The sequence below is a fragment of the Lissotriton vulgaris genome, chromosome 6, assembly GCF_964263255.1.
Source record: "Lissotriton vulgaris chromosome 6, aLisVul1.2, whole genome shotgun sequence".
Taxonomy (NCBI): Eukaryota; Metazoa; Chordata; class Amphibia; order Caudata; family Salamandridae; genus Lissotriton; species Lissotriton vulgaris.
The window spans coordinates 1,148,719,857-1,149,296,572 of NC_141694.1; the positions used below are offsets into that span (position 1 = coordinate 1,148,719,857).

At 43.9% G+C, this 576,716-nt stretch overlaps 1 pseudogene; it reads left to right on the forward strand.

Moving 5' to 3' along the window:
* Positions 1 to 11,802: 11,802 nt before the first annotated feature.
* LOC147708553 (uncharacterized) lies at positions 11,803 to 13,438 on the forward strand (annotated as a pseudogene).
* Positions 13,439 to 576,716: the final 563,278 nt, after the last annotated feature.

Here is a 576,716-nt window from a genome sequence, read left to right on the forward strand (position 1 = left end):
TCAGATGTCAGAACAGCAGGACGCAGTTGCACGAGTTGCAGAGTTGTCTGTAGCCAGTGGCCACAGGTGACGTCATGTGACATTGTGCAAACACAGCAGCAGGACTTCTTCCTGGCACTACACCCAGTGATGATGATGAGGTTGATTCCTGGTTCTCAGTCTTTGTGCACCTAAAAGCAAAGAAGCCAGAGGAACATCAGTTAAAATGTTGCATATGTAGTGCTTCAATTAATACTATTGCAACTAGGCATTTTTATTATTATTAAGTTAACACAACACACCCAAAAACGGAAAGACACAAAATAAAAATTGCAATTCTAATCAAAAATGGATGTTTAAATTAATAGAAGAGAGACCACACAGAGAGAGTTGTTTCATGCAGCCATTCATAACCCTAGGCCTACTGGCCCGCAAGCTTGCCGGCCAATGGCAAAAACTGCCTGGTCTCAATGTGCCCCCCACCCACATGGCCAGGCCCTGGACCAAGCCGCAACAACACCCAAAAAATCGAAATACACACAAATATCACCCCAATCCAACGCCATCCATGCCCTAAATTATGTTTAAATTCAAGAGACCCCACAGAAAGACTTTGTCCATGCACCACTGAGTACCCCTGGGCATAATGGATGAAAGAAAGACAGAATGGGTACAGGCCTAAGGGCACAAAGCACACCGCCTAGCTTCAAAATGGCCCCTAGACCCCCACCCACATGGCCAGGCCCTGGTCCAGGCCTCAAAATGGCCCCCACCCACATGGCCAGGCCCTGGACCAGGCCCCAACAACACCCCAAAAATTGAAATACACACCAAAATCACCCCAATCCTTTGCCATCCATGCCCTAAATTATGTTTAAATTCAAGAGACCCCACATAAAGACTTTGTCCATGCGCCACTGAAGTACCCCTGGGCAAATTGGATCAAAGCAAGACAGACTGGGTGCAGGCCTATGGCACAAAGCACACTGCCTGGCTTCAAAATGGCCCCTAGACCCCCACCCACATGGCCAGGCCCTGGACCAGGCATCAAAAAGGCCCCCAGCCACATGGCCAGGCCCTGACCAGGCCCCAGCAACACCCAAAAAATCGAAATACACACCAAAATCACCCCAATCCAATGCCATCCATGCCCTAAATGATGTTTAAATTCAAGAGACCCCACAGAAACACTTTGTCCATGCACCACTGAGTACCCCTGGGCATAATGGATGAAAGCAAGACAGAATGGGTGCAGGCCTATGGTAAAAAGCACACAACCTGGCTTTCAAAATGGGCCCTAGACCCCTACCCACATGGCCAGGCCCTGGACCAGGCATCACAATGACCCCCACCCACATGGCCAGGCCCTGGACCAGGCCCCAACAACACCCAAAAAATCTATATATACACATAAATCACCTCAATCTAATGCCATCCATGCCCTAAATGATGTTTAAATTCAAGAGACCCCAGAGAAAGACTTGGTCCATGCACCACTGACTACCTATGGGCCTACTGGCTAGTGTGGCTTTAACACACACCCCACAATTTAAAAAAACTTTCACATATAACAGTGAGCTATTCAATTCCATGCCATCCATGCCGTAAATGATATTTAACTTCAACAAAACTGACAGAAACAGTTGTATCATGCACCCATGACTAACCCTGGGCCTACTGGATACTGTGGCTACCCACAATATATTTTTTTTAAAGTTGTGAAAAAGTTTATAAATTGTAGTTGCAGCAACTGCAACGCCCCACACAAACAACACCAACTTACTTGTAAAATCTCAAATCCAAAAGTAATCCAAAAAAAGTCCTCAAATACAAATATCCAGCAGCAGCCACAAAGAGTAATCCTTCCTGCTCCAGATCCAAATGATCTGGACAAGGACAAAGCAATGGGAGGAGCCTGCTGGACTGGGACAGAAAGTTGGAGACTCTGGGGCACTTCCTTCATCCCACCCCCCAAAAATAAGCTCTTTGCACAAAAAAAGTGCAGCCAAGTGTCAATCTGAGGAGTTATTCTGATCCAAATCATCATTTTCAAAAGGGTTATGCTGCCAGCGATAGATTTCTTGTGCAGAATTGAATTTATTGCAATTTCGGGAAAGCGAGCTGTTCAAATCTCCCGCCGGATGTCAGCTGCGCGTCGCATCTACGTATTCGCTATGGTTTACTCTCGCAATGCGTGATCGCGGACCCTTATGACGTATTTGCATTAAGCATGAGCGAATTTTGCGGATCTCGCGTTCGCGAATTTTGCGGATTTGCGGATTCGCAATCCGCAAAATCCGCGGATTCCCGCGAATTTGCGGATTTTTTTTTTTTGTGTTCGCCCGTGTTTCTGCCAGTTCGCGAGGGTTTTTACAATTTCGCAATTTGCGAACTTACCTGTCGGGTCGCAAGTTTTGCGAACTTGTTGTTTCTACGTGTCCAGCCTGTTTGGGACACTCTTCTTCATCACTGCCACTCTCTGTCACCACTGCCACTCTCTGACTACTCATGCCACCCTCTGGCCCACCCATGCCACCCTCTGTTTCATCACCACACCCTCTGGTTGTCCAGTGTACATTATTTTCGGCAAAGCAAAGCACACCTTCCCTGCCTCAAGTGACCTGAATTAATTGGGGGCTGATTAATGTGTCACAGAATATTTTTTTAGCTGGCACCTGCTTCCTTAGTGCGCCCTGATTAGTGATCTTTTGCACTTGCTAAGTGCTTTCATTGTTGCAAAATTAGTTACAACACCTGCCCTGCCCCAACTGACAATAATGAATTAGGGGCTGATTAATGGATTTTAACTTCCAGCCTGGCTCCTGCTTGTCTCCCTTAGCTGTAATTCAGGACCTTTGTGGCATATGTGTAACTATTCTGAGGTTCAGAGCAGGGTCACATAATAGTTTCAACTGGCAACTGAACTCTGGAGGGGCCCCTCAGGAAGCACTACAGGAAATGGCTACTAATGATGAGCCTGAACTTTTGAACCTGGTAAGTAGTTACTTTCAGTTTTGCTAAGATCGTATTTCTGCAATTTTGCACTTATTCGCGGGGCGCTAACTCACGCGAACAGTGCGAGCAGTGCGAGCAAAATCCGCTGCTCGCGGATTTGCGGATTTTGCGGGAGATCCGCGAATCTCGCGGATTGCGGATTTCCCGAAAATCCGCAAAATCCGCGAGCGGAACGGATTTTCCGCCCATGCCTAATTTGCATTCTCAAAGTCTCGCAGTGCAAGATGGCGGGACTCGATGACATACTCGCGGTTGAAAAGTTTCGCGCGATCACGCAACCAGATCCAAAATGGCGCAGCGCACGCAAACCGGGAGGAAAATAACTCGGCGAACTCAGAATCACGGTAAGTCAACGCCGCGCACATGATATTGTATTTTTGAAGCGCGACCAAGCAAAAAAAATTCACCAACTCGCGAGTTGAGGATTTGTGGGCAATTTCGCGCGATTCGCGGATTGCGAAATTGCCAAAAATCTGCAAATACCACCAGCGGAACTAATTTTCAGCCCATGCTTAAAAATAGACAATGTAGCCCTGCACTAAATCCTTCAGGAATTGAGGTCTTGTATGTTTGAGACCTTAAGTCTGATCATGTCCTCTAAAAGGTCACTCCATGATGAGGACGAAATCTCAGAAATTCCAAACCTATACTCTGACAAGATCACTGAATTAGGGATAAAAGACTTATGAAAAGTAAAAACATTGATAAGAGCAATATAGGAGGTCCAAGCACCTTATCAATTCAGGGAGGTCTTAGCACCTCAAGCGGCAGAACTTATCTGGGTTTCCCTAGCGGCACAACTTATCTGGGTGTCCTTAGCGGCACAACTTATCTGGGTGTCCTTAGCGACATAACTTATCTGGGTATCCTTAGCGGCACAACTTATCTGGGTGTCCTTAGTGGCACAACTTATCTGGGTGTCCTTAGTGGCACAACACCTCTGGGTGTCTGTAGCGGCACAAAGCATCTGGGTGTTGAGGAACTAGAATTCGATTTAGGTCTAGTAAAACATATAGTCACTATTAGTAATTAGCGTGATGCACCTATTAGGCCAATATAGGGATTCAAACACTAATAAGCACGTATAGTAATAATTTAGGGATTAGTATACGCCATATTACACGTTTTTCGCATCTAATCATAAACAATACAGCTTGACCCGACCGGCGCCATTTTGTGGCCTAGTCTGCTTACAGCATTAGTGAAAACCTACCATTACACTTAGCTCAAGCCGTTCTCCTGAGAAATAGTACAACTGTAGCAAACTGCTGATTCTGCACGTTAGGCCTGTCAAGGTTGTAGGTGGGGGTAGGCTGGATAGACGTATTCCAGGAGGCGCTGTGGGGACTCTCTCAGAGCTTGCAGAAGGGAGTCACCCTCTCGACCTTGCTATAATGAGCTGAGCTAAACTATGGAAGCTTTGTGTTCCATATATGGTCTTTTCCCTGCACCAACCTGTACCAACTTGTATTTTTCCTTTCTAGGTAATGGTTTCGAAATGTAACAGTATATATGTGATCTGTTGATAATGTGCCAGCAGTCTTCTCGGCGGACCTCGTGGGGTTAGGTCGCGAGAAGCTCCTCTGGCAGAGTTTGTTTGTATTAATAAATGATTGGACCTTCTACACTGCCAACTGACTGATTCTTGGTAATTGGTATTAGGGCTATTTGTATGGATAGCTCTATTTGGGTTTAATGTATTTTTCGGTACTTCAGTTGGCGACTCGGCCGGGACTCCGCGTTGGGGTCGGCCCTCTGTAATCAGAAAGGAACGGGACATTGGGAAGGGTGATCGGGGGGATCGACCAAAGAATTTGGGGGTTGCTCAGCTCTCCCAATCGAGAGAGCCCCAGTTGCTAGTGACCCCACGCCGGAGTCCTACGGGTGTAACCCGAGAACGGACCACCCTGGTCTACAGGAGTTGGCAGTGGAGAACGCACAATCGAACCTGAGTGCACCAGGTGAGTGATTTGTCTTGTTTTGTGTTGCATATCCTTTGGATTTGAATTTGGAATTTGGTGGCTTCAGGCCATGGAGAACTCAAAAGGGGGTCTGACGGGGCAGTATTGAGACTGCACGGGCGGATGCCCCTGTTGTGAATTTTGGAGAAAACTAGAGATTAAAACCAAACTCCTTGGTGTAACTTATGGTAAAAGTTCACACCCGGCCGGACTGCTCTCGGAAATGCTAGTAGCTGAGATTGGGTAGCACTCGACAAATCTGGAGCGGTGCTTGAAAGAGCGGGCTTAGCCAGAATAGTCCGGGAGGTGAACCATGAATGTTGCCAGATGGTCCGTAGGTCGGTCTGTGGTTTAAAGAAACCTGTGTGGCTATCTCTAGGCAGTCTAAGGACAAGACTGTTTGATTTTGTTTCTTGGGTCCTCCTATTTTCGGAGGTTTTGGATAAGAGTTCTCCATAGGTGGGAGTCGACGGGCTCCACCTTTTGCTTGGAAAAAGTTTGTTTGTCTTTTATGTCAATCTAAAATTGTGGTTGATTTGTTTGTGCGAAATTTAATATGATGGTAAACATGGCCATGTGTATGAGAGTGTTGTAAATAACCCTTTTCTTTTCAGCCAGAAGTAGTTAGATTCTAGAAAAGGGGCAATGCCGTGTCTTAGTAAGGTATGCTTCGGCTGTATTGGCCAGGGAGGTACAAGACTGGACGAAAGCCAACCAGCCCCTCCGTAGAGAACCCCCAGCCATGATATATATTGTAAACATGGTATTGGCCCACTCCTTTTTAATACCTTATGGAATAAGTACAGCAAATATAATGTAGAACTACAATGGGCGAAGACCGGATCTTTCGACGAGAAAACAAGATTGTCTGTTCGCTAAACGCAGCAGACAAGCACTGTCTGATACTCTTAATAAGTGGTAGAAAGAGGCAAAGCGGAGATATACACGGGCAGAGAAAATAATAAAGATACAGCAAGGGCAGACCGTAAGTCAGAAAGCCATTGCTCATGATAAAAATCAGACAGAGCAAAATATTGAGTGTTTAGATAGACAGTTTAGGTTACAGGTAGACAAAAGGTATGTGACTCTAAATGAAGCGGAAGATGAGATAGAAGATTTATTGAATGTGCGGCCTCCCCCACCGTATGCGCCTCAACTCATATATCCCGCTGTGCCTCTCTAACCAGTTACTGCTTCCCAAGCCTCCGTCCCGGAGGCAGACGTGTCTCTCATTCCCCTAGGTACTACTACTTATACCACCAAACTGAAATATTTGACACTTACTTTGCCACCTGACAAACAGTTTTATTTGCCAATATTTTAAAAAGTGTTTTATGTCCTATGATGATCTAGATGCATTTTGTAATGATTTTTAATAATTTTATACAATAAAATTGACTTGACTTGACATTCCCCTAGGTACTACTCGTGCCACTCCTACCTCATCGAGAGACACGGCTACCCTTATCCCTGACACACAGCAACCCCCGGGAACTTCCTGTATAGTTTTGGCAGCCCCAAGTCCTATATGGATGTCTCAATCAGCTAGTGCATCCCCCAAGGACGGAGAGCGTAATCCATTAGGGGATCCTGGAGGACTAAATGCTAGACGATTATTTACAAGAGCCTCTTTGGGCTATAGTGAGAAAGAAGCTATAGCGGATCAGGCAGTTAAATGGATGCGGAAAGATGTATATACAATAACTGACTTGTGGAGTACCATGAGGGATCTCAAACCGATTATGCAGCAACATGCTTTGCATCAAATGTCCCGCTTTCTTATTGATGAATGGGAACAATGCTTTCAGGATGGAGCCGCACCTCAAATATTGTACGACATCTTGGACCGAGCTCACAAGTTCGATCTCAGTCCGGTGGAAGTTGGTTACATGCACACACTGATTCCCCCCGTAAAGTCGATTGGGATAAATTGACAGCTTGTAGACAGAAGAAAGATGAAAGTGTTTCTGATTTTTTCACACGGTTTGAAGGAACTTTCATTGATTTTAGCGGACAGGACCTAGCCACAGAAGGCGGGGTCTGGTATTTTGTAAATCGGCTTGCGACCAATTTGATACCTGAAATTTCTGCTCGGTTACAAGCTGCTGAGAGTACCTGGACTACCTCTACTCTTCCGTGATATTAAGCATGGCCCAATATTATGATCACAGGGAAAATTAGAGCAAGGATAAGGTGGAGAAAAAGGCCAAGGATCTTAAAACCAGAGTATTGTTACAGCAAGTCGTTCGAGGACAAGGAGGAGGGAGAGGAGTCTGAGGGCCCGTATCTAGAGGGGTGGGGACAGGCAGAGGCGCAGGCGCAGTCCAGCCGTTAGGGTTAAATCAGTGTGCTTATTGTAAACAGGAAGGACATTTGAAAGCTCAGTGTCCGTTACTGCTTGCCCAGAACGGAGCGGTTCAGGGACGAGGACGTGGGCGAGGTGTCCCAGACCGGAGTGATATGTATAGGGAAGAGGCGGCTCAAGGCAAGTCTGAACTGAACTATTTTGATAACCCCCAAGGTAGGCAATACTATAATGAGGATTACGCATTTGGAGATCAGGATGGGTATGTTCACCCATAGGACAGCCAGGGACAGAGTAGGGGCCAGGTGTCGATCCCAGTCAATCAACAAGGACCCTATGTGAGAGGGGAACGGATTGGGACTTCTGAGAATTTTCTAATTGACACTGGAGCAATGAATAGTTCTGTTGCTTGATCATTGGTTCCAGGGGCTGCTCTGTCCGGCCAAAATAATGTATCTGTGGGATTTTCAGGAGTTCCGGTGGTAAGCCCCATCTCTAAACCCCTCCCTTTCACTATTGGTCCTTCTACTATTGATTCGCCTTTTCTATTGACTTCATATTGTGGTGAGAATTTATTGGGTCTGGATATGTTGAAAAAGCTGAATGCAAAAATATATTGCTCCCCAGACGGTGTTTATTTAACAATACAACCCCACACTGACAGTATGAAACAATGTTTTGCTAAAAATGAACCCCTTCCACCTGAGTTTGATACCATCCCTACCACAATATGGGCAACAGGGGATGCGGATGTTGGTAAATTAGATATCCCGCACGTCCATATTACGCTGAAAACTGGTGTGAAATTACCCTGTATACCTCAGTACAAAATTTCGCCGGCTGGCGATGAGCCTTGATCTCAATCATTCAGGACTTAATTGATAAAGGGGTGGTTGAGGAGACAGCTGCCAATATGTGTAACAGTCCGATTCTCCCGATTTCGAAGAAATCGCGTGATTCTGGATCCCAGGGGAATATTGATGCATATCGTTTTGCAATAGACCTGCGGGAGATTAATAAGATTGTAGTACCACAGTACCCCGTAGTGACTGATATCACTACTATACTTACGATGATCCCACCTACTGCCCAATATTTTTCGGTCATTGATCTGAAGAACGCATTCTTCAGTATCCATATCCCTCCTGATAGCAGGCAGATCTTCAGCTTCTCGTTATCTGGCCGAAGCTTCAGATTCTGTCAAGCACCTCAAGGCTATACTGAAAGTCTGAGCATCTATACTCAGGCCCTTAAGGCCCTGTTAGACGATTTAGTCTTGCCCGCAGGCAACGTGCTCTTGCAATATGTGGACGACTTGTTGATAGCGTCCGACACTAAGGAAGGCTGTAAGGATGCCACTGTTAAATTACTGCACCATCTGGCGGCGAAGGGTAATAAGGTGTCCCTGTCTAATTTCCAATACTGTTGACAGGAGGTGACCTACTTAGGTCACCTACTGTCGAAGGAGGGTAGGTGTTTGACTCCTGAGCGTATTACTACCATCTCTAACATGTCTGTCGCTTGTACCCAACGTGAAGTTCGTGCTTTTCTTGGCATCACATCTTACTGTCGCCAATGGATATCTAATTTTTCTCTTCTTGCTAAACCTTTGTTGCATTTAACCACTAAAGATGTGCATGAACCCCTCCCTTGGACAGATGAATGTCTGCATTCTTTTGACTCTTTGAAATCTACTCTTTGTTCTGCACCAGTCTTGGGTACTCCTGATTACCGTAAACCCTTTGTACTATACGTGCATGAGGTCGACGGTTGCTCGCTTTCAGTGTTAACGCAAGGATTTGGTGGTAAGCAAAGACCTTGCGCTTATTTTTCGGCCACATTGGATAATGTTGCCAGAGCACTCCCTAGCTGTCTAAGGGCCACTGCGGCTGTTGCGGTGTCCATCCGGCAGTCGGAGGGGCTCGTCCTAAATTCCAACCTAACAGTGATGGTGCCACATGCGGTGGATGCTTTGTTAAATAAAACTAAGACACAGCATCTTACGAGTGCACGCCTCACTGGTTATGAATTAACACTATTTGCTCCACATATCACGATTAGGCGATGTGCCATGTTAAACCCTGCCACATTGCTACCACTCCCTTCGAGTGAAATTGCAAATGATGTACATGATTGCATATTCCGAACTGAAGAAGAAACGAAGGGTAGGATTGACCTCACTGACATTCCTCTATCTGACCCTCAAGGGGAGTTATATGTGGATGGGTCTTGCTTCAAGTTAGCAAATGGCACAACAACAGCTGCATATGCAATCACCACACTAAAAACGGTAGTTAAAACATCTCGAGTTCCCCATCGATCAGCCCAGGCTGCTGAACTGGTGGCATTATTACGAGCCTGTGAATTAAGCAAAGGACTCAAGGTTAACATCTACACAGACAGCCAATACGCCTTTGGCGTAGCCCATAGCTTTGGGCGGCTGTGGAGTGAGCGGGGTTTCCTCACCTCTCATGGCCAGAAAATACAGAATGGTCCCTTGGTGTTACGATTACTTGATGCCCTAACCTTGCCCAAAAAGCATAATAAAATTCAGCGCCCATAAGACAGTAGTGGACGAAGTGTGCGAGGGGAATGATTTTGCTGATCAGGTCGCTAAGCAAACGGCTCAGTCCACAATATCGACTATGTTTGTAACGTCTTCTGCAAGATGGATGGAGGAATCTGATTTGTTTGATAATACCATAGAGAGCGTGAAAGAACTAAAGAAAGAAGCCACTCCAGTCGAATTGGAGCGATGGGAGCAGGAAGTGGGGAGATTAATATGAAAATAACTGTTGGGTTGATTTGACAGAAAAGCAAAGATGGCTGTTACCCAATGCTTTGGTACAAGCTATTGTAGCTATAGCCCATGGTCCAGCCCATGTTGGAGCTAAAGGAATTTGTGCTTTGTTAGACCCAGTATGAAAATAACTGTTGGATTGATTTGACAGAAAATCAAAGATGGCTGTTACCCAATGCTTTGGTACAAGCTGTTGTAACTATGGCTCACGGTCCAGCCCATGTTGGAGCTAAAGGAATTTGTGCTTTGTTATACCCAGTATGGAATAACCCTAACATACAAAGGACGGCTGTCCGTTTGGTTCAATATTGTATGGTCTGTTAGCAACACAATCCGGGGAAGGCAGAAAGTTTTGCACCCCCAAGTTTACAGTTTGAAGTACTCCAGATGGATTATATCCACATGGAGCGCGTCAACAACTTAAAGTATGTTTTGGTAGTGGTTTGTTCCTTTAGTAAATCGGTTGAGGCTTACCCAACTAAGAAGAACACTGCCTTGGCTACAGCAAAGGCTCTTATCAAGGAATTTATCCCTAGATATGGATTGCCTCGTTTGATTTGGTCAGATAACAGTGGGCACTTTCATGGGGCCCTTGTTAGACATATCTGTGATGGATTCCAAATAAGACAAAAATTCCATGCCGCCCGGCACCCCCAGTCAGCAGGATTAGTGGAGAAGTATAACGGAATATTGAAGCTCAAAATGGCTAAAATTCAAGAGAGTACTGGTTTAAAGTAGCCTGACACACTACCCTTGGCCCTCATGTCATTACGAGTTACCCCTCATTCACGATCTGGTCTCTCCCCCTATGAGGTCATCTTGGGGGGATACCTAGACCACGGTCTTTCACTGATGTTGAATATCCTATGTTGATCGATTACCTGTATACCTTGACTAAAGACCTCTGTTCTATTCATCAGCAGGTAGCATCTGTACTGCAGCCTCCGCCAGAGGACCCTGGACATCGATTGGAACCTGGCCAGTGGGTGCTGGTCAAGAAGTACGAGCGGGACACCAGCCTGGCCCCGAGGTGGTCTAAACCTCACCAAGTCCTGCTTGGTACGCGGACGGCTGTAAAGGTGGATGGGAAGAAACACTGGATCCATGTGTCCCATCTTAAACGACTGCCACTCCCGCTTCCTTATGATCAGCAGCACTCTGGTGGAATTTTGACCCAGGAAACTGAGAGAGCCACTGCATTTGTCCCTTTTTCCGACGCCTGCCAAACAGAGAAAAGGCAAGAAGAAGGAGTGACGGGATCGGGCGAACCGGTCTCAGTTGAATCCGCAATTACCCTAAATCCTGTCATTGATATTCCGGTAAGCAGCAGCCCCGATGAAGGAGAAGTACCTTCTTTGCTATTTTCTGATCAGGAAGTTCCGGGTCATGTGCGATACAACCTAGGGCCAAGAAAACATCACAGTGCCTCAGACGCCACGGCTAGGAGATAAGGAAAGACTTGAATAGAAGGGGTTTGCTAGATTCTGGTTCTGAGGTACTGAGCGAGACACTAGACTGAACCCGTTGAGAGCTGGAACTTTGTTGTTGTGCTCTGTTCAGAAAGAAAGACTGACACAGTTAAACGGCCAGGTTGTACATCGGATTCCCTTGATAACAGCGTTTTGTTTTCTTGAGATGAACAATAGGAGTCTGCCTGTAAGACTCTGACGGACACAGGGAGAAGAACCCTCTGGCAGGACGGACTGCTGTGCCCGAGTTTAGTTTTGGACTTTTAGTTAGGAATGTACCCTTTTGGTCGTATTGTACCTGAAGAAGAGCGTCCTATTGCACCACGATATTTGCCATTTTATGAGCCAATGTTTTCTGCTTGTACCATGCGTGTAAAAGTAGCCTTTGTGTTAGTGATAACAGTTATATTAGCCATCTTTATGGGTATATTCATATATTTAGAGTATAAGTATCCTATGCAAGCTATGATGCCCTCTACCATTGCCCCGCCTGAGCACTTGATGTTAACCTTAGCACCAAATAAAGGAAGACACCGCCAGACTTATGCAAAGAATGTATTTGTAGAAATGCTCCACCAAACCCATAGTACCACTAATATGACCGATTGTTGGGTTTTGGGCTTTTGCCATCAGTTATGCATAAACACGACTTATTTCTCTCTCTGCCCTTATCCTACTTAGGTAGCTGTGAAGCATGGTTTCAAATGTTCTCTGCTATGTATAACCATTATGTGGAAAACCCCAAACAGTATTCAGAAAAAGACTATAATATAATTCTAGCTTACATTGAAACACACCAGGGATTCGATCCAGCAGGAAATGGGGTGAGGGATCATTGGACCCAGATGCTTGTATGAATTTGTATACTGTTAATGAAAACAGTACTTGGTTGAAAGATGAACTTTATGATTTTGCCAGTTTTAATCATTCTCAGTATTTTCAGCAGTTTGTCACCAGGAATGTCACTAGTGAGCGCATTATGCCCGTCCCTATTTTGAATACCTCCTCCGATTTTTGTGTGCAGGGAATTGGACACATTCAAGTTGGAAATAGTTTTTGCAATTATACTTATAGAATGAAAATCTTCAGCAGCCCTCCACTGTTGACACCACCAAATTTATACTTTGTTTGTGGGGAAAATGCTTATGCTTGGTTACCGCGGGGATGGGCGGGGCAGTGCTACCTGTCTTTCTTGTACCCCCCTGTATACATAGCACCAACAGACTATCATAAAACCCACCGACTTCATAGCTCAAAAGTGGTTTCCACTAGACAGCGAAGACAGCTCGGAATGACTGAGGTTGACCAAACTGACACCTCCTTGCAACAGTTTATAGATTTTAGTAAAGGATTGGTCACTTTCTGGGGGCCAATATTCAATAGCAGAGAAATAAGACGATTGTCCAGAATAGTAGAGAATGTCATTAATATCACCACCGAGATTATGACCAATATCACTGTAGAGCTTCAGGATACAAGTCTTGTTTCACTGCAGAACCGGATGGTTCTTGACGTTATCCTGGCTGATCGAGGAGGAGCATGCGGAGTGATCGGCAGCTCCTGCTGTGTGTATATTCCAGACTCCGCCCCCACGGTTCATTTAGCTATTCAGAAATTGCACCGCATCGTGGCAGAAATGCACATTGAGAATGGGTCCTGGTCACTCTCTAACTGGTTCTGGGGGCTTCTATCGACTTGGGGTTGGAAACTATTGATGATAGTAGCTGGAGCAGCCGGTATCCTCTTTACCTGCTGCCTTTGTATGCAATGTGGTCCGGCTTGTTGCTCCTACTGTGCTACCAAAGTGACAGCCATGTTCGCCCCTTCTCCTGTTCCTTCTAAAACTCAGATGCTCCAACAGGAGATTTCTGAGTTAATGGTCATTGATGAGGAAGTTTTTCAGGATTAGTACTTCCTTTAGTTAGCTACATCACGCTAAAAGGAGGGTTTGAGGAACCAGAATTCGATTTAGGCCTAGCAAAACATGTAGTCACTATTAGTAACTAGTGTGATGCACCTATTAGGCCAATATAGGGATTCACACACTAATAAGCACGTATAGTAATAACTTAGCGATTAGTATACGTCATATTACACATTTTTTGCATCTAATCATAGGCAATACAGCTTGACCCGACCGGTGCCATTTTGTGGCCTAGTCTGCTTACAGCATTAGTGAAAACCTACCATTACACTTAGCTAAAGACGTTCTCCTGAGAAATAGTACAACTGTAGCAAACTGCTGCTTCTGCACGTTAGGCCTGTCAAGGTTGTAGGTGGGGGTAGGCTGGATAAGCGCATTTCAGGAGGCGCTGTGCGGACTCTCTCGGAGCTAGCAGAAGGGAGTCACCCTCTCGACCTTGCTATAACGAGCTGAGCTAAACTAAGGAAGCTTTGTGTTCCATATATGGTCTTTTCCCTGCACCAACCTGTACCAACTTATATTTTTCCTTCTTAGGTAACGGTTTCGAAATGTAACAGTATATATGTGATCTGTTGATAATGTGCCAGCAGTCTTCTCGGCGGACCTCGTGGGGTTAGGTCACGAGAAGCTCCTCTGGCAGAGTTTGTTTGCATTAATAAACTATTGGACCTTCTACACTGCCAACTGACTGATTATTGGTAATTGGTATTAGGGTTATTTTTAAGCATAGCTCTATTTGGGTGTAATTTATTTTTCGGTACTTCAGTGTCCCTAGTGGCGCAACACATCTGGGTGTCCCTAGCGGCACAAAACATCTGGATGTCCCTAGCGGCACAAAATATAATGCTCTTTACAATATGGGAGATAAAGAATTTAATGATATAGAATCCTCAGACACACCTGATGAGTATGTCCTTGATCTTAATGAAGATGATCAAGAATTTTACAATCCATAAGAAGAACTCCCATCATCCTCTAAGGACATTATCCTTGACCCGTTAGGGAAAGAAATGTTTCCCCATTAAATCTGAAACACCCGAGAAGTCTCAAAATGAATTAGAAATTGGATAAGAAACCTCTTAGAAAGGGACACTTGTAACATCCTTAGAGCTGAATGCTCTAGACCTTCTGCTGAGGATAACAATTGGTATACCTCCAATTTGGACCCTGAACTCATTAAAATCCTATTCAAACTTGGACGTGATCCAAGAAAAGAGATGGAAAAATCCCCAAAAGGGTGCCAAGGCCGTCTTCTCGATGTACTTGGACCTTTGGCCAGAATCCTAGATTCCGCAGAAGATAGCCACATCAATGGCACCCCTCTCAACACCAATCTCATCATGGGATGGAGCCAGAGAACATTAATTCTACTGGGTAATGCCAGCGCTAGCATTAATGTAGAAAGACAAAGTCGCTTTGACTAAAATAAATCCCAAACTAACTGACATAGCAGATAAAGAACTCTTGCAAAACCCAAAAGGCCTCATTAAACCCTTGGGGAAATACGTCTCCACTTTCACCGCCCTGGACCAGGCACAGCAAAATATGCGCAGAGTTTTCAATCCTAACATTTTATGGCGGGCCAGAAGGCGGGTCCACTCTTTCGGCCGCTTCACTCAAAGGCCATTTCCAAGATCCTCTGGTTTCGGAAGAGGCCAACGCATCAGAGGATTTAGATCCTGTGGAACCTTCATCTCAAACAACCCTGCAAGTGAGAACTCTCTCCCCTCTCCCTTCTCCTTCTTCCCCCCCAAAAGTGGGTGGCAGACTTAAATACTTCCTTCACAATTAGAGATTGATCACTCAAGATCCTTGGTTCTTAAACACTGTCAATGAGTTTATGATAGATTTTACTCACCTACCTTTACAAAATGATTTCCCAAGAGACATGCATCTCTCTCCACAGCAACAACAAAAAATAGAGGAGTAGATCTCCTCTATGCTTCAGAAAGGAGACATAATAGAGGTCCCATTAGAAACTTTAAGATTTATAAGCACACTCTTTCTTGTAAAAAAGAAAGACAAAGGTTGGAGACCTGTCATAAACTTAAGAGAACTAAACAAATATTTGGTGTATAGATACTTCAAGAAGGAGGGCATCCATCTCTTTAGGGATTTTTCTCTAGAGGAAGACTGGCTAGTCAAACTAAACCTAAAGGATGCTTAATTCACCATTCCTATGGCCGAATCCCACCAACCCTTTCTTCAATTTGTCTGGAAAAATCACCTTTACCAATTTCAAGCACTCCCCTTCGGACTCTCCTCTGCCCCTTGGCTGGTACGGAGATCAAATCTGTCTGGATGAAGAAGCCAAATCGTAACTAGCCTGGTGGCTCAAGAACCTAGACTCTTGGAACGGAAAGCAATCTTCGGTTCAAAACCAGAGTTTGTTTTAGAATCAGATGCAAGCCCTCAGGGCTAGGGAGCTTGCCTTCTCAATCAGAACACTGGTGAAATTTGGTCACAAGAGTAATCATCTCACCACATAAATTATTTAGGACTAACAGCTGGTCTTTACGCCCTCATGAGCGCACCAAATCTGTGGACCTCTCAAATCTAGCAAAGAAACTTTGTATGTTCTGTCTGGAACATAAGATCGCTCTCAAAGTGGAAAACCTTCCGGGGAAATCGAACATCTCTGCAGACTGGAACTAAAGATTCCTGTTAGATCAGCAATTGGAAACTGAATGTGTCTGTGTTCAGTACACTAAACAAGATCTGGGGCCCTCTAGAGATAGACTTATTTGCGAGCAGACTAACCTTTCAACTGGGGAACAACTTCAGCTGGATGCACGACCCGGGTGCTCTAGCAATCAACGCCTTACTACAATCTTGGAAAGGAGCCAAGGTGTACGCATTCCCTCCCTTTGCCATGAGTCAGAGAGTTCTTCAGATAGTGAGACAGGATCAGTGCTTCCTTGTCCTAAAAACTTCCTTTTGGCCATCCCAAGCATGGTTCCCCACCACTCTAGAACTAGCTGCAAACCCTCCCTTCTTTATTCCCACCCTAGAGAACCTTCTTGCAGACGTAGACGGAGGAGTTCACCCCCTAATTCAGAACAGGAGTCTAACCCTTCTTGCCTGGAGAGTGTCAGGAGATCCAATGGAATCTCAGGACATCCGGTGACGGCTGCAACTCTCCTCGGAGAGTCATGGGCCCAAGGCACTCACTACAGATATAACAAAATATGGAGAATCTGGGTACATTGGTGCCTGGAAAGTAACCTGGTTTCCTTGGAAGCACCTATTGTTGACATAGTTAACTTCATTGTTAAACAATTTGATAAAGGCCTCAGCTATAGAACTATCAACTGCTATAGATAGGCTATTTCTGCTCGTCATGTCCTTGTCTATGGTAAAACGGTAGGTAAAAATGTCATTGTTTTTAGAGTGATGAAAAACATTTGCTTAAGAAGACCTCCTAAACCTAAATATGAGAGTCTTTGGGATGTCAAACTAATCCTTGATCTTTTCAATAACTGGCCTGTTAATACTCTCCTCAATAAAAAAAAAATTAAAAAACCTTTCTATTAAGCTGGCTACTCTACAATGCCTAATCTCAAGCAGAAGGGTCTCTGATGTCAAAGCCCTGCAGATTACGAATAGATCTTTTGACATGTTCGGAATAAAATTTGAGATTTATAGACGATCAAAGACAATGTCTGATTCAATCTCTTACCCACGTTTTGATTTATGTCTAAAACTTTGCGTTGTGGAGTGCATGAGAGAGTATGATCGCATAATGTTTTCTCTTTGCCCTCAGGATGTTAACCAATTACTTATATCCTTTGTTAAACCCCACAAAGGCATAACTTCAACCTCTATTGCTAGATGGGGTAAGACTGTTATGAGTTTAGCAGGTATTGACTAAGCGAAATTTCAAGCTCACTCCCTTAGAGGGGTACTATGGCCAGTAAATCTTTCTGGTCTGGAGGTAAGTTGGATGACTTTCTCAAAGCTGCTTACTGGTCAAATGAAAGCACCTTTGCATGTCAATATTTCAAGACTATCGAACATATGTCTGATGTTGTTTTTCAAAGCTCCCAACATGCATAATGTAGCCTCCGTTCTTGTAATGAATTTGCAATTCTCATATTAACATGACTAGAGAATCTGGATTTCATTAAAGACACGGAGGCTGACATTATCCCTCCCATCTCACCATTGGTGATCTTACAATGATTTAATGCTGTTTTTGTTACAGTTTTTGTTACAGTTTATCACTGTACTTTTTATTAACAGTACTTGTTTCATCTCTCGTCCTTTTAGCTTGATAAACTTGACACTATTTTTTACATTCAAGAGATATTTACTTCTTTCTCTTTTCAGGTAATGCTCCTTAACTGTGTGTCGTCTGGCCTTTGGTTTTACCTTCGTTCTTCCTTCTCCTTCATCCTGCTCATCAGAAGATCGTTTTGATGTTTCAAGTTTCATTAACTTATTTTCCTCCACATTTAAAAGAGGCATATTGTTGATGGCTCATGCCTTTCATGTGTTGCTAATGTTCTATTCTGGAACCTTTTAATATTGTGATGTAAGCGGCTGCTTGGACTGCATTAAAGGAATAATGCATAATGTCAGCCTCCGTGTCTTTAATGAAATCCAGATTCTCTAGTCATGTTAATATGAGAATCGCAATTTCCCTCTGCAAATAAGCAAACAAAATGTGAGTGCCTGGCCAGTAAAAATGTAGCAGGGGGGCGCACTGCCTGAGTGTGTGCTGCTATCTTCCATTACACTTAAGATGGGCTCTCAAGATCCCATGGATTGAGAAACAGTCCCATAAAGTGTAAACTGCACAATATACACTTCCTGTTAGGGTAGGACGTGTGAATGTGCACCTGCAGTGTTGTATGAAATCCTATTGGCAGAAACGGCACAAACAATTGGCATCGAGACTTTAAAGAGGCAAATTAAACATTCCCTAAATGTATACTTGTGTCACACTTACGGAGCTATGTCTAAGTTTCATACTTATCTCAAACGTCTGCGGGACGGGCCAATCCAGGAGAATAATGAGGGAAAATAGACCAGGATGTTTGTGAACCTTTTCCATTGCTCAATAGACCAAGATTGGTTGCCTAAAAATTGAATACAGTATTTTATTTGTCATGTAGGTTTGTTCATATGAGCAAAGCTACTATAGCCCTTAGGGCTTGATTTAAAGTTTGGTGTGCCCATTACTCCGTCACAAATGTGACATATATACCGTCCACTGTATTTTAAGTGCCAATGGATATGTTGCACTAGTAATAGGGCGTATAGGATACCCGTCCTTTTTGTGATGGAGTAACCTGTCCATAGAACTCTAAATAAGGTCTTAACTGTTTTTACCAGTGGAATCAAACACAAGACTTCACCAACAAGTACTTCACAAGTTCGAATACTCTGGTCGGGAACTATCAGTAAAGAAAAATCAATGTTCTGTGCTTGAGGCAATGCCATCTGATGTTCTAGGTGACTTCTCAGTTGATTTGTCAGTGAGTGGGTGCCAGACAGTTAGGCAGATGCAGTGCTTTATTTGTAAAATAATAGGTGCCAGTGCTCAAAGCACTGCTCAGATGAGGCTGGCGCTATGAAATGTCAGTGCACGAACAGCAAGGTTGCACAGTCCCGAATCCACCTCAGACCTCTTTATTCCACTGCCAGTCATTCCCTGCCACTTTATCTCACTCTTAAAAGTTTCTGCTGTTTCCTATGGATTTTCTGTATTTTTTTTTCTCCATCTTTTCGTTTACTTTGTTTTCCCCTCTGTTGGCCCTCAGAAAATGTCTAATGGAAAAATAGGTACAGGTCCTCAAAAGTAAGTGCCAGTGACCACCCTGGCAACCACCAACTCAAAATAGACACTAGGAGATTCAAAATCCTCATCCTAGGGCAAGGTGCTGGTGGAAACACATTTTTAAAAAATAGATCTTATAAATGTTCTTCACTTTTCCGCAGAAATTAAGTTTTAGCCTGGAAATCTGATAGGTAACTTTCCAGAATTTGATTCCATTAAACCAGATAGGAAGGATCTGGACCAGCCCCTCACTCATTCTGTATACAACTAAGACTGGGGGAGAAGACAAAACAGACATTTAGCTTCAAAGGTGTGGATGACAAATATTTGAGTGATCGATTTTACACAGGTGACTGGCCAATAGTGCTCTCACAAATTCTTTGGCAGATTGGTGCATAACTTTCAGTTACTGTAAGTTCAGTTTTTACATTAATCAGCCAGTATAAAAGTAACATTACACTAATTGATCATTGCAAAGGCTCCTTCAAATATTCCTGGCTAGCAGTGCAGAATTGTCAAGTTGCAAGGGCAATGCTTGTGATCTCCACTCAATATCCATTTAATTGATATATTATCTGTCTTTCCTGGACTCTCTGCTGAGCTGACCAACATTAGCTGGAGGACAGCGAGCTCAACACCCCTTCCATTGCCAGCAGCAAAAAACCATGACAGAACACTGTCATTGGAAAACGTGGAAAATCTAACAATATGCCACGCTACCCCCTCAAACAAAGCACCATAAAGGAAAAACGAACGTCCTACAAACCACTTTACCTACCCTTGCAGAGAAAGGCAAAGCCCTTTGACCTGCACACACTCAATTAATCCTCTCCAGCGTGTAAATCCAAGATTAAAGACAGAAGCCTGTTTGAGAACCTGGAGTGGCCTCGTAATATATTAACACTGCACTGCATAATATATGAACATGCCATTACATGTAGGTTATCTTGCTCTTTGTTCTTGATAGGCTGGCATAGCACCAATAGTGCAAACACAAGATGATGGACAGAGTGCTGAAACTTTTCAACCAATCACCCCCAGTAACAGATCTGGTTTTAATCCATTGTTCTTTTGCTCACTATGTCCCCCCAGTTTGGATCCAGCCATATGCAAATAAGTCTTGACCCTGTGCCTCATGAGAACAGTCCAGCCCCAAATGCCAGACCAGGTCCTCCCTGGACCAGAAACAAGCATCCTGGGACCAGTTTCAGGGTTTCACCCCTCATCAGCCAGCTAGCTTGAATCCAGTGGCGCAGCAAGCAAGGGACCCACGTCTGGGTATTCATTTGGCCACTTAGGGTGCATTTAGCAAACACAGCAAAATGATGGACGGAGTGCTGAAAGTTTTCAACCACTCACCCGCAGTCACAGATCTGAGTTTAATTCATTGTTCTTTTGCTCACTATGCCACCCCAGTTTGGTCCCAGTTGATGAGGCGTGACACTCCAAAACCGGTCCTAGGCTACTTGTTTCTGGTCCAGGGAGGACCTGGCTTGGCAGTTCGAGCTGGACTGTTCCGTTGGGAAGAAGGGTCAAGACTGATTTGCATATGGCTGGGTCCAAACTGGGGTGGCATGGTGAGTAAAAGAATAATGGATTAAACCTAGATCTGTGACTAGGGATGAGTGTTTTAAAAGTTCCAGCACTCCGTTTATGAGCTTGTTGTGTTGCAATGTTTGCCCTAAGTGGCCAGGGTATGCTCAGATATGGGCCCCTTGCTCATTGTGCCACTGAATTAAAGCTAGCCTGCCTGATGAGGGGTAATACCTCGATGCCAGTCCTGGGATGCTTGTGTCCATTCCAGGGCCTACCTGGCTTGGCAGTCGACCTAGACTGTTTGAATGGGAGCAGGGTAATGAATTATTTGCATATGGCTGGGTCCAAGTTGGGGTGGCATGATGAGCAAAAGAATGATGGATTAAACCCAGATCTGTGACTGGGGTGAGTGTTTGAAAGTTTCATCACTCCATCCATCATCTTGTGTCGCTATGTTTGCCCTAAGTGGCCATGGTATGCTCAGATATGGGTCCCTTGCTCATTGTGCCACTGGATTCAAGCTGGCCTGCCTGATGACGGGTAATACCTCGATACCAGTCCTGGGATGCTTGTGTCCAGTCCAGGGCCTACCTGGCTTGGCAGTCGGTTTGGACTGTTTGAATGGGGAGCAGGGTCATGAATTATTTGCATATGGCTGGGTCGAAGTTGGGGTGGCGTGATGAGCAAAAGAATGATGGATTAAACCCAGATCTGTGACTGGGGTGAGTGTTTGAAAGTTTCAGCACTCCATTCATCATCTTGTGTCGCTATGTTTGCCGTAAGTGGCCATGGTATGCCCAGAAATTGGTCCCTTGCTCACTGTGCCACTGGATTCAAGCTAGCCTGGCTGATGAGGGGTGACACCTCGAAACCAGTCCTAGAATGATTATTTCCCCACCTGGGAATACCTGACTTGGCTGTTTGGGCTGGACTATTCCCATGTGGAACAGGGTCAAAATTGATTTGGATATGCCTGGGTCCAAACGGGGGTAGCATGGTGAGCAAAAACACGATGGATTAAACCCATATCTGTGTCTGGGGGTGAGTGTTTGCAAAGATTCAGCATTCCATTCATCTTCTTGCTGTGTTGCTATGGTCACCCTAAGTGGCCAGGGTATGCCCAGATAAGGGTCCCTTGCTCACTGTGCCACTAGATGCAAGCTAGTGTGGCTGATGAGGGGTGATATCCCGAAACCAGTCCTAGGAGGCTTGTTTCCAGTACAGGAAGGACCAGGATTGGCAGTTCGGGCAGGACTGTTCCCATAGGAAGCAGGGTCAAGACTGATTTGCATATGGCTGTGTCCAAACTGGGGTGGCATGGTGAGCAAAGGAATGATGAATTAAACCAAGATCTGTGACTCTGATTTAATTTCTGAAAAGTTCCGGCACTCCATCCATCATCTTGTTGTGTTGCTATATGGCATCAATAGTGACCTGGGTATACCTAGAACGTGTTGAGACTGTGACCTCTTCCATCCTCCTGGGAAATTCATTCAAACAGGGACTCTGGGGCCAATTTTGAAAGTACTTTTATTCTTTAGGGTTTCTTAATCCACAACTGCTACAAAAATAGCAGTTCAGAAATGTGCCATATAAAATAGGTGCAGGAGTAACTCACGCAGTTTCCATGTTGTGTAATCACACATATTTACCTAAAAATTTCAAAAGATTACACAGAATTATTTGAGGAGAGCAATTTTGCATTTATCGCTATTCTCTTAACACAAATATGCCCCCTTGTGTCCAAAATGGACTAGACAATGAATTTTGCAGTAAGAAATAGAGATAAATGCAACAGAACGAGTGGCAGTGTGAGCAGCCACACACATATGACATATGATGTTGGTCGGAGGCTTTTCAGCCGACAACGTTGGTTTCAATTCCGACTGGCTGATTGCAATACAGCTGGTCAGAATTGAAACCGAACAGTCATTCTGGCTGGATTTTGATGGGCTCAGTCGGAACCGGTGCATAATCCATAAGGATGGCATTTTACGCCATCTGCATTACAATGCACGGTTTCCAGAAGGCTTTTTATTGAAAAGTGAGACTGGGGGGCCCTAGCAGGGCCCCCTTATGTTTTTGGACTCCATATGAGGGCCGATCCTGCATCCTGTGGCAGCCTGAGGTGTCTGCCACATGGTGCAGGGATTAACATAATCTCCCATTTCTCCATGGGAGTTTGTATTACGGCTGGTTTATGGCCATAACACAAGCTTTCGTAGAGAAATGTGGAAATGCGACCACACCATGTGTATTCGCATCATAATTAGGTGGTTGAGACCGCCGGACGGAGGTTGGTTGGTCCCATTTCTGCTATGGAGTCGGTCAGAGGAAACTCCAACTGACATTGTAATAAGCCCCTAAATGTGCACTTGGGGTAGGATTTTACCCCAGCTAGCTCACAACATTCAGTGCTAGTAATATACACCAGATTGCATTTTGTACTAAGAACACAGGGGCCGATTTACAGAACTAATCTGAGATAAATCCTAAACGTGCTACTTTTGGTGTTCACAGAAGACATTTAGTAGTAGTAAAGTTAAGACTCCTAACTTTACTACTATTAACGTTACTACAACTTAATGCCTTCAGTGAATCCCAAAAGTAGTAAGTTTAGGATTTGATCTCAGTTTAGTAGTAGTAAAGTTAGGAGTACTAACTTTACTACTACTAAATGCTTTCTGTGACTACCAAAATTAGTACGTTTAGGGTTTATCTCAGATTAGTTCTCTGAATCGGCCTCATAGTGCTAAATGCAAGAGAATATAAACAACAGTGAAAGCGGCTGCTTGCGCGGACTAAATGTGCTCTTGCAATAGACTTTTTTCCTCCAAATTACTCGTAACTATTCAAGCAGGCATAATCACATTGTTACCGGAAATTCCGTGTCAAAGAGTAACACAAAATTACTGGAATTACTCCAGCGCAACTAAAGGTACTCCCATACCATAAAACAAACTCCTCATGTTGGCACACTCTTCAAGCTTAAAATCCTTGAGCCTATCTTTCCTTTAGGAAACCAACCAGTTTTAAGATAGCACAGTCTCGCCAAATTCCAACAAAGTTGGTTATGAGGAATTCACTCTACGGGGCGTATTTACAAGGGGATTGCCCCACTGGAACATCACTTTTTATGACGTTCCGGTAGTGCAATGCCCTGCACGATATTTACAAATTGCCATTAAGCCACTTTGCATGGCTTAGCGCGGATTTTGTAAATATGGTACCCTTTCATGCATTTTTCTGCGTGAAAGGGGAGTGCAATGGGTGTTTTTGTGGGCATTCCACCTCAACACCCATTGCTTTTTGATGCTGCCCCAGATATACACGTATCTATAAATCTGAGCTACAAAAATGAACAACAAGCAAAAGATTTTAAAATGACAAAGCGTGGTGCTGCAAAATTTGCTGCAACGCCGCGGCATTTCCTTGAAGATAGGACCCAAAATTTTACATCACATTCCTTTGAATTTGAAGATGGGATAGGAGTCTGTAGCTAGCAAGACCTCTGTGTACCTTTGCCTCGTCTACTTGGATTGTAAACAGGGATCCAGTAATTGAGGCAGATTTGAAAGAGGCTTCTATTTGCTAGTCCTGGGTACAGCAGCGTTTCTTTCCCAGGTTAATGACTACAGTGCTCGTCCTTGAAGGAGTTGTGGTATGACATTTTAGTCAGACCTTTCCCCAAAGGTTAATGAACTGTCTCTCAAATCTAACACGTAGTTATTACACATTTTTCCGCCAGATGAGTGTAATTATACGTTTGCTTCTGTGATAAAAATGGGATTTAGAAGCAGGAGGTGTCCAGACAGATTTCGAAGTAGACGTTTCATCAAAATTTTATAAAAACCTGAACATTTTCATATTATCTGATTTAGATTTTTTGAAGATAGAATACGCTGAGGATATCTTGTGTGCATCTCTGCGAGCACATTCTGCATAGCGCACCGGTAGACAAAGCACATGAGGATAAAAACACATTTTATTCCTGTGTGCTTTTAAAAGAGGCACTATACCGGCAGAGGATTATTGAGCCTGTGTGCAGAAAACACATTTAAAGATGCAGTCTATGCCAAAAGGGGAGCTTTTCTTACATGCAGTTGCCTCCACTAGTGTGGCCTCACTCTACAGATGATTGATTGGTCCATTTAAAAGAAGCACATGAGGCAGGAGGAAGGTATCAGCAGGGGCGGCTCCTCAACTAGGGCTGGGGAGCGTCGCCCCACTGCTTTTTCGCCTTGCGAGAAATCCAATATATAAAATTGTAATACATTTTGGCTATTACCATTTTATGTTTCTTTCCGCATTGTGGGCTGGTGGGAGGGTGGAGCTGTCCCGGTAGGGCAGGAGTGGTTTGCGAACTCCTGAGTACGCATGACTGGTTTGGTCGGCCTTCTAGGGCAGCTCAATCCAGTTATGCATACTCTGCACTTCTCCATGCAGGCTGCATTGCAGCCTACATGGAGAACATGCACCCCCCTACAGCCCCTGGCTGGGCGGCATCCTGACCAATCACAATGCTCCACTGGAGTGTTGTGATTGGCTTAGGAGAGGGGAGAGAGGCTGCCTCCTTCCGGTTCTGGAAGGCAGGAGCAGACCAAGCAGCGAAGACGTGGGACCCAGGAAAAGTAAGTTTGAATTTTTTTTAAATATGTGAACTCTACCCTCCCCACGTAACCCCCTTCCCTTGCACCCCCTGACCCGTCCCACCCACCCCACGCGATCCCTCTCCATCCCCCTGACCAAGCGCGACCCTGCCCCCCCCCCCACGTGTGCGCCATGCCAGCCGCGACTGGGTACCAGCACACGAAGAGGTCTGTCATGATTCAGGCGTATCCAAATTAACACATGCTTTTGATCCATCTTGGTACAAGTTGCTAGGTTTGTTAGGTCTAAAATAAACTGAGTTGTCTTCGTTCAGCTGGCATAATGGGCATTCATTTGATAGTACAGAAGTGTCATTCTGCAATAACAATACGAACATGGTATGGACAAATTTGCCAGAGGGCTGCTGATTACAGGGTTCCGTAAGGGTTGTTGCATAGGCTATGCTTGCAACAAGAAGGAAGCTACACCCTTGTATTCTGAAACAATATTATAAGGCATACAATACCCTGTATTCACAGCATAACATAGTATAACATAAAATAACGTAATTTAAGGCATGGTTCTCTTAGGTCATTCTCTTCTCTGTGCCACTTCAGGCCGGTAGCCAGGAGTATATTTTTAGGCGGACATGGCCCTCAGCTATGAACAAATAAGCTCTAGAGGTACATTCTTTACTGAATACTCGTAGGGACAAAGGTACAGTTTGCAAGGTTTTAAATTACACAATGACCTTTGGTGTTATTTATTTTATCACTGGTTTGATCGGTTCTACCACTAAATATCAACACATACAATATCGTGCTATAAGAGTTTAACTATTCTGAACACCAATTTTATGTTCCTTGTAGATGTATATATCGGGTTGGTACATATTAGTGTAGTAATTTATAGAGAAAATTGTACCTATTTCATGTTGGTATTTTGGAATTGGTAATATTCTGTGCCATTGAAATTCTGGATTCCAGTTTCTAGTTTAAATACTTTATTTCGGTCATAGACCATTAAAGTCAAGAAACAAAAAAATGCAATACATAGACCCAACTATTTGGACAGTTATAAAAAAAGTTTGTAATTAAAATGTAATTTGAGAATACAAATGGAAAACAATATTACAAATATCACAGTAATCATTAAAACCATGTGATAACATTTTGATTAAAATTATTTTGTATAGGATAAAAAGCATTTGCAACTTCAAAATGACAAAAAAGATTTACACAAATCTAAATGGCTCATGCTTCTGGAACAGAGAATATTGAATGCCCCGATCCAATACAGGGAAAACTACAAGAGCATATAACTGAAATGCCTCAATCAGAACTTATAATTTCCATAGGCTTAACCTTGGATTAGGCGTAACTAGTGTCTAACAGGCCCAGGTCTTGGAGCATCAGTGAGTTAGCAATGACCTTATTCTGGTTTCAATATTCACGGTGTATACACTATGGGCCCAACTCACAAGGGCAATCTGAGATCCCCACCCAAACTGATTTTCATGACCTCCTCTACCATTTATCACAAGTTCCTAATGTTCTTTTTTGTAAAAATTGCATTCTGGTCAATTGACTACACTTCATGCAACCCGAGCCAAAGAGCACGATCCGAGCCGGAGAATACGGCCCAAGTCAGAGATTTCGCCCCGACTGTGGATGTAAAGATACGACTCATAAATAACATCTGTGAATACCAAAAGTCGTAAAGTTCGTTTTTAGTCTCGGATTGCCTTTGTGAATCGAGCCACATGTGATTATACATGAAAGAATACATGGATCTTTCAAGGTACATACAATAGCACACTTAATCAATGCTTGACAACTTTCCACAATCCAACTTTAAATTCTATCAATTAGAAAGGATTAAAATTAAAGGGGGTCTGCCTGGGGATCCTTTATTGATTTTCCTACTAGCTGGCTCTTTTTGGTTAGAGCCATATTCCATGCATTTGTTTGAAGCATTGCGATAGTATTTGATTTTGAATCTAAGCTAGGGTATAAATGTGTACCTGCAATGCTAAAAATGTATCAAGTTAAGTGATTAGCTGTTGCATCCTACAAAGCTGAGATTTGGGGGTGTTCGAATTTGTTGCATTTACAATCTGTTGGGAACAGGTTCCTTAAACTTAATTGCAGCATGTCCATATTCAACATTCATGAAGAACTAGATTTTATCTATGCTTCCGATTCAATCCAACTTCGTCCTCTCATCTTGTGGTTTGCTGTTGGCTCAAGAAGGAATTTGAGCTTAACAGAATAATCATTAAAGATTGCTTAAGCCTTGACTATGCCAACAGAATCTTATTGCTTAATTATGGTAAGAGATTGTTTATTTTAAACTAGGCCATCTGATCTGTTCCTCCGTTCAGAAATCATAGTCAAGAGTGACACGGCCTGGGTCAGGATGCATTCATGTCATCTAGGTCTGAGGAAAGGGAATCTAGAGTTCTGTCCTTGACCTCTGTGAGATCTTATGTTTTGGTTCAAACTACCCTTTAGCTGAAATCTTATTTAAATGGCGAGTTGAGAAACACTCATTTTTTTTGTTAACCCTTTTCTGGTTTAATTTAATACATCATTTGTTGCATGTATCAAAGCTCTGGATGACAGAGGAAGTTAATATTCCCTGTCAATGTGACAACTGTTTAGTTCAAGAAACCATGGACTTTGTTTTTGTATGTTCTTTTTATTCTCACATGCAAAGAACATTTTAAAACCACTTTTCGATAGGCAGAATTTTAGGCAAGCTGGGCCTGCTGGTATTTTTGCTGGCTTTGACTCCCATTTAAATGTGGTTTTATGGTGCCTGTTTTGAAATAGTGCTGATGAAATGAGGAGCTCAATGGTCTTAGACTGGTGCAATGCTTTAAGTCCTTTTATAGTACTTTGAGTGTTCTTAATTGTAGCTTGGATTGACCATTACAGTGGTCTAAGGTTCACTTGGATTTTTGCTTCATGTTTCTGGATTTTATTGTACTGCATTGCTTTGCTTTTCTGATTTACTTGTATTAACCTGAATAAAGAATTATTTATTGATTGATTGAAGTAGAGGGGTGTAAAGTTGTAAAGATATCTGACTCCTGACTTTGTGTATTTTATAAACTGTTCAATCTTTGTGAAATGCAAAGCTTATAAAGTTCATATAAAAAAGAAATATACCTGGCCTCAGCTCAGTGGTCTCTCTCCCACACATCTTACCAGAGGCGGCAGATGTCCATCATCCACCCTAAACATATTTTTCTGGAAGTCCTCCTACCTGGGGTATTCTGCATCATGAAATAATCACACCTAGATAACCGAAAGGGATAAACCTTACTTCAAGTTTAGGAAACCTAATTTATTTCATAAAATGTGGAGTTGCCTAGTTCTGCCCTTACTTCATCTATAAAGGTTTCATTTAACTTACCACACATTAAAAATAACTTTACAGAGAGCTGTGAGTATATCCATCAATGATGGGTGACACAATAGAGTCCTGGTGCTCACTGAAAAGTCACACAAAAGCTAATCTAATGTGGTCTCTCACTTGCAGTAATCTTGAGGGGGAAAGATCCCTCCAACTCCCCCAAACTAATTCATAGGATTAAAAGACACATCATAATGCCATGAGCACAAGGCAACAATTTAAATGATAGTCCATTATTTATTTTCAAAGTTCTTTGTACAAATGTGTAAACAGCCAACCTTTTTTCACCCTTCAAAAGGGCTTCTTCAGGGCTGTAATGTCATATAACATGAAACATATTTAGAAACTACGATTTTTTTTACAGAGTTTTATATAGAGCAAACTTGACCCAAATCGACATCAGAGTGCTTTACATAGCACCAGTTTTGTTACATGAGGACACATTCATTTTTGTTAGGCACAGGGAGATTAAGTGATTTGCCCAGAATCACAGGATGTTCAGCTCCATTGCCGAGACTGGAACCTGGTTCCCCAGATTCCACGTTGACCCCCCTAGCCATTAGGCCAACTCCTCTCCTCTAATTAAAGAAATGTTATTTTACAGGGGTGAGAGAAGAACATTTGAAAGAAAGATGAAGTGAACTTGGACTACCAGAGTCCAACATGAAGAAAAGCACGGAGTAGAAACCTCTTCAGAGTAGTAATCTATACTAAGTGTGACCTTAAGGAAGTCAGACAGTTGTGATGTGAAAAATGTTCAGCTTAAAATGTTTGTGACCATGGGGTCTTTGTTAAAAAAGCAAAGAAGATCTAAGAAATACTGATAAGTCGTATCCCCAAATGAAAGTAAACACCCTAAGTGCAACTCAGTGTTAAAAACAAGAATCGCTCAAAACCAGCTGCTTACCAAGGATAGAGTACCAAAAATGCAGATATCAGTGTAACAAATCCAGCGGCAAACGTAATTATGAGGAGTCTCTATTGATGGACAATGTTTCCAGTGTTCAAAGGCCTAGATAGAAATAAAGAGGGTTTGGGCTTTGCAAGGTACTCACTACCACATACAATGTGCCCTATTAAAAAGGACACAAGTATTAAACCAGGTGGATCAGAAAACAGATAAGTTCCAGGAGCTAAGCTCTCAGTGGTTTGTTCAATTGTAATGTGATAAAGGCTGAAAAACGTGCTCTGCCATCAACCCTGTCATCCATAATGTGGGTGGTACGAACCAAGGAAGGCGTACCTTATGCCGGTAGGTAGTCCCCTTAAATCCTGGTCCAAATTCAAGTTTTCTTGCCTCCAAATGATAGAAAAGTAAATCAAATAGAACTATAAGGCCTCCTGTGTAGTCAGTAAGTGTACCTATGGGTGAAGTAAAGGGAAACAGTTGAAATGGAGCTATTATCAAGCTGGCAACATTGCTTGGGCGCAATGGTGTGGTCCAATCCAGGCCACAAGCTTCGATAATATTAAAGAATCTCTCAGAGAACATTAAACTACCATTAGTGTTTTAAACTGGATGTTTCGGAATAGCTGCTAAAGAGCATTCATAGTAGATCAATGCTTAAGCTAAGTCTTAAAGGAAATGGGATGTTAATAAGCTGATCTGCTAACCAGGTTTAAAAGATCAAAAACTAATAAAAGGCCCATCAGGCATTCATGTGTCATTGTGGAGTATTAGATATGTTAGGTGTACCCAGTCTGGCACTGTGGCTGGCAAACCGCGATAGAAAGACACCCAACCATCCGGTAAGGGATCAAGGATAGTTTCATTTAGTCCCTGACACGTGTAAGCGTCGCCCATTCACACATGGTGTGCCTCAAAGAACACACAGGCCCCTTGCACAGTGTAAGCATAACCCAGTCTTGGATAATATGCTACAAAGACAAAAGGCGTCAAATACATGCGTATGCCCCCAGCGACCCACAATCAAGATCAATGTTCAGCTCGTCACTTACTCCGAGTGTCCATGAGTCAAAGCCTCCTGGCGAGCCCACGACCCCAGTAACTATCACGGAAGCGTTCGAGGCAAAGCTCCTAAATACCAGCTGGCGTTCACACAGTAACCAACGTCCACACTAGAGTGCACACCACATCCGGTTGTCAATAGACCGCTCGCTCCTAGTTAAACAGTCCAGCATGTGCAACACTTCCGGTGTCTTAAAAACTATGCCATGAAATTCCAATAAAAGGTCCTTAGGCAACCTACACATGAACATAAAAGCCGTGAGAAGTGAAACAGATAAAAACTCTTTTTATTTTTGACCTGTTAGACCCTTTTCTTGCCTTCCTTTTAGACAACACGTGTTTCGTCATCTTGGGGTGTAACCCTATAACATTATCAGGGCTGTCCAGCTATATGTGTATGTCATAGGCTTCTCCTTGACTCCTGTTACCAAATCAGACCCAGAGTAATTTGTATCACTATCCACTTTGCCAATCGATCCCACATATGGTTTTAACTAAAGAGGTTTACTTTTACGGTCATGGTTCAGTCACAGTCCACAGCCTCTCTGACCTTTTTCCATAAAACCGTTTGGTGCTGCATGTGTCTATCTTCCCTTTCCCTGTGGTTTCTCTCTTGCTTTTCCTATTTACTCTCTTTTCTCTTTCTCCTTCGACTCTATTTCTTAAACCACCTCCCTCCATCTTGTCTGCACTTCTCAGTATTTGTTAGCTCTCTTCTTTATAGACCATGCATAACAAGTGAAACTTTTTCTTGGCTGTGCATGGCCATAAGCAGGAACTGCCACTTTTCCATGGTCACTGTACTTTTTGTTGTTCCTCAGTCTCAGAAGCCTACCTTCCTGGGGGCCCTCTGGAAATAGAGAAGTCCTATAGGGCCATGGAATGAAGAAGTTAGCTCAATGTGGGCATCATATTACAGCGGAATTTTGTCTGTTCTCGTTGAAAATGCATCAGGCTGCATAGATGTATTGGGTTTTAACTGCTTTAGGGCAGAGGATAACACATTGGCATCCACTGCATTACCTTCAATGTGTGGTGTAAATAAATGGGTCATCCACAGTACAAAAGAGAAAATGTATCTGGTAAAAACATCAGCAACATTTTCTTTTCAAATAGTCAAAATTGGAACATGAAGGAAATGCTTCCCTTGAGTCCAGAGTTGGATTTTATTTTTGTTTTCCCATATAATATAGTGCTCGTTGCATGATAATGTCACAGCAAAACTAATGTGAAAACAAACCATACCAATGGAATCTGTGTGGATCCACAAATGTCCTACCATACAACGTTTCTACTCTGCCCCAAATAACAATAGTACATCACTTGTTCGGCTGGGCTATCACCTGTGAGAGAAAAGAGCTCAAACGCAGCAAGCAAACATCAAAGTTTTACCTTGGAGTTGATGCATTCTGGCTATACGGGTTGCTGTGATATTTACTCCAGGGCTCGGTAGGCACCCAGGAAAACATGGCAGGCCCAGATATTTCGGAAAACAAAGCACCTAGGTTGTCTGGGGTGTTGTGGCTTGCATTGATTCAAATACCTATTCCTACCTAGAATGCCATTGAAGCCCCACACTTTGGCTAAATCACAGATTTTCCTTTTATACCTGTGTGAAAAATTCTGGAATCTGTGACGATCCGTAAAATTCCTAGCCCCTCCCTCATTTCCACAGTTTTCTCAATAAAAACGGTACCTCAAATATTCACCAAACATTATGCATTTAGTACATTTAAATACATAGGACCTCACAATAGCAATTTATCTGCTATGACCATCAATAAAATAAAGATAAAACATAATTTCAAAGGACTCAATACGGTTAAAAAAAATCTTACAACACAGATCTAAGATTACAATACATAAAACTCAGGAAATGTTTGTCAATGTTGTGCGGAGCTATTTAGTGAGCTCAATTATAACACAAATGCTTTCAGACTCAGATACCCTGATTATAGTTTATGTAAAATTTGATTAAAGGAGATGAATCATCAGCGTGTTGGCCCTTGCAAGGTTATCTGGGTGTTGACAGCCCTGGGTGTAACTTGGGGAGTTTCACTCTGTGGAATTCCCTGAAGTGCAGATATAGGCCCGTTGTGCTGCTCTCGCTGTGATTTAGCTGCAGGAGCTTGCTCCACGCTGACAAATCAGTGCAAATGACTCAACGTAGATCTCAAGTTGATATTGCGTCGACTACCAGTGCTGGAAAAATTGTTCCGGGCGCTCTCCAAGCAACCTAAAATCGCATTATGGGACACCAAATCTCCCTCGCCAACTTACCGCTTTCAAGTTGCACGTGAGAAAAAACTCTACCACTTGGTGGTTTGAGGAATTTGTCTGGAAGCAGTGGCTGAAATTTCACCAATTCTGCCAGCGGAGCAGAGCATATCACCCACCCTTATATAATAAATGATTTTTGAAAGATAGATAGTCCATTAAAGCACATACTTGTGACATGGCAGGCTATATTGGGTCATTTCAGAATTGCAATACTGATAGCTAGAATATTTACAATTGTCTGCAGCAGGCACATTAGCCTAACATTTTATCTGTATACTTCCTCATTTTATATTGCTTCAGAAAGGCTGGTAGGTTTAGGCAGTGAAAACCATTTATGTATCAGAAATTAGAAAGGTCATAAAAATTGCTAGCTAAAGAACAGCCTGAATCAATGTTATGCACAGTTGTGCAATCTTTTCATGCAGCAAATTCGTATTTGACATACCATAAGTGAATGGTGAGAAGGGAGTTCAACTAATGCCTGTTGAATTCTTGAGCCTCTCAGCTTTGACTCAAACTAGTGGTGTGCCACCTTTCACATCAGCTCCTTGCATACAACACAGTGACATCCCTCAATGGTCTGTCATATCTTATATATTATTCAACATCTACCTAAACTCCTTACCAAATTGGACTAAATCATTCAACCTTACCTGTTACAGCAATGCAGATGCCCCCCCCCCCCAATAATTTATTTAATGGATTGTCTGGTAGAACTTTACTATTTTAAACTTGAGGCACATGGATCCTGAATAATGATCTAAAACTGAATACAGCATATACATATATTATTGTCTGCAAAAAATAGCAAAAATACCAGCCTACAGCCATATGGTCTACAAAAAATGAGTCCCATCCAACATTATGAGAAGTCAGAAACCTACACAATGCAACACTGTCACATCTTTCCATACTTTGTGTACTATCAGAAACGGTAAGCCATTTTCACACTCAAAATCCCCCAGCTTGACTATGTAAACAACTTATGTCTTGATACACCAGCATTCATGAAGCGCAAAATACAACTCGCCGAAAATGCTTCAGCAAGACTTCATCCCCACATGACTCCAGTCTTGCAATCACTACTCTGGCTACCTATAGCTAGAAGAACAGTGCTCAAGGCAATTTTCATTGTCTACAGAGCCTCTCAAGGAAAAGAAGCACTATACCTTCAAGCTAATTCAAGGAACGCAAACATAACAGGTCACTGTGCATTGTGCTCTAGGCTTGTACCACTTGTAGTCATACCATCTTACCATGAGAAATCTGTAGGAGGCACTGCTTACTCTGTACAAGCTGCCTAGCTCTGTAACCCACTACCAGCCTGTATTAAAAACTACAGGAACATAAACACCTCAGAAGACAATTGAAAACATGGCTATTTCTAAGATGGCTACACCACTCCAAATCCCAACAACAGAACCCGGAACAAAAGACGGACCCTAAAGCTCAATCTTCAGCTTATTATTCACAGAATGGAAACAACCCAACCAGCAAACTACTTTCAATAGGCAGTAAGTTAAGGAGGGCTGATCTATGGTTCTTCAGGCTATTATACAGTTATGTAATTTCCGATATAGCATTTCTGGCCCACATTAATACTAACACCATAATGCTCAGTGGTTGGTAGTCAACTTTAGTTTTCTTGCTCTATTATCTCCGCAGCCACAGTTTCTGGCTGCGGAGATAATAGAGCAAGAAAGCTCTGGCCTTTGTGATGGAACTTATCATGGCTCCAGCGAAACATTAAAGGAAGCCAACCGTTACTCGGGTTTAGCTATGGATAGATAGAATTATACGTTGGGTGCGTTACAGTTCAAGGGTTATTGAACTTTGCGAGGTTTGATAGACACAGTGCTTATCATATTGGAATTCTGCCTTGAGGAAGCCCGCAGAGTGAGAAACACGCATCGGCTGTGAAGCACTTTAATTTTTAAAAAAAGAAATAACATCTTAAATTTGTCTACACCACAAGACTCAATTGGACTGAAAAGGAGTGTCTGTGCAAAAACTGACATTGAAGAAGAGTGGGAAATGCACAGGGATTACAGTGACTAGATGTGATGTGCCCTGGTGTTTTTGTTTTTCAACAAAATGTGCTTTGTTTGTGCTTTCATAGCTGCTGATATATGTTGAAATATGTGTACACGTTATTTAAAGGTATTTAAAATATCATGTGTGTTTGAAGAAAATTGATATCCTATAGTCTTTCTTTTCGCACTCCCTGTACAGTCAAAGGAATGTCAAGTAGTTCACTTTGCAAATTTCACTTACTTTGTAGTCAGAGGAAGAAAAGTAAACAACATCATCATGAAAGAATAAGCAGCAAAAGGGCAGAAGACATAGTCTGGCATTTGATATCTGTCTTTGAACACACAACAGATGTGACAAGATTTAAAAAAAAATGAAAGGCATTTTTATTGCTCAGTCAACTTCTGAAATTCTGTATGGTTTTTTCTGGGGTGCTGCAGCACCCATCCCCGTATTTTAATTAGATTGTATCAATTCTGATGTGAATGTAATTTGTTTATCTAGTTTTCAGTAAATGCTACTCCGGCTGCCTGGATCTTTTTGGGAGGGGGCAAAGTCTAATATGGGATGGCCTGCCCTTCAAATGCCACCCGTGGCTATGGCCCTGTGCCCCTTTCCAGCCACGCGGAAAAAAATATTAAATACAATGAATATTTATATGTATGTGCTGCAGGCCTCCCACAGGCAAAGAGCAAAATGAGATAACAGTGGCAGAGTGGAAATAGTCACCTCAGGGAAATGGTGGAGTAGATGTGAAATGGGTAAACAAGGTCCCATGGAATATTTATTCAAAGGGCTGATGGAACATGTATAATACACTGGAGCCTGTATAAAATCCTGTCTCTGATTTTATTATTACAAGTGACTTGTGATGAACCTAGTTGCCATAATAAAGAAATGATGTAGGTGCTCAAGTGTAATAACACCCAGTAAGATAACGTAAAGTAAAAAGCATACTGTAGGTGTGTTTAAAAACTGTAAGTAACATAATGCAGGCCGAACATGAGTAAAATTCAATGGTTTTAAAAGTGGCTGTAAAATCTTGTGTCATAAATTATTATGTTTCGCACAGGTCATGACAATATGTAATGTATCATTATTGAGACATTGTCACAATCACATAGGGGCATTTTCGAGTCCTTAAAGCAACCATGTTTAAAAGAAACTGATTGAGTGAATACGCTTCACCTAAAATATATCAATCAAAGTAGCTGTTGGTGGGACAGGTTAAAGTCAAGTAGGGCTCCAGATCGCTCACAGTTTTTACTAATATCACTTGATGCACCATGAGTTTCAATAATACAGTGTACTCGCGATCTGCTGCCATCTTGTCCCTGAACACTTCTACAACCCATCTGTGATCAGATCTATCTATGTATCTAGGATTGGAAAATGAGTCGGGCCTCCCTAAAGATATCATATTATGGGAAATGTAAGCCAACCGCGGAATCAGAGAAGGCTTATCTATTTCAGACAGTCTTGTGAGATTAATCTATTGAGATCAAGTTCCTCCTGTGTCCAGATTGAAAGCCAGAGTTTTAAAGGACAGAGTCGAAGCTTGTCAATGATACAGCCTAAGCCCAACTCTTCATAAACAATTTCATAGGGTACACTCTGTGGTACTCTCAGAAGGCCAATTACAAATTTATTTTCTGCTTTTTGAATAGAGGCGTACGGGCCATAGCCCCATATTCCAATGCCATAACTGGCTATTAGGACGCACTTAGCCTTGAAAGTTTCCAGGACAGATTTTATGTGGGTGCGCTCAAGCCGGCATGAGAAGACCCCTATGCTGAACATATTAAAAGACATCACATTCTTAGTTGTAAGTGGATGCCAGTTAAGGCCAGAATCCTGCTGGACTCCTAAATATCTAAACTCATCTATGTTGCTGAGTTGGTGTCCGTCTATTGTACATTTCATAGTTTTCGTTCTGTGCAGGCGAAACTTCATTACATGTAATTCCATAATGTTGGTGGAGAAGTCAAGGCTGCCAATAACATTAATAAAAAGGATAGGAAGTTTTTGTAATACCTTGGCCGTCCCGGCAATTAAAACATTACAACTGTGTCATCTATATTGAGCAGGGTTGCATTGAACAGCCTCCAGCTTTGGGAACATCCACACATGAGTCTGCCAGAGTTTGATTTAACTGATTAATATAAAAAATAAATAGAAAAGGTGCTAAAATATGACCCTGACAAACCCTACGCTTCAATTTTACGTGTTCTGTCCTTTTCTCTTTGGGCCCATATCTTATATTAGCTGAGAGGTCTTTGTGTAGATCATACAGAAAGATAATTAATGCAGATTCTACTCCCATCTGAGCCATCAAAGCCCACAGTTTAGAACGATTAACTCTGTCGAAGGCGGAGCTAAGGTCCATGAAGGCCAAATGAATTGCCCCCTTCTTGACCTTCGTATACTTGCAAATCAGTAGGTAGAGGATCAGATTTTGCTGGCCTGAACCCGTACTGAAGATTAGATAAAATACCTTTCTCCTTCGCCCAGGATGAGAGACGATCTAACAGAACCTGACCAATAGTTTTCACCTCTGAATCAATCAGAGATATGGGCCTGAAACAGGCAGGGTCTGACCTGTTGCCCTTTTTAAAAACAGGAACTATTATTGATTGGCACCAGGTTAATGGGAGGGGGCTATTGGCTGCTAAGTTTAAATACAACGTTCATAAGGGGGCCCTCTGGTCTATAAGGTATTTTAAAAGGTCCCCTGGTACCCCATCAGGCCCAGGGGCTTTGTTTGGTGGGAGGTGAGCAATAGCTGCATTGGCCTCAGGCAACTGAAAAACGATTGAGGGATCATTCCTCATATCCTTTAATTCACTATCTCTTCCTCCTGACTTTAGATGGCCTTAGAGTTACCAACCCAAGCTTGAGGTGTAATAGTACATGCTTGATTCTAAAGGTGGTCATTGCCAAAATGGAGACAATTTACCACTCTTCAGAAAGCAGGACTGTCACGCTGCTGACTAGCGATCCATAAATTATCCCTGGAATCAACTTCAAGCTTGGCCTTACGATCCTTACAGGCCAATCTATAGGCAACCCTACCTACTTTAACCTTCTGGCACCGAGGAGTATCATGCAGGAGGTTCCATAGATCATTATGAGCTTTGGTGCATCTTTTATCAAACCATCTTTCTCTTTAGGTCACAGAGGGTATCCCTACTTTAAAGAGCAGTGTTTTAATACACCTACAGATGTTTAGGAAAGACTTCATGATACCCGGACTGACTTTGAAAGACAGGAATGAAAACCACCTTGGCACGTGTAAACAAAGTTATCAACAAAAGCTAAGGGGAAAGTAGAGGCCCACCACATCCTTCGTCCCTGATCAGTCAGCGAAGTTTATCCTTATATAAAGATACTATGCCACTGGGGTTTTTGTCTCATTGGAAAACAGTCATCAGGGGACTATAATAGCTTAAATCGTGCCTTAATACTCGAAATTCTAAAAAAACTGAGCATAAGCAACAAGAAAAAATATAATCAATTATAGAACTGTGCCCCCCTTGAACGTAGGTATTCTCTCAACTGAGTTCGCCTAATTAGGGTCCATTAAATTAATTAGGTTGAGGTCAGAAATTAAACTGTTAACAAAATCACTGTGGGTGTGTTATCAAAATGCACCTGGTCAATAATTAAGTGCTCAAAGTCTGAGTCATTATTTTTGGGAAATGAATAGCAAGGATGTAAAATAAAATCCCTGGCTAACAGGATCACAGTAAATGGAGGTTCTGACTGATTAGTGTCTTCTATAAATGCTTTAAGACTATTAACAGCTCATTCAGCTTATTCCGTTCCTTCTTAGATATGACTGCATTATAAAAGTTATTAAGAAGCAATCTACACTGGTTAGTAAAAGATGAAAGGGCACCTGATACAGTCTTCAAATTAGACTTCGAAACAATTACTTTACAACTGAGATGCACGTTTACTAAGGTTGTAAGGCCACCACTAGCACGTCCGCTGGATGAACGGGGTGCTGGAAATATGTGTGAAGTAAAACCATCCAAATGTAAACAACCCTTTACATCCCATGTTTCCTGCAAGCAGGTAATGTCAAAGTGTGCGATAATGCTCAGCCATTCAGCATCTGTTAGTTTGTTCTGAGTCCCAGCTGTATTCCAACTGAGAACTCTAAGAGTTCTAAGTCTAAAGACCTCCAACCCTCTATCTAGGTCCACTCTCTCCCCGCAGCCCCACTGTGCCGTCTCTTGCCTCCAGACCCTGACCTTCTCCTTGGGAGGTTCGAGGCTGCTGCCCGCTCCTGCGCCTGCTGTCCACTCCAACTGGGACCAGACTGCCTGCAACCATGTAACCTTTCTCAGACATGTTTTCCCTGTTGTGCCACTGTTATTGTGTCCATCTGTATCTTGCTCTAATTCCACCATTGTTTTTGTTTTCTCGTGCCTGCCTGTTCCTTTCCCTACTGCTGCCCTTGTGGCCCCTCCCTGTGGAATTCCCCCCCGAAATTCCCCCTCCCCCATCTCCCAACCTCTCCTCCTTCCCACCTCTTCTACTTAATGGCAGCCGCTGCTCGGTTGCACCGCCAGTGTGCCGATGGCGTGCCAAAGGCAAGCCCGTCTGCGACCTGACCATGACCAGCACCAGGAACCGTGTACCTCCCACTACCTATCGCTACGACACCACCACCCTCCCCCTACTCAACCCTGGAAGACTTAGAGAATGCCAACAGGCCTCGCCGAACTTGACCCACTGCCAGTTCTCCTGCCTCCACTGCCACCAGACCCTCACCGCCAACCCGGCCTCCGACACCACCGATGCCAGCACTGGCGACACCCTAAAATGCATCCTCCTCATGTACGCTCCGTACACAAACACGCCATGGGAATCTGGAACCTACTCGACTCACTCCCCACATCGCCTTCTTCACAGAGACCTGGAGCAAGGATTCCTCCTCCATGACATCAGCACGCCATCCCAGACAGATAAAAGTTCCAGAGGAAAGACCGACCCAACCACCCAGGAGGGGGCCTCGCTATCACCCATAAGAGCACCCTCCTCCTTACCACCTCCAGCGAGACCTTCCCCTCCACCAAACACCTGCACTTCCAAATCCAGACCACCCCAAAAGCCACACTCTGAGAAACCTTCGTCTAAAGACCCCCGGCACCCGAACACCCTTCGACTTCATTGCACCCCACGCCATTGCCTCAAAAAACAACATATTCATTGCAGACCTGACCGTCCACCTTGACGACCCCAGCGATCCCAACTCCAGTATCCCTCGTGACAACCTTGCCAGCATCAGACTTAAACAACAACCCCATCTTCGCAGCAGGAAACAGCATCCAATTCAGCCACCTAACGCAGCCGCCATGGACGGACCACCACTGCGTACACTTCTCTATCAACAAACCCAAGGCACATAAAGCAGCCCCACGCCCATCATGAAGGAACTGGAGCAAGGTTACAAACAAGCAACTTAACTCCACCCTCACCTGAGACAACCACACCTGGGCACCCAACGCAAACGACGCAGCCAGAGAACTCCAAACCTGGATCTCCAACTGCACAGACAAGCTCACCCTGATACACAACCCCGATAGACAACGCCCCAGGAAAGCCGCCTGGTTCACCACTGCTCTCCAAAAAGCCCCCGGAAGCCCACCTACCCCCTCAGACCACACCAAGAACCACTGCATCGTACTCAACTCATCACTCACCTAGAAACGACAGGTCAACGCCATCACCTCCAGCTGCTTCAACACTCTCGGCATCCTTCACAAAACCTTCAATTGGATCCCCTGAGTCAAGGAAGACAGTCACCCATGCACTCATCTCCAGCAGTCTGGACAATGGAAACGCACTCTACGCCGGCATTAACATGTCCCTACTACGCAAACTCCAGACAATACAGAACACCGCTACCAGACTCGTCCTCGGCATCTCCCAACACAAACACATCAGCCAACACATACGAAGTCTCTACTGGCTCCCGAAGGAGAAAAGAGCAAAAATCCTTATTCACGCATACAAATGCCTACACAACAATGGACCCAAATGCTTCAAAGGCAGAATCAACTTCCACATACCCAAAAGAAACCTCCGATCTTCCAACCTTACATGTATCCACAGAGCCAGAGCAAGCGGAAGAAATTCTCTCACATTGCAGCCAAGACCTGGAGCAAGCTACCAGTTGACATCAGATGCGCCCCCTCCCTGAACACCTTTAGGAAGACCCTCAAGACCTGGCTCTTCAGCTAAACAGAGTTGCGGACACCGCCCCCCCCCCCTCATCGCCTTGAGTCCCTCATGGGTGAGTAGCGAGCTTACAATTCCCTGATTGATTGATTGATTGAAAGCTCTCAGGTGCCATACTTGGTTCCTCAACATTACGGGCTGGGTTAAATCAATCAGGATCTTCTAGCTCGCTCAAAAGTGAAAAAACTTACTAAGTTGGATAGGTGCAAAGCTATTGTGGCATCGGGTATTGGTCAATTCATCATGTGGATTATTCTGATATGAGCTCAGGCCTCTCCTATCAAATACCCCAGGGTTATGGGGTGGATAGAAAAAAACCCAGAGGGAGTACAGATATGCGGTCCGTTAAAGCATCTATTCCCCCATGTGCTTAAAATAGTTGTAAAATAGAGCTAGCTCATGTGGCATTATTAAAATGGACTGTTATACAGTCATCCAAAAACATCCTCTGAGACGGCCAAATTCAGCACACCCTACGAACCATTGTATTCTTCCCTGCCAGGGTCTGAAATAGAGGCTGGTATGCGTTCACCATAGTCGCCAGCTAATGGACTACTTTGTTCTTGACTTGTTCGTAGTTTTCCTGCACATTCTTCCTTAAAAGAGGCCCATCTGCCATTTTAAGGATGCAAGGGATGACTGCAGGAGGCAACTGAATAGTGAAATTACATGGGTGATCTTCCGAGGAAACCTTTGGAGTTGTGTGGGGAGCTGCCTTTGTAGGGTTAAAATGGTTATTCAGACAAGACGGCCAAGCAGAAGCAAAGGCTGAGCGATGTGTAACATCGCTGTTTTTGGGGGATGAATTAGCTGTTTGGTAGAGGCAGGCATCAGAATGTAGAGCTAATGGGGCCTTACATGTTTCCTTCGACAGAGAGTGTACACTGCGATCTAAGGGGCCCCTACGATCACTTGTAGAGATGTCACCTCCTACTGTAGACGTAGTACACGAGAATAGTTTACTGGGCCGGTTTTTTATGTATATTTGGATGTTATCGGCAGACCCTGTGAGAGATCCCACAATCTGCTCCAGTGCAGAAATACAGGTTCTGAAAGCATTTAAGGCTGAAATAATCTTGTGTGACAGATTACCAAAAAGTTCAGCAAGGTGGTTGTCAGTTTTATCCTGCCCTCAGACTGCATTTATTTTGTGTGTGGATTTTACTGGGGCCTTCCTAGAACCAATTGTCGACTTCCTGGTTGAATTATTGAAATGTAACTATCCTGAGTTTGTCATTTTGCGTCTCGCTCCGATTTTTTGGATGCCTTCAGAACACTTGTTGGCAGTATCATTATCATAAGTGGGGTTTGCCATAGTGTTTGGAAAATGAGAGGTTAGGGCTTGACAGGAAGATGAAGGCATAGGGGGAGGTCAGTAGAGATAGTGTTAGGATCAACCGCCCCCTCACTTTCTATGTCTCGAATTAAATCAGTAGCTTGATAATTAACTGGAAGCTCTATCTCGGCACAAGAAATCTAATCTGATAATACCCCTACTTCTGATTTAAAAAGGACAGTATGGTCTTTCTAGCTCTTGGTCTTTTCTAAGTCCCATTGGAGGTTTCTGCTTTTCTTATCACCATTCTGATAAAATTAGATTTCACAAAAATACTGGCCATGCTTAAAAGATCAGTTGAATATTGATAAGAGTAGGGAACTTTCAATGGAGACCACTTCAAAAGGCCAAATAGTTAAATTAAAAAGGCCCACTCACCACCTCCATGACGAAACTATAGTAGCGATGTAAAGGGGGGGGGGCTGGAGTCCAGTCTCCTCTGGGCGCTGAAGGTGCAGGACGGGCCCACCCGCATCGTGGGACCCGCAACTATAATTTAAGCACCCCCGGCCATGGCTATGAGTCAGGCACAGGACCGGGGAGTCTGAGTATTAGAGTCCTCTCCCCAGCATGGTCCACTGCAGGATTCCAATAGTCATCACTGTCAGGGCAAGATCTCCGGGACATGCTGTCACAGTGGCCACAGTGCACTCTTATAGTGACATAGTTTAAATGCTAAATTTGAGCGCCAAAAATTACAATTTTGCAACAGAAATGGACATCACCAAACATTTCAAGTCTCTCAACGTATATATGAGCGGACAGCATATGCTTAAATTAAAGGAGGTGCGTTGATTGAGTCTAGGCACAGTACTACATCATTGTCACAGATGCAATATATCAGGGGTGTGAAAGTTATAAAGCATCAATTGTCCAAGTAATGGGATGCTTCTGACATGTACTTGTCTTGCGAAAATATCCATTCATCCCTTTTCGTGCCGGGCAGTCAGTGGGCACATTCTGGAAGCATTAGTAATATAGCAGACCTCTGATAATAATCTCCCTGATTACCGTATGGCTCCTATTACTCAAGAGTTCAGATTCTGGAAAGGACTTGATTTTGCCACCTTTAGGTAAATCTCCATGCAGTGGCCAGAAGAAGGTTGGAAGGGGTAATTCCAGGGTTGGGATGCCCCCCCCCCGAGTCTATCAACACCCACAACCTAACATGTTTAAGGGTGTTTACCAATTTGTCTTCTATCTCTTCCTACTTTGGAAAAAGATTGAAAATTTACTCCTGACAAGGGGAGGAGAATTTTTTGGTTTCATGGGTGGGAAAAATGGGCTGTAGGGAAAGTGAATTTAGCTCAGAGAATATTCTAATGCACTATAATATATACATGTATATTTGCTCATGCAAAAGTGTAATGTAATGTAATCGTGATATTTATTGATTGATTAATTTAAATCTTTACAAAAACACAAATTCTCCATTAAATACATCCGAATTATAATACATCATAAAAATTGCAATTTAAATAACAGTACAACTTTAAACTTAGATACATTCGTTATTAAAACTGCTTCTAAAAAAATACAAATTCATATGTTAAGAGTTAATTCCAACGTCGTGCTGTTCTAATTTTTTCCATACTATTGTTCAAAATGTTGGCAAAGCAGAGTTAATGGGTACATCATCTGAACAAAGACATTGAATCAATGCTTGTCTGCATGTCCTTATCCCTCTTTCATTAAATAGCCTTTTTAGTAGAGACACAAGAGATGTATAATATTTTCCTCCCCAATTTTGCACAGCCTACACAATATGTTATTTTCAAGTTTTTTCCATGGTAGTGCATGGGATTCTCCCGGCCATATACCAAATCGTGCGTGCTTTGATGAAGATCTGTTTGCTTCTCAATGACCATGCCGTGTCCAAATTTTGCTGAGGCCTCTTTTTTGTGTAACCATTTATTATGGACCATGCATGTTTCCTTTTAACAAGGGTAGCTTTATCACTTATCAATGATAGGTCATCTATTGTTTCATTCACAACTTTTTAAAATAATTCCTGGGTTATGGTAGAGGTCCAGATCCCCCTAACCTCAAATTCATCCAGAGCCTTGTCCAGGTATTTCCAGGCAGATGATTTGTTATTTCCTTTGATTTCTTTCCACAAAAGCTGCGAGATTAAGTTCTTCTTATCATTTTTCACTCTGTTCCATACTTCGATTATATGACCCTTTCGCGCGAACAGCTGTTTATTCAAGCCGAATTCCAGCCTGACTTGGGCTTGTGATGCATTTTTTGGAAGGAGGAACAGAGATCTAAAAGTTTTTGAAATAACCTTATTAATAATCATTGTATCCTTTCCGTTTAGGGCCTCACTGCCATACATTATTGTTAGTAATAATTTATCCGATATCGCCTTAAGAAGTGGTTGATAGGATAGGTTACTCATTTACTTTTTGATGATCCAAAATGCAGCTGTTAGAGCATTTGCTTTCCTAGCGATATCCAGTTTCTGGGGAATAAAGTTGCCATTGTCGTTAAATTTAACTCCCAGTTTCAACTTCTTCCAGGTTCTCCTTTCCCAGAAACCATTTGAAATTATACTTCCTTTTGAGGTTTTTGGCGACAATCATAACTTTAGATTTAGTTTCATTTATTACCATATTGTTGTCTGTGGCGTATTCAAATGTGTGTGTTATTAAGCGTTGTAAGCCCACCTTTGTGTTGCTTAGAAGGATGACATCATCTGCATAGAGTAGATTTGATATATGTGTATCGGCGAGCTTAGGCGGGTGAGCATTTATGTCATTCAAGGCCTCTGTCAAATCGTCTAAAAACAGATTAAATAATAAAGGAGCCAATACACACCCTTGCTTTAGTCCACATAGCGTTGGTATTTCCTTGGTTAGTGACTGACCATTACCAAAACGTACTCTGGCCCAAGTATGTGTATGTAGAAGACGGATCAGGTTTAGCAACAAAGGAACTTCGGATGGATCCCTTGTATACGTAATTTTTCCCATAAACGTTTTCTATCCACACAATCAAATGCTGATTTATAAACGACAAAGCATAAATATAAAGGTTGTCTTTTTGTAATTGCTTTGTCGATTAAAACAGATAGAGCTAATATATTAGTAGATGTTCCTAGGCCTTTAATGAAACCGGTTTGGTTAGGCGGGAGAAGGCAGTTGTCCTTTGCCAAGTCAGTTAGAATTGTTAGTAGGATCCCTGCAAACAATTTTGCATCGGTGTCCTGTAGGGTTTTTAATCAATAGATTCTAGGCAATGCCCAATCTCCTTTAGTATAAATGGGAGCTATTAAAAAACCTCTCCAGGTTTCAGGTATCACCCCTTTCCGGACTACTTCTTCAAAAACCCTGGCAAGGTGTTCTGCCCATGTGTCAGGATCCTCCTTTTATAGGGCAAAGGGAATACCATTTGGCCCCGGTGCTCAAGCTTTCTGTTTTTTATTAGCTTGGCAACTTGAACATGAGTAATTTCAAAATCACTTTCTTGCTTCAGATTCGAAGTTACCTTCCAACTGCTGTGCGTTTCGATTCCAGTTTTTGTAGTATCTGGGTTTAAATGGTGCCCCAGAAATTTCACCCATTCCGTTTCTGCTAGCACTGATGAAACTACAGCTTTATCTGGTCTAATTAAGCTGTTTATTATTTTCCAAAACTCCCATGAGGGTCCTAGATTGCTGGTATAAAAGATTTGAGTCCAACGGTCCTTGTTAGCTGCAGTTTTTTCATCCCAGATCGATTTCCATAGGTTTTGATTTAACTCCTTTAAAACAGCTTTCGTTACTTCTTTATTGAGGAACTTTGTAAGCTCTTTCGTCAGTCTATTTTGAGTCAGTTTCATTTTCTGTACGGCATAAGGAAGGTTAATATGGGTTTCCTTTTTTTCTTTCCAAGTTACAAATCTCTCTTTAGGGTCACTCTGATTGCGATTATGATCAGGTAATTTGGATATAAAACTTGCCCATTGATCAATTATTGATGTAGCTGGTTTTTCTAGGATGCATTCAGTAGCCAGATTTAAGGCTATTTCACTGTTTGATCGTTTATTGTTCGAATTCCAGTTTAGTTTCCGGTAATTGGTGGTTCCAATTTGACCTTGTGTTGTTAAATAAATTTGATGTTTTATATTTTTAACCCCTTCCGTGCTGATGATGAGCCTAGGCTCGTCATGCAGCACGGTGCTCGTGTGCTGGTGACGAGCCTAGGCTCGTCATGAGCCGTGGAACGCTCACACGCGGGGCTAATTTCCCCGCTGTGCTGAGCTTTCCATTGCGCGGGCGTGGTCATGACGAGCCCAGGCTCGTCACCAGCACACGAGTACCGTGCTGCATGACGAGCCTGGGCTCGTCATGAGCACAGCGGCGCCGCGCGCGGCCCCCCTCCCCCCGCGCTGTGGGGAAATTAGCCCCGCAGCGAAGGGGTTAAATGAAGTGGTGATTACTTGCTGGCTATGATCACTCTCTAGGACCTTCTTTAAGTAATACTCGGTACAGTTGTTAAAAATATTTAGCAATACCATAGTATAGTCAATTCGAGATTTTGCATTATCGGTATAGCAGGACCATGCCGGAGGCAAATCAGTTGGAAATCTACCATTGAGTATTCGTAACCCCAAAGCTTACATATCCTTCACTAAGTTTAGGCCTATTTGGTTTTGTCTAGGTTTAGATGAAGTCTCTATTGCTTGTGCTGGAATTAGCCATTGGTGATCTTGTGAGTTTGTCACATCACCTCTTGTGAAAGAAATTAGTAGATTTAAGTTAAAGTCTCCTGTAATAATGAAATCCATGAGGGGGTCCTCTATCCTTTGCTCTACCAAATAGGTGTAGAGAGCATAACACATGGTCTTCCTAGAGGTAGATGTTGGCGAAATGTATGTTAACCTGCTTTAGTGATTTTTCTTGTTCATAAATCTTATATTTTATCTGTACTGACTGAATATTGCTGTTGTTTGTAACCAATTGCCTATGTTCTGTGTTTAGATCAATTGGAATTAATATAGCCAGACCGCCGGAAGGGCGACCATAGTTGCTTTGCTTAATAGCAGGTTCACAATATCCTTTATAACCATGAATAATAAACAGAGCTGTTGCCCAGGTCTCATGTAATAAGAATATCTGATAATTCTTAAGCAATTGAGTTATATTGTCCAGATTTTTGCCTATACCATTTATATTCCATGAGAAAATTGTTATAATATCATTTCCTTCTTTTGGGTTTTCAAATATTATATTCTGGTTTTCTTGTCATTGTTTGTCATTTCCATGTAGGGCTATTTTAATCCATGACTCATTTAGCCCATTTTCCTTCTCTATCTTTTTGTCGCCTGGTGGATTTTCGACTACTCTATCTATTTGTTGTATTGGATTTTTAGTACAGAGAAGGTTGCTGGCCCCTTTTTTTCTTTTTCAATACTTAGCATATTTTCTGCTTTTATGAACGGTGTGGGATATTCCTTTGGCACAACTTTGCTGATCATTATTCCCCAACTACGAAAAATATCTTCTTCCTTCATAATTTGTTCCACTACAGAAAGGGATATTAATGTTATTACTGTAAGTGGCAATAAACCTTCTGGGTTTTGTAAGAAGCCAACACATTCAATTGCTTTCGTTGTCAGATTTTCAAATGAAGGAACCGATTTAAAAAGGCGCAAAAGATTGACTCTATTTAACGTACCTTGTTGCCCTCTGGATTCATATACTGGTTTAAAAATTAGTTGTTCCGTCCTTTGATTTACCTGGTCCCTTTCATTTCCCTTGTTTAATTCTAGTTTTACTATATTTATACATTGTTTGTTGTTACCACTTCTGACTATTACTAGGTGATCTCCTTTTATTGAATGGGTTGTATCCTCTATTAACTCATCTGGGTCGAATGGTTTCGCCTGCTCATTAATTGGATGTTGCAAGGCATTTATTTCTTCATTAAGATTCCAAGATGATATTTGTTGCTCCATAGTCCCAGCATTCAATAGGCCTGGATTCTTTTTTTCTACCACAATCTTATCTATTTCTGGTTTTACTGAACTAATTGTATGGTCACTTTTCGATTGTATTCCACTGAGCGTATCCTTTTTGGGCATTTTTTCCACAGGGTTAGTTCTGGATTTGTACTCCAGAGGCTCCTTTAGTATGACGTTTTTCCAGGCTTTGGAAGATTTATCAGGTGAAATATTGACAGTGGCACTTTCAGATTTTTTATCTATTGCAGTCTTCTTTTTTGCGTGTTCCTATGATTTCCATGTTGTACAAAAATATCAAAATACTTAGTTTTAGTTGTGATGAGTTTTGATGGCTGGTCACTACCTATATACCTTTGTTTTCCCGTTGATTCCATCGAAGGTAGTTTCCCCTTATTAATTTTATTTTTGGTTGATCCCTCATATGAGTCTGGGTCTATTTGATCCTGCACCTTTGCTTTGTTTCGTGCTTTGCGTAGTTTTTTCCTATGCCTTTTTGTCATTATAGAGGGATTCGGGACCAGATCTATTTCATCCTCCTCAACATTATCGTCAATTTTCCTTTCCATCACTTGATTACTTGATTTCTCATTTTTGTTTTTTTTATATCCTGTTGAATATTTAGGAATATAGGAGCGATATCTAACTCACTTTTATATTGTAAGTAATCCTTTTTAGTATGCTTGGTTTCCGTTGTACAACATACACCTTCTTTATGAGCTTTTTTCCTGCTTCTGTCCCATAGGAGACTTGCCTTAACATCCTCCAATATAGTACCAATAACTTCCGGTATTGATATTAGTTTGTCAATTATTGGTGCACAGGAGCATTCTATATGAGAGGTTGATGGATACGCTAGGGCTCTAGTTATTAAGCAATTAAGGTCATCTAGTTTAATATCTATTCCTTTGGCCATTGTTCCCAATATTTCAATTTGTACATCCATTTTGTTCGACTGAAGTGTCAATGCTTCAAGAGTAAGTGATGATGTTTGATACAAAATATCCCAAATGGAACCCAAATCTTGATTATCAATGGATTTGATGCTTTTATTCAACAGTGGTTCCTGTTTGGTACTAGGGGACTTTTTTAAGTGGCTCCTATTATAGCCATCAGGTTGTACTAATTGTACTGGTTCAGAATTCCGTCTTATTTTTATTCCTACAGATTGTGTTATTTCCGTGCCCATACTTGATTTATCAGGTTGTTTGACTAAGTCAGTTGGCAACAGTTTTAATGGTTCATTTTCCAGAATGCTCTTATCATTTCGTAGTGTTTGCAGGCCTCTAGCTTCCTCATTGTCTGAAAGCATGGCTGTCTCACTTTATATAATCAAATGTATTTTCCCTAAATTGAGTTTCCTGCAAAAAATCATCCGATATATTATGATTATCAGTTGTCGGGACCAAACCTTGAGTAGTATTTTTCCTTATTTCAACATTAACCTCTATAGGCATCCTAGATGACATGGTTACTATACCAGATTTCATGGACTGTTCAACATGTGAGGTATGAAGGATGAACGGCTGACGTGGACCCACCCACGCCGCCTCTGTGCTTCCTGTTTCCTCGTCCCGCGTAGCCACGCCCAAGCAAGCAGCAACGCCGATCCCTCGCTAGATGCCGGAGCCAAGCACTGGGGCTTCGGAGCTTCGTGCTGAATGTTAAAACAAGTGAGCGAGTTTAGCAGGATCTAACGGGGTCTCTCGGAGTGTTTCTGCCGTCTTTGGAGGTTACCGCTAAGGCTGGGAGCCTGTGTTTCTGCTCGGCGCCCTGCCCCGTCCTGCTGACATACGGAGTGACTGAAGTGCCTGCAACGCTGCAACGCTGACCCCAGCACTTTCGACTTTCGACGGCGAATTACTGGGAAAACCGGGGGCACTGGACGTTGGGCGCTGGTCTGCTTTGCAAGGTAAGGCCCGCTGGGCAGGGTTCTACCCAGTTCACGCTCGCTTTGCTTGCACCGCGCCCTCCTCTACGCCTCCTCACTTACCGGTGCGCTGACTGTGAAGCTGATTGTGAAGCTCTGGAAACTGTGAAGGGGTAAAGCTGACTTTTACTCATTCCCCATGAACCTTGCTTGAACCGAGCCCTCCTCTATGCCTCCTCACTTATTGGCGTGGTGATTGTGAAGCTGATTGTGAAGCTCTGAAAACTGTGAAGGGGTAAAGCGGACTTTTATTCATACCCCAAGAACCTTGTTATCCCGTACTGCCCTTGCATTGCATTGGGGAAAGCTGGACGTTAGCAGGCACAGTCTGGTGAGAGAAAAGTCCTCTTGTACAATTACGGGGGGAGGAAAAAATTTCAGAGCATAGTCTCGTGTGCCTTATAAGTCCACGTTTGTAATTTTCGAATTTTCAGATGGTGGCAAGAGCGAGGGGCAAACAGTCTAAGCCAGAGCTGGGAAAGGAGATAACACTCCCAATTCCGATCAGATCTCCATCCACCACAAAAGGAGGGAGAAAAAACTGAAAGAAAAATCAACAAAAGGAAGCCCTAAAACAGAAGGCAATGGAATCTACTGATTCATATAGAAAAAATAAGTATAATGTATTAAGGAAACAGGTCGAGGAAGACAATGACGACAACAAGGAAAATGATCAAGAGGAGGGCGAAGAAGATGAAGAAGTGGAGAGCCTGACCTTGTTTTGAACTATCAGCAGAATTGAGCTTACTTGCTGTTGACGACAAAGGAGAGGAAGGTGGGAAAGATAAGGGAACAAGAACGGACCAGGGGGGGTAAAAATATGGATAAAACGGACAAAACGGTCAAGGCTGCTAACATGTCCCCTACTATTTGCCCTGAGAGTCGATCTACCCCCAAACAATACCCTCTCTTTTCAAAACCCGTTCTACAGCAGGGACAATTTTCGAGCACTCCTACACGGGGGGAGTTAAAGCAGGGGAGCACAAGTGTCGCTTTAGAACATGATGTCTCCAACACTGGAGGGAAAGCAAGTAGCCCTACAACGCAAAAGACGCCGACGCCAAGTCCCACAGGGACAACAAGGCTAGAAGACGTAGCACTACACACACCAACGATTTTAACTACGATCTCTCCCAATACTGCCCTTCCCTCCCACCCTCTGCTGCCACTGGCTATAAGCCCAAGCTCAAGCCCAGGCCAGAGCAACAAGCAAACCACAACAGTTCCAAGTCAAGCCCTAAGTCTAGAAGCCTCCCTGATCTCCCAGGAGGATGGTTTGCTCGCTCTTCCGAGCGCTACAAAAGCAAATACGATGGAAGATATCCTAGTTACTATACTCCAGGAACTAAGAGACTTTAAATTCTCTCAGGCGCAGGAAATTTCACTCTTGCACAGCAGGCTCATGAAGATGGAGGAGTGCCTTGGCAATATTCCCCTGAGGGTCTCTGAGGCCGAAGTCCGGATATCATCTCTAGAGGACTCTTTGACTGCAATTCAGAAAAATCTCGTGGAGGCTAATAGAGAGAAATCCCACTTAAAGGAAAAGCTGCAGGACCTTGAGAATTATAATAGGAGATCTAATCTACGACTAGTAGGCATACCAGAGGGCCTTGAGGATAAGGATGTAGTCAGGTGGTCAGATTCTCTATTACAAAAAGCTATCCCTGAGCTCCAAGGTGACCTGACTATTACAAGGGCGCACAGAGTCCCTGCACATAAACCTAATAATTTGAAATACCCCGTACTATCCTGCTCAATTTTTCAGACTTTAGGGTAAAAGAAAACATTTTAAATACCGCATTTTCTAAAAGAACTTTCAACGTGGAGGGGTGAATAATTTTCGGATCTTTGGTGATATGTCGGTAGTATCTGCTCACAGATGCAGGGACTTTGTGAAGCTCATCGACTCCTTTAAGAGCAAGGGAGCCCAAGCCATGATACTGCAGCAATCGAAACTCAAAGTCTTGGCTAAAGGAACATTTTTTATATTCTCAGTCCTACACGAAGCCCAGACATTCCTCGACGGCCTCGGGGCGTAATAATTAAGCTGCTGAATTTACTATTACTTCACGGCGGACACTTGATGGAAACAGGAAGCACATAAGGATGCAATGAGATGGCATCCAAAAAGAAGATACACCAGAGAAGGACGGAAGTGGGACACTGGGGTCTCCGTCCACTCAAGTGGGGAGGGAAGGGGGGGTGAAGGGGGGTGTTGCAATGGGGGGGGGGAAGAGAGTTCAAATGCAAAAAGGGGAGAAAAAATATGTTTTTTCACACTTTCATGATTACGGTACGAGCAATGTTATTCTTCTATTTTCTTTTTTCTTTTTCTCTTTATCTTGCACAAATAATATCTTGCACTCGTCACTTTAGCTCACATGGATCATGATAAGATGACAAGATTCTATAAGTATACTTGTGTATTTCGCACTAGGGGGGACTTAATCCTTCAAGTTTTTGCTACTATTTGTACAATCTTGCTGCTTACTTGCATATTTGCACAGAGAACGGCAGTCTCTTTATCTGCTGATATTATATATTATATATTTATGCTCTCTATTTCTATTCTTTTTTATAAGATAAAATTTTACAATGCGTTGACTATCTGCATGTTTTGCATAATGAATGGTATGACTCTTCAAATAACGCCACTTTTCACTCTTGCAGCTCGCTTGCATATTTGCACATTGAAATGTAGCCTCTCTATGAATATCTCTATGAATATCCGCTGTTATTTTACTATATTATTATATATATATATATATATTATTTATCATTTATATGTGCTGCTGCCGATTGTACAATTGCACATTTGCACACTTGCACATTTGCACAAGTTGAGGGTTGCGCCCAATGTCTTGAACATCAAATAATATGGTGACGTTTATCTCTTTAAACGTAAATGGCCTGAATAACGTTCGCAAAAGGAACGCTATTGAGTGCTGGTTGAAAAACCTTATACCAGACGTCATCTATTTGCAAAAAAGCCATCACAAAGATCAGGCAGAGTCAGCTAAACTCTTCAAAAGCTGGGCAGGCTATAATATATCTGCTCCTGCCGGGACGGTTCAGAGAGGAGTTTCCATATTAATAGGGAGACATGTAGGTTTTTACCTTGAAGGGACGTTCATAGACCCCAGAGGTAGATGGGCAGTTGTACATGGTAAATTAAATAACGTTAATGTTATCCTTGCCACAATCTATGCACCAATTTTGGACGACCCTCAACCTATCCTACAGGTAAAGCAGGCATTAACTGGTCTCTCTGGGCCAATATTCTGGGGGGGAGATTTTAATCTATTACAAAACCCTCGATTGAACTCCTCCAAGAAAGACCGCCGACAGAACAAACCCCAAGTTGCTTTAGCTGTCCAAAGTTGTAAATTAGACCTTGATGTTATTGACCATTGGCGAATTTTAAATCCTATTAAGCGCGATTATACTTACCACTCGGCAAAATATAATTATGCATCAAGGCTAGATTTTTTTTTATCATCCCATGATCTAGAACCTTACAACTACGCCCATCACCTAACGCTTTTTCAGATCACACAGCTCTTTGCATGGAGGTACACTTGGAGCATTATGAAGCAAGACCTTCAAGAAGATGTTTTTTTAATAAACTTAACGTCCTCGACCAACAATGGTGTACAGATATTGATGAAAAGATAGAGCAATTTTTTACACAGAATAGAGGTACAGCCCCATTAAATATAATCTGGGATGCATTTAAAGCCACTCTGCGTGGAATAATTACATCTAAAGAAATCCCCAAGCAGAAGGCAAGAAGGGAGGAGAAAACCAAACTCCAAACTGAACTCTCTCAGGCAACCCAAGAACATTATAGGGTCAGATCTACGATCTCTGGGCATAAACTCTCCGAGGCGAAGTGCAAGATGAAGGATTTTTATTATGATTTAGGTGAGATAAATAGTAACCTTTATGCACAAAAGATACATGAGAAAATTGAGTATACAGGAAAGCTCCTGGCCTGGCAATCTAAACAAAAGCAGGTCCGCAATAGAATAGATCAGTTAACAGACCCCATCACTAAAATACAATCTAAGACCACCACTTCCATCGGTGAGCTGTTCCTTAAACACTATGAGGGGATATATCAAGCGACTGAGGGGACTACACCTGACTATCATGGAATTCCTACAGCCACCTGAAATACCTAAAATAGATGCAGAGGGTAAGAATTATCTTATACTGGATTTCAAACTACTAGAATTAGATGAGGTGATAGAGTCCTTCCCCAATGGCAAGGCCAATGGTAAGGATGGCCTTCCTATTGAATTTTTTAAAAAATGTGGGGGAACTCTACGTAAAGAACTTTTGATATTAGTTTATTACTTACTCCAAGGAAGTCCCCCACCGGATTCCTTTCATACAGCGGTGGTGGTTAGTATTTTAAAAAAAGGAAAGGACAAGGAAAATATAAATTCATACCGACCGATTAGCCTCCTGAATACAGATTATACAATTTTTACAAAACTTTTAGCAAACTGATTAAATAAAATAGTAGGATTAATGGTAGCCCACGATCAGTGTGGTTTTATTGCAGGCAGGCATCTCCATTCCAACACTACATTTTTATTGGAGGCACAAGATTATTTTAAAACTAATAAGGTGAAGGCTCAAATTTGTTTTTTAGATGCTGAGAAAGCCTTCGATCTAGTGTCTTGGGACTGCCTGTTTGCAATTCTACGTAGTTTTAATTTCCCGAATGTTTTTATTTCTCTTTTACGACAATTGTATATGAATTCTAGGGCACAAATTATCATCAATAATACTAATATTCGGTCTTGTCAGGTCACTAGAGGCACGCAACAAGGATGCCCTTTGTCGCCAATTTTATTCGCACTATTTATCAAACCTCTGGCAATCGCCATCAGGAATATCAAGACTGACACTGCCCGAGTATTAGGAATGACAAATATAAAATTATATGCGGATGATATCGCCCTTTTCATAGACTCCAAACCCTCAAGTCAACTGAAGATTTTAAAAATCTTCTCTGACTTTCAAAAGCTAGGGGGTTATAAAATTAATGTAAACAAAACGGAAATTATTCTAGCTAACTGCACTATAGACACTTTAGCTCCAGAATTCAGGCGGACATACAATACGAATCCAAAGAGATATCTTGGAATATTTATATCGGATAGTCTGGATGACCTTTTTTCACTTAATTTTTTACCTCTATTAAAAAAGGTGGGCTCACTTTTAGATCGCTGGAATTTACTACCCCTGTCTCTTATGGGACGGGCATCGCTAATTCGAATGTCGGTGTTACCCCTTTTTAATTTCCTTTTTAGTGCAATTCCCTGCGCAATCCAGGCCTCTTATTTTAAAAAAGTAGAAGCTTTGATCTCATCTTTATTATGGGCAAAAAAATCCCCCAGACTTGCACTGAGCACTTTATATTTATCATCCACACAAGGAGGGTTGTCCCTTCCAAATATCAGAGAATATTATTTTGCGTCTTTTGCACACTATAGTTACAGATTTTTTTTCTTAGATTCTCACGAGGCAGATAATTTTTTATGAAAAGGATGTTGTTGGAATTAAAAATCTTTGATCCGGTCAGAATCAGGAAAGATCCCAAAAAAGTACGATATAAATCCCTACAGTGGATTTTTAAGTTGAAAACTCAGTTTTTTAAATTCTATGACTTACCCAATTTAAGTAATAAGACAAATTTAATAAATTTTAGCTTGGGAGATGTCGGTTGTAAGGACAAAAATACATTAACTGTTTGGAAGAAGAATGGCTTTGAGAAAATTGAATACTTCCTGCTGGGAAATAGGTGGAAATCTTGGGATGAAATTTATAGCCAGTTAATCCACTCGCACTTAATTCTGAACTGGTCCTTCATCATGATAAATAAAAAACTTAGAGAACTCAATAAAGGAAATTTATTTAATAAAGAAAATATTTCCACTACCCTTAATAACAAAATACAAAAGAAAATGAGTATCTGGATTAAAATATTAAAAGAAAGTAAAGACCAGGACTTTTCCAGCAAGATTATTGAGAGATGGAAAAAGAGGCAAGATATTACAATTAATCAACAGGTATGGGATAAAATAAATAAATTCAGCAAAACCATTTTTCGAGGAGAAAATTTTAAACGTATGCAATTTTATAATAAATGGTTAATATATAGAACCCCGTCCTTTTTAAATAATATTTTCCCCCAAGTAGCCGACAAATGCTTCCGGTGCGAAGAAAAAGGCACTTGGAAACACATTGTCAGGGAGTGTTCGAAAATCCAGGTATTTTGGAAGGAAATATAAAAATATCTCTCAATCGTGCTTAAAACTTATATTGTATTCGATGACCTAATTCCCATCTTAGGCTGCTCTCCCAGCCACACCCAACATGATGAGTCCCTTTTCATAGCTTCTTTAATAGCTAAATCCCTTATACTACAGTCCTGGAAAACATACCTTGTACCATCCTTTCAGGCATGGAAGGCAAAATTACTCCGAATCCAGGGTAGGGAAAAAAAATATGCTTTAAGATCTGGGGCTCTCAAAAAATATGATAAATATTGGAGTGTGTTTGATTCTTAATTTCCCTGTTATCTCTCAACTCGACCCATACAACCCTGAAAATATTTATTAGTCTATTAGGACTGTCTCGACTCCGCACGTTGCACTTTACAACTTAGCTATGAAATATTAACTGAGAAGACGCCTATTGTATTTGAATGGTACGTACTGTTTTAATTCTAACAAAATCTTTTGAGTATCACTGTTAGCCTGATTGATTTATTGCTCTCTCACAAACTCTGCACTTTATAATTTAAATGTTAAAATGATAAATTGTGCAGATGCTTTTAATATTCTTTTGTCTCGTACTGTATTAATTGGATTTCAATTGTGTCCTGTTCCCTATATTGTTTTATTTGAACTCTCAATAAAAAAAATTAAAAAATGTAAGATCTCAGTTTTTTTTCCTCTATAATAATCCCCTCATGTAGATTCCTTGTGCACATTACATCCTGGTTAATAACTTTCGTAGGTGATACATTTATTGATTTAGCCAATTTATTGGGCTCGATGTCTCCATTAGCTATTTTCTCCTCAGAGTCTCGACTTAGACCAAATTGTTGAATCATAACTTTCTGATTACTAATGGGCATGATTGGTGTCTGTAAATGTCCTATTTCTGAGTCACTTTGTATAGACATCAAAGCCCCCTTTGGATCTTTTAGAAAATCAAATTTGTGAGGAATTTTTATACTTTTTTCAAACATCCTTGCAATTGGCGATATAAGCGTCTGGTTCAACTCCTTAGGTTGTGCCTTAGCTTTTTTTAATATGTTTGGTACTTTAGATTTACGTGATCTTCGTACTTTTGGACCAATTGTCCTTTCCTTTCCTGAACGCATTATTTTACTTTTTGAGGGTGTTTACAGGTTCAAATTAAGTAACAATCAACCCCCCGCGAGAGACCAACCAATATCACCTTATATGACCATGCACAGCCGCATGAGCAAATATTTATCCTAAGCAAAGTGTACCGCTCTCACCAGCAAGTATTTAATTTACACAAAGAGTGATTATACTACAGACTGGTAGCTAGTTTGGTAAGAAAAGTACAATATACCTGCGGTTTAATAGCTTTCCCAGGTTATCCCAATTTGATCATATATTCCATATATTTCATATGTTCCATGTAATCTTGTGTTCTATGTTCTATGATATTGAAAGGCCCCCCTTTTCATTCCAATAGTTAACAAGGGACTGCAACTGTGCCCCCTCTCCCTTTTCCTTCCACCCCGGTACCACTCACTCAGCTCTTCGCTCTTCGCTGCGGCCAGTAAAGTATTGTAACCAATTTTGGTGCAGATGTCCCCTTTCCCAGCTTCACAAAGTACTAGTACTGACACTAACACTGACAAGTCGCTTTCGAAATTGCCCGCAGCTTGTGCTCGTACTATATTTGTACTATATTTGTACTCGATAAAATTTGATTTAATTCCAGGCTCCAGGGCGCATTTTGTCAAAAAAACAAAAGCAAAAAAAAAATAATAATAATAATCTATAGGCTGTAGGCTCCTCACCACGTCCTCACCATGTTCTCACATCCTCACCACATCAGAGAAACACTGTGATTCCTTTTTTCCTTGTTTTCAGTTTCTTCAGGGGAATGCTCTTCGCCCACCCTCGCCTCGCATTAGCTGCAACCAGAGGAGAAAATCTGCAAGCCCTCACGCTTTAATGCGATTTGAATTGCCATATGTCTATATGCCCCTCTTGTGGTTTTGTCCCCCAACCCTCCCCCCCCCAAGTTTAGACATTAACGCTCCTACCACGAATATTCGGGCGGGACTGATTAATGCCAGATCTGCAGTTAGGCATGCTGCCGAGATCTTCGATCTTTAGGTGGATGACCAACTGGAGGTGCTGTTCCTTACGGAGACATGGCTGACCAGCACCTCCGCACCTAGCGTAGAACTCGCGGTCCCTAGGGGGTTTAAGATCGCCAGAGTGGACCGACCCCTGGGCAGAGGGGGCGGACTAGCGGTTGTGTTTAAGGAAGAGTGGTGCTTCGCTTCTGAGCCGCCGGCCGCGGATATAGGGGGTGAGGTTCTCCACTTTTCCATCACAACTTCTCCCCACTTTACTTTAGGAGGCTCTCTCATATACAGACCTCCGGGTCTGGCTACTCGTTTTTTGGACGCCTTCGAAGAATATCTGGTCCCACGGGCCCTAGGTTTTCCTAGGTTCCTACTGGTTGGGGACCTGAATATTCATATGGATGTCCCTGATCTGTCCGATGCCCACAGGCTTGGTGAAATTCTGGAGCTTGCTCAACTCAAGCAATGGGTGACAGCCCCGACGCATATGGGGGGCCACCTGCTTGACCTGGTATGTTCTAACTTCCCTATTCAGTCTGTGGCTGTTGAAAAAACGACCTGGTCTGACCATGACCTGGTCAGATTTAATTGGGAGATTGTGGAGCCTTGTTCCCCACCTTCTATCTCTCACTCCCAAAAGATCAACCTACCTGCATTCAGACAGGCTCTGAGTAATACTCGCCCTAATTTGAATTTGCCCCTGGGCGATGCGGTCTGTGAATTTAACGAGTGGCTACAGCAGGCGGCAACCGCCTCTATTAGGCAGACCACGCTTACCAGATCTAGACGTACCCCCTCCCAACCTTGGTTTTCCCCAGAATTGAGGGAATTAAAACTGGGATGTAAAAAGCTTGAACGAGCGTGGAGACGTGATTATAGCCCTGAGGCTAAATCCACTCTACGGCTGGCGCAAAAAGAATACCACACAGCCATCAAGGGTGCGAAGGGGAAATATTATGCTGGGCGTATCGCCAAGGCAGACAACAGTAGCAAAGAGATCTTTGCCATTGTGAAAAGCTTCGTGGCACCCGTCGCTGAGGCCGTTTCTCATCCATCCTCGATGCAATGGTGCGAGGAACTGTCCTCCTTTTTTATTAAGAAAATAAAGAGGATTCAGCAAGACCTTGCAGCAGCCCTCCCCACCGACTACGCAATAGAGGGCCCATGCCCTTCCCTTTGCCCTAGTTCGGAACAGCAGTTCACGATCTTCGAGCAGATTGTGGAGGACACTACTCTCCCTTTAATTCAGTCCCTGAAATCTGGCTCACCCGCCGACCCGTGTCCTGCCCGGGTGCTCTCGGAGGTGGCGGAATTAGTCTGTACTGAGATCACGCAGATTGTGAACCTCTCCCTGAGGACGGGTGTGGTTCCTACTGCTTGGAAACAGGCTAAGCTTCTGCCTCTCCTAAAGAAACCAGGTCTAGACTGGACGGCCCCCGGGAATTATCGACCAATTTCCCTTTTACCGGCACTCACAAAGATCTGTGAGAAGGTGGCATTTCGACAACTAGAGAGATTTGTTGAAACTTCCAATGCCCTCCACCCGGCCCAATCGGGCTTCAGGGCTGCTTACAGCACCGAGACAGCCCTCTTGGAGATGAGCGAGGCCATCCGGGACTGTTTAGACGGTGGCGGCAGAGCGGTCCTAATTCTTTTGGACCTCTCTGCCGCGTTCGATACCGTCCCCCATGAGCTTCTTCTTGGCCGGCTGGCGGATATAGGTATTGGAGGGGTTGTGTTAGACTGGCTGTCCTCCTTCTTGTCTGACAGGACCCAGCAGGTCTGGCTGCCTCCCTATGCCTCCGAGCCTGAACCTCTGCTTACAGGTGTCCCGCAAGGTTCCACCCTCAGCCCCTTACTGTTCAATGCCTACATTACACCTTTGGTTTATCTAGCTGAACAGTTCGGGGCTAAGATTATAGGGTACGCAGACGATACCCAATTGCTGTTTACCTGGCCTGATGATAACCTTGATACCTCTATAGTTCATCTATGTTTGTCCTCTGTATTTCGCTGGTTGACGAAGGCCCAGTTGAAGTGCAACGAGGACAAATCTGAGGTTCTTTTTTATGGCTCCTTTCCCCCCTCGTTCATGAGCACCCTATGGCCTTCTGACATCCCAGGCCCGAAAGAGATGGGGAGACCTGCCAAAAATCTGGGCATCTGGTTCGATGAGGACTTACGATTCGAACATCATATTAAAAAACTTACTGGCACCTGTTTTGCGACCTTAAAAATGCTTCGCAAATTCTTTCCCTTGCTTCCTAGAGAGGCAAAGGAGTCTGTTGCGCGAGCGCTTATACTGTCCAGGTTGGACTATGCCAATGCATTGTTCAGTGGAATCCCCTCTTACCTGGTAAAACGCCTGCAAATCATCCAGAACGCGACAGTCCGTCTTTTATTTAACATTCCTAGATGGAAGAGCGTTCGCGCGGAGATGCGCACACTCCACTGGCTCCCGGTTGCACAGCGCATCCGGTTTAAGTCATTGGTTTTGGCGTTTCGTGCTATTCATGATCAAGGCCCCCAGTACTTGAGAAAAAGATTCATTAGTTACGTTCCCACACGTACTCTGAGATCCTCCACTCTGTTTCAACTATCCCTCCCCCGTTTCAAACGTGCCAGACTTGGTGGTCAGTCGATTGCGGTGGTCGTGGCTCGCGCCTGGAATGCTCTTCCTTTTCACCTGCGCTCCACACCCACTGTAGCCGCATTCAAAAAACATCTGAAGACGTATCTGTTTAACAGCGCTATTTAAGAGTCCTTTTTTTGTGAGGGTCTGCTTTCTGCTTTTCTTTCTCTCGCGCCAGGCTACTCCTCAGTAGCAGAGCGCGCTATAAAATGGTTTATAATAATAATAATAATATAATAATGCGGTGGCCCGCAGCAAGCTGTCTCCTCTTCCCAGCCTGTCTGCTCCCAAACCTTGCTCAATGGCCGCCAAACTCAAACTCCGACCACCGCCGGCCGCCAAAACAACGACACAGCGTGGTGCGGCAGAAATACGGTGGCAACCCAGGCAGCCGGCAAGCACCGAGAAACAGCAGCCGTCGGGAAATAGCAGCGGCGGCAAAGTGATGGGGGTTACTCAGCAAATCCGACAAATCTGGCACGGCAACAACACGGTAGCACAGCAACAACAAGCATGGCTAAGGTACGTGGCTAAGGTACGTGGCTCCTCCTCATGCAAAAGTGCAATTCAGAAACAGTTGCTAGATGTACAGTCTCTATGCCTACTTCCGTTAAATCTTGTGCAGTTCTAAAACTCCTAAATTGGCACCAATACAAGGACATTTGACAGAGGGTGCACTTTCAGAACTTTCTTCAAGAACCAGATGATAGGTGGAGTGGTGTGGCTCACTGGTTAGAGGCGGCAGACCCGGAAGCAGAGAACGGCCCAGGACCCGGAAGCAGAGAACGGCCCGGGACCAGGGTTCAATTCCCGATGCGGCAGAGTCGTGGACCAGGGTCATCAGACTCGATAATTCTCGCCTCGGTGCCTACTCTAACCAGGGATAACACTCGGCAGCTCTCGGCATTAGCTTGCCTCATCTCTACAACGGTCCCCCACATTCGCCGGGGATGCCTGGTTTCACCTTGGAGATACCCATTAGGGACCATCTCACAGGGATAGCCAGGACGGGTTCCCCAGCGGTCTACAGCGCCACGATGCCTCAGGGCAGCAGTGCGCTTTACAAGACACATACATGTACATTAATTTACTTTCATTTTCTCATAATATCACCCAGTGGTATTAAACATATTCTCCATTACTGATTTTTCCAAAAATATAAGTTGCATTTTTTTGTGTGCATTTTATTTGGTAAGCAAACAATTTCGAAACTTGCTTTCTTACATATATATGTAACTGCATATAAACAGGCAGAATACTTGAAGCATTATAAATAGACTCATCTGGTTTTATTTTTGTAAACATGTGCAGACATTTTCATTCTTACAGGGAGCTCACAGCTCACTGCCTTTCCTTAAAATGCTCATTATATTTGAAGTTAATTTGATTCCAGAGAGCTATACTGTGATACTGTAAACAAGTAGCCAAATGGTTTTTGCTGCAAGTGGTTGGGCCTACTTACCCAGTAGACAATATTCAAATGAGAACCTGTTGTTTTTAACCAAAAGCAATATGTTTTTGACATCTGGTAATATGAATTCCACTTCCCTGATATAGTCATTTAATAGTACACAGCACTTTTAATAACATCTCATAGAAATTAACAGTTTGAAAAGTGTGAGAAAATAGTCTATTAGTTTGGGTGGATGGTAGTCCACCACATGTAATAATGTCCCTATCCCTGTTAGGTCCTGTAAAGGTTTCAGAAATGTAAACATGGCACAGAGCAGACGCAAAGCGCCGAACACTAGCAACTTGATAAACTAGTCTTGGTCAAGGGTAATGTTTTTTTTTAACATCTGTTTATTGAGTTATACATGTTTAGTACATTTTAGAGCCATGCATTCATCTGTCAAAGTCGTAAGTATTTCCAAATACTACGTTCGTACCTGTGAAAGTCAGGAAACGAGAGAAGAAATAAGAAAAAGGCGTCTTCTATTTACAACAGCATATCTGATAAAGATAGAGGTTAGGTCGGATTGGCTTTGTCGATGTGATATTCTCTAATAGCTTAATCGTGCATATAAAATAGTTATCTATGAAACTTTTCAAAGAACACGCGCATCTATAGGTAAGAGACAGGCTATGTGTACAGTAGGCAGGTCAGTCTGTTGGTAGGCAGGCAATATGTTCAGGCTATATTTATCGGTGCTATAGTAAAGGCCCTCTAGAGGTCGCCTTGGTGAGTTGGTGGTTTCGCTTTCTGGGCGGAGCTAGGCATTGAATCGGTGTCATTTATTGCTAAGATGGGGTTCGGGACGCCCTAGGGGAGTCAATGCCTTCTGCTGTGTCCTTAACTTGCCATTCCCGTACTACTTCAGACCACAAGTCCGCTATAGGGCGGCATCTTATTCCTCTACTCTCCTCCTCTATTAATGTTCTATCTTTGGACCAGACCCAAGCGGTAACATATATTTCCCATTGCAGTATGGCAGGGGCTTTCCATTGAGACCTATTCTCCTTCTAGTCAGCACCAGGGCTAAATCTATGAATCGGTTTCCTATTTTTGGGGCGTTTAGGCCTATGAAATACGCCCAGGACACATGCCTCCATCGTGCAGGGGATGGTACGTTTTAGGACTGTATGCAGTGATCAAAGGACATGATGCCAATACGTGGCTAGTGATGGGCGACTCCAGACCATGTGTTTGAAGTCGGCGTCTTGCTGTGCACAGAGTGGGCATTGTTTGACAGTACTGCCCCATATTATATTAAGTCTGTGCGGAGTGAGGTAAGTCATGTGAGGAGCATTGAATTGGAAATATTCAAAGATAGCATTTCTAGAGATAGTCTTGGGTGATCTCAGCACTCGTTTCCACTCTGCACCGGTAATAGTATGTTCTATGATGAGTTACCATTCTTGTCGCAATAGGGGTAGTTAATTCTCAACCATTCCTCTTAGGGCCCGGTAAAGCCATTTAATGAGGTGTCTTGCCGTCCCCAATGTGATCATGGCATGTAGTAACCCATGTGTTTTTGGTTCATCTGTTTCCCGCTCCCCACAGAGATTGGAACGTTTTCCACAGCCCATGATATGTCAAGAACTGCCCGCTTGGAAGATCAGACTCGGGAAGCAAGTACTCCAATGGGATCAGTGCTCCATCCAGATAAAGGTCCCTCACCCTTGTTATTCCCATGCTCTCCCATTCCATTAGTTGACTCACAGAAAAAAATGCGGTGTTGGCATCTCCTCTTGGCAGTCCAACCAATGAAAAGTCTGGTGAGTACAGTGTGACTCCTGGCACTCAAGCAAGGCCTCTTCATCAGCAGTGTAAGGCCACCGGGACCAGGGCACTCCTGTGTTGATCTCACTTCCTAGGGGGTATTAACTCGGTCAGTAGCTAATCTTTCAGTTCCGTGCCTGGCAAGTAGTCTAGTTTCCCCAGCCCAATCCCCTCGAACCATTGAGCCAGCCTTTGCAGCTGGGGAAGCAAAAAGTAAGCCTCAAAATCCGGAGCTCGCAAACCTCCATTTTCTGGAGATTTCTGGGCAATAGCCAGGGATACTCTGTTACGGTCCCATCCCAGATCAAATCTCTGACTAACATGTCTAATTCTGTAAACCAAGTCTTTGGGATGACCATCTGTAAATTTACAAAAAAATAAAGGAGACATGGTTGCATGACAATTTCAGAGAGCACTATTCTCGAGATGATGGGAAGCTTAAGGGAGTGCCAGAATGCCACTGCTGATTTAAGAGAGCGAAGTGCTGGGTTCAGGTTACCCTCCAAGAGGTTGTGCTGATTATGGAATATTTAGATACCTAAATATCTAAAAAACCGACAAGAGCACCTGGTGTCAGCCAGTAGCGTCAGTGGACAGGGGGTTGCAGGGTCCAGAGGGAAGACATGTGACTTATGTTGGTTCACTTTCAAACTGGTCAAAGTGGTGTAGTCATTTAAAATCTCTATTGCATCCATTATCCCCCCTCACCATTCCTTAGATACAAAAGAATGTCATCAGCGTAGAGGGATATTATATATTCCCTTCCATCGAGTGACATGCCAATATGACCACTCTCTGCCCTGAAGTGCACTGCCAATGGCTCCCTAGCCAGCATGAATAAGAGGGGCAACAGCGGACATGGTTCCTCTATGAATTTCATAGGAGGTTGAAATTATGTCACCCATCCTAACCCTAGCTGTTGGGAGAGTGTAGAGGAGCTCAACCCACCTGATCCACCCTTCACCCAACCCCATAGCATGCATTACTTTCAGCAGGAAGTCCCAGCGCAGGAAATCGAAAGCTTTTTCAAGGTCCACTGCCATTGCCACTGCATTCTGGTAACTTGAGGTGCCGCGGTGGAACAGTGCATAGTACAACCATCTGAGGCTGCCCTATGTGGATCTGGTAGGAATAAATACGTTCTGGTCAGTGTGGACCAGAGAACGCATGTGTGGGAGTAGCCTACTGGCCAATATTTTACATAGTTTTGTAAAGTCCAGGTTCAGCATGGACAGAGGCCTGAATTCTGTAACCTTAGGAGTGTCTATTTAAGTCTTAGGGATGGGCACTACCAAGACTTCCATGGTTGATGTAGGCAAACGTGGTCTAGCGAGTCAGAATAGAGCTTCGCGAGGTGGTCAAGTAAAATTAACACGGTGTCTCGCCTTTTGTCAATTCCTTAATTGTTGCTCTGATTTCATGTAGGTTTGTGGCGCTCCCTAGGACCTCCGGTCCTCAATATCAATGTTCTGAAAAGGAGTTCCCTCTAGGTAATCCTAAATCAGATTTTCCGGTAGAGCCAATGGGCTCTCATACAGGGACACATAGTAGTGTAGGGAGCTTGTATTTATAATTTTAAGGGAGTAAGTTGTGGTGCCATCACTAGCCTGCAATCTGGTTATCGGGAACCACCTAGTCCCCAGTTGGATAAGCTGGTCCAACAATCTGTCCGATTTCCTACCCTCAGTGTGTTTTTTCTTCTGGTATACCTTACCACCCAGAAGTCACAGTCTATCTAGTGTCTTGTTGTAGGCTCTCTTAACCTGGGATAATGGTATGTGGGTGTCGGCCAAAGGCCCCAACCCGCGCTCAAGCTCGTGCAGCTCCGGATCCAAAAGTCGTAGTTCACTCACAATCTCCCGCCTAGCCCCTACTGTCACCCGCTAGTAAGTGTCCTCTAATACCCACCTTAAAAGAATACTATTCCATCAGCGATGAGCTGGCTGTTCCCTGATTTTTGAAGAGATAGTCAGGTATAGAAGTTTGCAGCAATTGCCTAAAACATGCGTCTTCCAGCATAGTGATGTCCAGGTGCCAAGTCCGAATAGCTGGCATATCGGGTGCTAGGGAGAGCACAGGAGCAAGGGACAATGGTCCGACAACATGCATCCAGGATATTCTGAGTGAGTCATTTGCGTGCTAATATGGGATGAGCAGAGGAATATATCCAGCCTAGTGTGCAAATGATACAGAGGGGAGTAAAATTAGTAATCCCATACCTGGTCATGGTGTAGTCTCCATATATCATCTAAATCCCAGTGTTTTATCCATGTTCTGAGGGCTTTCGCATTGGAGTTAACTAGTGCAGCATGTAGTGGTGGTGTGGATCTGTCCATGGTGGTGTCCACTAAGCAATTATAGTCCCCACCCAACACAAAATCTTGTCTGGCCATCTCTGCAAGTGGGCTAATATATATAAGTATTTTGTGGTGTTTTGTTGGTGATCCCATGCCCCTAACGTTCCAGGTTTAGGAACTTTATCCCACTAGGGCCTACTCTTATATCTGCCATGAAAGCCTAAACTCATGTACAGTTTACCGTAGACTATCTCGGTTATGTCTTGTTACCTGAGTGTTCATACAAATTTGAAAACACCCAACACCCCAACCTGAGGGCAGCAGCACAAGTGCTAACCATCCAAAGTTAGGAACCAAACATTACATTCAGTCAGAACGCCGCCTCCGAACCACTAGGTGAAGCCTTCTGATGAGTACAGGGTTTGAGGGAGGCAGTGGAGCCTTGTCTCAGCTCCATCAGGTGCTGGTGCTCTCAGGCGGCAATGTTTAATCTCTTTTTCACACCAGTAGCTTGCGGCGCCCCCATTACTTCCGCCATGCGTCTCTCTTTGGAATGTTGCATATAAAAGCCACCTTGAAGACTGCCCTTAAAGTCCACCTCTGCTAGGCAATATCTGCAGATCATGGAGTGAGCATCAGCAGGGGAGGGTCAGTATCCATGAGTCCTCAGAATCATCGGACGCATCAGCAGAAAGAGAAGAAGTCCCCGGTGTCTTACTTCATTGCAAGGGCGAAATTATTTGTTCCACTGCTTGCAGCGCCGCCTGCCTGTCACGGTAAGTCTGCAAAGCTGTAGGCATGTGTGTTTGCATTACTTTATGGCTGAGTTTTTCTACGTGGCAGAAGAAATTGTTTCTGTGCTTATATGCCGTTTAGGTAGGGCTACATCTTTCTTGTAGGCCTCCATCCAAGCCCAGACTTCCCCTGGTGAGTCAAAAATGTGACATACCATACAGCATGATTTTGAGCTTGGCTGGGAATATTAAAGAGTATTGTACTCCTTCTTACCTAAGGTTTTTTTTGGCTGTGATGAAAAAAGCCCGCTGTGCCTGCACTTTAGCCGTAAAGTCCGGGAATATGGATACCTTACTGTTTTGGATAACATACGGGCCAAGAGTGCATTAGTGTCAGAGGAGCGTGTCTCGATCTCTGAAATGGAGGAGCCTGGCAATTACCGGTCTGGGGGAGCTCCCCGGAGCAGGAGGGTGCCGGCATACTATGTGCTCTGTCCAGAGCAAAGAACTGGGACAGAAGCTCCGAGGCCACCGCTGAGTACAACCATTTTTCCAGAAAGTCCACAATATTGGGTCCTTTCGCAAGTTCCAACCCCTATGAGCCTGACGTTGTTCCTGCAGTTGCAGCCTTCTGGGTCCTTCGCCTGCTATTCAAGGATTGCCACTCTGGTGGAGAGATCCTCCAGTTCTCCGGCTTGCGCTCTTTGTTTCGGTTGGACCTCAGCTAAGGCGGTTTCAGTTTCCTGGACCCTATCAGCCAACTTTTGGTGTTCTGCTTGTAAAAGCCCTAGGCCCACAGAGACCACCTCATTGTCTTGTTGGAGTGTGTTCTTGGTATCGATGATAGCCGCCAGAACCCTATCCGGGTGTGAGTATTGGAAATCATCCTTGCCAGCAGTTTCATTATCACCTCTCTCCTGCACCACTGGAGAGGGCTCCCTGGTGGGAGACTGTGCCCCCCCAACTTCTACTTTGGATTATGCATCCCATCCTCTGGTAGGTTACTCTGCAGCACCACTCACACCTGATAAGCAGCAAAAGACCCCAGTGAGGTTCAAGTGTCTCTGAGCTCCGCAGCTGGGCAACCCCTCAGCAGGCTTGTCTCTCCCTTTCCTCCGGCTATGTACTCTGGTGCACAATCCTCAACGTCTACTCCGGCCCGAATGGGTGCAAGGGGAGGGCGCTGCCGCCCCACATTTTGAGGTCACCCGTGGGTTCAGGCAAGCGCTATTATATCACCCTGATAAGCTCTCCAAGCTTCTGACAGCTATCAGGGTCAGCATGCAGCAGGCGCGGCTGCCAAAGCCAGGGGCTAATCCCTCTCCACTACAAGGACCCAGGCGCTCCTAAGAACCAGATGCACTCCTGGTTCCTTGCACGAAGGTGTGCCTCTGCTGCTGCCTCCAGGCAAGTCAAGGACATAGGCACGGTGCGCCGAGCCACAGCACTAGGTACGCTTATTTCACCACCAATGTCAACTCTCTTCAGCTGTGGCCCACCCTGACTGGGCCCTTAACTCTACACCCCTGACCCACGGCCGCCACCCAGCTGCCTCCTGTCTCTCACGCTGATCTGCCGCCACTTCACAGGGTCTCATAGCCCACACTGCAGCGCTCTTGTAGGGTACCTCTTGCTGCCCCAAGCACTGTCTCACTGCTTGTTTGGGGCTTGTTGCGAGCTGCAAGGCACCTCAGCTCTCCGCGAGCCCCTGTGCTTCTCTGTCGCAGCTGCTGGCAGGGATCGGCACCCTGCGGCTGGCAGTGCTCCGCCCCTTGATCCTCAGTTCCCACTTTAATACCCATAAGGTTAGTACACCAGCCCAGCTCCAAGTGGGGGTCAGAAACAATCACACAGCGTAGGCGGTGACGTACTGTCTCCAAGCCTCACCAGCTGCGGTCTCCAATTCTCCCGCAGGATTCCTTCTTAGGCGGGTGCCACGCCTATGCATCCAGCCCCGCACAGTGTCTCTGTGCTCCCGGCACCTCAGTCACAGTGCCGCGCCGCCATCACCTCCTCCTCCGTTTCAGAGCAGCTCCACTCAGTATAGCCCACTCTGGGAGGTCACGAAGGTCGCCACACAGGCAGGAGACCCCAAAGCCACCGCAGGCTGAATCAGCGATCCCCGTCCATGTACCGAGCATGTTCACAGGCTCGGCCTTGCCAGCGACGGCTCGTGGAGGGAGTTCGGTGGGGCAGGAGGGCGGGGAGGGGGAGGGGCAGGGCGGAGGTTGCTAAAAACCGGCATATGGATAATTGCAGGTAAGTAAACAATTTAATTAATAAAACGAATTTCGTAGTGCGCCTTGCATCGCAGAATGCAATGCAGTGCGAGCTACGAAATTCGTTTTATTAATTAAATTGTTTACTTACCTGCAATTATCCATATGCCGGTTTTTAGCAACCTCCGCCCTGCCCCTCCCCCTCCCCGCCCTCCTGCCCCACCGTAACTCCCTCCACGAGCCGTCGCTGGGCCTTGCCTTCTGTGCATCACGCTGCGGAGCCGCTCCGAGGCAGTCGTAAACTGCTCCACAGCCCCCACGGTATTGCATGGCTAGGGGGGCCTCTACAGCGCCTCTGTGTGTCTGGGTGCTGTGGTAGTATCAGGATGCTGTATGGGCCGGAACGGAGCTCTGGGCTCACACGTCCGCCATGCTGTGTATCTTGGCCACGCCCCCCTGGTCAAGGGTAATGTTTAATGCTGACTGTAATGTGGGTCTGATACAAAAACTAGGTTAGTCCCTCTCAGGCGTTTTACCTTCTGGCTTAGTTCCTGGAATTGAAGTAAAAAATCCTCAGCGGGCAATGCAGCAGGCTATAACTGAGATGGGTTTCACAAGGCCAGATAGCTGTTGGACGAGGTACCAGCAAAACCGCTTACTTTTCAAGAGAATGCTCTGACTAGGAGAAATTCCAAATGTGCACCCTAGGAGGGTCCTATGCAGGTCATAAACATTTGGCACCTTAACCTGCAATGATTTCTACCTTTGAATGTAGGCACTTGTTTGGAGCTTGGATTCCTCCAGTTGGGCAAGGTTGCAAGCTGTAGCTGAACAGTTCTCTGCGATGTCCTGCTGACTGAAACAGATTTGCTGCTGTAGAAAAGCTCAGAGTGGGAAAAACCTGAATCTTGGTCCCCCAGCAAAGCATCTTCACAGATTGTCTTGGCAGGTTTGTCCCTGTCTTCTGTCTGTTCTACCTACGAAACGTTTTGAAAAGATTCAAAGTCAGTGTATCCAATTTCAAAGGTCAGAGCATATCCACTGAGTAATACAGAGCACTATAAGTGCAGAGTTCAAAAACTAGGAATCACCTTCAGCAAAAAAAATGCGGATGATCACATAAAAGGGGCATTTTCCTAGAAAAAGTAACCTGAAAATAGAAAGCACACAAAATACTGTACGCAGACCCAACACACTAGGGATACATTGACCTAGTAAACTCAGTGAGAACATTAAGCACCTTTAGGAAGAAGCAACTAGTTAAAGTAGATGGTAATCCAATATGGAGGTATAAGAAAGGACGCATGGATAGAAATTCTAGTCATGTTTGCAAAGCTCCATTGTACTCAAACCTCAAATGATTGAGAGTCTCATGTGTTCATGAAACTTGTCACACTCTTTTATTAGAGAAACACAGACGAATCTCCATACAGTAATGCACTGGTTGCATGTTAACACAATGGGCCCTATTCACAAAGTCCATTTTGTAGTACCTTTAGCGGTATTATAAGAGTACTACTAAAGTAAAGCTCATCTTTCCTTTAAACACCGAGGACTCAGTGGTAGTGTTTCAAAACACCATGTCTCACATCCTGAGCTGGATGAGCTGCAGTCACCTGAAGCTCAACCCAGGCAAGACTGAGCAGAGTGTACTCAGCTGGAACCCTGGCTTTTGGCCAGCCAGCATGGGAGCCCCACCATCTAAATCGCTCTCAGTTAAGAGCCTTGGAATTTTTCTTAGCGAAGATCTTTCTCTGAAAAGGCAGGTCAGCGCAGTGGTGTCCTCCAGTTTATTTCAGCTGAAGAAAATTAAGAAAATCGCTCGTTTCTTCTCTCTGGAGGCGCTCACACAGATTGTCATCTCCCTGGTCCTGTCTAGACTGGATTTTTCCAATAGTCTTTACCTTGGGCTCCAGGCCGGCGAGTTAAAACACCTCCAGTTGATTCAGAATCAGGCAGCCAGACTTATTCTTAATCTACCTAAGAGGCAGTCTGTTAGAGCGGGCCTAAAACACCTACACTGGTTGCCTGTTGAGCAACGGGTGGCTTTTAAGACCGGATGTATTTTATTTAAGTCCTTACACCAATCTGGTCCCCTATTCATCAGAGACTTGTTCAAAAAATATGACCCTTTCAGGAATCTTCGCTCTATGCATAAACATCTTCTGACTGTCCCTACTTACAAAAGGAAGCGTCTTGGAGGTTGCTGCTTTGACCATCTTGCGGCCGCCTTCTGGAACTCCCTTCCTCTTCACCTTAAAACGTGTGGAAACATTCTCAGCTTCAGACACTCCCTCAAAACATGGCTCTTTTCCCAAGCGTTCTGTTGAGCTCCTCTATGCTTCCTCTGTTTGATGCGTTGTGTCCCTGTCTATAGCGCCATGAAGCCTCCGGGCGAACGAGCGCTCTACAAATACATTTCAATATCAATATCAATATCAATAAATCAAAATGCTATTCACAAATCTACAAAGTGTAAATCGCTACTTCCATCTCTTTTATGATTTCTAATGAGAGATCCTCTCACAAATATTGTACTACTTAGGTCCTCACTACAAGTTTTGTCGGAATAGGGTAAGGTATTTACCATGTATGGTAAATACCGCAATTTCCAATTTTTTAACAGGAAACCGAGACATAATATGTGAAATGGGCTTTTAACACACCAAATTCCATATTTTGCCTTTTTTAGGCTTTTTTCCCTAATAAATGTAGTAAAGTTTGACCTGTTGGAATTTATCAGGAGAAAACTGTGAGGGTATGATAATTATCCCACAACTTCTAATTCTGATTAACCCTGGGCAAAGCACTATGCTACGCTCGCGTAGTTTGTGAAGTTTGCGCAACTTTGAACTACGCCAACTGCACGTAGCACGGTGCAAACATGCGTAGCGTAGCGTAGTGCAGCAGTCACTTTTTGCTTGCTCGTGGTCCTCAACGTCAAGTTGCCGACCGCAAGCAAGCAAAATGACATCCTCGCAACACTTTTTACTTGCTCCCGATCAGCAACATCAAGTTGCCAATCGGGAGCATGAAAAATAAACCTCCCGGCAAGATTCTCAACGCGGGGAGGTCAGGTTTCTCATTGCGAGTGGCCGCGCATGCTTGTGACCGCTCGCAATGAGAAACTACCAGTGCGCATTGAGAAAGCTGCAGCTCGAGTAAAAATCTACTCGAGCGGCAGAAAAGAACAGCTCGCACTGTGCAAGATGCTGTTTTCAATGATTGCACAGTGCCGGATGCTTGTGCGCACTGTGCAATCATTGAAAACGACATCTTTCACAGTGCGAACATGCTACTACGCAGTTCGCGTAGTGCTACGCATAGCTCGCGTAGTGCAAAGTGCACTTCGCGTAGCTATGCATAGCGCTACTTCGCGAACTATGCCCACCCCTAATTCTGATACCTGCATAAACACGTTTGAACAGGGATTGGAATCTACCCTTAAACCAGTTATTAGAGCTTCAACAATAAATGTGGGAGGGACTGGTTGAACAATGGAGAGAACATACTACAACGCAGGTGGGGTTTAGAGAGGATTAGGGGGTTAATGAAAGGCTAGGGAGGTTTTTAGAAACTGGCATGCACCCATTCACAAAAGAGCAAGCCCATTGTTATTCACAGGCTGCACTTCTAACTCTACTATACCAAAAAATTCCTAAAACAGTAGCAAGTGGGATCCAGCTCAAATCTCCAAGAAGTTCATCACCACTAATTGCCAACCACCTATAAATTTCACTGACAAAATATCGACCCCCAAAAAAACCCATGCCAAAATATTGATGGAAAAAATATCATCTTTGTATACTTATAATGGTAAGTGCAAACATATTGAAAATAAATATCGATGTCATTAATATAGTTGTATGCAATATTGTTTTTGCAAAAATATATATATATAAAAGAAAAGAATGCATAATAAATATATTATATTGTAACATTATTTAAAGAAATAAAACATGTGATATATATCTTAACAAATATAACAAGCACACTTAATTTAAAAAGGTGAAACACACATATATAATACTTAATATATATATATTTACATATATCTACTTAAAACAGTTATCAAAAAATTCAAATTTATATTATAATTTAAAAATAATATTAAAATATAACGAAGAAATATTTAACATAATGTATTTTTTAATTAAGCCACATTTATTTTTAAATTAAAAAGCTCATTGAACTATTTTATCATTAAATAATATTAATTTTTAAAGTATATACATTTTTTCAAATATTCAATTTAATGTATATATATATATATATATATATATATATATATATATATATATTCTAGATTATTTTAATGTAACATTATGACCTATAGGGTTCTATTTTGTCTCTTACCCTGTTTTTCCATCAAAGGGTGTTGCTCGGTCAGTAGTCAGCCATGAGTTGTGATGGACCTACTATAGCTTCTTTGTGACTGTAGTAAATACACTTCTACATTTAACTCCACCTACTGTTTCAGGGGGTGGAGACAAGTAAGTCTACACTTTAAAGTAATTTGACAGGCGTAAATGGTGAATAAACATAAGTAGTACAGTTAGTCAAAAGTGTAAGTGTAAACTTGCATGTGTAACTTACTGTCATCCATGTTACCTCTGTGACTATTCATTACTGCGTGCAAATGGCTAATGTTTGTGAAGCTCTTAAAGGGCATTGTATATCAAGGAATGATTGAAATAATTCTGCCAAAGTTTGTATACCTTAATTAGTGATAACATTGCAGCCCTAAAGGATTACAAAAAAAATCTAAGCAGCATGGATTACTCAATGGCAACTACCGTACTGATGGTAATATCCAAGAAAGGGGGTAGCTTTTATGTCAGGGGCCAGAGTTAATGTCCATAGTTTAAAGACAGCTCGTGGTGTTGAGGTGCATACAAAAGTATAAACACAAAATTGCAAGCCCAAGAGCACACATGGGTCATGGCACCACTAAGATCTCCTTGTCTAAATTTAATCACATTCTAATTTATTTTTTATATTTTTTTATTGAGCAGGATATAGAAACAATTTTTAAACATATATACCAATTATTAACAGTTGTTACATTGCAGGAGACACATATATGATATACAATGATGGATATCAAAAGGCAATAAAGTGCGCTTGTGCATTAAATATACAAATATTGCTTCTATTAGTAGCATTGCTTTCTCAGAATTCACAGATTACATCTGGAACCTAAAGTCCTTCAATGCTAAAAATGCAATTAACCCACTCATCCTAAAAATAAACAACCATACAATAGACAATGATAACAAGGCTAATCAATTAAATTCAGCTGGTTTTACATTCAGAAATGTGCCTAAAACATAAAGTGCATCAGAGCTATTAGTCCAAAATCATGAAAGAGCTCCAAGAGCTTTGAATGCAACATGAATTAAATCAATACAATTATTCTATAAACTCAATATGTCAATAAACTCAAATCGGTTCAGTTCATGATGCTCCATTTTCTATTTCTCATTACCCCTAGACACGAATATTGAGAGGAGCTTCTCAAACTTATAAAAAAAACTTACTGATTCAACCATAAATGAATCAATTAGAAACTACCTATGTTTGCTAATGGTTGAATGGCTATGATGCCTCTATACTAAAATCCAATGAAAACTGTATCCTCAAGGGAAAAATTCAGAATCCCTCCAAGCTCTCCAAATTACTAAAAACCTCAGGAGGGCCTCTACTCACCTTGCATATGCCTCTTCAAAGATTTTGGACTTGCTCATTTTCTCAGTCCATAATTTAAAAGCAGGAACATTGGTTGTTTTCCAAACATTGCTAGATAAACAAGCGTTCCACATCTATTGCGACAAAATATTGGGAATACTTAATAATTCTACTACCCAAATGCAAAGAGACAAATAAAACCAGTGTAGGCTCTGGTAGTAATATTACCTGCACACCTCCGCTAAACTCAATCCAAAGCTTTAGCCTAGGTCATGCAAAACACATTCGTACCCAATCTCCTATGTCACTTGCTTTACATTGGAAACATTGCTTAGGTTGAGATTGAAACATCCTCTGCAACCTATGAGGTGTGTAATACTCTAGCCAACTTGATAGGAAAGCCATTCTTTTACAATTAGCTGCTCTAAGTGATTCATACCTGAACTCGCAAAGATACTGCCACTTACCAGTAGTTATCTTACAAACGGTTCCTCGAGCAACCTTCTCCAAAAATTACGAAATTACTGGTTGATTGGAGTATTTTAGGAGAAAACAATATCAATTTCCTATTTCAGAGTGTAAAAAGATGAATTAGTAAATGGGTGTCTTCCTTCATTACTTGATAATTTGCTTTTACAAAACTCACTTTTTTCCTAAAACTAAGCTGCAGGTGAAATTATTATTGCCAAATCATTGGGTTATTTGGTCCCATGAAATTAAATTCAAGTCATTGTGAAAATCATCTAATTTATTGATCCGCTTAGCTTCCCATTGTTGTAGCATTGGCTTTTTTATAATCAGTACCCAATTTTCACCATCCTACACTCGGGTGAAAGCATGACATACTGGAACATCCCAGAATCTAATCTGAATGATGCCTTCATATTAGTTCTAGCACCATTGTGTAGGGATAGTACGTTTTAGGACTGTATTCAGTGACCAAAGGACATAATACCAATACGTGGCTAGTGATGGGCGACTCCAGACCATGTGTTTAAGGTCGGCGTCTAGCTGTGCACAGAGTGGGCATTGTTTGTCAGTACTGCCCCATATTATATTAAGTCTGTGCGGAGTGAGGTAAGTCATGTTAGTGGCATTGAAATGGATATATTCAAAGATAGCGTTTCTGGAGATAGTCTTTGGCCACTCTGCACCAGTAATAGTGTGTTCTATGATGAGTTACCATTCTTGTCGCAATAGGGGTAGTTAATTCTCAACCACTCTTGTGTCTTGCAGTCCCAAATGTGATCATGGCATGTAGTAACTCATGCGTTTTTGGTTCATGTGTTCCCGCTCCCCACAGAGATTGGAAAGTTTTCCACAGCCCATGATATGCCAAGAATTGCCCGCTTGGAAGATCAGACTGGGGAATCAAGAACTCCAATGGTCCCAGTGCTCCATCCAGATAAAGGTCCCTCACCCTTGATATTCCCACACTCTCCCATTCCATTAGTTGACTCACAGTAAAAAATACAGTTTTGGCATCTCCTCTTGGTAGTCTCACCAATGAAAGGTCTGGTACAGTGTGACTCCTGGCAATCAATCAAGGAATCTTCGCCAGCATTGTAGGGCCACCGTGACCAGGGCATCCCTGTGTTGATCTCACTTCCTAGGGGTATTAACTGGGTCAGTAACTCCTCTTTCAGTTCAGTGCCTGACAAGTAGTCTAGTGCCCCAACCCAATTCCCTCAAACCGTTGAGCCAGCCTTTCTAGCTGGGCAATAAAACAGTAAGCCTCGAAATCCGGGGCTCCCAAACCTCTATTTTCTGGAGATTTCTGGGCAATAGCTAGGGATACTCTGTTACGGGCCCAACCAGATTAAATCTCTGACTAACATGTCTAATTCTGTAATCCAGGTCTTTGGGAGGACCATCGGTAAATTTACAAAAAAATAAAGGAGACATGGTAGCATGACCATTTTAGAGAGCACTATTCTCAACATGATGGGAAGCTTGAGAGAGTGCCAGAATGCCCTTGCTCATTTAAGTGAGCAAAGTGCTGGGTTCAGGTTACCCTCCAAGAGGTTGTGCTGATTATGGAATACTTAGATACCTAAATATCTGAAAAACCAACAAGACCACCTGGTGTCAGCCGGTAGCGTCAGTGGGCAGGGGGTTGCAGGGTCCAGAGGGAAGACATGTGTCTTATGTTGGTTCACTTTAAAACCGGTCAAAGTGGTGTAGACATTTAAAATCTCTATTGCATCCATTATCCCCCTCACTATTCCTTAGATGCAAAAGAATGTCATCAGTGTAGAGGGATATTAAATATTCCCTTCTATCGAGTGACATGTCAATATGACCACTCTCTGCCCTGAACTGCACCGCCAATGGCTCCATAGACAGCATGAATAAGAGGGGCAATAGCGGACATACCTGTCTGGTTCCTCTATGAATTTCATAGGAGGTTGAAATTATGTCTGTCACAACCGTATGCTCCTCAGGATCAGGATGATGCTCTAGTGGGTCCACCTCCGAATATCTTCACACTCTGACCTTGTAAGACACAGAGTACAAAGGAGATCAAGCTAGGGGAAAAAAGGGATAGGGTAGGTGCTGCAGTGGGAAGGTGACAACCTGTAACAAAAAATACATAAGATCAATACAGTTCATATACTCTGACTACTCTCATTATCTCTCACTAGGTTAGAGCAATACCTTCTAGGTTCTTCCCTGAGGCGTCTTCCTGCTCTATCAGTAAGATACTTCTCTTACGGTGAGGGATAACTCTATCCACCTAAAAACACAAAGACCGACTGTAAAGAACCACCTATCTCCACATAGCAATGCCCACATCAGCATTCATACCCACACTCATACTCACTTTGAATCACCCTTGTATCCCACAAACAATATGAATGTAAAAAGGGGAATCATCATAATCCAAAGCAAAAGAGAGCAGAGCTAAAAAATGATAAGGACTCCCAGCCTGGAGGGAAACACAGTCTTGGAATCCAGAGACAAAAAACAAAGGAAAGCAAAATCCTATTGTCTTGATCCGGGAACTAAAAGCAAAGGTATAACATCCAAGGATCCCTAACAGTCTCAAAGTACAATCAAAAATCAAATGAAGGTAAGAACTCCTACCCGGACGGGTATCGATGATCCTTGGCTCTCACCCTGCCGGGCGCCTCCCTGCTGCTCAGCCGAGCGAAGCCGAAGAGGGAAGATCCTCCCAGTCGCAGCTGCGAACAGGAGGATGGGAAGCACCAAGAGCCCAGATGAGGCCCCGCCGCAGCAGCGAGCGGGGAAGGCACCTGAAACCCCGCCGCAGCCGCACACGGGGGACTGTAGCAACACCTACTTGACTATCTCGGGCTTTTGACCCCGGTGCACACCTTAGCTGCCCCTGATATTTCCCACCATAGGAGGATATCTCCGGCCCTCACTGCCCAGACTTGTGAGATCGCCCCAGACCCGACCTGCACTACCCCCAACAATAAAAGTGATGCACTAACAATATATTATCTCAATACCCGTTCCCTCGCCAAGCACCAGCTTGAGATACTCTCCCTGATAGAGCTGACTGAGCCGGACATTTTATTCCTGTCCGAAACCTGGCTGCATGATGCCTCTTCTCCAGACATTCTAGCAGCCATTCCCGCCCCCTACTACATCCTCCATGCAGATAGACACTCAGACAAAAAGGGTGGCGGCGTGGCAGCAATCATCCACAAAAAACTCCAGTTCACAGCACTCTCAACCATTCAAATTACCCAGACGGAAACTCTTATCATCAAAATGGAAACTCACCTCTCCTCGCTGGCATGCGTTGTTGCATATCGTCCCCCACTGCATATGCCATCTTATCCATTGGAGTTTGCCGACTTAATTGGCCACCTGGTCATCAATCACACCAGAGTGCTGATCGTGGGTGATTTCAACTACTGGCCAGGCGACACAAATGAAACCCCCCTCTCCCGAGACTTTACGGACCTTTTGACTAATCTTAATTGCACTCAGCATATTCACACCCCCACGCATGACAAGGGTCACATCCTAAACCAAGTCTGGTCTTTTAATCTAGACATCACCCAACTTGATGTCCTCCCCTGCACCTGGTCAGACCACTGTCTAATCAGATGCACACTTGCTGGCTTGGTTGTACCCCCCACGACTAGACCAAGCAGCATGAAGGCGAGGAATTGGGGCCAAGCCAGCATCGAGTCCTTCAAAACTATCCTCATCACCACTGCCCCGCCAATCCAAGACACCTCTCTCACTACTCAGACGGAAAACCTAGCCACCTGGCTTGAACAAGCTAGTAACAAGGTTGCCCCTCAAAAACACATAAAAGCACGCAGGCCTCATGATGCTCAAAAATGGTTCTCCCCCGCCCTGAAGCTCCAAAAACTTAACCTCAGACAGGCTGAACGAAAGTGGCGCAGGAAATACGACCCTGAACTAAAAACCAGTTATCTGTCTCTCTTCAAAGATTATAAAGCCGCTGTATTAAAATGTAAAACCGAGTTCATCACTAGTAAAATCTTAAACTCTGCGAACAAAACTAGAGAGCTCTTTTTGATAGTCGACGAACTGACAGGGATGGAGAGAGTGTCAGCACAACCTGTGCACTCCCAAGATCTATGTGACAGGCTAAATAAGTATTTCTTCGAAAAAATTGATACTATAAAATCTAGTATCCCCTTGTCCAGCACACCCAATCCTGCTGCCTCTCCCGGCGTATTTCATCCCCTTTTACTGGATCACTTCCCCTCTATAAATTCAGACTCATTCTCCAAACTAATGAATAAGGTCAAATCTGGCTCCCCTCTCGACAGTGGTCCCCCCTACATACTTCGCGAAGCCTTCAGCGCGTGCCCTGATCCCCCCATATCCCTGCTCAACACCTCCCTTGGCAGCGGAACAGTCCCTGACTCGTTTAAAAGTGCTGAGATCCTCCCCATCCTCAAGAAACCTGGGGCGGACCCTCAAGTGCTTAGTAACTATCGTCCTATATCCCTCCTACCCTATCTCAGTAAAGTACTGGAAACCCATGTGACGGAATGTCTGAGTTCCTTCATCGAGGAGTCTCACTATCTCGACCCTCACCAAGCAGGCTTTAGGCCTGCCCACTCGACTGAGGCAGTCCTTGTAACGGTCATGGATGAGCTACGCAAGGGGGCGGACCTTAACTCCCCCCAGGCCCTGATCCTCCTTGATCTTTCGGCTGCGTTTGACACGGTCGATCATAACATCCTGATCGACCGTGTCCACAGTGCCGGGGTCGGAGGACAGGCCCTGAGGTGGATACAATCCTTCTTGACAAACAGATTCCAATCTGTCAGACTGGGCAATTTCTGCTCAAAAAAAGGGCGGCTCTCCTGCGGAGTCCCACAGGGCTCCTCTTTATCCCCCCTTTTATTCAATCTATACATGCAACCGCTAATATCATCCTTGAGGGAAATGGGAGTCCAGGTCTATAATTACGCAGATGACCTGCAACTCTTATTTAACATCCAACCCACAAGACTCTCTGAAATCAATCTGCAGTCGACTATGACTTACATCAGCTCTTGGATGAACACCAACCAATTGAAGCTTAACCCTGACAAGACAGAGTTGGTCTTGACACTTACGCCCTCTAACCCCTGGAATTCCAGCTTCTGGCCTTCAGCCCTGGGCCCCCCGCCCACCCCAGCTCCCTCCGCAAAAAGCCTAGGCGTAAAAATCAGCAGCGATCTCTCAATGACTCCACAGATTAGTTCTGTGGTATCAGCTTGCTTTCTTATGCTACGTAAAATAAAAAAAATAAAAAGATTCTTGTCCACTGAAGCCCTCACTCTGGTCGTTCTTGCACTCATTGTCTCTCGTCTGGATTATGCCAACGCACTGTATGCTGGCATTCCAGCCTACCAGACACATAGACTGCAATTGATACAGAATCAGGCGGCCAGACTGATCTTCCATCTCCCAGCCCGCCACCATACTAAGCCGTTGTTGAAAAAACTGCATTGGCTCCCCGTGGAACAGCGTAGCATTTTTAAGATCTGCTGTATTACTCACAGAGCCCTCTCTGACACAGGCCCTAGGTTCCTCTCAAATCGGATCAAAAAATACACCCCCTCTCGTACCCTTCGCTCCGCTGGACAACATCTACTTATCACCCCCAGATTTAAGCGCCTAAAACATGGCGGCACTCGCTTCTCTACGCTTTCCCCTCAAATATGGAATTCCCTCCCTCTTCCTATCCGTTCTACTGCCTCGCATCTCCATTTCAGAAAGTTGCTTAAAACGTGGCTATTCCAGCAAGCCTACTCCTCCTCCTGAGCCTCCACTCCACAGAGCCCTGTCCCAGAAGCGCCAAGAAACCAACCCGGTGTACGTTGCGCTATACAAATTTTTTAACATTAACATTAACATTAACGAGAGTGTGCGCGTCCTTACTCGCCGAGTGAGACGCGGGGAAATACAAGAACTCCAGGGAAAAACCGGAGCAGGGGCCAAGTAATCCCCGGTACAGCGATGGTTAGAGCAGCTGTTCTAACACTGGAAACAACTTCAGAATCAGGTACCTTGCTCCGATGCGCTGTGCGTGAATTTAAGCGATGACATCACTTCCCAGAAGACCTTCTGGGTATTGTAGTTTTCCTGGAATTAATGTAAACGCGATACCCGATGCATAAGGCAGGCGCCCAGGTATCAAACCCTGATAATGTCATACATCCTAACCCTAACTGTTGGGAGAGTGTAGAGAAGCTCAACCCACCTGATCCACCCTTCACCTAACCCCATAGCATACATTACTTTCAGCAGGAAGTTCCAGCGCAGGAAATCAAAAGCTTTTTCAAGGTCCACTGCCATGACCCCTGCATTCTGGTAACTGGAGGTGTCACAGTGGAACAGTGCGTAGTACAATCATCTGAGGCTGCCCTATGTGGATCTGGAAGGAATAAATAGGTTCTGGTCAGTTTAGACCAGAGCAGGCATGTGTGGGAGTAGCCAACCGGTCAATATTTTACGTAGTACTTTAAATTAAAGGTTCAGCATGGACAGAGGCCTGAATTCTGTAACCTTAGGAGTGTTTATTTTAGCCTTAGGGATGGGCACTATCAAGACTTCCCTGGTTGATGTAGGCAGACGTAGTATAGCGAGTCAGAATAGAGCTTCGTGAGGTGAGGCGCAATAGGTTAAGTAAAATTTGCCCGGTGTCTCACCTTTTGCCAATTCCTTAATTGCTGCTCTGAATTCATGTAAGTTTATTGCGCTCCCCAGGACCTTCCGGTCTTCAATATCAATGATCTGTAAAGGAATTCCCTCTAGGTAATCCTAAATCAGATTTTCCAGTAGAGACAGTGGGCTCTCATACAGGGACTCATAGTAGTGGAGGGAGCATGTATTTATAATTTTAGGGGAGTAAGTTGTGGTGCCGTCACTAGCCTGCAATCTGATTATCAGGGACCACCTAGTCTCCGGTTGGATAAGCCAGACCAACAATCTGCCCGATTTCCTTCCCCCAGTGTGTTGTTTCTTCCGGTATACCTTACCACCCAGAAGTCACAGTCTATCTAGTGTCTTGTTGTAGGCTTTCTTAACCTGGGATAATTGTATGTGGGTTTCTGTGAGAGCTCAAGCTCATGCAGCTCTGATTCCAATTGTCGTAGTTCATTCACAATTTCAGGCCTAGCCCCTACTGTCGCTCGCTAGTAAGTGTCCTCTAATACCCACCTTAAAAGAATACCATTCCACCAGCGATGAGCTGGCTGTTCCCTGATTTTTGGGGAGATAGTCAGGTATAGAAGTTTGTAGCACTTGCCTGAAACATGCATCTTCCAGCATAGTGACATCCAGGTGCCAAGTCGGAATAGCTGGCATATCGGGTGCTAGGGAGAGTGTCAGGAGCAAGGGGCTATGGTCCGACAGCATGCATCAAAGATATTCTGAGTGACACATTTGCGTGCTAATATGGGATGAGCAGAGGAACATATCCAGCCTAGTGTGCAAATGATACAGAGGGGAGTGAAACGAGTAATCCCATACATGGTCATGATGTAGTCTCCATATATCATCCAAATCCCAGTGTTTTATCCATGTTCTGAGGGCTTTCGCATTGGAGTTAGCTAGTGCACCATACAGTGGTGGTGTGGATCTGTCCATGGCGGTGTCCACTATGCAATTATAGTCCCCATCCAACACAAAATCTTGTCTGGCCATCTCTGCAAGTGGGCTAGAGAGTGTACTAAAAACTGTTGGTGCTCTTGATTAGGGGCGTAAATACTGCCCACCACTATCTCCTTACCAAACAACCTCCTCTTGATCAACACATATCTGCCTTTGTAGTCAATTATTGTTTGACCACCTCAAGGGGGATTCTGGGATGCACCCACACCAGGACCCCTCTAGAAAAGGCAGAATAAGATGTGGCGTATATTCGGCCCATCCATCTATGCCCGAGTTGCTGCCCTTCTTCTTGCCTCAGGTGGGTCTCCTGTAACATGACCACTTGTGCCCCTTTACGCCTAATATAACTAAGTATTTTGTGGTGTTTTGTTGGTGACCCCATGCCCCTAAATTTTCAGGTTAGGAACTTTATCCCTCTAGGGCCTAGTCTTATGTCTGCAATGAAAGCCTAGATTCATGTACAGTTTACTGTAGACTATCTTGGTTATGTCTTGTTACCTGAGTGCTCATACTAACTTGAAAACACCCAACACCCAAACCTGAGGGCAGCAGCACAACTGCTAACCAACTGCTAAGTTAGGAACCAAACAGTACATTCAGTCAGAACGCCGCCTCCGAACCACTAGGTGAAGCTTTCTGGTGGGAGTGAGTACAGGATTTGAGTGAGGCAGTGGAGACTTGTCTCAGCTCCATCAGGTGCTGGTGCCCTCAGACGGCAATATTTATTCTCTAGTTCACATCCGTAGCTTGCGGCGCCCACATTACTGCGTCTGGTGGTGGTTCAGCTTCCGCCATGCGTCTCTCCGGGGAATGTTACATATAAAATTCACCTTGAAGACTGCCCATAAAGTCCACCTCTGCTAGGCAATATCTGCCGATCATGGAGTGAGCTTCAGTAGGGGAGGGTCAGTATCCAGGAGTCACCAGAATCGGCTGGCGCATCAGCAGAAACAGAAGAAGTCCCCGGCGTCTTACTTCATTGCAAGGGCGAAATTATTTGTTGCACTGCTTGCTGCGTGGCCTGCCTGTCACGGTAAGTCTGCAAAGCTTTAGGCCTGTTTGAATTACTTTAAGGCTGCGTTTTTCTACGTGGCAGAATAAATTGTTTCTGTGCTTATATGCCATTTAGGTAGGGCTACATCTTTCTTGTAGGCCTCCATCCAAGTCCAGACTTCCTCTGGTGAGTCACAGAAATGCGACGTACCATCCAGCATGATCTTGAGCTTGGCCGGGAATATTAAAAAGAGTATTGCATTCCTTTTTCACTAAGAGCTTTTTTGGCTGTGATGAAAGAAGCCTGCTGTGCCTGCACTTAGCCATAAAGTCCGGGAATATGGATACCCTAATGTTTTTGATGACATACAGGCCATGAGTACATGAGTGTCAGAGGAGCATGTCTCGTCTCTGAAATGGAGGAGCCTGGCAATTACTGGTCTGGGGGAGCTCCCCAGAGCAGGAGAGTGACGGCACACCATGCACTCTTTCCAGAGCAAAAAACTGGGACAGGAGCTCCGAGGCCACCATTGAGCGCAACCATTTTTCCAGAAACTCCACCATATTCGGTCCTTTCGCAGGTTCCAAGCCCTTTGAGCCTGACATTGTGCCTGCAGTTGCAGCCTTCTGGATCCTCCACCTGACGTTCAAAGATTGCCATTCTGGTAGAGAGATCCTCCAGTTTTCCAGCTTGTGCTCTTTTTTACGGTTGGACCTCAGCTAAGGCGGTTTCAGTTTCCTGAACCCTATCCGCCAACTTTTGGTGTTCTGCATGAAAAAGCCCTAGGCCCACCGAGACCACCTCATTGTCTTGTTGGATTGTGTTCTTCGTATCGGTGATAGCCGCCAGAACCCTATCCAGGTTTGAGTGGTGGGAATCATCCTTGCTGGCAATTTCATTATCACCTCTCTCCTGCGCCACTGGGGAGGGCTCCTGGGTGGGAGGCTGTGCCCCCCAACTTCTACTTTGGATTATGCATCCCTTCATCTGGTAGGTCTCTCCGCAGCACCACTCACACCTGGTAAGCAGTAAAAGATCCCAGCAAGGTTCAAGGGTCTCTCAGCTCCGCAGCTGGGCAACCCCTCAGCAGGCTTGTCTCTCCCTTTCCTCCAGCTATGTACTCTGGCACGCAATCCTCAAAGTCTACTCCGGCCTGATTGGGTGTAAGGGGAGGGAGCTGCAGCCCCACGTTTTCAGATCACCTCGTGGTTTCATTCAAGCGCTATTATATCGCCAGCTATCAGGGTCTGCATGCAGCAAGCCCTGCTGTCATAGCCAGGGGCTAATCCCTCTCCACTACCAGGTCCCAGGCCCGGGCGCTCCTACGCACCAGATGCACTCCTGGCTCCTTGTACCAAGGTGTGCCTCTGCTGCTGCCTCCAGGCAGGTCAGGGACATAGGCACCGTGCTCCAAGCCACAGCATTAGGCACTCTTATTTCACCACCAATGTCAACTCTCTTTCAGCTGTGGCCCACCCTGACTGGGCCCTTTCCTCTGCCCCCCCAAGGCCCCCACCCAGCTGACCCCTGTCTCTTGCGCTGATCTGCCACCACTTCACAGGGTCTCGTAGCCCACTCTGCAGTGCTCTTGTAGGGTACCTCTTGCTGCCCAAGCACTGTCTCACTGCTTGTTGGAGGCTTGTTGGGGGCTTCAAGGCATCTCAGTTCTCTGTGAGCCCGTGCTTCTCTGTCGCACCTGCTGTCAGGGATCGTCACCCTGCGGCCGGCAGTGCTCCGCCCCTTGATCCAAAGTTCACACTTTAATAACCATTAGGTTAGTACACTAGCCCAGCTCCAGGTGGGGGCCAAAAACAACCGCACATCTCAGGCGGTGAGGCACTGTCTCCAAGTCTGACCAGCCGCGGCAATGCCCCCGCAGGCTTCCTGCTTAGACAGGTGCCCGCCTATACGTCCAGCCCTGCACAGTGTCTCTGTCCTCCCGGCACCTCATTCACAATGTTGCGCCGCCATCACCTCCTCCTCCGTTCTGGAGCCGCTCCACTCAGTGTTAGCCCACTCTGGGAGGTCACAGAGGTCGCCGCACAAGCAGGAGACCACAAAGACGCCACAGGCGGGATCAGCGATCCCCGTCCACGTACCAAGCATGTTCACGGACTGTGCATCACGCTGTGGAGCCTCTCCGAGGCAGTCATGAACTGCCCCCACAGCCGCCACAGTATTACATGGCTGGGGGGTCCTCTACAGCACTTTTGTGTCTGGGTTCTGCGATATATCAGTATGCTGTATGGGCTGGGAAGGAGCTCTGAGCTCACACGTCCACTATGCTGTGTATCTTGGCCACGCCACCCTGGTCAAGGGTAATGTTTAATGCTGACTGTAATGTGGGTCTGATACAAAAACCAGGTTAGTCCCTCCCAGGCATTTTACCTTCTGGCTTAGTTTCTGGAATTGAAGTAAAAAATCCTCAGCGGGCAATGCAGCAGGCTATAACTGAGATGGGTTCCACAAGGCCAGAGAGAAATCTCTGACTAGGAGAAAATTCCAAATGTGCACCCTAGGAGGGTCCTAAGCAGGTCATATACACTTGGCACCTTAACCTGCAATGATTTCAACCTTTGAACGTAGTCACTTTTTTGGAGCTTGGAATCCTCCAGTGGAGCAAGGCTGCAATCTGTAGCTGAACAGTTCTCTGCGATGTCCTGCTGACTGAAAGAGATTTGCTGCTGTAGAAAAGCTCAGAGTGGGAGAAACCTGAATCTTGGTCCCCCAGCAAAGCATCCACACAGATTGACATTGGCAGGTTTGTCCCTGTTGGTTCTACCTACGAAAAGTTCTTAAAAAGATTCAAAGTCAGTGTATCCAATTTCAAGGGTCAGAGCATATCCACTGAGTAAGACAGAGCAGTATAAGTGCAGAGTTCAAAAACTAGGAATCACCTTCAGCAAAAAAATGCGGATGATCACATAAAAGGGGCAGCTTCCTGGAAATCGTAACCTGAATAATAGAAGGCACACAAAATACTGTACGCAGACCCAACACACTAGGAATACATTGACCTAGTAACCTCAGTGAGAACATTCAGCACCTTTAGAAAGAAGCAACTAGTTAAAGTAGATGGTAATCCAATATGGAGGTATAAGAAAGGACTCATGAATAGAAATTCTAGTCATGATTGCAAAGCTCCATTGTACTCAGACCTCAAATTATTGAGAGTCTCAAGTGTTCATGAAACTTGTCACACTCTTTTATTAGAGAAACACAGAAGAAACACAATACAGTAATCCACTGGTTGCATGTTAACAAAATGGGCCCTATTCACAAATTCCATTTTGTAGTACCTTTAGCAGTATTATAAGAGTACTACTATAGTAATAGTAATACAAAATGCTATTCACAAATCTACAAAGTGTAAATCTCTATTTCCATCTCTTTTATGATTTCTAATGGGAGATGCTCTCACACGTATGTGTACTACTTAGGTCCTCACTACAAGTTTTGTCCGAATAGGGTAAGGTATTTACCATGTTTGGTAAAAACCGCAAATTCCATTTTTTTAACAGGAAACCGAGACATAATATGTGAAATGAGCTTTTAACACACAAAATTCCATATTTTGCCTTTTTTAGGCTATTTCCCTAATACATGTAGTAAAGTTTGACCTCTTGGAATTTATCAGGAGAAAACTGTGAGGATATGATAATTATCACACAAATTCTAATTCTGATACCTGTGTAAACACATGTTTGCACAGGGATTGGAATCTACCCTTGAACTAGTAATGAGAGCTTCAACAATAAATGTGGGAGGGACTGGTTGAACAATGGAGAGAACATACTACAATGTAGGTGGGGTTTAGGGAGGATTAGGGGGTATATGAAAGGCTAGGGAGGGATTTAGAAACTGGCATGCACCCATTCACAAAAGAGAAAGCACATTCTCATTCACAGGCTGCACTTCCAACTCTACTATACCCAAAAGTTCCTAAAACAGTAGCAAGTGGGCTCCAGCTCAAATCTCCAAGAAGTTTATCACCACAAATTGCCAACCACCTATACAGTTCACTGACAAAATATCGACCCCCAAAAAAACCCATGCCAAAATATTGATCGAAAAAATATCATCTTTGTATACTTATAACGGTAAGTGCAAACGTATTGAAAATAAATATCAATGTCATTAATATAGTTGTATTCAATATAGTTTTTTTAAATATATATAAAAAAGAAAGGAATACATAATAAATATATTATATTGGAACATTATTTAAAGAAATAAAACATTTAATATATATCTTAACAAATATAACAAGCAAACTTAATTAAAAACAATTTTTTTTCCATTTTTTAAGTTCTTTTATTTTTTCTTAACATGCACATTGTATTACACGTCATACTTTTATACATTTTGCAAATTACATCCAATATTTTTGCATGTCTCTGGTTTGAAGTTTTCAAAACAATATAAACAATATAAAGGTATCATAAAGCACAATTTAAGATTCACTATTCTTTTACATTATCTTATAATGCCATCCTTTCTTTCCATTTGATTATTGGTTCCCAAATTTTCAACCCAAGTCTCCTTCCCTTTTTCCCCTTCCGTGCATATATAGCTTTCTCAAGGTTGTAGCTGGCTAGTAGGTTTGCCAACCAGACTTGCATTCCAGGGGGTATCTTGTCTAACCATACTCTTGCTATTGTCAATCTCAGAACTGCAGTAGCTATAAACATAAATTCTTTCTGGTCAAATCCATCTTGATTGTCTATCCCAAACAATATCATCCGAGGTGTCAGTTTAATTCCTATATCAAGAGTATTACTAAGAAAATCTTCAATGCTTTTAATCAAGGTGTAAAGCTGAGGGCAGGTAGCAAACATATGAATAGTATCTGCATCTCCTGCATTACAGCGTGGGCAGGTAGTACCAGTGGTGCCTCCTCATTTAGCTATTCTGGCGGGGGTATGATACAGCGAAAATAACGTCTTGTAATGCTGCGATTGCAGGGGACCCGAACACAAAATATTACATCCCAGATCCAAGGATTCATGAAGGCTTCTGGGCTCCCCACCCAATTTTCCAGCCCATTTTTTACTAACTTTCTCCAAGTCATCCATCTTCCCTTTTGCTAGACTTGCATAAAAAGATCTAATTGTACAGTCCCCTCCTAATTTTATTTTTTCCAATACTTCATTACTATTAAACCCCACACTACCACCTTGCTTATGACAAAGGAAGCTCCTTACCTATAGGTATTTAAAGAAGTCCTTCCTCTCAATCCCATATTTAACAGTAAGGTCTGCAAACTGGACTATCCCGTCCCCATCCATTAAATCCCCAATCTGTTCTATCCCTTTCTGTGTCCAACTCAGCATTGTTGAATCTGCAAATACTTCTGCCGGGAAAGATTTGTTCTTGTAAAGCCTAACGTACCTATTATATCTTCCCAGCCCCATTTTTTTAAGGAATGCATTCCATATCCTACATGCTGCCACTACAGTCTTGAATCTAGTCCTTTTATGGTATCCAAACTCAACCCTATTTAAAAAATTATTTTCTGCCTCTGCCCCCAATATGATAGCATAGACTTCTGTGGACATAGTTGTAACCCCTATATCGCTTCCTCCACCCCCGATTAAACCCTGCATATACTGCAATGCTGTGGCCATCTGATACAACCTAAAGTCGGGGGCCCCCCACCCCCCTCTCTCTCTTGGTAGGGTCATGTATCTGTAAGCTCTTCTGGTTTTTCCATGTGCCCAGATGAATCTATTGAGCACCCTTTCTAACAAATTAAACCATCTAACCTCAAAATCTAAAGGGATAGTGCGAAAAAAATACAAAAATAACATTTGTGCATCCCATGAGAGAGAGGTGCAAGTTGTTCATCCTCTCTAGGTCTTTTTTGACTTTATCTATTAGAGGGGCCAGATTCATCTCTACTATCCTATCCAGGCTCGCCGTTAACAACACTCCTAGATATACTGCTGAATTAACCATCCTGTCATCAGCACATGCAGTATATCTATTCTTAATAATCTGAGTTTTTGGTCTATTTAAACTATACCCTGATATCTTTCCAAACCTCTGAGCCTCTATCTCCACCTCTTTTGTAGCTGAAGTAGGGTTAGGAGTTAAAATTGCTACATCATCTGCGTAGGCTAAGGACTTCACCGTGCAGCCATTTATCCTCATTGGTGGTATCTCTTCATTAACTTCCAGCCTTCGCAGTAATGGTTCCAAATATAGCGCAAACAGCAGGGGAGAGGAGGGACATCCCTGTCTAGTCCCCCTAGCTATTTTTACTTTGTCAGAGAGCCCCCCGTTCACTCTTATTCTTGCAGTTGGGTTGTTGTAGAGTACCCGTATAGCTTTTATGAAAGGTTCTCCCATCCCGCAACACCTCATAACATGCCAAAGATACTCCCAGGCGACCCTGTCGAATGCCTTCTCGGCATCAAGGAAGAGTGCTACCACAGGGTCCCCTAAGATATCTGCAGAATCAAGCATCGTAATCACAGTCCTTACATGTTACGTAGTCCCTTTTCCAGGAATGAATCCATGTTGGATAGGGGTTACTAACTGCTCGATAATCCCAGCCAGTCTTTTTGCTAAAATTTTGGAATATATTTTGATATCCGAGTTCATTAATGTAATTGGTCTATACGACCCCGGTATTTCTGGTGGCTTTCCTTTTTTCAAAATAACTATTATATCAGCCCCTCCCCATGAGTCCGGACTGGGTTCCCCTATCTGTGCTTGTTGCATTATTAGAAACATATCTGCCAGGAGCACATTTTTAAATATTTGATAAAATTCGAGCGGAATTTGGTCTGGCCCTGCCGCTTTACCTATTGGCAAGCTACCAAGAGCTTCCTCCAGTTCTTCTAGCTGTATCGGTCCATCTAATATTTCCCTATCCTCTTCAGATAACATCGGTGGGGATATATCACTCAAATATTTGTCAATCTCCACTAGGTTCGGTGGATCTTCTGGAGTATATAAGTCTGCATAGAATTTCCTAAAGGCATCTCTTATTAAGTTAGTCTCCATGACCAAATTTCCCTGTGCATCCCGTATTTCTTTTACCCCCGCTTCAGCTGCTCTCTGCCTAGTTCTAATTGCCAACACACGCCCCACCTTCTCACTAAGCTTGTATGTTTTTTCCTTTTTGGTCAAAAAGTTGTCTGCCGCCTGCCTAGCCAGTCCTTCCACTGCTTCAGCTTTTAGAGCTATAATTATAAGCAGACAATCCTCTAGAGGTAGATTGTGTCTTATAGCCCTACTTAGGTTTCCTTCCTCTCTTAATAGTCTATGTTCTACCACCTCTCTCCTTTCCTTTTCTCTTTTTTGTCTTCCCAGGACGAAACTAATTGTTTCTCCCCTTATTCCCGCCTTGAATGTGTCCCAGACTATTCCTGAGGCTGCTGTCCCCCTATTAATATCCCAAAACCATTTGATCCACTCCGTCATGTGCTCCCTATATATAGGATCCTTTAAGAGGCCTCTCTCAAAAGTCCACTGTGTGGGTGTTCTTGGTGTTTGATTACTTTTAATGGTAAGAATCACTGGACTGTGATCTGAAATCACCCTGGGAAGCTTCTCCACTTGTGTCTCAGATAATAAGCAGCTAGTTATCAGAAAGTAGTCAAGCCTAACCAATACTTTATGTGGGGCAGAGAAGAAGGTGCTTCCATCAAGGTGAGAATGTAGTTTTACCCAAGGGTCAATCAGGGCATTATGCAAGACCATATCTGCCAGAGCCCTAAACACTTTCCTTTTCCTCCCTCTATAGGCTGCATCTGTTCGTGTGAATGAGCTCTCTAGGTCGTGAATATTAAAATCTCTACAGCAAACTATGGGTTCAGACCACTGGGCTAACTCCGCATCGAGAAACTGGAATACCTCTGGGTCATCTTCGGTAGATCCATAGATTGTAACTAGTGTTAATTTCTGACCCCTAAAGCATACTTCTGCGATGGCCCATCTTCCCCATTTATCTTCCTTCTTCTTCCCTACTACCACATCCCTTGGTCTACCCAGAATTGCTACGCCTCTGGTCCTAGTTTCTTGTTTGGAGCTAGCCAGTAGCCTGAACCCCAGTTGCTCCAAAAGATTTATCCTACTTAGCTCTATATGGGTTTCTTGCAAACATATCAAGTCCAATCGCAAAGTTTTTAAGTACGCAGCCACTCTCATCCTCTTATTTGGGTCATTTAAACCGCATACATTAATTGATGCTATCCTACATGCCATTGTATTAACATTGGTAGATACCACACATGATGAGCATTATTTATCATCAACAAACCAGCCTGTATACTTTCAATGACTCTCAAAAACATAACAATGTGCAAAATCATAAAGAAACTGTTGCCATTCCACCCCCCCCCCACATTCCCCCCCTCCCTCCCTTTCCACCCCTGCTCTGCCCTCCCCTCCCCTTTACAGGCAAATAGGTCAACTGACCTATGTGTGGCCGCCTTATGTTGTGCAAGTCGCTTCCCTCCCCCAATCAGTTACCTTGACGTGCCACCCGTAAATCCCACTATCTCCTATCCGGATTCATTGTGAGTGTCTGTACCTCTTACCCCCCTTTCTGCTTCCTCATCTCTTCTAAAAAGAGCTCCGCTTTGATCTCAGAGGTAAACATCCAGGTTTTCCCTCTCACAATTACTTTAAGTCTGGCAGGATAGAGTAGATATGCCTCCATACCAAGAGTCTGAAAGGGTGCAATCATCTGCCTTAACTTCCACCTCCTCTCTACAGTGAAGTGACAGAAGTCAGGCCTGGCAAAAAAGGTGTTGTCCTCAAAGGTCCTCCTATTCTCTGGCCTTGCTTTACTCAAAATCTCCTCTCTGAGCAAGAAGTTTCCAATATACACTAGTATTGCCCTCGGGTGTTTTTTCTGCCCGTCTCTCCCTGCTCCTCCTGTACCCCCCGTTTTCCTTACTGTGAATGGGAACCTATGCGCCCTCTGTATTTCTGTTTCCCACTGCTACTGGGATTCTGGAAATGCGCCCCTCAAGAGATTTATCACGAACTGCCTGACATCCTGCCCTTCTGACCCTTCCGCCACACCCAGCAGACGGACATTATCCCTCCTCTGTCTATTTTCAAAGTCCTCCATCTTCCAACGCATGTCCTCTGCCATTTTCTCCTGCTCTGACTTAAATGACTGCCATCTCCCAACATCATCTTCCAGCTTGCCTGTGCGCTCCTCAACCTCTGTTACCCGGTCCACCAGTTCATCGTATCATTTATTGACCTTCCTTAGACTGTTCTGAATTTTCTTTGACGCCTGCCTCGCTCTGCGACTCTCTGCTTTTGCTTCACTTTGCATCTGTTTAAGAGTCACAAATAGAGTATGAAAAGGGTCACGTTGGGAGGGGGTATTACCAGCCGTTGCTCCCTCCACCATGCTTGCGTGTGCGTCCTCCTCCTGGTATACTTGTGAGGTCGCTGAGTAGTCCCATAGGAGTCGTTTCTCTACTTTGGCATGCTTCTTCCTCATTGTAGACTCTTTGCCAGACATACTTATACCTGGTTCGGTGCCCTCATCCTCCTCTGTGTTAGATTCTGACAATGATATTGACTCTGAATCTTCATTTACTGAATAAAACTCGCCTTCCCCCTCTAGGGAAGTGCAATCTCCCCCCCCCCTGGTGATGTTTGGTGTTATTTAGTTCTCCTAGAAGGTTTTGTCTCACTAAGCTTTCTCGGCTGCCCCATGAGCCAGTCTATTTTTTTAAATCATTTATCTCCTTTTCTACCTGCATTAGGGCTCCGAGCATATCCGCTGTAGTGCCTCCAATTGTGCCTGTGTTCCCCTCTCCAATGCCTCCAGTGTCGAGCTCCCCATCGCTCTCCCCTTTACCTTCATCTCTAGCCAGCTGCTCTGCTCCAGCATGTGCTCCGTCAGCCTGCGATGCTGCAATACTCTGACTTGCTCTCCGCGCCGGCTCAGCCCGTTGCCTGGCAACCGCCCTCACAGCGTCTTCTCCGTCAGCTACGTCCTTGAGGACGTTTCCAGGAACCAGAGTGACAGCGTCTGTTTCGCGGAGGGAATCTGGCATCTCTGTTATTCCTGCTTTGGGGAGTTTTACTGACAGGATCTCCGTCATGGTAGGTTGGCGCATTCCCATTTCACGAGACCTTTGCTCGTCTCCTTTCGATGAGTTGCTTTTGCTCGCATATCGGCTTTCGCCTGTATTGCTTGGTTTGGGATTCGCGCTCTGTTTCCGCAATTCTCCCTTCTTTGCTTTCTCCGCCGGGGGGGGATTATCTTTCTGATCGCGCCGGTATTCTTTCCTGCTAAGGTGTCCGCCTTTGAGCTACCAGCCGCTCCTATCTTCATTGTCGCAGGGGTGTCAGATAGTTTCTTACCCCTCTCGCTTCCCTTCTCCTGATTAACCACGCGAGTGGGTGGTTTAGGAGCCATATGGTGATGCTTGGTTAAGAATTTCAATACTGCTTCCCTTATACGGACCCAAGCCTGTCCAATCCGCAATGCCTGCTTCTTAGGGGATACTCTTTTAATCCAACTGAGTCCGGTCTCCATTAAAAAATCTTCTTCATGGGTAGCACGGCGTTTCTCTCAATATGTCAGTTCATTGTGGGAGAGAGGAAAAGTGCGACCTCTCAGCACAACGGTGCAGCGGCCATCTTGCCCCCGCAGCCAAGCAAACTTAATTTAAAAAGGTGAAACACACATATATAATAATTAATATATATATATATATATATATATATATATATATATATATAAACATATATACATATATATATATACATATATCTACTTAAAACAGTTATCAAAAAATTCAAATTCATATTATAATTTAAAAATAATAATAAAAAATAACAAAGAAATATATCTCAACATAATGTATTTTTAATTAAAGCCACATTTATTTTTAAATTAAAAATCTCATTGAGTTATTTTATCATAAAATAATATTTATTTTTAAAGTATATACATTTGTTCTAATACTCAATCTAATGTGTATATATATGTTATAGATTATTTTAATGTAACATTATGACCTATAGGGTTTTATTTTGTCTCTTACCCTATTTTTCCATCAAAGGGTGTTGCTCGGTCAGTAGTCAGCCATGTGTTGTGATGGACCTACTATAGCTTCTTTGTGACTGTAGTAAGTACACTTGTACATTTAACTCCACCTACTGTTTCAGGGGGTGGAGACAAGTAAGTCTACACTGGGGAGTAATTTAACAGGTGTAAATGGTGAATAAACTTAAGTAGTAAAGTTAGTCAAAAGTGTAAGTGTAAACTTGCATGTGTAACTTACTATCATCCATTTTACCTCTGTGACTATTCTAACTGTGTGCGAATGGCTAATATTTTTGAAGCTCCTAAAGGGCTAATTTAACCGTGGTTTGTATACCTTAAATAGTGATAACATTGCAGCCCTAAAGATTAAAAAAAAACTCTAAGCAGCATGGATTACTCAATGGCAACTACAGTACTGATGGTAATATCCAAGAAAGGGGGCAGCTTTTATGTCAGGGGCCAGAGTTCATGTCCATAGGTTAAAGACTGTTTGTGGTGCTGAGGTGCATACAAATGTATAAACACAAAATTGCATGGCCAAGAGCACACCACTAAGATCTCCTTGTCTAAACTTCATCACATTCTAATTTATTTTTAATATTTGTTATTTATCAGGATATAGAAACAATTTTTAATTATAAATACCAATTATTACCAGTTGTTACATTGCAGGAGACATCTACATGATAAACAATGATGGACATCCAAAGGTAATAACGTGCTCTTGTGCATTAAATATACAAATATTTCTTCTATTAGTAGCATTGCTTTATCAGAATTCACAGATTGCATCTGGAACCTAAAGTGCTTCAATGATAAAAATGCAATTAACCCACTCATCCTAAAAATAAGCAACCATACAATAGACAATGATACAAGGCTAATCAATTCTATTCAGCTGATTTTACATTCAGAAATGTGCCAAAAACCTAAAGTGCATCAGAGCTATTAGTCCAAAATCCTGAACGTGCTCCAAGAGTTGTGAATGCAACATTAAATAAATCAAATCAATTAATTTATTCTATAATTTCAATATGTCAACAAACTCAAATCGATTCAGTTCATGATGCTACATTCTCTATTTCTCATTACCCCTAGACACGAATAATAAGAGCAGCTTCTTAAACTTATAAAAAAAACTTACTAATTCAACCATAAATTAATTAGAAACCACCTATGTTTGCTAATGGTCGAATGGCTATGATGCCTCTACACTAAACCCCAATGAAAACTGTATCCTCCAGGGGAACATTCAGAATCCCTCCAAGCTCTCCAAATTACTAAAAATCTCAGGAGGGCCTCTACTCACCTTGCATATGCCTCACCTTGCATATGCCTCTTTACAAAGATGTTGGTCCTGCTCATTTTCTAAGTCCATAATTTGCAAGCAGGAACATTGGTTGTTTTCTAAACATTGCAAGATAAACGAGCGTGCCATCGCTATTGTGATAAAATATTGGGAATACTTAATAATTCTACTACCCAAATGCAATGAGACAAATAAAACCAGTGTAGGCTCTGGTAGTAATATTACCTGCACACCTCCGCTAAACCCAATTCAAAGCTTTAGCCTAGGTCATGCAAAACACATTTGAACCCAATCTCCTCTGTCACTTGCTTTACATTGGAAACATTGCTTAGGTTGAGATTGAAAAATCCTCTGCAACTTATGAGGTGTGTAATACTCTAGCCAACTTGATAGGAAAGCCATTCTGAACTCGCAAAGATACTGCCACTTACCAGTAGTTATCTTACAAACGGTTCCTCGAGCGACCTTCTCCAAACATTACGAAATTACTGGTTGATTGGAGTATTTTAGGAGAAAACAATACCAATTTCCTATTTCAGAGTGTAAAAAGATGAATTAGTAAATGGGTGTCTTCCTTCATTACTTGATAATTTGCTTTTACAAAACTCACTTTTTTCCTAAAACTAAGCTGCAGGATGAAATTATTATTGCCAAATCATTGGGTTATTTGGTCCATTGAAATTAAATTCAAGTCATTGTGAAAATCATCTAATTTATTGATCCGCTTAGCTTCCCATTGTTGTAGCATTGGCTTTTTTATAATCAGTACCCAATTTTTAACATCCTACACTCGGGTGAAAGCATGACATACTGGAACATCCCAGAATCTAATCTGAATGATGCCTTCATATTAGTTCTAGCACCATCAACATTTATATCTCATCTTTTTAGGTAGTTTTGCTGTCTTCAAGAACACTTATTTGTGTTTTCCTTAGTCATAAGATTTAATGAAAAGCTCGTTAGTTGAGAGGCAGGATGGCTGCCTTGGCGTGGGCTGTGTGAGCAGCTCAGCTCCCTGCTCCGAGTGCCTGGGTGGGAGAACGCTTTGTATTTAGCTGAATTAACTTGGCTTTTTGTGAACTATTCACGCGCTCAATATATGGCTCTTACAATGTTTTAAACAAGTCGCAAGTAGCAAGCAGAAAAGCAGTGAACAGTAAGAATCGGCGTGTAATTGACATTGAGGGTTCCACCCTCCATTTGACCCAGCTGGAGGCTCGCAACCTGATTCTTCGGTCCGCGGATGCTAGCTGGTCTGCTCCTTTCTCTGCGGTGTGCTCCGCTGTGGCGTTTTCCCATTTTTACATTTCGATTCTGAAGTTTCATAGTCCGTGGCCGTGGAGGGATCCGTAAGAAGAAAATGCCGCCTAATGAGCCTAAAGAGCCCAATGAGCAAACTAAAGCTGTTACCCGGAACACCGCGACGAAAGCTACCGTGGGAGAAAACAATGCAGGTACAGCGTCGGCGGGAGGTAAGAAAATGCCGGCAAGTATCGAAGCGGACATGGGTGTGTCTACCTCGGGGAAAGGAAGGGCTCTAACTCTGCCGGCACTGTTCGAGAAGCAGGCAGCTAGAAACCGTAATGTGAATGATATCGACGAGACCGTCCAGAATTATGACGAGGTGAAACAAATCATTAGCGCAAATACAACAGACGGTGGATCAATAGACATAGGTTTAAGGGACTTGGCCTCAGGGAACAGCTGCATTATGGGAGATGGAGTCCTCACAGAACCCCGTGATACAATGTCGGATTCTAACTCTGATGCGACGCTACAAAACACAAGAGTTCCTGGGCTCACCAACACATCACCGGCACCAGAGGTATTGGAGGTGCCTGCATCGCAAGAAGCGGTAGAGAACTTTTTTTCATTATCTGACCCCTCCTCAGACGAGACTATGAATCTTAGTAAAGATTGGGCAGATTACAGTGAAAATAGTAGTTCGGTCAAAGTGGGATTGGAGGAGTCAAGACATAATGCAATGTCTCCACAATCGAATGAATCCACTGTCAGAAGGGGAAAGAAAAGAGGCTCGCAACCCACGACCAGTATGGTCAATGAGGTGCGTGCTGAAACACTCGCAGGGCTTGAAACAGCCATTGTGGATTCAGTGGAAGAAACGGGATTAAAAACTGGATCCAAAACTGGAGAAGAATCTGGGAAGGAGGATGCTCCAATGAATCCTAAAGAAATAACCCTAACTACTATCTATAACACTATGATGAATCATCATGCCGGAAGTAAGTCAGAAAATCTGCGCACTCAGGCAACTTGCTCAAAAGTCAAAAACGCTGTGCGACGAGCCATTACACTTTGTACTGAAACGACTAGCAGAGTGTCAAAGGCTGCGGCAAGAATTTTGGCACTGGAGGAAGAAGCTATGTCACAAAAACGTGACCTTGAGAATGTTAAAGTGCACAAAGACAATATTACATACAAATTGTCTGGGCTGGAGAATCAGGCGCGCCGGAACAATTTACGCTTTCTCAGAATACCTGAGAAAAAGGAAGGGGTCCCCATAAGAAGATTTATCCTCGAACTCTTGACCGAAGCATTTCCCGACCTTTGATCATGGGACTGGTCAAAAGAAGTGCAAAGAGCGCATAGATTGCCATTTAATACCAGAATGCCCAGGCCGGGCGAGGAGGAATATCCTAGGGCTATACTAGTTTGTTTCAATAACTTTCTCGCCAGGGAATAAATCTATAGTTTAGCCCGTCCCGATAAAAAAGCTGTGGCTAAGAATTGTTCATTTTTCGTACGACCTGAATTCTGCCAGGCCACAGTCTCCCAGCGCTGGCATTTAAGGCAGTTAATACCAGAATAAAAAAAAAGGGGGCTACTGTATTCTTGCAGAATCCAGCTAAATAAAAAATTGTGGTTAAAGGGCAGACAAAAATTTTTCTTTCAGATATTAAAGCAAAGGAGTATTTAGATTCTTTATGAGGTCTAAAAACAAGGGTTTGATTAAGTAAGAAGTTCATTTACTAAAAACATTGATCTGTTACTGTTACTGTTATTGTTACAAACCAGATGAACAGTGGTAGAGTTGATATATGATATTTATATCTTTTATGCTGCTATTATCAGTTATCTATTATGCTGCTCTTTGACTATTATATGGTTTTTCCTCTTTTTTCCTTTTCTCTTCTTCCTGGGGTTCTCGGGTGGGGGGACACGGCAATCCATACTTTACAGAAACTGATGGTTCCTGAGCCTCATATGTTGGGGAGGTGGGAGGGGTGGGGGTTCTTTGGGTGGGGGTGTGCTGGGAAGGGGGTTGGTGGTGGGGGTGTAAGGCAGTGGTAGATTTTGTGGTGTATACAGTTAGACAGATTAATATAGTATGCATTTTTGGTTCGAGTGTTCGTCGAGAAGGATTAATGATGTCAGGCGTGGTGCTAACTCTATGTCATCATGAATAAAAAAAAAGATTTATTTATTTATTTATTATTGCTATTTAATAAGCGTGAACGAATATCCGTAGGCGTCTCGGCGCTAGTGACTGATTACGGAGTCTCAGGATGGTAACGCTGAGGAGTTATTGGTTGAAGAGCCATGTTTTTTAACTGTTTTCGGAAAAGCTTGAGTGTGGGACTTGTCCTGATTGATTGTGGTAGTGTGTTCCATAACTTAGGGTCCGACACCAAGAAGCGTCGATCGCCACAGGAGACTGTTTTTATGTGGGGGACCACTAATTGATTCAAGGTGGTGGAACGGAGTTGTCTGGAAGGGATATAGGGAATCAGTTGGTTCTTCAAAAACTGCGGTCCTTCATTGTGGAGGGCCTTGTAGACTATACATAGGGTCTTGAACTTAATCCGATTACGGACCGTCAGCCAGTGGTAGTTCCTTATTATGTCTGAAATGGGTTGAAATTTAGGAGTTCTGGAAAGGATTCTGGCAGCCGCATTTTGTATAGTTTGCAGTTTATTGGTCACATGGATCTGAGCATTTACAAAAAGACCATTACATTAATCCAAGGAAGAAAGGAGCTTACTAGAGTTTTTCCCGCTGAGTCAGGTAGAAAAGGAAGAACTTTTCTTACTAGTTTTAATTTGTGACAGGCTGTGGCTGCCGTTTTATTTGCATGGGCCATAAAATTAAGGCCTGCATCAAAGACCACTCCCAAGTTTCTTACTCTGGGAACCAGTTTAGGAGGAGCACCAAAGGCTGAGGGCCACCAGACTGATGACCAGACTGGTGAGAGTGGCCCAAAAATGACCACCTCCGTTTTGTCGGAGTTGAGCTTTAGACAATTAGAAGCCATCCACTCTACAATTGCTAGCATACCTCCCTGAAAACGTTCTGCCACCCTGTCTCCGTCACTGTTTATGGCTAGAACCAGCTGCGTATCATCTGCGTAGGAGGTTAGGCTCATCCCATGGGTCAAGATGACTTTAGCCAGGTCCGACACATAGATATTAAACAGTGTCGGACTTAGGGATGAGCCTTGAGGAACCCCACATGGCAAAGACAGCTGAGGTGATTGAAAAGACCCCAGGGTGACAGCCTGAGTTCGCCCCGCCAAAAATGAGGCCAACAGACCTTTTGCAAGTTGTTGGATATCCTTTTTTCCGACACGGTCGACCAAGATCTTATGATCGACCGTGTCGAAGGCAGCGGATAGGTCGAGCATCACCAGGACAGCTGTACCTCCTTGGTCCCGGATAACTCTGATGTCATCGACTGCTTTTATTAGTGCTGTTTCCGTACCATGGAATCTACGGAAACCAAATTGGTTACTATCCAGCTGATGGTGTTTCTCGATGAAATCAGAGAGCTGTTGGTTCATGGCTTTTTCCGCTACTTTTGCTAAGAATGGGAGGCTCGCTATGGGTCGATAGTTTTTTAATTCGTCCTTATCCAAAAGTGGTTTTTTTAAAAGTGGTTTTAAGAGGATCTTTTTCAGTATGTCAGGGTAAATCCCCAATCTAAACATAGAGTTACAGATTTGTGTAATAACCGTGTGTTAGAACCGGCTGTCTCTAGTTGGCAGAGGTATACACTTCTGACAAATAGGAACACACCTTTTCTAGTCAGGGCAAGGGGATCACACCCTTCGATAACCCCTGCTCACCCCCTTGCTAGCTTGGCAGAACAGAATAGGCTTATCTCAGAGGCTGTGTGTTAAGCATTTATGACCACATACAGTAATAAAGTGAATACACTACAAATGGACACGACACAGTAGTATTATAAAAATAAGTATTTTTATATAAGGCTTAGCACAAGACCAAATAACGACAAAAATGTACACAATCTTAATCAATACTCGGGGAAGGGAAATAGGATAGTTCAAAGGTAGATTCTTCTTTAGCACAAAAGTCTTTAGTATCAAGCAAATCTTCTTCTTGGCTAGACAGTTCTTAGCAACTGGGTAACCCACACGGGGGCTACACGACGTCGAGGCAAAGTTAATCCAAAGGTTCGGCGTCGACTGCGAGGAGCGCTACGTCGAGCCCGGAGTCACACGGACCCCCAACAACACAGTACCTTCGGAAAATGAAGCACACGATGATCAGCGGCGTCGAGCAATCCGGCGTCGCGTCTTCGGTGTCGATCAGGCCTCAGCAGGCGTCGTCGATGATGCGGTTGCACAGATTGAGCAGCGCTCACGGCGTCGAGAGGGCACACAGTTGATGTGATCAGCAGCGGTGCAGACACGAGGTCCTCTGGAGCTAGAGCTGTACTCCCACTCACTGGCGTTGCTGCTGGCGTCGGTCGGGCCCGGCGGCCAGTCGTCGAGGAAGCGGGACACTGGGGCCGTTACCCACTGCGTCGGGCTGGATTCGGCGACGTCCGTCGGCGTCGAGATTGCTGGTCCTTTCAGAGGTGCTGGATTCACAGTTCCAGCAAATAGCACTTTAAGCAGATGAAGTCCTTTAGCCCTGTGACTTGAGCAGGAGACTGGCACTCTTCCAGTCCTTGGAGATTTTCTTAGCAAGCGTGAGAGTACACACAAAGTTCCTCTCTCCTGGTTCCTTGGCAAAAATAAAGAAGCACTGCAGGATTCCCCCCAGCAAACAGCACACTGGCAGAAGGGGTAGGCAAGTCCTCAGATCAGCAGGCCTCTTGTCCTTGGTTACAGGGTTCCTTGTCAGAAGTGATCTGATTTCTTAGTTCAGGGGTCCTTCTCTTATACCCCTTTTCGGCTTTGATCCCTTTGTCCATGAAGGGGACTTTCCCAACATCCTGGGTCTGTTGTGGGTGGAGCCGGGCAGAAGCACCTGGCCTATTCACTGAGCAGGGCTGGGTCCTCAGATGCCCAGCAGGAGGTGGAGCCAGCATTGACACTGGCAGGAGCAGAGCTATCAGCCTCCTGGCAGGAGGTGGGGCTAGGATCGTCCATGGCAGGCACAGGGCCATCAGCCGCTTGGCAGGAAGTGGAGCCAGCATTGTATCAGGCAGGGCAGGCTATCAACAACTACTCTTCCCCCTACTCTTAACGCAAATGTCCCACTCATCCCACACTGACTCATCCAGACCTGTGGAGCCACCCAGCTCCTGTCACACAGACGCAAGACCAGCAGAAACCAGAAATGGTTAGACAAGAAAATAGACACTTTCTAAAAGTGCTATTTTCAAACCCAGAGTCCAAAAACCATCCACACCAATGGATGCGTTATTAAACCCCGAGTTCAGGGATACCAAACTTGACATTGCACCATGCTCCCCGAGCCAGCTAGGATCATAGCGTTAATAATCCCGGCGGCCCATTCTACCCAACGGAGAGCAGGCTACCTCGCAATAGTGAAGAACGAAGATGGCGGTAATTCACTATTAGGACATGCCAACTTGGTCAGGCGTGTCCTACCTTACACTTGCAACGCACCCTGCCCGCGGGCCTACCATAGGGGTGACTAACATGAAGTCAAGGGAAGGTTCAAGGGGCTGGCAGGTAGGTATACCTGCGCAGCCTGCGTGACTGCACGTGGGTCTCGCAATGACCGACCCGTAGACATTCTTTTACGAGGCCGCTCCTGTGGGTGGCACAACACGTGCTGCAAGCCCACGAGCGGCATTTGTATTTACAAGCCCCGGCACTCCTGGTGCACTAGACTAGGGACTGACAGTAAACCAAATAAGCCAAACATGGATACATTAGATACAACAATTTAACATAGGGAGCACTTGCGCTGTGGCACTGATCAGCAGTGGCACAGCGCCCAAAGCATATACCAGCAAAACATCGTAAAACAGTGGAGGCAAACAGAAAAAATGGAGGAGAGACTCAAGCCAATGATGCCAGGTCTAACACCGTGACAAGAGAATCCATCACTGGGGGCAATACTTTAAAAGGACAAGGGTCCAGGGCTGATCCGGATTTCATGGATGTAGTAATATTCAAGGTTTGATCCTCTGTGAGATCCGTGAATTGAGTCAATAACGATTGAGGGGGAGACTTACAGATGGCATTTGAGTTGACATTAGTTCCGGAGGAAAAAGCTTGGTATATTTCATTTACTTTCGTAAAAAAGAAATTTGCAAGCGCATCACAAAGTAATTGGGACGGAGGTGGTACTAAATCTGGAACATTTCCAGCCAGCTGATTGGTGATCTCGTAAAGTTGCTTACTGGAGTTTTTCGCCTTCTCCATTTGTTCAGTAAAGAATTTCTTCTCTGCCTCTGCAATCATTGTTTTGTAGATTGCAAGTATTTCCCTATAACTAGCTTTACTCTCTGAGCTGTAGGACTTCCGCCAATGCCTTTCCTTATTCCTACAGAGTTGTTTCTGTTTCCTTAAGTTATGGGGCCGAAGGAGTGGCTCTATTTCTTGATAATGTTTTTGAGGGTAAAAGTGAGTGAGTGGCATGCCCTAGCCAGTCCTGGAATTGAAGAGTGGCCATATTTGGATCGGTAGATAATATAGGGCGAGTATTGTCCAGTAGCTCTATTAAGTCTGTATTATTTATATCTGTCCGGACCTTGAAAGACTCTGGTCTGGAATTGGTTGCCCTTTGAGTGGGGCTCTCGGTAATAGTGATTCTACATATAATAGCATAATGGTCGGACCATGGCATAGGAAGGATGTCTATTATGCGCAGTCCCTCCAGGTTGGAAAAGATGCCGTCCAAAATATGGCCAGCCTCATGAGTAGAGGATGTAACCAATTGGTGGAGGCCTAACATTTCCATGTCCGTAAGTAAAGAGAGAGTGTCTTTATCGTCAAGTTGCTCTAGATGGAAGTTCCAGTCGCCCATAACTGTGTAAGAATCTTCGGTCACCAATGACTCCAGTATGGAACCTAGATTAGAGAGGAAGCCTGTACGTGGTCCTTAGGGTCGATATAATAACGCTCCTTTAAAATTATTAGACGCAGTTAAATTGATGACAAAATGTAGGGCCTCGCAACAATGGGACGGGATAGACGAAGTCCTCACTGAGTAAATGTCCCTGACAATTATGGCCAGCCCGCCCCCTCTTTTACCCTTTCTATCTTGACGGTATACCTTATACCCTGACGGAACCGCAATCACAAGGTACGGATTGGACGCATCGTCCATCCAGCTTTCCATAATTAAAAGGATGTCTAATTGCCTGTCTGTGATTAGGTCCGCTATTTCATGTCTCTGCTTACCCAGAAACCGAGCATTGATGAGTGCTATACAAATATTAACCGATTTTAAATTGGTCTTCGAGTTAGGGTTAGCCTTTCTATTGTTAATTGGGATCAAGGTATTACAATGAGGGCAACTTAATGAGGTTGAGTTTATGGCAAATTCCAAGTTATGCCTTATGCAATAAGGTGAAGTGGGTGAGCGTAACTCTGTCAAATATGATCCAGAGTAAGTTAGCCATTCGTCCAAGGCCATCGGACCAGGGGTGGAGGCCCTTGGCCCGGTCCCGGCGCGGACGGGCGCAGACGGGTTTGCTTTTGGCGCGCCTTAGGCGCGCACTCTGCGCCCGCTCGCTAAGCGGACGGGATGACGTTCCCTTTTTGTCCAGTGTTGAGGAGGGTGGGAGGCGGCCAGCTACTGGAGCGGCACCCTTTCCTTCCCCCAATGTGGCGGCTGCTCACCCTCTATTCCCGGCGTCAGCACGTAGTCTGCTGCACTGGGAAGAGCGTGAGTGTGGGCGGTTTTCTGCAGTAAGGCTCTCAGTTAAAATTTGGCAAAGATGGAAATCAATGATGCAAAGTAAATAAAATGTACACTTTTAAAATATCGAGCTAGCCCCCGGCTTCCGCCTCAGGGGTGAGACCGTGTAAATATGTACACTTAATATTAATGACCTTAATGACCCAAAGAAGATAGGGATTTTTTTGCGTTAATTAATTAAACTTTCACGGATTGACATTTTGTGTTTACAAGAGACCCATATTTCTTGGGGTAAACGGAATATATTGCATAGCCTGGGGCTTGATCTTTTAGTTTGTTCAAAGCCGACAGGGGTAAAAAGAGGTATTGCGATACTTATGAGACAAGGGGTTGGAAAATGTGTTAGAACTTCAGCTGTCAAATGGGGACGGTGGAGACTAGTGGATTTGATTATAGCGGGTAACAAATTCTCATTATGTTGTTTATATGGTCCAAATCTGGATGATAATGAGCTATTTGACACAGTTAATTTAGAACTTGCCTCCTGGCCCCAACCACTTATTCTCTGCGGAGATTTAAATATTCATGTGGAATCTGACTGTAATATCAGGTCACTAGGGAGATATAAAGGTCGGAAAGTCAGAACGTATAGAGCTCTGCGAGCTTTAGTATTAGGCAATGGGTTATTTGATGCTTGGCATAGATGCTAACCTACTGACCCAGGTTATAATACTTTTTTCTCATCACCACATCGGAAATTTGTCTGATTCAATTATTTTTTTATTTCTTTCTTTTTTTGGAGAAGTTTAATATTGATATTATGCCCCAAGTAGTTGCAGATCATAATCCCATTATATTAGAAGTATCGTTGCCCTCTCAGAGTTTTAACTCAAATTGTCGATGGTCGTTTCAAAGGAGTCTGCTATTAGATGCAAACTATTTGTCACACATGTCTAAAATTATCCAGTAATTCTTTTCACGTAACAATGGTACAGCCTCAATTCAAACCGTTTGGGATAATTTTAAATCAGTCATAAGGGGGGAAACCATTAGCTATTCTAATTTCGGTGTAGGAAAACCAAGGAGGAATTTACTCACAAATCCGATAAAGTCAAGCAGGCCGAATTGAACTTAGCTACTAATATTAGATGTGGTCAGGGAATTGAGGAAGCTCAACGTCTCTTAACCATGGAACGGGCTGTCTTATATGCCTACTTAGCTGATCAGGTTGCTATTAAATATAAACAACAAAAGGCAGAATGTTATGAATTTAATGAGCAGACTGGTAAAATTTTAGCTCAAAGGCTAGGACAAAAAGCTGTTATAAACGATATAACAAAAATTGTTGACTTAGAAGGCGTAGTCCAAGAAACCCAAGCCGGGATATTAAAAGCATTCAGTGGCTTCTATAAATTATTATATAATAAATCGGATAATGTCAGTACCGTAAACAGGGATCCATTGGACTATTTGACGAACATTGATAATTCCCCAATTGCTGATGCAGATAAAATACTCCTGGTTGCCCCAATCACTTGGGATGAAATTGAAGCTGCTATTTTGGGGTTAGCTTCAGGCAAAGCGATGGGGCCAGATTAGGCATGGGCGGAAAATCCGTTCCGCTCGCGGATTTTGCGGATTTTCGGGAAATCCGCAATCCGCGAGATTTGCGAATTTCCTGAAAAATCCGCAAATCCGCGAGCAGCGGATTTTGCTCGCACTGCTCGCACTGTTCGCGTGAGTTCGCGCCCCGCGAATAAGTGCGAAATTGCAGAAATACGATTTTAGCAAAACTGAAAGTAACTACTTACCAGGTTCAAAAGTTCAGGCTCATCATTAGTAGCCATTTCCTGTAGTGCTTCCTGAGGGGCCCCTCCAGAGTTCAGTTGCCAGTTGCAACTATTATGTGACCCTGCTCTGAACCTCAGAATAGTTACACATATGCCACAAAGGTCCTGAATTACAGCTAAGGGAGACAAGCAGGAGCCAGGCTGGAAGTTAAAATCCATTAATCAGCCCCTAATTCATTATTGTCAGTTGGGGCAGGGCAGGTGTTGTAACTAATTTTGCAACAATGAAAGCACTTAGCAAGTGCAAAAGATCACTAATCAGGGCGCACTAAGGAAGCAGGTGCCAGCTAAAAAAATATTCTGTGACACATTAATCAGCCCCAAATTAATTCAGGTCACTTGAGGCAGGGAAGGTGTGCTTTGCTTTGCCAAAAATAATGTACACTGGACAACCAGAGGGTGTGGTGATGAAACAGAGGGTGGCATGGGTGGGCCAGAGGGTGGCATGAGTAGTCAGAGAGTGGCAGTGGTGACAGAGAGTGGCAGTGATGAAGAAGAGTGTCCCAAACAGGTTGGACACGTAGAAACAACAAGTTCGCAAAACTTGCGACCCGACAGGTAAGTTCGCAAATTGCGAAATTGTAAAAACCCTCGCGAACTGGCAGAAACACGGGCGAACACAAAAAAAAAAAAAAATCCGCAAATTCGCGGGAATTCGCGGATTTTGCGGATTGCGAGTTTGCAAATCCGCAAATTCGCGGATTGCCAATCCGCAAAATCCGCTCATGCTTAGGCCAGATATGGTCCCCCTGGAATGTTACTGTGTCTTTCGAAATACACTTAAACCTGAGTTACTTAAGATCGTTCAACAAGCTTTTCAGAGATATTTACCAATATCCTGGTCTCTGGCTACCATAGTGATCTTTAAAAAGAAAGGGAAAAATGGAGAGGAGCTAGGATCTTATAGGCCGATATCCCTCATAACATCAGACCGCAAAATCTTCTCCAAAATACTAGCTTATAGATTGGAAGATATAATGGCAACGGTGGTTTCCAGGATCCAGCACAGCTTCATAAAAAAAAGGGACACTACTGATCACGTTAAGCGGATTATTACTCTTTTAGATTGGGCACAGGCCATGGGATCACCAGTCGGCGTAGTTTTGCTCGATGCTGAAAAAGCTTTGATCGGGTTGACTGGGGGTTCCTGTGGTCTGTTCTGGCTTGGAAAGGGCTCCCAAGGGAATTTATCTGTGCTGTGCAGGCATTGTACACTAATCCTCAAGCAGTAATCCGGATAGCCACTGACACGTCCGACCCTTTTCCGATCACAAGGGGCACAAGGCAAGGGTGTCCTTTTTCCCCCTTGCTGTTCGCGTTTTATATTGAACCTTATCTATATAGATTAACAAAAGAAAATGGGATCCCCCCGGTTGTATTACATCAAATTGATCATAAGGTCTTCGCTTACGCGGACGACGTTGCGATTATTACGACAGATGTTGCATCTGCCCTACCTAAAATTAGAGAACTTTCTCAAGAATTCGGTGAACTATCTGGATATAAATTAAACATCACGAAAGCCCAGGTAAAACACTCGGATGTAGGCAGACCGGATGGTATAGTATTCACTCCCACAGCCTCTTACCCTGGCGTGACAATTTCAGCTAAAGTGGAAGACATTGTTAGGGTTAATACAGATCCATTACTGCTTTCTGTTAGTCGAACTTTTGAGAGGCTGAATAATTTACATTTATGTCTATATGGTAGTACAAATGCTCTTAAAATGATTATATTTCCTAATTTTTTTATTTATTTCGCACAATACCACTTTTGTTCCCCTCTGCTTTTTTTAATAAGTTAGATAGAACTGTCTCCAGGTTCTCATGGGGCTTCCGGAGACCCAGAAGATCTCTTAGATGGTGTGTAATGCCCAAAGCAAGAGGAGGGCTAGGGTTTCCGAATTTTCGCTTATACAATTTGGCAATAACCCTAAAAACTATGGGTATCTTAATTTTTCCGGATTTTAAGCTGGATGAAGCGATGGCACCCTCAATTTGCGAAATGCTACTTGGAGCTGAAGCTCGACTATGTTTGCTCAGGTTTATAGAACCGAGCTACTATAAAAAAACGTAGTTTAAAGTTTTGATCTCAGCGTGGGAAATTTGGAAACAATTTAATAAAAGATTTTGTTTTTGTATAAAATGGAATTATTATACGCCTTTCCTGGGGAACCCTCGACTTCCTGAAATCTTTAGGGATTCTGTTATGCAGAGGTGGTACGATCTCAAAATCTGCTCATTCAGTGATCTACATCAGAACGGGCAATTGGTATCATACTCTTACTTACAAGAAAGACATAGTCTTACAAGAGGGGATTTCTTTAAATATCTTCAAATCCGCAGCTTTTTAGAGTAAAAAAATTAGCAAAATGCAGGTTCTATGAGTAAAATGGTGGTGCTGGAAAGCTGCAGGAGAAAAGGTAGAATTGGCACGATATATGAACTGATGCTTAATAGAATCAAAGATGATTTAGAGGTCTATACCGATAAATGGCGTAGATATCTTGGAATAGAGCAAGTGGACATACCTAGATCTTCTAAAAATGGCTAGTACTGTTTTGTTTAATGGGTCATTTATAAGCCAGCACTTTATGTCTGTTTTTGATTTGTATTACACACCATCTAAACTGGCGAAATGGCAAGCATCAAAAGGTACTAATTGTAGCCGCTGTGGATACAAGGCTGCCGATTTAGCCCACATGCTTTTTCAGTGCCCGAAATTAGCTCAGTTTATATCAGAAGTGCAAGGCTTTTTAAACAACATAATGGAGTTATCACCAATACTATTGTCAGAATTAGTGATATCAGGAGTTCAAGCTGAGCAAACGGGTCTCATAACGATGGAAGAGGAAGGCTTTATATTTATAGCTATGTCTGTTTATAGGTATTGCATAACATCCCGATGGTTAGAAGCTGATCCTCCAACATTCTCTCACTGGCAGTCTAAATTATTAAATATTTACCAGCTTGAAACCGCGGTGTATAGACTTAAGGGCCAGAAAAAGACGATGTTTGGACAAAAATTATGGGCACCTATTAGTAACTGGATATAATTCCTCAGTCTGGATTCAAATGTTATTCTAAAATATTGTATACCTGTTTTTTTATCTTTTTTTTTTCTTCTTTTTGTTGTACTACTTCGCGTATATTCCTACTGTGATAATGCTGATTATGTTCTTCTCGGTGATGAATTAATCAATAGTGATATAACAGTGATGCTTTTTTCTTTTTTTTTCTCTGTGTATCCAATAATCATCCACTGCCATAAAAATTAAATAAAAAATATTTAAAAAAAAAAGGATTTAATGAAAATCTATCGAAAGTGGTAGACTCTATTGAGAGCTGAATCATGTTGTCCAAAAGAACAACCATATAATAGGTCAAAAGATGAGGGCGTGCCAGCACACCCTGAGCTTTATCCAGCTGCAAAATTGTCATCTTCACCATGGGGCTGTTTTTTTTTGCCATATACAGATTTGAAAAATAATATCAAGTTCCGTAAAGTATGAACTAGGAACTCTAGAAGGGAGAATTGTAAAAATAAATAAAAGTAGTAGGATAATAGACATTTTAATTAATGCAACTCTTCCAATCAGTGGCAGTGACAAAGAAGTCCACCTCTCAAGTAATGCTTTAATCTAAAGTTATTTTTTCGCTTGGTTTGTCATATAGCCCCCTATGCCTGTAAAGCCTGCAATTTCATTTGGCACTCACTGTATATTCACACTACCAGCTCCTGAATATATAATGATGTCATCAGCAAATAACTTAATTTTGGACGTTACTTCTATGGGTGGCAAAATGGGCTTGTTATTCAAAATCCTAATTGTTAGAGGTTCAATAAAAAACATTTAAATAATTGGGAACAAAGGACACCCCTGACAGGTGCCTCGAATAATCTGCACTATCCCTGATTCCTTGGACTTTACAAAAATACTTGCCTCTGTCCCATCATAAAGGTTCTTAACCATATAAAAATACTGTGCCAAAAATAAACAAATGATGCTTGCCAATTCACTAAGTCAAATGCCGCGGTCGGAAGGCGACCGCGGCGGACAGAAAAAAGATCCCCAGCCATCCTAATCTGGCGGGGGTTCTTTTTTCAGTCTGCAGCGGTTAATCCGCATCCTCCGGGCCGGCGGTGGCTTCCGCTGGCCCGGAAGATGCGGATTATCCGCAATCTTAATGAGCCCCTTAGTCAGTCTTTGATGTAGCACTTCATTCACCTGGATCTGTTGTTGCTTTAGCTCACGGATTTCTGCAAGTATTGTCTCAAACAGCAATTTTAATGATGCAGACTGAAATGCAGAGATCCTTTCATTATGTTCTTTACGATAATCGCCAGGCACACCCAGGGATCTTGAGCTTCCTTGGCCCTCAAAGGCTAAAGATTCTCCTCCCAGATATACACTATAAGGCTGAATCACTCCCTGGGACTGTATCCTGTCTCTCGGGTGCACATATATTTGTCTGCCAGTGGCTCTCTCTTGGGAGTCTTCCTCTGTTGTCTCGCTCATGTCTTTCTGACCAGCATTCAATTTATTCATTTGTTCCCATTTTCCTATATTGCTGTTTAAGGTACTTCTCTCTTCTAAGCTGACTGGATACTGGCTTCTGGAACAAAGATAATCATTGACCTACTCTGGCAAGCTTAAACTGGGGACAGAGGTGGAGTCCTAACCCTCATCTTCACATTATTCTCATACTCCTGAGGAAATTTCTCAATATGGCCTTCCATCTGCTCTTTAATTAGCTGAGTTACTGTCAATTGGCTAGCAGAGGAAGTTAAAGTCACATTTCCCTCTCACTGGTCAACCTCACAATTGTGGAGTGAGCACTTCTCCAGCATTTCAGTACAGTCATTCAGCCCCATATTTTTTGTAGTCATTGCGGCCAAGCAACCTTGAATCACTTGTCACTTAGATTTCTTGGTTGGCAGTGTGCTTGAGCCTGCTGCTGGGAATTCTGATGCTTTCTCATGTTAGAGGCTGCTCCAATACAGACTCAAGCCCTTCTGGAACCCATGGACGGAACCCTCTGCCACGACTCCTCATGCCTGGCATTCACTAACTCAGGATACTGGGGTGTTGCCAGCCACTTACAGCACCTTGCAGCTATCACTGGCCACCTATCTGTTTTCCAAATGGTGTTTTATTTCCCCCCAGTCGATTGGTCCGAGTTACCTTCGTCCTTTGCCTTCTGTTCCGCCTCTGACTTGCAGCGGAGTTCAATAAAGCTTAAATCCAATTATCCTTACAATTTCGAATATATTTTTTACAGACAATTTGCCATCAACCGTGTGTAAGGAACATTACTGCGTCCTCCACCACAATTTAAAACATAATTTGCAAGAAAAACATATTTCACAAAAGTCTATATGGTGTTGGGAATAGGGAGAAGGACGTGTCTTTCACTAAAAACATTTTACAATGAACACATAAAAAAGCCAAAAACAAAGGACACACTCTTTATTGGAGAGCTGCTTTCTATGTTCTGAATACTTGTGCAATCAATAGTCAGCAAATTAGTTGATGTATCTAATTTTTCGAAATTAATTGTTCATCAGTAGCAGTAAGAACATCTGTTACCTCACTCTTGCATGCAGCCCGTGCCAAGATTTAATAGCTGTAAACCACTTTAGTAAGTACTGCATGTTCATGCATGCTATATATGATTAGGAAATGCAGCTGAACTGGGTGCAGGCCACTACATTACATTGCACACAGGGTTGAACTGGCGCAAAACCCAGGCCCGGGCACCAAAATTAGTGGCTCCCATTTGTGCAACAGATAGCTACATAAGTGGCCCACATTTGCAAATCGGGCCATTTGCTGGCTTTCATTGCCAGCAAACAAGGAGAAGAGAAAAATGACATTTGTTGTAACATGTTTTCTCTTATTTATTCAGGGCATTACCCCTTTGTCGTATGTTCTCTGACCGGTCCTGTGACCTACTTCCTGGAATCAGCCAACACTTGCTAGGTACGTCCTTTGGATGAGGACCGTGTGTACTGGCCACAGGGTATGGCTCTGGCCCGGGGGGCACTCGGTGCAACAATGTTTGTTGGTACCCCTCCTTCTGTGGTGGAGGTGGTGACCACCTTCACCATGGATTCCCTCGCCACCACCTTTTAACAGTGTCTCTCAAGTCTCCGGAACCACTCTTTTTCAGATGTATTTAATTTATTTTTATAGTGCCACTCATCACAGTGTAGGGTGTCAGAGCACATTGCATTACACACACATCACACAGAGACAATCAATCATGTGTTTAGATCAGTGTATAGGAAATGTTACATAAGCCGGAGGACTACAAGGTGGTGGAGTGGTATGTCATCCATACTGGTAGGCCGTATAGTTTAAGAGTGTTTGGGCTAAAGAAGCACAAACTCAGAATTGAAAAAGGAAAACCATAGTTGGGTGTTGTCTTTAATAATAAGAATCAATTTATATCCAAATTAACCCTTTTTGCAACATGAATCTATGCTTTAATCTATATTTTGCAGTGTGCATGCAGTGCTTTGATGACAGTTAATCATTTTAAATTATTAACTGCAAGTTACAAAAGGACGTTTCTTAGAAAAGCAGTAACCCATTGACCTATTTACATTATAAGCACTTTGTGATCTGTGTGGTATATGTTCTTTAAATAAAACATATTAACGCTCTGTGCTACCTTGCCATACGTCAAAACTTTCACTATATACAATTCCATCTCTTTCTCCAGAAAGAAAATATTTACCAACGTTATCGTGACATTTTTATTGTTGTCTGGAAATTGCTTGACGCAAAGAATGCAGCAGCAGGTGCTTTGAAAAACAAAATAATCCTGCAAACTCAGTGCCCACTGAATTCAGCACCCAGTGCGGTGGCACTGGTGGCACCTCCTTAGCGCCGGTCCTGCCTGCAGCCAAGTGCAATGTCCAACCCCCTCTACAATTCATTATTGTATCTACCTTTGCTTGTGTTTTTATGTAGATTGTCTGATACTCAAGAGCGAATTGAAGGTCAACCACAAAATGGGGACAATTACCGCATCTGAAATGCGTTTTCCATTGCGCACAACTCTTGAGTCACAACCAACAGATGGTCTAAAAGGTTTCAGAGCTTCTTTCTGTCAATCACATTTCTTGTACTTTTTTTAAATGTGATTGACAGAAATTGCAAATCATGATTCTCAAGCAAAAGCATCAGAAATGTAAAAAAATACTTAGCCTTTTAAAGTCTGCTTGTCAACCTTTTTAAACACTAATATCTCAGAAATACTGAAGAAATGTTCACAACAAAAACACACTTTCTGAGTTCAATTTTACTTTTGTATGTATATGATGTGGTATGCATTCCAGTTGCCAACACGCAATTTCTTTATGTTCACTGATTCCAAATAATGATTTTCTTTTGTGACTCTTGTTAATCACACATAATAAATCAATGTTTGCAATTTACGAACATATCAATATCTGCGAATCATGACATCACAAATTCAGGAAATGTGTCTCAGTCATTCTAAGCCTGCGAGAAGAGCAGATCTCTACAGCGGTTTCAAAACACATTGGACCTGATTGCGAATTTAGGTGTTATTTATTTCACTTGATAAATAATGATACCACGGGCTATGTTATTTATTGTGAGCGATAAATAACACCTAGCTCATGTTTGTGGGGAATAACGTGGATTTTGTTGTTTAACAGACCAACATTCACATGGTATGGTAACTACCATACAATTTAACAACTGTTGAGGTATTTAACACATCCGAAATTGTTGAATGGGTTTATACATCCAACCGCGTAATTCTGGCCCATGGGTAAACAGGGGTTTACGCACTGGTCAGAATTTACCGGCCCACTCGTTTTCAGGGCCATTAAAGGACATAAAATATGCTCACAGGAAGCTCAGAGGGCGTCATCAGGAAGAGGTAGAGAAAATGTCATGACAGGGAGTTCAAAATGCTTATTGACAAGTATGTTGGGGGAATGAAAGGTTGTTTGAGAATGTACAAAAAAACGATCTGGAGAACAATCCAAAACAGGATTGATGCTTGGGGTGACAAATAGATGTGTGGAAGATATTCAAAAAAGGTGGCATGCACTTAGGTCAAGAGAAAAAAGAAAAACTATCTTCTAGGAGACAAAAGACCTACGCAACAGCTGGAGGCACAGCTCAGACGAAACCCCATCACCTTTGGAGCAATTAATCAAAACTTCCCAGCCTTAAGTAGTACAAGGAGTTTCTAATATTTTCTCTCTGCACCAAGAAAGTAAACTCAGAGGGATTACCATTTCAAATGCTTTATTATTCATTAACATTTTATGTTCAAATAAAGAAATGACATAACATTTTTTTTTACAAAAATCCAAACAAAATAACATATCAGATTTTACAAAAGCCTTTAGCACAGAATTACGGGTAATGTATCCATAATGTTCCTGTAGATTACTATCAAACTAAAAAAAGATAAGGATACCTAAAATAACGAATAAGATATATGAGTATTTTCCTTAAAATGCAGCTTGATAATGATAATGCAATTCTAGATTATATAGATAGATAGATAGATAGATAGATAGATAGATAGATAGATAGATAGATAGATAGATAGATAGATAGATAGATAGATAGATAGATAGATAGATAGATAGATAGATAGATAGATAGATAGATAGATAGATAGATAGATAGATAGGTAGATAGATAGAGCGAGCGCGCAGGCGGACGGATAGATAGATGGCTAGATAGAGACAGAAACAGTAGAATAAATGCCTCACATAGAAGATCTGGATGTTACTGAATATGTGAATGTAGAAACTTCACCCACTACCAGATGATGCACAAGTGGAGGAAATGGACAAATGTTGCCATGTTGCCTCAAGGTGCCTGCCACAAGGTGCAGGGATCAACAGAGGCTATGGTGCCCCTCCAAGCACCAATGCTCCATGCACCAAAGGGGCCTTGCTGGGGGCCCCATAACACGCATTCCAAAATGGTTTTCATGTCGTACAGACAGGCATGGAAACCATGACGGAAAGTGTGCATCGTAATCTCAAGGGCAGAAAGAGCTGTCCTTGAGATTACAGGCCTCATTCCTTCTGGCGGACGGTTTCCTTTCTGACTGCCATGAAGAAAATCGATCAGCCCATTACAATGCAGCTGTAAAGGCTCCTATGGTATGTCAGAGCCTTTAAGCGCTGCCTCTTAACTGGCTCTTTAATGTTGAAACCCCCAAACCGGTCCTAGGATGCTTGTTTCAAGTCCAGAGAAAACCTGGTCAGGCAGTTCAGGCTGGACTGTTCCCATTGGGTGCAGGGTCAATGCTGATTTGCATATGGCTGGATTCAAACTGGAAGGGCATAGGGAGCAACAAATAGATTGATTTAGGCCCAAATTTCTGTACTGGGTTGACTGTATGTCATTGTTCTGTATTCTGTCCATCTATTCTTCTTTTTGCATCAACAGAGGGGCAAAAACCCCACAGCTCCAATTGGGCAATAAATCATCAATGAAGACTTTCAGTTATAATAATAACAGTGTGAACCCAGCAACAATTTAAATGCAAACTACTTTTGGACTTCAAAGAGCATGATGCCTGTGAACAACATAAGGTAATCAAACAAGAGTGCCTCTCACTATTCAATCACAGCCAAAAATCAAGGCAGGTTGAAGACGCTATTTGTCGTTTTCAACACGGTACTTTTATTTATACCAGTTACTTTTTTAGTTTATAGAATGTTTGTCGTACACAACATATGATAAGCAGAAAAGACCTGTACGAAACATCAATTTTAAACAAAGTTTAAATTATTCAATGCAACATATTGTCAAAATTAAACGTAGACCTGAATGTGGTCAACAGATAGAAACATTAAACATATGTGACAAAGTACATAGTGCAACACATTTTTACATCAGTGCAAGATTTGATTAAAGCAAAAAACTAGCAAAGAAAGGAAAGATTAGAAAAAAGGAGCGCGAAAGTGAATTCGAGACTCTATTTTATCGTCAGCAATAGCTTGAGTATGAATTGTCCTTTTCTAATTCGCCGACGCGTTTCGAATCCAGAGATTAACTGTCAGGATTCTCATCAGGGCATAGTTAATCTATCTGTAAATTTAAACAAAGGAGGGGGAAAGGTTTCAGTGTCATGATTTAATGTAGAGGCAACACTCCTTATATTGCGACAATCAGCTGTAACCTACCGCTTTCGAAAGAAGCTGATTTCAGCAAGAGAATAAAAGTGCAGACTTGAAAGTGGGTCCAGGAATGGAACGCCTACAATTAAAATGGACGGACATTTTAGCACAAATTGGACATTTAAATGCTAACACTTAGAAAACAAATCACCACTAAGCGTACCGTCATTGGTTTCAAAGTCGATCAAAACGGCTGCTTATTGCGGGATGAGGGCTCCGCAGCGTGCTCTCAGTTGAAGAGGGGGCAGTGGCGCTGTGTGCAAAAAAGTGAATGTATATCGGTACTTGTGAACTGAAGTCTGGGTCTTAAAACAGTTATCTTCCGACATGTGGAAATAGTACCTTTAGCGTTTATCACTGCATTGGTCCAAAGGGATCCTGTTGCCTGAAAGGACGTCTTGGCAAAGCCGACGTGTTAAAGTTTAGTGGACGGGCTCCATCTCCGCTAAGGAAAAACGGAGTTGTTATTAGTCTACAGCTTGCCTCAGTCCTTAGGAGCGCGCTGGGTCGCGGCGCTTTGCCGCAGGAGCATTGCTTACCTCGGTGTGATTCAGTTGACGGCTCACAGAGTTCTGTCTGGTTTCCCAAGATGGGTGCTGCTATGGTTACTATGGCAATGAGTCATTGAGGTGTTGCTTTGCATTATGGGATTTGTAGTTTGTGCAAATGTCATGTATTTAATGGGAAAAAAGCCCATGTTACATTTAAAACATACTGAGACGCGACCGAGTCGGTCGTCAGGATAACAAGACACCATTGGATCAGAGTCTGGCGACTTCAGATAAAGTATTGAGGCCCCTCTGCACACTGTTAAATTTCAATATTAAGTAAGCTTCTGTTTTCAAAAGCATCCTGTCTACATCCACATTGCTTTGTGACGGGCGTAATGTGTACAACACCGTCCATTTGAGATGATTAGCGTCATGGCTGGCGTTTATGAAGTGTTCCACCATGGGGGCAGTCATGATTTTATTCTTGATCCTGGATCGATGTTGGCAAATACGTGTGTTCACTTGTTGTGTAGTTTTGCCAATATAAATTAGATCGCAGGGGCACTGGACCAGATAAACGACATTCTTGGTCTTACAATTTGAAAAGTCTGAATGCTTCCATCTGGTAGTTCCATGTTGGAACTCGTCACCCTCGATAGTGTTTGGGCATACAACACAGGTGCCGCACTTGTGATGCCCTGTGATTGGTTTAAGGTTCCATTGGCTCAGAAGGTCACTTTTCTTTTTTGGTAAAGTGACGTCCGCCCTCATGATATGTTGGCCTACATTTTGATTCCTCTTGTAGGCAAACAGAGGATTAGATAGTGGGCAGTCTAAATTCGCCAATAAGTGCCAATTGCTCAGCACTGTTTTTCTCAATTTGTGGGTGTCTGGTCCAAAGGTGGTGACACAGACCAGCCTTTCAAGTGTGGGTTTGGGCCGTACTTGCAGTAGAGTTTCACGGGGGGTGAAGCGTGCTCTTGTTAGGGAGTGCTTAAGTAATTTTTTAGGGTACCCCCTCTCCTGCATTTCTTGGCAAAACGTCTCAGCATGAGACGTGAAGTCTCTCAGGTTCGAACAGTTCCTCCTAATGCGCAACAATTGCCCATATGGAAGGTTGGATTTCAAGTTCCTGGGATGGGCACTCTTATGGTGCAAAATAGTATTTCTATCTGTATCCTTTTTATGGAGAGAAGATTTCAATACTCCATTGATGTTGATGATTTCAACGTCAAGGAAAGTCATCCTTTCGTTGCTTTGTGCCATCGAGAATTTGATGTCAACATGCCGGTTGTTAAGCCAGTCATGGAAAGCTACAAGGTCTGTCTGGCTCCCCTGCCACAGGAGCCAGACGTCATCTATGCAGCGGAGCCATTGTAAGATGTGCTGTTTAAAGGGATTATTGCTGTCAATGAACATCTGTTCGTACTGCGCCATGTACAGCACGGCCATTTCTGGGGCATAAGGGCACCCCATCGCGGTGCCCTTGACCTGCATGAAGAACTCCCCATTAAATGAAAAGTAGTTCTTTTTTAATGAAATCTCGGCCAGTCTTAAAATGAACGCTGTGGGTACTTGGAGGGGCCTCTCTCTCTGGTTCAGGTAAATTTCCATCACCTCTAGTGCTTCTTCTTGCGGGATCTGTGTATACAGGGAGGTGACGTCCATTGTGACTAGCAGTTGGGTCTCAGAGTTGAACGCTGTGTCTTCAGCCTTGAGGAGAAAGTCAGCCGTGTCGCGTAAATACGATTTGACCGTCTTTAAGAAAGGTTTCAAGAAGAAATCCACGTACTGAGATAAGGGCTCAAGACACGAGTCACACCCGGACACGATTGGGCGTCCTGGGGGATCTTGGAGGCTCTTGTGGATTTTTGGCAGGAGATAAAGCACCGGAGTTCTCGGGTGTTTCCTTAGTAAATAGTCGTGCTCTTTTTTGCCCAGAAACCCACCGTCTAAGCCATTCTGTAATGTGTCTGCAATCAGTCTTTGAATGTCTTTGATCAGATCTTCTTGGAGGCGTCTGTACCAGGTTGCATTGTTCACCTGTTTGTTGCCTTCTGCTAGATATTTTTCACTGGCCCACACCACCACAGCCCCGCCTTTGTCGGCCTGTTTTATGATGATGGAATTGTCTTCTTTTAAGGTTTTGATTGCTGCGCGCTGTTTATGGCCTATGTTTTGTTGTACAAAATGTCTGCCTTTTTCCATTTTCTCTATCGATGACAGGAGGACTTGTTCAAATGCGAGAACCTCCTTGGGGATATTTTGGTAAGGGACAAATGTGGACTTATTACGTAGTCCAGTGACCTCTGTAGTGGGTGAGGAAGGGTGATTCCAAAAGAAGACCCTGAGACGAATTTTACGACAGAACTCAATGGCGACTTGTATGAGCGGTTCCTGGTGGGAGATGCGAACCAGGAACCGCTCATACAAGTCGTAGAGGGTTCCAATGCTGTGGTCAATTTATCCAACAGACCGTTAACACCAGACGAACACTCAGTCTTAGCGTTGGGCCTCAAATTTGTGCCTGGCAGGAAAACTGATTACACAAGACTCAAGCTGGAAGCCATTGAGTTCTGTCGTAAAATTCGTCTCAGGGTCTTCTTTTGGAATCACCCTTCCTCACCCACTACAGAGGTCACTGGACTACGTAATAAGTCCACATTTGTCCCTTACCAAAATATCCCCAAGGAGGTTCTCGCATTTGAACAAGTCCTCCTGTCATCGATAGAGAAAATGGAAAAAGGCAGACATTTTGTACAACAAAACATAGGCCATAAACAGCGCGCAGCAATCAAAACCTTAAAAGAAGACAATTCCATCATCATAAAACAGGCCGACAAAGGGGGGGCTGTGGTGGTGTGGGCCCGTGAAAAATATCTAGCAGAAGGCAACAAACAGGTGAACAATGCAACCTGGTACAGACGCCTCCAAGAAGATCCGATCAAAGACATTCAAAGACTGATTGCAGACACATTACAGAATGGCTTAGACGGTGGGTTTCTGGGCAAAAAAGAGCACGACTATTTACTAAGGAAACACCCGAGAACTCCGGTGCTTTATCTCCTGCCAAAAATCAACAAGAGCCTCCAAGATCCCTCAGGACGCCCAATCGTGTCCGGGTGTGAGTCGTGTCTTGAGCCCTTATCTCAGTACGTGGATTTCTTCTTGATTGAAAAGGACATTGGGGGCTTTACATCACTGGCAACAAAAAACGGACCCTATTGAAAGGCAGAAATTGAGGACTACAAGAGCCAACATCCCACAGACTGAAAGGTGGAGATTACAATTATGAACACGTGATCTTGCCAGTCCCCGCCCTATGATTAAGATGCATGTTTGCATTTAAACGCGTTAGGGGCTTCGTTATAAATTGGAGGGTGAGCCGGTTCTGAAAATAAAAGGTTGTTACCATCCTGCTGTGGAGCCGCGTCTTTGAGCTCTGGGGCAACTTGGAATAATATATACATATATATATATATATATATATATATATATATATATATATATATATATATATATATATATATATATATATATATATATATATATATTCACTGAAAAAACCATAGGTTTCACACCAGTTACAATTAGCTGGAAATTTTACTGACATAAAACCAATGTCATGAATGATGTATTATGTGATGTCATCAGCAGTGCATTACACGCGCAAGTTATAGTGAGTCCAACTAACTATAACGTGGAATTTCATTGGTTTTATGTCAGTAAAATTTCCAGCTAACTATAACTGGTGTGAAACCTATGTTTTTTTCTGTGAATTTCTTAGGTTTTTCAAATGCTAATTCCTAACTATAACTGGTGTGAAACCTCTGGTTTTTTCAGTGAATTTCAAAGGTTTTTTTCATGCTAATTTCTAACTATAACTGGTGTGAAACCTTTGGTTTTTTTCTGTGAATTTCATAGGTTTTTTAACTGCTAATTTTTAACTTTTTATAGGGCTTCATACCTATGTACTTTTTAGTGAATTTCTAAGCTTATTTTTTCACAAATGTCTATAGCTGAGAAAGGTATGTTTTTTTATAAATGAACCCTATATTGTATATTAAGATAATTTTTTTGTTTTAAAATAGTATTTTACTTTTTTTTTATATTTGACTCTGGAGCGCTCCCGGTGCGCGTACCAGTGAACGCCCAGGTGCGCGTACCGTCAGCGCACCAACAAAAAAAAGAAAAAAAAAATAATGAAGGAGTGACCATGAGGAATGGGGACAGAGAGAGTGGTGTAAAGAGAAAGAGAGCTAGAGGGAGAAACACAGAGGGACTGTGTAATAGATAGTAAAACAGAGAAAAGGTATAAGTGATGCACCGGCTGCACAAGGCAATCATAAATAAGGGCCAAATGAAAATACCAATGAATTTATTTATTTATGAAGGCCTTGCGCCACAAGAGCGTCATTTATTTCCCATGTATAAAGTGATGCACCGGTTGCACAAGGTAATCATAAATTAGATCCAAATATAAATACCATTCATTTGCACCCAAAATCATTTTTTGAATAACATTTAAGAAACACTGCGCAGAGCCTATGTACAACCACTCAATATCAGCTTTGAAACATCACTGTGTCCCAAAATACAAATCCACTATCTTGCATATGTTCATAAAAAATATTATCAAAAAGCAAATAACAAATCAACAGCCAACAAACTCAGGGCCTTATTTATAAAGACCTTGCGCCACAAGAGCGTCACTTATTTCCCATGTATAAAGTGATGCACCGGCTGCACAAGGCAATCATAAATAAGGGCCAAATGAAAATACCATTCATTTGCCCAAAAATCGTTTTTTGAATAACATTTTAGAAACACTGCTCAGAACCAAAGTACAAGCACAGAATTTCACATTTGAAACATCACTGTTTCCCAAAATACAAATCCTCTATCTTGCAAATGTTGATATCAAGCATTATCAAAAAGCCAAAAACAAACCAAAAGCAAATAAACTCAGGGCCTTATTTATGAAGGCCTTGTGCCACCAGTGCGTCACTTATTACCCATGTTTATAGTGATGCATCAGCTGCACAAGGCAATCATAAAAAAGGGCCAAATGAAAATACCAATGAATTGCACCCAAAATCGTTTTTTGAATAACATTTAAGAAACATTGCGCAGAACCTATGTACAACCACTCAATATCAGCTTTGAAACATCACTGTGTCCCAAAATACAAATCCACTATCTTGCAAATGTTCATAATAAATATTATCAAAAAGCAAATAACAAATCAACAGCCAACAAACTCTGGGCCTTATTTATGAAGGCCTTGCGCCACAAGAGCGTCACTTATTTCCCATGTATAAAGTGATGCACCGGTTGCATAAGGCAATCATAAATAAGAGCCAAATGAAAATACCATTCATTTGCACCCAAAATCGTTTTTTGAATAACATTTAAAAAACACTGCCCAGAACCTATGTATAAGCACTCAATATCACTTTTGAAACATCACTGTTTCCCAAAATACAAATCCTCTACCTTGCAAATGTTGACATCAAGCATTATCAAAAAGCTGAACACAAACCAAAATCAAAGAAATTCAAGGCCTTATTTATGAAGACCTTGCGCCACAAGAGCGTCATTTATTTCCCATGTTTAAAGTGATGCACCGGCTGCACAAGGCAATCATAAATAAGGGCCAAATGAAAATACCATTAATTTGCACCCAAAATAATTTTTTGAATAACATTTATGAAACACTGCACAGAACCTATGTACAGCCATTCAATTTCACTACTGAAACTTAACTATCTGCTTCCAAATATTCTACATAGAGCAAACAAGTCTCTATCTTAATTAAATAAATCATTTCTTACCTTTACAAATGCTTTGGAAGATTGAAAACAGTGTCAGACACACACACCAATTTTTCTTTAGCAGAGCAAAAGGTGTGCACTCAATACACTGAAACCAAGACTGGCATAGAAAATCTCTAACTTTGCACACATATGCCTTAATTCAACCAATCAAAAGTCTTCCCTCACTATTTTCAAACCAACACCCTTCCCCCTCTCAGATCTTTCTATCTGTTACCATAGCAACACCCTCCTAACTGAACTCTCAGGTTCAAAAGTTTATTGTACGATGTTGCAAATTAACTCAGCAAGGATGTTTGACCTCTCAATACACCAGCTTATCCAGGGCATTATTGCTTTTAGTGACATTTTCTTAACCATTCAAATTGTTTCTTTTACACAACACAACCATGCACCCTAACTTTCAGTTTTCAACTCTCTGAATCCACTAATCATTGCTTGTGATTCAAGAGCAGGGAAACTCCACAATTGTTTTGTAAACTCCTACAGTTCCAACTGTCATTTCATTCCCACGCTTCATCTGACTGGCCAGAGAGGATTGAGATACCATCAATTGATACCATTGGTGAAAACCTTTTTGCATCTGCCAAGCCCTAACCTCTTAATAGTGCACTGTGGTGGAAATGATTTGGGCACTATGACTGGGGTTGGTCTGGAAATGCTCTTAAAGGACACCTTTAATCAATTGATGACACTTTTTCCACAAATTGCCTTGGTATATTCAAATATATGTCAAAGACAGAAATGGAACTGGTCCAACCAATTGTGTCCACAATTTGAGAAAGCACGGAAACATGTGAATAAATCTGTTTCTGCTTACATGAGAGACCGTGGAATGGGTTCAATATACAATAACAACTTGCGTTACAACATGCAAGACATCTACAGAGGAGATGGTGTGCACTTCTCAGATGAGGGGAAATAGAATATTCCTCCTGAATTTAAGACTGTGCATTGGAACCTACTTGTAGGTACCTAACTCAACCACAGAACCCAAAAGCTCTTTTCAGAGCTACCCTACCTCTGATCATTCAAAACGTTTATGTTTTGCTAACTTTTTTCACCATTTTTCACCAAAGTACGCTTCCCGGTACGCTTACCGGTGCGCGTACCGGGCGCATCCCCGCGGAAAATTAAGGATTTTTTTTTTTACCTTTATGAGCCTCCTAAGCCCCCCTCAGAAAACCTAGAGGGTCAAGAAGTCTCTACCATGCCCCCTTCTAGCCATACCGAACATTGTTTGCCCTCCATCTTGTGTCTCGATTGTACCGAAACACAAAATGGAGGACTCCCGTAACACTGCCGGTGCGCGTATCGGAGCGCGCACCGGTAAGCGCTCCATAAAAAAAGGTGGGAAAGTAATTTTCAGAAAAACCACTGGAGACACTTTGGTGGGTGTGGGTGTGATTAAAACTAGTGGGTGTGTAGTGTGGACTATGTGTCTACACGCCCTAAAGTGTATCTAACTGTGAGAGGGGGAATCAAACCCACACCCATTTTAACTGTCCCGAAGAAAGCCAGCATATCAATAAGGCACTGGCTGAAACATGTTGACACTCTAAAGGACGTGAGAGGTCGTAACTCGCCTCTTACGTCCCACAGCCTTATTTTTAACCGCTGACGGAGGCCCTATTAATAAAGTCTTTTACCCTATGGGTATAGGGACCCCCGCCAAGCCGTTTTAAACTCACTTTCTTAACATCCCTCACCGCACACACAGTGACATACCTGCTCCACTGTATTCAGGCGTCGTAGCACACCCGGGACACGCTAGGTGTCACTGGGTGGGCCCGATGATGAAGCATGCCACCAACTAGGTTGGTGGGTGAGGGCTTTCTAAAGACACCCAACGGGTGCCACCCCTGACCAACAAAACTTACCTGAGTCACATAGTAAGTTTATTCATAGTTACTACCTTTCTCCCACTATATTATCTCCTATGTGTATTTTACACCTCTTTTTCATCATAAGGGATCAGGATAGACTACCCATGATCCCCTAGGACTTCTCAGGGAGTGCTTAAAAGATCTGTTTCTGCTTTCCTGACAGACTATGTTATGGATTCCATATACCACAATAACTTCGATAACAACATGCAAGATATCTACAGAGGAGGTGGTGTACATTACATTTAAGTCTCTGCATTGGTACCTACATGTAGGTACTTAAATAAAATAAAAAAACAATAAAAAAAACAAATAATAAACATACAATTTTTTAAAGTGATTTTTTTCCCATAGTACGCTCCCCGGTGCGCTCCCCGGTGCGTGTACCGGGCGCTTCCCCCGCGAAAATCGAAAAAAAAAATTGGAGACCCCGCAGGGCCCTTTAATGGCCCCCACATCAAACCTAGGGGGACAGGGGATGTCTACTCTGCCCCCTTATGGTCATTTGCCCCTTTGTTTTGGCCACCTCTCATGTCTCGATCCTACCGAGACACAAGATGGCGGCCGCTTCAAACTGTTTAGAATGTTTACAGACACCCGAGAGCCAATCAGCTTTCCGTGCGCAAGTCGCGTGGTGCGCCCGGTGCGCTCCCCGGTGCGCGCACCGGAGCGCGCCTATAGATATATATATTTTTTGGAACCTAAATTATTCAAAATCCACTGGAGCATATATCTTGAGACATAGCAAAGGTACGTCGGGCTACCAGTCCCTACAATTTCACCAAGTTTGGTGTAAATTAATTCAGCCGTTCGGGCTAATGTGAAATCGACCGCCCTATGGAAATTAACATGGGGAAAACGCGTTTTGGGACCCCCCTTTTATCTCGGCCCCCGCTTGACGAATCCCCCCCAAACTTTCAGGGAAGGACCGGGGCGCCACGAGGCCATTTTGAGGAAATTTTCAGGCAGATTCGTCAACCGGCGCAAAAGTTATTCCAAATAGAATTTTGAGATTTAACGTTGAAAAAAATCCTAACTATAACTACCGACTGGCGACCGCCAGTAGGTAATATATATAAATATATATATATATATATATATATATATATATATATATATATATATCCAAACGGGTCCTCGACAAGGCACTCGGAGCAACATACAGCCACGCTACCTTAAGAAAACAGCAGGACCAGGTATTCCGTGAGTTGTTGTTATTTATTCAGCAACAAACGACAGCATAACGTTTCGGCCTCTCACAGGCCTTGATCACATGGTGTTACACATTCGAATGGCAGAATTTAAAGTGCAAGTGCAGAAAGGCGGTAACCAACCAGAATGGCGTAAAGTGCATAGTGCAATAAACATAGTAAAAATACTACGTAAATACATTGTTGACATAAATCACGCACTCAACAATTTTACAAATGATGAAAGTTCGCCAGTATTGGGATAAATCCCCAAACAGATCACACTGTAAGTGTATGTATGTACCCAATAAAATATATATGTATATATCTCATTTACACAATGACCGGATAAATCCGTTAGCACGATCAAGCTCACCCAGGTAAGATCAAGCAAACTGATAGTGTGTATGACTATTCTCAAATGCAGCCAGATGGTGTAAATATCTGAGCTGCTGTCTATGTATGGATAAATCCATATACCATCTTTTTAGGACATTGTCACTAAATAAATACTCATATCGGTCTGAGCCAATAATGAAGTTAATACACTATTAAACCAAGGAACTTAATCATGCAATACATTTAGATCTGATTGAAAAACGGCGAACTGAAAAAACACAATGGTTGGATTACCTAAAGTGTGGACATAAAGTGCAAGTGAATATGATTAAAACATTCAGACAGACCTAAAATTGATTATAAGCATGATCATGATGTTAAATTAATTATAATCAAGTCTGCCGAACAGAGCATTAGGATCACTGGGTATACTATCATGACATATGGGCAAACCAAAACAGTAGACAAACCACTGGCCGAGCTGGAAATACATAACATAACCATGTTGTGGAATCTCTAAAGAAAGACATAATATGGTGCCCTGAGGAACAAACCATGGAGATATACTGTTCAGAAAATAAATCTACAGACAGGTATAGAAATCTTCCGATGCATTCAACCCGTTAGGGGATTTGGGGCCCGATGTAGGTGGCCTTTACCGGTCGGTAACGGCCGATTTCGGCCGTTACCGACCGGTAAATGGGTCAATGAGATGTAGGGGGACCTTGTTTATCGATTCGGTATATTTACCGAATCGGTAAAGTTACCGAATCTGTAAAATACCGAATCGGTATTCATACCGATTCGGTATTTTACATATGTAGGTGGGACTCTTCTGAGTCCCAGAGGCCTTACAGAATCGGTATTTTACCATGAAATAAAACCTCATGGTAAAATACCGATTCCGGTGTGCATGCACATGTGTGCATGCACACCTATGCCATGTGACAGGCAGACCTGCCCTTAGGGCATGTATGCCTGCCACATGGCACCCACGCCTGTTTAGGGGGTGCCAGGGGGTGTCAAAGTGACACCCCCTGCACCCTTGTGAAATTCGGTATTTACCGATTCGGTAAATACCGAATCGGTAAAGCCTATTGATTCCTATGGGCCATAGGAATCAATAGGCTTTACCGATTCGGTATTTACCGAATCGGTAAATACCGAATTTTACCGATTCGGTAAAAGGGAACATCTGGATTCCCTACATACCAACCCCTCACATTTACCGAATCTTAATTACCGAATCGGTAAAATTCGGTAATTTTCGGTAATTAAGATTCGGTAAATGTTACTTACCTACATCTGGCCCCTGCTGTCTAGCATGAGAATGTAGCGTGTTTCTAATTTTCTCAGTGCAGCTTCTCTATTTCCACCCCTTCTCATCGGTGCAATAGTGTCTATGGCATAGTACTTCAGGAGCGCGCTGTTGCTGTTATGCTTCTCCCTGAAGTGTCTAGCGACCGGGTATGCTGGGTCATTGGACTTTATGGCCCGTAGATGCTGAAGGACCCTTTTATGCACCTGTAATTTGGAACTGCCCACGTAGCGAAGGCCACATGGGCATTCCAAAACATAAACAGAGAATTCACTTTTGCACGTGATTTTTTTCTTGATTTTACATGGGGTATCTGAGAAAGGAATGCAATACTCTGTCTTATTGACCCCCTGAATGCATGTCTTGCACGAAGCACATTTCCTGAAGCCTCTACTCCCCGCCAGCCAATCTTGTTTGCTTGGCAACTCAGGGCTTGATTTAACTAATGCGTCCTGTAAGGAAAAGGCTCTTCTATATGTGATTGCCGGTTTGGTGGGCATATCATTGCCTATAATGGGATCGCATTTGACCAGGCCCCAATGCTTATTTACAATTTTGCGTAAAGCACCATGCTGGTTGTTAAAGGCCCACATGAGTCTAACTGGTTGTTGTGTTGGGGTTATGGTGGAACTGCGTGTCCCCCTGTGTGCCAGAGCTTCAGAACGGGGTATGGCGTTGGCTTTCCTGATAGCTGCCAGGATCACCTTTTCATCATAACCCCGAGCCAGGAATCGCTGTTTGCAATCTTCCTGTGCTTTTTGGTTTTGTGCCTCTGTACTGCATGCTCTTCTGATCCGCAGCATTTCCCCATAGGGGATGCTGCGGATCAGATGGGGGGGTGATGGCTCTGGGCATGCAGCACAGTGTTGCCGGCCGTGGGTTTTCTGAACAGAGACGTTTGAACTTCTCCATTGATGATGTCTATGGCAACATCCAAAAAGGTTGCATGTGTGTTACTGATATCGGAGGTGAATGACAAGTTGTAATTGTTCACATTTAACCTGGCGATAAAGTCTGTAGCCTGTTCGGTGGTTCCCTTCCAGATCATACACACATCATCGATGTATCTGAACCACCGAACAATATGATTCCTACAGATATCAGAGTATTCGCCACTGAGGACCTGTCTCTCCCAGTACCCCATGTGAAGGCAGGCGTAACTGGGAGAAAAACAGGCCCCCATGGCTACCCCTCTGATCTGCTGGAAATACTGTTTATTAAACATAAAATAATTGTTATTTAAACAGAACTTTATCATCAATAACAGCATTTTGTTGTGTTCTGCCAGAGCAATCGGACGGAACCCCAAGTAATGAGCCACTGCCCTGAGACCATCCGCATGGATGATGCTGGTATATAGGGCAGAAACATCAAGTGTGACAAGCAGGTATGATGGATCCCAATCAACAGTGCTTAGCTTTCTTAAAAAGTCACTAGAGTCTTGGACATATGAGGGTAATCCCACCACGTATTCCTGCAAGTACGAATCCACGTAGATCGTAGTTTTCTCTAACAAACCCCCACATGCAGAGATAATAGGTCTCCCGGGGGGTTTCTGTGAGTTCTTGTGGATCTTGGGGATCAGATAGAGGACCGGCATTATGGGAAAATCGTTCTTTAGATATTTGAGTTCATCCATGCTTATGAGACCTGATGACCTCCAACCCATAAGCATTGAATAGAATGTACTTTGGGCTTTCTTAATGACCGCCAGATCGCAGTGTCTGTAGCAGGTGATGTCATTCAGCTGGGCAGTCGCCTCTTCTAAGTACAAATCTTTTGCCCATAAAACAATGTTGCCCCCCTTGTCCGATTGACGAACAATCACATTGCCAGCCTTTTGGATCTTAGCCACTAAGTCAGTATATTTTTTGTTGCAATTGTTTCTGTATTTGTTGTTCCTCAATGTCTGTGAGTAAAGTGCCTTGATATCTTTTACTATGGCCTCCTGGAAGATATCTAAATTGTCATGCAGCATCTGGGGAGTATATGTAGATCTCGGTTTGAATTTGGTGAGGTTGGCCATTGCGCTGCCAGATTGGGAAGCAATATCTGCATCAGTTTGTTGTGTCAAAAACTGTTCATGTCTCAAGCTCTCCAAGTCTTGAACTAGTGGCAAGTCATGAACAGTTAGTGTTGGACTATTCGGAATGTTGGTTTCCGTTCTAACTTCCTGATTCCGGGACTTATTGTTCGCAAAGTGTTTTCTCAATTTCAATTTCCTTGTGAATTTGAACAAATTAATTCGAGTGTCCGCATAGTTTAGATTGCGAGGCGGACAAAAGGATAAGCCCATGGATAATGTTTTCAATTCGGAATCTGAGAGTTGCATGGAAGTTAGATTAATAATAGAAAAATTAGACACACCTGTTTGTTCTATGGTTGCTTCTTCTTTTTGCTCCACTACTTCTTGTAAGGTTTGCGTTTTGGAGCATCGTCCTGCTCTGGCTTTTCGTCGCTGTCTTCGTTTGGTGCTGGGATTTTTGAAGCCTTTTAGCGGTCGACTTTGGGGCGCGGTATATCCCTGTTGTCTTGGTTCACTAATTCCATCTCCTGCGCCATTGTGAACCGGGTAAACCCCAAACCCGAACGGGTTCTACCTCCTTCATATTCAGAACCGCTGTCTATATTGGAGCTCAGATCTGCGTTTGATGAGCTGGCCGGTGATGTTGCCCGTTGGGCTCCTCGTTCTTTAGGGGCCGCTGTATTTTTGGGTGGTTGGGACAATTTCCTGGCATCATATTTACGCGCAAACGTAAATATGCGCCCTTCTAGATAGTCTGTTTTGTCCCGCTGAAACTTGTATTGCTTTCTTTTTATAATGATATCCTCTTCCTTCTGGACACGGACCATCATTTCCTCTCGAAGTTTAGTACTTTCTGCCACTCTGTCGGTACTCAGCTCCTCTATCTCGAGGTTCAATGCATCAATTTGGCTTTGAATTTTCATGCGGTCCGACTCTGCATATCGTACTAGTATTTGGACTAGTCTCCTCGAGGACTCCAAGTTGCATTCTGCCCACTCTCTGAGCATCTCCGGGTCTGGCTGGTCGTAGCTTGGAGCCAACAGTACTCGTAGCCCCCTCAGTATTCGATTAACCTCCAGATATCTGCTCAAAGAGCGGTGCTCCCACCACTTGGCCTGCTCACGTTTAATTAATTTCTCCAGTTTCTTGTATAGACCACGTAAGTTTAAGGCACTGTCGTTGGTTTCCACAGTGGGACCTGCCGCAGCTGACCCCCCGGCCTGGGAGTCGTCAAACACATCGAGGGCCGCCACCTCCCTCCCTCGTCTAACACCAGCTGCCATGTTGCAAATGGTAAAAATATTAAATACGCGTTGTCCTGCGTCACTCACTGGTTTTGTCGGTCTCGAGACAAATGCAGCTGTCCGACAATCCTGGAAAAACTCCTTCACGGAAAGTATCCAATCGACGCCAGCGTCCTCAAAAGAGCTCAACAACCCAGGCGTGCGACCGCCGTCGACACGCCGAGTCGGAACCCACTTCTCGGATCAGCGCCGCTTGCTGGGTATTCCGGGGCAAGGCAGTCACTCTCCAACGAGATATATATATATATTCCCACGTTATAGTTAGTTGGACTCACTATAACTTGCGCGTGTAATGCACTGCTGATGACATCACATATTACATCACTCATGACATGGTCAGTGACATCACTCATGACATCACTGATGACACCATCCAGTGAATGTGTGTCTTTCTGAAAAATAAATATGTTTTATATATGTATATGTAAAGGTCGATGGAGGAATAAATGGTTAAATAAGTGTTTTAATGGATATTTTTATTTTTTAAATGATTGGTTAACTAGCTTATTAAGTGTATCATAGTGAATACATATATTAGCGAGTATTGTTTCAATATTTAAATGTTTGTATCAGTGTTTCACTTTGTATATAAGTGGGTGCATGGGTTGGTGAGTAGCTACATGTGTGTTTCTATGGCTTATTAGATGTTTTTTTTAGTATCAGTATAAATGTCTGTATGATTTGGTGGGGGTTTTACTTAGCACACTGATGCATCAATGACTGACTCACTGTTTATATGTGTTTTGAAGACAGCATATGTGCCAGACTGTATGGGTGAGTGATTGTGTATATGTATGTGTTAGTAAGTGAATGACTGTCTCACTAGTGTCTTTATCAGTAACTACATATGTTTTAATCTAGTATATGTGAGTATTGGTGTATATAAGTGAGTATATGTGAGAGTGAGAGATTGAAAGAGTTCTTGTTTTAATGAGTATGTGTTTCTATAAGTGATTGTTTAAGAGAGTAAGTATGTGTAAGTTTCTTTAAAAGTAAGGTGGTAGTGTATGCATAGCTGTATATGCAAATAAATGGATGTTCAATAGTTTATTTGCATGTGTGAGTATGTGTGTGAGCAACTTTTGGAAGATTGTCGGTGTGTTAACGGATGTATAGGTGTCTCACTACATATGATGAGAGAGTATATGAATGAGTGACTATATAGAAGTGTTGGTGAGTGAGTGGATGGGTATATAAATGGTGGAATTACTGAATTGGTTGTTGTAACTGGTATAGGTATGTCCACTTTTTTTTAAATGTTAGGTTTTTTTTTCAAAATGTGTTTCAAGGGTTACTTTACAGTGAAAGTAGGTCAGTCTCTCTGTCACAAGGATGGTGTCATCAGTGATGTCATGAGTGATGTCACTGACCATGTCATGAGTGATGTAATATGTGATGTCATCAGCAGTGCATTACACGCGCAAGTTATAGTGAGTCCAACTAACTATAACATGGGAATTTCAATGGTTTTATGTCAGTAAAGTTTCCAGGTAACTATAACTGTGTGAAACCTATGGTTTTTTTAGTGAATTTGATAGGTTTTTTAAATGCTAATTCCTAACTATAACTGGTGTGAAACCTATGTTTTTTTCAGTGAATTTCAAAGGTTTTTTAACTGCTAATTCCTAACTATAACTGGTGTGATACCTTTGTTTTTTTCTGTGAATTTCATAGGTTTTTTAACTGCTAATTCTTAACATTTTATAGGGCTTCATACCTATGTACTTTTTAGTGAATTTCTAAGGTATTTTTTTGGAAATGTCTATAGCTGAGAAAGGTATGTTTTTCTAAAAATGAACCCTATATTGTATATTAATATAATATATTTTTTTTAAAGTATATTCATTTTTAAAAAAAATTTCACTTTGGTGCGCTTCCGGTGCGCGTACCGGTGAGCGCCCTGGTGCGCGTACCGGGGCGCGTTCCGTCAGCGCACTTTTTTAAAAAAAAGAAAAAAAATAATGAGAAAAGGAAAATGAATAAGGGAGCAAAAGAAGAGAAGAAAAAGGAAGAAAACTAAAGCAGAGGTTCTGGGAGAATGTGAATGGGTGATGAAAGTAAAAGGAAGGAGAGTTAAGTATGGGGAATGACAGGTAGTGACGGAACCAGAGAAAAGAAACAGTAGTGACAGAGGGAAAGAAAATAGCAGTGAGTGTAAGTAAAGAGGAGTGAAAGAGGGTGGATATAAGTGAATAAGGGTAAGACATGGGGAGTGACAGAGAGAAAAAAGAGAGAGAGTAATGGAAGGAGTGTCAGAAAGGGACTAAGTGAACCAGTAAAAAAGGTAAGTGAAGGTGTGTGGATGAGCAGGGGCACTGAAAGAAGTTGAATGTGGTAGGAAAGTAAGGAAAAGAGAAGTAAACATGGAGGATAAGAATAAGTGAGGGAAGCAGAGTAAGGAAACAGGGGTGAGGTAGGGTGAGAGAAAAGTAGTGAGGTTAAAGCAAAGGGTGATGACAAACTACATTTTGTAGACACACTTACCATAAAATTAATGAAAACTTACTTGTATCTGTGAAAGACAAAAGAAAAAACAAGTTATAATTAGTAAAATATATATTTAAAAATAGAAGAAACAGTTCAAGAGGTAAAAAAATCTAAAAAGGTTTACTAAGAAATAAAGCAATAGTGAAGGATACAAAAACAGAAATAAAGTAATGTAGAAAGAGAAAAAAGAGGGAAAAAGAAATAGAAAGAGAACAAATTTCTGAAGGTAAGTAAGATACTAAAAGAATGTGAGATGCCAAAACGAAATCAGGAAAGATAAGAAAGTAAAAGGAAAATGAATGAAAAGGAGAGGAGTCTAAATGAGGAACTATTAATAAGAAAGAGGAATAGAAGATGACTGAGAGAGAGTGAAGGGGAGTCACAGAGTGAAGGGATGAAGGGAATGAGGTTAATATAGAATGATGGATGAAAAAGGAGTGAGAGAGTAAGTAGACAGAAAAACAAAGGGAAGGACTGAGTGAACTGCAGTACAATGAGTGCGAAAGGAAAAAAAGTAAATGAGAAAAAGAAAGAATGAGAGGGGAAGAAAACTAAAGCAGTGGTTCTGAGAGAATGTGAGAAAGATAAAAAGTGGTGAAAGGGAGAGAGGAAATGCAGACAGTTCAAATTGGATTGAGGAGTTGTGAATGAAGTTGAGTAAAGGAACAGCGATGAAACAAAGTTAAAAAAAGGCAGTGTAAATGAGTAAAGAGAGCTAAATAAGGGTGAAAAAGGAAAATGAGTGTGAGACAATGTGAATACAATATAAATTACATAATGCAAACTATAGAATAACTTCTACAATATGTTACATTGTTTATTTTTGCTGTTCTCAGAATATATTGAATTTCACTTAAATTAGTGAGTTCAAACTCTTCATCATATAACAGCGGGAAAAAAAACACAATCTAAAAGATTGTGTTTAAAAAACAACATACAAACTTAAAACTCATATATGTACACTAATCTTTGATTCACTTACTTTTCCGTGAGGCCAAATAGAAGATAGTGTAGGTCCTTTTGGTGGAAAAAAAGTCTGCTGCGCTCTATAACTTCCATTTCATCGACTTCCTATGAAAAAAGATCTAAGAACATCATACCTTACACTTTCCTTACGGCCAAATTGTGTCAGATATATGAGTATTTTTTACTATGAGATCCACTCGCAGTACCTATATGAGATAAACAATTTTAAACATTAGATTAACTAACTAACTAACTTGTATTAACTATTCCCATCTTCAAAGGCCAGTTCCCTTTACTAAAACTTTGGTTTTAAGAACACTAGGTAAGAATTTATAAAGTCATAAGGCAAACGTTGTTTATAAGTCAAATGAGAATCATTGCAGTAAGTCCAACCTCAACCTTTTTTACATTTTAAGTAGCATGTATAATGTCCTGATGTTGTCAAAGGACCATCATGATAAATAATAGCTTCAGTTGTAAAGGTTCTTCCTGAAATTGATAACTGAGAAGCCACAAAATTTTTGATACAAGTTGTCAATTTAGTTCCATCAGGTCTACATCGTTGGAAAACTAAAATGATATACTGACCATAACTTTGTATAAATAATGTGGATAGCATTGGACATTTACATTGAGTACACACCATATTACTCGAAAGTTTTGACTATAAAGGCTTTGGCGTCCTGCCCTTCGATTCCTTCTGGGATCCCAAGGACCCTGAGATTATTCCTTCTTTGCCTATTTTCTAGGTCCTCCAGCTTCCACTGGACATCTATTGCTTGTGCGCCAAGGGATTCCATTCTGCTCGTGGCTGTCGCCGCCTCTGTTTCAGTGGCGACTATCCTTTCCTCCAAATTTGAGACCCTGTCACCTACATTTGCGCAGGCTTTTGAAATTTTCCTGACCACTCCTTTCATCTTACGCATTGCTGCTTGGGCCTTACGGCTGTCTGATCGGGTCTCTTCTCTATGTGCAGTTATTCCTTGATGGATTGACTCCATCATTGCCATAAGTGACGTCTTTGAACATGGCGTAGTCTCCTGATGCTGTCCCTGTACCTGACTAGAGTTTCCTTGGAGGGATGTTGTGGGAGAGTGATCCCATGTCAATTCAGGGTGAACCCTTTGATAAGGCATATTTTTTATAGTAGTTGATGGCATCCCTCCCTCGTTGTCACTCTCCGTTTCTGGGTTGCTGCAATCGATATCAGAGCTGTGGAGCTCCTCATCCTCTGACCAGTCGGCCTCCTCTGTCACGGAGAAGAAACATTCACTGGGAGTCTTCTCCTTCTCCTTTTCACCCTGTACTAATCCGGAATTAATAACATTTACCACGAGTTGACCAGGCTCGTCTAAGACCCTGGTGATCGTGGTAGAAATGACAGCCTTTTTCAGTGCTTCACCTGTTGTTGAGCCTGTTGTTAAGCCGCCTTGGTTTACTCCACTGTTAGTTGACGGAGGTACCACAATATACTCCGCCATGCTGTCTGGTAATGGGTTTAACATAGCCTTAGCTGTTATAGGGGATGGGAGCTCGCTGGCCTCATTACCAACCCCCTCGTCCTCCTCCATAACCACACCAGCTAGATGCACCGGTTGTGACTTCGATACCTGAGAGCCACTCAAGACGTTATCCACGGTTCCAACCTCCTGACCTGGCTGATACGACTGCAACTGCATTTGAGATTGAGATTGAGGCAAAGGCAGTTGTAACTGAGAGGCTGCAAGTGATGTAATCAGGACATCTGCAGCAGGATCAAGCTCTACGTCTTCTTGTGTAACCGGTAATGTCGGCAAGGCTGCCCCTGGGACAAGTGCCGTAGCTGATTCTATCTCTTTCAGCTTTTTTTTCCTCTCATTCCGATTCATCATGTCTACCACGCTTATGGTGGTGGTGGCTGTGGCTTGTCTAGTTCTAACAGAGGGGAGCCGCATCTCTTTGGGGGTGCCTAAACCTGAAGAAGGTTGTTGCTGCTTTGCCCGACCCCCTGGTCCCTCTTCTGGTGTTGCCTCCTCAACCCCGGTGCTATTTACAATCATAGCGCTCAAAGAAATGTCTGTAATATTGCCTGTTATACCAGCATTGTCAGTTGCATTTGCATTTGCATTTTTATTTTTTGATATCGGCTTACCTCCGGTATTTTGTTTGGGGGCCATCATTATAGCAAATACCGAGAGTAGAGAGAGCAGCTGCTTTGCTCTGATCAGCCCTCTGTGCTCGAGAACCTTGCAGCCTCTCGATTCTACTCTGCCTCTGCCTGAGCCACAGCCACTGCAGCTGCTGTAGCCTCTGCCTCCACCTCCGCGTCCACTCTGCTCTCCAGAGCCTGACCCAACGGAGCTCCCCTCCTGACTCCGTGAACTCCGCCGGGACTCCAGGCCAAGCCAAGCCTCAAGAAAAGCGAAACAAAAAGCCTCCGTAACAAAGGGGAAAACATGGCGGCCGGCTAGGTAGCGGGTCGCGGATGTCCGGAGCAGTAGTGATGTTGGCGTAAGGTTGCAGTCAGTTTTAACAGTTCCAGACGGGGTGCACTTACTTTGGAGTACGTGAGGATTGTTCCGATTCCAAAACGAGTTACCGGGTGATCTTGGAGGCCGTTTGTCGGCCGGTTGCTGGAAGCCCGCGGCGGATGGCGGAGACCTCGGCTGTGCAGGCTGCCGAGAGTGAGGGGGCGGAGTTGCGTCAATCTCCGGCCGGGAGCTGGGAGAGAGCGGCTCAAGGAGTCAGTAGAGGACGCCGAGTACTGGCGAAAATTGGAACGCCAACGAGTGGAGGTAGAGGTCGAGGAGTGGAAGATTTAACTACCACCCCCCCCGCTCCCTTGCTGGGGGGAAAAGTTGGCGAGAAAGCTGATGAACAAGACAAGGTGGCTGATTTTGAAAATGAAACCGAACAAGCAAGCAAAGGGCTGGAAGTAAAGGGTAAGACAAGATATCAACTAAGGAGCAATAGACAGGAGGAATTAAGTAAAGTAGATAAAACTGAAGGTGCTTTGGGGAATTCTAACCCGTTACAGTTGCAAAGAGGCACTAAAAAGGGTGCGGGAAGCAGAAGAGGTTACCTCTAAGTTTGCTTCTAATAAAGCTAAGGATTCCCCATCGAGAAAAGAAAGAAAAAAGAGACAAAAAGGGCTGGTCTTAAGCCCCCAATAACCCCTTCGCTTAACTTATATTTTAAGCCGGTTCCAAAAGTCTTGGTTTTGAAGCCAGATTCTACTTCTCAAGCTCAATCTATAGTTGGTGAGTTGGCTGACCGCTCACTGAGCTCCATAGAAGAGGAACAGGACTGGTCTACTCTCTCGACACCGAACCCCTTCCAGGTACTTGCAGCAGAGATGGAGTTAGATAAAGGGGAAATTATTAGTTTGGATACGGAGGCACCTATTGAGCAGGGGCTTCAATCCCCTTTACCAGATACACTAGGTGAAAGTTTATCCGTTGTCTCAGATGAATTGGAAAATGATGTGAGAGATGCAAGAGAGGATATATCCGCACGGCAAGATGATACAATGATTAGTGGAAAAATGTTGATTTCCTCAGAAGAATCTGGAATAGGACAGCAAGATAGTTCAGTAACGATAGACTTGTCTGTTATGGCATTACTAAGGAAACTGGAACAGGATATTCATCTAGGATTCGAAGCCTCCAAAAGAAATCTTTATCCAAATAAAGTAGATATTGAAAGCTGGCTAACCTTAGTGAAACCACTTTCAGTGGATGATATGCAGAAGTTAAATAAGGAAATCACTCAAGAATAGGTGAGGAAAGTGATTAAGGAGAGTAAAAGAGGGAACGCCCCTGGGCCAGATGGCCTCCCAGGAGAAGTATACAAAGTCTTAGGAGACACAATTGCTCCCACATTATGTCATTTGTATAATAAAATTTTTAGAGGGGAGGTAACAATACCGAGCTCATGGAATGAGGCAACTATTATTTTAATACTTAAACCAGGGTAATCACCGAAGAGTTTGGATGCTTAAAAACCTATCTCACTTTTAAATTGTGATTACAAATTCTTCTCAAAAATCTTAGCGGACAGACTCGGTAAAATTATTCATAAATTGATCCATGAAGACCAAAGGGGTTTTATCAAGATGAGATACCTAAAAGAACTTACATACTCATTGATAGGAATGATAGATATAGCTTCCAATTATGAATACCCCTTGGCAGTGTCGTAATTTGACGATGGCCGGGTTAGCGCTTAGCTTTGCTACACGTTATTTCCCTTAACTTGGCCATATTTGAAAACGCCATTTTGTATGTTACGGCGGCCATTTTAGAGAATGAGCGACCTCGTGGTCAGCACGCCCTTTAGTCCTTTGTCCGTGCTGCTGACCACTCGGGTTTGCCCAGCAACAGGCTATTTTTAGTAACGGTCAAGCCTGTACATGCGCAGTCCCAACTGACCAGTCACCCCTCAGGAATGTTCCGCCAAACTGACCAGTGGAGTTGTAACCCCTCCCATGAGTTGGCTGTGCTCCAAAAATGACCATATATGTACATAAAGCTCTGTAACCTTGTACCGCCTATCTTTTATTACCTGTAAAAATGTATAAAAGAAGGATTTGCACCAACGTTCGGGGTGATACTTCTTGCATTACCGAAGGGTGCTGTAGGAATGTACCACCACCCCATGGGGTCTTAATAAACTTGTCTTTTGTACTTTTCAGTTTCCGTGCCAACAGTTCTTTGGTGTAAGTGGGTATTTCTGTGGAACATGTAGGCCATGGGAACCCAATACCACAAATTGGCGATCACGAAGGGACTCATCGGTGATTCGGATGCCCGAAGGAGAGGTTGTGACGAAGGATTGGAAACTCGCCATGGACGCGTACGCTGCCACCGAGTGACCCGAGTCTTGGCACCCACGGTGTTTTCTTCCTTTCCTTCTGATCTGACCTTCCAGGTGGCGCCGGTCTCCGACTGAGATCTTGATCGTCTGCGTTGCTGGATAGTGCCGTTTGGCTGATTCGATTAAAGACCTTGGCAGTTGGAATCTGGACTTTTGAGTTTTGGGTAAGATTTGTGATCGGTAAGGTAGTCTACGGACGCTTACTGAAGTTCTATGACTGTGACTATGATTTGAGTTAGCTAACATTTTGACTTTGTGAACTTTGAACCTATATGTGTAGTGCACTTCACATAGGCAGGCATGCAGAGATGTTTCTCTAATTTTGTTTGTATTCTGAGCGGCACATTTGTGTGAAGTACTGTAAGTGCCATTTTTATGGTATCACGCTTTTGTGGTACTTTTTGAAACATGCCTGTTTTAAGCACGCTCCGAGGGATGTGCTGTTTTGGAAATGGTACCACAATTAGGTTAGCGGAATCACAGCCGGCTCCCCCAGAAGGAACTCCAAACCGTGAGATGTATGTCAAATTCGGCCTACCCCCTATACTCTACAGTAAATTATGGCATAAATACACTAGAACTGATCCCGAGTTGCAATGGCCACTACATGGGTCGTTTGATTTACGAAAGGTTCAGTTTGTGGAGTAATTTTTGTTTCAGCGTAGGTCTAGACAGAATATGTTTGACTGTGTGCGAATGTGGGAGAAAGCGGTGCGTGAACGTATGAAGCGTGAAGTTGCCTTTGCGGACAAAGAACAGCGCAAGGCTGCTCGAGATAAAGCTTTACAGCTTGAGGAAAAGGAGGCACAGGAAAAGAAAGAGAGGGAGGAACGGGAACGTAATTTGCAAACGACCGGTCAATTTCCTATTCGACGACCACTTTATCCTGTCCTTAATAATGAAATTGATGATTTTTCGTTATTAGATCGATCGCCGCCTCCGTACGTTCCTCCTTCGGCTCCGACTGAAGATTCTGGCGATGAAGACCAAGATAAAACGGATAAGTCGAGTGTCAGGTTATCTGCTCAGAGAGGAGCGGAGTTGCGTAGTTTTGCTAGGAAGTTAAATTTGAATCAAGTAACTGTGGCAGAAGTTGTAACTGAAAGGGGTAAATGGACAGACCGAGAATTGTTGTGTTTTTTTAATACTTTTGCAACTGAAGTTGTTACTCGATTTCGTAAATATTCAGACACCTTAGAGCCTAAAGCTGTGTCGGTCTATTGTGAGAATTTGGATACAGGTTTATTTGTCGTTTCAGATGTTGATGATCTTTTCAAACAACTGCTCCAGCTACGGGATGAGGCGTCCAGATTGCGGGAAGAAGGGAAAAAGGCTATGGAGTCGGTGCCGGGGTCGACAGAGCAGTCCAAACAGTGTTCTATCCTGGGTTCAGATAAGAATTCTAAAGTGCATGTTATGCCTATGCGTGAAGCTGCACCTTTGTATGTTCCCCCTAAGGGAGATGGTACAGATGAAGATAAAACATCGAAGGATGCTAAGGGGTACTTTATATATAATTGGGTGTATACGCCCTGGAATAGGGCAGATGTTATGGCGTTAAAGAATTCTTTACCCGATCTTCGTAAAAATCCAGGCGCATTCTATGAAGGGGTGGAGGGGGCCATTTCCTCCTGTGTTATGACTCTTGTTGATATAGATCTCTTTTTCGGGTTAATTCTTCCGCCTGATATGTGGAGGTCGATTCGTAAAACTAATGAAGAAACAATGCTTGGGGGAATTTGGAAAGAAATAAACAAGGCTGACTTAGACAGGGAACCTGCATGTAAACTATGTGATTTGATTTTAGACCTCCCAGCGGCTATCTTAACTAAACTAAAAACGCTTGTTCCTTCCAAAAAGATCGATTGGACTATGCTAGCTTCGTGCAAACAAAAGCTAGATGAATCGGTATCAGATTTCTTTACACGTTTCGAAGAGGCGTTTCACGATTACAGTGGTCAATCGTTAACAGATGATACGGGTAGGCATCTGTTTGTAGATACGTATGTGGTTAATCTCCAACCGGAGATTGCAAAACGATTAAAGACGAGTGAAAGTTCCTGGGCCACGGCGACCCCTGCGTCTTTGTTAACTATGACTCAGTATTATGAGCGGCAGGAATTAGAGGCTAAAGAAAGTGTTGATAAGAAAACGAATGAATTGAAAACGAAGGTTATGTTGGCACAGGTTCGTGGAACGCAATCTAGAGGGAATGATAGAGGTAGGCGAGGAGGGAGTAAAGCGTCGTATGGTCGAACGGATATAGCGGAGGACCAATGTGCCTATTGTAAGGAGTTTGGGCATTGGGCTGAAGATTGTCCGGTACTTCGTGAGCAACGTAGTCAGCGTGGTCGAGGAGGTGGAAGGTCGAGGAATAGTTATGCGGGGGCGAGAGGTGGCGGAAGTGATCGTGGTAGGTTTGAAGAGAGGGGCCGTGGCCAGGATGAACATAATACCTTTGATAAACAAAATCAATATCAGATATCGGAGGGTGAGAATGTGGAGCATCAGGATTATGTGCATGCATAGTACTGCGTAGGATGGGGTACGGAATCAGTTGAAGTGCCAGTAGATCAAAGAGGTCCATATGTATCAGCGGGCATTTTGGGTTCTACTGATCAGTTTTTAGTTGACACAGGAGCTACTCGTAGCGCTTTGTCCAAAAACTTGGTTCCAAGGGCTCCCCTGTCTGGCGAAACGATAACATGTATAGGGTTTGATGGCACACCCTCTCCTAGCCCATTATCACAACCTCTTGCACTTTGTATTGACAAATTTTTCAGTTTTGGTCCATTTTTGTTGTCACCTCACACCCCAGATAACATTCTGGGCATTGATTTGCTCAAATACTTTCGAGCAACGATACGCTGCGCTCCCGAGGGAGTGCGGGTCATTTTGAACGACAACTACCCGGATTCAGACAGATTTTGTACTATACAGGAAATTGAAGCATTGGCCTCTCTCCCGCACACGTTATGGGCGACCTCAGACACGGATGTGGGACAGATGCTCATTCCACCTATTCGAATTACTGTAAAGGAGGGAGTACTTTTGCCACGTGTACCACAATATAAGATTTCCAGGGAAGGTGAAATTGCCCTGACGCACATTGTTCAGGATTTGATCATTGCAGGAGTGGTGGAGGAGGTTCCTTACAATGTTTGTAACAGCCCTATTCTTTCGATTCTTAAGAAAGACACTGACAACAAGGTCTATCGATTTATTATTGATTTGAGAGAAATTAACAAAATTGTCATTCCCCAATACCCGGTGGTGTCTGACATCACGACATTGCTTACATTGGTCCCCCCAACAGCGACGACCTTCACTGTAATTGATTTAAAAAATGCATTCTTTTCCATCCCCATCCACCCCGATAGCAGATATTTATTTGGCTTTACGTTAAATAATAAATCGTATAGATTTTGTCGTGTTCCTCAAGGTTACACTGAGAGTCCTAGCATCTACAGCCAGGCTTTAAAAAGACAGCTTGATTCTTTTGAATTACAATCTGGAGTAGCCCTTATACAGTATGTTGATGACCTCCTGTTGGCTGCAGACACTTATACACAATGTGAGGAGAGTACGTTTGCCTTGCTTTCCTTTTTGGCTCAGAACAATCATAAAGTTTCTAAGAAAAAGCTTCAATACTGTAGACCCAAGGTGACCTACCTCGGTCATCTTTTGTCTAAGGAGGGGCGTGCATTAACATCAGATCGAATTCAGGCGATTTTAGACACACCAGTCCCCCGCACTCAGAGAGATGTACGCGCCTTCATAGGACTAACGTCCTTTTGTAGACAGTGGATAATGGGGTTTTCGCACATTATAAAACCTTTGTTAGCGTTACTGTCCAAAACTACACCAATGCCCCTTGAATGGACAGATGAATGTCAGAATGCTTTTGAACAATTGAGACAGGCCCTTTGTTCTGCTCCCGTGTTAGGTACACCAGATTACACGAAGATTTTCACATTGTACGTACACGAGAAAGATGGGTGCGCGTTATCAGTGTTAGTGCAAGCACACGGGGACAAACAGAGGCCATGCGCGTATTTCTCAGCCATCCTTGATCCTGTAGCACGAGGGTTACCTGGGTGTTTTCGAGCAGTTGCAGCGACAGCAGTAGCTATACGGCAGAGTGAGGGAATAGTGTTATCGCACAAATTGTTGGTGCTAGTCCCCCATGCAGTAGATGCCCTGTTAAATCAAACAAAGACCCAATATCTCTCAGCGACTCCCCACGGGGCCAGCGCTGGCAGGAAAACGCCGATAGAACAAGGAGACCAAGCGCGGAGCATAAACCCCTTCAGCCGGTTCCCATGATTGCTCCTCCGGGCCATAGCCTTTCCACGCAACCAGGTACCACAGCTTCCCCCTGCTCCATTTGGACGCCCGTATGCCCGACACTTCATACTCCACCTCCGACTCCACGCATACCGGCCTAGGTGTCCCAGACGGCTTGGAGGGTGCTGGTTTGAGCAATGATACATGAAAGACAGGGTGTATCCACAATGACTGGGGCAAGCACACCTTCACGTTCACGGGACCCATACACTTGGTAATTCGATAGGGGCCCATGTACTTGGGATGGAACACACTGTTCTTTCGAAACCTCATGTTTCTTGTGGATATCAAGACGTAGTCTCCAGTGCGGTACAGTGGCCCGGGCCTTCTCTTCCTGTCTGCCGCAGCCTTGTATCTTCTCTTGGCCTCTATTAGGACAGCCCTTGAGCGCATCAACGTGTCTTTTATGTGTGCCACCCTGTCCGCTGTGGCGGGAATCCTGTCCTCTCTGAATGGATGTAGAAATGGCAAGAACCTGGGATGTTGGCCATAGTTGCTATAGAACGGAGATGACTGTGTGGAGCTGTGAGTGGCGTTGTTGTAGGCTATCTCTGCAACCCATAGCAAGTCGACCCATTCTTCCCTGCCCTGGTCCACAAAACATCGCAGATACTGTTTGAGCGTTTGGTTCAGGCGCTCGGTTTGGCCGTCCGTTTGAGGGTGGTAGCTGGTGGACAGGGCGGTCTTAACATGCAGCACAGTGCACCAAGTCTTCCAGAATTGCGCAGTAAACTGCGACCCCCGGTCCGACAGGATCACCCCAGGTAATCCATGCAGTCGTACCACATTCTTTAGGAGTAGTGACGCCTATTCCCCGGCCGTAGGGACTCTCTTGCAGGGGATGAAGTGCCCCATTTTCGTCAAGTAATCCACCACCACCAGTATTGCCGTCATCCCCTGGTCTACCGGTAGGCCCACCACGAAGTCCAGTGATATGCTATCCCATGGTCTATCCGGGGTTGGAAGTGGATGTAAGAGCCCTTGGGTTCGGCCATGGTAGGCCTTCATGGTAGCACACGTAGGACACTCCTGTCCCCACCTTCTGACATCCACTCTCATGTTTGGCCACCAGAAATGCCGTCCCATGCTAGCCACCGTTTTTTCAAAGCCCAAATGACCTGCGCATGGAGAGTCATGGCACCAGATGAATGCTTGTTTCCTTAGCCTAGGCGTGGGTATCAATAGGCACCTGCCCTTCAGGGGTATCCCGTCCTTCAGCTGCCATTCTCTGTGACTGAGGAGCCACCTCCGCCATGCGAATGACCTGATCCCTCTCTTTATTCCCCTCAGGAAAGTATCCGGTTGGATAACCCCCAATACCATCCTCGGGGAAATGATGGAATGCTCAGTCGCAGGCAATGGTTCCTTAACTGCAGATTGACGGGACAGGGCGTCCGCCTTCCGGTTTTCCGTCCCCGGCCGAGATGTGATGCGGAAGTTGAACCCCGCAAAGAAGATCATCCACCGCAGCTGCCTGGGAGAAAGGTGTCTTGTGGCCGTCATGAACTGTAGGTTCCGATGGTCCGTGTACACCAATACCACATGTCTTGCCCCCATCAACCAATGCCTCCATTCGGTGAAGGCGTCCTTGATTGCGAGAAGCTCCTTCTCCGCAATATGGTAGTTGCGTTCGGCGTCGTTGAGTTTGCGGGACATGTACGCAACGGGATGAAGCACCCCTGTGTCGTGGTTGCGTTGGGACAAGACAGCCCCCAGCGCCACATCCGATGCGTCCGCTTCCACCACGTAGGGGAGATCCGGATCGGGGTGAGCCAACACCGGTGCCTTACCAAAGGCGCTTTTCAGGGTCTCAAAGGCTGTGTTCGCTTCAGGGGACCAGACAAACTCCTTGGACTTCCTCAGTAGCTGTGTGATTGGGGCCACCAATCCTGAAAATCCATCTATAAACCGCCTGTAAAAGTTGGCGAAGCCAATGAAACTTTGGACGTCCTTCACGCTTTGGGGCACCGGCCATTCTTTCACCGCCTTGATCTTTCGTTCTGCCATCTCCTGTCCCTCTGGACTCAGCATCACTCCGAGGAATTCCACGGATGTGACGTGGAAGTCACACTTGCTGAGTTTACAAAACAGCATGTTTTCCCTCAGCTTTTGGAGCACAGCTTTGACGTAGTGTACGTGCTCCTCCACACTGGACGAATAGATGAGGATGTCGTCGATATATACGACCACGTAGATATCCAACTCCTCTCTGAATACCTCATTCAGAAAGTACTGAAAGGCTGCCGGGGCGTTGCACAGACCGAACGACATGACGAGGTACTCAAAAAGGCCGAACCTGGTCTTAAAGGCGGTCTTCCACTCGTCTCCGTCCCTCATGCGTACCAGATGGTATGCCCCTTTCAAATCCAACTTGGTGTAGATACGAGCTTTCTTGACCTGTTCCAGAAGTACACTGATGAGAGGCAAGGGGTACCGATTTTTTATGGTTATCGCATTCAATGCCCTAAAGTCCACACAGGCTCTCAGCTCCCCATTAGCCTTCGGGATGAAGAAGAGTGGCGAGGCGGCCGGAGACTTGGACGGGCGGATGAATCCTAGCTTGAGGAGTTTATCCAGGTAACCCCGGAGATGCACGTTTTCAGGCTCCGTCAGAGCATACAGCCTGCCGCTGGGAACGCTGGCCCCTGGCACCAGGTCGATCTGGCAGTCAAACTGTCTATGTGGTGGTAGCACTTCCGCCTTCACCTCATCAAATACATCCTCAAAACTGTGATAAGCCTGGAGGAGAGCCACATCTTTTTCTGCCGCTGTAGCCACCGTCTGACTCCCGCTCTCATCTGCGTTAAGGGATTCCGTTCGTATTCCACAATGCAGGGTGCAATACGGTGACGTCATTTCGATGCAATGTGTTGGCCAATCCACAGAGGGGTTGTGATTCTGTAGCCACGGCAATCCCAATATGACGCCATATTGGGCCGCTCGGATGATGTTAAAATCGATTTGTTCCAAATGGTTCCTCCCAAATCTCATCGGAAGGACCCCCGTGTGCTGCCCGATGGGCCCCGTCACCAATCGCCTTCCGTCTACAGCATAGACATCTTCGGGTACAGCTTTGGGAAGAAGCACTAGCCCTAGCCTGCATGCCTCGTTGTGGTCCATAAACATGCCAGTGGCCCCTGAATCCACCATGGCCACAACGGGTATCCACTGGTCATGCACTCCCACGTGCACCGTGAGAAACAGGTGTCGTTGTCCCTTAGTGACCGAGTTGGAAAGTGAAGGGATGGATGAGTGACTCCGAGATGCCCCTTCTTTGGTCTGGGAGTCCTCTAGTTTTCCGCCGGTATGTCCACCACGGCTGTTACCGACCGGTTGGCCCGATAACGTGACATCTTCGGTTTGGCAGGGCATTCACGTACGTAGTGGCCTTTTTTGCCACAATATAGGCACAATCCTTGTTTACGGCGTGACTCTTTCTCCGTGGCTGTGAGGCTCGCTCGTATTGCGCCAATGCCCATGGGTTCTCCCTTGGATGCGGTGGAAGTTTCAGGACTTCCCACCGTCACATAGGATGGAAGGGATTTTCCTTTTCTCCCATGATCCCCCTTTCTTTCACTTAGCCTATGTTCCAGCCGTAATACCAGGTTGATAAGGCCCTCACATGTCGTGGGTTGAGGGTCAATATGAGCCACGGCGTCCTTGAGCTCATCGCACAGCCCTTGATGGAAGAGCGCCTTCTGTTTAGCAACAGGCCACTTGGTTTCCGCAACCAGCCTTCGGAACGCGTTGAGATACTGCACCAGGTCGTTGGATCCCTGTCTCAACTCAAGCATTTCACGGTCCGCCGTGTACGAGTCAGCCCTTCTGTTGAATACCTTCAGGAATTCCTCGCGAAAAGCACCCCAATCACATAAGATGGGGTCGTCCCTGCTCACCAGAGGTACGGCCCATTGTGCCGCGTTTCCAGCCAAATAGGACATAAGGAAAGCCACACGAGCCTGACTCGTGGGGAACGCCTTTGGTTTGCACGATAAATGTAGCGCCACTTGTGTGAGGAATACCTGCACTGTGTTAGAATCCCCACTGTACCCCACGGCCCCTCGCGGTGGGATGCCTGGCTTTCACCTTGTGGATACCCTGCCAGTGGTATCTCACAGGGGAATACCAGGACGGGTTCCCTAAGCAAGCGCTGAGATGCCCCAGGGTAAGTCGTGCGCTATATAAGTTTCATTCATTTCATTTCATTTCCTTTCTCTGGTGTTGCCAAGGGGATGGCTATCGGCATTTCCACTACTAGTTCGTGAGGGAGGTGCTGGGCGTGAGCGGATCCAATTGGATAGCATCCAGTCTGGCTTTTACATCGGCTGTTTCTTGCCTAGAGGCAGCCAATTCAACTTGCACGGTCGCTAAAGCAGCCAGCACATCATCAAGTGTTGCCATGTCTGTTATCGACCGGGAGACAGTTAGTGTTATTAAGGTCGGATATTTTGTAATGCCCTGAACGTCTCAGGATCGTTTAACAAACACGATAATGAGGTCGCAACCACTTGTCAAGGGTTAGTTATTTTAATGAAGGCAAAAATAATACAAAGAGTAAACAAAAGTTATAGTCACTGGAATCCTCCAGGCTAAGTACGTTACCAGCCCACAGCACGGATGGTCCTAACCGTCCTCTGCATATACGCCGATCCCGGCGTATGCCAACAGAGGGCAGAAATGAAATGGCCGACAATGCCAATCGGTAGGCTGTCAGGGGCACGAAGAGTGTTGGGGAGAATCGAGGAGTCAGGGAAACACCCAGCCGGGGTCTCTACCTGAAGGGAGCAGCCGCTCAACCTCTTCCTCAGACTGCACCGGGACGCGGAGTCACCTCCTGGTGATGCGTCACCGATACCCCAATCAAAAGCAAGAAGACTGAACCGAGAGCAGCCGCTCGATCGATCCTGTGGACTTCCAAGTCTGTAACTCGGCAAACACCTCCTGGTGTGCGTTACAGCTGGCAGTCCCTGTATTTCTGGTCGGGCTGGGAGTTACGACTCCAACCAGCAAAAGTGCCACTGCGCATTGACTCAGCCGAGTCAAAAAGCGAAGCTCAATGGTTGACCGGTAGAGCTTCCGGGTCCTTCACAGGTGACGATGGGGCAAGACACGGCCCAGGGAGTAACGACTCGACCGACCTCCGTTCTTGCCTTACTGGAGAACCACTCCGGAACACTGCTCTTCACGAAGCAGGTACGTCGGTGTAAACACAATATCCGACAGCGTTGTACCTCCCGGTTCCTCCCTTTATAGGGCGTGTTTTCCTTGAGTTATGTAACAGCTCTCCTGTTTACATAAGGGCGTGTTTTCCTTGAGTTATGTAACAGCTCTCCTGTTTACATAAAGGCGGGTTTTCCTTGAGTTATGTAACAGCTCTCCTGTTTACATAAGGGCGTGTTTTCCTTGAGTTATGTAACAGCTCTCCTGTTTACATAACCTCTCAACCGCTAAGCATCCTGGGAGATGTAGTCCATTTTCACTGGTTACCGTTTTCCTCCCCTCGCATGACAGGAATTCTTGACTATATCTCACGAGTGCACGGTTAACAGGATATGAGCTTACACTTTTGGCGCCACATATCACACTGAAAAGATGCGCTACCCTGAACCCTGCCACTTTATTGCCTTATCCGGTTGAGGAAGGTCAGGAAGAAAAACACCATGATTGCGTTTTCCTGACCGAGGAACAAACAAAGGGTCGTGTCGACTTACAGGATATGCCACTTCCAGATGTGGACGGGGAACTGTGGGTTGATGGATCGTGTTTGAGGCTGCCAGATGGCACGACTTCTGCAGCATATGCGATCACGACACTTAAGACAGTGGTAGAAACAGCACGAATACCACAGAAATCGGCTCAAGCAGCAGATCTGATAGCCTTAACAAGAGCCTGCGAGTTGAGTGCTGGCCTATGTGTGAACATCTACACAGACAGCCGGTACGCTTTCGGAGTAGCGCATGACTTCGGCTTACTCTGGAAAGAGCGTGGGTTTTTGACCTCTCATGGAGTACACATTATGCACGGAGAACTAGTACGTGATCTCCTAAACGCATTGCTTTGTCCAAAGAAAGTAGCGATAATTAAATGCAGTGCACATAAAAAGATCACTGATAAAGTGGGACAAGGCAATGCCTTTGCAGACAGCATAGCAAGACAAACAGCTATGTCTCGAAATGACTCCCCCATGTATGTAGCAAAGTCACAGGCCGAGCGATGGCATGATGCTAGAGCTGAGATACTAGACATCCAAAAATCAGCAACTGAAGCAGAACTTGCAGCATGGTCAGCAGAAGGGGTACTGGATGACGAGGGTTGTTGGAGGAGCAAGGACATGGAGAGATGGAAATTGCCTGCAGCTTACTTGCAGGCGATGGTCCAGATGACACACGGATTAGCGCATGTGGGAGCTCTTGCAATTACTCGATTGTTAACGCGAGTTTGGGAGCATCCCGAGATTGCCAATACTGCTAAGAGAGTAGTGCAGACCTGCTTGATATGTTTGCAGCACAATCCTGCAAAAGGGACTCATACTCCGAAAGGAGGGTTCGTTCCACCCTCTGCACCATTCAAGGTACTTCAAATGGATTACATCCAGCTTGAGCGCTGCAATAACCTTAAGTATGTCTTAGTGGTGGTGTGCGCTTTTAGCAAATGGGTTGAGGCCTTCCCCACGAAAGATAATACAGCTTTGACAACAGCTAAGGTTTTGCTCAAGGAGTACTTCCCTCGATTTGGAGTTTGCAAATTTTTGTGGAGCAATATTGGTCCTCATTTTGTTGGGAAAATTGTGGAATATGTGCTAAAGGGATTGGGGATCCAGCAGAAGTTCCATGCTGTGTTCCACCCTCAGTCAGCAGGTCTTGTTGAGCGGTACAATGCCACGTTGAAACTGAAACTGGCTAAGATTGTGGCGTCCACGTCATTGAAGTGGCCGGATGCCTTACAGCTAGCATTGCTCTCTCTTAGATCAGTGCCCCACTCTCGAACTGGCCTCACACCGTATGAAGTGGTGTTTGGAAGGCCTATGAATATATGGAGAGTTCCTAAGCCGCGATTGTTACATGATGTGCCTTGTATAATGATGAACGATTATTTGGCACGATTAACAAGTGATTTGCTTTCTATTCATCAACAGGTTCGAGAAGCGCTCCCTGACAACTCCATTGGAGAGGCCTATAGTCTCCGTCCTGGAGACTACGTGATGGTGAAGTCGTTCGAGAGGGCGAATAGCTTGGAACCGAGGTGGCGTGGCCCCGAGCAAGTCCTCCTGGCAACTCGAACGGCTGTACGAGTGACCAACAGAAAGCGGTGGGTGCATTCAATTCACTGCCGCCGCGTCTCTCCGGACCTGGTGAATCCTACTGTGCTGTCCGACTACAAAGAGATCTTGGATAACGAAAAGAGCCCAGCTGTGACGTCGGCTGAATCTGAGGGAGCCTTCCCGGACCACACTGTTTCTGGACGACAGCGCTACGATTTGCGGCCAAGATAGGAAGAAGATTTTCTTTTGTGCGAGACTGGTTGGTTACCGCTCTGGGGTTTGTGAAACGGAAGCCGGGAATCTCAAGGGGGCGGGATCAGTTCTGCCAAGAGTAGCGACACCCGTCTTGACCCCGGAGAAGAAAACAACAGCTACCTCGGAGCTCAGCACCATTGTTTTTTTTTATTTTTTTGTAGTTGTACATTTGAGACATTGAGAACTTTTGAACTATGGCATCTTCTGCATCACGAGACAAGAGAATACTTGGTGCCATTTTGTTTGTGTTGACGATCGTGGTGATAGCAGTAATAGCCTGGGTAGTAGAACTTGTAGTGCCTGTACGAGAAGATTTGCTACCGACTACCCCGGCTCCATCTGAACATTTTCACTTCACCTTACCCTACCATGAAGAACGGCACCGACAGACTTACTTGAACAATAGCTTCATTCAGATCCTGCATCATACTCATAATATGACGAACACTTCCAATTGCTGGGTGTGTGGGATGTTGCCTGGGCATCAGAAGAAAGGGGGCACCCCGCTCATCCCACTCCCGTTTTCCCATAATGGATCCTGTAACGCCTGGTATACTCTCCTATTCACCTTGCGATGGCCAACAAAAGGGGGGGTGCTTTTCCGTTTGAATAAAATATGTTATAATGACCGGGATGGTTATCCGCAAGCTGAGGGTACTCGATTTGAATGGGAAGAATACCGGCCCGACAATATGTCTGCACCCCGAATTTACAGCAATCAAAGGAACATTAATATGTCTAGTTCACATGTTATAAATGTTATAAATACCAAGGCTGATCTCTGCATACGTAATAAAGGTACAATCCCGGTTGGAAAAAGTGAATGTAACACCACACTTACATTTGACAGTCCGAATGGCATATCATTTGTGGCGTCCCGAAATACATACTTTATTTGCGGTACCAAAGGTTATCATCAGCTCCCTCTAGGATGGTTAGGTACATGTTATGTATCGTTTGTATTGCCCCCTGTATTCATTGCCCCACCAATGTATCACAATGATTATATACTTTACCATGATTTTGTGTTAAATAGAGTTAAACGAACTGTGGTCTTGGATGACATTGACCAGACCGATACTGCTTTACAGCAATATGTAGACTTTAATTTGGGATTGTTTTCCTTTGTGGGGGCTGCCTTGAACAGTCGGAAAATACGACGACTGACTCGTGTTGTCGAGGCCGTAGCCAATGACACTGCTATTGCATTGGGGAACATAATGGAAGAACTCCAAATTTCTAGAATTTGCATGTTACGGCAGCCATTTTAGAGCATGAGCGGCCTCGTGGTCAGCACGCCCTTTAGTTCTTTGTCTGTGCTGCTGACCAATCGAGTTTGCCCAGCAACAGGCTATTTTTAGTAACGGTCAAGCCTGTACATGCGCAGTCCCAACTGACCAGTCACCCCTCAGGAATGTTCCGCCAAACTGACCAGTGGAGTTGTAACCCCTCCCATGAGTTGGCTGTGCTCCAAAAATGACCATATATGTACATAAAGCTCTGTAACCTTGTACCGCCTATCTTTTATTACCTGTAAAAATGTATAAAAGAAGGATTCGCACCAACGTTCGGGGTGATACTTCTTGCATTACCGAAGGGTGCTGTAGGAATGTACCACCACCCCATGGGGTCTTAATAAACTTGTCTTTTGTACTTTTCAGTCTCCGTGCCAACAGTTCTTTGGTGTAAGTGGGTATTTCTGTGGAGCATGTAGGCCTTGGGAACCCAATACCACAGCAGTGATCGCGTTAGACGCTGCCAAGGCTTTTGATCGAGTTAACTTTACATACTTAAAAACGCTCCTGCATTATCTTAACCTAGGAGATAAATTCACGCAATCTATTTTTGCCTTGTATTGCACACCAACATCGCGTGTATTGGTTAATGGGACTCTCACACACCCTATTAAAGTAATGCGGGGCACCCGACAAGGATGCCCTTTATCACCCTTGCTTTTTAATTTATATATAGAGCCTCTTGCCTGTAAAATTAGAGCTTCAGAAGAGATACCCCCTTTTGTGGTGATGGACTGGTCAAAGAAACTTGGATTATATGCAGATGATATTATTGTCTATTCTTCAAATCTGGTTGGTTCTTTGGAAAATCTAGTGAAAATAACAAAGGATTTTGGAAAGATCTCTGGTTATCAGTTAAATCAACACAAGAGTGAAATAATGACCTGGAATCTTAACACAGGAGGGGTAAAAACTACAGCAGAAATGAGATACCTTGGGGTTAGGATTACACAAAAAATCGAAGATTTGGCAAAAACTAATTTTGATAGGGTCAAAAAAGAAGTTGTTGATACCCTAAAAGGATGGATGAATCTACCTCTTTCAATATATGGACGATCTAATCTTGTAAAAATGGTGATTGTACCAAAAATTACTTTTTTGTTTGAGACTATCCCGTTGGGTTTTAAAAAGGAATGGCTGGTTAAGTTACAGAGCACGATAATATCCTTTATTTGGGCGTCAAAGGCCTCTCGGATTTCATGGAAGAAAATAAGGAGGAAAATCAATAAAGGAGGGTTGGCGGCCCCAGATATACAAATTTATGCATGGGCTTTTTGCTTAAAAAATTGCAGGATGTTGTTGGGTACCCTACCTAGTTCTCCGATTGGCAAAATGTTTGGAATATTGTTGAAAAGGTCTGGATATCATGATTTTAGTTTTCTATATAAGTTTGCAGACCCTACATTTTTTTTAAAAGTGAGACTTAAAATTTTGAGAGATTTGGCTGAGATATGGCATAAAATTAGAAAAATATAAAAATTGCCCTACTTTAGCTACATGGCTCCAATATGGGAGTCTCCTGGTGCTCCATCTTGGACAAAAGACGCGCTAGCACTACATCTGAAAAAGGAACCTGCTTTGCAAAGGTGGAAAGATTTGTTTCAAGACGGCAAACTTATAACATGGGGTTTTTGCCAGCAAATGTGGGGGCCGGTTTTTTCAAAATATAAATATCTACAGATCCAAAGCTGGGCAAATGACTTGGAAACAGAGATTGGAATTGAAAATGAGTTTGAGTTAAAGTTGGAGACAGGGATCTTTAAGAAGGAAGTGGCCTTTTGGTACTGGCAAATACTAGAAATGGAAGATGGACCATTCGTTTTGCCAGAGACCCTGTGGATGGATAGCTTGCCAAGGATCGCGTCAGAAAACCAATAGCAAGTAACTATGTTCATGCTTTATAGTATTGTTAGATCTGCAAACCTAAGGCGAAACCTTTTATTTACCATTCACAGGGCATATTGGTCTCCGTATAGACTTTCTAAATTTAAAGTTGGAGGAATTGTTGGATGTCCAAAGTGTAAAGTTCCAAATGTGGATGATTTGCATATGTTTGTGTCCTGTCCAAAAATCAAGCAATTCTGGATAGATGTAAGTAACTCTCTCTCCAAATCTCTGAACCAACGCATTGAGGTAAGCCCTGCATTAATTATTACCGGGAGATATGATTTAGAAAACAGATTTTTTAATAACAATGTTAGGCTTATTTTTTATGCTATGTTGCTAGCACGTCGAGGGATTGTAAACTATGGGTCTCACCACTTAGTCCTAGTTTAATGGATTGGATTTTAGCTATGAGATATATGGCTAAGCTTGATACTTTAGACCGTTCTAAGAGAAATAGAGGATTTTGGATACCCTTCTTGTTATGTTTTAGTTGAATTATTTATATGTTGAAGTCCGAAGATTAAGCCCGTGCCTGTCTCGCTGGTATATGGTTTTTGTTCAGGACGATAAATAGAGATGGAGGAGGACACACATGTTGAGTCAGGTGGCCAAGAGGGATAGTTCAGAGGAAGGCCAGACTCAAGAATATGTGATGTTTATGCCCCACTACTCTAAACCAGCCTATGAGATATAAAAGCCCAGTGGTGGACTAAGATAGAAGTTTTGGGTGGCGAGGTGGCAAATGAGGATATTCTTATTTAAAAAAAAAAAATACAAAAAAAAAAAAAACAAGCCTCCGTAACCCAGGGGGAAGCGCCCTGTAGCGACGATCGGCGCAGAGCATCCAGGCAGCCGAGATGCTAAGCAGGGGGTCTAATAACAAAAACGCCGTGATACATTGTATCTCCACGTCTCCTCCGTGCAGTTGCTCCGCTCCGCAAAGCCTCCGCAAAACCTCTTGACTCGGCACCTTCACTGCCTCTTCACTGTCTGCCCGGAAAGCTCAAGCGCATAGCATGTTCGAATCAATCAATCAATCAAAGGCATTTATAGAGCGCACTACCTACCCGTAGGGTCTCAAGGCGCTAATGGGGGGGGGGGGTGCCGTTACTGCTCGAACAGCCAGGTCTTGAGCTTCTTCCTGAAGGCGAGGTGGTCTTGGGTCAGGCGCAGGTCAGCCGGGAGGGAGTTCCAGGTCTTGGCGGCCAGGTAGGAGAAGGACCTTCCTCCTGTTGTCGCTCTACGGATGCGTGGGACGGCGGCGAGGGCGTGGCTGGCTGATCGGAGGTGGCGTTTGGGAGCGTAAAAGTTGATTCGGTTGTTGAGGTAGCTCGGGCCTTGATCGTGTAGGGCTTTGTGTGCGTGGGTGAGGAGCCGGAAGGTGATTCTTTTGTTGACGGGGAGCCAGTGCAGGTCTCTCAGGTGTCCGGAGATGTGGCTGTTTCGTGGGATCTCGAGGATGAGTCTGGCTGAGGCGTTCTGGATCCGCTGGAGTCTCTTCTGGAGCTTGGCGGTGGTTCCGGCGTAGAGGGCGTTGCCGTAGTCCAGTCGGCTGGTGACGAGGGCCTGGGTGACGGTCTTCCTGGTCTCCGTGGGGATCCACCAGAAGATCTTCCGAAGCATTCGCAGGATGTTGAAGCACGACGAGGAGACAGTATTGACTTGCCTGGTCATGGAGAGGGAGGAGTCCAGGATGAAGCCCAGGTTGCGTGCGTGGTTCATCGGTTTGGGTGCGGTGCCCAGAGCGGGGGGCCACCAGGAGTCGTCCCAGGTGGAGGGAGAGGAGCCCAGGATGAGGACCTCCGTCTTGTCTGAGTTCAGTTTCAGGCGGCTGGTCGTCATCCACTCGGCTACCTCTTTCATCCCTTCGAGCAGGTTGGCTCTGGCGGCGGCGGGGTCGTTGGTCAGGGAGAGGATCAGCTGGGTGTTGTCGGCGTAGGAGATTATGTTGAGGTTGTGTTGGCGTGCGATGGCCGCGAGGGGGCTCATGTAGACGTTGAAGAGGGTAGGGCTCAGCGAGGATCCTTGAGGGACGCCGCAGATGACTTCGGTGGCCTCTGACTTGTAAGGTGGTAGGCGGACTCTCTGCGTTCTTCCGCCGAGGAAGGAGACAATCCATTCCAGTGCCTTCTCCTGGATTCCGACGTTGCTGAGGCGCTGCACTAGGGTGTGGTGGCAGACCGTGTCGAAAGCTGCGGAGAGGTCTAGGAAGATGAGGGCCTCTGTTTCTCCGTTGTCCATCAGGGCTCGGATGTCGTTGGTGGCGGCGATGAGGGCGGTCTCGGTGCTGTGGTTGGCTCGGAAGCCGGACTGTGAGGGGTCGAGGGATCCGTTCGTCTCGAGGAAGGCGGCCAGCTGTTTGTTGACAGACTTCTCGATGACTTTGGCTGGAAACGGGAGTAGCGAGATGGGGCGGTAATTCTTGAGTTCGGTGGGGTCTGCTGTGGGCTTCTTGAGTAGAGCGCTGAGTTCGGCGTGCTTCCAGCTCTCGGGGAAGGTGGCGGTGTCGAAGGAGGTGTTGATAATGTCCCGCAGGTGGGGTGCGATGATAGCGTCGGCTTTGTTGAAGACGTGGTGAGGGCAGGGGTTGGTCGGAGATCCGGAGTGGACGGAGTTCATCATGCGGACGGTGTCTTCTGTGCTGATCCGAGTCCAGGCTCGGAGGGTGATGGTGGGCGGCGTTGCTGTGGTCGTGGCGTGGGTCGGTTGAGTGCTGAAGCTGTTGTGTATGTCCGCGATCTTGTTGTGGAAGTAGGAGGCGAGGGAGTTGCAGAGGTCTTGCGATGGGCTGATGTCGTTGTTTCCGGCGTTGGGGTTGGAGTGCTCTTTCACGATGTTGAAGAGTTCCTTGCAGTTGTGTGCGTTGTTGTCCAGTCGGTTCTTGAAAGCCGTTTTCTTGGTGGCGCGGATCAGTTGATGGTGCTTCCGGGTGGCGAGCTTGAGGGTGGTCCTGTTGTCCGGTGTGGGCTCCTTTCTCCAGACTTTCTCGAGGGCTCTGCAGTTCTTCTTGGAGCTCTTGAGTTCGTCGGTGAACCATGGGGCCTTCTTGCTGCCGGGTCTGCTGGGCGGGGTCCTCAGTGGGGCGAGTTCGTCTGCGCAGTTGCTGATCCACTTCGCGAGGTTGTCGGCAGCCTGGCTGGGGTTCGCTGAGCTGGCCGGAGGGTGCTGGCTAAGGGAGGCGGCGAGCCGGTCGGCGGTGATCTTGTTCCAGCTTCTGCGGGCAACCTGTTGCTGGCCGTGGTGGGTCGTCGTTCTTTTGAAGGTGAAGTGGACACAGCTGTGGTCCGTCCAGTGGAGTTCTGTGGCGTGGCTGAAGGCGATGTCTTTGCTGGATGAGAAGACGGCGTTGAGTGTGTGTCCGGCGAGGTGGGTGGGGGTGCTCACCAGTTGCTTGAGTCCAAGGTTGGCGAGGTTGTCGAGCAGGGTGCTGGTGTTGCGGTCATTGTTGTTCTCCAGGTGGAAGTTGAGGTCCCCCAGGAGGATGTAGTCAGCGGAGGGGAGGGCGTGCGGGCTGATGAATTTGGCGATGTCCTCGCTGAATTGAGTGCGTGGCCCCGGGGGTCGGTAGATCAGGGTGCCTCTGAGGGTGGTCTTCGGGTCGGTGTGGATCTGGAAATGCAGGTGTTCGGCGGTGGTTAGGGTGTTGTCGGTGCTGGTCGTGATACGGATGGTGTTCCTGTGGATGATGGCGATGCCTCCTCCCACCTGGTTGGCGGTGCGGTCCCTCCGGGTGATCTTGTAGCCCTCTGGGATGGCGATGGCGATGTCGGGTGCTGAAGAGGCGTTCATCCAGGTCTCCGTGAGGAAGGCGACGTCAGGGGCTGTGGTGTCGAGGAGGTTCCAGAGTTCGATGGCGTGTCTGTGGACGGAGCGGGTGTTGAGCAGGATGCACTTGAGGTGGTTGCTGCTGGTGTTCGGCTTGGCGGGTGCTGGTGCAGGGCAGGTCCGGATGCAGGTGAACTTGCAGGCGTGACAGCTGAAGGGTCCGTGGGAGCGACGTGGGGTGGCTCAGTAGCATCCTGGGGTTCGGCCGGTGTTGAGAGCGATGAGGGTGGCAGCGGTGTACGTCAGGCGGGTCGGTCGGGGTCCTCGTGGGCCAGGGGTCCTGGCACTGGGCGCGGTCCAGGCGCGGACGGGCGTAGACGGGCTTACCTTTGGTTCGCCTTCGCCGCACAATCGGAGCGCCCGCTGCGCGTGACCACTGCACGTTCGCACGGTCGCCATATATGGCCAAGTGTGCGGGTGGGCAGAGCAGCTGGGAGGCGGGAGCGGGGAGGGTACAGAAAGAAAAGGGGCGGGGTTAGCGGTGATGGCGGGAAGCGGGGAGCGGGGAGGGATGCGACGGGGGCGGCACAAGGAAGGCAAAAAACGGCGCAAATGGGGCAAAAATACAATACAACTGAAAAAACTTACAAAGCAAATTGACAAAAACAGAGACAGGGACACAGGGCAGGAAGCTTGCACAGACCACGCCGCTCGATGGCAGGGGGTGTGGTCACGTGGCGGAGCCGGGGCAGCGAGGCACAAGGAGAGGGGGCACACGCAGCAGCTGGTGGCCGTGCGGCGCGGGGGTGTCCTAGAACTAGGTCACACTCACCTGCGTCGCATGGTCGCCATATATGGCCAAGTGCGCGGGTGGGTGGAGCAGCTGGGAGGCGGGAGCGGGGAGGGTACAGAAAGAAAAGGGGCGGGGTTAGCGGTGATGGCGGGAAGCGGGAAGCGGGGAGCGGGGAGGGATGCGACAGGGGCGGCACAAGGAAGGCAAAAAACGGCACAAATGGGGCGAAAATACAATACAACTGAAAAAACTTACAAAGCAAATTGACAAAAACAGAGACAGGGACACAGGGCAGGAAGCTTGCACAGACCACGCCGCTCGATGGCAGGGGGCGTGGTCACGCGGCGGAGCCAGGGCAGCGAGGCACAAGGAGAGGGGGCACACGCAGCAGCTGGTGGCCGTGCGGCGCGGGGGTGTCCTAGAACTAGGTCACACTCACCTGCGTCGCACGGTCGCCATATATGGCCAAGTGCGCGGGTGGGCGGAGTAGCTGGGAGGCGGGAGCGGGAAGGGTACAGAAAGAAAAGGGGCGGGGTTAGCGGTGATGGCGGGAAGCGGGGAGCGGGAAGAGATGCGATGGGGGCGGCACAAGGAAGGCAAAAAACAGCACAAATGGGGCGACAATACAATACAACTGAAAAAACTTACAAAGCAAATTGACAAAAACAGAGACAGGGACACAGGGCAGGAAGCTTGCACAGACCACGCCGCTCGATGGCAGGGGGCGTAGTCACGCGGCGGAGCCGGGGCAGCGAGGCACAAGGAGAGGGGGCACACGCAGCAGCTGATGGCCGTGCGGCGCGGGGGTGTCCTAGAAGGCACAAAAATGTATAGATTCGTTGAGGTTACATTAGAACTGAGTCCGCGCTGCTGCTGAGGTTGCTGCTCAGCCGCTCCTCACGGCCACCATCTTGCTTCCAGTACGAGAACGCCTTTCCAGATATTGCTGGATGGAATTGGACCACGGAAATCCAGAGGGCGCACAGGACTCCGTTTAAACTGAGACAAAATGCCAGAGAAGGTGGAAAGCCCAGAGCTATTCTAATCTGCATAGGCAACTTTCTTCTGCGTCAGTCCATCTCGGAGAAGGCGAGGCCAGACGCCAAAAGAACCTTTGAGGGAGGTTCTTTCTTTGTAAGGCCTGATTTTTGTCACGCCACCGTGGAACGGCGTTGGAGACTGAGACAATTAATCAAGCATTTCCAGGACAAAAGAGTACAGGTTTACCTTACTAATCCTGCCCAGTTAAAAATAATTCATTCAGGCAAAACTATGTATTTCTCTTCTGAAATCAAAGCTAGGGAGTATCTGGATTCAATATAGTATGGCACATGACTAACATTGCTGGGTGTAGCATAGGGAATACCTATATACATCCTGTATATAATATAGGTATAGCTAGAGTATAGCTATTAGTTGAGTGTGTCTTACCTCTAGTCTTTAAATGATTTATATAAAAGAAGGATGCAGCCAGAGGGACGAGTATAATGTTGTATTTAGATGCATAGTCTATGGTGGGCAGGATATGATGTTTGAGTTTAAGTCCAAGCTATAGTTTAAGGTTAAGTTTAAGATTTATAGAGCTAAAGGTGTCACAATAAGGTGGTTCATGGATCATTTATTAGGTTGAGGACGTGTTTGAATAAGTAGTTCATAAGTGTCCCCTGCTGGGTTGCACCCATCACATGCACAGACTCAGTCTGTGCGCTTCACTGGGGAGCGGGTTGGGGTCAGGGGGGTTAGGGGGGACAAGGTTTGTAGTGGGGTGGGGGGTTGGGGGAAGCAAAAAACAAAAAGGAAAAAGAAGTTCATGCAATAAATGTGTTTCTTAATATAAAGGGGATGTCTAGAGTGGATACGCACAGTTATGGAAAGCTCAGGAGGAAACGTAACTGGCTAGAATGCTGGCTTTGCTCCCTACCTGGATATGTCAACGATTAGGGTAGTTAGCCTTAATATAGGCGGACTGAATAACTGGAAAAAGAGGGGTAGGTTTTAGGAGTATATAAAATTAATAAGGGCTGATATCATTTGTTTACAAGAGACCCATCTACCATGGAAAAAGAAACACTGGCTATCTCAGGGGGTATGAAATGCTGTCCTGTTCCTCACAGACATCAACGGTAAAGGGGGTAGCTATCATGGGCCGGGTAGGCCTGGGAGGAGCAAAAAAAGCAAAGGCTGACGCGCTGGGAAGATGGGCAATATGCGAATTGAAAATAGGCATAACTCTATGTTCAGTTTACGGCTCCAACCTGGATGACCCAGGGGTGATGGATCATATAGAAAGAGAACTTACCAAATGGTCTTCACCTATAGTAATGTGCGGCGATTTCAACATTTCAGCGGATTTTATAGGTGACACCCCATATATTGGTCGTAAGCCCCGGGTTTTCAGGGCTGTATCTTCCATAATTAAATCTCATGGGCTGAGGGATGTGTGGGGCAGCCTAAAGAAAGATGAACCCGGGTTCACATACTTCTCACATCCATTTAATAAACACACAAATCTGGATTATTTTTTAATATCAGCAACCAGCCTCCCTAATGTAGAAATTGAATTACTTCCTAGGCTTATATCGGATCACAACCCCCTTATTCTTACCATGACCATGAATATACAAAGGGAGAAGAGCAGACCCTGGACTTTTGATAGGAAGCTTTTAGCGGATAGCAATTATCTACCACATATCAAGAACTGGTCCCAATCCTTCTTTGATGCAAACAGATATAGTGCATCCCGTGTCATGGTCTGGGATAGTTTCAAAGCTGGCTTGAGGGGATAGATAATCAGCTTTTCGGGTAGGTTGTGGAAAAAAGCTAACGAAGACAGAGAACGCCTTTTGGTTAGATTGGTAGAGGCAGAGGAGCAACACAGGAAAGACGTTTGCCAGGGGATACAGGGTAATCAGAGTTTAGAAAGGTTGAACAGTTTGAAGGCAGACATACAACGGCAATTGGCTAAAAAAGCCGCAGCAGACTATCAGACCCGCAGAGCCAGTATGTATGAAACAGGGGAGAACGCAGGTAGGGCTCTAGCATTAAGGATAAGACAGGCTACATAAAAAAATACTATCACCGAAATTAAAGAAGGCGATCAGATCTACAATATACCAACTGAAATCCTCGAAGTATTTAGGAGGTTTTATCAGGATCTTTATAAGGAAGAAACGGATATAGATGATCCGGGTATAAACCGGACGGATACAGGTACTGAACTCAAATCTAGCGAGATAAAATTCCTGGAGCAAAATATTACCGCGGATGAGCTCTCTCCGGCACTAAAAGATCTATCAGCAGGCAAGGCAGCAGGGCCTGATGCTATACCCCTGGAGGTCTATAAACACCTAAAGGAAGAAACGGCACCTCTTCTGTTAGATTTATTTAATGGAGTTATAAATACTGGGGTTATACCAGAATCTTGGACCAAAACCAATATAGTGGTATAATAATAATAATAATACAGAAACTTGTTGAGCGCGAACAGCTACCTCTGGGGAGGTGTCCCGGCGCTAGCGAGTCCCACAGTAAGAGTGAGTAGTCAGGAGTAGTCAGTAGTCTTATTCCACAAGAAAGGGAAGCCCAAGGAAAATCCTGGCTCTTACAGACCCATATCGTTAATAAATAGTGATAACAAACTCTACGCAAAGATAATGGCTACACGGTTGGGGGGGATGATCGCGACCCTCGTCTCGCCTTGGCAGCATGGATTTGTCCCCGGTAGAGATACTACCGACCATATCAGAAGGGCAATAACCCTGTTCGATATCCATGCTGCTGGTGGGGGGGGGTCGCGATGATCCTCCTCGACGCAGAAAAAGCATTCGACCGTGTTAGGTGGAGCTTTCTGTGGAAAGTGATGGCAGATAGAGGTTTTGGGCCCAGATTCTTGCAGGCAATCAAGGCTATGTATTTTAATCCAATAGCTAGTATCCAGCTTATGGGTGAAAGTTCGAGTCAGATTCATATTACGAGAGGCACGAGACAAGGGTGTCCGTGTTCACCCATCCTTTTTGCATTATACATAGACCCCCTAATCACACTCATAAAGAATAACATTAATATAAAGCCAGTTGTTACTAATGGATTTCACACCAAAATCCTTGCATATGCAGATGAGTTAGCCATAACTACCACTGATCCAGACAGTGCAATGAAGGGAATAATCAGTATTACATCTGACTTTGGGAAGTTATCCGGATACCGACTCAACGTGGCAAAAACACAGGTACTTTGTTCAAGAAACATAGTCAAACTTGATGATAGATATCTAGATAGATGATAGATATCTAGATTCAGTAGTTTATCTAGGAATAACAATCAACGCACAGCCAAGGAAAATCATCAAAGATAATTTTTCGCCATTACTTGAAAAAATGAAACAAGATCTTTAAAGAATTGATACCCTCCATTTATCAATCATAGGTAGGGTCAATGTCATTAAAATGACAATGTTCCCGAAGATCCTGTATAAATTTAGGTCTATCCCCTTTAAAGTAGATGACATATTGATTAAAGAAATGGAGGCAATCTTCATGAATTTTGTCTGGCAATATGGCAAGGTGAGGAGATCAATCAAATTCTTGTCTCTTCCCCAAGAAAAGGGTGGGTTAGATATTCCTAATCTCATGTTTTATAACTGGTCTTGCCTACTTACAGAAATGGCTGTACTCTTCCTTCCAAACAATAGGCCACACCGTCAGGGAGATATTCCATCCATCTATCAACTGGCTCTAGTAAGTGGAGCACATGGGGTATTGCTAAGGAAATACGATAAACGCTTTTATAAGGCTACAGGTTATAAAATACTGGAAGATATCTGGAGGCTATGGTCCTCGGTACAGAAGAATCAGAGCATCCCAAAGTTTAACAAACATACTATACTCTGGGAATCAGGACTACTTCCACACCTAAGTAGAGATGGCCGATGGAGACACTGGGAAAGACAGGGAATCACTACATTGGGTCAAGTGATGACAAAGGATGCTTTGAAGCCCCTTGAACTTCTGAAGTCATGGTTCTCACTTCAAGGATGCCAAGAGTTTAAATATATGCAGTTGGCTAACACAATAAAATCTAAAAGACCGAGTATAGACGTATCTAAAGATTGTACAATACTGGACTATATGAAGGGAGGTGGCCGCAGAATCAGATCATTCTATGGGCTGTTCTTGGAAACACTTCCCGATGACATCCCCAAAACAGATGCCGCTTGGGTTATTAAACTGAGAGATCCAGATATCAACTTGGATAGAGCTATCCTAATGGATAAAAGGTTTTTACGCTCCTCGAATTTAAGAGCACAGCACTTTAGGACTCTATTTAACCTATATTACACTCCGGCTAAATTGTATGAATGGGGAAAAAGGGAGGATAGTAACTGCCCTAGATGTGGAGAGGGGCCTGCCGATGCTCTTCACATGTTTTGTAAGTGTTGTAAACTAGGAACTATTAAAAATGAAATCGAAAAGTTTCTAGAGGGGCTGCTAGCTGTCAAAATAGACCTATCCCCTACACTCTTAATAATTGGGTGTGACGCTAAATTGGGCTTAAGTACAGAATCTGAGGCACTTGTTTTTATAGCGACAGCTGTTCTCAGAATATTAATTGCTGCTGCATGGAAGGATATTGAGGCCCCAACCTTCCAAATGTGGATGTGCAGGATGCTTGGGATCCATAACATCGAGTCAGAGCTGTACGCCCTAAAGGGAGTGAAATCTAGGGAAATGGGATTAAGGATTTGGGCGCCCGTGGCATCATGGAGGCAGCTAAAAAGCAGGGGTCCATAGCTCCTCAAAAATCTAATGTAGCCACTACTTTAGTATTTATTGTATTTATTATCCCCTTTTTATCAGCGGAGCTTTTTTAACTCTTAAGAATGCGTATTTATCTTCATTCATGTATGTATATTTATATTCCTGTATTAATATCTACTGTTTGTATAGAGTACACTATATTGTCATGAACTTTCAATAAAAAAAAAAATTTAAAAAATGAAGGTGGCTATGTATTCTCCAGCTTCCAATGGCCTGGTGGAACGGGGCAATAAAGTCCTTAAAGAAGGTATTCAAACGTCACTGGCTGCAGGTCATGATGTAAGAAAGTATTTGGTCGAAAAGTGTGGAACTACAATACTTCGCCACACTGTATCACCGGAGTCACTCCTTTTGAGTTAATAAGCAGTAGAAAAGCAAATTCTATTTTATTACCATCATGGCTTGGTAGCAAGTTATCTATTGGTGATGGCTCTGACCTTAGAGGTGTGGCTAAAGTTGTCAAGGAAAAACAGTTGGACATAAAGAAAAGGTTCAACAGGAGAGGTTTTCTTGGTGATTTGGAGATCTCTGTGGGTGGCTGGGTTTTGTTTAAAAAACCATTCAAGGTTAAAAAAAGGTGAATCTGTGTTTTTGGATCCTGTTCTGGTGTGTAAGGTTAGTAAAGGGGCGGCCTTTTTGGTAGGCAAGGGTTGGTGGAACAAGAGGCAGTTAGTAAAGTTGAAAAAGGATCAAGCAGAATTATTTAGAGGCAGGAAGATTCCTTTGATGGAATATGGTCTGGAGTGGACACATTGGTTGCATGATCAGGAGCAGACTGGATGCTGAGTGAGAATGTGAGTTCATCAGTCAGTGAACCGGATGTTGGTTTGGATAATCTTGTACATGGGTGTCATGTTAGAAAGCCTCCTTCCAAATTCAAGAATTTTGTTACATACTAATTGATAATTCTTGTTTTTTCTCTTTTGTTAAGGGGGAAGGTGATGTAGTTGGTTGGTATTTGGAATGTCATTTGTTATGTGTTCTGTTGGTCCCTCACTTGGAGTGTGCATCCTCTGGAGTTCGATCAACTGTTGAGAGTTTCGATTGAGATCCGGAGAGTGCACTGCTCCTTGCCGTGGCTGATGCTGTATAACAATAAAAATTATGTTCTTTCTCTAAAAAAAAAAAAGAGTACACACCATATTATGATCTGCTGCTTTAACTAGATTTTTAAATGACACTGATTTACAGTCTGCTAAAGTCAAATATATAAATCTTTCAGCGTCTATTCTAGTATTACTTGATGAACTACAATTGTGGCAGTCATGCTGCCATTGATAAGAAAGACTGAAAAGAGTATCTACATCTACACCAAGCGCGGAGCATGAACCCCTTCAGCCGGTTCCCATGATTGCTCCTCCGGGCCATAGCCTTTCCACGCAACCAGGTACCACAGCTTCCCCCTGCTCCATTTGGACGCCCGTATGCCCGACACTTCATACTCCACCTCCGACTCCACGCATACCGGCCTAGGTGTCCCAGACGGCTTGGAGGGTGCTGGTTTGAGCAATGATACATGAAAGACAGGGTGTATCCGCAATGACTGGGGCAAGCACACCTTCACGTTCACGGGACCCATACACTTGGTAATTCGATAGGGGCCCATGTACTTGGGATGGAACACACTGTTCTTTTGAAACCTCATGTTTCTTGTGGATATCAAGACGTAGTCTCCAGTGCGGTACAGTGGCCCGGGCCTTCTCTTCCTGTCTGCCGCAGCCTTGTATCTTCTCTTGGCCTCTATTAGGACAGCCCTTGAGCGCATCAACGTGTCTTTTATGTGTGCCACCCTGTCCGCTGTGGCGGGAATCCTGTCCTCTCTGAACGGATGTAGAAATGGCAAGAACCTGGGATGTTGGCCATAGTTGCTATAGAACGGAGATGACTGTGTGGAGCTGTGAGTGGCGTTGTTGTAGGCTATCTCTGCAACCCATAGCAAGTCGACCCATTCTTCCCTGCCCTGGTCCACAAAACATCGCAGATACTGTTTGAGCGTTTGGTTCAGGCGCTCGGTTTGGCCGTCCGTTTGAGGGTGGTAGCTGGTGGACAGGGCGGTCTTAACATGCAGCGCAGTGCACCAAGTCTTCCAGAATTGCGCAGTAAACTGCGACCCCCGGTCGGACACGATCACCCCAGGTAATCCATGCAGTCGTACCACATTCTTTAGGAGTAGTGACGCCAATTCCCCGGCCGTAGGGACTCTCTTGCAGGGGATGAAGTGCCCCATTTTCGTCAAGTAATCCACCACCACCAGTATTGCCGTCATCCCCTGGTCTACCGGTAGGCCCACCACGAAGTCCAGTGATATGCTATCCCATGGTCTATCCGGGGTTGGAAGTGGATGTAAGAGCCCTTGGGTTCGGCTTTCAGGGTAGCACACGTAGGACACTCCTGTCCCCACCTTCTGACATCCACTCTCATGGTTGGCCACCAGAAATGCCGTCCCATGCTAGCCACCATTTTTTCAAAGCCCAAATGACCTGCGCATGGAGAGTCATGGCACCAGATGAATGCTTGTTTCCTTAGCCTAGGCGTGGGTATCAATAGGCACCTGCCCTTCAGGGGTATCCCGTCCTTCAGCTGCCATTCTCTGTGACTGAGGAGCCACCTCCGCCATGCGAATGACCTGATCCCTCTCTTTATTCCCCTCAGGAAAGTATCCAGATGGATAACCCCCAATACCATCCTCAGGGAAATGATGGAATGCTCAGTCGCAGGAAATGGTTCCTTAACTGCAGATTGACGGGACAGGGCGTCCGCCTTCCGGTTTTCCGTCCCCGACCGAGATGTGATGCGGAAGTTGAACCCCGCAAAGAAGATCATCCACCGCAGCTGCCTGGGAGAAAGGTGTCTTGTGGCCGTCATGAACTGTAGGTTCCGATGGTCCGTGTACACCAATACCACATGTCTTGCCCCCATCAACCAATGCCTCCATTCGGTGAAGGCGTCCTTGATTGCGAGAAGCTCCTTCTCCGCAATATGGTAGTTGCGTTCGGCGTCGTTGAGTTTGCGGGACATGTACGCAACGGGATGAAGCACCCCTGTGTCGTGGTTGCGTTGGGACAAGACAGCCCCCAGCGCCACATCCGATGCGTCCGCTTCCACCACGTAGGGGAGATCCGGATCGGGGTGAGCCAACACCGGTGCCTTACCAAAGGCGCTTTTCAGGGTCTCAAAGGCTGTGTTCGCTTCAGGGGACCAGACAAACTCCTTGGACTTCCTCAGTAGCTGTGTGATTGGGGCCACCAATCCTGAAAATCCATCTATAAACCGCCTGTAAAAGTTGGCGAAGCCAATGAAACTTTGGACGTCCTTCACGCTTTGGGGCACCGGCCATTCTTTCACCGCCTTGATCTTTCGTTCTGCCATCTCCTGTCCCTCTGGACTCAGCATCACTCCGAGGAATTCCACGGATGTGACGTGGAAGTCACACTTGCTGAGTTTACAAAACAGCATGTTTTCCCTCAGCTTTTGGAGCACAGCTTTGACGTGGTGTACGTGCTCCTCCACACTGGACGAATAGATGAGGATGTCGTCGATATATACGACCACGTAGATATCCAACTCCTCTCTGAATACCTCATTCAGAAAGTACTGAAAGGCTGCCGGGGCGTTGCACAGACCGAACGACATGACGAGGTACTCAAAAAGGCCGAACCTGGTCTTAAAGGCGGTCTTCCACTCGTCTCCGTCCCTCATGCGTACCAGATGGTATGCCCCTTTCAAATCCAACTTGGTGTAGATACGAGCTTTCTTGACCTGTTCCAGAAGTACACTGATGAGAGGCAAGGGGTACCGATTTTTTATGGTTATCGCATTCAATGCCCTAAAGTCCACACAGGCTCTCAGCTCCCCATTAGCCTTCGGGATGAAGAAGAGTGGCGAGGTGGCCGGAGACTTGGACGGGCGGATGAATCCTAGCTTGAGGAGTTTATCCAGGTAACCCCGGAGATGCACGTTTTCAGGCTCCGTCAGAGCATACAGCCTGACGCTGGGAACGCTGGCCCCTGGCACCAGGTCGATCTGGCAGTCAAACTGTCTATTTGGTGGTAGCACTTCCGCCTTCACCTCATCAAATACATCCTCAAAACTGTGATAAGCCTGGGGGAGAGCCACATCTTTTTCTGCCGCTGTAGCCACCGTCTGACTCCCGCTCTCATCTGCGTTAAGGGATTCCGTTCGTATTCCACAATGCAGGGTGCAATACGGTGACGTCATTTCGATGCGATGTGTTGGCCAATCCACAGAGGGGTTGTGATTCTGTAGCCACGGCAATCCCAATATGACGCCATATTGGGGCGCTCGGATGATGTTAAAATCGATTTGTTCCAAATGGTTCCTCCCAAATCTCATCGGAAGGACCCCGGTGTGCTGCCCGATGGGCCCCGTCACCAATCGCCTTCCGTCTACAGCATAGACATCTTCGGGTACAGCTTTGGGAAGAAGCACTAGCCCTAGCCTGCATGCCTCGTTGTGGTCCATAAACATGCCAGTGGCCCCTGAATCCACCATGGCCACAACGGGTATCCACTGGTCATGCACTCCCACGTGCACCGTGAGAAACAGGTGTCGTTGTCCCTTAGTGACCGAGTTGGAAAGTGAAGGGATGGATGAGTGACTCCGAGATGCCCCTTCTTTGGTCTGGGAGTCCTCTAGTTTTCCGCCGGTATGTCCACCACGGCTGTTACCGACCGGTTGGCCCGATAACGTGACATCTTCGGTTTGGCAGGGCATTCACGTACGTAGTGGCCTTTTTTGCCACAATATAGGCACAATCCTTGTTTACGGCGTGACTCTTTCTCCGTGGCTGTGAGGCTCGCTCGTATTGCGCCAATGCCCATGGGTTCTCCCTTGGATGCGGTGGAAGTTTCAGGACTTCCCACCGTCACATAGGATGGAAGGGATTTTCCTTTTCTCCCATGATCCCCCTTTCTTTCACTTAGCCTATGTTCCAGCCGTAATACCAGGTTGATAAGGCCCTCACATGTCTTGGGTTGAGGGTCAATATGAGCCACGGCGTCCTTGAGCTCATCGCACAGCCCTTGATGGAAGAGCGCCTTCTGTTTAGCAACAGGCCACTTGGTTTCCGCAACCAGCCTTCGGAACGCGTTGAGATACTGCACCAGGTCGTTGGATCCCTGTCTCAACTCAAGCATTTCACGGTCCGCCGTGTACGAGTCAGCCCTTCTGTTGAATACCTTCAGGAATTCCTCGCGAAAAGCACCCCAATCACATAAGATGGGGTCGTCCCTGCTCACCAGAGGTACGGCCCATTGTGCCGCGTTTCCAGCCAAATAGGACATAAGGAAAGCCACACGAGCCTGACTCGTGGGGAACGCCTTTGGTTTGCACGATAAATGTAGCGCCACTTGTGTGAGGAATACCTGCACTGTGTTAGGATTCCCACTGTACCCCACGGCCCCTCGCGGTGGGATGCCTGGCTTTCACCTTGTGGATACCCTGCCAGTGGTATCTCACAGGGGAATACCAGGACGGGTTCCCTAAGCAAGCGCTGAGATGCCCCAGGGTAAGTCGTGCGCTATATAAGTTTCATTCATTTCATTTCATTTCATTTCTCTGGTGTTGCCAAGGGGATGGCTACCGGCATTTCCACTACTAGTTCGTGAGGGAGGTGCTGGGGGTGAGCGGATCCAATTGGATAGCATCCAGTCTGGCTTTTACATCGGCTGTTTCTTGCCTAGAGGCAGCCAATTCAACTTGCACGGTCGCTAAAGCAGCCAGCACATCATCAAGTGTTGCCATGTCTGTTATCGACCGGGAGACAGTTAGTGTTATTAAGGTCGGATATTTTGTAACGCCCTGAACGTCTCAGGATCGTTTAACAGACACGATAATGAGGTCGCAACCACTTGTCAAGGGTTAGTTATTTTAATGAAGGCAAAAATAATACAAAGAGTAAACAAAAGTTATAGTCACTGGAATCCTCCAGGCTAAGTACGTTACCAGCCCACAGCACTGATGGTCCTAACCGTCCTCTGCATATACGCCGATCCCGGCGTATGCCAACAGAGGGCAGAAATGAAATGGCCGACAATGCCAATCGGTAGGCTGTGAGGGGCACGAAGAGTGTTGGGGAGAATCGAGGAGTCAGGGAAACACCCAGCCGGGGTCTCTACCTGAAGGGAGCAGCCGCTCAACCTCTTCCTCAGACTGCACCGGGACGCGGAGTCACCTCCTGGTGATGCGTCACCGATACCCCAATCAAAAGCAAGAAGACTGAACCGAGAGCAGCCGCTCGATCGATCCTGTGGACTTCCAAGTCTGTAACGCGGCAAACACTTCCTGGTGTGCGTTACAGCTGGCAGTCCCTGTATTTCTGGTCGGGCTGGGAGTTACGACTCCAACCAGCAAAAGCGCCACTGCGCTTTGACTCAGCCGAGTCAAAAAGCGAAGCTCAATGGTTGACCGGTAGAGCTTCCGGGTCCTTCACAGGTGACGATGGGGCAAGACACGGCCCAGGGAGTAACGACTCGACCTACCTCCGTTCTTGCCTTACTGGAGAACCACTCCGGAACACTGCTCTTCACGAAGCAGGTACGTCGGTGTAAACACAATATCCGACAGCGTTGTACCTCCCGGTTCCTCCCTTTATAGGGCGTGTTTTCCTTGAGTTATGTAACAGCTCTCCTGTTTACATAAGGGCGTGTTTTCCTTGAGTTATGTAACAGCTCTCCTGTTTACATAAAGGCGTGTTTTCCTTGAGTTATGTAACAGCTCTCCTGTTTACATAAGGGCGTGTTTTCCTTGAGTTATGTAACAGCTCTCCTGTTTACATAACCTCTCAACCGCTAAGCATCCTGGGAGATGTAGTCCATTTTCGCTGGTTACCGTTTTCCTCCCCTCGCATGACAGGAATTCTTGACAATATCTCACGAGTGCACGGTTAACAGGATATGAGCTTACACTTTTGGCGCCACATATCACACTGAAAAGATGCGCTACCCTGAACCCTGCCACTTTATTGCCTTATCCGGTTGAGGAAGGTCAGGAAGAAAAACACCATGATTGCGTTTTCCTGACCGAGGAACAAACAAAGGGTCGTGTCGACTTACAGGATATGCCACTTCCAGATGTGGACGGGGAACTGTGGGTTGATGGATCGTGTTTGAGGCTTCCAGATGGCACGACTTCTGCAGCATATGCGATCACGACACTTAAGACAGTGGTAGAAACAGCACGAATACCACAGAAATCGGCTCAAGCAGCAGATCTGATAGCCTTAACAAGAGCCTGCGAGTTGAGTGCTGGCCTATGTGTGAACATCTACACAGACAGTCGGTGCGCTTTCGGAGTAGCGCATGACTTCGGCTTACTCTGGAAAGAGCGTGGGTTTTTGACCTCTCATGGAGTACACATTATGCACGGAGAACTAGTACGTGATCTCCTAAACGCGTTGCTTTGTCCAAAGAAAGTAGCGATAATTAAATGCAGTGCACATAAAAAGATCACTGATGAAGTGGGACAAGGCAATGCCTTTGCAGACAGCATAGCAAGACAAACAGCTATGTCTCGAAATGACTCCTCCATGTATGTAGCAAAGTCACAGGCCGAGCGATGGCATGATGCTAGAGCTGAGATACTAGACATCCAAAAATCAGCGACTGAAGCAGAACTTGCAGCATGGTCAGCAGAAGGGGTACTGGATGACGAGGGTTGTTGGAGGAGCAAGGACATGGAGAGATGGAAATTGCCTGCAGCTTACTTGCAGGTGATGGTCCAGATGACACACGGATTAGCGCATGTGGGAGCTCTTGCAATTACTCGATTGTTAACGCGAGTTTGGGAGCATCCCGAGATTGCCAATACTGCTAAGAGAGTAGTGCAGACCTGCTTGATATGTTTGCAGCACAATCCTGCAAAAGGGACTCATACTCCGAAAGGAGGGTTCGTTCCACCCTCTGCACCATTCAAGGTACTTCAAATGGATTACATCCAGCTTGAGCGCTGCAATAACCTTAAGTATGTCTTAGTGGTGGTGTGCGCTTTTAGCAAATGGGTTGAGGCCTTCCCCGCGAAAGATAATACAGCTTTGACAACAGCTAAGGTTTTGCTCAAGGAGTACTTCCCTCGATTTGGAGTTTGCAAATTTTTGTGGAGCGATAATGGTCCTCATTTTGTTGGGAAAATTGTGGAATATGTGCTAAAGGGATTGGGGATCCAGCAGAAGTTCCATGCTGTGTTCCACCCTCAGTCAGCAGGTCTTGTTGAGCGGTACAATGCCACGTTGAAACTGAAACTGGCTAAGATTGTGGCGTCCACGTCATTGAAGTGGCCGGATGCCTTACAGCTAGCATTGCTCTCTCTTAGATCAGTGCCCTACTCTCGAACTGGCCTCACACCGTATGAAGTGGTGTTTGGAAGGCCTATGAATATATTGGGAGTTCCTAAGCCGCGATTGTTACATGATGTGCCTTGTATAATGATGAACGATTATTTGGCACAATTAACAAATGATTTGCTTTCTATTCATCAACAGGTTCGGGAAGCGCTCCCTGACAACTCCATTGGAGAGGCCCATAGTCTCCGTCCTGGAGACTACGTGATGGTGAAGTCGTTCGAGAGGGCGAATAGCTTGGAACCGAGGTGGCGTGGCCCCGAGCAAGTCCTCCTGGCAACTCGAACGGCTGTACGAGTGACCAACAGAAAGCGGTAGGTGCATTCAATTCACTGCCGCCGCGTCTCTCCGGACCCGGTGAATCCTACTGTGCTGTCCGACTACAAAGAGATCTTGGATAACGAAAAGAGCCCAGCTGTGACGTCGGCTGAATCTGAGGGAGCCTTCCCGGACCACACTGTTTCTGGACGACAGCGCTACGATTTGCGGCCAAGATAGGAAGAAGATTTTCTTTTGTGCGAGACTGGTTGGTTACCGCTCTGGGGTTTGTGAAACGGAAGCCGGGAATCTCAAGGGGGCGGGATCAGTTCTGCCAAGAGTAGCGACACCCGTCTTGACCCCGGAGAAGAAAACAACGGCTACCTCGGAGCTCAGCACCATTGTTTTTTTTTATTTTTTTGTAGTTGTACATTTGAGACATTGAGAACTTTTGAACTATGGCATCTTCAGCATCACGAGACAAGAGAATACTTGGTGCCATTTTGTTTGTGTTGACAATCGTGGTGATAGCAGTAATAGCCTGGGTAGTAGAACTTGTAGTGCCTGTACGAGAAGATTTGCTACCGACTACCCCGGCTCCATCTGAACATTTTCACTTCACCTTACCCTACCATGAAGAACGGCACCGACAGACTTACTTGAACAATAGCTTCATTCAGATCCTGCATCATACTCATAATATGACGAACACTTCCAATTGCTGGGTGTGTGGGATGTTGCCTGGGCATCAGAAGAAAGGGGGCACCCCGCTCATCCCACTCCCGTTTTCCCATAATGGATCCTGTAACGCCTGGTATACTCTCCTATTCACCTTGCGATGGCCAACAAAAGGGGGGGTGCTTTTCCGTTTGAATAAAATATGTTATAATGACCGGGATGGTTATCCGCAAGCTGAGGGTACTCGATTTGAATGGGAAGAATACCGGCCCGACAATATGTCTGCACCCCGAATTTACAGCAATCAAAGGAACATTAATATGTCTAGTTCACATGTTATAAATGTTATAAATACCAAGGCTGATCTCTGCATACGTAATAAAGGTACAATCCCGGTTGGAAAAAGTGAATGTAACACCACACTTACATTTGACAGTCCGAATGGCATATCATTTGTGGCGTCCCGAAATACATACTTTATTTGCGGTACCAAAGGTTATCATCAGCTCCCTCTAGGATGGTTAGGTACATGTTATGTATCGTTTGTATTGCCCCCTGTATTCATTGCCCCACCAATGTATCACAATGATTATATACTTTACCATGATTTTGTGTTAAATAGAGTTAAACGAACTGTGGTCTTGGATGACATTGACCAGACCGATACTGCTTTACAGCAATATGTAGACTTTAATTTGGGATTGTTTTCCTTTGTGGGGGCTGCCTTGAACAGTCGGAAAATACGACGACTGACTCGTGTTGTCGAGGCCGTAGCCAATGACACTGCTATTGCATTGGGGAACATAATGGAAGAACTCCAAATTTCTAGAATTGTTATGCTCCAGAATCGCATGGTTCTAGATGTGGTTCTAGCTGACCGAGGGGGGCATGTAGAATCATCGGAAATAGCTGCTGTGTGTACGTGCCAGATAATTCACCATCTGTTTATGATGCGATTTCTAAGCTGCACAAAATCGCTGCTGAGATACACCCGGACAATGGCACGTGGACTCTTTCGGGGTGGTTCTGGTCAATGCTTAGTACTTGGGGCTGGAAACTATTGACGATTTTATGTATCATGGTTGGGATACTATTCTTTGTATGTTTATGTATACAATGTGGCCCTACCTTATGTTCTATGTGTTTTTCAGCTTGTATTCCATCCATACGAGCTCTTGCCCATAAGGAAGTTGCACAAATAATGTTAATTGATATCGAAGATGAGTATCCTGACTATGTCCACTATGAGGTAGCTTCAGCTAAACGCTAAAAGGGTCGTCTGTCGTAATTTGACGATGGCCGGGTTAGCGCTTAGCTTTGCTACACGTTATTTCCCTTAACTTGGCCATATTTGAAAAACGCCATTTTGTATGTTACGGCAGCCATTTTAGAGCATGAGCGGCCTCGTGGTCAGCACGCCCTTTAGTCCTTTGTCTGTGCTGCTGACCAATCGAGTTTGCCCAGCAACAGGCTATTTTTAGTAACGGTCAAGCCTGTACATGCGCAGTCCCAACTGACCAGTCACCCCTCAGGAATGTTCCGCCAAACTGACCAGTGGAGTTGTAACCCCTTCCATGAGTTGGCTGTGCTCCAAAAATGACCATATATGTACATAAAGCTCTGTAACCTTGTACCGCCTATCTTTTATTACCTGTAAAAATGTATAAAAGAAGGATTCGCACCAACGTTCGGGGTGATACTTCTTGCATTACCGAAGGGTGCTGTAGGAATGTACCACCACCCCATGGGGTCTTAATAAACTTGTCTTTTGTACTTTTCAGTCTCCGTGCCAACAGTTCTTTGGTGTAAGTGGGTATTTCTGTGGAGCATGTAGGCCTTGGGAACCCAATACCACAGCAGTGATCGCGTTAGACGCTGCCAAGGCTTTTGATCGAGTTAACTTTACATACTTAAAAACGCTCCTGCATTATCTTAACCTAGGAGATAAATTCACGCAATCTATTTTTGCCTTGTATTGCACACCAACATCGTGTGTATTGGTTAATGGGACTCTCACACACCCTATTAAAGTAATGCGGGGCACCCGACAAGGATGCCCTTTATCACCCTTGCTTTTTAATTTATATATAGAGCCTCTTGCCTGTAAAATTAGAGCTTCAGAAGAGATACCCCCTTTTGTGGTGATGGACTGGTCAAAGAAACTTGGATTATATGCAGATGATATTATTGTCTATTCTTCAAATCTGGTTGGTTCTTTGGAAAATCTAGTGAAAATAACAAAGGATTTTGGAAAGATCTCTGGTTATCAGTTAAATCAACACAAGAGTGAAATAATGACCTGGAATCTTAACACAGGAGGGGTAAAAACTACAGCAGAAATGAGATACCTTGGGGTTAGGATTACACAAAAAATCGAAGATTTGGCAAAAACTAATTTTGATAGGGTCAAAAAAGAAGTTGTTGATACCCTAAAAGGATGGATGAATCTACCTCTTTCAATATATGGACGATCTAATCTTGTAAAAATGGTGATTGTACCAAAAATTACTTTTTTGTTTGAGACTATCCCGTTGGGTTTTAAAAAGGAATGGCTGGTTAAGTTACAGAGCACGATAATATCCTTTATTTGGGCGTCAAAGGCCTCTCGGATTTCATGGAAGAAAATAAGGAGGAAAATCAATAAAGGAGGGTTGGCGGCCCCAGATATACAAATTTATGCATGGGCTTTTTGCTTAAAAAATTGCAGGATGTTGTTGGGTACCCTACCTAGTTCTCCGATTGGCGAAATGTTTGGAATATTGTTGAAAAGGTCTGGATATCATGATTTTGGTTTTCTATATAAGTTTGCAGACCCTACATTTTTTTAAAAAGTGAGACTTAAAATTTTGAGAGATTTGGCTGAGATATGGCATAAAATTAGAAAAATATAAAAATTGCCCTACTTTAGCTACATGGCTCCAATATGGGAGTCTCCTGGTGCTCCATCTTGGACAAAAGACGCGCTAGCACTACATCTGAAAAAGGAACCTGCTTTGCAAAGGTGGAAAGATTTGTTTCAAGACGGCAAACTTATAACATGGGGTTTTTGCCAGCAAATGTGGGGGCCGGTTTTTTCAAAATATAAATATCTACAGATCCAAAGCTGGGCAAATGACTTGGAAACAGAGATTGGAATTGAAAATGAGTTTGAGTTAAAGTTGGAGACAGGGATCTTTAAGAAGGAAGTGGCCTTTTGGTACTGGCAAATACTAGAAATGGAAGATGGACCATTCGTTTTGCCAGAGACCCTGTGGATGGATAGCTTGCCAAGGATCGCGTCAGAAAACCAATAGCAAGTAACTATGTTCATGCTTTATAGTATTGTTAGATCTGCAAACCTAAGGCGAAACCTTTTATTTACCATTCACAGGGCATATTGGTCTCCGTATAGACTTTCTAAATTTAAAGTTGGAGGAATTGTTGGATGTCCAAAGTGTAAAGTTCCAAATGTGGATGATTTGCATATGTTTGTGTCCTGTCCAAAAATCAAGCAATTCTGGATAGATGTAAGTAACTCTCTCTCCAAATCTCTGAACCAACGCATTGAGGTAAGCCCTGCATTAATTATTACCGGGAGATATGATTTAGAAAACAGATTTTTTAATAACAATGTTAGGCTTATTTTTTATGCTATGTTGCTAGCACGTCGAGGGATTGTAAACTATGGGTCTCACCACTTAGTCCTAGTTTAATGGATTGGATTTTAGCTATGAGATATATGGCTAAGCTTGATACTTTAGACCGTTCTAAGAGAAATAGAGGATTTTGGATACCCTTCTTGTTATGTTTTAGTTGAATTATTTATATGTTGAAGTCCGAAGATTAAGCCCGTGCCTGTCTCGCTGGTATATGGTTTTTGTTCAGGACGATAAATAGAGATGGAGGAGGACACACATGTTGAGTCAGGTGGCCAAGAGGGATAGTTCAGAGGAAGGCCAGACTCAAGAATATGTGATGTTTATGCCCCACTACTCTAAACCAGCCTATGAGATATAAAAGCCCAGTGGTGGACTAAGATAGAAGTTTTGGGTGGCGAGGTGGCAAATGAGGATATTCTTATTTAAAAAAAAAAAATACAAAAAAAAAAAAAACAAGCCTCCGTAACCCAGGGGGAAGCGCCCTGTAGCGACGATCGGCGCAGAGCATCCAGGCAGCCGAGATGCTAAGCAGGGGGTCTAATAACAAAAACGCCGTGATACATTGTATCTCCACGTCTCCTCCGTGCAGTTGCTCCGCTCCGCAAAGCCTCCGCAAAACCTCTTGACTCGGCACCTTCACTGCCTCTTCACTGTCTGCCCGGAAAGCTCAAGCGCATAGCATGTTCGAATCAATCAATCAATCAAAGGCATTTATAGAGCGCACTACCTACCCGTAGGGTCTCAAGGCGCTAATGGGGGGGGGGGGTGCCGTTACTGCTCGAACAGCCAGGTCTTGAGCTTCTTCCTGAAGGCGAGGTGGTCTTGGGTCAGGCGCAGGTCAGCCGGGAGGGAGTTCCAGGTCTTGGCGGCCAGGTAGGAGAAGGACCTTCCTCCTGTTGTCGCTCTACGGATGCGTGGGACGGCGGCGAGGGCGTGGCTGGCTGATCGGAGGTGGCGTTTGGGAGCGTAAAAGTTGATTCGGTTGTTGAGGTAGCTCGGGCCTTGATCGTGTAGGGCTTTGTGTGCGTGGGTGAGGAGCCGGAAGGTGATTCTTTTGTTGACGGGGAGCCAGTGCAGGTCTCTCAGGTGTCCGGAGATGTGGCTGTTTCGTGGGATCTCGAGGATGAGTCTGGCTGAGGCGTTCTGGATCCGCTGGAGTCTCTTCTGGAGCTTGGCGGTGGTTCCGGCGTAGAGGGCGTTGCCGTAGTCCAGTCGGCTGGTGACGAGGGCCTGGGTGACGGTCTTCCTGGTCTCCGTGGGGATCCACCAGAAGATCTTCTGAAGCATTCGCAGGATGTTGAAGCACGACGAGGAGACAGTATTGACTTGCCTGGTCATGGAGAGGGAGGAGTCCAGGATGAAGCCCAGGTTGCGTGCGTGGTTCATCGGTTTGGGTGCGGTGCCCAGAGCGGGGGCCACCAGGAGTCGTCCCAGGTGGAGGGAGAGGAGCCCAGGATGAGGACCTCCGTCTTGTCTGAGTTCAGTTTCAGGCGGCTGGTCGTCATCCACTCGGCTACCTCTTTCATCCCTTCGAGCAGGTTGGCTCTGGCGGCGGCGGGGTCGTTGGTCAGGGAGAGGATCAGCTGGGTGTTGTCGGCGTAGGAGATTATGTTGAGGTTGTGTTGGCGTGCGATGGCCGCGAGGGGGCTCATGTAGACGTTGAAGAGGGTAGGGCTCAGCGAGGATCCTTGAGGGACGCCGCAGATGACTTCGGTGGCCTCTGACTTGTAAGGTGGTAGGCGGACTCTCTGCGTTCTTCCGCCGAGGAAGGAGACAATCCATTCCAGTGCCTTCTCCTGGATTCCGACGTTGCTGAGGCGCTGCACTAGGGTGTGGTGGCAGACCGTGTCGAAAGCTGCGGAGAGGTCTAGGAGGATGAGGGCCTCTGTTTCTCCGTTGTCCATCAGGGCTCGGATGTCGTCGGTGGCGGCGATGAGGGCGGTCTCGGTGCTGTGGTTGGCTCGGAAGCCGGACTGTGAGGGGTCGAGGGATCCGTTCGTCTCGAGGAAGGCGGCCAGCTGTTTGTTGACAGACTTCTCGATGACTTTGGCTGGAAACGGGAGTAGCGAGATGGGGCGGTAATTCTTGAGTTTGGTGGGGTCTGCTGTGGGTTTCTTGAGTAGAGCGCTGAGTTCGGCGTGCTTCCAGCTCTCGGGGAAGGTGGCGGTGTCAAAGGAGGTGTTGATAATGTCCCGCAGGTGGGGTGCGATGATAGCGTCGGCTTTGTTGAAGACGTGGTGAGGGCAGGGGTTGGTCGGAGATCCGGAGTGGACGGAGTTCATCATGCGGACGGTGTCTTCTGTGCTGATCGGAGTCCAGGCTCGGAGGGTGGTGGTGGGCGGCGTTGCTGTGGTCGTGGCGTGGGTCGGTTGAGTGCTGAAGCTGTTGTGTATGTTCGCGATCTTGTTGTGGAAGTAGGAGGCGAGGGAGTTGCAGAGGTCTTGCGATGGGCTGATGTCGTTGTTTCCGGCGTTGGGGTTGGAGAGCTCTTTCACGATGTTGAAGAGTTCCTTGCAGTTGTGTGCGTTGTTGTCCAGTCGGTTCTTGAAAGCCGTTTTCTTGGCGGCGCGGATCAGTTGGTGGTGCTTCCGGGTGGCGAGCTTGAGGGTGGTCCTGTTGTCCGGTGTGGGCTCCTTTCTCCAGACTTTCTTGAGGGCTCTGCAGTTCTTCTTGGAGCTCTTGAGTTCGTCGGTGAACCATGGGGCCTTCTTGCTGCCGGGTCTGCTGGGCGGGGTCCTCAGTGGGGCGAGTTCGTCCGCGCAGTTGCTGATCCACTTCGTGAGGTTGTCGGCGGCCTGGCTGGGGTTCGCTGAGCTGGCCGGAGGGTGCTGGCTCAGGGAGGCAGCGAGCCGGTCGGCGGTGATCTTGTTCCAGCTTCTGCGGGCAACCTGTTGCTGGCGGTGGTGGGTCGTCGTTCTTTTGAAGGTGAAGTGGACACAGCTGTGGTCAGTCCAGTGGAGTTCTGTGGCGTGGCTGAAGGCGATGTCTTTGCTGGATGTGAAGACGGCGTTGAGTGTGTGTCCGGCGAGGTGGGTGGGGGTGCTCACCAGTTGCTTGAGTCCAAGGTTGGCGAGGTTGTCGAGCAGGGTGCTGGTGTTGCGGTCATTGTTGTTCTCCAGGTGGAAGTTGAGGTCCCCCAGGAGGATGTAGTCAGCGGAGGGGAGGGCGTGCGGGCTGATGAATTCGGCGATGTCCTCGCTGAATTGAGTGCGTGGCCCCGGGGGTCGGTAGATCAGGGTGCCTCTGAGGGTGGTCTTCGGGTCGGTGTGGATCTGGAAATGCAGGTGTTTGGCGGTGGTTAGGGTGTTGTCGGTGCTGGTCGTGATACGGATGGTGTTCCTGTGGATGATGGCGATGCCTCCTCCCACCTGGTTGGCGGTGCGGTCCCTCCGGGTGATCTTGTAGCCCTCTGGGATGGCGATGGCGATGTCGGGTGCTGAAGAGGCGTTCATCCAGGTCTCCGTGAGGAAGGCGACTTTAGGGGCTGTGGTGTCGAGGAGGTTCCAGAGTTCGATGGCGTGTCTGTGGACGGAGCGGGTGTTGAGCAGGATGCACTTGAGGTGGTTGCTGCTGGTGTTCGGCTTGGCGGGTGCTGGTGCAGGGCAGGTCCGGATGCAGGTGAACTTGCAGGCATGACAGCTGAAGGGTCCGTGGTAGCGACGTGGGGTGGCTCAGTAGCATCCTGGGGTTCGGCCGGCGTTGAGAGCGATGAGGGTGGCAGCGGTGTACGTCAGGCGGGTCGGTCGGGGTCCTCGCGGACGGGCGTAGACGGGCTTACCTTTGGTGCGCCTTCGCCGCACAATCGGCGCGCCCGCTGCGCGTGACCGCTGCACGTTCGCACGGTCGCCATATATGGCCAAGTGCGCGGGTGGGCGGAGCAGCTGGGAGGCGGGAGCAGGGAGGGTACAGAAAGAAAAGGGGCGGGGTTAGCGGTGATGGCGGGAAGCGGGGAGCGGGGAGGGATGCGACGGGGGCGGCACAAGGAAGGCAAAAAACGGCGCAAATGGGGCGAAAATACAATACAACTGAAAAAACTTACAAAGCAAATTGACAAAAACAGAGACAGGGACACAGGGCAGGAAGCTTGCACAGACCACGCCGCTCGATGGCAGGGGGCGTAGTCACGCGGCGGAGCCGGGGCAGCGAGGCACAAGGAGAGGGGGCACACGCAGCAGCTGGTGGCCGTGCGGCGCGGGGGTGTCCTAGAAGGCACAAAAATGTATAGATTCGTTGAGGTTACATTAGAACTGAGTCCGCGCTGCTGCTGAGGTTGCTGCTCAGCCGCTCCTCACGGCCACCATCTTGCTTCCAGTACGAGAACGCCTTTCTAGATATTGCTGGACCACGGAAATCCAGAGGGCGCACAGGACTCCGTTTAAACTGAGACAAAATGCCAGAGAAGGTGGAAAGCCCAGAGCTATTCTAATCTGCATAGGCAACTTTCTTCTGCGTCAGTCCATCTCGGAGAAGGCGAGGCCAGACGCCAAAAGAACCTTTGAGGGAGGTTCTTTCTTTGTAAGGCCTGATTTTTGTCACGCCACCGTGGAACGGCGTTGGAGACTGAGACAATTAATCAAGCCTTTCCAGGACAAAAGAGTACAGGTTTACCTTACTAATCCTGCCCAGTTATAAATAATTCATTAAGGCAAAACTATGTATTTCTCTTCTGAAATCAAAGCTAGGGAGTATCTGGATTCAATATAGTATGGCACATGACTAACATTGCTGGGTGTAGCATAGGGAATACCCATATACATCCTGTATATAATATAGGTATAGCTAGAGTATAGCTATTAGTTGAGTGTGTCTTACCTCTAGTCTTTAAATGATTTATATAAAAGAAGGATGCAGCCAGAGGGACGAGTATAATGTTGTATTTAGATGCATAGTCTATGGTGGGCAGGATATGATGTTTGAGTTTAAGTCCAAGCTATAGTTTAAGGTTAAGTTTAAGATTTATAGAGCTAAAGGTGTCACAATAAGGTGGTTCATGGATCATTTATTAGGTTGAGGACGTGTTTGAATAAGTAGTTCATAAGTGTCCCCTGCTGGGTTGCACCCATCACATGCACAGACTCAGTCTGTGCGCTTCACTGGGGAGCGGGTTGGGGTCAGGGGGGTTAGGGGGGACAAGGTTTGTAGTGGGGTGGGGGGTTGGGGGAATCAAAAAACAAAAAGGAAAAAGAAGTTCATGCAATAAATGTGTTTCTTAATATAAAGGGGATGTCTAGAGTGGATACGCACAGTTATGGAAAGCTCAGGAGGAAACGTAACTGGCTAGAATGCTGGCTTTGCTCCCTACCGGGATATGTCAACGATTAGGGTAGTTAGCCTTAATATAGGCGGACTGAATAACTGGAAAAAGAGGGGTAGGTTTGAGGAGTATATAAAATTAATAAGGGCTGATATCATTTGTTTACAAGAGACCAATCTACCATGGAAAAAGAAACACTGGCTATCTCAGGGGGTATGAAATGCTGTCCTGTTCCTCACAGACATCAACGGTAAAGGGGGTAGCTATCATGGGCCGGGTAGGCCTGGGAGGAGCAAAAAAAGCAAAGGCTGACGCGCTGGGAAGATGGGCAATATGCGAATTGAAAATAGGCATAACTCTATGTTCAGTTTACGGCTCCAACCTGGATGACCCAGGGGTGATGGATCATATAGAAAGAGAACTTACCAAATGGTCTTCACCTATAGTAATGTGCGGCGATTTCAACATTTCAGCGGATTTTATAGGTGACACCCCATATATTGGTCGTAAGCCCCGGGTTTTCAGGGCTGTATCTTCCATAATTAAATCTCATGGGCTGAGGGATGTGTGGGGCAGCCTAAAGAAAGATGAACCCGGGTTCACATACTTCTCACATCCATTTAATAAACACACAAATCTGGATTATTTTTTAATATCAGCAACCAGCCTCCCTAATGTAGAAATTGAATTACTTCCTAGGCTTATATCAGATCACAACCCCCTTATTCTTACCATGACCATGAATATACAAAGGGAGAAGAGCAGACCCTGGACTTTTGATAGGAAGCTTTTAGCGGATAGCAATTATCTACCACATATCAAGAACTGGTCCCAATCCTTCTTTGATGCAAACAGATATAGTGCATCCCGTGTCATGGTCTGGGATAGTTTCATAGCTGGCTTGAGGGGATAGACAATCAGCTTTTCGGGTAGGTTGTGGAAAAAAGCTAAGGAAGACAGAGAACGCCTTTTGGTTAGATTGGGAGAGGCAGAGGAGCAACACAGGAAAGACGTTTGCCAGGGGATACAGGGTAATCAGAGTTTAGAAAGGTTGAACAGTTTGAAGGCAGACATACAACGGCAATTGGCTAAAAAAGCCGCAGCAGACTATCCGACCCGCAGAGCCAGTATGTATGAAACAGGGGAGAACGCAGGTAGGGCTCTAGCATTAAGGATAAGACAGGCTACATAAAAAAATACTATCACCGAAATTAAAGAAGGCGATCAGATCTACAATATACCAACTGAAATCCTCGAAGTATTTAGGAGGTTTTATCAGGATCTTTATAAGGAAGAAACGGATATAGATGATCCGGGTATAAACCGGACGGATACAGGTACTAAACTCAAATCTAGCGAGATAGAATTCCTGGAGCAAAATATTACCACGGATGAGCTCTCTCAGGCACTAAAAGATCTATCAGCAGGCAAGGCAGCAGGGCCTGATGCTATACCCCTGGAGGTCTATAAACACCTAAAGGAAGAAACAGCACCTCTTCTGTTAGATTTATTTAATGGAGTTATAAATACTGGGGTTATACCAGAATCTTGGACCAAAACCAATATAGTGGTATAATAATAATAATAATACAGAAACTTGTTGAGCGCGAACAGCTACCTCTGGGGAGGTGTCCCGGCGCTAGCGAGTCCCACAGTAAGAGTGAGTAGTCAGGAGTAGTCAGTAGTCTTATTCCACAAGAAAGGGAAGCCCAAGGAAAATCCTGGCTCTTACAGACCCATATCGTTAATAAATAGTGATAACAAACTCTACGCAAAGATAATGGCTACACGGTTGGGGGGGATGATCGCGACCCTCGTCTCGCCTTGGCAGCATGGATTTGTCCCCGGTAGAGATACTACCGACCATATCAGAAGGGCAATAACCCTGTTCGATATCCATGCTGCTGGTGGGGGGGGGGTCGCGATGATCCTCCTCGACGCAGAAAAAGCATTCGACCGTGTTAGGTGGAGCTTTCTGTGGAAAGTGATGGCAGATAGAGGTTTTGGGCCCAGATTCTTGCAGGCAATCAAGGCTATGTATTTTAATCCAATAGCTAGTATCCAGCTTATGGGTGAAAGTTCGAGTCAGATTCATATTACGAGAGGCACGAGACAAGGGTGTCCGTGTTCACCCATCCTTTTTGCATTATACATAGACCCCCTAATCACACTCATAAAGAATAACATTAATATAAAGCCAGTTGTTACTAATGGATTTCACACCAAAATCCTTGCATATGCAGATGATTTAGCCATAACTACCACTGATCCAGACAGTGCAATGAAGGGAATAATCAGAATTACATCTGACTTTGGGAAGTTATCCGGATACCGACTCAACGTGGCAAAAACACAGGTACTTTGTTCAAGAAACATAGTCAAACTTGATGATAGATATCTAGATAGATGATAGATATCTAGATTCAGTAGTTTATCTAGGAATAACAATCAACGCACAGCCAAGGAAAATCATCAAAGATAATTTTTCGCCATTACTTGAAAAAATGAAACAAGATCTTTAAAGAATTGATACCCTCCATTTATCAATCATAGGTAGGGTCAATGTCATTAAAATGAAAATGTTCCCGAAGATCCTGTATAAATTTAGGTCTATCCCCTTTAAAGTAGATGACATATTGATTAAAGAAATGGAGGCAATCTTCATGAATTTTGTCTGGCAATATGGCAAGGTGAGGAGATCAATCAAATTCTTGTCTCTTCCCCAAGAAAAGGGTGGGTTAGGTATTCCTAATCTCATGTTTTATAACTGGTCTTGCCTATTTACAGAAATGGCTGTACTCTTCCTTCCAAACAATAGGCCACACCGTCAGGGAGATATTCCATCCATCTATCAACTGGCTCTAGGAAGTGAAGCACATGGGGTATTGCTAAGGAAATACGATAAACGCTTTTATAAGGCTACAGGTTATAAAATACTGGAAGATATCTGGAGGCTATGGTCCTCGGTACAGAAGAATCAGAGCATCCCAAAGTTTAACAAACATACTATACTCTGGGAATCAGGACTACTTCCACACCTAAGTAGAGATGGCCGATGGAGACACTGGGAAAGACAGGGAATCACTACATTGGGTCAAGTGATGACAAAGGATGCTTTGAAGCCCCTTGAACTTCTGAAGTCATGGTTCTCACTTCAAGGATGCCAAGAGTTTAAATATATGCAGTTGGCTAACACAATAAAATCTAAAAGACCGAGTATAGACGTATCTAAAGATTGTACAATACTGGACTATATGAAGGGAGGTGGCCGCAGAATCAGATCATTCTATGGGCTGTTCTTGGAAACACTTCCCGATGACATCCCCAAAACAGAGGCCGCTTGGGTTATTAAACTGAGAGATCCAGATATCAACTTGGATAGAGCTATCCTAATGGATAAAAGGTTTTTACGCTCCTCGAATTTAAGAGCACAGCACTTTAGGACTCTATTTAACCTATATTACACTCCGGCTAAATTGTATGAATGGGGAAAAAGGGAGGATAGTAACTGCCCTAGATGTGGAGAGGGGCCTGCCGATGCTCTTCACATGTTTTGTAAGTGTTGTAAACTAGGAACTATTAAAAATGAAATCGAAAAGTTTCTAGAGGGGCTGCTAGCTGTCAAAATAGACCTATCCCCTACACTCTTAATAATTGGGTGTGACGCTAAATTGGGCTTAAGTACAGAATTTGAGGCACTTGTTTTTATAGCGACAGCTGTTCTCAGAATATTAATTGCTGCTGCATGGAAGGATATTGAGGCCCCAACCTTCCAAATGTGGATGTGCAGGATGCTCGGGATCCATAACATCGAGTCAGAGCTGTACGCCCTAAAGGGAGTGAAATCTAGGGAAATGGGATTAAGGATTTGGGCGCCCGTGGCATCATGGAGGCAGCTAAAAAGCAGGGGTCCATAGCTCCTCAAAAATCTAATGTAGCCACTACTTTAGTATTTATTGTATTTATTATCCCCTTTTTATCAGCTGAGCTTTTTTAACTCTTAAGAATGCGTATTTATCTTCATTCATGTATGTATATTTATATTCCTGTATTAATATCTACTGTTTGTATAGAGTACGCTATATTGTCATGAACTTTCAATAAAAAAAAAAAAAAAAAAAATGAAGGTGGCTATGTATTCTCCAGCTTCCAATGGCCTGGTGGAACGGGGCAATAAAGTCCTTAAAGAAGGTATTCAAACGTCACTGGCTGCAGGTCATGATGTAGGAAAGTATTTGGTCGAAAAGTGTGGAACTACAATACTTCGCCACACTGTATCACCGGAGTCACTCCTTTTGAGTTAATAAGCAGTAGAAAAGCAAATTCTATTTTATTACCATCATGGCTTGGTAGCAAGTTATCTATTGGTGATGGCTCTGACCTTAGAGGTGTGGCTAAAGTTGTCAAGGAAAAACAGTTGGACATAAAGAAAAGGTTCAACAGGAGAGGTTTTCTTGGTGATTTGGAGATCTCTGTGGGTGGCTGGGTTTTGTTTAAAAAACCATTCAAGGTTAAAAAAAGGTGAATCTGTGTTTTCGGATCCTGTTCTGGTGTGTAAGGTTAGTAAAGGGGCGGCCTTTTTGGTAGGCAAGGGTTGGTGGAACAAGAGGCAGTTAGTAAAGTTGAAAAAGGATCAAGCAGAATTATTTAGAGGCAGGAAGATTCCTCTGATGGAATATGGTCTGGAGTGGACACATTGGTTGCATGATCGGGAGCAGACTGGATGCTGAGTGAGAATGTGAGTTCATCAGTCAGTGAACCGGATGTTGGTTTGGATAATCTTGTACATGGGTGTCATGTTAGAAAGCCTCCTTCCAAATTCAAGAATTTTGTTACATACTAATTGATAATTCTTGTTTTTTCTCTTTTGTTAAGGGGGAAGGTGATGTAGTTGGTTGGTATTTGAAATGTCATTTGTTATGTGTTCTGTTGGTCCCTCACTTGGAGTGTGCATCCTCTGGAGTTCGATCAACTGTTGAGAGTTTCGATTGAGATCCGGAGAGTGCACTGCTCCTTGCCGTGGCTGATGCTGTATAACAATAAAAATTATGTTCTTTCTCTAAAAAAAAAAAAGAGTACACACCATATTATGATCTGCTGCTTTAACTAGAATTTTAAATGACACTGATTTACAGTCTGCCAAAGTCAAATATATAAATCTTTCAGCGTCTATTCTAGTATTACTTGATGAACTACAATTGTGGCAGTCATGCTGCCATTGATAAGAAAGACTGAAAAGAGTATCTACATCTACACCTTCATCTTCCAAAACACCAAACATATACATTAAAAATTCCTGACAATCCTGCTGAATGTTCTGTGGAAATGTATCTTGACCAGAACACATATCTAAAATATTTCGAATTTCTGTTACACTTTCTATTTTTGCTCTATCACTGCTACATTTCTCAAACACAGAATTCAATAAACCACACAATCTTTGATCCCGATTTTCAGCGATCTGTTCTTGTAAAGTTTTAAGAAAAAAAACAACATTAACCACTACATTAGCATAGCAGTTGACACCAGAACTATTTTCAAACTGAAATCCAACAACATTTTCATCACAATCCTTTTTCTTTCTGTTTTGAATTACAGTTTCATCTACTTTTTGTCTTTTTGCTACTACCTCACTGCAATTACCCTCATTTCTTGTTTTTCGGCCTACCACACGTTTTTCAAACAGAGGATATTGTGGCAAATGTGGAGCATACACTCTTCTTAACCTATTGTATTCTTTAACACAATCTAGATCTGCACAAATCTTTGTCTCATCACACTCAATCAAGTACAATCCTGATAAAGTTCTGACTCGGGATAATACCACATATGCCATACCCTCTTTAAACACAGATCTTCCAATGTTCACCAAAGCACTATCTACACTTAAACCTTGAGATTTATGAATTGTTACTGCATATGCCAAACAAACAGGAAACTGTTTTCGCGAACATATAAGTCTTTTACAAGTAAAAATCTAGCAGAACAACGACTGATTTGTTGTACTTGCTCAATACCATCAAATTTTATTTTTTAAAATTCAATTCCATCTCTATTTCTATAATTCACAAAATCAACAACATAACCCATTGCTCCATTTACCAGACCTCTTTCAACATTTAAATTCCTTCTTAAAATGATACGACAATTTAAACACACATTCAGAGTCTTTTCAAAACCAGCTGTTTTAGAAATACTTTTCTCTAATGAATCCAATTTTGTTTTCAAATTTTCTGACAAAACAATTGTTGCACCCATATGCTCTATTTTATCTATTGTTTCCAGTTTCACAATCTCTTCATTTTCTAACTTTAACATTTTGTTGTTGAAGATGGAACATTCTTGCAGAGTTGGCATCAAACATATCCGAGATTTCTTCTCAGTCATTTTTTTAAAAATATTCTCTGTCAGAATGTTTTCATTTGGATACAAATTTGAAATTAATCGAGCATGTAAAGCTTCTTTCCCAAGCTCACTTACTTTTCCAATTCTTACATCTTATTGAATATTTTTATAATCTTCATCCTTTGCCTATCGCATATTTTGAAGCAGTTCAGCCTATTTAAAATGTAACCATATATTAACGTTTCCAATGCTTCCAAGGGACTTCCTGGTATCTTCATGCGTGAGCATTTTAAACACTGGTTGTCCTTTTACTGGAGTCAACTGCAATAGATCTCCAAAAACAATAATGTGTTTTCCTCCAAATAACACATCATACTCTGTTCTAAGAATTTCTTGCATTCTCAAATGCACAAAAGCAAGCATTAAATTTGAGACCATGCTTACTTCATCAATGATAAGAAGTTTCATTTTTTTCAAGACTCTTGAAACTTCAGAACACGCATCTCCAGATAACTTGTTGTAATGCAATTTATTATCATCCTAGTGGATCCTGGCTCAATGAAGTAGAACTCTGACTATCTTGAGAACTGTCTCTAGCAATCTCTTCAGCAATTGTGGTTTCTTGCTCTATTTCTTTGTTCAACATTTGCAGATAATTTGGAAAAACAGGACATTCTATGGTATCCTTAGTTGCATTAAAAGAGTCTTCATAACACAAAAAATCTCCAAGTAGTTCCTCTTCTGTACGCCATGGCTTAAAGAGTTGCAAAAGAGCTAAATAGTAAAATTCTCTTTTGTCTGGAGCTTCGCAACTCAATTTTCGATGATTAATCAAATGGCCTTTTCTCTGCTTCACTAGACATCCTTCATACCCAATGACAGCACATTTTCCATTATTGATATCTTCTGTGATGTTCCTCTTATAACTGTAGTTTTGCAGAACTTCATATAAACAAGTGTTCTCAAGGTGAGTACTTCTATTTGGATAGTATGTATCCAACATATTTGTCTTCAAAATATCTGTACTGTTTGGTTCTTTCTCCGTCAAATATTCAATTTCTTGTACAGATTTCAAAACTCGGTTTCGTGTTGCAGCAAGACCTAGACTCACCCAAATGATTCTTTTTGATTTGGCATAGAGACTTGCTGATGATAACCGATCAGAACATTCATATGCTCCAATTTCTCGATGCAACAACATCTTCAGACTGAAACTGTATAATTTCTTGCTTAGACTCTTTTCATGTGAAATGTCCTCCCACATTTCCTTCAGTTCTGTCTTTTCTTTTTTTGTGATGTAAGATGTCACATATTGAGCCACAGCAATAGAATTGTCAGTAACGAACTGAATATCCATGTTAGCATTCCACATGGACAAAATCACTGGGTTGTAGTCGTTGATGTACTTGGACTCTTCGTTTCTTTTTAAATTATATGTATTTTTGGGAGATTTCCTCGTCACAGTATGTTGTAGAGCTGACATCAAAATATTTACTCTTCCCTTAAAAATCACTGGTCGTGGAAACGCAAAATGACATTTCGTGTAGTACTTTTCCTTGTTTCTAAATTTTCGACGACAGTACTTTCCACAACGATGAGATTGAAAACGTAAAACTTGTTGCCCTAAACTGTTTTCTTCAGTAGTTTTTGGAATAGCACATGTTGAATACTGTTCAATGAAACTCATCACTGTTTCGTCCGAATCGAATCCAAATTTGGGTGCATCTTTAATCCATAACAGCATATGTATATGAGGAGCACCTCTCGCTTGATATTCCTTCCTCCAAAAGAAATCCAAAACCTCTCCAAGGGGAGGATTTTTTTGTTGGTAATAAAAGACATCATAGCTTCAAATCTATGATTAAAATATCTGCAAACATTCACTGGATCCAAAGAACACAGTTCTCCAGGTGTTTTCAATTCTATGTTTTGTATGTTTCCATTTGCCTTTCGTAGAAATTGAAGTAAGTCGTCCCATGCATACTCAGCACAGCTAAGAGTGAGGAACCATGTAGGAGTTCCTAAGTTTCTTAGCATACATTTCAATTCCCCATGACGATGGAACCAATACTCATTTGTTCCACGCTGACATGCCATGAGATTGATTAGCTGAGATTCCAAAATACTGTCTTGCAGATTGAGTTTCTCCATAAAGTCCCTTGCTGAAACATTTTGCAGATGAGCTCCACTTTTCAATATATGATTAACTGCATAAGAAAGCCCAGACAAATCACTTTCATACAGTAGATGAAACAAATACGGAATGCATTGCCGAAACCTTGGATCTTCATCATATAATCTTAACGTCCGGTATTCAGCTGCAGGAATTTGAACTGGTCAATCGTCATATCGTCCACCACAACCTGTTGGAAATAACTGAAGATAACAACGAGCTTCCAAACTTTCTTCCCATACACTAATGGGACTTCCTTTTGCTGCTTTCATTTGAAACAAGTCAATTGCATTCCCCAATACTTCTTTGGAATGCAAAGGATGAACAGTATAATGTTCATATATTTCTTCACTTCTAGACACATCAACTTTTTCAATTTGGCCAACTGAACAATCACTGTCTTCTTCTGTAGCTGTTTCCTCTGCTCCAACACTTACATCTTTATAGTACTCATTGTTTTTGATCAAATACAACGTTGCCTTTTTGACTTTCTTAACATACACTAAATCTTGCCAGATTTTCTTACTCTTTGTCGGAACCCCATTAACTAGAATAACAAGAGGATCCTCTTCTACTCTTTCTACACCAATTGTATCAATATTTTTCTTGATATCTAGAGGCAAATAAACAGCTCTTCCCTTTAATCCTCTTTGTAAATCTGTAGGAGGTAATTTCCCTATCTTAGGCTCCATGCGAACAATAGCTTGACAAGGATGGACACATTGAATCAAAATTGATTCATAAGTATTTAAATCCATCAATTCAGAAGGACTATCTATCAACTGAAGATTATTATCAGCAGCTCTAGCAGGCATTCTATTTTCATTTAATTTTTTCAAACAATAATTACAAATACACTGATCAAAACTCAAATCAAAATAATTCTCCACCAACAAATAACTTACAAAATCCTGCCATTCACTATTATTTTCCAATTCACATTTTGCATATAAATTAACTAACCTAGTCTGAATTTTATAATGAGTCCGTCGACAACACACACAAGTTAAATTAGGCCTTTCACTTGATTTCACCTTAAACTTGGTAATTTCCTCGTCAAACTTTTCTGTACTTGAAATCTGTACATTGTCTTCCACATTACCATCCAATACTATATCCATTTCTACACTGTCCTCTTTGTTCCCAAAATAACAAAACTCAATTTCTTCACAAATAGTCTTCACATCCACTTCAGATCCATGCAAAAGAGCACTGTTTAACTGTTTAACCTTAAGTGCTGGACTTTTTGCATAATACAACCTTCTCACTAATTTGCTCACCTTATTATGATGCACTGCTAACATCCTAAAATAATGAAAAACACTCTGACATACTTTTCTAGAAAGACAAGCCAGTGAATGCCCATGCAAACCTGTGCTTTCTCTCACTCTGCAAGGATCTAACTCTTGCAAGATCTTCATTTTTTGTTTTAGACTTTTCTTAATATATGTACGTAAGAAATTTCGAAGCAAATCGATTGAATCCTGTCGCACACTATAAATACTACTGCACTTCCATGTGTCCCACAGGGGTCTATTCTTAGCCCCCTGCTTTTTAACATCTTTATGGCCCCACTTGCAGAGGTTGCGGAGTCGTTTGGCGCTCAGATCATGTCTTACGCTGACGACACCCAGCTCTTGTTTACTTATAACAAGAACGAGGTGTTTGATGGGATCCGTATCAGAGGCTGCTTAGAGGCAGTCTTTGATTGGTTCAAAAGACACGGTTTGAAATGCAACTCCGATAAATCGGAGCTGCTGTTCTTCGGATGTGTCTCTGAACCAAACTGGAAAAGTTGGTGGCCACAAGATCTGTTTCCTCCTGCCAATGCTAGTACCAAGGCTAAAAACCTGGTTATCATTGTTGACAATGAGTTAACCTTTGGGCCTCAAATTGCGTGTCTTTCGGGGAAATGCTTTGGAATCCTGCGGATGCTCAGGAAATTTCTCCCCTTGATTTCGGTGAACCATCGAAGGGTCATAGTCCAAGCACTTGTCGGGTCGCGTTTGGACTATGCAAATGCCCTCTATCTGGGACTCCCAAAAATTTGATAAGGAGACTGCAGGTAGTCCAAAATTCAGCCGCTAGGGCCATTTATGGACTCCCCAGACAAACTAGTGCCTCTAACTTGTTGAAGGAACTGCACTGGCTCCCTATAGCCAAGAGGGTTCTCTTCAAAAGCCTGACGTTAACCTATAAGGCTCTTCATGACTCAGGCCCTAGGTATATTAGAAAGCGCCTTGCTTTTTACAAGCCGAGCAGAGCTCTGCGATCTGCCTCCTTGTCTAAAATGGTCGTTCCATCCATCAAGCGAACCAGACAAGGAGGGCGTTCCTTCCACTACCTGGCTCCGCGCGCTTGGAATGAACTTCCTATTGTTCTTAGACAGGCCCCCAGTCTGTTGTCTTTTAGAAAGGCATTAAAAACCTGGCTTTTTACTAGTTAATTTTGCTGTTCCTTTTTTGCAGTCATGTTCCTTTCCATTAAAGAACTTCTTCGCCAAAGCGCCGGGACACTCCGACTGGAGTAGCCGTTGCGCTATAGAAGAGCCCAATTAACATAACATAACATAACATAACACTGGACCCTTAGTACATCTCCCTAAAACTTCATCACTTAACACCTCTTCTGCACCTCTAGACACAAGTTTCTCTTTTTCCATCACACAACCATCTTTCACCTCATATGCTCGACCACTGGTGTCAACTGCATGCACCAAATCATTTTCCTGAAAATAACTCTCCTCATTAAAAAATGGCTCAGAACTTGAACTATGCATCCAATCTCCAGAAAATACTTTACAAAAATGAGTCTGATTAATAATTCTTTTCCATCTACTGTTCGATTTGAAAACATCAATTGCCTTATTAAGTATTCTAATTCTATTGATTACTAAAATAAATAATTTTTTCTTAACTTCAAAAGCCTGATCAACAATCTTCTCTACACTTTTCTTTTTCTTGTAAAAAGCAGCTCTCTGTTTACCTTTCTTTTCATTTTTTAGCACATTTAAAACTACCCTATTGTGAAACATTCGTCTACGAATGTCCCTAAATTGATTTAACCTTTTATTGCTATCCATAGTCTTATCTCCTGCTCCAATAGAGACATTTTTTGAGGGCCTCTCCTTCCTTTTTAAATTTGTTCTCTGCTTCTGGATCTTCTTATGACCATTAACATTACTTTTTGATCTACATAAATTGTGAAGAAAAGACTTAATTGTCTTACCAGGAGCTTTTCTGTATTTCCTTTGATGATTTTGATTTTTTAAGTATGGTATTTTTTCTATTCCTTTGCTTTGATGGCATTTTTGCTTGCTTTTAAAATGTTGATTTCAATCTGTGGTTCTGAAAAAAATAACACATTAAAGACCACTATTAGCAAACAACAAAGTAATCACAAAAAGAAAACAATATAAGCACTAATTTGCAAAATATTAAAGTTTATACCACAGCAACTCAGGGCCTTATTTATGAAGGCCTTGCGCCACCAGTGCATCCCATGTTAAAAGAGACGCACCGGTGCCACAAGGCAGTCATAAATAAGGACCAAATGTAAATACCATTGATTTTCCCCAAAAATCGTTTTTTGAATAACATTTAAGAAACACTGCGCAGAACCTATGTACAACCACTCAATATCCCTTTTGGAACCTCACTGTTTCCCAAAATACAAATCCACTTTCTTGCAAATGTTCATAATAAGTATTATCAAAAAGCAAAAAACAAATCAACAGCCAACAAACTCAGGGCCTTATTTATGAAGGCCTTGCGCCACAAGAGCGTCACTTATTTCCCATGTTTAAAGTGATGCACTGGCTGCACAAGGCAATCATAAATAAGGGCCAAATGAAAATACCATTGATTTGCACCCAAAATCGTTTTTTGAATAACATTTTAGAAACACTGCGCAGAACCTATGTACAACCACTCAATATCACTTTTGAAACCTCACTGTTTCCCAAAATACAAATCCACTATCTTGCAAATGTTCATAATAAGTATTATCAAAAAGCAAAAAACAAATCAACAGCCAATAAACTCAGGGCCTTATTTATGAAGGCCTTGCGCCACAAGAGCGTCACTTATTTCCCATTTTAAAGTGATGCACCGGCTGCACAAGGCAATCATAAATAAGGGCCAAATGAAAATACCATTCATTTACACCCAAAATCGTTTTTTGAATAACATTTTAGAAACACAACACAGGACCTATGTACAAGTATTCACTTACACTACTGAAACTTAACTATCTGCTTCAAAATATTCTCCATAGAGCAAACAAGTCTCTATCTAAATTAAATAAATCATTACTTACCTTTACAAATGCTTTGGGAGATTGAAAACAGTGTCAGACACACACACCAATTTTTCTTTAGCAGAGCAAAAAGTGTGCACTCAATACACTGAAACCAAGACTGGCATTGAAAATCTCTAACTTTACACACATATGCCTTATTTCAACCAATCAAAAGTCTTCCCTCACTATTTTCAAACCAACACCCTTCCCCCTCTCAGACCTTTCTATCTGTTACCATACCAACTCAATCCTAACTGAACTCTCAGGTTCAAAAGTTTATTCTACAATGTTGCAAATTAAGTCAGCAAGGATGTTTGACCTCTCAATACACCAGCTTATACAGGGCATTATTGCTTTTAGTGACTTTTTCTTAACCATTCAAATTGCTTCTTACACACAACACAACCATGCACCCTAACTTTCTGTTTTCAACTAACTGAATCCACCAATCATTGCTTGTGATTCAACAGCAGGGAAACTCCACAATTATTTTTTTGTAAACTCCTACTGCTCCAACTGCCATTTCATTTCCACACTTCATCTGACTGCACCAGAACCTTCTCACATCATGTATTCTGTATGGATTATTGGACATAGCTACATCCACTGGGCTCAAAGGTATGCAGCAAGCAGAAATTATCCCAACCTTGATTTATCAAATGTGGAAATCAAGTGGATTGGCCAGAGAGGATTGAGATGTCATCAATTGATACCATTGCTGAAAACCTTTTTGCATCTGCCAAACCCTGACCTCTTAATAGTGCACTGTGGTGGAAATGATTTCGGCACTATGACTGGGGTTGGTCTGGAAATGCTTTTAAAGGACACCTTTGATCAATTGATGACACTTTTCCACAAACTGCCTTGGTATATTCCAATGTATGCCAAAGACAGAAATGGAACTGGTCCAACCAATTTTGTCCACAATTTGAGAAAGCACGGAAACATGTGAATAAATCTGTTTCTGCTTACATGAGAGACTGTGGAATGGGTTCAATATACAATAATAACTTGCGTTACAACAAGCAAGACATCTACAGAGAAGATGGTGTGCACTTCTCAGATGAGGGGAATAGAATATTCCTCCTGAATTTAAGACTGTGCATTGGAACCTACTTGTAGGTACCTAAATCAGCCACAGAACCCAAAAGCTCTTTTCAGAGCTACCCTACCTCTGATCATTCAAAACGTTTATCTTTTTCTAACTTTTTTCACTATTTTTCACCAAAGTACGCTCCCCGGTACGCTTACCGTTGCGCGTACCGAGCGCTCCCCCAGCGAAATTTTTCATTTTTTTCAATTTTTTTGCCTATATGAGCGTCCTAAGCCCCCCTCAGAAAACCTAGAGGGTCAGGAAGTGACTACAGTGCCCCCTTTTACCCATTCCCAACGTTGTTTGTCCTCGATTGTACTGAAACACAAAATGGAGGACTCCCGTAACGCTGCCGGTGCGCGTACCGGGGCGCGCCCCGGTAAGTGCTCCCTAAAAAAAGGTGGGAAAGTAATTTACAGAAAAACCACTGGAGACACTTTCATCAAATAAAGAATAGGCCCTACTACATAGCAGTCCCTACCATTTGCCCAAATTTGGTGGAATTCCATTGAGACATTTAGGCTGCAGGCCTGTCTAAATATCCTGAGGGAAATTACATGACCAAAACACATATGAAGTATTAGAATTTACAACCAATTAAAAAGTTACTTTCATTTTCTACGATTATTTCCTGACATTTGATTGGTTATGTACATGAATATATATAAAAAAAAGAGAGGGAAACACAGCCATTTTGACTACTACTTCCTGAAGTACATTTGAAAAGAAATTACACTGACAACTTCAACTGCTTTCCCAAAGGTAAGTTGTTATTTTGGAAAGTGAAGTATGTTGTGCACTTTAAGTTAATTTGAGAAAAAATATTCTGTTAGTTATATACTATCCCACTGTAATAGAAATAGATTGAGATAGGCTTCTCTGTTATAGTTATAGATTGAGTTAGGCTTCCCTTGTGTTATTATACATTTACTTAGGCTTTATCACATACACTTTTTTATATTTCAAATTCTAGCCTAATACCATACACTACCCAAAGATAGCTTCACTGTTAAAAAATCCAAACTGCCTGTCTGAACTCAAACACAACAGTGCCCTATCTATACTGATATATTTATTTTGTATTCAATTTATAGCAACAAAATGTAAGGAGAACAGGATATTTCTTTTGAAATTGTTTTGGACAACAACACAGAAGAAAGAATTACTGAGAATGATGACTTTGATTTTATGTATGAGTCTCTTGACCATGAATAAGTTCAGTCTGTGGAATCAATGGAATCACAGAATGAAAATGAGGACATTCCAAACAATATATTATTAGAAGTTTTATTAAATTATGAAAAAGAATCAGAAGAATAAATTTATATTTAATAATCAAAAATTGTTCGAGCCATTATTCATTTTTATATGTAATTCATCAAGTAGTTCCAAAATGTTTAAAATATAAAGTGAGACTTATAGTATACTGTGCAACTTTTTTGTGTTACATAGTAAGTTTGCTCATAGTTACTTCCTTTCTCCCACTATATTATCTCCAATGTGGATTTAACATCTCTTTATCATCTCCTGCCTCCATCTTGTTTCTGCTTTCCTGACAGACTACGCTATGAATTCCATATACCACAATAACTTCTGTAACAACATGCAAGATATCTACAAAGGAGACGGTGTATTTTAAATTATAGACTCTGCATTGGTACCTACATGTTGGTACTTAAATAAATAAATAAAAAACAACAAAAAGAACAAATAATAAACATACAATTTTTAAAAGTCTGTCATTCTTTTTTCCCCATAGTACGCTTCCCGGTCCGCTCCCCGGTGCTCGTACCGGGCGCTTCCCCCCAAAAAATCGAAAAAAAAAGTATTTTTTTTTGGCCCTGCGGGGCCCTTTTAAAGCCCCCACATCAAACCTAGGGGGTCAGGGAGGGTCTACTCTGCCCCCTTATGATAATTTCCCCCTTTGTTTTGGCCACCTCTCATGTCTCGATCCTACCGAGACACAAGATGGCGGCCGCTCCAGACTGTTTAGAATGTTTACAGACACCCGAGAGCCAATCAGCTTTCCGTGCGTAAGTCGTGTGCCGCGCCCGGTGCACTCCCCGGTGCACGTACTGGGGCGCGCCTATAGATATATATATTTTTTTGAACCTAAATTACTCAAAATCCACTGGAGCACATATCTTGAGACATAGCAAAGGCACATCGGGCAACCAGTCCCTACAATTTTGCCAAGTTTGGTGTAAATCCATTCAGCCGTTCGGGCTAAAAGTGAGGTCGACCGCCCTATGGAAATTAACATGGGAAAACGTGTTTTGGAACCCCCTTTTATCTCGGCCCCCGCTTGACGAATCCCCCCCAAACTTTCAGGGCAGGACCGGAGCTCGAAGAGGCCATTTTGAGGAACTTTTCAGGCAGATTCGTCAACCGTCGCCAAAGTTATTCCAAATAGAATTTTGAGATTTAACATTGAAAAAAATCCTAACTATAACTACCTACTGGCGACCGCCAGTAGGTAATATATATATATATATATATATATATATATATATATATATATATATTCTAAAGGATACTTGCAACGTGAATACGAAAAGCCAGCCTCTCGGGTGGGGGCTTTCAAGCAGACGTCACCACCCCTTATTGCTATTGTATAATTCTCCCAACTCAGCAGACTAACAAGTCCACCAAATGGAGTGTAATCCACCATTCTTTATCAAAGAGAGTTCCCCATGATGTGTTTTGACCCCCATGGGTCTTAATAATATGGATATGAGAGTTGGCGGTTGCTCAAATTTTAAACTCCAAGGTATGAACATAAACAGACGACTTCAAATGAGGTCAGTCATATTTCTTGATGGTAAATTCAGTAACATGACATGTTCACTATACCTTACACTAATTCAAGTCTTCAGTGCATACTGATTTTATTAGGGGACTCTGTAATGAGTTTCTTATTGTTTATAGCACTAGAACAGGGTATAGGGTGGGACACTTAACTGCACTCAGTCTAATGAGTCTTGGTCACGTTATAACTAGGGGTGCCAAGAACCTGAGGCCATATACCCCTAGGCCTCCAAAATTAGTGCCAAGGCACTATATACAATTCACAGAGATAGTTCGGCACACCACAGAATATTCAATGAACAGTATCAGAGAAGTCAAAAAATATCAATAAGCCATTATGTGTTCTTTTCTTTCTTTATTTTCAGTCTTCATAAAGTAGCCAAAGTAGCCAACGCGTTTCATCCAGAGGACTTCTTCAGGGCTACAAACAACAAATATACAAAAAGATATATACATATTTAGAAAGTGCTATATACAAATAAAAAGTTGGCTTTATTTCTACAACCTTTAAAAAAATTCAAGTCTGAAAGTACACTTTCATGCAGATGGCTTACTGACCAGAATTATTTACATACAACATGAACTATTTACAACACTGCAAAAGCAAGGTCTAAATGTGTATTGTTATGGACATTTCGTTAGGAAAACAAACCATGGTACAGGACAAGAGTTTCAATATATGTTCTATGTCAAAGCATATATATTGAGAATCTGAACAGGAATGTCTCAAGAGGGTAAATCTGGCATTCTGAATAATTAGAGCTGGTATATGGCTAATGTGTTTAGGGCCCTTGCTGCATCATGTTACACACTGGTATTACACCCGAGTACAGATTCAAATGGCATTTGTTATGCTGAGGACAACTGAAGATTCTTATGACGTGGCTGAAGGAGAATAGGGTTAAAACATAGAAAGGATGACTCTTACCGAATTAATGGGATGTGGTACGGTGTACAGGATTTTGTCAATTGGAACAGTTTTCTCCAGCAATAAAAATTAGACCTGTCTCCAGATGCTGTGTTGGCAGCTATCCTATTAGTGGGCAAGGAAGTGGTGTAAAAATCCCCTGCTTAATGTTTAAAATAGGTATATAATCACAATTCTACAGGCGGGCATAAGACATACCTTTTGTTTTTGTGGTTGTAGGTTTTAGAGAGAAGAATATGTTCCAGCGCAGAGGAATATCAAATGCGCATACGTACTGGTGATGAAAGTGTTCACCCTGGTGGGAATAATTGGCAGTGATGAGAAAACCCACCAAGGAAATATCATCGAGTCTCATGTGAGCAAATGATGGAAGAACCATCAATATGCTAAAAAACATGTGCATCATTAACTAAGAATGTGCGCACGCAAGGTAAAAGATGTTATAGATATATGACAATGCCGCAAGGGAAAGAATAACCTAGTGTATCACCACAGAGTAATCGTAATATCTGTTACCCAGCTTCTACGTTGGAGGCAGATAATTCTATGATTTGTTAAAAAGCTGTCTACAGTTTCTTAGACAAAGGAAATCAATAATATATGACTGTGCCATAGGGGAGAGAACAACCTAGTGTGTCTCCACAGAGTAGTCATAATGTATCTTACCAAGCTTGTATGTGGGAGGCTGATAGTTCTATGATTGGCTAAAATTATCTATGGCTTGTTAAACAAAGAAAATCCCTTTTACTGGGCATGTGCATATATCATGTTAACTGGTCTCTAAAGATATATCTAGGCCATAGGTAATGGTTAACATAAGAATAAAAGATAAATATAAATATATATATAAATATACATATGAATATAAGTATAAAAAATGCCTGATGTGGTCTGGCAGAAATATATATGGGAACTCCTGGCATCTAATGGAGTGTAAAGTAACCAAAACGAAAGAGCCCCACATTGACAGCTCCAAAATAAACGGTTAGAGTGCAAGTGCCCTCCCCAGAATACACTTACTTCGCCAGGTTGGTCTTGCGTGTTGTCTCCTCGGTGTCGTCTCGTAAAGTGGTTCGAGATAGACACCGTGGTATACCGGTTTAAATAACCCGCTGGATTAGTATCACCTGATGTTAATTGACAACCACGTCGCGTTTTACCCGAAAGTACGCGCCCGCCATATTAGAATGTGCAAACAGTAATGCACCAGTATAGTGAAAAGGGCGAAATAACCCCGATAACGCTTCAGTAAAATATTTATTTATTAATTTTGTTACATAAAAACGTGTTTATACATGATCAGTTGTATTTACACGCGATGTTTTAAGAAATGTATAATCGTTAAACCGAATAAATGCGGAAGCGACACCCGTGTTCTGAAAAACCGGATGAAACAAAAGATATGCGCTAGATCGGTTATTGTCCGTCTAGTGCGTAGAGCTAAGTGGCGTGCAGTTTATGTACAACATTAGCATGAAATCGAAAACGGGGAAGCAAGGTGGATGTTTGATGTGTGTGTGGGCGCCATTTTGGATCGCGACGTGGTTGTCAATTAACATCAGGTGATACTAATCCAGCGGGTTATTTAAACCGGTATACCACGGTGTCTATCTCGAACCACTTTACGAGACGACACCGAGGAGACAACACGCAAGACCAACCTGGCGAAGTAAGTGTATTCTGGGGAGGGCACTTGCACTCTAACCGTTTATTTTGGAGCTGTCAATGTGGGGCTCTTTCGTTTTGGTTACTTTACACTCCATTAGATGCCAGGAGTTCCCATATATATTTCTGCCAGACCACATCAGGCATTTTTTATACTTATATTCATATGTATATTTATATATATATTTATATTTATCTTTTATTCTTATGTTAACCATTACCTATGGCCTAGATATATCTTTAGAGACCAGTTAACATGATATATGCACATGCCCAGTACAAGGGATTTTCTTTGTTTAACAAGCCATAGATAATTTTAGCCAATCATAGAACTATCAGCCTCCCACATACAAGCTTGGTAAGATACATTATGACTACTCTGTGGAGACACACTAGGTTGTTCTCTCCCCTATGGCACAGTCATATATTATTGATTTCCTTTGTCTAAGAAACTGTAGACAGCTTTTTAACAAATCATAGAATTATCTGCCTCCAACGTAGAAGCTGGGTAACAGATATTACGATTACTCTGTGGTGATACACTAGGTTATTCTTTCCCTTGCGGCATTGTCATATATCTATAACATCTTTTACCTTGCGTGCGCACATTCTTAGTTAATGATGCACATGTTTTTTAGCATATTGATGGTTCTTCCATCATTTGCTCACATGAGACTCGATGATATTTCCTTGGTGGGTTTTCTCATCACTGCCAATTATTCCCACCAGGGTGAACACTTTCATCACCAGTACGTATGCGCATTTGATATTCCTCTGCGCTGGAACATATTCTTCTCTCTAAAACCTACAACCACAAAAACAAAAGGTATGTCTTATGCCCGCCTGTAGAATTGTGATTATATACCTATTTTAAACATTAAGCAGGGGATTTTTACACCACTTCCTTGCCCACTAATAGGATAGCTGCCAACACAGCATCTGGAGACAGGTCTAATTTTTATTGCTGGAGAAAACTGTTCCAATTGACAAAATCCTGTACACCGTACCACATCCCATTAATTCGGTAAGAGTCATCCTTTCTATGTTTTAACCCTATTCTCCTTCAGCCACGTCATAAGAATCTTCAGTTGTCCTCAGCATAACAAATGCCATTTGAATCTGTACTCGGGTGTAATACCAGTGTGTAACATGATGCAGCAAGGGCCCTAAACACATTAGCCATATACCAGCTCTAATTATTCAGAATGCCAGATTTACCCTCTTGAGACATTCCTGTTCAGATTCTCAATATATATGCTTTGACATAGAACATATATTGAAACTCTTGTCCTGTACCATGGTTTGTTTTCCTAACGAAATGTCCATAACAATACACATTTAGACCTTGCTTTTGCAGTGTTGTAAATAGTTCATGTTGTATGTAAATAATTCTGGTCAGTAAGCCATCTGCATGAAAGTGTACTTTCAGACTTGAATTTTTTTAAAGGTTGTAGAAATAAAGCCAACTTTTTATTTGTATATAGCACTTTCTAAATATGTATATATCTTTTTGTATATTTGTTGTTTGTAGCCCTGAAGAAGTCCTCTGGACGAAACGCGTTGGCTACTTTGGCTACTTTATGAAGACTGAAAATAAAGAAAGAAAAGAACACATAATGGCTTATTGATATTTTTTGACTTCTCTGATACTGTTCATTGAATATTCTGTGGTGTGCCGAACTATCTCTGTGAGTTTCTTATTGTTTTAATGTCCATAATACATTGCAATTGCACTGAAGGTTGCAGCCATTAGATTCTTATTTATACAGACCATCTGCAAAAATCACTACTTTTGTTTCCATGCTGTAAGTACTTATCCTCATTGTTGCTCTTAGAGAAATCAATTCCATATGTGGCAGAGTAGCATAAAATGCTGTACAAAAATAAAAGGCCACAACTCTACTTTGTACAATGATTAACATCCAATTTTCGTATCGCACTCCGTACTTAAATATTAGTGTCACTCCAGACAGCGCCAGGGGGAATCCCCTTCAAACCCTGGCTGTTGCAAAACCACTTCAGAGTCAATTCAAATGGGCAGGCCTTTCATTAACACACAGTGGTCTCACCTCATACATTTACAACCACTCCGGCTTGCTGAGAGTTATGTTTTTGGCTATTTTCCTGCCCGCTGTCAAGTGGGCAGGGAAACAGACTAAAGGATTGCTCTGACAGACAGGAAGCTGCATGTTTAGTAGCTCGCTGTCTGTGAGAACAATACCAGCTCTCACAGATGGTGGGGTGCCAGCTGTCCCCGAGGAAAAAGATAAGAAATTGGCAAAATAAAGGTCAGAAACTAGCAGAAAGAGGCAGAATAAAGGTCAGAAATGAGCAGAAAGAGGCAGAAAAAAGGTCAGAAACAAGCAGAAAGAAACAGAATAAAGGTCAGCAAAGAGCAGAAAAGGGCAAAATAATGTTAAGAAAAGAGAAGAAAGAGACAGAATAAAAGGTCAGAAATGAGGAGAAAGAGGCAGAATAAAGATCAGCAGTGAGCACAAAGACGAAAAGTAACGATGAGAAATTAGCAGAAATTGGCAAAAAAAGGTCAGAAATGAGCTGAAAGAGGCAAATTAAAGGTCAGCGACAAGCAGAAAGAGGCAAAATTAAAGTAAGAAATTAGCAGAAAGAATCTAAATAAAGGTGAGAAACAAGCAAAAAGAGAGGGAATAAAGATCAGCAATGGGCAGAAAGGTAAAAAACGAGCAGAGTTTGCAGAGTTTTGCCACTCAGCATGGAACGTGAGGTTCAGCAAAAAACTCTGCCACCCGCCGACACAGCAGAGTTTAATGGCATGCTCACCCCCAGACTTCGTATCCCAGCAAGTAGTGCACCATGAGGCACACTTGCACAGTGGTTGAGAAAGGAGGCAGGGCCTCCAATAAGGTCTCAGAAGTCCCATTGATGAGGACTTACTTGTTTAAACAATTGTAGTTGTTGGCCCTTAGTGACTTTAAACAGCCAAGAGTACTTCATCCCCAACCAGTAGTGCACCAGGAGGCACGTTTGTAGTGTGCTTGAGAAAGGTAATGGGCCCTCCAACAAGGTCTCAGCAATCCTACTGCAGGAGACTTACTTGTGGCACTAATAGGGGTTCTTGGCCCCCAATAACCCTTAGCAACCAAGGGGACTTTATCCCCCAACCAGAAGTGCATCCGGAGACCCTTTGCAGAGTATTTGAGAAAGGGGCTGGGTCTAAGGTGAGGTCTCAGCAATCCTGCTGTGGAGGATTTACTTGTGGCAGCAATAGAGTTCTTGGCACCAACAATCCTCAGCAGCGAAGGGGAGTTCATCCTCCACCCAGTACAGCGCCAGGAGGCGCATTTTAAGAGTGGGTGAGAAAGTGAATGGGGACGCTTACGAAAACTTAGTAATCATGCTGTGGGGAACTCACCTGTGGCAACAATTGTGTTCTTGGCCCCCAACGACCCTCAGCAGCCAAGGGGCATTCATCCCTCAACGAGTAGTGTGTCATGAGGTGCATTTACAGAATGATTCAGAAAGGGTTTGGAGCCTACAGCGAAGTCTCAGCAATCCAACTGTGCAGGGCTTACTTGTGGCAACAATAGGGTTTCTTGACCCACAACAAATCTCAGAAGCAAAGATGATTTGATCCCCCAACCAGTAGTGTGCCAGGAGGCACAATTGCAGAGTGGTTGAGAAAGGGGGTAGACCCTCCAATGAGGTCTCAGCAATCCCATTGTGGGGGAGTTACTTGTGGAAACAAAGGGAGTTCTTGGCGCCCAATGACCCTCAACAGCTAAAGAGAGTTATTCCTTCAACCAGCAGTGCACCAGGAGGCCTCTTGGCATAATGGTTGAGAAAGGGGCAACAATAGGGTTTCCTGGCCTCCAATTACCCTCACCAGTCATTATGAGGTCATACCTTAATCAGTAGTGCAGCAGGAGACCTCTTCAAAGGGGTTAAAGGGGGGGGGACTCTCAAAGAGGTCTCAGCAATACTGCTGTGGAGGATTTACTTTTGGAAACAATAGGGTTTCTTGCCCCCCACGACCCTCAGCAGCCAAGGGGACTTCATATCCCAACTAGTAGTGCGCCAGTGTTGTGTAGTTCCAACTAATCTGTAGCATCTGTGCATTTTTTGGACAACATACACTTTGGGTGAGGGGCCTAGACTAATTCCATGCATCCACGCAGGATTGGTTGGCCTACAGACCTGCTAGTTTACAGTGCCACCTTATGTCCCTGTAACCTTACCAGGGAGTGAATTGTTTCTGGAAACAATGGAAACTGTCAACCCTGACCCCTCAGGGATCATGGTAACAGATCAGAACCTCCTGCTCTTTCACTTGTGCTCTTTTGTACTCACATAAATATACAGAGAATACACAGTGGGACATTTTCAATATATTTATTGAACCAACGTCATTCTTGCATCAAAATATACATGCTGCGATATTCAGTGGACAGAAACAGATGAAAGTGATTACAAGCTCCAAAAGAGTAAATTGTAAATATAGTTCTACCATTGTGCTAATACAGTGTATGTAAGCAGGCATAGAAACAAGGCAGTAATCAGGTGTACTCCTACCATGCAAACCCTACTTTGAGTGTGTGTGTAGGTGTGTAGCTGAATATCCCCCCAGGGACAATCTAACCCCATTACCTGGTGGTAGAGAAGGTAGGAGCCCATTTTGGTCAAAACTGGACACCCCTTCATGAAGATGTCAGACCTCTGCGTGGTGAACTCTCAGCATGCAGGGATCTTCGGTGTCAGCTAAAGTGCTTCCTCTGCTAATCTTTTGGGATGCACATTATAAATTATAATCAAATTATTTATAATAGAAAGCATCCTTGTGATGTACGTATAGATTAGCAATGTTATGTATATGTAAATAGTCCTGTCGCCCAGTGGATGAAGATAGAACAACATTTGCACATTGTGCGTAAAAATGCCTTGTACATGATGTTCGAGCATCAGGATAATGTTTCGCGAAGCTAGGTGTGTAAACAGACAAAGTTTCGGAGAAACTAATTCAACATTGTCACACAAACTAATATGTGCAAAAGGTCACAGCAGAAATGTTATTGTTCATAATTATGACAAAGTAAGAAAATGTGCAGCTTCGTTAATTGGGCCTAAGCTGGGCTTATAACACCAGGAGGCATGTTTTGCTGAGTTGTTGAGAAAAGGGTTCGAGCCTCAGACGAGGTCTCAGCAATCCTGCTGTGAGGGACTAAGTAGAGGCAACAATAGGGGTTCTTCACCTCCAATGACCCTCAGCAGCCAAGAGGACTTCATTAGGGGTGTCTGAGCAACTGTCAGCTCGCTCACAGGACTCAGCAGAATTTAGCTGAGTTTTTCTGTAACTCAGCACAATTCCGCAGGGTGAAACTGTGAGAGCTCCTCCCAGGCCTATAAAAAGTTAGCTTAAAATGAGCAGAACCCATTCAGGTACTCATGCACCTACTTACAAAATAACTCAGACACTCTCACAGCCACTCACAGACCCATTTACTCATGCACCAACTCACAGACAAACCCAGACATGTATACCCACTCACAGACACCATCAGACGTTCATGCACCCACTGACAGAATTACTCATACTCTCTCACATTCACAGATATACTCAGAGACTCATGCACCGACTCACAGACCTTCTCAGAGACTCTCACACCCACTCACAGACAGACTCAAAAACTCATATACCCACTTACAGCCCTACTCATAGTCTCTCACACCCACTTACAAACCTTCTCAAACACTCATACACCTTCTAGGACACTCATGTACTCACTCACACACTCAATGTCAAGGTCACAACTAGGAAATAAAATATAAAAAAACTTACAAAGCCACTTAAAAACAAAGGTTATAGGGATGTTATAGTTATGAATTGGAATTTCAAAAACCATAGATAAAAACAAAGGTTCCAGGGACATTATAGTTAGGAAACAGAATAGAAAAAGCCTTAGAAATTCACAGAAAAAACTAAAGGTTACATGAGTGTTATAGTTAGGCTCAGATTTCACTCATAAAAAACAGTGGAATTCAGGAGTTATAGTTACCTGAGCTAACTATACTTATGCCACAGCAATGCACTTCTTATGACCTCACATATTACATCACTCATGACATGGTCAGTGACATCACTCATGACATCACTCATACATCTCAAATGATATCACTGATTACATCATCCAGGGATTGTGAGTGTCTTTGTGTATTAAATGTATATACCACGGTACAACACAAGTTAAATTAGTATACTGTTTAAAGGTACATTATTTGTTTCAATATATTTTTAATTTTCACGATGAAATCGCGATTTCCGAGGATGCACCACGAATACGATGTGTTTTTTACAAAGTGTAAAACACATACATAGACATATTTTCCATAAAGTTTCAGCCTAGATTTTTAGTAATATACTAACTTAACTTTTGACTTTGTATTCATTTGTCGAGAAAACAACATAAAAAATGCATTTTCCTTCCTCACATCAACACCAGGGGTTACGATGATGTCAGTGGTCACAAATACACATCTCGAAGTGTAAAACAGATATAAAGAGAAATTTTATACAAGAATTGAGTCTAGCTGTTTAGTAACATATTGGTTTAACTTTATTTTGACAACCATTTGTCAAAAACAAGTTTGAAAAAATAACTTTCAACATCGGTACTCACGAAAAGAGCATAACAAACAAACAAAAAAGGTCATTGGTTTACACAGTTTTACAGCTAAATTGGTGAAGTATAGCATATGTGAGAAGACATGATCTCGGGCACAGCAAAAATATATTCATGTGGTAAGCAAGTATGTTGTACCACTTGAAAACGTACCACAAGAAGCAACTTAAAATTGCAGAGAGAGAGAGGGAGAGAGAAAGAGAGGGCTCATCAGCCTCTAGACCTACAGCCTATGCTCCTGATGGCAAACGTCCAGCTGAACTGGAGAGATGATGCAGTGCAATGTCAACAGAACTAAAACATGTTGCTACCTTCTGCATGGAATGTAACACCATTGGAGCAATTTGTGGATGTCATTTTGCATAATTGAAAAACCATACTTTTTAATTATTTTTCATTTTTTTCATGCAGCAGTTCAACCACTGAAAAAATATAAACAAAGAAAAATGTATTAGGATTTTATTTTGAACAATAGCCAACCAAAACAAGATACAATGGTGAAGTAGTAAAGAGACTTCTTAGATGCAACTTAAGCCTGCTGGTATTTTAGTACTTCCATTTAGCTTGAATCTATAGTAGGAGACTGCAGTTCTGTAATTTTTAATAAATTCCTTGCTTTCAATAAAAAAGAGTCTTCTGTTTCTAAAAGCTGGCTGAACACAGTACCCCTAATAGACCAAATAATGTCTCAGACACACATCATTCACATACATGTTGACACAATATCACATTCTGTTGACTTAAATTGTCTTTAGAACTTTGGTTCTCCAAATAGCAGGTATGAGGGTGGGTAACTTTTTAGGTACTCGTGATTTGAATGTTTTTCTATGTCATTGCACTTTGCTTATCCTCTTTTACATACATCTTAAATATAGTGTATACTGTGTAGAGGTTATAATAACTCCTTCATGAATTATGATTGCTATAGTTGTGAAAGTTCTTTTTGAAATGAAAAATTTCCAGCTACAAAGTTTGTAATTGCAGTTTCCAATTTAGTACCATCCTCTCTACATCGTTACAGCATGACTGTGACATTTTTTTAATAACTTTGTAATAACAATATAGAGCTAAGTTCTGAACTGCAATTTAGAAAGGTCATATCTTGAGGGGCGTTATTGCTTACATTCTTAAAGGCTACAGCTTTACAATTGGGTAACATCAAGTAGAGAAATCGTTCCAAATGTATTTCAGTCCTAGAGGTGAATTCACAATCTTCACAGTCATAGTTCCATTTATACGTTAAACCAAATAATTCATTGATATTCACATCCTCTTCCTCTAATAGTCCTAGCTTATCATAAAAAAATTATTGAGCATCCCACTGAACATTTTGAGAAAACACTACTAATCCAATACAGTACTCCACCCTTTAGACCTTTCTGCTTCTCTGTTGGTGGTAACTTGCTTGTCTTTGGCTCTTTACGGACTATAGCCTGAAATTAATATATATTTTGGATAGGAATTGACTCATAAACATTTAAATCCTTGAAGTGCTTCCGAAATGGGAACTAGTACTAACTTGTTATGTACAGCTCTAGCTGGCATTTTATTTGCTCTAGTTTATTGTAACATTGCAGAGTCCTGCTCTGGACAAAAGAAACACAACTGCACATCATCACAAACCTTTTCTACCTCTGCGACAGTACTATGCAGAAGTGCTCTATTCAATTATTCTTAACATAAAGCAGGAGTTTTGATATAGTACAGCCTCCTAACTAAAGTTCACATTGTTGAGTGGTGTACAGCTAACATCCTGAAATGATGAAAGGTGCTTTGGCACACTTTCTTTGATATTCAAGCTAGTGACTGTCCCTTAAAACGTGTATGCTTTCTAACCTGGCAAATGTCCAATCCTTGTAATGTACAATTTGTAGACTCTTATTCTTTCTGATTGTTTGCTTTCTATTTTCATTATTTTGTAATTTTTGCAGGTGTCTTCAAGTAAAAAGAGGGTCCCTGAGTAGCTAAATATATTTGGAGAAGAATCAAGGGAAGGATACAAGTAGCAAAATTACATAAAGACTTCTACAAAACCTGCATATGAAAACAATGTGTTTCTGATATGAAGATACCATACCTCAGACCAGTCAGATTTTTCTTTGCAAGTGTGTACATCAATGTTTAAGAAATTACATTGTTCTCTTACCAGTAGCTCTTTTTCTTTCACCACTTTTTCTGATTTTGCTCCTTTTGTGTCTCAGTTAGGCATAGATATTGTAGTTGCTTCTATTGCTTTTTCATCCAAACTTTTGTAGGCATTCGGACTGTCAGTATTTATGCAAATATTGTTCTATAAATAAAAATAGGTATATTTTAATTTTTACTACAGCCAATGTACAGCGCTATGAGACCTAAGGGTGACCTACGCGCTATACAAATTAAAATACATAACATAACCTAACAATGTACAAACTAATTTACTACTGACTTACATATGACACAAAAACTCTTTTTATGCTATGTTGCAATTTCAAATCTACAGTTTAACATAGCTTTAAACTACATGTAATTACTTCAATATAACAAACCACATGCTTTCCCATAGGGAGACATTGTTTACATTGAATGCCCTACAATGCATTCCATTACAACGCAGTTGTTACAACAAACAAGTTACAACTCAAGCCATTACATCGCAAGTCATATCAACGACTTGCCATAGGGGGCACGCTGGTGTTGGATTTACAATCCAACACCTTCCCTGTTGTTGTACAAACTGGAGTAGGAATAGTAATTTATACTATTCCTAAGTCCAGCGCGCCCCCTACAGCAAGTTGTTGAAATGACTTGCGATGTAATGGTAGGCATTGTAACAATGTGGTCATTGTAACGACCAGGTTGTACTGGAACTTGTTGTAGTGCATTCAATGTAAAGGGATATATTACTTCCGATACAACCTCACTCACACTCACATTACAAATGCACCATTATTTTGACCTCACATATTACATCACTCATGACATGGTCAGTCACATCACTGATGACATCTCTCATGGCATCTGAAATGACATCACTGATGATATCATCCAGACAGAGACACACCCACTTACACCCCTATAAAATATGTCATATACCCACTCCCACACAATCACTAACAAACTAATTCACAGAACCCATACAGACACACACACATCTCATCACTCATCCATACAGCCAGTAACACATCAACTCATCCATAGAGACACTAACGGAACCCTTAATTCACATATACAGCCAATTATGCAACTATTCACTTACCAATACAACCAGTCACTGATTTAATTATAGAGACATAGACACATTTCAACACTAACTCATACACCTATACAGCTACTGACACAGTATCAATCGATCATTCAATCCATCATATCATTTGTAAAGCGCACTACTCACCCATGAGTGTCTCAAGGCACTGGGTGGGGAATGCTACTACTGCTTGAAAATACAGGACTTGAGGAGTTTTCTGAAGGTCAGCAGGTCTTGGGTCTGCCGTAGGTGGATGGGGAGGGTGTTCCAGTTCTTGGCGGCGAGGTGGAAGAACAATCTGCCACCAGAGGTCGCTCTTCAGAAGTGCGTGACTGTGGCGAGGGTGAGGTCGGCGAAGCGGAGCTGGCGGGTGGGGGTGTATAAGTTGAGTCATCTGTTGAGGTACATTGGTCCGGTGTTGTGGAGTGCCTTGTGTGCGAGGGTGAGGAGCTTGAAGGTTATCCTCTTGTTGACCAGGAGCCAGTGCAGGTCTCTCATATGGGGTGTGATGTGGCTGTAGTGAGGGATGTTGAGGATCAGGAATGCAGAAGTGTTCTAGATGCGTTGGAGCGGTCTAAGGAGTTTGGCCGAGGCTCCTGCATAGAGGGCGTTTCTGTAGTCCAACCTGCTGCTGACGAGGGCCTGGGTGACCGTTCTTCGTAGTGTGTGGTAGCAGAGCGTGTTGAAGCGGCTGACAGGTCCAGGAGGATGAGGACCGCTGTTTCTCCATTGTCCAGCAGGGACTTGATGTCATCGGTTGCGCGATGGTGGTCATGGGGGTGGAGGTCTCAGTAGTTATTGGGGCGGTCCTAGCATTGAAGCTGTCATGAACGTCTGCGATCTTGCGGTGGAAGAAGATGGCCAGCGAGTCGCACAGATCTTGCGAGTGTCGGATGTCGTTGGTGTTGAAGCTGGGGTTGGAGAGTTCCTTCACGATGTTGAATAGCTCTTTGCTGTTATGCTCATTGTTGTATGGCGGTCTTTGAAGGAGGCCCTTTTGGCGGATCCGATGAGGTGATGGTGTCATGCTGGTGGCGTTCTTGTGGGTTGCGTGGCTGTCCGGTGTTCGTTCACGGAGCCAGATCTTCTCCAGCTTTCGGCAGGTTTGCTTGGAGGCCTGGAGGTCTTCAATGAACCAGCTGGCTTTCTTGTTGGTGTGACTGTTGAAGGGTTTCTTGATTGGGGTAATGGTGTTGGCGCAGTCATTGATCCACTGTCTGAGGTTGCGGGCAGTGGTGTCAGGGTTGGTGGGGTCGGCGGGTGGGCTGGTAGCTGGTCTACGGTGACTTTGCTCTAGCAGCGGCGAGGCATCTGTTAGGTACAGTGGTGCATGGTGGGTTTCTTGAATGTGAAGTGGATGCAGCGATGGTCGGTCCAGTGGAGCTCGGTGGTGTGGTTGATGTGGGGGCTTGCGGAGAATATGGGGTTGAGTGCGTGACCGGCGGAGTGGGTGGGTGTTGTGACGAGTTGTCTGAGTCCACGGTTGGCTAGGTTGTCGATCAGGGTGGTGGAGTTGGTGTCGCTGTTGTTCTCAAGGTGGAAGCACAGGTGACTGAGGAGGATGTAGTCCATGGAGGCAGGGGGCGGGTGTGCTGACGAAGTTGGCAATGGAGTCGCTGAACTGTGGACGGGGTCCGGGGGTGTGTAGAGGAGGGTTCCTCTGAGGGTGGTGTTGGGGTCAGTGTGGATCTGGAAGTGCAGGTGTTCAGCGGTGCCTAGGGTGTCGGCGGTGTTGATCGACACTCTGAAAGTGTTCCTGTGGACAATGGCGATTCCTCCTCCTGCTCAGTTGGTGTGGTCCCTGCGGGTGATCTTGTAGCCTTGCGTGACGGCTATGGCTATGTCGGGTGCCAATGCAGGGTTCAGCCAGGTCTCCGCCAGAAAGGCGACGTATGGGGAGGTTGAGTCGAGTCGGGCACCGGAGTTCAACGGCGTGTTTGCGGGCAGAGCAGGTGTTGAGAAGGATGCATATGAGGTGTTTGGGTTCTTTCCTGGTCGGCAGCATGGTGGGGTGGATGCTTGTGAAGGAGGTGAAAGCTGCGTGGGTGTGCTTTGGGGCGGCCAGGAAGCAGGTGTGTTATCGTCCGCTGTTGAGTGCGTGTAGCATTCTGCCATCGTAGCGATGTTGGGCATCGTGGCGTTCATGGGGTCCAGGGATCCGGGCGCTGGGTGCGGTCCAGGAGCGGACAGGCACAGGCGGGCTTGCCTTAGGTGCTGCACCCACTGTGCACGCTACTGAGACCTCCATATGAGGGGATGTGGGAGGGAGGAGCAGCTGGGAGGTGGGAGCGGGCGGCGAATGGGATTGCAAGGGGGCAGGGCCGCAGGGAAGCAGTGGCAGGAAAAACGGCCGGGGGTCGGAGGAGAACAGGCGCAGAGGAATAAAAACAAGTCTGGGCAAGAAAGCAAGTACAGGCACAGAGGAATGAAAACAAGTCTGGGCAAGAAAGCAAGTACAGGCACAGAGGAATAAAAACAAATCTGGGAAAGAAAGCAAGTACAGGCACAGAGGAATAAAAACAAGTCTAGGCAAGAAAGCAATTACAGGCTCAGAGGAATAAAAACAAGTCTGGGCAAGAAAGCAAGTACAGGCAGAGAGGAAAAAAACAAGATTAGGCAAAAACAATGCAGGCAGAGCTGTGCAGCAGCGTGGGGATCGACATGCCTGCGAGCAGGGTCAGAGGTAAGTGGTCGCTCCATGAGTTAGCCATACACCTGCTTACACACCTACTCACTCACCCATACAAAGGCCAATTTATCCCTAATGTAGTACATTTCTAAATGAACATCAACCAAAGTGTAGAAGTACATACAGTGTCTCAATTATGTAAAATGAAAAACCAAACATAAGAGAGAGCTATTTGTGGGCATGTCTACTGCTGTGTCAGTGGCAGATGTAGTATCTTCATACTTTTGTACTTAGATGCATCATCTTTTAAATTTTGGGAAATGGTGCATATAAAAATCTGCATATTAATCTCTTTCAGACCATATAGCTCACTAATTCTGCCAAGTACATGCAGAGAGTGTGTGACAGGTTGCATATATAATTCACCAGATGGTTCTAAAAGACTACATATTCCTCACTAAAACTTGTAGATACATGGGCTTGTGGTTGAGTACATCAGTACTCCCTTGTTTATTGAATGAGTGTATAGGTAGTGCCTTGGTGATTCCTTAAGGATACAGTTCCTGTCTCAATGATTCCCTGAGTATGTGGGAACTTTGTGGGTCATTACATATCTGCATAGTAATTTCCTGAGTGTTTCCATGAGTATATCACTAATATCTGGGTGTTTGAATGAGTGCATGAGCAGTGCCTGAATAATTAGATAAGTGCATGACAAATGTCTCAATAATTCAATACATGCATAGATAGAGGTTTGATGCTTAAATGAGTGCAAATCTAGTGCCTGGATGATTACAGGAGTGTATGCATAGTATATAGGCGATTTATAGAGTGCATGGATAGTGTGTCTGTGATTGTTTAAGTGTATGCTTAACACCTGACAGATTGGATGAGTGAATGAGTAATGTTTCAGTGATTGATTGAGTACATGGGTGCTGCCCATCTGTTTTTGGTTGAGTGAGCAGGTAGTGCCTGGGTGATTAGATAAATAGATAGGCAGTGCCTGGATAATTGAATTAGTACAACAGGAGTGCCTGGCTGATTAGATGAGTGCATGAGCATGACTAGTGTCTGAGTGATTGCATGAGTCCATTGTTAAAGCTTAAGTGCTTGGATGAAAGCAAGTGTACTACTGGGATAATGGTATTAATGCAACAGTATTGCAGCATGAATTAAATAGGTGCATCGGTGCTGGCTGGGTGATAGGTTGACTGCAATAGTACTGCCTGCGTAACTGGATGACTGCATGGGTTGTGCCTCATCATTTGGATGAATGCATTGGTTGCAGGTGGGTGTTTAGACTAGTGCATGGTTGTGTCTAAGTGTTTGAATGACTCCATAGATACAGTTTTGGTGATTGTATAAGTGAATAGTTAGTGCCAGGGTGATTAGATGAATGCATGGGTAGTGCCTCCATAGTTCAATGACTACATAATTACTGCCTGTGTCATTGGAAGAGTGCATGTGTAGTGGCTGGGTGTTTGAATGAGTATGTGGATAGTGCATGAGTGATTCCATGACTGCCTGAGTTGTGGCTGGGTGATTTAATAAGAGACTGCGTAGTACCTGGCTAACTGTGAAAGTACCTCCATTGCTGTTAGATACATAACAGTTGTGATTATGTATGTGACTCATTGTTTAAGCCATTCTGTCAGTATCGAACTATCTATTTTAGTGTATCTATTCTTTGCTAATTAACTCTGTGTGAGTGAAGTCTGCATTTCACACTTGATATATAATTGGATACAAGTCTGTTAAAGAGCACACATTGTTCAGTTGCTTTGCATGCACATGCATCAGTAACTTTCTAAAAAGGAAAACAACAATGCTCACTTTTTTGAAAAGCACAAAACCTTTTCTTATAGGTATACCACATCATTTTTTTAAATATTTCTTGTGCCTTTAGAACATATATTCAGCATTTCTCAAAGCAAAGTTACACAGCAAGTGAAGCTAGCACAAGAACTATCAACAGACATTCTGCAATTTTAACTCTTCCCAAATGTAAACACTGCCTGTTTGAAGAAATACACCACCTTCAGCATATACATGAAACATTCAAAAGCCTTAAAGAACATAGGTCACCATGTAACTATATCTGTGATTTCATAATAGATGTACATCTTCATGCCATCTTTCCAAAAAGATATAGTTCTCTACATCTTTGAGTAAACTCAATAGTCTCATTGTTACATGCATAAACCATAGCTCACCATATAAACATATGCAAACCAGTCATATAATTTACCACATTGACAAATACTTTCTAAACCATGATGTGTATTACTACTTTATATTTCATATACAGGTGCATTTTAAAGGCATTTCCAATTTAAACTTTCAACAGTACTATCATCTTAAATAAATACCTTCTGCCAGATACAGTTCATCTAATATATTTTTTTATATTACTGTGATACTCTTTTTTTTATCTAACTCCCATATCCATCTTCATTTCTAATGGAAATGTATTTAAATAATTAAAAAGTTATGTACATACCAGTGAATTGAATTTGTAGATTATATTGTTGTTTTGGTTTTTTCTGGATAGTTTTAACACAGTTAGGATTTGTAAAAACTGAGCACTAGAATGGTACACTACTCTCGTTCAAAGCAACTATAAAATGGCAACCTCTTCAACTTTCCACTGTATGATCATGATAAAGGAAGCAAATGTAATCATGTCTTTCATTTTAGACTACTCTATCTCCAATTGTGAATGGTTATCATCTATCAACCCTTTCCCTCTCTTCCAGAAAGAGATTTCTATCTATGCTAATTCATGATGTTCTTTCGATGATCACGGAATAAAAAAACTAGAGTCCAAACCTATATTTATCTTCTGTTTTTACAAATTTAACTACTGACGAAAAGTTTATTACATGGTCCTGAATTGTAAATTACAGTTTATCATTACTTAAACGGTATCATAACTCCCCAACTTTAAAAAAAAGAATTTCTGTCTTTTTAACACCCTTCACCCACAAAACACTCTTAGTTCAGTGTATCTCGCAACCTAGTGGAACCAGTGGGTCAAACGTTCACTTCACATTTTAGAAGGAACATGTTGCTTCAATAATGAGATACAGCAGGTGTGGTTTACTCCACTGATTTAAAAGCATATCCATGAAACAACAGCCAATAATAGGACTTCTTGTTAATGCATCAAACACATTACCTAATTTTATTCACTTACATGTTGACAGCATCCAATGACATTTTTTTAATTAAAAGAAAACGCCTCCATTTTAACTGCTTTTCATTTGATAAACTACGTCATTCAGCTCCAGCCTTCTCCAGACTGCTATTGCTACTTCACTTGAAAATGCTTAGAGTGTGAATTGTTGGCCACAACTATGTCTATTGGGCTAAAGAGGCTGCAGAAAATAGAGTTATTGGCAGACACTTGGGTTCGCCAAATGTGGGGATTGCTTAGTTTGGCCAGATAGGGTTAAGGTTTCATCAGTTGCTGGCTTTGGTTAAAATCATTGTGGACTACCGAGCTCCTTACCTCATGATTGTGCACTGTGGTGGCAATGACCTAGGCATAGTTGACTGGGGTAGGGCGGGAAATCCTAATAAAAGATACCTTTGCAGAACTGATGTCACTTTTCCCTCACACGCTCTTGGTGCACTTTAATATTTGCCAAAGACCGAAATGAAAGTGGTCAAATCATTTCTGTCCACATATTGACAAAGCTAGAAAATATGTTAATAAAACTGCTCCTGCATTCCTTAGAGAACATAACAAGGGGTCTGCATAATCTGCATTTTGACATGCATGGAATTTATAGAAATGATGGAGTGCACTTTACAGATGAAGACAATAGGTTGTTCCTAAGTAACCTGAAACTCTGCATCCAGTCTTATGTGTAGCTGCTATACACATAATCAACACTAAGGCTTTTGTCAGTGCCACCCTAGTATCCGAAATATTGATAATTTTTTATTAAAGATCCTTTTTAGGGGGGGATCTTCACAATGATGTTGTGATGGTCGCAAATAAGTTAACGGCCACCAGCACATGCAGAAATAATAATTTTACAAAATCCATTCTAAACATTGCATTGCACATATTACTATATACATGGTTCTTAAAAAACATATTTAAACTCATGTTTTTGTACTAAAACCTATTTTCTGTGTTTGTGACTATTCAGGTTATCGCAATGATGTAATTTACAACGACACTCGCACCTCTTTCCTAGAGTGTAAAACCCATATGTGTGCACATATTATAGTATTTTTGGCACTAGGGGTTTATTACTGTACAGTCCAAACTCATGTTTTTCTAGTGAGTTTCTAAAAAAAAACATCTCTAAAAACTATTTTCGTTTTTTTGCAGTGACGCCGGGAGTCGCGATGACGTCAGTAACCACAATCACACTGGATATGTTGTCAAAACACAAAGCAAGAGCAGAAATTCAATAGACACCACCACATTAAAAAATGACAACTATATAATTCATTCTAACCATCACACTAAATCAATCTCTATCTAAATACCTCTATAAAAACATTTATTAGTCTCTCAATATATCTATAACATTGTGTATTAATGATTCACTGAGTTATGTGAGTGAGCAAATAAGTCCCCTAGTGGTTCTGTGACTGGTTGCATGAGCCCTTCACTAGGTCTATAAGTGGATGCATACCTCTCTAAGTGGGTATATGAATCAGTGCATGAGTAATTCAGTGAGTTTGTGTGTGTCTAAGTCTCTGCCTGGGTATACAACTGGGTGTGTGAGTATCTGAGTGAGTATGTGAATGGGTACATGAGTCTATGAGTGAGTGCATAAATGCCTGAGTGGGTCTGTCAATCAGTGGGTGTGTGAGTGGAAACATAAGTATCTCAGTGCAACTGTGAGTTGGCGTGTGAGTGTCTGAGTGGGTCCACGGGTGCATGAGTTTCTGAGTGGGTCTGGAAGTGGGTATATAAGTCTTTTTACTCTGTATGTGAATATGCGCATGAGTCTCTATGTGTACCTGTAAGTGGGTGCATGAGCCTCTAAATGCTTATCTCAGTGCACACATAGATCTCTGAGTGAGTCTGTTAGTGGGTGCATTAGTGTCTGAGTGGACATGTTAGTAGGTGTATGAGTGGATATGTGAGTAAGTACATAAGTCTGTGATTGTGACCTGTGAGGGTGTGTACATAAACATAGATACTTTTGTTTTATGTTTCCACAAATATTCGCTGTGAAATTGCAATAGTCATGATGTCTCTGTGACACAAGAGGGTCAAGCTTGCAGTCGTGGGCGTATATCGTGGTGATTAAAAATGCTCCATTTTGCACACATAACTTGTGTCACTAACACCCCCATTCCTCAAACATGGGGTCAGAGTATCTCTACCCTGACCCCTTATGTTAGCTTTGACACCAATTTTCAGCCCTTGGAACCGTTTGCGATCAATAAAATGGCAGCCGCAACTTTCTGTTCAGATTGAGCCCAGCCAATCACAGCATTCCCGCTGGTGCATGCTTTCATGATTCACCACCAAATCATTGTGAAATATCCGCCAAGATCACAAAATTGCCACAAAATGTCTGCTGCCAGAGAACATACTGCGGGAGAGGAGAGAAGTTGAAAAAGCAGTATGGTAGGCTTACATTTTACTAAACCAGTCATCCTCAAACCTGGAATTAAAAACCTTTTAGTATATACCCAATTTTTCTTAACCCCAAAGCAAATTCCCACCAGCCTTTCCATGGCGGCATCACCACCAAGGAAAGGCCCTGAAATCTCAACATCCTAATATGGTTGGAGGTGCCTGCTAGACCCCACCACCATATTTGAGCCCCAGCTCCACCCGGCAGGCAATCGAAACTATTGCCAACCGGTGGAAAAGAGGTGGATGGACTTCCCATTCACCACAATACCCACCACCATCGTAATATGGCAGTGTGTAATTCACGTTACAATGGTGTGACAGTCGCCACCGCCAGCACGGCAGTGGCGATAGTTAGGCCATCATAATCAGCCAGCCCCTAAGACTTCTTAGGTGAAAAATTTTACTATAAACATCAAATTGTACCTACAACATGGTACAATGTTCAGTAAGGTTATGAATTTAGAGCTGCCATTCATTTACTTTTGTAACTAAGGCTAGTTTTTGTAGCAAACTACAAGAGCCCAGGTGGTTGTTAAGTTAGTCACCTTTATCTTTTCTTGTGTTTTTTCTTTATGCTGGTCTCATATTTGTTGTAAGGCATCTTTTTCACAACCCAAATTGTAAACTTCAATGCCTCAAGTGCCTTTGTAATCATGAACATCATTGAGGGGTCACCAGTGTTCGTAGCTGTGACTCCAAGCTTGCCCCTTGCTGCCCCTGGCACTGACTTTGCAATCCCTGGTCTCCTCCATCTTAATGGCAGTGCCAGGGACGGATGCAACATATGGCTCTGATGAGCTTTGTTTACTTTCTGTTGATATGCAATTGCTCTAGGAAATTTCAATTCATTACAATGCGTATCACACTTCCAAATGCATCTATTTCAGGAAACAAAAATGTGCAGACTTAATGAATTCAAATGTTATCCTACTGGCTGCATAATAAACACCCTAATTTCAGAGATCTACCTGCTTTCAATTTTGCACACACCCCAAGACCTCATATAATGCGGTTAGACACCCTAACTGATCTGTTTCCAAAGGCCGCATGGCTTTTGATAAATGTAATTATTTCATTTACATATCCTTGCAGGAACAATATTCCTTCTTTGAAGCCCGAGCTCCTTCTGATGTCCATTGCAAAACAAAACACGTATTGATAAGTTCAATAGGTCTAGCTTTAACTGCTGATGTTTTGCCTTTCCATTGCTTGAGTTCATCAGAATAGTTTTTTGTAAATATTTTCCTCAAAAACAATTAAATAAAGGCTAATTAAACATGCTCAAACATGCATGGGAACATTTTCAATTAAAAAAACATTGAAATGGCCACTTATCTTTGCACAGTTCAGGTGCACAGGTGGCTAATCTAGACTAGCTTTTATGATCCCATTTTACAGACACAAATTTGAAAGAGCGGAAAAGGAAAAATTGTACTTAGCTGAAAGCATCGTGTTTAAGAGAATGAGATCATTCACTGGGCCACACAGTATCACAAACCGCTGAAACATTGTAGTAGGACCTAGTATTAATATTATTTCATGCCATCCCCCGGTGTTCTTGGAATGCCCTGGGGTCCTATGATGTCACTTAGTGTGATGTCAATCTAGTCAAAGGGTGTGATGCCACTTCCACTAACACTGGCTTCTTGGTGGTTTGATGTCCTAGTTTATATTATTATTATGAATATATGTTACTGATCATGTATTATGACTAGGAGTGGGCAAACTCCTCCATGCGGCGGAATCTGATTTTTTTTTTGCCAAACTCCACACTCCCAACAGATTGCGAATTTGGTAAACTCGACCAAGTCCGCTGGCTGAGCGGAGTTTACGACCCACCCCTATCTATTACAAGCCCTCCTAGTTTAGCTACCACCATACTTTTTTAATGAATGTGATGCTTCTACCTCCCCTCATATTGGGACATAGAAGACCTAGACGTGCTCTCTGGTTCTTCCAACTCCCACTGGAAAGAGGAGTAAGAGCTTTCCCTAACTTTCAGTTTCCTTTTTATTACTGTGAAGGACTGGACATGCAATAAACAAAACCTGTACTATATGTGCCCACTAGTCCCCTAATGACTGAGAATTATTTTGAGGTGCCTCCCTCACTAGGCCTATTTTGCATTTTTAATCTCAAGCAATACCTGAGGAATATAAATGTATGGTTATTACAGCTTCATGAAAAGAATGGCAGGATATCTTCATACATCTTAAGGTTAAAAAATTCCATAAAATCAATACACAGTTGCAGAGAGTTTTTTTTAGAAGGATTCTTTCTCCATTGGCTAACTAAATATTTTCATCAAATCAAAATAGAGAGAGAGGACTAGATAAGCTAGTCCAGATCCCCTAGGTTATATGTAGATTATCAAGAAGGACTAGCTATGTTGTGTAAAGAGACTCAATGGGTACGTATGTTGGCAAACCATTTGGTTTGGTCATGAAGCCCTCACCCACCAACCTAGTTGGTGGCATGCTTTATCATCGGGCCCACCACAGTGACATCGAATGTGTCCCGGGTTTGCTTCGACTCCAGATTACTGAGGAGCTGGTATACTTGCTGAGTGTGCAGTGTTGGTGAATGTGAAAGTGAAGTATTAAAAGCTATACAGTGGGTCCCAGTACCTGAGGGTGTATGGATAAACTTTAATTACTGGGCCCCTGTTAGCAACTAAAAAGGCAAACGGACGCGTTGGAGTGAATTAGGACCTCCTTCGTCCTGTGCGGTCTACATGTTTCAGCCAGGCCTTTTATTTACAATTGGCTTTCCTCAGGACCAATGAGTATGTGAAGGTATCCCTGCCTAATCATAAAAAACTCATTTTTTCCTCTTGTAAAACCCAACATCCCAGTCTGAATTTCACGCTTAAACATTGCCACTTGAATGGACCACACCTTGCGGGTCCCCCTCCCTACCCCCAATCCCCAGAGAGGCATACGGACTCCCACTCCAATACAAGTTTTACTCATAAACTGCAATGCATTATTGGGAGATGTAGTCAGAAGTAAAACATGTCAGAACAGTCAGTCCATCAATCCCAAAGGCATGTGACACCAATTAGCAATTAGCAAGCAGAGGACAGTCAGTGTGATTGGCAGGCATTACATTTATTATTATGCAAATGCTGTCAGATAAGTAAGTATATGTATATTCTGTCTTCACAGGTGAGCCATCTTGCAGGGCAGCAGAGGAAAGCCACCCAGGACAGAGAAGAGACAAGAGGAGGAGGTCCAGTCACCTGCAAGGCATACCACCCCACCACCACCATCGCCACCATCATCACCACCACCACCACCACCACCATCACCACCACCATCACCACTGCCACCATCAATGCCACCACACCGACAGGCAGGAGGCATGCTGTGGCCACCCTCCAGCAGATGGAGGTGTCTGAGGAGGACAGCACAGGAGAACAACAGTCCACAGTGGCTGAGGATGCCAGCAGGGCACGATCACAGTCCCCCATAGAGAACGCCCATGCAAGTTTCAGATACCGCAGGGCAAGGGCAGCCAGTCCTTACTTCCAGGGCAAAGATGACAGTGCGTTTGCTGGCCTTGAAGGTAAAATGCTGAAGGTCCAGCACCTGCAAGGAAGAGCAATCAGGTCAGTGTATGGGGAGATGGCACATATGAATTCCCACATGCACCGCATAGAGAAGGCCATCAGTGCCATGAACTCCACCATGGCTGAGGGCATGAGTGACGTGGCTGAGGCTGTGAGGCTGCTTTGCAGCAAGTTAGATAAACTTGATATTTACACCAAAGCAGTGAACCACCTCTCCACTGCAACCTCTCTCATGTGCAGACTCTTAGTGGCCATGCAGGAGGAGATGGCACACTGCAGTCGTGATGTGGCTACGGGGCTAGTCACAGTGACCACTGCACTTGAAGTGCTCCAAATAGACAAGGTGGCCACTGCAGGTGATAGGGGTGAAAGTGAAGAAGCTACTAGTCGTAGTAGTATCACTCCCCTTCCCACAGAGTCCAGGATGCACAGTGAACAGCACAGCGCTGGCTCTGGACAGACTGGCAGTGTGGTCAGTGGGGCAAAGGAACGTGGCAGTGCAGCGTGTGGGCGCAAGAAGTAGAGTCAGCCATGATATGGTTGTACTCAAATGGGTGATGTAACCCATGTTTGTATGGACACTGCTCTTGATCTTAGTATTGTGCTATGATCATTAAACACCATCACTCACATGCAGTAACTGGCTATGTCTCCTTACTTACTCAGAAATAGTTGCCTGTTTGTGTCTCCGATCTGGTGCTGCTGCCACACCTGCTGCACTGTGCTCTGGCTGTGGACAGTCCTCACCCTCATCCTCAGAGTAAGTTAGTTCCACTGCTGTTCCTTTCTTTGTGGCAAGGTTATGCAGCATTGTACATGTTGCTATTATTTTGTAGCCGATGATGGGGCGGTACTGACGTGCACCTCCACTTTTGTGGAGGCAACAGAACCTGCTTTTTAGTAGTCCAAAGGTGCGCTCCACAATGTTGCACGTGCTTTTATGTGCCACATTGTATCTCCCCTCACTTCGGGTGGATGGGTTGAGGTATGTAGTTAGGATAGACAACTGCAGGGCATGTGCACGGTCAGCTAAATGGGAACATGCCATTAATTTGTGTCACCAATACATTCATCCAAGGTATATATCAGGGTGTGTCACATTGATTTACCTAGCAGGTATCCTTCTCCGAATTCACCTGCAGCCAGACGTGTGTAGATCCAACTGTTCCTGAACATGTAGGAGTCATGAGTACTCCCTGGAAATTTGGCTTACAATGTCAGTGATGATGTAGTCTGCATCACATATCACCTGCACGTTGATGGAATGCGTGGATTTGCGGTTGCGGTATATGTATTCTGTAGCAAAAGTTGAGCAGATTGGTATGTGTGTCTCATCAATGCACCCTATTACATTTGGGAACTGTGCCTTTTGGTAGAAATCCAGCTTTGTCTTCTGCAGTTCCACCTGTGTGTTGGGGAAGTGCATGTAGTGATGCATTCTCTGCATCATGGCATCCTAAAAGGAGTTGAAGAAACGGGACAAGCAACTCTGTGACACACCACTTGCCATAGCTATCATACCCTGGTAACTTCCTGATGCGAGTAGGTGCAGGCTACAGAGCACCTGCACATGTGTTGGTATGGCGTGTGCCCTTGATGTCTGATGCTCCAGGTATGGGTGCAAGTCCTGTATCAGGTCTAGGATGGTTTGTGGGTGTAGCCTGTACCTCTCATGAATATCTGCCTCAGTCATTTGGAACCGTGTGACACGCAGTGCGTACACACGCTCTTCCCCTCTCTAGACCCTCGGTCCTGCTACCCGCAAACGTAGTCGCCTTGCTATTACGTAGAGGGCCGCCAATGTGTTCACACTGTTGCATTTTGGGGCTGTTTTTATACAGTGCACTTGATTACCACCTGCTCTGGGTCAGAGGTAATTACCGATTCTTAAATACCAATTTATAACAAATTCAGTATTACCAATTTTATGTACATCGCATTAGCGATTTGTTACCGATTTCTTATTTACCGATTCGGTGTTTTGGTGTATGCTGATCAGTAAATAAGGAATTGATGGCATTCGGTAATACCTATATCGCACATGGCAAGATACCGGTCTGTAACGCTGACATTTACCATTTTTCAGCGTTACTGACCGGTAGTTAGCCACCTACATCTGGCCCTATGTTATTAATATCGATTTTTATATTATTGTAATGTATTTTATTATGTTTTTAATGTGTTTATGTTATATGTGTTTTGTTAAGTGTTCTACTTGTTTTCAAATATATGTATACAATTTTTATATGTTAATAATGTTTTTTAGTTATTTTTGTTTTTTAGTACCGTAGCGAGTTGTCGGTTTATATGGGAATAGGGTGGGAAGTAATTTAATTCTACTAAATTAATTATTATTTTTTGGGAATTATAAATTAATTTTAAATATTTTTTACGTTTAAGTTCTGAAGCAGGTTGTGGGTATCTAGGGGAATGGGGTGGTAAATAATTTAACTGTATTTAAGTAATAATTCATTTTTAATAATTGGTATTGATAAATATATCATTGTTAATTAATTAATAATTCCTCATGAATTTTCATCAATTGGTAATGAATTTTGATTAATTGATAATTATGTCAAGTGTATTATTTTATTATTGGAGGGTGTTGTGCGTTTATAGGAGAATAGCGTTGAAATCTAATTAAGTAATTTTAAACCCTGGGCGTAGTATGCGTAGTGGGGCTACGCGAAGCTACGCAAAGCGGGCATGAAACTACGCCCACCTACGCACCTCGCTTAGCCCCACTACGCGCCGCCTGCCCTCCTCCCCTCCATACCTAATTTTTGAAAATATTGAAAGAAAAGTAAATAAAAAGTCCCTTACCTTGTGCGCTGTGTCCCGGGGCTCCCTTTGCCTCGTTCCCGCCGCTGTCGCCGCCATCTTGAATGCCAATGTGCATGCGCGGCCGCCCGCGCATGTGCATTTCTCACGAGAAATGCGCATGAGAGGGCTGCCGCGCATGTGCATTGGTATCGGAGACGGCAGCACGAACGAGCAGAGAGAGCCCCGGGACGCAGCGCACAAGGTAAGTGCCTTTTTATTTACTTTCCTTTCAATATTTTCAAAAATTAGGTATGGAGGGGAGGGCGGGAGGGATGGGGGTGGCAGGCAACTTCATTACGCCCACGGGGTGGGCGTAGTGTTGCCTGCTACGCCTACTTTGCAAAGGGCGAAGTAGGCAACACTACGCCCATGGAGCGAAATTCCTTCACCCAGGGTTAGTAATTATCAAATTTACTGTTGGGTATTGATAATTAATTTATTGGACATTAATTATTAATTGGTAAATATTTTAAATCATAACTTTTTTTATATGGAAATTAATGTATTGTTGTTTTATCATTAATTGGTAATTACATAATATTGAATATTATGTATTAATACATGTAAATAATATATGAATAAGTATTTATTACTTGGTAATTAATGTTTAATAATTATTATTTCTGGTACACATTTTTTTAATTGTTCAATATTTGTTAATTGGCAATTAATATTTATTAATTATTATGTATTGGTATTTATTATTAATTTACTGATAATTAATTAATCATTGGTAATTATGTTTTCAATAATTATTTATTGGTATTTGTAAATAGTTTAAAGTTATTTAATAATTAATTCATTGATTTTTAAAGAAATTAATTTTATTTATGAATGGTATTTAGCGCAATCCAGCACTTTCCCTACTGTTGCACTCTCTGGCGTTGGAATAGTAATTGTTACCCCTATGCTATCCAACACTTTCCCTAATGTTGCACTCACTGGAGTGGGATTAGTAATTTTTACCCCTACGCTATCTAACACTTTCCCTACTCCTGCACTCACTGGGGTGGGAATAGTAATTTTTATCTTCCCGCTATCCAACGCTTTCCCTACTGTTGCACTCTCTGGAGTGGGAATAGTAATTTTTACTCCTACGCTATCCAACACTTTCTCTACTGATCCTCTCTCTGGAGTGGGAATAGTAATTTGTATCCCCTACACTATCCAACGCTTCCCCTAATGTTGCACTCTCTGGAGTTGGAATAGTAATTTTTACCCCTATGCTATCCAACACTTTCCCTACTGTTGCACTCACTGGAGTGGGAATAGTAATTGTTACCCTCCCCCTAGCCAACGCTTTTCCTACTGTTGCACTCTCTGGAGTTGGAGTAATTTTTACGCCTAAGCTATCTAACTCTTTCCCTACTGGTGCACTCACTGGAGTTGGAATAGTAATTTTTATCCCTACGTTATCCAACACTTTCCCTACTGATGCACTCTCTGGTGGAAGAATAGTATTTTTTACCCCCGCACTATCTAACACTTTCCCTACTGTTCCACTATCTGGAGTGTGAATAGTAATTTTTACCCCTACGCTATCCAACACTTTCCCTAGTGTTGCACTCTCTGGAGTGAGAATAGTAATGTTTCCCCCTGCGCTACCCAATGCATTCCCTACTGTTGCACTCTCTGGAGTGGAAATAGTAATTTATACCCCTACGCTATCCAAAGCTTTCCCTACTGTTGCACTCTCTGGAGTGAAAATAGTAATTTTAAGCCCTAATGCTATCCATCATTTTCCTTAATGTTGTTTTTTTGTATTCGAAACATCAGTTTTATTCCCACTGCTATTTAATATTTTTTGTATTATTTTAGTTAATGTAGTATATAATTAATTTTAAAAATATTAAAAGTATTTTTTTTTAATTTGTTATACATCATTTTTTAATTTTTATTTATGTTATTGTTTTATGTGTATAGATTTGTGTTTGTATTTGTATTTGGATTTATAGAACGCCTTATCACCCAGGGATCTCTAAGCGCTTGTCAGAGGGTGCACACAGTCCCAGTTGGAGGGCCAGTTAGGCATTGCCCCATGCCTCCTGAAACAGCACAGTTTTCAGCTTTTTCCTAAAGGGTAGTAGACTCGTTTCTTTACGCAAGCTCTCTGGAAGATTATTCCATGCAATGGGGATGGTGTAGGAGAATGTGCGGCCTCCTAGAGAGGATAGTTTGAACCGAGGGAAGACCAGCAGTGTGGCATCTGCCGAACGTAAATTCCTGCTGGGAACCTACGGAACTAGATGTTCTCTGATGTATTTAGGGGCTTGCCCGTACAAGGCTTTATGCGTGATGCACAGGCCCTTGAACTTAGCCCGCTGTCTTACCGGCAGCCAATGGAGCTTGTGAAGGAGAGGAGTAGATGTATATGTATTTTATAATATTTCTAAATAATTTATAAGTATTTAAAATATGTATTAAATTTGATTAAGTATATGTATTATATGTATTTTTAATTAATGTTTTATTAAATTATATATATTAGTTATTAATTTTAAGCATTATAAAAAATTAACTATGTTTCTTTTCTTTTATTTATAAGTATTATTTAGTTTATTTGACATTTTTTTAACAAAAAATGCAATATTTTTAAAAATAATATTTTTGACATCGATATTTTTTCTCGATATTTTTGTCCTTACCATGTTGTAGATAGAATATCGATATTCTTGATATTGATATTCTTGCTCCGATATTTCTGTAGGTCGAATTTTTGACCTTCGATATTTTGTCAGTGATCTGTTTTTGTGTTGCAGAAAGCAGCCCACTTGGGAAGAGCAAACATGAGGAGGTAGGCCCACAAATTTGGCACTTCCCCAAGTTTACTTCACTTTATAAATCTGGGGCATCATCAAATTCCATGGGTATTGCATGCAAAAGCCCACTGCAGTTCCCATGGAAAACCTCCTTGGTGAAGCGTAAGGCAACACAGCGATTTGCTCTGCACCACCTTATTCATTATTTATGAGGCCACTCATAGCCATGCAGGGTAGCTTTGTGTGGCTTCATAAATATTTATGAGAGCCCTCATATACCTCTCATAAATAAGCCCCCTAGTTTGTAGTCAGATCATTGTGGCAAATGATCTTCCTATGAGATGTTATGTTACTCTGTTTTTTTGTTCTCAGATCATTGTGGCAGATGATCTTCCTATGAGATGTATGTTACTCTGTTTATAATAAGAATAACTTTTTAACTCAATGTACACTTTGGGGCTTAATTACAAGGCCCTTACGCCGTGGGTGCGTCCCTTTTTATGACACTCCAGTGGTGCAAAGTGCAGACCCATATCTAAGGGGCCATGCAAAGCCACTTTGCGTGGCTTATCATGACCTCGTAAATATGGTGTGAGGCAACGCAGTGCAAGTCCCTGCGTTGCCTTACAGTGCATCAAGGAGATTTTCCATGGGCATTGCGGTGGGTTTTCCCATACAACACCCATACATTTTGATGCTGCCTCAGATTTACTTAATCAATAAGCCTGGGGCAGAGGCAAAACCTTTGGCCACCCCAGACCAGGCACAACGAGGAGAAATGTTTGTATTTCTCCTTGTTTGTTCCTCTTGCCATGTGTGCTGGAGGACACATAGAAACAAGAAAACTCCTCTCAGGATTGTTTTTGTGCAGGAAGTTGCCCCTTGTTGCCCAAAAAACAATCCTGACTGCAACAGAGGCCATGGTGCAAGGGTGCCTACATTGGCGCTAAGTAGGAAATTGCATGGCAGTGCAGGGAGAAAGGCCAAGAATGCACTGTATTTCATAAATACAGTGCATTCCTGCCATTCACATTGGTGTATGAAAGTACCGCAAGAAGACTTATGACACTGCCCTACTCCAATTCCTCATGAATGAGGCCCTTAAACTTGAACAGCCATCAGCACACAATAGGTGATCAGGGCCGCACTGGCCGTAGCGGGCACCGGGCATTTCCCCGGTGGGCTACCAAGGTTGGGGCCAGTTTTGGGCCCCGGGCGGACGATTTTATTACAGGACTGTTTTTGCAGCATAGCTGCAATATCGGCCGCTGTAACAAAATCAGCCGAAACCGGCCGTGGCAAACAGCTCGGCCGCACACCCAACCTCCCGGAGAGCCGGTCGAGTACTTTGCCAGGGCCAGTTTTGGTTCCCAGTCTGGCCCTTCAGGTGATCCAACCACCCTGCTGTGTTTATCTTCTTCTATGAGGAGACATTTTGGGGCCAATCGAGAGTTTGCTGGTAATTGAGAATCCATTGATATGTGGTTGAAATGGCAGGTTATCTGTTCTGTGGGTATACTTCACTTGATGTGCCTGTGGAATTGTCTGGTCCACAGAAAATATGTTGTGTCGCGGTACTTCCACCGGCAGAAGCGAATTCCTCCGATGGATTCATCTCAGGCAGAGAATCCTCAAACAGAGGGTTTCTGCCTCTCTACAAATTAGTAGATTTACAATTGCCACTTAAGTTAACTCCCAATCATCCTTTTCATATTTAAAAAATGTGCCCCAGCCCCGCCACTTTTTAGGAATGCACTTACATTCCTCAGCTCTTCCCCATTGCAAAAATGCGCTTACATACCGAAGCCCCTTCACATTTTACGAATGCACTTACGTGTTTTCCGTGTGTAATGCAATTCCGTATCGTCTTCGGAACCAACTGCTTGTTTTTTGAAGGCCGTACAAGCTTTCTTTCCCAGGGGCTAACAACACATTTCCATTTTGTAATTAAGGGCTCTCGCGGAAACACTGACTGCACAACCACCCCATTGATAGCCTTCAGCAGTGATTTACGATCTCCATAATTTCCAAAGAGCAGAGGTGGAGAGGAGGTTAAAAGAGGCGCGAAATTTCTAGTAAAGGAGCGATGATATATGGCAAATGTAAAATGACTTACTCCAGCACTTGCAGCCAGTGTTTCCTCTGGAAAGTCTCCGTAAATTATTCAGTAATTCAATGTACAGCATTCGGTGCTAGTATCAATGAGAAACAACCGTTCATGCGGAATCCCCTGCAGCATGTTCAAGGTTATAAGCACATCCTTAAACCAACTCATCAGACAGATGGCAGCTTCGTGTGCAGAGAAAGGAAAACACTGACTCAGCATGGAAGGGCGCAGGCAATGTTTCCTCTGAGTGTGCCCCGAGCAGCATATGTAACCCGACGCATCCAGGCTAGTTAAGGTCGGCGGGAACATGAAACTATGCAAATAAACTGATACATGTCAAGTCTACTCGCTTTAAGTTTTAACACATTTGATTTTGTCCTGCACATACTTAAAATGGAACTTTACGGTAGCCTGAATAAAATAATATATTGCATCCCGTTATACATGTACCTCGGTTTTGCAGAACAGGCCTGCGCCTTTTCATGTTCTAATAACATTATTTTGGACCGATTTGAGGATATAAGGGCTCGAGTTTCTTTCATTGTGCAATTTTGTATTGGAATTTTAACAAGAATGTTGCATGTTACACAGATGGCAATGGTACAAGACAAAAGAAAAGTGTATTTCTGTGTATTTTTGTAGCAAAACAACATATCTGGTTATATTTCTTTACTAAATTGGACATCGTTTCTTGATGGTTAGTATTCTCATGATTTATCATATTCATATTCTGAGACCTCCTTCTCTCCATTTTTAAACCTATATTTGATATTTTACTGATAATATCGTTCAGATCGCACATAGGTGTCCCCATTCCTTTTTTCTTAACATTTGACAATTTGTTTGACGGTGTCAGGTTAAGGAATGTAATTGGAAAGATGGCATTTAATTGTGTCGTTCTCGACAATTTCTTAGCTTGTTTGTCGAGACACAGACAATAACTAAATCACTTTCCGCCCGATTCATCAAACAAAATTGCGCTCGCAAAGGGCCAGATTCTGAGAATCTGGCCCTTTGCGAGTGCGATTTTTGCATTTGGGATTCAGCATCCCAAATGTAAAAATCGCTAATTGCGATCTCGCAATTTTGTGAGGAATTACATTTAAGGAATCTCTATTTTAGATTCCTTAAATGCAATTCATCATCCAATTTTATTTTGCGAATTCGCAATTTCTGGCCGCAATTTACCACGAGGTCAGACCAAGAGAAGATCTATTGACTAAAAAAGATAAAAAACCACCAGAACAATTGGTTTGTGTTACCACATATGGTCCACTCACTAATCGCTTTAAGTCAATAATCCTCAAAAACTGGCACTTGTTGTCAAACCTTGAAATCCCTTTTGCAAAACCACTGTTTGCCCTTAAAAAGAATAAAAGCCTTGGCCAACAACTGATAAGAGCAGACATAGGCTCAACAAAAGCAAAAAATGACTTACGAACTGTTTGGAATCTTGATCCAGTACAGGGACACCACAAATGTGGTACTTGCATAGCATGTGCAAGTACCATAGAAGGAACCACTTTTGAACACAACAACACAAAGTGGAATCATACAGAATTCACAAATTGTAAAAGTAAAAATGTGGTATACGTAATAATTTGTCCTTGTGACAAAATTTATATAGATAAAACCAATCAACAAGTTTCCCAAAGACTGGCACAACATCACTCCAGAATAAAACAAAAGGTAGTCAATGCACCAATGGTCCAACATTTTCTTGACTTCAATCACTCCGAAAAAGATTTAAAGTGGTCGGTTCTTTCAGCAATAAAACCACCATTAAGGGGAGGCAATGTGGAAACTCTTCTTCTCCGAAGAGAATCCTACCTAATCATGAAATTTGACTGCGTGACCTTTGGACTTAATGAACAAACAGAAATCTAATAGCATGCACTGTCTGCTGTACAATTGTTAAGCTTCCGACATCTATTAGGGCTACATATCCCATAACTCCCAAATCACATGACATGAGTTAAAGGAAGGCAGCCACGTGATCGGTTTTAGCTAGTAAATCGTTGACCACGGAGCAAGGCAGCGACTCAGGGAACCCACATCCTTTTCCAAAGGTAAGAGACCAGCCATAAGGAATATAGAATCACTCCCGGTAAAACATTCCCCTAACAGTTAACATTTCGCCCTTACAGCAAAACGCCACTATTAAATAGCCGCATCAACAAAAGACGCCGCCACATCTGAGAAAGCAGCGGCGAGGCTGTGAGCAGAAACTCCATGTAAGTTAAATTAATGGGAACATGTGAGTGCGCTTTCACAAAAAACCTCCCGATCGAGAATATGTTTAAATACACCCCTTTTCCCACACAGACCCTGCCGCTGCCATCCGTAACACGCCAGAATCAAGCAAGTAAGGACAAGATTCACGGCCATTACGTTCAGGACAATAGGTAATTGCAAGTCTTTATTCAGACCAAAACGCTGTTGAAAGAAAACGCAAATGCTGTACACTACCGAACATTAGTTAAGAAGGTTGCCCTTTACCTCTGCAGAACGAATTGCCAGCAAGAAGCCAAAAAGCAGACAGAACTGGAATTTGTTCGCCGCAAAGGTAATAATGAACTAAATAGACTATAAGCTTTGTTTTAACAAGAGATAAGTCCCCAGTCTCAAACATTTTTCACATTGTCTTTCACATAGGTACCCACTAGCAAAAGCCCTGAAGAAAAGCCTGATGAGCAACACACAGGCTTGGAAACGCGTCGGCTCACCTTTGGCACTCCCTTGTCCAATTTAGTTGACGAATCAGTTTTATCGCAAAGGGTAGAAAATAAGAAGAGATACTTTTGTTTTGTAAATGACTGGGTAAAATACAAACCCCCTTTTTTTCCCTTGCGATAGCAGACCACAAAAAAAAATATATATTCAAGACATTTTGAAAACGGGTCTGGTGACAAAACCTGTTAGCAGGGTACAATCTGCACTATTGTTTAAATGTAATGTCATTTTTTGAAAAGTAATGTCTTTGTGTATTGTAAATATCACAAAAGTATTTGTTTAGTGTTAAATGTAATATATGTGTACATATTTATTACCAATCTGTGTATGACAAAGCAAGTCCTTGGACTTTGATAAATACATCTTCAATTGAAGTACCTGTAAATTTTGAATATAAAAATCAAAAAAGCACCCATTGATTAAACACAATAGGGTGAAAAATCTGCCTTAAATAAAATTACTGGCAGAACTAAAAAGCGTCTGGGTCCCCTCCTTTCTTTCATACATTTACGTGTCCTACCCAGCGCATGTACAGGACACAACCCCTTCTTTGTTCCCACATTTTGAGCGGTAATTCTTCTGCGGGGTTTGACAGATTTAACAACTGTCATCTTTTTGCTACAGTATAAAGCGATTTCTTCTCATTAATGGGCTGTTCTCCAACCTGTTAAAAAATTATGTCCGAGGAGGAAACATTGTCATACACAGATGAGTACACACAAAATTTGATTGCGGGACCCTCTCCCTTTGCTTCCTTAAAGTTGAGCACAAATGCTCAACAACAGAATGAAACAGATCAATTAATGCGTTTGAGTAAGAAACACGTTCGAACAGAGCTTCATGGGCACTTCTTATTTCAACATTTAAAATCAGGAACCATACCTTGGGGGCTTCAAGTCAAAAATGTCCCAGTAGTCTTTACAGAGGACCCAGCTTACAAAAAGGGATTCAGTTACATAGCCACGAAATGTAGTCGGGACCTAATGGTCCATACTGTAGAGACCGCCCAAAGAATTTGTGCAAAAGAACAAGAGGAAATCGACACCTTAACTAAAGCTATTTCTGACAATCACAATACACAAGAAGCAAAGGCTCTATTGGAAAAAATAGAAAAAGAACTACAAACATTTAAAGACACCACGATAAACTACAGAATTAATAAATTTGAAAAAGACTGCAAAGCCTTCAATCTTGAGACTGTTTACCCATATCTTAGGGAAGACTTTTATACTCAACAAGAATCTCTTAGAGTTCTCTCCCAATACCAGGGCAGGTCTAAAAATCGTTTTGTCACATTTTCAGAAAGTTTTTCTTCTGAGTCCTCAGGTGACCAAGATCCTAGAGAAGGTACATCAAAACGTCCGAACACTTTTTTAGGGAAGGGCGAAGGCAGAGGACGGGCCAGGTTCAAACCCCAACCACAATCATGGGATATGAGGACCCGGAACAAAAACTACTACAAAACATAGAGAATTCCTCCATCATAAACTTGTCCACCAAACAACTCACCACCTATGAACAATCTGTTCTGGAGTTAGGCATTAAATTTGTTCCGTCCATAAAAACTGACAAATAACGAATTTAAAAATAGAAACGTATGACCTGTTTAGGAAAATAAGATTGAAGGCCTTCTTTCATAATAAAGAAAACACCAGATCACCAGAACCGTCCAATTTATCAAACAAATCGTCCTTCACTCCCACAGCACAAATGGTCCCTAAACAGATTTTGGCTTTTGAACAAGCAGTCCTTTCCTCGTTCACGCAGTTAAGCAAAGAAAAAACCTTTTTAAAGAAAAACATCACGAAAGACCAACAAATAGCTGTTAAACATCTAAGCGAAGACACGTCGATAGTAGTGAAGCCTGCCGACAAAGGGGGAGCCCTTGTGGTTTGGCAAAAAGATAAATACATAAAAGAAGCCATGAGCCAAATAGAAAACATCGAATGGCACAGGAAACTACCCAATGATCTCACTAGTAACATCCAAACTGAAATACAGATTAAACTCAAGGAAGGGCTAGATGCAGGCATATTGGGCCTCAGGGAATTCGATTACATGAGTAAAAAAGATCCTCGCACTCCGATAATTTATTTCCTGCCCAAAGTGCACAAAAACTTACAAGACCCGCCCGGAAGACCAATAGTCTCCGGATGTGAGTCGATTTTGGAGCCAATAGCCAAATACGTTGATGTTTTTTTAAAACCGTTTATGAGTGAAGTAAAATCGTACATCAAAGATACGGCTGACTTTATTAACAAAGTCGAAAATCTCCTGTTTGATGACAGTAAAGAACTACTAGTGGCGTTAGACGTCAACTCGTTGTACACCCAGATCCCCCAAGAAGAGGGATTAGAAGCCATCCAGTTTTTCCTTGAAACCAGACCTAAACCACAGAGAGTACCCACAAAATTTATAATTGACTTGGCAGGTCTAGCACTAAAACGAATTTTTTTTCGATTTATGGACACTTTCTACGTTCAGGTGAAGGGCACCAAGAGGGACACTTTGTTGCGCAGGTAGGCAGGGCCAGACTAGCCTAGCGGGCACCGGGCAATCCCCCGTGCGCCGCACGGGGTGGGGCCGGTTTTGGCCCCCTGGGGGCCGTTTTTATTACAGGGCCATTTTTGCAGAAAATCGGCCCTGTAACAAAATCAGCCAAAAACCGGCCCTGGCAAGGAGCTCGGCCGCACCCCCAACCCCCAGGGGTGGGGGTGGGGGGCCGGCCGAGCACTTTGTCAGGACCGGTTTTTGTTCCAAGTCCGGCCTTGCAGGTAGGTGCAGGTGGCGGGCATCCTTCTTCCTTTTTGGGTACTGCCTTTACTTTTTATCTTTAGACTATGGCCTCAAGCAGGGGAAAAAAGAAGTTAGAAAAGGGAGAAAGAAGTGAGGAGAGAAAGATAGGAAACAATCATAAAGGATTAAAAAGAGCCTAGGGAAGTGAGAAAAAGAGATAGGAAGTTAAGTTTTCTGGAAGGAAGTGGTATGAGGTGGAATCAAGTCTAGGCAGCTTGACACTTGGCAGAGCCTGTAGCAGGCACCTAAGAAACATTTTTGGGCACCTGCATTTATTTATTTTGTTTTACACATCAAGCACTGTCCCTCTGTTTGAACTATTCAAACAATTGGGCATTTTTAGTGCATTTAAAATATATCCTACCTCTCCTTTAAAAGACTTCTTGTCTATCACTTCTTGAGAAATATAAATAACTACAGATAGAGAGAGTGGGGGTTTGACAGCATTGTCCCCACACCATTCAGCCCTTGGTTTTCATGTATGCTTCAAGGTTTACCTTTGCTTGGATGGGTTGTCCATCTTGACAGTTGCTATTTGTAGCCCATGTGTGTTGGCATTGGGTTTGAAGATGGGACTCAAATTGCTCTTCAGTTGGACTAGAACTCATGGGTGCCCTGGGTGACTAGGGTGGGAACACTATGATGAAGCATGTCACTTGCTTGGTAGGTGAGTGAGGGTTCTTTAAAAAACCTCAATGGGTTCCTAGGAAGTATACTTACTAATCATAACCACCTATATGGGGTTATAGGTATAATAGTGATACTTATAAGAGACCAGTTCCTATTTTGTTATTGTACTGATTACTTGAAAAGAGGAACGGGCTCTCCCCCTGACTTATCACTCTCATATTGTAATTGAGACCTACAAATAAGCATGTCATTAGAAAGATTATCAGAACTATTTTGGAGTTTCATAACAACATTAAAAAAATCTCTCCAAAAAATTGAAACAATAGGACAATCAAACAAAACATATCTGATAGAGATAGTCCTCAGTCTACAATTATGACACATTAGATTAAAATAATTTCAAAAGGACTCATAAACAATTAAATTGGATAAATGTGTTTAGTTTGATATAAAATGACAGAAATATAGGTCAGACACATTTTTCTCAAAGTATTTTAAGATCATTCCAAAAACTACTCAAAAATATATATTTGTATTTATTTTAATCATTTATTCAGAGGATGATAAAAAAGTTTTTGGGGGAATTCAGTAAAAGTTATAAAAGTGTTTCTGTGGTAAATATCCCTCAAATAGAAAATACCTTCTATAATTAAGGATTACCAGACTTTGATGGCATGATTTAACTTTATCAATGAGTTATACCATAAATAACGTTTTATAGTAGTTGAAATAGTGATTTAAATAAAGAATTGAACTATTGCAAAACTAATTTGGTGGACTTGAGAGTGTTAGAGAATTTTGCTACAGTAGCAGAATGAGACATGGATAATAACACTGGTAAAGGACAGGGTGAAACCAATTTTTGTTCAATATAGAGCCACATGGGTGAATTAGATACATCCACTTGACTAAACCATAGAGAACTTTGTTTTAAAATAAAAGCCTTACAAGATTTGAAAAATGCTGGCAAGCCAAGAACAACATTAACGTTTTCAATTTTTGGCTTTTTGTAGCTTAAACAACGAGGTTTGTTCTTCCAAATAAATTTAGACATATGTTTATCAGTTTAGTTTATAAACTTTATTTCGATTTTTAAATAAATCACAAAAGTCATTACAGAGCAAACATGGGGACCAAATTAATTAATGATTCTACTAACACATGAAGCATGATATGAGCATCACGATTGGTTACAACATTGTTAAAACAATAAATAATACTTTAGTACATTTTAAAAAACCACATCAAGGTGGCAACCAAAAGAGCAGCATCTATTTGTTTTTTTAAAAGCACATCGTCATAAGTAAAAGTAGAAATCCAAGTTCTAGACATTAAATAAATGTTAAAAAGTTGGAGGAGTTTTATCTGTTCCTCCCTGCAGACCAACGAATCACCCATGCCCCAGCCAAAAATTTGGCTAGAGCGACCACAAGGGGGCCATCCACTGCTGTTTTAAATAATCTGTAGGCTTCACTGTGGTCCATTGTCCCCAGAGTTAAGCATACTGGTTTCAACCAGTGTCTTCTCGGGTTGCGATACGCTGAACAAGCAAATAACATATGGTTCACAGTTTCAACCTGGCCCAAGCAGAAGGGGCAATCGCTGCAATTAGGATATGAATTAGACCACTTAGAAGTGAACTCCTTTGTGGGTAAGGTTCCTACTCTGAACTGGTGGAAAGGTTTTCTATCACAAGATGAGGTGATTAGATCCCAGTACGGTTCGTATTTGGGTTCGAATTTAGTTTGGAGAAAGGAGCTAGACAAAGTTGGACTGCTGGAAGATGTGAACTGCCTGGAATGGATCAAATGCCAGTATGCTGCCTTGAGCTCTATTTTGCTGGGAAATGGGCTGCCAACTGGGAAAGTCCTCAGTTGATTCATACCAAATTCATAGAGGACATTTTTAATACTCCTGAACCACAATTTTATTATTCACATCCATGTCTCGAATTTCTAAAACAGACGAAGCATAGATGGCAAGTGCAGGAGTCACCCAAAGCCTTCTCCAGTATAATAATAGCCTATATCAAGCTATGGGGGTCATTGAGTCCGTCCGCGACCCCAGAGCATGAGGAAACGTCCGCATGGGCTGCGGCGTTCCCTCTGTGCAGATTAGGATGTGACCGCCAGGGTGGCGGTCACATCCTCTATTTTCAACATTGCTGCCGGTGGAGCTTCAAGCTGCACCCGCAGCAATGTTAAAAATGCATGCACAGCATTTGCGTGCACAAAGCGGCAGGCACCGCGCAGTGCCTGCTGCATTGTGCACGCAAATGCAGGGGGGTACCATAGGTACCCCCCATGTGCACCCCCCACCCCCACTACACCTAGGGGGCCCGCAATGGGCCCCTGCAGTGCAGTTACACATGCTTTTCCACGGCGGAAAAGCTGCTGCGGAAAAGCATGTTCCCAAGCACATCCTAATCTGGCTGACGGTGTCTAAGAGACACCTTCACCATTTTAGTGCTTTTCCGCAGCGGTTGTAAGCCAGCCGCGGCGGAAAAGCTGCGGACCTAAACCATGACCCACCAGCCATCCTAATGTGGCGGTGGGTCCTGGTGGGTCCGCAGAGGATTTTCCGCATCCTCCGGGCCGGCGGTGGCTTCCGCCGGCCCGGAGGATGCGGAAAATCCTCCATCCTAATGACCCCCTATATGTCTAATGGAGTGGCACCCCAGATCCAGAAACAGGGGAATCAGAGGGGTAGATTGAGGCAACACCATCAATTACCGGAAAAATATATTTTGGGCCCATAACTCGGAGCCATATAAAATAGAAGCACTAATTTTAGAGTTGTAAATGTGCAATACTGGAGATATGGGTTTAGTAAAAGAGCGACTATGCTCCCTAAGCAGCACACCCGAAAGTTGGGCATGTCGGACCGCAAGACAGTCAATTTGCGGCTTCCAGCTCATCCGTTTGTCTAGGGTTACTCCCAAATAAGAAAAGATTTCAGTTTGCTCTAAAGCACCTCCATGCATCCTAACTCCACCGATTGGTTTGCTAGAGCTCTGGAGAATCATACATTTAGTTTTATCTACATTGACAGCCAAGTCATGATCTGCACAAAACTCTTCAAACCTATATAAAGCATGTTGTAACCCTTGACGTGTCTTAGAGAGGATAAGGGTGTCATCGGCGAACATTAGGAGTAGGATCTTTTTCCACCTAAGGTAGGGGCATCAGAGGGGCAATTTTCAAAATATTCTAATACCCCAATAATATAGATAGAAAAAAGGGTGGGTGCGAGGACGCACCCCTGCCTAACCCTCTTTTCTACCAGAAAATTTTCCGTAGTATGACCTGCATTGTCCCATTTAACCTGGGCGAAGTTGTCCGTGTTCAATATAACCACAAAGGCCAGGTTTCCTGTTGCATACCCAACTTTATAAGATTTTGCCACAATTTTGAACGCGGTACTAGGTCAAATGCGGACCTAAGGTCCACAAAAGCTGCATAGATAGACCCTTTCCCCAAAATAACAGTACACCAATATATGAGGATAACCCTTAACACCTGGTCCACTGTGCTAATCCCTCGTTGGAAACCTGCTTGTAAATCTTAGAGAATATGGAAGTCGTCCATCCATACCTGCTTTCTGCATAGAATTACTCTTGCCACAACCTTCTGAATGCAGTCAATCAGGCTTATCGGCCTATAATTTCTTGGTTGGGAGGGATCCCCTTTTAATAAATAGGAAGGATAACTGCTCCTGCCCATGAACCAGGAATCGCTGCTCCGTCATCAATGGCATTCATCAAAATTTGGATGTACATTACCCAGGGTGTCAGGTCTTGGGCGAAAAGATCTGCAGGGATGCAATCAAGGCCTGGAGCCCTACCTTTGGGAACTTGGAGGAGGGCCTGTTCTACTTCCTTATTGGTGATGTTAAGTGGAACAGAGGCCAACGGCACAACAAAGGTGTCCTGAGCCCCCGAAGTGTTAGCAAATTGGCCACCATAGTGGCAAATCCACCGGTCTGGTTCCACGTGGTTTACGGGGACATTACTGGGAGTACCAATCCCCCATTTCACCAGGTACCAAAATCGTGTCATATCCCTCCCCAAAATCGTGTCACATCCCTCCCCCCCCACATGTTTATCTACATTTTAATAACATTTAAAAAGGTGATTGTAGTGGCAGCATAGATAAAAAAATGAAACATTTGAGTGGCAATAACCATTTTGAGAGATTCAAATTTCTTCACCTAGAAAACTATAAGAAAGACCATTTATGAAATGTATCTTTGATTCTAGTTAGAATATAATCACAATTCAAAGTAATTGGTTGTTTAATGGAGTGAAAGAATGGAATAACTCAAGATTGTGTTTTCTCTGGTTGCCATATTATATCATTATTTTTTAGCATAACCTGTGTGCAGTAGATATTTAAGGGGAAAACATCCTCATTGTTTTACTGTTTAATGTGTATACTCAAACTTGGCAAAAGTTATGTATGACAGTTTGTAAATGAAAAATGGAGGATTCTAATATATAAAAGAGCATAAACTGCTTTAATAGTAACGCCGTTAATAGTAAGACCTTGGATTTCATCAGAAAGTCTGATGACAGAAAATAATGGTTCAATAGCCAGTAAATAAAAAAGGTGATAAAGGATAGCCTTGTCTAGTGCCTCTAAAAAGCTGAAAAATATTGGGAAACTGGGCATTGATAAATAGTTTAGCAGAGGAGCAATGGTAGAGAGCTAATATCATACGTATGAATGAATTGCCACAATTAAATGCACAAGGAGTTTTAAATAAGTATTGCCAATGGACATAATTGAAAGCTTTATCCGCATCAATTGCTAAAAGGCTGGAGGGGATATATAAAGATGGATTAGCTTCAATTGCATGAAACAAAATCTTGAGTTATTAACAGAGTTTCTGTTTTTCATAAAACCAGTTTGATCTACATGACTATTACTAGAAAGAATGCTACCACGTCTTTCTGCAAGAATTTTTATATATAGTTCACAATCTCGATTAATTAAAGATATGGGCTGGTAGTTAGAAACTTTGATGTGATGTGTATCTGGTTTTAGGAGAACAATGCATCAGTGATAAAGCCTAAAGCCAGTAGTACTAAAGTGAATGAATAATTGGAAGAAATTAGATAAAAGGTGAGATGAACATTTCTTGTTAAATTCTGCTGGGATGCCATCCAGTCCTGTGCTTTAACGGGTTTCAGTGTTTTAATGGGCAACATAAATCGAGTGTGGATTTAACCAATTAGGAAATTACAGATAAATCACAAGAATCTAAAATGTTATCAATAATATGATTGTCAATAGAAGTAGTTTAATGTAAAGGAAAGAGTCAAATCCTAAAAATTCATGAACAATTTCGGCATGGGTGAATGTAATTTTCTCATTTGGCCCAAGAATAGCATTTTTTTTTGTCTCTTTAAATGCAAATGTAATTTGCCAGAAGCCTCACAGATCCATTGAAACAGAATTTAGCCTTGTTAATTTCAACCTCTATGCCAACATTTTCTTTTAAAAGTGAATTAAATTCATAGCGAAGATTATGTAATCATCATTTTTCTTAATATCATTAGAAGTAATAAATTGCGTTCAAATTTAGCTATTTTTTATCCAACTCTTTAAGTTTCGAATTTAGTGATTTATTTTCAGGTGTCATTAGATCTCTCAAGTATGCCTTAAATGCATCCCAACTGTTGGTGTTAGAAGTACTGCCTTCAGGATGAACTGAAATATAATCATTAGTAGCAAATACCCTTTTAGACTAATCTTGATTGAGAACAACATCAACATTCATAAACTATCTAGGTTGAGAAGTCTGAGTTGTAATTAATTGTAAAAGCAAAAAACTGTGAACATGATCAGAAACATCAATATTGGTGATAATAGGATCTGAAATTGAATGAACTAAGGGGCCGATTAGGATGGCGGACGGACTTTGCCCACCCAACATCCCTGTGGAAAACGGGACCGTCCACGATGTGAGCGGCAGTCCCGCCATGCCAATTATGATGCGCCCGCCTCACTGGCGGACCCATCATGCATTTTTAACATTGTGGCGGGTGGTGCGTGGTGCCTGCCACTTTGTGTATGTAAATGCAGGGGGGTACCACAGGTACCCCCCATGTGCCACGCCCCTCTCACCTTCACCATTGGGTCCACAGGGGGCCCCCAAAGTAAAGACCGCATGCCTTTCGTGGCGGCATTGCCTCCGCAGAAAGGCATCTGCATGAGGCCATCCTCATATGGCTGGTGGTGTCTGGAAGACACCGCCAGCCATATGAACCCTTTTCCGCCCCGGCCGCAAGGCGCCCGTGGCGGAAAAGCGGCGGATGGTGTTTCCGTCCGCCGTGGTCCCCCCCGCCATTGTAATATGGCGGGAGTGAATAGGTGCCGGCCGGGGTCGGATGTCGGGTGGATCGCCACCGCCTGCATGGCGGTGGAGATCCGCCCGACATCCTAATGGGCCCCTACGTTACATGAGGTGAGTAAATAATAAATTCAGGAATATGAAACATGAGGATTATAAAAAAAGGAAAGTCTTTATGTTAGTTGGTGTAAGCACCAAATATCCTCCAGTTTAGTAGTTTTAAAGAATATTTTAAATGCATAAAAAGCTTGGGGAGGGCAATATGTAGTAGAAGAAACTTAGAATGATTCAGGATCAGGAGAGGCCCATGCACGTAAAAGTGGTGGGGAGGGGTGGGGGGGAATCAACAGACAACAATGAGGGAAAATAAAAGAAAACCACTTACCTTTCACCCGCCGCATCGCTGACTCTGCAATGCGGCGAGAACAAGGAAAGTGGGTTTCTTTTATACATCTTCATCTCCGAGGGTTGCAACCTGTGAATCGGACACCGCATGCAATGTGCATGTAGTTGGTGTGTCTGACAAGAGAGATGCAGCACGATCAAGGAATCGGGCCTTGTCGGGTCCCTGAGCTAGTGAATACGCTTACCACCAACAAGATGCTTATGCGTGTTGAGGTCCCATGCAGCATGGGCCACACTCCTTAGAGGCAGGCAGCACTTTTGAGGGCTCCACACCAGGCAATCCGGTCTCCAGTAACAATACTTAGACCCAGCTGATGATACCGGCACAACAGAGGCTTTTGATGTCCCTGAGAGCCCCAAAAGAGAATAGAGGGTAAGCCACAAGCCCTTCGATAGCACCCTTCAGGGTGCCACACAGCATTAGGTAGTTGCCCAGGCCAGCCACTATTTAGAAAGGGTGCACTGTCCCTGCCAATGGCAGTTATCCTCCTTGTGCACACCAGAATCCCCTGACAATGTGCACCACACAGTTCCTGGATCTCTGGTACCACATCCACACACAACATTTTCCTTCAACCTATCCAGCCAGGCAATCAAATGGCAGAGGTCTGCCATTCCAGTTGCATGCCCAATGTTCCTAGTGGTCTCTTCAAAATGCACAGATGTGCTGCCCAAGCCTCCAATGTTGACCAGAGTCAAACTAAGAGGAAGAAAAAGAGTTTTAGAGAAGTGAAATGCCCACTTTCTAAAAGGGGCATTTCTATGGTATTAATGACAAATCCCTCTTTACCACAGGAGAAGGTTTTTCATTGTGAATCCAATGATATGAAACATTATCAGGCTGCTCCAATGTAAGCCACTTTTGCAGCTTGAATCAGTTTCAGCCACTTCCCCATGTTAACCTATGGGATGCACAAATCTCATAGGTATGAAAATACACATGGGCATTCTTCACTACCTTGTAATGTAATGTAATGTAATGCAATGTAATGTAATGTAAAAAGCATTTTTAAAGCACAACTAACACCTAGCGGTTTCTTGGCGCTCAAGCACAGGGGGATAGACAGTCGGCAGGGCGAAAGGCGCTAGTAGTAAGCATTACAAAACAAGTGGGTTTTAAAAAGGGACCTGAAACGAGTGTAGGAAGAAGCAAGTCTTATGCCTAGCGGGAGTGAATTCCAGAGGGAAGGGGCAAGAAAAGAGAATCTCAAACCTCTGTGTTTCTTGCGTTTGAAGACCGGGACCTTAAGCAAGACAAGGTGGGAGGAACGGAGGTTTTGGGAAGGGACAAAAGGGTGCAATAATGAAGAAATAAAAGATGGACCCGTTCCAGCAAGGGACTTAAAGATTGTAAAACCTAGTTTGAAATTACAACGCTCGGACACGGGAAGCCAGTGAAGGGATTTTAACAAAGGACGGACGTGTTGGTGTCTAGGTTAATGGTGAATAAGACGTGCGGCCTGATTCTGGACAAGCTGCAACCTCTTCATTAAGTAAGCCGGGATGCCAGCGTAGAGGGAGTTGGCGTAGTCTATCCTCGAGATGACTAAGGCTAACAAAACTAGAGTAAGGGCCTCAATGGTCAAAAAGCGGGCAATCTTTCGGACTTTCCTCAACTGGAAAAAAACTAGAGGAGACTACAGCATTGATCTGGGGCTTCATCGTGAGATCGTTACTGATGATAACCCCCAGACTTTTAGTTGAGTCGACTGGACTAGGGAAAAGACCCAAAGTCGCAGGCCAAAAGGTGGATTTCCATGGATTGGCCGCACACCCGACAAGGACCAGCTCTGTCTTGTCGGCAGGGAACACTCATGTGTATCTATCCTGCCTTTCACCTACCACTTGCTTGATCCCTTAAGACTTTCCCCAGAGGTGCCCTAGTGGTAGCGAAAGGTCCCTTCAGGATTGGCCAGTGGTTTATAAAGGCCAACCTGGGAATAAGTGTCATTTTACACACACAGGCCTGAAATGGCAGGCTTGGCACATGTCTAAAACATCATAGGTGCAAGTACCAACAAACAGGCCTATAAAGGCAGGTTAAAGACATGTTTAAGAACATCAGGTAAACACCACTTCCTAACATGTGTAGGAAGGGCAAGCACACTTTCACACTGCATTTACAGTGGAAAGGTGCCCAGAGCCCTAAGGTCACTAAAAGAAAATCAGCAACATTCTGGTGCTGTCTCATGAGAAGAGAGAACCTCCAAGGTAGGGAAACCCCACATTGGGGTTCTTCACTACCTTGGAAGGGAACACTCATGTGTACCTGCCCTCCCTTTCACCTACCAATTGCTCCAGTCCTCAGGGCTTACCCTAGAGTGATAGTGGAAGGCCCACCAGGTGTAGCTATTGAGTTTAAAATGCCAACCTGAGCATAGGGGCAACTGCGCACTCACAGGCCTTTAAGCATACTTGATACATGTTTGAAAGCCGCTTCTGGTGGGTTGCACTGTCAGTTTTGCATCCCACCATTAGCCAGTGCTATACCTGCCTTGGGCATTTGGTATACCTTTTTACAGGGCACTCAAACACCTAAACCAATCAAGTAAGCACCACTCCCTATCATGGGTAGAAAGGGCGTGTGCACTGACACATTGCATTACCTCCTTGCCCTGGGAACCGACTCCTCCCCAGGACAAATGTTATATCAATACAGAGGGGCACCACTCTGCAAACGTAACTACTGGTTAAAAAAAATAGAATTTCACTTGAAAAAAAACAAAGGCTAAAGGGGCGTTATAGTTAGGAAATGGAATTTTATTAACCTAAGAAAATCACTGAAAAAAACAAAGGTTACTGGGATGCTATAGTTATTAAATAGTATTTAAAAAACTTTAGGAATTCACTGAAAAAACAAAGGTTACAGGGATATTATAGTTAGGCTCTGATTTCATTTTTACAAACCCTGTGAAATTTTACAGTTATAGTTAGGTGCGCTAACTATAATTCACACCTCCCCCCTGCAATGCACTGATTCAGACCCCAAATATTACATTACTCATGACATGGTCAGTCATATCACTGATGACATCTCAAATGATATCACTGATAACATCACTGATGATATCATTCACACACACATCCACTCACACCCCATACAACCTCTTGTATGCCCACTCAGACACCCACACAACCAATCACATATTCATTTACAGACCTTTACCAGTACTCGCACACCCACTCACTTGCCTCCTCTGTAGAGTTACTCACACATCCACTCACTTACTTGTTTAACCACTCACACACCCACTTACCTATCTACATAGTCACTCACATACCCACTCACTCACCCACACAACCTCTCAACATAGCCACTCACTAACCTATACAGGCAATCACACACTCACTCACACACCCACACAATCACTTCCATACCCATTTATAAATCATTACAAGTCCAAGTACTAATCTTGGGGACTTATATGTGAAGATTTTTTGTGTGAATCTTATCACAAAAAAGTTTTTTATATAATGCTTGAGTGTCAAAAAGGCAAGAGGTAAGAGATACTAGTTTACGTGGTACGACACAGTATTAAGCTTTCACACTTTGTTAGGCTATCATTGTACAGTTTAACCGAAAAAAGATTAACAAGGCTGTTTTCAGGAAGTTTTTGTGAAAAAATTGTATACAAATTTTATCTAAACTACATACAGGTAGATTTTTCAATACGTTAAAAACATAGATAAATATAAATCTCAGTATATTTGAAAGTTTGTGCAAAAAATTATTAAAACATAAAACATATTACTAAAACAAGAATCAGAACATTGTCGACGCGGCGTTTCTGCTTTCTTTCATAAAAACACCTTCTTCAGATTCTAGGTTTAAAAAACACACAATTACCAAACATTGTTTGTCACATTATCATGCCTTGTTTACATATTATCACTACTTTCCTCATGTTAATGGAGCTATTAGATTCACATGCCATCTATCTTTTTAGCTGTACACACAGTAGATATAGTTATACATTTATAGTCTGTTACCTCTCCCTTTGGCATCTATACTTTTGTACCTATATAGACTCACCCCCATATAGTCGTGTTATTTTGATGACTCCAAGGTGTCACTCACCTTGGGGTAAAAATGATTTCATATGATGAACTCAATAGTAAATTGAAGTTTGTGCTGCCACAGGATCCCTTTTGGTGTATATGTCTGTTGGCTATCAGTGCTTCTTTTGTGGATAGTAGCAACTGACTGTAGTTTAAAAAAAGGAAATTAATAATATGTTATCTACCCCATTCCTATATGATCTTTCTTATCAGTAAAACAAAGCAAAACCTGTATTACCTTAAATAATAATAAGTGTGACGATACACACTGTCCAGGGGAGCCACCGATTTAAATGGGAGTACTTCTTAGTGATATTTCTGTAGATCTAATGATGGTAAGTGTTATTGGGTCGTCTTTTCTATACTGCTATCCCTGTGTGTCTCTTGTTAATATGCAGGACTCACCATTTTTTAGTTTGGCCAATTGTTGCGAACACAGACCTTCTTCTGCTGCATTCAACGGCACATTAGGACTCAGGGGTTGACCTCCAGTCTCTAAGATAATCCAAACACAATCTGTAAGACAATTTTCAGAGTATTAACTCCCTATGTTATCTTCAATACCGATCAGAATATCCGAATAGGTAAATACCGAATTGGTAAATACTGAATCAGAAATTCAAAACACAAGCTATTGAGGAATCAGCCAATCCTGTGCAACCACCACTCCTCCCAACCAGAAAGTGGCCACACCCATGCAGGTGCACTCAATTAGAACCTTCAATTAGAACCTTCTGGAGAGGCTGGGAGTGCAGAGGAGAACAACTGAGCCACTGGGTGAACTTTCCCTGCAAAACCTGCACAATGGCTAGCCAAGACACAGAAAGAGAAGAAGGTGAAAGCAAGAGGAAGCTAACATTCAGCGCAAAGGAGCTGCAGGTGCTGGTTGAGGAGGTGGTAAAACAACACAACAGTCCTTGCAAGTGGCTGAATCAGAAAAAAGGAAGATCTGGCTGGGAATTCAGGCACAGGTGAATGCCATAGGTGTGACCCCCCAGGACATTAAAGTGCTTAAGAAAAGGTGGTATGACATCAGGAGCATTACCAAAAAGAAGATGGTAGAGAACAAAAAACAAGCAAGCCAGCCAGACAGGAGGAGGAAGGAACAGGGCACCTGCCCTGTCTGCACTTGAGCAGCTTGTGGAGTCCAGCATAGAGCCAGAAAGTGTCTGTGGAATCGGGGATGCAGACAGCTCAGCCAGAGCTACTACCAAACAAGGTAAGAAGCATGCACCCCCCTTCCCTATCCCAAATCCCCAATTAGGCTGTGTGAATCCTACTCCAGTACAGGTTTTTGTAAAGACCAGCAATGCATTATGGGAGATGTAGTCAGTGAAACACCTATCATGACAGTAATCACACTGAACAATAAGGAATGTGACACACATCAGTGATAAGCAAGCAGAGGACATTGAGATAGTGTGCCAGAAATGTAAATTGCAGGGCTTCCGGCCTACTGAGCTAATGTACAATTTCTGTCCACAGGCGAGACATCGCGCAGGTCTGATCAAAACAAGGCAGGAAGGGCACCCCGGTAGGAAAGAGCAGAGGAGGCCAGTGCAAGTGCAGGGCACACCACACAACCACTACCGGCATCACCACCACTGCCAGCCTCGTCAACACTGCCAGTGTCACCACCACTGCCAGCGTCACCACTACTGCTAGCCTCACCAGCAGCAACACAACCAGCAGTGGTAAGACCCAGGAGGCATGCTGTTGCCACGCTCCAGGAAATGGAGTCGTTCTCAGAAGACACAAGGGGGTGAAACATCAACTGTGCCAGTGGATGGCAATAATGCTGGTTCGCAGTCCACCTCTGAGAGAACACACACAGGTGACAGACGCCGCAGGGCCCGGGAAAGCAGTCCACTATTACAGGGTGAGGATCATGGTGTCTTCGCAGGGCTGGAGGCAAACATGGTGAAGGTGCAGTGCCTGCAAGGCAAAGCAATTCAGTGCTTCAATAACAACATGGGGAAAATTGAGAAGGGCATCAGCACTATGACCTCGACGCTGGCTGAGGGCATGAAGGAGATGTCTGAGGGCATGCGGGCCATGTCCCAGTCAGTAATGCTGCTGTGCAGCAAACTGGATGAGGACAGGGTAGCACAGCGCAGGGAGAAGCAGAGGATGGAACACCATAAAAAGGCAGAGAACCGCCTAGCAATTGCCACTCCTCTGCTCTGCAGGCGCTCCGGGGCCATGCAGGAGGGGCTGGTACACTGCAGCCGTGATGTCTCCACGGGGCTGGTCAAGGTAACAACTGCACTTGAAGTGCTGCTGACAACTCAGTCTGCTAATACTGGTGCTGTGGATGTGGGGGACAATAAGGAGAAGACCAGTCACAGCACCATTATCCCCCCTGAAACTGATGCCCGGAGGAGCAGCAGACTGCATGGGGCTGGCACTGGTTCCACAGACAGTGAAGACAGTCAGCTGATGGCATCCAGCAGCGTTGTCTGTGGCCGTAGACGCTGATGCAGGCCACACTTTGTGCACTTAATTGGGTGAAGTAACCCATGACATCCTCTTGGGGTTGTCACAATTTGAACTGACTGGTTGAGCCCTCTGTATAGTGGCGTAGTGCCCTATTATTATAACTACGTCATTTACATATAACAACTGGCTGTGTCCCCTTACTTACTTAAAAATAGTTGCGTGTGATCTCTGCCCGTCTTTGTCTCCCATCTGGTGCTGGCGCCACTCCTGCTGCATTGGGCTATGGCTGTGCAAATTCATCATCATCGTCCTCAGAGTCAGTTAATTCAACTTCTGTTCCTTTCTTAGTGGCAAGGTTGTGAAGCATAGCACAAGTTGCAATGATTTAGCAACGGATGATGGGTGTGTACTGACGGGCACCTCCGTTTTTGTGGAGGCAGCGGAACCTGCTTTTCAATATTCCAAATGTGCGCTCCACAACGTTGCGTGTTGAGTTGTGTTGCACAATGTAACGTCTCTCACTCTGGGTTGATGGGTTTAGGTAGGGAGTAAGGATAAATGACCGCACGGCATATGCGCTATCGCCTAGGTGAGAAAGAGAGTGCCATTAATTATATACACCAAAACACATTCATCTGCACTATATATCAGGGTGTGTCACAGTGATTTACCTAGCAGGTATCCTTCTCCAAATTCTCCCACTGCCAGGCGTGTGTAGATCCCACTGTTCTGGAAGATGTATGAGTTTTGGGTGCTCCCAGGAAATTTGGCCACGATGTCGGTGATTATGTTGGCAGCATCGCAGATTACCTGCACATTTATGGAGTGGGTGAACTTTCTGTTCCTGTAGATATACTCAGTGGCTGCAGGTGGCAGATTGGAATGTGTGTGCCATCAATACACCCTATGACATGCGGTAACTGTGCCATTTGGTAAAAGTCTGTCTTGGTTTTCAGCACTTCCGCCTGTATGTTTGGGAAGCTAATGTAGTGATGAATTCTCTGCATCATGGCATCCAATAACTTCTTAAAGAAACGGAACAGGCAACTCTGTGACACCTCAGTCAATTGGAGGAGTGTGATGCGCTGTCTCCAGATCCTCACTCCTGCTGCCTGTAGCCGTAGCCGCCTTGCAAACACATAGAAAGCCACTATAGTGACCACACTGTTGCATTTTGGGACTGCTTACATACACTGCAGCAGATTACCACCTGCTTTCAGTCAGTGTTAATTACTGACTCCTAAATACCGAATTTCATGAAATTCGGTATTACCGATTTTACCTACATCTCTTTTATTGTTTTTACTGTTTCTTATTTACCAATTCGGTAAATTAGGAATCAGTAATTCAGATTCGGTAATTTAGAAATCGGTAATAAGGAATCAGTATTTACCGAATTTCACAGTTTCCGACCGGTATTGTGGCAACCTACATATGGCCCTTAGTTACTAAGTTGACAACAGTAGAAAAGTGGGTCCTGTAAATATTTTTACTTAATGGAAAGAGTTTACCCTGTATCAAATTGTTTGCAGACAGTGAAACTCTCATGATAAATACACCACATAGTATTAAACAAAATGTATTGTGAACAATGTACACGTTATTCAACAGCGGTAAAAAAAACTCTATTTGCAAACAAAATACCACCATCCAAAGATGCTAAAGAACATACTACATGGAACCTTCATACTGTAGTGAAAACTCTACAGATAGCACATTTTTTCTAGAAAAACTAGTACATGTACATATCTTAGTATCTGTTTCACACAGTCTTCTATGTTAAGTTTAAATTATGAATTACCTCAAGGCTCCTTACAAATGTTAGTATCTAATATGTAGAATCTTTCTCCTTTTGGAAACTACTGCAGAGCCAACAAGTTGTGTGGAGTATAACAAATACAAGTCAACTGCCAGTTGTGTACAGAGTTACTCTTGAATGCAAACATTCATAATGATTACGATAAATCTACACAGCTGTAGTGCATTAGGAGCATATGCATTTTGTAAACACATCTATTAGCTGCACCCAAGCTGTACAAAATCACGTAAAATGGTAGTTACCCACGGCTACGTAAACTGTAGAAAAACTTGCACACTTACTGGATGATGTTATCAGTGATGACATCAATTATGTCATTTGCGATGTCTTGAGTGATGTTACAAATGATGTCATAGAGCACGTAAAAGTGATGACATATGTGAGGTCATAAACTGGATATGCCAGGGGCAAGTTATAATTATAACTCACGAATTTGGGTGTTTCTTTCAGTTCAAAATGTTAATGTCGTCACTCACCTAACTATAAGGTAATTTGAACCTTTTTCAGTGAAAATAGTTATATTTATATTTAAGATGTTTGCCCAGCTGTGCAGCAGTTGCTGCTGGGTGCAAGTAATCACAGTGCAGCAGCGAACACACTACTGTTTGAAGCCCTAGAGCACCTGATGCTCCCACTGGGCATAGCACTTGCCGGGTCTGCTGCCTGCTGCCAGCATGTAGGGAAGGTGGTGCTGCACTCGGAAAATTAGTGCGGCCTCTTCCGCTATGCTGACGATTGGAGGGAAATTTTGAGAAACAGGAGGAAGGACTGACAGAGGACAGGCCTGGAAAGGAAAATAAAAATACAAAGTTAAAAAAAGTCACCAAAACGTAAAGTAAGCAGAAAAATAAACACAGGGAAAATTAGACAATTACAAAATGAGTACAAACAAGTCGAGTTTGGGACTAGGGAGCAGCCAATGAGGTTGGATTGGATTGGATGGAGGAAAAAGGCTGCCTGCAAGGAGAGAAGTAGAGTAACAGGCAAAACGAAATGGCTATGCCCTGGCGCACCTGGTAGTGCCATTTGCTCTGATTTTCCAGAGCAGACCGTGCTACTTGCATGAAAAAGCAGCACAAATGGCCGAACAAGCATTTCCCCACACATTCATGGCATTCTGCGGAATGTCACAGAGTTTTTTTTATAACTTGGTGGAATTCCACAGGGTAAAACTCTGCAATTTCTGCCCAGGCCTATTTTACACAAATATACACTATACAAGGGCAATACCATAACACTAATGTCCCATTCATATATGCACTACTGTCAATCAAGCAAAGTTCGCTCCATTATAACCAAACCTTCATTATTATTATGAAACAAAATATTTAACAGGCAAAATTTAAATTTTATAAAAAATAAACATGGAATTGTGTATACAAATAAATAACTTAAATATCATACAAATGTTAGCAGTTACAAAAGAATGCAGAAAATTACATTTTCAATACATTTTCAAAGAAACTTGAAAATATTTTAGCAATTAATCTAGATTTAAATTCTAAATAAAAATGTGAAAAAATATTAAAAATATTTTTAAAACTATAACAAAAAATTTACAAAAACTATTTAAAATAATTAGCAAAAACATGTAAGTCACTTTCCATCCAATTCCCATGTAAGCCCTCCTCCCCACTCCTTGCAAATTTAGTGACAAAATATAAATATATATATATTCACTGAAAAAACCATAGGTTTCAGCCACGATTTAGTTAGCAATTAGCATTTAAAAACCTTAGAAATTCACTGAAAAAACCATAGGTTTCACCCATGTTATAGTTAGCTGGACATTTATTTGGATGTTTGATAGTTTATTTGCATGGGTGAGTATGTGTGTGAGTAACTCTATGGATGAGTATTGTGTATAACAGGATGTATAGTGTATGAGTACATATGATGAGTGAGTACATGTATGTGTGACTATATAGAACTGTTGGTGAATGAGTGGATGTGTATGTAGACATTGGAATTACTGAACAGGTTGTTGTAACTGGTATTGGTATCTCCATTGCTTTGAAATTATTAGTTTCTATTTTTCAATGTGTGTATCAAAGGTTATATTACGCTGAGAGAAGGTCTCCCACTCTTTCACAAGGATAATGTCATCAGTGATGTCATCAGTGATGTCATTTGAGATGTCATCAGTGATGTCATGAGTGATGTCTCTGACCATGTCATGAGTGAAGTAATATGTGACGGCATCAGCAGTGCATTACGAGCGCGCGAGTTATAGTTAGCTGAACTAACTATAACGGAGTAATTTCAATGGTTTTGTATGAGAGAAATGTCCAGCTAACTATAACATGGGTGAAACCTATGATTGTTTCAGTGAATTTCTAAGGTTTTTTAAATGCTAATTCCTAACTATAACGTGGCTGAAACCTATGTTTTTTTCAGTGAATTTCTAAGGTTTTTTAAATGCTAATTATTAACTATAACGTGGCTGAAATCTATGTTTTTTTCAGTGAATTTCTAAGGGTTTCTAAATGCTAATTCCTAACTATAACGTGCCTGAAACCTATGGTTTTTTCAGTACATTTCTAAGGTTTTGTAAATGATAATTTTTTTTTGAAAACCTTTATTATGTAAAGAAAAAGACAGTTATTGACCCACAACCACGGAGGCTGGTCAGTCAAACACAATAAAATCAACATCAAAATACACAGCTCATCAGCCGACAACCCGGGGGTACAGCAGCGATGTTCCATGATTATGTACAGGCAGGTGGTATGGCTAGGATCCATGAAAGGTTTCACATTTTATTTTTTATTTAAATAAAACCACAAACAAAAACTCAAAAAAAAAAAAAAAAATCGAGGCACGGTGAGGTTCTGTGACAATTAAAGTGGTGTTTTCGACTCGGTCGAATATGGACGAGTTTGGTGTCTATGAACCGCAAATGACGAGTTTAGTGGGTGTACGCGTTTTCGCTACGCTGGCCTGAACCGTTCGTCTTATTCGTGGGTTTCTTCATCTGAACACACGGGTTCCATTTTAGATACAGCAGCCATTTTGTCTCTTGCCCTCAAGTAGCCAGCGAACGGACACTGTTCGCTTCGTGACCCTGGGATTCCCAAGCTCTTGCGGAAGACACGTGTTCCTTTGAGGGTGTCTTTATGACGAAGGGGATGGCACTGCAAAGGCAGATGGCCCCGCTCGAGGCTCATCTTGCCGTGCCGGTCTATTCTTTCAGCCGTGCATTCATTAGGCATGTCTCCTTTGATCCTGCAATCGTGTTTCCGATATCACCCCTTACACTCTTTTCAATCTGCTGACTATCTTTGTTTTCCCTTGCACCTGTTTCTGTCTCTTCCTTAAACTCGTTTACAGCCAGAATGGAATGTACTTAATGGTGGGATAACGTACTTTTACAGTTGGGAACTGGCGATGCTACTGTAAATATGTTCCGGGACCCTGAATACATGAAAGCAACCCTTTTGAAGTTTACTATGGGAACCGAGTTGTAACCTTTTGTTCGCTATGTTGTGCTATGACAGAAATATGTATAAAAGGAGCGATCCACAGTTGCAATTTGAAGCAGTCTACTAGAACCTACATGCGTTGTACTTCTTGTGACTTCTGTGTTCCCTGCAGTAAATAAAACCTCGATCTTTGACGCCGAAGGAAGTGTCCCGTGTCTCTGTCATTTGTACGCCGGAACAGGTAACCCACGAAGGTTTCAGGTGTTGTCCCCTGGCACCGCTGGGCCTTAGAATAGCCCAGTCCTTCAGTTGGCGCCCAACGTGGGGCGACATCAGTGGTACCGCTCCAAAGCCCGACGATCGTGAGGAACTTCGTGTGAAACCTCCGAGGGAAGGTGCACCCCGCTTCATCGATCCTGTTGTCGAAACAAGTGGCCCGAAGACTTTTCCCGCGAAGATCCCCGCCTCCTGACGGCTGCGACGGACTGATGCCCTGACTCTCGACCTGTTTTGGCGCCTGGCGTAGTCCTTTGTACAGCGAGACGATTGACGGGCCTTCCTGGTGACGCCATTGCTCTTTCAGTTAAGTATTTGTGGGTCCCTCCCAGAGTCCTTGGTTGTTGTTGAAACTTGGTTGTTTGCATGGTTCCATTGCATTTGTGGTTCTTAGTATTTAGTTCTTAGTTGTTGGGTTTTATTTGACGATTGCAATTGCCAAAAACCAAGGGTCTTGCATTTGTGCGAGGATATCGTAAATCGATAACCCTTGAAGTTTGTGAAACTCGGTTAGTGTGCACGATGCCTGGCCGCAGTACTTTGTTTAGTTGCTCTAAAAGTTGCGGTGCGGATTCCCGATTGGAGGACTCATGTCCGATACCTCCAGTTGGAACTCCGGTCTATGAGCTATATAGTCGCCATGGAGTAGGTCCTATCGCATATAATGATTATTGGATCCGCTATACTAAAAATGATGGTGTCCTTAGTTGGCCACCTCATGGTAGTTTCGAAACAGCAATTTTGGATAATCTCGAAGCAAAATTGTTCAAAAAGAAATCTAGGCCGGCCATGTTTGATTCCTTTCGGAGGCCAAGCAAAAAGAAATCAAACAGCTTAAACAAAATAAGAGGGAAGGTATCGTTACGACGATGAGAAATGCAGAGCAGTTTCAGCGAGACAAAGAAGAGAAGGAAAAGGAAGTTTTTGATAGATTTCAACGTATGGCGGTGGATAAATGTTATCCCGTTTTACCGTCGAGTACTGATAAGAAGGGAGAGGAAGCAGTAGAGGACCCTTTGCTGTCCTACCTACTGAAGTCACCACCTCCATATGCACAGGATACTACAGCTCCTGTGGTTCCTCCTGTTCCTCAGCCTGTTGTTCCGGCAGCTGCTGGCCAGCCTGTCGCGATTCCCGTTCTTCCAAATCCTCTTGTGACTCAAGTCATCCCTATTGCTTTACCTGCTCCTGTTCCTACTGCTCCACTGCCTACACCTTCTCAGTCTGCTGTTCCCGCTACTTCTGCTCTTTTAGCTACTCCTACTGCTCCTACTGCTCCTGTGTTTAGTTCCCATGTTGTTGCCCCTGTACTTCTCTCCTCTTCTCCGTCTGTCCGTAGTCGCATTCCTAATGCTGTCGCTAACCTTTACTCTCCTTTTGGACCGATCCTTGGGTCCGATGTTTCCGATGTTCCTCAACGACGAAGTCAGATTCCTGGTGGTAGAGAGAGTGATACGTTAATTAAAATGGCGCGTAATTGGATTAGGTATCCCGTTAAAAATACCCCGCGCATAATTTTTGAGACCTTCTCTCAATTCAATGAGCCCACACAGAGATTTGTGTTTGAGGAAATGTGTAAATGTTTACGAGAAGTGATGGATAATGATGAAGTAGACAATGTGCCGCCTGAAGTGACTGAACTTCAGCATCAGTTTTCGAGTGGTATGATTGTGGGTAGTAATGTTCAACGTGCTGTAGAGCATCTTTTATCTTTTCGGCCTACTGTAATTTCTCGAGCATTGTTCTGCTCAACTGAGGAGTGGATGGCAACACCTGGTCAGTATCCCATGCGGGAAGTTCCTCCAGTGTGGATGCCAGGTGATGCTACTGCCGTTCCTATTATTCCGCCACACTTCCAGAGAGTTTGGATACACCTCCCATGGAAGCGGTCGGAAGTTTTGCAGGTGAAACAAACTTTGCCTGACCCCCGCAAAAATCCTGCAGGTTATTACAAAGAGTTGTCCCAATTAGTGGATGCTACTATCATGAATCTTGCCGATATCGACATGTTGTTCGGCAACGTAGTACCTCAACCAATTTGGGCAAAAATCCGTCAAGAGAATCACATAGCCGAGTTGGGCGGTGATTGGGCTGCTCTTGCGGCGGCCGACGGTCGACAAGTTGGTGGGGCTAAGCCTGAACAGCTGATTGAGAATCTGCCCCAGAGGATTATTACGCTAATGAAGACACTTATGCCAGTAATGAGAGTTAATTGGGATAAACTGTCTGCGTGCAAGCAAAAGAAGGACGAGAGTGTCTCCGATTTCTTTACGAGATTTGAGGAGGCATTCATCGATCACAGTGATCGGGATATGAGCACTGAGGGAGGTCAGCGGTTGTTCGTAGATAAATTTGTATCGAATTTGTTGCCTGAACTTAGCAACAAATTGAAACATTTTGAGAGTTTGTGGGCTGTTTTTACCTCTGCTCAGATATTAGCCACGGCTCAATATTACGAAAATAGGGAAAAGGAGGAAAAGGATCGTGCAGATAAGAAAACAAAGGATCTCAAAACCAAAGTTCTGTTACAGCAAGTGTATCCTCCACGCTCAAATCAAAATGACTCTCAGCAGCGAAATAGATCGCAACCACAATCATCTAGGTCACAGTCGCGTAATGACTCCTCCACGCCGAGATCTCTGCTCGGGTATAATCAATGTGCATACTGTAGAGGTGAGGGCCATTTAAAGTTTGATTGTCCGGTTTTGCGCGACCGAAATAGCGGTGGTTCGGCTCGAGAAGGTCGTAGTGGTCCTCAACAGGCTTCACGTGGTAGAGGTCGTGGTGTTACTCACAATCAGAATGAGCGTTCTAATAATTCATCTGATTCAAACAATTGCTTTGATCAGCGTGGTTCATCGTCAGGTAGATCTGCACAGTATCATGTGGATGACTGTTACGTCGAGCATGATATTGATGACGGTAATTACTAGGACAGCCACAGACAAAGAGAGGGAGTAGTATCAGTTCCGGTTGATCAGAGAGGGCCTTACGTCGCAGTTGCCACATCGGGCGTAGTTGAGCCTTTTCTATTGGACACTGGTGCAGCGAAAAGTTCCATCATGCATTCGAAACTCCCTGGCGCACCTTTGTCTGGCTTAACGAATGTTTCCGTTGGTTTCTCTGGCGCCCCTGTTAGCAATCAGGTTTCTGGCCCTTTGCCTCTCACAATTGGGCCTCGTGAGCTGGAAGGTCCTTTGATTTTGACTACTGGTTGTGGTGAAAATCTTTTGGGCCTGGACTTGCTGAAACGGTTATATGCGACCCTGTATTGTTCTCCTGCGGGAGTGGAGCTTACTTTGGGTCAGAGAGTGATCTCTCCTATGTACTTGTCAACTGATAAGCTCCCACCGGAATTGAGTTCTCTTCCTACATCTTTGTGGGCAACAGGTCCCAATGACGTGGGCCTGCTTGACATCTCACCTTATGTTGTTCAACTGAAATCGAATGTGCGGTTGCCACGTATTCCCCAGTATCGTATCTCCCTTGATGGTGAACGACCGTTGTTAGCGATCATCTATGATTTGATCAAGAAAGATGTTATTGAGGAAACTCGGGGAAACGTGTGTAATAGTCCTGTGTTACCTATCTTGAAACGCACTGATCCATCCAAGCCTCCTGTTTACCGTTTTGTTATTGATTTACGGGAGGTGAACAAAATTGTGATTCCACAATTTCCTGTGGTGCCTGACATTACGGCCTTACTGACTCTGATTCCAGCCTCTGCTTCTTGGTTCTCAGTGATCGATCTGAAGAATGCTTTCTTTAGCATTCCGATTGCTGAGGAAAGCAGAGATCTATTCGGTTTCTCATTAGGTGGTCGCAGCTTTAGGTTTAAACGCACTCCTCAGGGCTACTGTGAGAGTCCATCGATATACAGCCAAGCCTTGAAGAGTCAACTTGATGCGTTTGTGTTACCGGCTGATGCGGCCTTGATCCAATATGTTGATGACCTGCTGGTGGCTGCTGACACAAAAGAGATCTGCAAAACTGCTATGGTATCGCTGTTACAACATCTCTGTGACTTAGATCACAAGGTGTCACCTTCTAAACTGCAATATTGTTGTCAAGAAGTAACCTATCTAGGTCACTTATTGTCAAAGGAGGGAAGAAGGTTGACCCCAGAGAGAATTGCAGCGATCGCTCGAATGACTGTGCCAACAACTCAGAGAGATGTGCGTGCCTTAGGTATCACGTCATACTGCAGGCAATGGATTCCAAATTTGTCATTGCTAGCAAAGCCATTGGTAGCCCTCACGTGCAAGGATGTTCCAACTCCTTTGCCATGGACTGAAGAGTGTCAGAATTTTTTTTCTGAATTGCGTGATGCGTTGTGTTCGGCTCCTGTGTTAGGTACACCTGACTACAGTAAGCCGTTTACACTAAACGTTCACGAGAGAGAGTGTTGTGCGTTGAGTGTTTTGACGCAACAATTTGGTGGCAAACAGCGTCCATGCGCATATTTTTCCTCGACCTTAGATCCAGTAGCTAAAGCATTGCCGAGTTGTCTAAGAGCGACAGCGGCAGCTGCGGTGTCCATCCGACAATCTGCAGGATTGGTCATGGATAATATGCTTACGGTGATGGTTCCGCATGCAGTTGACACTCTCTTGAATCGTACAAAAACGCAACACTTGACGAGCGCAAGGTTGTCCGGTTACGAGTTGACGCTTTTGGCAAGTCATATACAAATAAAGCGTTGTAATGTCTTAAACCCGGCGACGTTGTTGCCGACTAATATGGAATCAGATGATGTACCACCACATGATTGCTATTTGCGAACTGAGGAAGAAACAAAGGGTCGTGTTGACCTAAAAAACACTCCATTGGCAGATCCCGATGGTACCTTGTATGTTGATGGTTCGTGTTTTAAGTTGCCGAATGGTGATGTGACGACTGCGTATGCTGTGGTGACGTTGAGTACGGTTGTGGAAACTGCGAGATTGAATCAGAATTCCGCGCAGGTGGCAGAGTTGATTGTGTTGACGAGAGCGTGTGTTTTGTCGAAGGGAAAGCGAGTGAATGTGTTTACTGATAGCCAGTACGCATTTGGCGTTGCACATAGCTTTGGTTGATTGTGGAGAGAAAGAGGCTTTATGACATCGCATGGTATGAAGATCCAACACGGACAGCTCGTGAACGATCTTTTGGACGCACTTACATTGCCTAAGCAGGTGGCAATTATTAAATGCAGCGCGCACCGAAAAGTTATGGATGATGTTGGTCGTGGTAATGCGTTTGCGGATGAGATTGCTAAAGAGACAGCTAGAAACCTTGCAACCCGAATGTACGTTACGAGTTCAGTAAGGTGGCCTGCAGAGACTGGTATGTGTGAGGACACTGTTGAGAGCGTGAAAGCGATTCAGAATGAGGCCACCGAAACTGAAATGATTAAGTGGAAGGAGAGCACAGGAAATTTAGATGCGCACGGATGTTGGATTGATTTGTCGGAAAGTCAGAAGTGGATGTTGCCGGATGCATATGTGCTAGCCGTTGTGACTATGGCACACGGCTTGTCACATATTAGCGCAAAAGGTATATGCAAGTTGCTGTCCCCTGTATGGAAGAATGGTGGTATCGCTAAGTGTGCTGAGAGAGTGGTTAAGAATTGTATGGTATGCATGATGTACAATCCCGGCAAGGGCACCCCTACTCCACCTGGCCATTTTGCTCCTCCTACATGTCCCTTTGAGGTTAACCAACTGGACTTCATCCATATGGAGAGATGCAATAACTTGAAGTACGTTTTAGTTGTGGTTTGCGCGTTCTCCAGATGGATCGTAGCCTATCCTTTCAAAGACAATACTGCCCTGTCCACAGCGAAAGTCCTACTGAAGGAATACTTTCCTCGGTATGGAATGCCACAGATTGTATGGTCAGATAACGGAAGTGAGTTTGTGGGGAGTGTGATGAAGAGTGTGTGTAAGGGCCTTGGAATTAGACAAAAATTCCATAGTGCCAACAATCCCCAGTCAGCAGGTTTGGTTGAAGGGTACAATGGTACTCTAAAACTGAAACTTGCTAAAATCCAAGCTACGACTGGTTTGTCGTGGCCTGATGCCTTGCCTCTGGCTCTCTTGTTGACCAGGGCGACTGTACACTCTCGAGCAGGGCTTAGCCCATATGAGATTGTGTTCGTCCGTCCTGCGAATCTTTGGGGAGTCCCTAGGCCTAAGGCCTTCGATAGTCTTGAATACCCAATGTTAATTGATTATCTTCATGATCTGACTGCTAAACTGAGGTTAATTCATCAACAGGTCTTTGAAGCACTGCCGGCACAGACAGAGGGTCCTGGACATCGGCTCCAACCGGGTGACTGGGTGGTTACCCGTAATTTTGTCAGGAAGCGCAATTTGGAGCCGAGATTCGTGGCAAGGTCCTCCTTGCCACAAGAACTGCTGTTCGTTTGGAAGGCCGGAAAAATTGGGTGCACGCCACCCACACCAAAACGGGGCCTATACCTTTACCAGCGGATTTGTGGGTGAGGACAGGAATCGCCGCAACAGAAACAGAAACTCCAGTAAAATTTGTGCCGTTCAGTGATGCTCAACCTGTAGGAGACACTTCATTGCAGTCAGATACATTTGTCGAACCTTCATCATTGGAAAACTCAAGACTTGAACTATCATCTGATCGACAGGACTCTGTTCCGCAACCTGAACAATTATTCGAAGAGCAGACTCGTCCTGGAAGAAGCAGATATTTTCTTTGTTCTCACAACAAAGACTAATAAAACACCTTTTTGCTTTTCTTTCCCTTTTTGAAATTCATATTACCCCTTATTGTCATTTTGAACATTATGAACAATTGTAGCCTCTATTAATTTTTGAGTTCTTTTCCGCGTGTGTTTTTCCACAGCTAGGAGATTTTGTATTACACTTGAATGTTTGATTAAAGAACCTTACATCCGGGTTGACCGTAGGGCCGTGCGGGTACTTTTGTCGATTCCTAGGAACTCCTGGGAATTGATAATTGCTACTCAGAACGAAGTGCGTCAAGAACGTTGCGGACGGTTTTTTAGAGGATGGAATTCTCAAAGTTGTCGGAAGTGGAGAAGACTCTAGCTCAAAGATCAACACTACACAGGGTTGTACGAACTAAATGCTTTCTGTTTCAGGTGTTCCTGCTGTTCTTGACTGTTTCTATGTTATTGGTGGGTGGAGTATATTTCGGATTACAGTCATTATTGCCTTCTGCTCTACCTACTTCCTCTTCTGAACTAAAATCTACTCCCACTGTTTCTCCACATTCCTTTCACCCTCTACCCCAACACGAACAGGTTAGACGTGCGGAATTCATGAATAACTCCTTTATTCAGCTTCTTCATCAACATCAGTTGGTGATGAATACCAACTGTTGGGTGTGTGGGTTAATGCCACATACCATGGATAGGGGAATTCCGTATTTCGTTCTTCCTTACAGTTCCCAGGGGTCAGCTCGAGCATTCCAAACTATGTTTCGTAGCGCACTAGATTCCTATCCCCATCGAGAGCCACGCACTGCAGATCATGGTCCTGGCCCGTACCACAAGCCTTTGGCAAGAGCGATTGCTGACTTAGATAGAGATATTTTTGACGCATCGCTTATTCCAGAGGAAGAGGTGCGAGCATACAGAGATCTGAGTGAGGCTGAGTATAGGATGTCAGTGGGTGATAGACAGCTTAAAAGCTCATCTCCGATCTGGATCGTACCCCATCTTGGTAATTTCTGCCTGAAAGGCCTTGGCCGAAGCCCACGAGCTCAGCTTGGGAGGAGTTCTTGCACTGAAACGTATGTTTTACCAACGTCCTCTTCCCCTGTTCTGTTGACTGCCAAGGGTACATACTTTGTATGTTACGACCGCGAATATACATGGTTGCCCCGTGAATTTTCGGGCACCTGTTACATTGCGAATCTGTTGCCACCGACTTTCACAGTCGCCTCGGACTATCACAAGACTAGAGTTGTGAGAGGCGTTATTAGCAAAGAAGACACTGCCGGTCAAGAAGCAGGAGACTTCTTTAAGGGTTTCTTGCCGTTTTGGGGACCTATGATCAATAGTAGGAACCTGAGACAGTTGACTCGAGTGGTGGAATCGACTGCTATTATAACTGCAAGTGCTCTTGGTAATCTGACAGCAGAGCTTCAGGCGGATAGGCTTATGACGTTGCAAAACCGTATGGTTTTAGACGTTGTTCTTGCAGATAGAGGTGGTGTATGTAAGGTGATCCATTCGAGTTGCTGCATTTTCATCCCTGATAACGCTCCAACTGTCTATCAAGCCATCTCGAAGTTGCATAAGATCTCCGAGTCCATACACGTGGACGTAGGTGATTGGACGCTACTAGGATGGTTTTGGGGCCTGATGTTGACGTGGGGTTGGAAGATTCTGATGATCATTGGGGTTGTTGTAGCATTTCTGTTCACGTGTTGTCTTTGTGTGCAGTGTGGTCCTGCCTTATGTGGCCTCTGTGCTACGACGTGTATAAGACGGCCATCTGTTACCAAGTAGGCATTGATGGATAGAATGATGCTGCAGCAACATCTGGATGATCTGATGAATATCGAGATCGATTCTGATATCGACTAGTGCTTGCCTACATGAGGGCAAAAGGAGCGTCTGAGGTTCTGTGACAATTAAAGTGGTGTTTTCGACTCAGTCGAATATGGACGAGTTTGGTATCTATGAACTGCAAATGACGAGTTTAGTGGGTGTACGCGTTTTCGCTACGCTGGCCTGAACCGTTCGTCTTATTCGTGAGTTTCTTCATCTGAACACACGGGTTCCATTTTAGATACAGCAGCCATTTTGTCTCTTGCCCTCAAGTAGCCAGCAAACGGACACTGTTCTCTTCGTGACCCTGGGATTCCCAAGCTCTCGCGGAAGACACGTGTTCCTTTGAGGGTGTCTTTATGACGAAGGGGATCGCACTGCAAAGGCAGATGGCCCCGCTCGAGGCTCATCTTGCCGTGCCGGTCTATTGTTTCAGCCGTGCATTCATTAGGCATGTCTCCTTTGATCCTGCAATCGTGTTTCCGATATCACCCCTTACACTCTTTTCAATCTGCTGACTATCTTTGTTTTCCCTTGCACCTGTTTCTGTCTCTTCCTTAAACTCGTTTACAGCCAGAATGGAATGTACTTAATGGTGGGATAACGTACTTTTACAGTTGGGAACTGGCGATGCTACTGTAATTATGTTCCGGCACCCTGAATACATGAAAGCAACCCTTTTGAAGTTTACTATGGGAACCGAGTTGTAACCTTTTGTTTGCTTTGTTGTGCTATGACAGAAATATGTATAAAAGGAGCGATCCACAGTTGCAATTTGAAGCAGTCTCCTACAACCTACATGCGTTGTACTTCTTGTGACTTCTGTGTTCCCTGCAGTAAATAAAACCTCGATCTTTGACGCCGAAGGAAGTGTCCCGTGTCTCTGTCATTTGTACGCCGGAACAGGTAACCCACGAAGGTTTCAGGTGTTGTCCCCTGGCACCGCTGGGCCTTAGAATAGCCCAGTCCTTCAACGGCTATGTATAAACTGGCTGTCCTTTATGGCAGTGGGAGGCGGGTGAAAAACGTAGTTCAATAGGAATGAGGAGAAATATCAGGGAGGGTATGGGGGGAACCTGGTAGCAAACCAATACAGTGTGATCAACGAGAACTGAGTATAAGGAACACACGATCAAGGGAGAAGAAGCGGATCCGGAAGGTCAGTAAATGGGGGGGGTACAAATCTCACCACAGTATGCGTTCCATTGACCCCATATCCTACCCCATTTCTTGGGTCTGCCGTGGAAAACATACACAACTTTCTCTCTGAACATGGACCAGTCCATATTTTCTGTCCACCGCAGGAGCGTCGGCGGCCTTGGGGAACCCCATAACTGGGCTATGTCCCGTTTAGCAACCATATTACCCAATGTAACCCATTGAGTCTGAGCAACAGTGCAGTAATTCGGCTCCCAGACATTCAACAGACAACGCCTGGCCTCAGGCAACAACACTACCCCTGTCACTTCACCCATAACCGCATGCACTCGGCGCCAAAACGCCGCCACCTCCGGACATTCCCAGAGGATATGCAAAAGGTAGCCAGCATACCACAACCGCGCCTACACAATCCATCCACAGAAAAACCCATATTTATCAGTCGTGGGACCGTGACATACACCCGATGCAGTATTTTAAGTTGCACCAGCCTAAGACGTGCCGGAATCGCAACCTCCTTAGGGGAGGATATCGCCGTCTGCCAGTCTTCATTGTCCTGTTCTAATCCGTCACTGGTCCAAACAGTCCGCAATTGCAGAAGGAGATCCGAGCAGTCGTTGATAAGTTTCTTGTGAATGAGAGATATAGTGCTATCGGGGACGTATCCATCAAGCACTCTATCCTCAAGAGGGGAGGCCTCCGGGATAGAAGTGTCATCTGGGAAAACCGAGTGAATCGCATGACGGACCTGGAGGTACCGGAAATATTCCCTGTCACTCAATTTATATTCTCGCTAAAGTGCCTCGAAGGTCTTGACTGCACCCTTGGCCCAGAGGTCGCCCACCCTGCTGATACCAATGAGATCCCATCTGTCGGAACACCTCGACGTCCACATGCCACCTAGCGCTTCCGCAGCATACAATGGGGTAGATTTCGTCAATCTATCCGTCCAGCCCGTGGCGGCGGTCGCGCTTCCCCAAACTCGCACAGCCACTGCCGTAGGGCCAATGAGGTGCTTCCGGTCAGCTCTGGAATAGAGCACCAGATTGTAATCCCCCCCAGGGAGTTGCCATCTATCCATCTCAAAAGCGGGGTTTGGGGCAGGGCCATACATAGCCCGGTTCACAGCACTCAACTGGGAGGCCCAATAGTAGCGCCTGATGTCGGGCAACGCGATACCTCCATCGTACCAAGGCAAAGTCAATTTTGCCAGTGCGATGCGTGGTCCCCCACCCCATACCAACCGCCTCTGCAAGCCCTCGATCTCTCGGAAGTAGCTGGCAGGTACCAAATCAAGTGTGTTTTGAATGGCGCATAAAAAGCGGGGGAGAGACATCATTTTGAACAGGGCCGCCCTTCCCAAAGGGGATAGTGGCAGGCCGCACCACGCTGTAACATCCGAACAAAGCCGGAAAAGCTGAGGCAACAAGTTCCGCTCATAGCGGGCTTTGGGGTCCAGTGAAATGTAGATCCCCAAGTATTTGAAACCATCTCTAGAAACCGGTATTGGACAATGGCAGGGAAGAAGGAGCTCATCGTCCGTGAGTGGATAAATACAGGATTTGGCCCAAATAATAACCTGACCGGAATTCCTCCCAAAGGAGCGTAGTACGTCAAACAGGACGCCCAACGAATTACGAGGAGAGGTAAGGTACAACAATATATCATCGGCGTAGAGTGATATACGGTCCTAGAAATCGGGTGACCAGCGGATGCCCTTAAGCGATGGTTCCCACCGCAACCATGCAGCCAGGGGCTCAAGGACAAGCGCGAAGAGGCGCGGCGACAAGGGGCATCCCTGTCTCATTCCCCGCTCAAGGGTAAAGGACTCCGAAGCCCTACCGTTAACCACCACCTGTGCCAGCGGTTGCTCATACAGGAGTCTAACCCACCAAATGAATTTGGGGCCGAACCCAAACTTAGCGAGAACAGCCCACAAATACGGCCACTCAACCGTATCGAAGGCCATCGAGGCATCAAGGGAAACCAAAATGGCCGGTTCTCGATGAGACCCCGCCCTCGCCAAGACGCCATGGAGGCGACATAGATTGAGCGCAGTGTTTCGGTGGGGTATAAATCCAGATTGGTCCGGATGGATCAAGTCCGCTATCATCGTAACCAACCGATTCGCCAGAAGTTTAGCGAGAATTTTAGGCTCGACATTCAAAAGCGAAATCGGCCGATATGATGAACAGTGATCACGTGGCTTGCCATCTTTATGAATGACGACAATGGACGCCAGTCTCTGATCCCGAGGAAGAGAGCCGAGATCTCGCGATGACAAAAACATCTTACGGAGATACGGTGCCATTTTGTCTGGGCAGAGTTTATACAATTCCACCGGAATACCGTTGGGGCCCGAGGCCTTCCCAGACCGAAGTGAACGGATGGCGAGCGCTACTTCATCGGTGGAAAAATCCGCCTCCATAAGATCCTTGTGTTACAGATATGGTGGTCCTAGACGTAAAACTTCCAAACACAATATTTGATATTATTTCAAAGAAACTTTTTCAATTCTTATTCCACATGCGAAATCAATCCTGCAATGAAGAAATTTGGGAACACAAAGGAAAAAACACAATAGCCCAAAAAGAAACAGATGTCCAGTATACACACAAAGGAAATGTTAAATCGTTTTAAAAGTAGAGGAGAGAAGACTCTACTGTTTATTCTCAATAAAATTCCTCCTCATGGTACAGTACATAAATATGCAGTTATTACGAAACAAAGGGGTTACCAAAAAAGGGTAAAGTGCATAGAGTGAGAAGTTCAGTGCTCGTGTGAAAGAGAGAAAGGACCGAGAGGTCGGGGATGATGAATTACACAATTGTCCTTGAGTCCAAGGCTAAAATAGTCCTTGGTATGGTTAGACAGGAGCATGCCCTCAATAGTTTTTGCAAAGAAATGTCAATCTTTTTGTCTTTGCGGCGATCAATTCGCTCGGAGCTTCGTAACTTCAGACCCAAGGATACGAAGGGCAGTTTATATCCTCATGGACGGGTCTTCATCAGGACGGGAAGGTGAAGGGAAGGAGCTAAGTTACATTATACTCATGTAACCCCAGCAGTGTGGGCGGACACCCTTTAATGGTGTGCCATTATGCAAAAAGATCAGTTCGGTTTATGAAAGCCGTCCAAACGTGCTCTCGAGTACCTCGCTGTGTAGGGCGATGGATGGTAATTGATTAGTCGGTCGAACAGTATACACGCTGTGTCTCCTAAGTAGAACTGCGCGGCCTATCAATGGGGCTCTGTCTGTTGGCGCCAACACTAAAGGGTGTCCGCCCACACTGCTGGGGTTAAATGAGTATAATGTAACTTAGCTCCTTCCCTTTACCTTCCTGTCCTGATGAAGACCCGTCCATGAGGATATAAACTGCCCTTCGTATCCTTGGGTCGAAACGTCAACAATCTCCCCTGCATTGAGCCTGCATCTCCTATGCCCCTGCCCACTCACCCCCTCTGAAGATACGAAGCTCCGAGCGAATTAATCGCCGCAAAGACAAAAAGATTGACATTTCTTTGCAAAAACTATTGAGGGCAGGCTCCTGTCTAACCATACCAAGGACTATCTTAGCCTTGGACTCAAAGACAATTGTGTAATTCATCATCCCCCGACCTCTCGGTCCTTTCTCTCTTCCACACGAGCACTGAACTTCTCACTCTATGCACTTTACCCTTTTTTGGTAACCCCTTTGTTTCGTAATAACTGCATATTTATGTACTGTACCATGAAGAGGAATTTTATTGAGAATAAACAGTAGAGTCTTCTCTCCTCTACTTTTAAAACGATTTAACATTTCCTTTGTGTGTATACTGGACATCTGTTTGTTTTTGGGCTATTGTGTTTTTTCCTTTGTGTTTCCAATATTCTTCATTGCAGGATTGATTTCGCATGTGGATTAAGAATTGAAAAAGTTTCTTTGAAATAATATCAAATATTGTGTTTGGAAGTTTTACGTCTAGGACCACCATATCTGTAACACTCAATACCCAGGTCCTAGGACTTTCTTTGGGTTACCCCATATATAATAACGATCCATAAGATCCTTGTCAGAATCCGACAGGCCAGGCAGGGTGATATCTCGAAGCAAAAGATGCGAATCCTCTTCCGGCCTATCAGAGACCGGCGCATAAACCGCCTGAAAGTGACAGGCAAATGTTTGGACTATGTCAATCGGGTCCACGACTCGAACACCATCCATGCGCTCAACAACAGGCACCACTCGGTTCAATCTATCCCTTTTGTACAGCCATGCAATCAACTTTCCCGCTTTATCACCCACATCATACACGCGCCCCTGTTGCTCACGGTGCATCGCCTTAGCGGCATCAGTGACCAGCGTCTTATAGTCGAATTGTTTCAGGGCCAGGGAATGCAACACCTCTGGAGTGCCCCCAGTCCCAACCTGTCCCTCCAAGTCAGTGATCTCATTTTCCAGTTCCACCACCGCGGCATTTCTACGCCTCCTTTCGCTGGCAATGAGAGACAAGACCTGACCACGAATCACCGGTTTGTAGGCCTCCCACAGTGTAACCGGGGAGGAAACCGATCCCTCATTCTCAGCGAAATAGTAATCCATACATTTCACTATCTCCGACCTGATTTTAGGATTACGAATGTGCCAGGGGTTGATCGGGGCGACCCGGCCCTCGGCACCCAGTTGCACATCAATTGCAAGCCAAAGCGGAGAGTGACCAGAGATCCCCCTGGCCAAATTTTGAACCTCCCGCACCAAGACCATCTGTGCTGCTGGCATAAGAATATAATCTAATCTCGAGAGGCTCCTGTGTGCACCTGAGTAAAAGGTGTATTGGAGCTGACCAGGGTGTAGCTGCCTCCAACAGTCAGCCAATACCAGCGTGTCCAGTAGCCTCCCGAGCCAGAGCTGTGCCGCAGGCAAAGTCCTGGGGGGACTACGATCCTCATCCCCACTAACCACAGAGTTAAAATCGCCGCCCACCACCGACATGTCGCCAGGGAGCCCCGGGATCACTTCACCCTGATCAGCAAATTTGGTAGACTGCAGGCCAGGGGGAACATACACAGACAAGAAAGAGACTGTTTTCCCTTCCCACCGCCCCGTAATAGCCGCATAGCAGCCCCTGTCGTCCAACACTACATCATCGATCTCCAAGGGGAGGGAAGTACGTACCATGACCCCCAACCCTCTCGAGCCAGAAGTGAACCCCGAGTGTGCTACCATTCTGTATCCACGTCTATTTAGTGCGCGGCATGCATTGCCCACCAAATTTGTCTCTTGAAGCAAAATCACATCTGGAGTACAACGTTACAAACTCAGCATACTAAGCTCCCCCCCCTCCCCATCCCGGCATTGAGCACCCAGCCCCCCTCGCCTGGGAAGAAGCACACAGAATTGACAACTGGAAATGTAGCAGCCTCGATCAAAACAAAAAGAAAAAGGCCCCCCCACCACCCCCAAGGAACCCTGAAAAACACCCCCCCCACCCTGCACCCCTGCATTAGACCAGAAAGCCACCCCAACTTGCAGTGTGCCTGTCGCCCCATGAAACTAACCTACAAGAAGAGAGAGAAAGCCCCCAGAGGAGGAAGAGGAAGCCCGATTCCCCCCACCCCCGGGTACCCATGGTAATAGCAAGTCTATTAAGAAGCCACTGCTAGAAGTCCAAAGTAACCAGTTCACCGCTGCAGACCCCCTACTCCTGTTCGGCCGGGCCACCCTCGGCACCTTCCGAGTTCTCGCCGCCCATACGATGCGATGGCAAAGTGTCCAACCATTCACTGGCTACATCGGGGCGATCGAAGAAAAACGCCCGCTTCTCATACTCGATCCTCAGCCGGGCAGGAAAGAGCATGGCATATTTCAGACCAATATCCCTAAGTCGTCTCTTCACCCTGGTGAAACCAATGTGCTGTTTCTGCACCGCCTGGGTGAAGTCTGGGTAAAAACTGACAGAGGCATTGTCAAATTTGGTAGGACCTGTGGTTCTTGAAGCTTGCAGGAGGGCATTCCCCCTCCCGGAAATTAAAAATCCTGGCGATGATGGATCTCGGTGCGGCCCCCAGCTTCGGCTTCCCGCCGGGAACTCTATGTGCTCGTTCCACAGTGAAAAAGTTACTGAGGCCCTTAGGCGCAAGATGTTTAAGGACCAGATACTCCACCAGAAGGTCAGTGGAGACGTCCGGTGAGGTCTCCGGAACCCCCACTATGCGAACGTTGTTGCGCTTGGCCCGGCTCTCGAAATCCTCCAGCCGGCGGGCAAATTGGTCGTTGGAAGTACGGAGAGTGCGAACCTCAGCCTGAAGGTCCGAGACAAAAGTGATCAAGCTCGCAGTTTTAATATTCAGAGACTTGACCCGTTCATTCGTCTTACCCAGGTCAGCCCTGATAAGATTAACCTCGATCGCCACCGTTTCAATCTTGGCAGCAAGAGTCTCGTATTGATGGCCCATGTCCGTCCGAACACTAGTAATGGCGCCCATGATGTCCTTTAGTGTCGGCTCCTCCGATGATGGAGTACCATCCACGGTCCCTTCAAGAGCCTTACTCGCTCCACCTGGGGACCCTTTCGGGCGAGTATAGCGCTCTATAGTCTGGGTTTGGATGAAACCCCCACGATGCGTGCCCTTGGTGTTCCGCTTCTCGGCATCCGCCTTGCCCGCCATAGTGGGCTTTGAACTCCCCCGGAGTCATTGTGATCTGATCAAAATGATCACGCTCTCGATGGACCTCAAGGGCAGGAGTGCTAAGAACCAGAGCAGATTCAGGATCCGTAGCTGGGACGAGAAGACGAATGGGGCAGCCTTAGAGCGTCGCCAACAATGGCCCAAATCGAAACCGAAAGTGCCCCAGGGGCTGTGGGCGTGCCCAACTGGCCGCTGTTGTTGACTTGCCACCTGGGCACCTCGGAGACTCAAGGCTCGGGACGGTCTACGATGTAGGCCACAAACTTCAGGATGCAGCAAGTCCGGTTTGCGGCGTCCGATTTAAGTTCCGAAAAAATCCTCAGAATCAGCAGGGCATAGTCAACAAGTACCCGTCGATCAAATCAGGATTTGTTGCAGGATAGATGCGGGAGACGAAGAGAGTCTCAGGAGCCCTGTGCTCACGCGTCCATCTTGGATCCGCGCGAAGCTCCTCCCCCGTAAATGATAATTTTAAAATATACTAATTATTATATTTCTTTCTTTTTATAGTAATTTTCTACATTTTTATTATAAATACTTATATTTATTTTTAAAGTTACATTTCATATTTTGTAAGTAAAATAATAACAAAAGTAAATTCAAAAAAATGCACTGCTATTGAAACTGCCTGGGTGAATTTGTAAGTGTTTGTTAGAGGCAGATTTACAACACCCTTGTGCCTCTTTTACACTGCCGTTGCATCACTTTTCTGATGAAGCGGTGGTGCAAAAGATCCGCCATGGTATGTGGTATTTAGAATGTGACGTATCTGGAAGGTGCGACACATTGTAAAACCCTGTACCAGAAGGAGACATTCCTACATGGGGGGGGGGGGGGCGTTCTGGCGCAGGAACACCTCCCGAAAGTGGCTGACTGAAATATACAAGATTTCACTTTGTCACTTTTGGGCTCATGCTTTGTCAAAACCCTGCACTACCTTGAAGCAGGTGTAAGGATTGACACAGCAGTCTGAGCATAGGGCCCCCAGAGTATTGCTGGAGATACGTTCCACTTGCAACATAACTCAAACAAAGTACCACCTTTACAGCACAGATACATCACATATATGTGCCATTTTTGTCCCACGGTACACCGCATTGTAAACACAGCACATAAATGGTGGTGGTGTCACGTAGCACAATAAGTGACATATTCCTGGGGATATGCCAGTTATTGTATATGTGCCCATTAGTGTTTTAATGTAGTAAATGGATTACTACATACCGATGAATGAGCCACTACAAAACTAAAACAACAGTGACAGAGTGTTTGGTGGAAGTGTATGGATACAAATTGGTAATTTGAACGTATAAAAGACAAATTTGCAAGTACTTAGAAGACTGCATACATCTTCTATAAGGATTTGAAGCAGTCTATGCCCTAAGGCCTATTTTCATTCATGACTACTTAGGTAGTGACTGGATGATTACAGTTCTGCAAGGAAAGAACCTGATTGAATTCATAACAGCCTCAGTTTTACCACAGTATACAGATAAACACATACTGCTGAATGGCTCACTACAATATTGAAACACTAGTGTGAGAATGTTTGCTGGAAGTATAAGGATACACATTGAGGAATCGAACGTATAAAACATAAGTTTGCTGGTGCATAGAACAATGCATGCACAATCTATAGAGGTTTAAAACAGCCTATGGACTAAGGCCTCTTTTAATCCATGAGTATCTAGATACTGACTGGATCATTACACTTCTGCAAAGAAAGTTCCTCACTAAATTTATTACAGCTTCAGTTTTACCATGGTACAATGGAAAATAACATACTGTTGACTGGCTCACTACAATACTAAAACAGCAGTGTCAGAGTGTTTGGAGGAAGTCTAAGGATACAGACTGGGGAATTGAAGGCATAAAACACAAGTTTACAGGTGCATACAAGACTGCATGTATACTCCATATGGATTTTAAGCAATCCATACCCTCAGACCCACTTTGCATATTTTAAATCAATACAAACATTTAAAGAATATATAACTGCATCTATAAATGCTTCACTTTCAGTACAATAAATACATTAGTAGACAGTGCTCAAACCTTTATTATTTTTAAACAATACATTTATTGTATTAACATATCATAATTTAACACACATCCCAATAGAAGTTCATCAGATATGTCATACAGATCAATTCCCTCGTTAGCAGTTTCTGAATTAATTTGTTCTAAACTTTCGGCATAATTTAATACTTCCAGAAGTTCTCCATCCAAGCTTCCTCTTCGAAATCACTCCTCACGTCTCCAGCACTAATTTTTCTTTCTTCACTCTCATTGCCTGTGACAGATACGATTAGTTCTTCAATTATACTGAAGGAAATATCCAAAATATCCTCAGTATGAGGCTGTTCTCTTTCCATAATCTTGGACGAAGGAGGTACGGCGGTGCTCATAATGCTCGACCTCTCCGCGGCTCTTGACACGGTCGATCATACCATCCTGATCGACCGTGTCAGAGGAACCGGAATTTCCAGGACCGCCATCACCCTTCTCTCCTCCTTCCTGGCCAATCGGGAACAAACTGTGACCATGGGTGATTTCTCATCCTCCCCTTTTGCTCTTTCATGTGGCGTTCCCCAGGGATCCTCGCTAAGTCCAACACTTTTTAACATCTATGTGGCGGACTTAGCGAGGATCATTAAAGATCATCGTCTTACAGTTACATCCTATGCTGACGATACTCAGATTGTCCTGGCCATCAACAACAATGGTCTGGAAGTACCTATCAACTTCAAACTGGGAATGCATGCCATCAGCAATTGTATGAGTAAAAATTGCCTAAAGCTTAACTCAGACAAAACCGAGGTCATGGTTTTTGGCAAACTCACCCCCACTTGGTCCCCCATTTGGTGGCCTCAAGAGCTTGGACTTCCACCTGTTCCAGTTAATAAAGTTAGGAACTTGGGAGTGATTTTTGATGAAAAACTCTCATATATGCATCATGCTAACGCTATAGTTCCCGCTTCCTTTTTTACGTTAAAAATGATTAGGAAATTGCTCCCTTATCTTCCTCTAAATACCATAAAAACCTTGATTTCCACTCTGCTCATGTCCCGAGTCGACTATTGCAATGCTCTACTGCTCAACGCACAAGAACAGGTCTTAAACAAACTTCAGCTGGTACAAAATGCAGCTACCAGACTTGTCACCTCAACACCTAAATTCAAACCCATCTCAAATGTCATTCGTAAACTCCACTGGCTTCCTGTGAGGCAGAGAATTAAATTTAAAGCCTTGTGCTTAGCCTTCAAGACCCTCCATGAAAAAGGCCCGCTTTTCCTAAAACATTCTCTCTGTCCTTATAGGCCAGCCCGCACTCTCAGATCCTCTAAAGCATATCTCCTGGAGATAGCCAAAACAAAGAAAGCAACATGGGGAGACAGATCTTTTTCAATTGCCACTTCCAAGTTGTGGAACACTCTTCCTAATCACCTTAAAACTATTCTAACTTTAACTCTTTTCCGAAAACAGCTAAAAACCTGGCTATTCAGTCAATAGACATGCAGGTTACCCACAAATACAGCTACACTGTGATCTTCTGTCAAGCGCCGAGACACCTCCGGGTATTCGTGCGCTCAACAAGTTTTATAAATAATAAATAATAATAAATAATTATTCTTTTATGTTCTTGCTCCTTGTATAAAAATGTAAACAGTTAATTTTATTACTTTTCATAATATATAATACAAAACTACCGTTTTCACCTATTTTGGCCTCCAAAAAATACTATATAAATACCATTATCTAATAATATTCCATTAGTAGAGTTTTAGTCCGTTGCAAAGTTATATAAATATAATTACTTATGAGGATATCCTGTTCTTTGCTTTTCTTAAATTTTGAAACAAGTCTCTCCTTATGACTATAGGAAAAGACTCAGGCTGTTATAGTAAAATACACGACTAAAAAATTGAGAATATGCCTATTCACCTACCCATTCCAAAATACTAAATATGTTTTACTAAAATGCAAAAGATACTATTCACTGTCCAGAATAACACTGTGTATCTGTGTATATTTAGACATCATTATCACACTACTTTGTGAATACTTCATGTGTTTACTCTATCTCTATTCCTCATCTATAACCTAGTCTAACCCTACTAATTACCTACCCCTTCGACTTTCAAACTAGCCTCCCCTCTAGTATTTATCTGCAACCTTGTAGCTTGTGGTTCTTTATTTTTCTCACTGCTTATAACCAATAATTACCTAACATTCATTAACCTAGCCCTCTCAGTTTATTGTCTAATTTTTATACTATTAATTTCCGTATGTTCTTCTACTAACCTTTCTTTATGCAGTTGCTTGTTATCTATTCTATCAATACCTGAATATCTTGGGTTTTTCACTAATGTTCCTTCTTAATTCAAAAGTCTGTCTAGTATTCCTTACTCAATGTGTTCTTTTCCCTTAACCCCTTAAGTGCTGCTGACGGCCAATGGTCGTCAGCAGCGCTACCTCCCCAGTGCTGCGCACGACCATTGAACGTCCATTCAGCACTAGTTCTAATGGACAGCGCAGCACTGGGGAGGAATGTGTAATAGCAGCTATGAGGTTAAGACCTTGCTTAACACGAATGTTATCGTTTCTTGTTTTAAGTTATAGAAAATACATTGACTGAATACATTCAATATTGTCTATAATGTCAGGTAGGTTTACTTACTCACTAACTTGACATACAACGTTCTTTAACTTTCTCAGAAATATTTGCACTTTCTTTTCAGGAATGTCTAAGGAGCAATTGAAAACGAGTCTGAACTCCAGAACGTCTTCGGTGAAGTGCGCACTCATTAGTGAGCGCGTACCTCACCAAGGATTCCCCACAAGTCTGTGGTAAATGACTAGATCGCTACTGTGTCTGTCAGCCGTGGCCGTGCAGGGAGTTGCGGTGGGGCAGGCAGGCGGGGCGGGGGAGGGGCAGGGTTGGGGTGATAAACAACAAAATCTGGATGATTGCTGGTAAGTAAACAACTAAATTAATAAAACAAATTTTGTTCCGTGCCCTGCATCAAAGGCTCAACTAAGGCCATCAAAGATTTTGACCTTGGGGATCATTGTAAATTCCCCTAAACAGTCCTTCGGGATCAGGAAGTCCTATAGCAAATAGCAAACTTTTCCAATCAATCTACACACTCAATCTACACACATATACAAATAAATGAAAAATCACATATATTCCCACATTAAATTAAAAAAGAAACACAATTTGATATTGCTTGAACTTTTGCGCCCTTTCCAACTGACAAAACTTTCAACCCTTCCCCCATTCCACAATATGCCAGTTACCATAGAAACACTTCAGGGAACACCTAACTCAGCACACAGGTGAAAAGTTAATCATACATTGTTGCAAATTAAAAAAGCAAGTATGCTTGACTTGAGAATATACCAGCTTGTCTTATGTAACGTTCTGTTCTATCAGTTTTTCTTAACCAATTAAAATAAGACTTTTAAAAAACAGAAACATGCACCCTAGTTTTCTGTAAAATGTTGTCAAACAACCAATCATTTCTTTTCTTTTTTCAAAACTGCATGTTGTCCACCATTTTAGAAAAATTTTACTTTTCAGACTGCCATTTCATTTACAGAGACCATCAGAGTGCATCCAGATCTCTCTTCAAAATGCTTACAGTGTGGATTGTGGGACACAGCTATATTTTCCGGAGTCAAAGTTACGCACAACAGAAAAGAATTCACAAAGACTTACATTTACCAAATGTAGACATTAAATGGATTGGACAGAGAGGATTAAAGTGGCATCAATTGATGCCATTGGTGAAATCCTTTTTACATCTCCAACACCCTGACCTCATAATTGTGTACTGTGGTGGCAATGACCTAGGCACTTTGACTGGGGTAGGTCTGGAAATGCTTATGAAGGACACCTTTAGAGAATTGATGGCACTTTTCCCCCAAACTGCCTTTGTCTATTCTAATATATGCCAAAGGCAGAAATGGAACTGGATCAACCACTATTGTCCATAGATTGAAAAAGCTAGGAAACATGTGAATAAATCTGTTTCTGTCTTTCTCAGAGACTATCGCATTGGGTCCATCTACCACAACAATTTGCGTTTCAATATGCATGACATCTATAGGAGAGATGGTGTACATTTTACAGATGAGGGGAACAGATTCTTCCTCATAAACTTAAGACTCTGCATCGGTACTTACTTGTAGGTACTAAAATCTCCGAATAAACACAAGGGCTCTTTTTAGAGCCACCCAACATTTAAAACATAAACTTGATAAATATCTACAAATATTTTTATTTTTCTTGCTTACGTACGCTTACTGGACAACCTCGAATATGCCAGCTGCATGTCGTCCATACGTGATTGGTATGCGTACGATAAATCTACCATATAAAAAAATAGACTTTATCACTCATTTTCTATAATTCCCGAGGACCCCATCTCCCGGGGCTCAAATCTAATGTTGCGGATCGTGGAAACAGCCCCTAGGCCTCCATGATTCCAGCCGGCTCCCCACTTCCTGCCGGAGCCGGCATTGCTATTCCTCATAGAGAGCAGCTTGCATGCTTACATTCTAATTTCAAACATGATTTCAACAGTTTCTTATTTATAAAATATTATAGTACTGCACGCTAAAGCAGAAAAGTCAGCACAATTATGATAGAATATAAAATAGAAAACAAATATATACTTCTACACTCAACAAACTCGTAAGCAGAGTACACCGTTTAATTTAAAAGCACCCTACCCCAACTAGTTGTACAATGAAATGCGTCACAAAATAGGCTACATACATGCTGACTCTATAACGTCACATAGAAAAAAGAAGGCCACTCTTACGGTACTAGGAAAACACAACAAAAGTACAAGTCCCAAACTTCCATTGTAGTGATTTTTTAGTTGCAGGTCTAGTTGTCAGATCGACACACACACTCCCTCATGGCTGGTATACACCCACATCACACCCATCCAGCGCATTCGTCACTACACACGTGACCCCATCTATAAAAAAGACAGAGCGCACATGTTGTACTCCATTTTAGAGTTGTTCCCAAAGCACCGAACAAGGGGCCCACTTCTACATGCGTGGCCTCTTTGGTCACTGAGTTAGTAGTGCCCGAAGCACTGAGCGGGTCAAGAACCTGAGATGATGATGATGGGATCACAAGTATGTTGTTAGCAATAGAGATATCAAGTCTCGGCACCATATATAAGACGTCTTTGTTGGAGATCGTGACTACATCATGAAGAAACTGTTGCTTCCGCAAAAGGTGAGCAATGACACTTGAGTATGCATCAGAAGGAGTCAAAGGGTTGTAGCTGACTACATACAAAAATGCGACTTAATATTTTTGACAAATGCACTCCTATATAATGTATTAATTTACATGTATAATTTTTTTTTGTAATAGCACTAACGTTTTCATACTCGCTGAAATGTTCGGAATTTATTCACAATACAAACAGAGACATAATATCAAGAACCCCTGTTAAAATTATCGCTGTTTTATCGGCAGGAAACTGCTGATAAAACGGCGATAATCGGCTTGATAATTTGCCCTTGTTAATTCCCATAGAAGCCCATGTTAACACCAGAACATGGGCTTCTATGGGAATTTACAAGGGCGTATTATCAAGCCCATTATCGCAGTTTTATCAGCAGTTTCCTGCCGATAAAATGGCGATAATTTTTATCACCGGTGTAGGAGAGTAGGGTCTGCTATCCTATGGTCACCCCAAATTTTTGCTTTTTGCTTCACTGGTTTATGACTTAATGTGGCTGTGGGCCTGCTAATCAGACCCACAGCCTGCTGTTCTCTCTCTAAATTACTGCCAATGCACTCTAGGTGCATTACGAATTGGAACTGGTTCACCTTGTTGGCCCCTGTAACAGTGTACCATAGGTACCCAGGGCATAGGTGCATCCAAGGCCTACCAGGGGCTGCAGCATGTATTGTGCCACCCCTGGCCTGGCCTCCATATTTGACACTACTGGCTGATCACTCAGCTGGGGTAAGTTGGTGTAATCACCTCTTACTTAGATATAGTATCCCTATGTCTACCCTTAAACTGGACACATATGTTCCTATCAGCCACTCCTATGGAAGGCCTCATCAATCCTGGAGACAGAGTGCGTGGAAATATGTGAGATGTTGTTCTAGCATGAGCTGATCCTGTCTGCAGCTGTCGGGAACCACTCCCCAAGCTGTTCCGGGATATTGCCATACCATATACTTTTAAGTGCACTATAATCCTCGCGGTTATATGCTATCTTTGGTTTGGCTTTATCAAAACATGTCGAGTAAGGTGTCATACGAATTGGAATACTATCCCCTCGACAGTTCTGTCAACAGGGATAGCATTCCACCCTTCTAGAGGGACACGACATGTGTGTAGCCTTAACCCCGGTTAAAGTTAACCAGAGCCTCAGCATCACAAAATGGATGCTGCCACTACAGACACAAGTCTGACCTCCTGCTGCTGGGAGTCCTTCCAGCGAGGGAGGCTCGGACAAAAGGTTTCCTGCCTTGGGAGGTGGGAGCACCACCCCAGACAGGGTTTTGTGTATTGGGTAGGACAGGGCTGAATAGATTGAGACATGCCCGGGGCACACAAGGTGTCCCCGTGCATAAGCCAGTCCAAACTGGTCCTGGGACTTTCCAGACCCAGGCCTGGTGAGGAGCTGGACAGAGGAAAGGGGGTGTAACCGCCCCCCTTCCTGGTCCCTCCCAGAGGAGGGACCTAGTAGGTGATCCACCCCTCAGATTGGGAATAAGAGTGGGATTGCTCACCTGTTGCTTTTTGGATAGTAGAAGGAGTACTGGACTGCGAGCACGTCGGAGCAGCTCTTCCTTTAGCCTTCATACTCTACTCCTCACGGAACCCGCTCCGCGGGTCCCGCATCGCCTCTGGACATCTTGGACTGCGCTGTTGGAAGTGCGCTGTGCTGTAAAGCTGAAAGCCTGATACGAACAACACTGATTGAGCTTCTGTGGCGGTGGTGAGTGCAGGGCTGCGAGCGAGGGCAGGCGCAGGACTACTAGTCCCAGGAGCGCCTGACCCTCGGCATCTTCATCAGCTGACCCGCTCTCCCTGCTGGCTCCTCCCCCGCCTCAGCGCAGCTATAAATCTCCCCCTTGGTACCGCAACGCGGGAGCGCGCGGGAGTGCGCCGGGAGAAGCCCGGGACAAGGGCGGGACCGTCTGAGGCCGTCAGAGGCTGAAGTAGGCTGGGCTGGGCCCCCCTCCCTTTGATCTCTGGTATTATTTCGTTTGTCATTTCTCTACAGGCTTGTATTGTACCTTAGGGTTCTGGAATTTTCAATCTATTGCTTTTTGCGTAAACTATTCTCATGACGGCTAAAAAACTGCGTTCTGGACGCGTTCTAGTAGGGAGATCTGGGTCTAAAACGAAATCTAACCCTTTACGCAATAAATTTACGTCCTCCATGCAATTGAAAGGCCAGTGTCAGCTTTTCAATTTATCGGACAAAGGGAAAGACAAGTTGATAGTGCTGCAGCCCCCGAGCGAAATTCCAGAATATAACGTTTCAGAGCCTGCTAATATGGTTATTAACGTTTCCTCTAGCCTGAGTTTGGTTCCTAGTCAATCTTTGTTTATACCTGCTAGCCCCGAAGTAGTAAGGGGTTCGCCTTTGACTTCAAACAACTCGCAATTGAAACTGAATTCACTTCTTGAGTCTTCGGGCTGTAAGGTTTTGAAACCCGACAGTACTGTCCCCCCCCAAGCGTCTCTCATGGAAGTTCCCAAAGTTATAGTGAACACTAGCTCTTTGTCAGTTTTGCCAGTTAATCCGCCCATTCTAGGAAGTGATTTTACATTACCTGACATTGATCTAACAGCTCACAAGGATCGGATGAGATCCCTACAGGGGAAATCTAGGGGTATCCCAAATTCAGATGAAGTTATAACCATTTCAAGTGCGGGTCCTCTAAGTAGTACACCCTCTAATAAATTGGATTTTTCCCTTGCTCAATTAAACTTTACCTCTTGTTCTGGCCCTATTTTGAACAATTTAGCTGAGGGTTCTCCAAGTATTAATGGGAGGTTAATCTCCAATTCATTGTCCTCTTTGGAATCTATACTATCTTCGATTCTGAGCCTACTTGAAAAATTTGTTGGAGGTTCTGAGTGTATTTTTGACACGGTAACTCAAATTTTAAAAGTTCTTTTACAAAATAAGAATGGACCAGTGTCAGATCGCCCTCCAACATCTGTTACTCTGATGGAGATTCCCAAAAAGAGTTCTCCTAGTGCTCAAGCAGCACTGGATTCAGCTCAAACTCCTCTCCTTACGGAAGGCCAAAAAGCAATGAATCCAGTAGCGCTTCCAACTGACCTTAAGATTTGCAAAGCGGTTTCGGCTGGTGCTAATTGCATAGCTTCCATTAGTGATAAGATAGAGGTAGTATCTACGCCCCCAGTCAACCATAAAATTGAAACCCCCTCTCTCTTCCCTATATTTTCCTTACAGTCAAACAAAGAGGAGGAGATCCCTACAGCAAATTCTGGAATGGTAGAAAAATCGATTCCCCCAAAACACAAAAAGATCAGAATAAAGAAGAGAAAACCCATTCGAAGATTCTCTAAAAAAAGACAGAGAAAACTTCTATTTGATAAAAGTGTGGAACCAATTCTAGAAGATCCCCCTCAGTCTGAGCAGTCTTCTGCCTCTCAGGAAGATATGATTGCTTCCCCTAAAGTGGAACTCACGTCTACAGGTTTAGGTCCCATAAGTTCCACTAACCCTTTCCTCCCCAAGGTCACCTCACCCTCTGTTAATCCTTTTCTTTCCTATCTCAATCCTTCAGCAAGGCCTCTCCAAGTCGCACCCAAGGTCACCTCTCCCCCTGTTAATCCTTCCCTTTCCTCTCTCAATCCTTCAGCAAGGCCTTTCCAAGATGCACCCTCAATTGTAGTCATTCCTCCTAAAGAAAAAATAAATGTAGATACTTTGTTTCTTGATTTTTCTCCCTTATTTGAACCCGATTTAATTCTAAATAGATCTGCCCTACTTATTTGTTTCAAAGAGATTGAAAGTTTAAAATTAATTCAAACGTCTGATTTGGACGTAGTATTCCTTCTTAACTCTTTGGTAGGGAGATCCACAAGGGTGAAATTCCAATCTAAAGTTGTGTTAAACCTTATTCTACAGTGGGCAGAGGAATTACAAATCAGAGGGATAGATGTTACGCCATACTTTGGGGAAAAACGAAATCAATGTGCTCCTTCCAATTTGTCATCTCCCTCCAATTCGGGTTTGATGTTGTCGGATTGGTCTAGTTCTAGATCGGAGGACTTAAAAATATGTGTGTCCAGAAATGAAAGGCAAGTTTCATATAAAAATCCTCCTCTTAAACAAACTGTGAAGGATGATCAGTCTAAATGGAGTTGGTTACCTGGAGTTTTAGCAAGTAAATCTGCTTCCTGCCCCAAACCGCACTAAAATTTTTAACAGAGAGCTGAAGCTCATCTCATGGAACACTGCAGGTTTTAAAGATCATAAGGAGAAACTGTGCTTCTTGCATTCCCAAAAGGCAGATATAATCTGTTTACAAGAAACATGGGTGGAAGGTAGACTAGCTCAAGAAAAAGATTACTTTGTTTTGGAAAACAGCGCAACCTCCTCCAGAAGAAGCCACGCAAAGGGAGGAATAGCATGCTTGTTAACAAATAGAATAAAATGGAATTATTCACATTATCTCGATCCAGGGAAATTGTTCCAAGCAATAACCTTAAAAGATGTATTCGAGGATTGCCCTAATAGATCGCTGGTTGTGATAAATATCTACATTCCCCCAAATTGTTGCTTTAATGATGGTCTAAAAACACTGTTCTCTTTTTTAACTAAAACGATGGATGTTTCCCCGTCTCCTCATGTATTAATGTTTGGGGATTTGAACTGCAATATTTCCAATTGTGGGTTGGATTTGTTTAGAAACATCCTTAGGGAAGAGTCTTTGAATATACCATCGGCCCAGTTCCCTGTTAAAGTTAAAACTAACAAAAGAGGTAAACTTGTCCTAGAAGGCCTACATAAAGTTGATTGTTTAATAGTAAATGGGAGGCTCCCTTCCGACACCCCAGCAGCTTTTACGCATAAATCAAATAAGGGAAAATCTATTATTGACTATGTTATGGTAGATTATGCTTTATTTTCCCAGTTGAAAGATATGAAAGTCATTGAGTCTAATCTTAGTGACCATAATGCGTTGATACTTACAGTCTCCGTCAGTCTCCCGAAAGTGGATTCTTGGAGTATGGATACGGACCTGGTGAATTTTGACTCCAACTCAGGGAAATGTTTCTGGAATTTTCGCTCCTTTGAAAGTTTGGTGTCCCTTTTGAATTTAACTATCGAGAGTTTACCTCTCTGGGAAGGGAGAGAGCTGTTGGGATTTGCTAACTTTTTAGAATCGGTAACTTCCATAGCGAAAAAGAAACCCTGTGTGAAACAATCTTTTGCAGTCCCTCATCCCCTGCGGGCTATAAATATAGAAATAAATAAAGTAATAAGGGGGCAATATTTATTATTTACCCAGGAAGCCAAGCACAAGTTGTCAATTTTAAAAAGAAGGAGAGTTAGGCTTAAGGCCCGGTTAAAACGCAATAAGGAAGACTCTCTTTGGATACAACTGAGGGAAGCTTCTTATAACGGCCAAGCCAAGACTTTCTGGTCTTTAATCGGCAAGGGTTGTGGTACCAGAGCCAGTCCCACTCCTATTGCCATTGAGGAACAGACGTGGGTCCAATATATCGAGAATTTGTACAGTAACAATAATTCACAATTATACAAGGTGGAATCTAATAATGTCTCACGTGTATTTGATTGTCCCTCGGAAAAGGAAATTGAATTTGCTATTATGAACATGCGTTCCTCTGGTGCGATGGGTCCAGATAAAGTTCCCATCTCTGTATTAAAACAACAGAGTGAACTTTGGAGCAAAATCCTCTTTCCAGTGTTTAAATTTTGCTTCTCTAGTGGAACAGTCCCCCCCTCCTGGAAAGGAAGTATCATTGTTCCTTTATATAAATAAGGGGCAAGAGATCTTCCCCAAAATTATCGTCAAATCGCTTTGCTTGATGCCATTGGTAAGGTTTTCGCAAAATGTATTCTTACTTTAATGAACCAATGGGTAACTGAGTTTAAAATCCTCCCTATTGAACAAACAGGTTTTAGACAAAATCACGGAACTCTAGATAACTTGACGGCATTACAAGTTATCACAGAAAAATATGTGAAAGTCCGTGGTGGGCAGGTATATGGCGCTTTTATTGACTTCTCCACCGCATTTGATAAAGTGGATAGAATATTGCTGTGGAGAAAGTTATTTGATTTAGGTATGCCCCCCTTTCTTATTAAGTTAATTTGCGCCCTCTACTCAGATACCTGGTGTAGAGTTCTACTGGGAGGTGAATGTGGTTTATCTAAAATATTTCCTACTTCTAATGGGTTAAAGCAAGGTTGCCTTTTGGCTCCTTTGCTGTTTTCCCTCTATACAGCTGATTTACCCGTTGCCCTCTCAGCCTGCGCTGGTATTGCCCCGTCTTTGGGTGGAGTTCCAATTGCATGCCTTATGTATGCAGATGATATCTTGATTTTGGATCTTACCCCGAAGGGCTTGAATAATCGCTTACAAGCGCTTTCTGAATACGCTGAAAACCATTACCTATTGATAAACACGGCAAAAAGTAAAGTGATGTGTTTCTCTGGTAGGAAGAAACCTAAATTCCCTAACTTTCCTTGGGTTGTGGGGGGTCAAAAATTGGAAATTGTGAAATCCTATACCTTCCTTGGCAAAATTGTCACAAATAATTTAAGTGACAAAGCACATATAGACAATAACTCCCGGAAGGCTATTTCACAGGGAAAGAGTTTAGTATCCTTGTATAAAGCCACAGGTAGAAGGCATTTTTCTATTCTTTTAGATGTATTCAGAGCGAAAGTTCCTGCCTCCCTGTTATACGGAATAGAGTTAATTGATCTAAAAAAGTGGAGTTTTTTAAACTCCGCGGAAGGAAAAATTTTGCGTAGTTTATTATCTGTTAGTACAGCAAATTCGACTGCTTCCCTGAGACAGGAACTTGGTATACGTAGTAGCTGGGTTCAAGGTTTGGCCAGTATCATACGTTGGGTAGTAGGTATAGCAAAAAGTGAGTCTAACACCTTAAGACATCTTATAAAAAATGAATTACTGGGAAACTTCAATGACTATTCCTTGATTGTAAAAAATTTCAGATTTGCCGTGGCACAATTGAATCTGGATAAAGAGACTTTATTTTCTTTATCCTCTTATCAATTAAAAACGATCTTGAAGTCTGCCACATGGGAACTGGGGTTTAGTCAGGACAGAGATTCCCGGCTGTTGAAAAAAGGTCGTACTCCTGTTATTGAGTCCTGTATTTTGCGGAAAGCTCAACCTTATATGTACTGGAACATCTCTCATGGCGTTAGACGCTTAATGTACTTAATAAGACAAGATATGCTTCCGTTGAAAGTTCTTTGTGCCAGATGGTATGGCCATTCGGCACTCTGTGATCTTTGTCAGATGTATGACCAGGACTTAGATCATGTTATTTTTGTTTGTCCTGCCCTGATGCCTTTCAGGCGTAGATGGTTAAGACCAATTTGCTTACAACTCAACATTCTATCAGCTTCTTCATTTCAGGCGGCCTTGATTAACCCACCTAATGAAATGTTTTGTTTTAAACTGTACAGTCTCTTTAAATGTTTTTTGGACCTGTATTAAGATGTTAATTTTTTATTTGTTCTTGTTGTTAAATGACATCTTATGTGCTTCTTGCTTTTGTATGTATATTTTGGTTTTTATGTGGACCTCATAAAGAGTTCCTTTATCATAATAAAATAAACTTGAAACTTGAAACTTGAATAAGAGTGGGAGCAGTGCCATTGCACAGCAGATCATCCTGAATCAACTTTACACGAAGAAGAAGACTGGAATTCGACATTCTGCTGCACAGAAGACTGAAGAGAATCCCCCTTGTGGCCTAGGAGTGGCCACCCTGTGAAAGCAGGTACCAACCAGCGAATCGACGTCTGCTTTGCCGCCGCCTGCCGCCGGAGCCCGAGCCCAGAGCAGACAAGACCCAGACTCCCAGACTTCTCAGAGGCCGATCCACAGTCCCTGCAAAGAAGGGACCCGTGGAGGCATCGAGAGACGTGGGACCGGACATCTTGGAAGACACCCGAAGAGCTGACAGCGCAGCACCAGAGGCATCCTTGACGTTGTGCTTTGGGACCTAAGAACCCCCACCACCGAGCAGCCCTTGCATTGAAGATCAGCCCCCCAGCATCTCCACGATCTGCATGGGGCCCTTTTGCATTGTGCCACTTGACGCGCCATCCTGGCCACTAGCCATGTGGTCAGCGGCCATCTTGGCGACAAAACCGACAAACTACACTGCGGGTCTGGTTGCTCCAGACTTGCCCCAGCTCCTGCAGAAAGGAGTCCCCGCTCTGACCTTGCTGGTCCGAGTGATAAGCATATTTTGATTCCTGCGTGGCTGCATTAGCCAAGGCTTGTTTGCTCCGATCAAGTTGCCGACACCGCCAACAGCGAGAAGCCTGCGTGGGACAGCTCGTGACCGACTCCTGGACGTCCTCGACCCCCGGTGTCCACGTTGCTGCAGAGAGAAGATACACCTCAATGCCTGTTTGCACCCAACATCGCCTGGTTCCAATCTGGTTCCACGGTAGTCACTGGCTAGTGACTTTGAACATTGTCCCCTCTGCTTTCAGGTCGTTACATCTTCAGATCCACCCTTGGATCTACCGGAACTCTTCACATCGAGCCGCCTGCAGCATCTTCAGCTCCAAGCACCATCGACCAGCGTGACGAAACCCGACGATACTTCGACCCTGTGCACCCGCTTCCTGTGGGTGAGGTAACTCAGCTCCACCGGTGTTCCTACACTGGTACACATCTCAAGGGCCTGTGTCTTAAGTTTCAGCATTCTAGGTCACTCGGAAGGTTCCGAACTAACTAACTTTGTACTTTTTACGCACCATAGACTTTGCATTGGTGAGTGCGTGCACTTTAAACACTGCACCCGAGTCCCGCGGGCCTTTCCCGACTTAGTCACTGCTAGTCTCGAATAGCTCTAGCGATTCCCAAGGCCCTAGGCCTGTTTCCTTTCTGATTGGTATCTCTTATACCACTTTCTTAGTATATGGTTTAGGTGGCCCCTAGGGCTCATCCATATTGTGCAACTTTTGTGTATTTTAAACTGTCTTGTGTTTAACGCTTGTGCTTCTGTGCTCATAAAGAGTTCAGGGGATATTTTTAGTTAATAAACCAATATATATTTTCAATATATATCTGTGTGTTGTCCTTTCATTTGGTATTCAAGGGGGTTGTGTATGGTAATACAGCTGGCTTCACATGCCTTTCAGAGTTTAGCCTAAGACTGCTTTGTCCACGTTACCACTAGGATAACTGGTCTATAAGGTTGACTTACAACCAATCATCATAAGGGTTGCTTGGCATGGTACAAAGTGATCACTAGAATTAGTGAGCATTATATACCAGGACAACTTCTCACAACCGGTACTTGACAATATGCTCCCTGGTACATACAAATATGACAATGAACGTCTATAAAACCGCGATGTTATCTAACTCCAAATTAATTTAGCAACAATTATCAATCATAACATCTTTCTTTTAATTCCTTTTAGATGTACAACTTCACAATGGATCATGTAACAATGATGATGGCAATAGCACAAGGTGAGCAAAGAAGCTTGTTTCTGAAACAACAACGTATCTGTAAAAGGAGAGAATCTATAGTATGCAGCAGGCTTGCAAAACGCACATTGGGCTAACGAGGCTTCTGCTAGGATGACATACCTTCCTGCGCCCACACACAGTCACACCCAAGTACGTCACAGGTCTTTTAAAGACATTTTGCTTGTTAAGGAGGATTTGATGATCCCCCACTTACAGCCCCTGCAGCTCCACTCTTCTTTTTGTTTCAACTTAAGTCCCCCCCCCGAAAATGTTGACTGTGGTTGCGCCTCTGGTTTCACGTACACCCCCCACCAGTCAGGATGACATACCTTCCAGCGCCCACACACAGTCGCACCCGAGTACGTCACAGGTCTTTTAAAGACATTTTGCTTGTTAATGAGGCTTTGATGATCCCACTCCACGTTTACAGCCCCTGTAGCGCCACTCTTCTTTTTGTTTGAACTTAAGCCCCCCCCATAAATTTAAGCTGTGGTTGAGCCTCTTACTTCATGTACACCCCCCCTGTCATGTGTGTGTGTCTCCCACGTTTTAAAGTCCTTTTTATCTTTCTCTTTCTTACTCTCTCACATTGTTTCTCTTCTTTTTTTAAAGTTTTCGACGATACTATCTCCACTCTGAATACAACGTTATCTGAATTCAAGTAGTTAACTATCTTGATTACAGTGAATACTTCTTACACACGTACAGCACCATCTTTCAATACCCCGCTGGCACTAGGTGACAAAGAATTGAGGGCCATATTATCAAGCAATGGCGATACATTATCGCCGCTTTTATCGTCAGGAAACTGCCAATAAAGCGGTGATAATGGGGTTGACATTATGCCCTTGTGAATTCCCATAACAGCCCAGGTTCTTGTTTTAACCTGGGCTGCTATGGGAATTCACAAGGGCATATCATCAAGCTTATTATCTCCGCTTTATCGACAGTTTCCTCCCGATAAAAGAGGCGATAATGTATCGCCCTTGCTTGATAATATGGCCCTTTCTTTCCGAAACAACAACAAATTATTTGTGAAAGTCTGCAGCAGCTTCACAGTGTAGAAATGTATAATTATCTCCAACAAGTGACAACAGATAGGTTACAACAGTCTGACAAACAGATCTACAACCTTATTACGCCACTTTTCTGTCACTTTTAACATGGGGAAAGTGACGCAAGGAGCTTGTAAATCTGAGTCTGACTTTTCAAGAAAAACTCTCAACTCCAAACTCTGAGACTCAATGGGCTGCAACAGCTAAGTACGGAATATTAAAAACCACATTAAAATTCACTCTTGACAGTAGTTTTGCAACTCAGTTTACGATGATTAGTCAAAATGTCCTTTTGTTTCCTTCACCAAACATCCTTCAGAAGCAATCACGGCCTATCGAGCAGCAGCAATGGAATTCTCTGCAACGTAAACCTGAGCTGCTATGGGAATTCACAAGGGCATATCACCAAGCTTATTATCTCCGCTTTATCAACAGTTTCCTCCCGATAAAAGAGGCGATAATGTATCGCCCTTGCTTGATAATATGGCCCTTTCTTTCCGAAACAACAACAAATTATTTGTGAAAGTCTGCAGCAGCTTCACAGTGTAGAAATGTATAATTACCTCCGACAAGTGACAACAGATAGGTTACAACAGTCTGACAAACAGATCTACAACCTTCGTACGCCACTTTTCTGTCACTTTTAACATGGGGAAAGTGACGCAAGGAGCTTGTAAATCTGAGTCTGACTTTTCAAGAAAAACTCTCAACTCCAAACTCTGAGACACAATGGGCTGCAACAGTCTAAGGGGTCGATTAGGATCGCGGACGGACTTGAGTCCGTCCGCGACCCCAGAGTATGAGGGAACGTCCGCATGGGCTGCGGCGTTCCCTCATGTGCGATTAGGATGTGACCGCCACCCTGGCGGTCACATCCTGGATATTTAACATTGCGGCGGGTGCTGCTTCAAGCAGCACCCGCCGCAATGTTAAAAGTGCATGTGTAACATTTACATGCACAAAGCGGCAGGCACCGCGCGGTGCCTGCCGCATTGTGCATGTAAATGCTGGGGGGTACCATAGGTACCCCCCATGTGCACCCCCCACCCACCAACACCCTAGGGGCCCGCAACGGGCCCCCAAAATCAAAAGTACACATGCTTTTCCACGGCGGAAAAACCGCCGCGGAAAAGCATGTTTTCAAATGCTTCCTAATTTGGCCGGCGGTGTCTGATAGACACTGCCAGCCAAATGAGAGCTTTTCCGCCGCGGTTGTAATCCGACCGTGGCGGAAAAGCAGCGGACAGAAACCAAGACCCACCAGCCATCGTAATGTGGCGGTGGGTCTTTGGTGAGCCCGCAATGGATTTTCCGCCTCCTCCGGGCCGGAGGTGGCTTCCGCCGGCCCAGAGGAGGCGGAAAATCCTCCATCCTAATCGGCCCCCAAGTATGGAATATTACAAACCACATTAAAATTCACTCTTGACAGTAGTTTTGCAACTCAGTTTACGATGATTAATCAAAATGTCCTTTTGTTTTCTTCACCAAACATCCTTCAGAAGCAATCACGGCCTATTGAGCAGCAGCAATGGAATTCCCTGCAACGTATTGAATATACTTTGACGTTTAGAAGAAGAGTTCAAGTCAAGTTGTGAAGTCCGATGGCCGCACTGTTTATACAAGGTAAGCACAGCAGCCTACATATACAATGCCTTCAGAGCAATGCATTAGAAATAAGTCGCAATTTTACAATCCTGTTGGCCCACTTTTGCGTCAGTAACCCAGTAGGCACTTCCATATAGACACCATTTGAACACGGCACTATAACAAGTGAAATGTACCATGGCACACTGTACACGTAAAACCATAGTGTTACCTTTATTTCTGAAAGCAGAGAATGCGTAGTGTGCAGCAGCTTCTCTGTCTAAAATGAATAATTTCCTCCGAGCAGCGGCAACAGATAGGTTTCAACAGTCTGACAAACAGATCTACAAACTTTTTTACGCCACTTTTCTGTCACTTTTAACATGGGGAAACCGACGCAAGGAGCTTGTAAATCTACGTATGACTTTTCAAGATAAAATGTCAACTCCAGACTCTGCAAGACAGTTTTATTGTTGTTTTCTCTCTTTCTCTCTCTCACTCTCTGTGACATCATTTCTCTTTCTCTCTTAAACTTATAGACACTGCTGTCTGCTTGGACGTGTAGAAGAATTGTTCAAAAGAAGTTTTGAATTCAAGTGGCCGAAGTGTTTGGCCGCAGTGTTTATACAACGGTAAGCACAGAGGCCTAGATCTACAAAGCCTTCATTGCAATGCATTAGAAATAAGTCTGCATCTTTACAATTCCGTTGTGCCACTTTTCTGTCAGTACCGCAGTAGGCACTTCCATATAGACACCACTTAAAGGCGGCATTATAACAGAAGTGAATTGTACCAGGCATACTGCACACGTAAAACCGTAGAGTTACCTTGCCTTGTAATGCTTCAGCTCATTTACTCACATCTACATAATTCTACACTCCAATTTTCTTTTTTGTTTTGCAGATTACCAATCGGACATCTTTTGGAGTCCATTTCACAATTTGTTTATAATATTGTTCTTTTTTAAAGTTATTTTTCTAGTTGCTTCTAATATAGTTATAATTAAGTTTTGTTTACAGGTATTGTTTTAATAAAACGTAATAAAAAAAACTACATACTTCTTTTATTTTGTAGGAGGAGGTATGACGGTCTACAATAAAAATAATGTTGAAATACTATAGTAAGATGTTCAAGACTAGGATTAAAAACTACTGAGTTATATTTCCTCTGGATAGACTTACAAAAGAAATTAAAATAATACAAAACAATGTGTACCACATTTACAAACCTCATGCCACATGCAAAACTTACCCCACTACAAAATTAAATGTGTGGACCTCAATCACGCCCCTCAAACCACGGAAACAATCACCCCACAAAGATTTCTATATTGTATGAGGATCTGCGTGGCCTTCCGCCTACTGCCCTGGAGTCCATGACGCCCAGACCCAGTTGCTGCAGTGTCCTGGGGGGAAACAGCCCTTACAATGGGTCATAAGAACGCGTGATCGTCACCACGAAGCCATTAGCATGCATATAGCTTTAATACGCATGCCTTTACCATGCATGCTTTTAAAACTACTATGCATTTACCACGCATGATAAACACATTATCTTAATAATGTCTTTGTGTTGACGGACACGCGTTGTAATGGGTGTGACTTATGGCCTTCAAATTAGTTTTTACGTATACGTGTGACCAAGTCTGATAACATCAGAGGCCAAGGACAAACAGCATGGTGTCTCTGGCAGGAAATCTCATCGATCACAGAGAAAATAGGAGGACGGTAAAATGAAAGTAACAGATATAATAAAAATAACGGTGATAATCTACTAAAACGGCGGTGGACGGAGTACGTAATCAACGTTTGGCGCCTCGGCACTACGTTTTTAATAAATGTAGATAAAGTATGATTATTAATATATTACAAAAGTACAGCAGCGGATGACACACACGACCCAGGAAAAGAAAGCGGCAAATTTAATACCTGAAATAAAGAAAGGTTTGCTTGTTGAACTTGAAGAAAAAGAAAAAAAATGGTCTTTGAAACGAGGCTGCGCATGTGTAGAGAGTACAACTGCTGCACAAAAAAACAAACGGAAAGTTTTACATACTATCATAGAAATAGACCTCGTTTTTTTAACCAGTAAACTTAGGTTCGTACTATCAAGGACCGGTGTTAAAATAAATCGGCGATAATGAGCATGATAATACGGCCTTGTTAATTCTCATAGAAGCCCATGTTTACACCAGAACACGAGCTTCTATGTTAATGGACAAGGCAATATTATTAAGCCCTTTATTGCCGCATTAGCATCAGTTTCCTACTGATAAAAGCTGCGATAATGTATCGCCCATGCTGGATATTATAGCCCTCTTTTTTTTCTTTTAGTCCCAATGCCCCCACGATCCCAGACGGCTCCCCACGTCCTACCAATCTCCTTTCCTACTTGAAAGCAGATTAACTTGCTCTCTCTTTCAAATAGAAAAACGGTTTACTGTGGTAAAGTGGGAGCGGTGACGGTACCGCCCTACCATAATAACAGCAGTGTCCCGGGAGAACGCATCCCGACACACTGCAAAAGCCGGCCCTGAGTAATGGTTCTCCCCAGGACCATCAATGGTTCTACTAAGAGGGCCACGTGACACCCTCCCAACATTAATAAAAATAAACCCAGACAGTGCAGGTACCCGGAGCTGGAAGGTCATTTTACAAACTACTGCTGCAGAAAGGTGGCGTTCCCCGCAACGTGTACGGGGAGAGAGGGAGGGAGAGCTCAAAACATTTTATTTTTTTTAAAAGCCTGAGCGCTGCCGCTCCCCGAGACTGCGGGGAGTAGAACCGTAACCCTCCCGCATACTTCAAAATAAAACCAGACGAGTGGCATTCCCCAGTGCTCGGGGCAGCTTACAAGCCCCCCATTATGGAAAGAAAATGCCCCCATAATTTGCCCCCCTGGGACCTAATGAATAAAACGGACGTCTACTTTTTTTCACCTTTTCCACCGCGTACGAGTACTGCACGAGTACCCCGAGATTTTTTATTTAAAAATAAATACAAATTGAGCCTAAAGATCCATGTACCACCCTATAGAGTCAGAATGTTTCTACCCTGCCCCCTTTCCTAATTTCTCAACTTTGTTTTACTGTTTTCTTGTCACTCGGTTCTCGCGACAAACAAGATGGCTGCCAACACTTCCTGGTTAGGAGTGTTGACAGCCAATCAGCATGCAGCTCGTGCTCGTAATTGTACGGATTTCCGTACGCATACGCCTCGATTTTTCTTTAAAAAAATAAAATAAAATAGAGCCTAAACATCCATGTACAACCCCCTGAGCAAGCCTAGAGGGTCAGAATGTTTTTAGCCTGCCCCCTTCACTTACTTCTCAACTTTGTTTTACTGTTTTCTTGTGACTCGGTTCTACTGAGGGACAAGATGGCCACCAACACTTCCTGGTTCCGAGTGTTGACAGACACTTGACAGCCAATCAGCATGCAGCTCGCCCTCCTAATTGAACGGATCTCAGTCCGTGTGTAGAACTCTGTCTCTAGATATCGCTATGATTTTACTTATAATTTTCTTAGAAACTACTGAACGGATTTACAGCATTTAACAAAAAGCACAATCTGCAAACCGAACTCTACCTCTCTGCCAAATTTGGTGTAATTCCGTTCAGCCGTTCGAGCTGTAGCCCTGGCTAAAGGTCCCTATGGAAAATTGCATGGGGAAAACATGTTTTGGGACCCCCTTTTGTCTCGGCCCCCGTCTATATTCACCTCCAAACTTTCAGGGAATGAGTGGAGCGGAGCAGGCCATTTTCTTGGAGAATTTCGTGAAGATTCGTCAAATAGAATGTTGCAGATTTCCAATGGAAACTAGGTCCTAACTATAACCACCTACTGGCGACATATATATATATAAAAATCCTTATGGCAATTGAATGATACAAGACATTATGAGAAGAACACTAAAGAAAGATACCAGGAGAGTATCGTGGAATACCATTGACTCATCAGCAAGTGCCGTGACTAACTGATGCTGGACACCAATGAATTTCTCTTTCTGCGCAACAGTGACCCATTCGTACCTACCTGTTATCAACTCCTTAAAATACATAAAGATCAGAGGGATCTACCGTGCAGCCGATTGTCTCCTCAAAAGGAGGACTAACTGAAAACATGTCCATATACATCGATTCTTTTCTTTTTCAGATGGTACTTCAATTATAATCCTATGTTAAAGACACAAAGGATTTTATCATCAAAACAGAGGGCATACAGTGGGAATCTACATTTGTATTATTAACTATGGACGTAACCAGTCTATATACGCCTATTGACCACAGACAAGGTATTGAGGCTATGAATTATTTTTTTAATAAAAGGCCAATGAAGTTCTTCGAGCACAACACAATGCTGAAAGAGTTTACTGAATTCTGCTTGTCACATAACATCTTATGTTTCAGGAGCAATTTTCTAGACAGATCTCTGGCACACGATGGGAACCTGCTTTGCTCCCATCTATGCAAACTTGTTTCTAGGCTGGTGGGAGGAGCAGGGAGCCCTCGCTGGTGACCGGACCAAATGTGCAGAATATGTTGTTACCTTGCATCGTTACATGGATGACCTCTTCCTTGTATGGAGGGGGTCAATGCAGCAAGCAAAAGAGTTCATTCAGGAGCTCAATGACAATAATCTTAACCTCAGATTCACCTATGAGGTTAGTACTGAGACAGTAAACTATCTGGATTTAAGGGTTTACATCAAGGAGAGGGTTGTGCAGACAGAGCTGTTCAGGAAAACGACTGCCGGCAATTCTATTCTGCATGCCGGCAGCAACTACCCTCCCCAATTGAATAAAAGCATTCCGTACGGAGAATTTCTCCACCTCTAACGTAATTGCTCGAACAAGGAGGACTTTCCAAGGGCTGCGACTAGTTGCCTCACTAGGTTTAGAGTGAGCGGCTACAGTATGAACATCCTGGTTTGACTACGGAAAGCAGCCTGACCAGTGTTTAGATCTTCCTGGTCAGTATAGGTGCCAAGATGCTCCTTGGAGTGATAGTCGCGCGGTATAAATACCTGTTTACATTACATTACAAGCAAAGTCTGTGGGACAGTGCGCTAAAGCACGTCCCGAAAATTCCCAGAGTAGAACCTCTGAGGGACAAAGGAACTAACATTGATGATCATGCAAAAGGGCAATTTAAGATGATAATTACCTATTCCAATGATGCCAACAATCTCAGGAGCTTGCCTAAAAAGAACTGGCATATACTCCAAACAGATACAGTGATAGGTAAGGACATTCCTGCAGCACCACTTATCACTTTTCACAAGGCAAGTTCATTAAAGGATACTTTGGTCCAAAGCCATCTCTCCCCCATTATGCCCATGACATAAAAAGAGGTACATTAAAAGAGATGAAATGATTCTTTCCCTGTGGGAAATGTAGAGCTTGTGCCACCAGCAAAAGAGTCCTAAATTATAAGATTCCGGGCCTGAAAAAACCTAAAGTCATCAATAAGTTCATCACCTGCACACATCACATGTAGTATATTGCTTACTGTGTCCCTGAGGACTAAGGTAGGAGGGGAGCACTATCCACTTAAAGGTTAAGGTACGCATTTTAGAACACCAACGAGCTATAGCTAACAAGGATGCAAATTATCTTGTAGCTAGGCATTTTGCCTGTAAACACCAGAGCAACAAGGACCTGTTGCAATATTTTGGGCTGGATTACGTACGTATACATTTGGGGGCAGGTTGGTATCGACCAATAGACTCTGAACCCATATTATCTTGTATCAGGTTCAGCTTTAAGGGTATATCAGCCAAACGCCAATTTATACCTTATTGTGATTATTCTCTTATGAGCCCGCCTTTGTACACATTTTATATACGCCGATAGATGGCTTTAATTATGGCATATTGTAGGCATGTGAAAAATACTGTGGCATCTGTAAATAGAACGTTCACAAGTCTTTTCTCTATGCCTACACGGACCGTCACGGGTCACGTGCCCAGGTTACCTAGGTTACTTCTCCAATGCCAGTCAGCCGATTGCCATTAACCAACGCGAGGCGTCTTGGATGCTGATTCAGTCCACATATCGGTATGTTCAGGCCAATTTAGTTTAAACTTTATTGAGTTTCAACTGCATTTTTAGGAACCTTATTTCTAACCCCCGTCTTTAGTTCATAGACGGTGAGTTTATTTCCCGACAACGGACAACGTACTGCGGGATTTCCCGACTATTGAAAAAGTATCATGGGATCTTCGGACCAACTTAGCAATTGAGAGACAGATGCATGCTCCAATCTCTGTAATTTCCCAGGGGCATATTACCAACAACTAGCGATAATTATCGCTATGTTGGTTTAGCGTCGACATTTTTATCGCTGAGCTGCGCAATTTTTATTGCTTAGGAGCCTTGCTATTATCAAGGTTTATCTCCTAAGCGATAAAAATTGGCCGAAATGAATGAATATCGCTGAAAAGTCAGCGATATTGATGCATTACCGAGCTAATGCTCTTAGCCATGTTATCCACCTAGCATTGGATAACATGGCTAAGAACTGCTCAGGGGCAGGTGTTAGCTTTTGGAGATATTTGCGCTTAGCGCGAATATCTCCAAACGTTGGTAATAGGAGATAGCGATGTTAGCGACTGTTTCCAGTCGCTAACATCTTGGCACGCCCACTTTGCATGTCATTAGTGATAAATATCGCTGACATGCAAAGCGGGGCCCAAGATGGTCCCTATCTCCTACTAGCTGTCACTAACTGGTGTTAGCGACAGCTAGGTAATAGGGAGATAATTGTATCTCCGCTTTCTTGGCTTTTAAAGCCAAAAAAGCGGAGATAAACCCCCTTGATAATATGTCCCTCAGTTCTGTAATGCCCTTGGGCCCACTAATTAATGAATTAATTTCATGCCTGGTGACAGCCCAACATTTATGGTATTTTCACCTCTTGTTCTCTCTGCAGACCGGACGGCTGCCCAATATCGTCATTATATATAAGTGTGATTTCCTTCCCGTTTTATTAATATGGACATAGTTTTAAGGTTAGGCTGCTAATCATAATCCCCTCATTGTAGAATCTGAAAACCATCTTCCCCAAGAGCGCCCTCCTCGCCATCCGTCCTGGAGACAAGCAACCCCCGGTATGTCTTGTCTACCATTTATGTGTGCCTAATTAATAAATGCTTTTTGACTTACGCAAACTATATGCTAAATGCATCTACATTGTTTACCAAATAGGTTGTCTGCCCCGCCCCCGTCCTGATGAAGACCCCGATGCAAGGATATAATTACTGCCTGCTAATTCTAGAGGGTCGAAACGTCAACAGCTTGTTGTAGTTAGTCAGATTCACTCCCAAAAATTGCTCATTTAATGTGAAATGTGGAGCATGATTATCATAGAATGATGTATTAAACCAGTGGTCTTTTGTTTTGTCCATGTTCAAACTTGGATACAAAGTACACTGAGGCCTTCGTGGCTGTCTTTTTATTGTCACTATTCCTACTTACACCACCCTGCACTATCACTTCCCTTCCTATCAGGGGCACTATGAATTATTGTGTGATTTTGTATTGCAAATGAATGATGATCAGTTTACACCTACATTGTGAATAAATAACAATGCAGGCTCATAAAGTTTTTTCTTATTTGATTGCTAACTATTTTAAAATGTTCCCATGTGATCGCTGGGACCCCTCTTCTTAGTACTATGTACTGTTTGCTGCACGGACATTCTTAACAATACACTTTGTACTCTGAGTTACAGTTCAGGAATTTAGTGAGTTGTATTTTCTCTTTTTTTCCCGGTACAGAGTATTCCTTGACTTTCCTGCTGTTTCTGCAGGCCTTAAATTTCATGCAAGGGAAAAATCCCTTGATGGCATCTTTTCTTTTAGGTTTGGCACTATAGTGACTTCTGACCAAATGATCCTATGGTGATGTACCCCTTCTATAGGTCACACATGGAGTCTCTGGTATTGCTTTTCCCACTATATTGTCTGCTTTAAGTAAACGCTGATTCTTTTTCAGAATCTGCATTACTTGAGTAATACTCTGTGTAATCTGTGATCAGTCTCAGTTCAGTATCACCATGAGTCACTTTTGTACCTGTGTGTGCTACTTCCTCCTTGTCAACTAGAAAATGATTGTGTTGTATCTCATCACTTCTAGCTTCAGCTTTGTCAACAACTCCCCTGCAGTATCCTCTCTTGAGAAACCTGTATCTTGCTTTTTTTTAGCTGTTTCATATTCAGGTTGGGTTGAACAATTACGCTTCATCCTTAAAAATTCCCGAAAAAGGGGATATTGTTTACTGCGCTCCTAGGATGGTAGCTGCCAGCGTGAAGAATTGAATTCCCAGTAGTGGGCTTATGATAAAGTGCAGTATGCAGGATATCATCCTCTACATATACCCTGATGTCTAAGTACATTCCATCCCTGCTACTGATAGTACCCATGAAGCATCAATTTAATTCATTAGAGTTTAATGCCTCGATGTAATTCTCTGCCTCACTTTGCGGACCACGCCAGATGATGCACAAATCATCAATATAGCATGTCCACAATGCCATACTGTCTACCCATTTCTCATTGGCACCCGCCCAGGCCACATGCTTCTCACACCAGCCCACTAATAAGTTTGTGTAACCCCACTGATAAGTTTGTGTAACCGGGGGCAAAACACTTGCCCATGGCAGTACCTTGTTGTTGTACATAGAGCTGTCTGAGTTTGAGCAGCAGTCAGCAGGTGGCGCATTTGAGCCGTGTTCGAGAGAGCCAGAGCCAGAGAGACGAGGAACGAGGCGCCCGGAGCAACGAACGGGTCGGCGTCCTGTTTTCAGAAGAGCGCTCTGCCTTGCTTCGTCTTCTTGCCCTTTTTCACCCCCCAAGAGCAGTATCAAGGGTGGCATCAAGGGCACCGTGACTGCGTGTTCGCGGCAGGAGCCGCTAGAGCCGCTAGAGTCACTGGCTCTGCAGGACTGAGAGCCACATCACCGGTCCGCAGCAACGGTCAAGAGCCTGGAGTTGACCCACTGCACAGCACCGCATTGTATTACGCAGCCCCGTCCCGTGCTGTCCCCGTCCTACCCCGCCCCATCCCAGATTGCTCTCGGACTTGTCCTCTCGAGGGGGCTGTGAGAGGGGGAGCTGGAGCATAGCTACCAGGTGACAGGGCGGCACACCTGATCTCCCCTGCCCCTGCTCTGCCTTTCCCCCCCGCCAGCTCTCTTATCAAGGCACAAGTAGTGAAGGGGCGAGGCGCAGCGCGGGAGCGACCTGAGACCGGACCGGACCAGAGTTCAACCAGCCAGCAACCAACAATTAGTAGCCTGTGACCCACTACCAGCAACCAGCCCGGCAGGTGAGGCAATCCATTCCTCAGTCTCCTCAACCATCTCACAGCCTGTTTTAATTGTCTAACCACCAACGTGCCCACTGGCAGACACTCAAAGACTAAACTTAAAGGGAAAGGGAAAGAAAGGGAAGAAAGGGGCCTCGATGTGAGCAAGCAACATCGGCGGAGCTCGTGCCCCCCACCCCCTGTGCCCACCCAGAGCTGAACTTGGGTCAGTGCCTTACTTCTACTCCCTTCCTTATCCTACATTCTAATTGGCCCAGAACTCCAGAACCCTATGAGTGCAGCCATCGCCCTCTGTAGCCAAACTAGCAAACAACAGCAAACAGCTGCAGTAGCTCCGTAGCAGCTATCTTAACATACAGCCACCTTAACCTATAACCTATATGCCGCCCTAGTTGCCCTTTCTTTGCGGCAAGGCCATATTACAGAGGCGGAAGAGCCCCGGTTTTGAAGAAAAAGCTGTCCAGTAGCTGTAAGGCTAATTCCAGCAGGGCACCAGTAGGGTACTTGGCACTTTTTGCTTTGTGAAGTCGTCTGACTTTGCCTTCCGCTACAGGAGTAGCACACTTAACTTTCTGTCATCCTTGTGGAGCTTGCAGGAGATTTTAACCCCGTGGCAGCAGAGGAGGTGAGAGGCGCGGCGTACGGGACTGCGAGGACCAGCATTCCTGCAAACACCAACAGCTGGTTCCTCTTCCTGGCCGAGCCGCGCCCCCTCCCAGTGTCACGCCCCCCTTGCTGTACTTTACCTCTCGCGGGAGCCGCTCGCTAGAGGTGTTTGTTACCGTCTGACTTTGCTTTCCGCTACAGGAGTAGCACACTTGACTTTTTGTCACCCTTGTGGAGCTTGCAGGAGATTCTAACCCCGTGGCAGCAGAGGAGGCGAGAGGCGCGGCGTACGGGACTGCGAGGACCAGCATTCCTGCAATACCAACAGCTGGTTCCTCTTCCCGGCCGTGGCCCGGGGCGAAGACCGGGCAAAGAGCGGGCCCTCTGAGGCCCTCAGAGACCATCTGAGGCCGGTCGGCCCACCCCATTGAAGCTTCCTTTCCGACTCGAATTGTGTACTAATTTCATTTTATCCCCTAGTGGTGACTATATTTGCATTAGTCCCCGTTGCTAGACAGAGGTCGACGCGTGGCCGTGTTAGGTCACTGCGGATCGGTCCAACCCTTGGACATAGTGGTACGTGACCCCTTTTCACGGAACTTTATGGGAATTGTGTTGTAAATCGTTTGTGTGCTCATTTTCTGCTCCCCGCTATTTTGTGTTATCCATAGCGGGTTGGTCAAATATATTAGTTATTGCTACACTTTTCCCATAATGGTAATGTCTGTGAGGCGATTACGCTCACAGACTAAAGCTAAAGCAGCAGACTCTTTAGTACCCCACAGTAATTCTGGTCTGAGTAGTTTGGACTCTTTAGTACCCCACAGTAATTCTGGTCTGAGTAGTTTGTGTTCTATCAAACCTCAAAAAACCATTAAACATCATAGACCAGGCGCACATCTGTCTTTATTAAAATCCTATCCATCAGTAAAATCAATTTTTTCAAAAAAAGGAACGAGTTATAAGTGTGGTATGGGGCAAAATAATGGCGATGGAGAGCTGGACGGGAATTTAATGGTGGGGTCAATGGACTTAGATGATATAAAAGAGTTAAACCTGGATGGTAGTACAACAGGGCGGGAGACTCTCTACCCTGTTGTTACCATTTTAAAGGGGAATGGGTGTCGTAGTAAAATGTCGCCCCCTTTGGTAGCTAGTTTGAAAGATATACAGCATGTAGTAAACGAGGAAAATAAATCTGTGACGGAAATGGAAATGGACCATCAAAAATCAGAGGTAATAGAATATGCTGAGGGGAAAGAAATTGAAATCAGGGATGTTGTATCATATTCTCCTTTAGCAAACTTAATTACCTACATGGATAATAGTAAAGATAATGTAAATATTACACATAGGAGCCCGAGTGATTGTTCACTATTAAGGCTAGATGGTGCCTCTGAAAAATTAGAAGATTTGAAAGAATATAGTTCGGAAAATGGGCAGGCCAAAGTCGAGGACTACACCGTCCCGGATTTAGCAATCCCACTAGAAAGGAACGCTGATCGAGTAAGATATTTAGAGAAATTGTGTATGCAGGGTGGGGGTTTAGAAGGGCTCCCAAATAAACATCTATTGTCCACCAATATAGGAACGCAAACTAACATGCCCATCCTGTATAGTAGTACTCCTACAAACTTGTCTATGATTTCGGACTTACAGGATCTATCAGGTGTAGACCCTTTATTGACTTCTATTAATGAAGTAAAGGTTCCCGTACATTCTTCGACATTAAATGAGAACGTAGGGGTAGATGGGTTATTAAGTACATTCTCCAATTTAGAAAAAATATTATTTGCAATTTTGTCTCTTTTGGAGAAAAGTACTTTAAATTCAGATCACATCTTGAAAGTCCTTACGCCAATTCTAGGAGGGATTTTGGATCTTAAAAACCATAGACCGGTACATGAGAACCGTGTCATCTCTACTGCTTGTAAATCAGCCCAAACGCTTAATGTACCTTTCAATTCTGACAAAGATTTAGGGCCAGATAAACCAGATGCTCTGCAGGCAGATTTAACAAAAATATCATGCGAAGGAAAAACAAGTTCAGGTGTAACTAAAGTAAATCATAATGAGTCTGCAAATGTCCTCCTGTTGGGGGATGAGACATCTGTAGATGCCTGTCTTAAGGAAAATGCTGTGCGTGTTTTTCCGATCTTTGTAAAGAGTAAGTCAAAAAAGCCTATAGTACAAAAAATGGATGAATCAAAGACTAACTTAGTGAGCCTAGTTGAAAAGGTAGATCTGGGTGATGCAATTTTTTATTTGAGCAAGCAGAAGGATACTCTACCTCAAAAACTTGTCGATGTATCTGATATTGTAGAGAGTTCTGTTGATGCAGGGGAGTCTCTAGCAAGGAAAGGATCCAGTAGAAACGGTCATAGGCGGAGGAGAAAATCGATGAAATATCGTCGGTTCCCAAAGCGTAAACAAAGAAAGTTGCGCTTCGAACCGATAAGTATTGATGACACATCAATCCCTAGCCTAGACGACAAAAGGTGTAGAACAACTGTGGATAATCAGAATTTAAATAAGAACCTTGGTAACTCACAACCTCTTGGGCACCAGTTGGATTGCTTATCGGATGGGCTGACTACAGTTCCGGTTATTGTTGGGGGGGTGAAAGAAAATATTGGAGGTGGTTCTAATTTGCACGATAGTATTAAATTAAACAGCTCTGAAAACAGCCCAAGAATAGAAATACATGGTGCCGTACATGATCCGGTTGCTCAAACACCACTGACAATGACTCTGAACATAAGTAAAGATGGGGGTGGTAATCGGAGAATGTGCTTAATTAGTAACAAGGATAAAGGGGGTCATTTAGATGATGATGCACATAGAAGTGTGTATGATGCTAATCATGCAAAGCCTCTAGTGACTTGTGTTGGGCAATCGAATAGGGTTATTATTTTCATTCCCCTTTTCGATGCCGAGTCATTAATTCTAAACAGAAGTGTTCTCTTAAAAATTATCTCCGAAATAGAAGATCTAAAGTTAATCTCTAGTAAAGATATTGAATTAGTCCACATAGACCGGAGGTATCAGTCATACGTAACAAAAGTTACCTTCTCATCAGGGGTAGTGTCCTCATTCATTCTAGCGAATGCGGACGGATTTAGGAAGAGAGGAATTGACGTCTTTACTAGTTCACTTTTATATGATGATTCAATTAAAAATAACATGGTTTTTAGCAATCGGCTAGGGATTGAAAACCGGGAAAATAAGGGAGAAAGCCCGCGCTTTCAATACGATGATATTAAAATAACAGTGGGTAGGGCAGTAGGAGTAAGATCAATTAAGCTCTGGGATTTGGTGGTCCAAGAGGTTATTGGTGCAGACAGAGCAAATGATGTGTCCAAATGGAGTTGGATTGCAAGTGCCCTTAATGGGGCAAATCCAGCTACAACAAAATTAAAGACGCAGGGGTAGCCTGCCGTGTACCATTGCCTCTTGGAACATTGCTGGGCTAGGTAAAGATAATCTGAAGCTTAAATCATTGATCCCCTAGGATCCAAAGATAATCTGCCTCCAGGAAACATGGGCAAGAGAAGAATTCCAGCTGGAGAACTATTGTGTGCATTGTGTTGCTGCAAAGAAATCACAGAGAGGTCGCGCAAGTGGTGGACTAGCAATTTTGTTGAGTTGTGATTTTGTATGGGATGCAGTGATAGATATACACTCTTCGAAATGTTGTATGTGTGCTAAGTTGAGGTTGGATAGTAATTCTAAGGATCATGGTGGGTCCCTCTTTTTGGTAAACGTGTATATTCCTCCGGGAAAGGCTTCTACCCCTTTGATTGATTCCATTGGCGCTTATGTGTATGATTTATGTAGGAGCGAAGACAGAGTGCGGATATTAATGGTTGGTGATTTCAACGCCAAAATAAGTGATAGTTCTATCAAGACGTTCTCCAATGAAGATCTGGAGGAAGTCTGGTGTATTCCAGATCTCGTTCTCCCGCCAAATTTAAAAGAGGATAAAAGGGGGTTACTATTGCTACAAAGTCTTAGGGAGTTAGACCTTGTTCTGTTAAATGGTAGATTCGCAGAACATCAACCAGCAGCATTAACTTTCCATGGGGCATTTGGCCATTCTTTGATTGATTATATGGCCGTGTCACTCCAAATGTTTGGGGCATGTTCACAATTTAACGTGATGCCAACAAAGCTGAGTGATCATGACATTCTGATGGTAAACCTAGCAATAAGCTTAGGGAAACCAGAACTCTGGAATCAGAGGAAGGATAATATATCTTACTCTCGAAAGAATGGTCGCACTTTTTGGTCATTTAAGAATCTCCCGAATTTTCAGTGGGTCTTTGAACATATTCTACCTGGCCTCGTTGAGGAGAACTTGATCGTGGGGTATGAGAAATTTATGAGTGCCATAAAAGCATTAGGTAAAAAGCAGCATAGTGATGGAGGTGGCCCCCCAGAAAACCTGTCAAGTGATAGTAAAAAATTAAATAAGAAAATAAATGAGTTAATAAGAGCTCAATTTAAAACTCCAGCGGTAGTGAGACAACGGGAGATATACAGGTTAAAACAGATACGGAAAAGGAAATTATTAGCAGTCCGAAGGGCAGCAGAAGATGAAAAATGGATAAAACTCTGGGAAGTGGCGCTCTCAGGGGATACTAGGAAATATTGGGCGTTAATTGCCAAATATTGTGATAGTATAGAGGAAGAATGGTCTACCTACATCTCCTTATTGTATGCTGCAAATACAGGGTCTGTAGAAGATGTTGGACTGTGTAATATCCCTCAAACGGTAGCTGATGTTGTAGCTCCATCAATAAAGGAAATTGAGGGATTTATTAAGGGGGCAAGGTATTCAGGGGCAATGGGCCCAGACGATGTTCCCGTGGCCATCATAAAGAATGATAGTGCCGATTGGGCAAAATTACTGTTTCCATTGTTTGCTCATTGTTATATCCCCTACTCATGGAAGGGAAGTGTAATAGTCCCACTCTATAAAAAGGGCCCAAAAAATTCTCCATCTAGCTTTAGGCAAATCTCTTTGCTAGACGCAACAGGTAAATTATTTGCAAAAAGTATTTTAATCCATCTGCAAGAGAGGGCCTTTGAAAATAACTTAATCCCTCTTGAGCAATCGGGGTTTAGAAAGAATAGTGGAACGCTGGATAATATATCTGTTTTACAAACTCTCATTGATAAATATCCGGTGAGTCGTAGGTCCCCTTTGTATACTGCTTTTATCGATTTCTCCACAGCGTTCGATAGGGTGGACCGTGGGACGCTGTGGAGGAAATTGCTCGCTCTGGGTATACCGGGGAACCTGTTGCGTATAATAATAGCATTGCACTCAGCCACTTGGACTCAAGTCTTGTTAGGAGGGTCCCAGGGACTATCAAAGAAAATTCCCACTAATAATGGCTTAAAGCAAGGGTGCCTATTAGCCCCGTTGCTCTTTTCAATTTATATAAATGATTTGCCGAGCCGGTTAGGGGAATGTAAGGGGGACCCTCCTCAACTGGGTGACCTAAAGTTAAGCAGTCTACTATATGCAGACGATGCTTTAATAATGGATCTAACTCCAATTGGACTTCAGAGGCGATTGACGGAACTGATTAGGTACACTAAAGAAAACTTTTTAAAAATAAACATTTCAAAGAGCAAAGTGATGATTTTTAGATATAGTGGTTGTAAGGTAAGACCAAATTTGAAATGGTTTTTAGGAGACGAGAGAATGGAAATTGTAAAATGTTATCAGTACTTAGGAAAAATCTTCACAAATAGGTGCTCTGCTAAAAGACATTTGGCCCACTGTAAAAGTAAAGCCATTTCGCAAGCAGCTGGTATTAATCGACTCTATCTGCAATGTGGAAAAAGACATTTCTCTCATACCATTGCGGTATATAAAATAAAGATTCCGCCCACATTAAATTATGCGATAGAAACTATTGAGGAAAGGGAGTGGGGTATATTTGAGAAGGTCGAAGGTAAAATTTGGCGCCAAATATGTAACTTAAATTCTTCTGCGCCCATTGCAGCACTTAGACTTGAATTCGGTCTTCTTTCAACATATGTGCTCTCGATGGCAGCTTGCTTGCGGTGGTGTAATGCTTTGGTGAATGGGCAGGAGAATTTACTAAGGGCTGCATTGCACAAGGAAATTTTTGAAAATTTGTTAATGAAAAGTGTAATTTTTAGGAACTTTTTAAAATCGTTAAATATTTTTGAACTTGATTTGGAAAATGTACTCCGTTTAGATAAGTCATCCTTAAAGATTGTTATTAAAAAATCTATATACATGATCTCGTGCAAAAGAGATCAGCAGTCATGTACTATGAATGGAAGACTTGATTGCATTTCAGAGAGTTGTATTGTTAAAAAACCTCAGCCATAAGTTTTTTGGAATGTGTATCATGGAGCACGTCGAGTGCTCCTTTTACTGAGACTGAACATTCTCCCACTAAGGATTGTGACAGGTGCCTGGGAAGGTATTCCCAAAACTGAAAGATTTTGCAGTCTATGTAATGGTGGTGTACAAGATCTTAATCATGTTTTAATTATATGTCCGGCACTCCATTTTGTCCGTCGCAAATACTTAAGGCTTGGTTTTCTTCAGTATAATATCTCTACGACAGTACAGGCTCGTAATTTCCTCATGTCCCCTCCATCTGAATTGATGTGCTATAAAATATTTTGTTTTTTTAAAGAATTTTTAAATGTCTATTGAAATTGGTATGGGTTGTGAGAAGTTCGGGATCTTTAAGGAATGTTCATGTTTATCTAATCAATTTTTAAGTTGACTTATTTCGAAGCACTATAGACACTTTAAAAGACCCGTAAGAGTAATATTTTAATCATGCCCACACTACTGTTACAGTATCTGTAATAATGATGTTTTATTTTGTTAGATGTTTTTTTATGATGTATTTTTAACTCTTCTTCTTTTCCTTTTGATGCGCTTGCACTTATTCATGGTTCTCTCTTTTTAATGGTCTCTTACAAAGCAAATCAAATATTGACATTCTGGGACTCTTGAAATTGTTTTTTCTGGTGATAAGTGTACTTGTTCCGTTAAAATCAAGGTTAATGCTATATCATGCCCCTTATTGTGACACTATAGATTAGTAATAATTGCTATATAAGTAAGGAAAACTGTGGGTAAAAAATGTTTTCGTTCTTTTTGTAATGGTGTTTTTGATATTAACTTCTTGGTATTAATAAGTGTAATTCTGAGAAAGATTTTTAACTAATATGATGTGTATAAGCTGATTTATATTCTGTATTTTATGTGGAATTCCTTGGAATTCCAAATCATAAATAAATAAAACTTTGAAACTTTGTACATAGAGCTGACCTGCAAAGGTAAATAGGTTATTGTTTATATAAAACCAAAAAAGTTCAATTAACAATTGATTATGATCTTGGAATTGCAGTGGTCTCTTTTAAAGAAATAATTTGATAGTCTCCAAACCTTTCCCATGTTCAATGCATGTGTAAAGACTTGTGATGTCGAGTGGTATTAGCAACATATCTTCTCCCAACATGTTCCTTCAATAATTTGCAGAAGCCTTTGGTATTCTGTATATATGAACTGGGATCTTTCACCAGTGGGGCAATGAAATGATCGATGTACATTGAGGTGTTCTCCAAAAGACTATTCTTAGAGTACACTATTGGTCATTCTGGTGGAAAATATTTGTCCTTATGCACCTTAAGTAAATGGTAGAAGGGAGCCACTTCTGGGAATTCACAGTTTTAAAATGAATAGTCCTCCTGGTCGAGAATTCCGTTATTCTACCATTTGGTGAGCAATTCTTGAAATGATGTTATGCTTTTCTCATATTCCAATTTTGTAATGGGTAGATAGTGTCCTTTAATCTGTAGTTGTTTCAGAGCTTCTCCTTTGTATTGTTCTTTTTTAAGAATCACAATATTTCCCCCCTTGTCTGAGGGTTGTATTATGATTGTCTCATCTTGTTTTAGACTTGTGATGGCTTGCCACTGTTTTTTTGTGAGATTCATAAATTGATGCGTAATTATGCAATAAAGAAGAGAAGCAGAAAACTCTTGGTAGTTCTCAAGTTTAGGTGGAAAGCAGCTCCTGTATAGGCCACTCTCAACACCAGCGACACTCTAGATCTGCTCACCTCAAATGTCAGCTTTTCAATCAAACTCTTTAAGAATAGAATTAGCACTGTGCCATCCACGCCGAGATAGAAAGGGACAACGTCTTTTGCCATTTTTATAGCAAAATCTTTAAGCATAGGACTTACACAGTGTTGTCCAAGCCGAGCTGTAAAATGACAAATGCCATTAACCACTCCAGGCACAATATTACAGCTTTGAATTGGTAAAATACCAACCAAGCCAACCTGAAATGAGTAAAAGCAACCCCTGACACAGTGATTCACTCTACATAGAGCTCTTTGAAGAGATATAGCTTTGTTCAGACACAAGGGAGCACCCAATGTAAGTCAAAACAATATGCTTTCAGGCATAAAGAAGCAGAGAACTCTGGGTAGTTCTAGGTGGCGCCCAAGCAGAATGGCCGCACTAGAGTGAGGCTCCTGCAGCCCATTGCCATAATCAGCTCAGAAATCCTACCCAGATGGCCCCAACCACTAAATACCAAAAGCAAAAGAATGTCTGAACACCCGTACTCAACTGCTTTAAATCTGGTACATGGGACGTGCTCCTAACGGCTGATACGGCACTGCCAACAATCGCAGCTGCTGATGATCCGAGTGCCCGGAGCTGCATCTGGGTAGAGCTCACAACACAAGTACCATGATGTCCGCGTGGTGTTTGGGCCCTGCATCGTTGTAAGCCTACAACTTCGGCACAGTAGAAGATCGTGGTGAGTTTTCCAATAATCAACCCCCAGAGCTCACAGCTGCGACATAACCTGCAACAGTCCGCAACGAAAGATGTCTCACAGCACCGAGTGTCCTGCCGCTGCCTTCAGCATCCCAGCCTTGCTCGCCGGTGCCGCGCCGCCCCTGTCACGTAGGCCCGACTCATGGCAGCGCTCAGAGAGCACTAGCGTCCCGCTAGCCAAGTCCCAGCCATAGTTGACTGTTACCAACGCTTGGCCCCGTCCTGGGTGGCAGCCTTACGGAGGAGTGCAGAGGCCCACATGGACAATAACAGCACACTGCCAACCACCGAGATAGCTGTGCTGGGTGCATCAAAGGCTTCCTGATCTCAAATTAAGCAACCTAACTACACTTGCTTTGCCACTACGAGGGCAGGAAGAGAAGGTGCTGACAAACATTCAGAAGAGCAAAGTGAGTACAACACACGCGCCCTGCCACTTGGAATACCCTTGCCCTGCCGGGGCCCCGCCTGCGGGGAAGAAGCATACTGCACGAAGCCTGACCCAGGGCCCAATACTGCCCCCTCTACAGCCCCCTGTGGGGAGATCCAGTTGGTGGTAGAAATAGAGGAGTCATCTCATCCCCCCTTCATTAGGCTGTCAAAGGTATCGGTCATCCCCCTCCTGACAGCCACACACAGTAGAAGTATTGACCAGGCGCTACACCTCCTTTGACTGACACGGCCCCCATGGCTGCAGCCCACCCAGCATGGGGAAGGCAGATCCGAAGCAGCCCAGGCTGGTGTTTGAGGCCAGGAAGAGCAACCGCATACGGCAAGACTATCCTGCCACGGCAAGTGACGCACCTGCACTGGGGTCAGGACGATGACATGAAATCTATACTTTTAGATGTGCGCCAAAGCCTCACTACGATAGCCGAGAAAATGGTCCAATGACCAATCGAATGGACACTATTGTGCTTAAACTGGAGGGCCATGAAGAGCGCATCACAGAAGCAGAAAGGCGCATCTCTGACATGGAAGACACCACGTCCCAGCTCCAGACAAATGTAGCGCACATGGACAAACTGCTAAAGATCATCGCAGGAAAGAAATTAAGACTTGGAAGCGCGCAATAGGAGGAATAGCATACGGGTCCTTGGTATTCGTGAGAGCACCAACACAGGGAAGATGGAGGAATATATAGAATGGCCCCTGCTCGACACAATAGGTGCTGAATCTTTCTCTTCCCATTTTTTTGTTGGAAGGGCGCACAGGTCACTCGGACCCCAACCCCACCCAGGAAGCACGCCTCGCCCCAACATCTCCCGACTACTGAATTACCGAGACCAGGACACTGCTCTCAAGCCTGCAAGAGAAAAGCACCAACTGACTGTCGAAGGTACTCATTTCAATATATATCCAGACTTCACAGCCTCCGTCGCAAGTTCATGCCTGTCAAAAAGAAATTACGAGAGGCCTAAATCGACTATGCACTCTTATAGCCGGCGCGCCTGCGTGTCACCCATCAAGGCAAACAGGTTTTCTTTACCAAGCTGCACCAAGTGGATGATTTATTTAAATGACTCAAACGTCACAACAACCCCTCTGCCTTCCGTCTTCATTGACAAGATCAGGATCACAGACTGCGGAGTAGCAGACACCGGGCGCAAGAAAAGGCAGCCTACCCTGAACCACCGGAGATGCAGTAACGGCGCAGCGCCATTAGACTTCGAAACTGTACATCCCTGCAGACACAGCCATCCAGCAGTGAGCATCAGAACACAGAATATTCTCTTCTAACTCCTCATATTCCAGAGGGACCGCCATACTTATTTAAAAAACGTTCCCTTTGCTCTGGCTGGCTCTGCACACGACCAGCATGGAAGGTACTGCCTAGCATGGGGCAGGCTGGGCACGGACTCTCTCAACTTAGCATGTTGCTATGGCCCTAATGTAGATTCCCCCAAATTCATTAACTTGCTTAGGGGTAAGATTGTAGAGATAGGAACCACCCATCTCATATGGGGAGGGGGTTTTAGTGTTGCTTTTAATCCAGTCGTAGAGAGATCTAAGCCTGCCCCACACCTTTACAATGGTTCACAGAAAGCAATACGCAGCATCACAGCAAGCAACAGTTTACTAGACACTTGGCACCAATTTAATCCATATGCTACTGAGGGCACACATTACATGACCAAGTTTGCATCTTGAGCCCTCCTCGATTACCTCCTACTAACATGAGGTTTAGGCCCCATGATCACAAATACTCCAACCATGCTCCCATTCAACTAGCTGTTATACCCCAGGATATAACGCCCGTGCCTGTTGGATCCAGCCCCTAATGCCGCTGGATGCGGAGTCCCACGATAAATTAGGGCAGAAAATCTAAGAGTTTTTACAGAAAAATAAAGGCTCCGTAGACAGCGTCGAGACAGTATGGGAGGCCTTCAAGGTCACAATCAGGGGTTTTGCATCTCTAAGAGCTCTGGCATCCTGCAAGATATACAGGGCACACTTAAAAGACTAAAAACAGAGATCAAACACCTATAGGCAGGACTCACTATGAACTTTGACAGTCATGCCCAACACGAACTCCGGGATAAGCTGACTGAGTACACTACCACTGCTGACAGGGAAGTGAAATACACACTGGGTGGCCGACCGTATGGTGAAGAGGAACGCCCTGGGAAAGCACTAGCCCAAACAATATGAAGACCCGCTTTTCCAATAACGTACTAGAAATTACAGGGCCTGGGGACATCAGTTACAGGGATACCCCCAACATACTCCGTACCTTCTCAACATACTACTCCTCCCTGTACACGTCGCAGACACATGACAGTCTTGATTTGGACAGCTATCTAGAGGATGTAGCATTGGGATGGCTGGACGACAACCAATGGGACTTCCTAAGTGCCCCCTTTGAGCTGGAAGAGATACGGGAAGCCATAATGCACACAAAATCAGGTAAAGCCCCTGTCCTAGATGAGCTCCCCATAGAATTCTACAAAACATACATAGATTACCTAGCTCCTATCCTTTAAGAAGTATTTGAGGATGCTCTGGACAATGGCATACTTCCCCCGTCCATGAGGGAGGGCTCATCACATCCCTGCTTAAACCCAGGAATTCCGCTCTCCTTTGCGACTCTTACATGCCTCTTTCCCTCATTAACTGTGACACTAAAGTCCTGGCCAAAGTTAAAGCCAATAGACTGAATTTACTTATGAACAAGCTGGCTCTCCCCGACCAAGCAGGCTTCATCCCCGGTAGAGCAATCACACATCATTTTTGCACGCTCTTTTCTATCCTCCTTAATGTTGACCCTAACTTGCTACTCGCTGCGATATTATTAGATACCACTAAGGCGTTCGATTCTGTTGAATGGGACCACTTAATTGGAGTCCTGCAGCGAATGGGCTTTCCACCAATGTTCCTATCGTGAATGAGGTTGCTCTGCCAACTTCCTGTGACTAAAGTCCTAATAAATGGACAGCTATCACCAGCTTTTTATATCACCAGGAGCACCCGACAAGGGTGCCCACTTTCCCCCCTACTTTACGCCCTAGCGGTCGAACCATTGGCAGCCAATTTACAACAACACCATCAAGATAAAGCATTACGCTGCAACCTGCTTCATATATCACTTTCACTTAATGCAGATGACATCACCCTATATGTTCGCAACCCACAGACCAACATTAACCCACTTCTACGAGAATTTATTGTTTTCGGGAAGTTATCAAGGATTCTTATAAACTGGGGAAAGTCGCAAATATTCCCTCTCACCTCCACAGTTGTACCATTCCCCCTCTACTTTCCGCTCGAGTGGTGCCACTCAGACATGTGCTACCTAGGGATCCGCAGCACTACAGATAGGGAGGAGCTCATGCACCTCAACTACGGCAGAGCTCTAAATCGTATCATAGACAATGTCTCCCATTGGATTATCCTGCCCCCTCCCTGGCGGGCCGCGCCGTTTGGATCAAAATGGTGGTTCTCCCACAATTGCTATATTTATTTCTCAATATCCCTTATAATCCTGGCCAACAATGTTTTAAGGTCTTATGAAGAAAAATGATCAGGCTTGTTTATGGGGGGCAAACAGCTGCGATTACAATGGAGCATACCAACTAACCCTGGGCATAGTGGGCGTAGTGGGGCTACGCAAAGCATCGTGAAGTGGGCATGAATCTACGCCCACCCACGCCCTTCGCGTAGCCCCACTACGCGCCAGCCGCCTTCATCCCACCCTCTTTTACACCCATAATTTGGATTTTAAATAGGTTAAAAAGTAAAGCAAAGAACTTACCTTTTATGCGGTGTCCCGGTGCTCCATCTTATTGCGCATTTCTCACAAGAAATACATAGACCCAAAGGGAGGGGAGGGGGGTTAGCCATAATCTACAGGGAACAGCTTATTTGTAGAACCTCCAACGCCCACATCGATGACTGCGAAAGTTGTCAATTTTCCATTCAAACCTCCCCGGCCCACTCCCTGTCAGGACTACTGATTTATCGCCCTCCAGGTGCTCCTGGGAAATTCCTTAATGCCGTTACTGAATCAGTTTCACAATTAGCTTCTTCTGCCTCTAACTTTCTTATCCTAGGCGACCTGAATTTGCACTTCATGGACCCTACGGACCGGATAGCCTCCGATCTTCTTCAGGACCTATCGTCACTTAATATCCAACTGGTCAACAATGAGCCTACCCATGAGAAGGGACACCTACTAGATCCCATCCTCACTAATGTTGCTACCATCACCACCAGGCCACCCCTGACCCTACCATGGACTGATCATTTTCTTGTCCCTATCTCCTGGGAAGTACCCACTATGAACCCTCAAACTATTAAAATCCAGGTCACCGATAGAGGGTGGCACAAACTTGTACCGGGGGAATGGGCCACCGCCCTCTCAAACTCCGTCCCTGAGCTCTCCACCGATCCTGCCACGGCCGATAAGCAGTTTAATGCGTGGATTACTTCTTCACTAGATAAACTCCTCCCTAAAACTGCCATTTTTAAACATCCCAAAAGAGTATCCTCCGCTCTGTGGTACACCCCAGAGCTCAAAGCCCTGCGCAAAGATTGCAAGAGAACGGAATGCTCCTAGAGGAAAGATAAGTCGAAAGCAAATAAAGACGCTTACTCCACCTCTCTCTTAACTTACAAAACAACTATTCGTAAAACTAAAAGCGCATTCTTCCAGGAAAGAATAGAAAAAGCGGTATGCTCCAGTAAAGAATCCTTTGTCATCTTAAAAGAACTTCTGAAGACCCCAGAATCTGGACCGAGACACCCCCCAGACCCCAAGGCTGATCAGGAAAACCTTCACACCTCATAACGGAATGGTGCCGAATGAAGTTCTCACTTTTGAACAAGCTGTACTCAAAGACATTTCTAAATTGACCAGGAAAACACCGCACTGCAACATCTCTGGGAATGAGATGGCCGTACTGAAATCTTTGGCGGATGACCCACTCATTACCATCAAACAGGCGGACAAAGGGGGTGCCACAGTACTTATGAATACTAAAGACTACGAGTTGGAATGTATCAGACAACTGAGCGACAATAGATACTACACGCCCATTGCTAATGATCCAACCATGCGGCTACAAACCACGATTACAAGCTTGGTCACAAGCGCTGAGTGCGATCAATGGATCACTAGAAAAGAGGCAGATTTCCTGGTCAAGAAGGATCCAAGGGTACCATACTTCTATATCTTGCCCAAGATCCATAAAGCAACAAGACCGGTACCGGGGAGACCCATTGTCTCAGGGATAGACTCTGTTTTGGAGCCCCTCTCTCAATTTTGCGACCACTTCCTCCAACCCCTTGTAAAGAGCATTCCCTCTTACGTCCAAGACACCACAGACGTACTAAGGATTCTGGACAACATCCAGAATACAGGAGAAATTGATCTCTTGATCACCCTAGATGTAGAAGCCCTCTACACAAACATTCCGCAGAGGGCGACTCTAGAGGTGATTGAGGAAAGACTGGCCCTGGAACCTTGGAACTCAAACACTCCACAGACTTTCATTATGGAGTGCGCCACCCTAGCCCTGACTGAAAATTATTTCGAATACAGAGGCAAATACTACCACCAGACCCAAGGGACATCTATGGGCAGTACTTTTGCCCCTTCGGTGGCCTGTTTGTACATGGCTAAGTTTGAGGGTTTACATATACAGCATGAGACCAACCCTTACAGGGACAACATCAAGATGTGGAAGCGCTTCATTGATGACATTCTGATCTTGTGGAAAGGCCCACCCATGTCACATGAAGCCTTCCTGGTTTGGGTCAACTCACTAAACCCTCATTTACACTTCACCATGGCCTCCTCCCCTGAAGAGATTGCCTTCCTTGATTTAACAATAAGACTGGAAGGAGGGTCCATAAGCACAACCATGTACCGCAAACCCACTGACCGTAACAGCCTTTTACACTTCAAGAGTCACCATCCGAGGGCCTTACGTGCCAATCTGCCATTCGGCCAATGTCTACGAATAAGACGCAACTGTAGCAAGGTGTCTGATTACAAAAAGGAGTCTGCTATCCTTTCAAGGAACCTACTTGACAGGGGCTACCCAAGGCGCGATGTCCTAAAAGCCAGGAAACGCGCCAGGAATAACAACAGAGAAGCCCTTCTAGAAAGGCAGGAAAGAGTCCCGGTTGAGAATCAACCAATCACATGTGTGACAACATACACCCCTTTATCCACCAAAATCAGGAACACTATCAGACGTCACTGGGATATCCTCAACACTGGGGACATGACTCTAGAAGAACCAAGGTTCGCCTTCAAGAGATCTCAAAACCTGAAGGACATCTTAATCAGCACTAGACCTAAGTGTATCAGAAAGGAAACCCAACACATATTGTGGCATCTACCCCCGGTTACGGGCCACTATCCTTGTGGAATGTGTGGTGTTTGCAGGTACACCTTGACACTCAAGACCATCCAACTCTCTGAGACCTACAAATGGGAGATCAGACACCACACTAATTGCAATACATCACACTGTATATATATGATCAAGTGCCCGTGTGACCTACAATACATCGGGATGACAACTCGTCCCGTCAAAACCAGAATCATTGAACACCGTAGCAACTTCCGTTGCAAGAAGACCCACACTAAGATGTGCAAACATTTTGTAGAACACAATCATGACGAAGATTCCATGAGATGGGTGGTACTAGAAGCCAGCCCCAATTGTCCAAGTAATGCACTGTTCCGGAAGGAGCAGAGATGGATCCATCGACTGTCTTTAGACAAACAGGGGCTTAACGAAAATATCCCGTGGCACTCACTGTAAAAAAGTCCAGTCTCTTACCACACTCCATGGACAAACAATGATCCTGCATCCTATACTCTGGTCGCTCCCCAGACAGTGAGCCACCATAAGAGTTTTAACATCATTTTTACATCAATCCCTGTTGCTGGCATTACACACTACATAACGTGACCCACATACCGTTTACGGCTCTCAGGAAGTAGGCATACCAAGTTACAAGACACCACTACTCCCCCAGCTCATACCTGACACTGCTCGTTCAGGATAGCTCCTTTGCCCACTACAATATGGCCGCCGTGTATTTAACCCACGAGAACGGGCGATTTTCGAATACGCTCTCCTGCACATAATTTGGCTGGGATACACTTTGGCAACATGGGACTACTCCCGCCCTCTGGACTCCCCCGCTCCATATCTAGTAGTGTCAAGATTAGGCACAATAAATAAATATCAACTGACGCTAATCGCGCCAGCTCACCACATCAAGATGGCCGCCATCATACCTCCCAAAACCACGTGACCTGACAGAGGAGGCGGAGACGCGGTGTCACACGCCGATCCTGCCAGCACGGTTTCAATTCCCCGGCCGCCGAGCTCAAACATCTACTCGAGCTCGGCGGAGAAGGGTAGGTCTAACTACGCGGACACAGGAGCATGGAGGTGAGTCTAATAGGCGAGGAATTAGCGGTGGGCGATAGTATGAAGGTCTTTAGCCTTGCAGCCCAATACTGCCTTGAGATTAACTAACACTAGCCTTAGTGATAACCCATAGGCGCTATGTTATGCTCTATCCCCAGCTAAACCCTTGGGCTCATCCCTGATGTTTTGTCCCGCCGACCCCTCATGTGGTACATAGTCCTTGACCATTAGGTAAGTGGGGCAAATGGGCTTCCCCAACCTTTAGCTCATTTGGTCACAGTGTGTTTGTGTTTGACATAATGCCACAGTATGGCAGCCGCGCTCAGCAATTCCACAGCCCCACAGTTCCTCGTCAGCGGCGAGCACTATCACACAGCATACAGCGCTCAGGAGTTTCTCCTTGGCCCCTTACCGGCGGCGGGAGCCGCGGGTCCCGAGCCTCCAACCGCAGCAAGTGTGGCGCAGCGGCAGCGGCAGGAGCAGCGGCAGGAGCTGCGTGTGCTAATCCTACCGGCGAGTCAGCAGCAGGAGCCGCGATCCCCAAGCTCCGAGTCCACAGCGGCTGAAACAGCAAGCAGCTGGGAGCTTGCGCAGAGCAGCCGCGCATAGCAGTGTGGCGGTGGGAGAGCTCGATAACCCTGAACCACCACACTAACCTACAGTAGGAGTCAAGGGCCTCGCAGCAGCGGCGGCTGCAATTACTATCAGTACAGCGAAAGGAGTCAAGCGAGAGAGCCCTTAAAGGCAAGAAGGAAGCAGTAAGTGGCCCTCGCGAGTGGCGGCAGGCTGCGTGTTTACACTCGCAAAATCACCTGCAACCTGTAACAAGCAGCAATAACAAGTCAACAGTCCTTAACCCTAACCCTAATTCCGGACCCCAAGACCTCAAGAACCAGCACAGTGTACAGTCCATCATGAGATCGGGGAAAATTAGGGGGGCACCAGGCGACCAGCAATTAAAGCCAGAAAAAGAGGGAATGGAGGGAAAGAAGTTAACAGAGGACCCAACAGAGCCAACAGAGCCAACAGAGGCCCAAACAGAGGACAAATCAGAATTGGAAAAGCCCAGAAAGCTGAAAGACAGGGAGCAGGAACAGTGTTTGGTTTTTGGCTCGGGGGGCAAAACAGAAAAAGACAACACCCAACCACTTAATCACACCCCCATCAGGGCAACCAGCTCCCCCATCAAAGCCAGCAATAAAAGCAGCAAACGGGCTCTCATCACGGACTTCCTAAAAGTATGTTGCAGCTTATCCCCAGGGAAGCAAAAAACGCACAAGGCAGTTAAGGAAGCAAAGGAGGCAAGAGAAGCTGAAAAGTACAAGCATAAGGGGGACAGTGTGGACAAGGAGACACACAAGGACAAGGACGAGGTCAGCATGCAGACAAATACAGAGGATGCAAAAGATGCAGAACATAAGGTCCCCAACCCGCTTGCGTCAGAGGAAGCAAGTTGTACCATCTTTAGTCAGAGCCTACAATCGGCTCACCATGGACCCCATCAACAGGCCATTCAGGCAGTAGTCCACAAAGAACATGAAACCAAACAGGAGTCAGCACACACACCAAAACAATGGATCAGCCAAGCCCAAACAAAAAATCTAAGGCAGCAAAACCAACGACTGCTAATGGTCCAAAAACTCGCGAGACGGTACAGCGAAGAGGACAACTTGGCGCTCGGGCAAGACAACTTCGACAGCTCCTGCGCTATACCAAGCACACCCGTAGACCCACAACTTGAGCCACTCCTAGCTCAGAAAGGGAGTCAAACAATTAACGCACAGGAACATCCCCCTACAAACCTGAATCTACGACTCAAGCAACCACTAATGGCACAGTACCTGACGCATACGCCCAGTCAAAGTAAGCCAAACGTTTCACCTCTTAAAAATCCCCAAGAGACTGAACTAATTAGTCCTGTTAGTCACAAAGAACTCCAAAAACTATCTTCCCCACGACGAAGCACCAAGAAACATGAGGGTCATTACCCCATGGAACAACAAGAAGACCAATCAACCAGACTATTCTGGGATCAGTTATTAGGTACCATGAAGACAATCGGATCAGCTGTGACTTATCATGCTGATAAGCTAGATACCCAAGTTGAGCTATTAAATACACTAGCTTTATACGTGCAGGGAATAGATCAAAAACTACATGACTTAAATGCAATGATAACAAGGGTACAACAAGCACGGGACACCACATATTATACGTGTCACTGCCATCAAATTATTGACAAGCTTGCAGCCGTTCCAACTATAATGTCAGAGTTGTTGGGGGTAGTAAGGGAAACACAATTAAACCACCCAACTACAGCGGAAGGAGGGCTTAAGGAGACAGATGGAACTAACAAGGAAGCCTTTGCCACTAACATCACACCAATAAAAGAAGAAAACAACCCGCAAGGAAGCAAAGGTAGAAATACCTCAGTCACCGAGAAAGGCGGGGAACGAAAAGAGGAACATCAGAATTTAGAAAGCTCAACATCATGCCTGAATCAAAGTTCTTCATCGAAGGTATCGGCACAAAGCAAGGATCCAGAAAACTTTGAAAAACCTCTCTCGAAACGGGAACGCAAACGCATGAGGAAAGCAAGGAAAAGTAAAACAAACAAAGTCAAAGCCCTCCAACAAGCACCACAGACATCAGTCCAGGAAAAACAAGACAAAAATGACAAAAGGGATAGAGATACTATCATCACGACGAATCAAAAAAATAATGAAAGTAACAGTGATACACTCAGCATGATGAACCAAAAACTCTTGGCAACAAAAGAAATTGCGGCCATAAAAATTCACGACGGCAAAAACAAAATAAAAAAGGGAAATCTGTCAACCAATAAAATTTACGATATATTCAAATCATCAGCAGAGAAGGAAAAGGAAAAAGTCGAAAACGAAAAAAACGCAAAATCAGACACAACCCAAACTTTAAAGGAAAAAGAAAGCATCAAGCAGGAAACAGCAACAAGTGGGAAAGGAGAATTATCAACAAGAAATAAAGAAACCAAAAATAATTTACAGCCATATAGTACTATCGACCCCATCGAAAATAAACACCAAGAAGAAGCCAAATCAACTCAGCATGTCAAAATACAGCGAAAAGACCCACCAGAAGTAATTACAGGGAATCTGATCAATTACAATAAAAAACAATCGCCCATAGTCCATAACCAAATAGAACTGATTCCACACTATAAATCGAGAGGATCTCATGACACATTAAATCGAAGCGCAATAATAAAGCTACTGAAATCCTTACCAGCCCTGAGCCATATAACATCTGGCGACCTGGAAAGAATAGAATTTAAATCTACTCCCAACCATATGGGGGCAGAAATAACAATAGCAACGTGGACAAACCATTTAGTCACTGAACAGATTTTGAGGCACAAGGAGGCATTCGAAGAGTGGGGTATAGAACTAAATGAAGTGGAACCCCCTCGTTACCCGAGCCCCCTACAACAACTTCCCCGCATAGAGGGTGTCCTAAAAGGAGCCAAAGGACCAGAGACCCATGAACAATTAAAGGATGACGTCAAATTCACAAGACAAATCACCATCACAATTTCACACCCAGATAAAGCCAAAAATGAGGTCAATCAACACTCAAGATCTCAAATCATGCAACAAGGAGTTGCATGAATACAACCTCAAAGAAAAGCGAAAACATCGCAAGACATTAACATCTGTTCTTGGAATGTGAATGGTCTAGCATCAAAAATAGGAGAAATTGACTTTGCCGACTTCATATTACAGTACGATATATTGCTGTTGCAGGAAACCTGGCAGACAACACCTACTCCTATAGTAGGCTACAAAGAACATTTAAACTTAGCTAAAAAAGAGTTAGCACATGGAAGAGCCAAGGGTGGCTTATCAATATACATCACCACAGACATCCGATGGGAAGAAGAAAACATCGATCTGGATTCAAGCTGGATGCAATGCATTAAACTTGCAGTAAACACCGCTTGCACATTGATAATTATGAACATATACATCCACCCAGCCCACAAATACAAGGGGAGAGATATTCAACAACTGGCCGCCACTATCAAAATGTTAAAGACAACATATCCACAAGCCAACATAATATTGACTGGAGATTTCAACATGAATTTAATGCAAGCACAAGAGAAAAATCTACCAAATGGAATACCCATCAGGAGAGACAACTCAACCAGACGTGACACATTTGGAAAGAAATGTGCCGCTTTGCTAGACAAACAAGCATTATATACGCTGAATGGTCGAGGTCCACAAGATAGTCCGGCAGCATTCACAAGAGTGACGGCAAAATCAGGAGCAACCATTTATTTCACCTTAGCAGATCCAGACCTATTCCCCAGTATCACAACATTTCAAATACTAGAAAGAATAGAGAGTGATCACTACCCCCAAACTTTTACATTAACTGATTTCGGAAAAAAGCTTCCACCATCAAGAGTTATGACGCAATTTACTAAACTGTATAATTTAAACCGGTTAGTATGGAACGAAAACACCACAGACAAAATCTTGGAGTTCTGCACAGCTTTTCTGACTACTAAAGGTGAAAAATCATTGGGGATAGAGGCGTGGGAGTCCTTAATTAACAACTTGAACAGAAAGTTTACACACAGCCCCAAAAACCGAAATAGGTCACGGATCGGCGGGTCAAAATGGTACACTAAAGCACTGAGGATAAAAAAAAAACAAAACTAAACAAAGCATTGAGACAAATGAGAACTCACGGTCAACAACCTTCCCAGGAGGTCTTAACGACAATTAAAAAAATGAAAAGTGACCTAAAAAAAGAGACCCGGGTCGCCAAACGCACATATAACGAGCAATTCTGGACAAAAATGCTCTACGCAAGTCAACAACAAAATTCCAAACTGTTTTGGGCCCACATTAACGCTCTATCCAATGGAAAAAACCGGCATTTCAACTCCGATATAACTGAGCATGTATGGCGAGCTCACATAGAAGCCACATATAACTCACAGACAAGTACCGAAATTGATATACGGATGGCGATGCAATTAAACCAAGGAAACCCCAGTGAGACTCTAAAAAGAGAGCAGAGGAAGGCAGAGATACAGAAACCACCTATGTATGCTCCATACCACACGACAAGCAAGTGGAGCCAGAAACAAAACAGCAACTCACAAAAAAAACAAATGGAAGGTAAATCACAAAAAGATCAGCCAGAAACAGCAGGGTCAGATCAATCAATAGCTGACATTCAGATTACACAAAAACAAGTAAAGAACATCATAAAAAAACAGAGATCAGACGGGGCGCCGGGACCTAACGGTCTGCCAAACGCCCTATTCAAAAAAGATTCAGCATTCTGGTCCAACCATCTAGCCATACTGTTTGAGAACATTTTTGAATCCAATACTATCCCCGATTCCTGGCGAGGAAGTATTCTCCACCCAATATACAAATCTGGGGCTCGCGCAAACCCCGCAAATTATAGGCTAATAGCCCTCATGGATGTCGAGGCAAAAATTTACGCAGCAAACTTGCTTAAAGATCTAGAAGATTGGGTAGAGAACATCAAACTGATTCCCAATACACAAACGGGCTTTCGAGCCGGAATGGGTACCCTAACAAACATATCCGCCGTAACACTCCTGGCCAACCAAGCTATTGTAAACTCAAAAGTATTGTACGCGTGTTTCATAGACCTCAAGGCGGCCTTTGACAAGGTCCCCAGACAAGCCTTGTGGGAAAAAATGAAATCTTGGGGTGCACCTACAAATCTACTGAATGCGATAATCAACCTTTATTCAAAAACATGGGTTCAAGTAAAAATGGGAGATGGCCGAACGCTAACTAACAAAATTACAACCATCAATGGCCTAAAACAGGGGTGTGTTCTGGCCCCCTGTCTATTCAATATATATACAGCTGATCTAGACCACAACCTACGTTCATCATCAGGAGACCCCCAAAACTGGGAAACGTGAGAATAGTAAGCTTACAGTATGCAGACGATATTGTATTGCTCTCCCAAACGCCTCGCGGGCTCCAACGACTGATCAACAAATTAGTAGAATACACAGACCTAAACCAACTACAGATAAATTTCAAAAAAACAAAGATCATGTGTTTTTCTAGACCACTGAAAAAAATACCAAAAATCATTTGGACGATCGACAGCAACCGTTTGGACCGTGAGGGGACATACAAGTATTTGGGATTTACTTTGGATTGTCATCTTAACTACAAACCACACCAAGAACAGCGAAAAACAAAAGCCAAACAGCTATTATTTGCATTTAAAACTTTGCAAAAGAAACTCAGTGATAGTTCTACCACTCACTTACTAAAGGTTGTGGCATCAAAATTTCTGCCCGCAATTACATATGGTTCCGAACTTTTAAACTTAAAGGATGCAACATCCCTGAATATCGCCCAAACCAGCCTCTTCAAAAAATTGTTTTATATTCCACGCCACATCTCTCAAGACCGGATCAGACTGGAATTTGGGCTAAAAAATCAAATCATCTCAAGACAAGGAGCGCTGGTAAAATACTACTGGAGAATGCGGGCAGCAAAGGACGACTCTCTGGCACATTATTGTTGGCTGGAGGTCGAAAAACAATCCAAATTGACTAATTCCGTTTATCCAATCCTGAAGAAATCGATCCAGGCTTTAAAGCTGGAGGATGCATGGCACACCATACCGGCTTATCCGGAGTTTAAAGAATTGGTCAACAAAATAATTAATCAAAGGTCCCAAGAACAGGATAAAGCCACGTTGTCCAAGAAAACACACGCATGGATGGTGCTGCCAACATATAAAAAGCTAAAGCCCCAATCATATCTTTTGGAACACTTTGCGACCCGAATGAAACAGCAACTAATTTTAATGAGACTGGGAGTGTACCCGACTAAAGATTTAACACCAATTTGGAAACGCACCTGGCCTTCAATGGACTGCCGCCTCTGTGGACAGGGAAAAGAATCAGTGCTCCACTTACTTTGTATTTGTTCGGTACTATCCTCCAACCGGAAAGAACTGCTGCGGCCGTTAATGAAAAAAGAGCAGATAAGGACCTGCAGATCCGCAGTAATAAAATGTTTAGGAGGATCAACAGTGCAATTGGCATGCAAATCATTAAAGTTCCTAAGCCTGGCGGCAAAAGCACTAGAAAAGAAAGAGACGGAACTTGATCTTAAAAACGATTAGCCAACCATCTTGAGCCAATTTAAGAATAAGAAACAGTCATCACAAACTAGAACTATTATTATAAGACTAAAAGGACTAATTGCACTGCTGTTTTTCTTTGCATCCTTTATTTCACTGATCAAAAAGGTTTTAATGCGAAGTCATTAATTAATGTCTATTTTACTCACAAATTTTAAGTCACAAGCGTTAACATGTTTTTAGCGGTTAATCCTTTTTATGATTTAAACCAAATCAAATAAAAGTAATCAATCTCAAAATAATGCCACAGTATACTACTCGGTGCCTGTTTACACTAAACCTGCTCATTCTTTACTAGAGGAGCAGTTCATTCCTCTTAAGCTGCAGCATCTTTATCCTTCTCAATTGTTTTTAAACCATTGTTTTTAGCCAGCACCTGAGCACAGACCTCCTCACCGACTCAGTAATAGTGTGTGCTCTCCACTTTGCACTCTGCACACGCAATTTACAAGGCATGCAGTGGGTGTGTTCATTGCCAAACTACACCAACAGCATGCCACTCTGTTTATACGCCCTGGCATTGACGTGACTTGTTTTTCTAAATGCAGATTTGTATTTAACCATTGTGTACTTTTTCTCCATGTATAGGCATAGGAGAACCCACAGAGGTAAAAATAAGCACACACATGACACTAGCATGTTTCCCTTCACGTTTGTTTAGGTCCTGATGAATCGTGGGTGACTATACCCACAGCGAGAAACATGTCGACCACCTTCACTCTTAGTCTCATCTAGGGTCACCCGACCTAACCTGCTGACACCTAGTGAGCTAACCCCACTTTTTAACTGCAGCCAAGGGAGCCCCAGAATAAACTGAATTCCGGTACCCCTTGCTACATTTTAATATCCCTCACATCATTACACCTAGCCCTGCCCACACACCCCCACCTCACCATAAGGCTGTTGGATTAAAAGATCTCCGCCAAAGAGCCCCTCTTTGAGGTGAGCCCGTCGGGGATTGCACCGCCTCCCCGACGAGGAGCAACCGCCAATGATGAAGCATGACACCCTTCTGGGTGTGTGAGGCAACTACATCCAACAAAATGGATGCCCCAGGGTGTTACTCTAACACCTTTGGTCACGCCAGTTAATTCTTCTTTAATTCTCCCCTTACTCTCCATAGGAACAGTTCAGCAACCCCCTTTTGTAATCTTGATCAGGAAAAATGCCAGCAATTGGCTAATTTCTTTCATGAAAAAATTTAAAAAATCCTTTATTCAATCCCCCCTGCGAGTCCGTGCAAGGAAAACGACCCCCCGCACACCCTGACACCCATTTGTCTCTCCTCTTGGGGTCAAGTAACAATCGAAGAAGTGGGAAATACGCTAAATTCCATAAAAAGCGGATCTCCCAAGGACTCCGCCCCGCTTCGGATCCTCAAGGAAGTAGCTCCCACCATTGTTCCCCCCCTTACCCACCTGATCAACACCTCATTCCAACAGGGAGCTGTACCCCGAGCTGGAAGGCGGCAGTTGTTAAAGCCTTACTGAAGAAACCTTCCCTTGATCCTGAAAACCTGGCCAACTTTAGGCCGATTTCCCTACTCCCAGGAATCAGCAAGATTGCTGAAAAACTGGTCAATAAGAAACTCTCACAGTTCCCGGAGGACAACAACAGGCTAACAACAACAGGCTAAAAAGCTCACAGACAGGCTTTCGTTCAGGGCAGGGCACGGACATCGCCCTCCTGGCAGCGGTAGAGGAGGCCAGAGAACTCTTAGACGAAGGAGGATCAGTGGCAGTGATCCTCCTCGACCTGAGTGCGGCCTTCGATACCGTCAACCACCAACTTCTCATCAAAAGGCTCAAGAGAGTCGGTGTGGAAGGCTCCACCCTATCCTGGCTCTCATCCTTTCTGGCCCAACAGACCTATCAGATCTGGGAGAACAACACCTGCTCCTCCGAAACTCCCCTCCAATGTGGCGTGCCTCAGGGCTCCTCCCTGAGCCCCACATTATTTAATATCTACATGTCCCCATTGGAGGAGGTCATCACCCCGTTCGGAGTGAGCGTCGTCAGCTACGCCGACGACACACAACTAGTTGTGTCACTATCCCACCCCAGCCAACAACCAGCAGATTTATTCAACTGCCTTACGCAGGTCCAACGCTTGATGAACAGTTCAGCCTTAAAACTGAACGGGACGAAAACTGACGTTCTGCTCTTCGGCCAGAAAGGACTCACACTCTCCCCGAACATCTGGCCAGCTTGTTTGGGTCCCCCCCCTGATCCAAAAGAAGAAGTAAAAAGCTTGGGCGTGTGGCTCGATACCGATCTTTCGTTCACCGTGCAAGCTAAGAAAGTAGCCGGGACTTGCTTCGGGCTCTTGAAATCGTTGAGGAAAGTCCTGCCCCTCTTGCCCCCCAACTCGCAGAGACTGCTAATTCAAGGCCTAATACTCTCGAGGCTTGATTATAGCAATGTGATTTACCTGGGCGCCCCCGAAGCAACGATGAACAAGCTCCAGAGAATTCAGAACATCGCGGCCCGGATTCTCACTAATACCCCTGCCAGAGCTTCGGCCAAACCAGCACTAAAACTCCTCCACTGGCTCCCTATAAGAGAGCGGGTCAAATTCAAAGCCCTGTGCCTAGCCCACAAACTGCTACAAAATCAAGGCCCCCCTATTCTCAGGAAACTCATCAAACCTTACAAATCCTCAAGACCCCTCCGTTCGGACAAGGAAAATTTCATCATCATCCCCAGATTCAAGAAAGCTCGTTCAGGAGGAAGACGTTTCTCAGTTCACACTGCACGTCTCTGGAACTCACTCCCCCGCGACCTGAGACTCGAACCACATTATCTTCGCTTCAGGAAGCGGCTCAAAACCCACCTTTTTCCCTAAGGAATCATGCTTGTCCACAACCCCGATCTTTTGCTCCCCCTTCCCCTCCCTCCCCTCCCCCCTTCCTCCCTTGTCCCACTGACCTGAAGAGATAGGGATCTTTAGCGCTGGGATACCTCCGGGTGACTACGCGCTCTATAAAATTTATAATAATAATAATAATAATAGTTTTTTAAAAACTTAAAAACTACCAGGAGCTAGTATATTAAAAAGATACAGTGACTAAGTATATAGATCATAGCAATCTGAGAAACATTATACAAAAAGCAATTGAGACTTAGATATATAAAGTGACTTTTAGTGCATGAACTCCTTAACTTGGCATATTATCATTCTGTGAGTTAAATTTTAAAACCAATTCATGTCTTATTAATTCACATCCTGATCGTACAATTAAATTTTTAGGCCATATCTTTTCCTGACTATTGCCACAGCAAGGAGAAAACGGCTCAGGCTAAATACTATAGTCTGTGACGTGTCCCCCTTGAACACTCTTTCTCCATCCTTAATTTTCCAGAAGCCTAAAAGGAGGCAAATGGGTTTAATCCACTTTTTCCTAGCTTGCAAATATGCAGGACAAAGGGAATAGGACATGGGGCTCATCTTCCCTAGCACCTGTGTCACACAGTTCGCACACATCAAGTTTGGTGTTTACTGTAAGCCCCTTATTACACGCCCACTTAGATGCTCTAGATTTAATTTGTAGAATGCCATAGCGATACTTCAGGTACAAAGATTTTGCCATTACAGGCAAGATTTTGTCCATGAAGCATTTAAATGTACTTCCAGTTTTAACATCAAAGAATTGGAGGGTCAGTTTTCCAACTTTAGAATTTTGTAATATACAGCTATGGATATATTCCCAGTACCTTGTCTTCAGCAGTTTTTTTGAAAGGTGAGTAAGGGAATCAGGATCTGTCCAAAAGCTGTATAGGCCCAGTTTTAAAAACCAATTCTCGATGTGCACTAGCCATGCCAACCGGGTAACATTCTTTACTTGCATTATTTCCTTTAGTGCTTCTCTATAGTCCACTAACTCATCAGTGGACCACAGGCGGACCCAGTATAACAATGGATGTAAGGAAACATAATCATCAAAACGATGTACATTCAAATCCCAGAGCAAGGGAATTGGAAAGGGGCGACCACTCGGTCCCCCCGAACGTATGGTAGGGTGCCCTGACCCCCCCCGGGAAACCATTTTGGGCGGGAGGCGTGTCTCGGCTGGTATGCCCGAAGCGGCGTAGCCGGGGCGTGCCTTTTACCCGCCCAAGAGGGGTTGTCCTAGACACCTACACCGTTGACCACGCCCCGTAGGCGGATCGGAGGAGGGTACACGCCCTCCCGAGGAAGAATAAAAGAGCAGCAATCTAAGGAAGCATCCTCTTGTTCCTGTGCTTGGAAGCTGCACCTCATCGTTGCACGTGAGCCCGAGACGGAACAAGGAGACAATTTTGAAACTTGTAATTTTTGTGTTTCTCCTTTCAGTGATTCCGAAGCTTTGGATCCAGGACCTCGAGTCGGATAGCCGTGAACGATGCCTGGCAAGAAAGTCGGAAAGAAGGTGGGGACCGAACAAATGCTTCGCATGCTGGTGAAAGATATGGCGAACATGAAGAAGCAGATGGCGGCAATGAATGGTACAGGTAGACCGAAGAAAGTCATCGGGCCAGCATTGCCGGGAGTAGTCCCTACCGGGAGAGGAAAAAGGGCCAGGAATAGGGCGGCAGAGGGGGAAGCCCCAGTTCCCGAGTCTCCTCCAGCAAGCCCGGTCAGTCCAGTGGAGGCCCCAGTTCCGAGTCCGAACGAGGGCCAGCCAATCCCTGTGGTAGTTACACCCGTTAACGAGGGGGATATGCCTCCCGAGCTGGCCGCCCAGTTGGCGGCGTGGTTAGGCAAGAGCAACAAGGGTGCGGTGGCACCGGGAGATACGGCCGAGGAGGCCAAGTTAATAATGAAGCAGTTGCGGCAATCGAGAGATGCTGCAAAGGCACCTTGTCCTCTTGTTACCCGCAGAATCCCTCGGAACAACCGGCGTCGAGCGCGGGGAAGGCAGCAACAACAGATCCAGCTACTGGTTCGGGTAAGCAGCCGTTGCCAATGGCGGGGGAGGGATCGTTACCCTCAAGGAGGGAAAAGGTGGTTCAACATATCCCGATGGATGTGAAAGAAAGAATTTGGGCGGATTAATATGTGAACATGTTTTCGCTGTTGACCGATCACTATGAGATAGAGCATGTTAGAAATCAGAAGGAGTTGTTACATCCGAGTGTATGGCGTGCAAAGATGGCAGGTTTCAGGGTAGATGAAACGATCGCTAATTGGGCCAGAGCGTTTGGAATGTTCACTGCAATCATGGGGGAACGTAGGCCTGAAGTATTGTCGGGATTAGCCTGTTACCAGACACGGATAATGGAATTTTATGAATCGTATGAAGGTAATCAATGGATGGGTTATGATAACAAATTTCGGAAGGCCAAGGAGCACGACTCTTCCCTGACGTGGGATTGTTTTGACTCCATTTCCTGGCAGAAACAGGTTATGCCGAAAGCGACGAGGTCGTCTTCCCTCGGCGGGAACGGGGCGGAGCCTTCCCGCCATTTTACGGTGGCGCCCTTTCGGGTGGGCGCCAACAGTGATCAGCACAGAAGGAATAACGAGAACTCGGGTAGAAAAGGGGTTTGTTGGAGCTTTAACAGGGGCAAGTGCACTAGGCCACAGGGGACTTGCAAGTTTAGGCATAAGTGTGCAGGGTGCGGACAGTCGTCACACCCCGAGAGTTCGTGCAGAGCCAAGAATGGTGATACAGGAGGTAGAGGAGGGGCCAAACAGGTCTAACATCGAAGGAGGGGCACCGTTACCTACTCCCGTTGATATCATGGCAATGATCCCTTGGCTGAACGAATACCCTGATCATTTCTCTGCGGGGGTGTTGCGAGACGGTTTCTCATATGGTTTCCGCATCCCGGTGGGGGATTTTCGGGGGGAAGCACAGTGTAAGAACCAACTATCGGTCCAACAAAATTCGGCAGTGGTACAGGCAAAGATTGCAAAGGAGGTGGCCCGGGGTCGGGTTGCCGGTCCATATGGAGACCCGCCGGTTGTTAACTTTGTTTGTTCACCGTTGGGAGTAGTCCCCAAAAAGGACCCGGGTGAGTTCAGATTAATCCACAATTTGTCTGCTCCTAAGGGTCTTTCGGTGAACGATGTGATTGACCCGGGAGTCTGTTCGGTGCGGTATGCATCATTTGATGAGGCCGTCGCCATGTTGAATCGCCTGGGGCCCGGAGCGCTGATGGCTAAATCTGATATCGAGTCAGCGTTCCGGTTGCTCCCGGTACACCCACACGATCAGCATCTCTTAGGTTTTGTGTTCCAAGGACACTACTACATGGATAAATGTATGCCGATGGGATGCTCCATCTCGTGTGCGTATTTTGAGAAGTTCAGTACTTTTTTACAATGGGCGTTCACCAGAGCCACGGGCTTTACGCAAGTTATGCATTACCTTGATGATTTTCTGTTCCTGGGGGCAGCTGGGGACACTGAATGTGCACAGGCTTTGAGGGAATTCTGTAATCTCATGGAACGTTTTGGCGTGCCACTGGCACCAGGCAAAACGGTAGGGCCATCTACTTCACTCGAGTTTCTGGGAATTGAGCTCGATTCGGTAGAGGGGTGCTTCCGTTTGCCCAAGGAGAAGGTAATGAAATTTATAGCCTCACTTAAAGTATGCCTCAATGAGAAAAAAGTAACTCTCCATCAGTTGCAGCAGGCTGTGGGTCAGCTTAACTTTGCCCTGAGAGTGATACCGATGGCTCGCCCCTTTTCCCGCTCTATCGCACAAGCCATGGTTGGCCTCAAAGAAGGTCACCACCGCACATGACTGTCAGCAGAGGTTTGCCAGGATATGCGCATATGGCTGGCATTTCTGGCGGATTTCAACGGTCGCGTTGTGTGGAACAAACCGCCAGCTTCCTCCGAGGAGCTGGGGTTGTGGACCGACTCGGCGGGGAGTGTGGGCTTTGGTGCCATCTTTGGGGATCAATGTTCGGCACGAACATGGCCGACGTGGTGGCACGATAGTGGGCTCACAGGTAACATTGGGTTTCTTTTTTTTTTAAGTATTTTTATTGGGTTTTTTTCCCCCATTTTATATGGGTACATAGCACATCAATGAAAAAGAAGAATATACATACAGGATATTAGAAGTTAACATCCAAATCGATAAAGGAATATAAACAAAAAAAACCAACTAATAATAACGCAAAATACTATCAGATCCAGATTTAGATGGTCCACACGTATGTACAATTTGAGAACTTAAACATTCATACTATAATCCCTTATATTTTCATTTAAACATAAAGACATAATTAAATCATATACCTTAGACAGATAAATCAATCAAGGATTCACAGCTTTAATAAACCTACCCTGGATCTATATCTCTCCATCTTTGAATAGGATCCCATATTTCCTTACCAATTTTCTTACTGTTTGCCCCTTTCCTAGCATAAATAGCTTTTTCAAGATTGTATATATTCAAAAGCCTCATTAACCATTGGTGGAATGTAGGAGGTACGCGATCCAGCCAAGCTGAGGTAATACACAATCTCAAAACGGCCATAGCTACAAATATAAAGTATTCATAAGCTGCACTGGAAGCATTTTGATTAATTCCAAGCATCACCACTGCTGGAGTAAGTATGATTTCTATCCTCAATGTATTATTAAGAAATGTTTCTATTTCCTCACAGGTGGTTTTCAAATGAGTGCAGCTCGCAAGCATATGGATAAGGTCAGCTTCGTCGCTATCACACCTTGGACATGTAATCCCATTTGTACCACCCCACTGTGCTATCCTGGCTGGCGTATGATATAAGAAATAGAGAGTCTTATAATGTTGAGCTTGCAGTGGTGCAGAACATAGGAGTCTCTGACCTAATTCCAGTGATCTATAAAAGCAGTTCTTTTCAACTCCCAGTTTCTGTATCCATTTATTCTCAAATTTAATCAGATCATCAGCCTGATGTTCTATCAGCTCCGAGTAAAATCTTCCTATTGAACCCTCCGTTCCATTTTCTATAATATCCAGAATTCGATTTAAACTAAACCCCTCCACCCCTCCAGTTTTTGTCCTGATAAAGCTTCTTATTTGCAGATACTTAAAAAAGTGTGTTGTATCCAAACCATATATTGCCTGTAAGTCACCAAATTGCATTACCCCCTGCGGCCCCATAATATCCCCCACCTTTGTGATCCCGTGACTTAGCCAGTCGTTAAAGACCGCCCCTGCAAATATTTCATCAGGTAGATTGGGATTCCCTCTAAACCTAGTATAGGCATTATACCTTCCTAATCCAAATTTTTTAGCAAATGACGTCCATATTCTATGCGCTGCTATAATCGTTTTAAATTTAGTCCTCATAAAATAGCCATGATCAGTAATTTTCAAGAACAGGTTTTCAGCTTGTTCTCCCAGAGCCAATGTATATATTGCTAAGGTTCCTAGCTGATTTTGTCCTTCTTTTTCTCCCCCTCCTAACAGTCCTGCCATCCATTGCAGAGATGCCGCCCAGTAATATATTTTTAAATCTGGCAGGGCCCATCCTCCACGCTCCCTAGGTAAAGCCATAAATCTTAATGCCCTTCGGGTCTTTCCATGGGCCCAAACAAATCTATTTATCATATGTTCAAGTATTTTAAACCATTTTGGTTCAAATAATAGAGGTATAGCTCTGAATATATACAAAAACTTTGGTAAAAAAATCATTTTAATTATATTTGTTCGCCCAACTATTGAGAAATGTATGTTATGCAGCCTGTCTAATTCCTTTTTCGCTTTACTTATTATAGGTGTAATATTTAACTCCACCAATTTATCTAGCTCTGCTGTGATTTTTACCCCTAAATAAACTCCACTTTCTACCACCCTATTATCTAGACAATGTGTTTTACAGTTTTTAATAATCTGCGTTTTACTAGTATTGAGAGCATAACCAGACACTTCTCCAAATCGTTCGGCTTCAATCTCTACCATTGCCATTGCTTCAGTGGGTTTAGTAGTCACAATTGCCACGTCATCCGCGTAGGCTAGAATTTTACATTGAGTTCCATAGGTCTCTACTGGACAGATATTATTATTTAATTGTATACGACGTATATAGGGGTCCATATATAAAGCAAATAAGAGAGGGGAGCAGGGGCAACCCTGCCGCGTTCCCCTCTTTATTTTAAATGGGAGAGTATACCCTGCATTTACTCTTATGCGGGCAGTTGGATTCTCATACAACACTTGAATTGCTTTCACCATACCTTCTCCAAAGCCCAGCCTTCTCAATATGAACCATAAAAAGTCCCAGGAGACCCGATCGAAAGCTTTCTCGGCATCCAATAGCATAATTGCCATCGGGTCTCCTGATACCTCTGCAACATCAAGAAGGGTAATCGCTTTTCGTATGTGGTGAATAGTGCCTCTCCCTGGTATAAACCCGTGTTGATTAATGCTGACAAGTCTGTTGATTACTTTTGCTATTCTAAGAGCTAACGCTTTTGAATATATTTTTGTGTCCGCATTCATTAATGTTATAGGTCTATATGATCCAGGTTGTTCAGTTGGCTTATCCTTCTTCAAAATTATAACGATATCGGCACCTGCCCAGCTTTTCGGAATTGATGTCCCTCCCTGAGCCTGCTGTAGTGTATGTGTAAAATCCTGTTTGATTATGTCCCAAAAAGTCTTAAAGAATTCAACTGGAATCTGATCAGGACCAGCAGCCTTCCCGGATGGCAAGCTGGTCAAGGCAATAAAAATTTCTTCAGGGGTCAAGGGCTCCTCTAATCCTTTTACCTCATTCTCCAATAGCTTTGTTAATGGTACTTCTCTAAGATAATCACCTATCCTAGAAGTATCAGTTTGCGTTTCTTGATCATATAATGAGGTATAGTATTTTCTAAATACGTCTCTAATACCCTCTGTTTCTGAGATTACTCTTCCAGCTTCATCCTGTACTCCTCGCACTTGCACTATAGATGCATTCTGCCTGGTCCTTATAGCTAAAGTGCGCCCCACTGACTCATTAAACTCGTAGCATCTCTCTCTGTTCGCTAGGTATATTTTCGCAGCTTTGTTGGCTACACTCTCCTGTGCCTCCATCTTAGCCTTGGCTATTTTTATTAATACCTGGTCAAGAGGAGCCCCCCTTGTAACAGTATCTGTTAACTCGTCCTCTGCTTCTATTACCCTTTTAATAAGTTCCTCCTCTTTTTGTCTTTCTTTCCTCCTCCTCGCTGCACCATAACTTAGTGTCTCCCCCCAAATGGCTGCCTTGAATGCATCCCAGACATTCCCAACTTCCGTGCTGCCCCTGTTGATATTTAAAAACTCAATGATCCACTCTTTCATATGTGCTAGATATGCCTCATCCTTCAGCAGTCCCCTCTCAAATGTCCAAGTACGTTCCGGTCTCCTACTACCAAGATTTACTGTTAAAACTAGAGGGTTATGATCAGACATTATTCGTGGTAGCTTTTCAATTTTTACTTTTGACTTAAGTGAGTTTGATACCAAAAAGTAATCAAGCCTAGCACAGACCCTATGGGGCGCTGAATAACCCCTTGTTTATCTGGATAGATTGTCCCCCACAGATCTATCAGTGCATTGTTCCTTACAAGGTTACATAATGAGGACCAAACTCTCCTTTTTCTACCCTGGTAACCCAGATTAGACATCAGACCAAGCCCTCCTGCCCCATTAATATTTAAATCTCCGGCCAGGATTACAATTGGTGACCATGTGGCCAATTCCAAGTCCAGAAAGTCAAAAATGTCCGGATCATCTTCTGTTGAGCCATAAACACACACTAGAGTAACCCACTCTTCCTTCATTTTGACCTCTATAATGACCCACCTCCCCCATTGATCTTCAAGTTTTTTTCTTATAATAAGGTCTCTTTGCTTGGACAAAACTGCCACCCCTCTATTCCTTGCACCCTGCTTAGTATGGGCTAATACTTGATATCCCAGCTGGTCTAAGAGATAAGCCTGACCCCCCTCTATATGAGTTTCCTGTAGGCGTATTTTGAGAAGTTCAGTACTTTTTTACAATGGGCGTTCACCAGAGCCACGGGCTTTACGCAAGTTATGCATTACCTTGATGATTTTCTGTTCCTGGGGGCAGCTGGGGACACTGAATGTGCACAGGCTTTGAGGGAATTCTGTAATCTCATGGAACGTTTTGGCGTGCCACTGGCACCAGGCAAAACGGTAGGGCCATCTACTTCACTCGAGTTTCTGGGAATTGAGCTCGATTCGGTAGAGGGGTGCTTCCGTTTGCCCAAGGAGAAGGTAATGAAATTTATAGCCTCACTTAAAGTATGCCTCAATGAGAAAAAAGTAACTCTCCATCAGTTGCAGCAGGCTGTGGGTCAGCTTAACTTTGCCCTGAGAGTGATACCGATGGCTCGCCCCTTTTCCCGCTCTATCGCACAAGCCATGGTTGGCCTCAAAGAAGGTCACCACCGCACATGACTGTCAGCAGAGGTTCGCCAGGATATGCGCATATGGCTGGCATTTCTGGCGGATTTCAACGGTCGCGTTGTGTGGAACAAACCGCCAGCTTCCTCCGAGGAGCTGGGGTTGTGGACCGACTCGGCGGGGAGTGTGGGCTTTGGTGCCATCTTTGGGGATCAATGTTCGGCACGAACATGGCCGACGTGGTGGCACGATAGTGGGCTCACAGGTAACATTGGGTTTCTTGAGCTGTTCCCCATTCTGGTGGCCTTGAAAACATGGCCAGAAGGGTTTCGTGATCGCACTGTGGTGTTCTGGTCTGATAATATGACAGTTGTGGAATGTATCAATAATCAGGTAGCACGCTGCAAATGGATTCTGAGATTACTGAAAGAGATTGTCCTGCTATGTATGAGACTAAACGTCCACTTTAGGGCAAGACACGTGCCTGGGGTACTGAACCAGGCGGCTGATGCACTCTCTCGTTCCCACATGCAGGCCTTCCGGGGTTTTCTGCCCTCAGCGGACTTGGTGGCGGCACCATTCCCCGAAGCTCTCTGGTCTCTCGGTGCCCGGACTACAAAACCTCGTGGGAGAGAGTCTAGCACCCAGGACAAGGAAGGCATATGAAGGGGCGTTCCGTTCCTATTGGGAATTTTTGGGTTCAGCTAGGAGGGAGCATTGGGGCAGGAGGAGTATGTCCTGAAATTTCTGGTATCACTACATCAGGCAGGCCGAACACTGGCAACGGCCAATAGGCACAGGGCCGCCATTGCCTTCATGGCGCAGGCTCATGGCATCCAGGACCCCACAGCGTCCTTTCTCGTAAGAAAGACTCTGCGTGGGTGGCAACGCCTTGAGGGTCGTAGAGTGGATGAGAGGCACCCGATAGGTCTGGAAAGGTTGTCCCTGTTAATGTCCGTACTCCCTGCGACATGTTCATCTCAATCAGAGACAGTGCTGTTCCGGGCCGCTTTTGCATTAGCATTCCATGGGGCTATGCGGGTGAGCGAACTGGTGGCGAGGAATAAGCAGGATACGGGGGTGGCCTGTGTCGAGAACACGTCCAAATTAAGGGTGAGACGATGGTAGTCTCAATAGCCAGGTCCAAGACCGATCAGGGAGCGATCGGGGACTGTGTGGTAGCCCAGCGGATTCCAGGGTCTCCCATGTGCCCGGTAAAATGCGTGGAGGAGTATTTAGCGCAGAGGGCGGCATCATGGGGGGGAAGCTTGCTGAGGCACACCGACGCCACCCCACTGACTAGGTTTCAGTTCTAGCGGGTGCTGACAATGGCAATCGCGGCAGCGGGCTTGAACCCGAGCGATTTTGGGACCCATTCCTTCCGGATAGGGGCTGCTACAGAGGCTACAGCCAGGGGTCTGAGTGTTGAAAAGGTGAAACAGCTGGGGCGTTGGTCTTCGAATTGTTATAAAAGGTATGTGCGGTTGCACATGTTGTGAAGCTAATGTCATGCACTCACGCTTCTTGTTTTCTGTTTGGTTTACAGTTTCGCGAGCAGGCTTTGCGGGGCGGACTGTGCAGTTGACCCGACACCTGGGGACCAGCGGTCAAAGATCACCGGCTGAGGGAAGAGTGGTGTGGGTCGTTGGCCACTCATACGTGAGGCGAGCCGCGGACGTATTCAAAGCAGGTGACATGATTCACGTGGCTGGGGAATACGGGTGCAGGGTGACCTTCCACGGAAGGGGCGGACTCTGTATTGACCAGTTTCAAACTTTTATGGAGGGACTGCTAGGGCGGACGAGGTCACCGCCGTCTGTAATCGTAGTACATCTTGGGGGCAATGATTTGGTTACCATTGGTCGACGAGTACTTCTCGAGTTAATCTTATCCACAGTGAGTTGGTTGGCGAGAAGGGTTCCGGGGTGCACGATTGCATGGTCACACATGATTCCTAGAAAGGTGTGGCGAGGGGCCCTCTCTGTGTCAGCTTTGAATCAGTCGGTAAAGAAAGTTAATAACAAACTTAGTAGGTTGTTTCGTTCAGGCCAGTTGCATTGTATTCCACATGGATGTATTCGGGGGGATCATATGTATCTTGAAGATGGGGTCCATTTGTCCCGGGAGGGGAATGTCTTACTCATAGGAGACTTAATAGCTTGGTTAAAGAGTTTATGTAGCCATGACCTTTAGTAGGAGTTTGTGGGGGGTCCGGATAGCCGGTCAAATATCCGGCCTGTGGCGGTAAGTCATGATCGGTGAGCAGTAATTGGAAGATCCCTAGAGGTGGGGCGCCACCCATTATGGATGGGAGCACCCGGGGGGAGGCGGCCATTGGCCCCTCACACGGGGAGGCGGTACCCCTCTAAGGATGGGGCCGCCGAAAAAGGGAAGGCGGTCATAGGCCCCTCCCAGGGGAGGAGGGGCTATGGGCCCCTCCTGGGAATTTCCCGGGGCCAGGACATCCGCGACGGCAGATGTGGTAAGCAGTGTGGGGTGGGAGGGGGGTCTACGCTACCTTCTAGACACCTCACACGAGTCCTCGGACGACCACTAAGATGGCGTCGAGTAAATATGGGGCCCCCGTTAAGACAAGGGAAATTGGTAGTTGGCACAGAGGTACAGTCCTCTGTGCGCCCGCCCCTTACAAGTAAGGGGGGGAGTTCTGGTATTAGGGATCTGACACCGGTTACGACCTTGCCGTTGGCCCATAATGTTAGGATGTACAATTTAATTTTGAGTATATGCATTTGCAGGATGTTTAGAATCGGCTAGGAGAACCTCTGTATTAGAGCTGTGTTAAGGTTAGCCAATAAACATCGTAATGTGAAAATGAAATTGTACATGATATGAAACTGTTATTTTAATGTTTTAATTTTGTTTCATATTTTAATAAATACGGCCGGGAGGGTAACTCCCTCCCGCCTTCCAAAAGTCAAGAACTGTGTCCGTCTTCCCATCCTTGGGGATTGTGTTGGGAGGGGGTGATGGGTATCCCGGCCATATAAGGGGGTACAGCCTGGAACAGCTAGAAGTTGTCTGAAGAAATTGTTTCCTTGTACAGAGAAGGCATCTCTTCCTACATGGCCCCACAATTCTACCCCATATAAAGCAGCCGATTGAGCTTTGTACTTAAATATCTCAATTGCTGGTGAGACTGCTCGAGCGAAGCTGTTCTTGTGCTTCCTAATTATGGGCGCTAGATTTTGTATTAGTGATAGCCTAGATTTTTCTATTTGTGACTTCCAGTTCATTTTAGTGTCGATAGAAATACCCAAATATTTAACATTTTGGACGTGTTCAATCTTTTCACTATTTACACTAAAAGTTTTGTTAAAACCTTTGTGGGGACTGATCGCCATAACCTTAGTTTTGGAAGAATTAATTTCAAGGCTTTTGTCCAAGCAATAAGACCGAAATTTATTCAACAAGTTCTGAAGGCCTTTTGGGGTCTGTGAGATTAAAATCGAATCATCTGCAAATAATAGTGTCGGAACGGCTTGACCACACAGCTTAAAGGAGTCATGCTCGCAGCCCAAGAGGGTGTCTGGGATGTCATTTATATAAAGAGAGAAGAGTGTTGGCGCCATAACGCAGCCTTGCCTAACACCTCTATTTATATCTCTTCTGTCTGTTAACTCTCCATTGGGTCCCCACCTCACTCTTGCATAGTTTCCCTCATGCAGCCTTATCAGCTGGTGAAGGATGTCCCTGGGGACACCCATGTCCCTTAGTGATTTCCATAATTTCCCCCTCTGGACCAAATCAAAGGCCGCCCTGAGATCCACAAAGGCGACATTTAGGTGAAAGTTCCTTATATTAATGTATTTCCAGATTAAGCATAAAAATCTAAAAACCTGATCCACTGTGCTAATTCTGTCTCTAAAACCTGCCTGGTATTTTGTAAAAGTAGAATTTTCCTCGATCCACATATTCAATTTGTTTAAAAGTTGACGGGCAAAAAGTTTTGGGAGCACATCTATCAGACTAATTGGTCAGTAGTGCGATGGATTGAGTCTCTCTTCCTTTTTGAAGATAGTCACAATTTCTGCGCCCCGCCATGTCTCCGGAATTGGAGCTCCTCTTAGGATCTCATTACTGAGCAAGTTAATATACGGAGCCCACAAAAGGTTCTCATGTTTCCAGAGATCGCCAGGTATTCTATCCGGTCCCGGGGCTTTGCCCTGTTTGACTGCATTAATGGCTAATATAGTGTGAGCCAAACTGAATTTTAAGGATGTATCACAAGGGATGTACCATGTTACAACGCATACCATTACGACTACCCACTGTTACAACGCGACCATTACAACGCATACCATTACAACGCATAGCGCTTTGAGGTGCTGGATAGTGGTAAGTATAATTTACTATTCTAACTCCAGTCCCCGTGGACACTAGGGAAGGTGTTGGATAGTAAATTATACTTATTCCCTATCCTAGAGCGCCCCCCAGCGCAATGCGTTGTAATGGTATGCGTTGTAAAAGTTGCGTTGTAACAGTAGGTAGTTGTAAAAGTTGCGTTGTAACAGGTGTATACCATCACAAGTGTCTAGTTCTGTGCTTTCGTATATCCACTCTTCATCATCCCCACCACATGATTACAGTGTTGAGAAATGTTTTACCCAGACACTTTCCTCAAGAAACCTATTCCTTGATCGGGCACCATTTTTAGTACCCCAGCAATAAGCTTCCAAAACGAGGATTGGTCTTTCAGTTTGAATGCTAGAAGCAAATCTGACCAGACTTTTTCGTCCCATCCCTTTTTTGCTAGCAGAATGTTTTTTTTGTAAGGCTTTCTCTTATTCCTGATATTATTAATTTTGTTCCCTTTTACAGCTTTTATTAACTCTGATTTGGCCTGGCGACAGGCTCTGTTGTACCAGAGTCCTTGCTTCGGGCAGTTGTTACGGCCGGGTTGTGCTCTTTTAATCCCCTTTGAGAGGATCTCACTAAGCTGCAGTGTCAGGTTCCCATGGATTTCTATTAGAGAGAACCCCTCAGTATTGTTATCAACTAGTGGTGACATTAGTGTTACATAGAGATCATAGATTTTCTTAATGATGTCCGCATTGCCCATAACAGCAGGCCATTTTAAGGACCTGTGGTTATTAGACTCTAGTGGGTCGTCAGATAATTTATAGTCACGAGAACCCAACTCCGTGGGAAGCACAAATAGTGAGCTATGAATAGTTAGGATAAGGGGGAAATGATCGCTTTCGATACGATCATCTACCTTCAGGTCCAGAAGCATTGGCGATAGACACTTAGAAACAAGTATATAATCTAGATGGCTGTCACAGCAGCCTCTCTTGAAGGTAGGTTTACTTGGGTAGTCTGCTGGTAAGCGCCCGTTACAGGCACGTAGCCCATGTTCCAATGTCATTTTTAACAGTTGTAGGGCACCTTTTGTGCAAGCTATATTATGGCTTGCATCAATACAGGGAATATTATTAACATTGTCTTCTTCCCCGTAAATATCTTCTAAGCCCATAACTGGTTCGAACTTCCTGTTAAAATCTCCTCCTATAATTAACATGGTTTCATGATCTAGGGTAGAAATAATACTGTCTAACTGGGCTATTGTTTCAGATTCTTTATTTGAAGAATGTGGTCTATTATAAATATTAATAATGCAGACTACCCGTCCTTTGATGTCTTGGGATTTTATAACCAAGATGTCAGGACTGTTAAAGTCTATCTGTTTAAAAACGATGCCCAATGTAATCCTTATCCAAATTATCAAACCACCAGATGGTCTACCTTTGTTTTTATTTGAGGCCAGTATATAAAATGACCTGTATCCTACTTTAAAATAGTTGTCTACTCCCCATGTTTCCTGGAATAGAATGAGGTCCCCAGTGTTAATATAATCATGCCATACTGGGTCAGACATATTTTTCCTTATTCCAGCAATATTCCATGAAATTATTTTAGCTTCAACAATGTCCTTATCATACAATTGTTTATGGTCCAAGTTTGAGTCCCCTTTGGCTATCGATGTTAACGAGTTAATATTTCCTACCTTATCCATCAGATCAGGGTTGCAGCTTTGATTGGCTACATCCCTTATGTTACACCCAGCCTCATTCCCCTTGGTACTGTTAAGTGTTGTGACTCTTGTTCCTTTTCCATTAATTACTCCCAGTCAGTCAACCTCTTCTAGCCCATATAATCCTGAGAACCGTTTTTTTACGGCTACTGGAGGATAGGCGTTTAAAACCTCCCAACATTTCTTCGTGAGCCATAGTTTGCTGGTGACCAAATGGTCGCATGGCATTCAAACTATAAAAATAGGTGCGGTGTTTCATTTGAATGGGGCCCCTATCCAGGAAACGGTGTTTGTTGCAAATTAATCTCACAACATTGCTAGCCCTAAAATTAACAATGATTGTGTCTCCCTGTATATCTTTAGTCTTCTTCCTATCCAGTTAACCCTTCTTGCAAACAGTACTTCTCCATTCAAGTGTCTGGAAATTGGCCTGTTCTTATTCAACCAGAATATCCCTTTGTTTTTTAATTCTTGGTAAGATTCAAGTTTCCTACTCTTTATTTCTGGAAAGCCAGTGAGCACAATTACATAAGGTAGTGACTCTGGTGGTAGGTCAACCGTAACCAATGGAGCTAACGGATTACTGTCATGATTGTTTGTTGGTTTCTGTGTACCTTCCGAACAAGCAACCTTCTCCAATGCACTTTTACCTGTATTGGTTGCTGGATATTGTGCAGTCTTACCAGGGGCTTTTTTATCTGCTTATTAATAGTGGGATCCTTTTGAATTCCTGCCTCTATGGGCTGAGAGATAACTGCACTAGTTGTGGACCCTGTAGTAATAACAACAGGGTCCTTGGGAGGGGGGACTGTATTCACCATTCTCCCTCTAACTTCAAGTGTTATCAAATTTTTAGGGAGGTAAAATTGTCTAGGGTTAGCTTTTCGAATCTCTCCAACTTGTCATTTACCAGTTTTATTCTTTCAAGGAGGGGTTGGATCAGAGATTTTACAATGTGCTCTATATGTGCAACTGACCCTCCAACATTCTCTGCGGGGACCGATAGGGAGGATCCTGGACAGTTGCCCCTAGTGATTGGGATAGGTCCCCCTTGGACACCGTCGGACCCTGCTAGAACTGTAACTGACCCTAATTCGAGATTAGCGGAGTCCACCATTTTCGATGCTCTTGGTTTCCGCCCTTTCTGTGTGGTTTCTACCTTTTTCCTTTTTGTAGTGCCTCCTGTATAAGCTCGAGTTTGAGGATGTCTATTAACCATTTTTGAAGAAGGAGCATCGTCAGTTGAAGATGTCTCCTGACCTAATGTTAGATCAGTGTTACTTAGATGGCTAGCTTCCTCGTTAATTAACCTACTAGGTGGCCTAACTGATGCATCTTGGGGATTATCCTGCATTAGAAGCCCCAGAAAGGAGTTATCTGATAAAGGGGAGGATTCCACCGTTAGATCATCAGGCTGCAGAGTCGGTGTTTGTGAAAGCCTGCTGGCAATAGGGAACGATGCAGGAGGTAAGTCTTGTGGTGGCAAAGAAGTGTAGTTACTTTCCACCCTTGGTAATTCTACATATGAATCCAAGAGTATGGAGTTAGTAGAGTTAGCCTGTGCTACAGTGGTGTTAGTATGTAGTAGGGGCAAACACATATTTGGAGGGAGCGACAGGCGTGTCTCGGTACGTTCGATGGCAGTTACAACAACCCCAATTGTTTTTTGTAGCATCCTGTCTATAGCAGTCAGACTAGGTAATGGAGTAGCAGTGCACTTTTTCTGTCTCGTGCTGGACCGTGTTGCAACGGGACACTCTAGATCTGCGGTCGCCAGTAGGTAGTTATAGTTAGGACCTACTTTCCATACGAAAACCACAACATTCTATTTGGAATAACTTTGGGGCTGGTGGACGAATCTTCGCGAATTTCTTCAAGAAAATGGCATGCCCTGCTCCGTTCCTTCCCTGAAAGTTTGGGGTGATTCGTCAAGTGGGGGATGAGAAAAAGGGGGGTCCCAAAACATGTTTTGCCCATGCAATTTTGCATAGAGACCTTTGGTCAGGGCTACAGCCCGAACGGCTGAACGGAATTACACCAAATTTGGCAGAGAGGTAGAGTTCGGTTCGCAGATTGTATTATTTATTAAATGGTGTAAATCAGTTCAGTAGTTCCTGAGAGAATCAAAAGTAAAATAATAGTGATATCTAGAGACGAAGTACTGTACGCGTACGGAAATCCGTACAATTACGAGCACGAGCTGCATGTTTATTGGATGTCAACTGTCTGTCAACACTCCAAACCAGGAAGTGTTGGCAGCCATCTTGTGCCTCGGTAAAACCGAGTCACAAGAAAACAGTAAAACAAAAATATTTAGCTTTAACTATATGTATGCGGTGGGGCTCATGTCCCCCCGGAGCCTTGGGCATTGGGCATTCACCAGTCCCTGGGGCCTCTTTTTATTTAAAAAAAACTGTGTGGTGGGGGTTTCAAGCCCCTCCACACACGCCCCTGGGTCCGCCACCTCCCCAGGGCTCTAATATAGAAAATAGGGGGGACGGACCACCAGCCACGGGGACTACCACCCCTCAGGGCTTTTGTATGTTGGGAGGGGAGCCACACGGTCCCCTTCCTGGAGCCTTTGATGGCCCTGGGGACCACCACCTTTCAGGGCCGGCTTCTCCAGTTTCTCTGGGTGCCTACAGTGCCGCCTTCTGCAGTGCCTGGGATATCGAAAAGCACTGCTGGCACCCGAAGAACCCGGGGAACCGGCTGGGACCGATGGGGCTTTGGGGCTCATAAAAAACAGTTCTTTTCAGAACTAACTTTACTGGTCAAAAAGAGAGCTATATTTCTATGATAGTATGTAAAACTTTCCATTTTATTTCTGCACCAGTTGTACTCTCTACGCATGCGCAGCCTCGTTTCCAAGCCCACGTTTCTTTGTTTTTCTTCAAGTTTGCCAAGCAAACCTCTCCTCATTTTAGGTATTACATTTTCCGCTTTCATCTGCCGGGTCGTGTGCCTCATCTGCTGCTATACTTTTGTAATATATTAATAATCATATTCTATCTATATTTATTTGAAACGTATTGCCGAGGCTCCAAACGTTAATTTCATACTCCATCCTCTGCCATTTTAGTAGTTTTTCTCTCTTGTTTTTCTAACACTTGCTACTTTCAATTTACCCCCCGCCTTTCTTCTCGGTGATCCATGAGATTTCCTGCCACAGACACCACGGTGTTTGTCCTTGCCCTCCGAACTTATCAGACTTGGTCACAAGCATAGCTAAAAACTTATTTGAAGCACGTAAGGCACAGCCATTACAACGCGTGACCATCACCAAAAAAGCCATTACCGTGCTTATTCCTTTATCATGCGTGGTAAATGTATAGTAGTTGTAAAAGCATGCGTGGTAAAGCCATATGCGTGCTAATTCATTTTTGGTGATGGTCAAGCATGGTTATGACCACGTTAGAATGGCTGTTTTCCCCCAGGACACTGCAGGAACCGGGTCTGGGCGTGGCGGATTTCAGGGCATCAGGCAGCCTCCCTCACACAATATAGAAATCTCGAGGGGGTGGTCGTTTTCATGGTTTGAGGGGCGTCATTGAGGCCTACACAGTTCATTTTGTAGGGGAGTAGGTTTGCACTCGAAAATGTAGCGAGAGGTTTGTATATGTTGAGGTTCCGTGACAATTGTAAGTGGTGTTTTTGACTCGCACGAATATGGTCGAGTCTGGTATCTATGAACCGCAAATGACGAGTTTAGTAAGTGTGCGCAGTTTCGCTGTGCTAACTTAACCCGTTCGTTTGTTATGTGGGTTTTTCACCTGTACCCACGGGTTCCATCTTAGATACGGCATCCATTTTGTCTCTTGCCCTCAAGTAGCCAGCGAACGGACGTTGTCCGCTTCGCGACCCTGGGACTCCCAAGATATCTGCGGAAGACACATGTTCTTTGTGAATGTCTTTATGACGAGGGGGTTGCTACTGTAAGGCAGATGGCGCCGCTCGAGGCTCATCTTGCCGCACAGACTTATTGTCTCAGCCGTGCATCTCATTAGGCACGTCCCTTTGATGCCTGTATCTCGTGTTTCCCGATACCTCTCCTTTTACACCCTTTTCGATCTCCCCACTGTCTCTGTCTTCCTCTACACCTGTCCTTGTTCCTATTTCGATCTGTTTTACTGCTGATTGGAATTCGCTAATGGTGGGAAGATGGTTTTTACAGTTGGGAACCGCCAAATGTTTCCGCACTTACGTTCCGGATCTCATGTGTTTCAAAGTGACCAAAGCGACCCCTCTGGGGGATAATGATGGGAACCGGGTTGTAAACTTTTGTGTTCAATGTTATCCTATGGGTAAAAACTGTATAAAAGGAGCGATCCACAGAACCAATTTGAAGCAGTCTCCCCAAGTTGCACGTGGTGTACTTGTCGTGATCTCTGTGTTCCCTGCAGCAAATAAACCTTGAATCTTTGACGTCGAAGGAAGTGTCCCGTGTCTCTGTGATTCGTACGCCGGAGCAGGTTACCCACGAAGGTTTCAGGTGTTGTGCCCTGGCACCGCTGGGTCTTAAAGAACCCAGTCCTTCAGTTGGCGCCCAACGTGGGGCTGCATCAGTGGTACCGGTCCAAGCCCGACGATCGTGAGGAACTTCGTGTGAAATCTCCGAGGGAAGGTGCACTCCGCTTCATCGATCCTGTTGTCGAAATAAGTGGCCCGAAGACTTTTCCCGCGAAGATTCCCGCCTCCGGACGGCTGCGACGGACTGCTGCCCTGACTGTAGACCTGTTTTGGCGCTTGGCGTAGACCTTGGTATAGCGAGACGATTGACGGGCCTTCCTGGTGACGCCATCGATTTTTGAGTTAAGTATTTGTGGGTCGCTCCCATAGTTCTTGGTTGTTGACACTTTAGCGAGTGTTTTTGTTGTTAGCGCTGTGTGAGTGTTTTTGTCGGTGACACTTTGCTAGCGTACTTTGTTGTGTTGTTTGACGACTGCAGCCGCCAAAAAACCGAGGGTTTTGTTCTTTGCTGGGACTTGGTAAATCCCGTAACCCTTGAAGTTTGTGAAACTCGGCTAGTGTGCAAGATGCCTGGTCGCAGTACTTTGTTTAGTTGTTTCAGACCTTGTGGTACGGATTCCCGACTGGAGGACTCGTGTCCGATACCTCCGGTTGGAACTCCCACGTATGAGCTCTATAGTAAGCATGGGCTAGGCCCAATTACCTTTAACGATTACTGGATTAAATATACGAAAAAGGACGGCGACCTTCGTTGGCCACCTCATGGTAGCTTCGAGGCCCCGATCTTAGATAATCTAGAGATTACATTGTTCGAAAGAAAGTCAAGGCCGGCCATGTTTGATTCACAAAGAGTTGGAGGTACCCCTGTTAGAAATGCAGGGAGGGGGGTTGTAACAGCAGAAAAAAGTTTAGATTCCCTGACTATCTGAGCAACGTAATACGAAGGGCTATGCTAATGCTATCAGCAGTGGTCTGGCCTCAAGGGGAACAGTGCTCTATGCCATATTCCAAAACTAAACTAGGTAAAGTGTATGGTTAATTTATCAACACGAAGCTTAAAGACGCACTTAAATATAAAGAGCAGACGTTTTTGTGTAAAGTTAAAAATTGATCACAGATCATTTATTATTTTTCTCCCAAATGGGTTACAATCTAAAGTAATAACACACAATCAAAATTTAAAAAATCAATACGTGGTTATGCAGTGGACTAAAACAAGTCAAAGTTAAAAAGACAGTCGACGCAGCGTTTCGGTGCTTTTTCTTTGTGACACCTTCTTCAGGACCTTAAAACATTTGACTCCATTATTTCTAGAAATACATAAAAAACGTCTTAGTATATAACATTTATAGGGATACAATTCGCTAACCTAGTTTTTACACTACACATTTTTACCACAATAAGAGCTTCACCAGACCACTTTGCTTAATGTACAAAGACTATATATTAATAAAGTTCATCATGAAAATATTCAAAGAGTTGATTTGTCAATATATTTTAGCCAATGCTTTCTATAAAGGGAGTAATACATCTCCTTTAAATAGTCTATTTGTAACCTATTTGGAGTTAAGACCCAGCATTTTTGTCATACCTGTTTAGTAGCGAATGGTGCTCTTTTTATAAAAAGGTTATGTCGCCCGTAAATGCGAGCTGCTTGGGTTATCAATTCCCTTTAGCTGTGCTGGTAAGAAGGAAACCGAAATAAGTAACATATATGTTCCAGTAATAGAGACTATTATTTTATTAAACCTATGTGTGACATGAATTTACCTCTCGATATTCGCGACTTTGATTTGTATTTACACGGAGGAGGTGTCACAAAGAAAAAGCACCGAAACGCTGCGTCGACTGATAGTCAGGGAATCTAAACTTTTTTCTGCGGCCATGTTTGATGCCTTTCGGTTGTGGCGCAAAGAAGCCCGACAGAAAGAAATCAGACAGACTAAACGTAATCAGCGAGATAATGTTGCTACCATAGTGAAGAAAGCAGAGCAATTTCAGCGTGATAAGGAGGTTAAGGATAAGGAAGTGTTTGACCGATTACAGCGTATGACTGTAGATAAATGTTACCCCGCTTTGCCTACGGAGTCGGAAAAGAAGGAAGAGCCAGTTGAGGATCCCTTAATGTCTTATCTTATGAAGTCGCCACCTCCGTACGTACAGGGTACCGCAGCTCCTGTGGTCCCTGCCGTACCTATTCTTCCGCCTATTCCTCTTCCGCCTGTTCCTCAACCTGCACCCGTTCTTCCGACTGTTCCTGCTCCTTTGTCTGTTTCTATCCCTACTGCTCCTCCGCTTCCACATACTCCTGTTCCCGCTACTGCTCCTGCTGCTGCTCCTGTTTTGTTAACCCCTGCTGTTGCTACTGTTTCTACCCCTTCTCTTGTTAGTCCTGTATCGTATGCTTCTCCCTCTACTTGTAGTCGCAATTCTCCTCTTGCGACTAGCTTCTTTCATTCGCTCGGACCTGTTCATGGGTCCGCTGGTTCTGATGGTCCTCAGAGACGTAGTCAGCTTCCTGGAAACAGAGAACGCGTTGCGTTATATAATATGGCGATGGGTTGGATGGTAAATCCTCTTAGGTGTCCACCCCGTGTTGTCCTCGATACGTTTTGTCAATTCAATATACCAACCCAGAGATATGTGTTTAATGAAATGTGCAAGTTCCTTTATGATCAAATAGCGGCTGATGCGCCTGACGAGGTGCTCACCGCTTTGTCTGATCTCCAGCTTCAGTTCGCAAACGGACTGATAGTGGATACCAACGTTCGACGTGCTGTTGAGCGGTTGCTATCTCTTCGTCCCGCTCCCATCCCTCATGCATTGTTCGTTGAGGATATTGAAAAACAACCAGACGAGTCTGGCCAATATCCTATGCGTGAAGTTCCACCGGTTTGGATACCAGCAAATCCTAATGCTCAACCTCCGGTATTGGCACACTTCCAGAAAGTATGGATACATCTCCCATGGAAACGCTCGGAAGTGTTACAGGTGAAGCAATCTTTGCCTGACCCACGTAAAAATCCTACAGGGTATTACAAAGAATTATCGCAGCTCGTAGATGCTACGGTAATGAATCTTGCCGATATCGATATGTTGTTCGGCAATGTCGTGCCGCAACCGGTATGGGCTAAGATTCAACAGGAAAATCATCCGGCTGAATTAGGTGGTGCTTGGGCTGCCATTGTAGCGGCAGATGCCGGACAAGCGGCTGCTACTAAACCCGACCAGTTGATTATTGACCTTCCTCAAAGAATTATTACGCTAATGAAAACTCTTATGCCAGCTATGAAGGTGAACTGGGACAAATTGTCAGCTTGTAAACAGAAAAAGGATGAGAGTGTTTCCGACTTCTTTACAAGGTTCGAGGAAGCATTCATTGATCATAGTGGACAGGATATGGGTACCGAGGGTGGTCAGAGATTGTTTGTGGATAAATTTGTTTCGAATTTATTGCCCGATTTGAGCAATAAATTAAAGAATTCGGAAAGTGCATGGGCCGTTTCTACTTCGGCTCAGATATTGGCTACGGCACAATACTATGAGAATAGAGAGAAAGAAGAGAACGACCGTGCTGATAAAAAGACGAAAGAGCTCAAAACTAAAGTGTTGTTGCAACAAGCGTATCCTCCACGTTCAAATCAGAATGCGTCCCAACAGAATAGATCGCAATCGCAATCGAATCGATCGCAGCCGCGTAACGACTCCTCCTCCCAAAGATCCTCGTTAGGGTACAATCAATGTGCTTATTGTAGACAGGAGGGACACATTAAATTCAATTGCCCTGTTTTGAATGAACGTAACAATGGTAACTCATCTAGAGGAGGTCGTGGTGGTTCGCAGCAAACATCACGTGGTAGAGGTCGTGGTGCTCAGAATGATCGCTCAGACAACTCGTCTAATTCTACTAATTGTTTCGATCAACGTGGATCATCGCAAGGACGATCTGCGCAGTACAATGTAGACGATTATTACGTCGATCAGGGAACTGACGACAGTAATTACTAGGACAGCCATAGACAAGGAGAGGGAGTGGTATCAGTTCCGGTTGATCAGAGAGGGCCTTACGTCGCAGTTGCTACATCGGGCGTCGTTGAGCCTTTTCTGTTGGACACTGGTGCAGCGAAAAGTTCTATCATGTATTCGAAACTCCCTGGCGCACCTTTGTCTGGCTTAACAAATGTTTCCGTTGGATTCTCTGGCGCCCCCGTTAGCAATCCAGTTTCGCGCCCTTTGTCCCTTAAAATTGGGCCACGTGAGCTAGAAGCTCCGTTGATTTTAACCATGGGTTGTGGTGAAAATCTTTTGGGCCTGGATTTGCTTAAACGTTTGTACGCAACTTTGTATTGTTCTCCTGCGGGTGTAAAGCTTACGTTAGGAGAGAGGGTTGTCTCTCCTATGTATTTGTCCCTCGATAAGCTCCCACCGGAATTGAGTTCTCTTCCTGCGTCTTTGTGGGCAACAGGTCCAAATGACGTGGGCCTACTTGATATCTCCCCTTATGTTGTACAGCTGAAATCTAATGTGCGATTGCCACGTATTCCCCAATATCGTATCTCCCTTGATGGTGAACGAGCACTGTTAGCGATCATCTATGATTTGATCGAGAAAGATGTTATTGAAGAGACTCGGGGAAACGTGTGCAACAGCCCTGTGCTGCCCATTCTTAAACGTACTGATCCTTCAAAACCGCCTGTTTATCGTTTTGTTATCGATTTACGGGAGGTGAATAAAATTGTGGTTCCTCAATTTCCTGTTGTGCCTGACATCACGGCGCTACTGACTCTGATTCCAGCTTCTGCATCGTGGTTTTCGGTGATTGACTTGAAAAATGCGTTTTTCAGCATCCCGATTGCCGAGGAGAGCAGGGACCTTTTCGGTTTCTCTCTCGGTGGACGTAGCTTCCGGTTCAAACGCGCTCCTCAGGGCTACTGTGAAAGTCCATCTATTTACAGTCAAGCCTTGAAGGGTCAACTGGATGCATTTAGGTTGCCGGTCGGTGCGGCCTTGATCCAATACGTCGACGACTTATTGGTGGCTGCTGATACTCAGGACATTTGTAAGATTGCTACGGTGTCATTGCTGCAACATCTCTGTGAGTTAAATCACAAGGTGTCACCTTCTAAACTCCAATATTGTTGTCAAGAAGTAACCTATCTAGGTCACTTATTGTCAAAGGAGGGAAGGAGATTGACCCCAGAGAGAATTGCAGCAATTGCGCGAATGGCTGTGCCAAAAACCCAAAGAGATGTGCGTGCCTTTCTAGGTATCACGTCGTACTGCAGGCAATGGATTCCTAATTTTTCATTGCTAGCGAAACCATTGGTGGCTCTTACGTGCAAGGATGTTTCAACTCCTTTACCATGGACGGAAGAATGTCAGAAAAGTTTTTCTGAATTGCGTGATTCATTGTGTTCGGCTCCTGTGTTAGGTACTCCTGACTACAGTAAGCCGTTTACGTTATATGTTCACGAGAGAGAGGGTTGTGCTTTAAGTGTTCTAACGCAACCTTTTGGTGGTAAGCAACGTCCATGTGCATATTTTTCCTCGACCTTGGACCCAGTAGCTAGAGCATTGCCGAGTTGTTTACGAGCAACAGCGGCAGCTGCGGTCTCCATCCGACAATCAGCACGATTGGTCATGGATAATATGCTTATGGTGATGGTTCCGCATGCAGTTGATACTCTTTTGAATCGAACGAAAACTCAGCACTTGACGAGTGCGAGGTTGTCTGGGTACGAATTGACGCTCTTGGCAAGCCACATTCAGATAAAACGTTGTAACGTTCTGAACCCGGCAACTCTGTTACCAATTAGCACAGAGTCAGATGAAGTAGCAGAACATGACTGCTACTTGAGGACTGAAGAGGAAACAAAAGGTCGAGTGGACCTTAAAAACACCCCATTGGAAGATCCGGATGGTACTTTGTATGTGGATGGGTCATGTTTTAAGTTGCCGAATGGCGATGTGACTACTGCTTATGCTGTTGTAACATTGAATACTGTTGTTGAGACTGCAAGGTTGAATCAAATTTCTGCCCAAGCTGCAGAATTGATTGCTCTTACCAGAGCATGTGTGTTGGCGAAAGGGAAACGTGTGAATGTGTTTACCGACAGCCAATACGCGTTTGGTGTCGCTCACAGTTTTGGACGATTGTGGAGAGAGAGAGGTTTTTTGACGTCGCACGGTACGAAGATACAGCATGGCCAGCTTGTGAATGATCTTTTGGATGCATTGACTCTGCCTACGCAAGTTGCGATTGTTAAGTGTAGTGCGCATCGTAAGGTGACGGATGATGTTGGTCGTGGTAATGCGTTTGCAGATGAGATTGCTAAGGAGACTGCCCGGAACCTTAGCACTCGAATGTATGTGACGAGTTCGGTTAGGTGGCCTACAGAATCGAGTATGTGTGAAGACACTATCGAGAGTGTGAAAACAATTCAGAATGAGGCCACCGAGACTGAAAAGACGAAGTGGAAATAAAGTACGGGAAAGTTGGATGCGAATGGTTGTTGGATTGATTTGTCTGATCAGAAAAGATGGATGTTGCCGGATGCGTATGTGCTGGCCGTTGTGACAATGGCGCATGGGTTAGCACATATTAGCGCGAAAGGTATTTGCAAATTGCTATCTCCTGTGTGGAAGAATGATGGCATTACGAAATGTGCTGAACGTCTGGTGAAGAATTGTATGGTGTGTATGATGTACAACCCTGGCAAAGGAACCCCAACTCCTCCTGGCAGTTTTGCTCCCCCTTCGTATCCCTTTGAGGTGATTCAATTGGACTTCATCCATATGGAGCGATGCAATAACCTGAAATACGTTTTAGTTGTGGTTTGTGCATTCTCCCGATGGATCGAGGCCTATCCCCTCAAAGACAATACTGCTTTGTCTACTGCGAAAATCCTACTGAAGGAATATTTTCCTCGGTATGGAATGCCTAGAGTCGTGTGGTCAGATAACGGAAGTGAGTTTGTTGGAAGTGTGATGAGGAGTGTGTGTAAGGGCCTTGGAATTATTCAGAAATTCCACAGCGCCAATCATCCTCAGTCAGCTGGATTGGTTGAAGGGTACAACGGCACCCTTAAACTAAAATTAGCGAAGATTCAGGCTACGACTGGTCTTTCATGGCCTGACGCTTTACCTTTAGCATTACTGTCAACTAGGGCGACTGTACACTCCCGAGTAGGGCTTAGTCCCTATGAAATAGTGTTCGGCCGTCCTGCGAATGTGTGGGGGGTTCCTAGGCCAGGAATGTTTTCTGATCTTGAGTACCCAATGTTGATTGATTATCTACATGACTTGACTGCTAAACTGAGGTTAATTCACCAACAGGTTTACGACGCATTGCCGACGCAGATGGAGGGTCCAGGCCACCAGCTCCAGCCCGGAGACTGGGTGGTGACAAGAAACTTTTCACGTAAAAATAACCTGGACCCGAGGTTTACCGGACCCTACCAAGTGCTCCTGGCCACGAGGACTGCCGTTCGTCTCGAGGGACGTAAGAATTGGGTGCATGCCACGCACACCAAAAGAGTCCCCATCCCTTTGCCAGCAGACCCGTGGGTAAGGAGAGGCATTGCGTCATCTGAAACAGAAACATTGCCGGCGTTTGTGCCTTTTAGCGACGCACAGCTTGTTGAAGAACCCTCAGCGCAGCAGAAAGACACTGTTGAACAATTAGCATCAAAAGACTCAAGACCAGAACACTCAACTGATCAGCAGGACGCTGTCTCTTCAACGGATTCTTTGTTTGACGAACAGACACGTCCTGGGAAAACCCGATACTTTTTGCGATCTCGCACTAAGGACAAATAAAAAGATCTTGCCTTGTTGTATTGACAACTGCATTATCCCGTTTTCCGTGGTCAGTTTTGAATTTTCGTATTACTGTAATTATTTTGTGCATATATTGAGCTTCATTCCTTGTATTTTTGCTTTTACAGCTGAGAGACTTTGTTTTTGCATACATACATATTGTGCATTGAAGGCCGTAGGGCCGCGCGCGTACTTCCTTCTGGACAGTAGGTCTTGACGCTAGGTTAAAGGCCGTCGGTTCCTGGGAACTCCTAGGGATTGACTATTGCTGCACAGAACGAAGTGCGTCAAGAAACGTTGCGGACGGTCGTAGGGAATGGCATTCTCGAAGCTGAATGATTTGGAGGGAGCTCAAGTCCACAGATTCAAGCTGCAGCAACTCAGTCGTACCAAATGTTTCATATTCCAACTGTTTGTATTATTCTTGACTGCTTCTGCATTATTGGCGGGTGGGGTGTATTACACAATGTCTTACTTCTTACCTGCTACACCTACTCCTACTCCTGACTCTAATCTTACCCCTACTGTTTCTCCTCATTCCTTTCATATGTTACCGGAACACGAGCAGGCTAGACGTGTAGAATTCTGCAACAATTCCTTTATTCAGCTCCTCCATCAGCATCAGTTAGTGGTTAACACTACCAATTGTTGGGTGTGTGGGTTGATGCCACATACTACGGATAAGGGAATTCCATATCTGGTGTTACCGTATAGTTCCCAAGGGTCAGCTCGAGCATTTCAAACAATGTTTCGAAGCGCACTAGGTTTCCACCCCATTCGAGAACCACGTTCCCCCTACTCTGGTCCTACCTCGTATCAAAAACCTTTGTCGATAGCAATAGAGGATTTAGATAGTGATATCTATGATCCCTCGCTTATTCCCGAAGAAGAGGTACAAGCCTATAGAGTCCTAAGTAGAGGTGAATATAGTGCGTTCACTAGCGAAAAGCAGCTTAAAAGCTCGCCTCCGATATGGGTCATACCCCACACTGGTAATTTTTGTCTTATGGGTCGTGGCCGAAGATCGCAAGCCCGACTTGGAGCAAGTGCTTGCACTGAAAATTACATTCTGCTGATGTTCTCGTCCCCTGTGTTTCTGGCTGCCAAGGGTACATACTTTATCTGCTATGATCGTGCATACACATGGTTGCCCGCTGACTTCATGGGCTCATGTTTCATTGCAAATCTGTTGCCTCCGACGTTTACTGTAGATGCCGATTATCATAAGACTAGAGTTATACGAGGCGTAATTAGCGAAGAGGATACTGCCGGTCAAGAGGCAGGAGACTTTTTCAAGGGTTTCCTCCCGTTTTGGGGACCTATGGTCAATAGTAGGAACCTGAGACAGTTGACTCGAGTGGTAGAATCGACAGCTAATATTACTGCCAGTGCCCTTGGTAATATCACCACAGAACTTCAGGCGGAGAGACTTATGACGTTACAAAACCGTATGGTTTTAGATGTCATCTTAGCAGATCGAGGTGGGGTATGTAAGGTGATCCATTCGAGCTGCTGCATTTTCATTCCAGATAATGCTCCTACTGTCTATCAAGCCATCTCGAGGTTGCATAAGATCTCCGAATCCATACACGTGGATGTAGGGGATTGGACGCTACTTGGATGGTTTTGGGGCTTGATGTCGACTTGGGGTTGGAAGATTCTGATGATCATTGGAGTCGTTGTAGTGTTCCTGTTCACGTGTTGCCTTTGTGTGCAGTGTGGTCCTGCCTTATGTGGCCTCTGTGCTACAACGTGTATGAGACAACCACCTGTTACCAAGGGGACTCGGTTGGACAGAGCTATGCTGCAGCAGCATCTCGATGGTCTGATGAATATTGAATATGATTCCGACTAGTGCTTGCCTACATGAGGGCAAAAGGAGCGTCTGAGGTTCCGTGACAATTGTAAGTGGTTTTTTTGACTCGCACGAATATGGTCGAGTCTGGTATCTATGAACCGCAAATGACGAGTTTAGTAAGTGTGCGCAGTTTCGCTGTGCTAACTTAACCCGTTCGTTTGTTATGTGGGTTTTTCACCTGTACCCACGGGTTCCATCTTAGATACGGCATCCATTTTGTCTCTTGCCCTCAAGTAGCCAGCGAACGGACGTTGTCCGCTTCGCGACCCTGGGACTCCCAAGATATCTGCGGAAGACACATGTTCTTTGTGAATGTCTTTATGACGAGGGGGTTGCTACTGTAAGGCAGATGGCGCCGCTCGAGGCTCATCTTGCCGCACAGACTTATTGTCTCAGCCGTGCATCTCATTAGGCACGTCCCTTTGATGCCTGTATCTCGTGTTTCCCGATACCTCTCCTTTTACACCCTTTTCGATCTCCCCACTGTCTCTGTCTTCCTCTACACCTGTCCTTGTTCCTATTTCGATCTGTTTTACTGCTGATTGGAATTCGCTAATGGTGGGAAGATGGTTTTTACAGTTGGGAACCGCCAAATGTTTCCGCACTTACGTTCCGGATCTCATGTGTTTCAAAGTGACCAAAGCGACCCCTCTGGGGGATAATGATGGGAACCGGGTTGTAAACTTTTGTGTTCAATGTTATCCTATGGGTAAAAACTGTATAAAAGGAGCGATCCACAGAACCAATTTGAAGCAGTCTCCCCAAGTTGCACGTGGTGTACTTGTCGTGATCTCTGTGTTCCCTGCAGCAAATAAACCTTGAATCTTTGACGTCGAAGGAAGTGTCCCGTGTCTCTGTGATTCGTACGCCGGAGCAGGTTACCCACGAAGGTTTCAGGTGTTGTGCCCTGGCACCGCTGGGTCTTAAAGAACCCAGTCCTTCAGTGTGGTATACATTGTTATGTTTTACTTTGATTTCCTTTCTATGTTGTAGTCCATCCAGAGAAAATATAACTTATTGTATAGCCAGTACTTTTCAACCCTACTGTCAAACATCTTACTATAGTACTTCAAATTATAAATATTATTTTTGTTGTGGACCGTTACCCCCCCAAAAAAAACAAGTATATAGTTTTTTAATTACCTTTTATTAAAACAACAATAACTGTAAACGTAAATTAAAGATAACATAATAAACAACTAGAAAAATAACTTTAATAAAACAGTATTATAAACAAATTGTGATGTGGACTCCAATAAAAAATTGGGTAGGTAATCTGCAAAACAAAAAAGAAAAAAAGAGTTTAAAGTTATGTAGATGTGACTAAATAAGGTGAAGCATTACAAGTGAAGGTAACACTACGATTTTACGTGTGCAATGTGCCTAGTATATTTGACTTCTGTTATAGTCCCGCATTCAAGTGGTGTTTATATGGAAGCCCTATTGCGTTATTGACACAAAAGTGGCACAATGGGATTGTAAATACGCCGATTTATTTCTAATGCATTGCAATGGAGGCATTGCATATCTAGGCCGCTGTGCTTACATTGTATAAACACTGCGGCCACCGGAGTTCAAAACTTCAATTCAACTCTGATTCTACATGTCAAAGTAGACAGCAGTGTTTATAAGTTTAAAAGAGAAAGAGAAATGATGTCACAGAGAGTGAGAGAGAGAAAGAGAGAGAAAACAACATTAAAACTGTCTCGCAGAGTCTGGAGTTGAGATTTTTTCTTGAAAAGTCAGACGCAGATTTACAAGTTCCTTGTGCCACTTTTCCCATGTTAAAAGTGACACAAAAGTGGCGTAATAAGCTTGTAGATCTGTTTCTCAGACTGTTGTAACCTATCTGTTATCACTGCTCTGAGGTAATTATACATTTCTACACAGTCAAGCTGCTGCACACTACCGACTCTCTCCTTTCACAAATTTTTTGTTGTTGTTTTGGAAACAAAATTATTTGCTCACCTGGTGGTATTGGCGTGATTGAAAGAGGGTGCTCTACGTGTCGAAGAAGCCTTTAGTGTAACCAAGAGAGTTTACCACTTCAACTCAGTTAAGGTTTTATACAGCAGACTGGAGATAGCAGCGTCCAAAACTTAAAAGAAGAAAGAGAAACGATGTGAGAGAGTAAGAAAGAGAAAGAGAGAAAAAAGGACATTAAAACATGGGAGAGACACATAGGACGGTGGGGTGGGGGTGCCTGAAGCCAGAGGCACCACCACAGTCAAAAATATGAGGGGGGGCTAGAATTTTTTTTTCGGGTGGGCGTTGACTTCAAGCAAAAAGAAGAGTGGAGCTGCAGGGGCTGTAAGCGGGTTGACATCAAAGCCTCATTAACAAGCAAAATGTCTTTAAAAGACCTGTGAAGTACTTGGGTGCGACTGTGTGTGGGCCCAGGAAGCTCTCTCATCCTAGCTGAAGTCCCGTTATCCCAATGTGTGTTTTGCGCGACTGCTGCATACTACACATTTTCTCCTTTCACAGATAACTTGTCGTTCTTTTGGAAACAAGCTTCCTTGCTCACCTTGTGCCATTGCCGTCGTCCTTGTTACATAATCCATCCTGAAGGTCTACATCTAAAAGATATTAAAAGAAAGATGTTATGATTGGTAATTGTTACTATATTAATTTTGAGTTAGATAACATCGCACTTTTATACACGTTCCTTCTCACATTTCTACGAACTGTTTGTATTGGTCATATTCCGGACATTTAAGTGATTATAAAAAACGTTCCTGCTAATGGGAAAAAAATGTATACATGTAAATTAATACACTATATAGAAGTGCGTTCTGCTGAAATACTAAGTCGCGTTTTTGTATCTAGTCCGCTACAACCCTTTGATTCCTTGCCATGCGTACTCAAGCCTCACTGCTCACCTTTTCGTGGAAAAGACACCTTCTTCATGATGTAGTTCCGGACTCCAACAAAGAAGTGTCATATATGGTGATGAGTCTTGATAACTCTATGGCTAACGACATACTCCTGCTCCCATCATCATCATCGCAGGTTCTTCACCCGCTCAGTGCTTCGGGCACCACTAACTCAGAGACCAAAGAGGCCACGCATGTAGTAGTAGGCCCCTTGTTCGGTACTTTGGGAACAACTATAAAATGGCGTACAACAAGTGCGCTCCGTCTTTTTTATACATAGGGTCACGTGTGTAGTGACGAATGCGCTGGATGGGTTTGCTGTGGTTGTATACCAGCCATGAGGGAGTGTGTGTGTCGATCTGACAACTAGACCTGCAACTAAGAAATCACTACAATGGAAATCTGAGCCTTGTACTGTTGTTGTGTTTTCCTGGTAGCGTAAGCACAGTAGGCTGTACTAACGTATTCAGTCTCGATTAATTTACCACCTCCCCCAGGGGCTTTTGAATGTTGGGAGAGGGGTCAATAATTGTGCGGAGTTTTCTCCTTTAGCGTGCAGTACTATAATGTTTTATAAAATGTATAACTCTTCAAAACATCTTTGCTCTTACGACGTACTGCCGCAATTTCCGTAAATGCTTTTAAAAGTTATATACGCTTATTTAAAGTTTTAAAAAAACTATTTTCATGATTAACCCAGATAATGTCTTCCCTTAATATGTACATTAAATACATAAATATGCGTTTTTGAACAATTAGAAATGTTTGCACCGTACGGGCGCCGTACATGACGTCACGCAGAATTTAAAAAAAAGAATTTCAAACGCGGGGTACGCGTTTTGGGCGAAAAAGAACAAAAAAGGCGACGCCCGCTTTATTGTTAATTAGCCTCTGGGGGGGGCCAAATCCTGGGGCAATTTTTTTCCATAATGGGGGGCCTAGAGGGTTCCCCCTGTGCGGGTATTGCTACACCTGGGTCTTTAACTATATGTATGCGGGGGGCTCATGGCCCCCCGGAGTTCCAGGGCCCGCCTCCCCCCTCTGGGGCCTCTTTTTAATAAAAAAAAACTGTGCAAGGGGGTTGTAAATGTGGTATTTTACTTTTGTTTCTGTCTTGTAGAGGATCCAGGGTAAATATAACATTTTTTTGTACAGCCATTACCTTTCTGCCTGTTACCATAGTAACAGTTCATGAATCACTTGGGTGAGTACAGAGGTTAGAAGTTCACCACAATAGGTTGCTAATTGAAATAGTTACTGTGCTGGAGATTTATATATTTTTTTTTCATTGGAACCGTTAGTCGTAGAAGAAGTCAGTGGAAAAGTTTTTCAAGCGATTCCTTCCTGTTCGGGGAGTATTAGGGTAACGTGCTCCAAGCGGGACTTTACAAAGCTTAATACTCATTGGCTGTGAAGTATTAAAAGTAGAAGTTTTGGCAGTCGTTCTATGCTCGTCTGTGGAACAACATGGACATTTTATTGGCTAAAGTGTTCCGAGCACAAGTTTGCTCCTTATTGGGTGGGAACAGTTCACTGTTGTCAGTGATATTGTGATGCATTTTCCAAAAGAGTATGGGGAAAGAAAGTAGTAGAAGGCAGGTTAGGAACACTATTAACTCTGTACAGTGCCCATAATGTGGTGGAGAGGGATTATGAGTGAAACAATTTTTTCTATGTTTCAAGGGCTATTTATATAATTGCCGTTTGGTGTATAAATCACAGTGGAAAAATGACAGTGTCTTGCGCAGTTTTTAAAAAAAAGTTTGTAGGTAACAAACTTCTTAGGAGTACTATTTACTTATAATGTGGTGTTTACTTTCCTGATGGGGAGGTGTGGTTGCGCAGCAAAAAAATCAGTCTAGGTTTGAAACATTTTTTATTAAGCAAATACAAATAAACTTTCTTCGGAAACTGTCGCTGTATATATGAAAGGGGTGACAATTAAAAATGGAATTTCATAAAATATCAGTTAAGCGTGGCTAGATACTTCTTTTTTGTGCTACAGTTTGTAAAATTGTTGCCCCACATTCTTGATGATGTAAGAGTGCATCAGTTACTTTTAGATAAAGTAGAATAGAAGTGCTACAACAAACACTCCTGCACTACATTATCTCAGATCAAGAGAACAAGTAGAAAAACTGTTAAATACAAATGGTTTCATATTACTTAGAAATGAATGCATTATTATTTTTCAAATTTGTATTCTGTACAGTTCTGGAACGTGCTGTTGTAGTGCTTAGAGGTTGCAGACTGTTCCGCTAATAAATCACATACTCACTAAAGAATATATAGGATGGTACTGTTATAATATAAAGTACAGGTCCTATATATTCTTTAGGGAGAAAGTGAATAGGAACCTCAAATAAGAATAGAAATTAGAAAATAACATTCAGAAATGTAGGGTTCATTAAATATGTAAAGTAACAAAGTATGCATATTAGCTATAATTTTTTGAAAAGCTGTTTCGTAAAACATGTTTCTTGAAAAAAATATCTGAACAAGTACTTTTTAATATTCCAAAGTTATATTATAGATGGCGCTGAAAAATCTCCCATTCCTCTTCTTTAGCAATAGGACAATCTATTATAATATAACGATTGATACCATTGTTACAATAAAAAGAAAAGGAAAATAAAGTTTTGTATTTAACAGAACATCCATAATGAAATACTTTCGAGCGGTAATTGTTTACTGAACTTCTTTTCTCCGGGAGGTGAAAATGTTTGATCTTCGTGGTGACGGGTCATAAACTCCTCTGAGATCATGACGGTGACAATAATAATATGTATATATTCTGACACCACATGATCACAAGGGGAAAATAGACTGAAAACCGCAGGGCGGTATCATTGCTTACTTATCGTTGCTCTTTGTGACGACGGATCGTGAAGTCCACTAAGATCACCAAGACTGTTAATGTTATAATATACATATTAACAGTATGTGATCTCTAAGGGAAAACACAATACCAAGTGGAAGATGGTGACGTTGATTGTAATTGTTTAGGGTTTGCGTCGACCGGTCACCAACACCTCTCAAGCTAAGTACAGTGTCAATATTATAATATAAAAACTCACTATATATAAGGTGAAAGGAGCCAGAAAAGGAGCAATGTTTGTTATAATCTATCTGTTTCTAAAAACAAGCTGCTGACGTTACAGAGAAAAAGCAAAAAACATGCAATAAATTTTTTTGGGTACGTATAAATGTTTAAATATTGATAAATAGTCACAAATTATACTATGACTATGCCATATTGAAACAACTTACAACTCCGGAACATGTTTGTTGACGCACAAAGAGAATCCGATGTTAGAAAATGGAACCTGCAACACTCGCGAAAATGTATCTAATTGCACAGTAGGTGTGGTTTATATAGTTTTTGGTTATGTAGTAGTCTACAGAAGGAAACTGTGGGTCCGCTTATTTAGATGGTACATTTTGCAGTTTACCCGTGCTCACGTTTTAACTGTTTTTCTTCTGCACATGTTCAGAAAAGTTACAAACTGTGAAGCTGTAAAGGTTTCGATTTCGATCGTAATACGTATAAGGTATTATTATCTACATACGTTGGAGAGTTTACAAAGTGTTACTCGGTAAAATGTGTTCTTTGTATTTTCATGATTAAAAACATGTAAATAGAAGACATAAAAAAAATATCGTTATCATTAGAAGAAAAAAAAAGGATTAATATTTGTTATTATTATGCTTCTTAATTTAAAAAATGCTAGCATTTGTAAATGGTAAACCTACCCTCGGAAAGGTGTGCTGGCGCTTCGGGCGTTGGAAAGATTAATGAATAATAATTGACTTTTTCTATGCACCTGCAAACTTTGCTTTTAAACTTTCAATTGCCCAGTCTGTATCTTTACACTTCCTCCAAACATTCTGCTACTGCTATTTTAGTATTGTAGTGAGCCATACAGAAGTATGTGTTTATCTATACACTGTTTTAAAACTGAAGCAGTTATACATTCAGCTCGACACTCTCCTTGGACAACTGTAATCATCCAGTCAGTATCCAAGTAGTCATGGAGCAAAGTAGGCATTAGGCCATGGACTGTTTTAAACTCCTATAGACTATGCTTGCAGTGTTCTATGCACCTGCAAACTTTCCCTTTATATGTTCAATTCCCCAGTCTCTATCCTTACACTTCCAGCAAACACTCTGTCACTCCTGTTATAGTTTTGTAGTGACTCATTATTCAGTGTGCACTACTCTGTTCATTATATTAAAACACTAATGGGTAGATTTACAATAACTGCCATAGCCCCAGGGGTATGCCAGTTATTGTGCACTGTTACATCATCACTATACATGTGCCGTATTTAGAATGTGGTGCACTATGGGGCAAAAATGGTACGGATATGTGATGTATCTGTGCCGTGAAGGCGGCGCATTGCTGAAGTTGCGTTGCAAGTGCAATGCATTTCTAGCAATGCTCGGGTGCTCTATGCTCACAATGCTGAGTCAATACTTTCACCTGCTTCGAGCAAGTGCAGGGTTTTGGCGCAGCATGAGTTCAAAAGTGACAAAGGGAAATCTTGTATATTTTACTCAGCCACTTTTAAAAGGTGTTCCTGCACCGGAACGCTCCTCCATCCCCCCGCTTCAAATCATTATAGACTATGCATTCACTGTTGTATACAGCAGCAAACTTGCTTTTTATATCTTCAATTACCTAGTGTGTATCGTTACACTTTCAACAAACACTGTTACACTGCTGTTTCAGTATTTTAGTGAACCATACAGCAGTATATGCTTATCTATACACTGTTGTAAAAGTAAAGCTGCTATACATTCAGCCACACACTCTCCTTGCAGAATTGTAATCATTCAGCCAGTATCCAAGTACTCATGGTGGAAAGTGTGCCTTAGGGCATTGACTGCTTCAAACACCTATAGACTATGCATGCAGTGTTCTATGCACAGGCAAACTTGTCTTTTATACCTTGAATTTCCCAGTCTGTATCTTTACACTTTCACCAAACACTCTCACACTACTGCTTCAATATTGTAGGGAGCCATTCAGCAGTGTGAGTTTATCTATATACTGTGGCAAAACTAAGGCTATTATAAATTGAATCAGGCTCTTTCCTTGCAGAACTGTAATCATCCACTCACTACTTAAGTACTCATGCATTAAAATAGGCCATAGGCCATAGACTGCTTCAAATCCCTATAGACTATGCATGCAGTCTTCTATGTACTTGCAGACTTGTCTTTTATACCTTCAATTCCCCAGTTTGTATCCTTACACTTCCACCAAACATTCTGTCACTGCTGTTTTAGTTTTGTAGTGCCTCATTCATCGATATGTAGTAATCCATTCACTACATGAAAACACTAATGGGCACATATACAATAACCGGCATATCCCCAGGAATATGTCAGTTATTGTGTACTGTGACACCACCACCATGGATGCGCCGTATGCGCCGTATTTACAATGTGGTGCACCATGGGACAAAAACGGCACAGATATGTGATGTATCTGTGCTGTAAAGGTGGTGCATTGTTTGAGTTATGTCGCAAGTGCAACGCATCACCAGCAATGCTCTGGGGGCCCTATGCTCAGAATGCTGTGTCAATCCTTACACCTGCTTCAAGCTAGTGCAGGGTTTTAACACAGCATGAGCCCAAAAGTGACAAAGTGAAATCTTGTAGATTTCACTCAGCCACTTTTAGACTTTTAGGAAGTGTTTCTGCACTGGAACGCCCCCCCCCCCATGTTGGAATGTTCCCTTCTGTTACAGGGATTTACAATGTGACGCACCTCCCAGATACGTCACATTCTAAATACCACACACCATGGCGCATCTTTTGAACCACTGCTGCATCAGAAAAGTGATGCAACGGCGCTGTAAAAGAGGCACAAGGGGGTTGTAAATCTGCCCCAAACAAACACTTACAAATTCACCCAGACAGTTTCACTAGCAGTGCATTCTTTTTGAATTTACTTTTGTTATTATTTTACATTAAAAATATGAAATGTAACTTCAAAAATAAAATAAATATAAGTAGTTATAACAAAAATGTAGGAAATTACTATAAAAAGAAAGAAATATAATAATTAATACATTTTAAAATTATCATTTACAAAACCTTTCAAATTCACTGAAAAAACCATAGGTTTCAGCAACGTTATAGTTAGGAATTAGCATTGAAAAAACCTTGGAAATTCACTGAAAAAAACATAGGTTTCAGCCACGTTATAGTTAGGAATTAGCATTTAAAAAACCTTAGAAATTCAATGAAAAAACCATATGTTTCATACATGTTATAGTTAGCTGGATATTTCACTCATACAAAACCATTGAAATTCCCCTGTTATAGTTAGTTCAGCTAACTATAACTCGCGTGCCCGCAATGCACTGCTGATGACGTCACATACTACATCACACATGACAGGTCAGTGACATCACTCATGACATCACTCATGACATCTCAAATGACATCATTGATGACAACACTGATGACATCATCCTTGTGAAAGAGTGGCCCACCTCCTCTTACCCCAATACAACCTTTGTTACACACATTGAAAAATAGAAACTACAATTTTCAAAACAATGGAGATATCAATACTAGTTAGAACAACCTATTCATTAATTCCAAAATCTACATACACATCCACTAATTCACCAACAGTTCCATATAGTCACTCATACATGTACTCACTCATTATATGTACTCATACACCTATACATCCTGTTACACACCTACACTCATACATAGAGTTACTCACAAACATACTGACACATGCAAACAAACTTTCAAACATCCATTTGCCTGCATATATAGCTATATACACACCACTACACTTATTTGTACAGAAATGTACACATACCTACTCTCTTACGGAATCACTTATAGAAACACATACTTAGTTATACAGGAACTCTTCCAATTTCTCACTCTCATATATACTCACTTATATACACCAATACTCACATATAGTAGTTTAAAACATACGTACTTAGTCATAAAGACAGAATTGAGACAGTCATTCACTCACTAACACACCTATACACACACTCATCCACCCATACAGTCCTGCACATATGCTGTCTCCAAAACACATACAAACAGTGAGTCATTCATTCATACATCTATGCGCTAAGTAATATCCCCCACTGAACCATATAGACACTCAGACACTCATACTGATACTCAAAAAAAAACGAATAAACTATATAGACACTCATGTAGCTACTCACCAACACATGCAGCAACTTATTCAAAATATGTGTGAGACTGATACAGATATATAAATATTTAAACATTACTCACTAACCCATGTATTCACTAAGATACAATTAATCAGTCAGTTATACAATTAATTTTACAAAAAAATCATCCATTTAGACAATTATAAACCCATTTATTCTTCCATCGACCTTGAGATATACATATATAAAACATATTTAAATTTCAGAAAAACACACATTTACTGATAATCGATAATAAACTTTATTGTTTAGATAATTTAAACCATAACAAAACAAAGATGGAAGAGAATTTAGCATTACAATAAAATCAGTAAAATTTCTACATAGAACAGTTAAAAGTGCAAAATTTAAGATGATACTGGTAGGAGCTTTATCCAATTGGTCGTGGTTAACATAGTGACCAATACTGAGTATCTTCTTTTAAAATATCAAGAGCTTTCAGCCGCTTTTCAAAGGCTATCAAGAATTTTATAAATTTGCAATTAATTATTGGGTCTGTTGAGTCTAAGGCACCAATGATGGCAGATCTGCAGGTGCGTAGACCTTTGGCCTTAAAAATGTTCTTTAGAAAGAGTGTTCACTCCTGGGTCAGTGTTTTGCAGTGGCATATAATATGGATTATATCTTCTTTTGTAGTGCCACATAGTCGGCAGTTGTTTGCTTCTGAGCGCTTCCAGACAGGTTCGTCAGCCAGAGTTGGTAATTTGCCAAATCTCACTGCCATCAGCCTTTTTTTTTAAAACACGGAGTATGTTGATGCCAGGTAGGTAGCCAGGATGAGATTGTTGTAGCTGTTAATCACGGTCCATGAGTGGGAGCGGGCGGAAAAGATGGCTTCATCCGTAATTAATGAATGAAATTTGGCCGCTTTTTTTAGAACCTGTTTAAAGGACGTGAATGGTAGGTTTTTTTCCCACAAGGTTACCGTGCATGTTTGCTCCAGCGCGTCTGTCAGATATTTGTTTGCGGCAGAATTTTGTTGATTTTCTAATTCCTTCCATAGCAAGCTGTCCAAGGTGTTATTCGTTGATTTCGATTTGATTCTATACCATACTGTAATGCTTGTATAGAGTCTTCCCAGTGTCTCGTTCATCAGGCCAAATTCCAAATGCGTCTGGGCAGGAGAAGCTGAGCGAGGGAGTTGCAAGACCTTCTTGTAGATTTTTGCAGTAAGGCTGTTTAAGGTAATGTCATCCTTGCCCTGCATGGCTATGCTTGCATAGGATAGTGTTGGAAGAACTTTGGTTGCCATCACTGTTAGTAGAGGTTTCAGCGAGGGGCCTTGCAACTTTTTTGCCAGTGCGCTAAGTGCGAATGTTAGTACTCCGGCTCTCTGCTTCATATATTTTTTTGGGGCGTTCAGAGTGAGCTTGTCATCGAGGTAGTATCCTAAGTATTTGTAGTTTGTTACTCTTTCAAGTGATTTTCCCTCAAATGATATGTTAAGTTGCACTGTACGTCGGTTTGTTATCAACATAGTTTTTGTCTTGGATAAATTCAGAGTAAGGTTATTAGCCGTCAAGAATTGTGATGTTTCAGCCAGTAGTCTGGATAGGCCCACTTTAGTTAGGCTCATAAGAACAATGTCATCAGCGTAAGCCAAATGGGTAAGATGAAAATTACCAAGTTTCGGTGCGTGCGCATTACAGATGTTTAAATTTCCCGAGAGGTCTGATATGAATAGATTAAAAAGCTGTGGTGCTAAAACGCAGCCCTGTTTTAAACCGATCGATGTATATACTTTTCTTGATAGATGTGATCTGTCCCCTAACTTGATTTGTGTCCAAGTATCTGTATAGAATAGAAGTAGCCCCCTCAGTATTTTCTCGGGAATGGCCCAGGCTTTCAGCTTAGCCCACAATAGCTTGCGGTCAACGCTATCGAAGGCGGCCTTCAGGTCGATAAAACAGAGGTTCAGGTCCTGCTTAGATCGCTGGCATTTTTCGGCTATCATTGTTATTGTTAGTATGTTAGACGTAGTTCCGATGCCGACTCTAAAGCCGGTTTGATTTATTGAAATTATTGCTTTATCGTCTGCCCAATTTACCAGGTCTTTTAAAAGGAGAGAGGCAAAGTATTTAGCTTCAATGTCCTGGAGTGTTATTAGGCGGTAGTTTAGAGGGTTTGCTCTGTCTCCTCCTTTGTGTATTGGGGTGATGATAGAGCCTTTCCAGCTTTCTGGGATGCGATTATATCTTTGAACGTCTGTAAAAAGCTCTTCGAGATGTTGTGCCCAAACGTCTGGTGCATCCTTAAAGGCAATTTGTGGGATGCCATTCGGGCCCGGCGCACCATTTCTTTTTCCCTTTCTGATGATGGAGATAATCTCGTCAACCGTGTACCAGCCATCTGTGGCTTCAGTACTCGTATATGTGCTTTGTGCCGTTGTCGTGCGTTTAGTGTGATGATGTTCTTCACAACTGTTTAAATGTGATTCCGCAGGTCCCAATATCAGTTCTGGCGCTTTCCATTGGTGTTCTTCAAATATTGTCGACAGGAAAGTTGACCATACCGTTTCTTGAATGTTTGAGGACAGAACATTTCGTGGCCTTGTCAGCTGGTTTATTATGGTCCAAAATTTGTTCGAGTCACACATTTACTGGATGATGTCATCAGTGATGTCATTTGAGATGTCATCAGTGATGTCATGAGTGATGTCACTGACCATGTCATGAGTGATGTAGTATGTGACGTCATCAGCAGTGCATTGCGGGCGCGCGAGTTATAGTTAGCTGAACTAACTATAACGGGGGAATTTGAATGGTTTTGTATGAGTGAAATGTCCAGCTAACTATAAGATGTGTGAAACCTATGTTTTTTCAGTGAATATATATATATATACTTTGGCAGAAGAAAGAATATATCGCTGAGGCCATGAGGCAATTAGATAATGTTGATTGCTATGTTAGATCCCATGGTACGGAATACAAAAGAGCAAAGGACGTTTTAAAAAAACGACTTGCAACATTCAAAAGGGAAGGTTTAATATCACCAACGGAATTCTTTTTTTTCACATTCAGAAAACCCTGTGATCCCTAGTTTGTATTTAATACCAAAAATACATAAGATGCAAACACCAACCCCAGGCCGACCGATTATCTCTGCAATAAACGACTATATGTCACTGACCATGTCATGAATGATGTAATATGTGACATCATCACCAGTGGATTGCTGGTGTGAGAGTTACAGTTAGTAAAACTAGCTATACGGAGGAATTTCAATGGTTTTGTATGAGTGAAATGCCCAGCTAACTATTACACCCCTGAAACCTATGTTTTTTTCAGTGATTTTCTAAGGTTTTTTAAATGATAATTCCTAATTATAACCAGTCTGAAACCTATGGTTTTGTCAGTGAATTTCAAAGGTATTTTTAAATGACAATTCCTTATTATAATGTTGACCACTTCTCCATATCTTCAACAAGAAACCAAATCTGCAATGCTACTTAAAAAAACAGGCAATAGTTCCACTTACCACTAACAAATAAACATCAACATTTAACTAGTGTAGGGACGTCAACTATGTACTGCGTGAATTACATCCAACTCACACCCATATTTAAAGTGCAATATGTGTAGGCTTGCCTGTTTTCAGTTTCTATTTTTGGTAAATTCTGGTGGAGTTTTTTCAGTGATTTCAATACCTTAAAAAACAGTTGTTATCAGTGGGTAAACTTTTGCATGTTTTTCCGGTGTTTATGGAATGTTTTCCTTTTATTATTGCTTGCTTTCTGCACTGATAGAACATGGTATAAGACAGTGTACGTATAGTGTATATGAGATCCAAGTAGATTTTTGCAAATTAAACTTATTGTAGTTCACCATACAATACTTCTTCAGTGAGTCTTTGGTCATGTGTGCTCGCTCTTTCCTTCCCTTGTAAACCTCTGTGAAAAGGCCCTCTCCACATTGGCACTTGAGAAGGGCAACGCCAAAACAACCAGTACACAATTTGTTAACTCTGGCCACTGACATAGCTTTCCATGCTAATACTGGTGCACTTCTCATGGCAGGTTCTGCAACATTTGCCTTGAGCTGGGTACTTATGCCCTCAGAGTTATTGAAGGGGTCAAAAATGAAGCAGCACTTTTGAAACTATGGAGAAAATTCCCATTTACTGAAGGGATCTAAAACTTGTAAAGAGTGCCACAGTGAGATTTCATTGACTTCAAATGCAATTGGTGGTGACTGGTCATTTCTATGCATCATTGCAAGCCATTTCTCATACATTGTAAAATAAACGTTCCTGAATTGCTCTTCAACATTGCTTTACTTACCAAGTGGCAAGCACTCTAACATGGAACATGTTGCAGTGCCAAAGTCACTAAAGGTGTTGCCCAGCCTACTCTCAAGGAGATGTTTCACATCTACACCAATTATGCTGAACACTTGGCAGACAAGGGTTTTTTCAGACGCTAGGGGGCATATTAGCAAGAACCTCTTTATCGCTGTTTTAGCGGCAGGATACTGCAGCTAAAACGGCGATAATGGGCGTGCTAATATGCATTTTAGAATTCAAATAGAAGCCCAGGTTAGATGTCCTGCACATCTAACCTGGGCTTCTATTGGAATTCTATAACGCATACTAGCAACCCCTTTATCGCTATTTTAGCATCAGTTTCCTGCCGCTAAAACGGCAATAATTTTAACGAGGTTCTTGCTAATATGCCCCTAGTTTTTTTATAATGTCCTCTACAGCAGTTATGTTTTCGTGCAAAAATCTAATAATGCAGTAGAGTGTACTTTTTTTTACATCACTATCAATATGCGACCAAAGATCCTCACATTTCTTGCCTTTGGCATCATCACTCAGCAAAAATTCTGTAAACGGTTGCCACATGGATAATATAGCATTCATAGCCCCTTGTACTGAGAACAATCAGCTAAAGGACACTGTTGGGATGACTCTTTCTTTGATGTCACACAAATCAAACAATTATAAATATTTGCGTTTTAGTTCCTGTGCATAAGAAAACAGTGTACTAGAGAATGGACTAAAAAGTAAACAGCATCCCTCATTAATTCTGAAGAATGTAAACATGCTTTCAGCATACCATCTAACAAGTGGCAAGGATCTCCTACAGGGAATCAGTTCAGCTTGGGTATCAATTTTGACAGGTCATCACACAACTTTTTCATATACTTAGTTGAATCACTGCAAATACAAACAATATCACTCCAATCTTTGTTGGAAAGAATCTTTTTTGCAGAGCATTCCAAGTGGCACTGCATTCCATGTTTTCCAAAAGTCTGATGTCATGTTTTCACCACTATCCCAGATGCTTGGTGATAACTCTCTTTATACATATATTTGTCACTATACCTTGCATTGAATATTTAAAGCCTGAGGTGTTGGCAATTCACCAACTATCACTACTGAGCCACTAGAAACTGTGGGCTGATGTATTAAGGGTTTTTACCCATTCTCTGTGGGTAAATGTGATGACACATATTATGAAAGATTCTTATGAAACCAGCCATTTTACCTATCAGTGAAAGAAACAAAAGCAGCCAAAATATCAAATATGATTTTGATATTTCCTGATGCTCATTAGTTTATAAAATAATTAAACGAGACCTAAAACATGCTTCTAAACCCTGCATCTTTAAACTAAAGAACACAAAAACTGAAAAAAGCTATAGTAAGAAGAAATAATATTTTAGTGGCATCCCTAAACATCAAAATTCAAGCAGAATAATGTTAGCCCAGTCTTTCTTACTGCTACCTTGTATAACAAAGTTACATTGTATTGGTCCCTGCTGGAAGAAAAAAAATGACTCTTTCACTCTCTTTTTCCTTTCATTGAATGGCATTTAGTTTGTGGTTGTGCAGGTGTTTTTTCAGTGTGTATATGTTTTCACTGGTGAGGGCTATTTCTCTTTCAGTGGTGTTTTATCAGTTATTATAGGTTTAAACGTAAAACCCACAGCCTAAATATGTGATAGAGGTACTAATGAAACACTTCCGACACCCAACACAATTCTGACCCCTCCCCCTCTACTACCTCAGAGGCAGTGCAAAACAGGATAACAGACCTTCCCAAAATAATATATCCCCTCAACAGCACACTAGCTCAATGTTCAGAGATGTGGCATCCAAGAATATATTAGGGAAAGAACTCGCACATCAACAATAATGTACACAACGCCAAGACTACCGGTGAAATGCTATACACACCAAAAACTTTTCCATGTGTAGATATACCATTGATACGTGTAGTGTACTGCATAGTGGACGCAACCATATTATCTCAGACACTGGGGAATATTTCGGTCATGTATCTGTGTTCCCCCATCCTTTGAAGCAGAAGCGGAGTGGGCTGGTCCAACGTACGCAATGTCAGTGTAAGACTATAAATAATTAGGCTACGCCTTGGGCGTGGTACACTTCTGCAAAGAGAAGAGACTCCACCGCATAGAAGGTCCTTACCCTGCCACGTGGTTGCCGCCATGAGCACGTCCCTCCTCGATACAGGTCGATTATGAACTCAGCGCCACAGCACTGCAGACTTATGTCTGTATCAACTACTGCCTTCGATCTCCACTGCGGACATCAGGGTTCACAACTTAAATTCAGCTTTGGATCTACACTACAGACAGCATTGAAGTTAGCCTTGATTTATGTAAGGCAGAGACAATTGTAATCTATATCCTCAGACTTTGTTAAATTAAGTGACAAAAATTCTTCGTCGATATCTGTGGTCAATACTGCCTTCGATCTACAGTGCGGTCAGTAGAGTTTACAACTTGATACAAGTTTCGGATAAGCACTACAGACAACATTGAATTCAGTCTCAATTTATTTAAGGTACAGACAATTATTCTATGTTCTCAGATTTTATTAAAGTATGTGACAAAAAAGCATTGATAGTTGTCTGTGTCAACTACAGCCTTCGATCTACACTGCGGACAGCAGAGTTCACAACTTGAATTCAGCTTTGCATCTACACTGCGGACAGCATTGAAGTTAAACTTGATTTATGTGAGGCAGAGACAATTTTGTTAAATGATGCAACAAAAAACATTTCTCAAGGTCTGTACTGAGTACTGCTTTTAAATGTACACTACGATCAGCAGAGTTCACCACTTGATACCAGAAGTGGATCAGCACTTCAGACAACATTGAATTAATTCTCGATTTATTTAAGGCAGAGACAACTGTACTGTATCCTCAGATTTTGCTAAAGTATGTGACAAGAAAAGCATTCCTTGATGTCTATATCAACTACTGCCTTCGATCTACACTGCGACCAGCAGGGTTCACAACTTGAATGCAGATTTGCATCTACACTACAGACAGCATTGAAGTTAGCCTTGATTTATGTAAGGCAGAGACAATTTTGTTATATGATGCACCAATAAACATTCCTCAATATCTGTTCTGAGTACTGCTTTCAAATGTACACTGCAATGAACAGAGTTCACCACTTGATACTAGGAGCTCATCAGCACTACAAACAACATTGAATTCATTCTCGATTTTTTTAAGGCAGAGATAATTGTACTGTGCCCTCAGATTTTGTTAAAGTATGTGACAAAAAAAACATTCCTTGATATCTGTGTCAACTACTGCCCTCGATCTACATTGGGACCAGCAGGGTTCACAACTTGGTACCAGTGGCGCATCATCTCTACAGACAATATTAACTTCATTCTCAATTTATTCATGGCAGAGACAATTGTAATGTGTCCTCAGATTTTGTTAACTGTGACAAAAAACATTCATCGATGTTTGTGTCGAGTAGTGCCTTCGATCTACAGTGCGTACAGCAGGGTTGACAACTTGAGTTCAACTTTGCATCTACACTACGTATTGATGTATTTAATACAGAGACAATTGTACTGTATGTGTTCTGCTTTTGTTAAAATAAGAAACAAAAATCATTCGTCCATATCTGTGCTCAGTACTGCTTTCGATCTAAAGTTTTTGACAGCAGGGTTCAAGTTCAAGTTCAAGTTCTGGAATTTATATTGCGCACTACTCACCCAAAGGGTCTCAAGGCGCTTGAGGAGGCGGGAGTATTTACTTATCGAATATCCAGGTTTTTAGTTGCTTTCTGAAGGAGAGGTGGTTTTGAGTCAGGCGTAGGTGGGTGGGGAGAGAATTCCAGGTCTTGGCCGCTAAGTAGGAGAAGGATCTTCCTCCCATGGTGGATCTGTGGATGCGTGGAATGGCGGTGAGGGCTTGGTTGGATGATCGTAGTTGGCGAGTGGGGGTGTAGAAGGACAGACTCGAGTTGAGGCATTCAGGTCCTAGGTCATAGAGGGCTTTGTGTGCGTGGGTGAGGAGACAGAACGTTATTCTCTTGTTGACTGGAAGCCAGTAGAGATCTTTCAGGTGACCGTAAATATGAGCTTGACGAGGGATGTCCAATATGAGTCTGGCTGATGCGTTTTGGATGCGTTGAAGTTTTTTCTGTAGTTTGGCTGTGGTTCCGGCGTAAAGGGTGTTTCCGTAATCCAGTCTGCTGGTGACAAGTGCGTGGGTGACCGTCTTTCTTGTTTCAGTGGGGATCCATCGGAAGACTTTTTTGAGCATGCGTAGGATGTTGAAGCAGGATGATGAGACAGCATTAGCTTGTCTGGTCATCGAGAGGGAGGAGTCCAGGATGAAGCCCAGGTTACGTGCGTGATCCATAGGTATGGGTGCGGTTCCCAGGGCTGGTGGCCACCAGGAGTCATCCAAGGCCGAGAGGGATGATCCTAAGATGAGGACTTCCGTTTTGTCCGAGTTCAGTTTTAGCCGGCTGTTCTTCATCCACTCGGCTACTTCTTTCATTCCTTCGTGGAGGTTTGTTTTGGCGGTGTTCGGGTCTTTGGTGAGGGAGAGGATCAGCTGGGTGTCGTCTGTGTAGGAGATGATGTTAAGGTTGTGTTTGCGTGCGATGGATGCGAGGGGGTTCATGTATACGTTGAAGAGGGTGGGACTGAGTGATGATCCTTGTGGTACGCCGCAGGTGACTTTGTTGGCCTCTGATTTGAAGGGGGAAGGCGGACTCCCTGGGTTCTTCCGGCGAGGAATGAGATGATCCAGTCCAATGCTTTTCCTTGTATTCCGATGTTGCTGAGGCGTTGCATTAGGGTGTTATGACAGACTGTGTCGAAGGCTGCGGAGAGGTCAAGTAAGATGAGGGCAACTGTTTCTCCATTGTCCAGTAGTGTTCAGATGTCGTCTGTTGCTGCTATGAGGGCGGTTTCGGTGCTGTGTTTGGCTCAGAAGCCGGATTGTGAAGGGTCGAGGGATTTGTTGGATTCGAGGAAGGAAGACTATTGACTGCTTTCTCAATTACTTTGGCGGGAAATGGGAGGAGCGAGATGGGGCGGTAGTACTTAAGTTTGGTGGGGTCTGCTGTGGGTTTCTTCAGAAGGGCACTGAGTTCGGCATGTTTCCAGATTTCCGGGAAGGCAGCGGAGTTGAGGGAACAGTTGATGACGTCGCGGAGGTGGGGGGCGATGATGGAGTCTGCTTTGTTGAAGATGTGGTGAGGATATGGGTTGGTTGGCGATCCTGAGTGGATGGAGTTCATCAGGCGGATGGTGTCTTCGGTGGTGATTGGGTTCCAGGCGTAAAGGATGTTGGAGGGCGGTGTTGGATCGGAAATGGGTGGAGTGGACATGTCTTCGGGCTGGTTGTCAAAGCTGTTATGTATATTGGCGATTTTGTTGTGGAAGAATGAGGATAGAGAGTCGCAGAGGTCTTGGGAGGGAGAGATGTCGTTAGTGCCGGCTGTAGGGTTAGTTAATTCTTTGACGAAGTTGAATAGTTCCTTGCTGTTTTGGGCATTGTTGTCGAGTCTATCCTTGAATTCTGATTTCCTGGTGGATCGGATTAGTTGTTCACAACTTCACAACTTCAATTCAGCTTTGAATCTAAACTACCAACAGAATGAAATTTAGCCTTGATTTATTTAAGGTAGAGATAATTGTACTTGATGTCCTCAGATTTTGTTAAAGGATACAACAAAAATAATTTCTTGTTGTCAGTGATGACTACTGCCTTTGATTTACATTGTGACGGCTCACGATTCAGATAGAATAGCGATTGTACATGACGCATTCCAGTAGACAAGAGACATTATACCACTGCGACCCCCTCAAACAACGAACCATCGCAGAGTGCGCACACGCTGAGTTCTTTCCGTATCACTAACTCACTGCACCACAAGTCCTCTCCCCATAGCATTAAGACAGAATTCATTAGGCAAAAAACATTGCTCCCAGGGCAGCCTCCCTGCACTTCACAATATCGCAGGATACGTACAAGCTCAGCTCCAAAGATAGTACTAACTCAGTGCACCATAAATCATCACAAAGAAGAGTGCACAGTTTGATGTCACGGTGAGACATACTGTCCCTTTTAAAGGTCCCTGAAACATACATATTTTAATAATGTATTCTTTACATGTTCTATGTTCCACCTCAATCAGAATTACAGATGATGCACTCCACCCTAAGATCTACACTGCGGACAGCAGGGTTTACAACTTAAATACAGCTATACAAGTACAATATAGACAGTAGCGGATTCAGCCTTGATTTACTTAATGCAGAGACAATTATAGTGTATGTATTTACATTTTGTTTAAATAAGTGAAAAAAAGCATTCTTCTGTAACGGCTGACTAGTGGCTTCACTGTACACTGCGGACAGTAGTATTCACAACTTGAATTCAGCATTCTATCTACCCTACAGACAGTAGGGAATTTAGCCTTCATTTATTTAAGGCACAGACAAAAAATACTCCAGTGGCACTGCTAGTATGAGCAAACACCTTTAATCCCAGCATACTGTTAACTATGTTCACAAAGAATGTAGAACACAGCGCCAAATGCACCTCCACCACCGGCAATACCAAGTACCTCTGGGGCATCACCTTCAACATCGCCACCAGACATGCGTCCCCATTTTGAGAAAGTTAGAATGCACTGCGTTTAATGCAATCGTTTAATTTGTTACGGGGAGCAATCAGTAAACCTAGTTTGCAGAACAATTGATAACCATCGATGGTAGTTTTTTTTCCACCTCAAAGTACATGTAATCCAGTATGCAACATTCAATGCTTTGAGTGTAGCCCATTCAGACCACACATTATCGCAGGGTGAGCACACGCTAAACACCAGATGTACAACTAACTCAGTACACCATAAATAATCGCCTGAGGCTTTATTAAGGCAAAATTCAGTAGTCAAAAAACATTACCCCCAGTGCGGCCTGTCTGGACCACGCATCAACGCAGGTTACATACACGCTCAGTCCCAAAGGTCCTACTAACTCAGTGCACCATAATTCACTGCCACGTGCCTGTATTCACGCAGAATTCAACTGACTCTTCATTAATTATTTGCAGAGTGCACTACCAAACTAAATAAAACGTCTATCAAACCCTATACAATATCCCTTTGGTAGCCTTCCTTCAAAAACTTCTTTTATATCAGTTCTAGGTTTAGTTAAAAAACTAAATTCACGCAGCAAGTGCAAAGGCACACTCAATGGCAGTCTACACTGCTTACAGCACAGGTCACAACTTGAAATACAATGTCCCTGAAACACACACATTTCGACAATGTCTCATCTTTTATTTAAATTGTGATTACAGATTATGTAGTCCAGTAGACAACACGCTGCCTACCATACGTACCACTAACTCAGTGCACCATAAATAATCGCCATGTGGCCTTATTAAGGCAAAATTCAGTAGCCAAACAACATTGTTAGCAGTGCGGTCTGCCTGAACCACACATCATTGCAGGTTCCACACAAACCCACCCTACCTTAGTGCACTACAACTCATGAACCCTTTATTTAGAATCTTTTGTGTATTATTTTACATGTAGTGCTGCTACCTTTGTACAGCAGAAGTCATAAACCATTTACGATTGTCTATGATATAATGATTACTAATATACTTGTTACCAACAGCAATCTAATAAAATAGAGTTGAGCACATGTGCCCGTACACACTTCAACTATTTATTTGTAAAATGCTGCTCCTGTGCCCTACCACATTATATTGTGATATAAATAGCCAATACAACCATCTTACCTCTGACATTAAGTGTGGGCTATTCCTCCTTTTTTTAATTTTGATTTTTTAGCATATTTATATAGCGCAAAATCAACCCAAAACTATATCAGCAATTTACATGAGCACCGTATTTACAAAACATTTTTAGGCAGGCGTTGATTACGTCAGTACTCTGCAATAACAGGATGTGGACGCAACTCCGAGCCTCGAACACTGATTTCCAGCACCAAGTTCAACAGTATACCTAAATGATCACATCTGTATATATAATATCTGCCTTTCATGTGCCAAAAACTGCAACTTATTCCTTTAACAGCCCTGTATTACTACAGCTACAACACTCCACTGAATGTACAGCAAACATTCATAATTGCAGAATTGCGTCATGTCCACCATCTTTTATGTATGCAACAATTAATGCATATAGAGTCAGTGATACCCCATAAATTCCATGTTGGCCATGTTGTGGAACTTTACAGATATAATGACACATTTGCGTTTAAGACCCGGGGGACGTCACCACTACAAGACGGACACCCAAATCACTTGATTTCTCATATAGCTCACGACGGAAGCATGCCCATAGCTCCAGAATCATGGTTCAGAGCCTCACGCAGTGCTGGCATATGTCAGGCCAGCCCACTCCGCTTACGCTTCCAGTAAAAAACAAAAACGCAACATTGCCCAGATTTCCATTGTACTGATTTCTTAGTTCAAGGTTTAGTTGTCAAAACGGCACACACACACACTCCCTCATGGCTGGTATACACCCACACCAAACCCATCCAGCACATGCGTCACTACACAGGTGACCCTACCAATAAAAAAGATGGGCGCACATGCTCTATGCCATTTTAGAGTTGCTCCCATCGCAAATGCTGTGATCCATCCTAGTACTTCGAACGCCTCATGTAGGCCTGAGAAACTGAGTACAAGGGCCCACCACTACATGCGTGGCCCCTTGGTCACTGAATTAGTGGTACCGGAAGGACTGAGCGGCTGAGAACATGCGATGATGATAGGAGCACGAGTATGCCGTTACCCATACCGATATCAAGACTCCGCACCATATGTCAGATTTCTTGGTGGCAGAACAGGACTGCATGATGTAGAAGGTGTCCTGTCCACAAAAAGGTGAGCAATGAGGCCTAGGTGCGCATCTGAGGGAGTTGATGGGGTTCAGCAGACTGGATAAAAAAAAGCGACGCAGCAATTTAGGCGTATGCAGTCTTATATACCGTATCCTATTGCATGTATATATATATTTTTTCAATAGCAGGAACGTTTTTATAATCAGTCAAACGTTCGGAATATAAACTATACAAATATTTGCTTTTAAATGCGAGAGGGAAGGTGTGTGAAAGGACAAAGTTATTCAACTCCACATTAACATAGTAACAAATACCAATCATAACATCTTTCTTTTACTATCTTTTATATGTAGAACCTGAGGGTGCATTATGTCCCGGCACGTGGTGAAAAACACACTGGTGACAGAAAGGTGAGCTCCAAATATTCTTTTCAGTCCTTCTCTAACTTCCTCTCTCCTTTGATAAAGAAATGACACACAATTTAACTCCCTTTTTATCTTTCAGGATGCGTTTCGCAAATAGGCCTCACCCCCCCCAAAACACCTCAAAAGCTATACGTTTGTGGATTCTGCGATGATGCGTGGCCATCGTAACAACGTCTGAGAAGGCTGCTTCGACACGTGGTGCACCCTCTTTGAATCACGCCAATAGCACAAGGTGAGCAATAAGCTTGTTTCTGAAACAACAACAAGTCATCTGTGAAAGGAGGGAGTGGGTACTGTGCATCAGCTTCACTGCGTAGGATTGCATAATTACTTCCAAGCAGTAAGGATAGGTTACAACAGTCTGATGGGCAGATCTACAAGCCCTTGTGCCACTTTTGTGTCACTTTTAACATGAGAAAAGTGGCACAAGGAGCTTGTAAATCAGACTCTGACTTCCCTTGAAAAACATGCACCTCCGAACTCTGTAAGTCAATGGGGTGCAACAGTCTAGGTACGCAATATTGGGAACTCACCGCTATGCAGTGGGAGTGCATGGGATCTACTACTTTGAAAGAAAAACAGCGAACAGACACCTACTTACAGTGGAAGTTGAAGAAATACATTATCCTGAGTGTAGAAATAAATAAAGCAAAAATATACGTGTGCAGTTGTATGTACTATGATATTACTAACTCTATAGACTATCTTTCAGATCACTAAACTGGAGGGTGCACTATGAACCAGCAAGTGCTTGGACACACAACAGAGGCAAAAGGTGAACTACGAAGATTTTCTCCAGTATTAACTGCTCCATCTATAACTTTCTCTCACAGTTTTAATGTCGTTTTTTTCTCTCTTTCTCTCTCTCACTCTCTCTCTCCCATCATTTTTCTTTCTCTTTTAAAGTTATGGATGCTGCTATCCACTCTGCCATGTACAACCAAAGCTGAGTTCAAGTTGTGATCTCTGTTGGTCATAGTGTTTAAACAAGGTAAGCAGAGCGGCCTAGATATACAATGCCTCCGATTAAATGCATTAGAAATTAAAGAGCTTATTTACAAGCCCCTTGCGCACTTTTACGTCACTTTTAACATGTGAAAAGTAACATAAAATTGGTGCAAGAGGCTTGTAAATAAGCACTACAGAATATTGTCCTGCATAATGACTTGATCTCTCACCTAATTCTGTCTCATCTCTGAATCATTTTAAAGACATGTTGGTCCATACTGTAAATCAGTAAGCACTTCCGTACAGACACCTCTTGAACGCGGGCCTATAAGAGAGGTGGAATGTATCAGGCACACTGCAGACATGCAAATTAAAAATGATTGCCACGTATTACCTTAACTTGTAATGTTTGACCTCATTTAGTCCCATCGATCTAATTTTGAACACTTATTTTCATTTTTGTTTTGCAAATTACCTCCCCTACTTCTATTGGAGTCCATATCACATTTTGTTTAATTGTTTTTTTAAGTTATGTTTCTAGATATTTATTACATTGTTATCTTTAAGTTACCTTTCCAGTTATTTATTATTTTTTTAATAAAAGTTAATAAAAAAGTCACTAAACTCTTTTTTTACCGACAACATTTCACTATTATTTAGTGTGATAATAATACAGTTAGAAAACATTTAAAAATAGAAATGATATTTATAACTTGAAGTATAATACTGAGGCTAACTCTTTACCAGCTCTTTACTAAAGTCTACAGCTATGACTAACAGTTCCCATGGAAAACTTTTTAAACTCCAGCACAATAACTGTTTCGATTAGCAAAATAGTGTGAACTTTTAACCTCTGTGCTCACTTAAGTGTTCCATGAACTGCTACTATGGTAACAGTCAGTAAGCCGTTGGGGGGTAGGGTTGAAAGGCACTGGCTGTACAGAAACCGTTATATTTACCCAGGATCCTCTACATGACAGAAAGGAAAGCAACGTAAAACAGAACACTGTGCACCAGATTTACAACCCCCTTATGCCACTTTTCCCATCTTAAAAGTGATGCAATAGGGGGGCGTGGCTTGAGCGCCACACAAGATGGCGGCTTAGCGTCGGAGCTCCGCTGACCGAGCACCGACGCCGGCAGATTTCTCCGCTCTCACCGGATCTTCACAGGAGGAAAACGCTACATCTGGTGTGGGGGCATGAGGTGAGCAAAGGGATCTGCTCCTCGTTTTCCAATTCCAGCGATACATGCTCATTTTCGCTGTGACGCGGTCCGCTTTTTCGGCGGCCGCCATTTTCTTTTTGAGGTAACGCTGCTTACGAGCGATAACTGTCTAATGTTTACCCCGTCTCTCCATCTTCAAGCCTCTCGTTTACTCCTACCTCCTTCACTAGCCTAATAAGCACTACGGAATGCCCCTCTCAGTTGCAGCTCCTCTACTCTTCATGTTTCAGCGTGCAGGCGCCGTTCTCTGCACATATGCCTTTTTCTCTTCACATAAATAAAATCCTGGTTGACACCTTCCTCGCGCGCATTTTCCTATGCGCTACGATTATTGGCCTTCTACAATATTTCTCTTTGCGAACTTCTGCTACAGCAACCTTCTTACTGAACATTGGTTCTATGGTTATGTTACCATATTGCATACCCTGCATGTCGTCGACACTGCTGTCCTTGCGTGTATGTCCACACGCAATGCTTGTTGATTTGCTCCAGTGTTATATTTCTGCAGAACATGTCTGAAGGTTTTTCCTAACGAGGAACTGTATTTTTCACAGCCATTATAGTGAAATACTTTGACGTCTCTTCAGCTTGATTATTTTTGTTTGGCGCGCTTCATGTACGCACTACACAGTGTCTTGCCACAGTGTTTCTTCCTTAAATGCTACTTCTATTGACTTTGTCTGGTGGTCTGTAGTGGCACTAATATTTTTCCTCCTATTTTTTCATGGGGAAATTGCGTACCCTTAAGCTTACTGCTTCAACGCCCAAACCGCGTCAGTCCTCAGACTCTGACTCCACCAATCCAACCATGGATGATACTGCTTCTCATAAGTCGGACTTACCTCCTGGGGCAACTCCAAAACATATCTCCTCAAGTAAACTTTTGCAACCTGCTTCATCAAAACGCCTCAAAAAAGATCCACCTTCCCCAGGCTCTTCATCACATTCCGCTTCTATGGACCTTATTCTTGAGGAAATTTGTGCGCTCAAACCCTTCATGGCTGAGACTACTAAGACTTTGCAGTTTCTACACGATAAATGGTCTACTCTTGAATCGCGTGTTCTTTTAGTGGAACAGGCCACGGAGGCTCTTCAAACCTCAAGCTCTAGGGTTTCGCTGCTGGAAAAAGATGTTTCTCTCCTGAAGAGGCACACAGAGGAGTTGGAAAATCGTAATCGCAGAAATAACCTACGCCTTTATGGTCTTCCGGAACTTTCAGGGGGATCCAATCCAACTGCATTTTTTCAAACCTTTCTACCAAAAATTCTGGATCTTCCTCCCTCCTCTTCACTTAATATACAACGTGCTCATAGACTTGGTCCTAAGGTTTCCAACAAACCCCGAGGTGTCATCATGTTGTTCTTACAATATACTGATCTCCTGCAGGTTCTTTCAGCAGCAAAAGCCAAAAAACAAGTTATGTGGGAGGGTCATCGTCTTTATCTATCTCAGGATGTGGCTAAAGTGACAGCTGACCGTCGAAAACAATTCCTTGACTTGAGACCACGACTGCAAGCTCTAAATGCAAGATTCGGACTGCTTCATCCTTGTCTCTTTAAGGTGACATATAAGGATAAGACAACGACCTTCGATGATCCACAGGTCCTTCAAGAGTTTCTCCATCGACAAGAGACCGACGTCATGGACACTACAAGAGCTGTTTAGTCACGCATGATTGAATTGTTTACCTTTCCGTTATCCTATTGTGTTGTATTTTTGTCCTCTATTCCCTGCTGATTAACATCATAATCTAGTATTTTTTATATTTGGTATTCTGTATTTTGTATTTCGTATGTTTCTCTAATACTCCTCTTATTTTTTGTCTTCTTATAGATCATTTTCCCTTTTCTTCATCCCGGTGTATTCATGCATCCCTTCACTTCAGTTCACTGCTGGTCCCTCTGGTGTTCGGTGGCGTATGTTCCGTTGTCGATGTCGTCATCTTCTGGCGTCGTCACCCCCCATTCGTCTTCGTTCTGTATTTGTCGGTATGTTTCTATGTTCTTCTTATATTGCTCTGTCCTATCTACTGTTCTCCTTTGATATCTCCTCTCTTTTCTCTCCTTCTTTCTCACTGTATTCTCAATTTTCTGCTCTGGATTTCTTTCTCTTACCTACTCTATCTCTATATTCCTACTACCATTCTCTTGTTTTCCCAACGCATCTTTTCTACTATATCTTTTTTTCCTTATCACTATTCTCTTGATTTCTATTCCGAGTAGTCACTTGGAACGTTAAGGGGTTAAATAACCCCATTAAACGTCAACGAATTCTGACGCATTTGACTAGGCTTAAAGCTGATGTAGCCCTCCTCCAAGAATCCCATCTTTCGGAAAAGGAGGCTGTAAAACTCAAACGTTGTTGGGTGGGACATGTTTTCCATTCTCCTGCCTTAGGTAAGAAAAATGGTTCAGTTATATTGTGTCACAAAAAGTTAACAGTTTCTGTTGTTTCTCAAGAATATGACGTTAATGGTCGTTGGGTTCTTGTAAATCTTCTCATAGACAAGATACCGATTGTTATTTTTAATGTTTATGCTCCCACAGGGGTTGACAAATCGTTTTGTCCTGCTATTTCCGAAAAACTTGTTATGCTTGATGAACAATATGTGATTTTAGGTGGTGATTGCAATCAAGTTCTTGACCCCATTTTAGACAGAAATTCTAAAGTTAAATTTGTTTCCTCCAAAATGCACTCTCAATTTACTGCATCCATTCAAAATAATGCATTAGTTGACATTTGGAGACTATGTAATCCCGACCTTAGAGAGTACACTTTTTACTCCCCAACTAACCATTCCCAATCCCGAATTGATTACCTTTTTCTTAGCAAATCCTTAGCTCAACTTGCCCTTCATTCAGACATTGGTTCTATTTTAATTTCAGACCATGCTCCCGTTTATGTTGATATTGACCTTATCCCCTTCTCTCCTCACTCTGGACGCTGGAGATTTAATAATTCCTTACTCCTTGACTCTGATTTTTGCACTCAATTTACTTCTTTTGCCACTGAATTTTTTACACTTAATCATCTCCCTGAATCTTCCATTGTCATGGTTTGGGACTCTTTTAAAGCAGCTGTTAGAGGATTTGTCATTAACTTTGGATCTCAAAAGAAAAAGAAGTCGATTTTAAAGTCAATTCAACTTTTAGATAAGATTAAGAAATTGGAATATGCTTATTATAACTCTAGCTCTGAATCATCCCTTCGAGAACTTATTTCAGCCAACTTCGATTTTAACAAATTTACCACAAATGCAGCCTCTAATTCTCTCCTTAAATGCAACTCTCGTTATTATGGAGGCCAAAACAAAATGGGTAAATTGCTAGCTAATTATCTTAAAATACGTAGGGAGAAAACAAAGATTGAATCTCTACAGGGACCGGCGGGAATTTCTTTGTTTAAAGATAAAGACATATTAACTCAGCTTGTTTCGTTCTATCAAACTTTATACACTCCTGAATCCAGTCCTGATCCCACTGATCTTCTTACGTATTTTCAAGACATTCCTCCCCCTCCCTCCTCTCATATTGATTTTCATTCACTTGATTCTCATGCTGTTTCTGTCCTCCGTTGTGGTAAGGCGCCTGGACCTGATGGTTTCACTATTGAATTCTACACTCATTTCTCCTCCCTTCTCCTTCCTAAATTACTCCTTCTATTTCAATCCTTTGTTGATTCTGGTTCTTCCCGAGGAACCTTTCAGGAAGCTCTCATTTGTTTGATTCCCAAACCAGACAAGGACCATACCCTATGTAAAAACTATCGCCCCATCTCCCTTGTAAATACGGATTATAAAATTTTTGCCAAAATCCTAGCTCTTAGATTGGATCCCCTATTACCAAATATTATTGGCCCAGAACAATCAGGTTTTATCAAAGGTCGTCTATCATCAGACAACTCCTGTGTTTTCTTTAATATTTTGAGTAAAGATCCCTCCTTTTCATATCCTTTGGCTGCCATTTATCTCGATGCCGAAAAGGCTTTTGATAGAATAGGATGGGACTTTATGTTTCAATCACTTCGTTGGATCGGTTTCTCTCCTAAATTCATTTCTCTTCTTTCTTTACTTTATTCTAGCCCTCATGTTTCAATTTTTGAAAACGGTCTAACATCCGATTATTTTCCCCTTCAACGGGGTGTACGTCAAGGCTGTCCCTTATCCCCTCTTCTGTTTGTTTTAGCTTTAGAACCTTTTTTGACTAAGATCAGACTTGATGAAAATATTTCTGGTTTTCATTACGGTTCCCGACAGCAGGTTAAACTTTCAGTTTACGCTGATGATATTTTGTTATACTGTTCAGACCCACAATCCTCTTTACCTTTCTTTTTGAATCAAGTTTCCTCTTTTTCTAAAGTTTCTGGTTACCGTCTTAATATTGATAAATGTGAAATCTTACCCTTAAACCCTCTATGTCAAAAACATCTCTTTGACAACTCTGGCTTTTCTTGGCAGCCTTCCAAGATTAAATACTTAGGTGTTTGGTTTGCTCCTCGTCTTTTAGATACTCTTGAGTTCAATTTCGATTCACTCTCTGTTAAACTCAATGCGTCTATCACTCGCTGGAATCCTCTTTTCCTTTCTTGGTGGGGTCGTCTTGACTCCATCAAAATGATGTTGGCACCTCTAGCACTTTACTCTATCTCCATGATTCCCATCCATATTCCGGACTATTTTTTCAAGTCAATAGATTCCATTTTGCTTAAATTTCTGTGGAAAGGTAAGAAATCTCGAATAGCCCTTTCTGCTTTGAAGAAAGATAAAGCTTTAGGAGGGGTTAAATTTCCAAATTTCAAATCATATCATACCGCTTTTTCTTTAAAGCAAGCTTTGCGTTGGCTCTCTTCGGACCTCCCCTTTTATCCCCCTCTTTAGCTAACGCTAGAATCTTCTTTCATTCATCCTTATGATTTTAGTGAGGTCCTTTCCTTCACTTCTAATGTAACATCTCTTCGCTCCCCCATTATCTCCCGCTCTCGTTCTCTTCTTCATCCGTACTTGTCATCCTCTTATCCATCTGCTTCCTCCACCCATATTCAGCCTATTTGGCACAATAAATCCCTCAAAATTCCTAACCGCTCATTATATTGGAAATCCTGGCATTCTCTTGGTCTTAAATGGATCTCTCAACTTCTTGTGGATAATCATCCTCTTCCCTTCCAGGACTTCCAAAAACAATTCTCGCTGCCCTCCTCTTCTCGCGTACGATATATGTCTCTGATTCCCTCTCTCACCCAATACCTTTCTTCACTTCCTGCCACAAATTCTATTCCTACAGCATGTCTTCCTATTTCCAATGCATTTGATCAATCCCCCTCTGCCTCTTTTCTTTATAAATCTATTCAATCTGCTACTGATCGTATCAAATCCAAGGTTGAGTTGGCTTGGGAAAAAGATTTATCTCAAGATTGGTCCTTCATTTTGTGGGATAAAATTTGGTCAAAAATTCATAGTACCTCCAGAGCTGCAAACACTACCCAAACCTTATTTTTTGTTTATAATCGCACATTATTCACTCCGTTGCTCCTGTCATCATTTTCCTCAGACACTCCCTCCACTTGTTGGCCCTGTTCCTGCTCTTCAGCCGATTTGAAGCGTATGTTGTTTGATTGTCCTCCCATTTTTCGTTTTTGGCAACTAGTGTGGTGGTCCCAGTTTAAAAAGATTTTCAATTTTTGTTTCTCCTTTTCCATTATTAACATTTTTCTAGGTTCCCTTTCTCCTATTTTTGCCAATTCGTCCCATAATCATAAATTAATTGACCTTCTGATAGCCGTTGCCTTACACCATATTACATCTCATTGGAAGCAGGCTAATGATGTTTCCTTCAATGCTTGGTGGAATGCAGTATGTTTTAATATTCCTTTAGACACTAATTTTGTTTCCCCCATTTCCCTCGCAATCAAACGTGATCTTCTATGGCTTCCCCTCACTGAGTATTTATCCAGAATTGCTCAGATCCCACCTACCACCCAAGTTCGTACTGTTGAAGTCCAAAAACCGGCGTGATTATATTTCTTAATTGCATTTTATTGTTCATATCTCTTCTGTGTTTTATTTTAACAGGTTATGCTTCAATTACCTTGTGTTCATGAACATTATCTTTTGCCATATTTTATGTATAGAGTACTTTGTCGATTCTACTTCTTTGTAAGAGATTTCTTGCTATTTTTTGTAACTTATGATTGTTTCTTCATTTTCTGTCTTTGCTTCTTTATACTTTAATAAACTTCAAACTTAAAGAAAAAAGTTATGCAATAGTAACGCAATGAACTTGTGAATCTGCCCCTATGCACATTATGAGCAAAACAAGTACACAACTCATTCAATTCTTTATCGATCACAATTAGACAGTGTTGCTTGACGATTCACGATGAAGTTTAATAAATACTTTGTGCCTATTTAAATGGAAGATGAGATTGTTGACATTACAAAACTTAGTGGCATATTTACAAAGACGGACTTAAAATTGTGATCGCTTTAACAGCTGCAAACTACAACAAAAACGCCAAAAATGGAATAAAAAATCCTTTGTTATCTTACCGGATGATTTTCTCAACATTGCTGTTTCCTATGCAAGAGTGAGAGCCGCCCCCGGGGCTATAAAATAAATGGTTTAATTGTGATCGATAAAGAATTGAAAGAGTTGTGTACTACTTTTGCTCGTAATGTGCATAGGGGAAGATTTACAAGTTCATTGCGTTACTATTGAATCACTTTTAAGATGGGAAAAGTGATGCGAAAGTGGCGCAAGGGGCTTGTAAATCTGCAACACAGTGTTCTGTCTTACTTTGCTTTCCTTTCTGTCATGTAGAAGATCCTGGGTAAATATAACGGTTTCTGTATAGTCAGTACCTTTTAACCCTACCCCCAAACTGCTTACTGCCTGTTACCATAGTAACAGTTCATAGAACACTTAAGTGAGCACAGAGGTTAGAAGTTTACCACACAATGTTGCTTATCGAAACAGTTACTGTGCTGGAATTTTAAAAGTTTTCCATAGGAACCATTAGTCGTAGCTATAGACTCTGTTAAAGAGCTGGTAAAGAGTTAGCCTCAATATTATACTTCTAGCTATAAATACCATTTCTATTTTTAAATGTTTTCTAACTGTGTGATTATCACACAAAATAGTAGTGAAATGTCAGAAAAAGAAGACATATATACTTTTTTAAATTAACTTTTATTAAAACGACAATAAATAACTAGAAACTTGACTTTAAGATAACAATATAATAAATAGTAGGCCTGGGCGGTAAATTCCGTTCCGCTTGCGGAATTTGTGGAATTTGGGTAATTTTGCATTCCGCAGAGAATGCAAAATTGACCAAAATTCTGCATTCCACGACTTCGCACATTTTTTGCTTGTTCGCGTTCTCTAATGTGTGTTCGCAAGATATTTGCCCCCGAGCACCCAAACAGCAATTCCGAACAGGAAAAAATCATTGCAAACAAGCAATTCCACGTGTTCGCGGAATTTCTGCGTGTTCTGCAAAGATTTTTTACCTTTTCCGGAGATTTGCGTAACTCGATTTTGCAAATTCTGCCCACCACTAATAAGTAACTAGAAACATACCTTTAATAAAACAATATAAGAAACAAAATGTGATATGGACTCCAATAGAAGTAGGGTAGGAAATATGCAAAACAAAAATTAAAATAAGTGTTTAAAATTAGATCGATGTGACTGAAGCAGGTCAAAGATTATAATTTAATGTTATACTTGGCAATATTTGTTAATTTACATGTCTGCAGTGTGCCTTATACATTCCACCTCTCTTATAGGCCCGCGTTCAAGAGGTGTCTGTACAGAAGTGCCTACTGCGTCAGATTTACAGTATGGACCAACAGGTCTTTAAAATGATTCAGAGTGGAGATAGAATTAGGTGAGAGATCAAGTCATTATGCAGGACAATATTCTTTGGGGCTTATTTACAAGCCCCTTGCACCACTTTTGCATTACTTTTCCCATGTTAAAAGTGACGCAAAAGTGGCACAAGGGGATTGTAAATAAGACCCTTTATTTCTAACACGTTTAATCAGAGATATTGTGTGAATCTAGGCCACTCTGCTTACCATCTGTAAACACTGTGGTGAACAGAGTTCACAACTCGAACTCAGCTTTGGTTGTAAACTGCAGACTGTATTACATTCAGCCTTGATTTTTTTATCGGCAGAGTGGACAGCAGCGTCCATAACTTTAAAAGAGAAAGAGAAATGATGTGACAGAGAGTTAGAGAAAGAAAGAGAGACAAAACTACATTAAAACTGTGGGAGGGAGAAAGTTATAGATGGATCAGTTAATACAAGAGAAAATCTTCGTAGCTCACCTTTTTGCCTCTTATGTGTGTCTAAGCATGTGCCGGTTCATAGTGCACCCTCTAGTTTAGTGATCTGAAAGATAGTATAGAGTTAGTAATAGCAGAGTATATACAACTGCACAAGAATATTTAGTAAGACAGGATACTGTATTTCATCAACTTCCACTGTAAGGAGGTATCTGTGCGCTGGTTTTCTTCCAAAGTACTATATCCCATGCACTCCCACTGCATAGCGGTGAGTTCTCAATACTTCGTTCCCAGACTTTTGCACCCCATTGACTCCCAGAGTCTGGAGGTGAGTGCTTTTTCTTGCACACTCAGGGGGAGATTTACAATCTCCTTGTGGCACTTTTCCCATGTTAAAAGTGACACAAAAGTGGTGCAAGGGGCTTGTAAATCTACCCCTCAGACTGTTGTACCCTATCTATTCTCACTGCTCAGAGGTAATTGTACATTCCTATGCAGTGAAGCTGCTGTACACTACCCACTCTCTCCGTCCACAGATTATCGCAGAATGCATGAAAGTTGAGCTTTGGAGGTGTTTGGGGGGATGCCAATTTGTAAAACACAACCTGTAAGATAAAAAGAAAGTTAACATTGTGTCAATTCTTTATCAAAGGAGAGAGGAAGTGAGAGAGTGACTGAAAAGAATATTCGCAGCTCACCTTCAGATAATGTACCCTGAAGCTCTACATCTAAAACATAGTAAAACAAAAGTTTTTATGATTGGGAATGGTTACTATCTTAATGTGGAGTAGAATTTCATCGCCCTTTCACACACCTTCCCTCCCGCATTTAAAAACAACTATTTGTACAGTTCCAACTTGTTTAATAGGCATTGAGTTTTGAAAAATTACTGTACTAGTAATGTTTTTATCCGGTTGTGAAAGCAAGTAGTGCAAAGTGATACACGTGGTTTCAATCATCACCAGCGTCGAACATTTGACGGATTATAAAAACCTTCCTGCTATTGGAAAAAAATATATAAGTGTAATAAGATATGGTATATAGGACTGCGTACGCCTAAATTGCTGCTTCGCCTTTTTGTATCCAGTCTGTTGCACCCCATTGACTCCCTCTGATGTGCACCCAGGCCTCATTGCTCACCATTTCGTGGACAGGACATCTTCTACATCATGCAGTCCCGCTCTGCCACCAAGAAGTCTGACACATGGTGCAGAGTCTTGATATCGTTATGGGAAATGACATACTCCTGCACCTATCTTCATCACAGGTTCCTCACCCGCTCAGTCCTTGCGGTACCACTAACTTAGTGACCAAAGAGGCCATGCACGCAGTGGTGGGCCCCCCTACTCAGTGGTTTGGGCCTACATGAGGTGTCCGAACCACTAAGACGGGCCATCACAGCGCTTGCGATGGGAGCAACTCTAAAATGGCGTAGAGCACGTGCCACCCCTCTTTTTTATTGGTAGGGTCACGTGTGTAGTGACGCATTTGCGGGATGGGTGTGGTGTGGGTGTATACCAGGCATGAGGTAGTGTGCGTCTGCCATTCTGACAACTAGGCCTGGAACTAAGAAATCAGTACAATGGAAATCCGGGGAATGTTGCGTTTTTGTTGTTTCCTGGAAGTGTAAGCGAAGTGGGCTGGCCTGACGTATGCCAGTGCTGCACGAGGCTCTGAACCATGATTCCGGAGCTATGGGCGTGGTTCCGTCATGAGCTATATGAGAAATCAAGTGATTTGGGTGTCCGTCTTGTAGTGCTGACATCACCTGGGTCTTAAACACAAATGTGTCATTATATCTATAAAGTTCCACAACATGGCCAACATGGAAGGTACAGGGTATCACTGACTCTATAATCATTCATAGTTGCATACATAAAAGATGGTAGACATGATGCATTTCTGCGATTATGAATGTTTGTTATACATTCAGTGGAGTGTTGTAGCTGTAGTAATACAGGGCTGTGAAAGGTTTAAGTTGCAGTTTTTGGCACATGAAAGGCAGATAATATATATACATATGTGGTCTACATATGTGGTCATTCGGATATACTATAGTACTTGGTGCTGGAAATCAGTGTTCGAGGCTCGGAGTTGCGTCCACATCCTGTTATTGTAGAGTAAGGACGTAATCTACGCGTGCCTGAAAATGTACTGTAAATACGGTGCTCATGTAAATTGCTGATATAGTTTTTGGTTGATTTTGCACTATATAAATATGCTAAAAAATAAAAATTAAAAAAAGGAGGAATAGCCCACACTTACTGTCAGAGGTAAGAAGTTTGTATACGCTATTTATATTACAACATAATGTGGTAGGGCATAGGAGCAGCATTTTACAAGCATAATAAATACACAGCCAGAAATAGATGGTTGAAGTGTGAACAGGCACATGTGCTCGACTCAATTTTATTACGTTACTGTTGGTAAAAAGTAGAATAGTAATCATGATATCAGTCATAGATATTCAATCATGAATGTTTTATGACTTCTGCTGTACAAAGGAAGGAGCAGGGAGGCGCTAGGGGGCGCACAGCGGAATGGCTGCCTAGCTGTGCAGCTCCGTCGGGCGAATCTGCAAAACTCCGATAAAATGCGCTGAAACGGATCACCGTGGGCCAGCAGGCACACCAATCAGCGTGGGAACATGTCGTGCGTGTGAGGACCCTCAAAGATCGAGCCTTCCCACACCAGAGTCGCGAAAATCAGCCGTGAGCCCCAGCGTACTCGGCGATCCATCATGGCGGACGGAGCTCGGCTGACGACTCTTGGAGGCTGCACGCACCGGCGCCGCCTGGAGTGAGGGTGCGCTTCCGACGGTGGACCGGACAGCGGCAGCGCTTCCTCCGAGCGAGTACCGCCCGCAGTGAAATATTGGTGGGACCTGCGCGGCGATGTGGAGAGAGGTCGGCGGACATGAAGGTACGGGGCCGGAATGACTTGGCGGCATACCCCCGCTCATGAATGCCCATATGACTGTTGAAATAATAACGCACTTCACGTCATGTTTGCACGAGAGGGGGGAGCGGAACTAGCTTGATTTTGTTTCTTGGCAAAGGGAAAGAAAAACGGGACGGTCATATAGTGCCATCCATGACAGCACTTCCCCCCCTGGGACTGCTCCTAACTGCCGGGAAACGGAAAACGGAGCAGTGCCTACTGCTGAAGCCAGATGCTCATTTCCTGGGGGTATAAACGGTGAAGAACTTTACCGACATAACCTGGGAGGCTGTAGGGTGGTGTGCCTCGCCTGCCGGCGCCGGTCCTTGCTGTCCATTCTCGAGTGGGGGTTGGCAGGGTCCTGGTGAAGCGCTCGGACATCACGTCCGCTTACCCACAAGACACATTCTGACTGAGGGGTCTGATCTGAGCACCACTCAGTGTGCGCGGAGAATAGGTGCCCTATTCCCTCCTTACGGATCTAGGCGCTGCACTACACACTGCACAGGCGAACAACCCCAGCGACTACCAACCCGGCACCCCCTACCGTGCACCATGGGCAAACCGGATAAACAACAGCCGAAACTAACATTTGAGGCGCGCAAGGCGCCAAAAAATCAAACTGGTGCTGCAGAGGAAGACCTGGAAACTGACTCTCAAGAGGGTAGTGTCATGGAAAACATGCAAGCCAACCTGCAGAATTTCAATAGCAAACTCGATCATTTGACAGGCCGAGTGGACAGCATGGCGGCCAAACTTGACAAACAGGGCGAACGCTTGGATACGGCGGAAAACAGGATCTCGACGGTGGAAGACGAATCGCGAACCACGGCGGCCAAATGTACGGGAATTGAGAAAGTTCTTGAGGTGATCAAAGCCAAGGCCGAGGAGTTGGAAGCCAGGTCGAGACGTAACAACATACATATCTCAGGTCTGCCAGAATCAACCAACACCGGCCGAATGGAGACCTATGTGGAGCAACTATGCAAAGACCTGTTGGGCCCTGAAAATCTATCCTCCATCTTCATTATTGAACGAGCACACTGCTCCTTGGCGCCAAAACCCAAACCGGGATCCACGCTCCGACCGATTGTGGCAAGAGTTCTGAATTACCGCGACAGGGACACTGTGCTCAGGCTGGCGAGGGAAAAAGGCGGCGAGATTCACCATCAGGGAAACAAAATTGAATTTTTCCCAGACTTCACGATCGCGGTACAACAGGCACGCAAAGAGTTCAATGAGGCTAAAGCCAAACTCCGAGATCTGCAGATCCCGTATGCCATGTTGTACCCCGCTCGCCTGCGGATCACGTGGGAGGATAAACCAATCTTCTTCTCGACTCCGAAAGCTGCTATGGATTTCATTCATCTTTTGACTGGGATGAATGTGTGACATTGATCCACATTCGGTCCATCACCTGTTTTGTTTGCAATACCGCCATAAGTGCGCTGGGGATGCTCAGACGTGGGTCCCAGGCACTCCACACCACTGGAGTCAAGCTAGCCAGGCTGATGAGAGGTGTTACCTCGAAACCGGTCTGGTCCTCGGATGCTTGATTCCGTTCTGGGAAGGACATGGCTTTTGTAGTTCGGACTGGACTGTTCCCATGGGGCACAGGGTCAGAGCTGATTTGCATATCGCCATTGTCTAACCCAGGGTGGTGTGGAGCCCAAAAAAACGATGGATTTGGGCCCAGATCTTTTGACTGGGATGAATGTGTGACATTGATCCACATTCGGTCCATCACTTGTTTTGTTTGCAATACCGCCATAAGTGCGCTGGGGATGCTCAGACGTGGGTCCCAGGCACTCCACACCACTGGAGTCAAGCTAGCCGGGCTGATGAGAGGTGTTACCTCGAAACCGGTCCAGTCCTTGGATGCTTGATTCCGTTCTGGGAAGGACATGGCTTTTGTAGTTCGGACTGGACTGTTCCCATGGGGCACAGGGTCAGAGCTGATTTGCATATCGCCATTGTCTAACCCAGGGTGGTGTGGAGCGCAAATAAACGATGGATTTGGGCCCAGATCTTTTGACTGGGATGAATGTGTGACATTGATCCACATTCGGTCCATCACCTGTTTTGTTTGCAATACCGCCATAAGTGTGCTGGGGATGCTCAGACGTGGGTCCCAGGCACTCCACACCACTGGAGTCAAGCTAGCCGGGCTGATGAGAGGTGTTACCTCGAAACCGGTCCGGTCCTCGGATGCTTGATTCCGTTCTGGGAAGGACATGGCTTTTGTAGTTCGGACTGGACTGTTCCCATGGGGCACAGGGTCAGAGCTGAATGTGTGACATTGATCCACAATCGGTCCATCACCTGTTTTGTTTTCATGGATTTCATCAAAGCAATGATTGCCAAAGGTAAAAGATCAAATCGCAGAGACAGACACACTGAGTCAGATTGACAGGTAAGACCTACTGATGAACGCTGCGCTGTACTTACCTAACTGACGGACCTACAGTCATTGGAGGGTAACGCTGGCCTAGGCATAGATGACAGCTCCCAACCGATGCCTCCTATCCATACAGGGGGTAATGAACAATGAGACAATGTTGAGCATGGGTAACATGTCCGGTGGGGACATGGCCTGGTTACCTGGGGAGAAATGCAATATGGTTCGCATGGCAGCGGAACACAACAAAGTATCAGAGTATAGATATGGTTGATCTGCCGTAATGTGCCACCTCTGTGCACCTGAGGGAGGGGTAACTTGCTTTCTGTCACATACTGTAAAACTGTTCCGAATGCCTTTTGCTTCAAAGATGCACAATGAAACTGGTGTTGCTTCAGGGCCCAGGCGCTCTGTGTACTGATCGTAGATTCGCCCACATCCTTTCACTAGGATGGAGTACTGCGTCCTCGGCGGACCTCCACTAGGGAAGTCCCCGACAAGTATGTTGACAATTACTGTTCTGAGGGTATTATGGCTTCAGCAGGATTAGGTTGCTGGAGTGGGTGGGAACTGGGGAAGTTGGGGTTTGTTGGTTTTTGAACTACCTGGGCGATCGAAATGCACTGCTGCACGCCGACGTAAGATCATTGTTCACAGGTTAGCATTCGAAAACATGATACTGTGCACTGTTGAGCTGACATTTGACGGGAGGCGGGTCACGCGTGGTACAACCAGGGTGTAATGTTGTCAATATGAGTGCAAATAGTCTGAAACTGCTAACGTGGAATGTGCGAGGCCTCACCAATCCTAAAAAGGTCAGGCAAATTTTTGCATGTCTTGACAGGCACCACATAGACATAGCGTTGCTTCAAGAGACTCACAAGGACCCCAAAGTACATAGACCAATTGGTACACGCTGGGCGGAATCGAACCACTCGGCAGCATACTCATCCTATTCCAGAGGGGTGATGACACTGGTTAAAAAGGGCACTCATTACAGAATAACACTGACAATTGCCGATACAAACGGACGATATGTAATTGTGTCGGGAGTGTTGCGGGGACAGGAGGTGATGATAGTGAATGTGTATGGTCCGAATATTTATTCTCCAGGGTTTTTTCAGGAATTATGGGATCACCTGCTGGAATTTACTGATACAACTATACTCTGGGGGGGGGACTTTAATGTAGCATTACAAGACACCAAAGATCGTTCTACTGCTTCCGTGGAGCAACACAAGAAAGCCAGGGAAAAGCTGGGAGACATACTGGTGGAACTTGCACTCAAAGACGTTTGGGGGGTCAAACACCCAGCAACACCGGGCGCAACGCATGTGAACGTGTCACACGGTAGCTGGTCAAGGATTGATTATTGGCTGTGGACAGATGATGTGGTGTTATGGACTACACAGATAATGACACACCTGCGCACGCTGTCCGATCACAACCCAGTAGAACTTACTCTACAGATCCCACACTACATACCCTCTCCTTTCAGTTGGCGATTCCGCGCACAGGCACTGTTGGACCCCTTATACGTGACTACCATAACAAACGCAATAAAGGAGTACTTCCAATTGAATGAGACCTCAGTTGACGATCCATGCATTCTGTGGGAGGCATTCAAGGCGACACTCAGGGGCACTTGCATTAGCACGACAGCTGGGATACTCAAAGACATACGAGCGCAAATAACCAGGCTTGAACATGAGGTATCAGCCTTAGAGAGGGAGTACGCACACAATAGTGATGTGGAACTACTGGTAAAAATTAAGCTTGTCCTTCTAGAACACCAAAAATATGCGGAGGACGAACTAAAATATGTGCGCAAGCGACCACTAGCTAGACAGTTCGGGGAGGGTGGGAGGCCTGGCAGGATGTTGGCGAGGAAAATATGTAAAGGGCGAGAGCCGCAACTAATCACACAAGTGCGAGACAGGGACGGCAACTTATGTACACGACCTGCGGAGATCCTTGATAGCTCTGTTCGTAATTATGCCGACTTGTAAGCTTCCCGTCAGCCTGCTCCGCCACAGGAAACGCGCGACTACCTTCAGGATATAGCAATAGCGTGGTTGTCCGACAACCAGCGTGAATATCTGGCACAACCGATTACAGTAGAAGAGGTGACTGCCATTATACATGCATTACCAAATGGGAAAGCTCCGGGTCCTGATGGCTTTACATGTGAATTCTATAAAGCCTTTGTTGATCTCCTTGCCCCCCACATGGTTGAGATGTATGGTGCGGCCTTTGACCAGAAGGTGCTACCGCCGTCACTGCGCGAGGCCGTGATCATCACTCTCCTAAAGCCTGATAAACAGCCAGATCACTGCGAATCATATCGTCCCCTGTCCTTTTTAAACGTGGACTCTAAAATTTTAGCGAAACTCCTGGCTGAACGATTGCAGCCCCTGATGACGAACCTAGTACTCCCAGATCAGGCAGGGTTCATTCCTACGCGAGCCACTTCCCACAATACGAGAACATTATTTGCACTGTCTAACTACCTCAACCCCCAGACAAAAGCGGCGGCCGTCATGCTTGACGCAGCCACAGCTTTAGACTCCATCGAATGGTCTTACATACATACCATATTACAGAGAATGGGGTTTCTGGCAAGGTACGTATTCTGGGTGTCTCTGCTATACACGAGGCCGGTAGCTAGAGTGAGGGTAAATGGATACATATCGGCACCTTTCAATATTGCTAGAGGGACTAGACAGGGATGTCCACTGTCGCCTTTAATATTCACCCTAGCCCTGGAGCCCCTAGTGTGCACAATTCACCAGACACATAACCACTCAGCACTGCATTTCCCCGGGAGGCCTCTACATATTTTCGCTGTACGCGGATGACATGCTTCTCTACATGCGAGACCCCGAACAGAATCTTAGCCCATTATTGCGTGAGTATGTGAAATTCGGTCGCCATTCTGGGTTACAGATTAACTGGGAGAAGTCAATCATCATCCCACTCACTGATTCCACCACTCCACACTCACCTACTTCCCGCAGGACTGGCAGTCCGACCCCACGCGCTATCTGGGCATATGGTACAGCCGGGACCCTGAAGAAGTGATCAGGACGTACTATGGGAGGGTGCTCATAGAACTGGAGGGTAAAGTAGAAAGATGGATACAGCTGCCGCTGTCATTAGCGGACAGAATTGCAATAGTCAAGATGAATGTCCTTCCAAAATTTTTGTATTTATTCAATAATATACCAATCACACCGCCTAAAGCAGTCTTCACCCACATCACATCCCTGGTGCTTAAGCTTATATGGGCAGGTAAGCAGGCGCGCATAGACCTGCGTACATTAACATTGCCCTATGAAAAGGGTGGGTTTTGTGTTCCTGACTTTCGGCTCTACTACCTGTGTGCACAGGCCCAGTACGCAGCACACTGGTATCATCCCACCCCATATCTCACACACACAGCGGTGGAAGAGGGCGACGCAGCACCGATTCCGCTAAATGCGATAGTAACGCATAAGCGACCGCCACTACACTCAAAAGATATTAACACGGTTGATACCACGACTCACGCATGGAGAACACTGGGTAGGATGACTCAAAAACTTCCACTATATGGCCCGGCACTCCCACTGCATTTCCACCCACACATATCAGTGACCAATTAGAAAGTGGGAATGGACATACCGAAAAGTATAGGAATAGACTCATTTGGGGATCTATACCACGAGGGGACTTTACGCAAAACCGAAGATCTGACCTATGTCAGCAACCCGACCCTACTTTTTAAATTCACACACTTTAGACTACAGAGGGCAATTCAGTAACTGTATCCAAATTACCCAGAAGAACCGCCAACTTTGCAATCGCTGCAATTTATAATCACCTCATCGAACACATCCCATCTAGTCTCTAGATTATACAGAATGGCACAAAGCGAAATCCCACACAACACTGACAGGGCCCTGCAGAGATGGAACGACTCGCTGCCAGAGGCGCTCACAGAGCGTGAATGGTCTATAGCTTGTACGCTCCTCAAACTACTCACTTCAAATGGAAACCTGTGCATTACAAACCTTAAATACCTACACCAAACATACCATACATCACATAGGTTGCATAAATATGGGTTATGGGAGGATGCTAGGTGCAGAAGTTGTGGTTGTGACGGGGCGGATTTCATCCATTTAGCCTGGTATTGTCAAAAGAGAAACGCTTACTGGGATACGATCACAACTACTCTAAGTGCAATGGTGGGGATCGAGGGCCTGGTGCCAAATGTTAAAGCGGGGAAACGGAAGTTCTGTGCTGTAGCGCTATTACTCGCCAAAAGACAAGTCTCCAGGTGTTGGGAAGGGAAAAAAGTCCCGGATGCTAAAGCATGGCTAACAGATCTGACGTATTGTAGGGACATGCTGCTCACATACGAAGAGGAATTGCCCAGGAGATCGCGCTCAAAGAATTTTTGGTGTTACTTGACAGACTATCTACTGACTCTTGAGGGGGAAGAAACTGAGGAATAGCTTGGTGTTGCCCTATGTGACCTGCCCTTAAAGCCACAGATCTAGTACGTTACCCACACTGCTCAATGGTTTAGACCTGTACTTACCGCACATTCCTCATGCTACACACGGGGGGTGTCAGAGTGTAGAATTGCCCAGGGGTTACCAGGTTTATTGTGTTTTGAATGTTCTACAAAAAAAGGGGCTAAACACCCCCCAAAAATGAAGTTGCATGTGAAGTAGCAGTCAGCTGGCCCCCGCACAAATACGATACATCACCACTGTATTGCTGCAGGGATGCCGCTGGACCCCCGGATTGCCAGCTGAAAGGCTGTGTTGTTCATTGATACTGCAATTTTTCAGAACGCGGCCGGCCCCAGGGTTGTAGGCCTACGGCTGTGTCATCTGTGCCTAAATTACGTCAATAAAGATTTTGTTGAACTTCAAAAAAAAAAAAAAAAAAAAGGGAGGAGCACTACATGTTAAATAATACACAGAAAATTCTATTGTAAAGGGTTCATGAGTTGTGGTGCACTAAGGTAGGGTCGGTTTGTGTGAAACCTGCAATGATGTGTGGTTCAGGCAGATCGCACTGCTAAGAATGTCTTTTGGCTACTGAATTTTGCCTTAATAAGGCCACGTGGCGATTATTTAGTGGTAAATCTGGCAGTCAGCTTGTTGCCTACTGGACTGCATAATCTGTAATCACAATTGAAATAAAAGATGAAACATGTATGGAATACATTGTCCAAATGTGTATGTTTCAGGGACATTATAGTTCAACTTGTTTTTTGTGCTGTCCACAGTGTAGACTGCCATTTTGTCACAGTTAACAAAATCTGAGGGCACACAACAATTGTCTCTGCCTTAAATAAATGGAGAACATATTTAATGTTGTATGTAGTGCTGATGTGCCACAGATATCAAGTGGTAAACTCTGTTGATCGCAGTGTACATTTGAAGGCAGTAGTTAGTATAGCTATTGAACAATGTTTTTTGTGGCCACCTTTAACAAAATTGTGTCTGCCTTACATAAATCAAGGATAACTTGAATGCTGTCCGTAGTGTAGATGGAAAGCTGAATTGAAGTTGTGAACCCTGCTGTTCGCAGTGTAGATCTTAGGCTGCACTGCATTATCTGTAATGTACTCCATACATTGACTGTTGCAAACAGAACTGATGAACTGGTATCAAGAAGTAAACTCTGTTGATCTCAGTGTACATTTGAAATCAGTACTCAGTACAGATATTGAGGAATGTTTTTTGTCGCTTAATTTAATAAAATTGTCTCTGCCTTACATAAATGAAGGCTAACTTGAAGGCTGTCCGTAGTGTAGATGGAAAGCTGAATTGAAGTTGTGAACCCTGCTGTCCACAGTGGAGATCGAAGGCAATAGTTGACACAGACATGGAGGAATGCTTTTTGACACTTAAAAAATCTGAAGACATGTAGTAGAATTGTCTCTGCATTAAATAAATTAAGGCTGAATTTCCTACTGTTCATACTTTAACAAAATATGAGGACATAGTACAATGGTCTTTGCTTTAAATAAATTGAGACTGAATTCAATGTTGTCTGTAGTGCTTAAGCGCTACTGGTATCAAGTTGTGAACTCTACTGCCCGCATTGTAGGTCGAAGGCTGGAGTCACTACAGATACAGATGAAGAACTTTTATCACTTATTTTAACAAAGTCTGAGGACATAGAGTAGAATTGTCTCTGCCTTACATAAATAAAAGATAACTTCAATGCTGTGCGTAGTGTAGATCTAAAGCTGAATTCAAGTTGTGAACCCTGCTGTCCGCAGTGTAGATCAAAGGCAGTAGTCAATACAGACATAAGTCTGCGGTGCTGTTGCACTGAGTTCGCAATCGGCCTGTATCTAGGAGGCACATCGTCATGGCGGCAGCCATGTGGCAGGGTGAGGACATTCGCTGTTGCAAAATCTTTTCTCTTTGCAGAAGTGAACCACGCCCAAGGTGTAGGCTAATTTTTTATACTCTTACGCAGGAGTTGCGTACGTTGGATCAGCCCACTCCACTTCTGCTTCAAGGGGGGAGACAACAAAGCAACATGACCAAGATATTCCCCAGGGTCTGAGATAACATGGTTGCGTCCACTATGCAGTACACATATACCAATGGTATATCTACACATGGAAAAGTTTTTAGTTTCTATAGTGAGTTGTGTATAGCATTTTACCAGTAGTCTTGGCATTGTGTAAATTATTGTTGATGTGCGAGTTCCTTCCCTTGTACATAGTTGGTTACCACATCTCTGAACATTGAGCTGGTGTGCTGTTGATGGGATATATAATCTTGGGAAGGTCCATTGTCCTGTTTTGCGCTGCCTCTCACGTAGTAGAGGGAGAGGGGTGAGGAGGGGTGGTTGTAGTGGTGGTAATGCTGGGTATTGTGATTTTGTTGGGTGTCGCAAGTTTATAATTAGAACCTCTATCACTTATTGCTCTTTAAATATGGGTATGAGTTGCATGTAATTCACGCAGTACATAGTCGATGTCCTTACACTAGTTAAATGTTGATGTTAATTTGTTAGTGGTAAGTGTAACTATTGCTTGTTTTTTAGGTAGCATTGCAGATTTGGTTTCCTGTTAAAAATATGGGGAAGTGGTCAACATTATAATTAGGAATTATCATTTAAAAAACCTTTGAAATTCAATGACAAAAACCATAGCTTTCAGGCATGTTATAGTTAGGAATTATCATTCAAAAAACCTTTGCAATTCACTGAAAAAACCATAGGTTTCAAGCAGGTTATTGTTAGGAATTATCATATAAAAACCTTAGAAATTCACTGAAAAAACATAGTTTTCAGGGTTTTATAGTTAGCTGGACATTTCACTCATACAAAGCCATTAAAATTCCTCTGTTACATTTAGTTGTACTAACTGTAACTCTCGTACCCGCAATCCACAGGTGATGATGTCACCTATTACATCATTCATGACATGGTCAGTGATATCACTGATAACATCATCCAGTGAATGTGGTTTGATTTGTTATTTAGATATATATATATATATATTCACTGAAAAAACCATAGGTTTCACACCAGTTATAGTTAGCTGGAAATTTTACTGATATAAAACCATTGAAATTCCCACGTTATAGTTAGTCGGACTCACTATAACTTGCGCGTACAATGCACTGCTGATGACATCACTCATGACATCACTGATGAGACCATCCAGTGAATGTGTGTCTTTCTGAAAAATAAATTTGTTTTATATATGTATTTGTAAAGGTCGATGGAAGAATAAATGTTTAAATAAGTGTGTAAATGGATGTTTTTTTAAAAAAAATTGGTTGGGTAACTGGCATATTATGTGTTGTGTTTTGAAGACAGCATATGTGCAGGACTGTATGGGTGGATGAGTGTATATATGTGTGTGTTAGTGAGTGAATGACTGTCTCACTAGTGTCTTCATTAGTAACGACATATGTTTTAATCTAGTATATGTGAGTATTGATGTATATAAGTGAGTATAGTATATATAGTGAGAGATTGTAGGAGTTCCTGTGTAAATAAGTATGTGTTTCTATAAGTGATTGTTTAAGAGAGTAAGTATGGGTAAGTTTCCTTAGAAGTAAGGTGGCAGTGTGTGTATAAATGTATATGCAAAGAAATGGATGTTTAATAGTTTATTTGCATGTGTGAGTATGTGTGTGAGTAACTTTTGGATGATTGCTGATGTGTAACAGGATGTGTAGGTGTATCACTACATATGATGAGTGAGTATATGTATGTGTGACTATATAGAACTGTTGGTGAATGAGTGGATGTGTATATAGATGGTGGAATTACTGAATTGGTTGTTGTTACTGGTTTGGGTATCTCCATTTTTTAGAAAATGTTTGTTTCTATTTTTGAATATGTGTTTCAAGCGTTACATTACACTGAAATTAGGTCTGTCACTCTGTCACAAGGATGGTGTCATCAGTGATGTCATGAGTGATGTCATCAGCAGTGCATTGTACGCGCAAGTTATAGTGAGTCCGACTAACTATAACGTGGGAATTTCAATGGTTTTATATCAGTAAAATTTCCAGCTAACTATAACTGGTGTGAAACCTATGGTTTTTTCAGTGAATTTCATAGGTTTTTTAAATGCTAATTCCTAACTATAACTGGTGTGAAACCTATGGTTTTTTCAGTGAATTTCATAGGTTTTTTTAATGCTAATTCCTTTGTATATCGAGTTTCTAACCTTTTTTTTTTTACAATTTGCTGTTTTTTTTAAATATTCATTTTTTTTATAATTTTTTTCTTTTGCGCTCTGGGTGCGCGCTCCTGGAAGCTTTCAGCTAAGCTCTCCTGTAAGCTTCTCCGAGAGCTCATCTGAAAGCGCACCCAGAGCGCAACTGTCGTTTGTGAAAAAAAAATATGAATGAAAAGTTAATAATAATGCAAAACATTTCGTACCATACAAATAAAATTTGTTTTTTTTAATATTGAAAATGATTATGCATTTCTATTAAAGATTGATGACGTCACTTCAGCGCACAACGTACGTGCCCTCGGAAGCGCCTACGTGCGCGGCTCCTAAACGCACGCAAAAGCGCCTACGATCGCGCCACGTGTGCGCCCCGGAAGCGCCTACGATCGCGCCACGTGTGCGCCCCGGAAGCGCCTACGATCGCGCAGCGTAAACGCACCCGGAAGTGCACCCGAGCACGCAGCGTAAGCGCGTCGGGTCATGTGACCCTAAAATAACACTTTTCATTGGTTGCTAACAGTTTTTTTTTACAATGAATGAAATCCCCACCCATTTCCTTCACTTCTTCTTTCACTTTTGTGACTGAAAGACCTGCTTTTTTGCTGCTCCTTTTTTCTTGGTTCATCATGGCTGCCAGATCATCCAGCAGTGAAGATGACTTCATTGATGAAGAGCCACCTACCCCAAAGGTGAAGGGACATTTCATTTGGAAATTTTTTAAGTTTCCAGAAGGCCAGAAGAAGGTGAATGCACCAAAAGTGGAGTGCAGGATCTGCAAAAAGGTCCTGTCACGGGGTAACCCCCTAAAGAAATACTCTTTTGGCAACTTCACGATGATTCGCCATGTGGAGACCAGGCACCCCCAGAATTTTGCCCGAGAAAGTGTCAGGGCTCTGGCACAGGAGGTTCCCTCTACATCAACAGGAGGAGCAACTTCTTCTGGAAGAGACCAATCTCAGGGGCAGGTAGCCAACATCCAACCTGCATTCAACCATGGGCTCGTCAGATGCAGATACTGCAATCAACTCCTCACCTATGGGGAGCAAAGTGTCCAGCTCATGGTTCGGGCATTAGAGAACCATCACTGCCCTTCCCACCCCTAATTTTTTTCTTTTCTTTTTGCTCCTGTTGAGCAGTTTCTATTCCCTGTTTTTGTTCCTCTTCAGTTAAAAGAAGAAAACCAAAAGTTCTTTTCAGAACTACCTCCAATTCTCATCAAAGAGCTATAATCTTAAAAAATGAAGAGTAAGTGAAATATAGTGCATTGATAATTGAAAGGAGAATGAGTAAGAAAGAACAGAAAGGTATGAGAGGTGAAAGGAAGTGAAGTAGGAGGACTGAAAGAAGGTGAGTGTTAGAAAAGAAATTTATGACACAGTGAATAAACTGGAGGCCTCATTTCTGAAAAGTGACGCATCGCTACGTGAAAATAGCGATGCGTCACTTATCTGGACGCACTCCTTATGACATTCCACATATGTCATATTTAATATATGACTAATCAATTCGCAAGGAGTTACAGATATGTCAGTATTTCTGACATATCTCTAAACACAAAAGTAACGCATTGCAGGAGTGCGTCACAAAAGTGACGCAACTCCAGTAATGTGTCCTTTCACATGGAAAAAGCACCATGTGAAAGGTTTGCTGAGAAGCAGGCGCAAGATTTTGGCGCAACTGCATCCTAAAAGTGACGCACTGCGTCATTATTAGCAAGCTTTTTGCAAGGAACACCCCCTCTGCATGCATTATACCTGACACTATTTTTTAAAAAGTGACGCATCTAGGTACATGGGTCACTTTTTAAAACTCTGCGCCATATTGTATCTGCATCAGGTATAATGTATGCAGAGGGGGCAATCCCTCGCAAAAAGCTTGGTAATAACAACGTACTGAAATCTATGAGATTTCCCTGCGTCATTTTTTGGATGCTATTGCGTCAAAATTTTGCGCCGGCCTCGCATCACTTTTATGTTTACACATATGTCAGAAATACTGACGTATCTGTAACTCCTTGCAACATGATTCGTCATACATTAAATATGACACATCTGGAATGTCATAAGGACTGTGTACAGAAAAGTGACGCATCACACCAACAGTGTAATAAAATGTGCCTCGTTGCACTATATTTAAAGGATGCAACAGCATCCTAAAAGTGACGCAGTGAAATCTCAAACATTTCACTGCGTCGCTATTACAAAGCTTTTTGTGGGGGAACACCCCCTCTGCATACATTATACCTGACGCTATTTTAAAAAGTGACGCATCTAGGTACATGGGTCACTTTTTAAAACTCTGCGCCATATTGTATCTGCAACATGATTCGTCATACATTAAATATGACACATCTGGAACGTCATAAGGAGTGCGCACAGAAAAGTGACGCATAACACCAGCAGTGTAATAAAATGTACCTCGTTGCACTATATTTAAAAAGTGACGCATCTAGATAGATGCGTCACTTTTTGAATATTGCATAACAATGCGCATTTTTTTACACCGCTGGTGCGTCACAAAAATTGACGCACAGGAAGCGCAAAACTAACAGCGCAAGGCCTTCATAAATATAGTCCTGGATTTAGGGGGTCAGAGGGGGTCTACTCTTCCCCCTTATGATCCAATCAGCTTCCTGCGCGCAAGTCGCTCGTCGCGCCTGGAGCGCTCTCCCGTGCGCGCACGGGAGAGCGCATATTCCCGCGCAAAACGAAAAAAAAATTTTAATGCCCTGCAGGACCCTATTTTAGTCCCTACATCAAACCTAGGGGGTCAGAGGGGGTCTACTCTTCCCCCTTATGGTCATTTGCCCCTTTTTTTTTCAAACCCCTTCTGTCTCGATTTTACCGAGACACAAGATGGCGGCCGCTCCGCACTGTTTAGAATGTTTACAGACAACTGAGATCCAATCAGCTTCCTGCGCGCAAGTCGCGTGTCGCGCCTGGAGCGCACTCCCGTGCGCGCACGGGAGCGCGGCTATAGATATATATATTTTTTTGAACCTTAATTACTTAAAATCCACTGGAGCACATATCTTGAGACATAGCAAAGGCACATCGGGCTACCAGTCCCTACAATTTTGCCAAGTTTGGTGGAAATCCATTCAGCCGTTCGGGCTAAAAGTGAAATCGACCGCCCTATGGAAATTAACATGGGGAAAACGCGTTTTGGGACCCCCCTTTTATCTCGGCCCCCGCTTGACGAATCCCCCCCAAACTTTCAGGGAAGGACCGGACCGCCATGAGACCATTTTCCTGAAAATTTCAGGCAGATTCGTCAACCGGCGCCAAAGTTATTCAAAATAGAATGTTGAGATTTAACATTGAAAATTATCCTAACTATAACTACCTACTGGCGACCGCCAGTAGGTAATATATATATATATATATATATATATATATATATATATATATATATATATATATATATATATATATAGCAATCTGCATTTAAGAATCAGTGGATATATACCTATATTCAAGGGCCCGAGAGTTACAATTAGTACAACTAACTATAACGGAGGAATTTCAATGGTTTTGTATGAGTAAAATGTCCAGCTAACTATAACACTACTGAAACCTATGGTTTTTTCAGTGAATTTCTAAGGTTTTTTAAATGATAATTCCCAACTATAATATACTTGAAACCTATGGTTTTTTCTGTGCAAAACAAATAAATATATATATATATATATATATATATATATATATATATATATATATATATATATATAATATTTAAACTTTACAGAAACACATAGTCACTGGATGATGTCATGAGTGATGTCATTTGAAATGTCATCAGTGATGTCATCAGTGATGTCACTGACCATGTCATGAATGATGTAACATGTGACGTCATCAGCAGTGCATTGCGGGTGCGTGAGTTATAGTTAGCTCATCTAACTGTAACGGCCGAATTTCCATGGTTTTGTTCGTGTAAAATGTCCAACTAACTATAAAGTCCCTGAAACTTGTGTTTTTTTCAGTGAATATATATACATTATATTTAGGACCTTTTTTCTATTCAAAAAACATTTTTTCTTTTGCTAATATCTTTGGCGCCGTTTGACGAATCTTCGCAAAATGTACGAAACTAATAGTTCACTCAAGTCAGCTTCTGTCCTAAAATTTTCAGGGTGATTCATCAAACAGGGGCTGAGAAAAAAGGGGGGTCCCAAAGCGGGTTTCTTAATGTTAATTTCCATAGTAACTTTAGACATGGTTATAGCCCAAACTGCCGAACGGAATTGCACCAAATTTTGCAAAAAGGTAGGTCTTGGGCCCACAAGCAACCATTTGTTCAACTGGTGTAAATCTGTTCAGAAATTGCTGAGAAATTAAAAAATAAAAATATATATATCTGAGCACTGAGGTGGGGTCGCGACTCATCCAGAGTGCGAGCTTCATTCTAATTGGCTGCCAACACTCCAAACCAGAATGTGTTGGCAGCCATCTTGTGACATGGCAAGTGAGTAACAAGAAAACAGTTTAAAACATTTTAAAAACAAGAAAAGGGGGCAGGGCAGGCTAGAGACCCCCTGACCCTCTAGGCTTACTCAGGTGGTCCCCCACCCCAGGCCCAAAATAATTTCTGTAGAATTTACGTTGGGTGCAGGAATCCGGCCAAAATTATAAAAAAAAGAAGCACGGTCTCCCGTGATTTGTTTGTTTCAGGCCCCAGGGTGGGCCAGGTCCCAGGGGCAATTCTTGAAATGAAATGAAAAACAATTTTTATAGCGCAACTAAGCCTGGTGGGCGTCAAGGCGCATAACAAAAAAGGTATCAGCTATTCAAGAGTACTCCTACTGTGGGTAGGCCTTGACGAAGCACCAGGTTTTTAACGCCTTTTTAAGAAAGGACAGAGATTATAATTATTGTATGGGGGCCCCCACAGCCACGGAGACTGCTGCCTCCCTGGGGCATTCCTAATTATGTGAGAGGGCCTCATGGACCCTCCCAAGGGCAGGGGACTGCCACCTCCCCTGGGCTTTGTCTTTATAAATGCATGGGTGGTCCTGCCCCTCCACACTGCCCCAGGAACCGCCACTTCCCCAATGATTACATTTAACTTATTAAGTGTGGAGGCCCCTGCCCCTCCCCACACTGCCCTCGGGGACCACCACCTCCTCGTGGCAATTTTAAATAAAGGCCAGGGTCCGTTGCGGACCCCCGGGGACCACCACCTCCTCGGGGCTTTAAAAATGCTGGTAGGGGGTCGCATTGCCCCCTCCGGGGGCCCTCCATGGCCCTGGGGACCACCACCCCCAGGGCCTGCAAAGTCCTGGGGTGCCTACCCCTGGGACATTGCTGTTTGCTATGGCAGGGTGGGAGGACGGTTTCCACCCTGCCATATCAAACACTGCTTGCTTGGTTGAAGCGAGAGAAGTAAACCTGCAGTTGCCTCAATGAAGCAGCGCAGAATTGCTTTTGGGCAAGGGGATCTGCATGTCAGCAGCTCCCCTTGCGTAAAAGCAATGTTGTACTCCGCAGGAGAGACCGTGGGGGCATTCGGGCTCCCCCATGGTCCCCAATGCTGAGGACCTGCCCCGGGGGATGGAGCCCCTGGGGCCGGAAGTGGTCCACCAGTGTATCTATTTTTTTTAAACCAGAAGGTTGGCCCTGCTAGGGTGGGGTCCCCGGGCCATAACTGGCCTTAATAGAGGGGCCACAGGGCCCCTCTCTAAAATGTAATAACAAAAAAAGAAGGCTGGCCATGCCCTAGGAAATAGTGTCTCAGGGGCCGAATTTAGCCTTGTAAGGGGGCCCCAAAACAGATTGAAAGAAAGGGGGCCGCACAGCCCCCCTTCTAACAAAAACAAAGCTGGCATCTAGCCAGAGGCTCCGCCCACTCCTTCACCACTCTGCAAACAAGCTCCCTGGCATGGTCTAAGTTGTGGAATTAAGTCCCCTTGATTACTGAGGTTACCTGCGGGGCAACTAGCCCACCAGGTACCACCAGTAAGCGCCACACAGCTGGATTACAGAGAGGTAGTCTGCGGCCATGCCTCTTTTTACACCACTCTGCAAACGCGCCTGTTGGTGCACTTCTAGTGGGGCGATGAGGTCCTCTTGTGTCCTGAGGACTGCAGGATACAAGTGGACTTCATCCCCGTGCAGCAGTGTGCCAGGAGCCGCGTTTGCGGAGTGGTGTAAAAAGGGGGCATGGCCTTGGACCACTCTCAGTAATCCAGCTGTGTGGGGCTTACTGAAGGTACCTAGTGGGCTAGTTTGCCCCAAGGGACCCTCAGGAGGAAAGTGGACTTAATCCCTCAACCAAGAGCGCTTCAGGAGGTGTGTTTGCAGGATGGTGGAGAAAGGGGGCATGGCCTGTGTCTACCTCTCAGCAATCCCACTGTGTGAGACTTACTGGAGGTAAGAGATAGGCTAGTTGACCTCTAAGGACTCCCAGCAGTGAGGGGGACATCAATCCCCATCAAAGAGCGTGCTAGGTAGTGCGTTTGCAGAGTGGTGGGCAAAGGAGGCATGGCCTGTTATGAGAACTTAGCAATCCTGCTGTGTGGTACTTACTGGAGATAATAGAAGGGGTAGTTTGCCCCCAACAATGTCCTTGGGAGTGAACTACCCCTCTTGTTACCTCCAGTAATTCGAACAAAGCAGGATTGCTAAGAAGTCTTCGGAGGCCACACCCCCTTTCTCTACCACTCTGCAAACGTACTTCCTGGCAGACAACAGATGAGGGATGAAGTCCTCTTTACTCCTGAGGGACTTTGGGGGCCAAGAAGCCCTCCTGGCTGGCTCCTCCTGTAAGTCCTACGTAGTGGAATTCCTGAGCGCTGGTTGGAGGCCCAGCACCCTTTCTCTACCACTCTGCAAACGTGACTACAAGTTAAAGAAGCATGTTTGTGCACCTCTGACTTAGAGGTAGTTTCAATCCCCCTGCCCTATTATGTACTAGGACCTTACAGAGGAGGTCATGCCAATCATAGGAGTACCCCAACCCATAGTGTACCCTAGTTTATATAGGTGTTTTCACTGTATTCTAAGTATCTTTTACCATAGCACTGGCTGAAGTATGTGGATGGTGGTGGTTGTGGGTGTTGTGCTTGTACTTGTGGTGCCTGTAGTTGTGGGTTCAATAGTGTGTGTGTGTGCTATATATTCAGTATGAAAAAGGGAATAACACATTATATACACATAGTTAGAGACAGGTACCACCTGTACCCGTCAGCAAAAAGTTGGGGGCACAGGATGACTTTACAACAAGGCCTCTTTCTGCACCTCTGCAGGTTCTTTCTGCATATCTCTTGCTTCTTTCTGCACCTTTCTTTGTCTTTCTGGACTTCCGTTGCCTCTTTCTGTATTTCTCCTGCTTCTTTGTGCGCCTTTCTTCCTCTTTCTGCACATGTCCGACCTCTCTAGGCATAGTTAGAAATTACCATTTAAAAAACCTTAGAAATCCACTAAAAAAAGCATAGGTTTTCCGGGACGATATAGTTAGTTGGACACTTTACTTGTACACAACCAGTGAAATTTGGCATTTATAGTTAGTTCAGCTAACTATAACTCGCACCCCCGCAATGCAATGCTGATCACATCACATATTACATAATTTATGACATGGTAAGTGACATCACTGATGACATCACTGAGTACACCATCCACATGATAATCTGATGCACCTCCTCACACCCTAATATAACACTTGATACACCCTCTCTAAAATACAGACTACCATTTTCAAAACCATAAACACATCAATACCAGTTGTTACATACTCACTCACTGATTCCTAGGTCTACACACACATCCACTTACTTACCCATACAGGCACTCGTACATGCAGTCACTTATCAATCAGCACCATCATATGCATTCATATACCTATACAGACGCTCACATACCGCTACTCACCCATAGAGTTACTCACACACCTAGTCAGTCAAACAAAGAATCAATCACTCTCCCAGCTACTCACCTATGCAGTTATACACACACCATCTCACTTATTTATACAGATACTAACACATATTTGCTATCTTATACAATCACTGATACAGGCACACACTCATCCCCACAGTCACTCTCATAATCACTCACTCTCACAAATAGTCATTTATATACTCCAACGCTCACATATACTGCCTTTTACATATGTGATTACTCACACATGTACCACTGAGACATCTGTTCACTCACCAACACACCCATACACATACTCACCCACTCATACAGTCCATCACAGATGCACTCTTGTACCCATAGACCCAGTGAATCACTCACTAACACATCTATGCACAGTAACACACACAGATACTCAGGCATCCATACAGATACTCAGACAACCGATCAATAACCCATACACACACTCATTTAGTTTCTCACCAACTTATGAAACCGCTTAAACACCAACTGACAGACTGATGCAGACATTTACACAGTTTAGTCACTAACCAATGCATTCAGTAGACATGTTTAATGACGCACTTATACAGTCACAATCCTACTAAATCATCCATTTAGATGCTTATACACCCATTCATTCTTTAATACACCTTTGCATATTTATATATAAACATATTTAAACTTTATAGAAACACACAGTCACTGGATGATGTGATCAGTGATGCCATCAGTGATGTCATTTGGGATGTCATCAGTGATGTCACTAGCCATGTCATGAATAATGCAATATGTGACCACATCAGCAGTGCGTTGCGGGGGTGCAAGATATAGTTAGCTGTACTAACTATAAAGGCCACATTTCACTGGTTTTGTGCGAGTGAAATGTCCAACTAACTATAACGTCCCTGAAACCTATAATTTTTTAGTAAATAAATAAATATTTATGTATGTATATATATATATATATATATATATATATATATATATATATATATATATATATATATATGTATATATATATATATATATATATATATATATATATATATATATATATATATTTTGCAGGCCCGACTACAGTCCAATAGGACTTTTTTTCAGGAAATCGATAAAATGTGGCTCTTCTCCAAGCTCTAGATCTGTCAGCTTTAGCCTGGTTTTCACTCACTTCAGTGCAAAGTCGCCTCGGCAATAGTGCACTTTATAAAAATATCAGTCAGTCAGTATGTGTATACATTATTATACAATGCAATGCTAAAAACTCAGTAAAAATAACATTATTAAGAAAATGAACAAAAAATATGTCCTCTAATATTATTGGCAACACACTATCATAGCAACAATATTAAAGACTGGCCTTATTTATTTATTCATATGATATGTAGGCAGAATACATGCATGTGCACTTTAACTTTATTGTTACACCTTTGGCCTCTTTGCCCATGAAAGTCCGCTCCCATGCTTGTGATTAACATCAGCAGAGTGGTAAAGAAGGCAAGGTCAAGGTTTTGCAGCCTTAGGGGCAGATAACACTATTAAGCACTGGAGAAGCCTAATAAAATTAAAAAACAAATATAATGTACCTTTCAAATTAATACTTTTGTAAAATGTAGCGGTGTTGAGACAGCCTCAGTAGGTTACTAGCACAATCATTTATATATGATGTCATACCTTTTAATACATGTTGCCTAATTAACATAACCAATTGGTCATCATCAGATGTTGGGGATACCTAAGGTTTCATCCAAACATTAATCGATAAAAGATATTTAACTATATTTGAATTTTGACTTATGATTTGTTCTGCTACCAAAGCAAAGTGATTGGTTGAAATGTAGAATCATTGGCCCTGATTTAGATCTTGGCAGATCTGGTCCAGCTATCAGTTTTTGATGCCTGCCTACTTAGTTGTCCACCCGCTCTATTGAAATGTTAGCAGGTCCATGGTACATGACTGTCCGAGTACTGCCAACTCAGCCAGGAATTGCCACGTGCATCAACGGCAATATAGGCAGAAGCAGTTATCAATGGGAGTCCAGCCAAGATTACCACCAGGCCAATCATGATGTGCCTATCCGTCACGGAAACTGTGGCAGGGATACCTCTTACTTTGAGTTGGTGGAATCGAAGGAAATGAGATAGAAACATACCTTTTTTCTGTTTCCCACTTCCATTTCTATGTTAAGCCCTATTGTTCTGGTCCTCCCTCTGTGATACTATATGACCACAATGTTAACCCCGTTGTCACCAGTATGTAAGGTGAGCTTCTTTTACAATTGTCTTACAATGAATAGTGAGTTGATAATTGCTCTAGTCTCATGTATTTTTACATTGCTTCTACATGCATTTTTTCATGTGCATGCATTAGTGTATATTTTACGACTTATCAAGGTAAAATGAACATACCTGTATTGACACTTTAAAAAAAGTATGTGGTGGTGGTTGTTGTGAGTGTTCAATAGTGTGTGTGTTTGTGTGCTATATAATCAGTAAGCACAGGGGCATAACACATTACATACATATATTTTAGAAGAAAACACAACAGGTATGTGTATTGACACATAGATTAGTGGTATATACCAGTCTCCACTGCACCAGGGATTCATTCCATCAGCAAACCACTGCTAGGACACCCTCAGCACAACAAGGACTTCTAAATAGTCTTGACACAATCCTGCCAACCTGATGGTGATGGAGTACTGTTAGCCATAAGATCCTTGATGATGGTGCACCGCTTGTGCAATGGGAAACAGTCTGTCGATGCCGACCATGGTTCAGCCAGCACACATCAAACATGGTGTGAGCTTAACTGAGTACCTAAATACTCTGCTGAAGACGGAGTTCTACCAAGATCTAAATCAGCCCCATAATCAGACACTAATAACGTTGAGTACAGGCCATAAAGCCCTTGGGTGTTCTGCATGCTATTATTAATTCTCACTTAATGGAACCGAAAATAATCTGGAAATCCTTATTCCTGCCAAAAAACATTTAATAATGTGATTAATTCATTTTCAATTGCCATAAATTTTTTTTCTTGCTCAATATGTTCTATTAAATTACATTAAATTCTATATATTGACCAACTATCTGTGGGACCTACAGTTGTAAAAATATATTGGTGTAGAAAATATTAATAAAATGCAGAGTGTCACCAATAATCCTGAACTGAAAAGGACAACTTCTAGCATCTATGATCCTCATCCACCATGCCAGGAAGCCAGTTAGTCCCATAAAACTTTACATGGGTATGTGGAGGATTTCATGTATGGTATGGCACATGTTATCACTGTTGTCAGGAATATCACTGCAATATAATATATTAAAATATTAGTGGAATATGACCTCAGTTTGATGACTTGCAAAACACCACCTTTTTCAGCCAATAAGATATTCAGAGCCATTTGATCTTAAATCACAACATTCTTATAGCCACCATTTCTTCTGTGATATTTTTTAAGTGGTGATTGATTCCTCGGGCAGATCATCAATCACTTTGGCCAGTTAGTTTATCCAGTGACTGTTGTGTGTTTCGGGAATTGTCAGCGCGCTAGTACTCACCCTTGAGGGTCTCAAGGCGCTGAGAGGGGGGGAGTCCGCGGATCTGTTTAGCTGAGGAGCCAGGCTTGAGGGTCCTCCTGAAGGTGTTTAGGAAGGGGGCGCATCTGATATATGCCGGTAGCTCGTTCCAGGTCTTGGCTGCAATATAAGAGAAGGATTTTCCGCCTGCTCTGGCTCTGTGTATGCGCTGGGTTTCGGCCAGTGCAAGGTTTGAAGATCGGAAGTTTCTTTTAGGTGCGCAGAAGTTGATTCTGTCGTTGAGGTATTTGGGTCCGTTGTTGTGGAGTGAATGAGGATTTTGAAAGTGACTCTTTTCTCCACCGGGAGCCAGTGGAGACTTTGTGGGTGTTGGCTGATGTGTTTGTGTCTGGGGAGGCTGAGGACGAGTCTGGCAGCGGTGGTCTGTATTGTCTATAAGTTGCGGCGTGGGGACTTGTTGATGCCGGAGTAGAGTGCGTTTCCATAGTCCAGTCTGCTGGTGATGAGTGCGTGGGTGACTGTCTTCCTTGACTCAGGGGGTCCACTTGAAGGTCTTGCGGAGGATGCACAGGGTGTTGAAGCATCTGGAGGTGATGGTGTTGACCTGTCAGTTCATGGTGACTGAGGAGCCATCTGCAATGCTGAGGCTCTTGGCATGGTCTGAGGGGTAGGAGGGCCACTGAGAGCGGTCAGCCACCAGGTGCTGTCCCATACAGAAAGCGGTGGTACTGAGGATGAGGGCCTCTGTCTTCTCAGTGTTGAGCTTCAGGCAACTGTTGGTCATCCAGACTGCAATGTCATGCATTCATTTCTGGAAGTTGAGTTTGGCAGTGGTGGGGTCTTTGGTGAGGGAGAGGAAGAGTTGGGTGTCGTCGGCGTTGGATACGATGTTGAGGCCGTGTTGTCGGATGATGGCTGCGAGTGGGCACATGTAGATGTTGAAGAGGGTGGGGCTCAGGGATGGGCTATGCCAACTTTATGTCAGATTTATGGAGGCACACAAGGCCACTTTATGTGGCCCTAAGTGGCTCCATAAATCTGGAGTAAGGCAACACAGCGCAAATCACTGCATTTCCTTACTCTCCCCTGGGGAGGTATTCCATGAACATTGAGTGGGCATTCCCACATAACTCCCATGGATTTTGATGCATTGCATTTTCAGATGTACCTGAACTGATAAGCCTGGTAATGAGCCAAAAAGATACAACTTCCCAGGAGAGGCGTAATGAGGAGAAATACCTTTATTTCTTACTGTTACTTCCTCTTTCAATGTGTGCTGCATTCTGCAGCACACATAGTAAACAGAAAATACCTCTCAGGATTTTTTTTGTGCAGGCAAGAGTGCCTGCGTTGGTGCTAGGCTCCAAAAGGGTGAAAAGAGGAAAAGGCATAAATAAACCATATTGCCTTAATTAGGGTACTTGCCTGCCCTTTCCGTGTCATGCAGTGCAAAGCAGCAAGCTGACTTGCTACGCTGTGTGACTATTTCATTAATAGGCACCTAAGTATTTCTCAACATGTTACGTTGGTGATCTCCATTTACGTTCTGATAATTGCTTGACTTGCAATATTTTGGGTAAAGCTCCCATACAACTTCTGCAGGGCAGATGGTAGCAAGCCGACAGTCCACATAAGAAGAACACCCCCTTGTGTCCAATTACCAACTAAGAAGGTCCTGTGCTGTGCCCACCCTTTCTTATTGGATTTGTGTAAATCTATGGACTCCTTGCAAGTACCATTTCCATAAATTGTTCACTTCTTTATCATTTGAAATCAGTAACCTATCATTCTTAAGCACTTTCAGGGGAAAGTCTCTCCTACTCAGCTATGAGATACAGGAAGTGCAATTGTTTTCTTGGCATTCCCTTTTGATTCACAGAATTGTATACTATTATATCCTGCCTCAACAATGTACATCATATTATCTTGAGTGCTGGTGGGTAGATGTGTGCAAACATAACAACGTGATATATTTAAAGCTGAGACATGCAATGCAACATAATATTTTCCTTCATATAAATGTTCTAATTCGGTCCATTCCTCTGCATAGCCATGGTAGCAGAGATTTCTCTCATTAATTTTGACTCATCCACAATTTTATCTGTTTCATCAATCTCAGTAATTTTTGTGTTCCTTGAAAATGATGAACAGCACAGTTGCTGTTATATCTGGGGCAAAGGTACACATCACAGTCAGTAACCAAGGCCACTTCTTTGTTCTTCTTTGAGAGGTCTCAGCCATTATGCACAGAGAGGTCCTTAATAATTCACATGCACTTATTTGTGGTCTCACTTGACCATTGGTTGCAAACAAGTAGTCTTCCTCAACCTTGTGTTAAAGCCAGTTGTTGTAGTAAAAGTTGCAGTTCGCTCCTCCATGGAGCTGATGATGATCTGCAACTGCTCTGGTAGAATGTATCTCTTTGTTTTGGAGCCATGCACTCATGAACTCAGCCCGGCATAGTTTACTGCAGGTTCAGTTATTAATAGTTTCTGCAATGAGCTCCTCCATTGAGGTTGAAGGTAATGATGTCTGGTGTGCCTGATCTTCTAGATGTAGGATCTGTCCTTAATTTTCAAGAGGATCAGTAAGAGCCTCCAGTATCTGGGGATGGAGATACGGCAATATCTCATTCGCAAACATATGACCCTGTGTGTGCATAGGCATCCCAGAAATGTGTTTAGTGGGTGCAATTTAGTAACTTGGTCAGGAGTGTATCTAATGATCATCTAAGTGCATCAATGCAGGATAATAATGTGGATGCACAAATCATTTCCCTCTTAATCCTTTGGCACCCCTTCCTTTTTTCTATTGCACTCAATGCTTGTGGGTGATACGTACAGTACTTTTTTTAAAGTTACCCTCAATATTTTGCAGATACTTTGAAACTCTGGAAACAAATGGAAGTCTGTTCTCCTAACTGAGGAGCCTTGAAACCCCAAAGCGCTGTTTCAGTTCTTTCAAAAGGCATTCAGCAACAATCAATACATCACACTTCTTGATAGAACTGTCCATTTCCCGAGCATAACTGTACATATTTGAATTTAATAGGCATTTCAATCAAATTCATTTGCAAACTTTCAAACATACTTTTTTTTTAAACTTATTTTTATTGACATTTTTGGTATATGTACATATGTTTGCAGGGTTTATACAGTGCAAGCAGGGCATTATGTGTTCAGTTTATACAGACTTTAGTTCTGTTTTTGTAGCGCAGCAGTCATAGGTCGTATCATATCTTTTGGATGGGTTTGTGCATTTTGTCTAGAGTGTTCAGTGTTCTGGCGTTCATATAGCCAAAATAGGATGCACTAGAAATAATGTAAAGGAAAAAATAAAATACTAATAAACACATAAGCTCTGGAGGTGAGTACTTCGTGTCATAGGTACGTGGGGTGCTTGGGTGGATATGTACTACCTCAGAAGGGTGAAAGACAGAGATTCGTGTTTGGTATTGGGACCATATGGAAATCAGGTCACTAGCACCTACACTGTGTATGTGACTGTCTAGGGTGATCTGCAATAATATTCACCCATGTATTTGCAAGTGTCCTTGCAAACCTTGTTGCTTCTTCACCCTCCTGATCATCCCTGCTTGCCCGTGTCGAGTACTCAAAGGCATGCATTAATTCTCTCTATTGGTCTGCTATGGGACACTGCCTCAGGCCCCTCACTTCTTCTATGGTCAATGCTTAGCCCCCAGCTGCGTCCCAATTAGTGACGTTCCTTCTCCAGGCTTCAAGCTGTGGGCCTACACTAAATTTCCATGCCATAGCCACCTGGCTTTAAGCCAGAGGCATGGCTAAATCGATAACTTTGTTCCCAGCTTTCCATTTTGGTGGGAGTGAGAACAGGCCCAATAAGCCTACTTTTATTGAATTGTCTACTACTCTCCCCAAGGTGGTTCCTACCTGTGTCATCACTGCACTCCAAAATGGACACTAACTTCACAGTACCAGATGGTGTGTATAAAGTATGCGCTTGGGGAGGTAGACCTTGGGCAATTATGTATCTCCCCTCCATCAATAGCCTGAAGTCTGTGTGGTTTATGTAGGTCATCTGAACAAAGATTAACTGGGTATATTTCAGTCTGGTGTAGCGGATACCGACTTAGGCGACGCCTGCACTTTTCTCCAGTCTCAATCAGTAAATTCCCTGTTTAAGGCTTCTTCCCACTTGATTGTGATCTTGGTTAAGAGTGTCAGATTGAACCATTTTACTTGGTCCCCAGCTGCACCCAAGGTGAGCAATGCATGGTGGAGAGTGTGCATTATTAGCTCTTTATGACCCCTGCCCTATAACACTCCAAACGTGCATGTCAGGGCTTCATATTGTAAGTACTGACCAATAGGGAGGCCATTGTTTTCTACTAAGTACTTGAAGGGAATCAGGGCGTTATCACAATAGCAATCTCTTACTGTCTCTAGTCCTACCTCCGTCCAAGCAAGCAGTTGCTCTTGCCCAAACATCAAGCATGTAACTACATGGGGTAAGCCCAACAGTGGAAGGATCAGTGTGTATTTGGGAGCTTCCGCCATTTTAGTTTTGCATTGTTTCCAGCATTGAAAGGCTGTAGTCTGCAATAGTGACCAGTAGGGGATCACTGTTGGGTAGTCCAGTATCTTAGGGAACATATAAGTGGGACCTTCCCCACACACGGACAGGAGTGTCCCTAATGTGTGCGCCCCCTCTAGCCAGTGCACCAGCTATTGTAGTTGCGAGGCTAATTGATAAAATTAAAATTTTAGCACTCCCAGGTCTCCTTCCCTCATTGGACACTACAGCATTATCAGGGAAACACTCTTCCGCCCCTCTCCCTAGATTAATTTCCTTACAAATGTACCTAGTTGAGTGAGCAATCTCGTTAGCATTACAAGGGAAAGAATAACAAAGAAATATAATAGGCATGGTAGCATGACCATGTTGGTCAATGATATTAGCGCTATGATTGGTAGATTCAGGGAGTTCCAAAACAAGACGAAGACTTGAGCGATCTATGCACCCTATCCAGATTGCCCTCTCGCTAGTCCTCTATCAAGTGGTAGAAAAGGATATCCAGGTAATTAAATGTAGTCTGTGCCCAATGGAGATCATCTGGTAGTTCCAGGGGACTAGGCAGGGGGACTGATACTGGAAACAGGTAGGTTTTGGTCTTATTGACCAGCAACCCTGACAGGTCAGCAAATCAATTCATAAGTAGCATGGCTGTATCGGAGATGGCCACTGCCTCGTTCAAATAAATCAGAAAGTCGTCAGCATATAGGGAGATACTATAGGTCCACCCATTTATAAGCAAACCCAATCCATTTCCTCCCAGGCGAAACAATGCAGCTAGTGGCTCCATCACCAGGCTGAACAGTACTGGAGATAGGGGGCATCCCTGCTGGGTTTCACAGGAAATTTTGCTTTGGGCAGATATTGACCTGCCTGTTTTTACTCTTGCCGTGTGTACTCTGGCTGCATGTACACTACTTTAACCCACTTGATCCAGCCATCTCCAAGTCCCATCCCATGGTCTTGGGCAAATAATCCCAGCCCACTTCTTCTCTAGATCTATTGACAAGTTTTCTGCTCGTGGGCGCGTTACCTCTTCAGGATAATATAGTACACAATAAAGCCTTCTCAAGTTAAAGGAGTTATTTTGGGTTGGAATAAACCTATTCTGGTCTGTGTGGATTAGGGTACCCATGCGTGGAAGCAGTCTGAGTGCCAAGACTTCACTTAGGATCTTAAAATCCATGTTAAGCACGGATAGAGGTCTGTATTCTGTCACCTGGGCTTCTGAATTTGTTGTCTTGGGGAGTGGAATTGCAAGTGCGCTTTGCGTCATTTCAGGGAGGTGCCCAAATCTCAGGGACTCAGCATAAAGGGTCACTAGTCAGGGCGCTAATTGAGAAGCAAGTCCCGATTAGAACTCAGCCAGGAGTGCATCTGGCCTGGCGTTTTCTCAGTGACAATTGAGGCTTGGCTTGGCAGACCTCCAAAAGGGTCACTGGGCCTCCCAAAAATTCCCGAGTTGGTATATCCAGTATTGTTAACTGCAAAGCTCTAATTCCTTCTCCGGGGCCCGGGGGTGGTGTAGACTTCCTCATAGTATTCACGAAACACAGTTTTTATCGCTCCCAGTTCATGTACGGGTATGCCCTCTTCTGTACTAACATTTGTAATTTGGGTGCCTCACAGCTCCAGCTTAATCAACCATGTGAGTAGATAGCCAGCTTTTACCGCTTCTTCCTGGACCCTATTGAAATAGTTTTTATATTCATATCTTTGGGTGCGTTCCAGTGCTTCAGTATCTTTGGTCCTAGCATCCATGAGATTTGCTGGCTCTGCCACATCTGTACCATGTGTGTTCTCCAGTTCATGCAGCCTTTTGTCAATTGTTTCTAGCTCTATATGAAGTGTCCTTCGGACCTCTTCTGATTTACCTAAACAGTGCCCGCCGGAACACCACCTTAAAGGCCTCCCATTCCAACAGTTTTGTGGAGATGGAGTGTGCATTGGCGGCAAAGAAGGTCTCGACACAGGTGCCCAGGGATTCCCTGAAGGGAGCTTCTTCAAGCAGCCCAGGATTGAACCTCAATAGGCTAATCTAATCAGGTGGCTCGGCTCTAGGGGTCGTGATTCATCGATAAGGGGCTGTGTTCGGAGAAGGTACGTCCCATGTACTTAGTGTGCATTATGGACTCAGTACAATCATAGGTACAAAAGACGGCATCTAGCCTTGTGTGTATTTGATATAGAGGGGAAAAAAAGGATTATTCTTTCTCCATTGCTGTGCCCTCTAAGTGTCCACTAATCCACAATATCCCTTCCATTCCTGGTAGCCTATTGTCGTGCAATGTGTTTGGCCCCTTGTCAGCTGGGGATGCAACCTGTCTAACACTGTCTGCAACATCTCCCAATATCAAGAACCCCTGCACCAGTTCAGCCATTCAGGATGAGAGTTTCCATAGGAAAGCCAATTAGTCATGATTTGGAGCATATATGCTGCCAATTGTAACGCCTCAGCCTCTCAGTTTTCCTGTAAGCATTACGTACATCCCTTCTTTATCAATATGGGTAGCTCCAGCCTCAAAGGGGACCCCTGGTTGTACCCAAATCAAGGCTCCTCTAGCATAAGCTTAGTAAATGGTCACATAAATCTGTCCCCTCCATCTCCTACTTATTTTCTCAATGTCGCCTTGCAGAAGGTGAATTTCTTGGAGAGGGCCGACCTGGCGACCTTGCAGAAGGTGAATTTCTTGGAGTAGGGTGACCTTTGCTTTAAATAGCTGTGGATATTGTGCTTCTTGCTCATCGTACCTATACTCCTAATATTCCACATGATTAATTTAATAGTGTGTGGCATGTATGTCATGTATCGTGGTTGGGTTAATCTTTTCGTACCCTTCTTCCATCCCGCCAAGTCCACTCTCAGTCACTGGAGAGAGACCAACAATGAACTGTGAACAACATCTCATAACAATCAACTCCCATATCCCAGGCCAGTTCAGCAATGGCCAAACACCCAAACACCCAAACACCCAAACCACAACCAAATCAGCAAGTTTCAATGCAGACCATGCTCCGGTATAGGACCAACCCATTGCAGGGGTGGAGCACTTTGCAACTGTATTCAAGTTAGCCTGGCTGATGAAGGCTGTTAGCCGAAACTGGTCCCAGGATGCTTATTACTGGTTCAGGGAAGACTTGGGTTGGCAGTTTGGGATGGACTGTTCCCATGAGACACAGGGTCAAGCCTGATTTGTACATAGCTGTGTCAGAACTGGGGTGGCGAATTGAGCTTAAGAACGATGTTGGATTCAACTAAGTATGGGCGAATTTTGCGAATCTGGAGTTCGCGAATTTGCGTATTTGCAAACTCGCAATCCGCAAAATCCACGAATTCTCGCGAATTTGCAGATTTTTTTGTTTTTATAGTGTTCGCAAGGGTTTCTGCCAGTTCGCGAGGATTTTGTACCAGTTGGCAATTGCGAACTTACTTGTCGGCACGCAACGGTCGTGACTATGTTGTTTCTACGTCTGGTTCATCATCACAGGTTCACAGCACACTCTGTTTCAACACTGCCACCCTCTGTTTCACCCATGCCACCCTCTGGTACATCAATGCCACCCTCTGGTTCATCATCATCACTGTAGATTATGGGGGGGAAAAGCAAGCACACCTGCCCTGCTTCAACTGACATTGAATTTGGGGTTGATTTATTACTGTGCCACTGTTTTAAAATTCCAGTCTGGCACCTGCTTCCTTATCTGTAATTTGCTTTCTGTTGCAGTGCAATTTTTTTTCCAGGACCTTTGTGGCCTACTTGTAGCTATTCTATGATCCGGCTGTGAGGGTCAGAGCAGGGTCATACAATTGTTGCAACTAGCAACTGAACTCTGGAGGGGCCCCAGTCTGGAAGCACTACAGGGAATGGTTACTAATGATGAATTTGAACTTTTGCACCTGCTGAGTGCTTTCAGTTTAGCAAAACTCGTTTTTCTGCAGAACAGCAAATGTAATGCCCCAAACAAACTTACTTGTGAAAGTTGATTTCTAATCCAAAAGTGATCCAAAGAAAGTCAAAAGGCCTCAAATACAAAAAAGGGCAGGCAAATGTCAACCTGAGGAGTTATTCTGATAAAAATCATCATTTTCAGAAGGTCTATGCTGCTTGCTAGTGGATTTCTTGTGCAGAATTTGCAAATTTTGTAATTTCGCGAGTGCGAGATTGTTGCTGCCGGCCGCACCTACATGTTTGCAATTGCGAACTTATGCCGCAAAATTGTATCACCAAGAAAAAAAAATCCGCTGCGTGCGAATTTGCGGATTTTCTGTAAATTCGCGAGCGTTCGCGGATCGCGAATTTACCGAAAATCCGCAAAATCCGCGTGCGGAACGGATTTTCCGCCCATGCTTAGATTCAACCCAGTTCTGTGACTGGGGGTGAGTGTCTGAAAAGTTTCAGTGCTCCATTCATCATCTCCTTGTGTTTGCTTTGTTCGCCCTAAGTTGGCAGGGTATGCCCAGACATGGGTCCCTTGCTCACTTTGCATCTGGATTCAAGCTAGCCGGCTAATGAGGTCTGTTAACCCAAAACCGGTCCCAGGATGCTTGTTTCCGGTCCAGGGAAGACATGACCTGGCAGTTCGGGCAGGACTGTTCTTATGAGGCACAGGGTCAAGACTGATTTGCATATAGCTGTGTCTGAGCTGTGGTGGCTAAGTGGGCTAAAGAACAATGATGGATTCAACCCAGATCTGTGACTGGGGTTGAATGTCTCAAAAAGTTTCAGCATTCCGTCCATCATCTCCTTGTGTTAGCTTTGTTCAGCCTAAGTTTCAGGGTATGCCCAGATGTGGGTCTCTTGCTCACTTTGCCACTGGATTCAAGCTAGCCTGGCTGATGAGGGCTGTTAGTCCAAAACCCGTCCGGGATGTTTGTTTCTGGTCCAGGGAAGACATGGCTTGGCAGTTCAGACTAGACTGTTCCCATGAGGCACAGGGTGACGACTGATTTGCATATAGCTGAGTCTGAACTGGGTGGTGAAGTCAGCTAAAGCATGATGATGGATTCAACCCAGATCTGAGACTGAAGGTGAGTGTCTGAAAAGTTTCTGCGCTCTGTCCATCATCTCCTTGTGTTTGCTTTGTTCGCCCTAAGTTGGCAGGGTATGCCCAGATATGGGTCTCTTGCTCACTTTGCCACTGGATTCCGGCTAGCCTGGCTGATGAGGGTTGTTAGCCCGAAACCGGTCCCAGGGTACTTGCTTTTGGTCCAGGAAAGACATGCGTTGGCAGTACAGGCTGAACTGTTCCCCAAGGCACAGGGTCAAGTCTGATTTTCATATAGCAGTGTCTGAACTGGGGTGGCAAAGTGAGCTAAAGAACGATGATGTATCCAACCCAGATTCTTGACTGGGTCTGAATGTCTGAAAAGTTTCAGCTCTCCTTGTTTTTGCTTTATGACCTTCAGCAGAGCCACAATTCTTTCTTGAGAGACATCTGAATCTGAACCCTCCGCTCCCTTTATCAATTGTTACTCCGCCTCTAATGGGGTCCCGGCATCTTGCATTATCTCTGTTACTGCCTGGATTGTCACAGCTCTCTCCTTCTCAGTCTGGGAAGTGCTTGGTTTTTATCGATTGTCCTTACCTGAGCCGTCTCCTGGGTCCCTTTCTAGTTCCTCCATCACTTTATTCCTTGGGGCTTTCTCCTTTCGGTACCAGCCTCCCAGTCCTGTATGCCTCGAGTTGGTCCCATGCCATTTGAGGCTCTTTGCAGAAGTGGGTCTGTCCATCTAATAGGATACGGAGGCAAAATTCAAATCAAATTTCAAAGCTTTATTTGACAGCAAGTCGTAAAAGCAGTTATACATCCTACACTACACAATAAATACTACAATGTTAAATTCAATATTTTTAAAAAACTCATTAAACCATAATGCTGTCATGTTACAAATAAGAAGACAATTTATACATGATAATTAAAAATAGTTCAATAAAACATGAATTTTTAAAAGCAGATTTACAATAAGCGGTGTCAGTTAATTCATTGAGCAGTATCTAACTGTTGTAAAGTGCGGGTGCGTATAGTCCATGCCCAACCTAAAAATTTTGCAACGGCAATCGCCATGCAGGGTGTGCAATCTGATTCCAGCATTCTTAGTGCCTCTATACACCTACGTGTGCCTAACTTTAAACACACAGGCTTTATCCACTTCCATCGTGGACTTACATAAAGGGGACAAACAAACAGTATATGTGCAATATTCTCAATCGAGACTTTACAATGGGGACATTTGTCGTCCTGGATAGCTGACCATTTGCCGGTAAATGCCTTTAGAGGAAGGGTCCCGATTCTGAATTGAAAATACAATTTTCTATCAAACGGCCTTTCAATAATGTCCCAGTAAGGCTCACAAGATGGTAAGGGTTTGATATCCAAAAAACGTCCTGTTAAATTTGTGTTGGATCCAATACTATAAGCGGTCGACCATACCATTTCCCAATACATTTTTTCAATGTTACCATTGATGGAAAGCTTTCGGCATTGGGAGAGTTCCATAGGTGGTCTAATTCCAGCTTAATAAGCAAACCTCTTATTTCCTTTAACCACGGGATCGAATGGAAATGATCTACCCTGATGATATCCTTCAGGGCAGTGGCATAATGCACAAGTTCAGGGGTAGTCATAATGCGTCTCCAGTATAATAACGGTCGCAGCCGTGCCAAATCCTCAATGTTCTTCCTGCCAAGGTCGTATGCCAGTGGAAGGGTTGGAGTACTTTGGGGAACTCCAACAAGACGGCGTAGAAACCTGTTTTCCGCCAATTTTAGTTGTTTCAAAATGGAGAATCCCCAAAGTTCTGAGCTGTATAAAGAGGCACTGATCACCTTCATGTTATAAATTTCTAAAGCAGGGGTGATAGGCTTAGTCAATGAGGCTTTATGTTTGAGGGGCACTACATCCGCCAGCTGGTGGAATTTTAAAGCAGCCATGTCGATGTGGTTTTTCCAACTCATATTACACTGAAGGGATATTCCTAGATACGTGAAGGCCTCAAACTGTTCTAGGGGAGTACCATTGAAATTATTTGAACCCTTAAAAGTGTTCCGCTGGTTCAAGCACATGAACTTGGTTCTGGAGGCGTTTATCTCAAGTCCACGTGTTTGGCAGAACTCACCGAAAGCGTTAACTGCCTTCTGGACCCCACTCGGTGTTCGAGAAACTATAAGCGTGTCGTCCGCAAACATGAGGACTGGCACGCGTGCCCCTGCTAGAACAGGAGCATCGGTGGGAGAATGGCTTAGATGATCTACAATGCCATTGATTTAAATAGAAAACAGTATGGGTGCCAAAACACACCCCTGCCGGACCCCACGGTCGACAGGGAAGGTATCCGTCACCTCACCCTGAGCCCCCCACCTGATTGTAGCATAATTGTTCTCATGTAAGCGGACAAGAAGCGTCAGCAATTCCTAGATCAAAAGCTGATTTTAAATCTACAAAAACAGCGTAGAGAGTCCCATTAGTTAGCATCACGTTCCTCCAGTATAGAGCTATGAAAAAAAAGACCTGGTCAACTGAACTTGTACAGGGATGGAAACCAGCTTGATAAGGGGATAAAATATATTTTTCTACTATCCAGGTTTGCAGTTTGTTTTGCACTAGTCGACCTATTAATTTTTGGGCAGAGTCTATAAGACTGATAGGTCTATAATTACTAGGTAGTGATTTGTCTCCCTTTTTAAAAACTGGAATTATTTCTGCACCCTTCCATGAGGTCGGAATTGGTGCACCCCTAGCCACAGAATTAGCTAACCACTCAAAGTACTGACACCAAGATAATCGATCACTTAAAAACACATCAGCAGGTATGCCGTCCATTCCTGGGGCTCGGCCCCTATCACACAGTCTAGCGCTATGCTAACATCTTTTTTAGTAAATAGCTGACATTGATAAAAAACTGTAGGAGGTAGTATACACTCTCCTTCCGCTAGATCACGAGCGTATTGTGGTTTGAAGAAGTCTACCCACTGGTTTTTAGCAACATTATTTTGCGGGGGTTGTGCTAGCCCCCCTCTATCCCACTTGACCAAGGACCAAAATTGACTTTGATTCTTTGCAGCACAGGCGGATTGAAGATCACGCCAGTGGGCCTCATCCCACTGTTTCCTGGCCTCTTTTTGTGCCTTCCTATATATATCCCTCGCCTTTCTCACACCTAGGATGTTCTTGTTTCTAAGTTCGGTGCTGAGATTCTGGCGGGCTACTCTACAGGACTTATCGTACCATCCCATTTTGGGTAATTTTTTATGAACATTGTCTAATTTTGTGGGCTTCTTGAAAAACTCCTGGAGCTTGGCAAAAAAGTTCGTATGAGCCTCAAGCGTAATTTCAGGAAGGTTTTGGTTTATAGTACGTGAATTTATCTTACCCACTTCTTCGACCACCACTTTTTTAAGATCCTCCAACCTCTCTGTGTTCTCAATTAGTCTTCCCCATTTTATGTGGCGCAGGTTATTCGAGGCTACAATATCTAAGGTGACTTTGTCACCCCCATGATTTGGTTCTCTTAACCCCATGTTTGCTTTGAAGACCATAGAGAGAGGGTTGTGGTCACTCTCCATCCTATTTTTTTCAGCCATGTACGTCCATTAGCTGTTCAGAGTCCTCTTGCTAGACATAAAGCCTTCAGTTGGATGGCCACCGCTGTCCATCTTCTGACTACGGGTAATTCTAGCTGGGGGACACCTCCTCTTCTCCTAGGATTTTGTCTTCTTGGCCAAGCGGTTCAAATGTGGTGTTGGCATCATCCCCCACAATAAAAGACAGCTGTGTTGGCCCGCTACTCCCTGGCATAAATGTTGAAAATAACCACCCCCTGTCCATTAGCCCATGTGAGGTTAACTGACAAAATATCATCTGATGGAGAACTCCTTTGCTGGATTCTACAGCATAATGTTTGGCGGATCCAGATTACCAGCCCCCCTGATGGGCGACCCTTTGGATTTTTTGTAGCTGGGATTTGGAAATTAAGAAACCCTAGATGATGTTTTGGGGTCAATGACCATGTTTACTGGAACAGTAGAATGTCAAATTGATCTATAAAGTTACACCATTCTGATGATGACAGCTTGTTAGTAATTCCGGCAATATTCCAGGAAAGAAAAGACAACCCTGCTTCATCTGCTTCATCTGCTGCTAAGCATAAGAGGGCCTGAGTTATTAATGTGCCTTGGGTTTCATCCTCCAGCCCAGGTACTGGTTCTATGTTAATACAATGATGACCTAATGGTTCGGGTGAAGGTGCTACTGGACCAGGAACAAAACATGTTACTGACAAGGTGGGGACAGACTGCATCTCGGGGTATTTGTTCTCCTTTCTATTTACTAGAAAAATTGGATCATCTACCCTTTTCCCTGGGGTTATGGAAGTAACATTAGTAAGACCAATCCCCTCGTCTATGGGAATATATGTTCTTTTTAGCACAGCTGGTTCATTGAACACTACACTGTCTGCCCTCTCAAGTCAATCACATTCGTTCAAGTCTGACAGTGCCGCAAATCTATTTTCAAGACTGATTCCCCATTCGCTGAGTTGGGCACCCCTACACCACTTATTTGACACCGAGTTCCACTTTGTCTTTAATATACTTGGATTCACTGTACTACCTCTATGATAAAAAAAATCTAGAGTTAGCGGGATGATGTCTGTGCTCCTGCATTGTGGGGGAAATATATTTCTCAAGACATCGGGGAGTACTTCTGGACTTAAAAAATGCAGAACTACGCAATCTCCTTTAAATGTTTTCACACTGTTCCCTATCCTGTCCACCCTTCTTGCCATAGTAATTTCCCCAGCTAACTGCTGTTTACCCCATGGGGATATCATAATTGTTATTAGATAACCAATGGAATGCTTTACTGATCAAGGAAGATGTAGATTCCACTTGACCCGGCTTTAAGGGAGGTACATTTGTCAGAACCAGAACTAGGGGGGAAGCCTCTACGATGAGTTGGACTGGGCCTTTCTCTAAACCCGTCCCAGTGGATTTTGATGGTAGGTCTTCATTCGCTGTTTCCTGAACATCTTTAACTACTGATTGCTGAATAGGGGGAGGATTTGATACCACTTTATCCCTACCCCCTGGCCCATCCCCAAAAACATTCACAATTGGTTCAACTCTGTTTGAAACTAGAATTGGTATATTACCCACCTCCTCCACTGTCTTGTTTATGAGTCCCCCTAGCCTATTTACCTCTGCTGTTAGCTGGTCAATGTTGGCTACCAACGGTTTGATAATGCATTTGATCTTGGAATCAATCATACTCACTAGCTTTTTAATTTGATCATCCTCCAATATCTCCCTCCCACCATACTCCCCATTTGCCTCTTTTGTAGCCATATTTTTGGGTGGAGAGGCTGTCCTTTTCCTGCTAGAGCGTAACCCACCACGCTTACTCTGGCCTTTTCTGCATGCTCTGACTGCTGCAGTTGCAGGCACGGACACAGGGGAGGGGAAATTATCTTCTATCATGTTTGACTGATCTGCGGAATCATTGTCTAGGTTAACAACAGTAGGTATATTTTGGTCAAAATTGTCATCAGGAGGAAACTCAATATCTGGGGCATCACTGCTATGCACCTGTATCGGGACTTCTACCAGAGTGGTTTCTGGCAGAGGGCTCTGTGTGGGGGTAATGGGTGGAGAACTCAAGCCCAGCGATATCCTTCTTGTGCTATTGATTTTAATCACAACCTGCACTAGGTAATTGTCCATGGTATTAGATACAGAAGAAGACTTTAGCTTGGACATGTTACACACAGTGAGATGGTAGCAAGCTTGCACTGGTAACCCTAGGGCAAACAATGAATAGCGGTTTCCAATAGAACGAAAGCACAAAGGTTCCACAAATAATATTGACAACAGTAAGTCTTACTAGAGGGATACCACAGATAGACCACGGCAACTACAGACAAGGATCCTGGCCCAGCTCAGTCACGGTCAGTCTCGGACTGTCTCAGACTGTCCGCCCTTTGTCCCGGCTTCGTCCGGTGTCCCGCTCACGTCCTGCTGAGCGTTACACTGGCCGTTGATATAGGAGAGCGTCGCAAGCGGGGGGCGTGGCTACCAGGGGGCACAGCCGAGATGACCAAGGCTATGCAGGGACTTCTGGGCTAGAGAGTCCCTGCCGCGCACCACCCCTGAAGCTGCTGCTGGCTCCCCGACTCGTGCTCGGTCCAGAGGTTTAGTTTCAGGTCAGCCCCCACCTGGAGCCGCAAAGCGGCACCCGCGAAACCTCAGGCGTTTCTGCTCCCACAAGCGTCTTCGCTGGATCTGCAGTGCTCCCACTTCCGCGCCCGCCCATGGTGTCCGGTCCGGGCTTTCAGGACACTAATTTCGACAGGCTATATAACTGTTCGATGCAGAGCTTGAAGCTCACGCATCTGCCATGTTCCGCTGTCAAGCCACGCCCCTAACTTTCAAACATGTTTGAAGTAGGTGCTGCCCTGGTTCAGTAGGGTGGTCAAATGGGCCACTGATAGAAGCAAGTAATTGGTTAACATAGTTGCACATTTCATTTGTAAACTATTTATACATTTGAGCCTTCCGATATCCTACTCCTCTGATTGCACACATCAATCTTGAGATCATGACTGTAATTCATATTCTGCAACTTGCGATTTCACATACAATGTCTCAAAATATTTATTAAGCATTCAACGTTAATTTGACTGTGGTATTGTTACAATTATTTTAAAAATCCAACCTGTAGTTGCAAGCACTTAGATGGTAACAACAGAACTTGCAAAAGGTCTCAGTGAAATGGTGTAAAATATATACATACAAATCTTGGCAATAATCCAAACTCACCAGTCATCAGTCAAATGTACATTCACAAACAGGGCTTCCCAAACCTGTTTTAGCCCAAGAACACAACATAGCTTGTATTCTTTCAAAAGCATTTTACAACTGTCTCCACCCTGAGGCAAACAGCAAACAGAATTTTTGGCACCTGTTTCAAATTGACATTATACTTTAGCAAAATCACCAATGATCAGACAACCCAGAACATGTTACTTAGGATAACTCAGGTAAGGTGGGAAACATGAACACTCTTTTGTTATACTCTCATACCAGTCCAGAACAGGGAGTAAAGGGAGACACAAGCAAGTTTAAAATGTTTATTTTAACGCCATGATCTCAGGTGCAGCATCTTCACTAATACAACCAGACATATGATAAGAAATAAGATTGTCAGCATAGTTACTATTCCATAAAATGCAAAGTGAGAAAGCATGTTATAATGCTAAATGGAAACAGGGTAAATATATACCTATATTTCACCGTCCCTTGCTAGTAGGTTATTTTATAACTAAAGAAGGTTTCCTAGGCTTGCATAGGCGACCCCATACCTCAGAGATTAGCAGATTAGCAGGAGTAAACCACATTGAGTTCAGCACAAGCTCTCAGCATAGGAATGTTCTCCAAGTGTGTTCAATCATGCCTACACAGTGTAATATTAAAGACGCCAGTATCTGAGCTGTCCACAGCTGCATATATGTTATGTCTAGAACGTGCACTGATCAGTTCGAGCAAAAGCAACAGTGTTGATATAATAACCTTGGAGGCCTCGTCACTCACTGTTCAGACTAAGCTTACAAAGCAATTTTAGCAATGCGGAATAACAAGTTATTCTCAAGTGAAGCAAAACTCTCAGCCTAACGCGAAACAATAATTAAGGTGTGTGCCATGTGCAAAAGAAAGCAAAAGGTAAAATGGTGTTTAAACTTCTAATAAGCTCATGCTAACTTAACACTGTAGAAATGCAAGGCTCAGCCCCACTACACCCTCCCTTGATCGGAGCACTGATAAGAAATGTGGGCAAAGCAGGAATGCAGAGTTCAAGTTCGAGAGATAGAATCAAGTTCAAATTTGCCATAATGGAAAAACGGGAGCAAAACTCAGAATTTTGAGAAAAACTCCAAATTAGTAATTTTTTTTGGGCATAGTAAAGCCAATAGGCCTAAAAAAAATAGTAAAATGAATCTGATGTCCAACATGTGACTCCAGACGTGAATAAGGGAGAGCAGGAAATGCACCTCACTCCAATAGTGTATATGCCCAGTATGTTGCAATAGCCTCCAACAGGAAGTCATTGTTCTCATCTGAAAACATTTCAACCATCCAATTTAGTAACGCGAATGAACATACATGTTCCTCAAGAACTGGAGCCTGTATCACCATCAGAGGACAACTCGGATTTACTTCAATATAACTGCGTGCCAAGAAATCATGCAAAAATATTCCAACGTCCCTGGACTCCATGCATCGCTGCAAAGGCCATAATCCTGCCGCCAGAATAAAGCAATTCATGAGCAACTAAGGGGCTCATCAGTTTATCATAATCTGTGTTGGGAGACACCGTACTGCAGAGACACAAATCCAGAGCCCATTTGAAATTGCGGCTCAGGCAATGAAAGAAAGGTTGGACGCATATGAAACTGCACTCAATGTAGCAAGAGCCAGCGCTCCATAGAAATTAAGCATTCAGTTGTGGAGCAGCAACAGCCAGGGCAAATCGTCTCATGGCACAGGATGTGCATCCATTCTGAAATAAACAAAGTAGTAGAAGCACTCCGCCAACCAGGGCAAGCATCAAGGGAAATCCACCAAAGAGGCTGGAAAAATTTGAATGAAAAAATGCCAGGAACACACTGAATATAGGGGCCGATTAGGATTGCGGAGAATCGCAATCCTCCAGACCGGAGGATGCGGATTCTCCGCAGCGGAGCCTTCAATGTCCCCCCGCCAGATTAGGATGGCTGGGGGGACGAGAAGTCCGTCTGCCACTTTTCCGCCACGGTCGCCTTCCGACCGTGGCGGAAAAGCTCTAATATGGTGGGGGTGTCTATCAGACACCGCCAGCCATATTAGGATGGGCTTTAAAAAATGCTTTTCCGCGGCGGGTTTTCCGCCGTGGAAAAGCATGTGGAACTTTACTGCGGGGGCCCGTTGCGGGCCACTTGGGTGAAGGGGGGTGGGGGGTGCACATGGGGGGTACCTATGGTACCTCCCTGCATTTGTATGCAGAAATCGGCAGGCACCGCACGGTGCCTGCCGCTTTCTGCATACAAATGCAATGTATGCATTTTTACCATTGCGGCGGATGCAACTTGAAGCCGCACCCGCCGCAATGGTAAAAATAGAGGATGTGACCGCCAGGGTGGCGGTCACATCCTAATTGGACAGGAGGGAACTCCGCAGGCCATGCGGAGGTTCCCTCATCCTCTACGGTCGCGGACGGACTCAAGTCCGTCCGCGATCATAATGGGCCCCATAGTTTGGAAAGAAGTCACAAGGCCACTACTAACAACTTTAAAAAAGTGAGCCAGCCCTGTTGTCGAGGAGGCATTAAAGATAGTGTGAATTAACTCCTCGAAATGCAGGGGCAGATCAGTATATAATAAGGCATGCACTTCTGTGAGCACAGTGTTTGCCACATGAAGAACAAATGTTTCATGGGCAGAAGTAAGGGCGAATTCTTTTTGGGACAAAAGAGCTCTTATTCAACTCATCTTGTTGAACTCTACCTTCAAGGTCGGAATCGACGGCCAGATGAAAACATCTAGCTTCCTATTTGGAGGAGGAAACATTACGTTTTTACAACAAACTACACGCCGGGAGACTGTAATGATGTAAGGAATTCCTGCCAGCATCCCACAAAAATCTTCATTATTTAAAAGTAATAACTACCGTTTGCTAGTATTGTGAATGTGGGTGTGATAGCAGGTGTTGGTGTACCTTTCATGACACAGGCCAAATTAGGTGCATTCTGATTACACAAGCTAAGTAATTGGATATTCCTACACACTAACGAGTGATCAGGTGTTGTTTTGCAATCTTCACCATTCAAATAAACCTCTTTTCCCTCCCTCAGGCACCTATAGGTAAATGGTAGTGACCAATTTATTTATTTATTTTATTTATTTTTGATATTTAATAAAGCGCGAACAATTGCCCGCAGGCGTCTCGGCGCTATACTGTTGCAGACTTCTCCTATACTGGGCTTCATATATTTTTTTTAAAGGTTAAACAACCAAGTTTTCAATTGCCTTCTAAATGACAAGAGGTTAGGGCTTGTTCTGATAGATTGGGGGAGTGTGAGGAGCATCATGGAGATAAGCGGTACCCAGAGGTTCACACAGTCACACAGCAGAATTTCTCTCGGCCACAGAAAACGGCAAAGGTTCTAACTTTTCAATATGTAACATAGAAAAAGTTGCATCTTTCATAGACATAAATTGCTGTTTGTCATTCAAATTAAAAGGGGTAAATAACGAGGACTTGTTCATGTAGTCCCAATGCACTTTCCCAGCCTTTAACATTTGTAAAGTCCATGCAAACTGTATAATGGAACGGAATTGATTTTGCCCATGGTACAAAACAGAGACATCTTCTTGCATCTTCTTGCATAATATCAACAACAGATCTAATGTGTAAATGCGGGAAGAGAGCATGTTAATGCTGTTATCCACAACTGCTAGCACTTTTTCTAAATTAGCTTGACCTATAGCTTATAAGCGGGAAGCAGCCTCAATTTGAGACAGTTTCCAAACTTTGTTGTAAATAGCATATATCCACCTTTTGGATCTACCTGAAGCAGGGCCCTTGACAAAGTCATTCAGATCAACATCGTCAGTCAATTTAGACAGCATAAGCTTAACTAACGCTAAATTGGAGTGTATGAGCCAATTCTGACACAGCTTGCCTACGGAACAGGTAGTTACTGAATGGTCACTTTCAAAACGGGGATCCACCCTAACCTGTGTGTAGCCAGGGGCTAAACCCAGGAAACGATGTTGTCAAGAATCTGCACTTCTGTGCCACAACAGCCAACCCTTAGGATCCAAACTGGATATGTTAAAAGTAGAATTCAGCAATAGGGTCTGTAATTCCCTGATAAAAATACTGGTATTATTATCCGAACCTGGGTATTCTTCCAATTCTGAAAAAGAAGGAGCAGTTAATTTTTTAAATGTAGCTAATCCAAAGCAGGTGGTTTGTGAAAAAGTCGAATTCAAAAACAACATGTGGTTCGGGATGAGACATGCACGATGCAAAGCCTTTGTGCCTTGCACTTGCCAACTTTTAGAACACCAAACAGATTTAAGAACAATAGTATCTTTCCAAAGTTCATAGCCCCCAATAGCCAATTGGTTAAGAAAGGACTTGGAATACAATAATTTTGTGTGGGTGAATTTAACTTTGGAAGAGGACTTTTCGGTCATCTTAAAATAAAATGCATTAGGATTTGACTGAATAAAATCAGTAAAATAAGTGAATCTCTTTTGAAGAGAATTTGAGCTGCCTTCCACAGGAGCGGGGCAATGTTCCCATTGCGTATAATTAACCATATTGTGGTAAATTCTAATTACCTATACGGAATTTATGTGGTAAAGTTCAATAAGAATAACTCAGTCAAAATGAAGAGGCAGAATCCGTGGTATCTGAGGTTTAAAAGGGGTTTTATTCCTTAAAAAGGAATTGGTTCGAACCAATGGTAGCATGACCCATCGCCACGAGGGTTCAGGGTGGGAATTGCAATGGACATGTACAATGATTTATTAACAAGCAATTATATATATAGTCATTTCATACAGTAACATTGAATGCAGAAGGCGTAACAGCTGAGAGAAACGAGATAAGAGCAGAAATACGTAACAGGAGGCGTGCACCAGGGCGTACACGGAGGTGTGTGCAAGTAACGTCACATAGAGGTGTCATAAGTGGGTGGATCCCTAGAAGGATCCTGCAGAGTCAGCAAGAACATGTGGCAGGGATGCGCGCGCAGCAGCATGACGTGTGATTGACGTGGAACTGGAGGGTGAAGGGGACTTGACATTTAGCCCTACATGTGGAGACAGAAGTCTGGAGTGTCAGAACAACCTAATCCCAAATCATATCTAATATCTTGTGTTTGAGGAACTGTATTATCTAGAAGGAAAGGTCTCTTGGGCAGAGGCTATTCTATACTGACTGTTAATGCGTGTATATGCGACTGCGTGTCTACGTGTAAAGCAAGGGGCCATGGGCCTACCATGGTAACGGAAGCTATGAATTACTTGCATGGAGACAGAAAGGCCGGGCCCTTTGCTCTGCAGATGGGAAGGATGTTTACCTAAACTACTAGACAGGAATGTATTTTTCGAGGAGCGGAGCAGATAACTCGAAGGTTGAATACAGTCTTGGCAGGCCGGCAGGCTGAGCCAGGCACCGCTAGCCGCGCAGGGAGTGAGTGAAAGGTCATGGATACAGATGCAGGTTCAGGCTGCAGCTTCCAGAGGCAGAAGGCAGGAGAAAGCTTGAATGGCAGAAAACAAGGCCCAACTCACCAGGGCCAGGAAAACATGAAAGTGCACCATGTAAAGACGTTGGCAAGGCACACTTAGGAACTGAATATCGGACCCATTCATGGTGGATCAGAAAGAGGACATATTAACGTTGGACGCAAATGTATTTGCGTCTTCATAGCTGGTTGTGGAGGGAACTTACATGTACTAGAAGCAGGTACATGGAGCCGTTGGGGTCTACGATAGGGGACACAATTGATCATAAAAATTCATATTACCTCAATATTCCTCCTTGTGTTAGCCTTATGCAGGTAGTGATTGCCATAGTTTGATAACAAAACAAATCACCATAATTAGCTGAATCTCAATATAAATCCTCAGCATCAAAAGCAGTATAATACTTCAAATCTGAAAACAAAGCCTCTACGGCTTGAACATCCCAATCATCAGAGCGTATATTTTGCTTAACCACATCCCCCATCAAAACTCTTAGTACGTTTGGGACATTTAGAACCCATGTGGGACCATGTATTTGAAATTTAACAGCATCCCATACAATCCCATCTAAGACGGGCCAAACAGTAATGTTTACAAAACTCAGGTCCCTCTTCAATCTGTGTGATGAGGAATGGGGTGCCAATGTTCCATCAATATGCTGAACAGCAGTCCTCTCTTCAATGTAGTGTCCATTCACAAGACGGAAATAATACACCACAAATCCAATTTGACATAAACAAAAAACATTTTTAAAGTACCAACCAAATGTAAGTCCAAGGAGGAATCAAAAAATGTTTTTTAAACCATGTTGCAAAAACAGAAGGTTCTGAAGGGGACTTCGATGTGGTAGAGTTAGTGTCAAATGAAAATCTGGACTCAGTGGCCAAACAGGTTTGCAAATCAACAAGTCTGTGAGATAAGTATACTCAGTCTCATCAAGATGAGCATCAGGTGTGGTATTCAATGAAGGATTTGAAATTGCAGGCATCTAGAAGGCAATGTCAGGCCTGTTGTTAGTAGCCGGAGCCAAAACAGAATTTCTCAGGATCGATGGACAGGAGACCGCAGGTGTCATACTAAGAAGAATCGGCCCCTCTGTGTAATTCGACATTGTCAATGGAGATGTACCTTTTTTCCTTTTGACCTGGAAGTGGAGGTAAAATTACTGTTCTTGTGCCCTGCTCGCCAAGTACAGGAACTGGAGCTCGATATGAGGGACCAAATTCTTTCTTGTTATCGATCTTCTCTCGGACCAGTTCTCCAACTTGGGGTAGCCAGCCAACTACCGAAATCTGCAACGCAGCATCAGATGTGGAGGGCAAGTGCTCCTTTGCAAGACTGTCTCTCCTCTCTTGTAGATTCTGCAAAATATTACAATGTTCCTCTACGTCAAAGGGGGCAGCAGCAGCCGCCTGGTCTAGACCTTCAAGGTCCGGGACAAAATTTTGATACCAAAGAGCATCTCATATGGGGTCCGCCCATCCAGAGACCTTCTAGGGAGATTATTAAGTACACACTGTATGCTATTGAGATGGGCCAGCCTGTTCCTGCCGGTACCTATAACCCTAGATGTCAATGATTGCTTTAAGTCATGGTTCATCCCCTCCACAACACTATTACCCTCAGGTCGGTATGGAGATGAAAATTTGACTTGGACCCCAATGAACTCATGGCATCCTTGTACATCTTATAGGCGAACGCTGGACCCTGGTCTGAATGGAAGGTGCCACACTCAAAAATTCCCACAAAGACACGCAAGTCTCTAAGTACAGTTCGTGAATCAGCACTTCGGTGGGACCACACCCATACAAAGCGCGTGCAAGAATCAACTGCAACTAAGATGTACTTATATGCAGTATCTGAAGAAAAGGAACCACAGTGATCCAAATAAACACAACCAAGTGGTTTATTGGAAATGTACATATGTGTCTGGGGCAGACGCGTAGCAGTCAAATGCTTAATCTGCTGACAAATGTCACATTGAAGGACATAATCACGTGTCTGTTTATACAGTCCCTACCACCAAAAGTGAAGTTGTAACTGAGATACAGTGGCCGAAACGCCAGCATGAGTGGACGCAACACCATCGTGGGCTGCTGTAATCAGCGCGTTGGGAATCAATCTGTCACCAACGTCTGGTATTTTCACATAAGGAACTTTATCAGCACTTAAATGATAAGAATACTCTGAAGGAAAACCGTAGAATATTTACTTCCTTTTTAGGTATTGGCAATTGCTGCCAAGATGTCATCATCAATATTATTTTTCGAACGTGTAACTGCTGCAACCAAATATGTCGAAACTGCTGTTTTCGCGGCCTCATCGGCCAAACTATTGCCAACAGCGTGAACTCCCACACGCTGATGACCAAGACTATGAATTACATACACGAGTGGCAGTTGCTCTTTAAGTTCGGCCACTCGAACCCAGATCATTTTATGTTTTATTGTACTGCCTTGGAGTCACGATAGTCGTCCTGAGTCCAAAAGAACAGATTGTCATTGTAAGACTGGACACAGTAGTAAGAGTCACTCACAAAAAGAGTAGTCACACCAGGGTCTGCGTACTCCAATGAAAGCATAAGAGCACGGAGCTCCGCTAACTGGGCAGTACAGTCCCCTAATGTCTGTGTATGCACGACATCGGACTTGAATTTTCTATCCACCATGGTACCAACCACAATAGCGCAGGCTGAGATGTATCTGTGCTTAGACCCATGCGCAACTTGCTCAGAACCATCAGTGTAAATGATACAATGGAAATCCTCCAAAGGGCGCATAGTCAAAGGGGCAGGATGAACAAATTTATACTGCAAATAATCCTGCGTTCGTAAGGAGGCATCAAAAATGAACGTGACATCCGGAGACGTCAATGATTTTGCTCATTGTATCCACCGTGGGTGCAAAGCTTTAGGATTAGGTACACTGGCTTTCATCACTGCCTCCAAGGCAGGACACGGGGTAACAACCAACATGCATTTTGTTTTCCCTGCGACAGTGCGCGTTCCTTCAGAATCGCCATTTGCACTGCTGTCAAAACTTTTTCCACAGTGGAAAACCGCATTTCATCCGAAGTGTACAAGTGTGACTTATAAGCGATAGGTACTGTGTCACCCTCTTTAAAAGTAAGGTACTTGAACCCACCGCCCCAGGGACGATTCTTATCACCAGGTTGGTGTGGTTATTACAAGTCAGTAAGAATTTAAATTCTAGCAGATCAGCCTGCAAAGATTGCAAAATGGCTGAATGTTCAGGCAGCCAGCACGATTTGGTAAACGTTGGTTGTATCAAAGCATATAAAGGCTTGATACGCTGGGCATATTCGGGAATGTAAGTACACCCGAAATTCAAAAATCCCAGCAAGGATTCAATTTTTTCAGTGTTGTAGGAGCGTGCAGTTGTGCGCATTTCTCCAAGAAGTGAGGAGCCAATCCTCAACCTTCATTTTGAAGTTAATAACCCAGGAACAACACTGTGTACTTTGCAAAGTTAAATTTGTAACTGAAGTCCGCAAAATTGCAAATTATGCTGTCAACGCGGCACAGATGCGCCCATATCTCGTCATCTGTGAGATAAATTTCATCCACATACGAACACACATCTGGGTCGATTCTCTCTGAAAGAGGAACTGGATAGGCAGCAAACACATCTGGACTTTTCCTATAGCCCATTGCCAAACGTTTGAATTTTTCTGTGTGCCACCCCTGGTGAGAGCAGTCCATTGACTACTTAAATAGGAAAGATTGTTGGCAAAAAAAACATTAGATATGTCAAGCATGGTTTAAAACCTTTTACGCACTGGACCATCCACCAAATCAGAGCCGTGGGTATTCTGTACTGCACAAGTACGGCAATGCGAGTTTAGATGCCGATAATCCAATATCAAACGGTAAGAACCATCAGGTTTGGTCACAGTAAAAAGAGGGTTATTCATCGGAGATACACAAGTTTCAATCACACCTTGATATTCCAATTGCTCAAGGATTTCTGCAACTGATGCTTTCGCTTCACGCCGCATGGGATATTGAGCTTGAGTCTGCGGCATAGACTGCAAGGGAATCTCATGTTGGGTGGAGAATTTATCCCAACCACAGTGAGTATGGTACAATGCAGGCGCATGAGCCTTAGCCCACTCTTCTGCAAAATTCAGCGCATGCTACTTTGACACTGTGTGCACGAAACTAGGGAGGATTACCTCCCCCCCTCTCGGACCTGCAAAAACAAAAGGTGGGGGCCAGTCAACCTCCGCTAACAAAATGTCGTATGTAGTTGTAATATTTTCCGAAAATACCCCTTTTTTAAGGTACGTTGTAAGTCACCTTCAATTAAAAGGCCTATCAGGGGGAGCTACTCTAGGATTCCGAAGCTGCGTTCTCACTGTATGTGGCAGACAAAAAGTGGCATCCAATTCCGACACATATATGATTTATAATAATGGGGACCACCAATATGGAAAATTCAACTTCATAACTTGTGCACCATAAACTAATGTAATAACGGCCAGCCAAAAACGAGCCCATAACAACAAGTTGTATCCTAACCCAACATCGACAGGGACAACAATAATATGGTTTTACAAAACGTTTGGTTCGACCTGGAAATACTAGCCCCCATGCATAGAGGCTAAGGCTGCACAAAACTTCAACACCCAGCGGCCCGAAAATTGACACAACGCAGCGGCAGGGAAACACCGCCCCATGAAATACGAAACGCGTGACACCGAACACGGAAGTAACCTGCAAAGAAGACGAGGACGCCGAAGGAAAAGAAAGGAGACTGACAGCCCCAGGAGTACGCCGAAGGAGAGGAGACGGATAGCCCCGTGAGACGCTATGATGCAGCGTTCATGCGAAGACAAGGTATGAAGCTACCGAAACATAAAACCTGACCACTAGAGGAAACACGAGTTAGGAACAATGCGCAGATTCCGCACGTAGCAGCAGACAGGCGCTACAAGTGTAAACAACAGTATCAACCCAGTCCATGACATGTTTAATGCAAACCATAAGAGACTGTTAAGGCAATTAGTAAAAGAACGAAAAAAAAGGCCCGTTTTCCGATATATTCTTAACAACTGATTGTTTCAATCAACAGAATAAAGAAACAAATTGAGTGCGAGACACCCACGCCTAAGGCAAACAAAAGAAACAAAAACAGGATATACCGCTCAACGAACCACGCCACACGAGGGGTATGTAATGTATATCTGTACGCCAAAAAAAACACATGTGCTGGAAGTTGAACAAAAAGCCATATCTAAATACTAAAACCATTACATTCTGACACACAGGTGAGAATTGATAAACATGCCCTCCTACAACAACAAGGCGGGTATGTATATAAAAGAAACTATGGGAAATGACTCTTATTTTATATGCAATGTATTACTACCTGATATAGTTTCTAGCCATTAAAAGAGATATATCTATTATTTTTTATAGATATAAAGTTGTCCTACAACACATAAAAATACAGCCCTGAGGAAGACCTTACTAAAATCGACAATGAAGGTCCCACACCGATAAGGTCGAAACGCGTCGGCGAGATTATAAATGTACATATAATCACAAGTGAATGTGAACAATTCTTCAAATATCTGGTGAAAAAAAAGATAAATTCCCGGATACATGTACTATGAACTATTAAACTCCATTTGGCGATTACAGTGCCTAAGGACCATGAAATAGATATGTGGACATGATCAAGAAGGGAGTTGATCTTGACAAGATTAAGAGAGAAGGACGTTTTTTGTTGTATATACTGAAAGCAAGTAATGACTAAGAGAATGTGTAATCTTGCAAATTGCAGTTAAGCAAGATTTTGTGTTAGTATATACAACTGTTGATTTCATATTTTAACAAATGGATGTAGATATATGTACAGTATGATGAATATGATGTAAATATTGTTGATGCATTATATAGAAAAGGAATAATTGGTGTGCGATATAAATGAATATACACACAAAAAAAGTAGAAAAACAGATTTTGAATACACAGAGTCAATTAAAAAGACTTCTGCCAGTAAGTCAATTCTGTAATTTATGGTGTCAGGGGTATCTCTTTTTGTAATATGTCTCGCTGTTAAAGCAGCAACTTTCTTTTTCTTTAACTGGGGTCTTTTCTGTGAAGAATCGTCCTGCTTGTCTTTTCCATCTTTTGGGCGGGGCTAGTCGTGACTTTGCTGGCCACCACTTCCTCTGCCGCCGCCTCCACCACGATGAGGCCGATGTGTCCTGTAAAGAATGAGGAGAACGTTGATCAGGAACCTGAAATCGATCAAGTGACTTATTCGTAGTGCAGTTGAGCGCGTCATAAGAGCGCTCAGTAGACGCAGGCACGGGTGACTCAGGACGAAACTCCTGTTTCTGTTGTTGTTTACCCTGTTTTTTGTTTTTGTTCCAATTCTGCTTTGGAGCTGTGGGTTGATCATCTTTTTCAGACTTTGATTCCTGAGTTTGTTTTTTATCTTTGGCAGAAAAGGGCTTGACACCTAAACTATTACTGCCTATGGTCTCATAATCCCGCCGTAATAATTCTCTGTAACTGTCGGGGTTTATCGGCATTGGGGACGTTGCGCAAGGAATTAGACACTTATAAGTTCACCGCATCTCCCTTCATATTAGAAAGGACGAGATCGGAAACTACATAAAATGAGCCAACGAGTCTCATTTCCAATTCAACCACAGCCTCAGGTCCGTGTTCATCTTGTACGCGTTTAATGACCGTCGGCAGGACATTCATTGATGAGGTGCCGAAGCACCTCGTGTAGACTGCCGCAAAGATTCTAACCCATGACTCGCAGTCACCGGCTTCAGGTACCAAGCCCTTGGGTAAACTAACTGTAAGAATTCTGTGTTTTTTTACAGGTTTTGAATTAGGAAAAACTGCTTCCAGATGGTCAAATTTTTCAGCAAGCCAGAAAGGCATATCATCCTTATCCTGGGGATGCTTGCCCATAACCGTACTAACCATGACGGGACTAAGCTTCATCCCGCTCGGTCCAGCTGGGAGTGATGTAACACCAGGGGCCCGCCCTGGAAATTGCGGGTAATATATTGAACCAAGGCCCTAATAACTCCAATAGCGGAGGTATATGGGGGCCTCAAATCAGCAACGGGGACTGTCCCCGCACGACGATGCAGGGATAATCCAGCCAAAACAGGCCAAGAAGTGCCTGAAATGGACAAATGACCTTATCTAATCACCATTAAACTGTGGGGAAGGGCCCCATCAAACCAAGCACGGTGCTGCCATGCAGAAATCGGAATTTCCTGTGTCCTATAACGAACATATTCCCTGGGCACGACTGTGTGAGTGTAAGTGTGAAACACCTGAGTAGCCGCATCTACAGCTGGAAATGTCACCCATGAGTATAAAATCTCAAACGGGTAAGCCACCTCAGCACTCACCACTAAAATAACCGTCATGCCCTCCAAGCCAACATTAAAAGCCTGCAAATGATTGCAGACCGCAAAGCAACTATGCTGCGGTATATCAATGTCAGCCATAACGACACAGTTAAGAAAGGTACAATGCAAAACAATGTAGCACAACTGGGTAGTAATTCAAAAGGAAACCGTTTTGAAAGATTAAAGCTTGATAAGACCTATGTAACTATAGGTAGGTTTATCTGTCACCACTGCTAACCGGAAACAATAGTGAAGGGGTTAAGGACTGATATAAGCACTACTCAAGCGTCATGAATTAAGACCACCAACATATGGGCACCATGTTGCAGGGAATCTGCTCTGTCACAGAACTGTGCACAGAGACTCATGACCTCAGTGAATTAGGGAGTACCAAAAGCTCACCTTAGTACCCAACATCCCCTACCAGACTAGCATCAGTGTCTCATTATCTCTTCGTCCTATAGCAAAGTCACCAATGGTTAGACAACCCAGAACATGTGACTTAGGATAACTCTGGTAAGGTGGGAAACATGAACACTCTTTCGTTATACTCTCATACCAGTCCAGAACAGGGAGTAAAGGGAGACACGAGCAAGTTTAAAATGTGTATTTTAACGCCGTGATCTCAGGTGCAGCATCTTAGCTAATACAAGCAGACATATGATAAGAAATAAGATTGTCAACATAGTTACTATTCCATAAAATACAAAGGGAGAAAGCATATTATAATGCTAAATGGAAACAGCTTAAATATATACCTATATTTCACCCTCCCTTGCTAGTAGGTTATTTTATAACTAAAGAAGGTCTCTTAGGCTTGCATAGGCGACCCCATACCTCAGAGATTAGCAGGAGTGAATCACAGTGAGTACAGCACAAGCTCTCAGCATACAAATGTTCTCCAAGTGTGTTCAATCATGCCTACACAGTGTATTATTAAAGGTGCCAGTATCTGAGCTGTCCACAGCTGCATATATGTTATGTCTAGCACGTGCACTGATCAGTTCGAGCAAAAGCAACAGTGTTGATATAACCTTGAAGGCCTTGGCACTCACTGCTCAGACTAAGCTTACAAAGCAATTTTAGCAATGCGGAATAACAAGTTATTCTCATGTGAAGCAAAACTCTCAGCCTAACGTGAAACAATAACTAACGTGTGTGCAGTGTGCAAAAGAAAGCAAAAGGTAGAATGGCGTTTAAACTTCTAAAAGCTCATGCTAACTTAACACTGTAGAAATGCAACGCTCAGCCCCACTACACCCTCCCTTGATCAGAGCACTGATAAGAAATGTGGGCAAAGAAGGAACGCTTAGTTCAAGTTCGAGAGCTAGAATCAAGTTCAAATTTGTCATAATGGAAAAATGGGAGCAAAACTCAGAATTTTGAGAAAAACTCCAAATTAGAAATAACTTTTGGGCATAGTAATGTCAATAGGCCTAAAAATAAAATCTGGTGTCCAACATGTGACTCCAGTCGTGAATAAGAGAGAGCACTACAATATCCTAGCCTGAAAATTACTTGTTTTGAGATTATTGAAAGCTGTGTAATAGAGATGCGTATAGGGGAGTCCTTCTGGTGACAATAATGAGCCAATTCTGGATAGTCTTCATATAAATCCTGATCATGAGTAAATCTCATCAGATTTTTATGATAACACATCTTCTAAATGTTTTGTTTCTTGCTATTTGTCTCCATTAATGGCTTCTTTCTGGGAGCTTCAACTTCATCCAGTGCTTAGAATCTTTCAATGATGAACTTTTTCCTACTCAAGGAATAGAATGAAAAATTCCAGTGGGCTCTGGGACAAAGCTAATGAAAGATAAGCTAGCAGCACCATTGGCAGAAGAACTGTATTTAATCTAAATGTGTTTAAGTAATGGCAGGACCTCTTCTAATACACTGTTTTCTTTCGGTCATTTGTTCTCACATGAGAGGTTTAGGTCTTTAAGTTGACGGCGTTTATATTTCTAAATGCTCCAAAAGTGATCAAGTTTCACAGGTATAAATATTAAGAAGTAGTCATATACAACCTGCTCACTATGTCACTTCCATTAAGATGGAAGGCGTGGAGCACTTTATACCTGTTAGTTGCCATGCAGATTTGGAAATTAGCCTTGGTAACTGGTAGGGATCTAATGATTTACAGAGAGATAGTATGTCCCTATTCAGTTACTCATATCTGGCACACATTGGAAATTGGTAGTCAGCAATTGAGGTTATAAGTGCATGGCTATCCAGACCATTCAGAAGTAGTAAGAAATAAATATTTAATACCATAAAAACCAGTGATCGTTTACAAAAGATTAAATTCCTGAAAAAAGTTCAAACTAGCATTTAAAGTGACATATATACTGGTGCAGGGCGATTATCTCGTAAGATGTTCAAGTATTAGACTGAAGGAATGCTAAAAAGCTATATTTTGGCTGGAAATTTCTAGACAAAGGAACCGTTCAGTTATTTACAGTTTTTAAACCTTAATATTCCAGAACATTCCCAAAATATGTGAATGCTATAGATAGAAAGGCTGTGTTAACCGCGATTAAGTGCCACTCACAGCTCAGGTTCAGCATGTTTAATCTTTGTACATTTTTAAGGATAAACTGATTCTAAGCATACCCTTTCATTAAACGTTTTGTGATATGTCACCTCATACTATTGTATCTGAAATGAAGAAATTTAACACATCTAGTAAACAAGATGCAACACCCAGCTTGAATGATATCCTGTTGTAGATGGTATGGGGAGATTTGCGGTGCGAACCGTGTGCATGTAAAAAAAGAAAATCACACATTTCCTCACAATGATTGCATACTTTTCCGATGAGGTTAGACCTTTAATTTGATATACAGACACTTTAATGCATCTGAAAAATGGCTCTTTTATCATTTTATATTGAGGGAAAGGGTTCCTCAGGGACCAGAGACAAATGGTGCCTTTTTAAGTTCAAGGAAAATTTTATATGATATTAAAAAGGAAAAAAACAAGGTGTCAACACAGGATACAGTAAAAGTATAAAGCATTAAAAACTGTGATAAATAAAGCAAGCATAAAATTGCAAGTAATAGTAAAAGGGAAATCTGGACAATAAGATTTAAAAAAAGAAAAAAGAAAAGGAATAGTAAACATTAACCATAAAAGCATGAAAGTACCTGAAAGAAATTTAAAATTATTACAATGAAGAAAAGAAAAATGGAATGCATTGAGCAGTTAAGGAGGTTTAAGGACTTCTTGTTGTGAAGGCAGTAGATCAGACTTGCGAGCAGCACAAGTATCCAAGTAAAGCGTGATAGGAAGCCATAAGTCCATACGTTTTGTAGCCATGTTAGCCGGGAAAACAAAGGCAGTGTCAAGTCTATGGTTATGGCAAACTTTAAACCACCACGCCTTAAAGGAAATGTTGGAAAAATCTTTCCAGTTTACCGTTATCGGCTGGAATGCAGCGGCCAACAGCAAATCAATAATTTGAGGTTTCAGTTCAACATTGTCCCAACAGGGGGAGAGGCTTCCTAAGAAAATGATAACATTAGAAAAAGGAATACATGTGTGACAAATTACATTAATTTGAGCCCAAACCTGTAACCAAAAGTCATGAACAGATGTACATGAGAATACCATGTGAAACAATGTTGCCTGCGGGGATGAGCAAGACCAGCATGTATGAGAGGTATTTGGAAAGCGTTTATGAAGGTCAAAGGGTGTATAAAGGAGTCTGTTATAAATAAAGACTGTGTCAAAGTGGCTGCCCTCGATGATTTGCGGATTTTGTTCCATATCTTATCCCATAACGAGATTGGCCAGGAGGTGGAGAGATCACGTTCCCAGCATTCCCCTACTTTGGATTTAGGCCTAATAGAATCAGTAGTATGAAGACATTTATAAATGGAAGAAGCCTTAGGAGTAGTACGTAAAATAGAATGAAACAAGGTGGTGGGATTAGGAGTAATGGGAGAGGAGGGTAGCTGAGACAGTCGGGTGTAGACTGACATAACAGCCTCTCTAAGTAGGTGGTAGTTATGGGAAAAGGGGGCAGGTAAACTAAAAAGGGACCAGAGAGTAGCCGAAGGTAAGATAGAGGATTGAGAAAAGAGTTGAGAGATCCATAGCAACCTTTTGTGATGCCACATCTTCCATAAGAAGGGTTTATTACGGATAAGGAGGGTGGTGTTATACCAAATAGTAGAGGAGAGAAAGTCAGCAAGCGCTGAGGGGGTAGGGTGAGAAGAAGAAAGGAGCAGTTTAGTAGTGAATTTGTGAATGGGGGTAGATATGGAGGAGGGTTTGCGTGAGAAAGAGAGATATTCAGCAAAAGTAAAGGGAGAAAGAAGAAGGCGTTCAAATTTAGTCCAGAGAGGGCAGGGATCACTGGGATCTTGCAACCAGAAGGAAGCTTGTCGTAACAGAAACGCCTTATGGTAAGCAGGAAAATCTGGGAAATTAACTCCGCCTTCCGCCTTAGGACGAATCAGTCGAGCAAGGGACATTATGGAGTTTTTCTTATTCCAAAGAAAGGATGTCAAAATAGAGTTGATCTTTTTAAAATATTTAGAGGGAATGGACACTGGGATATTAGAAATGGTATAGAGGACTATGAGAGATAACATCATTTTAATAGTATCAAGACGTCCCCACCAGGATAAATAAAGGGGGTGCCACTTGGAGGTTAAATCCACCAATTTTTGAGTGCATTTAGCCAAACAGAGGGAGACAGTATCTGGAATAGAAGAAGTGATAAGTAGGCCAAGGTATTTAATATGGGAGGATTTCCATGTAAAGTGTGAGGCGGCAAAGTCAGGTTTAAATGTGAATTTCGTCAAGGGTAGGATCTCACATTTATCATTGTTAAGTTTATAACCCGATATTTGAGAATAATCATGTACTTCGGCAAGGAAAGCAGGGATTGAATCAGTGGGTTTAGAAATAAAAAGAAGAATGTCGTCCGCATAAGCAGCCAACTTAACCTGGGAATCTGAAATTTGAAAGCCCTGAATATTAGGATTCTGACAAAGTTTGGAAAGTAAGGGTTCTAAAGGTAAATTAAATAGAAAAGGAGATAAGGGGCAACCTTGACGGACACCTCTTTTCAGATCAAAAAAGGAGGAGACTTGACCATTGGCACAGACTGCTGCACGCGGGTTAGAATAAAGTAAGGAAATCAAGGAGATAAATTTAGGACCAAAGCCAAACCATTGAAGTGTGTGGAATCAATAAGTCAATTCAACCCTATCAAATGCCTTCTCAGCGTCCAGGGCGATGGCTGCGAGAGAATGAGGTGAGTGACGGGACTGAGTTAAAACATTAAATAATAGTCTGGTGTTGTCAGTGATGAAACGACCCTTGACGAAGCCTGACTGTTCCTCACCCAAAAGATCCGGGAGAAGAAGGTCAAGACGTGCCGCAAGAGACTTTGCAAATATTTTATAATCAATGTTAACCAAAGAAATTGGTCTATAATTTTTACAGTATTGAATATCTTTCCCCTCCTTGGGTATCAGACAGATGTGTGGGTCAGAAAAGGAACCGGAGGAGGCACCCAAAGTAAGGAAAGTATCAATAAGGGAGTGCAATTTAGGAATGAGGAGTTTCGAAAAATGCAGGAAAAATTCAACAGTAGGGGGGCGGAGCTAGCCGGCGTCGATGGCGGATGCGTGAGCCTTCGGCTCCTCGCAAAGCTCCAGAATTATCCTGCTTAACTATCCTTGATGTGCTCGAATTGGCTGTAGCTCAACCAGAAACATCTGCTGGCACCCCGGGCTACGATTGCAGACCCTTTAGACCGACTGCAGAGCATGAATTCCTGAACATTCCGGAGCACTGTGCCTGGTGGCGAGGCGGTGGCGGACTAGGCCGAAAGCAGCGCACTATCCTGGAATAGAGGCCGGGCGACGTCACTGTACGTGCGGGCTCAACACCGGCGGCTGTCGGACAACGTGCAGGCAGATGCACGATTGAGACAACTTTTGGATCACAAAGTCCTCTACCTCCTACTCTACACGGACACTGCGGGACAGGGGACTGGGGAAGCGGTGGAGCGGTGAAGCACATAAACACGAAGCACCGCGCCACGTGGTGGGGCGACAACGAGCCCGGTGTCGTAGCCTGGCTATTTTACAAGCGGTCGCACGAGGCTCTGCCGCCTGCCCTTATCCTGTTGAGGACCAGATTGCCTGGGGCTGTTGACGAGGACCTAGCAACCTTTGGCACTGGGACGTTCTGAAACTTGCGGACGACGGAGGACTGCCCGCCATTGCTGTCGCCATCTTCGGCGCACCGGATACCCGACCACTGGCGGCAAGGTATCGAGAAACGGAGCAGATCCTCACACGCCCTGATCGGTGAGCCTCCTCGCCCAGTGCTGTCGCACATCGGAGAATACCATGGGGAAGAACGATGCAACCCAGGGGAAGATCTCCTTTGAACGGCGCCGTCTGAAGGGATCGGAGGTGCCAGCGCCGGACGCGTCGCCGAAGGGTGCGACGGCGGCGCCGACCCAGGCGCCAACAGAGCTCCGGGACATGTTAGCCGCCATGGAGAAAGGCATTCAAGAAAGCATTGCAGCAGTGGGCACCAAGATAGACGCTCTGTCCTACCGCATGGACCGTATGGCAGAACGTGTGGACAAACATGCGGAGCGCCTTGACATGGCGGAGCGCCGGCTCACTGAGGCTGAGGAAGCCCAATTGGAGTGGGACAAAGAACGCAAGCAATTCGATAGACTCCTGACTGTCATCAGGGACAAGACAGAGGACCTGGAAGCGCGTTCTCGCAGATCCAATCTCCGTATCACAGGAGTGGCGGAATCCACGCAAACAGGGAAAATGGAACTATACGTGGAGAAACTCCTGAAAATACTCTTGGGTGAGGAAGTCTTTTCCCCCATGTTCATTGTGGAACGCGCCCACCGCACACTGGGCCCGCAGCCTCAACCCGGCATGCCACCTCGCCCTATAATCGCGAAACTGCTCAACTATCGCGACAGAGACACTGCCTTGAGAGTGGCGAGGGAGAAGGGCAAACTCCAACATGAGGGCATGAACATCTCCCTCTATCCGGACTTCACAGCCAAGGTGCAGGAGGAACGGCGACAGTTCGCGCCGTACAAAAAGCAACTCAGAACACTAGGCTTGGACTATGCAATGATGTACCCAGCCAAACTCCGGATCAACACGGGTGGGAAGTCGTACTATTTCACGGACCCGAAAGAACTGCATAAGTCCCTCAAGAACTGGACACGGGAAAGGAAGGAGAACCGGAATGGCCAGGAGGACGAGGAGGGAGTGTCTATGGAGGAACAGGACTAAACAGCGGATGAAGAGGAGATCGCCCTCTACGCGACAGATGGAACACGGACCCTGACGATATGTGCGCTCCGGCCATGCAGGGGCACCTGCCTCACGGTTTGGGGAAGGACACCTTGATTACACAATGGACCTGGTAAGGTGATGTGTGCATCGTGGAAGAGTACATTGGACTAGCGGTGAAAGCTCGGGGGGGGCCAGTTAGAGTGGGACTGGGTAGCACTTTTAGCCAAGCCTCGAGCATTGACTCTCGAATGGAGCTGGGAGGGGTGCGGTACAGACACTCTCTCGGAACAGTTCGTGGTGTACTATAGTGGTGCGCTCTGCCCTGGTGCCTTTGGTTATTTTACTCTCTGAGGGGTTAGTGTCGGACTGTTTGACACTACACCTGTTGGGGGTACATGGGGGGGGGTGTGTGGGGTCTGTCTGACCAGGTTGGGGGAGGTCGGCTGTGGGTGGGTTGCTGTAACAGGGGTGGGAACGAGACTCGGGGTGGTTGGGGGGTGTGTTTGGTTGGGGTTGTTAAAGGGGTTTGACTGCGGAGTGTGTGAATTGAAGTGTACTGCTGTCCCTGTTCGCAAGCGCCGGATGGCGACTTTGAGATGGGGTGTCCCACTGTGTCCTGAATTACCCATCCTTACGGACCATGCTCTGAAGCAATTTAGTAATGGCTGATACCACACCGAATTTGCATGCACGTGCCCCGAATGAACTGAATTTAATGACTTGGAATGTACGGGGCCTGAATGACTTCCGTAAGGTGAGGAAGGTCCTTAACTATCTTAGTAGACATCAGGTTGACATAGCTCTGCTGCAGGAGACGCACCTGCCACTCTCCAGCAGAATGCTAAAATCCAGGGGTTTGTCCGGGAACACGGTGGCTGCGGGTTACACTACACATGCCCGCGGGGTGTTAATTTGGGCCAATCCAGTGTCACAGTTGAGGCTTATTCCGGTGCACTCAGACCCGGAAGGTAGATACGTACTAGCGAGATGTGTGGGTAAGGGGATGGACTTACTGATAGTGAATGTCTATGGCCCTAACTATGACCACCCTGAATTTTATGTGACCCTGTCTGCTATTGCTAGATCGCATGCACAGCCTTGGATGTTGTGGGGCGGGGACTTTAATTTTGTGTTTGACCCAGCTCTGGACCACTCAGCGGGCCCTGCTAGGAGACCTGTGGCCTCGGCCACGTACATGGCAGCTGAAATGATTAAATCTGACTTGGTGGATGTCTGGAGGGAGAAACATCCAAAGACGGGTGGGTTTACACATTACTCAGCATTTCACGATGTGCATACCAGGATAGACTACTGGTTGGCGCCCCCCCTGGTACTTAACAACATTAGCTCATGTGCAGTCCTCCCACGCACGCTTTCGGATCACTCCCCTATTCTTCTCTGCCTCGCAACGTCCAGGAGGGGGATCCCACCCTTCACTTGGCGGTTCCCGCCTTTTGCGCTGCTTGACGAGGCCTTCAGGGGGGAACTAGCTGAGGAAATAGAACAGTATTTTGCAACAAACATGGGCACAGTGGATGACTTCTTTACGGTCTGGGAGGCATTTAAGGTCTACATCAGGGGGGTGGCGATGTCGAAACATTCTAGTGTGTTACGATCCATACGGCAGGACCTAGCTACCCTGGAAACTAAGATGGCGGAGCATGAGGCAGAGCGGCTACGGCTAGGCGGCGAGGTGGAGGGAGGAGTGCTCTCGCAACTACTGACCGAGTTTCAGGCGCTGGCAGACAGAGAGGTCCTCTATATGGGCAAGTACGCCACGGCAAGACAATATGGGGAGGGAGAGAGGCCTGGGGCGCTGCTTGCACGCATGGTCCGCAGCACGAGACGCCCGCTAGTCATAGAGGAGCTGAGGACTCCGGAGGGAGACACAGTGACGGACGAGGAACAGATACTTCAGACGTTCAGGGGCTATTATGCGGAGTTATACCGGTCTAAAACACAGGGAGTGGAGGGTGAGATGGAGGACTACTTAGACCATATAGCCATGCGTTCCTCAAGAACTCGGATAGGGAATTCTTAATGGCCCCCTTCCACCAAGACGAGATACTAGAGGCACTGGCAGGTATGCGCTCGGGAAGCGCGCCGGGCTCGGATGGCCTCACGGTTGGTTTCTATAAGGCTTTTAAGGATTTGCTGTTGCCGCACTTGGTCGCCCTGTTTGACGCCATCTGCGAGAACGGTGAAATGCCGACCACCATGCGGGAGGCGCTGCTCATTACTATACCCAAGCCGGGTAAACCCCCCGATCTTTGCGGCTCGTATAGACCGCTCAGTCTACTTAACGTAGACGCCAAAATCTATGCTAAGGTTCTGGCCACTCGTCTGGCCCTGTTGGTGCCTGGGTTGGTCGCTCCGGAACAGTCCGGATTTGTCCCGTACAGGAATTTAACTTACAATATCCGCACAGTGTTAGGCGCGATGCAGCATATCAAACAGGAGAACAGCGCGCTAGCTATTTTCCTCGACATGGAAAAGGCGTTCGACTCGGTTGAGTGGCCCTTTATGGTCCGCGTGTTGCGCAAGCTGGGATTGGGCGAACAGTTCCTTCAGCAGGTTGGGGCACTGTACCATCGACCCTTTGCTAGGCTGCGCCTGGGTGATAGAGTGACAGACCCGATTAACATAGGCAGAGGCACTCGACAGGGCTGCCCACTGTCGCCGTTGCTTTACGCACTGGTGGCGGAACCCCTGGCGTGCGCCATGCGGGAGTACCACAGCCTGGAGGGGGTTAGCTTCCCTACTTATAAGATTGGGATATCAACTTATGCAGATGATACGCTGTTATACGTCAGAGAACCGGAAGTGAATTTGCCTGCGGTGCTTCGCGAGGTGGTCCGCTTCGGCTCGTTGTCGGGCTTGAAGGTGAACTGGGACAAATCGATTGCGTTCCCACTCACCCCGGTGACACGTCAGTTCGAAATGGAATACCCATTGCATTGGTCCACCGACTCAGTTCGCTATCTGGGCTTTCAACTCCACTCGGACCCGGAGGTCCTTGTTCGAGATAACTACGGAGTAGCTTATAACAATCTAGTGGACGACGTGGATAGGTGGATCCGGCTCCCGCTCTCACTCTCGGGCAGGATAGCACTAATGAAAATGGTGGTGCTTCCCCGGTTTCTGTTCCTCTTCCTGAATTTGCCTGTGGTGTTATCTAGGACCTTCTTTCGGCAGCTCACATCGGTGTTGGTGAGACTGGCTTGGGGGGGAAAACAGCCCAGAGTTAGTTGGAAGACTCTGATACTCCCTTGCGAGATGGGGGGGCTGGGAGCGCCGGACCTAGAACGCTATTATAGGGTCGCCCAGGCGTCGCATTTACACTCATGGGTGCACGGTGACCCTCGGACCCCGCACCTTATATTGGAGCGGTTGTTTGCTGACCCGCTTCCTTTGCCTGCAACTGTCTGCCTGCCCACGGACCGGGCAATTGGCCGGATGGTCTCACTGAAGGCGATCAATCACGCCTGGAATTGCTTAGTGCGCTCTCGGGGCTGCACTCTGCTTTACTCCCCGCTGCTGCCTGTGGAGTGGGCCCTTTGGCTTGATCCACTCGGTGAGAAGGGAGTGGTTAAGGCACTGAGTTCTCTTGGTATAGCGAAAATGGAAGACCTGTTTGAGGGAGGCGTACTCAAAACTTGGGACCAGTTACTAGTTGCTGAGGCAGATCACACCCTGTTACATAAATTCCAATACCACAGGCTCCGCTCGGCCTTTCGTGAAATACTGGGCCCAGACTTGGAGGAACCTGAGGAGATACCGGAACTGACATATATACTGAAGTCCACCACTGCGGCGAAGCTCATTACACAGCTTAATAAGCTGGGTGTGACTCAGCACCGTCTGCAGCCGTCGAAGGCCAGGGAGGCCTGGCAGGCAGACCTCCAATCCCCCATAGATGACGGGATGTGGCGCTAATGCTGCTCGAGCACGCGCAAGATATCCCTGAACGGCAGGCACCGCTTGGTGCACTTTAAATATTTACAGCGAGTGTATTATACTCCTGCGCGCCTCCATCGCTATGGCCTCCGAGCCACGGCCGAATGTGAACGCTGCCGAACTCCGGTAGCCGATTTTTTTCATCTGGCATGGCAATGTCCTGAGGTGCAGGCGTTTTGGGGGGAGGTCTTCGCGGAACTCGATCAAATACTAGGGGAGCCTCTACCTCGCACTCCTGCCTTGGCGCTAATCGGTTATTCAAAGCCACTAGCCCCGGGATTGCGTCGTCTAGCAGACATGGCGTTGCTCCTGGCAAGGCGGGTGGTAGCGACCTGCTGGATGAGGGGGCCCCTCCCCACGAAGGCTAAATGGTTGAGGGACCTGCAGTACTGCTGTACCCAGACAGAACTGTATAGCGACCTGCTTCCGCCCAGAAGCAGGCCCAAGAATTTTTGGGATCTTTACAAGGAGTACATACAGAAGGGTGAGGAGGACAGCTCCGACACCGCTGAGGCGGTGGAATTGCAAGATAGAGTAGAGGAGCTCGAAGCTAACACTGAACACTGTGGCGCGGGGGGGCGGGAGTGGGGAAGTCCCTGGTTGACTGAGGGTAGCTGTGAGAACCTGGGGATGGCCTGATGGAGGGTAACTGAGTAAGGGCTGTTCTATGTGGGGGACGGGGGGGACACAGGGTAGGCACACTCGGGAGGTTTTATAGTTGGGACAGGATAGGCGGACACACAGACACACACTAGCGGGTGGGGGGGAGTTTGGTGGGTATTGTTTAGTTTCTTGTTGTAGCCATGACGTTGGATCGCTGTATAACACATGGACAAGTTGATTGCCAGTTGCCACACCACACCAGTATGCTGCCTACGTTGTGAACCCTTGAACGGCATTGTTGTACTGCTACTTCATTACCTCGCCGCCAGGCCTCCGGGATGCTGGCACTAAGGCTGTGTACGACCTGCTACTGGCTGTTTATGAGGATTTGGTACCGCTTCCGGAGGTACACCGTGTTCATGTGTAATTGTTGGTGATGTCAATGGCTTTGCTGTCAATAAAGATCTTTTGAATAAAAAAAAAAAAAATTCAACAGTAAAGCCATCCGGTCCAGGGGCCTTATCCTTTTGAAGACTCTGAAGTGCTATGAGTAACTCCTGTTGGGAGATACTAATCTCCAAGTGAGAGAGATCAAGGGGAAAGTGAGATGGATTCTGTATGGTGGATAAAAAACGATCTAAAGACTGAGAGGAGGGCTGGGTTTCGGAGGTATATAAAGTTTTGTGAAAGGCAGAAAATTCAGCAAGAATATCTACATCTTTATGTTTGAGAACAGAGTGTGTGTCATAAATTGATTCAATGTTTAATTTGTTATGCTTTACTTTCAAGTAATTAGCTAAAATTTTCCCTGCCTTATTTTTGCCTCCATAAAACTTTGCACTCGATTTCAGTAAATATAAAGACGCGTCTTCCGTAGACTTCTTGTTAAATTTCATTTTAGCATTGACCAGGGCTGTTAAACTGTCTTGCGAATGGGAAGTGAAATAAGAATGCTCCAGTTTCTTAATATCAAGGAGGAGATCAGTTGTGAATCTACGGGCAGTTCTCTGCCACAAAGCCAATTATAAAATCTCTTGCCGCAGCCTTGAAAGCATCCCAGATGGTGTGCTTGGGAATGGATGGAGTGTCATTAAGCAAGAAAAATTCGTCTGAAAATTCAGTGAAAGAATCAGTGAACTTGGGGTCCAAAAGAAGAGCATTATTAAAGCGCCATCGTTTGGGTCCAGCTGATTTAGGAATAATGATGAGCTGAACTGAAGTGAGGGCATGATCTGAAAGTAAAATTGGACCAATCTCTGCATGAGTGAGGGTTTGGGCAATGTTGTGGGTAACAAAAATGTAATCAATTCGGGATTGGGAATGATGACAGGGAGAATAAAAGGTGAATTCCCGCGTCTCTGGATTGCATAGCCGCCAGGCATCAGTGAGCTTGTGTTGAGAAATAGCCTGGGAGAAAAGTTTATGGGATCTATTAGGAATAAAGTGGGCCTTAGAGTGTCTGTCCAAAAGGGGTCTGGAGGCTGATTGCAATCTTCCGCTAGGATAAAATTATCGTCAATAAATCTGGTGATATGATGAGAGAAAATTGATGGTAACAAGAGACAAAAGACATCTTTGAACAGAGGAGAACCAGGAAAAAAACCAAGAGTAAGGATATGAGGGAAGTATCAAACAGCAAGGGGAGGAAGGAAAACATACTTACGAAGGATGGAACTGGGGAAGGGTGGTCAAAAGGGAGAAGAGACGAGGAGAAAAAACTGAGGGGGGAGCGCCAACTGGAGGAGGCAGGACAACCGATGTAAACGAACCGTCAAACCGAAGGGGAGACATACAGTAAACTGTAAAACCTGTAGGGGAGAAGAGAGAATAATAGAAATAACATGAGGAAAAGAAGACAACAGGAAATGTCATAATAAGAACGAAATGTGAAACAAGAACGTAAAAACATATGAACAAAATATGGAACCATGTGGGAGCAAATAGAAGCAAGAAGGATTACATAAGGAAGGGGCATATCAACAGAACAAACAGGAGCAAAGATAAAGTCGGCACTGGATGTGCTGATACATTAATGCACCACAACAAGTTGCGAGAGTCATGGAGGGAAAGCTGATGAGGAGCTGGAGAGGTCCATATCCGGCGTTTGACATGAGTTTAGAAAGCTTCGGAGACGAACAGGATCTTCGTAGGTCGTCGTTTTGTTATTATAGGTGACTCTGAAAAGACAAGGATGGAAAAGGCCATATCTAGCACCACTAGAGCGAAGCTCCGGCCGCATATCCAGGAAAGCTTTGCGACGGCTGGCTGTTGCTTTGGCGTAATCCTGCGCGAAGAAGAGGGTAGATCCTGACCACGTGAGGCGAGGGGAAGCATGGGCTGCTGAGAGGACTTTAAGAAGATCGGTGTATTCCAGGAAGTACATGATGACACCTCTTAGTTTTGGAGAAGCAGAGGAAGATATACGGCCAAGCCTGTGCGCTCGCTGAATGTTGAGCGCGGTACCTTCAGGTAGATGTAGAAGCTTGGGCTGAAAAGATTTGAAGAAAGCAACAGGGTCATTCCCCTCACAATTCTCCACCAAGCCGTAGATTCGAAGGTTGTTGCGGTGATTACGATTTTCAAGCTCCTCAACTTGCTTCTGGAGAGAGGAAATCTGCGACTGCTTGTGCGTCACCTTGGAGGATGATTCCTGGAGGGAAGAAATAGTGCGTTCCACAGTCGTCACTCTTGTATCCATCTGTGACCAATTATCAGTTAGGATCTGCAACTTGGAATTCGTTTCCTCCATGAAAGGTCGGAGAGCGCATATCTCCTCCAACAGTAGCTCCATAGATACAGCTGAGGTGGAGCCCGTCGGTGATGGAGGATCCTTTTTAAGACGTTTTGTTGTGACTTTCCCTGAAGGTTGAACAGGGCGCTCTGCACCAGACTGTGACATTTGGATAGCAAATGCCTGGGAAGCTTCCAAGCGCGCCAATGCAGAGAAGACTTTCGAGTTTTTGATGAAGATACGCCGTGGAATTTTAGAAACACGACCAATTGTACCTCTTTCCATATGATAGGAACCACCACTGAATAGAAAGCAGAGGAAAATCCAGCAGCCTGGGTATTGCGTGCTTCAAATGCAAATAGTAGAGTCCATGAGCCACAGACAGTCACAAAGGAAGGTCCATATGCCTAGGTCAAAAAGCCATCATGTAAGAAAACGAAGAGCAGAATGACCATAATAGCGAAAGGTAAAAAGGTGACATATTTTAGAGAACTTGAAGTCCAGTAGGAGAAGCACAGCATTCAGGTAGGTGAAAAATTACTGAGGTGAATGCCCATTCAAGCAAATGCGCAATTGGCGCAAAAAACTGAAGAAGCGAATTAATCCTCAAACCAAGGAAGTGCAGAAGAGGTAAGTTAGGCCTGATAGTGGGGAAACACAGATTCCTTCCGTAGGGGAGCTATGTGAGGAGAAAGCTCACTAAATACAAAATGGCCGCCAAAATCGCATTATTTATAAATAAAGCTCGTGAGAGCAAAAACAGGCAAATTAAGGGCAGTCAGAGCAGAAGGAGAACGAAATTAGCTCACCATGAGCAAGTTTGGAGGCGCAGGACATCCCATAAGGTCGGCAGGCTCGGGAACAAACAGCGCGTCAGACGCGCGAAGTGTAAACAAAATGGTGGTCGCGGCAGTCAGGGAGCCGCGGTCGCACTGCAACTCACTGGAAATAAGGGGAAAATGCCAAAATGCGCCCTGAAAACAGCGCTAGCACACGTCCCTCATGCTCCGGTTCAAGAATCTTCTCCCGGAGTGCGGCTACATGAAGAAAAGACGGACGAATCTCCCGTTCGGCACGGAGCGCTCACATCAGAGCCGCCGTCCGCGCCGGGCGCTAAGCCATGCCCCCCAAATGGTGCCTTTTTTACCAAATATGGCTCCCTATTTTAGACATCCGAAGCATATATTTTATTTGGCAATTGTTAGGATGTTTTTCAGACCAAAAGGACAGGAAATACACAGTTGGTTACCAGAAACCAGTATACGTCTCTGTATTGATCACAATTCAGAAGGACATTCTTGCAATTATTCAGAAGGATTTGAATGCACATTCAATAATTGATAAAGCATCAAAAATATTGAATTGTAAGTGACTATCACTGCATGCACTGCAAAATATAAGTAAAGGACTCATCTTCGCGAACACAATTGCACACATCATAAGAAATGGCAAATTTGGGAACAAAAAAAAGATTTTTTATAAAGACATCTAGTAAATTGCTTTTGAAAGGAACTTTCATAATTATTATGTGCTCATCATATTTCAAAAGATTTTCTCGCCCCATAGTCTATTTTGGTGAATAAATCCCTTAAGGATTGTCCTGTAGTGACCCTTAATGAACATTTGTGCCCAGTTCATTCCCTATTGGGGTGCCATAGCGATTAAAAAGACCCTAGTTTCATGTACATCTCCCAGAGAGTCTTGTCACGTTTTGTTCTCTGCTAGGGTTTTTACAAGGTTAGAAGATCTTCATTTTGAGGGTTACAAAAAGCTGCTTATATGAATGATGAAAGTAGATTTCAGTCACAATATAAGCATTTTATTGGTGACGTCATACTAAGTTTATGGATTATGTTTATTTATAATGTGATTTCACCATAAAACAAAGCTCAGCCTGTGGGATTTGATGAACTATGTATGAGAGAATTTTTTTTTTTCCATATCAATTATAAGAGCTCCAGAACAGTTAAAATGAACAGCTACAGGACTAACAGTTAATATTACTGAAAAAAAGGAGACACACCTGAATACCATTTTGCTGGAGAAGGAGATGTCCTATAGAGAAGTCAATAGTAAATTAACAAAATGATGGTTCATTATCTCTAAACGTTACAGGTAGTAATCCTGAATTAAACAAATTACACATTGTCTGCAAATTATCAAATATCTTCCTCATTCATATCAGAAAAGGTCTGACATGCTGAGTGAATCACATACTTTCAACAGCAGCAGTGTGTCAGTTCATTCAACATTGTTCCACTGCAGCTTCATGACAGATTGCTGAATAACGAGAGTGCCAGCATTCAATATTTATGACAAAATGGATGCCATAGTGCTGAAAAGGAGCTGCTGAAGATATAGACTTTCCTGTACAGCAAACTGAAGTACTTGAGCCTTGAGGTTTTGATACGTGTATGAAACTTACTGGTTAAAAAATATAAAAAATATTCACCACCATGTAGATTTGTCATTTATGGGCTAACATGTTAAAGAGGAAAACATTATTAATGATCGAGATCTTTACCTGAGTCCGAAATTTCTATATCAACTTCCTTTCCATCAGACTGTCTACCCTCTCTGTGTCATAATACGTCCTTAAAGTTAAAATAGTAGCATTTTGATATCCCTAAGTTCTTTTTAGTTTACATGTAAATGTATGGCAGTAGATATTTAGAAGTGGAGGAAATTATTTGCAGAATGATCACACACTTAAAAGTGAATGGAGGTGCGTGATATAGGGTAGTGACCTGTTTGAACCAGATGTTGTTTGGATATGCAATTTTACTTTTGACTTTTTTCCACTTCCTTTAGACATTCGCTTAATCTGCCAGCACGAATAGGCACTTGCTTCAAACCCATTAATATTGTAAATTGAATAGTAACACATGATAAAATGCATTTTTTATTCTATATTTATTATCTTTTAAAAAGTTGTACTGCATTCTTTATAAATGATTACATTTAAAGGTAATTAAATAAAACAAATTTAAAACCATTTAACTTCAAATCTGGTAGAACAACGAGGCTTCTTTTTAAAAATCACTCAAAACTCTCAAGGATTATTTAGGGCATGGATCACTTTATATAGTACTAGCAGCCCGTCCCGACCTTGTCCGGGAGCATTCAGGCTTCCCCTACTCCCACCTGCCCTGACATTGGCAAGCAGCCCGTGCCCCCGCCCGCCCCGTCCCCCGCCTGCCCCGACATTGCCTTTCCTCAGCCGATCTTTTTTCCCCCCTGGCCATGGAGGTCGGACAGTACTACCTTCAAAATTTTCCACCCGTCACCTTGTTAGTCCCTGTCCCCCGCCTGCCCCGACCCCTGCCTGCCCCGACATTGCCTTTCCTCAGCCGATGTGTGTTGTTGTAACTTCCCGTCCCCCGCCTGGCCCGACACCCGCCTGCCCCGACATTGTCCCTGGAGCCTTCCCTCAGCCGCCGCTCCTCGCCGCTCTGCTCCTCACCGCCTGTCGGCCGCCGCTCCTCCCCCGCGCCATGTCCGCCTCTCCGTTGCTCGCACCACCGCTGGCCTGTCCGCTGCTCCTCAGGTCACCGCTCCTCCCACCCGCGCCACGTCCGCCGCTCCTCGTACGCCGCTCTTCCCAGTGCTCCTGACGTGAGCACGCACATCGCGGCTGGCGCTGCTTTGGAGGGACTACTTTTTTTATACAAATTTTGTAAATAACGTTTATTTTTTTAATTTATATAGCCTATGTCCTTCTGCTTGCCCTGAGGTTTTCAAAGATGTCTTGGGTGTTTGGATTGGTGGTGTACTTTTCGAGTTTACTTGGCTTAAAGGGCACAGTTCTCTCTTTATAATAGTAGTATAGAAGCAGATATATAAAGCAATATTATTAGGAACTCATTTATTTCACGACTTCTCGCAGTAGAGACGAATACCATTTTCATGAACATATCCAGCCTTCTGCACAGGAAAGTGAATTAGTCCAAAGCAGTTTTTTTGAGGCATGCATCTTAGTGTAAGCAGTGGCATAACAATAGCCCCTGCGGTCCACGCGGTTTGGGGGCCTGAGCTCCTGGGGGCCTCTTCCTCTGGAACTGTGCATATGGCCTTTAAAGCTTTAGACCTTTTTTTAAAGGTGACCTTTAAAGCCCTATGTGTAGGACATCGCATCCTTCATGGTAGAGGCCCAAGATTTCTGCATGGGCTTCTGAAACGGTACGAACCCACCCGCCAGCTTAGATCATGCGGCACAGGGCAAGTACAAGTCCCGAAGGTCAAAACAGCCAGAAGGGGTGGAAAGTCTTTTAGAGTCATGACCGCTAGGATGTGGAACCAGTTGCCAGAAAAACTGGGTCTGGAACCCTCTGAGCTAAACTTTCGAAGAGACCTGAAAACAGTCCTCTTCCCCAAGGACTAGACCGGATTTAAGATCTTTTTCACAATCATACCATGAACTTCCTGGAAACAACTGTAGCATTTCCAGCGCGGGGACACACTTGCTAGTGTAACCATGCGCTTTACAAAATACAAATAAATAAATAAAAATATCCACAAAATCAGCTCTAGCTCTCACTCACTGGAGACAGACTTTGCCCACTGTTCAACATGGCCCTCTTGCAGAGTCACCCCCAAACATCTGCCTTTTCACTGCAATTTTTGCTGAAATAATTTTTGTTAACCCGAGGACTCTGTGCATCTTTCCACTAGTAACCAGTGCTAAAGTCCTTCTGCTCTCTCATTGAAACACGTTGAGTTGGCTTATATAATTTACTTATAAGTTCCTAGTAAAGTGGCACGGCAAGTGCCTAGGACCTGTTAAATAAATACTGCTAGTGGACCTACAGCACGATTGGGTCACCCACTTAGGTAGCACTTTAAACATGTCTCAAGCCTGAAATTGTGGACCCTATGTGTGCAGTTTTAAACTGCTATGTCGATCTGGTAAGATAAACCTTTTGCAGGCCCAAATCTTCCTTTTTAATACATATTAGTCCTCCATCTTGTAAGCCCTGGACAGACCAGTTGGAAGGCTGCAGTGTATTTAATAGTTGGACAAATATATTCAAGTTTTACATGTCCTAGAAGAGAAAAACTCTGATTTTTTTTTCACTACAGCAAGGCCTATCTGTCCATTAGGATAACATTGATTACATTTTATGAGAGAAATGTCCATATGGGAAGTGTAATGAGTTCATGTTTGGTGTCATTGCAATTGGGGTTAAAAGCCCTATTGAGTGGTAATGTTGTTTTTTTCAATCACAATTCTCAAATGCTACTTTTAGAAAGTTGGTGTTTTTACTGCGTTTAGCCCTTATGTACCAATAACCAGGCATGACTCACATGACAGGGTGTAACTGACAATTAGGCTTTGTGATTTCCTCCCACACAACCACACAATAGAAGAATTAGGTGTCTCTGAGAGGGCCATCTGCTGGTAGGATGGGGGGCAGACCTGGGCACAGCACCACTTCCACATAAGTAGCCTATACTCTGCCTTCACATAAAGGGCCTAACCTCCCTGCATTGTCAATTCAGCCAGCTTGGAGCCAGGGCAGGTGAGGCAGGAATTTCCAAGCACTTCAAAATCACTGTCTAGAAGCTTCTTCCGACCTCCCAGAACCAGGACTCCAGTGTATAAAAGAAGGACTTCAGGCACCAACACGTCCATACACTTCTGGACCTGTGGATATTCTGCCATAAAGAAGGACTTCTATATTGCCACAAGGATTACCACTCTGCTGGACTGCTGCTCTAAAGAACTGCAGTCCTGTTGTGCTGACCTACTGCCTGATGCACTCTTGTCTGGGGAAGAATAACTGGACCTACAATTTAATCTTGAACCTAGGACCCCTGAATGACTCAAAGGGCAGGTGACCTTCTGATGTGAGCCTCAAGGACGTAAAAGACTCCCAGACAGCTCCTGGACCCAGGCGCAGTGAGTTCCTGGCCTCTAAGTGGTGCCTCGCAGGTCCTGGACTCTTTGTGTAGCTCAATGGCTCTTGCACTCAAGCTGTTGGAATTTGTGAAACCCCGAATGGGCCCATTCACACAGAAACATGCTGCTCACACTGGAATTCAACATGAGCTGCCGCCAGCCCATCTCTTCACACAGTAAGCATGGATCACCCAGGAGAAGACCGCCTCCTTGAAGCTCCAGTCTCCTGTCCACGATGCCCTGGCTTCTCTTTGGGCCATCCCTAACCCCACCCATGATGATCTCCTTGCTTCCTATGATCTTCTCCATTGTGAAAAGGACTCTTGTCATAAAACTTGAGAATGTAAAATTTCTGTGGGACTGTATCCAACCTGAGCTCCATCATGGTTGGTCTAAACTCTTGACTTTGACCCAGTCCATTGCTCAGATAGCCATAGTTGTCTCTTTCTGGTACAAATGGGGGTGGGGTCGCACACTACTTACACACCGACGGTGTCGCCCCTAAGGACTCTGGTTAGTGTAGTTACGTGTTTGCGATGCATCATCTTTCGATCTTCCGCTATCTTCGCTGTCTTCGCCATCCCTGGACACGTGTTTTGGGGTATCACCCCTCGTCAGCAGGGATAGGCCGTGTTCTGGGGTTGCAGATGGCTGCCAAATTTCTGCCAGTTATAGTACCACTCAGGGGCGTAGGTGCGGGATCCCAGGCTCGTCAGCCAAGAGCTCAAGGGAGCTTTAAAGTTACAAATGGGGGTGGGGTCGCACATTACTCACACACCAGCGGTGTCGCCCCTAAGGAGTCTGGTTAGTGTAGTTACGTGTTCGCGATGCATCATCTTTCGATCTTCCGCTATCTTCGCTGTCTTCGCCATCCCTGGACACGTGTTTCGGGGTATCACCCCTTGTCAGCAGGGATAGGCCGTGTTCTGGGGTTGCCGATGGCGGCCAAATATCTGCCAGGTGTAGTACCACTCAGGCGAGTAGGTGCGGGATCCCAGGATCGCCAGCCAAGAGCTCAAGGGAGCTTTAAAGTTACAAATGGGGGAGGGGTCGCACACTACTCACACACCGGCGGTGTCACCCCTAGGGACTCTGGTTAGTGTAGTTACGTGTTCGCGATGCATCCTCTTTCGATCTTCTGCTATCTTCGCCGTCTTCGCCATCCCTGGACACGTGTTTCGGGATATCACCCCTCGTCAGCATGGATAGGCTGTGTTCTGGGGTTGCCGATGGCTGCCAAATATCTGCCAGGTATAGTGCCACTCAGGCGCGTAGGTTGTCTCTTTCTGCTTTTAGGCACTATTTTACAGTTTATTCTTTCAAAATTCATATTGCTCATTCTACTGATTGGAGTTTTGTTGTCTTGGTCTTGTTTTATTTATTATATTTAGCTCCATTTTTCTAATCTGGTGTGGAATGTTTTTGTGTGGTGTTTCACTGCTTTACTGTTTGAAGTGCTGCACAAATACTTTACAGATTGCCTCTAAGGTAAGCCTGAATGCTCTTTGCAAAGCTACCAGGGGGTTGACTGGGGTTAATTTGGGGTTTGCTTGTGCCTTACCCTGACTAGGATTGTGGTTGCTGCTTGACCAGGGCTCACACACCAGTCAACCAGTTATTCAATTTATAAATACCCACAAGATATGGACGTGTCTTAGGCTGGCACATTACTGTGGAGACATTGCAGACATTCGTTCACAGAGGTTGGAAAAATATTGACTGTAGAAGTCCACCTACTGGGGGCCTTTCTGCGACCAAAGTCTGATAAATCAGTAATACATTTCTTAGACCTTGCCCTCTTGTCAGTTAGAAGAAACATTACAATAGCATGGAATCATGCTGCTCCCCCTTTCATTTCAAAATTGCATAGCACCTCCATTCTCTGGGCCTCAGCTGAAAGCTTGATAGAGAAGATCTTAAAGGACTGTGGAAATCGAAAGTCCACATTGCGCATAGTGGAGGGATTAACCAAACAAATGCAAGTGCAGATTAGAAAGATAATAAACCTCGTTAAACATCTGTTCACTCCATTTCAGTGGCTCTCTGTTTGCAATTCCTGTTGTATTTTCTCCTTATTTTCCACCCAGTTTACTTCATTATTGTGAGATACACTGTTCAACACAATGTTTCATAATTATGTCATCTGCTCGGGTAATGTCTTGCAGCAGACCTGTTTTCGGTTCAAGTTATTATGGGACTTGACAGAGTTACAGAATTTGGATCTTGTTCAGGTATGATGGCCTTCCCTCACTCATGGCCGTGGATTGATGATGCAAGATCCACTTATAGTAAGGCTTTGCTCGTTGCCTAGTGACATAGGTTTTTGTTTACTTCGAGGGGAGATTATTTCAGGCTTCAGTTTAGAGGAATGTGCAGGGTAGAAGAACTTAAATATGAAAAGGTTGAATAATTTGACAAAGGTGATGAGATATGTATTTATACTTTGGAACATATTAAGAGGTATGGTGTTTATATAACCATTCACAAAGTCAATAAAGTGGGACTGCAAACCTAGATCTGTGATGTTCCACAAGCTCATGTACTTCCAGGAAAATCTTGAACTCGTCAAAGAGAATACTTTACAGCACCTTGTGCTCTAAGTAGTCTGACACTTGACCAGAAATGATTGAGATATTTAGCAGCTAATGGAGGGTATGTGTTTGGTAATGGGGGATGACAGAACTTTTCAGAACCTCTGGATCTGTGATACTGTCAAATTTATTGGTGTGTTAGAAAGCAAAGGGGGTCTTGTTTACACAGGCAGGCCGTATAGCAGTGAGTAAATGCCATACATTAGAGATTTTGCCTTTTTTAAGACAGAATAAAATGTTCACCTCCTTGAGCTCCTGTGTTAATCAACTGTTTTTGATTCCGAAATAATCAGTCCTATGCTTTTGACCTTATTAATAATGAACTGATAGATCTGAACATAAAGTTGGACTGCTAGAGCAACCATGAAAGGAATGGAGGCTGGCGGGAGAAAACCTTACACTTAAACAGATCTATTGAATTATTGGTGATCGATACTATGCTCCTGGTCTCCATTTTTCAAAAAGTATTGAATTTTCATAGATGAGGTAACACATTTTAAGGGCGCCGATTCACAAAAGTCTAACTTTGTGACTTTCGGTATTCATAAAGGGCATTTAGGAGAAGTAAAGTTCACGTTTTGGTAAACTGCCTAGTTATCCTGTGAAGGAAACAACCTAGGCTTTATGGTTAACAATTTCTTTAGTCAACTGGTACAATGTTATACACTCTCTTGTTTCATGGCTGAAGGGTACTGAATGGTAAAACATACTCTACACTTATATACAGTAGCTCTTCACCTGGACCACATAGAGCATTTGATCAAATCTAGAACACTAATCAAGGAGCTGCACTGACCATGCATTACTTCAATAGTATCTCTCTAAAGCACTTCCTTAGCACTTTGAGGCATATGCAGTTAGCCGTTCTTCTTAATGGTTAGGCTGCTTTTTTCATTGAGCACCTCAGGTGCTTAACCATTCTGTTTTGTCATCTGCTGCTTTAGGGAACAGAGAGAGTGTGTCCGAAATTACCCTACAATTGCTCCTACTATTTGAAAGATGTTCCAGATCTCTTTGGGATAGACATATATTGATTCTATTAGACCTGCCATCCATGCGTTATTTTCCCCCTAATGTTTTGTCTTCAGACCTCCTGATTGTTGACTTTGTTTTTGCTGGTTTTAGGAATCTGCACACTTTAACACTGCTAACTAGTGCTAAAGTGCTTGCGCCCTCTCCTTAAAACATGGTAAAATTGGCTTATACACTTGGCATATTTAATTTACTTGTGAGCCCCTAGTAAAGTGGCACTAACTGTGTTCAGGGCATGTAAATTACATGCTAGTAGTGTGGCTACAGCCCATCCCGAGTGTGCGTCCTGCACGGCTAGCCGGAGAAGCGCGTTGTTGCATTGTGAACAGGAGACATAACTCCCGCACTTACCGCTCCCCGCCGGGAGCTTCTGGGGGGAACGTGCATCCTTCCCGTCGCCTCCGCCTATCCCGGTGTCTCCGCTTTTGATCCCTTTGACGTCGAATATAAAAGAAAGCCTAGGCAGAGCCTAGTGCTGTCCTCTGAATTGCACTACCTATCTACATCCTAAATTTTGGAACCTGAACCTGAAGTCACCTTGTGGACTCCCGACCTCCAGAAGCATTTTAGGCGTGTTATGCCAAACCTTCTGGTGAATCGGACCACCTAGCGAGCAGGGGATTACAGCTCGCCCTGCCTTCCACCTCCTCCTTAAGAGAACATCTCTCATCTGTGGCCCTCGTTTCCCTCCACTTCACCTCCGCCCTGATGAAGGTGTAGCCCGTTCCGGGCTAGACACCGAAACGAGAGTCGGTGTTTGTTCCATTCCTGGAACCCACATAACCTTTGGGACTCCATGCCATCTGTCCCATATCCATCGTATACATCTGTGGCAACTGTGTGAAGCGAAGTGTGAATGACTGTGTTTGTGTGTTGGTGATATGAATTGTGGAAATATGGGCTCTGATTAGGAAATAATCCTCCTATCTAATTTTTTATTGTATATTTATATTTGTTCTCTTTGAATATGCTTGTCTATACCTATGAAATACTAAATGAAAATGAGAAAAAAATTAACCGTAATAATTTATAATAAACTGTTTTGATAAAATATATGTTTTGATGTATTTATGAGATATCCTTGTAGGGTTCAGAGTGGTATGTAATCCTCCGGACCTCTCGTAGGCCGACCTTTAAAATCACAGGGCAGGTTCTTTTCCCTGTTTTGATACAGCACTGATTGTGTCAGCCTCAACAACAATGGCAGACTCTGCAATGCAGCCTTTCAGCTCCTTGGTACTGACACATCGCCGGACTGCCCAATACATCCTCAATGCAGGACTTCATTTCGCAAGCCCTCCATGGGATCCTTGATGATGATGCAGGACCTCGTATGGCAGCCTCTTTACACCAGGGAACCAAATCATTGCTTTGGCTGTGCAGCACATTTTCGACAAGGATCGTCATAATGGTTTGCAAACCAAGGATTAAGGTACCTTGCTCAGCAGCCCAAACTGTGGGGCCGATTACGATGGCGGGCGGTCCGCCACCGCTGGGCAAGCAGTGAGGACCGCCGGCCCGACAGTGGCAGACCGCCCGCCATCAACCTCAATATTCCCACTGCCACATCAGGATGGTGGTGTGTTTTGTGGGTAAAGGAGTGGAACGGACACCAAGGCGTGTTAAAGCAGGTTTTATTATTTTAGATAGGAGTTTTCTTCTTCTTGTCAGTTTTTCGGGGCTACTAAGTCCTATATCAGCCTTATGCAGAGGACTTCTTTCCCTTCCAGACTCTCGACGTACGCGCTCCCTCCTCGTCTGGCGGTGGGTCCCAGGGGATTCTTTGTCCATGCACCGGGTAATATTAACAAAAGAAACAAGAGCAGGGGTTGAGCGATGCTTCTATTTTTTTCTTAGTGAAAGGAAGGGTCATGAGGGGACACCAGAGCACTTGTGTACACAAGAAGTCAATGGGAAAACAAAATGTGCAGTGTTCTAAACGTGAAACCCAAATAAAAACAAAAACAAATTAGCAGAAATGCTGCTTCGGGGCTACGGGGGTACACTATCCCGCCTCCCGTTCCAGCCTATGATTCATTTGTGTACCTGTAGAAGCCACGCTCCTCCAGGAACGTGGCTGGGCGGTTCGCAGGGTCGTTGGCCTCCCGGCTTGGCTGGTGTCCCAGGTGACACAGCCTCCCGGTCTTCGTCTCTCCTCACAGCCCCGATCCTTCCGTACAACCCAGCTTTCTCCTCTTCCGACTCGTCTCCTTCACCAGTGTACTGCCACACACTCTTCCGGATATCCTTCTTCTTTATGGCTCAGTAGGAAGCTACATCAGGGGTGGAGTCACGTTCCTCATGATTCCTCAGTTGGAATCGCCTTCGTTGAGAGTATCGTCCATGTCAGAGGGGTTTCTGGGATCTGTGGTCCAGGTATCCTGTCAGGAAGAAAGAAGAGGTGGAGAGGGAAGAATAGCGCTCCACCAGCTGACATTGTTCATGCGTTTCTCCTGTGACAGGTCGACTTTGTCACACAGCGGGAATGGGATTGGTACAGTGGCTGACAGAAAGACCGTCCGCCATGGTCCCTCAAGGCGGTCCTTTTCCGCATGCCTTGCAGAACATGGTACAATGAGGGCATTATGGCGGTGCATTGCAGGCACCGCCGTGTGCATTGGGATGCCTGTCTTGTGTGTCGGAGATCCCGCCACAAAAAGACAGGTGGAGAATGCCTTTTGGGGGCCTGTTGCGGGCCCCTGGGGTGTGGGGTGGCGGGGTGTTGCACGTGGGGGGTACCTTTGGTACCCCTTCATTTGCATGTACAAGGTGGCAGGCGTCGCCCGCCGCAATGTAAAAATATGGGATGCGCCCGCCAGTGTGGCGGGCGCATCGTAATTTGTATTGCGGGACCACTGCACCTATGGCGGGCGGTCCCATTTGCCTATGCGATCCGCCCGCCATCGTAATCGACCCCTGTGTCCCTGTAAATCAAATCAAATCAAAGTAAGCTTTCTTTGTAATCACAAAGTGAATCATAAAAGCTACATTTTTCATCCATGAAAAATGAAACTTTAAAAGACCACGATGCAGTTTAAAACAAAGTGCAAAATTCCTCCATATAAAAAGCAAGAAGTTCAAAGTATTAACCCCTTCCATGCGTCCGCGATTCCCCTGCTGTGCTGTAAACAACGCAAACAGGGGCGGGCCGTGACGAACCCCAGCCGTCATCAGCACACGAGCACCGTAGTGCATGACGGCTGGGGTTCGTCATCAGCATGGAAGGGGTTAAAAAGAATGACATCACAGCACAATCATATCTTTGCTATTTACAGGTGCTTTCTATAGGTGATGACAGCCAAAAAGAAATGTCACATTACTGTACAGGTAAAAATATTTGGTAACATTTGCAGTTAAATATATGCCTGGCGACAAAGTTTGAAACCCAACTGTAATAGCAAGGGTTTACTGAATTTCTGTCTTAATCTTGAGAAGTGTTTACAGAAAAGCACAGTATGCATGGTGTCCCTGTAGCTTGCCCCTGCTCCATCATGGTCGGATTGAAATTGTGACTTTGGCCCAGTCCGGCACGACTACATATTCACAATTGGCGCATTGTGCTTTTTGGTGCAATTTTCCCCAACCTTTAAATTTGCATACTTCTCGTTCTACTGATTGGATTTTTGTCGTTTTTATCTTGTTTGTTTATTACAAATACATTTATTTTTCTAACTTGGTGTAGGATCCTTTTGCAAGATGTTTTTTGCTTCATTACTTTTTGAACTGGTGCACAAATACTTTACACATTGTCTCTAAGTTAAGCCTGACTTCTCTGTTGAGCACACATTCATTTAGGAGGGTTGGTTGGTGCCTTCCTCTGACAAGGATTGTGCAGCTTGAGCAGGGGTCACACCCCAAGGAACCAACAACCTAATTTCTTACAGACTCCATTATAACAAATTAGAAACTTCTTGCTTTAATACTCCAGTGTTTTTTCTCTCTGTAATCATGCTCATCAGTGGATCCAGCATATTGGTAGCACAAAGAAACCTCTAAAAAGTAAACTCTCTCCAAATATTATAACGTACCACACCTCAACTTTACATGGCATAGTATAACGTAATATAAAAGTGGATATTATTGTCTTTCATTTAAATTTTTTTATTTATTTAAAACTTTTCATTATTATGTCTTGTAGGCTTTTGGGCTTGTTATGTCTTGTAGGCTTTTGGGCTGTAGTCATGGAAAAAGAATAGGGCAGAGTTCTCTGCCTGTCTGCACCGTACCTTTCCTACTTTTTTCTTTTCCAAAAATGTTCCAAGAAATAAATCTGGATAACTGTTGCCTAGCTCAAGTTTCCGGGTATTGCTCTGGGAAGGTCAAGTGACTACACATGTGGGCTTCTATTCTTGTTGTAAGGAATTCTCAATAGTGGTGAACTAAAAACAATGGGAATAGAACACACTATCAAAATGTAATTTTTTTTCTCTACAGGATTTTTTTTACCTCATTATTATTATTATTATTACATTTCTAAGTCAAATAGCTTCCCGGAGGTTTCCCAGCGCCAACAGGAACCACGCAAGAAGGAGCTATCCTATTGGTTGAATAACCATGTTTTTAGATATTTATGATAAATAGTTTCATGCAGAAGTTGTAAGGGGAGAGAATTCCACAGTGTAGGAGCTAAGCAGGTAAAAGACTGACCGCCCATACGTGCTTGTCTAATCCTGGGTACTTGAAACGTTGCCTGAGTAGAGGATTGAAGAAGGCACGTGGGGAGATAGGGGTGTACCAAAGTACTAAGATACTGTGGTGTGTCGCCTGATTTAATCCTATGCATATAGCATAGGGCTTTAAATTTAGTGCAGTTCGCCATCCTAAGCCAATGAAGGTCACAGAGAGAATCTGAAACTGAGGTTTTACTGGGTAACTAGCAAAGTAGTCTGGCCGCAGAATCCTGGAACACTTGCAGCTTATGAACCACCTCCTTGTTGGCTCCCAAATACAGGACGTTGCCATAGTCTAGTCTGGACACAATTAAGGCCTGGATAACTGTTCTTTGCGTCGACTTAGGCAGCATCTAAAGTATTTTTTGAGCCATCTGAAGATGGTGAAACAGGTTGAGGCGACCTTAACCGCTTGCTGCTTCAGAAAGTTGGTCATCTATGAATATGCCGAGTATTCGGGTTGTTTGTGAGGGTTTGGGGAGATTACCCATTTGAGACGGCCAATGTTGGGGACCCCAAAGATCTTTATTTCTTCCGAGGATTAGAACTTTGGTTTTCCCCCGTTTACTTTCAACATGTTGGTATGCATCCAGCGAGCTATCTTATGCAGCCCAACCTGGAGAGATGACACATTCGATGTCTCCTTGGTAGACAGGGAGAAGACAAGCAGGGTATCATCAGCATATGAAAATATGGTCAAGCCAGCTTTTTCAGCAATTGTGGCCAGGGGGCTGATATAGATGTTGAAGAGTAAAGGGCTTAAGATAGTTCCCTGTGGCACACCATGCAGGGAAGCATGGGCCTTGGAACTAGCGGATGGGGAGATAACCTGAAAGTGCCTGTTGGCCAGAAAACTCGACAGCCACTTGAGTGCCTTTCCGACAATAGCCCTAGAGTGTAAAATGTAGAAAATAGGGCAGTATGGGATCCAGTGTCGAACACAGCACTTATTAAGAAACATATTGTTTTAACTTGGTTGTGGCTGTGGGATTGATGCAGGGCCTGTTTCACTGCTGTTGCATCGATGCAGCGCATCTGGATGTCAACACATCACCCCTGGGCACTGATGCTTCATAACAACACTGCACCACAGTAAGGTACTTAGCCCGCGTGTCCATAAATAAATGCATTGCCTCCCCTGCCTGAAAGAAACTGATCCATCACATCCTCTGCCAGTAAGGAACCGACCATCACCTCCCCTGCCTAGCAGTAAGGAACCGGAGTATTACCTCCTCTCCCAGTAAGAAACTGATGCATCACCACCCCTGTCTAATAAGAAACGGATGCATCGCTTTGCATTTCTAGCACCTCGCATGCCCTGTGCCTCACGCTGTCTTTGATTTTTGATACTTCTAAGGTATTTTGTGCTAAAACAAATGCATCCATTGATATATATTGAATAAACTTGCTTAACCTTTTAAAAGTGATATTTTCACTTTTGTATTTTTGATGTTTGTCATTTTGGTCTTGTTTTATTCGGATAAATATTGGCTATTTTTCTGAACTGTGTGACTCCTTTATAGTGTATTTCCCTGTGATACTCTATGTGTGTGTACAAATGCTTTGCACATTGCCTCTGAGATAGGCCTGATTGCTTGTGCTAAGCAATCAAGGGGGTGAGCAGTGGTTATCTTATCTGTGTGACTCAGTTAGGGTCGATACTTGGACAGAGTGCAAACCACTGTGAGATACAGACCACATTTCTAATACCTCCCCAGAAAATCTTGGTATATTCCTTTCCTATTCCTACCCTGAAAGGGGATTAAGCCAGTACTTTCCTGAAGTATATTTATCACCTTTCAAAATGGAAAGAAGGTTTATCAGAGTTTGAGAATGATTACAAGCATACTATTGTGGGCATTCTCAAATGTCAAAGGCAAACCACACCCTGGAATGCTCACTTTCCACCAGCACCTTGAATGGAATTTACAGATGCATACAGCAACATACACCTCCCCACTTGTGAGTGGGATCTTTGGCATACTGTGGGTGTGTGCCTGCCAGAAATCCTTTTGTGAATTCCTGAAAGGCATAGAAGAGGTACATTTGGTTTTAAACATATGTTTACATCCAAAACACCAAATGTCCCTTTGTGAATAAGGCCCTTCCTTATTAAGGAGGTCATTCAGTTTGACAGAACTAGAGCTCTGCCATAAATTGGTGGTATTCCAATCCACAAACTCATAGTTCACACACCCCATTTAATACTGGAAAGCAACTGGGTTTCAGAGGAAAGAACCTATCTGGCTCCTTTGGAAAGCCTTTACCGAGAAGCCTGTTAGCTTTAGGACTTCAGAGTTGAAAGGACAGTGTCGCTGCTCCGATATTACAACATTGTACCACTACTGATTGTTCCTGCCTGCATTTGCCATGCAAGACAAGAATGTCGTGGGCAGGGGAAAAAAACAATGGGATGACAGGGAGGAAGAAATGTCACTCTTCATCAGACACTCATTATTTGCTTTTCAGAAGCAGCCACCCAGTTTGCATTACTACTAAGAGGAAAGCAGTACTTCAAGAATAGCATATAACTTCACACAAAAGAATTTGATACATGAAATCCACTATTTTACAGAATTAAATATTATGCTTTTCCTGGTAGTCCAAAGGTACTTACCTCATGATCCCAAAGTGCTATAAATTTGCGGGCTGTGGCTCGAAAAACAGGGCCGATAATGACAATGGATGGGGCATACACGGTTCTGACTCTCAGAAAATTAGGATGTGAGCTCACATTTGCAAAAGGGCATGCAAAGAACCATGCTTGGCCTTTTTTAAGCTCGATATCTGTCTTGCAAGCATGCCACCTAGGTGCTAGACTTCGGGACAGATCAGTGTCACTCAGGACCACATACAATACCTGAGGCACTAAGACTGGTGTGTACCTGTGGATACATCACACTGTATGGAGGCATTCTGTATTGGGAATGAGATAAGATATGGGCAAACAGGACGTGTCCTTGGAGATTCATCACATAGCTCACCTGCAGGTAATGTTTGGTTGTTCAACAGTACTGCTCCGGAGTTTGGTGAAGGTTTAGAGGAGTCCGTGATGTTCCGAGCCAGTGCTCAGGAGACATTGGAATGACAATGACTGGGAAATTCCACACAGGGCAAGGCAGCAGTAGAGAGGCAGACAGCTGTTCAGCGGACATCATGTTTGCAGAAAGAAATTAGGCCTCTTATTTTATGTGCAGAAGCTTTTCCACGTGCATGTCTCTGTGTGTTTCTTCAGTTCTGAAAATCAGTGAAATAGAAGCCTAAGTAATTTTCTCTGTATTCTCAAATCGTATTAATGTGTCTTCGTCATGAGTTAGCCATGCTCAGGATGTTCCTGAGCCGAGCTCACTATTGTTTTTGTGTATTATTTAAATGTCATGTAATTTATTTCATTTCCTATGCACATATAGTTCATTCATATGCATTAAAGTACGTTTCCAGATGTATTGGATTGAATGCATCTCATTTAAACGAATTCTTCATTGTTTGCTGGATTAATACATTGCTAGTTATATCGTATAACATCACATCTCAGCATAGAACATTTGCCACTTTTCTTTCTAAAACCCTTTAAAAGGTGATGTTTTGGGGTCATCTTCTAGAGATTCTAGCACTTTTATCCCTTTGCATTGTTTTGATATACTACTAGGAGATGTATTGCTAATTCCCCAACTAATTACTTGTTGCCTTCTGTAATAATCTACAGTTTTAATAAACCCATAAGGTCTGACCTGGAATTCTCTTGCGCGTAAGTTATTCGCTTTGGCGTTGGGCTCAGTCATACGACGACTCAAAAGGTCTTAAAAAGACTTAGATATTCCCCATCCTATGTCTTGACCATCATAAATATTCTATTGGAGAGTCAACACATGCATTGGTTAAAATATGATTGGAAAGTAATTACACTTTGCTACTAAAAGCCTACTCTGATAGGATATCTACAAGCTGCAGCCTACTTCTTTAAAGTAGGGGTATTGCTAAAGGTTGTAAATGAAAAGAATTGGCAGCAAACAAAACTGTAATTTGACACTATAGTTGTAGGCCATGATCAGGTCTTGGGCATATTGTGGCTCATGCACATATATACTGATCAGTGTCATCATTCAGTGTCTTAAGGACTTTCAGTTGTACAGTTTTTTTTAAGTATTACAAATCTTGGGGCGTGGCTTGGCCGGCTGCAAGATGGCCACACTGTAAGTGGGCTCTGCTGGCCAAGCTCAATCATCCGTCACTATCCGACAGACATCGCAGTCGTAACTGCACTACACAGCGATTTTCTATCCCCGGAGATCCAGAGGCTTCTGCTGATCTGCTCCTGGCCTCGCTGCTGGCCTTGCCGGCGGAGCTCCGTGCCTCGTGTCTGGCGCTGTGGTCCTGCGACGGAGGCCCACCCCAGTGCGGCACGGAGGCCGCAGGAGCCTTCTGAACCCCTGTGGTGTGGACGGCCTACGGACGCTGCTGTGCCCGGGTGAGTGGCGCTGCCATTGTGGGGTCTGCTGGCGGGGTTGGGGGCCGCCCGCTGTGCTGGCCGGCTTGTGGACGCTGCGGCCTGGTTGTGACCCGGTCTTCCTCCTCCGGATTTTCGTGGCTGCCGCGGCACCCGACCGGTGCTGTGGGAGCGGAGGTCCCCCTCGTGATCCTCTGCTAGCGACCCCCTTTTGGGGGCGCGCTCGCTCTCACTTCTGCTGTCTCCTGGCATGGGGAGCGCCCTGCTGTCCGCCTCTCCTTGGCCCCGGCGGTGCCTGCTCCCGGCCTGGGAGAGCGCAACCTGTGGAAAAATTAAGCGGCCTGGTGTCCTTGATTTTGGCGGGGCGTCAGCCCCGGGTCGCTTACGAAATCCTGACCCTGCCGATGGCTGCGGGTGGTCTGGGTGCGCTTGATCTCCGTCTCTACACCCTCTGCGCTCAGGCCAGTTTTCTGCACTTCTGGCTGCATCCCACCCCCTACCAGCCTCACATCGTGGTTGAGTCTAATGTTGCTACCCCTTGGCCCCTCACCACTGCGTTGTTCACCCCTGCAGTGCGCCCTCGGTCGGAGGTGAACACGGTGGAGATGCTGCACTGAGCGTGGTCCTATCTGCGCAGACTGACTGGGCTATCTCTTCTATCTGCTGGCACTATGCCCATTACTAACCACCAGGACTTTCCCCCACTTCAGTCATCCTGTATGGCTCAGCAGGCAACGCTGGGGGGCCTCAAGACTGTGGCTGATCTATACCCCGATTTCTCCTTTTATTCACTCCCGGAGTCGCGGTCCTTGATGGACACACTTCTGTATTATCAGCTGCGTGCTACCTGCCGGAAACTGCACCCGACCTTTCCGCAGCCTCTGCCCACTTTTCCCGCTCTGGATTTGTTATATACCTCAACGTCCTCACGCAAGCTCGTCACCAGACTGTATGCCTCTTCCTTGTTGTGTTCCCCCATCTCCACGACGCGGCGCGTAAGGCGTGGAGCATCGACTTGGGTCTGGACATTTCGGACACCGATTGGCTTTATTGTTGTAATCAAACCACTAAACTTTCCCCAAATTACCGGCTCCAATTGATCCATTTCAAGTTTCTGCATAGGTTCTATCGCACACCACGGCATCTTCACCACCTTCAGACTTACACCTGAGGATTCCTGTGTTCGGTGCTCCGCCCCTTCCGCGGATTTCGCACATTTGGTGTGGCTTTGCCCTCGGGTGCAGGTGTTCTGGCTGGAGGTCTGCTCCGTGAGCTCTGAGATTGCTGGCACTGCCATCACTCCGGACCCCCTTCTTTGTCTTCTTGGATTTGTTAAGCCCTGTCCAGATGCGTTGCGCTGGCTGATTTCGCTGCTCCTGGTGTTGGCCAGGCATTGGGTGGCTATGTGTTGGGGCCGCCGGCCCGCCCCCGTGGTGTCAGCCTGGCAGGAGGATGCTTCCCGTTGCCAAACATTGTTATCAGAATTTTGGGATCTGCTGCCGGCTAGGTCGCGCCCGGTTGATATCTGGGGCCCCCTGATCGCCTACCTCCTATCCCGCTCCCCCTCTAGCGATCCTGTTTCCCCTGCCCCCCCTGCTGCCCCTGCGCCGGAGGCTGCTGCAACGCTGATCGATGGATAGCCCCCTCTCCGTGTTCCCGTTGCCCCTGCAGCATGTGGGTTTCTCATGCTGGTGTCTTCCCGCCTGATTGGAGGGTGGGGGTCTTGATTGGCCACGGCATTACACTTAGGCCCGCTCTCACCCTGTCCCATTGAGAGCCGAGGGGGCTCCTGTTGCTGTCCCATTCCCCCTCCACTCCTGCCGATGCCTCTCCGCGCTCCCCGCTGGCCCTTGGCCCGCAGCGGCCGCCGGTGCTGGCTGTTGGCGGTCCTCATCCCGGTGTTTCCCCTGTCTTGAACCCCGGCTGGCCAAGCCCTACAGGGTGCTCCCCCCCCTTTTTAGCATGCTCCCCTGGGAGAGACTGTATCAGTACCTCTTTGGTAAAGGTTTGTTGTTCTATGCCACTGCCAATGCACTATTGAGGACCGACTAATATGTACTTGTCCTGATTTGTATCTTGCCACTCTGCACTGAGCCTCTGCACGATGCTTCTCTATTTGATTATATTGTTGTTCTGTAACTGCTTCAATAAAAAGTTTTAAAAAAAGTATTACAAATCTTACTGTTTATAAGGATGATGAAAAGACAGGTGATGGGTGCAAATCAGCACCAAAGTGAGCATTGCTCATTATAATATCTATCCAGTCTCTTCAATTTCTCTGATTTTACACATTAACATTGCATGTTTTTTAATAGGCCATTATAAAATATTGGGGTATTAGTAGAGGGGGTGAATAAGCACATCTAGTAACAACCAAAACACTTTTAAGGGTGAACCACTGAAGTCACTAAATAAACCTGAGCACAAACCCCTGGTAGATGTGGCAACAAGCAGGTAGAATTAAGGAATAGACAATCTATAAAGTATTCATGCTGCACAAAATCAGTAATAAAACTAAAACACAACATAATGAAAATCACAAACTAACTTAGAAACAGTAAATTCTAACTGAAATATGCCACCAAAATGACATCATCCAATAAAGAAAACCAGAGATATGAATTTTCATAGTTAAATGTTCAAACTATTATCAGAAAGCACTAATCACCAACTGTGGTCATCTGTTTGCACTTGACCGGTACCTAGGCGCAAATGAAGGCTAACTACACAGGAGAGTGGGTCAGGAATAGGCATGAGCGAATTTTGCGGATCTCGCGTTCGCGAATTTTGCGGATTTGCGGATTCGCAATCCGCAAAATCCGCGAATTCCCGCGAATTTGCGGATTTTTTTTTTTTGTGTGTTCGCAATTGTTTCTGCCAGTTCGCGAGGATTTGGTACTAGTTCGCAATTGCGAACTTACTTGTCGGCTCGCAACGGTCGCGACTATGTTGTTTCTACGTCTGGTTCATCATCACAGCCTCCCAGCACCCTCTGTTTTACCACTGGCACCCTCTCTTTGACCCATGCCACCCTCTGTTACATCAATGCCACCCTCTGGTTCATCATCACTGTAGAAGATGGGGGGGAAAAGCAAGCCCACCTGCCCTGCTTGAACTGACATGAATTAATTTGGGGTTAGTTTATTAACAACACCTGCCCTGCCCCAACTGACAATAATGAATTAGGGGCTAATTAATGTGTCACTGAAAGAATTTAAAGTTCCAGCCTGGCACCTGCTTGTCTGCTCCTTTAGCTGTAAATCAGGACCTTTGTGGCATACAGTTAAGGTCAGAGCAGGGTCACACAAAATAGTTGCAAGCAGGCAACCGAATTCTGGAGGGCCCCCTCAGGAAGCACTACAAAGAATCGTTACAAATCATGAGGTTGACCTTTTGCACCTGCTCATTGCTTTTGCTTTTGCTGAAATCGTTGTTCGGTTTTTTTCGCGCTATTCGCGGGGCGCGGCGTCGTGCGAAACCGACCGCGGAAGCCGCCAATTCGTGCGAATGAACATTTTATTTTTTTTGCGGCTTGTTGTTTCGCGAGTTTTTTTGCAGTATTCGCGAGCCGCTTGCAGCGCAACACGCGAATTTACCCCAAGGTCGAGTACGGGCGCGGCCATTTTGTTTCCGTGACGTATTTCCGTTTCCGCCCGCTATGTATAATCTCGCGCAGTAAGCGCATTGCGAGTAGAGGTTCGCACGAGATCGCGCGGGAAATCTACAGGTTCGCACGAGATCGCAAGGAAAATCTCGCGCGAACTTTCTTTCGCGCTCATGAACGGGCGCCGGCCATCTTGTTTTTCATTCATTTCCTGTGTCTGGGCATGGTGTTTAATCCTCTTGGTATCTTTGCCATCCTTTGCTTGTTTTCAGTTTTTTTTTTACGATTTTGCTTCTTATCTATCCCTCTCTTTTCCTAGCTGTATATTTTTGTCTTTTCTGCTATTTTTCTTTACTTTTAAACTACTTTTTTAAACTCTTTTCTTTTCTTCTTCCCTATCCTATTCTTTCTTAATTTTCTACTTCTTCCTACCTTACCTGCCCAGACCATGGTCAAGCCAGGCGCCGTGAAGCTGCCCAGGCACTTGAGGGCCGCAGCGGCGGCGGGGAGTAGTGCTGGACCCAGTGGCAGGACAGCATGCAGGAGATTGAGGGGGGAGCAGGTGACGCGACGGGAGATATTCAGCCCGGAGGAAGTGGGCGCGCTGGTCTACTTCGTCCAGCGCCGCCTGCCCAGGACCATCGCGGGAGGCGGCAGGATCGCGGCCGGCGGCTACAACATGCGGGAGCGCCGGAAGCGGTGGGAGAAGGTGTGCTGGGCCATATCCCACCTCTACGGGGTCCAGCGCACCTACAGCCAGGTCACCCATCGCTGGACGGACCTCCTGGACCGCTAGCGCGACCTGCTGGACCAGCTCGGCTTGGAGATCCCCGGGCTTGGTGAGTAGTAGTAGCCATTTAATCACTCACTACTATGATGTTTTCTCCTGCTCTGTGTTGTTGTATTGCAAATATTTGTTTTTTACATGGAGCAAGCCAATAATGCCGCTGATGACGATTACATTGTAGTTAAATTATATTTCAAAATCTTCTGTGCATTTCAGGTGCACTGCTCTCCTTCTCAGTGGCGTTGCTACTATGCTTATTTGTTTTCTATTTCGTGGTCTCATTGGCCTGAGTAACTATTATGTATGAGTGTACTTTACAGAACTGCGTAATGCTAGACACTAGGGGGCAGATTACATTTACAAGCCCCTTGCGCCACGTTTACGTTGCCTTGCGTGACGCAACAGCGGCGTAAACGTGCCGCATCCCTGCGAGTCATTTACAGCATGACGCATCTAGGGAGATGCGTCACGTTATAAAGCCATGGGCCTGCACCACAATGGGTGCGTTCCTAGTACGCAGGGTGGGCGGTCCAGCGGCTGTGCGCCTCGCAAAATTGCCTGCGTGAAATGTACAAGATTTAACGCAGGCACTTCTGCGACGCTGCTACGTCAATTCAATTCCTTATGTCTGCTCGAAGCAGGCGAAAGGACTGACACAGCATGTTAAGTATTGGGTGGCCCTGAGCATTACTGGAGTTGCATTGCGTTGGCGACGTGACTCCAGCGATGCGCCGCTCTTACGTGACGAGATGCGTCACGCAAGTGCCTACCCTTGCGCCAGGGCGCGCCGCATTGTAAATGAGGCACATCTGCCGTGTCGCAAGGGTAGTTTTGTGTGACGCATTTGATCTGGCGCATCTCTGGAGATGCGCCAGAACGCGTAAGTAAGTATGCCCCTAAGGGGCAGAATTGCAATTACCATCGCATCCCTGCAAAGTAGCAGGGATGCGCCATTAATTGTGCGGCCCGCTACCACCACCAAACATGGTGCGCCGTATTTGCAATGCGGCGCACCATGGGCCCAAAACGTCACCAAAGCTTTACTGCTGGAGTTGCGTCGCAACGATGGCGCAGCTCCATCAATGCTCTGGGGTACCCTATCTCCCCAATGCTGGGTCAAGCCGTACGTCTGCTTCAAGCAGGTGCAGGGTTTGTGTGACGCATCATTGTCCTAAAGGTGACTGATTGATATTTTGTAGATTTCCCTCAGCCACTATTAGGATGTGTTCCAGCGCAGGAATGCCCTCCCTTGCGCCGGAACGCCCCCTGATGGCGCAGGGCTTTATAACGGGATGCATCTCCCAAATGCGTCACGTTGTTATAATATTATACGCCGCACCATGGCGCCCTTTTTTGTTTAGCTGCTGCGTCACAAAAGTCACGCAAGAACGGCGCAAAAGAGCCGCAAGGGCTTAAATCTGCCCCTTCCTTTGTAACCCTGACAATAAGAAAAATAGTGGCGGTGGATTGATAGTTTGACTATTTAAATGACTGGTAATGTAGCAGGCAACTGTTAGTGTTGTCACTGATCTGACTGAAATCACAATGGAGTTTGTCTGTCACTTTGCGTCTTGCCTGCGGACTGCTGCCTGCCAGTCCTAGGTGAACGTTTCAGTACTTTGTTTAGTGAGTTACGTGACTTTCGAAGTCACAGGTCCGCAAATAAATGAAAAGTAACCATAATCAATATAATTTCGCGGAAATATTTTGTTATTGTTCTTTTGAAATGTTTGATTTGGTTGACATTGACAAGCAACAATCATCCATGTTTTCTGTTCTTTCTTTCATGTTGTACGTCAGCTCCCCCCAGGGGCGAGAGGAGGACACAGGAGCAGCAGGCGGCGGATGCTGTTCAACAGGGCCAGGATCGGGCAGGCGAGGGCTCCTCTGCTGGCCCCAGTAAGTTTTCATTTTAGACTAGTACCTATTTTTCCTAGCGTTCCTCATTTGACTTTTTTCAAAATTGTCTTTGCTCTTCTTGTAGACTGTATCTAAATTCTTATCCTGCCTCTACTATGACTCCCTGTGGTATTACTAGATTATTCTTATTAGTCTGTCTGTGTAGCTAACTAAGATTGCACGGTTGGCGAAACTCCCATGATTCTAGTCAGCAATAGCTCTATCAACTTAGTGCAGTCCTCTGGGATTGTCCATAATGTCTTTTGAAGTGTTCTATCTGGACTCATGCTTGCAAAAATTGCAAAACCTTTCGCTCAGTCACTCTAGTCTGGACCAAAAAACACAGATTGTATTTAAGTTTAAAAGCTTTATTAAAAGTAAACACATTTATTAAAATGAAGTCATAATAAAACTAAACGTTTAACTGATAATGGAAAAGTGGTTAGTGCTGACGATTAATTGAAGACATTTCTTGTGGTCGAGCCGAGCTCTCACCTGGTTTCAACTTGATCTTGTTGTTAGAAGTCCATCTTCTGTCTGTGTGGAGAAAAATGGTGCGTGTTAAAAAAACAGCCTTCATCAGTTGTGCCAAAAAGTGCAGCAAGACAACCTTCCCTGGAAAAAGGGACATTTTTTTTAACTTTAACGTAGACAGTCACAAATTACATTGTTTTCACATGTCTTCATTCCTAGACCAAATACTAGTGACTAGTGAGTGCTTTATTCTAACATTCTTAAATGTACTTTGTAGGTGGAACATCTGGTGGCGGGGCCAGTGTGGAGGTGGTGGTGCTCGACACGGAGGCGGAGGGCGATTCTTCAGGGGAGGAGGCGGCGGCGGCGGCTGTGAGAGTTGAGACGGTGGTGGTGGCGGCCAGAGGTAAGCTCTTATATATTCCTTACTTATTGAGATTGAAGACTAGCTGGGAAGGCAAGAATATGAGATGCATGGCTGGGTGAATGATGAAGCAATGATGGGTAGAAGGACAACAGCCTGGGTGGGTGACACAGAAACTGTATGTGTCCATATACCTGGATCATGCTACTATCTGACTCTTAGATAGCATATGTGTATCTAGAGCAGGGGTACTCCTAGTACGGCCCGTGGGCTGGTGGTGGCCCGGCAAGCCTTCCTTGGCGGTGCGCAGACCTTGCAGACAATCACTGCTCCCCCGGCCCCCACAGAGCAGAGGCTTTTTGGTATTTCACCTGTTAGCGCCCCTGCATCTCCACTCTGACAATCACTGCTCCCCCGGCCCCCACAGAGCAGAGTGGAGATGCAAGGCCACAAAGAGGTGAAATAGAACAAAGCCTCTGCTCTGTGGGGCCGGGCAAGCAGTGATTGTCAGGGTGGAGAAGCAGGGGCGCTAAAACAAACAAAGCCTCAATAATATGTTAATGGTCTTTTAAAGACCTGTTAAGTACTTTGGTGTTGTTGTCTGTGTGTGCGCGTTGAGGAAGCGGTCTCAACCCGGGCTGAAGGCTGACACAGATAGACACACACACAGTGAGATGACAGAGGGGGAGGGAGAGGGAGGGCAGGAGGGAGAGAGAGATGGAGGGAGGGCAGGAGGGAGAGCAGGAGGGAGAGAGATGTATGTAAATGCTGGGTCTGGTGGCTCAGTGGATGAGGGCATCTGCTGCAGGGACCTGTGTGCAACCTCATGGTCACAAGTTATCATTTTGCTTTAGCCCCGCCCCCTCTGACTCCGCCCCCACCAGTGCGGCCCTCGGCCCCAAACTACACTGTAAATGTAGCCCCTGAGAGAAAGTTTGTGAGTACCCATGATCTAGAGAGAGTAGACGGTCAGTGGATGAACTAAGTGTAACTTTGAAGAGCATGTAACACTGCACCCGCACGTCCGTTCCAGTGTAGGAAAGGCAAGGAAAAGAACTTTTAATTTTGTCCAAATACTACCATAAATACTAGCAGTAGTTTGTATTGCAAGCACTGTATAGATCCGGTTATTATGGTGGCCACTCCCTACCTCTCTTAATAAGTTTAGTAGTACTCAGTCATTCATGTGTGGATGTATCAGTGGTCACTCAATAAAAAGCAAAGCACCTAAAGTCATCCCATATATAAGCAAAAACATCCCATGTGAAGTGATAGATAATCAGATTATTTATCTTCTTCAATTTTCCATTTCTAGTACTCATTTCCACAGTAGGGTGAAAGTTAAATTAATTAAGCAGTAGCCCTTGAGTTGTAACAGAGTATTCTCAGTGCCACCCGTAATAGAAAAGTAAGAGCTTCACCACCTGCATGTACTGGACGGGTACAGTAACGCAACGGCAACGCAAGTCTAGGTCACTCCTCATGGCGTGCGTCTCTTTTTCTCGGGTGCAAGTTTACTGCGCTGGCATTATGCCGGCTTGCAGAAAATAACGTACCAATTTTCCAAAACAAGAGATAAGAAGAAGAATAAGACTGGTGTACTTTCATAGTCGACTCCAATGGAAGTCCACAGTGCTCGTAGAATTTGTTCCTTAAACTCCCACTAATGTTAGAGCAAGGATGAAGAAGTGTGAGGTTAGATAGATACTGGCCTCAATAGTTATGTAATGCGCTTGCAAGTTGCTAGTTGTACTGCAACACAAATTTCTGCTGAATGATTGAGTTAATCTTAAAGAGCATTGGTTACAGACTATGTCTTTCTTTCTTCATATAGGTTCTCCTTCCAAACGAACAAGGAGGAAGGAGCTGGCTAGAGCGGCCCGGCAACGGAGGATCGAGGCCACTGTTGCGGAATATCGGCGGCTGGTGGCCCTGGAGGACGTGGAAAGTGTGCAGTCGACAACTACAACAACGTCGTCTGCATCGGCCTCCGTGGCCCCACGGGCTGCCACCCAGCACAGTGGTCCACCCAGACTGAGCCGGGCTGCCAAAGGCAAACGCCACCGCCGAGCAGCAAGGCCAACAGCTGCCTCTCACAGGCATTGCACCTGCAAGGCAGTGAAGGCACGCCTGCGCCGCACTACCCTGATGGTGTCCCGCCTTCAGCAGGAGCTCGCCTTGCTCCGCGAGGAGCATGATGCCCTGGCCCAAAAAGTTAACAGCATCCACCCATAGTGTCCCTTGCCCCTTTTTTAGAGACTTTTGGGGGGTGGGAATTGGGAGTTGGGTTTTTGGGGACTTTTGAAGGACAATCGTTGGGGTTAGGGAGGGTCTTGCGGGAGATTATTTTGTTAGGGATATAAATATACTTTTTCAAACTTTATCTGAGCATACCTGTTTTTTACTGCTTGCCTGGTGGGTGGGGGTTTAACGTTGACTGTTTTCCTGAAAGTTTAGTTCCATTTTCTTCCTTTAAGTGTAAATGCCCAAATGTTTTCAACACTAAGTGCCTCTCACAGACTAAGTGAAGTGAATCCAAGAGTCCTAGGACTTTAGTAGTACTACCTTCAGTCTCTCGTCTCTCGTACTAATACTCCATTATACCCCCAAACCACCAAACGCTTATCTTACCTGTAATTTGTGTTTGAAAGTAGGGCTAGACCCAGGGCTGGCTCCACGGGAAACACCGAATAACGTTGGCAATCTTGGTCGGATAAAATTTCCTCATAGCGGTGGTACTAGTGGTGTGACACAGTGGCAGTTGCATGCCTATGAAAAAAAAGAAAATGAAATCTGGTTTGTCCTCCTGAGCAATTCAACGGTACAACTGAGAATATAGCAGGTGACAGAAGTACAGTAGAGCAGTGCCACATTGTAGCCTAACAAATGGTAAAGTATAACTACTAATTCGGTTGAAGTTCTTTCACATTAGCAATGGTTCTTTGTCAAGCAGAGTAAGAATATATCCTCGGATTTCTTCACCAGCCTGTTGCTATCACCTTATCCTCCCCACCCAGCAAGTGTGTGGATTTATTGCTGTAATAATAATTTAGTCACACATCAATCAAAACCACACAGCCCGGGGAAGAGGGTTAGGGTTTGAAAAATGGATGGGTACGGGGGTTTTTGGGAAAGGTTTTGGGAGACAAGAAAAAATAGCACAGCATAGACAAACTATTGTGAACATAAACAAATCTTTGGGTACAAACCTATCCATCAATCTTTGAAAGTGCATGCACTACTGCATGCATGTCAGTGAAAAGTAAGTAGTACATTCGACAACTGTGGAAAGAAAGAATGCGACAGTACAGGGCCTGTGTGGAATTATTGATAACGATATTCAACATAAGGTCTCTGTAGCCAGATACCCGAGAGCCTTGCTGGTCACTATAAATCCATTCACAACAACACTCAATGGGGTTGGTCTGGAAGGTGTCAGGTTTACTCCCCGTGATCCAGTCGATGCAAATATGGTTCCACCTCCAAATGTCACCAACACCCAGAAGTGTAAACACAGGGTGTTCGAGCCATTAGTCGGGGGAGAAAAATAACAAACTAAAATAAAAAATGTGGGATGGGTAAAGGTAGGGTCAGCAGGGAAAGGATACCTGTAACAGAAGACAAGACAGGCATCAGTGAAGTGCTGTCCTAACATACAAGGGTACTCTCATATAGTCTCACTAAATAACCAAGGAAGTAGACAAGTACCTGAGCACCAAGAAAACATGACCTTGGATAGGAAACACTATAGCCCTTCTGCCACAATCTGTGAGGAAGGCCTAAGAAACACATAAACATATAGTTAACGAACACACTCCTGTCGCACCAAACACACTCGCGTTATACTAAGACATCAAACCCACTACTCACAACATACCACAAACTTGGTAGAGGACTCAATGTACAAAGGGGGTTCCAAATAGTCAAAGCAAAGATGTATGGTCCAACAAAAAGGAAGAGGGAAACGGTAGTGTGTAGGAAGCAAGAACTACAACACTGCGCTCTCTAAGTAATGACCCAGTAGAGAATCTTTGGTGAAGGTCAAACAGAAAAACGTAGTTGCGACCACCACTGAATTCTGCCAACAACACACCCCACGGTGCACTACACAAAGAGAACTGGGGTAGCCTGTAGTTACCTCACTACATGCCCAGTTATGGAGGTCCTTTGAAATACACAGTTATACAACGGAGACGCGTAGTTGTCCTTACTACCGCGCTCCGTTTTAATAGTACAAAAACGATCCCCGATGTGAACGCTAACACGTGGTATAGACCGCCACTGTGCTCCGCCACACACAATTCAACCAAACAGGAATTCATCAAAGGTAGAATTCTGTTAGAAAACAGTCACAGAACCTCCCTTAACAATCCGTTCAGGCAGTAATCAGCTGACCGCACGGGCGGCCGAAGAGTTTAGAGCGGCTTTACCTGAAGACGCGTGAAGTCTGTCTACCGCCAAGGACAGAACACGGAAGCGCTCCCCACTGAGCCTCAGGGGGGGGGGGGGGGGAAGGTGATAGTCCACAGGAGACACAATAGAAAAGCATGCAGAGCGTCCGCTCTCATGCCGGTGCAGAACAGAAACCAGAATAACGGGCAACAGGAAGCGCGTCTGTTCCCCAGATAAACTTCCTGCAAGTCTCCCGCCTACTCATGGGAAATGTAGTTTCATAGTACGGTAGGCGCTTAGGGGCTGCGTAACCTGACAGAAGGTATAGTAGATAGAAAAGGAGAAATTGCTTTTTTTCTAGGTGTCCCCTCACTCACCAGGGTTGCCCCTTGGTGACATGCTTCATCATTGGGGCCATCCCAGTCCTCTACGGCCTGGGGCGTGCTGCGACTTGCGAATTACGTAGGAGCACTTACAAATGACTATGTGTGGTGCAGATGTGATAGTGGAGTGGACTAAGTGATGTGTTAAGGGATCAATTTAGAAGCCTAGAGAGAGCCAAGAAATGCAGTCACAGTCAGAGAAAAAGGCAAGGGATACTGTATCTATGTGGTTGTAGTGGTCCTGTTGGAAGTGGTAAGTAAGTTGCCTGCAGAAAAAAAATCCTCCTATTAGCGGCACTCCTCCATTGCAGCCGACGCTTCGTCCATCGATGTTGGTCACCAGAAGACACCCTGTAAAAAAAAGCACAGCATAGACAAACAATTGAACATAAACAATTCTTTGGGTACAAACCTATCCATCAATCTTTGAAAGTGCATGCACTACTGCATGCATGTCAGTGAAAAGTAAGTAGTACATTCGACAACTGTGGAAGAAAGAATGCAACAGTAAAGGGCCTATGTGTAAATTATTGATAACGATATTCAACATAAGGTCTCTGTAGCCAGATACCCGAGAGCCTTGCTGGTCACTATAAATCCATTCACAACAACACTCAGTGGGGTTGGTCTGGAAGGTATAGTAGATAGAAAAGGAGAAATTGCTTTTTTTCTAGGTGTCCCCTCACTCACCAGGGTTGCCCCTTGGTGACATGCTTCATCATTGGGGCCATCCCAGTCCTCTACGGCCTGGGGCGTGCTGCGACTTGCGAATTACGTAGGAGCACTTACAAATGACTATGTGTGGTGCAGATGTGATAGTGGAGTGGACTAAGTGATGTGTTAAGGGATCAATGTAGAAGCCGAGAGAGAGCCAAGAAATGCAGTCACAGTCAGAGAAAAAGGCAAGGGATACTGTATCTATGTGGTTGTAGTGGTCCTGTTGGAAGTGGTAAGTAAGTTGCCTGCAGAAAAAAAATCCTCCTATTAGCGGCACTCCTCCATTCCAGCCGACGCTTCGTCCATCGATGTTGGTCACCAGAAGACACCCTGTCCACTGCCTGCCTGATGCTGAATTGTGGCTCGCTACTGTGAAGCTTGACTCCATCCTTTTTTCCCCATTGCAGAGACTGAAACCCGGCCTGTAATTATTCAACGAAAAACAGGAAGTGATATAATATTACAACACCACTGATAAATAAATATAAGGGGCCTTATTTATGAAGGACTTGCTCCGCCGGTGCGTCACTTTTAACATGGGAAAAAGTGACGCACCGGCGGCGCAAGTCCTTCATAAATAAGGCCCAAGGTATGTAGGCTGTGGAGTGCAAAAAGTCACAATTTGTTTTTCCTAGTAGACAGTACAATATTTTTGAAAGTGCGTACTCTGAGTCACCTTTTGAAGGATAAATAAGTATGGGCAAATTAATGTAGCGGATCTTGCCCCTCAAGCTAGGTGTACTGTAAACTGTGTTTTAGAACAAAATTAGATCTTCCTAGCAGTGCTCCCACCCAGACCCTTACTAAAGCCAGTCGCAAAAATGTAGAAGACCCCCAATCAAATCTCAAAAAACGAGGCCTAGCAGAAAACTGGTGACAAAACTTACTTTGAAAGTAAAAGTAGGCCGAAGTACCCCCTTCCTAATTACCCATTACCCACCGTGGATTGCATTCAAACCACTTGCAAGCAACCAAGCAAAAGTAGCCATAGCCAGCATCGCTCCAAGACTCGAAATCCCCCCCACTCAAACACATGCAATAGAAATACTGCTAACCCTAACGAACCCTAAGTTAAGAATAGTGGCAAAGGCTTTCTTTAACTATGCCAAATCCCCCCTTTCCCACCATGGATTTTCTTCAAATGACTTGCAACCAAAATTACACATTCTCACGAGTGCTCTAAGACCCCAGAACTCAGTTGGAAAAATCTAGAACACCCCGAAACACATGCAATCCTGCTGCTAGGGCTAACCCTAACGAACCCTAAGTTACAAAAAGTGCCAAAACTAAAGGCTTTTCCGCGCGGATTTTGTCCCAACCACTTCTACCCGGTATTAGACCTTCCCAGGAATGCCCCAAGACCCGGCAACCCACCCGCCAAGAAGCGTAACACCCCCAAACAGGCCAAAAGCAAAATCTCATACTTGCAATATTTCTGGGCCTTCGGTCCAAACGCGCTGCGTAGCTAGGCCATAAGTCGGGGTTGGCACGACGGATTTCCTGAAAAGCAAATGCAATCAAGATTAGAGTGTCCCAGCAGTGCTCCCAGACCACGAAACTCACCCACAAACACCAGGAAGCCCCCCAAACAGGCCCCCGAAAACGCTACATAGAGCAAAATGTCAGTAATAGCCAAAAAAAAATCGGCCTGGATTTTGTCCCAACCACTTCTACCCGGTATTAGACCTTCCCAGGAATGCCCCAAGACCCGTCAACCCACCCGCCAAGAAGCATAACACCCCCAAACAGGCCAAAAGCTAAATCTCATACTTGCAATATTTCTGGGCCTTCGGTCCAAACGCGCTGCGTAGCTAGGCCATAAGTCGGGGTTGGCACGACGGATTTCCTGAAAAGCAAATGCAATCAAGATTAGAGTGTCCCAGCAATGCTCCCAGACCACGAAACTCACCCACAAACAGACGGAACCCCCCCTAAGAGCACCTCAAAGGCAAGCAAGTCATCAAAAACACAAAAAAAATTCCGCCTGGGATTTGGTCCAAAACACTTTTATCCGGTATTAGAGCTTCCCAGCAATGGCCCCAGAGCCGTCAACCCAGGAGAAAACGAGTAGAAGACCCCCAAACAGCCAAAGAGCAAAAGTACAAAAATGGGGACAGTCCATTTTTCACAAATTTCCCAAATCACTCCGCGCGCGCTCTGCAGCTAGGCCCTAAGTCCCCTCTGCCACCATGGATTTGCTTCAAACCTCTTGCAAAGTAAAGTATATATAGCCAGCAGTGCTCCCAGACCACGAAACTCACCCACAAACACCAGGAAGACCCCCAAACAGGCCCCCGAAAACGCTACATAGAGCAAAATGTCAGAAATAGCCAAAAAAAAATCGGCCTGGATTTTGTCCCAACCACTTCTACCCGGTATTAGACCTTCCCAGGAATGCCCCAAGACCCGTCAACCCACCCGCCAAGAAGCATAACACCCCCAAACAGGCCAAAAGCAAAATCTCATACTTGCAATATTTCTGGGCCTTCGGTCCAAACGCGCTGCGTAGCTAGGCCATAAGTCGGGGTTGGCACGACGGATTTCCTGAAAAGCAAATGCAATCAAGATTAGAGTGTCCCAGCAATGCTCCCAGACCACGAAACTCACCCACAAACAGACGGAACCCCCCCTAAGAGCACCTCAAAGGCAAGCAAGTCATCAAAAACACAAAAAAAATTCCGCCTGGGATTTGGTCCAAAACACTTTTATCCGGTATTAGAGCTTCCCAGCAATGGCCCCAGAGCCGTCAACTCAGGAGAAAACGAGTAGAAGACCCCCAAACAGCCAAAGAGCAAAAGTACAAAAATGGGGACTTAGTCAATTTTTCACAAATTTCCCAAATCACTCCGCGCGCGCTCTGCAGCTAGGCCCTAAGTCCCCTCTGCCACCATGGATTTGCTTCAAACCTCTTGCAAAGTAAAGTATATATAGCCAGCAGTGCTCCCAGACCACGAAACTCACCCACAAACACCAGGAAGACCCCCAAACAGGCCCCCGAAAACGCTACATAGAGCAAAATGTCAGAAATAGCCAAAAAAAAATCGGCCTGGATTTTGTCCCAACCACTTCTATCCGGTATTAGACCTTCCCAGGAATGCCCCAAGACCCGTCAACCCACCCGCCAAGAAGCATAACACCCCCAAACAGGCCAAAAGCAAAATCTCATACTTGCAATATTTCTGGGCCTTCGGTCCAAACGCGCTGCGTAGCTAGGCCATAAGTCGGGGTTGGCACGACGGATTTCCTGAAAAGCAAATGCAATCAAGATTAGAGTGTCCCAGCAGTGCTCCCAGACCACGAAACTCACCCACAAACACCAGGAAGCCCCCCAAACAGGCCCCCGAAAACGCTACATAGAGCAAAATGTCAGAAATAGCCAAAAAAAAATCGGCCTGGATTTTGTCCCAACCACTTCTACCCGGTATTAGACCTTCCCAGGAATGCCCCAAGACCCGTCAACCCACCCGCCAAGAAGCATAACACCCCCAAACAGGCCAAAAGCAAAATCTCATACTTGCAATATTTCTGGGCCTTCGGTCCAAACGCGCTGCGTAGCTAGGCCATAAGTCGGGGTTGGCACGACGGATTTCCTGAAAAGCAAATGCAATCAAGATTAGAGTGTCCCAGCAATGCTCCCAGACCACGAAACTCACCCACAAACAGACGGAACCCCCCCTAAGAGCACCTCAAAGGCAAGCAAGTCATCAAAAACACAAAAAAAATTCCGCCTGGGATTTGGTCCAAAACACTTTTATCCGGTATTAGAGCTTCCCAGCAATGGCCCCAGAGCCGTCAACCCAGGAGAAAACGAGTAGAAGACCCCCAAACAGCCAAAGAGCAAAAGTACAAAAATGGGGACTTAGTCCATTTTTCACAAATTTCCCAAATCACTCCGCGCGCGCTCTGCAGCTAGGCCCTAAGTCCCCTCTGCCACCATGGATTTGCTTCAAACCTCTTGCAAAGTAAAGTATATATAGCCAGCAGTGCTCCCAGACCACGAAACTCACCCACAAACACCAGGAAGACCCCCAAACAGGCCCCCGAAAACGCTACATAGAGCAAAATGTCAGAAATAGCCAAAAAAAAATCGGCCTGGATTTTGTCCCAACCACTTCTACCCGGTATTAGACCTTCCCAGGAATGCCCCAAGACCCGTCAACCCACCCGCCAAGAAGCATAACACCCCCAAACAGGCCAAAAGCAAAATCTCATACTTGCAATATTTCTGGGCCTTCGGTCCAAACGCGCTGCGTAGCTAGGCCATAAGTCGGGGTTGGCATGACGGATTTCCTGAAAAGCAAATGCAATCAAGATTAGAGTGTCCCAGCAGTGCTCCCAGACCACGAAACTCACCCACAAACACCAGGAAGCCCCCCAAACAGGCCCCCGAAAACGCTACATAGAGCAAAATGTCAGAAATAGCCAAAAAAAAATTGGCCTGGATTTTGTCCCAACCACTTCTACCCGGTATTAGACCTTCCCAGGAATGCCCCAAGACCCGTCAACCCACCCGCCAAGAAGCATAACACCCCCAAACAGGCCAAAAGCAAAATCTCATACTTGCAATATTTCTGGGCCTTCGGTCCAAACGCGCTGCGTAGCTAGGCCATAAGTCGGGGTTGGCACGACGGATTTCCTGAAAAGCAAATGCAATCAAGATTAGAGTGTCCCAGCAATGCTCCCAGACCACGAAACTCACCCACAAACAGACGGAACCCCCCCTAAGAGCACCTCAAAGGCAAGCAAGTCATCAAAAACACAAAAAAAATTCCACCTGGGATTTGGTCCAAAACACTTTTATCCGGTATTAGAGCTTCCCAGCAATGGCCCCAGAGCCGTCAACCCAGGAGAAAACGAGTAGAAGACCCCCAAACAGCCAAAGAGCAAAAGTACAAAAATGGGGACTTAGTCAATTTTTCACAAATTTCCCGAATCACTCCGCGCGCGCTCTGCAGCTAGGCCCTAAGTCCCCTCTGCCACCATGGATTTGCTTCAAACCTCTTGCAAAGTAAAGTATATATAGCCAGCAGTGCTCCAAGACCACGAAACTCACCCACAAACACCAGGAAGACCCCCAAACAGGCCCCCGAAAACGCTACATAGAGCAAAATGTCAGAAATAGCCAAAAAAAAAATCGGCCTGGATTTTGTCCCAACCACTTCTACCCGGTATTAGACCTTCCCAGGAATGCCCAAAGACCCGTCAACCCACCCGCCAAGAAGCATAACACCCCCAAACAGGCCAAAAGCAAAATCTCATACTTGCAATATTTCTGGGCCTTCGGTCCAAACGCACTGCGTAGCTAGGCCATAAGTCGGGGTTGGCACGACGGATTTCCTGAAAAGCAAATGCAATCAAGATTAGAGTGTCCCAGCAGTGCTCCCAGACCACGAAACTCACCCACAAACACCAGGAAGCCCCCCAAACAGGACCCCCGAAAACGCTACATAGAGCAAAATGTCAGAAATAGCCACAAAAAAAAATCGGCCTGGATTTTGTCCCAACCACTTCTACCCGGTATTAGACCTTCCCAGGAATGCCCCAAGACCCGGCAACCCACCCGCCAAGAAGCATAACACCCCCAAACAGGCCAAAAGCAAAATCTCATACTTGCAATATTTCTGGGCCTTCGGTCCAAACGCGCTGCGTAGCTAGGCCATAAGTCGGGGTTGGCACGACGGATTTCCTGAAAAGCAAATGCAATCAAGATTAGAGTGTCCCAGCAATGCTCCCAGACCACGAAACTCACCCACAAACAGACGGAACCCCCCCTAAGAGCACCTCAAAGGCAAACAAGTCATCAAAAACACACAAAAATTTCCGCCTCAGATTTGGTCCAAACCACTTTTAGTGCTTCCCAGCAATGGCCCCAGACCCGTCAACTCACCTGCAAAGAGGTAGAACAACACCCCCACAAGTGCTGAGTCTTTCTTCATTGGGCGTAAACCAGCCCTCTGCTTTGAAGGAAATAGGAGTCTGGAGGAGGAGGATAGAGGAGCATGTTCTTCTGAACTTGTGAACCTGAGGAATGCAGACTGCGGCACCTTCAAATAAATTAGCAAACAAGTGAAGACAGTTCTGCTGATGGGCTTGTTTTTGTGATTATCTGATTAAAGTTTGAATTATATTAACTGTGCACAACAAAGAAAGACAGACACACAGGAATAAAAGTGAATAAGGGTGAAAAAGAAAGTTATTGATTCGTTGTCTCATTTTCAGGGCTCGAAGTCGGTATCACGGTCCAGGAATAAGAATAAGGCTTCGTCATCATACTCTGCGAATTCAGACAGGGAGAGCTCAGTGTCACCTGACAGAGTAGAAATTCCCTCATCTATGTTGCTGGCCACCTCCTCTTCATCCGGCATGCTCTCTCGTACTCTGAAATCTGGTGGTATGAGGTGCTGATTCATCTTGATCATTGTTAACCTCTCCACATTTTTGGGCGAGAGGCGGCTCCGTTTGGGAGTTACAATCCCACCAGCCGCACTGAAAACCCGTTCAGAAGACACGCTTGCGAGTGGGCAAGACAAGTAGTTTAAAGCCAGGTTGGTGAGCTGTGGCCACAATTCTTTTTTCCCATGCCAATACGCCAATGGGTCAGAATTAACATAGACCTCTGTTGAGTCATTCAGATAGTCCTTCACCATCGACTCAAGGTCCTCATCCAAGGTTCCTCCACTTTGCTTAGCTCTTGCTGTGCCTCTCACCTTTTGAGAACCAAACCCACGCAGAGCTAGCCAATCCTCTTCAGCCTCCAATGTTTCTGTTGTCTTTCGTGCAGATGATCCGGTTGCCGGTGTCTTTAACGGCTGAGAGGTCACTTGTGCCACAGCCACAGGTGCAGAAGTGGATTGTTTTGACTGGGGATGGCCTGCTGATGTACTGCCATTTCCTTCAATTTCCAGCCGTTCTGTTTCAAACTTCTTGGCTGACAAGGCTAGCCAACGTTTGTACTTTAGAACATGTTCATCATCAAAAGGAAAGAATGCTTGGCCTGCCAGCGCCTTTTTGTAGCGTGGATCCAGAATAGTAGCACAAATGTAATGCTGTTCTGAGTGGATCTTTTTAAGACGTTCATCACCTTGTAGGAGCTCTAATAATTGCTCGGCCAGAAGCAAAGAGTCTTGGTTTTTATCTTTTCTAAACACAGAACACACCTCCTTCAGTTGGTCCTCCAGCATGTACAACAATGGGATAGCTTTTCCCAAATTAGAGTCCTCCTTGCTGACTGCACGCGTGAAGAACTCAAAAGGACGAAGCATGCGTGTCAGGCTTTCAACTATGTTCCATTGCGGCCCACCCATCCTCAGCTCCTCTGCACCCTCTTTAAGGAAATATTGATCGAGTTCCGTATACTGCTCATACAGACGCTCAAGCATGTAGAAGGTTGAGTTCCAACGTGTTACCACCTCCTGGATGAGTGCTTTCACTGGCATTTGATGTTGATATAGCAGGCTCCTCAGCTGCTTCCGGGCCTTAAAAGAATGGCTGAAATGCTTGCACATTTTTCGGCAGGTGTCCAATACACCGTACGCTGCACTGCCTTTATTACCCAAGAATTTTTGGACAACCAGGTTTATACAGTGCGCCAAACATGGCACTCTGAAATAGTAACCGTCCCTCATGGCCTTAACTATATTGGAGCCATTTTCCGTGGAAACATAACCAACCTTGCGTTTTAGTGGGGACAGACAGTTAAGGACCTTTGTGTTAAAGACATCCAAAATGTTTTCTGCTGTGTGACGTTTCTCCGAACCAAACATGGCTAGTGTTGCATGTTTCCGAGCACCTTTAAAAACAATGTTAGTGTCAACACCTGAGTTTAGCTTTGCTTTAGCCCCTGAAAAAGAGACCCAGTGTGCAGTGATGCACATGTAATCAGCGCCTGCGCCACTGGTCCACATGTCTGTTGTCAGATGTATAGTGTGAACAGCACTCTTCTGCAAAGCTGCCCCAATCACCTTCAGAACATCTTCATGTAGTGCTGGAACCGCAACTCGTGCAAAATAGAACCGGCTAGGAACCTTCCATTTAGGGCAGAGCGCTGTCACTAATTCTAGAAAACCAACCCCTTCTACAAAAGAAAAAGGGAGAAGGTCCAGAGCTAGCATTTTAGCCAGCTTAGTGTTATACAGACGGGTCATTGGGTGGTTGCGTTCATATTGTGCTTCTGTAAACAACATCTTTTTAATGTTGCCCTGGACCAATGATTTACGGGATGATGATGATCTCTTCGACCCAGTTACGCTCGCTGATGAACTTTTCCGCATTGATGTCTCACTCTCTCCCACACTCTTAGTGTGGCTCCCATGGGGTGTGCTGCTGACATGGGAACTGGGTGTAAGTGAAGTGTTTGAATCGTCTTCTTCTACCTCATCGTCATCAGCAGATGAAAAATCAACGTTTTCATTACGTGCAATTCCGGCTTTCTTGACCGCCTCTAGGTGCGGAAACCATTGGACAGGGTGCCTTCTCTCAAGATGACCTCTCTGGCCTCCGGTACCATAGTTAGAACCAAGCTTACCACGACTAACTCGAAGCTTACAAAGGCTACAAATGGCTACGTTTTCCTTTTTTGGGCAAACACTAAAGAAGTCCCAAACTGGAGACTTGAAATGTCTTTGGGGGCCGGAGGAGGCGGCGATACTGGTGGTGGTGGTCCTGCTGCTAATGCCAGATGAAGTGGAGGATGTGGATTGCCGAACTTCAGTACGTTTTGCACTTTCACCACCACGAATTGAGGTCGAGGACGAGGTGGGTACCTTCTTGCGAAGAAATATGGAAGCGGTAGGTTTTGGTGTACTACTTAACTCCAAATCTAATGATTCCATTTCCATTGCCTCCTCGCCGACATCATCATCACGCTCAGCAGCTTCTCGGGATAGGGTCAAAATGTCTCTTTGCTGCATGCCCGGTGGGGCTGCAGTGACCTTTGTGATGACTGGCTCGTCGTCATCGTGAGAGGCTTCATCACCAGCAGTATCTGTCACTTCTTGTTGAGCCTCATCACACTCCATAGGTTTGAGTTTTTGGACGACCTTCCTTTTACGCTTAGGTACCGGTGTCAGATCATGGTGTGCCTCACTGTCAGACCGCAGTTCTGGTTCCCAAGACGGATCACTTGCATCAGAAGGAGGTGGGCTTGAAGAAGATGTAGACACCCCCCTTGATCTTTTCCTTGCTAGGGATGTGGAAGACAATGAATGATCATCAGGAGGAGTGGCTTCCAATGATACCTCGGCTTCATTGTCGATTTCCTGATGTGCCCCTACTTCGGGAGGAACAACTATTGTGGGCACTTGTGAACCTCCATGCACCTTTGCTTGCGCATCTCCTTTTGCTGCCTCTCCTTCCACATGTACTTGGGCGTGTACTTGCACATGGTGTTGTTGTTGCGGCTGTGGTTGTTCAACACTTGTCAGATGAGTTACAACAACCTGTGTTGATTCAGGGACATTGCTGCTACTTTCTTGCGATGAGCCAACATCACTGGTCGATGGTGATTGGAGAAGTACACTGACTGCCTCTGAAGCACTCAAGGGCTTTGACTTAAGTTGGCGTGGTGGTGGAGGCACTGAACCCAATGGAGCAGGGGTGCTGCTCCCAGCTTGGTCCCCAGCAGATCCTTGGTCCCCAGCAGGCGTACTTTTTTTTTTGCTCCCAAAAAAAGTGGCGGGTGGCACACCAGCCTCCTTGGTAACTTGCTTCTTCTGCTCCTTACTAGCAACTTTCTTGCTAGAGGAGCTACGGAGAACTTTCTTTGGGGGCGGGGCCATCTTCTTCAGAGCAGGTCAGACAGCAGGCCGCAGTTGCACGAATTGTAGAGTTGTCTGAGGCCAGACGTGACGTCGCGTGACGTTATGCTGCACACACACACCGCTGCAGGACTTCTTCCAGGCACTGGTGGTTCTCTTGAGTCTTGTGCACCTAAAAAAAATGGAAGACAGAGGAACATCAGTTCAGTTATAGAGCACAAAAAAATCGAAAAACACTGCAAAATCAGCACAATCCCAATCCATCCATGCCCTCCATAATGTTTAAATTCAAGACAACCCACAGAAAGACTAGGCCCATGCAAGACTCACTACCCCTGGGCATAAATAAAGGTTGAAAAGTAGGCAAAATGGTTGGAGGCCTAACAACAAAGCCTGCATTTAAAATGGCCACTTGACTGCCAGCACATGGCCAGTGCCTGTAGCTGCACTCAAAATGGCCACCAGCCACATGGCATGTCCCTCCCCATGAACACCCCCAAAAATCGAAAAACACTGCAAAATCAGCACAATCCCATTCAATCCATGGCCTCCATGATGTTTAAATTCAAGACAACCCACAGAAATACTAGGCCCATGCAAGACTCACTACCCCTGGGCATAAATAAAGGTTGAAAAGTAGGCAAAATGGTTGGAGGCCTAACAACAAAGCCTGCATTCAAAATGGCCACTTGCCTGCCAGCACATGGCCAGTGCCTGTAGCTGCACTCAAAATGGCCACCAGCCACATGGCATGTCCCTCCCCATGAACACCCCCAAAAATCGAAAAACACTGCAAAATCAGCACAATCCCATTCCATCCATGGCCTCCATGATGTTTAAATTCAAGACAGCCCACAGAAAGACTAGGCCCATGCTAGACTCAAATACCCCTGGTGAAAAGGCCACAAGTACAGGCCCAAAAAACGAAAATCACTGAAAAATCTGCACAATCCCATTCCATCCATGGCCTCCATGATGTTTAAATTCAAGACAACCCACAGAAAGACTAGGCCCATGCAAGACTCACTACCCCTGGGCATAAATAAAGGTTGAAAAGTAGGCAAAATGGTTGGAGGCCTAACAACAAAGCCTGCATTTAAAATGGCCACTTGCCTGCCAGCACATGGCCAGTGCCTGTAGCTGCACTCAAAATGGCCACCAGCCACATGGCATGTCCCTCCCCATGAACACCCCCAAAAATCGAAAAACACTGCAAAATCAGCACAATCCCATTCAATCCATGGCCTCCATGATGTTTAAATTCAAGACAACCCACAGAAATACTAGGCCCATGCAAGACTCACTACCCCTGGGCATAAATAAAGGTTGAAAAGTAGGCAAAATGGTTGGAGGCCTAACAACAAAGCCTGCATTCAAAAAGGCCACTTGCCTGCCAGCACATGGCCAGTGCCTGTAGCTGCACTCAAAATGGCCACCAGCCACATGGCATGTCCCTCCCCATGAACACCCCCAAAAATCGAAAAACACTGCAAAATCAGCACAATCCCATTCAATCCATGGCCTCCATGATGTTTAAATTCAAGACAACCCACAGAAATACTAGGCCCATGCAAGACTCCCTACCCCTGGGCATAAATAAAGGTTGAAAAGTAGGCAAAATGGTTGGAGGCCTAACAACAAAGCCTGCATTCAAAAAGGCCACTTGCCTGCCAGCACCTGGCCAGTGCCTGTAGCTGCACTCAAAATGGCCACCAGCCACATGGCATGTCCCTCCCCATGAACACCCCCAAAAATCGAAAAACACTGCAAAATCAGCACAATCCCATTCCATCCATGGCCTCCATGATGTTTAAATTCAAGACAGCCCACAGAAAGACTAGGCCCATGCTAGACTCAAATACCCCTGGTGAAAAGGCCACAAGTACAGGCCCAAAAAACGAAAATCACTGAAAAATCTGCACAATCCCATTCCATCCATGGCCTCCATGATGTTTAAATTCAAGACAACCCACAGAAAGACTAGGCCCATGCAAGACTCACTGCCCCTGGGCATAAATAAAGGTTGAAAAGTAGGCAAAATGGTTGGAGGCCTAACAACAAAGCCTGCATTCAAAATGGCCACTTGCCTGCCAGCACATGGCCAGTGCCTGTAGCTGCACTCAAATGGCCACCAGCCACATGGCATGTCCCTCCCCATGAACACCCCCAAAAATCGAAAAACACTGCAAAATCAGCACAATCCCATTCCATCCATGCCCTCCATGATGTTTAAATTCAAGACAGCCCACAGAAAGACTAGGCCCATGCTAGACTCAAATACCCCTGGTGAAAAGGCCACAAGTACAGGCCCAAAAAACGAAAATCACTGAAAAATCTGCACAATCCCATTCCATCCATGCCCTCCATGATGTTTAAATTCAAGACAGCCCACAGAAAGACTAGGCCCATGCAAGACTCACTGCCCCTGGGCATAAATAAAGGTTGAAAAGTAGGCAAAATGGTTGGAGGCCTAACAACAAAGCCTGCATTCAAAATGGCCACTTGCCTGCCAGCACATGGCCAGTGCCTGTAGCTGCACTCAAAATGGCCACCAGCCACATGGCATGTCCCTCCCCATGAACACCCCCAAAAATCGAAAAACACTGCAAAATCAGCACAATCCCATTCCATCCATGCCCTCCATGATGTTTAAATTCAAGACAGCCCACAGAAAGACTAGGCCCATGCTAGACTCAAATACCCCTGGTGAAAAGGCCACAAGTACAGGCCCAAAAAACGAAAATCACTGAAAAATCTGCACAATCCCATTCCATCCATGCCCTCCATGATGTTTAAATTCAAGACAGCCCACAGAAAGACTAGGCCCATGCACCACTCACTACCCCTGGTCAAGGCCCCAACAACAGGTCAAAAATCGAAAAACACAGAAAAATCAGCACAATCCCAATTCATCTATGGCCTCCATGATGTTTAAGTTCAAGACAACCCACAGAAAGAATCAGTCCACCCACCACTGAGTACCCCTGGGCAAAAGGCCCCAAAACAGCCCAAAAATCGAAAATTCCAAAATTTTAGTTGCAGCAACTGTAATGCCCCAAACAAACTTACTTGTAAAATTTCTAATCCAACAGTGATCCAAAGAAAGTCAAAAAGGCCTCAAATCCAAAGATCCAGCAGCATCCACAAAAAGTAATCCTTCCAGCTCCAGATCCTAATGAAAAGTGACCAGGAGATGGACAAAGCACTGGGAGGAGCCTGCTGAACAGGAACAGGAAGTTGAAGACTGTGGGGCACTTCCTTCCTCCCACCCCCCTGCCCCCCTCCCCAAAATGGACTCCTCGCTAAAAAAGTGCAGGCAAATGTCAAACTAAGGAGTTATTCACATAAAAATCATCATTTCTAGAAGGTTTATGCTGCTTGCTGGTGGATTTCTTGTGCAGAATTGCAAATTTATATTTTCGCTCGCCGCATCTCAAATCTCGCAATTGCGAAGTACCGCGAGACGTGATCTCGCCGTACTCGCGTTGACAAACTATCGCTGGCAAGCCGCGATGACGTAATCGCGCTCGCCAATTCCCGCGGGATCACACAGCAAGATCCAAAATGGCGCAGCACTCGCAAACTATCGAAAAAAACAACTCGGCAAACGATGATAAACGCCGCGCGCCGCAAAAATTGTATCACCAACGCCGCGCGCCGCCAAAAAAATCCGCTGCGTGCGAATTTGCGGATTTTGCGGGAAATCCGCAAATCTCGCGGATTGCGGATTTCCCGAAAATCCGCAAAATCCGCGAGCGTAACGGATTTTCCGCCCATGCTTAGTCAGGAACAGAAACCAAATTCAACCCGCCAGAAGTTACACCATTGGACTTAATCTCTGAAATGGAAGAAGAAAATCCTCAGTGAGGGAAGCAGCAGGCTGGAGACAAAAAAGGCTCAATGTCATCAGATAACAACTGGAGGAAGTCTCAGTGAAGCCATTAACGTTTGGTGGGAACATTCCAATTGGTAGAAATTTGCATTCCATGCCCTCACCAGCTGAATACCTTTGTGCCAGTGCCTCGTGAAGATCTCTAAATTCGGACCTAGTCACTTTTTTGGAGCTTGGATTCTTCCAGCGATGCAAGGCTACATACTGTAGCCTAGGAGGGTTCACCATGCTGAGTACCATCTCCACGGGGACCTGCTGGATTGAATTTGTTGCTTCAGAAAACCTCTGAGCATGCACAACAATTATCTTTGGCCCAGAGGCAATGCACCTTCATTGGATAGACTTGCCAGGTTGGTACCAGACCTCCAGAAGCTATTTGAAGCCAAAAAGCTTTGATGTCCCAGGTTGAGGGTGGTGTTAGGAGGAGCATTAGCCAAGGGTCCAGGACCTTGAAGACAGCACTTGGAGGTCAAGACTTACTCTGGCAGAGGCCAGCAGCAGAGTTCAAGACATGTCCAGTCGGAAATGGTCAGCTGGGCAGTTGAGGAAAAGGTCTCTTGTAACTTGGTGTTCCCATCCACAGGAGTTCAACAGTTTGACACATGGAGTCCACATCTTTGTCCTGGGAACAAGACGGAGAGCAGGTCAAGTCTTCTAGGCACTTTTCAGGTCACAGACAACATGCCTAGTCCTCTTCTGTTATTCTGGAGGTCCAGAAAGTGCTTGGAGAAAGGTAGTGTGGGTTCCACATTTATTCCTGGCATCAGGTTGTGGGTGGGGTGACTTGTGGCCTCCCCTAACCAATAGAGTAAAAATTCCCAAGGGCAACACTACTTACGTCTGGAACACTTCCTGTGAGCCCTACAGCAAACAATCCCACAGTGCTCTTTCTGTCTACATCAAGACAGTGAAACCTTTCTCCCCTTGTTCAAAGCATTTGTGACAACCATCGAGGTGGGGAAAGGGAAACAAGCAAACCCTATTCCATGGCCAGTCTAAAGCATTTCTGGGGGAGATCATCCCTCTCTGGGTTTAGTGGCTGCCTGACTGGGAAACAAAGAATTGCAGTGCCCAAGTGTCTGCTAACATATGCCTGTTAGGGTAAGATGCTCCAGTCCACTTGTGACATTTAATTTACAGGCCCTGTATACACTCACATACTGTATACTAATGACTTCTAGCTAAGTTAAATATGCCAGTGAGTGGTATGCCAATTTCATCATATTGAACAAGGGCGTACAGGCACTTTACCACCAATTAGCAAGGGTAGAGTGCACAGAGTTATACAGCCAGCAAAACAACAGTGAAGGCAAACATCTTTGATGCACTATGCAATTGATGGTAATTTCCAACAGGCAATATATATCGATTTGGAAGAAAGTTAATTAAACTGGTGACACAGCAGGTGTTTCAGATGAGCATAGAGATTCTTCTGAAAATGGGAAATTGCTTTCACACATGAGAAATCAGTGCTGTCACTACTAATCAGGAAAAAGATGCAGTCATGATAAACTCAATGAGCATAGGCTCCGGCATCATTGTTTCAAGTCTTTAAGGTTCTAGTTCATGTACCCATAGTGGGGTGTAGTATCACTCATTTGTATTCAAATGAACATTGCGATTTGTATCTGTCTTCCTGGATCAGAGTTCTGGTATGTTTTATCAGAATTTCTCCTCACCATTCGGGATAGGTTCAAGTCAGATGGTTCTGGGAGATTTGCTGAGTTCTGGGACACTGAGACAGAGGTCCGACAGTGGCTTCCTGTGGATTAAGAGGTAAATTAGATTTATAAATGCCTTGTAGTTCAAGCAAGTCCTGGAAATGCTCTAATTCTCTGGGTTCCGATAACTTGTTTTGCCATCCATGGTGATGAAATTGAATGCATGATCAGGTAGGCAATATTTGGTGTTCTAATATTTTGAATGACACCAGAGTCCAAAAAGCCTCTTATATTTAAGATTAGTTTCTGAGTAAAAGTCAACTGAGAAATGTAGGATCCTAACGATCTTATCAGGGCATCCTTGTTTTGTCACTGGGATGACTTTCCTCACTGTTAGTGATGCAGGAAACAAGCTATTTCCAGTCTCGATAAGGCAATATTATTGGCCATATGGAGCTGTACCATGTGAGAGTGCTGAAATTCTAGGCACAAAAAGAAGACCAGCTCCTAAAAGTCAAGGAGCTTCATAGTTAGAAAGTCAATCTTATACTTTTTAGAGAATTGTTAGTTTTCTGTGTGAATGCATATTTGTTCACCTGTTCTTGTCTTCCAAATCCTAGCCACAGACAAGAGTGGAGCAGATATGAAGGGTAAGCTCACCCAGTCCCTTCCATTAGAGTCTCTATATATTTTGAGTGAATCAATTTATTTGCAAGTGAGAGTCCAGATGTGGCTTCAGTTTTAGCTGCAGTGAAAGGTTTGTTTGATATGAGTTCAATTAGTGAGTGTACAGATGGATAGATGGCTGAGGTGGTCATCTGCCTCCTATTGCGTGAAATGGCATCTGAATAGAACAGGTGTATAAATGGCAACCCAACAATATCAAATGCCCACAATGATGATTACCACATGGGAAGTAGTGCCAAAAAGTAAGCACTTACCTTTGGACTTAGAAGAAATGTTCTGAGAAGGTGAAGTTCCATGGTGCTTGGCTGCAGGTGGTGTTTGGGGAGTGAGAGTCATCGTCTGGGAGCCTTGGGTTGAAGCGCTGGTAAACGTTTCTGTTTGGACTTAGTATCTTTTTAGGAAGATGAAAATCTTCAGCGCAGCACGATAGAAGGTTATAGCCGAAGGCAGTTCAAGGGACTCCAATACACCTTTGGAGAAGGACCACTGGTCAGGATTTTGCTGCTGTGCCGAAGAATGGAGTGGTAGCAAACTGACCGGCAATGCATCATCGGCGGCTAGTCAACAGTTTTGGATTCTGGCCATCTGAGCACTTTAGCATGGCAACCAAGGGTCCAGAACTGTTATGACATCACTTGGGGGCTTAGGACTCACTCAGGCTGGGTCCAGGTGGGGGTTGGAGATAGCGGGAGTCTTTTGTGTCCCTATGTTTCTGAACAGGAGGCCAGTAATCTACCCTTGTAGTCATTGTGGTAGTCCTGGCTTGAGGTGGAGATGCAGGTTTCAACAGTAGGGATTGTCTTTAAGGGTTCAAGGTAGGCTCAAGGTAGTGAAGCAGTACTCCCAGGTACAGCAAAACAGTCTTTCAGAGTGCAGGGCACAGCATCAAGCAGTCCTCTGACAATCCTTTGTAGGGTCCCGAAAGTAAACTGTATTTTAGGTCTGAGGTTCCCTATTTTAATACCTGTTGCTCTTCCTCTGGAATGTAGGAGGATCTTTTAAAAGGTCTCTATAAAGTGCATGGAATTCTCTGCCCCCCTTCTCTGGCTTCAAGCTGACAGCAGTGACAATGTGGAAGTGTTAAGTCCTTTCTGTGAAGGCAGAGCACAGCCTATTGAATAGCAAGTGGGCTGTGATCAGATAATAGAGGGATTAGGTGTGCCTGAATGGGCCATTGGCTGGCAGTATGGGGAGACAGAGCTGAGCACAGTCCCACTTGCAACTAAGTGGCCATTGTGGCTTCCAGTGACCACCCCAGTGACCACCACAATCCTCTTTCTGTGTCCATTGTGGGAGTTTCCTTTCCACCACTGCCTTTACTGCCACTTTGACTTGGCATTAAAAAGACTTTGCCAATAAAAAAGCTCCCCAATTATTTCACATGTCACTCCTGAGGTATGCCCTAGGTAGCCATTGGGCAGGGTATTGTATAAGTAAAAGGTAGAACATGTACTTTTAAGTTTTGCATATTTTGGTAGTGAAAAACACCTACATTTGTTTTCACTACTGAGGCCTTCTCCTCTCAAAAGTTAATATTGGAAATTCAGTAATACACTTTTAGGCTGTAATTCTTGATCAGAAACCTGTCATGGTTTATATCTTTTGAATGGTAATGACAAATTCTCTTTACTAATAAAGTTGGATTTGACATTACTATTTTAGAAATGCTACATTTAAACAGTGGACATTGCTCTGCTCTTACAGCTCGATATGCATGCAACCTGTCTCAAATGCACATCATGGTGGGTGACAGCTATACTTTGTACATTCCCTCTAGACAGCCACAAACACAGGAAGGTTAAGTGTGTCTGAGCACTCATCTGCATTCTGATAGGAGGGAGGAGCTGACACGTATACATGAATAGGTAGTATTCTGTCCCTACACAAAGTGCTGATTACCCCCCACAGCTAGTCAGGAACCAGAGGTGAGAAGAAAGTGATTCTGTGCACTTCAAAGACCCTTCTCTGAAGCATGCCCCTTCAAAGGCACATCTGGGTATAAATACTGGGGCTCTGAAGCCACAAAACTAGACAGTTCTTGACATGTAACGGAACTCTGGCAGAAGAACTGATGTGATGCATCAAGGACTGACACTCTGCTGGACTGCTGATCTGGAAGACTGACTTTTCGACTGTGCTGCCTTGGTTCCTCCTGCTGAGGGAGAGCTGTACTCTGCCTTGCAACCAAAGTGATCTCCAAGGGCATGTTTGCTTGCTTTGCGTTGTTTGACACTCAAAGCTGCCTGGTTCACTGGAAGTGAACCCAGACACTTGCGCTAGAGAAAGCAACATATTTCCAGTCTGCATTCAACAGAACTGCTGCATCGACCCTGTTGTGGGAGTAGAATCGGTGCATTACTCTTGGAACAAATGCATTGTCTTGACAGCCTTATGCAGCTGAACTGTGAAGCAGCAGTGTGGCGAGACTGACATATAACCATAATTGGGGCACCAATGCTTCTCAGCTCGGTGATTCATCTTTGTAACTGACTCATCGCCACCACTGCGTAGACAAAATTGATGCACCACCTCGACTGCATGCTCTACATCGACACGTCGCTCGTCTCTACCTAATGTTTGCCGTTTTGGTCTTGATTGATTTATAAAATGATTCTCTATTTTTCTAAACCAATGTGCAATCCTTTTGTGGCGTTTTATTGTGTTACTGTGTATGCATGTGTGTGTGTTGCACAAATACTTTACACATTGCTTCTTTTGATAAACCTGACTTCTCTATGCCGAGCTAACAGGGAGTGAGCACAGGTTATCTTTTGGTGTGTCTCTGACTTACCTGACAAGGATTGTGGTTACTGCTTGGGCAGAGTGCACACCTCAGCCAACCAGAAACCCAATTTCTAACAAAGAGCTGTTCAAAGTTGGGAAAATTCTCACCAACATCTGTACAGTTTTGCTTGTGTTCCGATTCAGAGGGGATTGCCTAGCATTTTGCGCTGAACCATTCCTACTGAACAGGAACAAGGCTAAATTACATATGACTGGTTCCTGTCTGAGATGCCATGGTGGACACCAATTGATGAATTAAAATGCAGCCCGAGTAATTGCCATCAACAGAGATTAATTCAATCATTCCACCCATGATTTGTTTACATTCTTCAGTGGGACAACTTAAGTGCAATGAGCATGACCAGATGTGGGTTCAGAGCTCATTGTGCGACTGGACCCAAACTACACACTACTGAAGAGACCCTGTGTTACGGGGACGAACAGTCCAAGACCCTGGAGAAGTGTGAATCCTTTTCTGGAACTGTACACGTCTCACCTCTTTATCTACAGCAACCTGAAACCTGGAACCCGGCGGAATCGACACTCTTCAGAACGCAAGAAAAAGCTGGACCCTGTTTCTTTAATTGGGCCGAGTTTGCGGAAAACCCTGCCCTCTACAACGTCACAGGGTCAGAGGCCTCAAAATCCGGAAGAGAAGAGAAGGAGGCGTCTCCACGTACAGAAGGAGAACGAGAGTACGGAGAAGCGGAGGAACGAGGCGTAGAAGAACCCCTTGAGGAATCCTGAGAAGAAGAGTCCATTCGGCATGTAGCAGAGCCAGGAGGCCAATGTCCTAACGTTCCGCCCAGCTACTTGTCTGGAGACGCGTGGCTCACCCTGGTACAGGCGTGTATCTCGGGGTGGGCTGGGAGAAAGAGATTTAAACTCCCATAAATCACACTCCAGCAATATCCCTCCACAATCCCCAACCCCTGAGCACTATCGACACACCGCAACCCCTTTCAGGTTGTCTGGTATCTTGTTTGTATAACGTGCACCGTGTGCTTCCTCACTACCCGTCCCTATCACTGAGCGAGGTGAGCTCCTAGACTGAATCCAAGTCTATTTTCTTTTCTTTACATTTCCTTTGGCATTCCAGATCGGCGGCTGTCCCGGGAGCATCCTGGAGTGGAGGAAGAAAGGACGGACCTTTCTGAAAGGACATTCATCTCCAGACAAAGACCCTGAATCCTCATTACCTTAGTACAGAAGCAGTACAAGACTAAAAGAAATGTTAAAACCAATAAAGCGCGGTTTATAATCACTACCTGCTTCTGAGAGTCCCTTGATCCGGCTAACACTGGTGGAGAATGCAGGTATAGAGACACCCATCTGTACCAATAAGATGGAAGACCTGTTACAGCACCTAGTAAAAGGGCAGGAGCAATTGGGATGGGCTGTCGAGCAGTAGTTAACATCCGCCCAAGTGGATAGAGAAACCTTTAAGACCACGATTTCAGCCAAAATGTTAGGATTGTAGAAGTTGATAACAGAGCCTCAGTCCAGCCCCTACAGGGAATCCCGAGGTCCCCACCCCTCAGGGGTAGCACTCCAGAAATATATACCCGGAGAGGATCCAGGCGCGTTCTTATTGAACTTTGAAAGGGCTGCCCATTCGTGTGGTTGGCCCCTGGAGAAGTGGCCTTTCTTCCTTGCACCCCTTCTGTCTGCTGAAGCCCAGGCGGCATACCAGGTGGCCAACGCCTCAGGAAACGTCCCTTAGCTACCATCAAAACCGTCATCCTTGATCACTTGGGTTTAGACTCAGAGGCCTATCGGGTGAGGTTCAGGAAGGAGCGAGGTATCCCAGGGGAGAACCCAAAGACTTTGTTTTTTTGCCTTAAAATGGCAGCAAACAAATGGCTCAACCCAGCAGGGTCCTCCAAAGAAGACATCATGGACAAAATCTATTTGGAGCAGTTCTTGGAGGCACTACCTTACGCCACCCAGAAATGGCTACGGCAGCACCACAGCTTAACAACTGAACAAGCAGTTGAGATGGCCGTGACATACGCTAGAGCTCAACCCTGGTTACCCCCCTGGGAACCCGACAAACCCTCCCGAGGGTCCACGCCTCGAACGGAAAAGAAACCAAGACCTAGCAGCGGGGCCTAATAACCTCAACCCCTCAAACCCGAGATTCCCAGGTTCCGGGGACCGCAATGCTTCCAGTGCGGGACCTGGGGCCACATTGGCAGACTGTGCCCTCAAAGAAAGGTGTCAGAAGAGCCCATGGAAGTGGGATATCTCCCCAAGACAGTGCTGTATTCAGCGGAATTAGGAGGAACCTATCAAGTGAGGTTAAGGGTGTACGGGGAAGAAGTGAGGGCACTCCTAGATTCAGGCTGTAAACAGTCGATCATAAAGGGGGCGTTCGTCAAAGCTAACCACATCCTCCCTAACTCCTGGGTGTATATCAAATGTGTACATGGGGATATAAAAGAGTACCCCATAGCCCACGTAACTCTGGAAATAACGGGAGGGAAGGCCTATACAGTAAAGGTGGGGGTCCTTGAGACTCTCCCTTAAGAAATAATAAAAGGGACGGACAACCCCGATTTTCTAGATCTGTTCACTCGCACCCTACATTTATCCACCCAGACAAATCATAGGAAAACCCCGGTCCCCTCTCGGTTCCAGCGTTGCTGTCCCCAGAACCCTGGGCCACTGACAAAAGTTTTAGATTTGCACAGGCTAACGACAGAACTCTATTCAATGCCTGGGAACAGGCTCACATGACACAAAGCAACCTTGATCCCAGGTTTCCCCGTTTTCTTATCCAGGAAGGGATCCTCTACAGACAAGGAGATAAGGAGGTTCCCCATCAGCTTATTGTCCCAGTTTGTTTCAGGGAACAGATCATGTTCTATGCGCATACACATCTGATAGCTGGTCACATAGGGAGCGAGAAAACAACTCAAAATATACTGAGGCATTTCTATTGGCCGCCAGGAATATATAAAGACATCAAGGTTCATTGCCAATCTTGTGATGTATGCCAAAGAAATACACACCGTCCACCCACGGTGCCCCTACAACCCCTCCCAATCATAGGCACCCCCTTTGAAAGGGTAGGGATGGACTTAATTGGGCCACTACCTAGAACTAGAAAGGGCAATTTGTACGCACTAGTAATCGTGGATTACGCCACCTGATTCCCCGAAGCTTTCCCCTTGAAAACCCCAACATCTAAAGCCATAGCAGTGAAGTTAATCAGACTATTCTCCAGAGTGGGTTTCCCTAGAGAAATCTTAACTGACCAGGGCATGCCCTTCATCTCAAGGTTGATGCGGGAAGTGTGTAACATGTTAGACCTGCAGCATATTAAAACATCAGCAAATCACCCGCAAACAGACGGACTGGTTGAGCGCTACAACAGAACCCTCAAGTCTATCCTCAAGAAGATGCTGTCCGTGAACGGAACAGAGTGGGAGCGCGTACTACCTTTGGCCTTATATGTCATCAGGGGTCAAACACAAAGTAGTCTCGGATGTTCATCTTTTGAGTTATTGTATGGCCGCCAACCACGAACACTCATAAGAGATGACTAAAGAAGCAAGGGAAACCGAACCAACCAGAGAAGAACGCACTGTCCTGGAGTATAGCCAAAACCTAAAAAAACAACTACATAAAATAAGAGATCTGTCCTACTCCAGCTTGGCAAACAACCAAGAGAAACAAAAGAAAATCTACGACAAAGGGAAACGGTGGAGAAAACTATAAGTAGGCGATTGGGCGTTAGTCTTGCTTCCCTCTAGTACAAAGAAATTCCAGGCAGAGTGGATGGGGCCATATAAGGTGACGGGAACCATAGGAAAGACGAGCTATAAGATCCAACTCTCCACCCATAAATATCAGATCTATCACATCAACTCCCTAAAAAAATGGATAGGCCCAATACCTCAAAACTCACATCTGGCCCTACCAACAAAACGTCCTTCTGCTTCAACACTAGAGATGCTAGTGATTAACGACGACCTAAGAAGTGAAGAACAGGAAGAGTTACAGAAAGCCCTACTCCTTTTTTCACCCGTTTTCTCAGATCTTCCAGGGAAAACCTCTGTAATCGAACATCGGATAGAGACACCGATAGGGGCCGTGGTGAAACAGAAACCATACAGGATACCCGCCGCCAAAAGAGAGGACATTCACCGAGAAGTCCTGGAGATGTTACATCTGGAGGTAATAAGACCCTTCCAGGAGTAAGTGGTCCTCTCCAATAGTGATGGTTCCTAAACCTGATGGGAGCACCAGGTTTTGTATGGACTTTAGGGCCTTGAACCAGATATTGGCTTTTGATGCCTACCCAATCCCCCGCATCAATGAGCTCATAGAGATGCTCGGAGAAGCCAAATATATAAGCACATTGGACTTAACTAAAGGCTACTGGCAAGTACCTTTAAAAGAGGAGGACCGGAAAAAGACAGCCTTCGTAACACCGAACGGGCTCTACGAGTTCTATGTGCTCCCATTCGGCCTACACGGAGCGCCCGCGAAATTTCAGCGCCTCATGAATGAGGTACTACAGGATCACCAGTCTTTCAGCTCTGCATATCAGATGATATTATAGTCTTTAGTCCGTCTTGGGAGACCCATCTAAAGCACCTACAAACCATTCTAGAGTCCTTGAAAAAAGCAGGTCTACATGTCAACTCAAAGAAATCGCGCATAGGCTATCAGAAGGTGAAATATCCTGGGGCATGGAATCATCAAACCACAGATTGAGAAGGTTGGAGCAATTGAAGAAACACCCTTTCCCCAGAACAAGAAAGAAATGAGGGCCTTCTTAGGCCTCATAGGCTATTATCGCCGATTTATCCCGGCGTTCTCAGAAATAGCAACCCCACTAACAGACACCCTAAGAAAAGAATCTAAAAACACATATTTCTTGTACCGTATTTATGAAATGCTAATAAAAAATTATAACACAAAAAAACACCATCTATCATTCCCCTACCCCTTCCATGTGGGATGCGTTCAGCACACTCAAAAGAGCTATCACCACCAGCCCTGTCTTAACCTCTCCTGACTTTACACGTCCCTTTCTCCTCCACACGGACGCATCAGATTATGGGGTGGGGGCGGTCTTCTCCCAGAGAACACCAAAGGCGGTGGAACATCCTATACTTTACATAAGTAGGAAATTGTTTCTACTGGAGCTAAAATATCCCACGATCGAGAAGGAATGTCTCGCGATCAAGTGGGCAGTCGACAAGCTCAGATATTATTTGGAAGGACACCCTTTTACACTCTACACGGACCACGCTCCCCCTTAAGTGGATGAGTCAGAACATCTCCCAGAACCCCGAGTCATGAGATGGTTCTTATCATTGCAACCCTTTTCCTTTACTGTATGCCATCGAAAGGGAACAGATAATGTGAATGTCGACTATCTCTCTTGATTTCCTCTCCCCGATCAGGAGAATCCAGGGGGGGTGGTGTGTCACGGGGACAAACAGTCCGAGACCCTGGAGAACTGTGAATCCTTTTCTGGAACTGTACACGTCTCACCTCTTTATCTACAGCAACCTGAAACCTGGAACCTGGCGGAATTGACACTCTTCAGAATGCAAGAAGAAGCTGGACCCTGTTTCTTTAATTGGGCCGAGTTTGCGAAAAACCCCGCCCTCTACAACATCACAGGGTCAGAAGCTCAAAAATCCGGAAGAGAAGAGAAGGAGGCGCCTCCACGTACGGAAGGAGAATGAGAGTACGGAGAACTGGAGGAACGAGGCGTAGAAGAACCCCCAAAGAATTCCGAGGAGAAGAGTCCCTTCGGCGTGTAGCAGAGCCAGGAGGCCAACGTCTCAACGTTCCGCCCAGCCACTCGTCTGGAGACGCGTGGCTCACCCTGGTAGGGGCGCATGTCTCGGGGTGGGCTGGGAGAAACGGATTTAAACTCCCATAAATCACACTCCGGCAATATCCCTCCACAATCCCCAACCCCTGAGCACTATCAGCACACCGCAACCCCTTTCAGGTTGTCTGGTTTCTTGTTTGTATAACGTGCACTGTGTGCTTCCTCACTACCCGTCCCTATCTCTGAGCAAGGCGAGCTCCTAGGCTGAATCCAAGTCTATTTTCTTTTCTTTACATTTTCTTTGGCATTCCGGATCGGCGGCTGTCCCGGGAAAATCCTGGAGTGGAGGAAGAAAGGACGAAGGTTTCTGAAAAGACATCCATCTCCAGACAAAGACCCTGAATCCTCATTACCTTACTACAGAAGCAGTCCAAGACTTAAGAGACTGTTAAAAACCAATAAAGCCCGGTTTAAAATCACTACTTGCTTCTGAGAGTCCCTTGATCCCGCAAACACCCAAATATGTCAAAACCACTCTGGCTGTTTGTATTCCGGTTCAAAGAGGAACTGACCTACGAGTTCAGGCCAGACTGTTCATATTAAAGGAGGAGTGAGGCTGATTTGCAGATAGCTGGTTCCTGTCTGAGTTATCATAGTGAGCGAAAAACAATATACTGGAATGCATCCAGTGTGTGGAATTAATTTTCAAGGCCATAACAAATTAGAAATGACCAAAATGATATGTTTTGATGTTCAAACAAACACCTGGCACACTGAAAGAGAACTTGCTTTCAATAAAGTTTCCTACTGCTTTCAGGGTTCTATTTATTTGTAAAAGTTGGTTATGTGAATAACATATCCCCAGCTACTATATGAGGAACCCCTTACAACTATTAGTAACGCAGACTAACATTTCAAATCAAAGTACAAAGTGAATGAGAGCTGGCGATGGATAAAGATAAAGCAAAGTATTTTCTTGAAGAACTGCTCTTTAGCAAAATTATGAGACTCTGGGGCAATTAAAGCAGCCACAAAGGTTGTAACCTTCACTTTCAAGGAGAGAAAACAGGGGTAGATTAGCGTAGCCTCGAAGGCACGCTCAGATCGCAGATAATTGATAATATGTGAAGGGTAGATGGAAGAATGGTGTGTTGTAGGTGATAACTACATAGACTAAAGTCAAAGGGGCAGATTTACAAGCCCCTTGGGCTACTTTGCGACACTTTTCCCATGTTAAAAATGAGGCAAAAGTGGTGCATGGGCCTTGTAACACAGCCACGAAGTCCTTGCCTAGTATAGGAAGACAGTACCCCTCTTACACTCTCTGACCTTTATAGCACTCCATTGCAGTGGACATGAGTTGAAAGTTCTTGTGCTTTCTGTGAAGTACTTAAAGGGCTTTTTGGGTCCGATGCTTATCTAGCAAATTAAGTCTTGTCAATAAGAGAGGTTAGGAAAAGCTCCATTCTGCCCTTAGTTGTTTTTGGTCAGCTCATTTCATCCATTGCTTTTATTTGCACAGCTTCACATTTTGTTTTGCAGCAGTGACTACAAATATTATCTTGGGTGTCACACCGGCATTTGCAGCTGCACATTGTGCAGATCTATGACAAAATAACTAAACCACAAATATTGACCTAGAGAAATATTGAGTCCTAAATATACATTATAAATGTCATCCTCCTATGCCTATAAAGGTAAGTACAATAATATTTAAACAAATATCGTTTTACACTAATATCAAATAAATGTATACAAAAATATCAGATGTAATATATATATATTGTTTAAAGTAGCAAATATCAAATATTTCAACATGTTACATTAATATAATTCAACATGTTACATTAATATATATATATATATATATATATATATATATATATATATATATATATATATATATATATATATATATATATATTAATGTAACATGTTGAATTATATTAATATATATATATATATATATATATCCTCTCCACTCCACTCTACTCCCACGAGCAGGTCGCTTGCTCTCTCCAAGGCAGAAAAAAACGTGGAGCACAGACCCAGGTTGGTGCAAAAAATTCCTTGTTTATTCAACAACTACTGTTCTGTCGGCCATTACGCGTTTCGGTACTAGGCATACCTTCATCACATGACACAGGGAAAGGTCACCTGATCCCTTAAGTACCAACATTACACGTTTTTTTCATTTGTTTGTGATGCATTTTAAAGTGACAGTGCTTATATAAAGTGCAATTTACAGCCACATTTTAACCTTTTGCTATTAATCTCAGTAAAATACCTGTTGATTTTTCCTTGTCCTAAGTTATATAACTTGGCCACAGTCTGTTACTTTGTTTATACTTGCAAAGATGGGTATCAATAGTTGGTTTATTAGGTAGGTGGGGACCTAGTATTGCATCATTCTTTACTAGGGGCCAATTCTTTTGAATTATGCGTCTAATCTCTTTATGCTGTTTGCTGTACCTCACACTCATCCTAAAATCCTCTTTAAATTGTAGGGGTGTGTTCGGAACTTCCGTGGACGAATTAGTTTGTGCTAAGGCTGATTGTAGGAGTAATGTTCTGTCTACAGCGTTGCTTTTTCTTATAGCTGTGTGGATACATGATATCGAGTATCCTCTTTGCAGGAATCTGAGTTTACTTGTTTTTTGGGCTTTTTCTAATTCTTGTGGTATACTACATATGCGTTTCAATCTGAGCATCTCCCAATAGGGGATGCTTTGTATTAGATGTTTGGGGTGATGACTGTTAGCATGTAAAATGGAGTTTACCGTTGTTGGTTTTCTGTGAATTTTTGTCTCCAATTTACCACCCTCTATGTACACCTCAACATCCAAGAATGTTATACAAGAGGGACTGATTTCAGAAGTAAAGTGTAGGTTAATTTCATTCTGGTTCAAATTGTTAATGAAAGTTTCTGCTTCTATCTGTGTGCCCTTCCACACGATGAACAAATCATCAATATATCGCCACCAACATTTGACATGATCTTTCAGTATGTCTTCAAATTTTCTATGGAGGACCAGTTCCTCCCACCACCCCATATGGAGACAGGTGTAGCTTGGGGAGAAACTGGCCCCATAGCTACACCCCGTATCTGTTGGTATAAGACATGCTGGAAGAGAAAGATGTTGTTTTGTAGACAGAAGTCTATCATATCCAGAATCATTCTGCTGTGCTGTGTATGGGTTGCATGTCTTTGTCTAAAGTAAAATTCTGTTGCCCGCATTCCATCTTTATGGCTGATACTCGTGTATAACGATGTAATGTCCATCGTAATCAGTAAATAGTCTGGTTGCCATGTTAGGTTACTGATTTTAGCCAAAAAGTCTCCGGTGTCTCATAGGTATGAAGGCAACTTTTGGACAAAGTCTTGTAAGAAATGATCAATGTACTGAGACATATGTTCCGTTAAACTGTTCATAGCCGATATAATCGGTCGCCCCAGTGGTTTTTGTGGGTTTTTGTGGAGCTTAGGTATGAAGTACAAAACCGGTGTCGTTGGTTTGTCGTTCTTCAGAAATAAGAATTCCTTCTTGTTTAGGAGCCCCAAGCTTTTCCAGGCTAACAGTTTGGATTACAATTTTTCATGCGTGTTTTTCAATGTGCTTTGGTCACATCTACAATAGCAGTCCTTGTCCAGTAACTGACTTTGTGCTTCAAGCAGGTAGTCAGATTTTTTCCAAAGTACCAGGTTTCCCCCTTTATCAGCATTGCGTATCACAATGTCTCTATTTCTGGATAGTTTGCTCATCAGTTGATTATATCTGGTTTCCAACTTTCTTTTCTTTTTGTTTTTGGGTTTGTTCGTAGTGATGTTTAATTCTTTCAGTTCCTTTGTGATTTGTTCATGGTAGATGTCTATTCCATCTCGAGGCAAAATGGGGACAAATTTGGACCGAGGTTTGAATTTGGTGGTACAGATTTCAGTATTTTCTATCACTATTGTAGTTTCACTTTCAACTTGTGTCAAGTTGCTCTGGGTTTGCGTGGAGGCCATGTCAGCTAGATCTTCAATTAAAATTCTCTCCTGAGTGTTGAACATTTTATCTATTTGTTCCTGGCTATCAGTTGGTGGTGTCTCCCTCATAGGTATTCTTTCCTCTCCGTTGAGCAAATGGTATTTTTTCAGTTTTAGTTTTCTCATTCCCTTGTGGACATCCATCCGGGTGGACGCATAATCAAAGGAGCTTTCTGGCGCAAATGATAAACCCAAGGATAGAAGCTGTAACTCGGCTGTGTTTAGGGTTATATCTGATAAATTGGTTACAGTGATGTTGTTTGACTTATCTATCCTGGGTTCCCTTGTCTTTATGTATTTGCGATTCCACCTGCGCGTTTGGTATCTCCTGGCCGGCTCTCCTTTTCCATGCCCGTCTCCTTTCTCTGCGTTTCCGGGTACAGCTTTTGTTTTTGCCGGTGCTTTTGTTGTTTGTCGCTTTGGCAGGAGGGTTTGTTTCTGTTCCTCCACTAAAAAGTCCAATTCCTCAACTAAGGAGATACTTGTTGGAACTCGCCCTCTTCTTGTGTCCTCTGATTCGCTCTCTATAGCAGAGCTAAGACTTGATGTGGATGATCCACCCTGAATGTTTTGTCTACTGTCCTTATTTACATTCCTTGTGCCACTGAATTTTGAAATTTTCATATTTTCATATTTTTTAGCGAAAGTGAAAATCCTACCGCATTCGTAATCATTTTTATCTCTGTGGTACTTATATGTTTTACGTTCACGAATTTTGTCCTCTTCTTTCTGGAGATGACTTAACATTTAATTTCTCAATTTCGCTTCTTCTTCCGTTTGTCCCATGTTTTTTATTTCCTCATTTATTTCCTCAATTTTCTGTTGTAACTTTACGCGATCTGTTTCTGCGTATTTTACCAGAATTACCATCAGCCTACGCTATGACTCCAGGTTCGTCTCCGCCCATTCTTTCAGCATATTGGGGTCGGGTGTCTCGTAACTTGGTGCCAAGATAATGCGTAAGCCCCTTGGTACTCGATTTACATCCAGATAGCGTTGTAACAATCTTCCCTCCCACCATTTGCTTTGTTCCTGTTTTGATAACTTTTCCAATGTCCGAAATTTCTCTTTGAGTGTATCACATCTTGTTCCTGATGCTCCAGATGTATTCTGGGATTTGGTGTTCATAGGCGGTGTTAGTGCGTCATCAAACATTTCAACCGCTTTTGCCTCACGATCATTCAGCATGTCCGCCGACATCACAGCAGCTTGTTATTTTTCAATATTATATTGCGTTCGTCACTATTGCTGCCTGGTTATTGTTTCGCCCAATTTTGCTAACAGTACCTGTCGCGTGACTTTGCTTCTGCACACTCGTCACCCAACTTCACAGTGCACTGCAGTGCAGTTCGTTCTTACCTTTGGCTTTTCGACGGTCTGTCTCGTGTCCTCCGACCCAGGACTTCCGCTACTCCGCTTACTTCGCAAGAACTCGTGCACATGTAGCAGCATTGGGGGGCTTCTCGTAATTTGTCAATCTTCCAGGATAACTCTTCGGTTTTGGTCCGTTGCCAGACTGCCTCCTCTTTCTACGAGTCGAGCCCTTTCCTTTCGACAAGGGGTCTGTGTATTACCGGAAAAGGAAGCTCCCCGGTCATCAATATCCTCGCCACTCCACTCTACTCCCACGAGCAGGTCGCTTGCTCTCTCCAAGGCAGAAAGAAACGTGGAGCACAGACCCAGGTTGGTGCAAAAAATTCCTTGTTTATTCAACAACTGCTGTTCTGTTGGCCAATACGCGTTTCGGTACTGGGCGTACCTTGATCACATGACACAGGGAAAGGTCACCTGATCCCTTAAATACCAACATTACACGTTTTTTTCATTTTTTTGTGATGCATTTTAAAGTGACAGTGCTTATATTTGAAAGTAAGGATTGCCCCGCGATTGAGATGCACCCCCAGGGGGCCAGAGGCACAGGGCCGGCATCAAGGTGGCCGCTGCTCTGACGAGTTTTGGGCCAACGCCCAACACCCTTCATCAAAGGAGTGCTGCAGCAAGGAACACCACCAAGAAAGGATTTCCCGTATCTTCCGCTTTTATTTATGCAAATCAGCAAGCTCAGGTGAGTAAACCTTGCGGTGAATAAAAATTGCATTATGGGACTGGAAGTCCTAAACGTAATCCCCATGTGGGCTGCTGGAGTGATGAGCACACAGTCATTTTAAAACACGGTTTCCCAAATGCTGCATTATCCCCTACATCCTGTTCCACAGGCCGCCGTCGTTACAACAGCAGCGGAACCGCATATGCGGCGGTGCATCTCCCAGCCTGGACTTGGCCATGTTTATTTGAAAGAAAGGATTGCCCCGCATTTGAGACTCACCCCCAGGGGTCCAGAGGCACAGGGCCGGCATCAAGGTTGCGGCTGCTCTGACGCGTTTCGGGCCAACGCCCTTCATCAAAGGAGTGCTGCAGCAAGGAACACCACCAAGAAAGGATTTCAAGTTTCTTCCGCTTTTATTTACGCAAATCAGCAAGCTCAGGTGAGTAAACCTTGTGGTGAATAAAAATTGCATTATGGGACTGGAAGTCCTAAAAGTAATCCCCATGTGGGCTGCTGGAGTCCTGAGCACACAGTAATTTTAAAACACGGTTTCCCAAATGCTGGTCTGCAGATGGTTAAAATGTACTATTCCAACTCCAGTCACTGCAACAGTAGGTAAAGAGTAGGACTAAGGAGGTGTAAACATCACAATTCCCACCCCAGTCCCTGCAACAGTAGAGAAAGGTTTGGACTCAGGATGGTTACAATGTACTATTCCTACTCCGGTTTGTGCAGCAGTAGGTAGAACCCTTTTCTTTTCAAGCACATATCATATTGTAATAACTGTATTACTTGAATAAAAATATAAAACTCTTAAAAAAACAATTAAACAATTTACATTATAAAAACATTGAATAATTAATATAAAAAAATGCTATTCATCTATTATTTCACTAAAATCCCACATTATACTCCCACATGACTAGCAAATCACAATTAAGATATAGTTTTTAAAAAAAGTATAACACAATTAAAATATCATGCAATAAATAAATTAATTAATAGTAAATAACTAATAAATTGTTAATTACTTATGACTTAACTTCCCACCTATTCCCCTGAAAACACAACCCACACCTAATATATAACATATTTTTTAAAGAATTTTAATATTTTTATATCAATTACATATTTAAATTAAAATTGATCATCAATTCGTATTTAATATTTACTTTATTAAGTTCCCACCCTGTACCACAATAAGCACAACGACTCACACCTAAAATATAACTTACAAAATATAATATTTACACAATTTACATATTAAGTTATCAATTAAATAATTAATAATACATGGAGTTTAAAATTATTAATGACTTAATACTTAAAACTTCCCACATATACCCCTACAAACTGAACAACCCGCTTCTAAAATATAACTTACAAAATATAATATTCAAACAAATGACATAAATAATTGTTAATTAAATAATTCATAAGAAATTAAAAAATAATTAGAAAATACATTTTTACTTAATGTATTCCCACCCTATACCTCTAAAAACCCAACAATCTGAACCTAAAATATACCTGAACAAATATAATAATTAACAATTTGCATAATTAATTATGAATTACATAATAAATAATACATGAACAATTAATTATTAATCAAATAAACTAAATACTTTTCATCCTGTACATGTAATTTAAAATATGAATAACTTAAAATTGTAAACTATATTTAAAAACATTATCAATAAATATACAAACAGCATCTCCCCGGTTATAGACATATACAAAGCTAGAGGGGTTGCTACCGCCCTGTATGGGGTGGAGTTGCGGGGCACCACAAACCTTGAGGTATTAGCTAAGACAGAAAGCAAATTCTTGAAAGAACTTATGGCTCTTCTACTGAGCACACCCACAGTCCCGGTGCTTCTCGACTTGGGCTGCAGATCAATTACGGACCAGGCGAGACTCCGGCCTTTGCTCATGTGGGCCCGCATGTGGAGGGTCCCTGAGCTAGCCGCATATGCAGCAGGTCTGTCTGAGGTTATTGCAATGGAGGGATGGCATCGAATAAAATGGCTAAGGGATGTTAAGAGTCTACTGGGGGAGTTGGGTTTGGAAGACTCTTGGGTTACTCGTTCTGCTCCTCCCAAAGCCACCCTGAAGAAACTATATTGGGATTGGGTATTGTTAGAAACGGGACCCTGGCCGGCCAAGACTCGCGTCGAGGTCAGTCAGGGATCACCATTTCTAAAGTCAGGGCAGGGGAGTCACACACCAAGGCAACCCCCACTCGCCCTCTAGGTAGCGTGGCGCGAGCAGTCTAGGCTAAACTTGGAGGCGGTATGAGTTAAGTATTTGCGCACGCACCCCAGCAACAACACCCAAGGCCCACCACAAAGAAGGACTCCACACAAGGTTATATAAAAAATAGCCTTTGTATTATAATACACAAAACACATTAGATAACACACGCAAACTGTACAATGTGCCAGAGGCACGGGCAGAATTTACAAGGGGAATTATGTACAGGACAGGGCCACATGGACCACTGTCAGGGGTAGGCACTTGTTAGATAATAATACTGGTAGATATACACTTATGTCGTAAACATAGAATGAGTAGCACCAAAATTATAAATGCAACACACATCCAGTAATCACTGGAACAGAGTCAAGACCTCCTACGCAACCCTAAAACACTGTAGGTAATCACGCAGGTAACTAGGACCTTATCAGCAGGACCTAAGGAAGGAATACCAACACCTAAGCAGTTCACTCTTAGCAAAGGGAAGGAAACCTAAACATAAAATGGGACATCAACAATCTACTATGCAGGTCACATTTAGCATAGTGGATAAACATAAAATGGGACATCAACAATCCTCTATGCAGGTCACTCTTAGCAAAAGGGGATAAACATGAAATACCTAATCAGGTCACTTTTAGAAAAGGTACAGGTTAGAACACATGCGCAAGAATTACATAACAAGAAATTACCATGCGCGGGGTGCACAAAGCACAGCACTCAAAAGTGTCCCTCAGGCCAACTGGCCTCGAAAGGGGCGGAATGCCCTGAGTCTCAGTGTCAGGGGGGGGTCTGCGCAGGCAGCACAGACACAAAGCCTAAACGTGGCAACTGTCCACTAAGTGCTGGACAGTTGTTAAACACAGATGCACAACGTTGGAGCCAGGAGGGCTCAAGAACCAAGTGGGCAAGGAGCCTCTCAGGGGCTCACAAGCAAAATGCGCAAATCTAGAGCTCCGCGCTCTAAATCAAGGAAAATGCCCCCAGAGCCTCTCTCAGGGCTCTAACTCGATGTGGGCGTGGAGAGCCTCGGGGCTCAACAAGCAACTGGCGCCTCAGAGCCACGGGGCTCTACAATAACTACTGGGCGGGAGCCTCTCAGGGCTCGTGAAACTTAAATTGCCCCCAGGAGCCTCGGGGCTCCTAAACAGCTACAAGCGCGAGGTCGCGCTATGGGGGAGGGGCGGACACCGGCAATGTGTCCCGCGGCCCCTCTCCCTCCTTTCAGGCACTCACCGGGCGTCTCGCTGCTGGAGCAGCGCGGGGCTCCTCACCTCACTCGGGAGCCTCGCAGACACGGGAGCAGACGTCCTCAGTCTCCCGCCTGGCCTCGTCTCGACTTCTTCCCGCCTGACTTCCGCCGGGGCCGCCAATGGCAGCGCGGCCCTGGGGGTCAGGAGGCGGGACTTCCGGGTCGCGGACAGCAGCGGCCCGGCAACAGCTTTCAGTGCTCTCGGGCTGCGGCGGTGATTTCCTGGGCAATGCCGGGTGGGCACCGGCTCAAAAAGGAATACAGACCACGGGGCAATGCCGGGTGGCACCGGCCTTCAAAATAAAGATAAAGCGAGGTGGCACTCGCTACGCCAGAAATCGGCGAAATCGGCAATTCAGCTGCAAGGCCGGGTGGGCACCGGCAAGGTCAATACAGCGCTCCCAAGCGCTCAGGGGCACAGGAGAAGCGCGCTCAGCGCTAGAAATGTCAGCAAAGCGCTATGGAGCGCTGGGCCACCAGGGAAGCGCTCCTAGCGCTACAAATCAACATCAGGGTGCCTCCAGGCACAGGAAAGCTCCAGCAGAGTCTGGAGGCAGGCAGAGGGGCAAGGCAGGGCCAGAGCCAGCACACTGGGTCTCCAAGCAGGGAGACAGCCAAGTGGCGGTCCTCTTGGCCCCTGCAGCAGCAGCAGCCCCCTCTGGTAAGATCCTAGGCAGAACCAAGAACAGGACCAATTGTATGGGGACACAGCCCCTTCTTATACAGACAAACCCTTTGTCTCAAGGGTGCAGGAAGGGGGAAAACCAGTCGCAGCTGGTTTTGAAGTATATTCACTGGCAGGGCTAGGGCCATCAGTCGCACTACAGGGGGTGGAGCCAGCATTGTCCGGGGAAAGTCCAGGCCCATCAGGGGCCAAGTGCACTCCTCCCAAGCCATCAAGCATGCTGATCTCACACTCACCACCGGGCAGACCCATCCAGCCTTCCTGGAGCCAGGCTCACCAGCCAGCTCCAGCCAATCACACGGCAGGCATATTTTACAGTAATATGCCAAGTCCTAGAAATGACATTTCTACACATGCCACACTCATGCAACATACATCATTGCGAAGCATTCATTCCCACGAACACGCACATACCAAATTCGAGCATGCACTCCCCACGCATCAGGAATTACTAGGGACACAGACATTCCCCATGCATCCCTATGGGAGAGCAGGCCAGCCTCACTACATGCACGCACTTTACTCTGGGACACAGAGAAAAAGTGCGCACAGACCAGAAAATCATCCACGCATATCACAGATCTAAAGCAAAAAGATTAGGGGTGAACCTGCCATAAGGGCCAAGTCCAACAGGTATCTTCCAAACTCATTGGCAATCCTCGACACTGCAATTCGACCGCAGCATTCCTAAGAATCAAAGATGTGGTTGCATATGAGCCTTATCTGGACCTCATCTCTATCCCACTGGACAGGGCTCTCTACTTTAAGCTCAGAGTGGGTACCTTACCTCTAGGCAACCTGGTGTCTAGGTAGAGATCATCTTCCCAGTCCTCGCCCTTCTGTGCTCTGTGTTCAACACGGGTGGAGGCGGTGGCACACATTTTCTTCAAATGCCCGGACTATTGTGCTCCAAGGAGGCGCTGGCTCATACCATTGTGCAGGCTTTTAGGTACACAACAGCATTTTGTGGCCCTCTGCATCTTACTGACTGATACATCCTCCCCCATTGTCTGTGGTGTTACAAAGTTTTTAAATGGGCATGGGTGATTCGTTCAAAAAGGCTTTCTATTTCAATTTAATTCTCTTTTTAACTATTTATTGTAACAATTCTGATTGTTTTATTCTTTTTTAAAATCACAATGTATTTTATTCCTGGCCTTGAGAATGTATTCTCAATGTATGTACTGCTTTTAAGATATTTATGTATCGAAATAAAGCATATCACTCACTCACTCACTCACAACATATAACATATATCATAACATATGAATTAAAACACATGCAGATAATCAAACATCGCTATTTTTTACAACTACATTGCTAAAAATAGATATTAACCCCACAGCTATTTTAGAAAAAAAAATGTACCTTAAAATTGGATATTTTTTCGACAACATTTCTGCATCAAGATATTTATGTGTCACGATATTAAAAACTTAATATTAATGTAGCTCGATATTTCTGACTCAATATTTTGTCCAAATCATCTTTGTGCACATCATTTGGTTGAAATGTGTAACTACCAGAGAAGAAGACTGACCAATCAGCTTTTTCTGAGATACCTAACTTCCTAAATTTGTAGAAATCAAAAATCCACTTCTCAGGGGTTCCACTGATACTTAGTCCTTTTAAACTCACAAGGAAGAACTTGACACAGAAGCTTGAATATAAAAGTGCATTTGTATTAACCTCAAATGAGTGAGACTACGTCACACAGAAGCCTTAGCAACTGAATGAGGCAGTCTGCTAGAATGGCCTTACTTCACAACTTATATACTCTTTATCCTGCCCTAGGCATGTAAGGGAGTTGTACCAATGACATTCCTAAACAAATGGAAAATCTGGAGGGTCAGCAGGTGAGTAGCCTTTGGGGTTTTAGCAGGATATGGGCAAAACATTATAATTACATAGTTCACAAAGGTTAATCTGATTTAGATGGCACTGCAGGGCATTGCATGATTACATGTACAGTATCCCAACCCAAAAGTTAATCATTAAGAATGTCCCATATTCAACCTCCAAAAGCCGGACAAACCTACATTTGAAAGCGTAACCCATGTAATGAAGAAACATAAAAAGAAACAGTAGCAGATGATGAACAAGATAAGGCATGTGCAAGGAAACTAAAAGTTAACGATGTCCTGAACATTGATTGGCAATCTCAGACAAAGATCGATAAGAGAAATTGGCTTTGCGAGGTCAGTTTCAGGTGAAGAGGTCAGTTTCTTACAGTTCATTTCAGAGTCAAAAAGAAACCGTAGTTAATGTATACATGAACAAAGAAGGCCAGGCCACTTTATTCGCCAGGCTACCTTCACAGGCCTACGTGAGGGCAACACAAAATGGTGGCACAGAACAAAATGGAGTCAGACTCTAGAATTACAGACCCTCTTTTTGCCATTATGTAGGCAATAACCTAAGACTGATGTTAATCTGAATCTAGGTCTATATCGATATTCATTAGGTCATCAAGGTGTTGCTGTAACATCATCTTATTATTCTCTACTTCTCTCGGGACAGGTCTCCGAACACACATAGTAGCACAAAGACTCACTTCTGATGGTCCATTTTTGGATGCTAGAGGCGGGGCCACTTCCTCTTCCATGGCAATTCAGTCAAATGAGAACTGAATTAACATTTACTTTATACAATTGCACTGTAATCGCTTGTGCAACTGTGCCCAAAGTCCGTTCAAATCCTCTCTGGCAGGCTTCTATCGTCCATCAAATCTGCTTCCATTGTATTCTTCCGCATTGGGCCTCTCGATTCAGGCCTCTTCATGAAAATAGTACTGCTTAGTTGGAGTGCCCTCCTGGCAAACACTCACAGCTCACTCGAAAGTCTCAATGTCTCAAGGCAGTGCACCAGTGTCTCTCCTCTGCGGCAGACACCACAAATAATGTGCTCTTCATTGGTCATGGGCACAGATCATCTCATGCAGACCCGGATCTACATTCTCAGGCTCCAACCCTCATTATTCAGTGTCAGAGGACGCTCAGGCTGCTCTTTCATGGGCACCATAATGTAGTGCCTTTTGCCAATCTTGGATCCTCCGGTGCACTGCCCTTCCATTGGAGTCAAGAAAAAGGGGAATGGCCAAAACTCAGGCCAAGGGGCTCAAGGGACCACACTGTCAGAGGTTACCAGCACATGACAGGTAGAAAACTCAAGGCTCAAATCAACCCTGCCATCAACAGCGCCTCCTTCTTTTCTGATGTTCAATGCCTTCTGATGAAGCAAGCACGATGCTTTGGAGATACCATTGATGGCGCGCTGGCGATCGCTGTCCAGCCTTGCTACTTTCTGGGTGCTGGGACTGTAGGGCCAAGACGTCTGCCATTCATCTGTAGCTGTCACTCATGGGAACTAGGCTTAAATCAGCATTCTGTAGGTCATGACTCGATCCCGCAGAACCTAGTGACATAGGGAATTTGACACAGTTGTTAGTTTCCTTCAATTCAGTACAAAAACAATTCATTGTATTTAACAAGGGGATTGCAAGCAGGTGGCCTGCAATCGTCAAAGGAGTGGCCATATGCCATGCGACTATTGTGATCTAAAATACACTGTCATTCTCATAGAATACAAAGACAAAGGCAGTAGGCTAAACAGTGCCTCTAGCCTCTTCAATTGGGTTTCCATATGAGAGCATATCCTTTACCATCTAAGGGTAGATAACTACATGGGATTTCTATATGAATGGATGTCCTCATACATGGTGACATCGTCTAATGGGGTAAACATTTTTCCTCAATGATTAAGTCTAAGTGTTCCTAAATTCCTTATCTAGAACACCTCAAAAGAGAAATCACATAATACAGATTATCAGGGACATATAGATACCTCCCTTTTAATAATTGTGCATCAGGCGCACTATGCAATACAAAGGCTAGTAATCAAAATGTGGAAACAAAAAGACAAGAACTAGAGAGTCCTGGTATTTCCATTATTAAAACACATCTGGTCTATAAAAATTTAAAGCAACAGAAAAAAGGAACTGAAAACCAAATTAGAATAGGCATTGAATTTGTCATATTCAAAAAATAAACGTAAGGTATCTCCTATTGAGGTGGAAAACTTGTCTTACTATGATATTAAGTCAGTTAACCAGTCTATCACTACCCTGACAGTGAGACTATAAACAAAAACATCCAAGTGGGCATGAAGTAAAATTCTTGAAAAACCCATCTGGTCATACAAAAGGGAATTATACATAATATGGGGTTCCCTGGTACATCACTGCAGTCTGGTAGTGTGAACCTGAACAATACACCAATTATAATAAATGGGCTGACTGGTGAAAGGAATACGGGAAAGGGAAATGGGACTAGGACACAACTAAAATCCCCAATAACTAGGCACAGTGCAACATCATCAAGGGGAGAAGCGGAAACAAAAAAATCTATAGGAAGAACAAGAAATTACTCGGGTGATAGTCAAGTTTGTGACATAATACCAAGAGTATGGGTGAGACACAAAAATCAAAATAGTTCACAAATTTTAACTCTACCGCTGGCCGCTATACCATATAAGGTAATCTCGGCTACTGTTCCAGTTCCTTCCCCGGGGAAAATAAAACCTGGTACTTAGGAAGCAGAACATGATTAACTAATGCAATATAGAAATTAAATCACCTTGTACAAGAGTCACAGATCTATAATTTCATCCTTAGGTCCAATCAAGGAAACATAAATCTAGGGCTGCCTGTTCCTTGACGAAAGGGGCGGTAACGTGAGTAACTGCAGGTGACACACTTTGATCCTGTATATTTCTTTTATTTTTCTTTAATACCATTATAGCCAAATAGACATGATGCACTGGTGAAGTGTTGTCTGTCTTGTTCACAGTATGAAAATATCATATCCGTGAAATTTAGTATCAGAGCAAGTTCAACCAACTGTTGCTCAAAATGTACATCATCATGACATCCCCTCACAACACAGGAAAACTTGTAATAGTATCAGAAGCAACAACATAAAACAAAAACATACATAAAATAAAAAAACACACATGTCAAGCCATCAGATATACGTGCTGTATACCAAGCACAAAAAGCATAAACAAATTACAATAGCACATGTAAATGAGCGGTGACGCACGCACTTCATGCAGCCCAAAACCCAATATTCGGGCCTGCTTAATTTGTCAGGCTTAAAATTAAAAGTACACTTTCTTTTACTTTCCTCACCCTCCTTTTGACAACTGGTCACCAGTTAGTGGTGATCAGCTGTCAAATACAACTTACTGTGTCGCTTCTGACACACAGGACCAGCAGGAACAATTCATAGAAGGACAAAATGCAAAAACGTGAAAAACACACAAACATTTTTTCTTCTAAAGAGTCATACAAAAACTCATCTTGTTTCAACATACTGCTAACCCCCACCTTACTGACCTCAAGGTCAAAATCTGCCTCTCCTCAGCCCTCTCTTTTTTCACCCTGAAGCTGTCAAAGACAAAAAGCCTTGCTAACTCTTTCTAACTTGCAATAACCAACCCTCTCCAAAACCACATACCATATATATTACTCCCTTTAGGGGCCACAATCCACTCCTATTCCCAGACTCAAAAACATCTACTTGAAATAATTCACAGAACACAACAACACAACATACCAGCTTTAGAACAAATACTTGTTACCACCCTATGCAATGGTACTCATTTCATCAACCTTAAATGGATGAACGTCTCAGTAGGCCCAGCTATAGTTAAAACCTTCAACCCAGATAATAAACTCAAACCTCTGCACCGGGCACATTGGCTCACTGAGCCACTAAAAGCTACCCCGAATGAGAACAACCTGAAAATTTGTATTATACCTAAATGTATGCATTTACTGAAGCCTAAGGCACTTTAAAAGCTACTCTAAATGAAAAAAATGCTGCCTAAATAGTGCCCTCACCCAATTTCGACTTTGCCACCTGGGGCACTTAAAAATAAGTATCCTATAATTGTGCTACATATTAATCATCCTCGGAATGTTCTTTACAGATTGCAGAGATTGGACATTAGACATATCTCATGTAATTCCTTAGAAAAATGAGTTTTTACGTCTGCGCCAAGTGAAATTCCACTTACAAATGTCCTCATTATGCAGTAAAACACAACTTAAATTAAATGTTAATGCTAGGAGGTCATAGTATGAGTATTAAGCTTTATAAATATTAAAAACTAATTTAGAAGCACTTATTTTAATTATTATTTTTCATAATTAATAATTATTTTTATTAAATCCAATCATTTTTGATAATTCCACATATAAAAGCAAGCTGCATCTCTTGCCTATCATTTTTAGACGCATTCATTTATAAGCCTAAGTATAGAAGCCTAACTCAAAACATGACACATTTTTGCGCCACTTTTTTTAAAAAAGGACAGTTATTTTAATATTAGAACCAAAAATGTGCCTACAAAAAATGCTTAAAGAGAGGAACCCCTTAATTGAAATATTTTCCTGTAATACAAAATAATGAACCTTAGTTTTGGAACCTTTTTAAAACAACATTCTGAAATGCAAAGATTCACCCGTGTTTAACTAAGGGCGAAGTCCTGCCTGAGATAACATTCCTGTCTATTCGTGATTGCTTTGTGTTGCTTGCTTAGCGGCAGCAACAGCTGTTTCTTAGTGTTGAAAACGTGGGCACAGTGGCTGTCTATTTAAAACTAAAACTAAGACATTTCAGGTTTCAGAATGTGTGTGCAATACAGCAAAATCCAATGTATTCAGATGATGTGTTTGCCTGTTAATATCTAATACAATGTATCTAAGGAAAATGCAGTAAGTTTATTTTTTGTAAAACACACAATTTCGTTTTTGTGGGCTTTTTTTCCTAGTGAATGTGAATTAGTATTTTATTTTTTTAAGCGTTTAACAGTTTGTACATGTGTGAAATTGCTTACTCTAAAAATTAAACAGCAACATTTAGCTATGTTGGCATATTATATGGTTCATTTCTGGATTTTTATTTAATTTCTATTTAATAATAATTAACTAACATTTTGCATAACAGACTGAAGACAACAAGAAAGACCACAAACACATATTGAGCTCATTTCAGACATAAACAGAAAGGGGTCAAACACTCAGGACACACAATACAGCGCGTTTAATAGCCATTATTTCATAAATAGCGCAATCGCTATTTTACTTACAGAAGTTGCACTAATGGGAAAAACCACATAGACATTTAAACACACATTTAACCCACAGATCAACACATAGGACTGCAACAAAGGACAGCCCACAGACTGTACTTAAACCAAACCATTTGTAAATACTAGTTGTAAGTCATACTTACAAGAAGCGCTTCTCAATAATATTCCAAAAGACTGCAAAAACAGACGAACAGACTGTTTTATTTCCTAGAAGCCAAAATACACTCAATTCACTAGCTTTGTCTGGCAGAACACCCAAAAAAATCGCTCTGCATATCTCCATTCATAAAATTGCACAGAACAGAGGATCCTTGTATGTATTATGTCCATATTTTAATTCCCTGGGGATACAGAATCACCAAGGAAGAAATATGTTTTTATACCTAAACCTATTTAGATATTCCCTCAAGGGAGCCGGCTTATTTAAGTCACATCTCACTATGGTACCTCCAAGAAAAAGCAACACATTCTTCAATGCGAGCTTTGAAAACAGGCATGCCAAAAATACTGCAGAATATGAAATATTATACCCGAAGTAGTGCTTAAAGTACTCTTCGTACTTGCAACGTTCAACAAAATCAGATAGAGAAAAATCTCCTCATTACCTGCCTACACAAATTGCAATTCGCATATACAAACCTATACAAATCCAAAGTTGGCCAAGACAAATTCTAAATTCCAAAGCTATACCAAACAAATGATTGTCCAAATTCTAACTGCCAAGTTCTAAATGACCTAACAGGCTTTTTTTAAAATACTCACGCCAAAAAGGTTCTCAGTCAGGAGTGACATCATGTGGAGGATCAAAATCAGGAAGATCAGAAATATACTGGGCTGCAGAGACAAAGAATCCCCAGAACCTCCGTGCACAGAGTACCTCCTTAGTAGAGTACTGTCCTGTCCTCCTCAGTAGATTTCTGTCTTCTGATAAGATCTCTCCCTCAGATAGCCACTTCTCTGATGAGGCCCGGGTTGGCCGCGCCATTTGTAGAAATCAAAAATCCACTTCTCAGGGGTTCCACTGATACTTAGCCCTTTTAAACTCACAAGGAAGAACTTGACACAGAAGCTGGATTATAAAAGTACATTTTTATTAACCTCAAATGAGTGAGACTTCGTCACACAGAAGCCTTAGCAACTGAATGAGGCAGTATGCTAGAATGGTCTTACTTCACAACTTATATACTCTTTATCCTGCCCCAAGCATGTAAGGGAGTTGTACCAATTACATTCCTAAACAAATGGAAAATCTGGAGGGTCAGCAGGTGAGTAGCCTTTGGGGTTTTAGCAGGATATGGGCAAAACATTATAATTACATAGTTCACAAAGGTTAATCTGATTTAGATGGCACTGCAGGGCATGGCATGATTACATGTACAGTATCCCAACCCAAAAGTTAATCATTAAGAATGTCCCAAATTCAACCTCCAAAAGCCGGACAAACCTATAATTGAAAGCATAACCATGTAATGAAGAAACATAAAAAGAAACAGTAGCAGATGATGAACAAGATAAGGCATGTGCAAGGAAACTAAAAGTTAACGATGTCCTGAACATTGATTGCCAATCTCAGACAAAGATCGATCAGGGAATTCGGCTTTGCGAGGTCAGTTTCAGGTGAAGAGGTCAGTTTCTTACAGTTCATTTCAGAGTAAAAAAGAAACCTTAGTTAATGTATACATGAACAAAGAAGGCCATGCCATTTTATTCGCCAGGCTACCTTCACACGCCTACGTGAGGGCAACATAAAATGGTGGCCCAGAACAAAATGGAGTCATACTCTAGAATTACAGAACCTTACACTGCCTGGACTGTAGCCCCAGTCCACCATTACCTTCACCTCTGTTTGGTAGCTATCGCGCGCTCCACCCTTGGAACTCACCTCCAGAGCATCACCAATCGCAATGTGTGTTCATTTTGACATTACGGGCCGATTAGGATGCGGCCTGTTAAGGCTCCAACCTGCGGTAGGAGTCTTCCGAGCTGCATCGTAATGGGCCACTCGGTTACCTTTCCGACCGCCTCATTATGACGGAGGCAGTCGGAAAGCAAACCGGACTGATGTACTGGCTGGCATCCGACAGGCTCAGAGAGCCCGTCCACCAGTCGGAGACCAGCTAGTAATCACAATGGCTGGCCTTTTCGCCCTTGAGATTACAATGCACAGTTTCCGACAAGGTTTGTATGCCGGCCTGTCCGATATGGAAACCATATTGGCGAGCATGTTTTGGGCCCACAGCAGGGCCCCCTTTGATACACGGCCTCCGGTTGGAGGTTGAGGGGGCACCATAGGTGCCTCCCTGTTTATCACTGCACCTTGTGGCAGGCACCTTGAGGTGCCTGCCAAGGGGTGCATGGATGAACCACACCTCCCATTTCACTATAGGAGCATGCATTATGGCTGGCTTATGGCGTAATGCATGCTCCTATAGTGAAATATAGGAATGCAACTGAACAGTGTGCGGTCACATCCTAATGAGGCAGTCAGGACCGCTGACCAGGTATCGGTTGGTCCCAAGATAGAGTTGGTGTCGGACGGAAGGAATTCTGCCCAACATTGAAATCCTGATGTATGTGCTCTTCCACCCACTTTAAGTAACTATAGCATGAGTTTTTCAACTTGTTGACCCTTGCTCCCACACTTCTGTCTCAGTCTCAAGAACTGCATAAGTGGAAAGCTGGGCAAAAAGCCACCTGTCCCCATCTACTGCCAGCTACTTGCCTCACTCTGTCCTCTGAGCTTCAAGTCGGTGTCCGATGACCAATTAGCTCAATTTGCCAATGCCTCTTGTTTATGAGCTCCATTTAAGTCTAAGGAAAACTCTTTATTTTTTGCAAAATTCCTTTATAGGGAAATTTGAGTTACACATGTATAGTAATAAACAGGCAAACTCAGACTGAAACAAAATAAATAAATAAATATTACAAATACAAGAAGAAATGCACCAGTGAGATCGGATGAATGCATCAAGCAAAATACATGGCGTGTGGTAGGTAGGGTGGACATTTCAGATTGTCCTACAAATAGCTGAATATGTAATTAGGGACAAATGACATCAAAAGGAAGTCTTTAGTGCATCCGCTATGTGGGACCATGTGATGATATATGCCAAAGCAACGTGAAAGTGCATAGCCAGAGTAATAAAGTGAAAGTGAAGGCCTCAGAAAAGATTTCATAGCATTCATCTAACATGTCAGACAGCCACAAGCGGGAACGCTTGCCAGTTCATTAAGCCATTTATCACAAGTCGGTTTCCTCCTTGCGATATAATATAGATCTTTAAAAGAGCAAGCGAAAATACTGTCCGATGTAGCCTTGCACAAAAGGCATGCTTCTTCAGCATTCTAGCAGTTGTCACCCCTGCAGAAACCAGGACGCCATCAGACTGCAGACTAAGAAGTGTAGAAAAGAAAAATGTAAGACATCTGGCCTTTTCCATCTATAAACCCAGGTTCTAGAACAATATCCCCATATCTATCTACCTCTGCAGAGTAGTTGGGGGAGAGTGTCGCCTGCGCCCCTGAGTACGCGGTGTAATGTGGATACTAGCGGGTGAAAGCCCCCTCCCAGTTTCACAATACTCAACTTACTTTGTCTACAAGTGACCCCTCTGTTGTGCTGCGTGATTGCTGCGTAGTTGCCATACCGTGCCCCGTGACCCGGGAGCCCTCACGTGACCGCGAAGAACTGCGAGAGACGCCGATTAGGAGCAAGAAGCTTGGATCGCGGCCCGGTGTAGCGGCATTGCGGCCGCGCGGCCCCCCCCCCAACAGCAATAGCGCCGGTGTGTGAAGAAGCGGCACTCAGTCAGAAGACGCTGGGAATTTCCCATCACATGCCGCTGTTCAGCCTCAGAGCCTGTAGAGGGTGGAGAAGTAAAGGAGGGGCCGGATCAAATTGGAGGACAGCGCTGGAATAAGGCGCTAGGGGCCCCAGGCCTCTGAAGAGCTAAGGAGAGGAAGAGGCCACATATGTGTAAGCAGAAAACGGGCTTGGGCACGGTTCAGGTTACCTACAAAAGCACAACAGAGGTAAGTGTGGTAAAGGGTGTTTCTTTGCTCTCTCTTCTTTCTATCTATTATATCCCTTTACTGATGGAAATAGTCTATCCCAGTCCTGAGGGCAGTGTCTAGGGCAGAGGGGTTTGATTCAGCCGGCACTAAGCACCAACGTATCTCTGAGTCAAAAGGTCCATTTGATGGCGCCAAGGAAGAACAAAAGTGCTTTGGGACAGGCAAAAACAAAGACTTCTAAAAAACCCGCAATGGATCTAAACTCGTCAGGAAGAAGCTTGGTGGACCTCGAGACAAAACCAAAATCTAAACGTATTCAAAGGAAAAAAGAGAAAATATCCAATGAGCAATCGTACACGGGTCATATGGGTGGCAAAGTTTCTAACCCTCTGAAAGACTTTGTGGGAAAACATTTCAAAAGGGTTTTCTCTCCAGTTAGGCCCCTTTCACCTGATCTGGAAACAGCCGGGGAAGAACCTTGGAAGGGAGGCTCCTCTGTCATTTTTGATGACCAAATGTTGGACCCTGAAAATCTAATTAACCAATCACTACAGTCCTTAACTACTCATAATGGCCCTACAATGACACCCAGGCTATCCTCGTCCCCAAAGTTGTCCTTGATCCATGACTCAAAGGAAGTAAATAGTGAAATCCAAGGACAAGAGGAGGAAGATGAGGAAGATGACCTGGATCTGAACGACTTGGCTCTGAATGGAAACTCGAAAGGACTTGATGTGCACGAAGAACACACTTTAGGTTCCAAGGGTACTAAAGACGGTAATCAGTCTTCAAACTCTACAAATCCGGGCACCTCAATGCTGGATCTGATATTAATATTGCAAAAAACTCTCCAGGGAATCCTTGAAGTGACAATGCTAAATCATGATACAATAAAAACTCAGAATTCCCACCTCTTAAAAATTCGGGGTGAACTACAGGGAATCAAAAGTCAAATGCCTTCAATGCATAGACCAGTTCCTGACCCAGAGTATATAACACCAATTGAGAGGAGGTTGGGAATAAAGAACCCCCAGCTGTAACTCCAATTGGGATGGAGGTCGGGAACATTGAACCCCCAGCTACAAATCATGAAGTGTACATCTCAAAATGGCCTATGCTGATAAAAAGAAGAGGTGTATATCAGAGTCATACTTCATTAGGACAGGGGAGACCTGTTAGTAGAGTCATGCAAAGAAAGAGCAAAGGTAGAGTAGTGAGAAAAAGGCCCGAGATGGAGGAATCATTAGATCTAATGGAACAAGCGTCAAAACGTAAGCCTCCAAAAAGTAAGAGAGAGAGAGTGAGCAATACAAGGATGGGAAGCACAGAGAAGCCAGCAATGAATCAAGTAATAAATGATAATGGCAGTAAGAAACAAAATAACAAGGGGATGCAATTTAATGAGAAAGCCTATGAGGTTAAAACTAAAATACAACAACCACATAGGGGGTCAAAAGCAAATGGTATGGAGTCTAAAGGAAATCAATGGCTGTACTTTGAGAAAGTAAAAATGGGAAGGGGAGGGAAAAAAATGAAAAAGCGCTCGTACTTAAATAGAGAACTTCTTCCTAATTCTTTCGCCCACTGCCCTAACTTGAAAGGAATCGGCACAAAAGATCTCCGACAGGTGGGCTTTCAAACAAACTTTGATGGAGAAGAGCGAGCTTACTAAGGTTCAAGTTTATTCTGAGCTGGTAAAAATTGCCATTGAACGAGCTGGTAGTGAGATATTAAAATCAGGGATTCGGTTAGTACCTAATGAAGAAGTAGGGGCTGAAGAAAGTGTCCAGCAAGGAAAAGATTTCTTAAAGTACCATGCAGGACTTGGTAAAAGGCAAGTAAGATTTATAGAAAGAGGCTTAGGGCAAGGCCCGGGAAACCTTCATATTATAATAAATAATTCTGCTCCAGAAGATTTGGAGCCTTAATACTAGCCTCCCAGGTCCTTCACAGCGGTACTTAGAGGAATCCAATAGGTTTGGGCCCCTTAGTGATGTGGAATAGGTAAAGGGGCAGCCACACAGCTTAGAAATGGTCTCCTGGAATATAAATGGGCTAGGAAACCAAATAAAACTTGAACGGATAAAAGATCTGGCAAAAAATAATGTGATCATCTGTATCCAGGAGACCTGGCTATGTGGCGAGCCCCCTGTAGTGGATGGGTTCTGTCAAGCCTATCGACCGGCAGTAAAATCTAGATCAGGATGCCCAGTGTGAGAAGGTGGCCTGATATGCAGTGCTCACTATTCTAGTGAACACTATGTATCAGTCCAGCAACCCTTATTGATGATTGGTTGTAAGTCAACCTTATAGACCAGCTATCCTAGTAGCGTGGATACGAGCAGTCTAAGGCTAAAGACTCGAGAGGGCGCGTTAAGCCAGCTGTTTACCACACATATACCCCTTGAATACCAAGTGAAAGGACACCACACAAGTGTTATGAAAATAAACAGTTATTTATTTAAAGATCACAACAGCCCTGTACTCTTTATGAGGACAGGGTACTAAGCACAAACCAAAACTCTTACAAAAATACTTAAGTTAGCACAGTATATACAAATGCCCGAGGGGCACGGAAAACCATATACTCTGAAAGTGGAATGCGAAATTCCTAGCAGGTAAGTACAGTACTAATAGCTTTTGGAATCGCTAGGACTTGACTAGGGAATCGTTAGATTATGTCTAGGAGGCCTAGGGGACTCGGGTGCAGTGTGTGCACTCTCACGCGAGATGCGGGACAAAAGTCTATGGTAGCTAGGAATTAGAAAGTTAGTGTTCTCGGGCGAACCCGACCTGGTAGGGAGAAAACGAAAGTAGATTCTGACCCTTGGATAGTGAGGCTATGCTGGGGCACCGAAATGCCGAAGTTACCTAGCCCAGGGGCTGCAGCTGCATAGGTCTGAAAAGACGTCGGGAATCCTCGTAGACGGACCAGGAGCCGGAAGAAAAGATGCTGGCCGGTGACCAGTGAAGAAAGTTCAGTCGGATCCAAGCCTGGATCTTGAAGATAGATGACACCTGAAAGCAGAGGGGACCAAGTTCGAGACTACTAGCCAGTAGTCAGTGGGCACCAGGAGGGCACCGGATGGTAGCCACCTCGACTAGGTGAGTGGGTGACGCTTGACTCGAAGATCTCACGGACCAGGAGGCGTTGTCGGCGACCAGGATGGAGGATCGAGCTGTCCCACGAAGATAGAAGCTGTCGGCGTCGCTGGACCCAGGATTGGGCAACAAAGCCTTGGCAAATTCAAGCCCACGCGGTGGACCTAAAATGGCGTCTGGAGTGGACCAGGAGGGTCCGGGGTGCCTCTCTTGAAGAAGGAAGCAAAGGCCAGCCTGGAGCAACCAGACCAGCAGTCGTGAAGTCGTTGGGCGTCGTTCAGAGGGCCACAAGCCAGCCGGCTAGTAGCCAAACAACGCGGTGCACAGCAAACAGCAGAAGGGCCCCACGCAGATCGTGGAGATGCAGGGGGGCTGATCTTGGGTGCTGGAGCTGCGCAGGGTCGGGGCTTCTCGGACCCCAAAGCACTCACCAGTGGAGGACACGGTGGGCTTGCAGTAAAGATGTCGTGCAGTCTTGGCGATCGTCGGTCCCTTGAGGTCTCGTCGCACTCACGGTTCTCAGCTGGGCTGTAGAGGTGAGTAGAGGTCAGAGGTGCCAGGGAAGCCGGGTCTCGTCGAGCTGGGTCGTCGGATTCGTGATGAAGGACTTGCAGCAGACCGCAGTGTTCTTTAGGATGGTGCCTGCGGATGCAGGGTGACTACTCCTTAGCCACAAGGGAGAATCTTGAAGAAGAAATCGTGAAGTCCTTTCGAAGAAAGTGGTATCTTGATTCCAAAGATGATCTAATTTTAACAGGGGGCCCGCTCCTATCTTTATACTAAAAAAGGGGGCTGACCCGGTGACTAGGTCCTGCCTATGGGTGGGACCAGGAGGGGGGTGGTTACACCCCTCTCCCCTGCCGGACTTCCCCAGGCCAGGGGCTGGTGTGCCCCTGGAACTGGTTCTGACTGGCCTATGCGTAGTGAGCACCGGGGTGCCACTCAGCAGTCACCTTCCTGAAAAGCCCTGCCTACCCAGGATACACAAAACCATGTCTGGGACGGTGCTAGCACCGCCCCGGACAGGAAACCCTTTGTCCAGGCCTCCCTCGCTGGAAGGACTCCCAGCAGCAGGAGGTCAGACTCGTGTCTGTGGTGGCAGCATCCATTTTGTGGAGCTGAGGCTTCAGTTAACTTTAACCGGGGTTCACAGTTACATACATGTCGTGTCCCTCTAGAAGGGTGGAATGCTAACCCCGTCGCCAGAATTGGCGAGGGGTTAGTATTCCAATTCGTATGACACCTTACTCGACATGTTTTGATAAAGCAATACCAAAGTTAGCATTTAACCGCGAGGATTATAATGCACTTAAGAGTATATGGTATGCGATATCATGGAACAGCTATTAGGACTTGGTTCCGCAAGCTGCAGACAGGCTCAGCTCATGCCAGAGCACCATCTCACATGATTCCAAGCACTCTGCCTTCAGGATTGTCAAGGCCTGCCATAGGAGTGACTGATAGGAATCTGTGTGTCCATTTTAGGGTTAGGTATAGGTATACTACACCTACAGCAAAGGGTGATTACACGACTTTGCCCCAGCTGTCATGCAGCCAGTTGTGTCAAATTTAGGAGGCCAGCCAGGGGTGGCATAATACATGCTGCAGCCCCTGGCAGCCCTGGGTACACCCATGCCCTGAGTTACAGGGTCTGATAGGGTGGCCCAGTACCAATTGGAAATGTACCTAGGGTACATGGAATCCATTTTAAAGAGAGAGCAGTAGGCCTGGGGTCCTGATTGGCAGGGTCCCAGGTCGACTGTGTCCAAAACCAGCTAAAACACAGGGCAAAAAGTTGGGGGCAACCATAGTCAGGATGTACCTTCCTACACAACCCCCCCCCAAACGAAAGGAGATAAGGCTATCCTTGTCCAGGTAAGCCTCTATTACCTAAGTGGCCATATAAGGAAGGACCAGCTCTGGCTTGGTTTCCCCCTGTGTCATGGTCCACTAGGCAACCCCTCACCCTAAGGGTATCTGAGGGTCTCCACCATAGGGAATCTCTGTCTCTGGTGTGTCTTGGGAAAGAAGAAGGCTGATGCTGGGATGGAGTACTGAAGTGAGGCTCCTCTACCTTTGGGCTCAACTTCCTCCAATCACCATCCATCATATGTGCCTTTCTTTCTTTAGCTGAGATGCACTGAGCTCTCAGGGTCAGCCTCTGGCTACCTAAAGCTGGAGGCTGAGTCCCTCTGTTTGGCTTACTGGAGGGACAGGTCAGGTCTGGGGTTTTTAGGCCCCATGTTTGGCTGTGCCCAACAGTGTCCAGCTGTGGGAGTTCCCTAACTACTTTTAAGGGGGATCCCTCAGGAGTCTGCTCTATTTTCACTTGGCTAGGTTTACCAGCTTCAGTGATCCTAATCTGCGGATTAAGGGGTTCTTTTGGGCAGGGGGCCCTTTGGGGTCCACCACTGGCCTCCCTGGTCTCTTCAGCCCTGGGCTGACTGAGGCAGGGTAGAGAGGTGCAGGTTACCTGCTCCAGACTGGGTCCCACCTGGGAAGGGTCCACTGCCATCAGGGGCTCTGCCAGGCTAGGCCTGACTACCTCTGGGGCAGTTCCTTCAACAGGGGTAGAGTCAGTTCCCTGAGGAGGCTGGCTCTCACCTAGTGTCTGGGAGGGGGAAGACTCTTCTTCCTCCTCAATGCTCTCTGTTTGAGTGGAGTGATCCATTGTTTCAGGCTTCACAACCTCACTATCTGTCTGAGTAGAGGCTGAGACCATTTCAACCTTGCCAACCTTTTCAGGAGGGCACTCAGTTTGTGTTTGGGCTGTGACTGTCACAGCCCTCCTATCCTGTTCTGGAAAGTCTGTCTGAGCCTGGGCAGTGGCTACCACTGCCCTTCCAACCTTTTCAGGGAGGACTGGTGCTTGGACTGGGGCTGTAGCTATTACTGCCCCACTAACCTGTCTGGATAGGCCTATCATTCTGGAATGAGTTTCTTGTTCCACCTCAGCCCATGCTGAGAGTTCCAGGTCATTCCCCAGTAAGCAATCTACAGGTAGGTTATCTGTCACTGCCACTCTCATGGGCCCTGTGACATTACCCCAACTGAGCTTGACTACTGCCATGGGATGCCTTCTCTTCACTCCATGAATGTCTGTCACCTGATAAGTAAAACCAGGGGTCAGTTGAGCAGAGGGGACCAGATGGTCACTCACCATGGTGAGGCTGGCCCCTGTGTCTCTGAATGCCTCAACTTTCCGACCATTCACTAAAACTTCTTGTCTATACTTTCCCAAAATGTGGGGTCCAGTAGTGAAGTTGGCAAACCCCATGCCAGTCTCACAGACAAGAGTGTGGTCAGGGAACCTGGCTAGGCCATAGTCCTCCTGATTGCCCAAAGTAATGCCCACCACATTCTTGGGGGCACTCCCACCACCTGGGGGATTACCACTAGTGGTAACAGGAGGTTTAGGAGTATTACCTGGGGGTATGTTTCCCTTATTACCATTTTTAGGGCAACTGACATCACTTTTGTAATGACCCACCTGTTTACAGGTATGGCAATAAGGTTTCTTTTGTTCTGAAGGAGTGTTCTGGGACCCACCACCCTTGTTGGAGTTTTGGGGCCCTTGGGAAGTCTTCTCTGAGGATTTATCCCCACCCTTCTCTTGAGGCTTGGTTGATTCCTTTTTCTGGTCACCACCCTGGTTTTTAGGCCTAACCCTGGTTCTGACCCATTTGTCTGCCCTCTTACCCAATTCCTGTGGAGAGGTCAGATCAGAGTCTACCAGGTGCTGATGTAATAACTGGTTCTGACAATTATTTAAGATTTGCTCCCTCATAATTAGATTATACAATCCTTTAAAATCAGTAACCTTACTACCCAGTAGCCAGCCTTCAAAAGCCTTAGTGGCACAATCAACAAAGTCAGTCCAATCTTGAGACTGAGTTTTCTGGGTGTCTCTGAACAGCATCCTGTATTGTTCAGTGGTTAAACCAAACCCATCAACCAGTGTATTCTTCAAGATTTGGTAATTGTTAGCATCCTCCACCCTTGTGGTGAGGAGCTTATCTCTACCTTTACCATCAAAGGAGAGCCACAAGATAGCTGCCCACTGACTTTGGGGAACACCCTGCACAGTGCAGGCTCTCTCCAAAGCAGTAATCCATTTGTGGATGTCATCCCCTTCTTTAAAGGGGGGCACTATCTTATTCAGGTGCTTTTTATCAAAACTCCTTTCCCTATTGCTAGGATTATTGCTGCCACCAGTGGGGACTGCCCCACTCAATTGTTGCTCTCTAGCAAAGGCAAGCCTTTCTTTGGCCAGGGCAAGTTCTTCCCTTTCAATCCTCAGATTGGCTGCCTTTTCCTTTGCCTCATACACTCTCCTCTGGGGAGATGTCATTCCCCTTTGAGAGGAACGTTGAGAGCCATTGGTATGAAGGGATCTGTTAGAGCCTCTAGATAGAGACCTAACTCGTCCATTCCCAATGTTAAGCTGACCTGAGAGTGGGCCCAGGAGTCCCCCAGTACCAAGCTCATGTCTGCTTAAGTTGGACCTGCTTAGTCTACTGACTTCTAGCTGTCCCTTATCTGCCTCATCCCCAGACAACTCATCCTCCTCCTCAGCATCATCTGCCTCATGGAGAGGATGGATATCAAAGGGACCCTGTAAGGAGGGCATACTTCCTTCTGGATTAGAAGGGTCTGGGTTACCAGCCCTACTGGCATCATAAGCCTCTAAGAGACCAATCAGAAAGGAAGTGGTGGGGTTAGACCCCTGTTTTAGTTTCCTGAGAGTACACACTTGTCTCATCTCATGGAAGCTAAGAGCAGTATATTTTGAAGGGATGACCTGTGGAGGGTCAACTGACACAAGGGGAGACTCAGTGTTTCCTCCTGTGACCGACATACTGCTTCTAGTGTGGTGTAAGTGATGCACCTACCTACACTATGTGTTACCTACTGGTCCCTTGCTAGAGTTGCAGCCAAGGTGTGCTAAGCCTTGAGGAGCTACAACAGCTGGTTCAGTAGAACTCAGAGTATTCTAAGCTTTAGTTATATGTACCTAACAGTACTTATGTGATCTTTCAGCAAGATATTCTTAGGATACGTGTGGTAAAACAACAGCAAGCTCAAATCCCAACCGCTGCTCACCAATGTGAGAAGGTGGCCTGATATGCAGTGCTCACTATTCTAGTGAACACTATGTATCAGTCCAGCAACCCTTATTGATGATTGGTTGTAAGTCAACCTTATAGACCAGCTATCCTAGTAGCGTGGATACGAGCAGTCTAAGGCTAAAGACTCGAGAGGGCGCGTTAAGCCAGCTGTTTACCACACATATACCCCTTGAATACCAAGTGAAAGGACACCACACAAGTGTTATGAAAATAAACAGTTATTTATTTAAAGATCACAACAGCCCTGTACTCTTTATGAGGACAGGGTACTAAGCACAAACCAAAACTCTTACAAAAATACTTAAGTTAGCACAGTATATACAAATGCCCGAGGGGCACGGAAAACCATATACTCTGAAAGTGGAATGCGAAATTCCTAGCAGGTAAGTACAGTACTAATAGCTTTTGGAATCGCTAGGACTTGACTAGGGAATCGTTAGATTATGTCTAGGAGGCCTAGGGGACTCGGGTGCAGTGTGTGCACTCTCACGCGAGATGCGGGACAAAAGTCTATGGTAGCTAGGAATTAGAAAGTTAGTGTTCTCGGGCGAACCCGACCTGGTAGGGAGAAAACGAAAGTAGATTCTGACCCTTGGATAGTGAGGCTATGCTGGGGCACCGAAATGCCGAAGTTACCTAGCCCAGGGGCTGCAGCTGCATAGGTCTGAAAAGACGTCGGGAATCCTCGTAGACGGACCAGGAGCCGGAAGAAAAGATGCTGGCCGGTGACCAGTGAAGAAAGTTCAGTCGGATCCAAGCCTGGATCTTGAAGATAGATGACACCTGAAAGCAGAGGGGACCAAGTTCGAGACTACTAGCCAGTAGTCAGTGGGCACCAGGAGGGCACCGGATGGTAGCCACCTCGACTAGGTGAGTGGGTGACGCTTGACTCGAAGATCTCACGGACCAGGAGGCGTTGTCGGCGACCAGGATGGAGGATCGAGCTGTCCCACGAAGATAGAAGCTGTCGGCGTCGCTGGACCCAGGATTGGGCAACAAAGCCTTGGCAAATTCAAGCCCACGCGGTGGACCTAAAATGGCGTCTGGAGTGGACCAGGAGGGTCCGGGGTGCCTCTCTTGAAGAAGGAAGCAAAGGCCAGCCTGGAGCAACCAGACCAGCAGTCGTGAAGTCGTTGGGCGTCGTTCAGAGGGCCACAAGCCAGCCGGCTAGTAGCCAAACAACGCGGTGCACAGCAAACAGCAGAAGGGCCCCACGCAGATCGTGGAGATGCAGGGGGGCTGATCTTGGGTGCTGGAGCTGCGCAGGGTCGGGGCTTCTCGGACCCCAAAGCACTCACCAGTGGAGGACACGGTGGGCTTGCAGTAAAGATGTCGTGCAGTCTTGGCGATCGTCGGTCCCTTGAGGTCTCGTCGCACTCACGGTTCTCAGCTGGGCTGTAGAGGTGAGTAGAGGTCAGAGGTGCCAGGGAAGCCGGGTCTCGTCGAGCTGGGTCGTCGGATTCGTGATGAAGGACTTGCAGCAGACCGCAGTGTTCTTTAGGATGGTGCCTGCGGATGCAGGGTGACTACTCCTTAGCCACAAGGGAGAATCTTGAAGAAGAAATCGTGAAGTCCTTTCGAAGAAAGTGGTATCTTGATTCCAAAGATGATCTAATTTTAACAGGGGGCCCGCTCCTATCTTTATACTAAAAAAGGGGGCTGACCCGGTGACTAGGTCCTGCCTATGGGTGGGACCAGGAGGGGGGTGGTTACACCCCTCTCCCCTGCCGGACTTCCCCAGGCCAGGGGCTGGTGTGCCCCTGGAACTGGTTCTGACTGGCCTATGCGTAGTGAGCACCGGGGTGCCACTCAGCAGTCACCTTCCTGAAAAGCCCTGCCTACCCAGGATACACAAAACCATGTCTGGGACGGTGCTAGCACCGCCCCGGACAGGAAACCCTTTGTCCAGGCCTCCCTCGCTGGAAGGACTCCCAGCAGCAGGAGGTCAGACTCGTGTCTGTGGTGGCAGCATCCATTTTGTGGAGCTGAGGCTTCAGTTAACTTTAACCGGGGTTCACAGTTACATACATGTCGTGTCCCTCTAGAAGGGTGGAATGCTAACCCCGTCGCCAGAATTGGCGAGGGGTTAGTATTCCAATTCGTATGACACCTTACTCGACATGTTTTGATAAAGCAATACCAAAGTTAGCATTTAACCGCGAGGATTATAATGCACTTAAGAGTATATGGTATGCGATATCATGGAACAGCTATTAGGACTTGGTTCCGCAAGCTGCAGACAGGCTCAGCTCATGCCAGAGCACCATCTCACATGATTCCAAGCACTCTGCCTTCAGGATTGTCAAGGCCTGCCATAGGAGTGACTGATAGGAATCTGTGTGTCCATTTTAGGGTTAGGTATAGGTATACTACACCTACAGCAAAGGGTGATTACACGACTTTGCCCCAGCTGTCATGCAGCCAGTTGTGTCAAATTTAGGAGGCCAGCCAGGGGTGGCATAATACATGCTGCAGCCCCTGGCAGCCCTGGGTACACCCATGCCCTGAGTTACAGGGTCTGATAGGGTGGCCCAGTACCAATTGGAAATGTACCTAGGGTACATGGAATCCATTTTAAAGAGAGAGCAGTAGGCCTGGGGTCCTGATTGGCAGGGTCCCAGGTCGACTGTGTCCAAAACCAGCTAAAACACAGGGCAAAAAGTTGGGGGCAACCATAGTCAGGATGTACCTTCCTACACCCAGCAGGGGGTTTATTGACTTTACTATCTACAAATTTGGTGAAAAACTTCACCCGGCTCACTGTAACATGTAAATGGCTGCTCTGCTGTAGAATAACTTTAATTGCAGTCGGTAATAAGAAAGAAAATGTGCTGATTTTAAATGTATATATGCAATGGGGGGCCAAGGAGGAGTATGGAGTTGAAATGGGTCATTTTAAAAATGATTTAGATTTATTGTGTGAAAAGTACGTTTCAGATTTGATTTTGTTGGTAGGAGATTTTGACCATAAACTTAACCCTAAGCGGCAGGATCTCATGTATCAGGATTTTTTAGAATCTTATGATATAATTCAAACAAAGTTTCCCGAAAGTCTGTGTACAACGAATGATGTAAGCTTGGGAACTACCTATCGAATAAATGTTTCTTCTGTTCGAACGGTAGGTTCCCACAAGATCGCCCGGCAAAAAAAACCTTTAAACAAGGTACACAAAATTGTCCCATAGATTATGTCTTTATTCCAGCATGGAACTTTGATATAATAAAGGGCTTTATGGTTAACCATATAGAAGAAAGTGACCGCAATATTCTAGAAGTGGAACTGGTATATTCCCATCAAATCGTTGCTGAAAAAGTAATTATACCACAGATGGACTATCCCAGGCGCATCACAACACGGTTAACCGAAGAATATATAGAGAAATTAACCAGGCTCCAACATAAGATTGTCCTAGGATGTACAGTTGGTCTAGATCTGGCCTGGTACATTGAAAAGTTAAACCAAGTGGTACAAAGTATCAAGGTCGAACTTAGAACAGACGTAAAGATTACCAAGAGTACACAAACCACTCAAGTTAGGAAGTGAAATTGGTATAATATAGCCTGTTTAAATAAGAAAACAGAACCAAGGTGAGAACAGCGCAGTTTGCGTGAAAAATTTGAGAAGTCTAGAGCTGAATATCTTGTAAAATTAAAGCAAGAGTATACTATGCTTCTTGATAGCACAAGAAGAGCCCATAAGGATAATTGCTGGGGGAAATTGCTGGAGGCAATAGAATCCAAGAATATACGATTATTCTGGAATCAAGTCCGTTCAGCAACAGAAGCCTCAGCTGCGCTAATGATTTGAGTGGTAGAAGAGGGTGCTTGGGAGGATTATTTGAAAGAGCTATACCCTCCGGGGAGAGAAACTGAAGAGGAACTACAAAGGGACTGGAGAGGTCTAATAGATGACCTAAAACCAGACTTTTCAGAAGGAAATGTACTTAATACAATCAAAACCTTAAATTTAACAAGAGCCTCCGGCCCAGATAACCTGCCTGCCCTGATAATCAAGTCACAGACATCTTGGTGGGCTAAATTCTTCTCCCAAATGTTTTTAGTAATCCTAGAATCAGGGATAGTTCCAAGCAATTGGAAGGATGCGATAATTCGACCGATCCATAAAAAAGGGGACGTCAACGCACAAAGGAACTATAGATCAATCAACCTACTTGATATCTGAGAAAAAATATTTGCTAAAATAATATTAGGTAGGCTAAAGACTTGGGCAGAAGAGAGAGCAATTATTCCAGTGGAACAGGGCGGCTTCAAAGAAGGCCATTCTACAATAGACCACTGCTTTGCCCTATGGGCTTTGGCCCGAAAGTCAATAGAACAAAATGGGAAGGTACATTGTTGTTTTGTTGACTTTCGGGCCGCATTTGACTCTGTGGACCGGAACAAACTCTGGGAGGATTTGACAGGATATGGAATTCCGGATGGCTTATTGATGATCTTGAAAGATCTCCATAGAGAGAACTGGGCCCAGGTTATTAGAGATTCGCATGGGTCACTAACCCACAAGATATTGATAGGGAATGGCCTTAGACAGGGGTGCGTCCGGGCACCCCTGTTATTTTCAATCTTTCTGGCAGATCTCCCTGCGACACTTGAAGTAGAAAGAAGTGCAAGCCCTAGAATGAGTGGGCACAAAGGGCCTTGTCTATTATACGCAAATGACTTAGTGATCCTAGATCAAACAGAAATAGGACTTCAAAGGAAACTAAATGCTTTTAAAGGTTACTGTGATAGGAACATTTTGACTGTAAATATGGAAAAAACTAAGGTTTTATGTTTTGGAAAGAGCAAGAAGAACTTTAATTGGTTTTTGGGTAATGACAAATTAGAGGCAGTCAAGGAATATAGATATCTAGGCCTCTGGTTTGATAGTGCGCGAAATTGGCGCACCCATTTGGAGGTGCAAAGAGCCAAAGCTTTTTCATCCACATGTGGGTTGAAAAGGTTTAATAAAGAATATGGTGACATGACTCATAAACCAATGATAAAGGCATTTGGAGAAATGACCCCCCCCCCCCCAAGTATTGTATGGTGCTGAGGTGTTATACTTGAGCGGTAAACATGAGTGGGACCAGGAAGAGGAAAAAATCTTTCAAATATTATTGTCCTTACCAAACTGTACTATGGTTCAAGCAATAAGAATGGAGCTAAGGCTAACTTCATGGACCGTACAATCTCAAATGGCCCTGGTAAGATTCTGGAAGCGCCAAGACCCAGGAGTGACACTAAAGGTCTCACAGTGGTGTAGAGATGAGATCCAAATAAGTAACTTTGCCTGGGCAAAGGATGGGAGTAAAACCCTCCTGAAAGTAACTGGGTGCCATAATGTGAAATTCTTCAGGACGCCTTGATAGCCAAGTTTACTAAGAAAACCCTTAGGGAACAAGGCCAGTCGCTCTCCAGGGCGCAGGACCTAGATTATATGTCAGAGAAAAAATCGGTCCAGTGGTTAAAAAAATCATGGGTTAACGATGGCTGGTTCCCGTATTTGGACATTCTGCCCAACCAAGTGCTGAGATATGAAATTCTTAGGACTCGGTTGGGGTTAACCCATGGAAGATAGATGGAAAATTACAATCTGCACTGATTGGCCCAGAAGGTAACTGTAACTGTGGGCGTTGACTAAGACATGATATGCCGCATATTTTATTTCATTGCTTATTTGAACACGATATAAGGAAATTATTTTTACGTCCTATATTTCTATCACATAAGATAACTTCACGTGCCCAGGCGATCTGTTTACTTACCGATATACCCACGTTAGAAATTGCAATTGGATTGGGTACATTTTTGAAGGGTTTAAAAGAATATGGAAGGGAGATTTCGAAGGAGGGGCACTGATTTTCAGTTGTTTTAAAGTTTTTATAAAATGAAAAATTTTCTTCTTAACCTTTTAGTGATTTTGAGATCTTTGTAAAAATAGGGTGTATTGTATGTTGTGTTTTTGAGGGCGTCACCCTCTTTTAATTTTCTTTTAACAAGTATTGAATTTTACCTATTTAAGATGTAGTAGAATTTTATCTGTCCATACTTTTTGATCCTAATTGCGTGTGTTCTGTACTGTTTAAAAGACCATGGTCTAAATAAACAAGTTTCTCTCTCTCTCTCTCTCTCTCTCTCTCTATCAGGACGACCCCAATGCTGCTCCACTTTAGAAAAGAGTTAAAGACTGACCTCATTAAAGAACATTATACCACAATGCATTAACAGTTCACAAGCTGTCTTCCTGCCCTGTAACTCACTTGTTTTAAAAATACCATATACATACTTACATTCCTTTCTCTTCGTTCAACACCACTCATGCAGCATCACAGTCAATCCCAGACTGTTCTCCAAACAAATAAGTCAGACCCAGTATATGGTGCAGTGATTTTAATCCAGTTTACAAAATAAAACCCAGCAAGCCCGCAACACTTACATACTTACATATACATATATGTCATTAAAGATAGCTAGATGAGTGAATGGGCTCGGAATCACCCTTTGAGCAGAAATATTGTCAACCAAACCTTCAACTAGTATTAAGCAACAGTAGGACAGCAAAATAGGATTGTACAAGACTACAGTCTGATTTTCCAGAAAGCCGTCATTCAGAATGCAATAATAGCCTAGCTTTGTAAAGCCGGCTTAGTGACCAGGATCAGTTGTGGAGAACCTGAAAGGAAGAAAATGGTAGGCCATCGTGTGAGTCAAGCAAACCTGTGCAGTCCTCAGCCGGGGAGTGTAATGCATCTTGTCCTTACAGAGAACTGATAACAGTTTTCTGAATTTCCCAAATGTTTCCAAATAAGACATCACGACGTAAGAGAGAACATAAGCTATGCCTGTGTGGCAATTTGATTAAACCTCCACTGCTGTAAGAAGCCAAGCCCTTATTCTGACCCATGGTCCAAGAAGGATTTCAAGGAATCACCTTCTAAACAGTTCCTCCAATTAGGCAATGTCTGCTGACTTTCATTGTTCCCAGAACAAGCAAATCCCTAACACTACCAGACCTACATAAAAGGGCCAAGGAGTGGAAGCATGGTTCAACCTTGAAAAGCCGTTTTCGAGGTTGAAACCATGAACACGATTGTCCCTTTTTGACAACAATGGAGATTTAAACATATAGAGGGCTCCTAATCAGCACACATAGGCTAGCATATACATTTTTTGGGGCACCAAGGAAGGTGGGCGAGTAACTGCAAGGTCCAATTATACAAGCTGAGAAAGGTGATGGGCACGATAATAAGAGTCGAAGTCTGAGGCCACCTAACTCTATGCAGGCATGCAGTTTGGCTGGCTTCAGTCTTGGCCTCACTCCTCACTCAAAAAAAACGAAGGGGCATATTGTCAAGGGGGTTTATCTCCACTTTTTTGGCTTTAAAAGCCAAGAAAGTGGAGATAAAATTATCTCCCTATTACCAAGCTGTCGCTAACACCAGTTAGCGACAGCTAGTAGGAGATAGCGACCATCTTTGGCCCCGCTTTGCATGTCAGTCAAATGTATCACTAATGACATGCAAAGTGGGCGTGCCAAGATGTTAGCGACTGGAAATAGTCGCTAACATCGCTATCTTCTATTACCAACTTTTGGAGATATTCGCACTAAGCGAAAATATCTCCAAAAGCTAACACCTGCCCCTGAGCAGTTCTTAGCCATGTTACCAATGGTAGGTGGATAACATGGCTAAGAGCATTAGCTCGGTAATGCATGAATATCGCTGACTTTTCAGCGATATTCATGCATTTCGGCCGATTTTTATCGCTTAGGAGATAAACCTTGATAATAGCAAGGTTCCTAAGTGATAAAAATCACCGCAGCTCGGCGATAAAAATATTGCCGCTAAGCCAACATAGCGATAATTATCGCTAGTTGTTGGTAATATGCCCCTAAATGTTGTAGTCAATACAATTGAAAATCAATTTCTGTACCATAAGGGATAGCAACATTGAAATATAACTGTATCTTGTGGCAGACACCATCTTAAACTCGTGCACCCTGACTGAAAGAGAAAGATGAAGCTGAGACATGTCCTAATGTCGGCCTTAGTCTTCGTAATTAGAAGAATGTTAGCATTAATCTTCTCGTCAAGGTCCTTGTTCAAGAGTATGCCCATATAACACACGCCCTTCATAACCCATCTCGAGGGATAGCCTGAGATGCAGGCCTTGTCAGTGAACTGGACATTGGTATCACCATGTGTGTCTACCAGTGTATTAAAAAATGAGTATATTAGTGGCATCGGAGCAGGCAGGTTCTCTGACATTCATGAGAATGCCACCTTGGAGGGGGATGAACTTTATGGGTAAGTGACTGGTGGATGAAAAATAATAGCAGCTCCAGAGCACGGAGAAATAGAAGAGAGGACAATGGCAGCCCTTTCTCGCACTAAGCTCTAACGGCCTGGTGAAAGACTAAAAAGCTCAATTTTTCACTTGTGCTGTCAGGGAGCAATACTTCCATGACCATTTAACGAAGTTCCTATGCAGGCTGAATCTGTCCCTTAGCTGAAATAGATACCCCCCCCATTCTATGTAATTAAATACTTTTTCATTGTCGCGAGACAGCGAGCACATCTTCCTCCAGGTTCATGGATTGCCTGAGTAAGTGAGTAAGGGTCCTCAAATATTTCCGACAGAAATGACCCGGGACAAAGCCCACTTGCAAGTGATGAATACGTGTAGGAATTACTTTACTAACATTTTGTTAAGAATTTTAATATTCATATTTATGAGGGCAATGGGTCCATAACTCTCACATTCCTTACGGTCCTATATTTTATGGGAATAGGCATTTTATTTGCCCTCCTAATCATAGAGCCTAGTGATACAGAGGCATGCGCATCCTTGAAGACTGCACACAACTAAGGTGCCAGACAATCCCTGCATGCCTTGAAAGGTTCACTAGAGATCGCACTTCTGGCAGGGGACCTGCAGGCTAGCAATGCTCAAATGGCAAATCTAATCTCTTCAAAAGTAATCTCACCCACAGTAAAGTATGTCTTCCCATCAACCAGTGATGACAAACAAAAGAGTTTAGGAATGTCTCTTCTACCAGACAAAGTGTGTTTTAAGGGGAATCCGACAGATCTTGGTAAACGGAAGAAAAAGCTTCTAAAATGTCCTCTGAATGGGTGGTCCATAGACCTATGGAATTTCGAGTCAAAGGGATAGCCAATCGAGTTTTGTTTTGCAACAGTTGCAAAGCCAGCATTGTGTCTGCCTTCTCTTGTTCATATTCTATCTGCTTGAGACTTATCAGACAGAGTGTTTTCAACTGTGTTCACATAAAAAAGAAAAGGGTGGTATCCATTTCTAGTGAAAAGACTGATAGGCAGAAGTCAGAGAGGGTAATCTTATATTTTAGTGTAAGTTTTTAGGCGAACGATTTCTTCCTTGCCAATGCCAAATCAGCAGAGCCCAGCAGTTGCACTGCCTGCTGGCCAGAGCATCTGGGCAGAGGGAACTGAATGTTTGGACTCTGCTTTATAAGTGCGGATACAAGCATTCAAAAGTTGCTTCTCCTCAAGAAAATTTGGACACTTGCATTCTCCAGTATTTTGCAAGAGGTGCTACATGCCTCTCGTCAACATCCAACTGGCCCAGAGAATAAGCTGATATGCCCTCAGTTAACATCTCATTTTGTGATCCCATTAAGCTAAGGTGCCATGGACAGTAGAAAGGAAGGTGAACATTGTCTCACCATACATCAACATATACTATATTTAGGTTAGCAATGACACGTGTACCAGTACCCATCAGCCATTTCACATTTGTCAAATTCCCCCGTCCTGTTCACTAGCTGGTTAGTGGCTAAGTTCCCGTCACCCCCAGTATGGTACTCGTCTTTCCAAGTCTGAACTACAAAGTAAAACCTCCTTACTGGAATGGAGAGTATAAACACTTCCCAATGACAGTGTCTGTCTGTCTATTTCATAAAGATTTATCTGATCCCACAGTAGCTCCAAGTTTTAAGAATGTAATGGTGAAGGGCTATCTGTTAGAAATTGAGTTTCTGGTTGGCAAAGATATGCACCCTTTCCAAGCAAAAACCACAATCCTAGTCAGATTAGGTCACAATATACCCTAAGTTGTCCTGTGCTCATCCTCTGGTAGCTTGACTCAGAGTAGTCAGGCTTAACTTAAGAGGCAATATGTAAAGTATTTGTGCAACTCTTCAATCAGCAGCACAGTGAAAACACCCTAAGAAACCTCCACACCAGGTTAGAGAAAATGAGCTTAGTATTTTTAAATAAAATAAGACCAAAACAACTAAAATCCAGCAGGTAGAACTCGAGGTATGATTTTTTTAAGAATAATTGTAAAAAAGTGTTTGGAAGCAATAAGTGCTTAAATGGGTTATCTGGTCGTGTTGGACCAGAGCAAAGTATACTATTCAGGCCGAAAGCAATAGAGTGTGGGCCGGATACAGGGACTCACTTGGGTCAGAAGAAACAAAGTACCTTGATCCGGGATGCATCGCTGTCGATGAAGACGAGAGGTGTAGTCGAAGCGATGATTTGGTGTTGAGCTACGCAGTGGATGAGATGTATTGATTTGATTTTCTTCCATAACTGCAGCAATGCTTCGGTTTCAAGTGTGATGTGCTGGTTCCAAATGCAATGCACAGCTGCTGCTTCCGTAGTAGGGGATGCATCTATTCCAACAGCGATGTGCTGCTTCGAGAAGGCGATGCGCCGGGTCCTTCTCAACCTCAATGACAAGGATGCACTTGTTTTGATGAGGATACATGGGTTCAGGTTGTAACAGCACTTTATACCCACTTACAAGGGCCCAAGGCTGGAGTGGCACCACTTGACAGGGCTTGACTTACAGCAAGCTGTCAGGACCCAGAAACTTTGCAGAAGCAGAACTGATGCTGATCCCAATGCCCCCACACCTGTGCCGTGCCTCTCACAGAGCAACGTCAGCAGTAGGGGGGAAAGGGGAATGGGAGTAAAGAGAAGAGACACTCCTTCTTCGGCTACCACCCTCGTGCTGTTCTCAGGAATCTTATGTGTTGGTGTTCCAGACTGCTAGTGGGTGCCTAATACACAGAGAGGAAATAAACATAAGCACAACCCACTGTTGTTTAGTTATATTAACTCTAGCAATGCTTGATTAACCTTCATCCTACCAGCTGTAGCAGGAGTTTAAGCCACTCTTCTATATTGACAGTATAGTCGTTACAAATGATGCTCAATCTGAGTTAGAAGTGAGTTCCTGTAACTAAGAGATACATAACATAAGTGGTATTCAATCAAACATTTCTTACGCTCAATATAATTACTTTTTCTAAAGTTACCTTATATCTCAAACTGAATAACAGTGTACTTTCCTTTTGACACAATATTGTCCATAGTCCAATGAAAGTTCTTGTCTTTGCCAATGCTTGAATATCCTCTGTGCTAGTGCACGCAAACAGGAACTAGGAGGGAAAAGAGGAAGGTAAGAAAGGGAAAAGCACAAAGAGGGTTCAGCAGAACTACCCTATCGATAGGTAGATAGTACTGGCATTCAATATTTCTTTTGCAAGCGCTGCGGTTTTGGAGGAGTCTTACTTAAATGAGAAGTTGCTGGCTGGATTTCGACAATGATGGAAACACTCACTCACTGGCACCTCTTGACTCCGAGGATGAAAGCGCCGAACACAGGACAACGGGCTGCTAGCTGAAGCCTGGAATTTCGCCTTCTGACCTGCAAACTCTGAGTCTTCAAATTTTCGAGGCGAGAATATCTTCTCAGAAATAGGAGGCAAGACTAACCTCCTACTAAGTCATCCAACCAAACTGGAAATCTGAACAGGAATCTTTATAATTCTTAACTCCGAATTTCTCTTCAAATATCCGTACCCTCCTAACTGCAGAGAAACGGTAGAAACATGTGCACTCAACACGAACTTCAGTTGAAGTGCGCAGTTGGAATCGCACGCATTTCCCTTGAACACTAGACTGTACAGGTGTTACTAAACTTGGAAATAACCGCTGTTAATATGGTGGCCATCTTGTAGTGTCTGCTGCCTATTCTAAATCATACCACAAATTAACCAGGCAAGGTTTAACAATGACTCTGGTTTTCTTTGCAGGACAACATGGATACGGTTTAATCACTGTGGCAATCATGCATTTTCTGACACAAGCAAAGGCCAGGTTCAGTAACAGGATGAGCTGGAAGTAATTTATGCCCAAGAGACTCAGAACAGGAAACATATCAGCAAGCCCTTGCAGTTACGTTGGGTTCAAGTGATGCAGATCTAGTTCTTCTCCCCCAGGCAGGGGAACAGTAGGCAGCAGGGCAGCTCAGCAAGGCAACAGTCCAGCAAAACAGTAGGTCAGCAGAGTGGTAGTCTTTACAGCAGCACAGCAGTTCTTCTTTCTGGCAGAATCGCCACAGTTCCAGAAGTGAACCACAATCATGGTGTCAGAGGTCCTACTGGCCACTTTCGTCAAGCAGCTATATATTTCAGGACATTGAGTGATAGAAATGAAGGTTCAGAACCCAGTGATAGAGTAATACACAAAACAATCACATAGGTACACTAGTATAGAATATACAGAGTATTAGATTTGGTGCTTTACGTAGTCCCATCTCTTACCATCTTTCGAAACCTTATTGTGATGTGAGGCTGATGCATTCCTTGAAATAGTACTAATTGTGCTCAAACAGCTCTCTAATTGACTCTAATTCACTGCTGTATCATGCAGACTAATATTGACTGTCTTAGACTTGGTGCTGTTGAATGCTAATAAAAGTGAAGCCGGTCTTGGGTTGCTGTGTTCCGGTTCCAGTAAGACCTGACTTGGCAGTTCAATCCAGACCATTCTAGCTGGGGCAGGATCAAGACTAATATGCATATGACTGGGTCCAAACTGAGATGGCATTATGGGTGAAAAAAGATGGGCCAGAGTGTGGCCCCAAGCGATTGCCAGTGTCTGAAATGAATTCAAGCATTCCAGCCATCTCTTTTTTGTATACTTCTCTGTCAAAGCCAGACGTAGGTCCCATTCACACTGTACCACTGGAACTATGATCTTCCTGAAAGATTAGCCCTAAAAAGGGCAAAAGAGTTCTTAGGTTGCTTGTGTTCCTGTTCAGGGAGGACCTTGCCTGGAAGTTTGATACAGACTGTTCCTGTTGGAGAAGAGATAAAACTTATTTCTGGGTGAAAACTGAGGTGGCATGGTGTGCAAAATAGCAATGGATTAGGATAAAGTCTGAGTAATTCCCAGTGTCTGCGAATAATTTAAGCATTCCATCTCTTTTTTTACATACTTCATTCTTAGAAGTAGCACAAGAAATGCATGCCTGTTCTGAAGTTCTTTGATCCACCCATACGTCAACTGATTGTTCAGGCGACTATTTTATCCCGCCTGGATTATGCTAGCTCCCTCCTTCTGGGGCAAATAAGGCGGAAATACTCAGGTTGCAGCGTGTGCAAAATGCTGCTGCCAGAGCCCCGGTGGGCCTTCAGCGCTTTTGTTCTGCCACCAGTACTTTCCATAGGTTGCATTGGCTCCCTGTGGAAAAACGGATTCATTTTAAGACCCTGTGTCTTTCGTTTAAGATACTGAAAGCGGCTAGTCCTGATCTTTTGAGCAATCTGCTCACCTTCTATGTCCCCTCCCGCCGGCTTCGTTCGGCGGGGCAACATCTGGCGGTTGTGCCTAGAGTTAGGCTCTCCCGTGCTGGTGGACGCTCCTTCCGCCACCTTGCCCCTAAGCTGTGGAATTTCTTGCCTGAGCAAATTTGTGGCATAGACTGCTTACTTGCTTAAGGAAAGCTATTAAAACGTTTGTCTTTCCTCTAGTGTAACTTTTTACCACAGGACAAACTGCCACTTTTTAGACTGTTATGTGTGCCTGTGCCCTCACGCGGCAGCGCCGGGACGCCCCTTTGCTTGGGCAGCTGTGCGCTTTATAAAACTCTTTAACATAACATAACATTAACAAAGGAGGCATCTGAATAATCATAAGAGATGTGTTTAGATATGGCATCTGAACAGGAAATTACTCTCATCCTTTTTGATAGACTACAACATTTTGATTGTGTACCAGACAAGTAATATAGACTATTGGTTTTTTGTCCAGCTGGGCCCTGAGCTTTATCTTGAGAGCCGTCTGGAAAGCAAGAAGATCCAGAAATTTTAAACTCAGTATATGAGAGAGAAAGTCTTTCAGAAAAGAGATCCTATCATCTTACTTGATCTTCTTCGGGAGGAATGGCGAGGCAGATGTTGTTTCCCAATGAACAGTCTTCCAAGTCAATGACTTTACTTCTCAGGTGCTATATTTAAGCACAAAAAGATTGGTTGCATATTTAGTTGGCACTGAACCTCCTTCAGTCTCTTGTCAGTGGAGTCCTGGTTCCTAGGAAGAGAGCTGAAGGTAGATTTCATAGACTTAATTTCATGATACATCTGCCATTGTAAAGTCAAACATGCATTTCTCAGTGCCTATTTTAGATATCAAATACAGTATGGCCTCCAAAATAGTATCAAGCATCTTGGTGTGTTGTGCATGTAACTTCTGCTTACCAGCAGAGTGGGCCCACGAAAACATTAGTTGCCTGGATAGTTTTGAAGAGGACAGAATTGCCTTATATGGCCAAGACTAAGAAAAAAAAAAGTAATCTGATGTGGTAAGGAATATCAAAAGCAATATATTGAAGTGTCCCAATATCGTGACCAGAATATTAATGGACAAAATATTGAAGAGGTAAGTGCATAGAGTGAGGTAAAGATTAACTATTAACTCCACGTCTATGTATTTTGAAGAACTATATATCACCAAAGTATGCATACATGGAGTTAGGTATGGACAATCTATACAAAGTTTCCTTTAAATATTATGTTCCGGTGTTTTGACCCTTTGATATACTGTATTTTATATTATATTTCTGACCCACACCAGGATTAGAGCAGAGTCAACAACAGATGTGGTATGATAATCCAGGACTCAAAAAAGGAGAGAATATCTGGGTGCAGCCATGAAATAGACAGTATAGGGAAACATTTCCAACAAACTGGGACTTCCCTATAAATTTGCCAGACAGATTTCCAGTAGTTTTGTAAGAAAGAGGTGTCTGGCAAAAAGAATGTCTGATCAAGGAGCAAGCTCCCCACTACAACAGGTATATTTAAGATACTTGAGAAAAGTTCTTGTCGTACGAGTCAGACCAATTGTTTGAGATTCATGTTGGCCTAGTACACGCTTTGGGGAAAAAAGGATAAACAAAGCAATACATCTCTGTGCAGTTTATTTTAGCTGGAAGCTCAGTGCCACAGCACACTGAATGTTGAGCTCTCAACACAGGCATGCAATAGCTGCACAGGTCAAGTCACAAGAAGGGAAAGGGAACCAAAGACTCAGGTCCCTGACAACCCCATGAGCACCTCTTGTGTCTTCTTCTCAGGAGGCAACATTGTGTTTCTAGATGTAACGTGTGTGAAGGAATTTGTTACTAGATGCTAGATGTAACATGTGTGCAAGGACTCATTTCCTTATCATGACTCACCCAGGCACGGCATACTCTGCAGTCGCTACTAAGTGGCTCCTTCCACAGCTCTGCTCAACTGCAGACCTATTAAGATCTAGATGGCTCCAGTCATGTAGTTCCTAGTGTATCAGCACTGATTACTCCCAGGAGGTATGCATCTCAGAATGGCACCGTAACCTGCAAAGTGGGTGATGTCCATATTTGGGACTGCTGTGCATCATTTCTTTAAGATAGATACACCACTAGAACAGTTGTCACCACTCCACTTATCCACACTGTGGAGCAGTACTCTTAGGTCCACAGAAGAGCAGAAAAGACCCAGAGGTTTCCCCCTTGTCAATAGATAAAATGACACAAAAACCAACAAAGTCTATTCTAATCTCAGCCCCACATTCACAACTACTTGACTGACTTTAGTATTTACCAATACTGAGAAAATGATATCCATCTAGACCCCACTTCACAAAGATATTTAGGAGCAGGTGTGCCTTATTAGTGTAGTACTCCTGGCATACTACTGAATTCCATAAGTATGTCAGGCTTACTCTTTGCTACTTTTGAAATTCAGGTGTAAGCCTGGAGTACTACAAGAGTAATTCACAGATATTTTTTTCTGAATCAAGCTTCTAGTCTTGTCTGTAGATAACAAAGAAGAATATATTTAAAAAAAACAGTTGCTATCACAGATTGTTTCATTTGAATTCCATAGCAAAGTACATTTTTCAGGTGAAAATTAGCATATAAGACAATTCACAAGGTTAATTTGCATAACAAAATCGTGGATCAATTCCTAAAGTGTGTGTTTAAGAGTGGAAGTATATCAACATACATTGCACACAAATAAACATTTTCACTACTTTTCAGACATTTGCAAGCATACCACAAACTCTCTCTAATATCATTACATTACTCTTTTTAGGATTTAAATTTTACATCTGAGGAACATTCTGGTCTTATTCATTGACATAGAAAATACTAAATGGGTGATATAATTTGCAAATCCCAGTGAAAAACAAACAAGCTACCAACATAAGTTCTCCAAGTGTAAAACAGTCCTCTTAAAAAGTGCTGCCTTTTATGGAGGTCAGAGTTGTAGGTATGATCGTCTTGTTTGAAAAGCCCTTAAGTGAACACAAGTAGCTTTTAGGTAGGATCAAACCATGTGTACCTAATCCTCTGCACTATCATTACAACACTTGGAGCACACATCTGGAATAATCGCATTAATTCCTTGGAGCCGCAGTGGTCAATAATATACAATTTAAGAGACATATATCTGGATGCTGAGAGTGGAGAATAGGTCCACAAAACATGGTTATGATAAATTCACAAACATGTTATTAGATTCACACTAATGCCTCTAACCACATCACATTTGCCAATTGTCAAAAATGTAATGCTCTTGTCAAATGAATCATTGAGGCAATGGAGGTTAAAACATTTTAAGTGTCGCTAATCCATCTGAAGTAGTGCATGTTTCTGGAGAAATAATCTAATCCAGTTCAAAATAGCCCTCAATAGTGCTAGAAACTGGGTTTGAAAAGAACGTAGAAATGAGCATGGGGAAATGAGTAGAACCTCTTTTGCTTGATGATTTGTTTCCTTTCTAATCTTCCAGGATTTAAGCCAACTATGGGTGGGAAAATCTACCACAGAGATGAATCCTTCCCTATTCCATTTAAAAATAACCTAGTAGTGCAAGACCTAAACAATGTGCAGCCAGAACGTTAGATTTCAACATTCTATTGTGGGACTTTGATCACTCAGTAGGGTACCTTATGGCTTGAAAAAAGGCAAATGAGAGACTATAATGTACATGCGGGAGGTGTCTTGGTCTCCACGTAAAGAAAGATGTTTGGCTTCCTATTTCTTTGATCATCACTTCAAAAAATAAATATTTAGCTAATGTTTCTGAGTAAAGCCAGAACATCAAATCTTTGTAAAGGGATGTATGTGGCTGTATAATACAGATGCAGGTTGAAAAGGCAACTTCGACAGTAGATATTTAAAGACTCTATGAGGTAATTCTTGCATGCCTCAAGCTCCCTATGAATCCTGGATAAAGATATCAATTTTTCAAAAGTGTTTTAGTGTAGTATACATGGAAGAGTAAAGAAGAGCAAAGATAAAGTGTGGCTGCACAGATATTTTATTTAAATAGACTTACCTATAACTGATAGTGACATAGTCTTGAACCACACAAGTAAATGCCCTAATTTTAGTTATTAGGGTGTGAAGTTAAGGTCAAGCAGATGTGAAAAACTCCTAATCACTCAGATCCCCAAATATCATGTAGGGTTGTGGTTGTACCCTACACAAAGGGTGGAAGAATCCTCACAATCTAATGTTTGAAGTATTGTTCTTACATCCCCCAAGTGATGAATATTGTTGGTTATGTTAGAAAAAGTAATCTACATTTGTCAACTCAACTTCAAAAAAAGAAATCCTATTCTATAAATGCAGCTTTAGCTAATGGTAAAGGATCTTATCAGGGGTTTTGATCAAAGTGTGGAGACACTCATTTCAGTTAAAGAGTGCAGATAAAAAAGGGGACACTTGGCACCCTGTTGGAAGGTTGTTTATTAGTAGGTTCAGGAAGGTACCTACAGCTAGTAATAACACCACAATCACAAGCAAGGTCCAGCCAAGTCTCAATAAATTAGTCCTTGCTCAACGCTTGCCAGCTTTTCTCACGAGCAGATAGGCTTAACTTAGGAGACAGGTGTGTAAAGCATTTAAAATCATCAATAACAATATATAAGTAAGACATAAAACACAATACAAAACGAACAACAATTTATAAACATAGGGAACATTTTTTCACTAAAATAAAAATCCCAAGCTTGCAAGCCACAACAGAGTGTGAATTAGTAGAAAGTTGTCAAGCAGGAATAAAGCAACATTGAACTTGGTGAACTAAACAAAGAGCATAAGTCGTGATCAACTGCATATGACTGTTTTGATAGCATCTTATATTCAGATTTTTTAGGCTTGACCACCCTGTAAGCACTCGGATCATTTGCTAATTTCTCTGTCTTAAAAAGCTCCCCGAGTTCCCAGAGTATAATTAAGCTGTGAGTAGGTAATTTTTAGGTTTTTCAAATGCAGCTTTCATGGCATCTGAATTTTGTTTATGATATTCTCACAAACAACTATAATCTACCAGGATTTCTCAAGTAGGAAGAAATCTAATAACTTAATTTCTTCTTGCATAATGCATCAATAACTTTTAAAGAAAAGCAATGGAGAGCTATGCCTCTAAAGCAGCTAGATACCAATACATCAGACAAAAGAGTGCGGAAGCACACTTGCTGGACATCACAGCACCCAGTTCTCTCAGATGTATTATTTAACTGAAGTGTTACTAAGAACTGCATTTAATTCATGGTAACACTTACTTCTGTTAAACACTTTTTCATTTTCACCATAGTTGGGGCAGCCAGTGCTGCATATCTCTAGACACGGACTCGTGATTCAGGATAATTGTCCTTCACCAGTAGAAAGTAGCAGATACATTAAAAAGTGATGGCAATGCTGCTCACATTCTTTTCAGACCACAGTACCACTCAGTGAGTGCAGGTGCATCAGATAGTGCTTGTCAGCATGCATGGGCGTAGTTCGCAAAGTGACAAAAAAACTCCACAGAGTTCGGCAAGTGGCGGAGTGCAGGGCAAACTGCATTTCGGACTGATCGTCTTGCCACTTGGCAGCTCGCGCTAGCCAACTTACCATTCGTGAGCGGGGAAAAAAACTCCGCTGCACTACGCAGAGCAGATTTTTCTGCTCTCTGCGAGCTCCGGGGAGCATGAGTGCAGAAAACTCTGCAAACTCTGCCTTCACTGCCTAGGCCTACTCTTCAGCTCGACCTATTCAGGGGAGCCTTGTCAAACAAATGAGGGCAGAAGGAGCACACTGCCTGCATATTCCAGAGCCCAGTACACTAATTATGGTAAATGTAGTGCATGGTAACACTTATTTTAGTGAAACAGTATTTTGTTTACACCATGGCTGGGGTAGCCATGGCTGTGTAACATGAAACACTAATTTGTGTTTCAGTAGAACTGTCCTCGATCAAAATGGAGGACTGTTTCTTCCAACATGTGTAGCATCTAGCCACTATAACATCCTAATAAAATTACCCATATCAAGCGGCATTGAATAGAAAACGTATCAATTGACTGGATAAGCATAATGTTATGCTTTATGTTTTGCTTAACTCTCCCGTTTAATAGTTTCTAAATGAGTGCATTATAATGATGAGTAGTCCGCACTCAGTCTGCTGCAGCTGCCCTGGAGGAGGGCCGCAATGACCACTGCAGGGAAAGTTATTTTAAGTAGGCTGCAAAGATGGGCAGAAGATAATTTTATTTTTAGCGATCTCCAGTATGGGTTCCAAAAAGGGATAGGAACAGTCGACCAAGGCTTACATTTATTTATCCTGCAACAAAAATATATTAAGGCAAAGCAGGAGCATATTTATTTCACCTCCGTCGACTTGACATCAGCGTTCGACTGCGTCTCACATAGTAAATTATGGGCCGTCTTGGGAAACTTGGGGGTAGAGAAAAAAATAATCTATTTCCTTAGAGAGCTATACTCAGGTGCCACTGCAATAGTGCGATACGGGAAAAATGGTGAATGTACCAGATCATTTGGCATAGGGCGCGGGGTACGCCAGGGCTGTGTTCTGGCACCTATTTATTCCTAGAGTATATAAATGGCCTAGAGAAAGCCCTTTTAAAATCATCTAGTGACATGCCTAGGGTAGCCAAAAGACCGATCCCTGCGTTATTGTACGCAGATGATGCGGTCATTATGGCCCGGACGCCATTGGCCCTAAAATGTCTTATAACATCTTTTAATATCTTCATGTCAAATTTAGATCTAATCATTAATTGTACTAAAAGATTCTCTATGAATTGTGTTCCTGGTTCTAATAAGAAAAAGAAGGCCATGTATATTAATGCTAGTCCCTTAGACTTCAGCCCCACTTTCTCTTTCTTAGGCATCCTGTTTCAGGAAGCCGGCACATGGACAACTGCCATAAAAGCAAGGAAACTTCTGTTTTTCAAAGCGATTATGGCTTTAAAAAACTTTGCAAACAAAATAAGGAAAAAAACATTTGTTGAACTTTTACGAATTTTTAACGCTACGTGCATTTCAATTGCTGTCTACGGTGCTGGCATATGGGGGTATGTCAATGTAAAATCAATCCAGGTGGCAGAAAATATGTTCCTGAGGTACATCTTGGCAGTACCTGAGAGTGTCTCTGTGTATATCTGCCACGCGGAACTAGGTCAATCCTACATCGAAGATACAATTAGGGTCCAGCCAATATTACTATGGCACAGGGTTTGGACCAACGATGAATGTACATTAAACCGCGCTATTGTAAAGGATGCATTAAGTCTGGATCATGTGATTAGGATAAGATGGTTTTCTTATGTAAGAGATTTCCTTGTGAAAATAGGTTGTCAGAATTATTTTGATGACCCTCTTTCAATGTGTAAGATTTCGAGGAAGTCATTGAAAGTACATTGTATGAAATACCTGGAAGATATTAGAGTGACTGAGGAAATAAAGAAAAAAACTGTTGTAGCTCACCAACTCATATTGGCCCAGGGTAAAATACAACCATACTTAACACTCTCCATGAGTGATCATGAGCGGTTTATTTTAACACGTTTTAGGCTACAGATTCTTTCTAGAGTTTTAAGTTTCCCCGTTATGAATTCCTGGTCCCGTGATTTAATTAACTGCCAGTGTGATGATTTATCTGAGCAATCGGATATACATATTTTATTATTTTGCAAGTTTTATTCATTGCCCCGGAAAAGACTGATTGTCCCTATCTTAAAGGAGATGAAAGTTAGTCGCTGTCCCCCAACTTTTATAATACTGCAGAAATTAGATGTTGTCTTAATTGTGACTTCTATTTCTGAATATTTTTTTTAAAAATTTATACTGCGTAAATCAATTTGTACTTGAAATGTTTGTATCTTTTAAGTGTGGTTGTAGTGATAATGTAACTTATTTTTCTTGATTTTGTATGTGTACTTTTATGGCTATTTGCTTTTAACCGAATAAAGTCAAATTGAATTGAATTGACCACTGCAGGCACCATAGTGCCATTTAATCACATGAGGCATCCTGCAGTCAGTGCCGGAGCCTCGCTACAGCCTATACTTACTGTTGCACAAGGGGGTAGTGGAGACTCCAGCCCAGTGGACTTCAGACTCCATCCCCCAGCTGCCCCAGCCCTGAGGAGGGTCACAACGACTGCAGAAGGCTCTGAAGCACCATTTAATCACCCAAGGAGTCCACCAGTTCAGGAGCCTTGCTGCAGCCTACACTTACCGGTACACAACGAGGTAGTGAAGACTCCAACCCCCAATTACCACTGCTCAGGGGAGGGCTGCAATGACTGCTGCAGAGTCACCTGAGGTGTTCCACAGCGCAGGACTAGTGAGGGCTACTCACAGGCGTGGCCTGGGCTAAGATCGGGCCAAGAGTGGGCATGTCTGCACCCATCTGCGGCTGTGTGAGGCTAGGTCGGATCCCCCTCTTGGTTCCTGACTGTTGACATCCTGATCTTGATTGCACCAATCTGAGAAAGCTGCAGCTTGTGTGGACAGGTGAGAAGATACATTTAGTATTATGGGAAAGCAGAAGAATGAAGGGAGTTGTGTTGTCTCAAACCGTGCTGCTGACTCTCTGCTGGAAAAAGTAGTAGGGATTGTCACCAATTAGATTGAATTAACTGAGTGACGTCTGTCACTAGATTAAGGGGCATTATCAACTCCATTGATTACTGTGGAAAACTCAGCTACTCATGCTTTATCCAAGGAGGAAATGCCACCACATAACATTCCTTCCTGCATAAACATAAATAAAATTCCTGCCCCAAGCGCTAGCAATAACTCTGCTTTGCCAAGTTCTACATCAGTACCAGTGGATCCCTCTTTACCTTAAGGCACTGCTATAAAAAGAAAAGGAGTACCTTACAAACAACCAGTTAACAAAAGGAAACAACCAACCCAGGCCACAAGTAACAATAATCAACTGCTTTCATGGGTACAGCCTCATTAGTCTATATGTATCCCTCAGCCCCAACCTCAGACCCTATCTAATACTAATATGCTGAGTAATGTCTCTATCAATGTATTACTAGCTGACTGTTTATCACTGTATTCCTTTGTAGTAGATTATGCAATATTCTCGATGACAAACTTAGGCCATTGTTTGAACGACTGAAGACCTTGGAGAAGCATCTTGGCTCCATTTGCTTTTTCCTTCACTACCGGATGCCACTAAGGACACTGGCCAAACAATTCATGTTATCCCCCAACTCCACCTCATAGTCTATCCCTCCCCAGGCTTCAGCAACGCCAAGATCCTCTGATGCCGACTCAACTGATCTCACTCAGCATAAGCAACAGAGACTGCCCCGACCTGACGATCAAAACCCTAATAGTACAACAAATGATTCCTGGGGCCTCATTTATGAGAAGTGACCCATCGCTGCCTGAAAGCAGCGATGCATCACTTCTCAGTGCACCCTCCTTGCGACATGATTGATGCGTCATATTTACTGCATGACGCATCATGTCGCAAGGAGTTACAGATAAGTCAGTATTTCTGACGTATCTGTATGGGGCAAAAGTGACGCATTGCTTTGCTGGATCGTCTCACAAAAGTGACGCAACTCAGCAATGTGTCCTTTCACATAGGGCAAGCCCCATGTGAAAGGGCCTGTGTCAGTCTTATGCCTGCTGTGAGGCAGGCGTAAGATATTGGAGCATTTGCGTCCTAGAAGTGGCGCAGTGAAATCTTATAGATTTCACTGCGCCACTTTCTATGACTCTTTCTTGCATCAGAACGCCCCCCTGCATACAATATACCTGGTACAGGTTTAATGTGGCGCAGGAGTTTACAAAGTGACGCCTCTACCTACATGCGTCACTTTGTAAATATGGTGCACCAAGGCACATTTGTTACGCCGCTGGTGCGTCACAAAAAGTGACGCACCAGCGGCGTAAAAGTGACGCACTGCCTCATAAATAAGGCCCCAAATCGATACAGAAGGAATCTGCTATTAGCATTAACTATGGAGCCAGACCTGAAAATTATCTAAATTGTCGCATCGCAGTTTGCTCTATGCAAGTAAGAGAGCCTGTGCAGGGATATCCTGGATTTTCCACCGGCAGCCTGCCCTTACATTCTGGTTGTAGCTGGTGTACCACTGTTAAGAGACCCTTAGAGACTCCTAAAGGGAATCCTGGGTGGAACAACGAAATAAATGTATTGATTGGCTCAGTAAACACAAAAGTTGTAACTACGCCCATAGTAAAGATATGCTGGTTGTACAAAGGGTGCAGAGGGTTGGTCGCTCTGGAAAGAACATTGAGGGCAACTGTATTGCTGTTAACTTTCGAAGGCCATTCATTGTGCGTAATTTATTTAAACAGCAAGACGACACCAGCTCCTTATTATGTAAATTGTCTAAATTGGTCAGATCTGTTCACAGTAGCAAAAGACTTTTAGGGAGTTTTTTGGTAGTGGGACACTTAGGCCTTTTTGATTAGATTTAGAATGTCATGGCAATGTTTCATGGCACAGCTATCAGATAACTGCTTATATTTCCATTGGAATTATGCAGAATGTAGGTGTTTATTTAAGGAAATGTTGGAGCAGAGTAATTATGGCTCCAACCTTTCATGTTTAACTAGGCCACTCATATGTTACACATGGCCTTATGTACTCAAGTGGTGTAACATTATTAATGTAATGTAGTGCGTCTGATCAGACACTGAAGGTGTATTCACTGTGTAATCTCAACATTCATTTGAGTGTGCATATTAACGTTTTCCCTTATAGTAACAACAAATTGCAGTTCTGAACTATATTTACATTTGTGTGGTTTGAATAACATTATCAATTCTTAGATATCTGCGTATTCATTCAAATAACACATTCCATTTGTTTTATAACTGAAAATATATCCATTTGAATAGTGCTCTACATCTATATTGTTACTGTGAATGTATCTGTAATCATGCGTTTGAAATGTGTACTGAAGTGCTTGCCGCACTAAGTTGAACAAAGGCCTTAAGCATTGGGATTTCTTAATGTTTAACTTTAATGTGAATGTTTGCTTTGAATATAATGTTTTTCTCTCCTCTACAGGTTCAAGTACAGTTGCAGTTGCATTATGTATGGCTAAAGAAAGGCACATTGTGTCAAAGAGGTAGTGAAGCTCGAAAGAAAGTATCTTTTGGCAAAGACAAGATGTTTCAGAGAAGGAAAGGAGGACTTCTGTTCTTGGGAAATAGGGAGGTAGGGGGAATCCAAGGACATTGAAATGTGTGGACCAAAGGAAAGATATCTCCAGTGTAGTTGCCAAGTTTTAGTGTTTGAAGATGAAAAAATAATGAGACATGTGACATGGGATCCTCGAAGGTTCTGTTGTAGGTAGAATTGAGGATCATACTTTAGCTTTACTCAGAATCCTTTTAGACTCTAAGAGGTATAGACCTCTTTGTGACATCTCTGTTGTGTGGCTTCATGGTATACAATACTCTTTTACCTTTAGAGAACTTCTACAGAGGTTCTGCTGTGTTGACACCTTTCTCTGCCTTCTTACTTAAATAGGGTTTTCCTGATTCCTAGTTTAGAATAAGGCTTAGTAGGTTTCTTAGATAAACTCATGTATAGACAGGAGAATCTAAACTTGCAATTTACTCACCCAACTTTGTATCTCATTCTCTGTATAGCACCTACAGAATTCCTTATTTGCTTTCTGTTATTGAGGATACAATGTGTACGCCATTTCAGATATCCCTTAGGGATTCTGTATTTGTATACTATGCTTCTGTGGTTCATTTATATCAGCTTGGCTTGGAATTTGTAAAAAATCCATCCTTAATTTCATCAATTAACACTGAGCTTTACTATGTGACCAAATGGGTTACACTGTAATTGTTAAATTGTAGTTGATCCTAGCTCCTTTTATTTCTCAGGCTCCTATTACCTTCCATCGTAGGGGGCAAGGAGGAAGTAGCCCCGCGTTTTATGCTTTGTCAATGTCAAGATACCCTACCCGCTGAGGTTTGAAGTCTCTCAGACAGAGAGTAACTTGCAGGGAACTTATTGTATTGCAAACTGTCAACCATATAGCTTTAACCAGACAAGCTGCACACAGGGATAGGTTTCCTTAAGTCTGTTAGAGCGGGTGGAAGCATTCGTCATAATAGATGCTGATAGAGGGTTTGTAGCCACCCTTCTGAGACACTTTCATCTAGTTTTTGTTGGAGCTCCTTTGAACCTTTACCAATCCACAGTTTTGTTAAAAGCAATAAAAGGCGATAATGACCATCTGGAGGTGAAAGTCAAAGAGTGCATTGTGTAATTGAAAACAACTAACCTCATTACCCCCACCCTCTCCCCAGACACGATATAAACAGCACCCATTACTTAGAAGGCTAAGCACCACAATATAGACCTCCAAACAGCATATAGTGGCAATTCCTTTCTCCTTCAAGGAGTGTCTTGCCTTCCTCTTCCACTGTTGTCTAACAACTCCAGCGAGTAGTACTGCAGCATTTACCCCACACTTTGCAAAATTTTCTGGGGCATCCCCTACCAGTAAATGTAGTCTTTTTGACTATCATAATCATGTCCATTCCCTGTTTCTACTCCTGTCTTGTAGGGCATTTCCATGACCCCCGTGTCAAGCAATATCTGTTCTGGCTACAATAAAACAAAGCCACAGAGCGGGTAATGAGCTGGGGGGGGGGGGGGGGGGGGGGGTCGTTGTCATTTGGGATCCCCAGGATAGGGAATTTAGTATCTAATGGAGGTGCGGCTGAAAGCACTTTGCAAAGTTACCCGCTGATGTTCACCCAATACTCCCAGATCAAGCAACAGTCCAGATTGTGTGAAAAAAGAAACCCTACTCTCCCGACATCATAAAGACAGCGGGTCTGAACTGTTCCTATTGCCTGCAAAATACATCTGTTGTAGTACACTCTGAGTAGTAATTTAAATTGGACTAATCACATTTAAGCTTTAATTACCGCCTCCCTTGGGTGCATCAGGGCTGCCTCCCAGTCTTATTTTCCAGTTCTCATACCTCTTCTTCCCATTTAACCTGTAGCTTATGGAGGGTGTCTGGCATGTTGTTGTTAAGGGTTGTATTGGTCAGGGAAATCGCTCCCCTTACTAGCTCCTCAGTTAGGAGTTGGCCCTCAAGAGGGGTGTATTCTGGGATACCCTCCGCAGGAAGTCTCTTGACATGACACACATGTTGTATTTGTGCATATTTTAATAACTGATTTGCTTTCATCCCATATTCTTGTTGCAGTAAAGAGAGCAGCATGATGTCCCCACCCTCGAACAGGTCTCCCACCTTAGATATGCTGAGCAAGTCCCAAGCCTTGAATCCCCACAATTCCCACATTCGGGGACCCATTTCCCCTCCCACAGACGTGTTACTCTAGTGGGCTTTCTGTGCCACCCTATAGGTTTTATTTCCTTTTTCAATGCTGTAGTGTGAACTGTGTGGCCAGAAGGAGAGGCCCACCCCCACACCATATAAGTAGTGGAGACAGGACCCATCCCTCCATTATGCCCAGTCCAGCATGAAAGGTGAGTAGTCACAGGGTGCAAATAATACATCATTCATGTTTATGAGGAGGGCAGTCCATTAGTAGGCCTGTATGGCCTGCAGGTCTAGCCCTCCATTATATTGAATACTCTGTAGGACTTTTAAGGCAATTCTGGGTATCCACCCTCCCACAGTACCACTTGCATGTCTCTCTCAATCGTTTGGAAGGTCTCAGGAGAAATCCTATAGTAGGTATATCGTAGGACGTAGAACAGTTTTGGGAGAGATATCCTCTTGAAAAAAGCTGCCCTACCCATAGTGTGAGGGGAAACCCTCTCCATCTCTTCCCAACAGAATCACATCAACTTCCTGTGGTTACGTGTAGGTTTCCCTTCCTAGTGTCAGAAACATTCCCAGGTATCTGAACCCCTGGATAATGTGTGTCAGATGACGGGGCAATGGGGCACCTCCAGCCTGCTAAGTGGGAGGAAAAGCACAAATGTATCCTAATTTATACAGCAACCAGGGTAACTCCCATACCCCTAAAATTGTAGATAGGTCCCAGGGAGAGATGAGGATGGGTCATTCAAGTAAAGAAGAATATCGTCCGTGTAGATTGCAATTTTCTCTTCTGTGGTGTCCTCACAAATGAGCTTGAAGCTGTGAATTCCAGGATGGTCATAGACTGCACAGGCTAAGGACTATGTATGGGCGGAAAATCCGTTCCGCTCGCGGATTTTGCGGATTTTCGGTAAATTCGCAATCCGCGAGATTTGCGGATTTCCCGCAAAATCCGCAAATTCGCACGCAGCGGATTTTTTTTTTCTTGGTGATACAATTTTGCGGCGCGCGGCGTTTACTTCCCGTCATTCATCGTTTGCCGAGTTATTTTTCTTGATATTTTGCGAGTGCTGCTCCATTTTGGATCTTGCTGCGGGATCCCGCGGGAATTTGGCAAGCGCGATTACGTAATCGCGGCTTGCCAACTTTTACAGCGAGAGGTTGTCAACGCGAGTACGCCGTGATCACGTATCACGGTACTTCGCAATTGCGAGCTTTGAGATGCGGCGAGCAGCAACAATCTCACACACGCAAAAATATAAAATTTGCAATTCTGCACAAGAAATCCACCATTAAGCAGCATAAACCTTCTGGAAATGATGATTTTTATCTGAATAACTCCTTCGGTTGACATTTGCCTGCACTTTTTTTGCGAGGAGTCCATTTTGGGGAGGGGGGGGGAGGAAGGAAGTGCCCCACAGTCTTCAACTTCCTGTTCCTGTCCAGCAGGCTCCTCCCAGTGCTTTGTCCATCTCCTGGTCACTTTCCATTTGGATCTGGAGCTGGAAGGATTACT